Source organism: Mya arenaria, chromosome 2 (assembly GCF_026914265.1).
Source record: "Mya arenaria isolate MELC-2E11 chromosome 2, ASM2691426v1".
NCBI classification, from domain to species: Eukaryota; Metazoa; Mollusca; class Bivalvia; order Myida; family Myidae; genus Mya; species Mya arenaria.
Window position 1 is genome coordinate 43,820,710 of NC_069123.1, and position 464,953 is coordinate 44,285,662.

The following is a 464,953-nucleotide window of genomic DNA, read 5'->3' on the forward strand; positions in this document are numbered from 1 at the left end:
AAAGGTTACGCCCCCTCTAACGTCAAATGATTGATTTGCCCCTGCATACAGTAAACTATATGAAGTTATGTTGGTATATATGGATACGGGAATTACATGGCCAAGAACCTCTCTATTCGTGACACAGAGTTTAAAAAATCAGCTCTAGCTGCAGTCATGATTTAAATACATTTTGCTTTATCTGGAAGCACCAGCGGACAAAGAAGAGGGGGACACCCCCTAAAATTGTCCAAATATGTGTGATACAACTTATGCATAAATTGCCCCAAACTGCACCCCACATTTTCGTTGGCGTTGATCTAACACACCATGGCATGTTAAGAGACTATTTGTTTTTTTTTATTATTATTATTATTATTATTATTATTATTATTATTATTATTATTATTATTATTATTTTTATTGATAATAATAAAAATTATTATTATTATTATTATTATTATTATTATTATTATTATTATTATTTTTATTATTATTTTTATTATCATTATTATTATTATTATTATTATTATTATTATTATTATTATTATATAATTATTATTATTATTTTACTTTGGGGTGGGGAAGGGGGCCTAACACCAAGGTGCCCCTATATAGTGCGCCCCTCACGGCAACTTCTTAATCGCCTCTGCAATAGAACAACGATCTCTTTATTATTGGAGTTGCAACAATTGAGTTTACGTCCGCGGACCCGTTACGTGCGCGTAAATAGTGGAAGGGCCTTCGATCACTCTTCATTCTTCGATATGTGAATGGAGTCCAAAGATGTGCTACACTAATTTAACAACGAAACACGTTCGTAGACGCATTCAATTAGAACCGGGAGTAGGTTTGTTATTAGTCCTAGCTGGGAGTAGGCTAGTTATTTGTCCCAGGTCTTAGTCTAAAATAATAGACGTGTTATACGGGATTCTATAAAGGATTTGCCACATCAAAAATTGTAAAAAAAATACGTCAACGTAAAATTATTTGGACTTTCCCAGGTCCCAGATTAGAATAAAAACAACTAATTCTGGCCATACACTTATGCCGCACCACTGTTATATTGCAGACGCCAAGCCTATTTCATTGGCGTTAATGTGATAACTACCGGGTAATACTAGCATTATTTTAAGTCTTGAATATATGCCCCTACCACTTTGTTACTACCACACTGAAGGCTTTTCGACCTTTCATAGATTGACAGTATAGGATATTTTTGAATTTGTCAAATATCGTTTTATGTTTATGGCAATGTATTATTTTGATGATATACACGTTCAAGTGTGTATAAAATATAATTTTGGTTAGTTGAAATTAATTATTGTGACCTTAATCACGGTGCATATCCATATCGGTACCCTTGCGAAATCTACTGAAACGGTACCCTCTTTGCACATGCCCCGGTCATTCTCAGCTGAAAACAATTCGGCGATGGACAACAAGCCAGTAAATGTTCATTCAACTGATGAAAGGAGGTATGTCATGTGCAAAGGAAGTATACCACGGAACACTAGAATGTTATAGCTATGTCTTATTTAGTAATGTGCCCATTTTTCAGTTACATATTACATGTATTCATTTATATATCATATTCATACAAATGGCAATTAACAGTCTAAAATATGTGGTAAATTCGTAAAAACACCCTACTTTCGGTTTTGCAGCGGCACGGGATACCTCTTTGCTATTGATTATTTTGATTGCTAAAAATAGGGTGTCGATCTGTGATAATATGAGGTCCAAGTGTAAATAATACGGGTTCGATGGTTGCACGTGAGTCCCTGGCTTGAAAATTGAGCTGGGAACTCGAGCTTGAGACTCAGGTGCTTGACACAAAGTTTTTTTTAATGTTCTATATGGGCTATATACTATAATTATATATCTAATTATAGTATATAGCCCATATAGAACATTAAAAAAAAACTTTGTGTCAAGCACCTGTGGCTTGAGATTGAAGAATCCTAGTCCATATAAACAGACGCCTCAGAGTCTTTGACGATTTTTGATTTTGCGACTCTACGCGTCGTTCAGGGAACAAAATGAATTTCCAAATGTTAAAACAGTTCCCTAAACTCGCATTATTGTGGCTAGAGAAATCCCTGAATGTGTAAAGGAATAATTGCGTGGTTGTCAATGTCATCATGATCCATAATTATGTAATCATTGCGTCCTTCAATTTGTTTGAAATATTGAGTTTTATGGATATGGGAAGATAATTTTGGAGATTACAGTCTTGTCTCCCTTCATAATATTCAATTCACATTTTAGAATATGGGTAAAAATAATGAGCAAACCAGTGCCTAACACTGGCTATTTCAGGAGCAAATAACAAACCAGGTACTGCCAAACTCATCAGCATGGGTGTGGAACATTCTCCCAGCATGCACAGCATGTACACCTACCCTGGATGCCTATCTGGCATCTCCTTGAAATTATTGTAAAACGTTATTTACGTCGATTCGACAGCTTTTATCTAAAAAGTTGAATTCAAAACATGATTCAGACATCACAAAAGATCAGAAAAAAATGTCTCATTTTGACAGACAGCCTCATGTATTGTGTCGGTAAAAAATATCAGTCGGTCAGAAACTTTTCTTTTAAAACATGTTGCAAAGTTTACATTGACAAGGATTAAAAAGGTAAAGTAAGATATTAACAAGTTTTTTACCAGGTTTTGCTCCAAAATAAAATTGTCAGAACGTCAATTTTAGATACTGGGATTTAATTGTATTGAAATTTTAATTGGTCGATTTGTTTGCATTGTGTATTTTTTATCTTACTGGTAGCGATTGCGGATTCACAACAACATGATTTAATGGATAAGATATTAGTTTAGAACGTTTATAACTATCCTTTAAACTGTTAAACTATTCCAATGTTCATTGAAAAAGTTTATTATTTAAGCATTTCAAAACATAGCGTGATATACACACAGTATTATTTATATGATTTAATTGGTAATGTATTGCAAAGGGAGGCGAAAGCTGCATGGTCTTTGACTTAGTGGGGATACAGTCATATTCCGACATCTACACAAATGAATTCCATATCTTTTCGTATTTATAAACAAATGTTTGTATGCCCCCGAGGGTGGGCATATTAAAATCGCACCATCCGTCCGTCTGTCGATTAAGTCCGTGTGTCCGGCCCAATAAATCGTGTCCGGGCTGTTACTTTCTTTTGTATGGACAGATGTTAAAATAACTTGACACATGTGTTCCACATACCAAGACAACGTGTCGCGTGCAAGACCCGTGTCCTTCCCTCTAAGGTCAAGGTCACACTTAGGTGTTTATTCACAATGGAATGCTGCATATAAGGGCATAGAGTATGGGTTGTCGTGTCCAGGCTGTAACTTTCTCTAGTATGGACATATTTTAAAATAACTTGACACATGTGGTCGGTATATCAAGAGGACGTGTCGGGTGCAAGACCCATGTCCTTACCTCTAAGGTCAAGGTCACACTAAGGTGTTTATTCACAATGGAATGCTGCATATAAGGACAAAAAGTGTAAGTCGTCGTGTCCGGGCTGTAACTTTCTCTTGTATGGACATCTTTTAAAATAACTTGCCACATGTGTTCGACATACCAAGACGACGTGTCACGTGCAAGACCCATGTCCCTACCTCTATGGTGAAAGAAACACAATGGAATGCTAAATATAAGGTCATAAGAGTGTAGTTTGTCAAGTATGGGTGGTATTTTTTATGTTCAGAGGCAATTTAAAATAACTTGCCATATGTATATGACATGAAAAGGCAAGATCAACTTTTCATGTACTGACCTTGTTAACAGGTTAATGTCACATTCGGGGGCATTCGTTACATACTGTGACAGCTCTTGTTTGGACAATAGCATTGATAAAATGCGATTTTCTATTACACAAAGTATTCTTTTCTTTCTTTTAAACAGTGTTTGGAAATTGATAAAATGTTAAATCTTCATTATTTTTAGCTCGATTATTCGAAAAATAAGGAGAGCTATACTGTAACTCACCCTGGCGTCGGCGTCGCACCTTGGTTAAGGTTTTGCATGTTCGCACCTTTAAGTCATTATCTCAGTAAATACATTATTTATTGTAACGTATTTATTGATAAGACCATCTTATTATTTTGTTATGAATGAACCTTAGGGGTTTGCTCATTTTTATTGATGGTGCCAGTCACATAATTTCTGTATTTATTTAAGGACCTCTCCTGTGTAAAATTCATGTTTGAGGACCTTAATTGTAACTCTTTGACCTTTCTTATTTTTGCAGTTAGACTCTGTTATGAAATTTCGAGCATGTGTACAGTTTGAAAACATATAACAATATTAACATTGGCAGGTGACCTTTTGACCTACTTTCTTATATCTGAAGCTTCAGTTTTGAGATTTGGACCATATGTACAGCTTTGAGAACAAATATCAAGCTATATTGATTACAAATGTTAAACACTTTTACTCAGGTGAGCGATTTAGGGTTATCATGGCCCTCTTGTTATAATTTGGGACGAATAAATTTGATTTCAGGGCTTTGCGGAGAGCAACATGGGGATGACAGAATTAAAAAAAAAATGTTGTTAATTACTTATGCAAAAGTGCAATTAACCATTTAAATATTCTTTATCATTTATGCATTTCTATTAAATAACTTTCGCTATTTACACGAATCAAGAAACAATTCTCAAAACAAATATGTTGGCAACATATTTTGACATTTTTTTTCACGGGTCCTATTTAAATGATTTTTAAGGTTTTTTCTCCCCGATTTTATATGTACTTTTTTGCCTGCGCTCTATTTTCACTAGCGTTCTTTACACAGTATATTTTGGTATAGCTTTATACAGATGTTGCCAGCGATGCAATCTTCATGTATATAAAGGTCCATAACTTTGACTTTAATAATGGTCAAGTTACTTTAATAATGGCCCTTCTTTTAATGATCTTTAATAAAAATACCTTGTGTCCGGTCCATATCCTACTCATTCATGGTTGGATTTTAAAATTATTTGGCAGAAGTGGTCACAATAGTGTCGCACACAAGACCTGTGTCCCTACCTTCAAGGTTAAGGTCACAGCAACCCTCTCAACTTTGTCAATTTTGCTATATAAGTCTTACTTATTTACTGAAGATAATTTGTGTCTTGTCCATATCTTTTTCATTCTTGGTTAGATTTTGATATGATTTGGCAAAAATTACATTCATGTTCTGTCCATGATTCCTTATTATCAAGACGTGTGTCACTCACAAAATCCATAGATTATTTATGGTAATATATTTCAGTACCAATATTTTCTAATCTTCCTCATGTCTCTACATTATTGACAATTCTGTGCCATGTTAACCTTCAGTGAAACAAGTTCCTTTGATTTCTTTAATATTTCAATCTAGGCATAATTTCTAACAATTGGGCGCGCCGCTGTATTAATCACATTCTGTGATAGCTGAAATTATTGCAAGGCAAATTAAAAACATTGTTTATTAAAAAATAATTTGTATTAAAACATGACTAATCTACATAGCCGTAAATTGCTCTGTAGACAGCTGAAATGTAAGCCAGTAACTGAACATCTGAAGAAAAGGCCACAAAGTATATAAAATAAGTAGAAACAATACATTTTGGTGCAAAATAAACCTTTGTAGTGCTACTTTGTTTATCAGAAAAAGAGCTGTACTAAAACAGTTGCAGGCAAATGTCAATAACTTTGAGAAGTTCTCCAAAGGCGAGTTGACTCAACTGGTGGTGCTCTGGGAAGTATAGTTGGTGTGGACCCCTGAAATAGTACTTTTCGCTACAGTAACGGACACAAATTGTTGAGCTAACACCATAAATGCTTGTCAAACGTTTTGCATGTGTAAGTCAATCAGACATTTTGATTCAAACACTGTTACTGTTCAACCCATATTTCAATCCGGTCTGCTTGTTTAAATGCTTTTGTATTGGCCATTGACGGTGGTTCTGCAAAAATAATTCTTGCAGCCGTCTGTACTCCTTCATCACAAGGAAAGTTATGCCATGTAACTGTTGTCCAACCAACCTGTTTACAGAGTTTTGAACTCCACACCTTCATAACATTCCATTTTGACGGACCATCATCAGCAGCATGAAACGAAAAACGTTCTACTTCGTTTGTACTGCCTATTAATGCATTGAGATCTCTCCATGATGATTTTGTGAGATGAGAAAGGTTGAACCAATTCTGCGAGTCCCAGCCTAGACAGTCGAAAGACATAAACGCTTGCACTTGGTCATTCTTTATAATCTCGTATTTCATAGACTTGATGCTGTGACTGTCCCACGTGTCGATCATATCCGACCTGTACTGACATTGTGGTCCAAGTCCCTCTTGTGGAGGCACGGTATAGCTGTGAAAGATGGTGTTCACAAATGGACTGGAATACTCAAATACCTTGATCCAGCTTTCATTTCTAAGCCTAACAACACGAATATTCAAATGATGTCCATTGTTTGCTTTCAATATTGCATGAAGGAATATCTCTGTTCACAGATTCAAAGCCATATGCACATGTCAAATTGGCATAATCATGTGTCGCATTCAATTCTTTAATCTCAAAATGATCATTCTGTAAACTCAATCCGGTTGGTAGAGAACACCCACATCTTTTCATATCGCCTTCCCACGTTCCTTCATCTGAGCAAGTAAAGTAGGAAGGTTCTCCCGAATAAAGACAAGATAACTTCACTTTTGCACCAAACATATGCATGTTACCATGAAACACCATTCCTGGACTGGGAATCGGATAGTCTCCACATCCATTGATGCAAAACACATCCGCTGAACTTACAACACACTTCTGTGTACTTGTACATTGGTCACGTCACAACTTGTGATTATTTCACCAATTTCTTTGCGGTAAACTTTACTGCTAAAGTGATCACCACATTGAACAGGGCCGCTTCCATAAAGTTCACAAAGTCCATAATTCTTTTGATAAACAGCAAAATTACAGTTATAATTATTGCCGCATTCCCGCTTACATTCCTTGAAGTTCAGGTACGGCAGATGTGCTAGAACTGTAACTGAAATCGTCAATTGTATACTAATTGAAAATATAAAGACAAGCAAATTTAATTTAACTTTTTCCATTTTGAGTATGATTTTCTAAGCTTTGTTGGTTCCAAAAGCATCTGTAATGCTGAAATTCTGCAGTTAAAATGATTATAAGATAGAGTGCTATTGGTAACAACTACGCATTAGTGTGTATGGTAACTATGAATTAATTACGAAACAAAACCTGAACATAGTATACGTAATATTTAAAAAAAAACCATATCTTTTGTAGTTTTAATGTTTTATTCATTGGTTGAAAGCAAATTCATTATCTCAGTGAAAACTCATGATCTCCAAGGATTGCTCTTATTAATTCATAAACAACTTTTGTTAAAAGATAAAGCGCAATGACTCGAAAGAACAAATAGCAGGTGAAGAAAATGAGAAAGAATTAAATGGTGACATGGCGCTCGGTGTCCCCCAAAAGTCAGTTGAACCTGAGGGTTTTGTGACAAAATAAATGAAAAAAAACGTACTCCACCTTATTTGAAGTGGGCTTAAAGTCTACAACATTTGTTGTATCGTGATGGCATCACTTTGTTCAAAGAGTGTCTTTGTCAGGAAGATGTGGGCACTGAGTATGTAGACCTATGGTTTGCCTGCCAGGGTTTGGTTTGCCTGTCAGGGGTTGGTTTGACTACCAGGGGTTGGTTTACCTGCCAGGGGTTGGTTTACCTGCCAGGGACTGGTTTGCCTGCCAGGGGTGGTTACCTGCCAGGGGTTGGTTTGCCTCTCAGGGGTTGAAGAAGAATGAACAATCACAAGTTGTTCAGTTAATGTGAACTATAAGTAAACGATTCATAAAGGGTGAAATATTACGATTTCTCGATGGAGATACAAAGAGAACTTTAACAATATGAATTACTTCACCACACTAGGATAGCATAGATGTGACTCTGCTTAGTGCAGCGCAGTCACAATTAGAAATGTATATGAAAAACAAAACCTCTATCTTTCATATGTGTCAGGAGGTGAGAGTCCAAAAAGTTCCAATGCTAGTACAGGTTCAATCAATGCTATTAGACCAGTTTCCGACAGTTTCAGGAGGATCAGTATTTGCGAGATGATGACTTTGGCTGTGTCATTCAGCGTGGGTCCTCCAATCACACAACCCCACTCAAGGGCTGCACAACTGGAAGCTGTACAACCAGATGTGGTGAGGTATAACACTATGAAAGGTCATTTAAGGGCCTTCCACAGTGCATAATTTGTTAAAAGGACCAAGACTAAAAATAATTCCGAGGTTCAATATAGAGAAAGCATCATTCATATATCTGTTGCAAAATATCGATGTAGCTATAATTAGAAAATAGCAAACTTTACGTAAAAGATTATTAGATTTCCAATCAAAACATTTACATTTTTTCTGGAAATGTCTAAATACAAAATGAATATGTTTTTGTGTCAAAATTGTCAGTACTAGCCATTCATCAATGTATTAAGGCTTTTGTGGTGATACTAGAAAAATATTAGCATTTTTGTACCAGGAAATGAATTTAATCCATCATTTTTCATTATTTTATTGAATGTCTTTCTTATTTGAAAATATATCATCAAGAACCCATGAGAAATAGTTAATTAGGTAGTCTGAGCAATTTTACACAAAAACAGTCATAATGTTAACAGACTTCCGACAAAATGTTAATGCTTTTTTATCCAAAATCTGATAAAATCTTTTTTCGCAAAATTTGGTTATCTCCTTACTACCCCAAAACATGTCACAAAGAATGTATGCTTTACTCACGACAAAGATTGTTCCTCAAAACTAAATAAAACATGAACTTTTGAAATGTTTTAATTTTTTGCCTTCCCCACCAACTTCTGTAGTTTGGAAGGCCCTTAAGATATTAGCAGATTTGGAATTACGCCAGAGGGTATGATGCTTGTAAAATCTCTCAGAAATTAGTCTATTAAGATTTCCAGAGTTGCATGCTTTGCGGATGATTCTGTTGATGGTGATTTACAGTACAAAAGTGTGTCATGGCTCTGCAGATATTACCGGGAAGAATAGCCTGTGAAAAAAATCATGTCTGTCTTGTACTTATGGGACCATTCGTCCCTTACAGTGACAACTCTTGGTTTGATTTTTTGTTGCATTAAGTTAATTTAGCCTTAAATTCATGTATGTATGAAGTCGTGGCATTTCCTTTAATCTCTGAAAAAGGGGGTACATGTATTACTGTTTCAAGTAGAATATTGTATGATATTAAAAAAATAAATGTATGTTAAAAAATATCCTGAAAATTACCCAAAAAGAACATAAAGATATTTATATTAAATTGGCGATTAAGTTTCTTTTCTAGAGTGGAGTTAGTGTCTGTGATGGTGGCAGCCCAAGACAGTCTGACAGAATGGTTGTTAGACTATCTGCGCATGCGAGCAGGTAGCCTTAAGACTGCAAAATCCAACGAAAGAACTACTTCTTTTCATGTCGTTTTAACCCATTTTTTGTGTCAATGCACTCTATGTTTAGCAGAATGACGTCGAAACTAGTAAAACTAGTAAAAATAGATTAGTTGTATTGCGGTCCGAGTTCTTGCTTGTTTCCGCGCGGGATTTCTGTATCCCGGCGTTTTATTTTTAGCAGAACATAATTATTTTTAGATCGCTATATTTATCAGATTAATATGGATCAAAATGATGGAATCTCTGGTAAAAAGGTAACATAATGATATTCACTCTGAGTTTAGCCCAAGACGTTCCAGAAATTATTACCGACCGTAAATGTCCCATCGCCTGCAGGGTTTGTTATTATAACTTGGCGTGACCCTGAAGAACGCTTATTTGTAATGGAGTATTTTATATATCACTTTTATGAGATAAGAAACAGAAATGATTGTCTGAATGTCAAAATAGCTGTATCTCAGGTTTCGCGTGACTAATGCTTCAAATACTACTGTATGATTTGCCTGCCATACAATAACAAAATACTATTCATTCTATGACTTTTAGCGTATACTTCCGGTGTATTCTTGGCATAATTTTAGACATCAGGTTTTCAATTCATATTTAGCACAAATGCCCTGATACGACAGTGAGTTATGCCTACATTTGGTGAAGCAAAGTTGTTCGGATTAAACCTGTAAAACATTCAAATAGTGCTAAGCATTCATAACAGCACTAGTACTATTTCTACCCAGAAACTTACATAAAACATAAATAACATTAATTTATCAATAAAACACAACCATATTCTCATTCTTAGAACAGACAATTTCCGATAATCTAATCAAAGCGCGAGGCGCTGAAAGACTATCTGCGGGCAAATATGTGAGAGTTGCAAATTTCATTTGAACTATGGGAATGTTTGAAGGGCACATAAATACAAGTGAAAAAGGTGCCGAGAGCGCTTGTGCCCACACTGTGCGAGGAAACAAACATATCTATCTTTATGGGGTCTGGTGTTATTTTGTTTTTGTTAATGTCACTTCGATCGTCGTAATCCCCCATCCCCATGTATTTCGTGTTACAATGCATGCCCCATTTCAATCGTTTCTAACGGTTTTCGTTGCTTTGATTAGATATCATACGATAGGAAAATACAATACATCATAATTTATATATATTATTTCCTTTTATTAACATACACGTTTTGTTTAGGGAAAATCATTTTTTTACAAACAACTTCAGCAATAATTCCATTCAAAATGCACAGCTTATCACTGAAGTCGACATATCCCCATGTATTTGAAATAACAGTAAATGCTCTTTTCAATCGCGTCTAAAGGTTTTTCGGTGCTTTGATTAGATAGCATACGTTAGACAAGTTTTATGAACTTACACGTTTTAATTGTTTATGGAAAATGATTCTATTTTACGAGCAACTTTAGCAATAATACCTTTTAAAATGCAGAGCTTATCAGATGGTCGTTTTCCCGCGTTGAGGACAAACATGTGGTCAGTTAATGTAGTTGAAACTATTTTTAGATTATCGAACTTGTCTGTTTTATGAATGAGAATATGATTGTGCTTTTTAAAGTTTATTGATAAATTTAATGTTATTAATGTTTTATGTAAGTACCTGTATAATAACAAATCCTGCAGGCGATGGAACACTTGCGGTCGGTAATCATGTCTGAAACATCATGGGCTAAACTCTGAGTGAATATCAATATGTTATCTTCCTACCAGAGCCTCCATTATCTTGACCCTCATTAATATGATAAATATAACGATCTAAAAATAGTTATATTCTGCTAATAATAAAACGCCGGGATACATAATTACAGCGCGGAAATAGCCGAACAAGCAAAAACTCATACTCGGACTGCAACACAACCAATCTATTTTTATGGTGTCGACGTCATTCTGCTTAACATATAGCGCATTGAGACAAAAAATGGGTTAAAACGACATGAATATAAGTAGTTCTTTGGAGTTTGTGGTCTGCATGCGCAGATAGTCTAAAAATAGTTTCTACATACATGAACTGACCAATATTCTAAAAATAGTTTTTACATACATTTACTGACCACATGTTTGTCCTCACCGCGGGAAAACGATCATCTGATAAGCTCTGCATTTTGAAAGGAATTATTGCTAAAGTTGTTCGTAAAATAAAATTATTTTCCTTAAACAATTAAAATGTGTATGTTTATAAAACTTGAATATTGTATGATATCTAACCAATGTACCGAAAACCCTTTAAAAGCAATTGAAAGGGGCATGCCTTATAACCTTAACTACATGGGGATGGGGATACGTCGACTGATAAGCCGTGCATTCTGAAATATTGCTGAGGTTGTTTGTAAAAAAAAAATAATCTTAAACGAAAACGTGTATTTTCATAAAGAAAATGATATATATATTGTGTGAGATGTATTATACTTTCCTACCGTCTGATATCTAATCAAAGCAACGTAAAACCTTTATAAACGTTTGAAAGGGGGATGCATTGTAACCTTAAATACATAGGGATGGGGGATTACGTCGATTGAAGTGACTTACATAAACAAAATGACACCAGACGCCATAAAAAAAAATATGGATAGGTTTGTTTCCTCGCCCAATGTGGGCACAGGCGCTCTTGGCCCTCGCTTCACCAATTCCCATTGTTGAAATAAAATTTGCAATTCTCACATATTTGCCGCAGATAGTCTTTCATGTTTTTGTAACGAGAAACTTGTTAAGCCCTCATCAGTACACGTTGACAATCGCAGACACATGCAACATCCCTTTTTGTACCTCACCGCTACTTAATCAGGTTTTTTGTAAGTTGTTCTTGTAACAATCATTCTAAATTTTATTATCCACTGTCTGATTTTTGAAAAATGATGACGAGCTTTTGTCGTCCCCGGATTGTCGTTGTCGGAGGCGTTAGTTAAGTTTTGTGTTTAGATCACTTGTGTTTGAACTTGTTCATTGTATTCCCTTCTTGACATTGTACCCTTAAAAGTCTTAGCTGTTCTTTTGGGTAAACAAATGAATTTTGATGGATTTTGAGAATTGGACATAGCTTCAATTTTTGTTGGATTGATTTCAAATTCACATACAATAATGGATAATGCCTTCAATATATCAAATGGGTTTTTGAGTCACACATTTGGAAGGGGATGATGGGGGATATTTTAGTATTTTTGGACTAATTTTTAGCTAGTCTGAGTTTTTATTAAGTTTTGGGCTTGGGTCACTTACAAGCAAACTATCAGAGCTATCACTTTCAAACTTAGGAATACCTGTTCACTATCAAATGAACAATATGAAATAAATAAACCTTAAAAAGATAAAATCAGATAAGCGTTCAACACCCTCCCTGGCTGCAGTTAAGTTATTCCTTGGAGGACATAAATGTCAATTCTTTTGTAAAAATAAATGGAAATGATTCCGTCACTGATCTTATTAAAGAAAACGTTCAACATCCAACACGCATTAAGAATATTTGTTGTTATCAAACAGTTTGTAATCGAATATAGGAATACCAAATGACATGCTGGGCTCCAGTTGACATAAAGGTTCTGTAAAGAGTCACTGAGTCAGACAGTAACTGTCGTGTGAACTATTTCTAGAGTTAAAAATTAACTTTGTTAAAGATTCAATGATGTAAACACCATCCACTCCCACCAGTAACTGCGGTGTAAAATAGTGTTATTTTTAGCTTGAATGTTCGAAGAACAAGGTGGCTTTACTACTTGCCCCTGCGAAGGCGTTCAAGTTTAAAGGCGATTTGGCATTTTCACTTATAACTCCAATACTCTTCTTTCAATTCACTTAATACTGCACACAGTTATTCAGGACCATCACATAATGAGGTTAAATTACTCCATATTATCCTAAATACAAATTATGGCCCCTGATTGACTTAGAAACTTATGTTAAAGTTTCAGGGCACATCGTGTCAGGTTAAAGTTTTAGGGCAAGTTGGGATTTTCTTCTATACCGTTCATTCAAATAAAAAAAAATACTTCACACAATCATTGACGACTATCTAACAATTGGGTTTCATAACACCATTTCATCCTAAATACAAAAACTTTATGGAGGACTTCTATGGGATTGCATTTGGGGTTCCTAGGGTCAAGGTCAAGGACACTGTCTGACTGTTACGAAAATAGAATAAACAGTTGAAACTGAATCTGGATCTCACAATGTAGGCTGAAGTTCTTCTGTCAATCATTGAAAACCTGGTTTCGTGGCATTGCAGTGTTTCTTGTTTACGTTTTAATTTGTCTTTTGTTTTGTTTTTGAGAGGCACATAATGCATCACTATTGTATTCATTTCAAATTACAAAATGGCATATATTCCAGCCTGCTGTCGTGCAACAGCTTTTGTTAGGGTTGGATTTCTATATATTTCACGGCCATTTCCTATTGGGGTGGTTGGGGTAATTAATTATATTCAGTGATAGCTCAAGTTCATTCAGGAATCTAAGTTTCATAAAATAATTTACAGCAAGTAAAAAAGGTGTGAATAAAAGTTATCCGAGTGTTAATGAACCTGTATGTCCAGCGTTAGTGTAGTATTGCAAGATTGATAACTCCTTTTCATGGAGCTTATTCATGACCAGCAGATAACCCCTTTTTATTTTGAGAACAATAGATCAAAGGTCTTATCTGATTGCTAACTAGAGTATGTTTGGTCTTTAGGTCCTCAAACTTGGTTGGGAGGTTTGTCAAGACCAGCAAATGACTCCTATACATTTTGATGTCAGTAGGTCAAAGGTCATGGTCGTGGTGACCTGGAACACAAAAACTTATTCCGAATGATAACTGAATATGATTGGTCCTATCATCCTTACATTTTTTAAGAAGGTTAGTCATGACCAGCAAATGACACCTATTGATTCTGAGATTCATAGGTCAAACGTCACCGTTGTGGTGACCATGCATGGACACAAAAAGCTTTTCGATTGATGAAGAGAGTATGTTTGGTCCTACAGTCCTCAAACGTGTTAGAGAGGTTGGACATGACCCCTTTTTATTTGGAGGACAGCAGGTCATAAGTCAGGGCCAGAGTAACCTTAAACACAAATTCTTGTCTGATCAATATAAAGAGAACTCTTGGACCTATGGTCTTGAAACTTGTTGGGGTGGTTTGTTATGGCTTTATGACCAACATACATTTAATGCGAAATGACTACCATAATTGCCTGTCATTTAGGGGACATCGATGTTTAACAAACATTTCTTGTGCTCTGATAATGGCTATTTAGGAGCATTTGTGACTGTTACAGAACACTTAGTTTACTTCAACCTTTTCAGGCCCTCATTGAGGCATATGATGGAGCATGCCGGACCAGAACAGCCACAAGCACAACCACTGCTCCACAAAACCTGTGCGAGACGATAATTGACCGAACAGATACTACAGTGTTACCATGCTGGAAACCACCAATAAAGGCACACTTGTAGATGACCTTGACACTTGACAGCCTTGATATTCTGGTAAAGACTATATCTGAATTATTTTATTTTGATTTCTAAGATTTGATAATCCACCTACTATGAACGGATTTTGGCTTAAAAAATACACCATAATAGATATACATTGTAATTGTACAGCACACAAATGGACATTTACAAGATTATACTAGAGATATACATTGTAATAGTATGCTCAATATATTTTATTCTTTCAAAGAGCTCAGCATGAGCTATTTTGATAGGGTGATTGTCCGTCATCATTCCATCTGTCTGTTGATAACACCTTCCTTCGAACAACTTCTCCTCCTAAACCACAGGGGGACAATTTCAGACAAACTTCAAAGAAATGTTCCTCGGATGGTCCTCTAACTAATTTCTTCAACGAAAGTTATTACATGCGGAACTCGAGTTGCCATGGCAAAGGAAAAGAAAAACTCTGAAAATCTTTTTTCAGAAACTGCCCGCCCGATAAAATAAACAACACAGAAAGGCTCTTGTGGCAGGTGACAAACAAACATGGTTGCCAGGGGCAAGGGGATTGTGTTTGGGGCCCATATGGTCAAGGTGAAGGTCACTGTTACTAAAAATAGAAAAACAGGTGAAACAGAATCTCAGAAATACTTCAGTCAATCATGATATCTTGTTTTCGTCACTTTACGGTGTTTCTTGATTTTTTTTGATTTTTTTTCTTCATAAACTTATTCACAGAAGCAATGTACCCTTTTGTGACATGTTATTTAACTCCAACTTAAATATTTTTAGATCTTTGGCCCTATGTAACTTTTTAAACAAATGTATGTTTTTCGAGACTTACTATAGTTTCATCTGTGGCGTATGGGTGGGCAATCATGACCAACTTTGTTCAGAATGTGTATGGGCATAATACTTTGGATGAGTTCAATAACTATCCAAATCACTGTAGTCACCCGAGAGTTATTGCCCTTTAGTTTGGGAAATTACCTAAAATTTCTCTTGCCCGATCAATAACTTTCCAAGCATTTGTCTAATCATCACCATTTGGTCAGAATGTGTATGTGAAGGGTGATAGTAGTCTAGTGGTAAAGGTGTCTGCCTCCCACCCAAAAGGTCTAGAGTTAGATTCTTGTGAGTGGTACTTTCTCTTACATTTCAAAAGAGACACCAGTACTGGCTTATAAAGGAATCACCTTGGACATCAGGTGCTCGAAGTCAATCTCACTCCATAATTAAGTATGCTTTTGAGGTATTGACTTTAAATTTCATACTCATATTGACTGTGTTTAGGAGAAGTGTTGTGCAAAAAAACACACATTATTTTGTGCATGATAATTCTAGAGTTATTGCCATTTTGAATTTGTAAAAAAATCAAATGCCATTCAATCTTAAAATTCCATACAAAAACTTTCTTTTGCAAAGCACTCTTCCACAATACAGTCTATAACTCCACATATTTTTGAAGTATTAATTTCTAGCTTATACAAATGCAATTTATGGCATTGTACAATTATTAAGCTTTATTTCTGTATGTCCGTGACACGGGATTTAGACGATATCTCGGGAACTCCCCCCTTTCCGTGCCACTTGATGCTACTGGGTGAGTACCTAAATCGGAACAGTACCTAAATATGGAACACCCATTATAACAGTGTTTTTCCGATCGAGATCAGTTTATTTACAATTTTAATCAATAAAGACACCTGTCTTAGATACAAATTCCAAAAAACACGATTCTCGGGTAAGTATTTCAAATTCTGCTACCATTTAAAGTTTTTCATGTTCAAATGTCAAAACATGATGGACGATAAGTTAGTTCCTTATTCCTTTTTCGAATAAGGAATAGGGAACTGGTTCCTTATTCCTTATTCAAAATAAATAATTGTAGATATGCATAAAATCACTTCTTTGTGATATTTTCATCACAATTAAACAACTTAGTGAATAAAATAATGCACGATAATAGAAAAAAATTGAATAAGGTACTTGTTCCCTATTCCTTATTCAAACTCGAATAAGGAATAAAAACTTTTTAAGTAATACATTTTTTTTCCAAAAACTATGCAGAAGTGGTCTACATAAAAAGTTTACAGAAATGCATTGTCTATTCAAGAGAATTTTAGTACTTAAAGTGCTTTAAAAACGTATCAAACTCCGAATAAGGAACAGAAATCTGGAAAACTTCAAAAAGTTAACTTATTCGTTTTATCAATTTTTGACAATATAACTGTGCAGAGGTTTTCTATATAAAAAGTTTAAAGAAATGCATTGTCTATTCAAGAGAGTTTTAGTACTTAAAGTGCTTTAAAAACGTACCAAACTCCGAATAAGGAACAGAAATCTTGAAAACGTCAAAAAATTAACTTACTCGTTTTATCACTTTTCGACAAAATAACTATGCAGAAGTTGTCTATATAAAAATTTTAAAGAAATGCATTGTCTATTCAAGAGAGTTTTAGTGCTTAAAGAGCTTTAAAAACGCTCCAAAATCCGAATAAGGAACAGAATTTACGAAAAAATACTGAATTTCAAAGTGCTTCATATGCTATGTTTTTGACGAAATATCAATTGCACATTGATCTTATCAAACAGTTTGAATAAATGCGTTGTCTTATTGAGCAGGATGGAGTGTTCCAAGTACTTTATAACGCACACTAAGTCGAATAAGGAATAAGGAACTAGTTCCCTATTCCTTATTCAAACTCGAATAACGAACAGAAACGGTGAATTTTCAACTTTTTAATTAAGACATATTTTGATAAAATAACTATGCAGAAGTGGTCTACATAAAAAGTTTACAGAAATGCATTGTCTCTTTAAGAAAGTTTTACAAACTTTTACTTATTTACTTTTACTTTTAAAAACTTTTACTCATTTTTCATACATGCAAAATTTTAACCAGATTTTTTAAGTGTAATAATAAAAAAGGGCCATTATTTGCTAAACACAGTTATCAAACTTGATTATTCAATTAGGTTGGGTGGTTGAATACCATTGTATAAAGTCTCAATGCAATACATCAAGTACTTGCTGAGATATTTTCCTATGTGTGCTAACATGCAAGACCTTAACCAGAATTTCTAAGTCGCATAATAAAGGGGCAAAAATTATATAATATGAAAGATAGAGTTATCTTACTTGATTAAATAAAAAAGTTAAATGGTTGGGAGCATGTGTGTAAAGTTTCAATGCAATACATGATGTATTTGCTGAAGCATTGACTTAAAAGTGCTTACATGCAAAACCTTAATCAGATTTTTCTATGTTGAATAAAAAAGGGGCCATTATTTGAATTTAATGCAAAGTAGAGTTATTTAACTTGGTTATTTAAGTAGATTGGATGAATGAGTACCATTTTATAAAGTCTCAATGCAATTCATCCAGTAGTTGCTGAGATATTAACCTATGTGTGCTTACATACAAAACCTTAACCAGAATTTCTGAGTCGAATAATAAAGGGTAATTATTTGCATTAAATGCAAACTAGAGTTATCTAACTTGGTAAATTAAGTAGGTTGGATGGTTGAGTACCATTGTATCAAGTCTCAATGCAATACCTCAAGCAATTGCTGAGATATCAACCTATGTGTGCTTGCACGCAAAACCTTAACAGAATTTCTAAGTCAAATAATAAAGGCCTATTATTTGCATTAAATGCAAACTAGAGTTATCTAACTTGGTTAATTAAGTAGGTTGGATGGTTGAGTACCATTGTATCAAGTCTCAATGCAATACCTCAAGCAGTTGCTGAGATATTAACCTATGTGTGCTTGCACGCAAAACCTTAACCAGAATTTCTAAGTCAAATAATAAAGGCCTATTTTTTGCATAAAATGCAAACTAGAGTTATCTAACTTGGTAAATTGAGTAGGTTGGATGGTTGAGTACCATTGTATCAAGTCTCAATGCAATACCTCAAGTAATTGCTAAGATATTAACCTATGTGTGCTTGCATGGAAAACCTTAACCAGAATTTCTATGTCAAATAATAAAGGCCTATTATTGGCATTAAATGCAAAGTAGAGTTATCAAACTCGGTTAATTAAGTAGGTTTGATGGTTGAGTACACTTGTATAAAGTCTCAATGCAATACCTCAAGTGGTTGCTTAGTTATTAACCTATGCATGCTTGCACGCAAAACCTTAACCAAGGGGTGACGCCGACGCTTAGGTGAGTAGTATAGCTCTCCTTATTCTTCGAATAGTCGAGCTAAAATGGTCAAATTGCAAAAGCTCTACAATATGCGCTGCTTCGCTTTATGATCATCAATCTGTGAGAGTTTGGTAGAAATCACATGAAAAACGTAAAAGGAGTTGCGAAGAAACCAATTTTAAATTCAAAATAAGCAAAGGGCAATAACTCTTTCAAAAATGGTCAAATCAGGAAAGCCTGACAATATGCGCTGCTTCACTTCATGATATTCAGTCTGTAAAAGTTTAGTAGAAATCACATGAAAAACGTAAGAGGAGTTGCGAAGAAACCAATTTAAATGTAAAATAAGCAAAGGGCAATAACTCTTTCAAAAATGGTCAAATCAGGAAAGCCCGACAATATGCGCTGCTTCACTTTATGCTCATCAATCTGTGAAAGTTTGGTAGAAATCGCATGAAAAACATAAGAGGAGTTGCGAAGAAACCAATTTTAAATGTAAAATAAACAAAGGGCTATAACTCTTTCAAAAATGGTTGAATCGCATAAGTCCCACAATATGCGCTGCTTCACTTTATGATCATCAATCTGTGAAAGTTTGGTAGAAATCGCATGAGAAATGTAAGAGAAGATGCAAAGAAATGAATGTGGGACGGACACACACACGCACGCACACAAGGCGGGTGATAAAAATGTGTCAATTTGTATGCGCACGTAATGTCATTTTGGAAATTATGTCACTGAAATTGTGTCCCAGCCCTCTGCCGCTGACATTTGACCATAACCTATAAAAAACACTCACAACAAGGGATAATCAGGCTAAAATATTTGTGAAGTGATTTCAATTTGACCAATTGAGAAAAAGAGACTTATGGTGGTCTTGTTTCTTGTTATTAGGCATAACATATAGTGGATATATATTGCAGTTTTGAGTGTTTTTATAGGTTATGGTCAACATCGATCTTTCATCATATGTCGGTTACCAAAACACAAAATACTGTACGAATTCCGAAGCACAGGTTTCTCATCACACGTACGTCCCAAGACGGTTAGAACAGCTTGTTCTCTGGAAACATTATTGATGGAACTTTTTCAACATCAACATCCATGCACACAGTGGCTTGATGACAAAGGCTCATTAAAGTCACAATAAAAAAATTCAACTAGCCAAAATTATATTTTATACATACTTGAACATGTATATCATCAATATAATACATTGCCATAAACATAAAATGAGATTTGAAAAAAAAAAATACCCTATACTGTAATATGAATCATATGTCATATTGTGTTTTAATGGTTAAAATTGTTCGTTATTCATGTTGTTGGATATTTTACTACACATTTTTATACTTGTGACTTGTTCAGCGCTTTATCATAATTATAACTTGATAACTGCTAGCTGTTTTTGTCATTTTCATTTGGAACTACATTTGTATTTATATGGCGCATCGTTGACATTCCACTCAGTGTACTTTGGCTGTCAAACAATGGGTTTAGAAAGTGGAACGTGGAACTAAATTGGTAATAAAAAGCACCGTTTTAAGCATGTGATAAAAAAAGATCTGACACGAGTTGTCATTTTATAGAGGCTCGCTTACTAACAAATTTCATGAACCCGTTTAATAAAATCTTGTATTAAATGACAACTCGTGTCAGATCCTCTATATCTCCCCTTAACCAATTGTTCATGATTGGTGCTTGTAGGGGCCATCTCTTGGAAAATACTAAAGGCATTTAATTGAACCTTAAAAAATAGAAAGATGGCAATGAGAGAAACTGCAGTGCACAAGAACCATAATACTGCCCTGCATATTCTTTAGTTATCTTCTTTACCTGATATTTTTCAAAAATGGGTACTTGTCTGGGCCATATTTTGAAAACACTTAATGGAAAATAACTATATCTTGGATATTGGTGAATTTCAATTGCTGCTTTTTTATTTCATTTCTTGAGATTTACTTTAAAATTTAATTCTTAAACCTGCACCTTTTTTCCTTGTTATAAATTTTCCAACTTGTGTAAAATTATGCTACAGCCATTTACCTTTTACCAGCACTTTGTAGCATAATTTTTGCCTTGTCATAGAAAATGTATGTATGGGGTATATCCATCGCTTCCAGTGATATTCATGTTGTTTTATGTTCACATGCAAGTAAAAATAATTTTGGGTATAGATTCAAAAATATTTGAAAAATAATGATAGAAAGAGAGACAGTTGGCAGCGTGTCTTTCAATAATCTTTGAGATAAAAGGAATGGGTGTGTTATTATCTGGGTGAATTTTTATATCTCCCCCATTCATGGGGAGACATACTATTTTTGCCCTGTCCGTCAGTCAGTCCGTCAGTGAGTCCGTACGTCACACTTCGTTTCCGCTCAATAACTAAAGAAGGCATGCACCAAGGGACTTCATACTTGGTATGTTAGTTGGTAATGACTAGTAGATGACCCTGAATGATTTTGTGATCACTAGGTCAAAGGTCAAGGTCACTGTGACCTTGAGGAGAAGAAACGGTTTCTGCTCAGTAACTAAAGATCCTTCGGGTCCAGGAACTTCATACTTGGTATGCTAGTTGTTTATGACTAGTAGATGACCCCTTTTGATTTTGAGATCAAAAGGTCAAAGGTCAAGGCTATCTTCAGGTAAAAAACGAAATGTTGGCGGTGACCTTAACACGGTGGAGAACCCACGTGACTTATTTGGTAAAGTGCACGGCAACAAATGTCAACAAGTCTCGATTCAGGTAAGATTTTTAAAGATAACTTTCTTAATATTTGGAGAATTTTTGTGAAATAAAGACCATAAACCCCGCATTTAAGAGCTCTATTCACGGTAATAAAGAACTTTCTCTAATATTTTATAGTTTTCCTGAAAATCTTGACCAACTGATTTCTCAGAGTTGAAATCTAAGGCAAAATACACGGTTTTTGACAAATCTATCGCTTTACTTCATGTTAGCCATAAATAATTCATACAAAAATCTTATTTTAAGCAAATTTTATGTATTTGAAAGTTTTTAGCGTGTATTGTTGAACTTATAGTTAATTCAAAGGCGAAAATGAACCAAAACCAAATTGATAAAGTACACGGACATTTTAGGTTTGATAAAGTACACGGTCGTTTATAACCTTCAGTGTATATACTCATTATTTCACTGACTGGTGCTAAAACGAGTTATTATAAATTTATTTATTATTTCTATTCTTCAAATTCATTATTGAACATTGCTCCATGTTTGAAAAGACGCATTGTAATGGAGTGGCAATGGAAGAATGAACGCGTTTTAACAGTTAGACTGACGGAGTCGCCTAAGTGATGGGCTCATTTTCATGAATCATGGAAATATGTGTTATCACACTAAAATTCATTCAGTCCCGTATTTTAACAATATAATCGCAATTGACATATAAAGGGCTTGAAGTTTTTGTAAAGGGTGTTCCACTTCTTGTTCGTATCGTATATGTAAAACGTGTTTGTATTCATTATACATGGTAAACAGTAACACATAACTGCTTAATAACTCTTCATTTTGTCAATTTTGAGAATGAAAAGTGTTCTTGTACTTTTAATGTCTTCGATTGTTAGCTGATTTGGTAGACTTATAATTTTGTAACATTTGTTTCATTTCAGAATATGAAGACTCCGACTTTATGCAAAGAATGCGGAATGGCATTTCAAAATAAAAAACAACATCTAGTAGACCACGATAGAAGGCATTCTGGTCAATTGCCATCGTTTTTGCGGGAAAGTGTTTACACAGACACAGGTTAGTTTTTAGCTTTATTTTTTTCGCAGAGAAATAATAATATACTAACAGTTATACTTTTATTATGACTCCCTCGTGTAGAGGTTAAGATTTGCCGTCGTCTGACTGTGTTTTCAACGTTTTTTAGGGGTTGCGTTTTTCACATAATAATGTGGTCCGTGTTTCAGTGGACAGGGTCGTTTAGTTTTATGATGCTGATTACACGATCAAACACTCATTGCGTGGCAGTAATATAGTGTGTTTTTTTTATAAATTATATTCAAGTACTGACATTGCCAGCATTTCTCGCTAACTTGTGACAGTACATGTATTTTTTATAGGTGCATCAATCACGGCGAGACAAAGTTGCACGTTTGCAAGTATTGTGGCAAAACTGCTCTTGCAAGACTTGAAAATACACGAAAGACGCGAAAGCGGCCAATTGAAGCTAATCTGTGATGTGTGTGGGTTCAAATTGGGTGACACGACCCATCTCAGTGACCAGATTTCTACTAGACACAGGGAAATGACACGTCACAAATGTCTACAGTGTCGCTCAGCATTCAAGTTCAAATCTGGACTCAGCAGGCACGTTAAAACGAAACACACCTAATCAGGACACATTGAAAGATCACAATGGTCAAGTTAGAAGTGCATTCCAGTATGTTGCCGAGTTAAAATAACGTTTTGATGAGTTTAACATTCTATTAAGATAAATAACAAAACGTACTGTTACCAAATGGTGCTCTTTCAAAATGTTCGTTTGTCTTACAGTACTGAAAAAAATGGTGTGTAAAATTAGTATGAAAACGGATTGAGCATAAAACATTTTATCAATGTTTAGAGATGCATTGTTGTCATTTTTCCATTGATGTCCTATAAACTCTTAACTGCATGTATCTTATATAACTCAGCAAGCTTTGAAAAACCATTATTTTGTAATCACATTTCAGCCTTTAGTCTAGAACATACTAATGTGCCATGCTCAGCTCTTATCTAGATGTTCAAGTCTTAGTCCTAGCCTGTAAGTTGGTATTATAGTGTGCTCTCATTCATCCTTGCTGTTTCCCATCTGTATTTGTTCAGACTGAACCAAATAAAAGATTCAGCGTTACCTGAAAGGTATGAACAATATGCTTTAAATGTGGAAATATATACATGTATAAACTAATTGGGATGTGCCTATTTTATTGTTTTATATCACATCAAAATAGGAACATTCATGAAATTTATAATCACCACAAACGGGCCGCTAACTACAGAGATGTTTTATTCGCCGTCAGTCCAGATTATAATTTATCTGATTTTTGAAGAAATGTATTGATCTGCATATTTAAAAGTAATCGAACTTATAATGGCAGACGTTCTCTTAAATTATTCCATAGACTATCTTTCAACTCCTCATTAAATATGATTGCTAAATATTTAGTTATTTAGGTTTGCGTTATAATGCAAAATTTATTGATACAACTTAAATAAAAACTAAACACTATACATTCTTACAATACTAAGGCTATCATGCCAATGCTTACAAAACTAAGGCTATCACACCAATGCTTACAACACTAAGGCTATCATGACACGCCAATGCGTATAACAACAAAGGCTATCAAGCCAATGCTTACAAGACTAAGGCTATCACGCCAATGCTTACAAGACTAAGGCTATCACGCCAATGCTTACAAGACTAAGGCTATCACGCCAATGCTTACAAGACTAAGCCTATCACGCCAATGCTTGCTTACAAGACTAAGCCTATCACGCCAATGCTTACAAGACTAAGCCTATCACGCCAATGCTTGCTTACAAGACTAAGGCTATCACGCCAATGCTTACAAGACTAAGCCTATCACGCCAATGCTTGCTTACAAGACTAAGGCTATCACACTAATGCTTACAACACTACGGCTGTCATGACACGCCAATGCGTATAGCAACAAAGGCTATCAAGCCAATGCTTACAAGACTAAGGCTATCACGCCAATGCTTACAACACTAAGGCTATCACACCAATGCTTACAACACTAAGGCTATCATAACACGCCAATGCGTATAACAACAAAGGCTATCAAGCCAATGCTTACAAGACTAAGGCTATCACGCCAATGCTTACAAGACTAAGGCTATCACGCCAATGCTTACAAGACTAAGGCTATCATGACACGCCAATGCGTATAACAACAAAGGCTATCACGCCAATGCTTACAAGACTAAGGCTATCACGCCAATGCTTACAACACTAAGGCTATCACGCCAATGCTTACAACACTAAGGCTATCACGCCAATGCTTACAACACTAAGGCTATCACACCAATGCTAACCACACTAAGGCTATCGTGCCAATGCTTACATTTCTATGACCATGACCCAAAGTTTACAACACTAAACCTATGGCATCACTGCTAACAACTTTATGACCATGTCACCAAAGCTTACAAATCTATGACCATGACACTAACACTTACAATACTATTGTTATGGCATCAATACTTACTACACTAAGACTATTACGCATTGCTAACAACACTTTGGCCATGACGCTAATGATAACAACACTAAAGCTATGAAGCCAGTGCTAAAAACACTAAAACTATGACGCCAATGCTAACAACACTAAACCTATGACACCAATGCTAATAAAACTAAACCTATGACGCCAATGCTAACAACACTAAAATTATGACACCAATGCTAACAACACTTCCATTCGGAGCTCCTCGGCCATTTTTTCAAAAACAACCTCGGATGTATATGGACGGTTTACATACTCAAAAAGTGGTACGTTTAAGTCCGCTGCAAATAGATCGCGTAGTAATCTTATTTAGTAGTTAAAATTTATGACTTAACTCTTGGGAATCGTAATTATGTTTGCAATAATACACTTCACTGGCAATCAATTTAAACTGAGAGCAATGAATACAACTCTTAAACACTACATTTAATTAATGCTTTTATTAAAAAAAATACGGACTACTTCAACAGATGTACCGGAATACATCCGAGGTTGTTTTTGAAAAAATGGCCGAGGAGTTCCGAATGCAACACTTCAGCATTGACAATAACTTTTATCTTGGAAAAACTGACAAGCTAAATTAGTTTTAGATATTTGAAGCCCTTTCTCTTGTTTATTGTAAAAATCATACTTAAACACCCTTAACACAACTTATTTCTTACCACTTAGAGTCTGGGTTAAGGGCCACTGTAAACAAACTATTTTTCAAGGATTGCTTTACATAGAATAAAACATAATTTTAACAAGGTAATCAGGATGACAGCTTTATTTATAAGGTGAAGAAATCTCATTCAAGTTTGTCTAATAATGCATCACCACTTCTTATATTTCTATTGGTGTCCTAGGCATGGTATATTGAAAAGCAAACGAAAGTGTAAAGAATTTATTTCAGTTCTGCCCTCAGTAATGCTGCTGTATGCTGGACAGAGCTCTTCTTGATTTCACCGCTTGGTGCAGACCCTCATTCTGGAATTTCAAGGCCAAGCTGTTCTTGATGCTGCTGTTGAAAGTGAATATCTCGGGAATTGCAGGGCTGAGCTATTCGTACTACTGGAGGTGGATCTCTACTCAGAAATTACAGGGTGGAACTGTTCTCAATGCTGCTGCTGGACACGGATCTCTACCCGGGAATTGCATGGCTGAGCTGTTCTTAATAGTGCTACTGGAGGTGGATCTCTACTCAGAAATTACAGGGTGGAACTGTTCTTAGGCTGCTATTGAAAGCAGTTCTCTACTCTGAAATTACAGGGTGGAACTGTTCTTAATGCTGCTGCTGGACATGGATCTCTCCTCGGGTATTGCAGGGCTGAGATGTTCTTAGGCTGCTGTTGGAACCAGATCTCTACTCTGTAACTGCAGGGCTGAGCTGTTCTCAATGATGCTACTGGTTGCAGATTTCTACATGGAAATTGTAGGGCTGACCTGTTCTCAATGATGCTACTGGATGCAGATCTCTTCTCTGAAATTATAGGGCTGACCTGTTCTCAATGATGCTACTGGATGCAGATCTCTACTCGGGAATTGCAGGGCTGAGCTGTTCTTAGGTTGCTGTTGGAAGCAGATCTGTACTCTGGAACTGCAGGGCTGAGCTGTTCTCAATGCTGCTACTGGATGCAGATCTCTACATGGAAATTGTAGGGCTGCCTTGTTCTTAATGTGCTACTGGATGCTGATCTCTACTTGGCAATCGCAGGGCTGAGCTGTTCTTAGGCTGTTTGAAGCAGATCTCTACCCGGGAATGACAGGGCTGAGCTGTTTTAAATGATGCAACTGGATTTAGATCTCTACACCGTAATTGCAGAGCCTGTTCTCAATGCAGCTGCTGAAAATGTGGTCAAGGCAGAAAAAAACTCGTTCTTTATTTTCATATTTATAGAAAGGTATTTTTTAATGTTATGTTTATTTATTTTAAAACTGCAGCAATCCTTAAATCATTACAATTTTATTTTTTTTGCAGTGACTCGATCCAGACTGTTTGCAGTTCACTGGTTGGATATTGCTAGTAGTGATAATAATGAACCAGAGAACAGCATTCATCTAACAAACTTTATCGCTTTTCAAAAGAGTTGTTCAAATTAGCAGCCGCTGTCTGTTGATGCTACAGTCAGCGTATTTCATAGCAATGCTGTGTCTGTTGATATTCATGTCGGATTAGTTCCTAGACTACGCTGACTCATTGGTACTTCTGTCGGGTATTTTATAGTACTGCATTGTCCATTGATATTCCTTTCAGAGTATTTTATAGTACTGCCTTGTCATTTGGTATTCCTGTTGGCATATTTTAAAGTACTGCCTTGCCCATTGATATTTCTATCACATATTTTATAGTACTGCCTTGTCCATTGATATTCCTGTCGGCATAAAAATTATTATAGTACTGCCTTGTACATTGATATTCCTGTCGGCTTAATTTTATATTACTGCCTTGTCCATTGATATTCCTGTCAGTGTATTTTATAGTACTGCCATGTCATTAGATATTTCTGTTGGCGTGTTTTATAGTACTGCCTCGTCCATTGATACTCCTGTCAGCGTATTTCCTTACACTGCCTTTTCTGCTATCACTCCTATAAATATACCAAATCATTGCCTGGTATGTGGACGCTCCTATTGTTGTCAGCCATGGCATTGTCTCCCTTGCAATTTGTACATGATAACCCCGGTACTAATTTTACTACATCTGCTTCCTTATTACAGATGTCATTTCCTACTTAATGGTGTTGAATGTTATTGATTATTGGCTATTGATTGTGTTGTTACTAAGTTTCAATGAATAAAATGGAATAAAATTATGTTTTGTTCTGTTCTGTTCAATGCACAAGTAGATTTCTTCCCATTTTTATTTGTGAAAAAATGTGTTACTGTTGTTTATAATACTGTGTTGAAGTATTACTGTTATTTACACTAACCACGTCACAATGTCTGTAATTTCCATTATAGATTCGCAATATTGTATATGAATTGATTAAAATAATCGGTTATTCTTTCTTTATAATGATTCTTTTTATGGCACCTTGAACCATTTTGTATTTATCGGAAACTGAGACTAAAATTGAAATCAAATACAAATATAAATCATCGTGCTCTTAATAAAAACCCAAAATTAAATTATTTTTTTATGTGAGTCAGAAAAGTTTTCAGTGAGTAAGTCAGGCCACTGCAAATATAGTTCTTTTTTAAATTAAGGATGGCTTAACAGGCTTTTAAATGGGTGAATGATTGACGAACGGTAAATGAAGAGGCATTCCATATATTGACCTCCCAGATTGTGGCGGGGGAATAAAACAAGGCCATTGGTTGAACCAATGTGACCGTGATCTTGACTCGGGCTTTGCATATCAACTTGACCAACAAAGACAGACATGCAGACGGACGAAGCGGTGACAATATGCTACCAGATTTTTTCAGGGAGCATTACAAATATACTAATCAAAATATGAAGGTAAAATAATACTTCCCCAATTCCAAAATCAAGGGAACTGCCAAGATGACGCTACACACTGAGTCCTACAATAATGCTCGCTAGTCGCTGGATGCCATATACAGGATACACACCAATGGAAGCCACCTGAGTCTCACCTGTTCAACAGAAAAAATACCAATAGTATAGAATATGCAATTATTTACCAAAGATCACACAATTATTTGTAACCAATTTTGAATTTATTTATAACAGATTAATTAGGCAATTATTTCAGATAGTGCAGTTATTTATTACAGATCATTCAATTATTTATCATTTTATGAAAACAGTATGAGCAAAATGTTTGTTTATACCTGATATTTTCCTTAGAAATTCCATAATAATTTTCAAAAGATTAAGGTAAAAGAGTTGGTTGGGTATTTTAATAACAAACTGGGGACAGGTATACAATGTCAGTACAATGGAAATTGTTATGTCTTTTATTGTTAACACTCTTGATAAAATACAGTTTGGGTTTATACCGAATATAATGTTATATATTAAGGCAAGTATCAATCAGACACATTTATCTGACTAAGTGCTGTTTGAAATCTCCATAAAATCCTATAGCTGATAGGCAAATCTTTACTGTTATAATGCACCAGTCAATTGTGACAACGCCCCCCCCCCCTCCCCCCAGGTCGGTGGGTATACCAGGGATAGCTGGGGAAATTGGCCGTGTTTTGTTTTCACCCTTCAGGTAGCCCCGCAGTGCTGGGTGCATTCGGAGCGCCTCGGCCATTTTTGAACACACCTCGGATGTATTTGGACGGTTTACATACTCAAAAAGAGGTACGTTTAAGTCCGCTGCAAGTAGATCGCGTAGTAATTTTATTTAGCAGTTAAACTTTATGTCTTTACTCTTGAAAATCTTAATAATGTTTGTAATAATACACTTCACTGGTAATCAATTTAAACTTAGATCAATTAACACAACTCTAAAACACTAAATTTAATTAACGATATAATTTAAAAAAATACGAACTACTTCAACTGACTACCGGCATACATCCGAGGTTGTTTTTGAAAAAAATGGCCGAGGAGTTCCGAATGTGCTGGGTGAATGCGGTGGTTTTGTCTTCATGCCAAAAAAAAAACGTTTAAACGATTATTTTCGCAAAATTATACGCAGTAACCTCCCCTATTAGCTGATTAAGGGCGTTGCTTCTTACATACTATGAAGGACGTGGCCTTCACTGTCTGTCAAGGTGGCTGTGACAACCATTAAGCATTAGATAAGCGAGTAGTGTTTTTATCTTTTTTTCCAGTTCACCAATCACTTTTTATCATGGTACTTAAATTGTGTTTTCTTTTATGCCCCTGTTCTCACTTTTGTGATGTTGAGTTGATTTGCTTCATCAGTGTTTTATTTTTATCATTAACCAGCCGGTGTAACCTTGTAAACTGACCCCCATAGAATAATGACCCCCGGTCATTATTTTATATAAAATAGTAACGCCCCGGTCATAATATTATTACCGGGGATAATAATGCTATGACTAGTCCACCTAAATGGCCGTCAATGAGTCTTTTGACGATTTTTAGATTATGGCAGACTCGTGACAGGGACATGAAATGTCAAAAAAATAAAAAAAAATATCCCTGATCGCTCATTATTGTAGCTAATGCTATGACTATCCCACATGTAGAAAAATGAACCTCACATAGAATTGTGACCCCCTTTAGAATAACGACCCTCTAACCCAAACCCTCACCCTAACCCATCTAAGGTATACTAACAACATTATTATCCCCACCGATAGACATCGGAGGAGAATATGGTAATGGCACCCGACCATGCGTGCGTCCGTGCGTGCGTACGTGCAACATTTTTTGTTCTCTTCATTCATGATTGGACGGAATTGATTCAAACTTTCAGGGACTACTACCACCGATGCCTAGTCGTGCAGAAAGAGAAACATGGATTTGCTCCACCTGTTCGGGAGTTATGGCCCTTAAATTCGAACAACATCTTATTGTCATGGGCCTTCCCGACAACCGATTTGCATATTATATGCCTTATATTGATATAATTGTTTTATTTTTTCTACTTAAAAACGCCTGATACCCCAAATCCAAAAAAAGTATGTCCCTTCAACAATATACGAGGACGAGACGAGGAGCGTCATAGGTAATAAAACCACTGGGCTACCCCACACCCGTTTCGCCTATTTTTGGAGGTGTAAATGAGTGACAGTATAGGTGACATAATTTATAAAAGAAAGTTAAGGGTATTTGACATCACTTTCAGGGGTGACATAAAACATTGTTATTTTCCACGTATGAATTGCCTTTTTTACAATCTTGCACTCCAAAAAATGAACTATTTTACCGTCAGTAGCATTTTTTCGTAATGAGCCCGCGAGCCCATGCTATTACGAAATAAGTGCAACATGTAGGATGAAATAACAGAATGATGTTTCTTCTAACATTTCGGACAAAATCACCGTTACTATAAGTTCCAGAATGCTTTGTACATTGTATATAAGGTAGATTAATAAGTACACACATGTATGCGTAACATAATGCGATGTCACAAAGTTACGAGGCTGTTAAAGTTACTATCTCGACGAATCTTGGAAAAATCTTGGAATATAAAACTTAAGCCTATTGAAATACTTGGAGAATGATACCTTTATAGGTAACAAACTGATTTAGATCTGCACATTTAAAGCAAGCGTTTCGTGATCTATGTTCTAAGTATGTTTTACCGTGTACCTTGCAAGTTGCATGGGTTTCCAGTTGCAAAAGGATTCCTAAATTATGTATCCCCATTCCATTTAATAGGTAATCTGTTTCTATTGGCAAAGGTTTGATACGGCGAAACTATATCCCTTTGGTGAGACTTATCCGCGCAAGCGCACTATCATTGCGCCACCCGGAGGCTCACGGTCAACATCTTCCATGTGAGGAAGCTAACCAGCTAGCTTGCGGAGCGTCGGTGGTTCTACCCAGGTGCCCGCCCGAGCATGAAAATTACCCAGAGAGGCACCTGGGGTCTTCCTCCACCATGTAAAACCGGTGTGTCCACACCACAATGTCCTCGTAAAGAGGCGGGAGGGTCCTAAAATTTGCGAAGGCCTAGTTTTAGGAAAGTTTGGCATGATATTCCCTTGCTATGCATCTCCTGCGAATTGCAATGGTGTCACAGTAGGGGCCAATTTTCTGTGTATTCGTTTTATGGCTAAGGGCCATTTAGGGTCCATTTTTATAATAAAACATCCCAAACTGCACAGAGGATACTCAGATTGGAGATCTGATAAGACAATTAGGCAATAAGATAAAGATCAATTAACAGAGGTTAACACAGTTGTAGGGGGGGGGGGGGGGGGGGGGGTCTTATATAAAGTAGACCTTTAAGGTGGCTTGCCAGTCTTCTTTGACGTCGGTCGACGTAATAATGGTCGAAAAGTAAAGATCTCGTTTTGCCCTGATATTTGGTATTCATATACAAGGACACATCTCCTTCAATTTGAACGATTCAGATCTTTTATATTCCTTTTTTTTAGCAAAGGGCTGTTTCGTACAATTAATGAAACCGTGATTGAAGTATCTGGAATAAAAAAAAAATCGCTGCATCAATTTCAAAAACAACATGTAGATGCTCTTGACAAGAGAAACAGAATTATATAAGTCAGTGTTGTCAATCGGAAAATTCATAAAATGTCACTATGATGGGCGTTAAATGTTTTTAAAAAATGCGCGATTCTTTTGACCTTAGTACTACCATACGAGCTACAGTGAACGATTTGGTCGACGAAAAACGATTTAATTTACTAACGACCTACGCAGTCTTTTTGCTAGGAAAGTTCCGAACAAGTTTATGAAATACAAAAGGGGGTCTTTCCGTGAAATATTTCACAAAATGCGGTAGAAGTAAATATTTGCATCGCGTGAATCATTGAAGTAGCCTAAACGTCATTCGACGTAATTAACATACAGTTACAAAATCTTATCGCTGTTTGTGAAAAAATTGACTGTAAGACCCCTATTTTGTATTTCATAAATATGTTCATATTCATATTATTCATATTCAGTTTAACGCCCTCTTTTAGATAGCCAGAATTGGATAGTTTTCAGGCGGCGAGGATGCCAGGATTTCAATCCAGTAACGCTGGGTTGCTTACCAGAACTCCTCTAGTTGAGTGGGAACAATTTCCAGCTTCCTTGCCTGGGAATCGAACCCGGGCCGCTGGATTAGGAGTCAACGACCTTAACCACTCGGCAACTCAAACCAAATATTTAAGCAAAATCACTGTAAGTGACAAGTGGTTTGAATCATTTCAAAGCGATGAAGAACCAGCATATAAAATATATTTCAAAATGTTTTATATTTTCGTTTCTATTTCCGTAAACGCTTTATTTCTAAAGAATGCTCTCAATTTCTAAGGAAACATGACCAGATTCATTTCCGATGACTAATAAAAGATGATAATACACTGTTTGTAAACAAAACAAAATTGTCCTCCAGCCAAATATCGGTTCCCTCTATTTCTATAGTAACCTTAAAACGACTATAAAACTATATATCTTCTATTATTGTAATACTTCTCTTACAAGTACAATAATGATGATTTAAATCAAAACCATTTTAAATTTCATTTTCAATAGATGTACGCCTATTTCTTAGCGGGGCCTCTAAGTTATACTGCTGTTGTGTCAGCTGTAGACGCAGCAGCAGCAGTAACAACAACAACATCAAATATAAGCAATAGAAACACCACAGTGACTTGAATTGATATAGAGTATGTTAGTAAAAGGTGTGGGTCAATATTTTAAAGATAAAATCGGGGGGGGGGGGGGTCATTATTTTTAAGTGGTGTCAGTTATTTATAGCAAGGGGTCATTATTCTATATAAAATAATGACCGTGGGGGTCATTATTCTATGGGGGTCAGTTTACAACGTTACACCGGCGCGCACCGTTCATGTCAGTAACACACGGAAGATGAGTTGACATTAAACAGAGATAGATAGATCATGAGTTATAAATCGACATACATGTATGTAACGTTTTAAGCCAAACAACGCGTAGAATTCCTTGAACATTTTCTAGTTTATTCCATCAAGGCCTCCATACCTGCCATATCCCTTGCATTTCAAATACATCAACCTTTTCTATCTAAATCCTGCGTAACAAATAATAGTTAACTAATTTGAGAGTCTGCGTACGGAATACTTCACAAATAATTTATACGTTACTCGTTCCAAGGGCACTGAATATCGCGTACAGTCTCCCATACATGTTGTATTGCCACTAGATTCTCGATACACCATACACTGCCCCTAGTCCCCAATACACCAACCACTGCACCTAGTCCCCCACACACCAACCACTGCCCCTAGTCCCCCATACATCAACTACTGCCCCTAGTCACCCATACAACAACCACTGCCCCTAGTCCCACATACACCAACTACTGCCCCTACTCTCCAATACACCAACCACTCCCCTAATCCCCCATACACCAACTACTGCCCCTAGTTCCCCATACACCAACCTCTGCCCCTAGTCCCCAATACACCAACCACTGCCCCTAGTCCCCCATACACCAACTACTGCCCCTAGTCCCGCATACACCAACCACTGCCCCTAGTCCCCCATACACCAACTACTGCCCCTTGTCCCGCATATACCAACCACTGCCCCTAATCCCCCATACACCAATCACTGCCCCTACTCCCAAATAAAAGAACTACTGCCTCTAGTCCCCCATACAACAACCACTGCGCCTAATCCCCCATAGACCAACTACTGCCCCTACTCTCCCATACACCAACCACTGCCCCTAGTCTCCCATAAACCAACTACTGCCTCTAGTCCCCCATACACCAACTACTGCCCGTACTCTCCACTACACCAACTACTGCGTTTAGTCACCCATACACCAACTATTGCCCCTAGTCCCCAATACACCAACCACTTCCCCGTAGTCACCCATACACCAACCACTGCCCCTAGTCCCCCATACACCAACCACTGCCCCTAGTCCCCCATACACCAACCACTGCCCCTAGTCCCCCATACACCAACTACTGCCCCTAGTCTCCCATACACCAACTACTGCCCCTAGTCTCCCATACACCAACTACTGCCCCTAGTCTCCCATACACCAACTACTGCCCCTAGTCTCTCATACACCAACTACCTGCCCCTACTCTCCCATACACCAACTATTGCCCCTAGTCCCGCATACACCAACCACTGCCCCTAGCCCCCCATACACCAACTACTGCCCCTACTCTCCTATACACCAACTACTGCCCCTAGTCTCCCATACACCAACTACTGCCCCTAGTCTCCCATACACCAACTACTGCCCCTAGTCTCCCATACACCAACTACTGCCCCTAGTCTCCCATACACCAACTACTGCCCCTACTCTCCCATACACCAACCATTGCCCCTAGTCTCTCATACACCAACTACTGCCCCTACTCTCCCATACACCAACTACTGCCCCTACTCTCCACTTCACCAACTACTGCGTCTAGTCCCCCATACACCAACTATTGCCCCTACTCTCCCATACACCAACTACTGCCCCTAGTCCCCCAAACACCACCTACTGTGCCTACTCTCCCATACACCAACCACTGCCCCTAGTCCTCCATACACCAACTTCTTTCCCTTCTCTCCTATACACCAACTACTGCCCCTAATCTCCCATACACCAACTACTGCCCCTACTCTCCCATACACCAACCACTGCCCCTAGTCCTCCATACACCAACTACTGCCCCTACTCTCTCATACACCAACCACTGCCCCTAGTCCCCAATACACCAACCACTGCCCTAGTCCTCCATACACCAACAGCTGCCCCTACTCTCCTATACACCAACTACTGCCCCTACTCTCCGATACACCATGTACTGCCCATACTCTCCCATAAACCAACTACTGCCCGTACTCTCCACTACACCAACTACTGCGTCTAGTCCCCCATACACCAACTACTGCCCCTACTCTCCAATACACCAACTTCTGCCCCTACTCCCCCAAACACCACCTACTGTGCCTTATCTCCCATACACCAACCACTGCCCCTAGTTCCCCATACATCAACTTCTGTCCCTACTCTCCTATACACCAACTACTGCCCCTACTCTCCCATACACCAACTACTGCCCCAAATCTCCCATACTCTCCCATACACCAACTACTGCCCCTACTCTCCGATACACCAACTACTGCCCATACTCTCCCATACACCAACTACTGCCCATACTCTCCCATACACCAACTACTGCCCATACTCTCCCATACACCAACTACTGCCCGTACTCTCCCATAATCCAACTACTGCCCCTACTCTCCCATACACCAACTACTGCCTCAAGTCTCCCATACACCAACTACTGCCCCTAGTCTCCCATACACCAACTACTGCCCCTACTCTCCCATACACCAACTACTGCCCCAAGTCTCCCATACACCAACTACTGCCCCTAGTCTCCCATACACCAACTACTGCCCCTACTTTCCCATACACCAACCACTGCCCCTAGTCCCCCTTACACCAACTACTGCCCCTACTCTCCTATACACCAACTACTGCCCCTAGTCTCCCATACACCAACTACTGCCCCTAGTCTCCCATACACCAACTACTGCCCCTAGTCTCCCATACACCAACTACTGCCCCTAGTCTCCCATACACCAACTACTGCCCCTACTCTCCCATACACCAACCATTGCCCCTAGTCTCTCATACACCAACTACTGCCCCTTCTCTCCCATACACCAACTACTGCCCCTACTCTCCCATACACCAACTACTGCCCATACTCTCCCATACTCCAACTACTGCCCATACTCTCCCATACACCAACTACTGCCCATACTCTCCCATACACCAACTACTGCCCATACTCTCCCATACACCAACTACTGCCCATACTCTCTCATACACCAATTACTGCCCATACTCTCCCATACACCAACTACTGCCCATACTCTCCCATACACCAACTACTGCCTGTACTCTCCCATACACCAACTACTGCCCTTACTCTCCCAAACACCAAATACTGCCACTATTCTCCCATACACCAACTATTGCCCCTAGACTCCCATACACCAACTACTGCGCCTAGTCTCCCATACACCAACTACTGCCCTGTAGACTCCCATACACCAACTACTGTGCCTAGTCTCCCATACACCAACTACTGCGCCTAGACTCCCATACACCAACTACTGCGCCTAGTCTCCCATACACCAACTACTGCGCCTAGACTCCCATACACCAACTTCTGCGCCTAGACTCCCATACACCAACTACTGCCCCTAGACTCCCATACACCAACTACTGCGCCTAGTCACCAATGCACCAACTATTGCCCCTAGTGTCCCATATATCATACACTTCGTCTTGCCACTGCTACATGAGTTTCTACCACTAATCTACAATACACCATGTACAGCCCCCAAGTCTCCTTCATCATCATCCTGCACTACCAACTGGGTACGTCACTCGTACATCACTGGTATAGCATCCATTGCCTCTAGTGACACATACCTCATGGACTGCCCCTAGTCACACGTATAGCATCCATTGCTCCTAGTCACACATACATCATGGACTGCCCCTAGTCACTCCTAACGCATCCATTGCCACTAGTCACACATACATCATGAACTGCCCCAAGTCACTCGTATAGCATCCATTGCTCCTAGTCACACATACATCCAGGACTGCCCCTAGTCACTCGTATAGCATCCATTGCCTCTAGTCACACATACATCATGGACTGCCCCAAGTCACTCGTATAGCATCCATTGCTCCTAATCACACATACATCATGGACTGTCCATAGTCACTCGTATAGCATCCATTGCTCCTAATCATGCATACATCATGGACTGCCCCTAGTCATTCGTATAGCATCCATTGCTCCTTATCACACATACATCATGGACTGCCCCAAGTCACTTGTATAGCATCCATTGCTCCTAATCTCACATACAACATGAACTACCCCTAGTCACTCGTATAGCATCCATTGCTCCTAATCACACATACATCCAGGACTGCCCCTAGTCACTCGTATAGCATCCATTGCCCCTAGTCACTCATACATCATGGACTGCCCCAAGTCACTCGTATAGCATCCATTGCCCCTAGTCACACATACATCATGGACTGCCCCAAGTCACTCGTATAGCATCCATTGCCCCTAGTCACTCATACATCATGGACTGCCCCAAGTCACTCGTATAGCATCCATTGCCCCTAGTCACACATACATCATGGACTGCCCCATGTCACTCGTATAGCATCCATTGCCCCTAGTCACACATACATCCAGGACTGCCCCTAGTCACTCGTATAGCATCCATTGCCCCTAGTCACTCATACATCATGGACTGCCCCAAGTCACTCGTATAGCATCCATTGCCCCTAGTCACACATACATCCAGGACTGACCCTAGTCACTCATATAGCATCCATTGCTCCTAGTCACACATACATCCAGGACTGCCCCTAGTCACTCGTATAGCATCCATTGCCCCTAGTCACACATACTCCATGGACTGCCCCAAGTCACTCGTATAGCATCCATTGCTCCTAGTCACACATACATCATGGACTGCCCCTAGTCACTCGTATAGCATCCATTGCCCCTAGTCACACATACATCATGGACTACCCCTAGTCACTCGTATAGCATCCATTGCCCCTAGTCACACATACTCCATGGACTGCCCCAAGTCACTCGTATAGCATCAATTGCTCCTAGTCACACATACATCATGGACTGCCCCTAGTCACTCGTATAGCATCCATTGCTCCTAGTCACACATACATCATGGACTGCCCCTAGTCACTCCTAACGCATCCATTGCCACTAGTCACACATACATCATGAACTGCCCCAAGTCACTCGTAACGCATCCATTGCTCCTAGTCACACATACATCCAGGACTGCCCCTAGTCACTCGTATAGCATCCATTGCCTCTAGTCAAACATACATCATGGACTGCCCCAAGTCACTTGTATAGCATCCATTGCTCCTAATCACACATACATCATGGACTGTCCATAGTCACTCGTATAGCATCCATTGCTCCTAATCATGCATACATCATGGACTGCCCCTAGTCATTCGTATAGCATCCATTGCTCCTTATCACACTGCCCCTAGTCTATCATACACCAACTACTGCCCATACTCTCCCATACACCAACTACTGCCCATACTCTCCCTTACACCAACTACAGCCCATACTCTCCCTTACACCAACTACTGCCCATACTCTCCCTTACACCAACTACAGCCCATACTCTCCATACACCAACTACAGCCCATACTCTCCCATACACCAACTACAGCCCATACTCTCCCATACACCAACTACAATCAGCCCATACCTCCCATACACCAACTACAGCCCATACTCTCCCATACACCAACTACAGCCCTACTCTCCCATACACCAACTATTGCCCCTAGTCTATCATACACCAACTACTGCGACATACTCTCCCTTACACCAACACAGCCCATACTCTCCATACACCAACTACTGCCCCTACTCTCCCTACACCAACTACAGCCCATACTCTCCCTTACACCAACTACTGCCCATACTCTCCCATACACCAACTACTGCCCATACTCTCCCATACACCAACTACTGCCCATACTCTCCCATACACCAACTACTGCCCATACTCTCCCTTACACCAACTACTGCCCATACTCTCCCATACACCAACTACTGCCCATACTCTCCCTTACACCAACTACTGCCCATACTCTCCCTTACACCAAACTACTGCCCATACTCTCCCTTACACAACTACTGCCCATACTCTCCCATACACCAACTACTGCCCATACTCTCCCTTACACCAACTACTGCCTGTACTCTCCCATACACCAACTACTGCCCATACTCTCCCTTACACCAACTACTGCCCATACTCTCCCTTACACCAACTACTGCCCATACTCTCCCTTACACCAACTACTGCCCATACTCTCCCTACACCAACTACTGCCCATACTCTCCCTTACACCAACTACTGCCCATACTCTCCCATACACCAACTACTGCCCATACTCTCCCTTACACCAACTACTGCCCTACTCTCCCATACACCAACTACTGCCCCTACTCTCCCATACACCAACTACTGCCCCTACTCTCCCTTACACCAACTACAGCCCATACTCTCCCTTACACCAACTACTGCCCATACTCTTCCTTACACCAACTACAGCCCATACTCTCCCATACACACACTACAGCCCATACTCTCCCATACACCAACTACTGCCCATACTCTCCCATACACCAACTACTGCCCATACTCTCCCATACACCAACTACAGCACATACTCTCCCATACACCAACTACTGCCCATACTCTCCCTTACACCAACTACTGCCCATACTCCCCCTTACACCAACTACTGCCCATACTCTCCCTTACACCAACTACTGCCCATACTCTCCCTTACACCAACTACTGCCCATACTCTCCCTTACACCAACTACAGCCCATACTCTCCCATACACCAACTACTGCCCATACTCTCCCTTACACCAACTACTGCCCATACTCTCCCTTACACCAACTACTGCCCATACTCTCCCATACACCAACTACTGGCCCTAGTCTATCATACACCAACTACTGCCCTCTCCATACACCAACTACTGCCCCTACTCTCCCATACACCAACTACTGCCCATACTCTCCCTTACACCAACTATTGCCCATACTCTCCCATACACCAACTACTGCCCATACTCTCCCTAACACCAACACTGCCCATACTCTCCCTTACACCAACTACTGCCCATACTCTCCCTTACACCAACTACAGCCCATACTCTCCATACACCAACTACTGCCCATACTCTCCCATACACCAACTACTGCCCATACTCTCCCTTAACCAACTACTGCCATACTCTCCCTTACACCAACTACAGCCCATACTCTCCCATACACCAACTACTGCCCATACTCTCCCTTACACCAACTACTGCCCCTAGTCTATCATACACCAACTACTGCCCATACTCTCCCATACACCAACTACTGCCCCTAGTCTATCATACACCAACTACTGCCCCTAGTCTATCATACACCAACTACTGCCCATACTCTCCCTACACCAACTACTGCCCATACTCTCCCTTACACCAACTACTGCCCCTACTCTCCCATACACCAACTACTGCCCCTACTCTCCCATACACCAACTACTGCCCATACTCTCCCTTACACCAACTACAGCCCATACTCTCCCTACACCAACTACTGCCCATACTCTCCCTTACACCAACTACAGCCCATACTCTCCCATACACCAACTACAGCCCATACTCTCCCATACACCAACTACTGCCCATACTCTCCCATACACCATCTACTGCCCATACCCTCCCATCACCAACTCCTGCCCATACTCTACCATACACCAACTACTGCCTGTACTCTCCCATACACCAACTACTGCCCTTACCCTCCCAAACACCAAATACTGCCACTATTCTCCCATACACCAACTACTGCCCCTAGTCTCCCATACACCAACTATTGCCCCTAGACTCCCATACACCAACTACTGCGCCTAGTCTCCCATACACCAACTACTGCCCCTAGACTCCCATACACCATCTACTGCCCCTAGTCTCCCATACACCAGCTACTGCGCCGAGACTCCCATACACCAACTACTGCACCTAGTCTCCCATACACCAACTACTGCGCCTAGACTCCCATACACCAACTACTGCGCCTAGACTCCCATACACCAACTACTGCCCCTAGACTCCCATACACCAACTACTGCGCCTAGACTCCCATACACCAACTACTGCGCCTAGACTCCCATACACCAACTACTGCGCCTAGTCACCAATGCACCAACTATTGCCCCTAGTGTCCCATATATCATACACTTCGTCTTGCCACTGCTACATGAGTTTCTACCACTAGTCTACAATACACCATGTACAGCTCCAAAGTCTCCTTCATCATCATCCTGCACTACGAACTGGGTACGTCACTCGTACATCATGAACAGCCTTAATCTCCCTACAGCATTATTGACCCTTGTCACGCATACATCATGGACTGCCCCTAGTCACTCATATGGCATCCATTGCCCCTAGTCACACATACATCATTGACTGCCCCTAGTCACTCGTATAGCATCCATTGCCTCTAGTCACACATACATCATGGACTGCCCCAAGTCACTCGTATAGCATCCATTGCTCCTAATCACACATACATCATGGACTGCCCCTAGTCACTCCTATAGCATCCATTGCCCCTAGTCACACATACATCATGAACTGCCCCAAGTCACTCGTATAGCATCCATTGCTCCTAGTCACACATACATCATTGACTGCCCCTAGTCAGGTATACCTCATGGACTGCCCTTAGTCACTTGTATAGCATCCATTGCTTTTAGTCACACATACATCATGGACTGCCCCTAGTCACTCGTATAGCATCCATTGCCTCTAGTGACACATACCTCATGGACTGCCCCTAGTCACACGTATAGCATCCATTGCTCCTAGTCACACATACATCATGGACTGCCCCTAGTCACTCCTATAGCATCCATTGCCCCTAGTCACACAAACATCATGAACTGCCCCAAGTCACTCGTATAGCATCCATTGCTCCTAGTCACACATACATCCAGGACTGCCCCTAGTCACTCGTATAGCATCCATTGCCTTTAGTCACACATACATCACGGACTGCCCCAAGTCACTCGTATAGCATCCATTGCTCCTAATCACACATACATGGACTGTCCATAGTCACTCGTATAGCATCCATTGCTCCTAATCATGCATACATCATGGACTGCCCCTAGCCATTCGTATAGCATCCATTGCTCCTTATCACACATACATCATTGACTGCCCCAAGTCACTTGTATAGCATCCATTGCTCCTAATCTCACATACAACATGGACTACCCCTAGTCACTCGTATAGCATCCATTGCTCCTAATCTCACATACAACATGGACTGCCCCTAGTCATTCGTATAGCATCCATTGCTCCTTATCACACATACATCATGGACTGCCCCAAGTCACTTGTATAGCATCCATTGCTCCTAATCACACATACATCATGGACTGCCCCAAGTCACTCGTATAGCATCCATTTGCCCCTAGTCACACATACATCCAGGACTGCCCCTAGTCACTCGTATAGCATCCATTGCCTCTAGTCACACATACATCCAGGACTGCCCCTAGTCACTCGTATAGCATCCATTGCCTCTAGTCACACATACATCATGGACTGCCCCTAGTCACTCGTATAGCATCCATTGCCTCTAGTGACACATACCTCATGGACTGCCCCTAGTCACACGGATAGCATCCATTGCTCCTAGTCACACATACATCATGGACTGCCCCTAGTCACTGGAAGACCATCTTTTGCCTCTAGTGAAACTTACATCATGTGGTACCCCTAGTCACTACTACATTATCTACTGCACCTAGTCACTCTTAGGTCATCGACTGCCCTTAGTGTGTCCTGCATCATCAACTGCCCTTAGTCCCTCCTATAACATGTACTACCCCTAGTCTCTCCTACTCAATATACTATCACTAGCCTCTCCTACCTAATATACTATCACTCCTCACACCTTCTTCATGTACTTCACCTAGTTACTCCTAAATCGTGTTCTACCCCTAGTCTAACGCTTGTCTGTCATACCTACTATACTATCACTTGTCGCGTGTACATCATGTACTACCTCTAGTCACTCCTAAATTGTGTACTACCATCATCATCATCATCATCATCATCATCATCATGCTCAACATCATCATCATCATCCTCATCATCAACATCGTCTTCAACCATCAATGGTCATCATAAATGATAACAGACCAAATTAAGTTTGATTTTTGTTTATTTTGTTGTTTGGCATTATGTACAAACATAAATTAAGATAAATGTTAATAATACAAAAATGTGGAGATATTCCCCCACACATAATAATGGTTCTAGTACTATTAAATAACGGTAAATATTTGTTCAGATACAATGCAAACAGGACAGAAAAGAACATGGTGCATCTTTAAAACTGTAATTGAATAGGACTCTTTTTACTTTTAGCATTGAATATTGGTGTTATTTTAATTTCTAACTTGAACAATTTCTAACTACAGAAAGCAAACTGTGTATATAAGTGATAACAAATATATGTCTTTGGCTTGCCATGAAGTATAACCCTTTTACATTATGAAGCAGATAACAACATCAAATTAGCGAACAGAAAGAAATTAATTGAATTAACAATGATGAATTACAATATTTAGTTTGATTATATACCATTTAACTTTATTCAAGGATGACGTGTGTTTTCAGATCTAATATCGGTGTGTTGACTTTAAAATGCAAAAAGGAACTTCCACAGAGCACCAATATAGCTAATATGATTAGAATAATGCAGAGTTTGTGTATGTTTTTGTTACATGGAAGAATGTGACAGTATATGCTTGATGAAATTGACTAGAAAGTAATGATTTTTTTCACCAAGATAATCTAAGGGAGGCTACTACAATTTTGAACCTCAACTCTCATTATAAGAGTTGCCTCTCTTTATATATGTTGATACTTTTTACAGTGTGAGATTTTCCAAAGTATTGTACAATATTTACATACAGTAACAAGTTTAAATAATTTTTAATCACTACTTAACAATATGCTCACAAATTTGACATGTTGTGAACACATATTTGTTTAAATAAGTACAACATGCAATTAGATGCACCAGCAATTAATAATGTTAATGTCGGATGATATTGTAACATCGAAAAAGATGCTACTTGCATAAAAATTATGAAACCTGTAAGCAGTCTTTCTCCAAATTGGTACAGAACCGAGAAATGTCATTCACAAAAAAGCACATTTATGTAAAGCACAATGCATGTTGTGTGTAGTTTGCTAACTGCAATGCTTGCATAGAACAAAGTAAGAAATAATCAAACTCTCATGTTGTAGTGTATCAAAAGTTCCCGAGTCCTGCATAGAACTTTTACAATAGTATATTAATTTTTTGTTATTTTTTTTTTAGCTTTCGTACCGACTTACTTTAAACTTTTCAGAGTTTATTTTTTTAAGTATTTCACTCTAAAATGTCTATTAAATCAAACTTTTTTTACTGATATGGAATGCCAACTGAAAATATAGCAAGCAAGATATACCAGAACCTGCAAAAGTTAGCACAAAATGATACATGGAGGATTCAATATAGTTTTTCATAAAAGCATAATTTAAACTTGCATTTATACAAGAAATGGTCTGAACTAGCCAATCCATATATATATATATGAACATACAAAATAGTTTCCATCAAATAATGTACATCAGATCACAGATCAATAACAAATGCTATAATCACCTGAATACATGACTAAAGCATTCTGGTTAGCGTGTCGGCCATTTTGTACCGAGCTGTCAACAGTTTGTGTCGTTTTTCATCCGATGTTTATTGTCAGAAACGACATAACACAAATATAACATATCAAAAAGAACAAATTTAAATTCACTTAAGCCTCAGTCAAAAACAACCTTTTGAATCCACAACAGGAAGTTTCCATGTGCACTGATTTGACTCAATTGTTGTCATAGCAACACCAATCAGCAGTGTTTATTTCAGAAAGGAAGTTACGTCACTCAGGAAGTGATGTAATAATATTGCAGCCATCACAACCGATGAGGAAACCAGTCTTTTATCTGGCACATTCATACTTTCACGAAGCACAGAATCACTAGATGAGACCTTTTCTTCGAATTGTTCTCAACTCGCGGCCAGAAGAACACTTTATACATCGTACAACCTTCTGTTGATGACACGTTTAAATGACTTGAGAAGACAATCCTGTCTGGCATTGCTTCATAAATGAAGTCTATATCTTGGACATAATTGTCGTTTCAAGACAATCATGTAATAATGTTGGCGTATAACGATGAGTGAGACATGGGGGATATCTGATTATAGTGATTAACCTATCACTTCTCTATGTGTGATTCACAGTTATGGAACACAGAGGGCTCATAACCAGGAGCCTATGTCCTTTTCTAACACGGCCGCCGCATCGAGGCGTCCCATAACTCGTAAAATGTTCATCAGATCTGTAACGGCTGTATCTTCGCGATGAACGGCTTCCCATAAGTCTAAGATGTGCTCTGTTGGGCTACTTTTTGTGGCAAAATAATTGATATACCTGCAATGAGAAAGGGACCAGACATTTCAACTACCACTTAATGCAATAAAGAACAGAACATTTGCATAACGGTTTACTTCACATACAATATAACAGTTACAAATGTGTCTGACCTATAATACATTTGCGCTCATCATAAAGATAGCACTGGGAGAAGTTGTGACAATCTCATTTTTCTCCCCCGTTTTTCCTCCACTCAAGAAATATTAACATTGCTCAACTAAGCTTGGCCAATCGATTCAAGCACTCAGCACTAGATTTCTGGTGATTAAAAACCATTTTTTCACAACAAATGTAATTTTAAGTCATACTCCCATTTGAAATTCATTAATCGTTCGCTCGTTTCATTTCTTAGCTAATCTAAATTGAATCAGTCTTTCAAAATATATTTATCAATCTGTCTCATATGGCTACTTCAGTATATTTACCAGTTAATATGCTTTTAAGTAACTTATTACTTTGTTTGGATCCATTATGGTTGCATGGGAATAAAGATAATTTGATAATTCATATTTAGACTGTTTATTTTTCATTCAGATAAAACGGTTCGGCTATTCAAAACAAAAATAAAATGCATTAATGAAAAGATCAATGTTGTTGAAAACACAGGTGTTTGTAATTTACATTATTTAGATGGACATCATCAATCTTGACTAAATTTAAGCAATTTCAAATATCTTTATATCCATTTATTCCTTAAAAATGCTTTAATCCAACCTCAATAAACGCGAGGTTTAAGTGACATGAAACATTGTTGTTGCTTACCTATCTACAGTTAGAGCCTGTGCGAGCATCCGCCAGTCGTTGCCACGCGCGCACGGGGTATCAAGCATCATACACAGCTGTTGTCGGATCTGCGATGGAAGACGGGACGGCTGACTATTGTCCACAGCAACAACGGAACTCACTCCGGAACTAGAGTTGGTTGCCGAGGTTACAGTAGAAGATCGACCTTTCAGCGTGTTTGCTACGGGACTGGAACATGTTGGGGGCTGAAAAATTAAATTAAATTAAATTAAGTATAACAACTTTGTTTTAATATAGGAACTTAAACTCCTAAGCAAAACCTATGAAACCGAAATAAACTTAATGCAGTTGCTTATAAAAGTTAGGATTAATTGAAATCTTACATTGCTTCCGAAAACATGACAATAGATAAGACAGTCCAAAATTATTTAACAATGATTTAATGATTTATGAAGTCCAAGGAAATTCTTGATAATTCTTACCTCCTTAAAATTAGTGTTGATCTTGAGCACCTGTCGATTCGAAAGTATGGCCTTCTGGTAGACTTGTATCTTACATCGTATTGCCTCTGGTACCCGTTCTACGAGCTCCAACGAGAACGAGCAGTGAAGATTGTTCTGGTTCCCACTCCAAATGTGCCGGAACGGGATCTCCTGAAGTGAACCGGTTTAATTGGTCAGTGGTTTGCAGTGGTTTCTTGTTAAGAAGATGGTTTAATGAGTAAGAGGTTTAAATATTTGATTTAGACTTATGCCCCTTGAAAACTGAAGAAAATAGAAGGGCACTGAAAGCATCTAATAGTGTGATTTGGGTGCTTGTGTTTTGTATGAATTTTAAACTGTAGAAGGAATTTAGTTCATAGTATTATAGTACCTTGTATAAGCCTACTGTAATTATTCATGATTTATTCAAAATGCATTTTGTAAGTGACACTGTTAATATTTCACACCTGATGTAAGCTCACTTACAAATACTTTTTAGGTTGAATCTTGGCTTAAATGTAAACCCCGGCATTGAATAATGTAAATAAATTACCAAGATTTCAGGTAGGTAAGGCCCATTAATCATTATAAGTCTTTGATCATAACATCATGCTCATCACATTATGTCTCCACAATAACCTTTACCAACCTTTCACCAAGTCTACAGAATTTAGATATGCAGATATGCAATTTGGAAGAAATCTCACATATCAAACACCGTAGAAGTGTTGATGAATATATTCTTTATAAAAAGCGTATGCCGTAGACGTTTAGTTATCTAGAAAAGTCTGACTTCAGCCCATTATGTGCTTTCCTGGTAGTCTTATCTGCATAAAAATATCAGAACCCAACAGTTCACATTTTTCATCATGGCAGAATTTTTTTGGCAAAATCCAATTTACCCAGATACTTTATGTCCATATTTTCATTTTTGTAGAATTTTTCACCTTAAGTGACCCCACTATGACCTTTTGAACAAATCATAATATCAACTACATTCAAAACTCAGCAGGTTTTATCAGATGCTACATTCTTTCTTAAGAAGTTGGCTAGTCCTTTAGACTAGAAACATGTGTACCATTAGGATAGCAGGCTTGTTGGTTTACACTGAAAAGTAGCCGCCCCCCCCCCCCCCCTTTAAGTCATTAATCATAGTATGATCGGACCGGGTGATAAATTACAAAATATTAACATACATTAAGAGTTCATTATCTAAATCCCAGCAATTTTCATTTGTATCCCTACAAGCCCTTATGAAACAGTTGACAAAATTCAGATTCGTAATTATGTTGCTTTCTGGATTTGATCTGTTTTAAAATCTTCCGGCCTTGTCACTTATCGCATTAATCACAATTATGAACATTGGCGGGCGTTTACTGGATACAGATGTTTTCACACATCAATGCAGCTAGCTTTGGCTGAGATTATGAACTATTGTGTTTAAGCATCAAATGCGCGTCCAAGAAAACATTAGCTGTGATTGCAAGACCGTTTGATCAAACATCTATGCTAATATGAAGATTACACAATTTGTCATCAGAATGATTCACTCCTGTAACAAATATTCACCAAAAGCCCTGCCAATGGTTCTTACATTTTCAATCACAATGTAATCTGTTTTAAAAACTAGATATTCATGAGCCAACCAAATGCTCCAGCACTTACACAAATTGAAGTTTCTCTTTCATGAACAAGCAACAGAAGAGAAGAAAATCTCTTTTAATCTATGGTAATGGAGTGTTTTTTTCCAACTATTCTTATAACTGAATAACAATGAACAGCAAACAGACACAAAGCAAAAACATGACGATCTGAATCTTACAATGATCAATTGCCTATTTTGAAATTATTCAATAAAATCATTTTTGCCATTGTTTTCGGAGTTCGTAATTGTGTTAGATCTGATCGGAAATTTGAAATGATTAATTACAGCGATAGCGGAAATGATAGTCGTAAGTTAGACATCATTCCTTGGTCACTGAATGAGGGTCATCTACATAATTTTTACATCAATTTCAGCATGATTAAGTTATAATAATCACAAAGCCATTCTCGATGTATAAACAACATTACCCCAGCTGGACTCTGATCACTTACAAGGAATTATGGGTGATTTTTCATAAGACTAACTCAATGTCAAAACACAAAGGGGTTTGCTCTTGGATGTTTTAAAGCATAGTTTGAGTAATGAACTTCCCTTTGGAGCAATTAAAACTTGTCATGAAAATCCACTTTTTTTTAAGAAAATTCAAGCAGATGAAAGTTTTTTTCCATCTAATTCTTTAAAGGCCATCAATCAATTAACATCTAAACGCACTTAAATGAATGAATTATGATTACTTTCAGGCCATTTTCGTCAAAGCACTCACTTATTACAAATGAAAGCATAAACCCATTTTGATTTTAAATACAAAATCTTCTTTGTCCTTAAAAAAAACAGATCCTGAATATCAATCACAATGAGTGTTATCAATTTTATTAATCAATGGGGCGAACCATTTAGAAGAAATATTATGAAATATTGAAAATGCCATAAAAGAGTTGCATACATTTTAGTTTATGAATACATTTCACATCAATCAGATAGGCTAAAATAGCTATCATTCATAAGAAATTGTTTGTCTGAATTGCTTCAAGATTCAAATTTACCAGTTCTTTTTATTATATTGGCACATAAATAGATTAAATACTATTAAAAATTACTACATGAAACAAGCATGAATGTCCACATAGAATAATGACGCTGCATATTTCAAGCATTTTAAAATAATAATAAAGATGAAATACATGACAAAAACTTTCACCCAAAAAAATACATTTTCTTTCAGACAGCTATAATGACAAAAAGTCTATTATATTTTTTGGGAGCCATGTAATTATCATAGAACAATTTTATCATCATGTAAGTTTTGACAAAACTATCCAAAACATTCTTCTCTATTAAAACATTTGATTCTACTTGAACTATGACAATGTACAAGTCAATTACCTGGTAGTTTGCCGCAAGTTTGCTCCTCCATCCATTATTCAGATCCTCGATGGTTAGACAGAGGTTGTGTCCGCCATCTTGGAATGGAATCTGTTTCGGATGGTCAAGCAATCGGCCTCCCAGACGTCGCTCAACTTGCATCACACCCTGCAGAGAAGATAAAGATGCTATATAGTTTATACTTATATATCTTATGGATCACACTAGAGTCAGTGTCCTATGTCCAAATCAGTTCTGGTGCCCTTTTACGCTTGTACGGGCTCAAACCCACAACCTGGGGAAAAGGCAAACAATTGTACAACTGGACCATTCTCACAAGTTTCCTGCAACTATGTGTTACCTCTGCCATAAAAGAACCATTTCTTGAAAAACAAACTTCCTTGATGAACATTGTTAACTAAACAGGTCTATAAGTTACCGGTAATAGCAAATATTTCAATGTTAATGTCCTATCTTAACTAATTCAAATCTTCAGGAAAATGGTCCTATAAAACAAAGACCGGTCTGAAACACATATCAACATGTCATTTTCAAGCCATTACAATTCAGCTTTGCATATCTGCAGGAATAAATACAGTCAATATCTCTATATTTACAACGCTAATGCTGAAATAACCAGGCGTAACATCGCACAAGTGAGCTACTGCCTACATAATTGTCAATTTAATTGAAACGCACACATTCGCCCAGCATAAAACCAAACAGCGATTTTTATCACAAATTAAGAGACATGAGTTTCAAATTAAACTGTCAATATTTCCCAATGAATTTCTGACTTTAGTACCCAACGACTTGACAAAAAGCATCTTAATTTATTTCTGGCATATCTATATTAAACTGTCAGGCGATATGGTTGAATTTTATTATCGAAAAAAAATCCATTTTTATGACGATTCAACAGAATAGAGAGAAAACATACTGACAATCTGTTAGAATAAAGAAATATTTGTCTCCTCATTCACATAAAATCTTAATTAAAATTCAGAAGTTGGCACATCCTTCCTTCTTTAAGGTAAAATTGTGCAACTTTCATGAATGTTCACATATTTCAAAATAATAAGGCTAAACAGTTTGTTGAAAAGCTTTAGTCTTTAAAAGCTTAACGTAAAAGGGAGATCTATGTTCCTATTGAGATCATTGTTATATCATTTATATAAATCAACGAGATTGTTAAGTTTTAGCAATAATTCAAAGAACACCATCAAAAATCAAAACCCTTGGTAGACTTAATTTTGCCCTTTTCTAAAATGAAACACTGCCAAATCAGATTCAAACATACTTCTAAAGCATCAGGCGTATCCTCCACAACGTAAACTCGTATGCTGAAGTCCATCGACGGAGGAAGTGAAGGAGCGAACGCCGCCAAGCGGAGAATTTTCACCGCCCTTCCTTGCGATACTGGCTCACCAATGAGTGCGTAGCGCTGTAGTTGCTCAGTCATCACGTGGCAATGTGTTGCGTCTATTTGCGTATAGATCTGTGTGTTTATTGTTTCCTGGCCTAGTGTTACTGCACACTGCAATGGAAAAATAAAATAAAATAAAAGACTTGCACTAGTGTCAAGTGAAGTATTGTAAGGATTTCATTGTTTTCTAGAAAACAAATTGTGATACAAAATGATGGTCAATTATAGAACTTTACGATCCAATATTTTACATTATGTTCTGTTTGTCTTCAAAAAAATAAGCAATAAAAATATTAAATTTAAAAAAAAATGTTATTAAGAACCTTTTATTCAAAAGTGACCTTTAAAACTTAAAAAATAACTGTCTGGAAAATATTCAAGGCAACAGAAATATTGAATTGAATAATAGCAAAAAAACACTTTTTATTTATTCCAATCCTGAGCAACTTTTGTCTTCATATTTGTTCCATGACCAGAAAGTGTTGATTTATATGCAAACAACCTAGTCAGATAATGAAAAGTCAAAATAATATGAAACAAAAGTCAAATTCCAATTACACCTAGAACGTACCTGCCAATGTGGCGGCATCTCGAGCGGCGTGTTACTCGAGCAGATTGACAACTGCCAGCCTCCCTGTCGCATACTCGCACAGTGCTGCATCGATAACACAATCGGTTTGTTCAACACCATACCAGTCGGTCCGCACAGCACAATGGGACTCAGTATCGTCTGCTTTTCTGTAATGAAGATAAAAACATATTGTACATTCATATTCTTTTTTTTTTTTAGCTGTTTATGTTTTAAATGTCCTAAGTCAAGTCTATACAGCAATATCTACATTTTTGCATTAGTATTTTTTTCAATTTAAGTTTATACAATTGGTGATCAAAGCATAAGAATTATCAATTGTTAATGCGTTTGACTTAATTAAGAGGAAAACATTAATGTGAAAAAATAAATAATACCATAAATAAGCTTTGCTGTACAATTCTATTGTATGTCTCATTGTTTGAGGTACAGACATTAAAGATGTATTTTTTTTTCATTTTCAGTAATCGTACATCATCACGAGATAAGTTCTTAAGTAGAATTTGCTGTTTTCACATCTCAGCCGTATGTCTACTCATAATTTTGAGCATTCAGAATAACCTCTTCCCCCATCTTCGGTGTTGGAAGGATAATGGGACAATAAAATCATGTTTCCCACTCATGCCCAGACAGGATCCATGTAAAACGACGAGCAACATCTTTTTGACACACAATAAAAATCATGTTATTTTAAAAATGCCTAGTTGCCCTGGCCATATGGGTTAATTAGCCTTGTGTTTTGCAATGTTTGGTTGTTCAACATGCCGCGTTGCAAGCCAAGTTATTCAAAACATGAAAACATTAATGAGCTTTGACCCTGGATCAAAAAGTAGGTTCAGAAACCATAATTTTCAATGTAAAAAACGTAACATACCTGACAGTTTAGGCCTGTCTTTGTCATCTCTGCATACAGCCATGTATATTTCTTCAGTTTTCCCTCGGGGAATAGCACCTTCTGGTATTAATAACGAAACTCCCGATTCTGGAAGTGTTAACCGCCCGCCTCTGCAGTCAAACGTACTCCAAGTCACTGCATCAGTGTCTATGTGACTCGGTAACTCCATTGACATAACCGAGTCTCTACTATCATTGAGATTTTCTGTCTCACTACCGCGCGGGCTACCTCCTGAGCCCACAGGGTTAACAATCACCATATTTTCTCATTTTTCTTCACAATTTGATCCATTGATGAATTATGAGTCAACATATGATTTGAATTTGGTTCTATGTAACCATTCTGCATTCCATTAGCCATCGGTGCACTGAGTCGATGTTCCTTGATTTCAGCGTACGTTGGTGGGAGTTTATCGAAGGAGTCCATCCGCTGCATGTGGTTGTTGTTTGGATGGCCAGGTGGAACATTTGGGGGTGGAATCGTCACCTGCGTCAAGTCAGGCTGGTAGTTTGACAGAAGGGTTTCTGAAATAGTCAACGCAAAGAATGCAATCATTGCTACTTGTCATTTCATATAGGTTATATATATTGTTCCATGCAAGAATTCCCTTCAATGCGTTAGGATTATGGATAAAGTGCATTTTCCCTTTAGTCTTGCATAGTATCACACTGTCTCGCATAGTCTTGCATAGTCTTACATTCACAGTCTCGCAGTCTTGCATAGTCTCACACAGTCTTGAATAGTCTCACATTCGCATAGTCTCACATAGTCTCTGATAGTCTCACATTCACACAGTCCCACATAGTCTGCCATGCATAAAGGTTTTAACTAGTTTTTGCAATCATTTCTTTGTTTCTTTGGAAATGCAAACACACTTCTTTTTATAATTGTTCAAACAATGAACTACATTTAACTTAGTGACAGAAATGCATGAATGTCACAGTGATGGACAAGTGGTTTTAATTTAAATACCTTAATTAAGATCTAAAGCTATAAAAGTACCATTTATAGGTTTTCAAAGTCGTTTGTGGTCAAATCATGAAACCCAGGGAACAAATAAACCATGGTGGTATGATTTGTTACTGTACTTTTTATTTTTTAATGAATTTCACTTCATATAGTTCAATCACAATTCTGGGGGAAAGACATTGCTACCTACCATTTTTCAATTTCTTTTCATTGTTGGGGTGAAGATGACCAGGAACACCTGAAATTGTGGTTTAAACGGGCGTTATGACAAACTACGTTGATAAATGGTTAACAAAATTTTCAAGGGAAAAGTTATGAAATATGAAAACTCAATCAATTTAATGTTCTATAAATGTACACATATATCTTCATAAATGTTTCACATCAAAGCCATAAATTTATATTTTTTGCATTATTAATTTTAATCTTAATATAACAGCTATGTGTAAAAGCAGAAATGACTTTTATTCACCATAATTTTACTCAATCTTAAAAATAAACGTTGCTTAATTTAATCTATCACAAACGTTTCGTGATCAAATGTGAAGAGAAGTTACCTAAGCGTTAATAATGTCAACTTCATTTTTCAAATGTTGAAAACAATTAAGTTTTTGTGAAAATGCCAGGTGCATTCAGAAAGCGATTTCACCCTTATTTAGGACGACACAGAATTGAGCACATGGCAAACAGACGATTCTTTTTGATATATATAAATGGCTTTCCAATAATTGGAGACTGTTTCACCACAAAGTGAACATAACGGACCACCCAACATACGTTCAACTAATAAAATAAACAACGTCATATAAATAAAAACAATATGACAAATAAATTTCCGTTCACTGGAAAAACAAAGTACATAGCGACTACATAATATCACAAATGCTTATAAAAGACAATTTAAAACCTAATATACAAGGGAAGTTTACAACCAGAGATGTTTAAGTTATTGGATTTAACTGCAAAGCAGAGTTTTATTGCGGTGATATTGTCCCGTATGATTGCAAGTTTGATCAATTGAGAGTGCCGTTATTAGACGCAGCAGGAAGCAATCTCTATGTTGAGATGTTTTATGATTTCTGTAACAACCTAAGAATCGACTGTGCAAGAAAGATCCTTTTAAGGACGCGATATTTGTACCGGCAAAGATTTCAGTTGTTCAATAATGTTTGTGCTATCGTCAAGCTAAGTTGAATGTAGATTAGCAATGTAGATAAGCTATATTCAATGTCATTTTTGTTAATGTTTTTTTTATAAATAATATTAAGGTATTTTAGAGTTGAAGTTTAATGTGTTATTTCTCCTTTCTAACTTAAACAGAAACAGACACAAAACTTTATTTATACTAGATAAAATAAGCTCAATCTTGTTGATGGAAGATTTCAATCAAAGCTCATTTCCTTATTATATATTTAGAGCTCTATTAAAGCTCAATAAAGCTAAATTTCTTATATCTTAAAGTTCAAAAGCTCAGTTGCTATTTACCTCCATTTGGCAGTAGGTCATGATCATGGTTACGGCGCTGTTGACCGTTACGTCGACGTACGATCACGATGATGACAACGATAACGACGATAAACACTGCGATGGCAACACACAGGCCAACGTACATCGTGATGCTGTCATTACTTTCAGCCTCGGAAGCCTCTAAAATAACAGAAAATATGGCTTAATAATAACAATCCTGTAAGTTTAATAGTTAACAGTTTCTTTTGCTAATATACATTGGGTATTGGATTACATTAAAACAAATTAAAATCTTCAAGAAACAAGCAGAGTTGATAAATATGATATGTAAAAGAATGTATTTGCCAGAAATTATTGCTTACATGAACAGTTTGTCACAGACTTTAAAAAAAAGCTCAAATATTAAAATGAATGAGAGGGGAGACGAAATACACTTTATGTTGAATACCAAGGCTTAAATAAAGCAAAACCAAGATTTATATATATCTGTGTCATTTTGTGACACAAATGACATTTTGTGAGATTTTGATAATAGCACTAGATTTTTAAGATCCGAAAAATGACAGTTGCCATTTCTGACTAGTCAACAGCACAGGTGTTCTGCTACACAGATGTCATAACAATGAACAACAGACCTGTCTAAATATCAAAAACAAAAAGATCTTTCATTGACATAACTAAATAATTATATACAGGAATGACATAATTTCCCATTATATGAAAGCTAGATTCTAAATGCAACAGTTATATGATTATTCATATGTATACAAGCAAAATATAATTGTTTTGCACCACACTTCTGTACACAAGTCATTTCCATTAACAAGAGCACTGCGAGTGGGTGCAAATGCTTGCCTATTTTTTCTTACATAAGAAAGGCCAAATTTAAAAATCTTGTCTTTTCCTTCAAAAATAACAAAACAGACATGTTTTAAATCATATGTCTCCAAAAGGTGTATACCTTGTCTGGAAGGCTCAACATCAGTTGGTCCCGATGTAATACGGCCTGAAATGAACAAATTATTATTATTACACGTCTATCTCCAGTTAAACATGATAACCGGGAAAAAAGTTTGTTTCGGTGAAAGATTGCAATTTATTTCACAGAAAGTACAAAGAGTTCCATTTCATGAGTGTAGTGGTTGTGTATTAAATAAGTTTATTTTATCCTCTAATACTGCAAAATGCCAAATGATTGTACCTGATCCGGATGGCTCAACATCATTTGGCCTTGACGGCACATATCCAACATGACCCTGTTGATCGTGCCCCTGTCGATTGTCACCCCCTGTAATGGACAATCAATAAAATGTTATAACATCAACAGTACAACCATTATATCTTAAAAGGGTTATTTTCTTTCTTCTGTTTTTTTTTTTTTTTTTTTTATATTATTTTTGAACAAGTGTTTTACTTACAGTGGAAGCTCACAAGCCCTGCACTGGTAAAATGCTTTTTGGGCTTGCTTAAATTCTGATTTTTAAATAGCAAGGCTTGTTGAATTTGTCTTATGCCAAATACATTTGTGAATTCGGGCTTGTTCATCAACATTTTAATGGCTGTATGTAAATGTTATACACCGGAGTCTATAATTATTCCGTTATGCACATGGCAATCGCAATGACAGGTGTAATTCCATGCCATTCTGGGGTAAGGAGATATACAGCAGGCAGTAAAAATAATACCAATGAAATAAGTAAGGGTTTTTCTTAAACCTCCTAACAAATTAACTACAGCATGGTGGGACATTGACTTAGGGGTGGTTTAGCACTAAAATTTATAATAAATGGTTATGTTATTCATATAAAATTCTTAATATATTTAAATTAAGCATCATGCTTGTATAATAATAATTTTAGTCAACACACATTATTAACACGCTGTCATGCAGAAACAAAACAACTGAAATTCAAAATGAATATATCCATACAGTTACGCATAATACGTGATTAGACAACTAACAAAGAAACATCTAAACACAATATTACAAACTTCTAGTGGTATAAATAATTTACAACTACAAAAATTATTATCAAAATAAAATAATACATGTTGCTCTAACTTTCTAGGACTTGTGCATGAATGAAGCACACACTTATTAAAAGGGGGATTATTACAAGCAATCAAGAGTTACTTTCTCTCTGATGCATAGTTAGTACTACAAACACATGCTTGTTACACATAAGCCCCGCCTAATAAGGCATGGCGCTATAATATTTAACACTGACCCTTACCTATTGAGTCATCAGATGGGGTATTTGACCCCGCTTTATTTCCATTGGCTATTACTGAGCCAATCAACTCTGGAAGATTTTAGATAAAAGCACTTCAGAGCGCTGAATGATACTCACACATTGTAAAACAAGATATATAAAAAAATCCAATCAGTTTTTTTGAAACAACATGAAATTTTGACACTAAGACCAGAGCATTAGATGTAAATCAAGAAAAAATGCAAATGTATTCTTAGTATATTCAAATTTGAGATCGTAACAATGTCAGTTTTTGCAGCTGACAAAAATGTTCTAATTTAATAAATGCTATATATGTCAGTTGTTGCAAAAGTCAAACAGTTTTTTGCCCCCCCCCCCCCCCTTCATTTAAAAAAAATGGGGAGTTACCTGATGTTTATGAAACAGTATGCACTGTGCGTAGCCAATTCAACTAAGCAATTCAAGCATGAGAGAACTTCCGATAACTCTATCACTTAGCTAATGCTTTGTGGAGAACTTAACGTGCACAACTGCTTAAAAGGCCATTCAAATGCAGCTGTTTCAAGTCTATAAAAACTCAAGAACAGACAAATATTGCCACAAAAACTGCAGCCATGTTTCCCTGTGTAATACATCAACCTGAATTAACAGAAAATGTTCTTGAAATATATATAGAAGTTATTCTCCTTATAACGAGCCTGAAAACTTTTTTTAGAGAAATTAATTCTCAATTAACGGACAGAAAAAGTGAAGTTCTTTGGCATAAAAACAGAGAAGCACCAACAGTTTTGAATGAGCGCAATAGCAGTTCAGATCTGGTTTCAGTCTTGCCTAATTGAGCATGATACCTGGTAATTGCGAGGAAAACAAACCAGGTTCCTCTCGCAATGTAAACCCCATTAGATGAGCATGTTCCAGCTAATTTACACCGTGGTCTGTGCAATGTGTACCCTGGCTTGTTTACAGAAGTTTGAAGGAAGTTTACAGGAATCTTTCCCTCGGAAATGTCATAACCTTCTTACCCTACCCCCCTCTGGTAATAGCACACCTGCGGAGCTTGATTGAGCGCCAATTGTTGTCCACAATTTCTAGCATTCTAGCATTCTTTTCTTTCAATAATTTCTAAACAATTCTTTGATCTTCTTTAACTTGAAATTTTATTTTAAGCCTCAATCTAACATCCCATCAACAACAACTGAAGTAAGAATGTCTTATTTAAATCAAAGATGAGCGAAATGTTTCTAAAATCAGCTTCCTTAACTTCCATTGTCTGATTAAAATGAGATGCACACTCAATAACCAGTGTTCCAATAAAAACTAGTATAACTTTCTATACCTCCCAACCCATAAGATGACTATGCTACTGAACAAGCTCTCTGATGCCTTTAACACCATCAGTGATTAAAATTTTAACTGCTTAATTCAAATTCCATATATATTTTGCAAATACCAATTATTTTAAATCTAATGAGACAACTAATACACACCTCGGCAGAGCCCATTGGAGCAATTCTGCGTGTCAAGGTCGTTTCCGAAGCAGTATGAGCCGCCATTTGTCGGGGAGGGAGCGTCACATGACCGGCGTCGAAGGTGGATACAGTCATTGGTACAGGTTGACCAGGACGACCAATGGCCCCAGCTCCCGTCCACTGAAAATAGAAATGTCTTTATTTACATGTACATCAGATTTGTTACATTGTTGTTATTTATAATGACATAAAATAAATGTTCATTTTAGTTTTTTACAAAGTGGCCATTAGCTGATATAAGTCATGCTTGGGAAGTAAGCTGTACTGGTGTCCTCTTTCAGAGATCAAGAAAACATGTCCCCAATGGGGCTTGAGCCCATAACCTCTTAGGTAAAAGACAGTTGTCTATACTAGGTTTTGGGTAAAAGGCAAATGTCCAGACCACTCTCACCCTCGTGGAGTCTGACCCCACAATCACTATAATAGGTGGAGGCAGGTGACTATACCACAAGATATACCTTCATTCTTGGTATATCTGCATATCTTCCTAAGGCTCAAACCAGGATATTGAGCAAAATTTTCAATAAAACACATCACATTATACAACAATTACACAGTAATATACTACAGTTGTACTTTTGCTTCAGGGAATTTGTATAAAGCCAAGTTATTGCAAATTCCTACTGTGAATTTAATTAATTCTGGATATCAATGCATTTACTCATGGGGGTACTTCATTAAAAACTAATAAATTCTTATCATAATATTGTTTCTCATTGCACGGAAATACCAGTTAGACTCCACATGGATTTACTGATGAAAGATCATCTATAGCTACATTATTTTGTGAGACTTTGATAGGAAGGCATTATTTATGTAATCATACATTATGATGATACAAAAGCACTGTGATTTCTCATCATATTCAGCTTCTGTTTTTATTTTCAGCTTCTGTTTTTATTGCCAATTAAGCCTTTTTGTTTCATATTTGAAACAATTGACTTATAGTGCAAGACGAGTAATGTATTGGTTTTTGTTTTTATTTGTTTTGTTTGTTGCGATCCCAGATTGAAAGAGACATGGGCAGAAACACTACATATTGTTTTCAAACAAATTGCTGACTTGACATTAATAAAAAAATTCGACATACAATCTTGCAATCAAATATTTAGAAGAATATCACACCACAATCAATGTTTCATTATTTACATAACATTTTGAGAGTCAATTATAAGCAAAAAATACTTTAGGCCGAGAGAAATTACCTTCATCAATCTTTAACCGTCATTAATCAGTTTGTGACAAGCTACAATAACTTTCTCAAAGAAATTCTCAGGTGGGTTTAGCTTTACAGATACAAAATATTGGAGTCATCGTTTACATAATAGCAAGTATTTGTTTTAGCTCTCGTGTCGTAATAGTCGGTCCTCGTATCAAGACATAAAGTAATGTAAAACAACGACAAACTAATCACTCGCAGACGAGCCGTCTGTCCGAGAACACTTGAGCTTATGTTTTACAATTGTCACGCGGACCTCGGAATGCCACTTAGAGCAAATCAATCCAAAACATATCTCGACGACCACCCATCCCACTTGGATCGCTGTGTAAATATTTGCGGAGATGTTTACAATAAATATGCCAATGTGACTACACAAACATTCAGATCTGTGTGTTTTGATGCATCGTCATAATAACGTGTCACTTGAAAGATGCTCACCACAATTAATTGTCTAGACTTTTTCTTTGAGTCTAGTATATATCATGAAACAATACTTATGATACTAGGTTGATCTTCAAACTAAAATCTTCCCAATTTGATTTCAAAGCCCGGGCTTATCCTACATTGTATATCAATACATTCATGTTTCAAAATATAATTTGAAATAGTCAATGCTCGTCACTAGTTTGAGGCAATTAATAACAATGCTTCATTACATCTAAGAAATTGTGGAAATGTCTCAATGTGGTACCAGCTATTCCTGCATTACGGTGTACATGTGTATGATAAATGGGCAAGAAAGGCTGTCAGATTCCGATGTTTTTTCACAAATGGAAATATATGGATCTGTCAAGCGCTCTGTGAATGTACAAGATTTACTGATTGGTACCGCACTATATGGGGAAATGCATTCAAACTATAAGAGATGGACTCCATTTATTCGGGTTTTTATCTTGTGACTAAATAATACTAGCCAGAGAAAGGAAGCGCTATTCGAGATGATGTATTGTTGGTAATATTTCAAATCGCATTGACACTGCAATTTGTATGTAAGACAAATTAATCACAGGCAGGTTTTGCAGATTTGTAATCCAAGAAGTTTCTATTATTGTCGAGACATGGTAATCAATTAATAACAAAGAATAAACAATGTTTTAATGCACCGAAGCTTTAAGTTTCAGTCCCTCTTCTCAAAAATAAACATCTGTGCCACTCAAAACGTTACTTCAAACAAGTACCTACAGCAATATAGGGCTATACAATTACCAATTTTACACGGCAATTGTTAATTTAAGTATTTCTTTACAAACGGAATTTAATTTACTGCATGCAGACTGCAACAGTAAAAGTGGTCGCATCAAATAGCTTTAGCAAAAAAATAATGTAATTGATCACATGCTACTTGAAAAGAATAAAGGCTAGATTACACTATTACCCAGGTGCAGCAAAATTAAAACAATGGATCCCACATGACGACAGACAGATATCTGAAGTATGCACGAACACTCTATTTTTATGAAACTGGCAAATTAAACCCTCATGAACAAAACTTCCATTGCCTATTTAAAAACCATATCGTGAAATTTGATGCATTTCTGAAACAAAGCTGTGTTCTTAATTTTCGAAACATGTACTCAGGAGTAGATTTGGTCAATTTAGTTTAATCTAAGTCTGCCCAGACAGTCTTAAGTGGAAATGCTTTGAAGAAAATTACATCATTTTTGATACTCTCTGTGTTCCTCACTACCTGAAACCCTGAGAAAATGTATGATGTAGAAGTAATTTGAACAAGATGAAAACATGCAATTTATTTGCGACTACAGCAAAAACTGTTCATCTATAATCACAGAGCACATTGTTAAAATGTTCAAGTGCAATTAAATGTTGTACCGATGACAATTGACATTTTATTTTAGCTGACGCTGTCCTTTTATTTACCTGCTTACAGTGAACATAATTGTCTCATTTTAAACTGAAGAAAGAACAAGAAATATATGAAGAGTTGAAAACTTTGTGCCCTTGACAAATGGCGCATTGTTAATTATGAGCGTTAATCCCGTAGGCCAAAGCAGTGGAGTGGCTTACATGTCTGCCTTCCGTTCAACTGGTCTTGTGTTCGAGCAACACCAGGGGTTCCATGTTCCTCAAAAAGGCATTTCAAAATGGACACCAGTATTAAACAGACTTCAGAGTGATTCAACCCAGTTAATAGCTGTCTCCAAAACGTACACATTATAAATATAAACTAAACATTTACTTTCTGGAGATTTGAGGAGCCAACAGTATGAAAGCTGTGTTACCGGGCACCACATACCTGGACAAATTGACGTGCATGAGTCTTTCTGCACAGCCTCCCCAGGGCAGCTATCTCCATCCCCCTGTGGTGCGGGGTTTGTACAGGAGCGTTGACGTCGCTGCAAACCACGCCCACATGATGCCGAACAGTCCGTCCACTGGCTCCATGTTGACCAACCTCCATTTACTGAAAGTGAAGAGTACTTTTGTTGTTGAGAAATTATTTTAGGTTGTGAATATTGAAGAATGTTATCTTTTTACTTGATAATCAGTACTTATAATAATTGTACTGATGTTCTAAAGAAAAAGTAAAAAAATATATAATAATCAACAATATCATCTTTAGCAGTAGCAGCTGCCTCACCAACAGAACTTTAATATATTCAGAAACGCCCCGACCAGGATTCAATCTTAATAACACGTTTCATGATCTTCAAGAAAAAACAACAGTTCATGGCAGTTTTTTTTTTAAACATGATGCAGATTAAAGTAAAAATCATATAATAAAGATTAACTTTAACAATTTCAGAAGACAGGTATAATTATAAGCATTTCTATAATGCATGTAAACATCATTGAATGGCGCCAGGAAACTGATGCCCTGATAGGCTCTTCAAAGCTAACAACATTTATTGTAATCCCTAGCAAGAAATATTCAAATTTACCCTAGTCATCATGGCTACCTTTTATGTTACGGAGCTTGATTTAATTATGTTTTCAATAAAAACAGTAATGTGAAATTTATGGATAATACAATTTTCTCCTATGATTCACGGCAAACAATCGATGAAAAAGGTGTCAAGTCCAGTGGTGTTTAATATTCCAAACAAGGGAAAACGCAAGACATTTCCTTGAAATGTGACAACATTATCGGTCGACTCTTATTACAGAGAGCAGATAAAGATTTTTTCGAGAAAATTTCTCATATTCAATTTAAAGTATTAACAAAAATACTCTATATAAACAATTACCATTTGTAATTGTTTATATAAAACTGAGAAATAAAACACATTGTTTTTTTGTGATTTCAAAATTTAAGCAAAACAGTATGTAGCAAGTATATTACACGAATAACTATACTGAATTGAGTCACACACGTAATACTTGTTTAACGGCTAATGTTTAATAACGTACTTAACATTAAGCAAGAAAATATTCATGTAATTACAGTATATCAATCATTTCATTAATAGATTCACTTCAAACTGTTTCTGTAAGAAAATAATAATTGGCTTATGAAAAGAAAGCAAATTGAATTCAGCTGTTTATTAATCATAAAACGCTTCTCATTAGCAAATTCATTAGCGAAGCTTTTCAAGGAAATTATTTATTGAAATACTGCACTAAATACCTAGACTAATGTAAGTATATACACATATTTTTACCAAAAAAATCCAAGCCTTTTTGCATAATTGTAATTACTGCGTGTACAAATCTTGCATTTCCCAATTTATCTTTAAGATCGCGCCGCGTGATGGCATTAAATTTTCATTTGCCTTGGAATTACAAGAAGAATTTTCATCAGTCTAAATTAATTTTATATCAGCGCAGTGAGAAGTCTCGCAACGAACAATGCACCCAAAGAGCTCAGTTTTCTCCAACATTTGATGAAAACATACATCTCTTTGCGCCATCGCAGAATCTACAAACTGACAAAAGACATTTGTTTATATATTCACAACATTCCAGGAGGTTTGGGCTTTGACATTATCTATTCATAACTCTGGTTTCTCAGAGATTCAGGGAACATTTTCCTGCAAAATCTAACCTCCCTGAGATAATTCTCTGCTGATTTGATGCAAAATCCTTCAAGTTAACCTGTCCTCAAAAGGAAGACAATAACAGTTTTGTAACATGTACCGCACACTAGGAAGATTTAAGTTTTTCCGGAAAACTTATAACTAATCATATAAATTTCATATCCATCTATGAAATATGACCCGATTTAAAGATAAATGTAGGGTACAGTTAAGTATGTACTTAAATAAGGTGATTTATTCAGCCTTATGACAGACATCTTGACTTAAAGAAAAGCAAATATTTAGTGTATCAATGACCCAGATTTATTTCCTTGTAAAGAATGATTAATGTTCATTTTTTTATATAAATATTAATGGTGAAGTTTTCCAATTTACATTTTAAGTATGGGACTGAATGCCAATAAATGATGTTTATGCTCTCTCAGAAATACATAATACATAAATATATCAACAAAAAATGGTAATAGTTCATTTTTATGCTGAAATAACAAATTTTTAGATGAATTTTTCCTCATAAATTATACATCAAAACAATGCGACATCTATACATTCAATTTAAAACTAAGTTAACAGTACGGTTACGTTGGTCTCATAAAAATTGTTTTCTAATAACAATCTACATTTAAACCCATGTAATTTTTATGGCACAAAATTTGCAGTTTCAGGAGATGTTTTCTTTAAACTCACAATAATAATAGTAATAATAATAAAAATAATAATAATCCTTTGTACACATCTTTGAGCTTTGACAGTTACATACCATAAACAACAAACGGGACCGAGTTGCTAAGCCTGCGAGCGACGATATTTTGAGCCCCGCACGTGTAGTTGCCAGAGTCGGTCAGACGCGCCTGAGTGACGATCAAGTTACCCTCGCTTGCGATGATGAAGTTGTGGTTATTCTGAACGTCAATCTGCTGGCCATCCTTCAGCCAAAACACCTGAAAATTCAAGAAGTATATTCATAATCATCGATCAGCTTCAAGTAGAATTCTTCAGAGAGATTTCAATATGGGCAGTTTTCAAAAGAATATCTAGAAATTAATGCAGGATATCTGCAATTTCAAGCAAGATAATGGCATTTATAATGGCCCCAATGATGCTAAATAACTAACAATGAGTTTGATAGACCATTCATCTAGATTACACTTGATGGATGCAAAAACATATTTTTGACACAGCATTGCAATATTAGTGATATTTTGGCGCTTTTTTAACTTGTTGTGGATTTGTGGAAAATGTTGCTTTTAATTAAATACCCCATTTATAAAGGCTAAACTTTTTTTAACTGTTCACAAATCCAAAAACCTTTTGTTTTGATAATTAAGACAAATATGTTTAACATAATAATGCATTTAAAAAAAATTGCATCTACAAGCGTAAACCTATATCACCCTACCCCATTATTGAAAAATATCTTATATTGTATAGTAAAATATTTCTTTAGTGTTTTGTATCCATTAACCTTCATAATCAAAAATATCTGCTGATGACAAAAAACAACAAGGAACTAATGAGAGGCAATTTGAAGTCGCAAAACTTTGAAAGAAAGGTAGAGCAGAGGTGACCCATAATGGATTGATGTCTAGACAACAGCTTTGTCCTTATTTTGTTTGACAACAGCAGTAACAAAACAAATTGCAAAAAAAGAAACATTTGCCAAAATCTGATCCTTCACCTTACAAAAAAGGTTTGTCCATTAGCCTATGACAGATTTTTGAAGGAAAGGTTATTTTTTGGAGATGTTTTTTGAGAGCTTTTATACAAAAAATATTTGTGTAAATGCAGAACAGGACAAGAAAAAAATACATCTAAGAAAATCAACAACACATGAGACTGCGTTTCTTTGTGATTTTTTTAGTAAGGTTTTAAGTATTTTTTGTGGACAAGACCACCCAACATCGAAAATATACTCATGGCGATGGAAAAAGTAATCTAAAATGATAACGATTAAAACATAATTTACATGACATTGAATATGCTGGTGGATATTTTGTTTTTTATTATAAATCTAGGACATAGAAAAAGTCAGTACTTTCTTCCCCCATAAACTAACCTTAAAAAGTTGGAAACATTAATATTTGATTAACTTTTATCCCTGAAATACTGTATGTTAACCGTACCTGGGGTGTAGAAAGCATTTAAAACTGCGGATTCAACATAAAAATGATGTATATCAGAATTTATATATATTTCAAAATCATTACAGAGGTAACAAGAGACCATTTATCGCTCTAATCGGATAAATGTAACATTTCTATTGCACCATGGGGTATGCGATATCGTTCACAGCTGCAGAGTCAATGCATCGTAAAAACGTGTTTTGACAAATAGGGGTGACAGTGTTTTTCAAACTAAATTATTCTTGATATAACATTCATAAATTATTGCATATGTACCATTTTCGGTACATAAAAAGTCATATAGTTAACAAACGCATGAAAGTTTACATTAAGTTTATTAATGGATTCTTAATGTCAAATTAAGAATAGCTTGTCTGCGTAACAAAGCGGAATGGCTTGTGATATTTCAACAAAATAGTAATTAGAGGAACGTTGAGAGCACTGAAAATATGTCATTCAAATGTTACACTAAATAATAAAACAAACACTGGTATATACTGTCTTTTTAAAGGTACCAAACCCTTGGTTGAATTATACTGAAAATGACTCAATTCCCAAAACTATATTCAAAACGCTCTAGTTTGCAAAATATCTATTTCATTATGACATTGGAAAGGACATAAATTTCATGTTCAAAACTTGCCAAAGTTATGAATGAAGAACTTCATCAATTATTTCAGCTAAACATCAGACTTCAATCAGACACGTTTACAACGTGTTCCCGGACCAACAGCAATTTTGTCACCCATTTTTTCATCCCTATTTGACTAAACAATAAGATAATCATCTTTGTGGGGATAATCTTTGAAATTACGGGCTGTAAAACATTACAAAAACTTAATTTCGTCTCATAATCGGTAAACTCCTATAATTCGCAGACACGGTAACAAGATCACAAGGAATATATTAGAAATCCAATATGGTTAAAATTTAATATTTTTGTCAACATCAATAACTACTTATTTCACTGTTTAAAAGAATAATTACACCGCTTTAAACTCAACAATTATGAAATCCCATGGAGTCTCGAAGAAAATGATAAACGGGTTTAATAATCGTTTCAACAGACTTACCAGTTTATCAGTACAAATCATATTTTAATTCACACGCATGCATCATTTTCAATTCGTTTGAAAATGACAAATTATATGAAATTCAATAATCATTGAGGTTTATCAGATTTAAAACATCATTATAAACACAGAATTAGTATTTTTGCTGGCAAATTGCAATAGGAAACGCAATCTACATCACCTTAAATTGGATTTTAATTGAAGTGGTTTAAAAAATTACACAAACTCAATTTACAAATGCACATCCACCTTTCATTATCAACCATTGAGGAAAAACAAATTTCCCATGGCTTTCAAACAAATGTATCGGAAAATGAATCATTCATTTCATGCATTTTTTTCCCAGATGAAGCACCCTTGGAGTCCTGATTGAGTTTCATAGATAACACTGCATGAAATAATGCAATAGCATTGTGTTAAGGGAGGTTATTGATATTTTTAAAGGGAGGTTATTTGCTCACAGGATTTAGAGTGAAAATTGTTTCAAGGGAGATAATTTGCTCACCCTCTAAGAAAAAATCATTTGTCGTTAAGTTTAAGGTTTTTGCTTCAAGGGAAATAATTTACATACAATATGTAACGGCAAACTGAAATAGGGGCATATTAGTTAACAGTGTTTTAATTTTAATTACTTTTTTCAATCAATAATTTTCTTAACCTAACAGATAATTCAAACATAAAATGAGCAACTCTAATATACATTTCCTAGTTCTTAAACAGGCTATGTGGGTTTTAAACTGCAGCAAGATGTGGACTATTCTCAAACCATGCTGCTGGTATGCCCTCTCATGAGCTGCATAGGGAATAGTGACATAAAACATGAACACTTGAGAAACATAAGTATTTACGTAATTGATAATTTCTTACTTAGATATTCGCTGTTTTTAGATGGTAATAACGAACACAGGTAATGGGTGTTTTATTGGCGGTATTGATGTAATTGCACTCAAAATTTACGCAAAAACCTTCGTCACAAGAACAAACTACTTCTAGTAAGCCTGCTGCAAGGACTTTTTTTGTGCGCTGGGATATTTTTTTGGATCTGCATCATATATCCTGTAAGATTCTATAAGAATCCTTCGAATTAACGAGCATCCCAGGAATTTAGAAGTGCTATGTAAATTGTATGTATATGTATGGGAAATACATTTACTTTTATGAATAATCATCCTAGCTTTTGTAAAATTCTCTCTTATATATTCATTTATTGCATGCAAATGGTCAGAAGCAGACCAAACGCTTTCATCACCCTGCCAACGCCATTATTCTGTTGTCAGTAACAAACTGTAATCCAATCAAGGACTGTCTAGAAAAGTTCTACTGTAAATGATTAAGACAGGCTGTCTCATAAACACCTTTATCTTTATACAAATGTATACCTTTATTTTCTCTTACTTTTTTGCAAGTAAATTGTTCAGCTAAGTTTCAGCAATAAACTACAAACAATTTCTAGTTCAGACATTTTAAATAAGACTTATAATTGTTTGGTCGTTGTTGCAGAAGTGAGGGCGTTTTCACTTTCATCTTCCTTGACAAAAGTGGAGAAACTATCCTACCTCAGGAAGTGGTTTTCCCTCCGGTGGCAGACATCGCAGCACTGTCTGCTTGTTGAGTTCGACCCTCGTCTTGTGAGGCTGCCAGTCAAACTGACGTTTCAGGTCTGAAAATTCATAAATCATAATTATGATACACTTTCAGAATTGAAAGCACAAATAAAAAGCACACACAAAACCCCAACAATAAGGTCTGCAAAATTCTATGCAAAAAAAATACATTGTACATGCAGCTGTAAAATTCTTCCTTAGGTTTTTATATAATTGGCTGAACATGCCCAAATTCTTTAACTAGTGCTTGCATTAAAAAACGTCACCAAGCCTTACTATATTCTATCATTTGAGCAAGCCCATCAACTATTTTACCATGCAGCACTTGTAGGCTTCTACCTATCTTGACGCTGCATTATGCACAAAAACAGGTATTATAATACTTCATTATAATTAACAGATTTTGCATTTGGAAGTCAGAGAGAGTTTAATAAATCATCAACCATTGCATAACATTAAACATCGCCTAACAGAAGGCAACGTAGCAAGAATAGCTGCATTGTGGCCCTGACAAGCTTATCGTTTATTTACACAATCTTTCAAACAATGCAGAAAATTGTTTTAATTAACTAATTCATCAAGTGTCATTGCTTGAAACACAAGAATAACAGTATTAAACTAATTTGTAATGTACCCTTGTAGTCAATAAATCACTGACCATTTTAAGAAATGTCAGCGTGTTGACAGTAAGGCAGGGTACTGTAGACTTGAGAAGTCATCGGCAACCAAGATGTATGAATTTGTACATGAACTTTGACAATTTGAGCAAATGTTTGCAAAATTCGAAATGACATATTATTAGTATTTATGTAAATATTTAACTTTGTCAAGCAATTATTGAATTTTTAAATGATTTAGCCTTTTAAAACATCCTTAAGCATTTTTGGCAAGATAACTTTATGAATCATAAATCTGTTTTTGTGTTGTTTTTCTTCAAAATATTAACTGTTTATGTATTTAGTAATCATAGTTTTAGTCAAACATTTAACAAACTTTACATTGAAATCCATTTGCTTTTATAATTGTGTAGGACAAAACTTACAAACTTTGACTAAAGTTTGTTGATTTGAAGTTTGATAACAGATTTAATTTTAATGCAAAAAAGTTGGAGGGAGGTCATTTAATGTTATAGACAGAATACTTATAAATATCAGGAGGGCAAATCACAAGATCATTAAGTCAATACTTGGTATTTACAGTTCTGTCAAAACTTAAATTAATTGTTTTATACCTTTAAAACACCTGCGCTAAACAGGATGTCAATATTTTGTGCCAAATTTTAAATTGTTTTGAACTCTTTTTTGGCCTTCAATACAGACAAGTTTTATGGATCAGGACAATCTTAAATGTTTACCATTAAAAAGATTTTACTGCAATGTAATCAATATCAGTTTTAAGTCAAATTATCCCCCCCCCTTCGAAAAAAAGGTCCCATTAAAAATCATATCTTTAAGGTGTCATCATTACTCTTTCAATGAAATAAAAAGACAATGTACTCCTTTTTTTTTATTTTGAATCAATACGAAAACGATTCTGTCACTTTTACTTTCATTTTATTACAATTTTCAACTCTCAAAATCAATAAGAATCTATTTGCCATCTGATTTTGGTAATAAAAACCAGCTATTTTGTACAAAATTTGGCTGAAGATTCGAACCATAAAATCCTATGAGAATTAAAGATCTAAAGTGAAAGCAGACAATACTGTCTGACATTCAAATCAAATATTTCAAACCAAACAGGAAAGCAAAAAACCTAGCATGCTTGTTCTATAAAATGGTAAACCAGACACTTTCTTTCAACAGTACAACAAAATGGAATAGATTTTATTTATTAAAATGTTAAATTCAGTGTCAAAGTTTTGGCATTTCAGGAAAAAATAGAACTATTCAGAACTATTCTAATGGCAGACAAAAATAAAAGGTTTCTGATATGTTGGTGGTACATAGAATATGTTAAGAATCTTGATGGCATTATATGAAACTAAAAACTTTTTATTTCCCAAAAAGGTGGACTTCCGCAATGTTTTATATTGTCTTCAATAACAGTAGACAGTTTGATTATGTATGTCATCATTTACTTGTAGAAAGATGATTTTTCGGAAAAGTAATTTCCCCCACCAAGTCAAACCACAGACGGGGATTATCATTCACTTGTCATAACCAGGGATTTAACATTGCAGAAGACAGACAGGGCCATATATAAACTCGGCAATCAGAAATAAGCAAACATTTCTAAGGAATTGAATTTCAGAAAAGTTTACATCTTGAAATGTTACGCTTTAAATCAAAAAGTTTTTTTAGTCTGCTGTTTATGTGTTTTTATGTTGTTAAATCTAATATAAAATTGTCAAACACTTAGAGTATATCCATTTTACATACCAGGAGTACACCATCATACACTATCGCCTGGTTTTAATTTTCTCAAATGTGGGTTTTAGATGAATTTCAAATCCACTGAGACCTGTACGCTGAGTTCCCATCAACAATTGGTAGCTTATATATATAGATTGAATGAAATTGTCTCTGATAATGACAATAATAGTCTGAAAATACAATCCCATTTGCCCGGAGGTAAGTTTTTAACTTTTTTGTAATCAATTTAGCGGAGAGATATCTATGCAAAGCGCAAGATAAGAAAAACAATCAGAATATTAGATTTGATTTTGGCACGAGGTAATAACATGAATTGAACCACAATGACGGTGAAAATGATGAATTTCAAGACTATTTGTAGCCAATGCAAACTGATCACTAGTGAAACATATCTTTCCAGATGCAATCGTTAACTGTTGAACTCAGCTATTCGGAAGAGATGCAATCGTTAACTGTTGAACTCAGCTATTCGGAAGAGATGCAATCGTTAACTGTTGAACTCTGCAGCTATTCGGAAGAGATACAATCGTTAACTGTTGAACTCAGCTATTCGGAAGAGATGCAATCGTTAACTGTTGAACTCAGCTATTCGGAAGAGATACAATCGTTAACTGTTGAACTCAGCTATTCGGAAGAGATGCAATCGTTAACTGTTGAACTCAGCTATTCGGAAGAGATGCAATCGTTAACTGTTGAACTCAGCTATTCGGAAGAGATGCAATCGTTAACTGTTGAACTCAGCTATTCGGAAGAGTTGAGTCTTTTCAAGGACACCTTCATGGTCCAGAAGCATAATACTCATGTATACTAATACGATAAAATTTAAATTATCCGAAACAGAGATTCACTGTACATCTTCACTGAATTTGTATATGTAATACTTACAAGCTAGTTCTACCAGCCCTCGTTTATCGCTCTTCACGATATTTCCTCCAGGAATCTCGGCTGGTTGGTCAGAGGCGTAACATTCACACCAATATCCGTCCGATCCAAAATAGTCCTCCACGTCTTCCTTAGTCACAGTAATACTCGTTTCGATAATTTGTTTTTGGGTCACAGGGTCAACGGACATTAGATTAGTGTAGTGGTGTTGCTTAATCCATGAGTTGGCACATTTAAACGATATATGCACTGCCCCTAATGCTTTACATGTTATGGTTACTGGTTTATTTTTGACTACATAGTATTTTTCATCAGGTTCTATAAGAAACTTTGGTCCCCTCCGAAGTGCGCCGCCATCAAAGCCATTAAAATCACCTGAAAGTAAAAAGTCACATTAAGTAAAACAAAAGAAATAGAAAGATAATTTTAAAAATCACATATATTCAAATTTATGGGTATTTAAGAAGAATAAGCAAAGGGGAACAACTCCTGAAGGCTTGTTGACCAATACAAGAGTCTTGCATTCTGCAAGTGATAAAACCAATAGCCAGGAACTTTTCCGATGTCTTCACATGCAATTTGCATCCTTTCAAAGGGTAGAAACACCTTTTATGAACGGATATTGCACTGTAATTAAAATATATTTGTCAATTTATTACTGGCCATTAAGCAATTGAATTATATTGATGACACATCTGCAGGGGGGATGGGTTTTTTCTAAATTCAACATTCTCCTATCCTAATTGGTGCTAGGGCATTATGGCCCTTAAATATTTAATCACCCCCAATCTTTACTGAAAATACTTGAACAATTTAAAGAAAAAAACTGAAAACATGCTAAAATTTGAGTGTGTTTGGAGGATTTTTTTCTCACACTTTCTTGTTTTCTGTGTGTGTTTTTTCATGGCAAAGTTACATCAGGGCCTGTTTTCCAGAGATGGGGGGTCATAAAATGGCTTATTTCAAGCACTTTCAATAAAAGTCAATTAGCCAATCAATTTGACATGTAGACCTGGAAAACTGTGCAAGACATGTCTTCCTCCAATTTTCTTGAGAAAAAAAATCTTCACAAAAACCAGTTTTTCAAAGAAAACAGTTTAATTTTCTGCCCATTAAAAAATCACAAGGAGTTTTTCAACCAAATATCTTGTTTTAATATGAAAAAGAATACAATATTTATTAAATTTAATGTTCAAAGGAATCAGTATTTAATATATTGCCTTGAGACAATACGAACATTATTTTGAGGTCAAACTAGAAGTTTAATGTTTTCTTATTATTTGCATAGTGATGTTTTTGCTTCGAAGACTATTGACTTTCGAGTAATTTGCATATTTCGTGAGAATTTCAGACTAAAGTGATTAATAATTGATTCCCACTACCCTATAATTATTTCCCAACATTTTCTAGAGAGAGATAACATTTTCCGGATTTGCAAACACTATGCTATCAATTTTTCTAATGCACTAACAAAACGTGTAAGAAAATCTAACCTAAAAATTGAGACAATTCCGAAACAATCTTTCAAAAGTAAAAGTGAAAATGTGCAAGAGAACAGTTTTATCAACAATTTCGCAGGAAGCCACGATAGCGTTACGAGATTATTTACGATAAGGTGAAAAATTATTGCCATATCTCATTTCAGTTCGCAGCCTTTACGCCTTTTTTCAGTGACAAAACGCACCTATTATCCAGATACTTGACTAATGCAGAAATTAGATATGTACAATTTTCTAGACAAATTCTCAAAAACACCAGCAATTTCGGTCATTAAAGGTAATCTTTTACCGATTTAACAAGAAAATTGTATGATGCAAGCACGTTCTGTTTGTTAGTGTCACTTCCTACAGTAATTTATGATTTCGCCTCCCAAACATTATTTTATTCCTCCATAAAATTTATGTAAATCATTGAATAAGAATGATAATTTCATAACACATTTCTTTGACCTAGCCCAAGCGCTTTATCGTAAGGCAATTTTACAAATTTAAACTGTGATAAAAGTCTGAAATCGCTTTTATAAAAGGAAATAACATTTGACAATAATTTGTGATCAAAATAGTAAGTTTTATTCATAACCCTGGAATGGTTCAATCACATTTTTATATAATCATTTCAGACTAAAATTGATTTTATATTCCTTTAATGTATATAAAATATTTGTCTGTGTATTTTGTTATTAAACAATGACACATTGCGATTATTTACTCAAAACATAAATAAATGCAACCAATAACAAATACGACATAATGAAATATTAAATTGAATGTACAGTTTTTTTCCCATGAACCCAAATTAAAATTCATGAAAGTTTTGTTCATTTGTTTCCATTACCTTCTGTTTCCTCATCAGGAATTACTGCTGCTAATCCCGACACTGTACTCACAGCCAACGTAATTATTAATAATTGTAATCTCATCTTGTTTAATACTCTCACACTAAAACATGATTTTCTGACTGAAAATAGTATTCCACTCATATTCAAATCCCACTGTCAACCATTAATACTCCACTTAATAACTGTACTTTCGACTCGTGATTTTTAACCACAATTTTTTCCATGAAACAAGTACTAGCTATTTCAGGGCTATACTGTTAAAAACTAAAAACATGGCACACATCAAATCATATAACAATTTCTCCACTGTTAGTCGATCTTGTATCAAAATCCAAAGTTCATTTGAGAAACACAGATTTCATTTAAAATCTCGTAATGAATATTTTATCAAAATGACATCCATCCGTCAAACTTAGTAGTCAAGTACAGTTAATGTTGTTGGACGATCACAATAGAAACTTTAGAACAAATCTGTGTCATTACAATCAGATTGAAGATGATTGCTTACATTTTATCTAAATCCAGAACTTTAAAACGTGAAATCCTACCAACGCTATCATTTGGGACATCTACATAAGTAAAGATCCCGAGTCGAGATATGCAACTCGGTAATCCACTTAACTCCGGACTTAATCTTATTTAAAACTAAATCCCTTTATTTCATTGGGACATCTTTATACGATCTTTCTTTACTATCCTTTTAGGCACCAAAATGTTCGCAAACTTCATCAATGTGTATTATCCGCTCAAAGTATTGTTCTATTTTATTTACATTTCATTCATGTGTGTATTCCTTTAACCATACTTTATAATACATCAGCATTGAATAAAAACTTCACGAGTATTCGCTAAGTGATTAAATTAATTCCAAGTCTAACATCACACACTTGTCTCTATTGACATTGTAGCGAAATATCCACTAGCCAGTTTGTATGTATTTTTATGAAATAATCCCCAGAACAATCAAACACAGATACTCAATTCACAATGCTTGTCCACACTAAACTGAGTCTAGCTTAAATCTCTCTCTCCTCACAGATCCACAGCTATCACAGTAAAATTGACTCCCACAATAGTGAGCCTTTGGGCCAATGCACTACGATCTTGTTTCCTTCAATGGTTAAACTACACTGTGTGTGCTATGTGCTATTGCTCAGGCTGATATATCAGTGTACCTTTCGCTATTGGAGTTCAAAAATGCCTATGGCTATTTTGCGTGTGCATGCTTAATGCTTTAATTGTTACTTTTTTAACATTCCTCTTAAATTACTTCTTATTTGATGGCCTTTGTTACAATTATTGAAACAATCTTTAAAATTAAACAAATATTGTAAAACCACAAAGTTGAGGATCATGACTTGAGAAAATATTGAAATTCACTAATAAACCACATGTAAATACCAGAAACTCTATACAAAAATAATATCCACTCCAAGATTATTTTCTGAATCAACTCAAATCCCCTTGATAATTGATAAGTTACTATAAAACCACCACCACACTAAGTAAATTCTCCACAAATACTGAGGACCGTTTGTTTAGACAGGAAATGTATATACAACACGGTTCTGCAAATTCTGACCGAGCCCAGCTGGAGATATGAAATGTTGTTGCATGGCTACTGGCTATACCTGGCTACCTGGGGATCAGCCAAGGAGAAAATCCAATGGTCTTGCTTTTCTGGAAAAACAATAATTATGACCACTGGATGATGGGGTGGGGTATCTTTGATCAGGAACCCAGGGGTATCGATTAGCATGGTGATGCACATATCCATAACAATTAATCATATATCTGCAGGATCTACTGGGCTGTCAATCATCGCACATTACATGGACCGAACAATGAAGGGAAGCAGAACTCATTAGGGGTCACATGTGACCACAGTTCCTGGCATTTCTATCTAGAATCTTAGTTTATATTGATAAATGCAGAAAAATATGGGCGACTAAATGTCAGAGAAATGCCACAGACTTTAATTGTAGATATTTACATGGTTACATAGACATTTCCTGATTCACGCAGGAATAATTTGGTCAAGAAATTAAACAAAGAAAATAACAATCCAGTGAAAATTGCAAAAATAGATCACTAATTTATTGAATATTAGCACTGCATTGAAAACAAGTAAAATTTAACAGCACACGAAAATGCTAAACTGAAGGGCTTTTAACAAATGGATGTAAAAACCTTTGAACCATGAAACATTTTCGTGGCACATTTGTTAGTTTCACCAGTTTCACCGATAATTCACCATCTGTAGCCTTCAATTTCCCCCCCAGTTATTAAGCAGGTGTATCTTGGGTAATTTTCGCCACTTTTTACAACCAGGCAATGCCCTGGGCTCTCATAATGGTGTTTCCATTCACGCCCAAACACTGAACTATGCAGTCAAAACCCTGAACTATGCACGCACCACCAATAAACTGGGATATTAAATTAATTGTAAATGTATGAAGTCACAGATTTATCACACTTCTTGAATAAGAAATCAGACAATTTTCAGACAATTTTGACCAAATTTACAGCTAATCAACACAGTCACATATTGATTCCACTTCTTATACAAGAGAAAAGAAAACATTCTTATAGTTTTCATGAAATTTACACAATTACCTAGATTTTCTATGACAGATATAGGTTCTTCTAAAAAGCTGTCAAAGACATAATGTGCCAAATAATGGAAACATGAGAAATAAGTTAACAAAAGGAAATTGACTGTATTTGGCACACCAATTGAAGATTTGAGAAAATGTGTCACAAACATGAGTGCAAGGCTCCGAGGGATATTGGGTGGACAGGATATGTCAAATGGACTTACAAACATGCCTACATGTATATAGCATTTATTAATAGTGTTATAAGTACCAAACTGTCATGTCATGACAATCTGTTCCCTCCTTTTTTAAGCATACTTTGGAGATGATTTATATTTTTTGTTTATTTTCGGTCCATTATAAGCGTCTTTGATAATATTTTCATTAATGTTAGGTATTAGACCTTTCAAATTTGGGACTAATCTCTAATATAATTGTCTTTCAATTGTTACTTCTCATCCAGGCCGGTAAATTGCAAAAACAATGGTCAATATTTAATTGATTGCAAATTATTAATATAATCACCTATATCATAAATGGAATGTTTAATCATTAAATGACTTTCTTTGAAGCTAAATGCAATTAAACCATAGAGCCATTACAATATCAAAAGTAAACTTTGCATACAAGATTATAAGAGATTAAATAATTGTAATAATAATTTCCTAACATTAATACAACAGGGCTATCTGAAACAGTTAAAATCTTCCTTCATATCAAATTAGCCAGTAAATCTGTTAAATAATACAGATTGTTAAAGATAAATTGTCAAAAGAAACTTTACAATGGTTTCATAATTGTTATCTAAATTTTAATGACTGTCAACGCCATTGTTCTTAAGTCAACACATAGAATTATGAAGCCAAGATGATCAAGGTGATTAATAAGGGTTGCAGTGAATCTAATTTTCTGTCAACTGACCTTGCCCATGCCTCAAGACCCAAGGTCAAATGACATTCCCATCCCAACCCCTCAACCACTATAGAAATCTACTGTTTTAAGTTTAGGATCTGAATTACCTTGTGACATTAGAAAGAGCAAAAAAGTCAATTAAGGGAGTCCAGTTTTTAAAATAAGTTCCCTATAGACATTTACAAGGGACTAGAGTCTTGTAGTCGGCTCAGCAGTCACAACAAGGGGAAGATAAGTTACTAAGTATGTACATGTTGACAGTCCCCACCCTGGGGGCGTTGTTCCTTGTCATACATCATTAATACCCCTGGGTGGCTCGCTGTCTTTTTTATGTCATTATTACATTAATTAACTTTGATAAGAAATCGGCAGATACAGTAATAAAATGTTCCTGTCTAAATTCAAAGTCCACCGTTCTATTGTATGGACATATGGGACATTTTTTATGACTCTTTTATAGGTTAGTTATGGTCAGTTACTATAGAAGGGCTAAAATATTTTTGCCACAAGCAGATCAGCCAGATTTTAGCATTATCATAAAAACTTAAAATCGGCACCTGTGAAATATCAAACACTCCCTATACTTTTTATTTTCACAGGTTTGTAAGCATTATGTTTAATTTTCATTGTGCAAATTTATTAACATTAATCTATTATATATCAAATCACATGTCTAGCAGTAATTTTCTTCAATAAAAAGGTGCAGATTTTGACCACAACAAAACCTTTGATTGGATTTTCAATTAATCATCAAAACCAGAAGAAAGAGATCAAATTTTATGTCTTTAAAAAGAGTCAGGGCTGAAAATTCCATCAATCACTCCCAATTACAGAAAACATTAGTTCTGGTTTTTTTGGACAGTTTCTTCATTTGGTCACAAGTTTGACACGAATATATCCTGCTTCCGTGTAGCATGAATCATGGGACTATTAAAAGGGCCACAAGTTTCGTGACGAAAATACACTAGTGCGTAAAAATGGAAGAGAACTTTCAATATCCCAGCACTGATCCAAATCTTAACCACATGTTACAATAATACAGTTTTATGACATTTCTCTGACAACAGTTTAATATTGAAGGAATAATCGATGGACATTATGGTCAACATCAGACAAAATACTCGGTTATCAGGAACAAACGGACAAGAAATATTTCATTTCTGTGATATTGCAAAGAAATAATAGGACAGTTTGGATATTTTTCCATCCATATTAGTGGTCAGAATATTATCACTTCGAGATTAACTGCTGTTCCATCCAGCTCCAACGATAATGAAATGTTTTGTTCTCTGATCAATATTCTTACTTTACTGAATATTAATACCAATTCCTGACCATTCAAATGTGGAGAGTAACTCATTATACATGTAAGTTTTCATGACATCTGGCAGCCTCTTGAACCTCCTTCATTAAATTAAAGTTGTATCGAGCCAGGCATAATTTCTTATCACAAATTATTATTAACCGATTCCGATTTAAATTACTCAAAACATGATGTTATGCTGTCACATAATGTACTGTAGTTTATGTTCTAACGTAATGTAGTTAATGTTCTTACATAACATAGTTTAAGGCCAAATTTCTTTTTTTCTTTTTTTAATTTTTCATTTTTTTTTACCAAATGGCTATAAAAATGGTATGGTCGACGCCTATTTCATAGGTAGGGTCGGGTAACCCGAACCAAATGTATTTTATTAAGCCTTATTAAAATATAACATTTTTAGTTGTTATGACATTTAATAATACACAAAACATTGGTAAGAAAACTCATTTCAGCATAATCGCGAGTCAAAAATAGTTTTAAATAGGGTGACTCGTCACATCTTTATAACCAATCAAGGGCACATAAGTAAGAATTAAGCTACATTTCCAGGTATTTATCTTACAGGATCAACATTAACTTTGATACAATGTTTATCATTTTCACACACATATTATAAATAATTTTTTACTCTGACAGGAAGTATCTGAAAACGTCCATAAAACACCCTAGGTTAATCTTGGTTTAACATACAAATTCGTACCTGTATCTTCTTAATGGCGTAAAAATAGAAAATAATGTATTCATTATTCGTCATTTTCCCTAAAAAACTACCAATATCACAACATTTACCCAGATAAATAGAAATAAATCTGATTAACGTGATATTACAACGAAATAAATCCTTCCCAATCATTCCGATTACATTATTTGCACTGTTTATATAATCAGTAAATTTTCTTACAGAAAAAAAATACTGCTTGTATTTTCTGCGTGCATTCATCAAGAAAATAGCTTGCAGATAATATTATAAAACAATAAGACAAAACAAAGGGTATATATTTAAAATTGCAATTGTGTAGACTTGCTCAAACAGTTGTGCAAGGTTTGTACCAGAGGATATATATTTTCAATCTTCTGAAAGGATCTGTCTACCAGCTGTTGCCACAAATCTGATACATTTTCCTATCCAAGGGATAAGTTGTGTCATTCATTTCTCCCAATGTATTATCCATATTTCGTATTGAATGCTAACAAGGAAATCATTAAAGGTGACCAAATGTTGTCAAATGCTTTAATTAATCTATAAAAAAACTCATAATGGAGTTAACTTCTGGCTGAACAGATGGCAATAAAGAGGCCTTTCATTCATAAATATACTCGGTCACACAATTTCCAATGTTTGTTTCTAATCACTTAAATTTTTTACATGACTGTATGACTTTGAAGAACATTGCACACTCGCGCAGCATCGCATTGATTGTGAAAAAGCTAAATCAGCCTTGACGATATAGCTAACGTTTGCCTTTTGGTTCTCCACTTGCAGTATAAAGTACTAAATATTACAGGGATACAAAACAATAACCGTTTAGTTTGCTTGCGTGAGGGAATGTTAGCCTTCTTATTATTTAACTGAACATATTGAAGCTCTTGAAATAAACTGCATAGCCATCAGTGACAATATCTTACTAATTTCTTAATGTTGTTAATGTTGTTGTTGTTTTCAACTATTCACAGCCATGAAACATAGAGAACTTGGAAGGCCCATACAATCTTGTTTGTCCAAGGTTATAAATCAATGCTAGTGTTGAAGGGTAGGGCCATAAAACTGGAATAATGGGCCCAAAACCGTGACCCCTGGGATTGGCCACACTGACCCCTCAAGATGAGCTTGAAATATTTGTATGTTATAGGGTTTTTGGTTCTAGAAATTGCCTTTGAAGTGATGTCCATAAATATTTAAAGCCTGAAAAGACAAATATTAAGGACTTTTTACAGCAGTTTCTCAAAATCAGGGTTGAAGATTTGTTATCTCTCCATCTTAAATTTTATTGAAATAAAATATAAAAACTAAGATGATTTTAATACTGAAAGATTGCATGGCCATGTTAAACATTTTCGTATAGTCCAGCAATTCTTTCTTCAGAAATTCAAGGTTTTATCAGGACCATAAATCAACTGCCCCCATCACTCAAATTAATAGCATTAAAATAACCCCACCCACACCCAGCTTGCCTTTCAAAAATGATCAGCAGAAACCCCATTTTCAACCAAGCACACAAAAGACCCCATGCAAAAGCATGTAGGACATAAATTTCAACTGATCTTGAAGGCCATTTCTCTGTGCCAAAATGTCAAACAAACCCAATCATTAAAACTATCAGTATCATTTATCAGCAAGAATAGAAAATACATCTAATACCCTTGAAAATCTATTTACTAGACAGCAATATATCAAAGAAAGGACTTAATTGGAAACAATATCAAAGAGGGTTTATCCTCACGGAATAATTTCAGGAAAATGTCCATCTTGATGGTTTTGTTTGGTCAGCACTAAGATACCAATCTAATTTGATTGGAAATATTGGGACCAGAATTTGTTCTCACATTTTCCCCTTGAACCACTGTGCAATATGATATGGCTTCTATGATCTTTCTATTTATCTCTAAATCCATGTTACATTCAGATTTACTGATAAGCCCAACATGGCTGGAGACTCATGAACCATTACTGATAGAAAGTGGTTCCTCTGATCAAATCATTATTAATAACACTTTGAACATTGAAAAAGAATGTCAATAATAAGTATATTTATAAACCTCTACCCTATAATTTTGTAACTCATTGTGAATAATGCAATAATACAATTATTCCATGACAGGTTTGAAGGTTTTAAACTATAGAAAATGTAGTTTAAAAGTTAACATAGGTAAAATTGTTTAAATTCCAATAATTTTCAAACTTGACAAAATTATCAGGAATACACACTACAGACCACCTTTAAGTCAAGGTCTCTCAATCAAACAGATTCCAATAATCTAAAAGCTGGAAATTCAGAATTCTTTGAAAAAGTTTTACCTATATTTCCACCCAATAACTCAACTATTGTCCCTGATTCGTCAAGAAATGATTCATTAGATGTTGGATACACAACTGTTGCATTTTTTATTTGTACTTGTGGGATCTCTTACACAATTTGAGCCACATCAGAGACATTCCCCGTCTTACTAATTACCTTTACAATACCTGATTACCAAAGACAACTTTTGCATAACCTTGTTGATAAGACATTGCTACCATTCTCACAAACGTTTGATGTACAGGGCTTATCAGATGGAAGGAAGAAATTGACAACACATTTTCCCTCTCTGTAATACACCTGGTCACAATATAACAAGCTCTTACATTTTCATATTTGTGTATCCTGAATGATATTGGTTATTAGTTACCAGAGAAAATATTTGAGTCATCACCAAACCTCTTTCCTCACTTATCCTCTACCATGAAAGCCCTATGATGAACCATTACCAAGCAAATTTCAATAGCCACCCTCCCAATATTTGTATTAACACTTAACATCTTCCCTTTCTGGCTGTTATCTATGTTATTATGGAATATCTTAATCCCATTCCCTTGTCTGTCAGTCAACAGACACTTGCGAAACCAAATTTGCCAATTTCTCTCACAAATTAGCAATGACAGATCAAAGATAATTTTCTTGATACTTCATGTACAGCTCATGACATGGTGATCTCTGTTGGTCACCTCTGTCCGAACAACAACCAGTTCAAGTGGTCAGTTCCTGATTTCTCAGCTGATTTTCTGACCACTGCAGCCTAAGCCCATCTAGAGTGACCATCAGACACTTTTAATGTCCAGTCTGATTAGTGATGGTCAATGAGATCTTAAACAGTAGCCATGTTGCCTCTGTCAGGTTTGGTGTCATCTTCTGTATCAATGAAGGCATCAACAGACTCACCTTTGTCAATTTTATTGTCTTTGACAAGTCAAGAGTGAGTCGGTCCGATATGCTGAGCACGATATTAAGTTCAACAAGGAACAGGAAAGAAGAAATTTTAGGGCATTAAATTGTTGTTTAAACACTTAAGAAAAAATAATAAAAAGTGTTTTATACTTCTAATTGAAATAGTAATAAACTCCTTAAAATTCAAGTTCACCAAAAAACGCTCAATCATTATTACCTTGGGTTAAGAGTCAATCAACATGGGAAGCAATAATTCGCAAACAAATCTTCAAATGTTCATGATTTGTGATGCTTTTTTGCAATACCTTGGATAACGGCGCCCTTATCACAAACAATCAAGACAATTTGTTAAATTTCGTGTCACAATATGCATAAACATTCTGAATCTGATTTCAAGATTTGAACCGATCCCCCACATAGATGCTTATTTAAAACATCAGAGAATTTATCTAGATATAAAAGAAAAAAAATTCAGTCCAAAATCTAGGAAGAGGAATTGCTACAGAAGCAGCTAAGCTTATGCTTAACTTTTTACTGAACAACATCTTAACAATTAAATCAGACATATGTTCATACTTTGCTGACAGATTCAACTTTATGGCATGTTAAAAGCCCATAGTTACTGACTACTATTCAGATACTTCACAGATTCCAACAAAATGCGAAACATCGAAAAAAGACAAAAAACGAAAATAGCTGTTGCCTAAGAATAAAAGTGATTCCAGAATGATAACAAGAGAAAATGCTAAACGCATCATGTGTTACAGAAAATGCAAACGTATGTGCAGCTGATTAGATCAAAATGAATCACATGGGATTTTTCCTGAATGCCAATTCTACCTCATTAGCTTCATGAAAATGGAAATTTAGTGAATTCTGATAAAATTAAACCCAAACAATTCTCCACCTTGCAAAAACATGAAGTTTTGGTATCAGTCTTAACTATCTTGCACACGCTTTTTGAGTTTTCGTCTGATTTCATTAGATTTTGACATAGACTGGTTCAACTAGAATGTTCAAGCAAAAGGTCTACCAGATCCCACTAAAGATAACTAGTTCACCTACATTGTTAATAATCTCTAACCTTTCAGCAGGTGGGCTTTCAAGATAATCTCTAAACGAATGCATTTTTATGTGACTATACATCTCCCTTTTGCATTAAAATCCAATCCACAGGTAACTTGACTTAACATTTGACATAAAATTTCGATGGATTTCCGAGATCAAAGGCACGTTGAAATTTTAAGGTTATAATACTTATTTTTTATTGGAAGAATGGTTACAAGAAGTAAAACCAAAGAATGAAATCTACAGCAAGCTGATAAGTGAACACTCAATATTTCAACGAGTGGAAAATCGCATATAAACGCCTTCATCGAAACACATAACTTAGGCTTATAACACTTGAAAAAAACATTATCTGAATTTGGAATCAGTTTTGATCATTGAAAGCTAATTTAATATAAGAAGGATCCTGAAAGAAAAAAAACAACTTAGATTTTGAACCATTTTTGTAAAAAAAAATCACTTCTATTACTATATCCTGAAAGGCTTTCACTATATTATTGTAGGCTATTAAAAAAGGTTTAAATATCCTATAGGCAACAACATGTTCATTTACGTTTCAGATTATAATAGTATGTATGTTACGTCTCATTGAGATTAATAACCCATTTTTATTAATATATAACGTAAAAACATGAACATGTATACATAACAATGTATACATGTATTCGATGTCCAGCACATGTGGTCAGCGATCGCCAGATGCCTCCCTGGTCAATGTCAGAGGTGATTACCTATAATTAGGTGGACAAACATGTTACATTAGTGTTTGTTACTGCAAATGCCTGGAATAGTCTCTTGTTACACCTCTTGTTACTCAGATGTAACTGACCACTGGACTCACCATTACACAGATCACTGCCTTGGGCCTAACCAGTCCCATATATCATACTCTTGGACATTTTTTCATGTTCTTTGCTTGATAATATGAATTTGCTGAGCTAAAATATAACCACCAGAAGCAAATTTTGCCTGGAAAAACTGATTCCTGCAGAACATTTTTTTTCTCCAACTTAGATGTAGAGAAAGGTTTGTCAGCTTATGAGAAGTTCTTCCTCTGCAAATAATGTCTATTATTCAAATTTTCAACTTACTTTCAAAGTTAATTTTTAATTTACACATCTGGTCACAGAAAACTGGATCTTCTTACAGAAAATTATTTCAAATCATGACTGTCCATTTACTTACAGACGCAAGTCAATATTTTCATTGAAGTTAATACTCAAGAAAATGAACTGGTCATAATAAACCACTATTATAATGTCATTATGACTTCATCGTCTTAAATTCTTAAACAAATATTGTTTCTGCTTGAATATCTGCAGTTGGTGACGGATTATATTGATTTGGTCAAGAGCCGTTAAAGGTGGACAGGACAAACATATTTCACCAAGCGCTCCATTACCTTCCTACCCCATTCACAACTGTAATCTGGTAAATATTGTAAACACGGAATTACCTATTCAACTAATCTGTTTACTTACCCATAATTTACACATTGAGACATAAAAAGGCAAAAGTTACGAACGGATTGCCATTTAGATGCATTTGAAACGCCTGAGGGCACGTTAGGAGTGTAATCATTTACCCGCTTTTGTGTTCTGTCGCTTTATATCGTCATATTTGTTTAACAATCAGTTACAACCGTAAAATCTTGAATGAGCGGAAAAGTTCAAAAGAGACCTCTGTTCTATGTAAATTACTAATGTTTACAGTTTTCTGGTTATAAATTCTGCAAAAACTTTTCATGACAAATCTTATGTTTACACAAGCTGAAAGATTAAGACTACATGAATATGAATAAATCAGACAGAGAAACGTATGTTACATAGAGATTAGCGTATATTTTATGGGGTAGCCTGTCGACAAAATCCATAAAGTCAAAAAGAACATACACAAACTAGACTGCTTGGTATAGCATACATAATTACATAAACAGGACCAGTTTTCTTGGCGCATGTATTTCCCAGGTTTTTCATGTCAAATGATCGCCCTTTTATGTCTAACGAATATAAACATGATCAGCTGGAATAGAAAAATATGATATCATTTCACTGCTGTTATGCCCTAATGATGATAATAACAACAATAATAATGATCAACACATGCAATTATTACTCTGGAAATATTTATTCTTACAACACTGAAGTGTCGATTATAAAACACCAATTTTACAATACGATGCTTGATAAGATGACCTCTTTATGTTTTAAATGGCAAATTGACAATGAGAGGCATATCAGAACTTTACGTAATAAATGCTTACTTATAGTTAGTCAAACAAGCCAATCAGAGTCAAGTATTTCATACACTCTTATCTTGGTTATTGGCCTACCCGAATGAGTCGCTCCCAAAGTTGAATAAGTAATAAAGGTACGTCACCCACAACTCGAGGTATTGAAATTATACATGAGTGCTTCTGGGGGAACGTATAGTTATAATCATGAGAATTGTAGGTACCATGTTGCCAAAGGCAACGTTCAATAACTAGTGTGCGTTGTAAGTAAATAGCATAGCAATTTAACTAGTTATATAATGGTTATATGCCCATATATAGATATGGGAGTTAAAGGGACTCACTAATGTTTTTGACCAAAAAACTAGTTTTTCCGAAAATGAATCTGAAAACACTTGTTATATAATTATATTACTCTTTGATACTGAAATTGCAAAGATACAAAGGATAAAAAAATATTCTTGTTTTAATGGGGAGCACACGGATACATCAAGAAAAAAATAGAAAATTGATAGCATAACCACTCAGCCACAGGAACAGTCATACATACTGCATTGGATTTTTAACATTTATTTAATACCTTGAAAGCATTATGTGATAATGTCATTCAACCAATCATGCTTCAGCCTTTTGCTGTATTGTGTTTACAAAGTTTTTCGAAATCATGAACATCAAAGACAATATTGTAGCATATATTAATACCTTAACTTGAACATTTAATACGCTTATTCAACTTTACATATTTTACTTTTTGTTTTTGACAGTTTTGCAAAAATCAGACAAAAGTGTTTTCAAGTCAGAAACAAATCGGCATTAATTAATAACAGCCTAGGAATTAATCGCTGTTCTTTGTGTGGTGTCTATAAAACATATTCCAAAAAATTATATCTGTCATACTAAATAAACATAAATAACATTTATTTTGCTATTATTTGAAGAACAGAACACCTGGATTCCCAGTAAAATACTGCATTGTTTTGCACAATAATAGCGCAGTTGATGACATAAAACATTCCTTCAAGGACAAAGTAATTGTTATCAGATACATCAGCAACTGGTACTTGAAAGTCAAAGCTTATTGTAACCCAAAGTTAATGAAGTAAAAGTAACAAAGTTTCCTTTTGTTGTTGGTTTCAATTAAATGAAGCATGAATAAGTAAGTTCTTGTTTTTCTCTGAGTGGGAGATAATGTGGGTGATATCATCTGAATCTCCACCAGATATCATCAATTGCACTGATATCATCAGCAGTTATATCACAACACATCACACTACTCCCTGTTCTTATACAAATATTTCCCTAAATGATGTACCTTGCTGAGAGTCCCCTAAAACCCACTAAACAATTATGTAAACAATCCTAAATGAATGTTTTAATGTTTTCAATTAGTTTTTATAGCAACCTTTTCATCTGTTAATCCATCTTTTAATGTTTCGTTAGGAGACTGTGGTTCTAAATAGCTAATAACAAACAAATGGTTTAATTTGAAGCTGAGCTCTTTTGAACATTATGCAAGAAGTTGGGGGTCTAAGGATTTAATGAGCCTAACAGCCCCGGATTTAGCCCTAATGCCCCCTGATCCTTTTAGAAGGGTCCTGGATATGTAGCAGATATAACTGCAATGTTAATGGATGCAGCAGAATCCCTCAAACACCTTACTGTCACCATCTTTCCAATACCAACAAAGGGCTATAAAATCAATCACGGAAGCTGAGAAAAACTTAATGGATTAAATTAAAGGCCTACCGACATTGCCATCATTTTGTGGTACATGTTTTTCTGTGGAAAACAAGAACTTACATGTTGTATTTGACATAAAATGGTTTCACATTCCATATAAATTGTATTTAAGCATTTTAGCCTCTACAAAAACAGTGTTTTACTATGCTGAGTCCACTTTTGACAAAAAAGTGTCATGTTAACATCATTCAATGGGTTTGAATATCACATTTACATTTCAGCCTTCTTCGTTTGTTCACTTATTTCATCCAACGCTTTTGTTGCATGTACACTCAAGCCTGCAGAAAGAGGTTAAAATTACACTGTTGAAGTATCATTTTGTAGAATAATGAATAAAATTTCACTTGGACAATGAAATGCTATGTTAAAATAAAACAGGAACTACTAAAATTTCTCCACCCGCAACTTGTGCAGCAAAAAATTGATTTTGTATAAAAGAAAACCATGACCCACCAGCATGGCTACCCAGCAACCTGATAACATTTATTGTCCCTGACCAGAGAAGTAATTTATAACCATGGACAACCTCAAACAATTCAAAGACCACAAACTCTTTGTAAAACTACAAGGTCCATTAATCAAATCCTGTTTTTCTGTCCATCTTGTTCTTATTTCCAGGACCTTATGTAACGCCAGTGGTAACTGACCACAAACATCACAAGAGAAAGTAAACACTCCAAATCTTCAACTCTTGTAATGTTAACTTAAATGTGTTTTAAGCACCAGTAAACCAAAATTAATTTTGGCCTAAATGTTTGCATACATGCATGAATACAGTGTAAGACCCTTGTGGGCAGAGAAAAGAAAATTTAGTGCTTTGATATATATCTGTACTCCAAATGACACTGAATGGTCAAATCTTCCTCAAAATGAAATCATTGCATTTCATGATTACAAGCAGTCTCAAGGCTGAGTCCAGACTCAGACTCGGAGAAAAGCACTTGTATTAAAAGTCCAGACTCACACTCGGAGAAAAGCACTTGTATTAAAAGTCCAGACTCAGACTCGGAGAAAAGCACTTGTATTAAAAGTCCAGACACAGACTCGGAGAAAAGCACTTGTATTAAAAGTCCAGACTCAGACTCGGAGAAAAGCACTTGTATTAAAAGTCCAGACACAGACTCGGAGAAAAGCACTTGTATTAAAAGTCCAGACACAGACTCGGAGAAAAGCACTTGTATTAAAAGTCCAGACTCACACTCGGAGAAAAGCACTTGTATTAAAAGTCCAGACTCAGACTCGGAGAAAAGCACTTGTATTAAAAGTCCAGACTCACACTCGGAGAAAAGCACTTGTATTAAAAGTCCAGACTCACACTCGGAGAAAAGCACTTGTATTAAAAGTCCAGACTCAGACTCGGAGAAAAGCACTTGTATTAAAAGTCCAGACTCACACTCGGAGAAAAGCACTTGTATTAAAAGTCCAGACTCAGACTCGGAGAAAAGCACTTGTATTAAAAGTCCAGACTCAGACTCGGAGAAAAGCACTTGTATTAAAAGTCCAGACTCAGACTCGGAGAAAAGCACTTGTATTAAAAGTCCAGACTCAGACTCGGAGAAAAGCACTTGTATTAAAAGTCCAGACTCAGACTCGGAGAAAAGCACTTGTATTAAATCACAATGAATTTTTTTGATTTTCTATGAATCAACAGAAATCGGACATGAAGATTTGCACAATTTTAACTTGAGTCTAAACTCAGACTTGAGACTATTCGTTAATCATCAGGCCTCAGACCAACTTGGAAGGGAGGCAAGATATTTTTCTTAGCTAGGCGTGCAAATTTATATCATTCCGATGAATAAAAAAAAAGAAGAGAAATATGTTGGCCAGAATATCAATGCCAGAATAAAGAGAAAACAATTTAAGGCTTGTATTAAAGTATGGGTCTGGTCCATTTCAGATACTGGGATTAATTGGCAGTAAAAGTCAATTTTCACAACATATCATTTAGCCCTTGATAACATTTATTACAATTATTCTCCCCTGAGAGATTTATATCCTTCCAATATAGACAATCATTAATTCATTAGAAAAAACACCATATACTAGTTTTATTTATTGAAATCTAAAACAAAACTTCAACTAATTTACTCCATTAACTTTATACAGGAAACTTCATTCTAAATTATCATCTGTAATATATAATTACAATTTAAATATAGAATTATTGTGTTGTTTTTAAATTTGAAACTTTAACTTTATTCAAAATTTGAAAATATTCTCTATCTGCTGTATTTAACACTAAACGATGTCAGGCGAAGAGAAAAAGTCACCCTTGCATGCCATTCGACTGCACCCACTTCAAATATTTAGTGCTGCCAAATTATCTGAGCCATTTCAAGAGTTGACATACAGTTTTTTCAAGGGGATCCCTGGGGTTTTAAAAGTACCTTTCAAAACCAATTTAAGTTCAACGAAACAATTTCTAAGTATTATCAAAAATATAACAAGTAGATATATATACACATGTAAAGCATCGCATATTAAATACTCAGGGACTGTACAATCCCTTTATCATAACGCAGCTTGATTTTATAATCCTGATCTTAATCATTATGTGCAGTAATAATTAATTGCATTGAAGTTGCACTGACTGATACGAAATTGACTGGTATATCATCCCAGCATGCAAGAGAAAACTCATAAGATGTGAATCATAAATTGCAGTTTTCATATTTTGTGACAAATTTAACCCATTACAATAAGATAATAGTCGGATTAGGTAAAGTGGTTACGTGATTTTGGTGCAATTTAGCAAAAACCTGCGAGTCATATTTTCAAATCAAATATTGAGATGAACCACCATTTTGCAGTCATGTTTCATATCAAAATTGACACAAGATTCCAACGCCGACACATTTGTTGCATGTCAATGATAAAATGAATCATAAATGTACAAATGTTACATATCAAACTTTTTAAAAGCTGAATAAATGACAGAATAAGTGCTTTCCATCAATTTATGCATTTTAAAATGCATGATGTATTCTAAATTTGCATTTATTTAAACAAAAACCTTTGTGATTTTAAGACATTAAATGACAATGCTTTGTGCACTTAAACATTGCGTGTCATGAAATTCTTTTGAACTACAAATTATTAAAAGATTCAACTGAAGGCGCCATGGGATTAAAAGATGCACAGGCTCTTATTTTAGTCATTTTAATATGACCCATCTTTGACTGAAATGCTTCTTTAACCTGCTCAGATAATAATCATATCATAAAAGCAGGCAGGTTGAAATCAAAAAGTTCGCAAATTTTTAATTCATCAAGGGGAATAACTCTTATATTATTTCAGCCTTAGAAATTTGAACATATAAGAAACATATTGGATTTAAATAACAATGAGGCTTATACATAGTTTTGAAGACTGCTGGACCTTACCAGGAACAGGCCAAAACTGTGCCCTGCAGTACATGACATTATAAAACACTCTGCCCTACAGGCCAAGATGAAAAAACAGGTGCATCGTTTTACGGCTCATCATGCTAGCTGCCAATTAAAGTCGATTTTCTTCACCATTGGACCACCTTTCCAGTTGAAACATGCAGGCTATAAACCATACAAGAGTAGCTCCGATTTCTGGGTTCAGACTGTGGGTTATCAACGCAGAAACAACTGTATGTACATAAACTGTAATGGATGCTAGACCCTCTGATCCATAAAATTGTGCAAACTGCTACCAGCCAGAAGATTGGGTTACTTCAGGAAATATGGAAGTAAAGCATGGTGCTGGTTGGGATGGAGACAGCCTACAATATCCACATAGAAAGTAATACATATAGAACTACATTTAAGGCAATACAGACCAACATTTTAAGCAATACATTTCCGTTTTCATGCAGGAACACATTTGAAGCTGAGGTGAACATACCAAAATAATGAGTGAGAAATAAATAGTTTGAAAAGTGCTCTTCTACATGTATGTATATGTCATAACTAGCTTTGGCCTGTCCAGTAAAGCTTGGTTTGTAGGTTCTGTAGAAAAAGCTTGATCAAACTCAGTTGTTCCAAACCTTTAATGCTTAACATTCTGCCATAGTATACAGATATGCAGCATATACATATAGCTATATATAAATATTTAAATTACATGAAACTACTTCCAATGTTTTCTAAAGAACAAAAATAAGATTGCTCAAAGTGACTCATATGTTTCAAAAACTATGAAAAAGTGAAAGCTTATAAGATTTTGTCTGCAGATACTTTTACTAGGTATCACTTAAAAATCAAAATGTCTATAAAACTAGAGCAAAACCACATTGCATTTTGACACATTTTCTAGATAACGAGGGTGGGGAATATTTTAACACTTCATTTACAGGGATCTTCAAAGTTACAAAACAAAGTTTGTACGATGCCAAACACGTTTCTGCTTCATTTCTCCACTTCTATATCATTCATTTGCATGAATATGTTTTCTAGTCCTATCGGAAAAAAATAAATGTCCCTCACATTATAAGTTTTGTGGGATTTATCCTCTGCGTTTAAAAGATGAAAGGCCTGGCTGATGGTTCGGATTATGACTTTCATTAAACATTTATTCATAACTGTATTGCTTAAAAGCAAGTTAACATCCTGGGCAAAATAGCATCACTTGAAGTCAATCAGCCGGAATCAGACTTTTTTGCAATTCATTATAAAACCGCATGATCACTCACAGGGGTGTAGCTTCCTGTAGGCCATGAAGGCCACGGTATACACATTTTTTTTTTCGAAAAAAAGTCATAACATTGAACAAATTATTGCAACATTGAAAATATTATTTACAACTTATAAGGCATAAACATCTACGGTGAAATGTAAGAATTTGATGATCATGTAAATATTTGCAAAATCAAAACAAATTAGACCGAAAAGCACTTCTTAAGAACACGGCCTACACATAATTTCAGCTAAGTTACACCCCTGACTCAGATTATTCGGACTCCATTTTCATTCATGTTTCTAGTTTTGTCATGGAGCAAGAGCAGCAGAGAGTACATTTGTTTTCTTATACAAGACTTAATTCAAGCTAAATGCACCCTGTCAAAACATTCAGAATATATCTTTTTTAAAATTGCAATTAGACGGCCCTCTGACAATAAAGTTGAATCATAAAGGAGATTCTAATATTTTCTGTCCTTCTACATGTAATTTTATATCATTTAATTTACATGATCGTTTGTCATCGGTTATATCAAATACACAGCTTCCCACCTGTAAAAACATTAATCAGACTTGTAATGACATAACTGATAAGGGCACAAAGTGGGTACTGTCAAACGTAAAACAAACATTGTCAACGCCTTACTATGGTTTGACTTCCTCACATGTCACTGACCCATTTTGATGGAGTGTAACAATTCAAACCCAGATATTTTGTTCCTCCTTTGAGGCTAATTTTCTAAGCTTTGAGTTAGACTAAACATTGTACCTACAACACCAAAAGAACAAACTTTCAAAGGGTGTTGGGCAAATATTTTCTTCATTTTTAGTAGTCCTTCCTGACCCATTGTTTTTCATATTGTACTATCTGAATATAAATTAAATGAATAAATAATACTCTTTTTACCAATAAGCAACCACATGCTCTGAATATTTCTGGTATGATTTATACTATACCCAAAGGGTGCACTTGATTGACAAATCTGAGTTGACAACCATATGAACCGGTTTGGTCAACAATTTTAAAAGTCCCTGATTAAATCAACAGTGTCTCCACCTTGTGGCCCCATCACCTGATTGAATCTTCAGAATTGATGACTGATATTTTGAAAGTTTTTAAGAAAACAAATCATTACTGGAGCTACATGTATCACTGAAGTTGGGCAATACCCCAGTCCTAGCAGTTAACCCCAGACTCACTATTATACATGCAATGTGCAGCACCTGAGGTTAAAAAAGATAACTACATTAAATAACTTGCATTTATTATATATAAATTATATCCTTGGTATGCAATATGTTTTTTCTCACAGAAACATGTTTTTAGTACAGGCAATGAAAAGTAAGGAATGGTGTTTGCATTCCAATACTAATAACTTTATCATTATAACAATTTGTTTTTCATGATATGAACACTTACATCAAGTATACAGTGTTTTCTACATTTTAGTCAGTCTGAAGGTTTGTGCCTGACAACAGCTGTCATGGTTGCTATGCAGCAGTGGGGTCACTATGAGCATACATGTACATGTATGTTGCTATAGGGGCATCAGCTGGTCAGTCCAGTGGTCACAGCTTGACCATACACAGCATAAAACTGTACATCAGGTCATTTCATTGAAACAAAGAATGCTAATTATACTTCCACTGGTTTGCTAGCCTATTCTGAAAGAATTGAATTATTGTGATTAAGGTTAAAATGAAAGGCCACAAAAAGCGACCCCAAACTCTTATTAAATGAATTTTGCAAGTCATAAACATTCATGAACTAAGAATTTATCAAAAATGAAGATCCACAGAACAGCCCTTTTTAAAATGTTCCTCAAAAGCAAACTCATGAAAAAAGAAAGTTCAGGAACTGGGATAATTGGGTCATGAACAGCACAGTAATCAATGTAAAATAAGTTTATCAACTAAATAAAAAAAGTCATGAACTTCATGAACAATTTTCAAAAGGGACTTGAAAAAGATGCAGAACCTTGACCAGTCAACAACTTTCTCAAAATAATAGTAAAGGCTACTAATTTTACATTCGCTGAATAGGTCAGCCATGTAGTGTCTAACTAATATAAAACTCTTTCCATTCTTTTTCCAGAAATGCAGCGAATCTGAAACCAAGCATACCTCCGTGATAATAAGAAACAGGTTTCTGTAATTCTGATGCAAAAAAGTACGTTGATGATATTAACCCCACCAATGTTTACGAATAACACCCAATTTTTATCTATCATTGGTTTGGCATAGAAGTGTAGAAACTCAATAAAGCAAATATTTTCTGTAAGTATTAGCACTTCAGCTTACAATAAGAACCGATTAACTCCTAAATATACCAGGGCGATGAAGCTCAAGTTAGCACAATACATGAATACACAATATGACTTCGGAACACTGTGGAGGGTCTCCAGGAAAGACTCACTTACAGGATTAAGACCCAAATATTTTTAATTACAAATCTTTAAAAGAGGGTATTTCATAATGAGTAGCAGATTTGCCAGGACTCGTTAGAATTTTTGCGACCTTAGCAATGTCAAACATCGCACAAAGACCGTCACACGTGTAGCACTGTCAGTTGAAAATTAAGAAGATTTTTTGAGCGCATTAAAGGCTGCTTATGAATACTAATGCCACATTAACACTGCAAGTGTATTGACTCTACTACTAAAACAGGATTATTTCTCTGCATTTTTCTCTCACTCTGACCATAAAATGTTTCATGACCGATCACAAACTTTGAATTTGCATAAAATTTTCAACAACACATCCTGGAATGTTTCTGAAATGGAAGAGTAAAAAAAATCATTCTCGGGGATATTCAAATTATTTTCAATTTACAATTTCACTTTACATGAAACAATAACAACATCTTAATTGGTGTTCTACAGCCAAGTTTTGCTGATTATGCTGCTGTTGTTGTTGCTGCTGCTGCTGCTCCTTTTACTTTTTCTTCCAACAATACCACAACTAAGCTGCTGCTACTACTACAATAAAACAACAACAATAATAACTATTGCTACTGCTGCTACTGCTGCTGCTGCCATTGCTCCTGCTATTGTTTCTGCAGCTGCTGCTCTTTTTACTTTTTCTTCCAACAATACCACAACTCAGCTGCTGCTACTACCAATTAATACAACAACAACAACAACAATAATGATGACTGCTGGACTACTTCTACTCCTGCTGCTACTTTTAATACTTGTACTTATTGATTATTTCTGCTGTTGCTACCACTGGTTCTCACTGCTGCAGTTATTTTTTACCATAATTTAAGCTAATGCCTTTAACCGCCCCAACCACTAATCGCATATAATGTTTGTTATTCAAAGATATTTGAAACCCTTATACTTCACCTTAAACAGTCAAAAACTATTTTTCATGCTTGACCTCACCCCATTATAAAACAATAACTTATTTCAATTACGCTTTGTTACGATACGTTTGATTTTTCACTGATTAATTCCCTCATTATAGATGTAATGAAGCAGAAGTGTCCACAAAAAACCTTCTTTAATCTAAAATCTTTCATAAAGGAAACTACCGGTACATTCTTTAGCTCTCCAAATACCCTCATATTGTACGGTATAGTTTGGAAATTTGCATATAAAATGAGTTATATTTTACATAATGAAAAAGCAGGCCAAAAAAAAGAAATTCTCGATTTTGCCAAATTCATCAATGGTTTTATATCTCATTTAATCATGAACTAATTTTATGCTTCTTTATTTTTATTATGAAAATCCAATGTATAAAGCCTCCAGGAAAGAGCCAGTGGCCCAAAAATTATTTTGAAAAATGAAGTTAATTCTCAATCTTAATCACATCTCATTTAACCACATCACAGCATAATTAAAATTATTAAAAATCATAAATGGTTTTACAATCTTCTCAAAAGGACATTTATTTAAGTTTGGTCAAAATTATTCTATAGCAAAAATTTAACTTGTGTACATGCAACTTATTATTTTTGAGTAGTTACTTATATATGAGTAATATTTCATATTTTGCTCTAGAAAAAGAATTTTGAGCCATAATGCTTATCAACATAATATTTAACATATATATGATATATGTTGAAAAATGAGTTGAGAATCAACAAGTACTTTCATGATATCTCGGCAAGGGGGATAACTGTACAATTCTGGGCTTTAATACTAAAAGGCAGCCATTTAAAAAAAAATGTGTACATTAAATATAATTTGTTTGTATTATAAAATGTCTGTCTGAAAAAATACATTCAAGCTATATTTGATTTCAATAATTTTACCAGTTAGTATTCAATCTAAATTACAAATAAAATACTTTGTATCAAACTTCAAAAAAGCTTTCACTAAAGTTGGTTTCGGATCAGCAATTAATTTTCGTAAAGTGTTACATTATGTAAACTTATATCTGCAAAGCTTCATACATGATTGAAACTGTTCAAGTCATTATTTACAAAGCTGAACAGTTCAACCATATTAGGTATTATATGACCTGCTTTTTTAAAATCAATTTTCTAAATTTTGTCAAATGAGTTTATCATTAGAGCACAGCTTCGCATAATCAACAATATCGTTTGTTAAGCCAGGCAATTTAAGGAGCTCATTCAAGATTTTTTTTTGTGACAAAATACTTTTATTTTGAAGACAAAAATTCCTCTGTGACAATTTGCAATCAGAATGTATTCAATTTACAAATTACAGTTTTCAAAACCTGCACTTCAACAAACATGACAGTTGAAAAGACAAATTTTATCTGATTTTAAGAGATCATTCCAAAACTATCAAACATAAATGTACATATCATATTCCATTTTTTACCTGGGAACTAAATGGCAGTCATAAGAATTCAAGATCGACAAAAAATGTACAGCATGACAATCCAAACTTGCATAATAATCTCATCTTCAAAACTAATCTAAAAAAAGTCTCTAAAGGTTTTACAATGACAAAATTGGTTTTTAAGATTGATTTCGCAAACACAGCAAAAAGCGGAGCTCTTAAAATTACCCAATCTTTTGCGATAACAGACATTTCTCCTTTAATTTCCGAAAATCATCCCATCTTAAGATTTCCATTTTCATAATGACATCTCTTTTTAGGTCCTGCAGACTAGAAAATTCTTGTTTTCTTCCTTTCAATATCAACATTTCTATATTGAATAAATATGGGAGGATTCCTCAGAAAAGTTCTTGAAATTGAATTATTATTTTTCAATAAACGTTAGAAACTGCAATCCCAGAAACTGCAATCTCGGACAATCTAAGGCTGTCTAATATTAATAAATGTTCAAAAACTGAATAACATCAATATAAATGCCAAAGGCATCATCAACCTGTGTTTCAGTCAGAGTTATGGGACTTGCACAACTCTAGAAAGGTTAATTGTTTGTCATTGTCAGCATACATGATTTCATGGCCTTGATTTAGTCAAACCATTGAATTACATCCATACTATGAAAAAAGAACAAGCTAGCTTAAACAAATAAATACTTGCGAAAAAGCTTTCATTTCTGATGTTTTGGGCGTATATATCATAATTGTTAAAAGAAAAAGGCAATAACATATGTTTAAAACAAATTTCTATCCAATTATGTTGACGATTCCAAGACAAATTAATTTAAATACCAACAAAACAGCTAGCATGGATCAGTACCTAGTTACATGAATATTTCATTTCTTTGCAAAATTAGCAAAAAACTGTTAAAATAGATGACACCTTTTCATGATTTAGAGGGACGTTTTCAACAACATTAGGGAAATAACACAATCCCAAACATATCCTGGCAAACACATAAATTATCAATTATCAACAGAAAGTACAGAATTTCTACAATGATATCTCTAAAATCAGTAATAAATGCCAGAAGGACTCCCATAGCTGATTAAAGGTTTTGAAATTTATATGATTTACTGACCCAATTTATCATGACAATTTCTTAAACTGAATAGGAGCATTTTGAGTTACTCCAAACCTCCTCAGAGTGGAACATTTAGAGGACAAAAATGCATATTTTCTATATATTATAATGAAACATGTACCAACATTTAATGTACATCAGTTTATGATCATAACAAAGATATTTTTATAATCTTTTACCACTATCCGTCCAGCATTTTTCTCACCATTTACTAGAGGTGGCCATTTAAAAGTCATTTGCCCCACAAGGGGACTGAACATTAAATCCTGGACTTAATCATACAAACTATTCTGTTTGTTATCTATCATGAATTTAGAGACCACTCAAGGCACATATATAAATCAAGGTCGTTCATCAAAAATACATGTTTTGAAGGAGTTTGCAATAATCTCCTAATCTATGGATTCCTCCCTACTGGAATAAAATGTAGCTTAGCAACCATGCTCCAATGTTTTGGAAACCCACTGATGATATGAATTAATCCATTCACCTTCACATCAAGACATTTGTGCAGGGATTACTGATATTGTGTTCATGAACATTTGTATATAAACTACCCTTAAAAATATTCATCAACTGTTCATAAACATACATATCTAAACTATTCATGAACATACATATGTGGACTGTGCACGAGAACCTATGTGAAATGTTCATGAACTACTTACATGAACTGTTCATGAACTAATTATGTGACCTGTTCATGAACTTGTTTGTGGATAATATACTGTTCATGAACTTAACATTACTTTTGTGAACTGTTCATGAACTTTATTCTTAGAAGTGTTCACAAAAATATGTATGTGATATGTTCATGAACTATGTATGTGAAATGTTCATGAACTGCTCATGTGAAATGTGCATTAACTACTTATATATCTGACAATATTTGTCCTCAGGGTCTGAAAAAATCTGTCATTTTAGGCCCACCTGCTATATATATCAGCTCACGCTAAAAGCACCAATGGAAACATGAATGTTTTAGCACTAAGTTTAAAAACTGATGAACAATAATTTTGGGATTATATTTGGAAAACTTTGGAGCCTGTCTAGGACCATATCAATTTTTTTGGGCCACTTGACCATCAATTTGACCAAGATTTAGGCTGAAGACTATGTGATTAGAAATATCCCTGGAACAGCCATTATTCTGGCCCATAACCATTCCGTTAAGTGAACAACAGATGTTGGCTGGGCTTATCATACTCAAGCACCACCGGCACATAAAACACAAAAGCACCTGGCAGAAAATCCCCCTGAACCCATAACACAGGGAAAATGGATTACACTATGACCAAGGGGATAATGCATTTAGCCATCCCGGTGATGAATCTTACAGATTTAGGTTAAAAGGAACTATCAAGAAATACATCTTTTACCATTTACATCCTTTTGCTGCTTCATTTATTCTAGGTGGCATCTAATACCACCTCGGGAAGTTTATAAATTCCTTTCTCATGAAATACATGTGTTTAACAAATCATTTCCCCAGGATATTAAAGATGATAATTAAATTATGACAGTCTTCTTTTAATCCCTGCTTACAAACGTAAACAAAGGAGGTTTATTAATATTGAGTGCGTTGATTAACTACAAACCATAACATAATATTTGACACTCTAAATCTAATATCACAAAGTTCTTGAAACTGTGTAAAAGGCTTAAATATACACAAAACTAATCAACAAAATTTGTATTTTGACTCATATCATAGTGTTTAATCAAGAATATAGTGGAACATATAATTAATCTATTATGCCATAATGCTATCAACCTATAACAAGGAATTTTGTGATTACAGAAGTTATGCCATTTTATAACAGAACTCAAAGCAAAATTGCCGCACATAATATACGTAAAAACTACTATAAATATTTTATTTCAATGCCAGGTGTAAGAATTGTGCACAAAAGTCGTCACCAGTATTTGTGACACCGGAGATGGGGAACCGATCACCCGAGCTGTCAAGCGTCATAATAATCTGATAATCATGTAATCACATCGCTGAAAACAAAGCTGTATTAAATGAAATTTTCAACCCATTGCCTCATTGATTTATTTGGGTTTGTCTACAAATAATACAATATGGTATTCGTTTGCAAAATGCACAGCATTCAGATTGTCATTTGCTCGATTCAGATCTTAATAGCTTCCGATCATTTTCTGGTCATGGGGTTTTATTTCTGCTACATCATTGTTTACAATCAAAGGAGCCCAAACGGCCTTGTCATTCTTCAAGCAGTTTAATTTCCGTACATATTTCTAATCAAAAGAAATGTATTGAAATGCATGCCAATTGCATGTTTGAACTGTGAGTAAATAAGGCAGTAATTGCTACATTTAGATAGAATGCAGATGTAGGGAAAAAGAGCTGATGGATTGAATTAACAAATTTTATTAACATCCTTGCATCAATGTTCTCTTTTCAGATATTTGTCAAAGCAGATTGTGACCCATGCACGGAGTTATTAACAAGAATTCTATAATGGTATCACATTCTGCAAAATAGTCATTATCACACAACATTGCTGGTTACCATGGTAAAAATCTCACAATTTGTCAAACCCATACCTGACTAACAGCACAAGGTGACATATTTAATTATTGTCTGACCTATGAACAAAAGGAAGCTGAAAATGACCTGCTAATGTTTGTTGGTCAATAATTGACACAAAGTTGTAACCAGGGCATGGTCAACCTTACAATATGGTAGACTCAATCATTTCACATAAACATTAACTGTTGCCAACTTAATATTGATGTATTTATAGTGCCTCATGAAACTTCTCACCCAAGACTTCCCACCTTTGATCCTCTTGCCTGGCTTAAATTGAGACTTTTTTTGGCCTCTCTAAATGGGAAATGGTGCATCAAGCAATTTCTTGTTGCCTCTCTAAATGAGCACTTGTGTTTCTAGCCTTCTTGTAACCTCTCTAAATGGGCAATGGTGTATCAAGCCTTCTTGTGGCCTCTCTCAATGGGCAATGGTGTATCAAGCCTGCATGTGGCCTCTCTCAATGGGCAATGGTGTATCAAGCCTTCTTGTGGCCTCTCTCAATGAGCAATGGTGTATCAAGCATTCTTGTGGCCTCTCTAAATAGGCAATGGTGTATCAAGCCTGCTTGTGGCCTCTCTTAATGGATAATGGTGTACTGAACCTTCTTGTGGCCTCTCTCAATGGGCAATGGTGTATCAAGCCTTCTTGTGGCATCTCTAACTGGGCAATGGTGTATCAAGCCTTCTTGTGTCCTCTCTAAATAGGCAATGGTGTATCAAGCCTGCACGTGGCCTCTCTTAATGGATAATGGTGTATCAAGCCTTCTTGTGGCCTCTCTTAATTGGAAATGGTGTATCAAGCCTTCTTGCGGCCTCTCTAAATAGGCAATGGTGTATCAAGCCTGCTTGTGGCCTCTCTTAATGGATAATGGTGTACTGAACCTTCTTGTGGCCTCTCTCATTGGGCAATGGTGTATCAAGCTTTCTTTGATATCTTTAAATGGACAATAGTGTTCTGAACCTTCTTGTGGCCTCTCTAACTGGGAAATGGTGTATCAAGCCTTCTTGTGGCATCTTTAACTGGGCAATGGTGTATCAAGCATTCTTGTGGCATCTCTAACTGGGCAATGGTGTATCAAGCATTCTTGTGGCATCTCTAACTGGGCAATGGTGTATCAAGCATTCTTGTGGCCTCTCTAACTGTGCAATTGTTTATCAAGCATTCTTGTGCATGGCCTCTCTAAATTTGGCAACTGTTTTAACAGTTTACCTAGTAAAATGATAACAGACCAAAAAATCCCAATTCTGATTTTTTTTTTGTTTGAGGATGAAGGATTCAGGCCAAAGAAGGGTTAAAGGGCCAATAGAATGAATCCTGAATGTTATCATCACTCTTATTAACAAGACTTCAGTAGAACTATTATTTATAGTGATATTACAATGGCTCTATCAAACACTGACACCTTAAGTGCAAGAATTTAATCGGTGGACTGCAATGAAGCCATTGCAGGGTGTTCCTTGTGAGACGCATTGTTTTACCGCCTTACTGATAAAAAAGCAATGTACACCCGCCTATCTTCCATAAATAACTAATAAATACCCGTAAAAGAGCTGCAAATAGCGGAAATATATAAACCAGACCCATCTTACATTCCATTTTGTGCAAACATCTTTTTGAGAGTCGATAGTGTTATATAAACACATCATGCGCCATTAACAGTGCATCTTTGTGAAAATAAACCATTTTTCTCTTTCAAGATTTATCAAGAAAATTAAGAATTTCTCTTAAGTGAAAACTGCCATCATTAAGATAATGTATCAATCATTCAAAATGCAGTGAAATTTCATTTCTCTCTGAAAGAATATTGAACAATCTTCTAGAAATAATTAAATCAGTGACCTCTTGTTCTAATTAAGGATCCCAATTGGGAAAGGATCAAAATAATAAATGTAATTACATGAATATTTAAGTGGATTCTGTTAAACCCAAGGCCAATATTAACTTCACTTCATCCCTTGGGGCAAACCAGAAAGGATTGTAAAAAAACAACCAAACAACAAGAAGAAATATCATGTTAAACAAAAAAATCTTGTTCCAACACCAAATTCGATAAATGTAAACAGGAATGTCTTTCTTGAAAGGGCTCGTCCAACTGCTGATCAATACAAATTCTCAGAAATTGCTGTAAACCATAAAGCCTTTAAGGAGAAAATAGTTCCAAATAATTTCATTAGGCCGTCTCAGAACAATCTAACTACAGACTTTAGTGAAGATAAACAGAAAAGATGGGTAAACATGGCAGAAAATCTAAAAACAAAAGCACTGCCTACAGTACAGCAATAATGCAATCAATCAGTAACATCCAGCAACCCCATTATACAATCAATCAGTAAAGCCCAGCACCGCCATTATGCAGTCCATCAGTAACATCCAGCAACCCCGATATCCAATCAATCAGTAAAGTCCAGCACCGCCATTATGAAGTCAATCAGTAACATCCAGCACCGCCATTATGAAGTCAATCAGTAACATCCAGCACCGCCATTATGAAGTCAATCAGTAACATCCAGCACCGCCATTATGAAGTCAATCAGTAACATCCAGCAAAGCCATTATGCAGTCAATCAGTAACATCCAGCACCGCCATTATGAAGTCAATCAGTAACATCCAGCAAAGCCATTATGCAGTCAATCAGTAACATCCAGCACCGCCATTATGAAGTCAATCAGTAACATCCAGCACCGCCATTATGAAGTCAATCAGTAACATCCAGCAAAGCCATTATGCAGTCAATCAGTAATGTCCAGCACCGCCATTATGAAGTCAATCAGTAACATCCAGCACCGCCATTATGCAGTCAATCAGTAACATCCAGCAAAGCCATTATGCAGTCAATCAGTAATGTCCAGCACCGCCATTATGAAGTCAATCAGTAACATCCAGCACCGCCATTATGCAGTCCATCAGTAACATCCAGCAACCCCAATATCCAATCAATCAGTAAAGTCCAGCACCGCCATTATGAAGTCAATCAGTAACATCCAGCAAAGCCATTATGCAGTCAATCAGTAATGTCCAGCACCGCCATTATGAAGTCAATCAGTAACATCCAGCACCGCCATTATGCAGTCAATCAGTAACATCCAGCAAAGCCATTATGCAGTCAATCAGTAATGTCCAGCACCGCCATTATGAAGTCAATCAGTAACATCCAGCACCGCCATTATGCAGTCAATCAGTAACATCCAGCAAAGCCATTATGCAGTCAATCAGTAATGTCCAGCACCGCCATTATGAAGTCAATCAGTAACATCCAGCACCGCCATTATGCAGTCCATCAGTAACATCCAGCAACCCCAATATCCAATCAATCAGTAAAGTCCAGCACCGCCATTATGAAGTCAATCAGTAACATCCAGCAAAGCCATTATGCAGTCAATCAGTAATGTCCAGCACCGCCATTATGAAGTCAATCAGTAACATCCAGCACCGCCATTATGCAGTCAATCAGTAACATCCAGCAAAGCCATTATGCAGTCAATCAGTAATGTCCAGCACCGCCATTATGCAGTCCATCAGTAACATCCAGCAAAGCCATTATACAATCAATCAGTAATGTCCAACACCGCCATTATGCAGTCAATCAGTAATGTCCAGCACCGCCATTATGAAGTCAATCAGTAACATCCAGCAAAGCCATTATACAATCAATCAGTAATGTCCAGCACCGCCATTATGCAGTCCATCAGTAACATCCAGCAAAGCCATTATGCAGTCAATCAGTAATGTCCAGCACCGCCATTATGAAGTCAATCAGTAACGCCCAGCACCGCCATTATGCAGTCAATCAGTAATGTCCAGCACCGCCATTATGCAATCAACCCGTAATGTCCAGCACCGCTATTACGCAACCAACCATCAGTAATGTTCAGCCCACCATTATGCATTCAACTCCTAATGTCCAGCACTGCCATTATGCAATCAATCAATAATGTCTAGCACTGCCATTATGCAATCAATCAGTAATGTTCAGCACCGCCATTATGCAATCAATCAGTAATGTTCAGCACTGCCATTATGCAATCAACCTGTAATGTCCAGCACTGCCATTATGCAATCAAACAGGTATGTTCAGCACCGCCATTATGCAATCAACCTGTAATGTCCAGCACTGCCATTATGCAATCAATCAGTAATATTCAGCACCGCCATTATGCAATCAACCTGTAATGTCCAGCACTGCCATTATGCAATCAATCAGTAATGTTCAGCACCGCCATTATGCAATCAATCAGTATTGTTCAGCACCGCCATTATGCAATCAACCTGTAATGTCCAGCACTGCCATTATGCAATCAATCAGTAATGTTCAGCACCGCCATTATGCAATCAATCAGTAATGTTCAGCACATCCATTATGCAATCAATCAGTAATGTTCAGCACCGCCATCATGCAATGCCATTACGCAATCAACCTGTAATGTTCAGCACTGCCATTATGCAATCAATCAGTAATGTTCAGCACCGCCATTATGCAATCAATCAGTAATGTCCAGCACTGCCATTATGCAATCAACCAGTAATGTTCAGCACCGCTATTAAGCAATCAACCTGTAATGTTCAGCACCGCCATTATGCAATCAATCAGTAATGTCCAGCACCGCCATTATGCAATCAATCAGTAACTTCAAGCAACGCCAATCAGTAATGTCCAGTCATGCAAGAAAAGGCTGTTATAAAATATGCAGAATGAAAATTATCTATTTCAAAACTTCTGAAATATATCATAACAAAAGTATAGCCAATCTTACATCAATACACACTATCAGTTATGTCTAGTGCAAAGAAACTTGTCAAAGAAAATTGCAGCATGTAATAATACATAGTTTACAATTCAGTTTATGGGAATAACAAATAAGAAACGTATTATCACCAAGCAAATTATAACAGCAATAAACACAATCAGTAATTTCTTCTAGTGCAAAGAAAGTCATCAAAGCATGCCGCAAGCAATGGTTTACTGGAAATATCACAATAAAATATGTCTGCCCAGTCTGAAACTAGAGAACCAGTCAATAATTCCCGGAAATGCACAAACCCTTGAAACTTCGCCCATGCTTAATTGCTGCCACAATAACAAGATTTTCTGACAAGAATATTTCCATTAGGTGTTTGCTGATAAAATTCATATTATCTTTGTAAGATCTAAAACAATTGGTTGGGATATGAAAGGCATTATTATCTCAAATTTGAAATAACATTTATTTAATCAAAATATGAATTACCAAACATTTGTCCTCCATTGCCAAAAAGATATAGTGCATCTATATGAGACATACACACTATTAGTTAATTACTTTCGACTGGAAATAAAAAGTTTCTGAAAGGAGTACGGAACAATAAAACAAAATGGATGCAACATTCCGCTTCTTTTCCTTACTATTAAGCTAATTATTTTACAAGAACAAGCATATTTCTTCTTGTTATAAGAAAACTTCAGTAAATTGCCACTTAAGAAAACACTACAAGGGATTAGGACAAATATTTCTTGAAAACTTCTCGGAAAATATGTGTTCCCCATCGTTACATAACAAATGAACATGAGCAAAGACACCTGGGAAAGAATGGGAAAATATAACTTAATGTCAACATTGGGAAACAAATAACACGTTTATCCCAAAAGACAAACTAGAGATAGAAAATATTACTGTTAGGTAAATCCCGGTAATAAATTATTGCCTCGAATATCTAAAGAATGGAAAATGTCGAAGATTATTTACCAATCACTGCCAAATTATTTGCAGATAACGGTTTTATGTAATCAAACTATTTGTAAAAAGCAATGAATTTTATCTATGGATGTCATTCTTGCATCTTTGTCTGGGCCAAAGTTCATAAATAGTCCTAGTTATCGCAGCTATACACTTTATAAGTGCAAGGTGAAGGTCGCATTGTGTGTGAACATTTTGCACCAAAATTTGGTACCTATAACATAGCCCAATATCCCTTTTCAAATTACAATAAGTTTCATACTTGAATTCATCAAAATTCAGCACCAAGAATAACTGAAAGTCTTCCATCATCTGCACCCATTGTTTAACCAACAAAGATAAGGCCTGATCTACATTCTTATCAGATAGAAGGTGACAAGCCAGTCGCACGATCTGCATTATTTTTTGGCTTCCAACTACGACACTCTCCACACACCAGGTGTACCAGGCTCGGAATGCTGCTACAGCCACATAGGGGCTTATCAAACAAGCTAAGATAAGGTGCACCATTATAGCCGCCATGATGGATTGGCTGCCAGGGTGAATGGGCAATTTAGTCCCGCTATTTTCAGCCAAGGGCGTCCAACTGTTTTACCATGATGGTCAAAACATGTCCGGCACTATTTTTCATGTCAAAACAATACCATAAAGACTTCAAAACTCTTTCAAGACCAATTCTGTAACACATGTAGCTTTTCCACTGATGAAATAAAGCTGCATGGAAATATTGGTAAATTTACTTAAACTTCTTCCCTGGGAATATTTCTGAGACTGACAAATGAAATTACAAAATTTACATAAAACTATGCAATCTTTCAACAGGGTAATGGAGAAACAAAGACAAAACATATAAGGAACATATGATTGAAATTCAAGAGGAAAACAATCAACCGCTCTTCATTGGCAATTTGAAGATTGAAATTATGAGAATACTGTAACAATGAACAGAAGAATAAGATTTGGGAAGAAACTCCAGTCTGCAGAATCAGAATATTGGTGATGCTGTGAGACTTCCCAGCTGTGCATGGATTGTTTGTTTTCTATTACGCAGGACGGGAGGTGAGGGTTTGCGGAGCATCCGAACCACATCTGCAGGAAGCCGCTACTTGATGCTGGGTATATTCTGTTCCTTGAGATAATATACATTGTATCTCTTTTAAATGAAAACATGGGATCAGTAGGTATCATGTGTTGTACATGTGTTCTGATTTTTGTCGCTTATTATTATGTGCATAATTTTAAGTACCCCAGACATCTATAACATGCAATACCCTTCACATTTCTTGAATCTCTTATTATTCTACAGCAAGGTATGCCACTTATAAAGGTAATTGTTTCTGCACACTTGACGGAAGTATCATTTTATTATGACTTTTCCAGCATTGTTTCACTGCATATTATGAGTAACAATACAAGTCAACCACGCTTAGGGTTAGTCAACAAAATACTGCATTAGAGCCAAATTCCAACATAAACCAAACTATGGGATGATGGGACACTTTGGATATTGATTCAAAACAAAATCTGTAAAATGAAGCCAGCAGTGGGCTCCATGCAGATTGATTTATAACTGGCTGCTGTCCATGGCCCCTAGATCTGGCAAATGTCCTGGTAATGTCATCCTGTGATAAAGTCCAGTTACACATAAAACTCATTGCTTGACCATCAGCCCCAATATTGAACCCTAATCGCTTACAAGAATGACTGTACTTTCTGAACTCCAGGCATCAGTTGAGACATTTTTGCTCTTAATACTGTTTATTTCTCTATGGGTCTGATCCTAGGGTGCTATCATGGGGAAGTTGATGTTTGACCAAAGGCTGCTAATTATAAACCAATTAGTCGCTAATGGTCTGAAGGGGTAGTTTGGAATGTCCAGTGCATGGTAACTGCTGACCAGTGGCTCAAATCAGCACTGACCAGTCTCCCAAGGGTTTTGACAAATAGAAAACAGAGCAGCAAATTCAATTTCTGAAATTATTTACTCATTTGCTTGAAGAAAATCATGCACATTATAGAGATTTTGTCACTCTTTCCAAATGAACACAATCATTATTTTTGGAATTACACAAAATGATTAATCAACTTTCTCAAGAGATGGTCAGCTGTACCAATATAAAAATCTGGTTTACAATTTATGTTTGGTAATTTCTGAATAAAAGATTTAACAAATACTATATATTTTCCAGCTGTGACAAAAATAGGACCAGAACATGGTATATTCCAAACCTTATCACCTGGCCACAGAGCTAGGATATTATTGATATGTTGTTGTACCAATCAGTAAAACAAGCCTTGTCTAATGCATGTTTAGGCAGTGCTTATCAGCAGCCTTATCAAATACAAACATTAGCCCAGTATAAAGTTGCTTCTGACCAGGTTCATTTGGCCTGCAGAGATGTTAGATGAATTCCAGAACTGGCCATGCAGCCAGGGGTGTAGGGAAGCCTGACATGGTCAAGATTATTGCAAGCACATAACCTGTTAATCTCTTGTCTAGTTGTCAGTTTGTCTCTCAGACTTTTAACCCTATATATAAATCCATTATGCAATATGGTTGTTTTAGTTGTCAGGTTTGTCCTTGTAGATTTTCTTGAAGCATTTTCTGTCTGCTTATATAATTTGTTTGACATTTCATTATAATTTCTGTGTCCCTGTTATTTCTGTATGCCGTTGATTGCTATTGCATGTTCTTTCAGTCTCATGTGCGCATTACTTTGTCTTTTGTTGTTTGACTGTGCTAACATTTTCTTGTCTCACTATACTGGGCAGTTGCCTAATTCCGGATTTGCCTAAATATTCGGAAATCGTTTAAAAAGCGTTTAGGCGACCGTGATCAATATAGAATGATCACAGTCTACGCAACTGACCTCCATAGCAACAGAAACAACACAAAAGTGCAGCTATTCGAGTATAACCCCAAAATAAATACCTCAAAACTTTTGCTTTCCTAAATGTCAATATTAAGTCACATGGGAAATGACGTCAAACAGCGCGAGCTTTTATATTGAGGTTCGATAGGGTTATCTTTAAACACTAGACCTACTATACGATGTTTATGACTTATAGTCAATCACGAAATACAATGCCAATTACATAAAAAGTAAATAAATTGACAATGTCATTGTTTTGTGTTGTGCAGCATTTGATATGAAAATGAAGCAAAAATGAAGCAGATTCGTACTTTCAAAATTATGCAAATTCGGACAAATTAGTAGTTCGGATACGCCGAAAATACACATACAAATACTTCAGAGAAGTATAAAATTTATATACAGGTTGAACATTTAATACATGATGTTCATTTAAGTAGCATTTAAATATTTGTATTGACTTAATAATGTTTACTTTGTTCTTTGAAAAAATCCGAATATTTAGGCACTGAATGCAGGTTTTTGGACGTCGTTTATGCCCTTATTTCGTACTGAATATTATATTATAATTAATTGTTTTTTCTTTTATTCTTTTTCCATTTTGGTTGATATAGTACCCAACATTTCTCTATTAAAATTTCATGCACTTTTGTTCAGTAATTATGACAATATTTTAAGAAAACTTCAAAATTGATCCGGAATTCGGCAACTGCCCAGTATGTGTGTCTTTCATCTCTGTCCTGTCAGTCTGCTGTATGACATTTCTGTCTGTCTATCAGCTATTCCAGTCAGTATCTCTGCAATTTCAGTCTTGATTGTTGTTATTCATTAGTTCAATCTAACTGTTATAATTAACATCTGACTGAATGTCTACGGTTGACCATTTTTGTCTATTCGTTGTCCTGACAGTCTTCCAAATGCTTGTCTACATTATTGTATAGCTAACTGCCAATTTTGACAAGAGCTTTTATACTTATAAAATTAATTAATGTCAAATAGCTTCATGGTGGCTGGTAGAGTCCATTTCATGCCGCAAGTCTTTTTGTCTGTTTAGATTTGTTTTGCATACCCATTTTTTTAAGAACAAAATGTGTTTCAGACCATTAGCTAACCCACCACTTTTTATGTGCTGCAAAGACAGAATGAAAATGGACACTAACCGCCCACCATAAGCTACAGCCCTGGAATTTTTCATTGTCAGTTGCAGGTCACATTGTTCTGAGAAATATCCTTTCTGTGAGGATAATGTAAATATTATTACATGCAATTCTCCAGGTTTTACTCTCTGGTCAAGATTACAATGACATCAGCCATCTCCCTAGAGTGCCATTGTTAGTGTCTGCTGTTTCCTGTAAATGGAACCCAAAGAATATCAAGTATGCTAAAGATAACCATAAGTACCCAAAGGCAAACTTGCAGAAAGCAGCAGTTTATCTTTAAAAAATATATGAGAATGGATATTGCAAGATAGGCAGACGTTCCTGGAAAATGTAGTAAATTCAGTGACAACTCCAGCAGTTGTCCATTAAAACATTCTCCATCTTACCATGATTGTTTATATACAATCTTAACCCAGAACCTAGTATTCATGAATCAGTAAAAAGACGGAATCCGAAATATCAAGAGATGATATCATGGAATAAAAAATCTGGGCAATTATTTAAATCTTATCTTTATTTTCCATAATTCATCACCCCAGAGTAAACACAAATCATTTACAAAACACATAGAAGAAAGGTATTTTCTTTACAACAAAAACCAGCTTTAGAACTTCAGAAATCAACCCAGAGAATAAATAACATTTAACAAGCAATTTGGATAATCTAATGCAGTAAAAGCACAAGATAGCTGAAGCTCTTCAGGTCATGTAGAGTGTTATCTGAAAACATATCAAGATATGTCATTACATAAGGTGTTTTATCAAGTGATGGAATTTATTCCCCTTTATTTCTGGATAGTTTGAAATGACCCAGAGCTCTACACTAAGTGAGTGGGTTTATATCAAGTTTGATGAAGAGTGGCAAATAAATAAATTTGATGTCAGTCTGTTTACTTGAAGGGAGATAGATGTCCATGAGGATGTTACAAATTAGAAGCCATCTGGTAGTTGACAACCTGATGATCTCCCTCTGTGCTAAAAGCTGTATTTCAAATCATTCTAGAAATAGAGAAAATTAAAAAAACAGGGGAAATAACAATTTTGAACTTGTGTTTTACAGAGTAACAGCCCATGGCACAACTGAAGCAATAATGTATGAATACATAATCCTTATATAAAAATATGTTTAGCACTGTATTTTACTATAATTACACATATAAATCATAATTTTATATTTCAGGTCCTTTTTTTTGCTTCCAAAGGGAAGTAATCAATTGGGATGGTGGGGTAATTTTACGTATCAGCCTTGACCTATTCTTCCTTGTTATAATCATTCAAATGCAGTTGGGATTACCTTGATTTAATCTTTCCGAAGTTAACAAAAGTCTCCAAAGCATCTATACCAAGAATTTAAAGTCATAACTGAAACTTATTTATACAATAATCCTTCCTTATCTCTGCTTTTATTAGAAAACTCCAAGAGAAAGGCCATTATTTCCGTGTAAGAGTTTCTGATGTCTGTATATATTACTCTGCTAGCTTATTATGCAGTAAGATAAAAATTATAACAAGTTTACTGCCCTCATAAATTACTCATTAATTTTCCAAGAATTTTTTATGTCATCCTTACCGCTGTCCATTTTATTGCCATAAAGCAGTGTTTCAGATAATAATTGGCAGAAGGGAATTTTAAATCATACTCAAATAGTCCTATAATACCTCCATTAGTTATTCTTTTGATTTTTGATATTTCTAAAATTACATCATTAACCATACATAAAATATAAACTCAATTTTGAGACTTAAAAAACATCTGGATATTTACACATTAACTATGATTTATCGGAATGTTTTTACCACCTTTTTTTCCTTCAAATCTATGAGATATTTTATCACTGGTCATGTGGTATTGAAACCTGTAAAATTGGCATCCATGCAAAGTCTACAAGGCCTGTATCAGGCTTATCAGCAAAGTGCTGTCATGATCGACAGAGGCCCACCAAGAATAGACACAGATATCCCCCTTCCCCTGGGGTGGGGGATAAGAAATACACATTTAAATGTAAAAACAGACATGTTTTATTTATATTTTAAATTTAAAGCTGAAACTGTTTTGTTGTTGTATTTCAGGCAGATGCATAGAGCCTAGAAGCCTGTATCTGAACCACTCGTACATATACCAAGGGAAATATACATTTAATTTGCAAGCAAAGTTGTTTGGCTAGTAGATTTCTATCCATATATGTTCTAGTTCCATAGGAAACCAATTTCAGTTCCACAAGTAAACATCTGATATGGGGACACTTTCTGACCGTCAATTCTACCAAGTTTAATTGAATTTCATGCAAATGAGTCCCATGTATGTGTACTTACGAAGTTACCATGAATACTGAATACCCAGAGGAATTCTCTGATGTTTCCAAACAATTACTAGAGAATCTTGTAGATAACATTCACGACACTCCTGATCAGAAATGTGCAGGTTTCGTGCTGAAAACATTCTCCCCTGTGTTTCTTAAAACAGTTCAAGCAACATGGTATAAGTCTTACCCATACAAACGAATCTGACAAAACTAGAGATTCAATCAATCAAACAAGCGGTCAATAAACGCATCTTTCAGTGTTTCTGTACAAAGAAATGCAGGTTCTTCAGAATTTGATTTTCTTAAAAACTTTTTTGGAAATCAGCCAGAATCTATTATGCCCAGACTAGAAAACATTCTTGTTAACTTTTACTGGACCATTCCCTGTATTATATTCATTCCTGACGTCATATTATAATGGACAATCAATTTTTGCAGTCTGAATTGTTTCCCTATTACACGAGGGTTCAAATTAAACAAACAATACATCCCAGATAATTTGCAAATTTTGCACAAGACACTTAAGTACATCATTTATAACAGTCAACGACAGTTTCCAGTTTACCATTTTATTCAACAACTCACACCTTCACTAAAGTTCAAAAGTTCTCCCCTATTCGCAGTCTTTTGTTCTGCGTATCATCTGCGTATCATTTGCGTATCTATAAACTTATCACTTTTATGTTAAAAACACTCAGACTTAATGTAGAAACGGGCCAGAATTCATTGAAAAATCACAGGATGCCTTTAACTAAATATAGCGACTATGATAAGGACTGACCAAGCTTAACACGCTATTCAAATCACCCATAAAAGGTCCATTTCACTTATCCAGTCTGCATCAATTTGTATTAAGTTTCATCAGCACAATATTGAGGTTGATTTAGTGTTTATTGCTGTTTATTGTTATTTTACGGAAGGCTTTGAAACCTTAGAAGGCAAAAAGCAACCGGAATTCATATTTCAATCTAAAAACGGCTGGGGAAATTGGATGCAAAAGTGCAATAGTCTAGCACAGTGAAAACCTCATAGGATTTTTGCACACAGAAGCATTTTGTGTGTTTGCACCATGAATATTTCAAATACCTGACACTTGTATTGATCAACAATCATCAGCATTCTCTAAAGATGTCATTCAGCAACATAGAGACACAAGGTCACGGCCACTTACCTGTAAATAGAAAGAATAAACACAAATTTAAAATAACATCACCATACTGAGATAATCATGCATCAATTACAATAAAATTAAGAGCACAGTAATATAATAAATAGTCATTCAAAATGAATACTAAAGAATTGTAAAAATATACAAAAGGTCAAGGTCAATGGCAAATGTATGTACAACTTTCCCAAAATAAAAACATCAAATTTCGTTCATTGAACATATTATATGTGGAGGTCAAATGAAAATGAATTTGTCAATGAATGTTCATTGAATAGTCATGATATGATATAATCGCAACAAGAGCAGCATTTAGCGTGAACATGAACACCCGTCTGTTGTTTCCTGCAGTGAAATATGGCATAATTCAACAATAATTATAAAGCTAGCGTTTTGTTACTGGGCATGTGTTTGTTGTCTCTGGCAACATGAAGACCAAGTTTCATCTAAATATCTTGGAACATTTTTTGAGCTTTAAAAAATATATGGCACAGAACTTAGGTATATTATACAAAGCTGTTTATTTATGAAGTTCGAGCATCCATTAAGATTGAAGGTTTTACTTTTTTAATATGAAATGATTTATAAATGTGAACATATATTTTCAAAATTACCCAGACTGAACAAGATGAAGTATTTAAGTATATAAATGATCTCATATATCTGTTTATTACACTCCTAATGGCTGAACACACTTTAATTTTGCTTATCAGCAGAGGAATCATATCATATAATCCTACCTGTTACGCAAAAACATTTTCTTGCAATAAATTTTCAACTTGATATACAGCCTTATCCAAATTTTATGATAAAAAACTGCAGATAAATATTGTAAATTATTAATCCATTATCAAGAAAATTAAAAAAAAAGATTTGCTATGAGTTTATTGCAAATTTTAAGTACCAAGGGCAAACATTGATTTTTGAACAGTCAAATCTATAGAAAGTAATCTACACCACCTGCAATGCATTCCATTATCATCAAAGATCAAGTCAAGTTCTTCCAAAAGTCGGTATTATGTTACAGCTGATTCCAAAATTAGTGAAAAGATGATGATGCTGATGGTGCTGCAGACAACAATGCGGAAGATCAGCGAACATTTGAACTGGATTGTGGGAATTAATCGACGGCGGCAAATAAAAACAGAAGGAAAGTTACTTTTGACTAAATGTACTTATTTAATCATGAATGTCCACATTATCAAGAAGACTGAGTAACAGCGATCAGTCAGTGTTAGATGAGAGGCCGAGGGCAGGTAGGCATGTTGTTATACATAATTCCAACAGCCCCACAGAATGGCTGGTATGTCTCTGAAATGACAGTTCTTACAAGCATCACAGGCAGTGTCTACATAGCTCTGCCTTCTTGATTTCTGGTGGTGTTATAGTGGTGGTGGTGGTGGTGGTGGCATTAGCTATTATGATGGCAGTAGTGGTAATTATAATGATGATGGTGGAAGTGTAGGTAGTAGAAGTAATGATGATGATGGCAGTGATGTTCGTGGTGATGATGGCCCTGGCGGTGATAGCAATGATGATGGGGATAGTGGTGGTGGGTGAAATAATGATGATGGTTGTAGTGGTGGTAGTAATGATGGTGGTTCTGATGGTGCATGGTGAGTGTGGTTCTGATGGTGTTGATGTTTATAATGATGATTATGGTGGTGGTGGTGGTGGTGGTGGTTTTTGTTGTGGTGGTGGTTACAGTGGTGTTGATGATGTTGGTGATGTCAAATGAAAGTAGTGGAGGTGTTGGTCAGTGATAATTATTATGATGAGAATAATAATGCTGTGACTGTTTCAGCTGCTGCTTCTGCTGAACTTGAATAATTAATTGTTAAAGCAAGTTAAGTGTAAGTCAAGAGCCAGTCAACTACCTCCACTAAACATTATGTAATGTTTAAAACTTTAATTGATGACATGTGATAAGAAATTATTATCCCACTTGAACTTGCTTAAAATTTATGTGCATTTCTGATTCATAAAAGATAAATAAAGATCAAGTTATGGCTTTAAAAATATGAATAACGCAGTGGTACTTCACGGCGTTAAAAGGGTTTATGAGATATGTACATTAAGTTTCAATATATAAATTTGAATTTGTTTTCCAAATAAATCGGCTGTTCTAAATATCTCAACTTGGGTGGCGAACATATTTTATCTCAATCATGAAAAATAATTACTAACCGTTCATATTGGCCATTTGTATTTGATATATCTTGCTTTGGGCAAAGAAATACGTTTATAATTGTAATGAATATTTCCTTTTGTTCAGTAAAACAGACGACCAGATCCAATAAAAAGCATTTAATAAATTTAAATGCAATAATATTTTCTTTGAGACACTCCAATTATAGACAATATCTGTCAATTCAAAAATCATATAAAAACTTAATTGGATTTTATGGATTTCTAATTACTCTTAATTGCCTATTATACATTGACAATACAGCCGCAGTATGTCACAGCTCCGTTTAACCTAAAAATATGGATTTCTTTTTGCACACCCAGTGTCACCAAATATAGTAAATACATCAAGAGCCCTTTAAGAGCCCTTGATTCTATCAATAACCCTTCACGGCATTATGTACACGTCTAATCCTTTATTGCAGTCCCATGTAATTCAAATGGCAACTGCACTTGCGAATATGTTAATGATTTAAAGAGACCTCAAGTGGTCTCGAGCAATCGAATGGTTGAGCCGGAGTTTCATTTAAGCCTCCCAAAGTGGTGATTTGTTAGCGAATGTCCTCCACGCATACGATTGTAGGCTACACCTGGTGCGGAGACCATCGTTAGAGAGGGATGGGTGTGTGTCGCACCGTGGGGTGCAGTGGAATACGCCTTTGACACAACGCGTAACATCAACGGCTGGACAGTGGCTGGATTGATTTTAAAGCGGGGCACAATGTGACTCGGCACAGCGAACATGCTGGACAAATGGCTTGATCCTTTGTCATCAAACAAAACTATAATGACCAGAAAGGGTCGAGTTAAAATCCCAAACATGACCTTATTGACCTAACATTTCTTTTTCTGTCCATAATGAGCCAGTTTTGAACCTCAAATCTTTGAGATTATAACGTTTTGAACTAAGACAATGATTTGTTTGAACAGAGTGAATTTTCCCAGACATAAAATTTATTCATTGATTAATCATAATTTTATAGCATTTCAATTATCCTGTAATTGGCAATAAAATGTTGGCCAAATTGTGTTAATTTGTGTGCTCTGGTCACTTACGTGGTCATAAAACAATGGAGAGAAGGAATAGTCAAGGAATGACCAATCTTAAATATAGTCATTAACAACATCTTCATTACTTCTCAAAAAGAAGCGAATAAATTGTGTGTGTGAAAAATACTTAAAAGTGAATGCAAGACACCATCAAACACACTAACCAGTTTTGTGCTTGTTTCATGTCTGTCACCACATTACAATCAAATGGTCACTTCAATGGACACCTGTCAATAATGGCTTTTAAGATTTATTCTAGGATTTCCTTAAAGTCTTGATAATCCACCAGTTAATTGCTCTTGAAGCAGTTTACTTCTTTATTTATACACAGCCAGTAGTCAATAGATTTATTTAGCCAAGATTATAGCTTAAAATAATACTGTTGATTCATTTTATGAATTATGGGGGGGTAAATGAGATTAAAAGTCAACTTCATGTCAATTATTTGCCCTCTTGCAGAAGATTAAAAAGTCACTATTCAGTTAAAAAAATCAATGATATTGTAATAACAAATATTCAAATAATGTATGTTGTCCTCAAAAATGTGAGACAGAGTTTAACCTGTTACTAACTTAAAAGACTACACCAAGGACATTCATAAAACCTTATTATTTTCCAGTACAAATAATTACTTTATATCTTATACCATTTTCGGTAATAAAATTTGATCTTATCTATTAAAAAAGACCGCAGTTGAATAGATACATCATAATTTAACAAACATAGCATCCTGTTACATTATTTACTATTTTCCCAGCCTATAAAAATGTTTTGATATTGAATGAAAACATTGACTGGACGTCTGGACAATTGATCACCAGATTCAACTTTGTGGCGTACAAATATTATGACAGGCCTCTATACAACATTAGCATAATACTAATACACCGCTCTTTTAACCAAGCCCGAGGCAGAGAAGAATTTAGAAGAATTGGCTAATTTGATCACTATCAGTTTATCTTTTATAAAAACTCACTTTATTCCATTTCCTCAATCATCCACTTAAATTTCTAAATTATGACGTTCACGTTGTAATGCAAACAAAGTGTTTCCATGACGAAATCTGACATTTAAAAGCTCCCAGCAATCCTAATTTTGTTCATGAATGGCAGTTGGTCCATAATTAGTCGAAACATACTGCCCTCTTGAGCAGCCATTTGGCTTAGACAAAGCATATAAATCTGGTATTTGAACATGCATTCCACCCATGACAAAGGAATTAAGAAGTAAACATTTCAGTTACAAGTAACATCAATGACACTCATAGGAAAAGAACATCTGTTATTTCAAGATTTATGTAATTTGTGAAATATTGAATAATTTTGGACTGGTTTCAATTTATGAGTATCTGAAGAGCATTCCTCTGAATAGAATAATGCAACACAGTCAAATTTATGTCCCCCCTTCATGCTTTTAACTATATGACATTAGCAAACAAAATTGGAGTCTTCAACAAGAGCACCACCAGGGAATGGCAATGCTTACCTGATTTTGTTTTTCTCATTTAAAACAAGGTGCATAATTTGACAATTGTTAAAGTCAGAGTTAAGGGTCTTCCTGTACATGAGCAAAATGTCTCTGGCAACATGTGTACCAAGTTTCAATTGAATATTGAACGAGACCAACACAATACCCGCGTACGCCCCCTTTGAAATACAGAAAAGCTAAAGATTTATATATCACATCATGACTGTGTCACCATAACTTAAAATTAATGGCTGAATTTTTATTCTAGAAACTAATCACTAAATAATTAAAATAGTCAAATAACTTAAACTTTAATAGTTGACAGATATTTTTTCAACAAACACGATGCACCCTGGGCCATGTTTTTGTACTTATTTAAGAATCTTATCAAGTTTCAAGATTTTATCTCTGTAAGGCTTCAAACTCATTTTGATAATTTTGTTTTACAAGTTTTAATATTTAAATAAAACATCAGAAGTAATTACATTTTTATATAATAGCTCTGACATATCTCAGAATTAAATCTGAAAGACAACCTATGTCTGCAACCTGCTAGACAAACTTCTTACGAAACATATTGTATTTCAAAAGGCGTTCATCTGTAATTTCATAGTTGTTACTGAACACCTTGCAAACTTTTTCAATAATGAAAAATTATTCCGTATGCTGAATCAAAATCATTTAACATCATTTCTTGTGCAGGACTGGGGTAGAAAACAAAGGATTATTCAGTGCGCAAGGAGGCGGGGGAAAGGGTGTATGCTGCCCTGCCTAGACTTCAACATTAAAACGGTAGTCAACTTGGGAAAATGGTGTACTCAATACTGGTTCAACCCAGGAAAGTTGTATTAATGGTACTCAGGTGCTGAAGTTATGCACCAGTCATTTGTAACTCATGTCACTGCATGATGGCATCTAAAACACATTTAAAGGGGCTGTACTCCATATAATGAATTAGCGAAAAAAAAAAAATGGCAAAAAACTGACATAAACTTGGTATTGATGTGTACGATGCATTGAAACTTACTAACTGAAGAACCACATAGTTTACAATTAATTTATTTTTCGCAGTTTTTTCGTATTTTTCCATTAAAAAAGATTACTGGGTATGTCTACCTAGTAAAATTCATTCCTTATGCGTGATTGGCTAGTTGATGTTATCACGTGATTTTATCAAGTTTTCCTAAGATTCGTTACAGAAAAAAACTTTTTTGGGTACCAATCTGGTGTACAGTCCCTTTAAGTGTGATGGCTTTACAATAGGTTTTAAAGCCACAGAGCCAATATAGCTAGGCCAGCCAGACCTTGATAAACTCAAATAAACAAACAGACCCCAAAAGGTCATTCCTTTCTGTTGCCGGACAATATATTATTTACCCTCTTGAAAAGGTTCATCAAGTTCATGATCTTTTTTCAAATAGCTCATGAAATTTTCAAGAACTTCCTGAACAGTTCGAGACCAAACCATTGAAGTTTATAAAATTTCATTCTCATAAATTAAAAATTTGTGAACTTCCTGAGAGCTTTAAAAAGAACTAAACTAAGAACTAAACTAACCATGAACCTCAATTGAAGTTCATAAACTTCAATTTTTGATGAGTTCTTAGTTCATAATTTTTTTATGAGTGACTCAATCTGGTCCCAAATTTAGAAATTTTTATTTTCCATTTCTTTAATACTTGGAATAAACTGTTTAGTGACCCCTTGGTTTTAGAGTGGGTCAGTGTCTTTCATATATTGCAGAAAATAATGGAACATAAGTTCTTCGATTGCTCAGCATTTCTGGGAGAGATGGAAGAAAATGTGATTACAATCTATCTGCCTGTCCAATCCAGGCAGAGTTTGATCAGTCAAAACAAATATGATTCTGTGGGTTCTGTAAGCTAAACCTTTTTTGGGGAAACTTAAATGATTTGTGTCATGGACCTAATATAACCTTTTTTTCTTCACATCGATGGATTATAAGAACATGATGATGCATATTTCAGAATACTGACACAATATTGAAAGTTAAATGGCTAATTATAATGACACTTTTATTTTTAAAATGCCAACTTTCAACAGCCGGAGACCTCTTCCATTCAGAGGCATATCAGAATCATACTTTTATCAACATTTATAAAACTCATCATGGTTTTGCCACCATGTGAAAATCAATTGTCCTGTGAGTCATAATGAAGCAGTAATGCTATGTAGACCATATCCCCCTGGAATGGATATCACCAAGGAAATAGCCACTGGTCATCAGGCTTTTCACTGACCCCACCTGCCCCTTGGCCGCTATATATGACCCCTATCCCCTGACCAATGACCCAACACTGATTAAATGGCCTCCAACATGATATTGGCTAATTCCTGCTAATTTCTTTCTAGATATGAGTGATCTTGCACAAGCCCCCATGACAAGAAATATATGACAGTCATCTTCGTTGGTGACACTAATGTCATCATTTAAATGCTGCGTATTTAGGGATGGCATGGACACTGTCCGTTACAGAGAAATAATTACCATGCAGCAAACAAAATGATCACTGCCACCTCGGTTCATAGATCGTGGATACGCAATCTATCAGGGTTTGGTAGAAGCAAGTATTTCATGCATATTAAACGGGGACAGTATGCTAAATTCTCATTAAATGTGCATGGCAATTTCTATCCTAGATATTCATGAATTATTATTGGCCCAATGAGTATGATGTACATCCATCCACAGTCTAGGAACCGCAGGAATCATTTCCTTGCACTAATCTTGTACCGGCTGCTTGTAGATGAAAATCTCACTCATTTATGACTTTTCTGACCAGCTCCATTCATCACCTTTGCTGCAGAAGATGAATATGCTTCAAAATGCATGAGGAGTCCATTGGAGGTCAGCGACATTTCTGACCCGTAAATGGACGTACCATGTTCCAACAGGTCGAAATTTCTATACTTCAAAGGGAGGAGAATTAACAACATGCCGATAGTAGATCTTCACAGGATGTTGTCCGCATTTTAGAGCCCAGTGTCCCAACGTCCCCTGTATCGGAAATCATAATGGGCTGCGATTTCAGGCCACTGGACGTTTAATTGTCCACCTCTTCGCTCTAAATGGACATCTCATGTTTCTGTCACCCTATACTGGTCAGTCTGCAAGTGACCAGGTCATATGATAAATAACTGGCCATTTACATATTGCAAATGATTCTTAACCGTTCAATATCACTTAAAATGTTGAAAACTGCAGAGGATAAAAAGTCATGCTCCGCACACATTTTTTTCCCTTTTAATCATTGAAATTAATAATTTAACCCTAATGCTTTAACATCATGTAATTCTAAATTATCCTAAACCAACATGCTTGCATTATTTGGCTTTTAAGAGGCAAACAATCCAATTGTCTGCCTATTTTAATGGAAGACGACATAAAAACAAATTACCCTGGTGCAATGAACATACTGCAAACAGTTTAATGATGCATATGTAATCTAACTTCTCAAGATTAATGAATTAATACGACAAAATATGCAGAATCATGCGCAGCAGTGCAAGATAAATTTCAATCCAGCTGTCTTTGAACAGTAAGAAATGCCCTGCATTTCAAACTCACCAAGTGCCTAAAACAATTTATATTTTTAAACTTTCATCGAGGAAAAAAATCTGCCTCATCCATCAGCAAGCCTCTTATGAATGCTAACACTTGATTATTAAAGAATTAAATCCTGAAATAGAATTTCAACAGAACAATTTGGGCAACTATTTTCTGTTTACATGCCAAAACGTTTTTGACGGAAAATCATCAGAATTTCCCATACAACCCTGGTGTTCGAAAATTTGGCTTAGTTATGTACACAGTCTCCCCAGATGCTTCTGAATTTTGTAAATTCCTGACAATTTGGACGCCAGCTTGATGTCAACTTACACGTTGTACCCCCAGTTCAAGTATTTTCTCCAGGTATGAATTTTCATGTTTATGAATGTTCATAACTTTCAAGCACTACCAAAATACTTCATGAAAATTTTAAAAACAATAAAGGTCCATTAATCCAATTAACACAAGAACTAATGGGGAGCCAGAAAAAGGAAGAAACGACATAATCCTAGTTGATCCTAGTTCCATTCAATAAACTGGCCAACATCTTCCATTGATTCACGGTTTCATCTGTCCGATTCATCACCGCACCATTGCGATCAGTTTCTCTCTTCATCCATGTTCTGCCTTTTTATGGTCTTGCGCTTCTTGTCTTAGGAATTTTATTAACGTATTGTCCTGTTATGCTTAGCAATATGTATAGCGAACCTTGGCACTTCAGCTGATGAGCTATCGCGCTACATCGCCCTAATGGCCATTGCTTTTAACCAGTCATCATATTTATTCATCAGTATCTATTGACTTCTAAGAATTGATTCATTCCTATGTCTTTTCATGTTATTCTATTGGGATATTTTTAAGTTTTCGATGCTCATTGTGTTTTTCATGGCCATTCATCAAGGAAATTAGGTTCATAAGTTTTCTCTGACAAAATCTAGTCCTTATATTAAAATCTTTCATTTTCAATAGATTCTGTCAAGTTTGACCTAATTACAATTCTTGTTTTTTAAACTTGAAATTAAATATTTGGACTGTCATTATAATCTCAAAATAGATTTATTTTCTTAAATTTCTACCAGTGAAATATTACATTCGTGTAAAATCATTGAAAATTGCTTTTCTGTTTTTTGTTTTTGTTTCAAACAACGTCATATTCCAAAAAGAGATTTTGCAGAAGCCATGGACAATTTTCAATTTTCTCATGGATCAAAGTGCCAGTTTTTGCAGGTTATCAGTATCGCAATAAACATCAATAATATCATATTGAGGTGACATTACTTCAGGGAGCATAAATATTTCACAGAAAACAAATCTTTTGTCCAATAAATGTAGCTTTTTTCCACAAGAAAGTCACAAGGGAGAAATATCCCAACAAAACCTCTGAGATTATCTTTTTTTTGAGGCTCGGTAGGATTCCCATGAAAGACATAAACATCAAAAGGTTTAGTTATCCGAAGAATGATAGGTTCCAACTGAAGCCTGTTTTCCAACTTTCCGATGGACGCCAAGTGACTCCGAAGGGAAAAATAAAAGCTTTCCAAATGTTTATTCAATGAAATAAAATACTGTCAGATGGAAATAGTTTTTCCAACTCCAGGTTTTTGGGATGTTTAAGGTGTATTTTTTACTATTTTGAGAGCAAACATAAGAAACTCAAGAAAACAGTAAATAAGTCTTATGATGTTACAGGAACAGTTTGTCTGGAGGGCCTGCTTCATCCTGAATCCTAGGCGTGATTTTGCAACTAGGTGGGGTTTTCCACAGAGAAACTGCATTGTAGGTTATCTCTCATAGGTTTAAACTTAATAATGCTCCTAAGATTCTCCATAAAATGGACCACACAAAGGGGCCAAAAGGACTAAATGAGCTTTTCAATTGGATATGCCATCAATTGTTTTTCTCATTCAATCAAGGGGCGTAACTCATGTTTTCGGGTTAAAAAGACTTACAAAATGTTTTAAAATGTATATGGTACCTCAATAAAGCCCCCAAAACTGCAAAACGAAGGTCTATACAATTACATTGCTACACTTAAGCACTCTAAGATCTATAATTTCCCTTTATTGTTACTAAAACACCCAGAAGGCTGCTTAGACATAGGGTGGCTGAGACATCTTTGTATGCAGAATAATTAATTGAATGGAAAACAGTAATTGAAATCATAGACAGGAGACGGAAATAAATATCGGAAGAAGTCGTAAGTATAGTGCTTTCTTCCTGACAATAAAACATGCTTCCGGAAATCAATTTCTACCATTCATCTATCTTTGGGATCAAATAAGCAACGTTTCTCCTCCTTAAACCAATTGTTGTTTTAATGTCAGCGCCTTACTACACAATAAAACACAATCAAAAACGTAAACGAATAAATTCTATTTCCAAAAAGGCCAGGTCTCGATCATTTCCCGTGATTCATGACTTAAAATGATCCCCTTCCTGTAGAATAAAAGTTCTGAGAGGAATAAATGTTTGCAATTCTTCTAATACAAAGTGGTTGGAATATAGAAGTTCTCCTTTGACTGGCCTTGTAACTCTTTGAATAGCCAACATGAAGGCAAAATTCTCTACCTCTATAATCTAGCATCCATTAATCTCTCAGCCGTATATCTTCCTATTTCATCTGGACCACTCCTTTCTTAAGATTTATTTTCATGAAAAAAAAAACTGGAAATGTTTTTTACATCAAAAACCATAACCTGAACAAGCAACTATTCAACATCGTAGACAATATGATTTATTTCAATGAAACTCATCATCTTTCATGACCGAAACAATAGGTTTTCAGCAAATGTTGGGGACTTTTAGAATTTCAGGTGAAAAAACAATCTATTATCTGTATGTGGATTTACAAAGCATGTTGTATGATGTTTGGTGAAAATCTCATATACGCCAGACATGATTTATAATAATTACGGTAATATTTTGTCAGGGTATTTCGTTAACATACGTACATACAGGCTTAAATTCTGAGAAATGACGGCTCACATCAACATCTGTTTTCAAGCTAATATATTGTTCACTCGTTTGATTTTTTGTGTTACTTAGCATATTACAGACGTTGCATGAATCTACAATAACTGTTATGACATTTCTGTGACTTATTGTGCACAATACTGTACACATTCATAGTCTACCTACAGCATTTGTTTTTACAAATTTATTTCTGACCTAAATCTCCACAAAACTATTTATAGCTTAATTGTACAAGTCCAAAATGTATCTAGTTAGAATTATTTTATTTTTGGCTCACATTTTTTTCCATCTTCAGAAGTTCAATTCAAAGATAGAAATTAACACTAAATGTTTTAAAATAAAGATGGTGCCTGGTTTAGCCTGATCTCAAATATTAAGGTATCCACTGAACACATTTAATTAAGCTTTTAATTATATTGAGCCATTGGCAATTTAAATGTTAAATTTTAATGCAGGCAGGTGGTGACGCCATGTAATTCTGGTATCGTTAGAAAAGGTACAATATATTGATAAATAATATGTACAATAAATGACTGATAATTACAAATAAAGTGATGGCCGTTTGTATTTTTGTTTTTTATTTTATACATCATAGTAACCTTGAGCAAGCACGATGTGTTGAACAGTTCCAGGAAATCAGAAAACAATTTATTTGGCTTCAGAAATTGCATAAAACGGAATCAATTTAGATAAAATATTGATAATAAAATAGGAGCTTACAGCAGCTGATCAGTACGTATTAGTGTCAACTTAAATTACTTAAATACACTGTGCTTAAGTACTTCTGACCTATTTGTTCCACCACATAATTTGCCTTCCTATGAAACTGCTTAAATCCAATCCTTTTGTTCACCATAGAAATATCATTCGAGTTATCAGACGGCATAATGTTTTGTTATGGTACTGCCAAAATCTGAGAGAATTGGCCCATTTTGTTCACCATAGAAATCACTAAAGGAGTGCACAACAGATGACCCTGTTTTGCTATGGTACTTCCCAAATCTGTAAGCCTGACATATCTGGGACACCATAGAAATCACTTTGGATTGGAACCACCATAGATCTATGACATAGTCTAACTGACATGCATTGTTTAAATTATCCAAGGTACTCATATAATTCACTTTTATAAAGAGCCCCAGAAGAGCTAAAACTGTCTTGGCTGACAGGTACTCAGGGGATTGGGCTCATGCAGGTGCTACAGAAAGCTGTATGTTTGACCAATTTGGTGCACCATAGGAATAACAAGCTGACAGGCACTCGGCAGAAAGGTTACCCAGTCTTCTAGGGTGCTGCCACCTCTGCAGGTTTATGGGTTGTTTATGACTCCTTTTCAGCAGAATAAATTTTCCAATCTGTGTCATAAACTGCATGTTTTCCCTTGAGGGGCATTAGTTGCCTGAGGTTTGACAGCATTAACAGTAGTGTAAACACACATGCAAAGAAACAACAAACAAATAAATAATTTGTAACTACTGAATAAACAAATACTCCTGAAGCTTTACAAAAGCAGGACATCTGAAATAAAGGAACAGAATTGAACGATAAATGAAAGGAAATAGCACACTTTGTATCATATACATTAAGGATTGACATCATTTCTAAGGAGTGTGTCATACAGAAGCATATTAAATGATTAATTGGTTGAAAGGATACTAAATGAGAGAAAATTGCACACTTTGTTACAAAATATATATTGAGGATGAATATGTATCATTATTGTTTCTAATGTCTGTAACAGAAAATTGGTCTAGTATAGTAAAATCAAAAACCTTATGATTATATTAACCTTTCATAATCAGTCAATAAGATTTCCCATGCAAAGAATGAACCCACTCTACATAAATCAGACAGCTTTTGATATTTTCATCCCATATTGCAAACACAAGAATATCCCTTGTAAAAACACTGCAACATGTTGTGAGCATTCACTTTTATCTCTGCTTGAGATCATCCTACATGCTTTAACAAACTAAGATCCAGATACGAATACATCAACTGAAGTCTTCGATCATTTGATCCATAAAATGTTTACTGAAATCATGAATCAAAAACACATTATCACTTATCATTCATCCCATGGTACATTTAAGTCAACCCAAAAATGGATACCGACCCCGGAATTCAATATTCAATATGCAAGCATATAGAGAATTAAATTTTAACATGTCTTATGCGAAAAAATTGATGGGAAAAAGAAAGTCGACAAAGATAATACATATTGTTTCCTGAGTTAGTTAACACTAAAGGTTACAAGGCAAACCTGCAGAAAATTTGTTGGATAAATAATAAAGCGATAAAACTGTTTTCAGAGAGAATAAAATATATCAATTCATTGTGGCCATGTAAAATTTATGATTCATTCATTTTCTTTAATGAAAAGTCATATTATATCATTGAAACACGTTATAAGATTATCATACTGAAAAGCTAAACCGCTGTTTTCTAAATTTGTTTTTAAATACCCATAAATTTTGTCTACAGAGCTATATAAATCACAATTTAGAACACCACAATAAAATATATTTTCTTCCTTCGCAGGTGTTCAAACTTTCGATGAATGAAATCATAGAAATCATCAAGTTTAGGCAAACAAGTTCTGAAAATCGGGACAATTTCGATCAGTAATCACACTGGTACACTTCTTAACCATCTTGACGGTTACTTATTCAATTTTGATGAAGGGGGAGGGGTTTAAACGAGCGTCCTAAAATGTCTTTTACCTTTATTATGTACGCAAAATGAACAGGTGCTTTTAAAGAATGGTTACAATTTTATACGGGAGAGAACGTTCACTTTGCATGGAGTTCGCACTATAATTTGCTGTCCTTGAGTAAATACGTGCATAAAAATGCTCCATAAAAGCCTAAAAAGGTCGTTAATTTATCTACTTATGTTCAATGAGTCTAGAATATTGATAAATGATCAAGATTACTCTATAACCTTATGTAAATTTGTAATGGATTTTTTGTAAGTGTTGGTTACACAAATTTAGGCATTTGATATTTGCCTTGTTACGAATGTTTACGAAATAAACTTAAAACCTGTATGAATCCATGACAAACTCAAACAAAAGGGTCATTATGACTCAATCTTCTTTATTCACCCACAAATCCTTACAATGTACAAAAGGCGTTGCAAAATTTTGTTCAAGCTTCATGGAGGGTGCTTCAAGATAGCTTGGTGCACTATTGATACGAAATCTGTGATCGAAGATTTCACCGATTGGCAGGTGTGTGCCATTCATTGCCCTCTGTGAATCGACTTATCTCGTTTTCAACATTGTCACCTCATTATGTAGATAATATCTCAAAATTTAAGGGGCAAGCTTACAGAGAGTTCCTAAATTATAGAAGTTGAGTGTCAATGAAAAATTCATGGGATCATGGGTAGGAAAGATCTCCGATATTTATCGCAGTTCACTTTCGTTGATAAATACACCCTCTCAAATGACTATAGGCAATTATTTTCTTTGTTAAACAATCAAATATTTCTATGTCGTGAAGTTATAAAACTTTGGCAATACCGCTCTCACTTGTTTATCTGCGCCATAAATCATGGTTTCTAATGAAGTAAAACAGTTCTCTTTGAGAATAATCCGATTTTGACATCTGGTCAATGGATAAATAAGATGTTTAAAAAATCAAAAGACTTTAATGTAACCATAAAATCTGAACTGTACTTGTCAAAGTCACTTTTGTTTATAGCGCTATATAAAACTTTTAACAGAGTCACCGAAGATGGCCCTGTATTGCATTAATATACCTGAGTACCACACTACAGTTATTGTTTACTTAGCCTTACTAGAACATCAAATCAGTATCTGCCAGGCTCAGCCCTGAGCAGCTTCTGTCATTTAATTGTTTAGTTAAGCAAAATTATATAACAACTATCTAAAAGTGCTTGGCGCCAAATTCTTTATCTTCTTTTTTCCTATTCTTCAAGCAAATATTTTAGTTGGACTGATTTAAGTTGGTTGGGAAATCGCAAATATTTTTTTTGGAAAGCGTTTTTGCTAGAATGTTTTTCAATTGCTTAGTAATTTTGAGTTAGCATAGCCAAAGTTGAATCTTTATGACTTGATATACTTCATAATACCCCCCCCCCCCCCCCGAGGTCCTATAATTACCATGAAAAGTGGTAATCATCCCCTCCCTTTATGTTTTGTTTTGTCTGTCTTCTGAAATCTTCTTCCTTTTCTTTGAAAATCTTAATTGCCGTTAACTGGTGCTTGATCCTACAGATAATGTCTTAGAATTATGGCAATTTTACATTTACTGCAGTCCTATCAACTGTATATCATAACCAAAGAAGTGAAGAATGGGTTGAATATTTAAAAGTAAGTATCAACTAGAACTGTCAGTTGACATTACATGTCCAGCTCAAAGACACAAATCAAAGCTGAATAAATATCATCTAAATCACATCTTAACATTGAAATTTATTCGTCAAAAAGGTCCTCATTTCTGACAGACCTGAAATTATCTATGAGCAAATCACACACGTTAGGTGTACTCAAAAAACACACCTGGCTCGTGAGGTGATCACAGGCCCGCAGTCCGTGGTTTACCGAGCAGGTTCGTGTTACTGATAGTTAGCCGAGGAAATTGGGCGTGCGGTGGCACCACAATCGCCCTGTGAAAGTGCCGCCGGTGCATCATGGGTAAGATAATTAGGGGACAATTAAGGGTCACTGGACGCACGGAATTCCCCTTGGCGTAGATATCTGCAGTCAAGTTTGACCATGTTTCGCTTTTTGTAGCAGTAAGTTGATAATAACAATGACAGGTATTTCTGAATTGAACCTTATAAATACTTTATTCTAAGATGGCCTATTGGTATTTAGATGGTTAAAATTAATGGTTCAAGTTGCTGAAAATCATTAAACTATACTAATTGGACAGTTTTTGACATTTGTGACCAATTTTATCTTTGAATGATCAAGTTTTGAAATTTCAAAGAAAGCTTTTAGCAAAACCCCATGATTTTTTTACTTTTCTGATTTTAATCAGTTTTACATTATTTCCATCACTAGGAAACCTTTTAAAATTGATTTCAAGTACTTTGGCAATGTCATTTTAATATGAATACTAATGAGATCAAGCCATGATAGGTCTAATCACTTGGATTAATCTTTTACTTGTAAGTTTATCAAACAAATCCATCAATAATTACCATGTGGTCTATACCACATAGTGGTCAGTATGTCTAATTGGTCAAATGACCCTCTGGGATATTAATATTCATATTCAGGTGCTTCATTACTGATACATACTTTTCACTTTAGAATTTAGATAAATTAATGTTAAAGAACAGAGAAAAACAGCGATGTTATGATGATGATATCTGATTGATAATGTCTGGGGGAAAAAAATGCATAAAATTTATACACTTGAACTTGCTTTGATATGGTGGATGAGATGTTTTTCTTAAAAACATTTTGACAGATATGTGTTTTCCTATGGTCAAATTTAAACAAATAAACCCCATAAATCTGTCTCCAAACACACAGACAAATGAACCGATAAGTAAGAAACGTTGATTGCAATTAATTGAAAACGGAAAATCATTAGACGAGCTAAAAATGAGAGAACTAATCTTTTTTACAATCGCAACAAATGTATTACATGTAATTGATATTTGGTGTAAGATAGTTCATCGGTGTAAATCATTTACCAATTATGGTGTTATTACCTTGTTTGTCAATTAGCGGTCAGCAGTGATTGAAAAGCCTGTCTATTTCTTGTTATGTACTGGGCCGACCATTACAACAAATATGGCAGACGAAAAAGGAGAAATAATACATCAAAGTTCAAATAAAGATCAGAAGTTTTCCATCAAAAATGATGTTAATGGTAACTTTACAAAATTCAGTGGGTTTTGAGGCAATATTAGGTAATAATAAATGTCTACATTTTTTTTTTACTTTCCACTGACTTGTCTTAACAGTAAAAATATATAATGGACATTCATCAATACATGAATTTACCATGATTCTTATGTAGTCATTAATTAAAACAGAATGTTAATTAGGTTTAATTACCAAAAACATGACATCTGAACTGAAAGACATTGTTTTATGATATTATCCAATTAATTATACACACCCATGTGAAAGGAAATAGTTTGATTAATAATTGACAATTATATACAAAAAACATATATTTTGAAATCTGATTTGTTTGAGGATTTTCAATGCTTTTAAGCTATTCTGTTTTTAAACAATATAAAAAATAATGGTGACTTGTCATTGATATACTGTCATAATTAAGAGCTTTCTTTTCTACCCCATTTTTAATAAGTGTTTGTTACATCAAATACTTTTCTCAATTTCTCATAGTGTTTACCATGCACCAAGAGAATCCCCAGAAATGTGGACTGATCGACTAGGGTCCCTGAGAAACAATACACACAGAGGAAATGAGGCGTGTCACACACTAGGGGGTGCTCCATTTCATGGTGAAAGATCAGCACCTTCTGAAAGATTAGAGTGTTGAAAGGGGAAATGATGGTGATGAAAATGTATGTCATAATAACGATGTCACCAACAGTTGGAAGACATTACAATAATATGATGTGAGCAGTGGGTGACATGTCACTGTAATATGATGTAAAAGAGATTCATCATCATCAGCAGCAGCAGCTACCAGCAGCAGCAGCAGAATGATTGGCAGAAGAAGAAACACCACCATCATAAAAATTAGCAGAAACATAGTTAAGCAATTGAATTTGTAGTTAACTATTACCGACAATATATCTGTATGCTGTATTTCATGACTCAGCAACATTTTGTTCATGAAGCCTGCCGTGTTTAAATCAAATTGTGTCCAATTCTAAAATGGACAGAATGATGTAAATAAAAATAACTTACACAATCAAATTCTGCCTGTACAGACAATCATCTGGATAGGTCTATATCGTTTGGCGCTTTGTATTTTATTTCACATAGAAAGTGCTCATTCTGGTTTATCCCCCCTTGAAACTCTCTATTTGTACAATATTAGGTGGTAATTCAAAATAAAGGGAGATAATCCAACTTTTTTTTTTTTCAGAATGAGAAAAACTCCTAGTTGTCTGATTTTCCAGCATAGAAATGGTTTACTTTCCTGGTTCTCTGAACTTATGGGATAGTTTATAATCCTGTTATGTCATGGAACTCTACTTGCCTGATTTGACACGAGCACAATCACATTTCCGTAATTGTCCCAGACACTCACATCTGTCTGACGTAAAGTGCTTACAATGCCGCAATTTATATTCTTCCTTTTGGAAAATTGATTCCTGTTGGTGTTTGTTCTAGTGAAAAAAAGGTCAACAAATTATCAAACAATCAGATAGAAGGAATTCAGAAGGCCTATTAAGAATATTATGTTTAACTTCAGAACTGAATCAGTCATTTTTTGTATATTATTAGAAACACATACATGTAACCTTCGGCAACTGTCATAAGCAACAAAATGGAATTATAAAGACATGTACAATATGTAAATGGACTAGTAGTTTGTACATAGTGCTACAATCATGTAATACATGTGATGATTCACTTCTAAAAATTATAAGACATGGCTCGAATTTCTCAATTTTGAGAGGCAGTCAGTAACAATCCTTGAAGGAAAGCAAACAAGCGTAAAACTTCCACCCAACGTAAAACATTATTTCCTTGTCCTACACGATAATTTTGACTAAGACAAACAGCTGACTTGTATGCTACATTTCCTCTGAACGAATTTGTTTTTAGAGAACATAGGAATCGTAAATAAACAAACATATAGGATATCCCCAATGTTAACTTCGAAAAACAATTACAGGTAAAAAGGTGCATAATTCAGGCAGAAGTGTGATGTTTATTTCTACAAGGAAATAAGTTATACGCTCTTATTTAGCTTAGAGCAATTCTTTAGCGAGAATGATGTGAAAGCTATTTCAAACAGATGTACCTAAACACACAAACTTCCGCTGAAAATAACGAAATACAACTTGGCACAAGATTATCTTTGATTTTCTTAATGCAATTGCTTACAGAAACCTAAAAAAATAAAATGTTTTGGTTTAAACATAAGGTCTTGACTTTATCTTAATTTAAAATAAAAGTTATCGCTTATATTCATACATAATTTGCGGCATGTTTAGGAACCACATCATTAAATCGGGGTGTAATGTCATCAAAAGTTTGACGCGGTTAATCGCACACCTGGTTTCTTGAGATAAAATTCCTGATCGACTGATGCTTGCACAGTGACGGGAAAATTTTGCTGTGAGTCCTTCATCAACCAGGATAGAGGATTTCAGCTCTAGTTCACTGTTTAAATATTGAAAACTTAGTGAAAGTCCACTTATTTAAGACTCGCTGACTTTGCACGACATGATATTATCGTGGTACGATGTGAATTCATTCTTGTATCACCGTTTTAATACACAAGAAGTAAACAGCATGTCAGCAAACTGATAAGATTTTTTCCCTAATTGATGTTGAGGAAATCTTAAATTAATTATCTTGTACAAATAAAGACTAAAGATTAGTTGGTATTATCAAGAAAATCACCCTTCCGTATGCACCTAGCTAAGAGGCTATGCATACACACAAGGACAACTTCAATAAGATACTTTTTCAAAATGTTTTATATTCCACCTCAAATTAGAATGGCAGCCCTTATTCATGTAAAGAACAAACAATAAAAGGGAAATAACTCTTATTTACATATTCTTATTTTGTACGAGTGTAATTTTGCATTTTGTCAATAGCTTATCAGCCTCGTTATCACATTGATGCAAATAAAGTCTACTTTTCATGATTTTTGATTTTGGTTTAGGAAATTATATCTAATAGTTGTTTGTAACCTAGTGCAGAAGCAATCACTCCCCTTTAAAATCTTTGTAATGCAGTCAAATCATTCAACAATTACTTCCCTTTATTGTGAAAGCCATTCATTAGTAACTTCCTTTGCATTGTAAATAATATTCTACAGTAACTCCCCTTAGTATTTTATATTCTCAAGTAACTTCCCTTAGTCATCTATATAAAATATTATTTGGCAGTTACTTCCCTTAGAATAGAAGATGCCACTTTTGTGTGGTCTGTGTAAGAGGATTATAGGTATTGAGAATTTACTTAAACTGATAGAGGATAATCACATTATAGCTTACAGAATTTGGGGAAAACCTTATTTCTATAGACTTTATCACTGACACAGTTTACTGACAAATGACCAAAACCTTTATTACATAACTTTCTGAATAGCGAAAAGTGATAATGTCAGCATTATTTAGTCTTGGCATAAATATGAAGGTAGTAAGTATTAGCTAAGTACAAAATTAGTGTTTACTCAAATCTGTGTCTAGATAATGTCAGGAAACAAAGACAAACATGGTGGTCAATATACAAAATCCACCTGGTCCTAGTTATCATTGTGTCCACTACTTTATCATCGTTAAAACGGTCACTTTGTCCAATGAATAGCAATTTTTGGTGGTTTTCACTGGTGGTCATATCACAAACAGTTGAGTTGGTCAGTGACTGAAATATTTTGGGAATTCAGCCAAGTTTAAGTGACCATTTGACCATTTGTTGGACTATCATTAATTGCAGATTGAGTACAAGTTTTCATTTCAACAGATGATAGTAACCAGAGCTTAGTCACTTACGATAAGTCTTCGTTATGGAAACTTACTTAACCCATAATCCAAGGAAAATTTAAAAAGTCATTTCGTTTTATAAACTGGGGTACAACTGGAGAACATCAAGAGGATGCAAACGCTCATGTTTTTTATCACTCGATATGCTTATGCTATGCATATGAGCATTGTTATCAGTAACATATGTACCTAGTTTTATGTTTAGATTTGCAAGGCAAAAACACCCAGGCTATGACAATACCTCTGCTTTTTTTTTTTAAACTGACAAAAAACAACTTGTTTTGGTGATGTTCCTTTCTATATAACCCAAAGCTCCGTAATCCAGGTGCTGACATGAGATTATCATCAACGTTGCTCACGGGCACTTACAAAATGGCCAAGGTCATCCAAACACAGCCATTTAAAAGCAATACCCCATTTTTACATTTGCTTTTCAAAACACAAAAAATAACAGTGGCTCTAGGATGAATCTTTGCAGTCCACTGAGATAAAATCGTGGCACAAACATCGTCGTACAAACATGCTTTGATGTTACATTATTTGTCCTTCCGACTGTTTGTTCAAATGTAAAGCATGAGCAATAAAAGACAATTACGAGATTAGAATAAAGCTTAAAGTTAACGTTTGACTCGGCTGAAACATCCATCTTAAAATTAATTTATGATTTGTTTTCTTCTAAATAGGTCAAACATTCTGAAATATAAATTATGAAAGAATTGCAACATTGATAAATGTTCACCTCAAATACCCTATTTGATTAAACATATTTATATTCATAAAAAGACTATGCTTTTTTCATTATAATTGTAAAATTGAGATTTACAAAAATAATTTCAGAGAAGGTTGTTGTTAAGGCTGCCTCTAAGCTTTCTGAATGCCTATAATTTCCAACCTAATTAACTTGTAATACAAACAGTTGATGATACAAAGTACTGGAAAACATTATTCCTTAATGAAACACATTGTCTTAATAACAAGAACAAAGCATAGAAATCCAGACTCTATGAAACATGAACACCATGACTGCAGGGCAGAAAACACGATACACCAGCACCCACTAGAAGGGAGAAGTTCTCGGCGTAGGGCGCGTGACACAGTATCCCCCCAGGTTTTGATGAATGCATTTTAAAGTGGGTTGAAATAATCTGGTTCCTTGGGGCTCAGAAAGTTACGCGCTATGATACCATATGGTCTGAAATTATTCAATCGATATCACACAGAAAAGGGCACCACTTCCATTTGAGGTGTGAGAAATGCTACGGGCATGATGTTTCCAGCAATGATATCATTAATCAAATGCTAACGGTCTCATAATTCTAAGGCTTACGCTCAAGTTTTTTTTATACACCTCCTTTATAAACTGAATAATTTCCATAATTACATTTCCATAAACGAATGTTCAGATTTATTGAAGTTTTGGTCTGCCGATATTCCTTGATATTTTCCTAATAAACCCGTTAAATGTTTAATAATACTTTAAATAAGTGTCACTGAAAAATGACACTTGAAATTCTGCTACAATTTTTACCCTTCCGGATGTCTGTTAACAGCTGACCTTCTTTGACACCATTGTCATCTTGACCTTCAGCCAGTGACCTTGACCTTCAATGATTGGGCAAACTGAAACTTACCTGAAAAGAGAGAAAATGTATCAAAATAACGTGGATAATTTTTTACTTTTCGCAATAAATGTGGGGGGGGGGGGCATCACCATGCAACCTACCACTATGACACACGCCAGTATCTGTTTACAATTCTATTTTATAAAAACAGCCATGTACAGAGAACAAATTATATTGAAAAAAATTCTGTACAATACAAATCCCTAAAGACAGAAAATGATGCCACTGATTCAAATGAGGTCTTTTTTGGAATGAGACATAAAATAAGGCCATTCATTTAATCTATGGAATTATATAGCCAGCTCCCTAGCTGGGGAATGCTTGCATATCTGGCTAAATGTCCAAGACCAGTAGTTTGTGGCCATTAAAGCATTGAAGCCTTTCATATTTTATGGTCACCGTTAATTAAAACAACAGAAAAACTGGGCAAAATCACAGAGTCCTGGCAACTCAATTTATACTACAATTATCTGGAATGGAGGCCCAGACTTGGGGGTAGATTAACAAGAGTGATGATGAGTCATGTTAAGAACCATAATTATGTATTATTTCTAATATCTTTAAATTCAAAGTCCAATCAATAAATCAATCAGCCCTATAAACCATAAACAAAATAAATAATTGTTGGAATTAAAAAAAAAATTGTCACAAAACAGCTTGGTAGCACAGTTTTATAACATCAGCATGCCTTTATTGATGGATTGTTCATGAACAGTATTAGTTAAAGTTCTTCCAAAAGTTCATGAACCTTAATTGTTTAGAGGTTCAAAATCTTTATGATCAAGCATAAATAGCCATTTATATAGCAAGCAGATGTATATGATTTTAATTATTGGAAGACAATATTTTTAAAAAAAATGCCAATTTAAGATCAAGCTTCTAAAGATATGAATAATTGTATCAACAATATTCTTTTATACACACATTAAAAGACATGACTGACAGGACCTCATTTCCCAATCAACGAAGGTGTCTATTTATTCAGGCAACACTACTTCCCTGGAACCATAAGGCATCCAGTTTTACAGCCCTAGTCAGTCCTACCCCCACATTTATGGCTATCCTAGGACCTAAGTGAAGCTCTTTGTTTTATCCTTATTAATAATGCATGGCGGCAATGGATGGGTTGAAGCAGAAAGGTTTTATAAGATACAAAATAAAGCGATAGATAGGACCTTTTTTGTTTTAATCCCTCTTAACACATTTCCTCAGGGTTGTTTGGAACTGAGTGAACTGGTAATCTGAATAAAACATTTGGCTGCATGAAATTTGCAAACTATGCTCTCTAAAATTGTCACTTTTATCTAAGTATGTGTTAACAATACAATGGTTCAAGGACAAGAAGAGCTACAAAAACTAAAAAAGAACTCTGACTTTCTTGGAACTACATGTACGTTAAAATGTACTCTAATCACTCAGTGCTCAAAAGTACGGCAATCGGTGAGAGAAACATTACATTTGATTGACTGTGCCTTAATAACACGCCCAATACACAAACATAATTATGTCATACCATAATGTTAAAATTATCTTTAAAACAGAAGGCAATAAATCAACAACTTGTCAAATTTACAAGTTTAAAAGAACGCCTTATCAGTATTATAAGCGCTACTTCGTTAAATATTCGATAGTACAAAATGCTATACTATGTTATGAAAGAATGTAAAAAAATTAATGTATACTTCTCAAACAAAAATATTATCATAATATTTCATTCCGATCTTTAAGACAGTCAAAATAAACAGTAAGCTAAGTATCATATTATGACAGCCATTCAGGATGTACAGATATCTTCACAAGACAATTTGTGCACACCATAATCAATGACGAAATAGTTGCAAAGAATACAAAGTTACAATATTATCTGTTAACAAAATTATCGTTAAAAAATCTGACACAGAGTTACAGAAAAGGTTCCAATATCATAAGACTAAGGCCTAGATTTTTGATAATGTGCAAAGTTGCAAAAACTAGTCAACAGGTGCCAATGCCATTTGAACGTAACTTAACGCTGGATCGATTTTGGAATTATCATAGGTATTTATAAAAGTTTGAACAAAGAAGTGTGAATATGATCACTAATTAGTTGTATCATTTTAATTGTCACTGTTTACATGACTTATAGATAATTTTATGAAATAAATGAAAGAAGGAAAGAATTTAACAATAAATTAATATTTCGAGCTTGCAAAATGCTGACACTTCCTATGATAATGTCACTGTAGTTTGACATTTACATTTCGTTTTGTTTTGACATAACAAAGGAGTCAGAAATAGAAATATCAATTCACATGTGCAAAACATTACACAACGATAAGTTAAGAACTTAAAATGGCCATATTGCTCTGTCAATGGAGTATACATAATAATTTTGAACATATCAAGTTGGTACTGAAAAAAGTATCACAAAAAGCGTCATGTGTGTTTTCTTGTAATAAATAACAAAAAGATAGACAACACTGCACAAACCCCCATTTTAAACAGCCATATCTCAGCCATGTGTTATGTATTTACCGACATGTTTAGTGATTTTTATGGCAAAACAAGTTTGGGGGTTTCATAAATCCTCTATTTTATGATGACTTTATGACATGTACAACAATATACAAGCATGAAAAAAGATGCTGCAGTCAGTTAGTGTAACTGGAGCCCGCCTTTTAATGTTCGTTTCACTCTTGTTAATGAAAACCCACTGATAAAAATCTCATTTTCTATACAGATCGGGTGTCAAAGGGATACCCTAGTGTTGTTGTTTTTGCACCTGACCATCATTATCACTCAAATACAGGTCCTAGCTGGTATATGGAGACACAGCCAGTAAAAATGACAAATATAAGGATTAACGCTAAAGTTAGCCTGGATGAAAGTAAACATGAAATGGAGCTCGATCCAACAACCCCCAGTACACCAGCAATTAAGCACCATGGACAGAGTCAAGGGTTTAGTTGGCAGTTAGCAAGAAAATTTCTTATTAAAAATGCACATTAAATAGTCTGTTGCCGATGTGGTCACATATGTGCAAAATTCATAGCAGTTCTTTATACACATGTGTTAGCTGCATATAAGCAATTCAGATGTCAAATTTTTCATGCAAGCTATAATGACCATACCACAACATAAATCACCGTTGACGTATAACAAGACAGGCGATCAACCCTCGTCAACCAACGTGATTTATCTTTCCTTGTCGTCATGACCAAAGAGGACCACCTGCTTGCCGCCTATTTGTATAGGTATGCATTATAGCAACCATTAATTAATGTTATTAATTAGAGTAGTGGATAACTGGACAGTTGTTTGAAAATGAATGACCTATTCATTAATAAATTAACATGTACATATGCAGTTAAGAGCTGTTTTAGACTTTAGTTGGGACTAGTTCACTAAATAATCATTTTTTTAAGTCAATCTGTAAGATTCAGAATAATTTAATATTGCAGACAATTATTATCTCCATATTGTACAGATATTAGACATTGCCAATTTATGACTAAACCGGATCACAGGCAACCCCACACTATACTGTCACTGAAACTATGACTTAATTATCCCCTTGATCAGTTTAACACAGTGTGCCCAAGGACATTGGTCGAACATAAATCTAATTCGGCAATTAATGTCCCCTTTCTGGACAGTCCACACAAGCCAATGTCCGTTGTCCACTGCTGTTGATTTATTTTACTATAACAATGATCGTTTTCTCTAATGGTTATGGGAAATGTTGTTTGGTGTCTAATTAGAATGATAATGAGTATGGCCATACTGTTTTGGTTTCTGAAAAATAACAATTGAAAACATCATACAAGACTGAAGAGAATTGAAGTAGACAAAGGTGCATGATGAACATGAAACATATATATCGGTCAGCTCAGCTTTTTAGTGATAATGGTCCAATTTGGTTATAACCTGGTAACCCTCTGACACTATCCCTTTCAACCATAAGTGGGAATCTAACCTGGTAACACTCTGACACTATCCCTTCAACCATAAGTGGGAATCTAACCTGGTAACCCTCTGACACTATCCCTTTCAACCATAAGTGGGAATCTAACCTGGTAACCCTCTGACACTATCCCTTTCAACCATAAGTGGGAATCTAACCTGGTAACCCTCTTGACACTATCCCTTTCAACCATAAGTGGGAATCTAACCTGGTAACCCTCTGACACTATCCCTTTCAACCATAAGTGGGAATCTAACCTGGTAACCCTCTGACACTATCCCTTTCAACCATAAGTGGGAATCTAACCTGGTAACCCTCTGACACTATCCCTTTCAACCATAAGTGGGAATCTAACCTGGTAACACTCTGACACTATCCCTTTCAACCATAAGTGGGAATCTAACCTGGTAACCCTCTGACACTATCCCTTTCAACCATAAGTGGGAATCTAACCTGGTAACCCTCTGACACTATCCCTTTCAACCATAAGTGGGAATCTAACCTGGTAACCCTCTGACACTATCCCTTTCAACCATAAGTGGGAATCTAACCTGGTAACCCTCTGACACTATCCCTTCAACCATAAGTGGGAATCTAACCTGGTAACCCTCTGACACTATCCCTTTCAACCATAAGTGGGAATCTAACCTGGTAACCCTCTGACACTATCCCTTTCAACCATAAGTGGGAATCTAACCTGGTAACACTCTGACACTATCCCTTCAACCATAACTGGGAATCTAACCTGGTAACCCTCTGACACTATCCCTTTAACCATAAGTGGGAATCTAACCTGGTAACCCTCTGACACTATCCCTTTCAACCATAAGTGGGAATCTAACCTGGTAACACTCTGACACTATCCCTTCAACCATAAGTGGGAATCTAACCTGGTAACACTCTGACACTATCCCTTTCAACCATAAGTGGGAATCTAACCTGGTAACACTCTGACACTATCCCTTTCAACCATAAGTGGGAATCTAACCTGGTAACCCTCTGACACTATCCCTTTCAACCATAAGTGGGAATCTAACCTGTAACCCTCTTATGCTAACCTTACAACCATACTAGGAATATAACCTGGTAACACTCTGACCTAACCATTCTAACATGAGTCGGGTTCTCACCTGGTAACCCTCTGACACTGCATGACCACTCGACCATGAGTAGGGTTCTAAACTGGTAACCCTCTGACACTGAGCCACTCAGCCATTGAGTGGGACCTAATTTTTAACCCTTTGACACTAACCACTCAACCAGGAGTGGTGATCGAACCCAGTAGTCCTTGTTTTAAAAACACTATCTTGACCTAATTAGATCAAAAATCGCCCAACAAACACTGCCCTATTATCCTATTTGGTAACCCAATAAGCAATATATCTTCATGATTGATTTATTAATGTTAGGGTTTCCTCATTTTTCATCAGAGAAGTTTTAAACTGTTCTCAAACATCAAAAGGTAAAATCAATGAAAACACTTTTAAAGGTAAATTTAAGGATTTTTCTTTAATCTCCTTTATCCCAGAAACATTAAACAACAGAAGGAATGTATAACACCTGTTTAATATATTTTTAACTTTTCAAGCTTTTATAGCCAGAAACTTAAATTAGGTTTTATTTCTGTTTAAAGTGAAAAGGTATTAATGACATGAGAAATGAAAGAAGGCAAAGTTTAATTGGTAATTTATGAAATGCTTCAATATTTTTGTTGTATTTTAACGACTGTCAAATTATAAAGGTTAACGATCAAACAATTGTAATCCAACCTAAAATAAATTGATAATGGTGTGGCTTTTTTAGATCACAAGGAAAAGCCCCATAAAATATTTACATGTTATGGAGAATGTTATACATATAATACTGCAGCACCAAGTCGTCTACAGAATATGTTGTTGTTTTAGAGTTTTAATTTGACTGAGCAACCCGGGGCGTATCCAGAATTTAATGACATAAGGGCATAACTTAGGGGTGTAAGTTTTTGGACTGTGCCCCTCTTCCAAACCAAATTTATTTGGTTTAAACTGTAAGGAGAGGGGTTTGGGGGAACTGGTCTCAGAAAATTTTACAGTTTCTGTTCGGAAATGGTTCATTTTTGGCATATTTTATAATCTGTTTTCTCCTATTTTGAAATAAAAAGTACGCTTGGAGGCTTTTAATTACCCCCCCCCCCCCCCCACCTCAAAAAGCAGAACTTAATCCATTCCAAAACAACACACAGTGCTTCCTTCCCTTTGCATTATCAAACACTGCACTTGAAAAGGGAGATAATATTATGTATAGGAGTTGCATGAAGTGATTCTACACTGGTTCAGAGGCCATCTTCAGTTGTTCCCAACACAGTCATCAATTGATGGTAGTAATTGAAAGCCATTTCTTACCAAAATGAGCAAATGTTTGATTTTATAACAATATTCAGGCATTTTAAAGCCTATTTTCACCCCTTCCAACCGTCATCTGTAGCCTTGTCTGCTCGCCAATTGCAGCTGCACTAAAATGGCTTACCCTTGCCAAGTGTCCAATCGTTTTTAAACTCCAAAAGAAACATGAGTTTGCAGTGACTGCTACAATTACTCCCAATATATATATGGGGCAATCCGAACTCTTCCGCCATTTTCCATAAAAACCAACCTCGGATGTATATGGACAGTTTACAATGTCAGACTTCTTTACATTTAAATACGCCTGCAAGTCGACTGCATAATAATTTCAATTCTACTGTTAAACCTTAGGACTTTGCTCTTAGAAATATTAATTTTTGATTCAATGATACAGTCTTATCAATTTTAACTTAATAATACAAATTACCTGTTAAAACACAACAATTAATTAATATTATTATCATTAGCTGTTACAATCTACTTCTATTGATGTCTACCAGCGTACATCCAAGGTTGTCTTCAAAGGAAAACGGCCAAGGAGTTCTAATAGCCATATGGGGATGATCCCACCATTGAGCTAGCTTTATAAATGCAGAAGAGTACGGCCCCCTCAAAGGAAGGGTCAAGGGTTTGATCTCCGCCAAAGCATTTTGAGCCTTCTGTTGCAATTTTTTTTCAATGGCAGACAAAAAATCTTTCAATTAAACATAAAGTGTTCTTCTCACTTAGCTTATAAATTAATTAAGAATTGTTTTCATCTTGCAATGGAATGAGTTTGGTTGAAATTGAAATACCAATAAATTAATTTGAAAAAAAACAAAGTCCTTGAAAAATAAATTAAATGGTTCTATTATAAAAGAAATTAGATTATTTTTGCCTAAGCACACACAGGAATAGCAGTGTCATGCAATTTAAGAATAAATTCTTCAGGCAGATAATCAATTGTTTTCAATTTAACATTAAGTCAGAGTCTATCTGTCATCTTTAAAACATTTCACGGAAGGCTATGTTTTGTTTTAGAAAATATTCTATGAAAACTTCAGATTTTATGAAACTCAGACCTTCTATATTCAGAAAAGGAAAGACGGGGAAAATCGATAAATAAATTAAAACAATTGACTGTTGATTTGTTTATATTGCTGTAATGTTTAAGAAGAAATTGAAAACCATTTTGATGAGTACTTTCATGTTGAAAACGTGACATTCTTGTAATTGTAAAATCAATTTCTAGATGGGAAGAAATGGAAACTGATAGCTACCAAGATATTTTCTAGAGGTGTTTAATTTGTGAGTTGTCCTATAGTTAATCAGTTGGTGTCCCTGTGATAATACAGGAATGATTGATATTCTCACTTATCTAAGAGGTTTCTTTAAGGAGGCAAGAAAAAATATCTTTGATTTTAAGTCCAGCTTGCTGAGGCAGCTCGTGGTCTTTAAGATGGGTAAGGTAGTGATTAGGGTGGGCTCGGGTGTTGGGTGGGCCTGGGTGTTGGGTGGGCTAGGGTGTTGGATGGGCCCGGGTGTTGGTTGTGGATGGGGGTTTTGTTGTTGTTGTTTGTTTTTTTGTGGGTTTTTTTTAAGTGATTTTTTTTGTTGTTGTTGTTTTGTTGTTGTTGTTGTTGTTTTTTTGGGGGGGGGGGAGATTGAGCATTTGGGATAAGATCATGGAGTTGAGAGTGGGCAGGGAATGTTTGGATAGGCAATGGGAGGGTTTGTCCATTTTAGAATGTCTCTCATACTGTTGCCATTAATTTCTATTACATTTTTGATCCAGTAGGTGGTTTAGGGTCATTGCAATGTGGACTGATCCGGTCTTATATCAAAGGCCAGTGTCATGTGATCTGGTGGATTGTTCAATAATTCATGGTCAATTCCAGCTTCTGTGTCAAAATCATCATGGAACTTATTATCGCTAAGTACATTATGTTGTCTTAAATTTAGAATAGATCAGTAATGGTGGAGCACCGGTCTGACTTAATGCAGGCAATTCACTCTTAGGGTCTTTTGTTTGATCCCCAGACAATGGTTAATTGCCCTTAACTGAAACTTATAGGACCATCATTAATCCATTGTCAAATCAGTAATATATTTTTTAAAGGTTAAAAATTTAATGTTCTTCAGCATAATTTATTTCTTTGGCCTTTTCAATTAATTTTCTTGCCTGGAATAGAGCAGTCCTTTCTTCTTGCAAAAATCTTTAATTGTTTACCTAATTAATGCTTAGTGAATTGTAATTACTATCTCATGATTATTTTCTCAATAAATTAATTACTTAAGGACGAAATGCCAAATATGTTCAATTGTTTTATCAATCAACTTGTACTTGAAATAATTAAAGAAATACTGCAAAGCAAACATTTTAACAGGTGGGAAAGAAGAAGTTCTCGCTCGATTTTGTTAAGTTGACTGAATTAATTTCAAGCAATGATGAACAAACAGAATTTCTATAGATTTGTTATAGGGCAGATCCCTTCCCCCCACTTTTGGTACACCATATTCAGAGTTTTTTTACAGTGTACAGTGTACTTGGAACTCAATGTGGTTCGTGGTTTGCAGAAGCTTTTTGTTTTATTCATTTTATTCAGTACACAGACTCATATTTAATATTGATCTGTTTCGCAAGATTCAGGTGAAAAATAAAGGAGTACTGGTTACTAATAGGGGACATACTCCAGACTGCAAGCCCTAAGATCAACCCTTTTCAATCCATTCACACAAATCACAACTCGACAATTTCGACATAAAAAAAATCCAAATAATTGTCAAGGTAAATTCAATTGAGTGATTTATCAAGCAGGTGTTTTAAGATGATTAAGTGTCATTTGCTTAAAAAATCACATTTGTCTCCAAAAAAAGGACATTCTGAAATGAAACCTGTTGTAAATAGTGACCTGTTATAATTCAAAAATCGATAACGATTTTCTGTTCATTTCAGTCAAGAGTGATCACAACTTTTGAGCGTAAGTGATAACTTTGGTGAAAAGGCTAATGATTAATTGGCTACTATCTTCGAAAGTTTACTCTATGCACCTGGGGCATAAAACTCACTCCTTAAAGAAATTGTAGCAACGCGACTATGTCGTTCACAAATCTAAATGGAAAACACTGATCCGGCAAATGGAAAGCAAATCGAGAGAAGATTTAAAATACAATAACTCAAATTTGCTTAACACTAAATAATTACTCAATCATTGCGATCAAGCTCGCATGAGTACAACAAATTAACCCAACGTTATCAGAACAACTTCCAATGCATGAATATATTCAAGCATCTTAAATTTTATACCAAATTTACCCAAATATATGAACCCTACATATTTAATAAGAGAAAACAAATCCTTTTTTAGAAAGTCTGACTGACAACAAAGCATGAATCATCAATGAATAATTAAAACATGCAGCCAGCTAACTGAATCTTAAACAATTCTCTCAGACGCAACCTTAAAACCATTTCACTAAATGTCGTCAAAATGTGCAACCAAATGTTTTTATCAGCAATTACTCATAACATATTAGGATTATAAAGCATCAAGCGGTTTTAACATTCAAATAATTCGAAAAAAAATGCCAATGTATGCATGTGCATGCAATGTGAATATGCGCCACATGTCTCCCAGTTTGAAACCATAATGTCATTTCGCCATCCGCTGGTCTTCCATAAATTGTGGACGGCAGCCAACATACATAGCCTCTCAACTGAATCCCAAAACCAGTCAGGTAATGGGACTTATCCTGCGGGAATTCTTTTTATTCAAACATTTTGATATTAAATGCACATACATTATCGACACACAATTGTGAAATACGAAATCATGTGTCGGGTGATGATTGTCATTTCAAGCTTTTATAAATTTTAGACTATTCAATCAAATTAAACCTAAACAACTGCTATATAACACTGAAACCCATGATGTGATGTCACTTTTGACATAATTTATGTTTTATGCCAGTGTCTATTTTAGTTTTTGATCCCTGACATGAGCTGATTTATAATAGAGAAGGCGGTCTCCTAGTAATTTACATGTGGTGATAGAGCGTTGGAATAGAATAAATTAAACCCTCTGTCAATTGCTTCACATTAGTTCTACACTTTTTTAATACTTGATGCTGTTAACAACATCAAAAGTATGTATGCAAACAAGGTCAACTTGGACCAGAAAATAATTCAAATTAATTCATGACCCGCAGCAATCACTTTGTTGTTTAAATAACATACAACCCCTGTGTTTAAACATTCTGACAATTTTAATAAAATACCTGGCCGTCAACAGGTGACGAAACTTGAGATGATTTATGTTACGAAAATTAAATATTTACAATAAGCACAAATCATCGCACAATTTAACTGCATTGCCCCGATGGTACTTCTTGCTTGATTCCACGTGGAGGCGAACAATTGTGGTGTCAATGTTCTTCTATGATATGGGAAACAAATGACCGCAGGCATTACATCATAATTTTAACTAAGACATTGGACCCTTCTATGGTGGTCCTATAACTATGCTACATGCTTAACCATAAATAAGGCATAATATTCCCATGAATTTCATAACATAAAAATATTTTGGCATCTGGCTTGGGAAAATATTCTGCAATGCCTGTCGTGATGCGAAATTTATTAAATTACAACAAAGTATAATTTATGACATTACATAGCTAATTGACGCTAGTTGAAACTGGCATACGCTATTATAATAAAGTGAGGGAAAGACAGAGTTTGCATAACAAAGTAAGCAGGAAGTACTACTACAAGAAACATAAGTGATCAATGCTCATTGCAGTTGACGTTCGTCACTTAAGAGTGTACGCTTTCATACAATATTGATATCTGGATTCAGGCTAATCAATAAAAGGCAAAGTTTAAAGAAAAAACAGAATATACGACTAGCCCCTTATGAATCATTAAATCATCACTCTCTGTAAACCTGACATAAAATACTGACAGAATATTCCCTACTGTTATTCTGCATGCATGAATAACAATTGGAAATCATTTTTAAATTGTCAAGACAATTTATGCTGGCAATTTCTGATTTGCTTTTTCAATCAAAGGGAGAACACCCAAACATGACTAGGAATGCAGAACTCTTGAGAATTTTATTGTATTGGTTTCCAATAATTCAGCATCACTTGTGAATATAAATGCAATAGCCTGAAATTGTATCATAGAGGCTTAAAAGTTATCGGAAGTTTTGTGAGCTATTAACCTTCTCCTGATAGCATCTACAGTTTTATTCACCTCAGCATCAAAAAAAAGTGAATAAATCTAATTGACACAAATAAATAAAACTAAGGATTAAAAAGTTTAACTTGATAAAAACTCCTGATTATGACCTATTGAGGTTTTTGTTGTCTCTTTAGCTGCTTCTTTACAAAGATGCATAATTATCAACATCAACACAAGTGATTAGGCTTCCAATACAGGTTTATGCAAGAAAAATTATTTTAATGCGTTATAATGTTTACTCATTTGACTTATATGATCAAGATAAAAAAGGTACATGATTTAGGTACAGACAAAAAGATATTAGTGATGTTTTACCTTTTTTTTTAACCAGAGAATTGTCGGCAACGAAACTAGTATATAAAAAAACACATTTATATTGGTTAATTTTTTTTTTTAATCTGCACCAATACCTTACCCTTTTTTGATTTTAAATATTTAAGTCAAATGAGTAAAACAAAAAATTGCAAATCAACCTTTATAATTATTGTGCGGCTTCAAAAAGGATTGCAACTTCAATCAAAGACAAATACTGTGGATAACCAATTAGCCAACCATTGCAACCATAATAAACCCTTTCCAAACCACACTTTACTTTTTAAATCTGAGTAGAACTATGAGGTGACCAGGTGGCTTAACCCAGGATCCTCCTACTGAGAGCCACTTCACCATAACAGTACATTACTCCCCATTATATAATGTAGCAGACAACAGATGAACAATTTGGGGGTCTATATCAGGGACAAACTTTCTTACTGATAGGTTTATCACGATAAATGTACACTGATAACTCGTAATTCACTTTGCAGCTTTACAAAATTACACAAAACTGGTTGTGCTTGCTATTTGTGTCAAATCTTTAATGGAATTTAATGAAAATGCTTAATTGTGACAAGCTTGATTTATATTTATTTAAAGACTTGGGATCAGTGTAAACACATTTTAAAACATTATTTATACTTTTAAATACCACAAATTTATCAAGACCTGCTTATGTACAAACACTTGCATGGCAAGTTCTTTATCAAACCTGCAGAATACCTTTAAATTCCGCTGTCAAATTTATTTCTCTTTTTAGGACACTACTTAAGCCTTTTTAAAGTGATAGCTCTTATCTCATAAATAAATGTAAATTTGTGCAGATAGGGAAATAGATTAAACACAGAGAGAGGTATTAAAATAAAATAGAAATGCAAAATAAATAAATAATAAAAACACCGAAATATATTCACTGCATCTTATTCACTTGTGCTAATTTTTCCCTGTAAAACATTTTAATATGGAAAGGGAGACTAATCCTGGTTAACTCCAAACAATAACTATGTCTAGATGCAACAATTATTTACTTTCAGGTCAAAACAAATGCACAGGTATAAGAATAAATGACAATTTAATTTTATTCATTATTCAATTGTCTTGTCTGAGTTAATTTGCAAGAGCTTTAAGCTACAATGCAAATTGAGTCATAATTTCATCAATTAATTATTGTAGATAATGGTAAATAGAAGTCGCATTTCAAGGATGAAGTAAAAACAATCATTTGTCAAGCCTAGTTAATGATAAGAACTTATAAACATGCAATTCCTGCCTGACTTTCACATCTTTCTGTCTTGCCGAAGTCTGTCTAACCTATGTCTGCCAGACTGCCTATAATGGTCTGCCTTTCTGTCTTGCCAAAGTCTGTCTAACCTATATCTGCCAGACTGCCTATAATGGTCTGCCTTTCTGTCTAACCTATGTCTGCCAGACTGCCTATAATGGTCTGCCTTTCTGTTTTGCCGAAGTCTGTCTAACCTATGTCTGCCAGACTGCCTATAATGGTCTGCCTTGCCAAACTCTGTCTAACCCATATCTGCCAGACTGCCTATAATGGTCTGCCTTGCCAAAGTCTGTCTAACCTATGTCTGCCAGACTGCCTATAATGGTCTGCCTTGCCAAAGTCTGTCTAACCTATATCTGCCAGACTGCCTATAATGGTCTGCCTTGCCAAAGTCTGTCTAACCTATGTCTGCCAGACAGCCTATAATGGTCTGCCTTGCCAAAGTCTGTCTAACCTATGTCTGCCAGACGGCCTATAATGGTCTGCCTTTCTGTCTCATTGTCTGTTTATCTAACCTTACCTCTGCATGTCTGCGCTTCTTCATATCATCGCATGTCTGTCGGTCAGTCTGCTCTACACTGTCTGTCTGTCTTTAACTGTCTTTCGCTGTCTGTCTGGCCGGCTTTTTCTGTCTTTCGCTGTCTGTCTGGCCGGCTTTTTCTGGCTTTAACTGTCTTTCGCTGTCTGTCTGGCCGGCTTTTTCTGTCTTTCGCTGTCTGTCTGGCCGGCTTTTTCTGGTTTTAACTGTCTTTCGCTGTCTGTCTGGCCGGCTTTTTCTGGCTTTCGCTGTCTGTCTGGCCGGCTTTTTCTGGCTTTAACTGACTGTCTGTTTCTTACTGTGTGTCTAGCCAATGACAGTTTTTAATCTGTCCGTCTGTTTTATGTTTGGAAAATCGTCTTTTCATACTTTTAAATCTTTTCACACAATGAAATGAGATGGATTTTTAAGTTATTTACAGTACATTACAATAAAGGATTAAACTGAATGCTCTGCTATTGCCATTAACAACAACATTTTGGAAATGTGTGTAATAAAATCTAGCTCTGATAATTGCAAAAACATCTTAAATTTGTCTAGTCTTGCAGCGAACTGCTCAACATGAACAAAATCTGGATCACTGGGATGCTTTTTTACTTGAAAATCTGAATTAAACAGATGACTTCCAGTGAAGAGACGGTACCGTTACTAATGAATAATATGCATAAAACAAAGCCAAAATAATCCAGACAAAATGGGATTCACTCAATCTTAATTACTTTCCCACAGATTTGAGTTTAAATTTAATGAAATACCATAGATAATAAAAATTCTTAAATCTATTTATAAATTTAAATGTTGGCAACTGCATGTGGCGTAACTGAAATGCATCTGCGTCATGCAAATATGTGCCAGTTGAGAATTAAAAACCTGCCACTTCCAAATTTGGCCCTAAGTCACGATAAAAAATATAATTAAATTATTTTACCAACTATCATTCATTTTGCAATTTTAATCTGAAATCACAGTATAAAAGCTTCCATCTCTGAGATTAATGCGAAGGTGTATAATGGAGATTGTCAGAAATGCCAGTCTCGAAGGAAATCATATCAAATGCACCAAAATCTACAAAATGGAAATCTTTCTTTATTTAGTTTTCCCTTTTCCAAGAACTCAAGTCCCTTGCTGATAGCATAATTGATTAAATATCAGATTCTGTTGACAAATTTTGATGTGTCGGACACATCTCAAGGGTCATTGATAGAAAAAGATGGCATGACGCTCATGTTATTTTTGCTGACACCACAGATGTATATTAAAAAATCCAATTCTCACTAGGCCAAAAAAAATGGTTTGGTTAGAGATACATCCTTTTTTTAAAACATACATAGGGTAGGTTGGCTTTAAATTCATTGTTTTATTTTATTTTATATAAGGCTTGATATAAGTATGTAATTGTCATCATTACAGAATGGTGTTCAAGAAATCTTCTTAAAAAAATATACATAAATATAATAGGTGAAATAAATATTCATGTTTGGTTTAAAGATTTGGAATCATTTTTCACCATTTCATTTTATTTTATTTTTTTTCTCTCCGTACAAAAATAGTTAGTAGTTATATAAGAAGGTTGGTCAGGTAACCCAAAGTCTAATTTGCAGATGACATATTCAGGCAATTTAAGAAATTCTTTAAACTACATTGTATAGTTGATTTTAAACTATAAACCCGTATAATTTTTTAAGTTTTTAAAGGCCATCCACACTTATTATTTAGTTTGACATACGTAGATGCATTTAGAGCCGAAACCTGATAAAATCTTCTTTCGTAAAATTTGCTCAACTCCTAAGTCCTAATTACAACATAACATATTGCTAAAGGATGTATGTCTTACACTTGAAAAATGGTTTTCCTCATAACTAAATGAAACATGAATTTTTGAAACATCTTTTGGGCCTTCTCCACCAACTTCTGCACTGTGGCAGGCGCTTAATATTTCTTTTGTTTTCCCTTGTTTCCATGTTAAGTGACACACTTGTTTATGGTTTAATCCAGCAGAAAACTAGGAAATGATCAAAGGGCCAATAAAACATAAACATCTCTTATATTAAAAGTCCCAGCATTGGATTTCGTGCAAATCTACCAGCATCAAAGGCTGTGGCAATGTTTTTATTAAACTCAGCTTTTAATATTTGCTAATAAGCAAATTAAAGAACAAAAGCCAATACAATATATGATTTTTGATTCAGGCACTAACATTAAAAGGAACACAATCACATATATGATCTTGAAAGCTTGTGAATTTAACATGATTGATTAACAAGAGATGTCTAGATGCTTAATACTATTTAACTCTTTTCAGCAAAAAGGGAAACTTTTTAATTTTTGAATACACAATTAATCAACAAGATACATCAAAATAAGTATGAAAATTTGACATAAATATAAATCAATGTGAATTTATACTTGAATGAATACATCAGAAATTCATCTTACATCGGAACGATCACACAGGATTGACTTGCCACAGGCAACTATGTTCAGTCATTTATAATAGTACTTTTATGAATGTTTGAACAGTAAAATATTAATTTGACTTTTGTGTCGTCTTAGTCATTTTAAGCTCCTATGGATCAAAATATTGTAAACAGCAATGATGATATTTAAATGTCTAAAAATATTGCGTAAATTTAAAACTGTCAGTCTGCTGGTGTCAGGACGTCCCTCTGCCTGTCTAAAGCGGTGCCTGTTCACCTGCCTACATGCCTGTCTGACTTTATCTACTTACTGTCTGTCTTTTGGTGTTTTTCTGTCAGTATGTCTGTCCAGCTGTGCTTTGCCTGTGACTTGTGCAATCTGTCCGTGTCTTGAGGTGTCTGATCATATGTCTGTTTCTTGCAGTGTCTGTCTGTGTTTTGGGCTGTCTGTGTTTTTATTAGGATGTCCGCCTGTATGTTTTGGGGTGTCTGCCTGTCTTTCTGTCTGTCTTTCTGTCTGTGTCGGGTTCTTGCCAATGTCTGCCTTCCTGTCCGTCTGTAGGTATGTGTCTTTGGGTGTCCCACTGTCTGTCTGTCTATATAATGCGGTGTCTCACAAGTCTGGGGCAGTCTGTGTTTCTCTGTCTTGTGGGGTCTGTGAGTGTCTTTATGTCTCTTGCAACAGTCTTGGTTTGCCAGGGTGTTTCCGTCTTGTTGGGTCGGTCTTTATGTCTGTATGTTTTTTTGGGTGACCATGAGTCTCTCTGTCTTGTGGTGTCAGTCTGTCTGTGTGTTGTTCTAAGTATCTCTTTGTCTCTGTGTGTCTTTGGTGTCTGTATATATATCTGTATCTTATGGTGTCAGAGTCTGACTCTCTCTGTCTGTGTATTGCATGTATGTCTGTGTTTTGTGGTGTCTGTCTTTTTGGGTATTGCAATGACTGACAATGTATTGTGGTGTCTGTCTGTCTGCCTGTGTGTACGTAGTCTCCATTGGTCAGTCTGACATATACCTGTTAATTTGCCTTATGAAAAAATCGTAAACAATTAAATGCCATTATAAATTACACTTCAAATTTCATTGATTACGATATGAACAGAATCATAAAGTTATGAGATCATGATATTGAGACTAGAGCTAATACTCTGTGCAACGCGTTGTCAGTCGAGAACATTTTAGCCATGATGTCAGGTTTATCTTGATCCTTTTGTTGTGATGAACCCTTATCTGAACGAAATGTCACCATTCTAAACTGTGGTCAAAACTTTTAAAATTTTACTGTGGTGTTCATTCTGTTCTCATGGACTAAATTTTTGCCAAAAGTTAATAGTAAATTTAACTGACCTATTTGGTTATAAATAGAACTTTGGACATAAGAGAGTTTTTCTGGGTTATGTTTTAAGTTGATAAATTAGTGACAATCATTTTCATGGATGAAACAAATAAAAAATATATCAAATATTTGTTGTACAAGGGTTAAGTTAATTTTCAGTGGTTAGAAGGAAAAACAAAATTTTAATCATAATTATGTAAAAAGTTGCAATTATGCCATCAATTATCTCTCTCTATTGCTGTAAAATGGTACACAATTTTATTTTCTACAAATGTGGGTTCAGCCTAACGTGGAAGTTTTATTGCCAAATTAGTGCACTTCTATGAGAATTTGAAATGTTTATCATAGAAAATTTCTCAACTGCTAAATCCTTAGCATAAATTACACAATATCCTTTACAATTTTTAGACACTTGTGTTAAGACATCAGATGTTCAGTAATTATTAGTTGTTTACAACCACAAATGGGTAAAAAACATGTTCATGTACAACGCTCTGTCTTTATATTCACAGATTTGAAGATTTCAATCAGACAATAGGGTGAATAGGACAAGCGGAAATACTGACAAACACTGTACAGCACCAATTATCAGCTAATCAACCCATAAAACAATAAAACTCTATAACAGACCACCTGATCTGATATTTAGCACAGGTGTTTAAATTCAATATTTGATACTGTGACCAATGTCCAAAAGTTTTAATCGACATATGAGGCCCATTCACATAAATGAGGTTTTTTTTACTTTAAACTTTGTTGAATTAGGTGAAAATGTCACTTCTATCAAGATTGCCCTTTCATTGCAAAAAAAGACTGTGTCTTTTTTTAATTTTCACAATGTCATGTCAAATTGAACAGAAACTATTAAATGAACCAAAAACAACATTTATCTAAATATGTGTGCATCTAAGCTGTTTCACTAATTAAATGATGACTTATGGCTACTGACATTGGGCCGATTGTTCACAAACTTTGTTAAAGTTAACAACATCGTTAACAGCATCATTGTTAACTCCAAACAGTGAATTATTCGATGATAATTATTGCATGCTCATACATTAAAAAAACACATACAGCTAAAACTGTTGTCCGGGACTTTGTTAGAAATTATAAACAGCATATAACAATGTGTACATATATGTTAAAGATTTGAAAGTCAACAAGTATGACACTAACAACATTATTAACTTTTACAAGTTCTGAAACAATTGGCCCATTGGTAAATTGCATTTGATGTCAATCCATATTAAAGTGAAGAATCCAGTTTCATTGAATTGTTCACCATTCAAGGTGCATGTATTACTTCCAATTTATTGACAATTGGTTTGTTTGATTGGTTGATCGATCGATTGATTGATTGATTGATTGATTGATTGATTGATTGATCGTTTAAAAAAGTTGCAGCGTACCTTTTACATGCAGAACGGTAATTCCAATCACCAACATGGAGAATAATCCTCGTAGAGCCCCACCCCCAGGCATTTCAGCACGCGCCGCACGAGACATCGTACACGTGCGTTAGTTCCCGCCAGTAAATTCCATGGAATTAGATCCAAAGCATGAAAACATACAGTACGCAATGAAGTCTTGTTCGTCACACTTAAAATGTAACTGTTAAAAGAATAAATCCAAATTCGATCTGCTTAGGGCCAATTGAACAATTTGTAGATAAACTTTATAAACAACAGTAACATTTCCGAAATGGAGTTGACATGTCGTGCGCAATGCGATTATTTTACTCACAACTAATTAGACACCCCACACACGAATACACAACCGTATGCTAATCCACTAATTTCCAAAGCAAACCTAAAACAGTATCCTATACACTTCGATACTTTATCCCGCTGTGCTAGCTATACAACTCACAATATTGTGTTTTGATAGCATTCAATTTTGTGTTGACTTATTCCCATTCACAGGCCACAGCGGAACGGCATTAAGCTATGATTGACAGCTGCAAGTCAAGTGTACCTGCTCACTGAATGGTTGATTGACATTTGGGCACGCCTCATAACGGCGCTGATTAATAATTGGGGAGGGGCTTGCGAATGTCTGGTGATAAACCGAAAGTAGATTTTTTTGACATACCCTGGTAGATAAAATAATAATTGGCACCATTTAATCTAGCTCCGTACTGTTTGATAGTCAAATCATTTTCTGCCTTTTTTTCTTTAGCATTCACAATATTTAGCTTTTTAATATAATATTTATAAAACAAATTATATTATAACGGGGACTATATCTGAGGAAAAAATAAATATTTCATTCTGTATTTTAGTGGAACGATAACTTCAATATTTTAGATGTAAACATTAAGAGACTCGTTATTCATATAATATACTATTTTTTTATTTCTTCAAATTATGTTGAATCATAATTAAATGAAACAAAAGAGTGTCAACAATTTTCAATAATTATTAATTTTCATTTCTTTTAACCTATGTTGGTTCTCCGGTTAGCGGACACGCTGCACGCCCAGGCGTCCCGTATTCGATTCCCGATCGGACAATCGGGTCCAGGATCCCCCTACCCCCACCAAAACCACCACCACCACACAAGACCCCACACCCATCGTGCCAAAGGGAGTGATTAATACAATGTTGCAATAACATGTTTCACAGTCGTTGAAATATAAATACGTTTGAACGGTTTAACTTATGTCAACGGTATACTAACTCCACTGTAATTGCACATTGTAGATACGTTAAACATACACATAATAAACATAAATTGCTTAGTGTCCATGACCTACATGACTGATATCAAACAGACTGACCAAATCAAATTAAACTGTCTATAAATTTACAACTGTCATAACGCATGTCATTTGCAGCTATAAAAATTAGTTTCAATTAATTTCAATTATCGTGCAATTGTAAATTCGGCCACTTGGCGGGTCTGAGGACCATAAACTGACCCTAGCCTGGTCCCTTAATTGCTGGTCAAACACTTGAGGCCCAGTTGGTACATCAGAACGGGCCTCACACCATCGGGGGTCCCAAGCGTGCGAATTTCGAAAGATATTGCTGAGTGGCATATTTATATGGTTTTAATTAAGAAAATACTATGACACAATAGCTTGTCTCGTGCCATTGTCCTGAAACTTTCCGTCTCTCTAATTTGAGATTATTTTTTAGTTTCCTCAAACTTATTTTATAGTATTCTTAGCATAAAATTACCTGTTTTAAAGATTAGTTTCGCTACGAAGTAGAAATGCATCAGGGGTTTTATTGGGAATATTAAACGATTTAGCAAATAATTTATTTAGTAATAAACATAACATTTTCAGACTGGGCTTGGGCTGGAGCTTTCAGGTACTGGATCTTTTCGCTGCTCTTTGACCCGGCACCGTTTTTGCAAGGATAAAGGGGTCGTCAAATCATCAAATTAATAAGAAATATTGGTGAGAATAGTGTTTTATCAATTCTTATTAAAAAACATATACACACAACGAATTTAAGATACTTGTAGTACAATTTTATGTACTTTGTTCGTTATAACATTTTCTTGACGTTTGTGATGATTCTGTGTAAAATACAGGGTTTAGAATATTAACGGTGAAAAGCTTTCATGTTATTAACTTAACAAACGTTTGAAAACATTCGACATGCGTTTTCAAGACACGAATTTAAAGAGCGAAAACATTTGGAATGATAGTTATTTGCCATTGTTTAAGTTTTGCTCTAGTTGTTTTTTTTGGCTGACCTCACAGTTGAGACCTTTCATGTTTGTACATACTGTCTCTTTGATTTCACTTGAGGATTTAATTAGAAATTAATTGGATTTTGACCACAAACGGAATTCCTGTCTGTGTTGACAGTCACAGGGTCGAGATAAAAGTTGAATATTTTATGTAAAACGGTAGAGTAGAATCCTATCACTCCCCGCCCCCCATACACCCATGCTCCAGGGAGAGGGCGAGGGCATCCCCAAATCCAGCATCTCGTGTCACGAAGCCGCTCAAAGGATGCTCGATAACAGCTCCTTGGTCCCTGATGACGTCACACCAATTTTCAAAACGTGGGAAGTGGCTGTCTGACACTGCCAACTACTTACCGCCCTATTCGATTACAGTGGTGTAACGGGGGATGGGGAGCACAAGGGCCCTTGTTCCCCCAGTTGGGACCGGCAAATTAACTGATACCTTAAAATTAAAACTCTGATATATCAATATTTAATATAAACACAGTTTTTTGTCTTAAGTATGTACACTTTTACAAGATGTTTAAAAGTATATGTTCTTGAATAACGGGTTGAAATGCATCGGTAACGATTTAAAACGTGTCATTTCAATACCGCAGTAAAGTTTTGATGGGGGGTGATAATATTGCCCACAGTTATGAGTTCCTAAATCCGTCACTGGATTTTGCACTAAACCCACGAGCCCACATTTCAAAACTGCGGGAAAGGCGAAGGACTTGGATTGCTGATGTAGAGAACGTTCATAAAAACTCGTTCCTACCATCCTACTACCGACCTTTGGCTTCACAAATAACCGTATTCAAATTTTCCAGTTCAAATCATAATTCACCATTTGTGTGATACAAGAATTCGAATTTCAGTCAACCGACTTGAACTTTGAAAGTCAGAACTATTCTTAGAATATATTATATTGACACTCCCATGCATGTAATGTAACGAAATATTTTCGTTAATGCAGTCAAAATCCCAAGGACGCCAGGATCGCAGCAACAAGAGATACATATTTAAATTTCGTCATTGTAAAAGTAGAACACAGGGAAGGACCCCAACTACCCAACGTTAAATGTGGCGACAACTTTGGTAATCATAGCAACAACCTCATCATTTTTTATAAACCACTTCATTTCATTTCCTCGTAAAATTTGTTCTTCACCGTTTTTTTTTCATTTTCAATGCGCTTTACAGAAATTGCCAAAAAATGTATATAACCGGTGAAACAGTTTTATTTTAGACAACATGCTCGCAACAGGTACACACATAAATTAAAAAGAAACTATTTGTGTGTCGATATATACCATTTGAAACATTTGAAGAACCGTTTAAAACATTTAAACCCGGAGAGTGGTGTGGGAAAAGGCGGATCGATGGATGTCATCAATCAAAAACTCGTTAAAATACATGTTACGTAATTAGGAACACCCATGTGATAGTAAATTGTGCACATCCCAGATATGTGGTAGTTTCTTCGAACTTCTTGAGCTGAATACATACTAACTGGTGAGGTTAACACTTTTTCACAATCCTTAAACATTCATGTTTTAATACAAAAAAACAACAACAAAAAACACGTTTTTTGAAGTCCTAGCCTCAAGTCACCACGACCATTATACATGTATATTGATCGGCGACGGTATTCATAAAGCATCTTAGTAAAACATCAACTAAGTGAGAGACATTTTTTTCACCAAAAATATTAATTCAGGCAAGAAAGATCCAAATAATAAAGGCATGTGAATAAACCTGATAAAAAAACCCAGAGGGTAGTTTAAATATTCGTTGTTAAAAAACTTTATTTTATACAAAACAATTGGTAGAAGGCGACCTTTGACCCAAATGGTAAGTCATACATAAATTCATGCCATAGGTTGCAGTATCCGCCAGGGATGATGTAAAGATCGATTTACATATTGAGTCGATTCATAATATTCTAAATATTTGTATAGTTTTTTTTTATAAAAACAACAGCACATATATGAAACACCAATCTAACAATCGTTGAATGAGTACTGCCATATATGCGTTATGCATTGTTTTCATACCAGGCACTCAAAAACGTCAGCGCCCAGTGAGGCTGTTTATAATATTGTTCCTTTTCTCATTATTATTTAACAATTAAATTTCCTAACATTGACATGCATAACAATGACCATGTTCCTGTAATTTGGTACCTTCATTATGCTGAACGGTTTTGTAGTTTACCCGAAATATGTGCCACAAGTTTTGAATCGAGGCGAAATGTGGTGCGGAAATGTTTGAACCAAGCAGCAACTGTCAATGTTTTGCATTTTACAAAGACTCTTTAAAAAAGCTTCACTACTTAGGTGATTTTACAATGACTTTAAAAAGTGCCTGGTAATGTTACATCCGGTCTACCATACCCTTACAGAGGAACTAACAGAAATGTCTACGAGGGTTGGCATTATTATACTCCAATGAATTTTTGATAACGAAAGTATCCATGATTATCTTTTCACGTGCCACGGGTCAATTTATTTGTTTCCATTTGACATGTTGACAATTTCCGGAATTGGATTAATCAGGTGTTGCCTGGACTAATAAAAGCCAGTTAGCGTAAAACGCCTAGTCAGTGTTCGCATGGCTGTGTTTTCTGAACCTCTGCAATAGTTTCTAGAAGTCTATTTTTGTCATTTTAGGAAATGTATTCACAGCACGAAATATGGCAGCTAAATTATTAATGAATTTTAAATAATCAAAGCATATTTCTCACCAAGAAATCGAAGCATTAAATAACTCCATTAAAGACACCAGGATTTAGCTATCACTGACAATGTAATTAATTGCTATAAAGTAGTTCTACAATGTCCGAGTTAACTGAGGCAATATCAAGTTTTCGAATCAGTACATGAAGTTTTAACCCCACACAAAACTTTTTAAGAAGTTATGTCAGTCTTATTCGAACCAGTATATGGATCAGCTACCATGTTGATCTCTTGGCCTGAATACGTCGTTTAAAGTATTATTTTTATTGAAATCATCAAAATATAATTCAAAACCAGTGTGTTCAATCCTCACACCAAGACGCAGAGAGACTCTCGATCGTCTGTCTGTCTGCAACCACAGAGCAACTGTGACAACTATATGGCACTTGGACCAGGGTATGGCGTCAATTAAAATCAGGCATTGTCTCATCATGTTTTAGTCTAGTATACGTATACAGCATGCTCATACATTAACATACTCAATAGGCGGACGCATCTTTTAAGAAGTTGCAGAATGTAAAATGCAGACTTGCGTGCGACAAGGGCCATTATTTACGACTTACCAGAAGTTGGTCTTGGCAATAAAATGGCGCCTTTAAGATGGTCCCATCTCTTATCCGGCTACAGAAGTGGCAACGACATTTGTTTTTGTGAGCTCTTATGCCCCGATAAATATCAAGACAATAAACAATCCACTTGATTAATATAAACATACAGATTTATCTACATGTGTGCCTAGTTATCCGTTTTATAGCCTCTTGTCAAAAGTGTAGGTAATGTTGTTTTTTTTGCAAGTTGTAAAACTTCATTTCTGTTTCAAGAAACAATAGTTATGTCAGTCATTCCGTCTATATGTTTCGTTGTTTGTTTGCAAGGGTAATTGGACATATTTGTTTAGGAGATGTTATTGGGGCAATAATTTGATCATTTTTTGGGAACGAATAAGTGTCTCAAAAACGCATTGCCCATCTGCTTGGCTTGCAAGTGGTAGTCTTACTTTAAGGATGTTTTCCCATATTTTGCTTTAATCAGTTAAGTTAACAATTGTATTCTTGAATTCGTTAAACTTTGTTTTCTTTCAATCGCTGTGTTCGTTTACATTCCGCCAGCAAATAATAATGATGTTGCAAAGAATTTAACAAGAAAACTATAGCATGCAACTTTTACCATTTAAGGCATAAAACATTGGCATCAGTCATGAATATGTCCCGTCTGGACAAAGTTGTTACCATTATTGAATCCTTACATTAACTAAATAACTATCTGAGCAATAGCTTATATAGCTATTTTAGTTGATTACTCGCCGTAAAATAAAGCTTTATATTGTTCAACGTTACTTGTAAGCCTTTCTTAGCGACACATTGCCTTTGCGCTGTTTTGGGTGGCCGTCTTGCATTAGCATGATAATCAGGATAAATTTGATGATAATTCATCAAAATTAACAAAACCTGTGAAAATAAAGTTGGTTTATTCTCGAAATAATCACAATTTTACGACTTGACCACCCTGCGTCAGTAAACATGTCGCGATTTCTGGGTGAAAACAGGACTGTTTTGTCAACACAAGGTCATAAAGCCAAGCTGTTGGTCCACCTCTTGGGCTATAAATTCACACTGGAGTGTTTAGCACGGACTTTAAACCTTTTGTGTAGAGTTTCGTGCATTCACTTTCCCTTGTCCATTTCATACTCCGGAGAAATTGTGTTTGCATTCCGTTTATGGTGAGTTTTATAAAGGTAATGACCCTAAATGACAAAATATAAAGACCTGATATTAACCAGTTGTCGAAACCGATGGCTAATGGACTGACCATAAAAAGCTGAAGTGCTTGTTACCTTGATACCAGATTTCAGCCACATAAAACCGCAATAATGAAGGGAAATATGGCCAGATAAGGTAAAATAAAAGTAAGATATTTCATTATAACAAGGTATAACAGACCGCTGGTCATTTATTTGTACAAGCAAATGCACGAAGTAATTCTAGAATTACATATGTATGAGATACACATGTATAATTATATATCAATAACCTACTCTTCTATTGATATGCTGTCCAACATCTAAATTGAACGCAGGATTGCGATAGATTCCAGTAAACCATGTTTTAGGATCCAGTCACTTTGCAAGCTTTGAAGCAAGTTAAATTTGGATGCATTATTTAAACAAAAATAGAACGTACATTCATGGTATTGATATATTTTATTATTACTAAAATAATTCATTATCGATGTTTGGGTTATTTATTCTTTTGTCGCCTGAAGCCCCTATGTCATTACTTCTCATTAGGCTCATTAAGAAGTCGTAAAAGCCGGGCGCCGGACGCATGGCCTTGTCGGGAAACACAGCGATTGTCAATGCGTTGTATTTTAGTTAATGTCCAGCCAATACAGATGAACTGATAAGCCTTTTATGTTCAAGTAACAGCTGGGATTCATGGAACTATAGTACAGACTGTATGCAAATGTCACTAATGGCGTGTGGCTACATTGATTTATGAGCACCTTTTTATTTAATGATATTTTACAAAGTGACGGAAATGTGAGTCCTGAAACCGTCTAGAAAATGACAGCAACGCTAAACTTATAGCTGGGTCTAAATACTGATAATGTTTGTTCCAGCACATACAGAAGTCATATTGACTATATATATATCATTATGTTAATGGTAAAATCGTTAAAAAGGCGTAATAAGTTCTGTTTTGATTATAATAACATTCCATCCTATTGCACATATCATTTAAGTGTTAAATGTTATTTGATTTAAAATAATGAAAAACATATATAAAAAATAGTACATATGTTTGCGGGTTGCTCCCATGAAGTTCGGATCCTTAGAGTCCGTTTCATTTAAAAAATGCCCGGCAATTAATTATACACTTCCGAACCTTGACGTCACTACTAAAACCTCTTTAGGTACGTTATCGAACAAGTAAAGGATCCGCGTTGCTTAAAAACTTATGAAATTAAACATTAAAATAATATTTGCAGATAAGCGTTTTGATTTTTAATGGTTACTTTGTATTTGAAGAAAAAGAGACAATTATCGGTATTTGCAAGACGCGCACTTGCTGCAAAACGAAACACCTAAAACTTCCAAATGAATTATTTAATGCGAGCAGACAGGCGGAACAATATTTTTGTTCACTATGATATTTCAAACGATAAACATGTGCAAGGCATTTTACAGGCAATTGAGTCGTCTTCCTGGTTTTCCAGTTCGTATAATGACGCCAACATATTTACAAAATGATATTTATTCTAAGAATGCCTCTATTCTAGGGCCTAACCCCCTCCAAATAAACATCATCACTGTCGTAATGAAACACATGTACACATGCCTGAAAATCTAAGAAAAAACAGACGTATGTATTGTTTACATTAGGGGCAATAGCAAAAACTCTGATCTCGTCAAGGATGGTAGATGCTTGGATATAAATACAACATGGTGCTATGTTGTTTGCTTTGAACTTTTGACAATGATACAAAAAAAATCTAGATGCAATCTTCAACGGTTTGCATTTCTTGTGTTGAGTTGTTGTGTTTTTTGTAAATCTCATAATTGTTTGTTGATTTATGGTGTAAAGGAACGTCCTTTCTAACGACTTCTGTAGAAGATTTTTAAGTCTTCTGTTTAGTCATAATTCATGTTGTATCTTTTTAATATTTATAGTGTTACCATGTACGTATTTCTGAAATCAATGAACGATGTTGGCGCTTCAATAAAACATTAAAAGTCTCGCCTTGAGTCGTAACCTTGTTAAATTAATAATCTCTTGTCGGTGGTATTTTAACTATTTTCTATTTGAATATTCGTTGCGTATCTTGTTTATTTTTGAGCGAATGCTTTAAATTTTGATAATATCAGATTATACAAAGTAAACTCCGACAGAGCGTCGTCAACTTGAGCATTTAAAACTGATTTGATTTTTTTGGTAAAAATGCGATGCAATTTTGCTGCATATACTTGTCATGCATTTATTAAAAATTCTAAATTCGGCTGGCAGTCAGTATGGTAGATGGTATTTGCAAGTACGAGTGGCCTTTATGCAACCAGCGCTACATGAATGTTAACTGTACTTACTGAAGCTACGTGTACATGTGAAGGGTAAGATCTGAAGCTTGTCTTGGTTGGGTTTGATTTTATGGAACGCCAAATCTACATCAACTCAAATATTTGAAGAGCTCTCTAATTATTTTAAGACATCGTTAATTGGTTTGAAGAGGTATCTTATTTGTTACTATCATTTTATAATTATTACTAGCAAACATTGATTTGTTTCTCTCACTAATTGAATTAAAGAGTTATTCAAATCATTTGAAAAGAGCTCTAATTCAATTTATGAAGACAAAAAATTAATTTTATGTAAAAAATTCGTACTTATCCATTCATTTGGCTTAATTTGGAACAACTTAATAAATAAATTTGATTTGCAGGGATATACAATGTATCTCCAATTGAATACAGGGGCGGATCCAGGATTTTGGGTTAGGGGGGGCGTAACTTTTAATCACTCTAAAGGTTGCACTAGCAGATCCAGGGGCATACCTATAGTTCTAATATCATAACGAGGTTTCTATTAGGACGACTAAGTGGCTTATATAATTTGTATATTTTCGTTAAGCGGGAAAAACGAGGGAAGATACATGTATAATTGTGAACCCATGTTCAGATACTTTTACTATTCAACATATTCTAAGTGCATAGCTATCTATGTGTATCTATTCGCACAATGGATCTATCAGTAGCATGCGCCTAGGATATTTCCTGGCGTAGATGTTCACAATTGGACTGATGTGTTTGTTTGTATGGGTTTTACGGCGCATCAACATGATCATGTTATAATATAACATTCCCACTATATAATATAGTGCCGAATTATTACAGTAAGGGAAGGCGGGAACGTTTAAATTGCGTGCACTCTGTGTTGTGTACGAGTACATCTCAAAAGGCAATGTTGTATAAAGATACGCGAGCGAAGCGAGCGAAGAAAAAATAGGAAAATATAGTATATTTTATTGTTTCCATACCAAAGAACATGTAAGCTCCGGGAATTTTAGGGAGGGCGTGCGCCGGGTGCGCCCCCCCCCCCCTGGATCCGCTAGTGGAATAAGAGAGGTCTCATCTTGATTTTGTCTCTAATTCAATCGAAGAGCTCTTCAGTTTAGTTGATTTGGAGACCTCTTCAAATGAAGTTTATCCAGCTCTCCAAATGATTTGGAGGGATCTGTAATTCAATTGATGCTATCATTAATTCGATTGGAGCCTTCTTTATTGAATTGCTGAGGTCTCTAATTATTTGAGCTCTTCAAATATTTGAGTTTATGTATATTTGGCGTTCCATATGATCAAGGTTAAAGAACTGAAGCAAGTCTGAGTATGGTTATATTTCGGATTATTAGCTAAGTCCAAGTGAGTAAGATCTCGGGTAAGAAACTGAGGATGGTCTGAGTAGGGTAAAAAACTCAAGATAGACTGAATAAAGTTAGAGGCCAAAGCTAGGCTGGGTAGATCAAAGCTAAAGGACTACTCAAAGGCTTAATAGGTCATGTAAATAGAGATACCGGTACATGCATTGCATTGAGAAAAAAATGGTGTATACTTTACAATGTTAGGATGTTAATGCATTTGTTTTCATTAAATCGTCCACGACAGAATGTTGAACACTACTGCAGTTTGCCTGTTCTTAACCCTTTTGGAGCAGGTTCGGTGGTACATCGTTTCTCACTCCTTCTACAGTGGTTCAATTTCAGAGACGAGAGTGAACACATTTGAAATAAACCATTAATTTTATTTATCGAGGCTCAGAAGACAGTGATTTCCCCGTCCATCAGTCCTATTCGTGGTCAAGTTGAATATGTATTTATGTTATTCTTCAGTTTTCCTTTCGGAATCAGTCCTGTGAACATCGCGGCCCAAAAGCCATAGTGTTTTCCAAGTCCCTTAGTCGTGCTGGTGGGCTTTTCTTTGTGTTCAACATCAGAGACGAGTTCACCAAATGTCATACTTCGTAATAAAAATGGTATTTTTATGATAAAAAGAGATTACTGGCATCACTGTTTATGTAAATCACCATGAGTCGGAGCGATAGATCGAGTATAATATCCATTTTGCTACATTTGTGTACATGGCATGCCATCTGTTTCATGTTATAAGACGGGATCTTACGGATTGTCCCGTGTACATCACCTTAAAACTGGGGTCAGAACCTTGAAGTCACCTCAACTGGAAAATGGGGATTACGTATAATTGCGTAGCTTAGCTTCAGATAAATGTACATGGTGAAATATAGCAAACATGCAATGGAAGGAGGGATACTGAACATAAAATTTCATTCTATGCAACCACAGATTAAGAAGCAATGAAAACCCACAGTTCTCTCCAGGGTGACGTCTTAGAGGCAATGTCTTTGTGAAGCACAAGGTTAAAGTACTAGTGCAGCTATGTTAGGCATTACTTTAAAGGACAGGATAATTGGGTAAACAGAAATGTGCTTTGGAAGTTCGTGTAAGCATCACCTAGCTTGCTAATCCCTTGGTTTTGACTCCCGGATCCCGCCGGGATTAAGTGAACCTGCTTTCAGGAATTCGTGTATGAGATTAATAACGCGTTCAAAAGACCATTTGAGTTCATAGACCCCCGTTTTGTTTACTTTCAAGATGATATGCTCACTACGGTATTGAGAAAAAAGAATTTAATTAAAGGACGTGTCAGTAACTGTTTGTTCTTCCAGAAACGTAGACCCATTGATACCTGCAGACTCGTCTACCCCCAAACGCCGCATGGATACAGGAATTATAAAATGTCGTATCAGGATTAATATTTTTTTCGAACCATGTTAAAATGTTTATTAGGGCCATTAACTTTGAAAGAACGAGCAAAATGCCACACAAATCTCAGGAGCACAATTCCTGATGCTGACCAACATTCCTATGAAGTTTCATGCGTGTAGGTACAAACCTTTGGAGCTTCACTCACCACACGATGTTTCAGACCTTGTTATACTCAATCTACTTTTAGGTACGTTATAACTAAATACTTAGTACAGGATATGACCAAGGATGCCCTCTACATATTTCAATGAAAATGCTACTTCGGGTTGATATTTCGTCTATGTCTGAGTGATGCACAGTTTATTGTCGTTATACTTTAAGTTCAGTTTAATACCTGCACTCAGAGAAAAACATCATAACTATCTCAGAGATTAATTGTTTTTGCTTGAACGAGCACCTGCTGTTTTCCGGCCTGATGCAATATGGATTCCATGGAAAAAAACGTTGCTAACCTTAGAAATGAGTGAACTTTCATACGAAGTACATGTACGCGCCATACCTGTTTTATTGTTCCAAAAAACTTTTTGTTTAACACTTCTTTACAAAGTAAAGGCAAAGACAAACACAAATATCACACAAATTGCAGGCGCACAATTCACCATGCTGACCAACATTCCAATGAAGTTTCTTGTGTTTGGGTGCAATACTTTTGAAGCATTTCGTTAACCAAGTTGCACCCTGTATAAGACAGTCACTTGTGTGCCAAGGTGCAGCCTGTATGAGACAGTCACATGTGAACCAATTGGAACACCGTATGAGACAGTCACTAGAGAACCAATTTGCACCCCGAATGCGACAGTCACTTGTGAACACGTTTACAGCCAATATGAGACAGTCACATGTGAACCAATTTGTACCTCGTATGAGCCAGTCGCTATTAAACCAATTCACAACCTATATGAGACAGTCACTTGTGTACACATTTGCAGCCTTTATGAGACAGTCACTTGTGAACAAATTTGCACCCCGTTTGAGACGGTCATACGTGAACCAATTTGAAGACCATATATACAAGCATAAATGTATCGGGGCGGGGGCAGGGGCGGTAAAATGACCAATAGTTCAATGAATAGTGCAGGCTTTAGCATCTCAAGGCCATTTTTTCAACAGTCAAAATTGCCCTTTAAGTGCCTATGCTAGATCTACGCAATATATACATTTATAAATGTAAACATGCATTTATAATCTCAATATATGTTTATATAATGTAAAGTTTCATTGCTTCTCCAATTTGGAGTGCAACACAATTTCTATATGTACGTGTGCTATTTAACTTGAGAATATTTATTACGTCTGTATTTATACCCGGAAGGAAGTGTGTAAATCACACATATCTGTTTTCCCGGATGCATCCATCACAGACACAGGAATTTTTCAGCAGTCTGTTCGTACCAAACGAAAAAAAGATAATGTTGTATGAATTATTTTACACAAATTTCGGAATAAAGAGCAAACGAAGCGAAACGTTATCCTACAAGTTGAAAGTGAAACTGGGCACCAGTTTGGAAACGTGTATTAAATAAGCACAAGATTTGCCGTTATTTATGAGACAGTCACTTGTAAACCAATTTACTGCCCGAATAAGATTTTTGAACCCATTGGAACCCCACATGGGACAGTCCCTTGTTAACCAAGTTGCACCCTGTATAAGACAGTCACTTGTGAGCCAAGTTGCACTCTGTATGGGACAGTCACATGTTAACCAATTAGCAACCTGTATGAGACAGTCACTTTTGAACCAATTGGAACACCGTATGAGACAGTCACTTGTGAACCAATTGGCAACCCACCCCGTATGCGACAGTCACAGAACCAATTTGAAGCCTATATGAGTCCACCATTGTGAACACATTTACAAACTTAATGAGCCAGTCGCATATGAACCAGTTTGCAGCCTATACGAGACAGTCACTAGTGAACACATTTGCAGCCTTTATGAGACAGGCACCTATGAACCAATTTGCAGCCTATACGAGACTGTCACTTGTGAACAAATTTTCAGCCTTTATGAGACAGTCATACGTGAACCGAATTTGCAGCCTATACAAGACCGCCACCTTAGAACCCATTTGCAGCCTATATTAGACAGTCACTTTTGAACAAATTTGCACCCCGTGAGACGGTCATATGTGAACCAATTTACAGCCTATATGAGACAGTCACCTATGAACCAATTGGAACACCGTATGGGAAAGTCACTGGTGAACCAATTTACATACTGTATTGGACAGTCGCTTGTTTACCAAGTTGCAACCTGTATGAGACAGTTACTTGTGAACCAATTGGCATCTTGTATGAGACAGCCACTTGCAGTTACTTTGTGAACTTATTGGTAACCTGTAAGGGACAGTGACTTCTGTGATAAACTGTATGGGACAATACTTTGTAAACCAATTCGCACAATCATTTGGGAACCAATTAGCAACCCGTATGGGACTGTAATTTGTTAAACAATTGGCAGCCTGTATGGGATTGTCACTTGTGAACTTATTGGCACCCTGTATGGAATAGTTTTTAGACCAATTAATTACCCGTACGGGAAAGACACATGCGCAAATTAGCAACACGTACGGGACAGACACGTGTTGACCAATTGGCAACCTGTTTGAGACAGTTACGTGTGGCAACATGTATGGACCAGTAAATTGAAAGGCAAAATACAACATATTTGGGTCATCTGTAAGGGATATTCACGTATGAACCGATTGGCAGCCTGTATGAGAGAGTCACTTGTGAAACAATTGAACGCCCGCATGAGAGAGTCACTTAGCAACCGATTGGCAGCCTGTATGAGAGAGTCACTTAGTAACCGATTGGCAGCCTGTATGAGAGAGTCACTTAGTAAACAATTGAACGCCTGTATGATATAGTCACTTAGTAACAGAATGGCAGCCTGTATGAGAGAGTCACTTAGTAACCGATTGGCAGCCTGTAATAGAGAGTCACTCAGTAACGTATTGAACGCCTGTATGAGAGAGTCACTAAGTAACCAATTGAACACCAGTATGAGAGAGTCACTCAGTAACGTATTGAACACCTGTATAAGAGAGTCACTCAGTAACAAATTGAACGCCTGTATGAGAGAGTCACTCAGTAACGTATTGAACGCCTGTTTGAGAGAGTAACCAATTGAACGCCTGTTTGAGAGAGTCACTAAGTAACCAATTGAACGCCTGTATGAGAGAGTCACTCAGTAACCAATTGAACGCCTGTACGAGAGAGTCACTCAGTAACCAATTGAACGCCTGTATTAGAGAGTCACTCAGTAACCAGTTGAACGCTTGTTTGAGAGAGTCAATCAGTAACCAATTGAACGTCTGTTTGGGAGAGTCACTCAGTATCCAATGGAACGCCTGTTTGAGACAGATAATGTGAACTATTAGGCAACATACGTAGGATATTCACCCTTTAGCCAATTGGCAGTCTGAAAGGATCAACTGTAAGAGACAGACCTGTTTAAAACAATTGGCAACCCTATATGTGAAAATTACTTGTGAACCAGTTGAAAGCCTGCTTTGGACATACACATGTGAACAAATTGACATGTGTATGAGACATTCATTTGTGAACCTATTGACATCCCGTATGAGTCATCTGTAACGGACATACACGTTTGAACCAATTAACAGCCTGAAAGTGATAGTCACTTGTGATCCAATTTGCAACTTGAATCGGTCTACCATGGGAAAGTCACTTGTAAACCATTAAGCAACCTGTATTGGACAGTCACTTGTGAACCAATTTGGACCATGTATGCGATATGCACTTGTGAAGCAAGTGGCAACATGTATTGGACAGTCACGTGTGAACCAATTTGCACCATGTATGCGATATGCACGTGTGAAGCAAGTGGCAACATGTATTGGACAGTCACGTGTGAACCAATTTGGACCATGTATGCGATATGCACGTGTGAAGCAAGTGGCAACATGTATTGGACAGTCACGTGTGAACCAATTTGGACCATGTATGCGATATGCACTTGTGAAGCAAGTGGCAACATGTATTGGACAGTCACGTGTGAACCAATTTGCACCATGTATGCGATATGCACTTGTGAAGCAAGTGGCAACATGTATTGGACAGTCACTTGTGAACCAATTTGGACCATGTATGCGATATGCACTTGTGAAGCAAGTGGCAACATGTATTGGACAGTCACGTGTGAACCAATTTGCACCATGTATGCGATATGCACGTGTGAAGCAAGTGGCAACATGTATTGGACAGTCACGTGTGAACCAATTTGCACCATGTATGCGATATGCACTTGTGAAGCAAGTGGCAACATGTATTGGACAGTCACGTGTGCACCAATTGACGATTTGTATGGGAGAGTCACTTGTGAACCAATTGGTACCCTATATAGGGCAGACATGTGTGTACCAATTGACAACCTGTATGAGACAGTCACTTCTGGACCAAATGATTGCCTGTATGGGTCATCTGTATGGGATACGTGTGGATCCATTGGTAACCTGTGTGTAACAATAACGTGAGGAGCCAATTACAACCTACATATATGATTCATCTGTATGGTTGCGACACGTGTGGAGGCATTGGCACCCTGTAATAATGTGAGGAGCCATTGACAACCTGTGATGGACAGTCGTTTGAGAAGTCATTGGAAACTTGTGTGTGACAATAACATGAGCAGTCATTGGCAACCAGTTCGGACAGTCATTTGTGCAGCAACTTGCAACCTGTGTGTGTCATTTGTAGGGGACGGTCACTTGTCTAGTCGTTGAAAACATGTGTGAGTCATTTGTAAAGGATGTCACTTGTGCAGCCATTGGCAATCAGTTCGGGACAGTCACTTTTGGAACCATTTTTAACCTGTGTGTCATTTGTAGAGGACGGTCACTTGTATAGCCATTGGCAACCAGTATGTGTCATCTGTAAGGGTCGATCACTGGTGGACCCGATTGGCAACCTGTTTATGAAAGTCACCAGTATATCCATTGACAGCTTGTATTGGACACAGTCTTTGGGCAATCCCTGAGAGAACCATACTTAACAATCTATATTACTTGTAACCAACAAAATGATTCAAATGCGTTCGCTGACAAGCTCTTCTGTTTATAATCGCTAGCAGTGAACTACGAGTTAATCTTAAACGAACTCATTTGTGTATCAAACACTCATGTTTAACATGATATTTCGAGGCACCTTGATAAGTTTTTCTTCTTCTTTTTTTTATTTTCAGATTGACATCTGTGCAGCCGCCCAGCACCATGTAGCATTGGGAGTTTGACAAAGCTAATCACCATGATAAGCCTCTCTGATTTCAGAATCTACATGTTTTCATGTTTATCTCTGGAGTTTAATTGGAATTTAGAGGAGCCATCTTTGTAAACCTTATGCAATTATGGAGTTAAATATACGTTGGCTCCTGGATTTTTAATTTAGTTTTGATTAAACAACCGTCTTACTGTCTGTCCGTTACAATCAGATTAACCAGTACGGGACCACCAAGACTTGAGAGATGGTTATCTGTACCACTCTTTATTAATATTAAAACTGCTGAGATCTTACTGAGTTGCAAAAAAAGTGTTGTTTATTATTATTAAAAACTTTTTCGACATGTAACTTGAGTCGGTCAGGTACACACATTGCATGTTCGTGCATGTTAACAATGTCATTGTGCTTCCCATGAGCGTGCATCATAATAATAGACCCTCCTTTTTCGGTGATGTTAAATGAGTATCAATTACAACAGAGGTTTGAAAGCAGTACGCATAAACTTGTAGGAGGATAAAGAGGAGGAGGTAGAGACATATTTTGAATATACTTGAGTATGTTATATGGTAAAGGGTTAGGGGTTAACCTCCACATCTTATGCATCGATGCGTTTCTTTAAGTATAAACAATAAATCGAATATAAGCAATAAAATGAATATTTTGTGTGATAAAGTTTCCATTTTCCAAACGTTCGTGTTTGCTCATATTTTAGGATGTTTAAGAAAATATATCAGAGTTAACAACAAATACTACATTAGCCTCGAACCGTCAACAAATTGCCTGTGTCATTGAACGTTGCCAACTCGGCTTTTCTACTTCACGTGACGTCATGCGCTTGAAAGTGATTCAGACAAAGTAGAGTATACTGTCTTCATAAAATGCATCGATATCAGTTTAAAAAACCATTGAAACATCACCGAAAACGAAACCCACGATACACCTAAATGACAAATAAATGCTCTAAAACAGGTCATGATAAATTTTATCATGACTCATGACCAAGTGCTTTAACCAACTTTCTGAAGTTTTATTTTGATTTGTTTAATATAGACGGAATTAACCAGATTCCTGAATGATTTACAAGTTTAAATGATGATTATACATCCATGATATTTTGGCGTCAATAATACTTTCTTTTTCAGTGCTGGGCACGTCCGCGTACCGTTCATTGCACTGTTAGAAATATTCGCCAGTCAGCGATTACACCCAGGCATTTCCAACAAGACTACAGACTTCGGCATGTTTTCAAAATACATGCATGTTTCATCAATTTGTCTGTACAACATGTGAGTTATGTAATATGAAAATCTAATGATTCGTGATGAATCCAGTCGTCTGCTGATTTCTGATAAAAATGTCGTCTGCCGATACCAACTCACTGTTTCATGTTTCCTGCATACTTTGAAATTAAACTGATTTGTGAGGTGATTAAGATAAAAGTGTGTGAAAGTATCTTAAAAATAAAACAATATGCTATAGAATGATAACTAAGTTCTACAAAGTCAATTTATATAAGGACTAGAAAATTAAAGTCTACATTTATATATTTTGAATACAGCATGGAATCCATAATCAAATGATTGCAAACACTCCCTAAAGCATTAGAAATTGATAATTTCTGAAAATTACAGACCATACAACCGAAGATTGAACTTGCGGTTAAATAGACAATACTCGAAAACAAAGGCTTAAGTAAATTAAGGCTTTTTAACAGTAACAGACACTCAGTGATTCATACTCAGTGTACTTAAAATCATTTAAATTAGATATATAATGGGCGTAGGTGGTTGAAAAATAGATAATTGTTTATGTTGTCCACCAAAATAACACGGTCATGTAGTACTAGCTGAGTAATATGCTTGCACGCATTGCAAGGTGCAATTAATATAATTGTATCTTCAAAAAACAACAACATCAACACGCGATTCTTGGAATAAAACATAAACTGTTCATGATGTAGTGGAATATTTTTTCACAGGTTTTAAAAATATACCTAAACAATACAGATACATTATCATTTGAAGAACATGACGGTCGACTGAGCAAAGGATGACCTTCATTATATGTGACGCCACACATATGTGTGTGTGCGCGCGCGCGTGCGTGTGTGTGTGTGTGTGTGTGTGTGTCATTTTTGATATTGTATACCGCTTGGTACATTTGCCAAATATTGACGAAACAAGGATCAACAAAGGGAGAAACTTAATTTTGAAAAGCGTTTCCTTTGCGGACAAGGTCGTAGTTTAATCAGATATATTTGACTTGACGAAAAGAAAATGATGACATGGGACCAATTTGAGGGAAATTATTGAACAATGGCGGACTTTCCTTCAATTGAGCATTAGAATTTTGCCCATTGAAATATCTAAGGTTGGGACAGAAATTAAGCCACGCAATGCCATAATTACGTTAATCCCGATTGCTATCTCGAAGGAGAAGCTTTAACACAACGTATGTCAGATACGAAAATGACAGGTTAAAAATGATTGAAATATTTAACTTTTGTAAATCGCATTTTTGAGACAATTTATGCCTAACCAAACAGTTGACAAATTGTAAGGTTAATTTTCTTGTAAATTATCTTGCCGTATCTCCATTTATTCATTCAAATATACATTTTGCAGATGAATAGGCAGAAAAGGTTCGGTTTTTTACAACCGTGAATTATTTCAATACATTTCCCTTAATTCTTAACGTACTATGATTTATTATTTGGACCGAAAATTACCCATGTTATTACATGGTACCTCGTAAAGTTTATTTATTATATTTTAAATTGTTGGCTAATACCTTGAACGACGAATGTCTTCAGGATACCAATTACACCCAGACACATAAACGATATGTTAATAAAATATAAGACATGTTAAGTACCATCACTGCAAACACTATATTTTATACTCTTTTTTAAAGAAAATTATTTGGCAAACCTACATCCAAAACGAAATGAACATGAACACCATCAGATGTTATTTAAGACCATATTTCAAAGGTAATTAAACAGAACAGAGCACAAAGGTTCTCTTTATTCTTTTACATACGCTTTTAATAGTTTACAAAATTCTGAAAAGCCTAACAAGTGTCAAAGGCACACACAACTAATTATGTCCGCCTATTTTAGGCACAATAAGAATATGAAGGTACTTTTGCTCCTTTTTTACAATAAATACACTTTTGGCATTTTAATGACTTACAAATTGCATAATTGCACCTGCAAGTTCCGAATTCCAACTCAATAGCTCAAATGATGCTCTCAGCAGGCGCCATTTTGATTTTTACTAATGCGCATTCATCCGTGACAAACAACAGTTAGAACGCCAGATATATCCGCGATAAAAAGTAGACCGCAACCTTTCGCTGCAGGAGAACGTCGTAAATTCTTTTTTTCGGTTTCTAAATTTGAAAATGATTGCGACAGAAGAAGTCTTGATACATCGAGTTCTCTGTTTCTCAAATAAAGTTGTCACATAAATTAGAATTACGCAACTCTCATTTATCTTGTAGCACTAACCAGCGGCTCATTGGATTTACAATTTGAATGGATTCACATTCAAATAATGGAATTTTAAGCATTTTGCAAGCCAACAACCTGCTTCTGTTATGTAAATTAGGAAGTTACGAATGCAAAATTGTTTTCTTTCAAACACTCTCGGTGAAATATAGCCTCCTGCGACATCGTACGCCATTTTTTCTTGCACAAAAGGTGTGCTTTGTCTTATTTGCCAATACAATTACCAAGCGATTTTCTACTGCAGAAAGAGTTTTTAATCATTAAGAAAATGCAAAACCCTATTAAAATGATAAATTCATGATGCCCACATGCATATATATGTTAGCCATATGAGTAAGCTCACAAGGCTCAAGTAGTAGGTGTCGGTATCTGACCGCGGAAGGTTTTCAAGTCTCATAAACCGCTGACTATTTAATTATATCAAGCAGATAAGTATTTTATGGCCATTTCAAGAAATGCATGTTTACTTACTTGTCTTCAGGCATCATCATTTTAGTTGCTATCAGGTTGATATTTATTCATTCAATCAAGGATAGATAGACAATCAGCTTTCAACTCACCCAAGAGGCCATTGTTTATGCATCCTAGTAGTTTTATTGTTTTATAATTGGGAAGTAGTTTGACTTCAAAGCCCCCTGTTTTCGTTATCATAGAAAACATGCTAATAAGAACAGGACAAATATTTGATTAACTAATTACAGTTGTATTCCTTTATGTAATGAGTTGTTACACAAGGGACTTTATATAGGTTGTAAATTGTGTACTATATATAGTAATGTACTAATGTCAATAATCTGCAATAAATGACTGAGTCTGGTTTACAGTACTCAGTTGGATTGGAATTAGGAATGGTCTTTAGCTGATTGGTTTGGTCTTAACTTTGTTGTTTTGGATGATTGTACTATCAAAACTTGATTATGTTTAACAAACTTTTGTGACATTCCTGTTTCAACTCATATTGATAAGTGTTGGCTGTAGAAAGAATTACATTACATAGGCATACAATTGCCATTTCATTTAACTATAATGTATAGCGGCATGTAATGCATGTAGCACAAATTACAATAATTGTAGCAAGCACAATAACATATATATTCAGACTTACTATAACTGTTTTACACATAGAAAGGATTAATATAACATATAGCTAGAATGACCATTGAATCTAGCTAGATTTACCATTACATATTTAAATAAACATTACAGTAGCAATAAATTCCATATGTGTAGGTAGAATTATCTTTATATATACCTAGAATTAGCATGACATATAGTTAGAATTACCATAACATTCAGCTAGAGGTACAATTACATATAACTACAATAACCATTACAAATAACTGAAAATTACCATTGGCAGTGATTTTTTGCCGGATTTCTTTTACCGCCATGTTTTTACTTTTTTATGCATACATTATGCTTCGAAACAGTACGTCTGGTTAAGATTTTGTTTTTGTATTCATTAACGTAATATGCATTTATCAAATTGGGAAAAAGTTATATACAACATATAGTTGGATACAGCTTAAAGTACCATTACATGTAGCTAGAGGTGCTATTACATGTAGCTAGAATTACAATTACATACAAACAGAATTACATTTACATGCAGCTAGAAAAACCATTACATATAACCAGAATTACATCAACATGAAACTAGATATACCATTACATATAACCAGAATTACATCAACATGAAGCTAGATTTACCATTACATAAAACTAGAATTACAATTACATACAACTAGAATTACAATTACATATAACTAGAATTGCCATTGGATACAGCTTGAGGTACCATAACATGCAGCTAGACATGTAGCTAGATGTGCCGTTACATCTAGCTAGAATAACCATTACATGTAGCTAGAGGTACCATTACATGTAGCTAGAATTACCATACATGTAGCTAAAGGTACCATAATATGTAGCTAGAGGCACCATTACATGTAGCTAGAGGTACCATAATATGTAGCTTGAGGTTCCATTACATGTAGCTTGAGGTACCATTACATGTAGCTAGAGGTACCATTACATGTAGTTAGAGGTACCATTACATGTAGCTAGAGGTACCATTACATGTAGGTAGAAGTACCATTACATGTAGATAAGGACACTCTTGCATGTAGCTACAATAACCATTACATGTAAAAGAGGTACTTTTACATGTAGTTTGAGTTACCACTACATGAAGCTAGAGGTTCTATTACATCTAGCTAGAGGTACTATTACCTGTAGTTAGAGGTACCATAATATGTAGCTAAAGGTACCATTACATGTAGATAAGGGTACCATTACATGAAGCTAGACTTACTATGACATGTAGCTAGAGGTACTATTACATGTAGCTTGAATTTCATTAAATGAAGGTAGAGGTACCTTTACATGTAGCTAGAAGTACCATAACATTAAACTTGAGGTACCCTTGCATATAGCTAGCTATACCATTACATTGTATACCAGGCTTCATAACATGTAGCTAGAGTTACCATTACATAAAGCTAGAGGTACTATTACATGCAGCTTAAGGTTCTATTACATGTAGCTAGATGTACCATTACATTAAGCTTGAGATACCCTTGCATATAGCTAGCGATACCATTACATGTAGTTTCAGGCTCCATAACATTTAGCTAGAGTTCAAAATAATTTCTTAATTAAAATGATCAAAATTAAAATAATTGCTTTCAAACAACTGTAAATGGAACACCTAAAAAGTTATTAAATCCGTGATATTTTCTCATATTTACACCAAACCAGCAAAAAAAACTCAATTCATTTCAATAAAATGCCATTTTCAAAAAAAATACACAAACATTCGTCTATACGTACACTATAAAAAGTATATAAAATAAATTAAACAAAATAAGTCTTCAAAAATCTTTAATTTCAAAACTTATTTGTTTTCCTTCTTTGTTCTATATGGTCAGCAACTTTCTTCTATTTCTTATCGTCAGCTAACTCGTCAGCACTTTCAAAATGGCGTGCATTTGTTGTTCGCATGGGATGATATCATTGTGTCACGTGATTGAATGATGCGCTTTGAGTGGAAAGTAATTCTTTGTTTACGTTTCGATGTTCATTCATTTTTGGGCGCATGGATACTACTTTTACTTGTTCGCAGGGGATGATATCATTGTGTCACGTGATTGAATGATGCGCTTTGAGTGGAAAGTAATTCTTTGTTTACGTTTCGATGTTCATTCATTTTTGGGCGCATGGATACTACTTTTATATTATCTTTATCTATGTTCAACAAATCAAATGATTAAAATAGATATTGCGTTATGATTGCTTCTTGCTTTGTCAAATCTAGCTCGGTTATTGGAAACATAGCTTGCAATTTATATAGTCCGCACTTTCTCAAACTATAATTTTGGTGGTAAAGAGGCAGACGACACTTGTTACTATTAATAGGCATTTTATGTTGTGAGTGTCGAGTTTGTGGCTACACTGAACAGGGTTGAAAACAACCATGTTCAATCAAAAAACGTATTTGCATTCTACACAGAAAATGATACGTAATTATCATTTGACAGTAAAATCTGAAAATGACATTCATGTTTAGGAAATGCAATAATGTATCACTACGCACTATGCAGTTTTCAACATAAAAGCAATACGGCAAAAATGACAGTTCCTTGACAATTTTATGTCAATTACTCAAATTTGTGAATACTGTTAACAAACATTTCTCTAAAAGTTGTTTAGTAAATGATAACTTCAACATAAACCTCAAGTATCCCACCATGTATGAATGAACGTGTATGATCGATTGATATGAAAGTTGACCATTTAAGGAATGAATTGCGGGCTTGATGTCATTATCAGGGTATGAACGCCATTGGGCTGGTCAAAGTGTGTAGAGTCCGAAGGACTCCACGCGTACTTTGACCAGCCCAATTGCGTTCATATCCCCGATAATGACATCAAGCCTGCAATTCATTACTTATATGTACACCAATAGTTCATTATTTCATTCAATAATTGTTAAACTAATACTTCATTTCATTTAAGAAAACCTTTCGGTAACTGATCCTACCCATTTCGTAAATAGAATGACCCGACTGTAACCGGAAGCATTTTTTCAAATGACGTCACAATAAAGCGGGAAAAGATCAGCCACTTGAAATCACTTTTAACCATAAAATTCAAACACATAAGGCAACTATTCATTAAAAATTTAAAAAAATAATACTTTCTAAAATGTTGAATTATATTTTACGGGACCTGCTGACACAATACAAACAATAACAGTATCAATATGTTTCATGTATATTGTTATGCAATGAATTGCGATCCAAACATATCCGAAGATGTTGCGTTCATCGATTGATTAACGCAATTGCCAAAAGGCAGTTCATTTAAGGAATGGAAGTTGAGGTGTAAATATACAATGATGATGTCAACGGACGCATATATTACAACATGTTAGAGGTACCATTGCATGTAGTTTTGAGAGGTTCCATTACATTTCGCTAACGGCATGTGTACCATTACCTGTAGATAGAAGTAACAGTTCATGTAGGTAGAGATACAAATTCATGTAGCTAGAGGTACAATTACAGGTAGTATCCCGGAACAACCTGTTTTGGACCGCCTAAGGATTATTTACATTTCAGTCATAAATAAGTGATAATAAAAGATAAATGTTTGTGTGTACCATTTAAAGCAATCATTCATCTTTGAAAAAAACAAAAAAATAAAATCTGTTTGAATCATCTGTTGTTTACATTTTGCATCCAAAATGGTGGCTGTCACATGTTGAATTTAACCTAGATACAACCTGTTTTTGACCATGACCTTAAACAATACTTCATAACAAAAGTTTGTGCACAATATTTTTCATTTTAATTTGTTTAACTTGTTTTAACTGTTTAAAGTATTTTATTTTAAAAAAAAAGTATTTAAATGTTTATATATTTGCTATACAGTCACTTTATAGTTACTTATCACCACAAGAGGGGCAAAGGAATGCATCATCCCTTCTAATGGCTTCCACATGGGTACAAAATGATAAATTCACCCATCATGAACCCTGGTATCACTGGCCCAACACTGAATGAGCCTCATTTGACCTGCTTAGGCTGCAATATGTATAATTTTATGATAACTGAGAGCCCAATCATAATTCAATATAGTTACCTGTAGATAAATTTCATTAATTTTAGAATAAGCAACATACCAAATTTTGGTGCGCTATTAATGTTGTGCACTATACTAAGAAAACAATAGGGCATAGGTTTTAGGCTCTGATAGATATGTAAAATCTGGAAAACAAAAACAACACGACTTTAAAGAAGTATTTTACACACGAAATCATTCTAAATGAAGGGTTTAATTTGGCATAATTAAAAATGATTAATAGGTGTTGTTTCAAGTAAAACTTAAGGTTTTTTTAAAACTAGCATCCTTTTTCAAATGAAGTTTTCTGACAGTTATAATGTTAATAATTATGGTTAACAATTGGAGCTTATTTTTACCGGAAGTGACACAAAATAGAAGTGTTTTACCTATTTTCATGGGGTGGTCGAAAATAGGTTGTGGTCGAAAATAGGTTGTTCCAGGATACCATTACATGTAACTAGAATAACCATAACATGTAGCTAGAGGTGCCTTGACATGAAGCTAGAGGTACCATTACATGTAGCTAGAGGTACACATGCATGAAGCTTGACATAGCATTACAAGAAGCTAGAAGAACCATTAAATGAAGCTAGAGGTACCATTACATGTAGCTAGAGGTACCGTTACATGTAGCTAGAGGTACCCTTTTATGGAGCTTGACATACCATTACAAAAAGCAAGAAGTACCATTAAATGTAGCTAGAGGAACCATTACATGAAGCTTGAGGTACCATTACATGTAGCTTGAGGGACCATTACATGTAGCTAGATGTACCATTACATGTAGCAATAGGTACCCTTGTATGTACCTTGACATACCATAACAAAAAGCTAGAGGTACCATTTAATGTAGCTCAAGTTACCATTACAATAAAGTCATGTAGCTCGAGGTACCATTACATGTAACAAATGATGCAATTACACGTAGTTGGAGCTAGCACTACATTTAGCTAAAAGTACTATAACATGTAGCTAGAGGCACCATTACATGTAACTAGAGGTACCATTACATGTAACTAGAGGTACTATTACATGAATCTAGAGGTAACATTACATGTAGCTAGAGGTACTATTACATGAAGCTAGAGGTACCCTTGCATGTAGCTGGAGGTGCCATTACATGTAGCTAGAGGTACCATTACATGTAACTAGAATTACCCTTGCATGTAACCAGAGTTGCCATTACATGTATCTAGAGGTACCCATGCATAAAGCTAGAGCTGCCATTACATGTAGCTAGAGGTACCATTACATGTAGTTGGAATAACCCTTGCATGTAGCCAGAGCTGCCATTACATGTATCTAGAGCCATCAATGCATAAACCTAGAGGTGCCATTATATGTAGCTAAAGGTACCATTACATGTAGTTAGAATTACCCTTGCATGTAGCCAGAGCTGCCATTACATGTATCTAGAGGTATCCATGCATAAAGGTAGAGCTGCCATTACATGTAGCTAGAGGTACTATAACATATAGCTAGAAGTTCCATTACATGTTATAAGAAGAACCATTACATGTAGCTAGAGGTACCATTACATGAAGCTAGAGGTACCAGAACATATAGCTTGAAGTAACATTACATGTCATTAGAGGTACAATTGCATGTAGCTAGAGGTACCATTTCATGTAGCATGAAACTAGAGGTACCTTTCCATGTAGCTAGAGGTGCCATTACATGTAACTAGAGGTACCATTACATGTAGCTAGAGGTAACATTATATGTAGCTAGAGAAACAATTACATGTAACTAGAGGTAGCAGTACATTTAGATAGAAATACCATCACAAGAGGCTCGAGGTTTCATAACATGTAACAAGAGGTGCCATTGCATTTAGATGGAGGTACCCTTGCATATAGCTTGTGTAACCATTACATGTAGTTTCAGGTACCATAAAATGTAGCTTAAGTTACCATTACATGTAGTTTCAGGTACCATTACATGTAGCTAGAATTACCCTTGCATGAAGCCAGAGATACCATTACATGTAGCTAGAGGTACCATTACATGAAACTAGATGTACCCTTGCATGTAGCTAGAGGTGCCATTACTTGTAGCTAGAAGTTCCATTACATGAAGCTAGAGTAAAATTACATGTAGCTAGAGAAACAATTACATGTAGCTAGAGGTAGCAGTACATTTAGCTAGACATACCATCACATGTGGCTAGAGGTATCATAACATGTAACAAGAGGTGCCATTACATTTAGATGGAGGTACACTTGCATATAGCTTGTGCAACCATTACATGTAGTTTCAAGTACCATGATATGTAGCTTAAGTTACCATTACATGAAGTTTCAGGTACCATTACATGTAGCTAGAATTACCCTTGCATTTAGCTCATGCTGCCATTACATGTAGCTAGAGGTACCATTACATGTAGCTAGAGGTACAGTTACATGTAATAAGAGGTACCATTACATGTAGCTAGATATGCAGTTGCATGTAAGCTAGTGGTAGCAGGACATATAGCTACATATGCCATTGCATGTAGCTAGAGGTACCATTACATGTACCTAGAGGTGCCATTACACATAGCTTAAGGTAACATTACATGTTGCTTAAGGTACCCTTACATATTACTAGAAGTACCATTACATGTAGCTAGAGGTAACATTACATGTAGCTAGAGGTAACATTACATGTAGCTAGAGGTAACATTACATGTAGCTAGAATTACTATTACATGTTGCAAAAGGTACCCTTGCATTTAGCTTAAAGAACCATTACATATAGCTTGAGATGCCATTACATGTAGCTAGTGGTGTCATCATACTTAACGGGAGGTTCTTTTGCATATATCTATAGATACCATTACATGAAGTTTCATATACCATAACATGTAGCTAAAGGTACGATTACATGTAACTAGAGGTTTCATTACATTTAGTTAGAATTACTATTACATGTAGCTAGAGGTACCCTTGCATGTAGCTAGGCATACTATTACATTTAACTAGAGATAGCAATTCATTTAGCTTGAAGTATCATTGCATGTAGCTAATGGTACCATTATGTGTATTGAGGATGATCATTACATTTAGGATAGTTACCATAACACATAGCCTAGAGTTACCATAGCATGTTACACGCACGCACGCACGCACGCACACACACACACACACACACACACACACACACACAGTGTCATACAGGCAATAAGGTCTTACCTGAAATAGATGTACCATAGATATTTATTATACAAGTCATATACACACAATTATAATAGTCACTGGCCACATATACATCTGAATAACAGGAAGACTGTTGATGTGTGACAGGCTGATTATAATTTAATATTACCCATGGATATATGTGTGGAAAGAATGGATCATAGGACAGCTGGGTTGGAGCTATAGTTGGATAGACAGTCAAGCCAATAGAATACAAGAATAGTTATTCAAAACATTTTTAAATGTAACATTAATATCAATATAAAAAGACTCATGATGGTAAAACAAATAGGCTATTTAAAAAAAAAAATGTTAGCCCTCCTGTCCACAATGCTGTTCTACCAAATACCATTAAACTTGATTTGGTCATACCAAGTAGATTTTTTCAAAGCCATGGTACTCTAGATAGTGACAGCCTTCATGGCCCTTTTGTATTAGATTGTAAGAGTTGCAATTAATTAGAAATAACCCAACACAAATATTCGTGTTTTCTGAAGACTTTATTTTGCCAAACATGGAATGATCATGTACAACAAACAGTCGGTAAAACATATCACAGAGTGAACAAAACATTCATGTATAAAAGTCTGTATAAAACTGCATAATTGTATCAGCAGAATCACTAAAACAGGAATTCACAATTTCATTTATATAATACAATTCAGGCAAAAAATGCATCGTTTGAAAAGAATGGTGGTACTTTGATGTTTGTACGAGGACAGTAATTGTTTTTATTTACCAGTAAGTGAAATTAATACCCCATTTTTTATTATTATGTAGGGTTTGATGCTAAACTTATTTATCTTAGTACATAAAAGCATGTTTTTGTTAAATTTGGCATTCATGAAATACAGATACACAATATATATATAAATATATATATATACAGTTTATTCTTTATAATATAATACTAAGTTTCAAGGCTAATTAAATTGGATGGATTCAAATAATTAATACTAAATGTAATAAATTTCATGAAATGCTTATGGTGCTATGCATGTACATATCTAAACAATAAACACGGTAATACACATCACAATTGTATAAAATATCACATATATTTAAAAGCAGTTGAAAATAAAATACCCAAGGGCATAAAAAAGGTACAAATAACATACACACTGGAATGCATATTGGAATGTAAAATGAAGTTTTCAAAATAATTAATGCAAGCATAACATTTCTACATAAAAATGTGCAGACAAATTGAAAATAATCCTCCAGTTTGGTAATGATTTTTAGATGGAGTCTGCAATCATCATGAAAAAAATACAACTTGAAAATGAAAAACGTTAAATTTGTTTTAAATACTCTTAAATTATTAAGTCTTAAAATATGTATTGCTTGCTGATCTGACATAACTGCAGAACATGTAAAAATACATATATAGGACAGTTTTGATAGCTGTTTGGCTCCAATGTAGCCTTTAGGCTCCAATGTTATAAATTACTTAATGTATGCTGTTCATTTTGACAATAAAAAAACATGCTCTAATTAAAACGTAAACATCCAATATTGAATAAAAGCTTGAACATGATAGACTCGCTTAAGTTTTTACTGACAGTTGTTTTCAAATATAAATTTATTACAAAAACAATAATTTCTTAAATATTTTAAAATGCATAATGCATTACAATAAACCATTAATATGCCAGCAAATTTTTGTTTGCTGAATATTAATTGGTACATGGAAAGGGATTTTTATATTGTCATCCATCTATCAACCAACCCAAACAGGCTGTCTTTGTATAAAACACTGGCGTTTAGAATGTTAAAATGATACATTTTAAAGCATTTTGTTTTCATACCTGTGATGCATAAAATTATAAGTTGTAAAAGCGAGATATTTAATCCATTTGAAAAGTCATACAAACGAATATTTCATAGTATGCAAAGATCAACTAAGAACAACATTTACATATTTCTCTTTATTTTAAAATAAATTTTAATGGTTAAAATACATTACTATTTTGAATGTCATATTCCATTTTATCATTTTAACTTTGTAAAGAAAGTAATATTGTAAATATACAGTGGACGATAAACAAGTAAGGGGGAGAACTGTGCATGATCACACGCCAAGCAGGAACGCATGTTTTGCTGTGGTGGCCGTGTGTGCCGATTCCACTTGTGGTGTGATGGGATTGTTAAGTGTCGCATTGAACGTGCCCTTCAGAACTGTGTCTTGTATCAGGGGGGAAAACTGAAAACAGAAAGAAATGTTTTTTAAGTAAAGGGAGGTAATAGCTGTCAATAGGGTGAATTTATAACAAAGATAAAAATGATCCTAAATGCAGCTGTAATAAGAAAGTTATGAAAAATGTTGACTTTTGGATATGAATAATAGTGCTAGGAAAGAAGGTGAGATATATATTTGTTTCTTTTTTATAATACAATTGAACCCCTTGGCACAACTTGCTTAGCTCGAATTTGTAGTTGGCTCGAATTAGATGTAAAGGACCATTTTCTTTATACTGAAGGTTAACATTCCTGCTTGGCTCAAATTTTCAGAAGCTTGAGGTATTTTCGGTCCCTGGGAGTTTAAGCCAACGGCCATTGTCTGTAGTTTGATCATGAGATTAATGAAGGTAACACTAAATCATTTGTAATGAAGGGAGGTAAAAGCCATTAAATAAATTATAAATACATGAAGATACTGTGCATAGGTAACATAGTATTAATACCAGGAAATCATAAATGTAGTCACAATTATTACCTTAATAAATGCAGGTAGTATATAAATATATACAAATTGAACTAAAGGGAGCTAATAATAATTGTAAAGTTAATAGATTACTCCTTTCAAGAGAGTTTTTGGCAGCATTTATGAACAACATTGTCGATTCAGATAGCTTTTTAGTGAACAAAAAAATGCAAAATATCCTTACTGTGCGACCCGAACTCAAACAAAGACTTCCAATCCCTAATTTTCAACCATCTTTCAATCAAAAATTCACCAAAAGCAATCAATTAAAAGTGAAAATTTTATCGTTATCATCATAAAAGGATGAAATCATTAAAAAGGTATTTTTAAACAATCTATCAAACCAATGCAGGTGCAATTTTACATGGCAATGTTTTCTTTCCCTTTTGTTCTTTGGGGATAGTTATTACTTTACATCTTTGAACTAAATTGCGGTCACCTATGTCGAAAACATCATGTTTTATTAAAATATTTTTTGTAACGAATAATACATAACGCAATTTTAAAGGGAACAATGGTGGGAGGGTTTTTCAATGTTGTAATTTCTTTTGTCTTTAAACTGTCTCTAAATGAGAATGTGCAACATAATTACAAATTGATTGTAATTACTATTACCGAAAAGTTGCAGAAAACTCTTAACGTCACACGACTTATCGACGACTTATGGCAAACCGCTACAAGTGTTTGTCTGCAGTTATTAATTTCCAGTCTAGACAGCCAGTCTTTTTGTGAGCTTTTTGTTATTAATCACACCATATACTATCTTAAGATGCATTATCTTTGTAAAAATTATAATACACTACAGTTTTACAAACTCGTTACATTATTATTAACATTATAAATGCTTATGTTAATTCAAACTTGAAATAGGCGCAGTTTGCAGTAGCTGTCTGACTCACTTTTAAGTTAATCCCTAAATCAAAGAATATCAGTTAGTATCTTAAATCTTTTTATAAGCAAGGTTATTTCAAAGCTATTCCTGGTGGTTTCTCTCTGATTTATATTCCGTCCCTTTTCAAATTGCCGCACAGAAATAGAGCTTTATCATGCCAGGAATAAAATATTTTGTCAATGATTCTTAATCTGTAAAAATGTATGCATTTATTCTGCTAAATCCTATCAGATGTTCTTTATATGCTACTTTGTTTGATGTTTATTTTTTATGAAACAAAATCAAATTTGTTGTTATAGACAACATTGATAACATTCATGTCAACATGTCATTAAATTTTACTAATTTAATTTTAATTTGACTGCTAATCCATCTATGATTAGGGCGTATTTGTTTGCTTTATCAAGCAAACATTCCAATTAAGAATTAATACAATTAACATGAATACAGTGAATAGAATCAAATAACCTTAAGATAACATTACGAAAATTAACATGTAATTAAAAGTGGAAATTTATATCAGGCATTGACAGGCATCAAACTTCTACCGAAATAATTATTTATCAAGAACGCAGCATTGAAAGTCGATCTATCAACATTGGAAGTCGATCTATCCTTCATTCGTGTCTTTACATGGTCATAAGTGAATAGAAAATTACATAATTGAAATGCTGCATAGACAAATTTCAAAATGACTAATTCACTTAAGCAACAGTAGAACGTTATAAATTGATTTTATTCTAGATATTAAAATAATATCCAATTTAAAAAAAAAACCGATGAGGAGGGTCTTTAGTATGATAATGTTTCTTTTGAATAATAACATTAACCTTTGAATTTTATGAATTACTAGATGAAAAAAGCCTGCATGGTCGGAATATACTTTATACAAAATAGTCCATTAACTTTGCAATTTAAGTTTCAAACAAAATAAATTCATATTAATATATGACTGATTACATTACATACATATAAATACTCCCTTTCATTAGTCAACAGGTGTTTTCCTTGGATTTAAGACCTAAAAGCCATAAACTTAAAAGACTCTAAGATTTTAAATCATAATGCAAACAGACCCCAGGAATTTGGGATTAATTAGTCTAATGCTAGATGCGAGTGCATTAAATCAAATAGGAAATTGGTAAATGGAATATTAGAACCAAGAAATGTAAAATTACATACTGATGTAACCAAAAATTTGCTTTTTTTATGCTGTAAAGCCACCCAAATGCCTATACAAGCATCTCTTTATGATCAGTTCAAGTGTACTTACCCCACCCACTCATAAAATGTAATTAATCATATACATTAACCAGTTTGGAAAAGTTACCAGGCTCTGTTTATGCCATGCCTAAGACAAGAATACCTAAGTGAAAGAGCAATCATGCTTAATATTCATTCCAATAATATTTCAAAGATTTCAAATCAGACACCTTTCTTCTCTACAGTTTTAGCTCAATTTTACTCTGGCCTTAAAGAAATATGACTGGTAAATTCCTTTCAAAGAAAAGGAAAAAAGCCAAGTTTGATACAATCGGAAAATAAGGTCCATAACAATTAAAATACAATATAATGCAAAGCAAAGCAGATGATGAAATGACACCCATTTGATATTCTAGATATGCAAAGATATATCATATTTGTCCAAAAGTGTTAAGTGTTAATTGTTGTTTCAACACAAAGATAAAATGACAGCTGAAACTTTCAACAAAAAGCAAGGCTGCCATTAAACACTATTGAAATTGCTAATCTATAGTTTTCTATGGTATTTGTACAATTTTCAAAGCCAACATAAATCGAATGTAGCTTAAATGGTAACTAGGACCTTCCCGTATAATACATTATTAACAATTTATATGGTTTGTGTGTTATCTTTTTGCAAGGCACATTAAGCAGAACTCATCATCATTTATTTCCCATTAAGACTGCTAAACAGATATAAAATCAACACTGGCATCTTCATCCATTCTCCCTGGACACAAGAAGAAAAAATACAAGCTCATGACTGTAAGGGTACAGTAGTAAGTGGTCAGGAACATTGTGATGAGAAAGAAACAGGAAATCATAATAGTCCAAACACAAATCAAGACATACCTACCAATATTTACTAAACCCAAGCCAAAGTCAAATGCATGTTACATTTCATAAACATTAAATCTCTAAAAAGATGTCAAGATTTGTGTCAACAAACAGCAAATTTGAGTTTATTGTAAAAATGATATAATCATTCATCTTTCCTCCAATTCAAGATAAACACTCCACCCACAAATGACAAGGTAATGTCCAGATGGCAGAACTCATTTCCAGAGAAGGTATACAAAGGTGCAAAGGGTTTGGAGGACGAGCATCTGGAGGTGGCAATAACATGTGACCCTTTTCTCTCTCCCTCACTTCCTCTACCATGTGACCCCAAATGGCCCAAAATGTTTATTTCCTGTCATTCATGTCTGCCTACACCTCCCTAGATCTGCTATTTTTCTGGCAATCAGAATGCATCTTGCCTGGCTTCACCTTTTATATAAGGCCTAACATTTTTTGTTTTTCTGTTAAGGGTAACATCCCCCAAATTACTAAGTATAAGGGTAGGTTAGGATTTCTTCTTTTCCTTTGGGGTGGGTGGGGGGGAATATGCTGTACGTCATGATCATCAGACAGGTCCAGCTAACAGCCATTTATAGCAAACAAATACACAAAAATCATCAAAAATTATTAGGCCAAATTTCCAAATTGGGAGGGTTAATGTTATGTTGCGGTGCAAGTCTTGTCACCATTCCGGAGAAGAACATGTCCTGGGTTCAAATCCTGTTCTAGCTTCACATTTATATTTTTAACTAATTTTTTAGAGTAGAAATGGAAAAAAACACATAGTTGGTGGCTTTAAGTATGAAGGGTATGGTTACTCTAAACAAAGATTTTTTTAGTAAGGCCTAAACATATTGGTCTCTTTTCTGTTGAAAAAGAAATCTTTTGCAAAGAAATACATAACAATGCCCATTTATTTATAAAACATTTTCAAAGTTCAATAAACAACTTGCATTGAAATGTTTTGCTTAGAACATACACCTGATATAAACGTCAAAAAGTGTGCATGCCATGATCTCTGTATATTTTGTTCTGATCTTGAGAAGATGAAGCTGAGTGTGAATATTAAACATAAGGATCCATTCATTCTTTTTTCATAGTTTGAGGAACTCATTAATTTGACAAAACTTGCATGTTAAGATGGCATCAGAGAAGAAGGGCATGGGAACTGAAGACTAATTCATCTTGTACAAAACATGCAGAGAAGGCATGAGCCCACGCAATAAATCTTCATTTCTTGTGGAAACATGTCTAGCTAGGTAGCCCAAGGTGATGAGAACTTTTTGCCACCTGGTATATCCACATGGAATATAATCATGTTGTGGTAGTGTTACAAAATGGGATTTGGAAACAATATGATAAAACTGGTCAGTAGAAACAGCATTACATATCAGTTTTGATGCACCTATATTATTACTATACAAGACTTGAGGTGTTTCATCAACTTTATTTGAATACCAGTGTGTGTATGCAATCCTGACCAAGCATATTCCAATTCAAGCTTTCAGTTCATGTGCGCCCAAAAACGACTTGTGGATTGCAATGAGAATCAAACCCTAAGGACCGTTTTCCATGCCACCTATTCCAAATTTATGTTCTTCATGTAAAAGGGCTTGCATGACTGCTGATTTTCTTCCTATGGGTCACAAGCTGCATTTATAATGTTGAGACATTCTTTGTTCTAGGCATTAATGTTACAAATTTATGCAATTATTTATGCAATAAAAACACCAAATCCCCTTTTAGGGAACATATTCAATGTGCGTTACATCATTAATCACATTACTTAAATACCAGTACTTTGTTTTAATCGAACTCTTTAGAAGTCTGCAATCAAGACAATGTCTAATGGGGGCTTTAAATAATGCAACATCTCTCACAATGTAAAATCAAATTTAACAATAAATGCAGACTGGGGCCAATAAACTAACTAAAACTGAATTCTTAAAATCCCGTAGAAGCAATGGGATTATAAAACTTGGGATTCAGATTTGATAATGTATTACTTTTCAATCTGTAGTGACAAAAGAGACAATTCACGTGATGAAATGTGGTTTCTGGTGTAAAAAGGAAAAACTGCAAAGGAAGAAAGCTTAAAAAGAATAGCAGACATTGTTAACAACAATATGTCATGTGCATTTTTGCACCTAGAGACAATTTGGAACATTGCTGTGAATCATCTCAAACTTTCAGAGATTAAATATGGAACAGAAGACAACTAACAAAATGTTTCTTTTGGGACACATCACTTTAAGTACCATTAAGACATTTCATTGCGCCTCTATAAATTGTAAAAATGAGTTTTACTGGATTTGAACTTTTGGATATTCATGATATTCATATGTAATAAAAATAATTATTTCATATGGTATTTTTTTACACCAATGATTTAAATAATTCATTTAGTTACTTATAAGAAAGATATTTATAATATTTAATCATCATTAATTTTGGGGTTAATTTGTAAAATTATTATGTAGGCAATATTTTTAGTATTTTTTGATGACATTTTTTCTTTGTTAATGGATGTCTTACATCCTTTACACATTAACCATAAAATCAAATCCTTGTTACAAATCTTTAAATTTTTAAAAAGGTAAGGTTTTTATTGGGAACAATTTGTCATACAACTGCACAATGAAACCCTTAAATTGATTAAAACCTATTTCTATTGTTTCTAAATTTGCCTGAGTGGGGAGAAAGAAAAAGATGGATTGAAAACAAAGGACCGATTGACTTGCATATGTTGTCTAGAGAATGCGCTGAGTTTCATACTAATTTTAATAAAAAAAATGCAATTGAGGACTTCTGCATTGAAGATTAATGCAAATCGCACCCTGATTTGAAGGCGGGCAACATTTGTTATTTACTTTTCACACCAGGGACGGCTATGGGACAGCTCGTAAAACACGATTTATGTCAAAGTGTCCATTAGCGGTTAAAATAAAACCTGTCCAAAGCCACAAACAGTTGGCAAATTTAAAGATGATTTACTCTACTCAACATCTGCAGTTGAAAAATCACCTTGTTTCTAAAACAGATGGGGGAATATGGTTTTGCACATTTCAAAGTAGACTGTCTCTGTCAGTGACATCCTTGATTTTATATTATAATTTCTCTGCAAAAAAAGCAAAACTAAAGAATATCAGAAAATTACCAGTGTTAGTGAAATAATTTCTGAACAAACAGACAAACTAAAAAAAATCTTGCTATTTAAATGCTCTGATATTTGAAAAATCTTGGACCAAATCTAGAAGATGAATAACACGCCCTTTGGCTACTTAATTGGCAAACAGAAGAATTTATCATTGCGTTTACATGGAAAAATAACTTCTTTCCGCCTAGAACAATGTTTAAATGCCCTACATGTGTGGTATCAATGCATAATTTATCTAACAAGGATACTTAACATGCATCTTATTCTGACGAAAGAAGCTGTATATTCAATCAGCACTCAATTTATGCCAATTTTAAAATGTTTTCTCTGTCCATAAAATATTAATGAAAAAAATATGATTATCATTTTAAACTCTCGTGAAATTGATTCTAGCTGTTACAGGGAAATATTTAAACAAAATAAGGATTTAAAAATAATATTTTTCAAGAAAATTAATGAAGGTTATGTCACTTTAATGTCAGATGTTTTAAGCACTTGCTTGTTTTGTGTTCTGTTTTGTGACAAGGTAATATCATGTCAGGCTAAATGCCTGCCTTACATCATGAAATATGTAGAATGATTATCATATTTTACTTAGAAATGCTTTGTATATCAAAGAACATATTTTTCTAATATAACGGATCATTACATCTCAGTCTTTTATATTCATAAACCGATCACTATTCATAAAGCATATCTTTTGTTGAGGGAATTATAGCGAAAAAAGTTATTTTTTCCGGATCTTTTGGGGATTGAGATGATTTACATAAAGTATTTTTGTTTGAAATGAAAATGATATATTGTAAACATCCTTATCAAATGATTCTTCTTCTGACAGGAACATTTATTTCTTCCCATACTAATATGTTTTTCAATCAGATTTCTGTTGAGTGTGTTATTCTGCTTAACATCAAGGAACCAGGTCCCGAGGGACAAAAGTCCGTGTACATGACTGATAGGCCGCAGAAAAAATACCGAAAGGTCATTATATTGAATTCTTCATATTTTACAATCAAGTGAAACAGTTTAGATCTCATTTTATTTTATAAATTTAAATCATTCATAATATAAATCATGCACATGTTACTATATATATATAGATTGCAACTTTATTTACCAAAAAAGAAGTCATTACACATTGTTGTTATTAGGACAAAGATCTATGCTTCAAGACAAAGATTAATTCTTATGCTCCAGTCGATTGTACCCCCCCCCCCCCCACACCCAGGTCCAGGGGTATACCCGGGAAAGAGGGGGAAATGGGCCATGTTTTTCCCTTCCAGGTGGCCCGGCAGTGCTGAGTGAATGTGGTGGTTTTGTTTTCACGCCAAATATAGTGGGGAATGGGCCTTAGGTATCCCTGGGTGCAGGGGCATTTGGCGTGTTTTACCAGCAGTTTTTCCCTGATTTTATCCTGGTTTGGCTGAACCGGAAGTCTTAGTCCCCGCTCTTCCCCAGACCTGGGTTGGGCCGTGGTTACAATTCAATGGTGCATTATATCCTTTCAAATCATCATGTTTTTCAAGAGATTACATGTCTTCATTATTTACCTTAAAATTCTTAATAATTAACTGGATTTAAAGTACTGCATGGACAGTTATCAATTTAAATGAATACCTAGAATGAAAATCATGTTTTCTATGGCATAAATTAAAAAGAATGATGGTAAAATTTCTGAAATCCAAGAATAGACTGACACCCCTCATGCACCATGGATCATGTTTCTGGATAATGTAATGTCTGTACAGGGAATATTGAAGAAGAAGTTCCCTAAATAATAATTCTTAAAATTTATGCACATGCCAGCTCAGAAAGACTTTCACATGTCAAAACTTATCTATATGCTTAATATTGTCTACAGATCACATGTGGGATACAATGAAGCCATAAATTAAATCTTTTTGGCAATTTGTTTGGCAAGAAAATCCATTAAGTCTTCCGTTTAGTATATCTTGATGTTGGATGTAATACTGTAATGCTTTATTAGGCAACTATATTGCATATTATGCGGAATGAACATTAATATTGCAAGAGTTAAAATAATTCCCTTGGTATAAAAAAAAGCACTGAATGTGAATTCTGTCTTTCATCTCTTTTTCAGTTGATCAAGGGCCATTACTCATCAGAAGGGTGAGAGTTGTCTAGTGGTATAGGTGTCTGCCTCTCAAGAGGTTGTGGGTTTGATCCCCACCAGAGGTACTTGACCTCTCTAAATGGACAGCAATACCAGTTTCTACGAAGGAAACAAACTAAAGAGTGAATCAAAAATCTATAGTCTGCTTTCTGCATAATCAAGCTAAAAGCAATTAACATTAAAAGGTATGAGACCCTAGTTTATTGTACAATTCCAATTTATAGTCCATATTAAAGTTTTTGCAGGAAGACCACTGTCACCAACAACTTAAACAAAATGACAACTGATGAAGGCTACAACAAAACTCTGAATTTCCTTCGAAAAAAAAAAAGGCTCTCAGCTTAAAATGTTGCGTTATGAAAGTGTTCTTTTATTTAAATGACGGTGTAAAAAAACTATAATTATTCTCACGCATAGTCTCCAATCAAACCGAGAGAAACAGAATATGAATATTTTATAGCGGCCACCTCAATACCTATCATTCGAGTGACAATTCACAATGAAGAGCGATTTATTGACAGTTTTACGAGTGACGGACATGAAAAACACATATATCGTAAATGAATTTGTGATTACCGAAAATCCCAGTGCACACTTTTAGTGGGGACACAAGCACAGTGGCACATTACGTCGTCAAAAATTATTAAACCGTTGGGACAATGTCCAAAGAAATTTGCTTGATGTATGTCCATAGGCAGACAATGCCCAGACTCTGTAATGTTCAGATGAAATAATGAAATATACCAAAATACAGTAATGCTTTTTATACAGATGTTTGCACGCATACACTTTTATATTGAATGATACAAAATACAAATATAACGCATGGTGATGCCAATGGCAGTGCTCATGTTGGGTGATGGTGATCTAGTGGTATGAGTTTCTATCCCTTACAAAAGAGGTTGTGGGTTCGCTCCCCAACAGGGGAACTTCCTTATGACCTCTCAATTAATACTGGCTTCTTCCCAGAAAACTTTCCACACAATTAAGCTAAAAGTTATTAGCATAAGCTAATATTCATATTGATTTCTCAGTTGATCATGGGGTATAACTTAACTGATATTTCAGCCAGAGTCCTGGGACTTGCAGTGTGATAGAAGCTTAAACATCAAGATCAGTTTCATGAGAATCTCTTGAAAGGTTTCTTAATTGTGGCAAACATAAAACAGTTTTCATCACATACGGACAATACAGACATTTTTTATCACTGGATGCTGCTATGAAAATACTCGCTAAAAAAACAAGAATTTCTCCAAGAATTGTTAAAAGGAGTAAAAATATGCTTAGGAAAACAAGTTGACAGAATATATTAAGTAGACCTTAATTGTATCAATGTGTGTAAGTAATAACACCTGACAAGTGATTAATTAATAAAGTCCCAACAGATAATATTCAAAGAAAATAAGCTATTTGCAAGTTATGGCTGTACAAAGATTGCTCTATGGACTACAGCATTCTTGGCGTGATAGCATAATAAACTCCAAAGGTGAATAACCCCAAGTTTATTGAATCATATCACTTTATGAAACACTTTATATCCTATAAACATAATTTTTTTCCTTGATGGAATCCAAGCAGAAGACTTTAAGGTTAAAGACAACTAAACAAATTGATTAGAACCTTATCAAAATTTGTAATCTTAAAACATTAGCTGGCCATTACACCTATGTAATGTTTAGATTAATTTTTCTAACAAGTTTTAATACAATTCCTAAGGATAATTTATTGTACATGTCTGTGATATCAGGTCATTATAAGTCCTGTGTTTAGGTTTAGTAATAATATAATGCCATAGATTTTGTTATTCTTCAAGTTCCTAAATGTATGTGTTCTCAGAATCTTTAAACATTATCTGACATTGGACATTACCCATTATTTTTCCTTCTGTATCCTAAAACTGTTTGACACTTCTGGCATGGGATTACATGAGTTTTTAATGACCCTCTTTCAACAGGGCCATATTATTTTTCTTGAAAAGTCATATGTCAGTAAACAAAAGCTTAGAAGCTGATGAAATAGATCTTAGAAGAAATGATTTATGTAACAGCATTATAATTATGCACTTAGTAACTTTGCTATTATTTATTGTTTGCCAAGTGTTTTTGTGGATGCCAATGCTCATTGGTCAAGGGGGAAAACTCCAGAAGGTCAAGGGGCATAATTCCAAAAGGTGAAAGGAGCAAAACTCCAGAAGGTGAAAGTAGCATAACTCCAGAATGTGAAATGGGCAAAACTCCAGAAGGTGAAAAGGGCAAAACTTCAGAAGGTAAAAAGGGAAAAACTCCTAAAGATGATAGGGGAAATTACAGAAGGTCAACAGGACAAAAATGCAGAACTGGTCAAGGGACTAAACTACAGAAGGTGAAAGGGGCAAAATTCCAGAAGGTGGACAGGGCAAAAATTGAGAAGGCGAAAGGGGCAAAATTCAAGAAGTTCAAGAAGAAAAAAGTCCAGAAGATCAAGGGCAAAGCTCCAAAAGGTCAAAGGGCCAAAGTTCAGAATGTGAAAGTGTCAACACTTCAAAAGATCAAGGGGCAAAACTCAGGAAGGGGGCAAAACTCCAGAATGAGCAAGGGGCAAAACTCCAGACGGTGCTAAGGGCAAAATTCCAGAAGGCCTAGGGGCAAAACTCCAGAAGGTGACAGGGGCAAAACTCCAGAAGGCCAAAGGGCAAATCTGTAGGAGAAAGGGGCAAAACTCAAGAAGGTGAAAGGGGCAAAACTCCATAAATATATTTGTAAGATGGGAATCGCAACAGTTAAATGTCGTTTTCATTTGTGAACATGACAGTTTGCTACATTAAAGATTTTGCAGGGTGACTTAAATCACACTGATGCAGGCACTACAGTACTTTCTGCTAACTACTTTCTGCAGTGTGATTAATTAAAGCTGTGCTTGGATAGTCTAACTTTCAAGTCAAATAATGAAAAACAATGAAATTTAAGGATTCAAACTATCCAGTAATTTATAGCAATTTTGGCGCAAAATCCGGCTTAAGGGATCCTTGAAAAGGTCTTATAAAGGCATTGACAATATTTGAACACTTTTCTTTGAAAAACAGAAAAGCTGACATTCTAGATTTATATAGGATATGGTTATAAATTATCTAAAATTATAACTGATAATACACTAACTTAATCACTAACTAAAAAAAGATAAAGAGATATCAAAACTCCAAATCACTAAGCATAATAATTTCTTTTGGTAATAAAGTGCATTAAAAAGTTATTAATGTTAGAAATATTACATGCTTAATAGAATTTGTACCTCAGTTTTGCTATATTTTGGTAATAAAATGTAAATGCTCGTAAAAACGACAATAACTTTCCATAAAAGAATGTGTTTATCTCTCCATTTCATTGCAATAATGTTCACTAAAGTTAATGTTTCACTCACGTTGACAATAAAATGTACAGTATTAAAAATAATGTAGAAGGTAATAAGTTTTATTTTTTCGTTATCAATGGATTACTGTCATATAATGTATTTCATGGAATTTTTAGGATACTTTGCTAAGTAATGCTTATAAATAGTTTTCTAGTATTTACCAAAAAGCTGTGCTAACTTTCTCATAGCATCCCATTACAAATACATTTACTCCTACATTTCATAAAATAAGATATATTATAATTTTATATAAGTATTCGGCACAATAAAAAAGTATGACAATGATTCATTATATCCAAAAATAATTTGTTTTGGCCAAAATATTTCGATGTAAAAGATGGAGCATTTTAACAAGGATATTTAACAAGGAATGCGTATACTTATATGAGAAATTGCTCAAACTCAAATACAATATTTTAATGAGTTTCAAAATGTTACAGAGATAATTATTTACATTCTTTCCTAAGATTTTAGACCTCGAAGCAATGTATGAAAATGTGATAAAATATGATACTCGTAATTGTTTATATTTTAGATGCAATTTTAAGACAGAAAAATGGAATAATTGCATTTGTTGTTTTTATTTATTGTCTGATTTTTGCTATGACCTGAGCCTAAGTGATGGAATGCGGCAGATTGAAATCACCCTTCAGCCATAATTAATTATTCAATTCAATTTATACACATAGGTTATCTCTAACAGTGGGAGAATTAATTTCAAATCCATAATGTTATTGCTTGATAATCCATCATTATATTGCCAGTATTATAGTTTATCAAATGTCTGCAGGTAAATTTGCTCTTGCGTAATTATTTGCAGTATTATATCTGATGAAATCAAAAATAAAAGGAAATATATTTTAAATATTAGATTTTTTTTAACAAAGATTATGAGAGTCAAGACCATAAAATAACTGTAAAGTAATCAATATCGTGAATCTTAACAGGCTGTATTTTTTTTTTATCAATGAATGCATGGTTGTTTGAGGAATCATTTTTATTCCTAACTCAGCCTTTTCTCATAATGCTGATAAGCCCAAAAACTCCTCAAGCTGACGGCCTTTAACCTGCTGTGTCTTACCTCGTAAGCGCCAGGACCAGGAACGTCCGACTTCATGCCCTCTCTGAACCGTTTATCCTTGGTCACAAGCATATTGCCATGTTTGCCCCTGACTGCTGGGTTGTATGTGCCAGGACCTGTAAGTAGAAAACGTAACCGTAAATGTAATGCTTTGTAACGTATAATACTGTAGTACTGTAATGTAATGCTTTGTAACGTATAATACTGTAGTACTGTAATGTAATGCTATGTAACGTTATATACTGTAATAACATGATTTTAGTTTGTCTATCCTTTTCAACAATCATATTGTCATATTTGTCTCTCACTGTCGGCTAGGTTATACTGTGATGTCTAGAACTGCAAGTAGAAAATGTAAGCGTACATAATGAAACATAACATAATATACTGTAGTGCTGATGTAGAGTCTTCCTTGGTTATATTCATATTGCCTTCTGCTGAGTGTCCCTCACTGTTGGGACTGATGTAACATAATGTAATGCTATGTAACATAATTTTCTGTTGAAATGTATCACATCACTATGTAACATAATATAAAATATAGTGGGTTATAATTGTGCCAAGACCTGCAAATAGGAAATGTAACTTAACAATAACATAAACACAAATATGTAAATTTCTGCATTAATGTTATGGATACACTTTTTTTTATCGCATATATATTATAAATCTATGAATGGATGATCATTGACATTGATAATGCCAATAACACAATTTTGTAAAAAATATTTTATTTCTTTTCAAAGTTTGGATCTTTTGAAAACTTGACAAAGCTGTACCTTTATCGACACAATAAGAAACAAATTACATTTATTTTGTAATGGATGAATGATCGTAAAAAAGCGATACAAGTCACCTGTATTAAATTTTAAGGTGTGTTTAATTCATTTTTACCATGAAAAACATATTGATCATGATTGATAATTAGTTGTTTTGGTGATTAAAAGAAAAATGCACTTTGAATGAACTTTTGCTTATACTTTGAATAGGATGTATTTTCACCTCAGTACAAATCTGGAAAAACATCAAGTAATTTTTTTTTTATAAAATTCTCATGTGAAATCAATCCAAAAACCACAAAAAATAAGTTTATTTCATTTTCTAAATGGATTGTCGCAGTTTTCATCTAAAGATAAAGGAACAAAATTTAATGGTCTGTTGAAAATTTAAGTTTCAAAGGATTTTTTGTTGATATATCTTGCGATAATTAATGTTGCACATTAAAATAATTTTTGATCAGATATTGCCAGCTAGTTTTAGTCATGAAGTTCAATTTAATTCATTACCAGTTGAAATTATCTTAAGATTCCACATGAGATGTTTTTCGTCCTATACAGAGCATGTACCGGTAACATGCTTAACCCTTTGCATGCTGGGTAAATTGTCGTCTGCTCAAAAATGTCGTCTGCTTTATTCTTAATTTCTTTCAATTTACTTAAAACTTTGGGGATATATTGACTGAGTGGCAAACAGCTTGGAACCTGACCAGGCGCCGAGTTACTCGGTGCCTGGTCTGGTTCCAAGCTGTTTGCAAAGCCTTTAAATTCGCCATCAGCAGCCTAAGGGTTAAATATTATTTTAACCATGTATGTTACATTAAGTGCAAATTTTATTCAAATATCTCAGATCAATTGTTTTTGAAAGCCTTTGCTGTTAAATGGTAAGTTAACAAAATCTAACTCAAACCCCAAACAATCCATGTTATTGGAAAGTTAAATTTCATTAACCGACACATTTTTTTTTCTCACATGTCAAAGCCAGAACACTGAGGTTTCCCAAACACCAATTCGGTGGCAGAAAACAAAATATTTGTTTAATTACAGGTGATACAATCTGTGTCTTTATAACTTCAGGGTAATTTGTAGGCTGCTTGGCTGTCAAGCCCAATCAGAACTAAGTGTGCCTGTGTACGCTTATCAGTAAATGGTTGGCTTATCAGAAAACTGGCTGTCAAAGGTAGTTTGTTGGTAGTTATTAGTATGAGTATATAGTGTCCTGTACCATTCTGTAGGAAAATTGATTCCACATTGAAGTGGTCAATAGATACTGTTGTACAGTCACTTATAAGCCAAACCATACTAAACATATAAACAGATAGCGGAATGAGATAAAGGTGGCTATATTGTCATACAAATCCCAAGACTATCACTAGACTGATCTGACCTTATAATGTTTGTAACAATGTCAATACTGATCAGCGAAATTCATAACAGGCAGGTGCATCAATGAAGCAAGTATTGTTACTCGACAGCAATAAAGATCCATGACATACACAACCGATACATGAGTAACATTTCTGCAATGTCAGTTATACGTTTTTAATCTTCATATGGCTGTTATTTGCATTGTAAACTTAAACTTAAGATAATTTCTTAGTAAATACTACTTTTTGCAAATAAACTTTGCAAAACCTTCTCCTCAATTAGACAAAGATGATGATTGCAATGCCTAACAGCTGATTCGAACAGTAAGTTCCAAACACCTGAAAGAAAATTGTTTGTCACCGCTCTGTTCTTGCAAGTGTATCGATTAAGTTGGTTGGTTGATATTAAATCAATGAAATCTGTTCATATATTGATGCTTTTCTGGGGTTTGAGCCTGCTTCTTTAATTGTATGTTTCATGTTATACATTGAATTATACACCCTATTGCTGATGGTGACTGTGAGTCAATTTCTATTCGCTCCTGATTTAATAGGAACATTTGGGCAGAGTTTATGCCATTCTCATTTAATGCTTCAAATACTTGAAATGCTAAGTACATTTGCAAACTGTAGCGGAATCAAGACGAAATCACGATCAAACAGTTTAATGAAGAACACCAACAACCAAGGCAAATTTAACAAGGGAGAGAACTATGAATCAGATGTTAATATAAACAGGTAATGTTACACCAATAAACTAATCACAACTACTGGAGTAGGAACAATTAAGGCAGGATGGTTGGTATGTTGTGTAAGGCATGGCGTATGGAGCCTTTTAAACATCTCTTCTGTTGTAACTTTCCAGCAATGGAAAAACTATGGACTTCTATTTTCCTAGGTAGTGGTCTCGGCGACAACGTCTCCAAATATCACAAAAATACTCTAGTCAGATTTCAATCTCATTTTACCAAATAACATCAGAATTATTCAAAATCATTTACATGTTGGTTGTCATTTATAATCCTTTTAAAAAAGGATTCTCTGGTAGAAAATGTTGATTAAAACATAGGTAAAGATCTAAGAGAACAATTACACTACAGCAAAATAAGTAATTGATTACAACTCTTTGTTGTTTAGAAATGACTCATGTATTTTTTTGCTCTAGTCTCAATTTACCCTCATTTATATAAATGTTTTCATCAACATATTCTGGAAGAATATACATTTGAATCACTCATGATATTTAATGTGGTAAAAAAATTTGGGATTGAATAAGATTGTGATAATATAATGAAGTATTGAGTATTTTTGTGTATTGGGGTCTCCTAAAATTCCACCAGTTGGGAATCATCCATGATAATATGGTTACTCAACAATTGGTTAATACAATGCAGTCCTGTACAATAATTCCATAGCTAATTAAGCGCCAAAGAACTATAGTTATTATATGTATAGTGAAGTACTTAATTCAGTAATGAACTCATCCAAAAGACTGTTCTCAGCTATTCATTTGCCAATTTCTAAAAAGTTATTTTCCATGCAGTTTGAAATCTTTGAACCTTCTGTTTCATAAGAATGTTACTTTATCTAATTATGAACTGTTGTGTTTTGTGGGAGGCATGCACAGAAATTTGCACAAAACTGTAGGAACATTCCAGCACACACAGGAAGTGTAATTTATGAAAATTGCAAATTTAATTGAGTGTAGCCTTTGCAACTGCTACTGGGGATTTACTGACGCACATAAACTTTTTTAACAATGTGAGGGTAAATAAAAATGTTTTGTATTTTGATTCAGTACATTCTGTGTTTATGAGGCATTTTTGTCATGATTGGATTTGTCAATTACTTAGAGCTTATACAGACTTTTCTAAAATCCTTTGTTTAAAATAAATTTGAACTTCAACATGTTATTTTTCTGACTCAGAGAATGTGTTTTTTTGCTACAGATTCTAGGTTACTCAATTTTATAATGGGTATAAGGTTGAAGATTTGTTGAATCAGAAAATAATCATGGTGATATAAATATTTCTGTCTGACACTTAAGTCACCAAGCAAGAACATTTATTTCTGAGAAATATCCTGCGTTTGACAATGATATTGTTTTCCATCTTCAGTTTCATGTTCACAGAACTGTGGCAGGTCTACTGCATTAAGCACATCCAATATCAGGCAGGATTCCATATTTCCATATCATCATACTGTCATTGTTACCAGAGATTTATTACAATAGGGTAGAGTTTTCTGACATATTAAACAGTAGGGCACCAGATTTTAGCTTTGATGCATCTGCAATAAACCATCGCCCTACCATTCCAATCACCATAGAATATCATCAAAGGGCTGTTTTAATGATAATTGTAATTCAATTCATGATAGGACATTTATCCATTTAGCAAGCCTACATTGTTTGTGTTTTATTTTCATTGCAGTATTAATTACTGACCTTTTAAAAACTACTTGAGGTAGATTTTTGCACAAACACAGCAGATTTATTTTTGGTAAATGGAAGAATTAATTGTAGGAAATAAATATAAACATGTACATATTGTTCTCTTAATTAAGGCTTAGAAATGCTTGTGCTTCATTATACTAGGTATTTTTGACGTATTGTCATTATGTCTGCGTATTGTTCGTACATCTGGCATGTGCACGAGAATTTCATGCTTGGCTTGGAATTGACTGCATACTCCATACAACCATGATAATTTATATTCATGAGAAAAAGACATTTTTATGTGTAAGTATGAGACAGTCTCTACATTTGTGAATGCAAAAAACTATGAAGAATTAATTTGAAGATTTGTTCAAGAACTTAGTTATTTTCGGAGCCAAATCATCTTTCAAACATCCTATTACTGCTTTATGTCAATGACATTTAATGGCCATGAAACTATAAAATGTTTCTTGGTAATTTCTTTATTGACAAGATTTTTATCCACTTAAAATGAAACAATCATTACTTCAATGACCTTAAGTTAAAATCACCTCATATCTGCACTACATAGTATTTCCACAGACTGTGAATTGCCCAAACTCAAAATCATTTAAGAAAATAACTCTCACAAAATCATTGAAGGTGTCTTCCTTAATGTGTTAAATTTAATTAGCCTCGGCCTTCATCATCATAAGATGTCACAAAGTCATCAGTTTTTGTTTATTATAAAAAAAAAATATAATGAATATATATATCTATATGTATATAGAAATGCCCCACCCAAGAAGCGAACCTGCAACCCCTGAAAGATGCGCCAGTAAGTAACACAGACTGAAATAACATCAACCTTATAAAGTGAGCTAGCCAGAAAACCCTTAAAAAAGACGGCTAAACTAACACATTTAAGGTTGTTGTTGTAGGAAGTCAATATTTGTGTTGTGTTGCACACACACTCACACACACACTGTTTTATGTTTTTCTCTCTCTCTATATATATATTTCTCAAAACAGAACTAAGAGAAATTTTGTATATAAAACTGTAAAATAATTATTGCAAGGGACATAATAAAGATAGTAAAGAGTTTAATGTGAGATGAAATTGTCAAATATCATAACTCTTTGGGGCAGAAAAACAACAACATCAAAGCACAATGAATTTCCCTTCAAAAAACACATCAGAAGATAGAAGTTGTACTGTGTGAGATTACTAAAAGCTGATTTATTAATTCAATTGTAGATATTTGGCAAATGGTTGGAAACCAAAGCAAAAGAATTTTAGCAACTTGGCATGAGAGTTGTGCTACAAATATCAAATCAGCGGGCTCTGCAGGGGCATAGCTTAGTTACTTTGCTAGACCAGAATTGATGTGCATGCTTGATTCAGTAGGTGTGCTCCGTTGTAGGTGGGTTCGGGCTCTGCATATTCCTCCAGGATTCTTTTTAATGCAGGATATGTTTCGGCGAGTTTTACACTATATCTTTGAATAAAAAACATTACCCATACAAACAAGCCATAAATAGTACACTTAAAGAAGCACTGGCTAATATTCTAACTTAAAGCATATATACCCTTGCAGCATTAATATATACCCCTTTCCCGTTCAGGTTATATGCATTTTTTTTTAACTTTTTTAAAATTCTATTTTTGGAAATCATGCACAGGCCGGCCGGATAGTGCCTACTGAAGCTACGGCAGTGCTTTATAACCAGTACAGCTTGTTATCATTTATGAATATTCGAATATCATAAACATTGGCATAAAATCTGAATTAACTCCCTAACCTAATAACTATAAATCCTTCCTTAGTACCCCATACTTAATAGGATACTTATAAACCCGGGACATTATATATCTGCAGAGTTCATTTGGTAACAGAATATACATACAAACTACAGTTTGTATAATAGCAACTCTGACCGAACTAACAATATGTAAATTATATTCTTGTTTTGTGTAAATCAGTCTTAAAGTAGATAACGTCAGATTTTATTATATTTTGATCGTATCTCGAGACATTTATGACTTTATGGCTATCTGACCAGAAGTAATATATCTTTATATATTTCATGTTTAGATATTCATCATAACAAACATAACTATTTTTTCATTGTTTGTATAGAAATGGACAAAATATTTAAATGAATTTCTGCCATTTCAAACTGACATCATTTTTGACAAAATAATTAAAATGAATAAAAATTGCATTAATATTTTCCAATTTATTATAAAAAAAAGTTTTCAAATTTAAGAGCACGCCCTCTAAACAAAGAACTGAGGCAGCTTAAAAATTAACTAATTCATAAAAATAAAACATTAAAAGCATTCAATTATCAGAAAAGAAATAAAACATAATTATATAATTGCTAACAACTGCACCAAGCAATAAGTGAAGAGAATCATGTCTTTCTTCAAAATAAGAACCATTAAAAAAACCTACATTGATAAATAATGCAACTGAAGGTTTGTTTCAGTTATTTCGTTCAAAATGAAAAAGGGTATGTATACAGAGAAGTTTAAACAGGGGTGGATCCAGAATTTGATGATAAAGTCAAAAACGTAAAATATGCATTTAACTAAGGGGCGTAACCTTTTGACTTGCGCCCTCCATTCGAAGCAAAATTTATTTAAAAAAAGTGTTGAGTGGGTTTTTGGGGAGTTATCCCACAGGAGGGGGGAGGGGGCGTGTGAAAAATTCTGAAGCATTCTTTAATTCTTAAGCATCACAGACCAATTTCGAGGTTTTGGCAGTGAGGAAGATTATAAACATGAAACTGAGAGCAACACAAAAATATTCATTACTGCTGAACCCAAGTGAAGAAAGCCTAATCTTTATATATAGACCAAACAAAATACATTCATTAAAGCAAGACCGCCCAATTTTAGCGTCAAGTGGTAAAGGAAAGTGTTCAATCCCTGGCTGAGAGACATGTTTAGAAGAAAAGTTTTTCCTCATTTGAAGAAGACAATATAGCATGTCGCTCACAATTGTTGTTTGTTTTAAGTTAACATGTTAATTGATATCTGAATATAACACATGACTTGTGTCTAGACAGTAAGGCTATCTTTAGACAATCAATGACCATGTCAACTATATAAACCAGAAATAGTTCCAGTTTACACCACAGTAATATTACATTTCTGGGAAAGAAAGATTACCTAACAGGTGATGTCCAGACAGAAATTATAGCTACAATGATGACCAACATGCAGTCATATCTGTCTATCAAACCTTGCGGTCATCAATACTGGTCATCTATGGTCAACTCTGGTTGTAATGGAATGATGAGTGGACATTTCACTGACCAGATCTGACCTTAGATGACCATCTGATGACCGACGGCAAATGTCGGCTAATAATGGCGTCAGGCAGCATATGGACTACAAAAAACTTGGTTTGAATGGCGCGCAATGCAGACAGTAATATGCCGTTTTTTGTTATTACTGGATAAACTTGACTCATACATGACCCTTTTGTATTCAATTATTAACGTCATCCAGTAAATACATTTACAAGTCGTTCAATTAAATAGTTCACCAATAAATATTATTGTCACAGAAAGTCATTAACAATATAATAATATTATACCATTTTCACACAGCAATATATTATGTATTATTAATTTAGTTAAAGAAATGCAGACAGTCATAACGTCTACAACTTATTTGTGATTATTGATGTACCTGTTCGATCAAATGAACAAACTTTCGATCAGTATTAGAGGGCATTGACACTTACAACACTCTGTCTTGCACAATCTTACATCCGTTGTCAAATTGTTAAAATTTCTAACAAAAATGTTTCACTGAATGATTGACGAAACCTTTCCTTCATCCATAGACTTTTTGACTGCTCAGTATCCATAGACTCATGGAAATGTCTTTTTGGGCTTAATTAAATGACGCAGCGGCGACTGATGTGGCCACTTTTCTCTGATTAGGAAAGGAAACAAGTTTTATTCTTCATTCATCCTGCTAGAAGATCCAACTGCTTTCTATCCAAGATGAATTTGCAATTACATTAAAAGCTATAGAGTAGAAATATCTAACTAAGCATCGGCATGATAGATCTATCATCATATCTTTTGAACAATAATTTGATAAATCATCATCAAATTACACAGGGATGAAACGCACCATGGTTCCTGCAGGTCGTGTATCAGAACGGAAAATCTCTTAAACAAGATCATTACATAAAAAAAATCTACAGAGATTGAAACATAAAGGAACGATAAGGGAAACAAACTTACATGGATTTGGGCTAAATTAAATGATAAATACGCAAAGTGAAAAAGACCAGACTGCACATTTATTTTAATAATCTAAGTAACCCGCTGTGGGGCATAATTTGGAGTTATCAATTTCCGATCGTTTTTACATTTTCCTCATATTTATAATATGTTTTGCTTCTCAGAAAATGAAAAGAAAATATTTTAGACAGAAAGTATGCCGTCTTAGTTGAAAACAATTTGTATTCAGTAGTTCAAAATGTCCAGGTCGTAATATTTATTTCCTTTGCAAGGAATATTATATCAAGTAATATCATTTTCATTTGATTACACAGTCTTTAATTAAGATACTGCAATTTCTGACTAGATCATACTGATGAATTTTATTATTTTCTTTACTTATTATATTTTTTTAATCTGTAATTTTGTATATAGATTTAAATCCAATAATATCTGCGAGTCCAATGATACTTCTAAGGCACTTCCTGGTAAATCACACCAACAAATACAGGTAATTGTCCCTCATATTTTAATAACATAGTCTCATTAAATGGGGGAACTGAGGGTGGGTTTTTGGGTGTTTTTTTTTTTTTGGGGGGGGGGGGTTGGTGTGTGTGTGTGTGTGTGTGGGGGGGGGGGGGGGTCAAGTCACAAAGCAACTAAATAGCCACAGACAGACCTTGTGAAACTCAAATGACTGACTGACTAGACTGGGCATTCCAGAGTAGGAAAAAGGCTTTAATTTGATCACAGGAACTACTTTTTTGTTTTTTCCACAAAATATACTTTAATATTAAAACTTCATATCCAAACAAACAACAATTAATTAAGTCCATAATGGTTTTCTCGATATCTTGACATTTTATATTTACTCCCAATGATTATTACATTTCAAATGCATGTATAAATCCTAAAATAGCAGCCACTTGTGTCACAGTCTATCAGAAACCAGCCGGGTGGCATATCAGCTACTTGTTTCTGATTTATCTCCCAATTAACAACATAATTACCCATAAATAAATGATAACTGCTACATGATATTTTACATACAGCATCACTGGTAGCTATAAACGTCTTTTCCAAGAGAGATCACTTTCATAATCTCAGTTTTCATGATAAAGATTTTTGAAATGAAAATCATGACTGGGCCTGATGAAAGTTTTATTTCATGTCAGAAACATTACCCTAATTTAAATCAATTTGGATAAATTGGTATCGTTACAAGGAAATAAAACAAGTGTTTTTAATTAACATATATAATTTACGTTTATGCTAAGATTTCTTATTTTTTAAATGGGCATTTAACAAGTTTCAGTGCATAATACATTGCATTATAGAAAAATATGGAAGAATTAATAAAAAATATCATAATGTAAAATGGTTGCTAACAAAATTAATACATCATATTTGACATTTCAGAATAATTTTCAGTAATTTTAAAACATCAAATAAAGCTTTATATGATATAAACCTTTTGTAATAAAAGGTAGCATTCAAAAACATATGATTACTTTTGAAAAAGCTTATTAAATTACTGTTTTGCTTTGTTTTTTCAAAATACTTATTTTTTACTTTGCAATATTAAAACAATACTTCTTTGAAATTGCAAAATTGCTTAATTGCTTTAAATGTTAACATAAGTGATTCATCATAAATATCATTTAAATATATATTGAATTTAATAATTAAATAGATGTTTGTCATTGCTTTTTTGTGTCATAACAAAGTTATAATGCATGTTTTGTTATATAAAGATTCCTTGTGTTTCTTGATAAAGAAAGAAACAAAAAACACTGTTTTCTTCAATATATATATAGTTCTTACATGCCCATGACATGGCAAAAGAAAAGTATTTTTGACATCTTACTGTATGGATACATTTTCAGTCAAGCTGACCCTTTTAAAAAAACACATCTGCATGGCCTCAGATGATGAACTAACGAAATGGACTATTTTTGAAGAAGGTTTTGCAATGCGACATGCAGCCGAAAATGAGAAATAGATTGTACAGAAAAGGAAACATTATTTTTCCTGAAAGTACTGATGACCTTCAAAACATGTCACGCCATGAGTGCTGCCATTCTACTTTCAGTCATAAGAGACAAGGACATCATTTTGCTGTATGTTCATATGTTTTATGCCCGACATTGGCAGTTTATTCATCTTTATCACATTTTAACTTTGTATTTGAGACAAATAAGGCATATTTTTATTTAACCTGACCTACCCTTTTTTTCCTGCCAACCCTATACTTTTTTTTGCCATAGTTTTGATTTTTTTTTTTGTAATTTCCTTAAAATTTAGCATTTTTTTTAAAGAACACGTTAAAATTTGACCATTTTACATCAATAGTAATGATATACAATGATATTACATCAGTTTGGTAATGAATCCCTGTTCTCTTAAAATAAAACATTAGGAAAAAAAAGTAATGCCTAACCTGTAACCCTATTTTTTTAAAGATGTTAGTGGAAACAAAGAAATGTTTTTTGCCTTATTATATATTCCTACGATATGCAGTCCCAGGAGTCAGTCTTTTCTTTACCGTATGCAGTTTGTTCAGATTAGTTCAAAATTGACTTAAGTGGTTACAACATTTCATGCATTAATTCTGCATTTGCCTCAAGTGGGCAGACAAGTTCTTAAATGGAACAATCCTGTTGTCAGATTTACGTTTCTGCTTTTTTCGTCCAAAATAACCTCAGAAATCTTCAAATAACTGTTTCTATCTATGATTCACACCAAATTATTTTTCCAGTGACACAAGAGTCATAAATTCATACGATAATATCACTTCAATATGAGATAGAAACATCTTCAATATTGCAAATGGAATCAACTTTTGACAAGCATCATTTTATCCCTTGAACAGAACTACAATTGATTTACCTAAATCAAGTATATTTAATTGTTATGCCACACAGTGTCAAGGAAACAGTTGAATAATGTGAAAATCCACCAATTTTCCCAATTTTATTGCCTCAGAGACCTCCTGCCTGTTTCTAAATATCCACATTATTCCAATTCAATTGTTTGTAATAGACAGTTTCTGTAAGAAAACACAAGGATTATAGGAGGGGTGTCAGAATTTTTGCCCATATAACATCACTGATTTTATCTATAATTCTCCTATTATTTTAGGCATAAAATAAGGACAAAAAAAAATGGACTTTTCAATGCAATCACTTTTATGATTAAACAGAGAAAAACGTAAAATAACAAAAAAATAAAAATGTCATCAAGGGGCATAACTCATCAAAATCTCAACCAGAGTGACTGTTTTACTTATGCATATCAAATATGTGAAAAAGTGTCTCAATTATAGTGTGAATATTTTTTTTTAATCGTAAAATGTCAAAGTGCTCAATATAAGGCCATATTGTTGTTGTTGTTTTTTTATTTAGTCAAGCATTTACCTAATAGTTCTGAAAAACCCACCAACCATGCAATTGTAAAAAAACACAGTAATTTCGAAAATATGAAGAAAAAAAATCTTAACTTAGATAATGGATGAATGCATCATTTTAGATGTTTTATTGAAAAGAACATCATAAAAAACAAAACAAACATCCCACTAAACATCGAGAGAACTCTTACATTTTGTGTTTAAACAAACTCAAAATATTGCAATGCTTAAATTTTGTGCAAGGTGAGGTCACTCTTCAATGGCTTGGAGAGTGACGAGAAAGTTTCTTTTGAAGAAAATAGCTTGCCGTAAGGAAAAATCCTCACAAAACATGTTACCTGCATGCGTTTAATGATGACCTTGTATAGGTTTAATTAAGGTAAAACCCAAAAGAAATATATTGTGATACCAATGGCACCCAGTGTTGAATGGCAAATTTAATTTTAATTGCTTAGCGTGACACTTAACTATTATGTTTTCATTCATTGCAATATGGTATCAATAAAGAAAGAGAGCATCTCCCCTGTTTGCTTCATTGACTAATTGTTTTTATTTTTAAAGAGGCATAGGAAATCGACGATATTTTATTTACCTTACTTATTATTTCAAAACCATAATGAGCATGCTGGCTTTTACAGTGACCTTCACTGAAGATTTTTAAGCACAGTAACTCAAAATATTTTCTCAGATTATGATCTTTTCCCCCCTATATAAACCATATAAAACTCCAAGAAAGGTTTACGAGCAATGACCCTAAAACATTAACACCGTCTAAGACAGAAGATTGAAATAATGTTTTTTTATGATGAGCCAAAATATCACGTTTTTCCATCCAATTTAATCTCCCACATCTACATTTGGAGGCAATCTGTGCTGAACAGAACACAAGTTGTCACCCTTGGGAATATGAAGGTGACACAACGCAACCGTATCTTCAAATAAGAACCAATGGAAGATGAAGCGAGCGACAAATTATTGGCACGGTGATATGTAATTATCCAAATTGTATATGAAATAATCAGTAGATGTGCTGTGGAATTGTCCTGGAAATGTTGCTGTATTTTCCTCGGTGAAAAGGTCAGAATCTTTAAGATGGCTGTGACAGACATTGGCCCGATTGTTCAGAACTTTGTTAAAGTTAACAACTTGATAAACAACATAGTTGTTACATTTTAAACATGAAATTTTTAATGACGTGCTGATATATTTAGATAAAGCAACGAGTACAGCTGAAACAATTGTCTCAAATCTTGTTTGAATTACTGCAGATCACAAGTGTATCCATGAAACATTCTGACCAGTAGATATTTGAAAGTTAACAACGATGATGTTAATAACTATGCTAACGTTAACAAGGTTCTGAACAATCAGCCCATTATGGGGTAAATAATGGTACCAAGGTGCTCAACCAACATTTAGCAATGACAATATCTTGATAGAAATGTAATCACGTTATCTTTGTTATTGTGTCTCTTTTTCGTTGTTTGCTTGATCTTGAACCTCAATGTGCATTTTAACAGGATCTTGGGCTTGTCCCTGTAGTTTCCATCGCTTGATTAATGCACCTTTCTATCAAGCATGCATTACATACGCATATTTTGAGCAAAAAGAGCAATGACCATTATGACACTAGAGACCATTTAAAAAAGATCTAAAATATACCCACAATGCAACAGTAAACAGGAACTCATTACAGATGTCATCAAGCATTGAAATCCAACAAAATTTATGGCACTAGCCACAGGATTGAGAAAACAGGGCTGCTGATGGAGAGAAATATGTTGAAAACCTGAAATACAGATAGGAATGGTAATAAAACACCACACATGCAACCTCACTGTTCAATTAGCGCTGCATAATATTGCAGCCCATTGGGTTAAATTTCATTACAGTTTTCTTCCGCAATGCATTTAACACTTACCCATACATCAGTTTTTATGCTCGTTTTGCGATAATTATAATCGTTTTCAAGGGGTGGGCTTATGGTGTTTCATTATCAGTGAATTACTGTCGGTAAGCCCAAACAACGCATGTCATAACATTGTAAATAAAAAAAAATCATAACTCGAAAACAGCTGCATAGCAAATCAACATCTTGAGGTAATGTCATTTTATCCCCTCTAAATCCTGTAAACTATGACAGGTAACCATAAAATACAGTATGATAAGCCATTTGGCTGTCTATATAGCAAGTGCAGTTTCAGCACTACTAATTTAAACTGCAATATGCACTTGGCATGCAGTGGCTTTAAGCCAGATTTTATTGTGTTTAAATGCCTTGAATGAGAAACATCATTAAAATTGTAAGAAGAGCATTTTGTTTAAGATATAATAAAATTTTAATTTCATTGTAATACAGTAGTCTAAACAAAGCAGCCAACATTATTCTTTATAAGCCCCTATATCTATTTCATTCTTGGATAAAAACAAGAGAATCCTACGCATGTGTTAATATAATGTCAGCGTTATTATAAAACAGTAGGAAATTGCAGAAAAAGATTTAAAGTTTTAAATTATTATCACTGCGTTTAAAAACACTCACAGTGACGTGAACTGAACCTGAACCATGCTTCTAATAGAAGCCAAAGGGTTCTTAGGAACAAGGCTGCAAGTGAAATAAAACATACCAGATACTGCAAAAAAGTGTGTTTTTGTCATTTTCAATAAAGCATTATCATGGTCGTAAACAGCCATGGACTTAAACCTGCCAGATGGCATATAGTGGACGGAGTTTTTTATGAGTTCATGCCTACAACTGGAGTGGTAATGAGCTCACTTTTCCGCATAATTGGGAGGCAAAAGTTCAAAACCCGGCTCTGGAGTTTGTTTATTGAAGCACCTTGTAATTATTGTGAAGTTTTTACTAATGCTTCTTTATGGGGGTATTAACCATGTCAGCTTCAATTCATTTTTTTTTTTTTTTTTTTCAAAGTTTTACAGGTCTGAACTGGAATTCTGGGGTTCGCATGACTTATGTCACCTGTATGGAGCAACAACAATTTTTCTAGTAAAAGATATTATGAAGTCTTGATCTTTGATCTATAAATGGACACAAAAATAAATAGGGATCATCTACTGACAATGACTAACAATTGTATACCAAGTTGGAAGACTTGACACCAAGTTGTTCAAAAGTAACTGATTGGAAACGAAAGTATGACAGCCACATGGCAGCTGCCGACACTAGGCAAAACAATACATATCATATATACATGCTTTGCAGCAACACATCCAAGCAGACAAAAAATCCTGGAAATAGTTAAATCTTCAGTTAGAATTCAGAAAAAATAAATAAATAGCTAAACAGTATTTACACACAATGTTTTCATTTTGAAGTCGTAATTCAATCAAAGTTTATAGAACTTTTTAAAGGTCTTTCATGAAACTTTTGTTTTGAGGTGATGCCTTATGGAAAGAGAAAAGAAATGGATAATGCATATATTGTACATTTGGCGTATTTGCAAATTCCCTGTTAAATGTCTGCCAAGCTTTTGTTATCCTCCGAAATTACAAAAAAACACTTTTTCTTACATGTTTATGGCCATACTTCATTGCAAAAATAACATGATAAATGTATCAGACTAGTTAGAGGCGCAGAATCTACTCAAATATAACAACAATCGTACCAGAACAAAACGAAGGCATGTCTTTGTACATTACCCGCACTACAAATCTTCGACAGGAATTTCCAATTTTTTGCTTCCTTGAGAACCCAAATTGACAGCGGAGTAATTCGTAGTTCTTGAGGCGGACTTCAAAAACAACAATGTAATAAACTTCTGGCTAGGTGAAATGGAGTAAAACATATACTGACATTTGTTTATAAACATTTTTGTTAGAAAAAACAGCGGCATGAAATCACTTGTAAAACATTTTCTAATTAACATGTTTGCTTTTATTCAAAGATAAAAGTAAGCCACTCATTTTCTGCTAAAATGCAAACGTCACAATAAAAGCATTGGTTATAGCAAATATTCGCCAAGAAGCACGCCAATGTTTGAGTTTCTTTGGTACTAATAATCCAGACTAATACAAAAAATATACTGTGGTCATAAATTTATGGCTGTAAGCTTATGACACATATTGGGTGCAATATATCAACCAGCAAATATTTAGCGGTGTGCGCATTTTTTCTTTGAAAACAAAAATACAAATCAAAGGCATTATATCTTTTTTCTATTTCATAAAAAATTATCAAGTCTGCAAATTCAAAAGAATCCAAGCCTAGTATTATCAGAACCCTGTTGCATGATTGAGCTCTTTTCGACAGCCCTTATAATCACATTATCTAGGATGAGAGTGGTCTAGTGGTACAGGTGTCGGCCTCTCACCCAAAAGGTCATGGGTTCAATTTCACCAGGGGTACTTTCTCATGGCCTCAAAATGGACAGTACTGGTTTTTACCCAGGAAACGGGCTCGAGGATGATCTTATAAGCTATCAGCTTTCGTCACAATCGAGCTTAGATAAATTAGTATTAACCAAATCAAATTTCAGAAAACATAAAGTCAAGATCAAGTTTGAAAATCAATGTCAAACAACTTATTTATTGAACAGAACCAGTGCCTAAAATTGGAAAATGTTATGTCATGACTTTTCTTAGCTATTTGAAGTTTTTTCCAAAGCACATGGTGGTAAGAAACTTAATTTATTTGTCATCAATAAAGTGAAGGATCCCACAAATGTTGCGGAGGAATATTTCATGTCTCCTCATATCTGTCTCGCAATTTTCTGTGATGTCTATCTGCCGATATCTGCCGAATATCTTGTCGATCTCTGTGACTGTAGCCTCGTAAAACACCCCAACGAGTGATCGCACACCGATCAAACAGCCTTCTCGTCAATTCTTACAACCATAAATGCACGTTTTGATGCACTCTATCTGCAATCTTTCTACCTACTTCAACGATCTAAAAGAGATGCAGAACTGGCTTTAACTAAAAGTCATTTGTTTTTTTAATCAAATGTGACAGGCCAATATCATTTCTTAGAAAGTATGCCATCAATTTTTTGCAATTTATTATTCTTAAGTTCAAAGTTTTGAGAAAGGTGCCTCTTTTTGATTGTTTCAACAGAAAATTCATTACTGACATTTTCTTTCCCTTTTTTTCCCCCAAATGATATCGATGGATTAGCCCTGTACAACCTTCTATTCCTTTATTGAGTTACAACCGTTTTGCATGAAGCGTGTAATATGACTCAAACGTACTTTCCAGGGTGACATAAAAATTAAACGATTCTTCCAAAATGTAAAACAATAAACAATATGAAACGTTCACTTTTTGACTTGTGGTAAACTCATGAAGAGGATACTGTTTCCATCGTTTAAATGACTTTGTTAATTAAAAGAGCAGCCACTTTATGACATTGTAAAGCTGAATAAACATTCTGAAAGTCAAGATGGCATCTTCATTAAATTTAAGAAATCCCTAAAACCTTTTAATCTTTGTAAAACGTGCAGAGGATTCAGAAATGGATGTCATATAATTGAAAACATAAACAATTTGCATAATGGGTGATGTAAATGGTACTTTAAATTAAATTCAGATGTCCTAACATTTTTTAAAGCAAATGTACATGTATTAAAAGATTATTTTCATTAACAACAGCTGACAAATGTATTATAATATTCACACAAGGGTTACTCAGGTGCACAGTTTCAAATTGTGTACAAGAGTGCCAGTGCTTGTAAATTTTACTTGGTTGATCAAGGGGAGTAACTCAGCCCATATTTTAGCCAGAGTGATACATCAGTGTTTACAAATGAACATTGCTGATAGGGATATGGTTAGGAATGGTGTAGTGTCATATACTCCGATTGTAGGTTAAGGGTAGTCACTGCATTCAGGGTCCTTTGACAGACGAAGTTGCAATGATCAACAGACTACAGATGTTGCACTTGACTTGAAATTCACTTGTCTGATTTGGGCAGACTTTAAGCCCATTTAATACCTGAAATGCTAAGCTCATATGCAATCAGCAGTAGCACTTGCAACAAACATGAAGCAGACTGTCATTGCCAACAAATGCACTTCAGTGAGAATATGTACCAAGCTGTCCCTTTAGAAAAGTTAAGGACTTCTTTCATGAATGTTGGACTCATGTTCCACCAAACCATTCTTTTAATATCCTTAATATTTTTATGATGCTTTTATTTATATTTATTTTTCAAAAAGGTCTGAAGATTTTTGTGCTCATAATCTTATACAACTGTTGTGCTTTCCTGCTGCATCACAGTCGCATTTGTTAGAACAACAAATAATGCTGACAATTTTATAATTATCCACTCCCCATATTTGCCCAATATTGGAAATATTTCCCTTACTCGCAACCTATTCATAAAATGGAAAGTAAATATTTGCTAACGTCTTATCTTGCTCAGGCTCTCAAGCAGTAAATGTTTTCACACAAGATCCAGTAACACAATTATCAAAGCTTTTTCGGGCATCAAAGCATAAAAGTGATGCTGGAAAGTGAGATCCATTTATCCTTCTGTCTCTGCACATTTCCAAAAGCAGTCCTTAAATAGACAAATATAATAGTCACGCTTTACACCAATAATTTATATACTACCAAACATGGGAAAACTGGAGTTCTGAGAGACGTCTTTTGGCCTCTGAATTATTTGTTTACGCTGAGAAATACAGAAATATGCTGCTCGATTAGTTGCATAAGTAATTTGCCTCCGTCTGAACGATCAAGTAAGTCCAAACTGTGAAAATAATATAGATCATGAAAATAAAGTTGACAACTCGAACTGGAATTACACGCAGGAGGCATTTTTCTCAGCAAAGGGTGTGTGCGATTTAATTTCTATGCAGTTATGCAGTGTGAGACATTTCTCTGCCTGTAATTGGTTTTGACAAGTTTTTGAAATAGAATAAATTCCACAGGGAGTCTGTTATAGCATGTTGATCTGTAAATGATTCTTCCAGATAAAACAAAATGTATAAATGGATATTTTTTTCTGTTTTCATTAATTTCGGGAGAAAAATTCTTCTCAATTCTGTCTCCAGAAATATACAGAATAATACGTTTTGATGTTTCAAGCCGAAAAAGCCAAATATTTTAGCCTTAAAATAACAATTCCTTTAGACGTCTTAAAAGATGTATTAAATATTGGGAACAAAATGACATATACTATTTTCCATAACAACATAATTATATAAATGTAAGTATGCTAGCTATTACCAGTTGACAGCTCAGTTTTCAACTAGAATTTCTGTCAACAATCAACACAATAATTTGATACTGTGAGTCAATCATTGAGAGTCTATCTCTGTAATATGTATTTTTAAAAGCGTGATGAATCACCCACCTCTATAACCACTGATTGGTTTGCCAAGGGCATAAACAATGATATATCTGGATTCCTAAGGGATTGCAATAGCTAAAGAAAAAACGATATTGCATAAGACAATCATATATCAAACTTTTATATATCTAGATAACTGAAACAGTTTATTTTTATTATCTTAATCTCTCATTATAAAAACAACAATAAAAACATATCAATTGTTTTCATGGACCAATGATTTTTTTTTATATGTTCACATTTCCTATGACATGAAATAACAACATTCAAATTGAGAAAAAGGGGCAACCATTCAGATGCCAACGCTCGTCTGTTTTCCGACCTTACAAACTTTAGTACCTCAAATGAACATGAGATGTTTAAAAATATTGTGCCAGGGTTACAAAATGGAACATATGGGGTAATTAAACGTTAAAGATAGTGCAAATTGAAAAAAACGATTTTAACTTTATTTAAATATGTTTATACGATTGCAATGTAAATGTGAATTTGAAAGAAAGCCAAAAAATCATAAATAAATCTTGGTGAGGAACTGAGGGGAATAGGTACAAATAGATAAAATCATGTACGCAGAAAATTGAAATGTGTTGACTAAAAGACCCTGATTTACTTTACTTACTACAAATAGTCAAACTGTCCTTAGCCTTCATCGGGTTTCATTTTATTAACTTAACACTAGCATTAAACTTGCAAGATGAACGCAAGTTTTATATATCCTAATACGTATAGGTTTATCAAATACAGTTAGGGAACTTATATATTGCTTATTGTATTCAAAAATCACCAAAAAAGGTAATGACAGGCACTTATTGGTAACAGTTTGAGGCCAAGTAAAATATATTTTGGATTCCATTATTATTGGCTATGAATAGAATTTTATGAAAATCAAATGATGCTTGTCGAGTTTTCCTTTTAATGCTTTCAGCTCTTTCATCATTAGCTGATAAAGGGATGTAACTCAACATATATTAGACATTAAAACTTTTATGATTTATAAAATATCTTAAGCAAAGCAAGAAACAAAGGACTACTACTTGCTATTGACATACCACAAGGTATTTTATGTCATAAGAATATCTTAAATAAACGGACTGAAAACTGACATGAGTCAGCATACAGACATCGTATTTTTTTGGCAAATTTTAAGATGAAATGGGACCAATATTAACTCGTCAAAAACTAGTGATTTGTAACCTAAGGCTGACCAATCAACCGACCGACAGATAAGCTCAGTCCTATATCGTTACCCCAAAAACCCGTTTGTGGGAGGTATAAAAAAATCCATGTTTTATGTTTATAACAAAATTCTTTGTATATCATTGTAATCTTGATCAAGATGACTTTCATGGTTAATATAAGTTCAGCCTTTGGCTAGCCATTGTACAGAAATATTGGCATCAGTGATAATCTATCCAACTTGACACACATGATACCTTGATTGAATAATATTTTGCCGCTAACTAGCTAAAGTAATAAATGACAGGTTTGATTTAATCAAACACACCAATAAACGGTAGTTTTATAACTGCTTTTACCTACCCCGCTTTCATATCAATGATTATCTAGTTAACCAACCGAGTTTTATGCCTGTTTTTATTTCTTGAATATCGCTTATCTTCCCGTGTAATCAACTCGTGTCCACTACTTCATGATTAGGTTAATGTCACGATTGTTATCAGAGATGGAAGCTAAAAACAAGATCAGCCAGAATTGAACATGGTTACACTTGCTGTTTAGTTTAGTCAAACCTGGACCACCAGTTTTTGTGACAAATCCTTAAAGACAGATGGACCGGTAAATCCCCAAGCATTTCTATAGCTTATTTGTGTGAGATCCAGGCAATTTACTACATGGCAATAGTTAGTGGTCCAATGTCTAAGGGTAAAGCTGTCCACCTCTCATCCAAGAGGTCTCAGGTTTTGCACACACCCCCCCCCCCCCTACCCCGTACTTTGGTTCATTCTTTATTGACATAAGAACTGGTTTCTACCCCGGTGTAATCTAACATGTAGGTAGTTTAAAATAGTCTAAGACAAATGCATCGGATCTTTCAACTGTCATTTTGAATCTGAAATAAAAATCTTGAAAAGTTTCAATGTCTAATTTTTGATCACATACTTTATGAAATAATAAATATCTTGCAGATTAAATTTTATTCCTATCTCATGCACGATATGGGTGTGATAAATAATGATATTAAATATATTCCTAATATCTGCATGTCAAGATTACACAATATGAGGACTGAACTAAATAAACTGCATAAAATAATTCATATCACGCACATATTTGAATCAATTAAAAGAATGACAGTGTTTATCAACCCTGCTTTTTTGTTTACTAAGTAAATGGTTAAGTCAGCTATAATAATGGAAAACTTTGTGTAAAGTGAATTTTTCTTACTCGGCGTTCTAAAAACCAAGGGAGATAAATAACTAATCTTAAATACTAAAAAGGGAGTTAATAACATAACTAATTGTATTTCCTGAAAATTTTAAAGGTGTGTTAATTCAAATGTATAAAGCCAAAAAATAAAAATCTTTGTTTCCACTAACATCTTCAAAAAAATAGGGTAGGTAAGTAGGCATTTTTTTTTTTCTACTCTTTGTTTTTGAGAACTGGGATTCTGTACTAAACCGACCAACATCAGGGTATATATCAGTATTAATACTTTTCAATATAAAATGGTCCAATTTTTATAACATGTTCACTCAAATAAGTTCTTTTATTTAAGATGTTGCTAAAAAAATACCCACATATAAATCAAACTGCCTTTTTTTTAAGGCTAATGGAACATTATTCCACACACTTATTGCTTAAGGAAAGGACTTCTTTTTCATTAAAATGTTTTCAAACATTTAAATGTCAAGGTTGTTTCTGAGCTGAAAACGAAATTCTCTGAACAATGATCAATACATGTAATTATCAAAAGAGACATAAATTATCCTGTAAAAACAAGTTATACATGCAATATTACATTGAAATAGTCAAACAGCCTGCTGTTAACATAACCCATATAACCTGTATGGTAAAGTGCACTTTAGAAAGCAGATGATCCTGGAAAACAGACTTAATACATTCATCAACTTCAGTGACTACTCTACAAAGTCATGTCACTAACCTGGGTTGTCTGTGTCAGCCGAGGCGAGCGCCATGTCTCTGGGCGGGGCAAATCTGGATGCTGCCGACATGAAGGAGCCATGTTTCCGATTGGCGACATCAGTACGAGGCTTCGCGTTCTCCCTATGGACCTGTGAGTGTTGGTAAGATTTCTGGACATCGTAAGCTCCCGGTGGTGGAACCTCCTACAAGTGTATACATTTTTTTATAGTTTAACTTGCTTTTATTGAAATAAGAGGCATTATAAACAAGAGTTACTGGAATGACTTGTCTGACTTGGTGCCCACCAGCCTAACTCACATATGCCAAGGCCAGTAATTTAGCCGGACCAAGGACACACAGGCACGTAGCTGACTATGCAAATACGCAGGTCCAAGTTTTTGTCATACCGAACTCCCAAATTTGAAATAAAATCTGAAGGGGGGAGACGGGTGGGTTGGGGCGCGGGTGAAGGTGTCAATATGATGTCCGTCATCGATCTGCGAAATCCTAAATTGGCCATAGCTATGCGTCTGACACAGTTTTGATAAGTGAGTGCTATTTTAAACACATTGCACAAGAATATTCACCTATAACCCAGGCGGTGTAATGTGTAATCCATGAAAAGTTTCTTGAGAATATGATTCCAGAAATATTTTTGACAATTCTTCCCCATAAGAAGTTAAATTGTCCATCTCAGTCTTACCCAATAAGTTATCAGGGTTGACTCCTGGAAATCATCAGGTGCCCTCTTATCATAGACAGGATTATTTGTAATGTACAATAGTTACAACTTGAACAATTTCAGCATCATCATCTGATCTTCTTTCTCTTTGTTTTATCATTCATCTAAAAGCATTATTTCAAAGCAGCTTTGTCTAATATTTCATTAAAAGTTTGTTTGATTTGTCAAGATGTTTCATGCTTTTAAGAAACTATTTAACATGCAATGTTTCTTAAAGCCCCTTCTTTGAAATTATCTTCTAAATTCAAAGGATGTTCCTGGGAAGTCTTTGAGATTTTTGAAAGAAAATAATGACTTTCAATGATAACCTTAGGTGTAAGGTGAACACAGATGTGAGGAAAAGGATGTTTGTGAAAGACTTGAGAACTTATAGTTCCATCTTTATCAAACACATTAAAGCCTTCCAGTTGTGATAACTTTTATATGATAAGACAATGTTTAAAATGAAGTTTATCTGAAGTGGAAAGATTTAAATTAATCACTTTTTTTGCGATAACAAATGGTTTTGTATGGAAATATAGCAAGAACCATGCTGAACCAAATAGCAAGACTTGCTAATAATGTCAAAATAATCTAGAAACAAAGTGAACTTCCCAGATTTTTTTGATTTTTTTTCGTATAAAAATAATTTCCATGGCAAACAAGATTCATTAAATGTATGAATGTCTCGAGATGGAAACTAACAGTTGGCTACTTAACTACATTAATCAAGGGGAGTAACCCATGTACTATTGTAGCCAGCACTGGGAACTAGGTTTTTTAATTACTTGAATATTTCCACTTTACATACATATACAACTGATGTACTGAAGTTTTATATGAATATATTTCATTGATTCTGTTTTCCGTTTCTGATTAGGTCCAGAATGCAAAATCTATAACGATCAATTTAATGCGTTGTCATAACATAAGGCTGCGACAATTAATATCCTCAACATTTTTCTGACTCTACACATTCATATTGAAATTTTGCTGACAAACAATAATGTGATTTTCAATGATGATTTTATTTCCTGTGCGTAACTAATAGGTTATGCCATCGTATCTGTCGATGCATAGTTACGATCTATTTTTATTGTAAACACGAGACCCAATAAAACTCATAACACTTTAGGATGACAAATTACCTAATCAGCCATCTCCGGAAATAAGCAACAATTAATAAATATATTATTGCAGGGCTCTGTGCCAGATGGTCGTAACTCAACATAAAAAAGAAGGCGTTCCAACAGTCTTACACTTAGCCAACCTTAAGGCGTCAGTGGATTCTGCATCTAAAATAGATGTACATCAAAAAGATAGGGGTGAAATGAATGATGAAAAAGCTCACACAAAATATATCCCGACAAATGTAGGTGTCAAGATGGCACCAAGTCAAATCATTAGAGATAGAAGTATTAACAGAATTATTGTGATTTATGATAAGTAAGCAGTTTCCAAAATCCAATCATGCGATGTGAGATTAATACAAATTGCATTAAAAGATAGACAACGTAATTCTCATTTTTGTAAGCTGCATTGCAGACTGCGCAATACTTATCCAAGAAATTGTGCAATTTCTGAGGCAAATTACATTAATGATGCCAAGACTGTCGGATAAGTGGATCAGAAGTATAAAGTTGAAAACTTGCAGCCAACCGAATGGAATTCAGGCTATGGCATCCGCAATAAATCAGCAATAAAATCATTAAAACCTTTGACAAAGCAGTCTTTATCCTTGTTGTTAAGTGACAATACATGATCTATATTCCATAAATCTTGTAGGAGTTCTTCATGCATTTACATTTGACTCTAAAGGAAGTTACATCAAAATAACCGATTTAGTAGAAAATGAAGTCAACTTCAAAGAGTTGTAAAAAGAGATGAACAGCTCCAACAATAAACATAAATTGTCAATAAATATGCACAATGGGACGTATGGCACAACGAAAACAACAGGTCCATTTCCGAAAAACACGTGCAATCATGAATACCATGTGCACTGTAGGACAATTTTTAAAAAGATTCTATTGATCAGAAGAAAGTGAGAAAGACACTGTGTATTTAAAAACCCTGCCTAACAAGGGTAACGATATTAAACTGCGACATTTTTACGATTGGTTCTTCATTATCGGTACAATAATTTTCTGTGGAGACAATGGAAGGGTTATGACCAAAGCATCTTCAAACACATTTAACGGTGAATATTTATGACTGATATATTGTGTTTTCCTTAGAATAGGTCATAAAAGTCGAGGCACAATCATCATAAAGTAGTCATCCATGATCTGGGAAAATGGCCTTAGCAACAGTTCCAAAAGGGTGTCACAGTAATCTCAATACAATATGGGCAGCTTAAAAGGGTTAAGTACAGAGTGGTACAGCTAGTGAACAAGTCTTTGAACAGTTACAGAAATGCGCCTGATTTCAATCAGCTGCAGTGGTAGTAAACAAAACGAACGTGTGAAATTGGCTGTTGTACATGTTATGTTGTCCAGGTTGACATATGACTATGAAATAAAGGTATATACGTAATTAGGAACATTCCAACAGATGTATTGGCTTCCTTGACATGTGGCCAAAAATGTGACTTTGTGATCTGTGTATATGCCCTTGCCTTGTGCCCCTAAAATGGGTTTATTTTTCAATTTTCAACAACTTGGCGTGTCCCTGTATTTATTCATGTGTCTTAAAATTGCATTTAAAACTAACTGGGACCCTGGTAATGGCATAGATTTGGGAACCTATCTATAAATTGAGAGGGAGGGGGATCTCATGTTTTTTAAGTTTATCAGACAACTTTGTCCCAAATCTGAGTCAAAATCAGCCTTTCCCATTTCTCTTCCTAATCAGAAAAATAAATTTGTAAGTCATCAACTAAATCTAGCCATTTCCACTCCAGCATTCTTTATGGATTTTAAAATCAATTAATTTCCCACCCTTGGCGAATATCTCCATAAACAAGGCTTATCAGTACTATTGAAAAATTATGCTGTGTAAATCAAGCTTGGCTTTGATCTGATAACTATATGAAATATGAATTTTTGATAGTGAGGAAATAATGATGATGAATAGAAAAATAGGAAATTGATGGCCTAATTGTAAACTAAATGAGAAACACTTTTCACCAGACATGTTTTAAGAACAACTTAGGGCTTGTGATGAGAAGGTGATTTGTTTTTGAGCAGGTAAATATTTACAATGAAACCGGTTTAAGATCTATGGCTTACTTCTTTGAATCAAGCAGGCCACTTGACCACATGGCCTTACTTGATTTATAGCCAGAACTTAACCAGATCCATTGGCACACCGGTTCCACTTCTGAACTGATATATTGAACAAGAACAAGACTTCAACTGTTGTGAAAATCAGTCTGAAAACAAAAGCACTTTGAGGTCACTTGGAGCCTTATCTAGGAATTAACAAACCTTTATTTACATATTATCAACCACATGCTCTTTGCTTTTACAAAACTTCCATGGGGGACACTCCAAGAACGCCATAATCATTAATTTTCTGAATATCCCCTTAATTGTATCAGGATCAAGATAAATAAACAATCCACTTGTTTTCCAAAGCCCAATACTTAAGTCTGGCCAGAAACTGCAGAGATTAAGCTTGTAAGATAGGAAAGAAATTAATCAAATGTTTCCAATTACAACAATGTTTCCCCAATTTAGTAGAATGGGCCAGTGAGTTTTCAAGCTAAAATTTCCATGAACTGACCATCTGATAAATGACCGCATTGACTGAAGTGGACAACAACATACATGGCTGGACCTGATATTACTTTTTGCTAAGAAACATTATGGGATACATTCTTCCTCAATAACATTTCTTTCACAAGGTCAAAATCATGCACTGGAGAAGTGCTGGAAAAGGGCAAATGCATTAGAAACCCTCAAAGTGTTACTTAAGGTGTGTAATAGATATGCAGAAAAGCAAAATGTATGCAGAAATTATTCAAAACATCACAAACAAAAGACAAAATGTCTAAAAGCATTTTAACCCTAATGATACATAAAATGGGGGTGTGGGAGGGGGTGGGAATTAGTCACCTTTCCATTTCTGTCATAAGGAAGGCAAATGTTGATTAAACAGGGTCATGAGAATAATGAACAAATGCAGATATCAACAGATTTCAATCCTCATCCATTTCTTCTCCTTCAAACAAGGGACATAACTCAAACAATTATTCAATGGAGAGTTATGAAACTTGCTACACAAATGTAACATCATTATTACTATTTAATTTTTTTATATGCTATATCTATAAGTCTCATCTGAATATGATGTTGAATGGTTTCAGAGTGATGACAAGTTTTAAACAAATGACAACATTGATGAAATGGCAAAGTGACATGACAGTCTACATCTACTAATGTTTTCAAAATGAAAAAGCTAACAACATTCCAACCTGAAATTCCATTTATCTTGTCAAACTAATTTCCAAGAAATAAGAAATCATGCACCAAAATGACTGGCCCAACAAATTCAGATACCAGACATCAGTTTACATAAACTTGTAATTATCAGGTTTAATATATTCTTGTATGTAAAACAACCAGACAGGGCAAACAATCTTGAGTTTCCATCAAGGGCCTAATATTCCATTTCATCTGACAGCAAAACCTACTGGATAAACTATAATTGAATATGATTGGATAATAAAAACATTACAGACTTCCAGACCAGAGCATCCTCCAAAACATCGAAAAGTTAGCTACTTAAATAAAGGCATAAGCAAATTAAATTTGAGTTTCTCATACTGTTTGGTACCAAAAATGGGGACAGAATTATATATTGACACATGTCTTTTTTAGCACATCTCTGATTTGTTAGCACTTGTACCCAAAGCCTGAGTAGAAATTGTTGCAGCAGAGGTTTTGGACAAAAAAGAGCAGGGATGAGAATCTGATTTCTTTTTCTATATGCCCTGAACTTCATCCAGGCCAATGAATTTTCCTGAAAAGTTTGAATACACATAAAGTAAGCAGACCCTTAAATTACTCCAAATTACCCCTGGGTGGGCAACAGAGTGCCAATTAATGTCCATTTATCTATGAAATGACCAGGGTCTCTGGCCACCCTGTTTTTGGATATCCAGACTTACTCTGTACCTTAGCAAAAGAGATCGACAAAGTGTTGCAATTATTCTTGAACTTGTGATTAAAAAAACAACCAATTAGAAATTACTAAACAAAGTTTATCTGACTGAAATTGAGAAGAGGATGGCCTTTCTCCAATTTTTTCATGATGAAAAATCAAAATCTACTCCCCTAGCTACTAACAATATTCACAAATATGTTCTTAAACACAAGTTCTTGAACTACTGTCAAGAACCAATTAACAAGAACCAAATTGTTCTTGAAATTTGGTCTCATTTTCACATTTCTCAAAATGCACTTAGTGTTCATGAACAGTTACAGAGCAGTTCAGGTACAGATATTGAACAATTCATGAATATTTCTTGAACTGTTCTACAAATCATGACATGTTCACATAATTATGGGAGCTCGTGCTATCCCCATTTCAGATTATCAGGGAGTTCATGTGATACAATTGCATTCACTTAAAGACAAAGAATTACAATGGTGACATGTACGAATATGAAATATTTTTTCATGGGACAATTTAATGGCAATTGCACTGCTGTACTGCTGAAGCAATTCATGCCACATGAATATCAGACTGTTTGCTACAACATTTTCAGACTTAAGAAAAGTTCATAATTTAAGAGCCATCAACCTTTAATGTCTCCAGATAATAGTGTGAAACATAAGGATGGCCATGATAGGAGCAGTGAGCATGAAAAGACAAGCTGGATTCCTGTTTTACTTCCGAAAACAACAACAAACGGAAACCATTTTTTCCGTGCAACATGGTCCCAACTGACAGAAATAATGTGAGAAGTTACGGCTTTTGCGTTTAACCATGGCATTAACTGTCTGCATTTCATCAGAAAATGGCCAGTAAACAATGATGTATTGGACCTATGTGTGACATAACACATTATCCCCCTTCTGGTCTGGAAAGTTCAGAAATATTTTCTTTTAGCCATTTAAAATGATTAAGATGCCATTATCAAGAATTAGTCACTTATGTGTAAGAGAATAGGATGAATATAAAAAACTTCATAACTTAAAACATAGCTGTCTTTGTTTATATATATATATATATATATATAGCCTTTCATAACAAAGATAATAAACTGGCCGTAAAGGGTTTTGGCTGGGTGTTTTCACTTGTAATTTGAATCAAAGAAAGAAAATCCCAGAAATGTGGCCACAATTTGGAAACTCCTATGTCTACAGATTACCTCCAGTCTGCTGCAGCTATTATGCAAAGATTTTTAACTTGTGATCATTGATTACTGCCCTAACCTCCAAATAATTTCTGTCTACATACAGCCTTATAAACTAGTCTTCAAGTCTTGTAGACTAATCTTTAAGTCTCGGAATTTAGCTGGAAACATTGTTGATTTATTACCGTATATTTATTTTAATTACTGTATATTTATTTTGGTTTTAACAATTAATTGTGTTTGGTTGCCGATGTGGTGGCAAGATGCCTTTACGCTTCATTGAGACAAAAGTCTGCATTCTAATATAAGGAAACGCAATACTCACAGGCCCTTCTGTCATTTGACGCGAGGCTTAAAGCTGCAAATCTTACCACAATCGAGCCATATCTACCAGCCGGTTTGCGTTGGCGAGTGTGATGAAGGGTGGGGTTGGGGGTTGGGTGTGGTTGGCGATTTGGGCGGGAATTTTTTGTCATCCCCCAGTCTCTTCCGGCAAAGAATGAATATCCCCCAAGTTTAAAGACAAAAAGGTAACAATATAAACATAGGCTACATAGCTTTGAACATTACACTTTCTTACAACATGATAATAATATACTCCTTACAGTGCTTTTCAGTTAAAAAAAATGCTAGATTATATAAAATTCTTTCAAGAAATTAATAATACATAATGTAATCCCCATAGTTGAGAGCAAAATCCCCCATTTTTTTTCGAGCAAAACCCACCAGTGCATGTTTTGTTATTGACTCCTTTTTTAGATGCAATACAAATCCCCTTGGCTAATGTCAGAACTCTCTCATAATTTCTAGAAAAAGAATTCCCCAGGGAAGGTCTACAGAAATATGGCATTAATGTCTTTATAATCTTATTCAATATTTCCATCACAATGAGCGTTTAACTGGTGATGAAAATTGTTGCATATCTTTTTATCGACTTGCAAGTATCGATCACTGTTATTTACTCATATTTTTGAAAATTGTATCTCACAAAAGCGATTTTTTTATGATTGTAAGACTTGTTTGTGAGTCTAAAATTTGTTGAGATAGGTTGTAAACTTTTGTTTCTTTTTTCACGGCTCAGTAAAGTTCAATGCTGCCAGTATAGGGATTGATTCTAGGACCCCATGCATGAAAGTTAGGTGCTCTACCTGACTGAGCCAATACTCATGGTTCACAGAGTCCATTTCCTTGGAAAAACAATTATTTCCCATTAGAGCTTCCCTAAGTCAGTGCTTACTTAGGGAGCTCCCATTCAATAACATTTGTCAGAACCAATCATGTTCAAGGCCCATGCTTACAAACAGTCTCAAGTCTGAGTCTAGACTCAGACTCTGAAATGCATTTCATCAAGAAACACAAATTCATATTTATTCTTTACCAAAATATATGACAATAATGGTAAAAAGTCCAAATGGTAATATAATTCAGCAAAGTTCACAATCAATGCACTGCTTGAAGGAAAGTTATATGCTCATCAAAATTAAGATTTTCAGTTTTGAGTCTTATATAAATCTGGGTCTATTAGCTCAGACTTAATCATGGACCAAGAGCATTATGGTTCAACCAATTTATATGTTAGATTATAAGCACACATTTTCTTGCAAACAGTGATGATTGAAACCCATTAAAAAGGTATCACTAATGTACATGTATGTATCAAATCTCATAATATGTTATCTTTTCATGCTGATAGCAGAACACCAAAAATTCCTATTCTGAAAAATATCCTAAAAATTTTGTCCAAGCTGTGAGCTACACCATCAGGTATAGCATTTTGTCAATTCTGCAATTTTTCGGAATTTGCATAAAAAATACTGTAACAGAATATATCGAAACATGCATTTTGAGAAGTTGAGAAATTAATTCCATCTATCTAGCAGAGAAATGCTGGGAATGAGTTGGTGCCAAACGTTCTAAATTGAAATTGACAACTGACATCGAACCACTTAGTACGATGTCAATCGGATACTTCCATGTTCCTGATAACATAATTACAAACTCATCTTCACAAATAAGTGGGCACTTGGAAATCATCAAAGTTTGGGAATTTGGTTCTTATAAGTTCTGCAGTAAAAATAATGTTAAGTAGAAATTTGATCTAAGGTAGGTAAATTAGTTCATTTCGCTTACATAACTTATATATCTGAGATAAAATGTAATTTTATTATTTTTTTAATTTTCCGGAATTACTGTCAATTTTTTTGTAAAATAAATACAGCATTTTATAGTCTTATATTCAGAATATTTCATTATTTTCTTTCATTGGATATTTTCTAGTTAGATGCAGAAGAATAGAAAGAGGCTCATGCTGCAGATTTATAGCTCTTCCTGAAAATGGCCATTTCAACGGTTTTTAAATGAAAATGACATGTTTAAAATTCAGGAACAATACGCTTTAAATCAGGAGCAATCTTTAATCAGAATCAAAGGGATGGGTGAATTTCCTGGGCAATAACTATTTCCTCCCATCCACTTAGAGCATTAACTCTATTTAGACCAAATGCAAATGTCAGGAATAACGGGAAATAATTAACGTGCTAAATTTGCATTCTACATGTTTGCCTAATGACAGAGTTGCATGATTGCAGATTCCACGAGGGGTGAAAAAACTTATCTTCTATTTGAGTTTCTCACTTGTTTAATCCGTATTGAATTATTGAAATGCAATACTTTAAGTCCCTGGGGTAGGTTTTCCAATCAGCTCGGATGTGGGGTTGTTGATACAGTAACTTTACTGTACTCCTACTCATGTATGATTTGGCCAATGAGAACTGTTGCACCATCATTTAAAATATAAGATTTTTGACGATATTAATTTCTAAAATCTCAAATATATTGTATAAGCCATTACAAAAAAGAATCGATTTTTAGAAATAAAATTGTACAGAAAAATTGAACGCTGTATCAAAGACTCAATTAAAGGATTAAAGAACAAAATATAAAATGTGTTTTTTTTTTTCTTGGCTGTATAATTTCTGCTTAAAATGCAAGATTAAAATGTACTGCACTTCATTTATAATGAAAGTTAAATAATTAAAATACTAGATTACTGATTTATTGCAAACTGGTCAATCTTTAAAATTCCCTAAAGGCAATAGTGCATTAGGAAAACAGATATAAGCATGCAGATCCTTTCTAACATTTTGTGAATATTTCATGGATGCCGTGTAGAAGTTGTTTTCATTTGATATTGAATGCTTCCATGTTAATGATAATTTTGTAGATACTGAAAGTCACTAGGAATACGGTGTGAAAAACATTTTTTACTTTCTGTTTTATAGAAATTAAAACACTTTCAAGTCATAGCAATATCTTACATAAATTGCTGTATAGAAACAATCAACACGAGACTTAGAGAGGTATATATATAATATGTTCCTGAGAGGTTGTAGGTTCAATCCCCATCAAGGTATGAGTGGTCTAGTGGTAGAGGTGCCCACCTCTCACCCTATAAGTCTTGGGTATCCAGCAGGGTATCGTAACCTAGGCGTTCGCCTCTTACCTTAGACTGGAGGTCTTGGGTTCAAAACCGAGCAGGGTATGGGTGATCTTGGTGTTCGCCTCTCACCCTATAAGTCTTGGGTTCAATACCCAGCAGGGTATGAGTGATCTAGGTGTTTGCTTCTCACCCTATAAGTCTTGGGTTCAATACCCACCAAGGTATGGGTGATCTAGGTGTTTGCCTCTCACCCTTTAAGTCTTGGGTTCAATACCCACCAAGGTATGGGTGATCTAGGTGTTTGCCTCTCACCCTATAAGTCTTGGGTTCAATATCCACCAAGGTATGGGTGATCTAGGTGTTCGCCTCTCACCTTTGACTGGAGGTATTGGGTTCAATATCCATCAAGGTATGGGTGATCTAGGTGTTCGCCTCTCACCCTATAAGTCTTGGGTTTAATACCAACCAGGGTATGGGTGATCTAGGTGTTCGCCTCTCACCCTATAAGTCTTGGGTTTAATACCAACCAGGGTATGGGTGATCTAGGTGTTCGCCTCTCACCCTATAAGTCTTGGGTTTAATACCAACCAAGGTATGGGTGATCTAGGTGTTCGCCTCTCACCCTATAAGTCTTGGGTTTAATACCAACCAGGGTATGGGTGATCTAGGTGTTAGCCTCTCACCCTATAAGTCTTGGGTTTAATACCAATCAGGGTATGGGTGATCTAGGTGTTCGCCTCTCACCCTATAAGTCTTGGGTTTAATACCAACCAAGGTATGGGTGATCTAGGTGTTCGCCTCTCACCCTATAAGTCTTGGGTTTAATACCAATCAGGGTATGGGTGATCTAGGTGTTCGCCTCTGACCCTATAAGTCTTGGGTTTAATATCAACCAGGGTATGGGTGATCTAGGTGTTCGCCTCTCACCCTATAAGTCTTGGGTTTTATACCAACCAGGGTATGGGTGATCTAGGTATTCGCCTCTCACCCTATAAGTCTTGGGTTTAATACCAACCAAGGTATGGGTGATCTAGGTGTTCGCCTCTCACCCTATAAGTCTTGGGTTTAATACCAACCAGGGTATGGGTGATCTAGGTGTTCGCCTCTCACCCTATAAGTCTTGGGTTTAATATCCACCAAGGTATGGGTGATCTAGGTGTTCGCCTCTCACCTTTGACTGGAGGTATTGGGTTCAATACCTACCAAGGTATGGGTGATCTAGGTGTTCGCCTCTCACCCTATAAGTCTTGGGTTTAATACCCACCAAGGTATGGGTGATCTAGGTGTTCGCCTCTCACCCTATAAGTCTTGGGTTTTATACCAACCAGGGTATGGGTGATCTAGGTGTTCGCCTCTCACCCTATAAGTCTTGGGTTTAATACCAACCAGGGTATGGGTGATCTAGGTGTTCGCCTCTCACCCTATAAGTCTTGGGTTTAATACCAACCAGGGTATGGGTGATCTAGGTGTTTGCCTCTCACCCTATAAGTCTTGGGTTTAATACCAACCAGGGTATGGGTGATCTAGGTGTTCGCCTCTCACCCTATAAGTCTTGGGTTTAATACCAACCAGGGTATGGGTGATCTAGGTGTTCGCCTCTCACCCTATAAGTCTTGGGTTTAATACCAACCAGGGTATGGGTGATCTAGGTGTTAGCCTCTCACCCTATAAGTCTTGGGTTTAATACCAATCAGGGTATGGGTGATCTAGGTGTTCGCCTCTCACCCTATAAGTCTTGGGTTTAATACCAACCAGGGTATGGGTGATCTAGGTGTTTGCCTCTCACCCTATAAGTCTTGGGTTTAATACCAACCAGTGTATGGGTGATCTAGGTGTTCGCCTCTCACCCTATAAGTCTTGGGTTTAATACCAACCAGGGTATGGGTGATCTAGGTGTTCGCCTCTCACCCTATAAGTCTTGGGTTTAATACCAACCAGGGTATGGGTGATCTAGGTGTTCGCCTCTCACCCTATAAGTCTTGGGTTCAATACCAACCAGGGTATGGGTGATCTAGTCATAAAGGTGTCCCCTCTAACTCTAGACTTGAAGTCTTCGGTTTGATCCCCACTAAGGTATTAATGGTTTAGTGGTAAAGGCACCCGCATCTCACTCTTGAGGTTGTTGATTTTCCCCATTAGGGTAAGATTGGTGTAGTGGTATTGGTGTCAGCCTTTAACCAAAGAAATTGTAGATGGGTGGTCTAGTGGTATCGGTGTCCACCTCTTACCCAAGCAACTGAAGGTTCAATCCCTGCCTTGGGGAATTTTCAGCCTTAAAATGACTGAATCAAGCTTAATGAAATTAGTATAAACTAAACAAACAATTATAAAGTAAACTTGTAACAACTGTATTCCACATTATGATAAAAGCAAGTTTATTCCAGTTTAATTAAGTAAGAACAAAAGCATCAAAGTGCAAGCTCACACAACTTCTTGCTATTTTTCTCTGAGTAAAACAAGGGGTGTAACTCAACAGTTATTTATGCCAGAGTTATGGGCCTTGCTACAAATAATTATGTGTATTGTCAGTATGGTAACATGTCAATTAAGTTCCATCTAAATATTTTGAACATTTTTATCTATGGCATTAGTAGAAGTTTTTGCGTGATGTTTCCTTTAACACCTCAAGGCTTACAAAAATAACTAACTTTTCATGAAAAATTCAACAGACATGCCAAGGTGAATCAAATGCTGCAACAATTACTACACAAACATATCGAGACTTGACTCGAAGATGCATTTTAAATGTGAAACAAAATGCTTATTTCAATTATTTTCAGTCTGTACAACCTACATTATTACCGTGCAGTCAAGCTGAGAAAAATGAATAGAATTCGTACAAACTATGCTTTCAACTCTTCATAAACTCAATTTTTGTCAGTGCCAATCAAATACAGTAAAGCCTTAATTACCCGAAAACAAGGTTTGGATTTACGCTTATTAGCTCGGTAAACCCCCTCATCGACATAGCGACTACCGTTTCGAAATGTTCAAAAGTTTACTTCCCCACTGATGAATTTAGTTTTAAACTTAAAAGAAGCCACTCGTACACGAGGTTATGGTCGAAAATGCCAGTCGTAATTATTTAATGCAAGTAACATGAACGCTTGTGGAATGAACATGTAAATGCCGGACGAAAATTAGAGTGTAAGCATGCCTTGATGAGCTGTACATCGAATCTCTATTAAACATCAAGACAAGCTGAATTCAAGTTGATAGCTCTGCAAAAAAGGGAGTATTAACTTTATTGGACTCTTAACTTCAGACTCTGAATTATTTAGAAGGGAAAGCCAAAGGGCTTATAAACGTAAGTTTTCTTGCTAGTTTTGTCTTAATAGTCTATATGAAAATACAGCCAGTTGGTAAAAAAAAATACAAGGGACTATGAATTTAAGAAAGATACAAGGGATATAGAATTTAAAGGTAGTCTGTCTAAACCAACAACTAAAGGCTGATGCAAACTTTACAAGAAGATTTCAAGCTAATTTTAGTCTTTGAACTAGACAAAGCATTGAAATTGGTTGCCAAATTTTGCCTGTTCTTCTCAGTTAATCAAGGGAAATAACTCTATATTATTTTTGGCGAAGTTATGGGCATACAAAAAGATGTGCTTGTTGTAATGGTGAACAATTGTGTACACACTGCAAACATCATGGTTGAGCGTATTTTAACTTAATTGAAATCTAACAGTTATGTCATAATGGGATTTTCTTAAAAAAAATATTTATTGTACTAATGTACTTATAGTTCTAAGGTGCAAATATTTTAATTTCTATGAAATTAACTTACCTTACTTCTTTAAAATGGGCGTAGAGTATTATTATCTCATTAAACTAACATACAATAAACATTCCTCTGCCATCATGTTTGTGATACAAATAAATGCTCCCGACCTTTGCTCTGTTTTTCTTTCTCTTCAACATTTACTGGAAATTTGAGCTTGGAATCTACTTTAAACAAATTATTAACAACATGTGGGCACCATTTAATGTACATAAAGAGTTTGATAACAGAAAATCGTAATAGATAAAATACCCATGATACCTAATGGAGCTGTTATCACAGTTTCAATAACCTGAAAATACTTAAATGTGGCAAAAAAAATAAATTGTAACATAGTTTAAAAAATTGCTCCCAATAAATTTTATTTTCATTCTTGGCAAGAAGAAACGAAAAAAAACCCACTCAGTCTATGAAATAACACAACAGAAAATTGATGCATCTCCAGCATTCAACGATTCCTGTATTTTTCTTTATTATCTGTTCTGCGAGAAGCCAGAAAACAATAAACTACAATCATTATCTTGTCACAGCCGATAGTTTTGCTGAGCGGAGGTCTTTTGCTATCAGAGAGAATTTGCTCTGCTTTCTATTTCCATGCCAGTTATCGGAGGAAAGTGACAATAGTGTGAGAGCGGAGGTTCAATTGTTTGCTTCAAGTGCTACTGACAGAAGAACAATCTTTTCTTCAGCATTTCTTCTCTTTAGAAAAAAAACACATAAGTATGATTTCAAGAAAAAAATAACTGTTGAAAATCTCCTGCGGAGTTTTTGAAATGAAGTATGCCAGTCAGAGTATCAACATTTCAAGAAATGAGTGACTTGCAGCGGGATGTCCAATTGAAACAGTATCATACAAAGGTCAGATATATATGCTTTAAGTGGACCCCCATATATCATGTTTTACAAATATTATCATATTTCTCAGCAAACAATTTAGATAAATTGCAAACAATGACCGTCAAAGATAATGAAACTATTTTGTTCGGTATTTTTCATATTTTGAAGGACAATAACCTAGGGTCACCTTTGGAAAAAAAACCACCCCAGTGCAACCATGGTAAAATGAATCAGCTGACCTTATGGAAAAAAGCGAAGTCAGCAATAAAATATCTGCTACACAGATAGGAATAATCTCTTGTCATAAAGATTATGAGCTCGGCAGAATTTTACACCCATACCCAACTGGTCAATCGGTCAAGTGGTATCCAAAATGGCAGACCCCTTAAAATTTGCCATAAACATTGGGTCCAATTATACCAAAATAACAAGCCTGGCATGAATATGTACGTCCTGCCATGTCCATACAGCATTGGTGCAAATAACACACATTTTAACAGGCAAAAGGCATTTTTATGGACATTTTGATGGCCAAATATTCTTGGATGGTCCTGTAGCTTGAGATTAAGGGTACGCCATTGTGAGACTATGAAAATGTCAGAAAACTATCAAATCAAATCTGAAACATCAAAATTCTGGCATTTCATGGGATTTTTGCCTTATAAATTGTATGATGAGTAATTGCATATATTCTGAGAAATAAGAGTTTTGAGTACATTTAAGAAGTTGTACATCAAAGATATGTGATCTTGAAATGTCATAAATATTCAAGAATCTGTCCAGGCTGACAAAGAGATTTTACATCTTGGATTCCAGGTCTTGAAAGGGAACTGCTTGTATAATAGATACAGATACTTACTGAGAAAAAATAAATGTGTTATTAAAAAAATGTTATTCAGAATAATTATTTCTTGGAATTAATCAATGAAATATATGTTTCTGTTTTGGCACATCTGATGCAAAAAAATGAATAAATAAAAAATATATCAATATAAGACAAATTTAATTTACATGGACAATATAAATCATAAATGAAGTGCGCTCCATTAATTACTAATGTAAACTGATGACTACCAGGACAATAACTGACCATCAGAGCAGAATGATGATGGGTTTCTTGACCATTGGTTATTTAAAATGATGACCAAGCCTTCAAGATTGTTATTACTTTCGTTTCTTTAGTCTCCAAACAAAATATTTTGCCTTTTATCCCAAATATATAAAATTGACAACAACAAAAAAAAAAGAAGAAAAAAAAAATCCACAAAAAGGTATCTATGATTTACATGTATTACTACTCGTACTTTAAATTTAGAAAAAGCCCAACAATTCTAATGACCAGCTTTTATACTGTTTATGTCAAAGTAGGTCTCCGATTCAATGAATCATTATAACAAATCACAGTCATTTTTACAAATCAAAATGTGGTCAATCCTTCTCTGTAAAGATAATCATAACCTTTTCAGGGAAAATTGCATTTCGGATTGGGACCCTTAATCATTGTGCTAGATCGGCAATTTCATCTACTGAAAAGAAGAAAGCCATTTTCTTTGGACAAAACGATCATCAACATACATCTTAATCTATATCAATCTGTACAGTATAAGCATAGAGATAAATCTTCATACAAACATGGAAGAAATCATCTCATAAAAGGCCGAATAAACAAGAATATAGTCTATTAACATGGATATGGTCAAAGAAACAGACTTTGCTTTCGTAAATGATGTTGTTAGCTCTATTTAGACTTGATATCTCATTGAATAAGACAAACATACTTGTCCAGAAATGGTATAATGAATATATCAAAATTGCCTCCCTATTGCAAATTGTGGTCAACATTGGTAGATGAGAATTTCACATTGGAGATTCTCTTAATTCAATTCTGTCAAATATCAGAGAAGGAATTTATGTTTTCTGCAGAAACAATATTACAATAAAAAGGTTAGCAAAATATACTTCTTCCAAAATTATTGTATTACTATCAAGAAAAAACTGACTTATTTGAAAGTACAAGGGTTTTCAATATCTATGGATGAAGATGATCAAAGGGAAGCAACTTTGGTGACTTTATAATTATCACATTCAAAATGATGAGGCCGCAAAAGTAGCAAACCAGACCACAAATGCTAAACAGGAAAACACATTTCTAAACTCATTATTTATGGCCCCTTTACATGGAATGGAACAATAGAATAGCACTGGCTGAATTTCCTATTCATGAATTTCTGCAAAAACTATCATAGAAACCGCTAATAATTGGTGGCATTCGACATTTAATAGCTTTTATGACTGAGAAGACAATGAGAACTGTGTGATTTTAGTTAATTAATATCTAAATTGTGAAATTGATAGGCATTTGATAATCAAAAAACGCATTTTGAAAATGATTAACAGCTAAAATTCTCCCATACACTTGAGCATAGTTAATATTTTCCTAATGATGAATTCAAATTGAACATCCTTTTTTTGCTACATGTGTTGTCTGGAGTAATTTAAACAAAGGAAGAAAGAACTTCAGAATTAAAATCAGTTGTCTCAGTATATGCCAGTTTTAATTACATTGAAAAATTAAAATTAAGTAATTGTCTTTCTTTCTTTTATCAAAAATTCTCTGAACATTTCACCAATCAACGCTAATTTGCATCCCTGATGACACAAACCTGCATCTAGCTGTCACAAGCAGTCATGTAACTAGTCAGCTGACCAACCTCCCATGTGACCAAGTCATGTGACAAGATCATGTGACAGTTTGGAGGGAACAATGGCGGCCGGACAGGAAGTGACAGTCTGAAGTGTGCTAACAAAATGGACTGCACACAGATACAATTACAGATATCTGAGTTGGTATATGAGAGAGGTTACACAACAGAATGCAGAAAATGTGTGACAAAACATCCCATGGACAAAACTTCCCATATTTTTTTACTAGGTTGGCAAAATTCTCTACATCATGCATTTACATGGTGGACAAATAATTAATTAATTTTGGAAAAACAACCTTTGTTGTGGTGATAAATGTGTACCCATATTGACAAACATTTCTGGGATCTTATCAGGATGGGATGTTTTGTCCACCATGCCAAAACGATGTGGGATGTTTTGTCCACCATGTCAAAACGATGTGGGACGTTTGTCCATTCTGTCAAAATGATGTGGGATGTTTTGTCCACCATGTCAAAACGATCTGGGATGTTTTGTCCACCCTGACAAAATGATGTGGGATATTTTGTCCATCCTGACAAGATGATGTGGGATGTTTTGTCCATCCTGTCAAAATGATGTGGGATGTTTTGTCCACCCTGTGAAAATGATATGGGATGTTTTGTTCACCCTGGGAAAATGATGTTGGATGTTTTGTCCACCCTATTAAAATGATGTTGGATGTTATGTCCACCCTGTCAAAATGAAGTGGGATGTTTTCCACAATGTCAAAATGCTGTGGGAGATTTTGTCCACCTACAATGTAGTCAGAAATGACATGGGATGTTTTTTCCATGGGATGTTTTGTCTGGCTCCCTATGCCACTTTACCATAAATTATTTAATTCTTGTTCGGTACATAGATAATTACATGAATAAGATGCAATAAGGAAGGTTTTGGAACAGAATTTAGTAACCGGGATTATTCAATCACAAATCCACCTTTATGCCAAATATCAAATGATGGAATACCTAATTACAATTATTATTGCTCTCTTTATAGAAATGACTGCAAAATCTCCGCAAATCCTTGAAGTAATGCAAAGGTCTTAAAAGAAAGAAATTTAGAAATGAACGAATGTAAAAACAGCTGGAGTTTACTACTTATCAATTACAGAACCAATATATGAGACTGAAAATATTTGCAGGAAGTCATTTGCCTAAATCCTCTCTTCTCATATGCATGTTGTTTCAGTAAAGTTTACGATCTTATGACATAATTATGGTACAGTCGGGCATGCTCTAATAGCATTGCAGATTAGCAGAATCACTCCTAGCATTCCATATGATAAGTTGACTTCAAAAATCACTATTTACATACAAAGAAATCACCATTTACATACAAAGAAATCACCATTTACATACAAAGAAATCACCATTTACATACAAAGAAATCACCATTTACATACAAAGAAATCACCATTTACATACAAAGAAATCACCATTTACATACAAAGAAATCACATACAAAGAAATCACCATTTACATACAAAGAAATCACTATTTACATACAAAGAAATCACCATTTCACCATTTACATACAAAGAAATCACCATTTACATACAAAGAAAAGGGTTCATCTCAAAGGCATAGTATAACTTTAATTATATATCCTCTGTGACCATTTCCCTAGTCATTTTTCAAGCCTTTCCTACATGCATTAATAACAAAGCCAAGATATTGTCCATGACATGATTTTTTTTTCTGTCAATGGCACCAATAAGAGCATGAAAAAGCATAACTAGATGACATTCTCTTAATCCTCCGTTTAAACAGTAAAAAATGATCAAGTTTCAAATGATTTAGCGAAATTGTAAGCATTTTCCGAATGCTCAAGTTGCGTTATTCAATCAAATGTCCCTGCCGTGCAGTTTTCCTTCGCCTGCTATTGAAGTCAATCCAATCACTAAATTGCATTTCATGCAATATCCACATAGAAAATACATTACGATGGAATACATTACACATGCAATTAGTGAATTACATGTCAACCATAATGTTTAAAATGGCTCAGCACAGCAATTTTTTCCTGTTATATTATTGATAGTTGATTAGCTCTCCTCCTCAAATATTTAAGGGTGAAAAAATTGATCCAAATCAAACAATGGAAACATTCGCAAATGTTAAAAAGTTTTCTGAGTTGATTTAGACATAAGAGACGTTGCGCACAACTAGTTGAAAAGGTACATGTAATGTTGAGTTACTTATTTTATGCTATATCACCCCACTGGCAGGATCTTGTGAATCATTAACTGGTAAAGAATAACTGTGATAGCAGGAGTGAGCTCACAAGTACAAGTCTAGAGTGAGATTTCTTTTATAAATACAAGTAGCACTAAATGCAAGTACCGTAAATGACTGGTTATAAGACGATAGGGGGTATTAGACGCAGGGAAAAAAATATGTGCTAAATCGGGGGAAAAAACTTTTAATTTATGTTTTGGGTTAAAAGACGCATAGAAAAAATGTCAAATTGTCTGGCATTTTCGGCCACCATGTTTGTTGACAGTGACAAAAATTTTTTTTTTCGTGAAAATGGCGATGGTTATCTTTAAAACCATACAATGATAACACAAAGCAAAATTGGTTTCATTTTTATTCGTTTCATGTGATAACATAACAGATTATTTAAAATAAACACATTCAATCAGCACATATTGCACAAAGAAACACACAAATTGTCATTCACTAATCCTTAAATCGCTTTCCTCAAAGCCCTCAAATTCCTCGTCATCGTCGTCACTCTCGAAGAAACGCTCCATTTCATCTTCCGTCATGTCTTTGGTCGTCTTGTCCGTGTAGTAACCGCCATTAATTCGTGCTTCTGTTTTCGCCACTTGCGTACGTTGACCTCATTCATCGTGTACTGGCGACCCGCTGCACGATTGCCGTGCTCTTCAGCATAGCTGATAACAGCTAGCTTTTCTAGTGCTGTGTACGATGTACGCACTTTCCCCATGATGGCACTAAAAAGTACCTAGTGTGACAATTTGTTGTTGGATGGCACTAAAAAGTACCTTTTATGACAATTTGTAAGATTCTTTCTGACAGTATATCGTAAACAAAATACGTCAAGAATGATAAGTTAAGTTTTGCAAAGACCTTATATTGTACGAGTTTGTTCTCAAAATGTCAACACCTACAGAAAAGAATAAAGAACGTGACAAAGTGCGAATAAACAAGACCATTATCGCAACAGTTTGTAGTATTGGTATGTTAACAGGTTAAAGGCAGTCGAGTTTTTCACACCTTATCGTACAACTGACAAAAAATATTTTGACAGTGCCCAACTTTGCTTTCTTATATGCAAGTTTAATTATTGTTCAATTCAATTTATTATTCAAAATTAAATTGAATAACTTTAATCGAAAAACATTTAATCCAAAAATATTTTTGTTAAAATTATAAACGTCTTACGATATACCGTATACCGATCTTTAACTTGCCGTTTTAACCCGTATATAATCGATCAATATGACGCGAGTAACTTCCCTTTCTACATAAATGTAAACAAACTCTCAGCTTAAAAATCGACCTCAGAAAAAAACTTTGAAAAATTGTTACGGGTTATTATACGCAGGCATTTTTTTGCATCGAAATCTGAGGAAAAAAAGGGCGTCTAATACCCAGTCATTTACGGTACATTTTTTATCTAGAGCTCCCAGAGAATGGCGAAAATACCTCGAGCCCCGGTAAATTTGAGCCGAGCAGGAATGCTTACATTCAGTATAAAAAAATTGGTCATTTACATCCACTTTGAGCCAACGAGGAAATCAAACCAAGCAAACAGGGTTCCACTGTTCCGGTACAAGACATCGTATCTCAACCTCTCTATTTTCACTTCTTACTTTACTCACTGATATTATTTAAAGATCTATGATCATGCTTGCGTAATGTAAATAAAAGCATAGCAAATTGATGCCAACACTGGTCTGTTTTACAAAGACGATCAACATATATTTCAGCTAGAGTTATTGGACCTGCTACACAGTATTAAAACAGATTATATTTGTACCAAGTTCCATGCTTATGTCTTAATTATTTTTTTTGATGTATTGAAAAGGTTAAAGGTGCAAATGCCAATGACAATGCTGTCGCTAACATCCAGGTTTTGAAAATATATAAGTTAACAAGAGCCGTTGTAAGACAGTGCGCTCAACTACGCCGCTTTGGCTTAGAATACAATAACAATGTAATAATACCAAGTCTGGTCTCTTTATGTCAAACCTAACTAAAATTATGCGATACATAAGGTGACTTAGATGCTGCTCTCCCACCAGCCCCCCAAACAATGACGCAAGTCATTCAAATAACTTGATTTCCTATTATGAAAATGTGGTTAAGAATATACAAATATGCCTTTCAAAGGAAATTTAAAAAAAAATCAAGGGCCATAATTTGTATTTAGGCTTAAAACAGAGTTATGTTTCTTGTTGTAAGATGGTCGTAAATAATTTTGAATTATATTAAGTGCATTTAATGAACAATATAGAAGTTTCTTTTATTAAAATCCCAACTTGTCCTTAACTTTTACTTGCCTACAACTTTAACCTAAGTCAATCAGGGGCCATAGCTTGTATTAAGGATATGGAGTTATGTAACCTCATTGGGTGATGGTCCTGAACAATTGTGTGAAGTATTAAGTCAATTGAATGAAGGGTATAGAAGTTATTAAACAATATCCCAACCTGCCCTAAAACTTTAACCTAAGTTCCATAGTCAATCAGGGGCCATAATTTGTATAAAAGATAATATGGAGTTATCTAACCTCATTATGTGATGGCTCTGAACATCTGGGTGAAGTATTAAGTCAATTGAATGAATGGTATTGAAGTTTTAAGTGAAAATCCCAACTTGCCCTAAAACTTTAACCTGCCCTAAAACTTTAACCCAAGTCAATCAGGGGCCATATCTTGTATTAAGGATAAATATGGAGTTATGTAACCTCATTGTGTGATGGTCCTGAACAACTGTGTGAAGTATTAAGTCAATTGAACAAAGGATATAGAAGTTATTAATAAATATTCCAACTTGCCCTAAAACTTTAACCTAAGTTCCATAGTCAATCAGGGGCCATAATCTGTGTAAAGAATAATATGGATTTATCTAACCTCATCATGTGATGGCCCTGAACGACTGCGTGAAGTATTAAGTCAATTGAATGTAGGGTATTGGACTTATAATTGAAAATCCCAACTTGCCCTAAAACTTAAACCGGACGCCGACGCCAACGCTTAGGCGAGTAGTATAGCCCACATATTCTTTGAATAGTCGAGCTAACAAACTAATTCAAAAATGCCTACATACAATTTGGCTTGAACATTAATATTTGTATGCACAATTATTCTTTGTTTTTCCCATAAAATAATTTCTGAATGCTCATTAATACTAATTATCGTTTTAAATTGGAAAGATGGATGCGGGGGAATGTTTATTTTCAAAACAAACGCACATTAGACATGTCATTTGACGTAGCAATAAAAAATGCGTTCATCACAAATCCTAGATTAGCTAAGAAAGAACCCATTAAGGGCAAAAGGCTTTGTGGGTTATTCGATACCTTATTTGATAGACTCCCTGAATGTCACACAATCAGAAAACAATGCACACACATCCGGGGGACCCAGAAGGGCTCTGGGCCTTTAAAATAACATTTCCCTCCGCTCCACAACATGTGGCCATCATATTTTACGCAACATCATTCATCATGGCCGTCTGTGATTTGATTACGAAATCTCATGTTGAAAATTTTTCAGTATAATTAATGATCTAATATGAATGTATGAGATCATTTAAAACATCAATTATCCTGTAAGAACATTAACTTTTTATGAATTTTCAATGGTGCAGAGACATGCTTTGAGCACAAAGGCGGAAAAAATGTCTTCATTAGAATTTTTTTATGCCCTTAGGAGACATAACCAGTAAAATGTAAGGCGTAACAAAAAAGTATGTTTCCAATTCCCGAAAACAACCCTATTTTGGTGCACCCACCCTAGTTTTTTATTGCCACTGGACAAAAACATTCTGACCATTTTCTCATTTTGGGTAGATCTTTTTCAATATTTAATTGCACTTGAAAAACATGTAAATGTACTAATTAAATATCATAAGCCCTAAAGTCAACATACAAAATGTCAACAATTTGCAATGTGAAAATGATATTTATGCACACCTTAACTTAAAAAAATAAATAAATAAAAAATCCCAACCTACTGGTAAAAATGAATATTTTTTCACTTGTGGCAAAAATTAAGTGAACAGTTATTTTTTACTGTTACGACAATAAGGGTAGGAAGACATGACAGTTCACCAATCTGAATCATGTTTGAGCAAAAGAATAGCAAAGTGTGCAGGTGTTTATATCTGCATAAATTTTACTTGATTAAGGGGAGCAACTCAACACATTTTAAAGCTGATTAAGGGGAGCAACTCAACACATTTTAAAGCTGATTAAGGGGAGCAACTCAACACATTTTAAAGCTGATTAAGGGGAGCAACTCAACACATTTTTAAGCCGATTAAGGGGAGCAACTCAACACATTTTAAAGCTGATTAAGGGGAGCAACTCAACACATTTTAAAGCCAGAGTTATTTCATTGGCAACATGCTAGGTCAAAGGGTCTGGACAACTCGAGAAGTGCCATTTTTAGCAACAAATAAAAACATCAGGACCATTGATGTTGTTTTTTTTATTCAACAAGAAGTGACACAATATAAATATTGCATGGCTACCAGTGTGACAGTATCACTAAAGGGACAAAGTTTCAATATAATCAGAAATATGTTTTAGAGAAATGAAAGAAAACTTTCAAGAATGATATAATGAAGGTCTGAAGTGGGCATGTTATTGAACTCGTCAAAGAAGTGACACGATCAACAAAAATCATTTCAACCTTCAAGGGCTCATGTCAGTCACATGGAGACTGGGAAAATATTGGTCTTTAAATAAAGGAGCACATACTTTCATTTCTTTTCAGTTTCTGAAAGTATTTCCTCAATAAAATGACAACCACTCCAAGATTATTGTTTGGAATTTAATCTTATTAACAATATCAGTTTTTGTTATCATTTCATCATGGCTTTATAATTCAAAAACGAAATTCAAGTTTTAGTTACAAAATATCCTTTCCATCACGCAAGTGATATTTTCCCTGGAAAAGCTCGAACAGTCATTCATTATTCCTTAACATTCAGAAACGAATCTCAAATTTGATTTGCATTAATTGCTGCAAAAACCAAATAGGAAATTCAAAACCCCCAATAATGGTAAAAAAGATATCCCCCAATTTCAATCTTTAAATATTTGATGGAAAAGGCTATAAATAATGAACTGTTAGCTAGTTCTTTTTGTTTACGAGTATTTAGGCTTGAGTTTAGAGAAAGTATTACAGCAATAGCATACACTGATGTCAAACAATAGTAATGGCCAAAATCATAACTTTAGACAAGAACCTGCGTATGGATGCTTTGACCTCTAAATATGACCTTGAACCTTGTGTTAGGGTCATCAGTGACCTTGAACCTTGAGTAAGGGTCATCAGTGACCTTGAACCTTGTGTAAGGGTCATCAGTGACCTTGAACCTTATGTAAGGGTCATGGGTCTTGTTGACATCATATCATTTGTACCTTTTGCATTTACAAATCGCTAGCAAACGTTTTGTTTTGTATCCCTGTTGCATGGCAACGCATATAATGCAAGCGGAGAATCAAATCGCAAACGTTCGCCGCAAACATGTTTACACATGGCTGGTAAACATGCCAAGCAAAACTAATCAACAGTCAGGACATGTGTAGTGGTAAAGCATGTCAGAAGCTGACGGTGCCAACAACAACACCAAGGCTTTGAAAAACAGACAAGATAAAAAAGTTTGATGAGCATAAAAATTATATAAATCTCCATTTCTGTTCTTATGCATACAAATCTCTCTTCAGCAATGATCCTGAAAATTACCCCTTTGAAGTGACGTACCTTGTATGAAACGCTGTCGTCCTTGAGTCTCGTGGTGACGGAGGCAAATGTTGAGGACAAGTGAGCATAGCGGGTCTGGAATGGCTTCTCTTTCACCTAAAAAAATGTGGCATCATACCAATATCTGTTACCTGTCATCATAACAATAGAATACTATCAAACATGAACACAAGCATGACATGGTCCACAATGTTATGTAAGGGTTGGTGTGAGGAAGACAAACAATTTTCACCAAATTGTCAATTTGAGTTGTTTCTTGCGCTACTAGAATCCTAAATGGCGGCATTCTTGAAAGTATTTTGTTACAAGAGCTAAGAATAACTGCGTTGCTTTTTCCTTTAACTGACCTGGTAATGGTTTGGTCCGGGAAGATCAGGGGCCTCTTTCTTTGCAATGTTGTTAATGCGGACAGCTGTAGTTCCGAAAACGCCCCGGCGAGTACTCTCGATGTACGCTTTTCTCATGCTTTCCGATCCCATCCCAGTAATGTTGTATGCGCCTGGACCTGGAAAAAGATGGGTAAAATATTATAAGATTTAATTTTTGAAGCTCAGCAATAGGAAACTAAACTTGCATGCTTTTTACAACATGACTTTTCCTAAGATCATTGTAGCTGATTTCTGCAAATTTCTTTTTACCACCTTTTGCCAACAAAAGGGCGAAAATGTGCCAAGTGAGGGTGGGGGGCGGCTAAAATGTGAAATAATAATACAGCGCAAAAAGGCAAAAATGTTAAATAGCAGAATCCAGCCACCATATTAGATACTTTCATTGAATTATTTCAATTTTGTCAAAGCAAGAAGAAAAAAGTTATCTTGCAATGATAATGTCTTTGAAAAAAATCATAAACATTCCAATCTTAAAAAAGACATTGAATTTAACTCTTTTTCCTTTCAACAGTTTTGCAATCTTTTTTTTTTCCAATGTTTCCCTGAATTTATACTACTTAAATAATGATCTTTCGGACCAAAAAACAAGTCATTGTAAAAGAATGTCCATCTATCGACACTAACCAGCCTGTCTAAATCAAGTCCTAATAACGGCCTATCAGTCACTAAAGAGACAGCTTAATTAATATACTGCTTACTGTATTCTATCATTTTTTCATCAAGTACCACGCTACTATAGGAATGTTCCGTTTTAGGGGATAGTTTGGCCCATGACTCAAATATTGCCTACAGGCAATACCTTTTCAGGGCTATTAAAGTAAGATAGGCCCATTATTAACCAGTTAAACTCTGTCCAAAATGACAAAAGCTTGATGGGGGCCATTTCAATTTTCCTTAATAGACATGAAGATGTTCGATGTTATTTTTGATAGAACAAAAGCTATATTTAGTTAAAGATACGACAGTGCTTTCCCATTATCATTGCCTAGAAATTGCCTTACAACAAAAATTAGCATGTTTAACTAATTTTCACATAACTGGAGGGACATTTCCATAAAATCAGGAAATACTGTTTACAGATTAAATCAGAAATAAAGAAAATTCGATTTATTTCTTCCAGAACAATAGATCAATGTTGCGATAATTATCACAGGAGTCAACAACAGACTTGTGACACTATTGTTCCCAGGTCTTGAAACATGCTAATACGGCAGAATGACCGCTGTTTGGTGCATGTCACATCAAAATGACCACTTGTCCTGAATTGACCATCTTTGACCGCCACTTTGCTCTCTTGTCAACTGTTAAATTCGATCATCACCCAAGAATAACTTGATAAACTGCTATTTGTCACTGATAAGACTTAAACGTTATTATTCCGCTAACATGCTCTCGCTTCATTGCCCTTCTAAGGATACAGAAAAAGTGCCGCAGATTAGGCGTGTTTCTTCCAGAATTTCTTAAGAAAAATAATCAGCATAGGGTATTACTAGCAAAATGCAAATATGTGGACTTTTTATGAAAAATGAGGTTATGTGAAGAAAGGGAATGTTAAAATAAGGGCTTAGGTCACAGCTGAGTAAACAATTTTTCCATGAAAAATAGGGGCTTCAAACTAGGGGCCATTAAGAGACTGACATCATATGGGTCTGTCCATTCATATTTGTTTACATTTCAATTGTGTCAGGCTACGAAATCAAATCTTAAATACAGAATGTAGAGAAAAGAAAACCTCTCTCAAGATATCACTGTCAGTGTTAATGGTACTTATAACCATAAGAAAAATTGTAGTATATAAAGTTCAAGATGCGTATCAAGAAATTTATCAGTACTATCCATTAATATAACGGAATTGATTGAAATGCAAATTTTAAATGATAAAACCAATATGCCGGCCTATACCAGATGGTAGCTCTAAGAGTTTTAATAATTTTCAAAGCCAAAGATAATCCAAATGAATTGCTTCAATTTAAAAAGTCCATAAAAGTACAGAAAAGGCCCCAGGTCAATTTATCCACCCTATTGTTTGCGACTGGTTTATGGCAATGGACGCATGATCCTTAAACATTTCCAATTCATATTATCGTATTTTCCGCTATGGCAAACCATAAAAGTGTTATCGTAGTTTATGTGTCTTTATCCACGACAGTTGACAATTCACGGAACCGGTTTTATGTCACTGGGTTTGATCTGAATGTTAATATCTTCATTATTTTCATTTATTCCCTAATCCCATACAATTAAATGGAATTTTCTTAAATTCATTCAATCATGTTTTTTGTAGTTCTTAATCCCAAGAAATTGATGTAGTTTTTCACTGTCTTCAAAGATATAACAACTTTTGATGTCAGTGAAAAATTAATACAATGAATTTAGAGCAAAATCAATGCAGAAAACTTAAACCGAAATAAAAACAAGAAACAAACTAAAAATAATGTTATCACAGATGCTATGTACTTTCAAAGTATAACACAACTTATTTTATGAACTAGTTTTGACCAACATTCATATTTTGCGTATTCAATTAAATGGTCATTCAATTTGAACTCACGCCCGATGTCCATTTGAAATAACACAGAGGTTAATGAAGACCTTTTTAAGCTTTCACACCAATAAAAGTGAAATAAACAAATAACATCCATAACAAAAGTGATTACTTGTGGGTGGTAAATATGTTTTATAAAGAGTTATCTTGAATCTTTAATGTTAATGTCCATTACGCTTATTTCTCTCGTTAATATCAGTTTTGATGTCGTTCGTAAATGCCACCAAAATGGTCATCATTTTAATGGTAATGGATTATCAAAAACAACCATTATCAACAACATCACATATGAAGCACATGTGTTTGTCATTCATGTTTAACTGGCTCTTAGGATTTAACAGTTTGAAAAAGACGATGTTTTCTTTTAACTTCTGAAACAATGTTTTTATAACCATTATTATAATAAGCACAGTGAACATTCAGTCAAAGGGAGATAATTCAGTTTCGTTTAAAAAAAAAATGGCACTTTTGTAAGCACCTACTTAATGTATGACAACTGTTGAAAACTTTTTTAAAATGTCTAGACTATGTAAACTCAAAAGGGCAACTTGATTTATTTAACCTCCATAATGTTCTGAAATCATTTTCATGTTTAGGCCACTTAATAAACAAGAAGTGAAGATAATTTAAAGAAAAAAATACCCCAAAATTTAATATTTTTACACACACTTAAATAAATGAAGGCGGCTACAGGCAACCAGCAATAGATTACATAAATCTTTCACCCACCAGGAATAATTCTAGGCTCCCTCTGTGGTGTAAAGCGGACGGATGTTTGACTGAACGGGCTTCTTTTCATTCCTGTAACTCTCTTTAGACTTTCAAACGCGTTACGTGGGTCATTGTAGCTTCCTGGAGCTGGCTGAAGTGTCTTTAATGGTGTAAATCGCTGCAAAACAAACATAGAAACTTAAGAACTGAACTTTGCTTGGCATCTGCTTTTGTCTCAGAGATGCAATTACAGAATGAAAATCTTACACACCACAAAAAACAAGAGCACACTTGTCTGTTTGTTATTTCAGTCAAACAAGGGGCATATCCTGACAATTATTATTTTAAGAGTTATGGCCTTTACTTTACATGTGTGAATTGTCTTCGGCAGCATGTGCCCCAAGTTTTATTTCAATACCTTGAACTTCTTTTGAATTATGGTTATGGTTAAAGTGTTTGCACAACTTTGATGACAATGGCTACAACAATACCTCCATTGTTTTCTTATTAGTAAAAACATTATTCTGCAGGTTTTCAAACACACACAGAGTTGCAAGTGACCAGTAAACTAGTCATCTAATCTATGAACAGTTTTCCTTTTTCCATACCTTTCAACTATACTTTAAGGCAAAAAAAAAATATGTGAAAAAGAAAATTCACGCTATTTGCTTGAAATCTAAAAAAGTAATTTTCTGGCCTTATGTTGTGTATTACGTAATGTCTCACCTTGGATTGTGACATAAATGGTGGGTGTTCCACTTCAATACCCTCTGTGTTGACCTTTGGCTGCTGGGGCTCAAACGTACCCTTGATGTCATATTTTCCAGGGCCCGGGATTGCCTGAAACATGTTACATATATTACAGGTGTTATCCATGATGATTTATGTCTGTTCATGCTAACAAATCTCATTGTGCTTGTTAAGATATATAAAAGAGTGTCACACATGTCAACACTTCCATGTCTTTGTTGATCAAGGGTTATAACTTAAAACATTTAAAGCAGAGTAACTGGACATGCTTTGATCTTCCAACTTTTTGCCAATATTAATGCCTTACACAAAAACGACATCTTCATCCACAAGAATGCATAACTTAATAAAAAATTTCATCTTTTTTGTCCAAAAAAGCATCAAATTCAAATCGGTTTTTCTTGGCCTAAGAAGAAATGTAGCCAGTTCTTTATTACATCATGACTGTAGTTTTAACCAAATAAACATTGTACAAACCGACCTTGCAACCCAACCATAATTTATTTCATTTCTTGAGGAGCCATATGCTGTTGATTTCATCCCATCAATTCAAACTCTAGACTATGAGGTAAACATCTAGATTCAAACCTTTAAAACACAATTATCCTGCTCGATGATTGATTCAACTTTAAGACATTACATAACATCAACATGGCCCTCAATTTATCAACAAAAAATTACATGTGATTAAAACAAGACAGCCCAAGAGGGTTGTTTTGCTCCTAGAATAGTCATTAACTAGAGAGCCCACTCAAGGAAACCATTACAAAAATTTCAATGAAGGATATAGAAAAACAAGTTCTGAAGAAACAGATTAACATTGTATAAAATAGTTTTGATGAATGGTTTTAGTATATTGATAGTGTTTATCCCCTGCATTGACAGATTGTAAACATGCATTTCAGTCCGCATTGTTTATGTTTAAAATGAAACTTTGGCCTCCCGTTAAGAGCCTGTCTTGGTTTGATAAAACTTCACCCACTGTCGCCATGTAAATGGGCATCTTTTCAAGGAGCTTTTGTCCCACTGTATAAAATTGAACAGATTCTACTCAAGAACATTGTATGGAGAAACCAACATACTTTAAATGATGGGACTGCACTCATTTACTCTTAAGAGAAGTGCATCTTTAACATTAAAGGCTCGTGAAGATTGTCAAGGTTTCTAAAAGGAAAATGTTTCCAAAACAATTGACCCAAATAATGTGTTTATAAAACATGGATATAACCAAATGATACAAGTCATCAAAAACATTCACTGGTTTCTCAGAACTAACTACGGGGAACTGCATGTATATGAAACAAGGAAAACAAGGAACTATTGGGAACAGGTTTCTAAGACATGAAACTTTTGGAGACATGTTTCAATTAAACAAATTATAATAAGATAAATGTTCCCAAAACATGTCAATAAAGTGCACATGTTTCTAAAACAAGTTACCATAAGGAACATGTTTCTTTACATGTAACTATAGGGAACATGTTTCCAAAACAAGTAACTTAAGGAAACATGTTTCCAAAACAAGTAACTTTAGGAAACATGTTTCCAAAACAAGTAACTATAGGGAACATGTTTCCAAAACAAGTAACAATTGGGGACATGTTTCCAAAACAAGTAACAATAGGGGACATGTTTCCAAAACAAGTAACTATAGGGAACATGTTTCCAAAACAAGTAACTTTAGGAAACATGTTTCCAAAACAAGTAACTTTAGAAAACATGTTTCCAAAACAAGTAAGTATAGGGAACATGTTTCCAAAACAAGTAAGTATAGGGGACATGTTCCCTAAACAAGTAACTATAAGGAACATGTTTCCAAAACAAGTAACTATAGGGGACATGTTTCCAAAACAAGTAACTATAGGGAACATGTTTCCAAAACAAGTAACTATAGGGGACATGTTTCCTAAACAAGTAACTATAGGGAACATGTTTCTCAAAACACACAACAATAACGATGACCCATATTTTGTAAAGTACAGAAGTAATAATTCATTTCTTCTCAATGATGCCTTAAGAATTTGAGTAAATGTATATAAATATTAAAGGTTTGCTCTTAAAAGTCTTAGCCATAATGAAGCTGAGGTGCTATTAAATTAAAACTTGGGCGCCATAGCTTCAGTAATGCGATCATCAAATATACATTGATGGTAATAGACCTTAGAGTTAGGAGGTAAAAATAATATTTGGTTACAGATTTCATGGCCTTCTGATGCGCAATTATGTAAACATTTGTATTAAATTGATGAAAATAAATTGGCCCTTAGAGATTCTCAGACATTTACCATAATCATTATGCTAAATGAAAAGGAAATCTAAGAAATGGCCTGACACATCATTGACAAGTACAGTTAATTTTGCTGAGGGAATAGTTGAAAATCCACTTGAAATATCTGGAGAATATATGATACAAGATGTCATGATGACATTATGAAATATGTGCACATTATCTCCCAAAATGCAACCTGTAGAGGATATTTACATTTTCATTAGCCAGGTATCAATACTCATAAGCAGCGAAATCATAGTGGGCTATGATAGCAGGTAATCATAGCGGGCAGGCAATCATAGCGGGCAGGCAATCATAGCGGGCAATCACAGCGGAAAATTGTAGAGGGCAATCCTAGCCCGCAATCATAGTGGGCGAACATAGAGGGAAATCATAGCAGCCATCATAGTGGGAAATCATAGCGGAAAATCATAGCAGCCATCAAAGTGGGAAATCATAGCGGAAAATCATAGCAGCCATCATAGTGGGAAATCATTTACACAGACGATGACACATATTTACATTGAAGCCTACCAACCTTTTTCTCTGTATCCTTCACAATAGCTTCGTGGTATCTAGGAATGTTCGCCTCATGTTTCGGCTTTTCAGCATTGATAGAGTTGAGGTTTTCTGTCTGAATCTGGGATTCCATGTAGGGTTCATACTCTCCTGGACCCGGACCGGGCTTCCCGACAAAATCTGTACGCTTGGAAGTCAACTTTCCAAAGTGCACACCTTTGTATGTTTTCGAGGTCTTGGTTTCATTTGGTTTTGTGTCCTGTAAATAATCTTAGGAATTTAAAAACTTGTTCATACATGTGCAATAAGAGTTTATTAGTTACTACATTGGTGATTTTTTCTATTGTGGTTCAGGGACAGAAATCACTGATCTTATTCCTTTTCCAATAATATTTTTTTCATCAAACTAAATTTCTAGCAAAGGATTATCAACAAAGATGCTATGAAATGGTTATTTTTCACTTCTTACTAATCTAAGGACCAAATATTCAGGTTTTCGTGTTTTATGATGAAGTCATAAATGCAATAAAGATACTTCTCAACATAATTTTATATACTTGTATAAAAAAGAAACTGTGTCTTAAATATATTAAGTATATTAAATTTGTCTTAAATAATTTTAAGCCTTTCAATAATAATGAGGTTTCCTCAACTTTCATACAGAGAGGTACTCTCTAAAAGCTTGTGACCATTTTCAGAATTAAGTCAACTTTAAAAATAGTTGTTTCTGAAGTTGTTTAAAAAATGGTGTATTTCTGTATACGTGATTTCAGCTAGTAAATTTATTAACAGTTGGTCTATTGATCCAAATCATTGTTGACTTTATAATCATTACTGCACTTGAAGTTAAATGGATAGATACACTTGTGATCTGCTGTATTTCATACAAGATTTGAGACAACTGTTTCAGCTGTACTTATTTGATGCCTATAGATGAACACATCATATAGAAATTTACCCTTTCAAGCTAACAACAATGACATAACAACATTGTTAACTCCAACAAAGTTCTGAACATTTGGCCCAACATGTTTTAAGCTACAGAAGCTATTAGTCATTATACCCATTATAATGAGGTATAAAAACACAGACTGCTACAACATCTTCTAACGACACACAATATTTCTTGGAACATAATTCAATAAACAAACTTCATTTGCTATTCATAATTGCATGTAAAATATGACAAACATTTAGACCAAAGGAATTATTAAGTTGTTTATGATTAATGGATGGCATTTAATACATAGAAAACACTTAAATATGACACAAAAACTATATCTGATAATTATGTGTCTTTATGCAAATCTGATGTATTCTGTCAATTTGCTAACTTTAATAATGTGTTTTATACGATGTGTATTCTGTAAACTGTAAATTCTGTCACTCCAGTAAAACATGGAATGACAATACGTTTGGGGTTGCAATTGATTTCCATTTGTGCCGGTTCAATTTCGACCATTCAAGCATTACAATATCTACAATGCAATGATTTCAAATGTAACGCTTAACAAAACCATCGTCTCAAAGAATTGCAAACATGCAGAAAACAGGTATAGATTTTTTTACTGAGATGCTGTTTTACTTGCTGTGAGAAAATCTTAAGTCTAATTTTAAATAATTAAAGAATTTAAGGCTTGAAATGTTTTTAGCAAACATGAACAAAATATGAGGTAACAAAGGAAAATAAAATGTATCCATCGCAGAAACAATAGCGCCACGGAGCAAATGCCAACAGACTTCTGATGTTGTATTAAAGCCAGGGTAATGGGCATTGCTTCACATGGGCATATTGTCTCTGGCAACATTTTTACTAAGCCAAGTTTGAATATCTAACAGCAACAGCCAAGGTTAAAGTTTTTGCACGATGCTGAAGATGAGGATGACAATGACACCAAGGCTATGCCAATTACATCATGTTTTTATTTTCAAAAAACAGACAATCCTTAAATCTCTGTATGAATTGAACAAGACTCCTCTATTATGCTCTTAAACAGTTTACCCAAAGGAGGGTCCTGATTATTCTGCTAAAAGGGGCCATATGGGCACAGGGCCCTTATATAATCCCCAAACCATTAGGAACACTCGAGAATGACAGAAGCCATTCAACACTGAAAAATATCTGATCATAAAGTCTTCTTCAATTATCAATATTGTGTTTTCTGAAAATTTGAATTAAATTCTGTATGTTAAATTTCAACAGAATGTAACAGTATATTTTGTTCACTTATTTTTCAAATCTTAGTGAAATGTCAAAACATGCCAATACAGTAAACAAAGTGTCCATGCCTTATTTAAGCAATAAAGGTACTTTAAAAATCTGTCCAAATAATTTCTTGAAATCCTAGACTTTTACCAATAACAGAGTCACATCAAATGAAGTGGAAAAAAATAGCAATTTGAAGGAAAATCATTATATTCCATCTCGTCCTTTTGTTAACATTTATATTTGAAATTAATTGGTGTTTACATGTAAATTCCTTGTACACCCAAACATGTATAATATAAAATTTTCAACTTTTCTTCCTAAAGGTATTCACCAGTGGTGAAAAACAATAAAATAAAGGAAATGACACAATGTCAAAAAGATTTTCTCCCAAACATACATGTGTGACATTATAAAATGCTGGTCCGATGGAGAAGTCACGGTCTGGCGGGTCCTGTTTCTTCAGAGTCCCATCTTCACATTCCTCATACCCGAACGCTTTCCCTGGTGTTGGAATGGAAGGGGCGTCAGGCTTACGGTGAAACTTAAGCTGGCTGGTCACCAACTGGAAAAAAAACAAATAGCGTCAAGTTGTTAATTTACAGGCTCTTAGTACCCATACACTTTTTCAGGGGTCAGGATTGACAGGTGGAACTTCAGCTGGCTTTCACCAGCTGGAAAATTATAGGTAAGAAATAAGTATCTTTGTTAATTAGAATTTAATATGCAGTTTTATACTTTCATTTACTTTAATGTAAGCTGTAAAAGCATACATCTCAAATGCATTTGATATGCAGAATTGTTAAAAATTAGATCTTGTTTATAGAAGAGACATTCAACACCACAAGGCAACAAAATCAAAATATCATTATCAGTAATTTTTGTTATTATGCCATTATTTAGGTTTAGTGAACATACATACCCCAAGCGTTTTACTTTTTTCTGGCATGCCAGGAGCAGACTTTGTCTGTCGAAACTCTGTGTATTTGTCCACATTGTATGCTCCTGGACCAGGGTTTTCGATAGGCTGTTCCTTAAAACGCAGTGATTTGTTGGCCAATGTCTTGCCTCCCTGAAATATATGAATTATCAGAATAAAGTAAGGGACATAATTCAACATTAGATGATTGCAGATTTTTGGTAAGAGTTTTGTCCCTGTAAGCATTTCACTTTTTTTTCTTAGACGTTACAATAACTTATTCATAATAAAGTTTTAGATTTAGTAGTATAAAATATGAATGACTTAAATACACTTTCAGCACAATAATTTGCCGGACCCATCAATGTTGTCTCCCATGTATCAGTGCTTTGCAACTGGCATGTTAAAGAACCAAGGAGTCCAACCAAAAAGAGCTTAGACCTGTATCTCATTGTATCTCACTTTTTTTAACACTGCTGTTATACAGATCTGACTGAAAATAAAGCCCTAATGGCGCAAGGTGGGGTTCTGCCCTTATACAACAACAGGGCGCAGGCAAACCTTTATAAACCATAAAAAACAATCAAATTTATTTACCTTAATATTGTCCTGAGCAAAGGCTGGGTCATAATGACCTGGCCCTGGGGCAGCTACAACTTGGTCACTGATGTTGAGAAATGTCTCACGGCTTGTCATCGACAGGAAAGGAGCATACCCATCTTCAAAATGCAAAATGTAAATGTAAGAAAGAAGATAAAACACACTGCATATGTCTCGGTACTGTCTCAAACTGGTCAGAGAATGTCTTAATTATTTGTGCAGCTGAAAGAGCACCTGACTTGCTAGCAGGGGGCCTTGGGTTTGATCCCCAGACTGATCACAAGCCTTTTCTGAACATGAGACACATATAGTTATGAATGCTTAAAAAATCTTATCTTAAGTAAAGTTATTACAAAAATGAACAAATTTCACCTCTAGTGGCAATCAAACATGTTCAGTTTCTCAGAATTTCGAAGAAAAAGTGAGCTAAAGCTGTATGTCCATGTGAGGCATTTTTGTAAGTAAAATGGCTCATAATATGATATAAGATATATATATTAATGTTGAAAAATTTCTTGCATTTTTAAGACCATTTTTACCTATTTTAATCTCTATCACTTGTGGTGTAGTGAGTTCCCACCTTTAATTGCGACTTTTAGGCAACTTCATGATTCATATATAAGATATAGAAAAATGATTCATTTTGTATTACTTCTGTTTTCCATGACAATAAACAAAAAAATTTTTTAGTTATGGTTTGCTAATCATGTATGTTTGAAGCACATATTAACAAAAGAACTGAAAACGTGTTAAGTTTTAAATAATGCTAATTCCAGGGGTCGACACTAACCATTTTTCCAAGGGATCCTGAAGGGACACCAACATTTAAAATCAGGTGTCCCTTCCTGAAATTAGGAGTCCCTTCCATTTTTACATTTTTTTCATTACTTAACCAGTTTTAATATTAAATTTAACATGCAAATACAGTGTATTTTAAACACCATATTATACATGTGTTCAATGACAAGTTAGTAGCGCAATGTCAGACATATAGTCCTCTGGCAATAGCAAGACTGGCAAGAGGAAGATTTGGGTCTCCTAGTCAGTAGATTGGGTTCAAAAGCAGTAGAATGTCTAAGTCCCTTTTGTTTTCAGTCAACAACAAAGATGGATACAATGTAAACAAAAACTGCCCAACAGGTGAAGTGTATACTAAAAGAGCAGACGACCGAAAAATTGTGTATGCTTATTTTTCGCGCCAAAATGTCGTAAAATTTTATACATTGATTGCATTAATAAAACTTTGGGAATTTTATTTTTATGTTGTATTGATCAAAGCATAAAACAAAGAATGTGGAATAGTAGGATTCTGGTATTTGTGCCGTAAATGTTACTGTAACAACTTGAAGGTCGCATCATTAAGGCATCAAAGTCAGTAGTGTTGGCATCATTTTTGGGCATTTCTGACACATAAGCAAACTAATTTAACATAATAATTGTACCAATAATAAAAGTCTGTCACCTCTGACCTTGTTGATAATGCAAACAACAAAATGGAAGTGTTAACCCGCATGTGCACTGTGAAATGACCTGTGTATTTATAGATTCATGACGTAACTTATAGTAGTCAAAAATTCAGCCATACTTTCATTTTGTGTGCAACGTATTATTAATAATATCATTTTTACATGCACTTTTAAGAAATTTAGGGGGACCCAAATTAAGGTAATAAATAAATGAAACGCAATTTATTTATTGATATTAAGCTTTTATCGGTCAAAATTTAAGTGTCCCGACGGAACACCAGACTTCAAAGTTCAGGTGTCCCTCCCGAAAAATTGGTGTCCTCGGGATCCAGTGTCGAACACTGCTAATTCGCTGTCTTACCTGCTTTGAACCTGGCCTTTGTTGGAGCATCTGCATCATAGGAGCCTGGACCAACATTTGCAGCTGTACTTCCATATGGTTTCACTAAATCTCTCGGTGCTCGGTCATACATTGTGCCAGAGTGTTTTCAGTGTTTCTGCAATGTTAGATACATGTACTATGGACAACAATCAAGCGTCACAGACATAATACAGTCTCTACAGTGGCGTAGGCATGATCATAGAAGAATTGATAACAGGCTCTCATTTTAAAATATGTACAAAATAACATATAACCAATTAGCCATCCCCATCTCTGGCCACCTTATCACACTGACAAGACACTCTCGACATAATCACAGCTCCTCTTACAGATTAGTATCTGCCATCACCAACTACAACAAATTCTCCTTCTTCCCAAGAGCAGTCTTCCATTGGAACAACCTCCCACCCAACTTAGTGGCCTGTCCTACCCTGTGTAGTTCAATCAGCCTGTCTGTCAGATTTAACATGTCTCGCCATAGGGAGCTATCATACTTCTTTTTACTTTTTTAATAACCTAATCTGTAACTCGACTATCTCCACAACCTTCACTCAGTGTTCGAAATTCGCGGTAGCCCGATAGCCCGAGGCTACCAAATTTCAGCTGGGGCTACCGATTTTCCACAGAAACTAGCCCAACCGGGCTACCGTTTTTTCCTTCTGATTAAAAAAAACACCTGCCAATTAAACGTGTTACGCATCGTGTTTTTTATACGCAAAGCCTTATTATTCAAGGCGACTGGAGTGACAATGGCGTAGTCGGATTCGCCGAAATTTACGATGATAAAAAAGCTAATTGCTCTGCTATTCAGGACTCAAGCCATGTGCTCAATGTTTGTTTATTTAATCAATGAATATAAGCACATGTCAAAATTAATTAACGCCCAAAGTGACAAGTAATTATCGATCAGTTTCTAACCAGTAACTGTGTCTAATAGCAGCAGTCAAACTCTATGACGTCATTTAAACTCCGCCCATTATGTAAATGAACGGATAAAGTCGGCAGTTTTTGACAACAATGATGGCTATGAAAATCAACAATGCTAAAATAGCAATATCAACATTGATATTTTGTTTATTTCATTTAAATATATTTTATTTATTAGCTAAAATAAAAAGATATTTAAGTTTTTAGTGCGATCAGAACATAATCATTCTACAAAAGTTGTCTGAAATGCGGAGGAAACAGGTGCCCGCTTACTTCCTGACAAATTTAATCAAAGTGAAAGGAGAACTGTCGGATATAGTTAACTCGTTGTCTGTGTACAGTACAGTAGGGTTCTACATGTTGTATTTTATACCTTTGAATAGCTTTGTCATTAATTTTTAAAGAACAATTATAGGAATATTGGCAAAATGAACATCCATATATTTTTGTTGTTACTTCTGAAACTTGAAAGTGAAACTGAAAGTTGAAAACAGAAAAATGTCATTGCACAATCGCTGGTGCATATCGGATTTGACAAGGATGCATTGGATAACAGAACTTACAGTACATGCATAACTCTTTCCATTGAATAAATGATATGTTCAGAAAATATTTTTCTCTTTTTTCTCGTAATACCTTTTTGAAAACTTTATTAGTTACTGAACTTTTGATGACTACACTAATATAAGTATGACTATAATTTATTATTGACACATTGTTCAGATTGGGGAGCATTTATTAAAACTGTATGAGCGTGCTAGATTAGATGATCGGACTCGTTGCGGAATCGTAATTAAACTTCCAAAAATTATTCCAACGAGTGAAATTTTTAAGTGTTTAAGTTTGGGCTAGTGAAATTGGTTTCGGGCTAGTAAAATTTCCTATCTGGTAGCCCGAATGGGCTAGTGGATTTAAAGCCGAATTTCGTACACTGTTCACTAACATTCTTGCAGCTTGACGCGCAAATGTCTAGGTCCCCAGTAGGGGTTTGACATTAATGGAAGATGGATGGATGGATGGATGGATGGATGATGGATGGATGGATGGATAGATGTATTGGGAAAATGCAGTGCTCTGATAAGACAATACATCTAACATATGCACATGTATGTGTATAGTTCATAAAGAGTGTCTGTTAGCTTAAACAATACATTTATTTTATTTTACATTTTTGTTCTACTTTTTTCTGGGGAAGAGATACATGTACCCTCTTGATTTACGGATATGCCAAAAATTATTTCTAGTTCAGCATTATTTCCCACCAATTTGGTAAGGGCCTAAGGCCTTCTGATTGTTTCATTTAGAATACATGATCTTTACAATTCACAAAAGGTTTAGGTGTCCAATTTATTATAAATTTTTTTATTTCGAAACAGAAATTGTGAATTTGACTTTAACATTTGGGGAAAATAATTGAGAAAATAATTAAATAACTGTTAAGAGTTTTGACAAATAATAGGCAAGAGTTAAGAAAATATTAATTAAATAATAATAATAATGATAATAAATTATTAATAATTAAATTAGATATTGGGTTAATAAAACTGAGTTGGACAAGTCAAGGGGTGTTTTCCTTGCGTAAAATTATTTTAAATCATAGTCATACTGACATTGGCAAGTTGAATGGCATGATTCTTAATAAGATTTGATTGAACTGTCCAAAATACAAAAGTCATGAACCAGCGTGTGGTTCAAAAAAGGTACTTTTTTAGAAACAAATTCTTATTGAACTGTCTGTTTTGTCCGACAGCATGTCCATAATGAGAACCTTGATAGCAATATTTACAGACAAACTTTTGTATGCATTGGCCTGCATTTAGAACAAATCTTTAATAATTACATGATATTAATATTACCATCAAGAGTGCCACCAAATGCTTGTTAGTTGATTTTTTAGTAAAAAAAGAAAGAGCATTACTCAATAGTTAAGCAAATGTGATGTACCTTTTGGTACAGTTGCAATTTTTCTCTTCATATATTTTTATAAAAATTAATTTAAATGTATTGATCAGTTTCTGAGTTATGAAGAAGGTTAAAGTTAATTGCACTCCTGCAATGATCATGACACCAAGACTAGGCTATGGTAATTATTGAATTAATAACTCATTTTTTTCTTGAAAAACAAACAACCTAATAAAAAAGGAGCTATTGTGTGTTTCATATACTGTTGAGCTGATCTGAATTTCATCTTTTATACTTAATTTTTAAATGAAATTCGATAAATAGTGGTTTGAAGAGTTGACAGCTGAAACAAAATAACATTTTCAAATAATTTATATTAGTGTATCCAGGCAAAATAATACATCATTTTGCTAATAAACAACGAGTATTTGTTGTTTTCTATTATCATAAAATAAATATACCTGATTTTTATTGTGAAATATTAGCTAATTTAAAGAAAAAGTCAAATTTCTAATGAAATAGTTTGGTGGTTGCCATGGTCCAAGATGGCGGATAAAAATATCGAGAACGGTTTCCGGTAATAGTTACGACATCATATTTTATTTTGAAGTACACTATATAAAAATGTATAAAGTCGTAGAACTTAAAAGTAAAGATACGGTTTAACGAAAGAACCTGATAATGTGTTATTCAAAGCAGTATGTTATGATATTTTTGATGTCGTAAATTTATCGCGAAATTTTGAGAGAACTGATTACAGCCATAACAGGAAGGTTGGATAAATATTTTGTTTATATTTTTTTATGTTTAAAAAAAAATATATATATTGCATAATGTCATACTTAAATGTGTTTCCCTTGATCTATCTGTATATATCTCAAGGTATAGCACCATACAAAGTTAGGGAACCTTTCATTTAAATTAAAGATGTTATGTAATAGGGGGTGTAAACAGAACTTATATAATTTCTGCTTACAATTTAAAAAATAATTCTTAAGTTACAATCATAGTTCTTGAATTTGCAGATTCAATCATTATCATTTTTATGTGGGGAACAGCAGTTCTTCATTTAGCATTGCTTTACAAATCCAATGTAATAATCTTTTTTGTTGAAACGCCTTCCCTCATTCATAAGTTTCATGCAGATCTTATTGCTTGATGTCATTCTTTGACTGGACCAGAGTATATTTTATGTCTTCCTGTGTCCATTGCCTGCATTATGGTTATATAGCAAGACTGAATGACATTGTTATCCTTGCACAACTAAGGAAATTAATTGTAGCCGATAGTAAAATGTTGCTCATTGTAGGTCAGCCTTTCTTAAATGGAGGCAACTGAGGCTCTGTGCATGTCATCTGGGTTCAGGTTAACTGTAACAAGGAAAAAATCCCATGGGCAGCTCTACGTTTTGATGTCTTTTTATTTGGAAAATTATAGAATACAGTTCTTTGACAGGTAGATAGGTAAAGGCTGAAATGTATACTTTAGATATATATATTTTTCCAGCTATTTTAGGAAAAGGACTCTATACTGGGAGCTGGAAGTTTAATATCAGCATTTCTGTACAAATGAGGAATTTCCATGCCATGTGGCATTATAATAAAATGTTAATTCTATTGTTATGTTTACTTTTGCAGTCCTAATTTATCTGAATCACTTTGGTCAACTTAAGTATGACAAAAAAACAACGACGCCAAGCAATTTTCCTTTACTCAAAGGAATTATGTGGTTAACATTGAAATTGATGTTCTTAATTTCAGATGGTTGTCCTGAGGAGCAAGAAAGTTACAGATGATGGAGCAGCAAACACTAGCAACTCATTGTTGGACAGTGGTCAAGAGGTGCATCTTGTTACTGGCGGGGGAGGATTTGCAGGTTTCTGGCTTGGGCGCAGCCTTGCAGAGCAAGGTCACAAGGTCATGCTTGTGGATGTCAGGGAGCCCCTGTGGCCTTTGAAGCCCAACATGGAGTTTTATAAGGTAGGTGATGGTATATTTAGAGAATCAAATCAAAATATCATAATAAGTCTGGTTTGGTGTGTGTGTTTTTCGCCATGCAAAAGAAAGTTAAAGTTATGAAGATTTTGGAAGTATGTATTAACCTTCCTAGCTCTTATGCTATTGGCTAGTTTATCTTAGTCTTGAAAGAAAACTATTGAAAAAGGGGTAGTTGTTACCACAGCATTTTTGCTGCACAAAAGGTAACCTAATCGCCCTAATGGTAAATAGTAATGATATAGGTATCATCATTCTTATTATCATATTATTTGTTATAATTCCAGTGCGACCTGACAGACCGTCTGAGTGTTACAGAACTATTTGAAAGAATTGACTGTGTCTACCATATGGCATCGTACGGTATGTCAGGGCGAGAACAGGTATGTCAGGTTTTTATAACCTTGTTAAATGAAGATGTAAAAGGCACAGGTATAGTTTTTACACATGTACGGTTCAACAGTAATTTAGGTAAAACATTATTCATGTACCGATCAAGTCAATATTGCTGGCACGATGTTGTGCCAGAGTATGGATTTGAGTTGTTGGGGAAACCAAAGTGCCCGAGAAAAGCATCTTGTCCAGCTTAGTGACCACCACTCTAACTCACATATGCCCACGTTTGGAACGAACCTTAAACACCTATGCGAGAAGAGAGTGTGTTAAACACTGTATTAACTGGATTACCTCAATAGTTACTCACTTGCCTCCTCCAGTAAGTACTTAGTAACCCTTATGTAACAGATTGCACAGATAACTTTGTGCATAGATCCAGGAGTACTGCCATCATAGGCCTACATTCTTCCATATGGCTAAAATGGTAATAAAATAGTATTTATAAGTATATTCTTGTAACAAATGGTAAGTGGGTTTTGTTGCCTGTGTGAATAATTACCCTTGATTCATAGCATTGAATTATTTTAAATGAGTGTTTCTCAAATTATTTTGAGGTGGATGGGCTCATGGGCCAAAAATACTTATCTTTTTATATATATATATATTTATTGAGTTTCCTGGTGTTAAGATGAATATAATATGTACATTAACACAGACAAGGTGCCTAGTTGCCCAAACCTATTACCTTGTCCAGCCTCATGGAAACAAAGAATAATGTCACAAGATTTGGAAACATCAGCTTATATACATGTAGTATGAAATTATTATCATATAGATTGTTGTAAGACCAAAAGAATATTGCCACAGTACAGAAAAGAAACTAATTTACCTGTCCATGTAGTATGAAATAATTCTCCTATCCATTAAAGGTCCTTTTAAGATACATCTTTAAGAAAATATCTACATAAATATTGTTTATAAACTTCATTTGAAAGTTTGGAAAACATTAATTGGTAAGGCCTAAAAAAAATACATTTGGTTCGGGTTACCTGACCCTACCTACGGAATGGGCGCCGATCCTACTGTTTTTATAGTCAGTTTGAAAACAAAATGAAAAACTTAAAAATATTTTTTTTTTTTTTGGTTTTTAAATATGGAGTTTAAAACCTTAAATGCTTATACAGATGATAGTTTTAACACCATTCTCCAATGATGAAAATGACATTCTTATATAAAGCCTAATAAAAATAAATAAATAAAAAACCTACCTACCCTACCTATTTTTGAAAAGGATGTAACCCTAACCAAACATATTTTTTTAAGCCTAAGAAGGATAGAAATAAAATTAATACATGTCAATAAACCACTGGAAAGCATGAAATGAAGTGACTGATTTGGCTAGTATATTTGTTTTCATTGCATTTAATGTAATGAAGATCCATCCGCATGGCCCAAGTACTTTTTTAAGTTATAACTCATAGACAGACAGTCTTACTTCAGACTCAGAATTGATGACTTGGAAATATTTTTAACCTTTATAGTTTTAATTTTCCATCAGTAAATAGGTAAAGTTTGGTGATAAATAACCACAAGATATCATTTAAAGTGTACCTTAAACACATAAAAAGACACAAAAACTTACTGAATTGTGGAATACCTGCATTCTGTAAAATCTACCTCTCTGGACAAAAATCTACCTCTCTGGACCAATACCTACCTCTCTGGACCAAACTCATCCTCTCTGAACCACAATCTACTTCAAAGAAATCTACCTCGCTGGACCAAAATCTACCTCACTGGACCCAAACCTACCTTTCTGGACCAAAATCTAACTCTCTGGACCAAAACCTACCTCTCTGGACCAAAACCTACCTCTCTGGACCAAAATCTACCTCTCTGGACCAAAACCTACCTCTCTTGACCAAAATCTAACTCTCTAGACCAAAACCTACCTCTCTTGACCAAAATCTACCTCTCTGGACCAAAATCTTACTCCTTGGACCAAAACCTACCTCTCTGGACCAAAATTTACCTCTCTGGCAAAACAAATCTACCTCTCTGGAGAAAAAAAAACAACTTCTGGAGAAAAATCTACCTCTGGAGAAAAAATCTACCTTTCTGGAGAAAAAAATCTATCTATCTGGAAAAGCTAATCTACCTTGCTGGAGAATTTTTTACCTAATCAATTTGAGAAAAAAATCTACCTCTCTGGAACAGTCAGAAAAGTTCACATGTCTGTTTTTAGGATTTTTTTTAGCTATTATTAAAAAATGCTAAGCAAAACTTCATATGAAGATGTAGAAAATTACTTGATATTTGATTTGAAATAATTTGAGTCAGGAAATTAATTTGGAATTATATCATGAAGTTAGAAAACCGGTGGTCCCTGGAGGTCGGAGCTTGGTCCTTAACATTTCTCTTTCTATTTTCAAATAAAATATACTACGCTGCATTGAAACCTAACCTAGAAATAGCAATACAATTAACTTTGTGCATTGACTTCCATTGCCCTCTTCATAGGTCCTATTGATTTCCGCCCATTCCCTTTGCGATAACCTTTGTTGGAGACTTTCATCAGCTATAACATATGATAATCAGTCAATACCAGTCTCTAGTATTGGATAACTTAGATAAAAAAGAACTTTCTCCCTTCTGTCAATAACCGCTGCCTTATAAGGCAACGACCTTTGAACCATATTACCCTACTAGAGCCAAGAGTCATTCACTCAACTCACAGGTCATTGGCACATGAGTAGAGTTCATTCGCAGTATAAAACCTGAAGAGCACTGAATCAGCCCTATTTGTAAGAAATGGTCTCTCCATTTAAAGTACAGTCGCCTTTTCTCAAAGGTTGTTCCATTTTCTCCATAGGGGCATTGACTGCAGCAAAGTTTAGTTACCTTTTCTGGATATATCTAAAAGCAATGTGAACTTAAATTACCTGGCCTCAATAAAAGCCTGTACTTCATACTGCAGTATCTTTTGAAAGTTTCTTCACCACCAGACATTTATATGAACTTTGTGTCATCGTGCCCTGATATGTATGGATGCAAGTGAAAGTAATCTCTTGATGAAAAGAAGTTTTATGAGCTCCAGGTCTCTTTGAAAGTTTGTTCCACTAGATGCAGTGGACAAATAAGGCTTCTTCAACTAGCATTAATTCATCTATTTCTATATGAGCATCAATTGTTTTCTGATGCGATTCATTGTTCTTATTTGGGGGTTTTGGTCTGTCAATGTATGGGTGTTAAGTTTCTCTGTCTAAAAGATTAAATTGATAATCTATAATTCATCTGGCACCAATGTCTCAAAGCTTCTTAAACTTAACTGGCTTAAGTAACTTATTTCAATTAGCCAAATTACTTAAAATTGAATTTGATAAATGAAAAATGGTTAATTGTGATTAACGATTATCATAAAGATAATTCCTATATTACATCTAAAAAACTTTAAAAAAAGTAAATATAATGCATATTATAGAAAAACAAAAATAGTGAGCTTAGCTTGATTCTGTTATAATAGACCATAGAAGTTTCCAGAATTTGGGCCAAAATACTTATGGAAGTATTTTTTGCTTCATTTTTTTGTGTTGCCTGGGAAACATGAGTTACATTGTCCAGCACCTGTGGCCGTGTCACACTTCCGTTACCGATAAAGAACTGAACACCTTGGTGTAGAGTCTTTAAACTTAGAATGCAAATTAGCCTTGGTCAGTTGATGACCTTTATTGATTTTAGGGTCAATAGGTCAAAGTGTGAGGTAATGGTGACCTTTTCAAGAAAAAATTGATCTTACATATGATCAAGATTGTTGATAAATGACCCCATTGTCGAATAAATAAAGATTCTTGTAAGAAAAATATGAGACAAAGAAATAAATTAAAACCATACTGTAGTGTGCAAAAATGTTTTTCATTTCAAATTTCAAACAAAATGTCGATTTCATGAAGATTTCAGTTACTTTGTTAAAACAGTTTGAAGTTGTGTCCAGTGTTTTAGATCAAGAGTTTTGGAACTTAGTGTATATATTATTCAATTAAAGCTCCTTTAATTAAGTGAAATCTCTAACAGTTTCTGTCAAATTCATAAATTTTAAATTCTCACAGTCCGATACAAAGTGCACTTTTCATTGTTAGCACCATGCCCCTATTTTGCAGCACCCGCCTAATCGAAACATTGAACCCTCAGAATTTCTTGAATGTAAACCCAGTGCAAACACCAGTGACAGTAAAGTACATCTGTTTTTTCAGAGTACAATGTCTAGTAAGAGTACAAGTTACCAGAGATGTCATCGCAAACTCCCAATATCCTTCTTTTATTCTGTGGTAAAAGTGGAAGCATGAAAACTCCAGTCACATTTCTTGCTTCTATAGGTAAATGAGCCTCTGAATTAATGACAGCTTTGGGAAACTCTCTTGTATTGATATTAAGTGGGAAATAGTCAAGACCCAGAACTCCATGTAGTTCCAACCCCAAACAATTATGTGTAGTTTTACCACATCCCCACTTTATAAAATAGTTCAAGAAGAATTATCCCCAGTTACATCACAGATGTAGTTCAGATGTAGTTCAGTTCCACAATGAATTACATGTAGTTCCAATACCATATTGCAATATCTTATTTGTAGTTTAAATCCCAAATGTATGGCATGTAGTTCAAATCTCAAGTTACTATGTATTACATGTTCAAATCCCCAATGAGTTACATGTAGTTCCATTCCCAAATTGCAATGTCTTATGGTACATGTTGTTCACATCCCAAATGGATTACATATACTGTGAAATCATTAATGTTCGTGGGGCATTAGTGTTCGTGGTTTTCGTGGGTTGGGTGATCCACGAATTCAAGATCCCACGAAATATAAACCCTTTATTCACTTTTTCAATTGCCTTGTTACGTAAATACTCTAGTATATTGTTTACAGAGGTCGCAGTATACAGTGTTAACACCTGTCTCACTATATAACTTATGATCATTATTCTGTTAATATATAATAACTGCCTTTAACAAATAATGAACCAAATCAATTAAATGTGTTTTATGAACCAAATGACAGTTATAAGCACGTGTTTAAACGTATGCTGTTAATGAAAATCTCCCAAGTTTACAAGATGCGCGTGATGAGTGTCCATACTCGATTTTTTTATTTAATGAAATAATTAATCGATTACTAGTACATTGAAGGTTACTAAGCACAGAACGTGACAATATACGCAACGTTTCGGTGTTTTCACAGTTTGCAAAATTCTTAATTGGCATTCAATGGCTTCCCCTATCTTTATTTATGATCAGGGTACATCTTCTTTTATTACCTTTATTCCCAATTAAATCGATAAGTGACATGGGTATATGCACTAATTGGCATGTCGTACCACATAAGCGAGTGTCATAAACCGAGTGACATAGAAGACGGAAATCACGGGCTAGTGCATGGATATTATGCAGATGATCTAGGACGATCGCATATTCGATTTTATTTTATTTTTCAAAAATGAAAATCCACGAATTCAAGTACCCACGAAATTGTTTTTTTCGGCAAACCACGAAATTTCATGCCCACGAACATTAATGATTTCACAGTAGTCTAAACTCCTTTCCAAATAAATAGCTTGTAGTTCTAATGCCCAATGAATTACATTAAATTACAAAGCCCAATCAATTAAGTTGTATTCAATTCCCAATTTATTAAATGTAATTCTAATCACCAATGAACTACTCGAGTTCAAATTATTTATTTTTTCTGCATTTAGTTAGACCGACCGAGAATTGAGGCTGTCAACATTGGAGGGACATCGAATGTCATTGCAGGTTATTTTTTATCTACATTTCTTCCCTTCTGCCCTTTAATGCTTATATTGAGTAACAAGAAAATATATATATATAGGTATATACCGTATTATATCATGTATAGGACGCTAGCATAGATAGGACGCAGGCAAAAAAATCGTTGAGAAAACGGGTAAAACCCCTTAATATATAAGATAGGACGCAGTGGAAAAATGTCAAAATCGGAGCCAAAAAATTGAGGTTGGTAAAGTATTAATAATACAACATATATTAAAGTAAAAAAAAAAAATGTATAAAAGGCATATTTCGATAAGTGTCTTGTGTATTTCGATATTTAAACGTACACAACAATGATATATGTCTTGACATTTTGAGAACATTCACGCATAATATAAGACTTATATAAATGCTGTAATAGACTAGTTCGGACTGACAGTCAACCGTTGCAACCGTTGCATCTCCCGACATGCCTTCTGAATGACAGTCAACCGTTGCAACCGTTGCAAAACTGTGTATTGTCAAAACTAATGATTGTTTTGATAAGGCTTGTCGCTGCGCGGATTAAAGCATGTCAGCATAATTATTGCGTGTCGGTAATTAGCCTTGCCAGCAGAAGGCACCTCGGGTAAAGTGCGAACAAACAACAATACGGTATTACCATCGCAATAGCTTGTTTTATTGATGTTTTTCTAATGACAGACAGCGAGTGTTTTTCACACCTTCGCACATTTGAAAAGATTTGATAGTGACAATAATGCTACTTTGCGTTATGCACATTCCTTTATTATTTTTTTAAAACAGTAACATACAACAAAATGTTTTGTAAAATATCGAAACATTAAAATCATGAACAACGATTAATTGATAAATACCTCCTTTCCCGATTTTCCGTTGCCGTTATAACTCAATCCAGTTAAAGTGCTGACTCACATCGAGTTTTTGTGAGTAGCGTCCCTTTTGTAAAAAAGTAAACACTCGTGTTTGTTTTCAATTTATTTCTCAATAAATCATTTTAAAGTAAACATTCAATATATTTCTGCGTGTGTTAACTTGCATGATTTTACCTATGCCAGTTGTTCACTTCGGTGACGCAGTACAGATACTTACTATTACCGCGTTCTTCCCCGGTCCGATATTTTCGACCTGAAATGGACTTGGAAAAAAATAGATGAAATTCTAATAGCATAGAAAGGACGCAGGCAATTTTTAAGACGATAATTGGGGGTAAAAAAGTGCGTCTTATGCATGATATAATACGGTACATGTGTATATATAGCCTGGATTTATATAAATCATAGGAAGTTTGAAATATTTTACAAGCCAAAAAACAGTTTTATGAAATGCAAGGATTTTACCCTTGTTAACAGAATTGGATCCCAGCACTATACATGAGGTTGTTTTATTTACAGCCTGCATAGAGAAGGATGTGACTAGACTCGTATATACAAGCACTTACAACACAGTGTTCGGCGGGCAGACAATCAAGAATGGGGATGAAAGCCTAGAGTTCCTTCCCTTGGATCAGGTTAAGTCAAATTTCAATGGATGTAATTTGAGATATTCTAAAGATATAATAGCATATTGTTTTATCATAATTTTTCGATTTTGATTTTAGTCAAGGAAGTATTGTCAAAACTTTGTTGTACTGCGGAAATGACTGTACCCAGTATTTTATTTGGTAGTCCCATGGCTGTTGGCGTTCAACAAAAACTCTAATATTGGTCACAATTTAAAATCTGTAATTAGAGGGTCTTGGGGGCATTACTTTTGGGGTTACTTCCTCTGACAAGAAAATTTTAACAATTTCTAGTCTGAAATGGTGCATTTTGAGTGTATTTTATTACTCTTTTTTTTCTCATAATGTCATAAAAAGTAAACTTGGACAATTATTGGGGGGGGGGGGGGGGGGTATACTGGTTAAAGATATACACAAGAATCTGCTTAGCTTAGACCCGTATGTACATGACAGCAAAAATTGCTTGCTGTAAACAGAAGCTTTTTTATTAGGTGACTATACAGTGATGACCAGTGCTTGGTTTTGCATTTGTATCTTCTTCAATTATGAAATTTCAGCACCCTGACCATTACTCAAGAACAAAGAGCATTGCGGAACAGAAAGTTTTGGCTTCCAACTTGACGCCCACTCAAAGCGGTAAAACACTGCGAACGTGTGCTCTCCGATTGGCGGCTGTGTATGGGCCAGGGGAGACCAGGCATATACCTCGAATTGTGGTTAGTAGGAGAGTTTTTTCCCTTGAATTAAAAGCTCTGAAGGAGAGTATAAGAATTTAGTATATAATTTTTTGTTATTGACTGTTTTTTTGCTTTCTTATTAACATAGAAATGTTTTATATCCTTTCGAATACCGCTACCGTACATCGCCCCGCTACTGTAACCACCTAATGCAGACCAATTTTTCAAGGGTGCTGGTTACCGCTACTGTTTTACTGTAGGAATACAGTAGACGACTGAAACATACCGAAAAAGTAGGTACGTCCAGTTCCACAGCCGCAAAATGCACATTTTACACAAATTCGTGGTACGTTTTTCATTAAAATAAGAAGGATTGTGAATTTTTAAAACAGCATTAGTACACTATGGTACTTTGTCTTAGAAACAGTTACTACACTACAGAATTTCTTTCAAATATAATAACCATGTAAAAATAAGCAACGGTATTTCTTTAATAATTGCCATTCAACATTATTCGGCTCTGGCTTTTGTAAAGTTGCTTTAATAAAACAGCATGCTTATGTTTTCCCTCTTGTATCAAGAGTACGCTGTGGTATCATTGTAAAATTTAAGAAATGAGCAAAACTGCGCAGTGGTATTACTGTGAGATTTGTTTTATGGACTGAGTGTTAACTTCGAAAAGGTAGACATTTCATGATTGAATTAAACTAAAAACAGTCACTTAAGTGCATTTTGGTAGAGTTCTTGAATCTAGAAGTATGCAAAACTACGCAGCGGTATTTCGGGTATAAACATTATACGTAATTGACATAACACAACCCATTTCAGAGGCTAGTTACGCTCCCTTTAACTGTTGAAATATTAGCTATAACATTCTTATAAACCCAACAGGACATCTTTTACCTGATCGCTATAAAGTTATCATGGAAACCATAGTGACTGAAAATATATCAACATAACATCCATTACCAAATAGCTGTACAGTTGCCATGGAAATCACTGCAATATAAAATAAACCAACCGGACAAATATCACAAGGTTGCTATCAAGGTTACATACAAGTTGTATGGGAAAGCAGCATGACTTAATACAACATACATCATATCTGTTGATGAAGCAATGATCAAATGTCATGGTCACCATTCAAGAAATCGTTGGCGCTCCTAACAAGCCCACAAAAAGGATTAAAAATTTTTGTGTGTCATGGGGTATCTCAGGAATTACCAGGTGTACTTAAGCCGAAAGATAGAAGTAGGGTTGACTTAAACAGTTGTAGAGAACTGAAAAGAAAACATCACAGGACGAAATCATTTGCTGACAAGTCATCAGATCCCCTGGCGCTTGGAAAAAATCTACACATGCATGTCACGCATTTAACACCGGAAGGAAATATTCGTCAAACGCAAAATCAGTCCATGAAAAGAGATGGCAAAGTTAGGATGTTCAGCAGAGGTAAACACATGGCATGAACTACCTCGGAAGGGAAGAGGATGCAAGCGGGCGGGAAAACATATGACAGGTTTTGTAAAAAGGGGCAACAGGGCGGGGTCAAATAAGGGCAGGGCGGGCTGCCCTTCCATTCCGCATTAGTTAAAACACTACTTTTATCCACTGCATGAGAATATTCTAAACATGTGTGCAACCCGATTACTTGTTTCAATCCTATAATAAATAGCCGACAGAACAAGGTTTTGAGGGAAAAAGTAAATTAAAAAATAAAGTGGGAAAAATCATGCATTGAATTCCGCAAGTTATTTTTAATTAAAAAAGAACATGGGTGTTGTAGACAGTCATGACCATCTCAACATTTATAGTGTACAAAGCGCTCATTTGTGGACCTAATTTGTGTGGTTTGCTGTGGACATCTCGCTTATGATTCATCATGTACAAAGCTTCAACCCTCCGGCTACCCATGAATTGTTTGAGAGAATGGTAATACCTTTTTAGCTCGACTTTTCAAAGAATAGGTGGGCTATACTACTCGGCGTCGGCGTCCGGTTAAAGTTTTAGGGGAAGTTGGGATTTTCACTTTCAAGTCCAATATCTTTCATTCAATTGAGTTAATACTTCACACAGTTGTTCAGGGCCATCACATGATGAGGTTAGATAACTCCATATTATTCTTTACACAGATTATGGCCCCTGGTTGACTATGAAACTCAGGTTAAAGTTTTAGGGCAGGTTGGGATATTTATAAATAACTTCTATACCCTTTGTTCAATTGACTTAATACTGCACACAGTTGTTCAGGACCATCACACAATGAGGTTACATAACTCCATATCCTTAATACAAGTTATGGCCCCTGATTGTCTTAGGTTAAAGTTTTAGGGCAGGTTAAAGTTTTAGGGCAAGTTGGGATTTTCACTTAAAACTCCAATACCTTTCATTCAATTGAGTTAATACTTCACACAGTTGTTCAGGGCCATCACATGATGAGGTTAGATAACTCCATATTATTCTTTACACAGATTATGGCCCCTGATTGACTATGAAACTCAGGTTAACGTTTTAGGGCAGGTTGTGATATTTATAAATAACTTCTATACCCTTTGTTCAATTGACTTAATACTTCACACAGTTGTTCAGGACTATCACACAATGAGGTTACATAACTCCATATTATCCTTAATACAAGTTATGGCCCCTGATTGACTTAGGTTAAAGTTTTAGGGCAAGTTGGGATTTTCACTTAAAACTCCAATACCATTCATTCAATTGACTTAATACTTCACACAGTTGTTCAGGGCCATCACATGATGAGGTTAGATAACTCCATATTATCTTTTATACAGATTATGGCCCTTGATTGACTATTGGACTTAGGTTAAAGTTTTAGGGCAGGTTGAGATATTTATTAATAACTTCTATACCCTTCATTCAATTGACTTAATACTTCACACAATTGTTCAGGACCATCACCCAATGAGGTTACATAACTCCATATCCTTAATACAAGTTATGGCCCCTGATTGACTTAGGTTAAAGTTATAGGCAAGTAAAAGTTAAGGGCAAAGTTGGGATTTTAATAAAAAAAACTTCTATACCTTTCATTCAATGCAATTCAACGATTTTAGTTAGGTTTGACATAAATAGACCAAACTTGGTAATATTACATTGTTATTGTATTCAATTCTAAGTCCAAGCGGCGAAGTCGAGCGCGCTGTCTTACGATGGACCTTGTTTACAGTATATTACACACATGCTGTATAATGTTAAATCATTACCATAATCACGTTAAATAACATATTGATCGTTGCATGTACTACCAAAATGAAACATCAACAACATCTTTTAAAATCAATCAGTGTTTAATATCTATGTTTTTTTTTTTAGGTTGCAGAACAACTTATCGACGGGAATAGCACATGTATAAGGAAATCCAAACAAACAAGCGCCATTTCTGAACTTGACTCCTTTGGCAACTTGCAGTGCAGAGTCAGCTTACACAAGTATAATTCTAATGTTTATAAAATGAAACTCAAATGAAATAGTTATTTTATTTAAAGGATTGTTTTATTTCGTATCATGGCATTACCTCTAGAGAAGGCTGAATGAAGGTCAAGTCCACCAAGACTATGGCTCCAGAAACACCGAGAAACAACAACTCAAGTATGTAAAACATTTTCAATAATGTATGTTTTTTTAAAATTTTATTTCAGAGTCTAGAACAAGAAAGCGCCATTTAGATCAATCAGGAATTTAAAAAAATCAATATTGTATTGATGAAATAATTATAACAAAATGTTGTTTAGGTGTCTACTTTTTGTTCCTGAAAGGACGAATAATGTTTGTTTAAATGTTTTTATAGAATCAAACACTTCATGCTTAAAATGAGGACATATTTTACGAAAGTACACATATACAATGCAATTGTCGCTAACAACGTGTCTTTATAACAAATATTCATCAATATGTGATTTCTTTTTTACAGACCGATGATATTGCATTGCGCCAGAAACTCCACTAGACTCTGTTGCCGTCTCGTTAATCGCATACTGTGATTATACTGGTTTTGTTTTCTGTGACATAGCTTGCGATATTTTTTGCAATATAATAGTTACAGTCAAAAACTTTGATTTATGTTTTGCTCAATGTTTTTCCTTTATATAATTATGTACATGTGTTCTTTGTTGATATAGAGAATATTATTATCATTATTGATTATTGACATGTTTGATTTTATCCCTATGTATAACCGTAGTAACCAGGGCCTAGTTCCTATGATGTAAATACATTAATGAAATTCAATTCATGATCTATACATTCTATAACCTTGATGTATGAACGAATTGTGAATCCGTATTTGGATTTTATTCCTATAAGTATACATTTATATGGCATTGAATGAGCATGTGTGTAAAATACCATGATAGAGATTTGTTATCTTAATTCTTTTCCGATTTATTTGATAAAAATCATATTGTTTTGTAATCGCTCTATGCATGTGTAAATAATAAAATAAATAAATATGTATAATATAATGAAAACTACAGGGACAAGCCCATTAGTTGAACATTCAAAAATAAGCCCTGTTTAGGGGTACAAGTCAATGACCCAAGCAACAATGAACTAGAGACACAAACATATTTACACTTCTTAAATGATAAGTTTCACTTTTTGTTTTATTACTGAATTTTACATGGATTTACACGTGCTTGAAAAACTGTGATTATGTGATGTATGCATTCAAATTAAGCACGGCTAAAATAGCATACTTAGACATACATGGTTTAGTCACAAATGGCATTCGAGAGAGTGTTTATTTTGATTTCTTCAATTTACTCAGATTCAAGCTCACACATGTATAAATTGATTGAAATAAAAGAAACATTTCGCAACGTTTCCTTTCAAACATCTTCTGAAGCATTGTACTTTTGAATTATTTTGGAAAACCTGTACTGTAGTACAAATTTGCTGTTTTAGAAATATCAAATACTACCCGTAGCGTATTTATGAGGAAAACAACAGACATTAATATCGAGTTACTACAAAAGTTAAAACTGCCATAGTGTATCTATGCACGCATATGTGGTATAATTTCAAGATTGATAATAACATTAAATGTCTCCAGCAGTTTTGAAATACATATACATGAAATGTTTGTTCTAGAACTACCAGAGTGTATAAATACATATATTATCCTTTATGTACTTAACAAATTGTTAAAAGAAGCAATTCCTATCTACAAAACTTGCCTAAAGTAGTTTTATAAACATTAAAAAGTAGCCTATACCGAAGATGAAAATTACCACAATCTACATATCACAGGATTACCATTGCGCTGTTTTGCATGTGCGTTTACCTACTGATGATGGTCTTCGATTAAATTACTTCAACACACGTCTACGGTCATTGCTACATTTGTCAATATTCATCATATCCGTAGTTTATTAATGAGAGTTTTGTATTTTTCCGAAGTCAACCAGAGTGTAGTTATGCCGATATGTCATATTTATTTATGAGTGAATATTTTAATTGCCATTACATAATAAAACCAATAAAATTAATTTTATTGTATTAATTTGTCTGTAAAAGGGTTTAAGTAAAGGAAAAATGTACATTTTCACTAGAACATTACCTAATTAGGGATAATGTATATGTCACTAATTCGTGAACTGCAAACTTGATTAATAAGGGTGTTATTTAATTTTATGAACTATATAATGTTTGTAATTAATTTCTTTAATTGTGTTAGAAATTTGTACTCTTTCTAAATTAATAAACATTTTACCTAATTGCTTACGCATTTTAATTGGGAGATTTAAGTCTCTGCTTTTAGAAAAACATGTACAAGATTATTAAAATATGCGGTATTCCCACCTGTACGATAGCGGTAATCAGAAGCTGAAAAATTGGAGTATGGTTTATACTGCTGCAGTAGTTTGCCGTTGTATAATAGAGGTAATGGAGACACCCGGATTTAGGGTCTGCATTAGGCGGCTATGGTAGCGGAAAGGACATACTATGTTTTTTAATGCATTTCCAAGGAAACTATAATTCCACTTAAATTCAATTTTTGGTGCATTGTTCACCTGGTTATTGAAAATAAATAACGAGAACTTGTCTATCTCTTGAAAAACAAATGTCAGCAGGCTAGATTTCTAGTTAATTTCCTGAAATTGAACGCATATGGTATTGATTTTTAAAGTGTTGACAGGCTTCTAACAAATATATGTGTTGCTCTTGATGTTTTCTTTTAAATGTTGCCTGGCAAAAAAAGTTTCTGGCAAACATGTGTTGGGCTTAATAATGTCCTTAAAGTTTTGTCATTTCCAGCAAATAAATGTGTTGGCCTTGAAATTTTCCTAATAATGTGGACATTTTTACAGCAAATAAATGTGGTGGTCTTGTTTTGTTTTTTTCAGAACAACATAGAACAGGGTTTATTTTTCATCATCTACAAGAAAGAGAGTCTACAAGATTTCCTCCATGTTGAAAATCTTGCGCAGGCTCACCGTAAAGCTGGCGAGGCATTGACCGAGACGAAAGGCTATGTCTCAGTTAGTGATTAAATTTTTCAAACATTGTATCAAAATTATATTAAACTATTGACACAAGAATTCTGATAAATGCCATGAGATTTCTACTGGTAGCATAGCAACCGAATGTTGCTATATTTATCATAATTTGTTCAAATTGACCTTTTTTGCTTTCTCCTATGTTATTGAAAAGTTTCCTTGCATAACAATGTTTTTTTGCTTAGCAACTTATTTAAGCTAGTTTTAGTAAAACAAAGCTCTGTTGCCCGTATAATGCCACATGGGGACCAATGCTAAAGACAAGCGAAAATATCTAATAATGATTATATGAAACTCCGACCCTTATGAAAATTTTGCTTTTGTGATCTTTCGTGCAATAAATTTTGATATTGCATTGAAATTTAAAAAAATTTCTTAATATAATTCAGTAATGACACTGAAAAACTGAAATTAAAACAGAAGAGGTGCAAAATCTAATCCATGACTGTTTGCTTTTTTCAGGCTGGAAAATCATACTTCGTCTCAGATGACTGTCCTGTGAATACTTTCACGTTCTTCCAACCGCTCGTATGTATACTCCTAACAAGGTGTAAAGCCTAACCAAATTGAATCAAAGGATTTAATGCAGCTATTTTTAGGGAAAGTAAAATCAACTTTTTCTTTTTTTCACCAAATGAAATCTGAAACTGATTTAAAATAAAACTTAAATGGAAAATAAATTTGTTGTGGCCTCATCAATAAAAATATTGCTTCTTTCAACTAATGAAACCAATGAAAACATTTTGAAAACTATCAAAGTCACAAGGTATGTTATGAATATAATTTCTTTCTACCATTTTGCCTATGGTCCTGAAATGTTGTTGCAGATAAAATAAAAGAAAAACTATCATTATTTTGTTTGCTTCATGTTATTCTAGCAAAGACAGAATACAAGAACTGAAAAGGGATAGTCGGCAAATCACACCAATCTATTATGTAGTTAAAATATCTCAAACAGTGACAAAAATAATTGATCTTGTAAACAGAACAAATAAATGGATGACAAGAACGAAATGAGTGTTTTGATGCTTGTAAATTGTTCATTGCTTTTGTTGCTTTATATTAGGCTTTATATGTAGTTGAAACTCCAATAGATTCAGGGTATTCTCATAAAAATTGACCATTCCGGATGGCAATGGAGTTTGTATGTAAAGCAAATCCTTCCTGTCACTATTAAAGCCTAATATATGATTTCAGTTAAGCCCCTATGCTCAACTGAGAAACACAGACACACATTGGCGTCTGCTGTCGGTGCTCCTGTGCTGTTTATCATTATTCCCCAAGATAGTTTTATCTTGGGGTATATAGTTTTGTTGCCCTGAAATAATCATTGTGTATAATATCTCCAAAAAAATTAGTGCACCCACTTTAAACTTCATAGAAATGTTAGGCAGCATGGGAAATGGTACACCTGCAATTTTTTTACATTTAACAGATTAACAAGAGTTATGTTGTTTTTCGATCTTAAAATTGGTCTGCAAAATACCATTCCAGTGTCCAGGTGTAGTCTCTGCTATAGATCTAATAACTATTATTTATTTCAGATTGTAGGCCTGGGATACCCGATGCCTCGATTAACAATACCGCTCTCTGTGATATACTTTGTTGGTGAGTCTTCATGCCAGAACTAAACAAGACACTGTACTCGTATAACAATCTTTGGCAAGCCTGGCACCAGCAGTTGGTTAAAACACATGTCATTTTCTACTGGTTTTCTCTTTGCCAATAAGTGTTATGACAGTTCTGATAACAAATGTATATTGTGGTGATATCACTGCCAATTGAAATGTGAGGTATCTAAAACGTAAAAGTTTAACAATGATGTAGCAATATAAGATTACAAATAGCTTACAGAGATTACTTTATAATAATTTTCTAAGCTGATCCTTAGCCAGGCTAATATGTAAAAGCTTAACTTTGAGCCACTTGAATATCGCTTATTCTGATAATTAACCTGTATTTTAGGTGAAGGTTTAATTTTTTTAAACAGTCTTAATTGAAATCTACACTTGGGCTGTCTTATTTGTTTCAGCGTTTGTGACGGAATGGCTTCATTACCTCATATCTCCCGTGTATAACTTCCAACCTCTACTAACACGCACAGAGGTATTTATTTCAATAAATTTACCAATTTTGCTCACCTATTGAGCACCCCCCTGCCCTCCCCCCATGTCTTCTGTTTGTGCCTGTGTCAACATGGCTGGTGGGGATTGAGGTACAATTGTGTCTTGGCCCACTTCAAATGGGGGAATTTACATTGAAAGGGAATGTAATCACAAAACCAAAAAAGTAATAAAACTTCACAAGACTATGTAAACATTTAAGCCTTTGACTATATGTTTATTGTATACATTTGTACATTTCTGTTGAAATCTCAGGTGATCAATAGTCTTTCAGATAATGAATCAATTAGAATAATGAGCATATTATATTCATAGCATTGATTTATTTTCCATTAATCGTAAATGTGTAAATAATGATATCTCTGGGATCAATTCAACTCAGCTCAGGTGATGTCTTTCATTGTAATTAGGACCCCCTTTGAAGAAGAGGGGGTATATTGCTTTGCACATGTTGGTCAGTCGGTCGGTTGGTCCGTCAGTAGACTCAAGCTTGTCAGAGTGATAACTCGACAATTCCTGGACCAATGGTAATCAAACTTGACATGAAGGTTGGGCCTGACCAGTAGATGACACTTATTAATTTTAGGGTCATCGGGTCTAAGGTCAAGGTCACTGACCTTTAATAGGAAATGGTTGTTAAAGCTTTTCCAAATGATAACTCAACAATGCCTGGACATATGGTCATAAAACTATTGAGGCAGGGCCTGACGAGTGACCTTGAATGCTAAAAGATTGTCTGAGTGATAACTGCCTTTGCCTGCACCCATTTCCCTCAAACTTGACTATGAGTTTGGGCCTGACAAGTAGATGACCCCTATTGGTTTAACTTGACAATTCCTGTACATATGATCATCAAACTTGACTTGTAGGTTAGGCCTGATCAGTGGATGACCTCTAATGATTTAAGGAATCATCTGGTCAAAGGGCAAGGTCACAGTGACCTTTAATGCGAAAAGGTTGACAAAGCTTCTCAGAGTAGTTTACAATAATGTCTGGACCTAGTGACCAGCCATACCAGTAGATGACACATTGAGAGGCCATAGGGTGAAGGTCACAACTTGGTCATTAAAATTTACTTCATATTAACTTATTTCCTGATGCTAAGAGGATTCATGTCTATCTGCAAATATCAGTCATCATCTGAACACTCTTCAAAACTGTACCTACTATCCTCACACTTTAAATGGTCATAATCTTATAACTGCCTAAACAAAGGCATCCAATGTCAATGACAAATAAGCTGTCATTTTGGTCCATGCATATTTCATTCAATTGTCCAAATATTCCTGTGGGGGGCAAATGTTTGACAAACATCTCTTGAATGAACTCCACTCCAATAAAACTATCAAGGCATTGGAAAAAAGCATAGCATTTTAATGTCTCTAGGTTTGGTGGTTTTATGTTCTCAATATATTATCAGGAACACCATATTTATAGTTCCACTTCATTTCTCTACAATAATGTTTGTTTAGTGATGAATAATTTATGATAAGTAAATATTTTTATAATGATTATTAAATTTCAAATGTTAGGAAATTTTCCTTAAGTTGAAATTTCCAGTAAGATGCTTTATGAATACAGCGCCTAGTGTCAACTGTGGCCCCAATGGACATTTTTTTTTAATGCGGGCTAAAACTTGAAAACCATGAAATGTAGTAACATGAAACATTGAACACATGTTCACTATGAAGATTATGCACAAGTATAACAAGACCGTAACTATGGGTAAAATGTTTCCAGAATTATGCCAAATCTTGATGGAAAAACTTCTTTTAATGTATCTGAACAGTTAGTTAACAGGAGGTACACCAAGTGAGTCCGAATAGGTTTTAGTCTGTAATCACATATATCAGCAAAAATGATGAATAAGTTGTGCTTTTGTCTCCTGTTTTTGGACTCCGGTCCTTTTTCAGAGGCCATAGAATGTAAGTGCCCTGTTTGGAATTCAAACCAACGTTCTCTTGGCTGTGAGGTGGACAACTACACCACTCCACTCCTCAAGCTTCAGTTGTGGTGTCTGGATGTGAGGTGGACACCTACACCACTCGACTCCTCAAACTTCAGTTGTGGTGTCTGGATGTGAGGTGGACACCTACACCACTCGACTCCTCAAACTTCAGTTGTGGTGTCTGGATGTGAGGTGGACACCTACACCACTCGACTCCTCCAACTTCAGTTGTGGTGTCTGGATGTGAGGTGGACACCTACACCACTCGACTCCTCAAACTTCAGTTGTGGTGTCTGGATGTGAGGTGGACACCTACACCACTCGACTCCTCAAACTGCAGTTGTGGTGTCTGGATGTGAGGTGGACACCTACACCACTCGACTCCTCAAACTTAAGTTGTGGTGTCTGGATGTGAGGTGGACACCTACACCACTCGACTCCTCAAACTTCAGTTGTGGTGTCTGGATGTGAGGTGGACACCTACACCACCCGACTCCTCAAACTTCAGTTGTGGTGTCTGGATGTGAGGTGGACACCTACACCACTCAACTCCTCAAACTTCAGTTGTGGTGTCTATGTGTACTAAAAGTCATTTATTTTTAAATTTCAGGTCTACAAAACTGGAGTGACGCATTACTTCAGCATTGAAAAAGCTCGAAAAGAACTTGGCTACTCCCCTACTATTCAGAATGATTTGTCGGAAGTTGTCCGGCATTATATAACAATGGGTCGTCAGAAACAAACAAAGCCACCATCAAGTTTTCTTTACTGGGTTATAAACATAATATTCATGTTTATGTTTGCTGCACTAATTATGTCTTTTATACCTCTTGTAAAATAGTGCTGTCACAACCCGTCACAACCCGTCATAACTGGTATTGTTATAAGCTTGTGTGCACTTTTAATAAAAGAAAAAGTATTGTCATAGTGATACTGATAATTGATCGCCACCAGAAGCAGAGTCATGAACAGCTTTTACCTTTGGACATAACACTTTTTTGTAATAACATAGCTGATGACACATAATGTCAAGTAAGGCTGAATTTGGTTTGAAATTTTGGCAGAAATCATTGTGGATTTATGTCCCTTGACTGACTAAGAATGAACAGAACAAGTTGGCATCTGCTTGTAGATTTTTGTTAATTTTAATATTTATTTGATTCCATTCTTAGGTACCAATTTAAATGCTATTTTAATTTTGTTGGTGATATTTTTGATAAATTCATGAAAGCAATATCAGTGAGATCTCATGGTAAAACTCTAAATAGGTCTTACATTGACGATTGGCTTTCCTTTACATGCCTATCATGTAAGTTTTTAAGTATTGTTGTCATATAAAAATTATACAATCTATTTGTAATAAATATGAATATTTTAACAGATTTCAACTCTTAACAGTGTCCCGGGATCCCTAGAGGGACCCAAGATCCCCAGAGGGACCCCAGAAAATCCAGGTCAAGTGTCTCGACAAAACACCATATTTTTTGTTTGGCAGATATATTGAGATAGGACCCAACTATGTCTTAAAAACAAGCAGAAATAAATTTAAACAACCTTTAAAAAAAAAAAGATTATCCAACGCAGAAGATAATAATGTTGGTTGTGCTCGGCAACATCTGGTCTAAATTTTTTTAAGAATAAATTGATCCACATTCGATCGATTGTAATTAATTTTTATACATTTTTTATGAAAACAAATCTGCTTACAATATATTTTAACCTCCCAAGCATGCAAATTAGTGGAAATTACCAAAGCATGCAAACAAAGTAGTCCTATTGTGTACTTTATGTGTTTCATACACATGATTCATACTCAAAGCATTTCATTGGTAGATTTATGATTCTAAGCATTTTGTGAATATTTAAACGCTTAAAGTAGCTTTACATATACACTTTTCATTACTAAACTGGTCTTCTTAAACACAAAATATGAGAATTCTTTGTAAACAGTCATAAAAAAAAGGCAACACTAATAACATATTGAACAAAACAAATTTTCGGGAAACCTAACTTCAGGACGTTGAATTGGCATCCCCTGCCTGATTAGGCACAGTACTGGTGGATGGAATGGAAATCAAGTGTTGGTGAAATCTGGGAGTAGGATTGTTTTTTTGTCTCGGGTGAAATATTCCAACCGTTACATGAAATAAGTCTGCGTCTGTTACCAGGCAACGCAGGTGCCCTCGAGTCGGATTAATAATATCTATCATGTGTTCCCGTTCCAGATAGAAACATCCGACCCGAGGGCACCTGCGTTGCCTGGTAATTATTTTTTTGTGAAGAAACTGCATAAAAAAGCTCATTTTTGTACATTTCAGCACACCGGATAGGCATATCCGGTGACGTCAGCCGTGCTGGAAAATCCCATCTGGCATCCCCCCCCATGCCAGATGAGTCACGCGCTGTGACGTAATACTTTTTATTTCTTTTATTATATACTTTAAGTAACCATAATTATGAGATTTCAATAGATGAGTTTCATAAACATTAACTTTGCAAAAATATATCTTCACAACAAATCGAAATAACACTTCAAAGACTTGATTTCGAAGGAACTTATTGACGTTGACAGTGAATAAAAAATACTGCGCGTCATGACGTCAGTTAACATTATCGCACGCGCTTTTTGGTGAAATGTACAAAACTGAGCTTTTTTATGCAGTTTCTTCACAAAAAAATAATATAGGTATGCTAGAAAAAATACCTATCATGTGTGTCCGTTCCGGATAGAAAAATCCGACCGTCGGGCACGCTGCGTAGCCGGTAACTCGGCAAGTCTCGTTACCAGGCAACGCAGGTGCCCTCGGGTCGGATTTTTCTATCGGAACGGGCACATGACAGATATTATTATTAATCCGGAACGGGAACACATGACAGATATTATTAGTATTGTCCCACAGAGATAACACAGATGGAGGGGGAATTAACTAAAACCACACACTCCAATACACCAGTCCAATTAAATGCTTAAAAATGTCTTAGATGGACAAAACTTATTCTTAAACTGAAAAGTGCATTTGAATATACTTATTATGTGCTATAGGTATGTTTCCAAGGGAACAATATTCAGATAATTTGAAAGACATGTATGTTAATATCGATAGACAGGTAAATACCATATATATGTCCCTTCTTATTTCAATCTACCGAGGGTTTCAAGTCTTTCAAGCTGCACTCTCACAGATTTACCATTTTTACAACGTTTTTATTTTTTGTCTTGGAAGTGGCAATTTTTTGCGTAAATATCTGCAAACCAATGATATAACATTGCTGACAAAAACTCAGGTCGTAGATTTTCATATTCACATTCGAAAATTAATATTTTATGGCTTAAACCTTTTTGAGTTTCAATATATAAATCTGCGATCAATTGTTTGTCAGCAGTCTTATATGACTGGTTTCCATGGATTTTCGTAAAATTTGCTCCTTCCGTGACAAAAAATGAAAATGTCAAAACGTTCAATCTGTGAGAGTGCAGCTTTAAAAGGACCGAAATGTAAATATAACATGAACATTCAAAATGTTTAAATGAAATAAGACATATCTTTCTGTATATCAGTATCACAGGAACTGGGAAGATATATTTATAAAGAAATGACTTTCGCCGGTTTAAATATTTTTTTTATCCTATTTGGGTTCTTATGAGCCTTATCTTTGGGATATATTATACAGCTACAGCAAAATTTCGTCATCGCCGCCATATTGGAATTTCAACATTTTGAAGATTTAAGAAGAAAAGATGCGGTAAACGTGCCAGTCAACCATCATACAAGAATAATGAATAGCTGGACTTTTGTGGGCAGGATTTCAAATTTAAATTGTGTTTGTCAGAATCTTGTTCATAGGCTATAGCACGGACCTATAAGGTTGAGTATAAAAAAAAAAAAAAACTGTCCGGACTGGACCAAATGCGCATTTCAATTTGGTCCGGAATTGGTTTGGTCCGGCCAGTCTTATACCAACCCAAAATTAGGAAAACTTCTGAACGATTTCCGTAACAGTTAGGAGATTTCCGTTGGTCCGGCCCGGCCAGTCTTTTATACCCAACCCCTATAAATATGGTTTAAAGGCCTAGTTTAAGCCTTCTATAGTGACCCCTGCCCCCCAAAAAATAAATAAATAAATAAAATACTGTGTACAGTACACAACCTTTGTTTATTGATCTAAATCTAATTGCCTTGATCCCTCTTATCAGTTCTCTGATCTGAGTATCCTGCTGTGCAGTTTTGGAAGTTTTATTATACAAATGGACCCTAAATGGCCCTGAGCCAATAAACGAATGCACAGGAAATTGGCCCCGACTGTGACACCAGTGCTATCAGCAGGAGATGCATAGCAGGGGATTGTCATGCAAAACATTCTTTAAACTAGGCCTTAAAGGTCAGTGGCTAAAAGGAATCTGCACGGTTTGCCGAATTTAAGCGAATCTGTAAAGATCTCTGTTTGGCTTTTTTTTGCTGTCGGGCGTTTGAACCAGTGTGTTGTACCCTTAGCATCATCGCTCTGGTGTACCAAGAAAGATGTAAAAATATGGCCGTAAACATGGAATACATAACCCCACTGGAGTGCGAAGAAAAACTGCCGGCTTAGAGAAGGTAGGGCTGGTGTTATCTGGTTATTGCAACAAAATTGTACTGTAAATTGAACTAAATCTGTTATGCATGATCATATTTTCAACGCTGAAATAAGACCCAACTACATGATGCTTATCGGAGTGCGTTGTATAAATAGCCAACATATACAATGAAAAAAGACCCTAGTGAAGTATGACCACAGGATTGGCTTAGTTTGATATCTAATACGGAGTTTTATCATTTTTCAATGAGCGTCAAAAATTCACATGCCTCATTATTTAACGATCTTGCTCAGTTTTCAAAGTTAAACCCCCTGGATCAATAGTTATTGTCATTTAAGGTAGCACTTGCTTTCTGGTGGATTTTTTTGAAAAGAAATTCCGGTTGATCCGTTGCAGACTTATTTTATTAGAATCTCTGCTTCTTTGGCCCAGTATACTGAATTGAAACCAGAAGTCACATAGTTGCATATGTGGAACAGACTATAACTATGCTTGTATATATCCGCCCGCATGGTCTGAGCAGGCAGTTCTGTTTGATAGTTTCACAACATAGCTAGTATTTCTATATTAAATATATAACCTCACATTCGTGTTGTCATCTAATATCCACTTGACTGTATGACGTCACAGTCATCATTACAGAGCTGATGAATAGTTGGATGAAACAAAATAAAATGCATCTGTCTGTTCGCAATGTTTTTAACCTTACCTCTTCACTTCATAAGCACACAGTGACTGGAAATTGGGAAATGCAATGTTATTTGAGCCTGACAATAAGTGCGTTGTAACCATGATCGAAGTCATTGTTCATCCAAACACGGTCTGTGCAGGTTGATTGTTTTGCATAGGTTTGTATTTAAAAGCTACTCTGAACTTGTTGTTTATAACAGATCCATAATCTGTCCTATAACATCTAAATTTTGTTTATTTTAGTCATCGGATGTCAATAAAATATCAGTATTACCAACTGAGAGTGCTGCATGAATGTGAATTGCTGAAAGCCTCATTGTAACATTGAAAAGTGTCATTTCTCGTATATGAACTCAAAAGAATTCTTGTCAATTTTCCAATATTGAATTGTAAATCATTAGAGAACTATAGCCTTAACAGTTCCAACTTTTGATAAGCAGTATTTAGTAAGTAAACGTTGCTGTTATTATTTTGAATATGTTTGGACATTAGAAAAAAATGCTTAAAAGGTATGTTAATTTCCATAAAGCTATTGTTTTTACTTAATCGTATAATGCATGCAACGTCAATGGGTCTAGACAACTCTAGAATCATGCCCATAGCCTGCAGCTCGCCCAGGAGCATTTGCCTTTGTTAGAAACTATGCACGAACACCTACTTGTAGACGGGGCGCAGGGGTACCTTGGGTGTGAGACGGTGGGCCGATTACCAACATTCAACACCACCATAGGTTGGTGTTGTTGATAACGGACCAAGTGGCGGGAATGATGACTTGGCGAAGACGAACTTGTTCACTATACATTGTCTTACACAAATCCGCTGACCGAGCTGCACATTCACTATGTTGAACATGCACTGTGATAGTTCAATACAAGTCGAGCTGATAAACAGATGGATTAAAAAAATAAAAATCCATCTGTCTGTCTCTATAATGCATAACGTGGATGGAATTTTGAACAATGACTTCTATCGTGATTACAAGACATTTATTGTCATAAATCGCCAACCATGTACATGGGTTGGAGACGCGTTGGCTTGCTTTAATATATGTGGGCTAGTTGGGGAAGGCCCCAGTCAAGCCACTTCAAGTGCTGTTAGTATTAGCAGAAATGAATCGTGACTGGGAGTTTGTCCAAAATATTAAATTGTGTTGTTACCCTTCAACATCAGGTGCATGTACTGTGCTGTAAATTCTGCAGATTAGTAGGATTTAAGTGTATTGAATTTTAACATCCATTTCAAGTTACTCATAAATATATTTAAGAGGAGAAATATGCTGTATTGCATTCATCTGTCTCATAAATAGAGGATATTTCATAATTGTTTATCAGAATAGAAAAAAAATATGTTATTTTTCAAAAATTGATAAAAACGAGAAATAATTTTTAGCGCTTATTACATATAACCTCACCATGTAGTGAGCACTTTTCAGTGTTATTCGCCTATGACGCCATGTCAAAAGTGGGTGTACTGCACACATTGACTTGATGACACGAGCTCTTATAAGTCCATCTAGCCATGATAAACCAGCTCAACTAGCCAAAATTATATAATAGTCTGATTACAGTATAGGGTACTTTTGAATTTTGTGAAATATCATTTCATGTTTCTGGCAATGCGTTATTTTGATGATATACATGTTCAACAGAATGTTCAAAATATCATTTTGGCTAGTTGATCTGATTTATTGTCATAAAATGGACTAATTTGATAACATAAAGAAAATCAAATCGTACCAATTATTTTGTTTCTGGAAGGATTTGTTATTGAGGGTTTACTTTTTCACTTAACATAATATGTACATGGCTGGCAGTTCATCGCTTACATGCTGGATGAAAAAAGAAAAGAAAAAATTTAAGCATTGCTGAATAAACATGGAATTCGGAGAGAAAATTGCTTATAATAAATATGTTGTCACAGAGTTAACTCGTAAAGTCCCTTGATGAAGTTAGAAATAAAAACATAATATTAGTAATATGAATGAGGAGTGTTACATGAATGTGTAACTTTTGCCACGGACCTGCTTTTGCAAACAAATACATTTGATTATTTCTATTGAATTTTTTTTATCGATATATTCCCATTTATTTAAATACAAGGACGACGAATGTCAAGATCGGCTTATAAATTTTTCAATAGAAGTAATGAGTTAATTGCGATATTGTTTTTTATTGAACAGTTCTACCTTTTGGTAGGCAATGTTAACATAAATAGCAAGTAAAAGTTACTTTTATTTCTTATATATTTTATTTGAATATTTTTTGGCTTAGAAAAAATACAATGCGGCAAAAAAGGTATGTTAGTTTTACTTAGAGCAGTTATTTCTATTTAATCATTTGTGTTTCATTGTTCAGTCAATTATGTATTTAGTGTACTAATGTAAGTACACTATCCTCTTCATAACATTGTCATACATTTAATTAAGATATTATGAAATTAAAATAAATATTTTTTGCAATGACTTTTGATGAACAATTATGTCACAAGTTTGAAATTTTGATGATTTTGACATTCAACAATATTAAATTACAAATTGGCCTTAAAGTGACTCTCTTATTCAAAATCAATACATACAAATGTATATCAAACATCAATTTTGACTGATAAACCTTTAACTACTAAATAAGGCACTTATGGAAACAAAAATTAATTACAAATAACAAGATTGTAACCCTGTATTTGATAGCAGAAAGCGCAAAAATATCAAATGATTGGTGAATGCTAAAAGATTTACTCTGGTCTACCAAATATAGTCTCATAAGGTAAAACACAGTGTTTTATGCATATTTCTTTCAAATTTAAGTCGGTATCCTTCATAAGAACCTTTTTTTCGACATTTATTCATCCCTTTTGGAATATTACAATATTATTAATTGTGGTAAATCTTATTTGCGAGTGAGAGTGCATCTTTATAAATTGTTCCAAATCATGGAATTAAGTATTCAATGTTAATTTCAAATTTCAAAATGGTAATGGTGACTTTTTTCTGTTTAGGAAACAATATGTCCTGACTACAGTGTTAGTCGGATGTGTGATGTTCGCTGTCATGTTCAACGACACATTGCTTCAATCTATGGGAAATATGACGCTGGTTCGACCGTATTTACCTGCTATTATTCCCCAGTTACCTGACACAACATTTAAGATTAACAGCACTTTGTGTAAGCACGTCATTGCAGTAAGTAAGAAGCACAATTTCACGTGGATCTTGGCGAGGAGAAGAAATTTGGAATCCGACATATCAAAATATGTTAATGTACATAATGAACATAAATCGCAGAAAAGTGAAGTCATCAATTTTAGAGGGAAGGATGATAATTGTTCCGAATGGTTGCCCAAACAACTAGAAATAGTTCCGGTCAAGGTTCCACGGACAGCACTGTCAAGTCCCTATCACTCTGGAAACACATGGCTTCGACATCTCGTTCAGCAGGCCACCGGTGAGTATTAAACAATGTTCCTTTAATTCCTAGTAAGCTCTTTAATGACGTTTCGGCCTAAATTACTTTGCTGATATATAAAACATTTTCTTCATAATTTGCTCAATGAAGTTAATTCTGTAAATTTTGACTTCGTTTCGCTGGAGTATCCTCCCTTGACTTTAATACACATAAGTACGTAAGATATTTATACGCGCAAGCACTTCCATAGATTGGACATTTGAAAGATGTAGTGAAATTGAATTTGAATTGTTCAAATCAAATTGAAACAGAAAAATGAAATGAATCATTAAATAGTCAGGTTTATTATGAAATCTCGACCTATGGTCTCGACGGATACGTGATTACAAACCGAACTCGACGTGATACAGGTCATTAGAAAAGTGTCCTTTCATAATACCCCCTATATAACCCAATAACTGAGTCCAAAATTTATAATAACGGTATAAGACATACGTATTTTGTATCTTGATGTTTCTTATTTATTTAATCAGTTTATACAAGTGTTTGTACAAGGTTGTTTTTGATCAGACATATTTTATAGTTTTATTTTACAATAATAATGTTGGCTGGTCCATTTTGATCACGTGATACTCCAGGATCCTCGATGATTTGTATGAATAGCTAGAAAATAATGACTGAGTAACTAAATTACCTATTGTTTTAGTGTTATTGAAGGCCAATGATACATTTATACCGGCCTAAACACCTTCAGAACATCAAATTGTCTAAACGATTTCAATGACTATTGTCAACATTTGAAGCTGCAGGTAAATGAATACAAAACTCTTGGTATTTGGAGCTTTATGGATTTACCCTTAACAATGTGGAACTCGAAATTGTGGATAACTATAGGCCTATTATCTAGGAATGGTATTTAGCCTCACTGATACGTTTAACAAAGCCAAAAAGCAATAAAAGCTCTTCATTTTCAAAAACCTTGATTTACCAAATTACCTACAACTATTGTTCATATATTGACATATTCTTGTGAAATTTCGGGTTTTGAGAACTCCGAGATCTATGAAAAACATACATTTAATATTTTAAGGAAAATAGCCAAATCCGATAATGAAAAGTACACCCCCATATACATTTTGTATGGAGAACTTGGTAGAGAAACTCTTTAACTGCTAGATTAAATTACTATGCGATCTACATGCAGCTGAGTTAAAGTGTACCGATTTCTGACATTGAAGATTTTGAAATATTAAACGAATCAAGTTAAGTTTACATGACTCGGCTACTTCTAATCCTTACTTAAAGCTGCACTCTCACAGATTGACCAACTTTTTTATTTTTTGTCTTGGAAAGAGCAAATGTTTGCGTAAATATCTGCAAACCAATGATATAAGATTGCTGACAAAAACATCAGATCGTAGATTTTCATATTTACGTTCAAAAATTAACGTTTTATGGCTTAAACCGTTACTTACGGTTTAAGAAGAATGCATAAAATATCAATTTTGAACTTATATATAAAAATCTGCGATATCATTTTTTGTCAGTAGTCTAATATAACTGGTTTCCATGGATTTTCGCAGAAATTGGCTCGTTCCAAGACAAATAATAGAAAAGTTGTCAAAACGTTCAATCTGTGCGAGTGAAGCTTTTAATCACTTTATTGGTGTCACAAAATCCCCCCATTGACGAATTCCTGCACGTGCGTGTATAACTACCAAGCAATGGAATACTAAAACCTTCCATTCGACAGATGTTTATCAAAACAATGAATTTTAATCATGGACAAAGTATTTAAGCTTGATCATTCGTGGGGAAAGATGGTGATAATCGACCTTGTCAGCTTCAGTTGAAACAGTACCAGAACTGGTTGAATAGTATACAACACCGTCCATCCGGCATTCAGACAGTCGTTAGTCTGTTAAACTTATTATAAAAGTGTACCAGAACTGGTTGAATAGTATACAACACCGTCCAACCGGCATTCAGACACTCGTTAGTCTGTTAAACTTATTATAAAAGTGTTAAAGCTGACGGAAATAGCCTTAAACCTTAATATTGTTAATTAAACATTTTTAATGTGAAACTAGTATAAAGTAAATTTAGATCGTTTCACACAACGGAATATTTTTAATGAACCATGTTTATTATTTTATACAAATGAGTTTAACATAAACTCGATAATGCAGCACAAGCGAGATAACTTCAAGACGACATCGATGCAGCGAATAGAAGTGACCTTCCTTTGAAGCATACGTAATGTCTAATGTTGCTCTTCTTTTTCAATACAACTATATCCAATAAGGTTTTGACTTTAAAATATTTACACTGTCATTATACTTTCCTATGAGTACCATGATTTTTCTTTGTTCCTTTAAAGTATTTTTGTCGTAAGCATAATAAATTAATATTACCAATACCGACATCAATTATCACATTTACTTATCTTTTAATAAGTATACGTGAAAATGCCATTGCCAGATGTTGTACCAACAGCATTTTTTCTTCGTTTAAAGCGCATTTATTCTGCAATTTAAGCGGATTTTAATAATACTCGTTTTAAGAAGGTTTTGGCTAATTGAAATAAGCTACTACTTAAGCTTGCTAAGCTTGAGAAATTTGGCCATGTGATGGCCTTTTACAGGTCGTTACAATGTTTAAATGTTTACATTTGCCATGTTATAAGTCTAAAAATGTAACAATAATTAACATCATAGTGCGGTTAGGTTCTATAACAGGCTAAAGAGAATTCATGTGTATTAATAGTACATTAAGGTTGCGAAAGATTTTGTAGGGTGTATGTTTGTAATTGTTTGCCTATCTGTTGTTAATATGTTTACCACTATTTGTTTCTCGCATATCACCATTACAGTATACTATCTATTGACAGCACTGCCCAAGCACTTTCATTGTCAAGTTTCCTCTAGACCATCATTTAAACGCAGTAACGATCAATTACATTGTCATGTTTCATGATTGAAAACAAATATGATAAAAGTAACGTTGTAAGTACATAGGTAGCATGATAGTTCCATCTTTTCGCTCGTAATAAAGTTGTATTTCTTTCCTTCAGGTTATGGAACCTCTACTGTTTACTGCGACAAAGAGTTACTGGCTAAAGGATATCCCTTTGAATGCGAGAAAAAACAGCAGGATCGCACCATTCTCATCAAAACTCACAAGCCTGAAATGGGATCTTTTGGACGGAACATGTCGCTCCCATTTGCTAAGAGACTAGTTGAAAGAATGCCAGAGTATAACCGCGCCGTGTTACTTATCAGAAATCCATACGAATTTCTTGTTGCAAATATCTATTCCAGTCACCTTGATGAAGTACCTGAAAAAGCATTTCTGGGTGAAAGTAGTAAGAGACACCTTTTTCTTTTTTGATAAGAATGAATGTTGTATCTTTTATTTTAAACATGCGCTACTCCTGTCATATCTGTCTAGTATGCATGATTTTTAACTCATTTCATAACGTAAGGTATTCCAAGCATAAGTGTGTGTAACTCTTATTACAATGTCTGGTATTCCTATCATAATTGAGTGTAATTCCTTTCATAACGTAAGGGATTCTTATCATAAGTGTGTGTTTGTAACTCCTATCATAATGTCTGGTATTTCTATCATAAGTATACGTAACTCCTTTAATAACGTCTGGTATTCCTATAATAAGTGTTTATCACTTTCATCATAATGTCTGGTATTCGTATCATAAGTGTTTGTACCTCCTATCATAATATCTGGTATTCGTATCATAAGTGTTTATCACTCTTATCATAATGTCTGGTATTTTTATCGTAAGTGTTTGTAACTCCTATCATAATGTCTGGTATTCGTATCATAAGTGTTTGTAACTCCTATCACAATGTCTAGCATTCGTATCATAAGTGCTTGTCACTTTTGTCCTTATGTCTGGTATTGCTATCATAAGTGTTTGTACCTCCTATCATAATGTCTGGTATTCGTATCATATGTGTCTGTCACTCCTGTCCTTATGTCAGGCATTCCTATCATTAGTGTTTGTAACTCCTTTCCTAATGTTTGGCATTCTTATCATTAGTGTTTGTAACTCCTGTCCTAATGTCTGGTATTCCTATCATAGCTGACCAAGTTTTTAACGCATATTCTGATTTTGAAACATAAGATCATTGATTGTATTATAACAGTTATGTTTATGCGACCGGGATAAGTCGTATCATAAGTGTCTGTAACTCCTATCATAAGATCAGGTATTCATATCGTAAATGTTTGTACCTCCTTTCATAATGTCAGGTATTCCAATGATAAAATGATTTGGATATTAGGAAAAATGATGGAGTAACGATTGAGTATTTAGTAGAAGATTTAACGAACTATTTAAAAATTATTGTCCTTTTGTACGCCGATGATACAATTATACTGGCCAGATCACAAAACGATTTTCAGAAATGCCTTAGTGATTTTAACGAATATTGTCAGCATTGGAAGCTCGAGGTCAACATAAACAAAACAAAGGTCATGATATTTGGGGCGAACAGAAGATCGTGGAGACATTATAGATTTACACTGAACAACGAAGAGCTAGAAATCGTTGATAACTATAAGTATGTAGGAATGGTATTTAGCCCAAGTGGGAAATTTAATAAAGCCAAAGAACATTTAGCCCAACAAGCAAAAAAGGCTCTTCTTTTCCTATACAGAAGAATTAATAAACTTGGCTTACCAATTGATCTTCAACTTAAACTATTTGATCATACTATTGTTCCTATATTAACTTACTCTTGTGAAATCCTAGGATTTGAGAATACCGAAATTTATGAAAAAATCATCTAGATTTTTTAAGGAAAATAACAAATTCAAGGAAAAGTACACCTGCATATATGTTATATGATTGAGCTTGGCAGAGAACCGCTTAAAAAAATAGAATGATTGCTTATTGGAGCAAACTAGTACTATTTGAGGATTTATATGCATCAATTGTTTACCGCGCGATGCGACAAAGTAACCTAAATTTTAAATGGCTTAATTATTTAAAGTTTATTTTGGACTCCACTGGTAATTCAAATTTGTTCGAAAATCAAATAAACGTAAATGTTAAGTTCACAAGTTATAGTATAACGAAAATATTAAAAGACCAGTACTTAAAATTTTGGCACGAAAAAATGAGATTGTCCAATAAAGGAATATTTTATAATAGCTTTAAGCAAACGATTACACAAGAGAAGTATTTAACTATCATTCCACTTAATCATGCTTTAAATTTATGCAAACTTAGATCATGTTATTTTAAATTTCCAGTTGAAACTTTAGCATGGCAAGGAATAGAATACGCGCACAGGCGGTGTCCGCTCTGTCAGTCAGACATTGGCGACAGCTACCATTACATATCAACGTGCACAATTTTCCAGGATCAAAGAAAAAGCTTCATTTCACGATATTATCGGCAGCATCCAAATATGATAAAATATAGCGAGCTCCTAAGTACAAGTAATAAAAAAACTCTCGTTAATCTTCAAAGTTCGCCAGATATGAATCACGTGAAATATTAACAATTATTAATTACTCTACTTCTTCTTACCTCCAGGCTTATATTCCAAATCACGCAGCGATCATTATCTCTACAAAGTCCATTATTCATAACTAGTTAAATCTAAATAATCTCATATTAAATTTGTAGCAAGTCCAAGACCACTTACACCATTCATAAATTTCTGCACGTGCTTTTTGTACCGTTAGCCAACGAAACGAGGCGAATTTCCATTCATAAAATATCCCGAGTTTAAGGGACTTGTTTTTACTACAGATCTGTTAGTATACATGCCAAATTGTAAGCTGTACAACTTTGTATTACATTGATTTCCTTAATCATGCCGGTTAGCGATTTGTCATTGTACCCGGGTGTAAAATTGCCTCAATTGTTATTTTCCGTCATGTTGTTTACCCAATTGCCTGTATATGTTATTACATGTCTATTGTAACGATATGTTACCGTGACAAAATAAAAAGTGAATGTGTGTGTGTGATAAATGTATGTAACTCCTATCATAATGTCTGGTATTCCTATCATGATTAATAATAACTCCTATCATAATGTCAGGTATTTCTAGTAAAAGTGTTTGTAACTCCTAACAAAACGTCTGGTATTACTAATATAAGTGTTTGTAACTACTATGATAATGTCTGGTATTTTTGTCATAAGTGTTTGTAACTACTATCATAGTGCCTGGTATTCCTAGCATAAGTGTTTGTTACTCCAATTAAAACGTCTGGTATTCCTAACATAAGTGTTTGTATCTCCAATCATAATGTCTGGCATTCCTAACATAGGTATGTGTAACTCCTAGCATAATGTCTGGCATTCCTATCGTAAGTATTTGTAACTCCTATCATAATGTCTGGTATTCCTAACATAAGAAATTGTTACTCCTATCATAATGTCAGGTATTCCTTTCATAAGTGTTTGTAACTCGCATCATAATGTCAGGTATTCCAACCATAAGTATTTGTAACTCCTATCATAATGTCAGGTATTCCTTTCATAAGTGTTTGTAACTGCCATCATAATATCAGGTATTCCTATCATACATATTTGTAACTCCTATGATAATGTCAGGTATTCATTTCATAAGTGTTTGTAAGTCCCATCATAATGTCTGGTATTCTTATCATACATGTTTGTAACTCCTATCATAATGTCAGGTATTCCTTTCATAGTGTTTGTAACTCCCATCATAATGTCAGGTATTCCTATCATACATGTTTGTAACTCCTATCATAATGTCAGGTATTCCCATCATAAGTGTTTGTAACTCCTATCATTATGTCAGGTTTTCCTATCATAAGTGTTTGTAATTCCCATCATAATGTTTGATATTCTTATAATACATGTTTGTAACTCTCATCATAATGTCAGGTATTCCTAATATAAATATTTGTAACTCCTATCAAAACGTCTGGTTTTCCTAACATTAGTGTTTGTAACTACATCTACGATCATAGTGTCTGGTATTCCTATTACACGTGATTGTAACTCATATTATACTGTCTGGTATTCCTATCATAATTGTGTGTTTGTAACTCCTGTCATATCTGTCGGGTAGTCCTATCATAAGTGTTTGTTACTCCTACCATAATGTCTGGTATTCCTATCATAAACGTGTGTGTGTTTGAAACTCCTTTCATAATGACAGGTATTCCTACCATAAGTGTCTGTAACTCTTATCATAATGACTGGTATTCCTACATGTATCATAATGTCTGGTATTCTTATTTTGATTGGTTGTTACTCCTATCAAAATGTTTGTTATTCCTATCAACTCTTATCATACAATCTAAATGCCCTGCTGTATGCTACTCAACACAACAAACTTTTAGGTGGGTTATACTAGATTTGGTTTGTCCGTGCGTCTGTCAGTAGACACAATCTTGTGTGCACTTCCATTTCCAAAACCTCTGGCCGGATTTGGATGCATCTTCACAGGAATGATTCATATCAAGCCTTGTAATGCATGCCATCAGCAGGGTCCCATCAGACTATATTTCACAGAGTTATGGCCCCTTGTTTGTTTTGCAATATAGTGTACATTGAGATTCTAGTATTTGCTCTTGGCCTGATATTGATGAAATTGTACATTAGTTATTAATGTCGAGCCTAGAAGAGCATGCTTTAAAAGGGTTCGCTCGGACTACTTTCCACAGTAGTGACCTTTTTGACGTACATACAGACTCTTGTGAGCGCTTTATGTTTCCAAAAACACCGACATGATAAGGATAAAACTTCCAGGATTTAGTAAATAAAGGTCTAAGTAATGAATTCCATTAGCAGAGTTCACTCACAGTGTCTTTCTAAAGAGTAATTGCCCCCTTTTATAGTGATAAGATTCTTGACCTTGAAAGAAGTGATAAACATGCCATTTGCGGGGTTTACTCGGACGAATTTTATAGCGTTATTCTACAATGTAACGTACTCCATTACTGTATATTGTTTCTTTTATTTATTGATCTGCGCCTATGCTTCTACTATATCACCGACTTGTTTAAAATCATCCTTTACGTCATGTTGGGGGTAGTCATCGCTTCTGTGATGCCTGTAAATTAAATAGTTTAGATCTTGTATTAAAATGAATATCAATATTTAAACTATCTTTTCAGAATGGCGAAGAAGTCAACCTAAACTGTTTCAATGGTGGCAGGACATCAATCATTATTGGCTTCATGAGTTCAATGGTCCAGTGCTTCCCGTTCTGTATTCACGCCTACGCCATGATGTGGCTGGAGAACTCAAACGGATTCTAGATTTCATGCATGTCAATGTAACCGAGCTAGATATTAAATGTGCGAAAGCACACGGGGAAGGCAATTTTCACAGAAAATCTAGAAAGTGGACAAAAATTAACAGCATTGTTGATCTTTTCCCTGAAGATTTCCAAAGAAAAATAAATGCTAGTGTAACAGAATATTCAAAACATTTAAAGTCATGTTACAATGTGGACTGGGTATCAGAATATGACAATTTGTATACACAAAATACAAGAAGAGTAAATTAATATACACGGCGGTAGTTCATTTTTAAAAGGAACTCTTCATATAAGCCTGAAAATGTAATGAGTATTTTTTTCTAGATGGGTTTCCTTGCATTATTGTTCTGTTTCAAGTTATAGTCAACTAAAACGATGTTTTTATGTATTTGAGGAGGCACGATGTCGCTAAAATGCCCTATGGATCTTGTGGAATGATTGTTGGACCGAGTGTCTAAAATGACATTTTAACGACCGTTCCAAGGCGGTACCTAACAATTCTTGATAAACCCATCTAGTTTTTTATATAGTGTATATGCAGTGTGCTGTTTGTGGAGTATTGTGCTGTTGTTCCATGTTTCTTGTTCGTGATTTTTTGTTTAAATGTTTTGTGTTTTTGGCGTTTACCCTGTTCCATTAAACGGTGTTTATGTTTAAACGTTTGGGTACTAGGCTTGTTTCTGTAGTTTTTCATATATATATTGAGCACACAACATTGAATTGGAGGCGGACACTTTATCCACTAGACAACTTTCACATTTTCACACTTTAAAGAGCCTAGTTAAAAACATTTGGCTTTTCCAAGGATGTGCCCTATTAAAGGATTTTCTGAAGTCTTTAACATTGAGCTGATCAAACTCTTTCTCGTTTATTCGGTCTGCCAATGCAATCTTGCACTTATTTTACCTTCCAGGTTGGACATGCAGTCATGTTACATATACGTCATGTATTGCAGGTCAATCGTCAGAAACATGACATGTCAGTGCCTGAAATATGAATTATGAAATACAAAGAAAAGGATAATGTAAAAGGAATAGAAGTCATTGAAGAAATTATTAAAATTTATTTTACTAACCGTTATGAAATACTCATATCGGGGGATTTATACGCTTGTGTTTTTAATGACCAAGAAAAGGTCAACCTAGATAGAAATGTTCCATTTAATATGATCCCATTTTTTATGATGATAAATTAGCAGACCTCCAGTGACATGTATACTAATGCTTTTGGTGACGTTAAATAGAAATGTATAAAAACGTGTTGGTTTGGATAAGGATAAAGGCATATTTAAGTTTATAAACCATTTGTGAAAGAGAGTAATTGACTAGATGATCGGTAAAATTAACTTTTTCGACATTGTCGAAGACTTCAATTGAGAATATAACGGAATGTGATAGTTTTTCAATTTTACTAAAACTTGAAAGTAAAATTACTTACGATAAAAAAGTTAAACAAATAATATTAGGCCAATCCCTAAACCTCATTTTACATTTACAGACAATAACTTTATATTATTTCAATATAAAAAATATGCAATAATTATTTAACAGCGAAAAAATCATATAAAAAACATGTTCAACCAAACGAAGATCTTACAATGAATTATGTGTGCAAAATCTGGTCGACGTTTCAAAATGTCAAAGCGACCGTTCGAAAACACCTTAAGGCTTAACACAAAGTAATAGTACTTATCAATTACATGTTTATAGAGAGCGGTCTTTCAATCATTTTAACGGGTTGTTTATCCAGAATTGCCGGACGTAGAACCAACAAGAACAACTGAACGTAGAAAATGATATCAAATCATCAATATAGAACATGGAAATTACAGACGATGATATATATAATGCCATCAGATCGTTAAAAACTAATAAGACTACAGCGGGTATACTAACTGCAAATCACTTTAAACAGAGTATTAATAATATTGTATCATAATTATGTACGTAAAATTTTCAATCGTATACACTCATCAGGTGACTTTCCTGAACAATGGACATCAACACTTATGATAACTATACACAAGAAAGGAGCTAGAGATGTTACCGATAATTGCAGGGGAATATCCTTAATTGACGTATTTTGTAAGATATACATTTACATTTTGAACAAGCGTTTGACTTTTTATTGTGACGAATTTAACAAAATAACTGAATCAGAGGCGGGTTTAGTGCAAATTACTCGACAATGGATAACGCATTTATTTGAAATGTTGTTATATCGAAATACCTATGTAAAAAACGTGGTAAATTGTATGTTGCTTTTGTCGATTTTAAAAAGGCGTTTGACTATGTTAACCGTAGAAAGTTATATATGTCATTGCTTAATCGCGGAATTGAAGGTAAACTATTAAATGTAATAATAGCTTATAGTTGTCTGTTAAAAGTCGAATAAATAATGGTCATGAACTAACTGAGAGTATACATTGCCCTCTAGGATTGCGTCGAGGATGTAATTTAAGTCCTATTTTATTCAGTCGGTTTATTAATGAATTGTATGAATTTCTAAATCAAAATGGAGTTTGCGTAATACAGTTTTTACCTGATAGTATTGAAATATTCATGATTTTATTTGCTGATGATTACATAGCACTTATGTCTGATACTATTATAGGTCTACAATCGCAACTTTACCTGCAGTATGAATATTGTAAACTGGAAATTTACTGTTCATGTTAACAAAACAAATATTGTTACTTTTAAAAATGGCGGTTGTCTTTCTAGATACGAACATTGGTATGACAACAATGAAAAATATGAATGCGTAAACTGTTTTAACTATGTTGTGGTCTATTTTACTTCTACTCTGACATTGAATTGAATGACCGTAGGCTGTAAAGGGCAAACGGGTTCTTGTATCATTATTAAATTCCATGTATGGTTTAATGCCTTGACAAAAACGCAGTATATTATTGGTCCGAAATTTGGGGATTACAGAGACATGAAGGTATCGAAAGAGTGCACATCTATGCCCCTGTAAAAGGTTCCTTTCTGTACCTCTAATTACATATATTGTGCAAATTTTAGGAGACTGTTGTCGATTCCTGTTGTATATTTTCTTCTTGTAATGGTGATATATGCTATTTGTTAAAAAAATATATAAGCTTGCCAAAACATAGATATGTGTAAAAATGCTCTGCGATGTTAAAATCTTTGGATTCTGTGAATTGGGTAACCCACTTAAGAAAAACATGTATTTTCAAATGGCTTTGAAAACTAAATTTTGAGACTGAAGCGTATGTGAATTTTCTTTGCGTAAGGAAGTTTTAGAACGTGTATGCTCATTTTCGAGATTCAGCTCATATATTAGCAATTGAACGTGGCCGTTATACAAATGTTGAAAGACAATTAAGGTTTTGTCAACATGTTGTAAGGACAGAATGTCATTTTCTTTTTTGGTGTGTTCTCTATGTATGTACATGTTGTGAAAAATTGCACACTATTTATACTCAGCTTTTGGAAAGAGAAATACTCTTTTCCAGGAAAAACAGTACATACTTGTTTCAAGTGTTAACTTTTAGTATATTGTATTGTATGTATAATTTATCAATGTCAGTGTATTAAAAGTACTTTATTAACAAACTATGTTTGACAGATACTATTATTGATTCCATGCTGACTGATTTGCACAAGTAGTTTTCATGTATGTAAAGTGAGATGCTTGCATGGGCTGACAGTCAACGGTTGTATTTGGAGAAGAGGTATGCCTAAGCAGAGGCATATAAACCATATGTCCGTGGTTAAAGACATATAATTATTAAAAATGATTAATGGAGTTTATAGTTAAGATATTCTAACATATTATCGATCTAAGTATAGACCGATTGGGACTTATTTAAATTAAAAAGAAATTAAATAATTATAGTGTAATAACATAAAAAAATAATTTCTCTCATGCCAATCGATGAATTATGAAGTTTTATCAGTGAAATAACAACAGTGAAAATATCAAAACTGGCGGCGAAGTAATTTGGTTGTGTATTCGTGACCTATTTTATATAAATGTGATTTCGTTATTTCTTGGAACACAGAAACACTAAAAACACTTCATTACATAAAATATTTGCACTTAAAATCCAGCGTGTATGAAACTATTAAAAAAGGATATCAGAAAACTTTGTCTCAAGAACCCGGAAATAGAAAATTGACAGCTACGTCGTCAACTACCATTTTGCGTGAGGGGCGTCCCATGGGTAGTGGCGAAAATATGACTATTTTCAAATCAAAGCACTGAAAGTGCTGAATGCGGCAATGCCTTGATTTTCTCGATTGTTTATTAACTAAAGGTGAAAATAATATTGTCTTGAAACTTACAACTTGAAAACCTTTGGTTCAAGTGGCAACATCAGAATTTCAAATGTGTAATAATATGCAATTTTTTGACTGAGTCGATATCCCTTCTTTTAAGTTCCAGTAGGCAACTTAACATTAAAAGCCATTCTTCAACTTAAACCCACGCTTATGAACATGTTATACTTTTCCAAGTCTCCATAATTGTTTGATAATATAATGTTAAAAGAAAAGCAAAATAAGCTTAATACTGCAAAATCAATAGGGGTCATCTACTGGTCAGGCTAAACATCCATGTCAAGTTTGATGACCATACGTTCAGGAATTGTGGAGTTTGCCTTCAAGGTCACTGTGACCTTGACCTTTTACCCGATGACCCCTTAAATCAATAGGGGTCATCTACTGGTCAGGTCCAACCTCCAAGTCAAGTTTTAGGGCCATGGGTGCAGACATTGTCGAGTTATCACTCGGACAACCTTTAATTATTTAAGTTCACTGTGACCTTGAACTTTGGCACGATGAACCCTAAAATTAATAAGGTTCAAACCTCCAATAAACGTTTGAGTGCCAGGCATTGTCCACTAATCACTCTGTCAACCTTTTATCATTCAAGGTCACCATGACCTTGACCTTTGACCCGATGACCCCCCAAAATTATTTATGCTCATCTTCAGGTAATGACCAGCTTCAATGTCAAGTTTGATTACCATAGATCTAGACATTGTTGAGTTATCACTTGGACAAGCTTATAAATAATTTTACCATTAAAGGTCACTGTGGACTTAACCTTTGACCCGATGACCGATATAATCAATAGGGATCATCTATTGGTCAGGTCCAATCTTCATGTTAAGTTTGATGACCATACGCTTAGGAATTGTTGAGTTTTCACTCGGACAAGCTTTGGTGTTTCGACGGACTGATGTACCAACCTACCGAACGACTGACATGTGCAAAGCAATAAACCCCTCTTCTTCAAAAGGGGGTATTAAAATGTATCCAAAATATCAAGCATACAGTCGAAACCCTTTTGGCTCGAGCTCCCAGGGACAGTGCTGTCAGTACCTCTAGCATTTGGGAATTCTAGAATAGCGGGAACGTTAAGCTTCAGTATAAAGAAATCAGTCCTTTACATCTTGTTCGAGCCAATGAGAAAATTGAGCCAAGCAAGTTTCAGCCTATGGATTTCGACTGTATTTGTTAAGTAAATTTGTCAAAAAGTAAAAAATTATTAAAGCATCTTTAGAAAAGAATAGAATGCAAAATTTACAAAGTCGCCATTTAATAGTACATATTTAAAAGTTTTAGTTTTAACATTGTTTCAGCATTCGCTGCTGCGACAAACAACTGTCAAGTGTGTTATTAAAAGTTTTCTAGAACTTTAGTCTAAGGCTTACATCAAGTGTAACTTAACTTGCAAATGAGACTTATATACTTAACCATTTCCAATCCTCAAGTCCCTATAATGTAGTGTTAATTTTATATTTATAACATCTTCTTATAATAGAGTGTTAAAAGAAAGGCAAAATATTGCAAAATGCGAAATAAAAATGTCAAAATATTTAACATTCAATCGAACCCCGTTGGCTCAAGCTCCCAGGGACTGGCTATGTCATGACTGGCTATGTCATGACTGGCTAGAGTACCTTGAGCACCTTTGCAAAGAATGGTTATTGCGGGGTTGATTATTTAAAACAGAAGTGCAAAATTTGAAGGATTGCAAATTTGGTCATCACATTTTGAGAGTAAAAGGCTTTCACAGCTTATTCCTACACTTAATATTTCAGGTTTGTTTTTACAATGATTTCACCTAGCAACTTCAAAATAAGTTTGATTTGTTTGCGAGATTTGAGTGAAACAGACGAAGAATATTTGTAGTTCAGCCCTATATTGGGTTGTACCCGTTATTAACACTTAGTAGCGCTTTGCACACTTATTCATCGGTATTTATACGGATGTGTGAACGGTGAAATCGTAAATAATTATATTTTCATACCATAAATGTGCAGGTCCTAAACATTGCTGGGGGCCTTTTTCATGGTCTACTATACTTTCAAAGCTGTGGCGTAAATAATGATAATCTTTTAATTAATATCTATGCGAAAAGCTACAGAAACAACCTCAGTAGCAACTATTTTAAAAATAAATCCGGTTTAATGGCACTGGGTAAACGCCAAAGACATAGACCATAAAACCACAAACAACAAACATGGAAGAACAGTACAAAACTCCACAAACAGCATAGTGCATGCATGCCATTAAATGCGAAGAGTCTCGGTAATACAGAACAGAAATGCTCGCAATGGGCCCGGTACCAGAGGCACCGAAATAACAAAAATAACGACGATGTATTTAATTTTTGATTTTTTATCTTTATACCTAAAAAAAGATTAGGGTCGACGAGGAAAACCGGAAACACAGGTATTTTTGGCCGTATCAATTCTCCAATAGAAAGTGATGAGTGAAATGCGATTGTGTTTTTATTGAACTGTTCTAACATTTGGTAAGCAGCAATAACATAGAAAGCAAGTAAAAGTTAATATTATTTTCTACGTTTGAATATAACGAATGAGAAGAAAAATAGTTTCCTTTGTTTATAACATGATAACCGCCAGGGGGCGTTATATGCACGAGTGATTCGTGCAGAGTATGATTTGAAAGGCATTCAGCTTTGGGGGCCGACGTATTTACTTCATTTAAATGTTTTTACATTTTATTTAGCTTGAAGAAACAGTTAAATGTTGTTGTAACGATTGTGAATGTTATTAATTTAGGGCGGAATGTCAGGTGCGTTCAGGTTTCCTGGTTTATTGCTTGGGATGAAAAACGTCCTCCATTCGATGAGTATTAATAATGTTTTCTATATGTTTCAACGTATAAGAAACGACCTTGTACACCGAATGAAGAGCAATTACTTGTTTACGATGATGCTTGTTTAAGATAAAAAAATACCGTGTCTGTATTTAAATATCTCATACAAACAATGCACGCTATTTCTAGGTCTACAGACTCACTCAATGCACTTATATAACTACGACTTTTAACCATTCTTTGTCGGGCAAACCTCATCCTGTACCTTGTTTTAGTCAATGACAGTATTGGTAATGTTTTCCGAGTGCCGGTAGCCAGTGTTAGTGATAAATCGGCAAATTTAAGGAAATGCTTAATGGTTCAGTCTCTACATTTTAAGAACCTAGTTTCATCCCAAATCTTGTAAATCTATGGCACTCTAATAATAACGATTCAAAGGCGTCGATTGTTTTCCTTATCCATATATGTGTACTATAACACGTCTAAGAATGGTCATTTTGATCAGATCTCTTTGTTTAAAGTAGATCTGTCACTATTTTTTGAAGGTAATATAGTAAATCGAGACATGATTAGGTCTGAAATTGAACAGTGTTTACTAAACTTGTGAAGAACTACATTTATCTGCATAATTTTTAAAGTAAACTCTTTGTTTCCTTTTATTGTCCCCCCTCCCAAAAAAAAAAGGCAATTTTAAATAATCCAAGATTTTATCACGAGTGATAAGAGTTTATTCCACATCAACTCGAATGACCAACTCGAAGCAATAGAATACAACTATTTTGAATATATATGCTTAACAACATATTCTAAGCTTCATAATGTTATCATCAATTTCAGTTTAAAATAACAGACATGCTGGGAAAGAACGTTGTAAGTGCGGTGTATGCTGGCAGTGAAATGAATCACGTTTATCCCATGGATTACACATGCAGCAAAAACCTCATTCAGACAAGTGTCATGTGTGTAAAAGATGTTGAAAGTCATTTAATCTTGACCTAAAGAGATGCAAAGAAATTCGGGATAAAAAATATAGAAGTACTAGTGCAAGTTGTTTGAGAAATAAGAAGCTGGTCTACGTATTATCATCTTTTATTTTGTGTAAAATAATGAGGCACAAAAGTTAAATTTGTTTTGTTTACATTGTTCTAGCCAAATTGCTTTGTTAGTTTTTCGCTTCGTTTTCCATGTTCGATGATTTTGTAATTGATCTGAGATGACGAATTCCTGTGATTTTTTTTCTCAAATAAATGTTTAATAAAAAGTATCTGTCTTATAATAAGAACTCCAGATAATTCGAGTATGAACAGACTCGGTTTAAAAGAAACAGCAACGTTTATTATGTTTAGTTATAACATAGTGATAGATATTACTATCGACGATATCCTATCGATATTATGTAAAATATATATCTAAGAAATAACAAGTACATTTTATGACACATGTGTAACTTAAACTATATTATTTGCATGTCTGTGTATATGATGAAATACAAGGGGACGTTGACAGTAAAGTAGTCCTTGAACATCAATACAGAGGGTACCAAATACCAGAAACCATGTATGTATTAGCAAAGGCAAAGAAGAGCAAAAGCGGTGAAACTAAAGTTTACAATGTTCTAAACAATTATTTCACCAGTAAAATGTGAACAGTGAGTTTTATTAATTTTAGTTAAAATTAGTGTAACTTTCATATTAAACAATAGAAATATTCTTGATTGAATACCGTATGAAGGTTTAGTTTGAAATGTGCACACCTTGTAATAAGATATATTCAAAGTTTGCATATGAAAGAACACTGGTATGATACAAACAAAATGGATACAAATAGCATTCGCCCTTAAAACTCTTATAAGTAAAGAAAAAAAATATTTAACTGTTGTCAGTTAGGACACAAACTAAAATAATTTCATACATATGTCTTTATTATGGATGTTGGTGAGGATTGGGAGCATACTCTAAGACTAAAATCTCATGTTTCACTTAAATGCCCCTTTCGTCTTTATAGTACACACGACTTTTTGCAGGAGACTTCTGTGCTGAAAATAAAATATGAGTGAAGGTTTACAATATGATTAAGTAATCATGCTTATTCATTTTAGTTAAATATTTTACAGCTTTTAATCAGTGAAAAGTAAAAGACACTATCCATATAAATCTAAAACAACGCCATTTTAAGCCTTAATTTCAAATAGTTTATGAAATGTATTTAGTTATTGTTGAACATGAATTCCCTGATTGGAATAGGCTATTGAATCGGCCATCATACAATGGGAAGCCCGGGTATATTAACCCTCGAAATCAAATGATGGAGCATTCAACGCAATCTCCCCAAACTCAGCCAAATATCTCTGCGACTCGTCCTCCACCCCCGCTATTTAGAGAATGGAATCAGGCCGGTAGTGATAGAGCCAAATTCATTAACGATACTACAATAATAAGTGCTTCTCAACCGCTGAAAAGTAACGTTTGACTGTTCTCAATCGCAAATAAACACTCAAGTATCAAGCAGCAATGTTAGTAAACAAAAGCAGCGTGGTCGACCTCGGTCAAGAGCACAGTCAGTAGCCAATCCGCAGCGAGTTCGTTCAGCTAATGCACGCCTACCAAGGAATACGTCACAGGTACCGAAGACCACAGCCAATCAGAATCAAGGTCAACCAGTAGTGAATGGAAATTTCCCAGCCTAGGATACGCGAAGCGACAATAATGTAAATACTGTACCTACAGTTAGGTTTGCCCTACTTAATGTGCAAGGATTGATTACAAAATCGCACAATAAACTAAACTGTCAAGAAATTAAAAACTTATTTTGTAACAATGACGTTATATGTTTTACAGAAACCTGGGGTGCGGAGCATATCGATTACAGTAAAACCGGTTTTAATCATTTTATATTTAACAGAACAGATAAACTATTAGGGACCACACGTAATTCGGGAGGTATTATTGTATATGTTAGAGAGGATATGGCCCGTGACAACATGCTTATATTATAACATTCAGATTCTCACATTTGGATTAGGCTTAACGGTGATCATTTCAAATCGAACACCGACCTTTTTCTTTGTCTTTGTTACATTGTGCCTAGTAACTCTAGTAGGCAGGCTCTTACCGAGTCGAATGTATATGAAACGATTTTAGAAGACATTATAAACATACAAGATATAAATAACGGTACGCAGTGCTCATTTATGTTACTGGGTGACTTAAATTCGAGAATAGGAGCTCTACCTGACTATGTTGCTAATGATACTGACTCACTGGTTTTTCTCGATTTATTACCTGAGGATTATAATGCGGATAATGAATTACCACGAATATCGTCGGATAAAGGGACAAATTCAAACGGTTCGCTGCTGTTAGATTTTTTTAAAACAGACATGCCTTAGAGTTGCTAATGGCAGAGTGTGTAATGATACCGGTGCATGTACTTATTTTAGTCATAATGGTTCGGGCTTAGTTGACTATTGTATTGTTAGTCAAAATATTTTAACTCAGTTTGCTTCATTTATTACGCACGGGCCTAATTTAATTTCTGATCACTGTGTGTTAGAATTTTCAATATTTGGGAAAACAGGTACCAATAAAACTGATAATGGCAGTACAAGCGAATATAACTACTCAAAACGTACTTCCGATAGTTTTTACTATAGATGGAACGATCAGAAAAAGGGCCATTACATTGCAGGTTTATATGATAGCAATTTACAGAATAGACTTGCTGAACTTACTAGTAGAATTGAAATTGCCACTACAAGTGTAGATATTGATTAGTGTTTGCATGACTTTTCCGTGTGTATTGAGTCGGTCAGTAGGCCATTGTTTGGTAAACAAAGCCATCATAACAGCCGCAATACACAAAATATATCACAAAAGGGTCCACCGATATCTGGGAGTTATCAACTTTTTGAAAATATTTGCCAGGAAAACAGAAAAACTTTTTATAATAAATTTAACATTTTCAGGAAAGAAAAATCCGACATTAATAGACAGGCAATGATTGAGGCTCGCAGCATATATAAGAAAAGTGTTAGATCATTTAACTATGAAAAAAAAAATACAAACTGCAAAATTATTAAATACCCGATTTAAAAATGCTAAACTATACTGGATGTTGTTGAAAGATGGTACAAATGCTAAACAGCCTCGAAATATTTCATTAGATTCTTTTACTAATTATTTTAAATCAATTAATAACCCAGAAGATAGATTTTTTGAACCAGATGAGGATATTTTGAACTTTAATGAAACTATCCTAAATAATGAAATGAAAATAATGTTTGACGAACTAGATTTGCCTTTTAGTATAGATGATATTTTAAGAAATATAAAAGATTTGAATATGGGCCGCAGCTCAGGAATTTATTGTCCATGGTAAAGATGTATTAGGTCAGGTACTGCTGACACTTTTTAATAAAATTATCAACATGGGATATTTTCCAGACAAATGGAGTGAAGGATATATTATTCCAATTCACAAGAAAGGTTCTTTAGAGGATGTTAAAATTTTTAGAGGTATAACCTTACTAAGTGTTGTTGGTAAATTATTTACAAAATGTATTAATGAACGCCTTAATAAATGGGCTGAAAGTAATTATATTTACGTTGAAGCTCAAGCTGGGTTTCGTGCCAAAATGGGTACAATTGACAACATTTTTGTATTAAATAGTTTGATAAGCCATGTGTTCAATAATAAGCAGCAGTTATTTTGTTTATTTGTCGACTTTTCTAAAGCGTTCGATTATTTAGTTAGGGAAAACATACGGTACAAGTTGTATAAATTAGGACTTAGAGGAAAGTTATTTGAGGTTATAAAAAGCATGTATTTACAGGTTAAATCTAGAGTAAAACTATTAAATGAGACCGGAGAAGTCTTTGAAAGTGTATTAGGCGTGAGGCAAGGTGAATGTCTCAGTTCTTTCTTGTTTTCATTATACCTCAATGATCTGGAAGATGAATTGTTTCTAAAGGGAGCAAAAGGCATTGATGTTTCTTTGATAAAATTGTTTATGTTACTGTATGCAGATGATAATGTTATTTTTGCTCAAACTGGTGAAGATATGCAACGTAATTTAAATATTTTATATGAATATTGCTCGAAGTGGAAGTTAACTGTCAATAAAGATAAAACAAAAATAGTTATATTTAGAAAAGGGGGGAGATTATCCGACAATATACATTTTTACTATGGTGACTCTGAAATTGAGATTATCTCAAGATATTGCTACCTTGGAGTTGTTTTGACGTCTGGTGGAACCTGGGTAGAATGTCAAAAATCTCTTTCTGGTCAAGCTCAAAAAGCAATTTACAAGTTAAAGATATTTTTGTTTAAATTTACTGATTTATCAGTTGAACATGTCCTTGATTTATTTGACAGGTTAGTTAAACCTATTCTGTTTTACAGCTGTGAAGTTTGGGGTTTCTCACAAGCCAGCATCATAGAAAGAATTCATACAATGTTTTGTAAAAGTATCTTGGGTGTTAAAGTGTCTACTCAGAACGATTTTGTATATGGGGAGTTAGGTAGGCTTGATATGTACACGCAAAGATTGACCTATATAGTTAAGTTCTGGCTTAAGATCTTAAATTGTGAAGACAGAAAGTATATTAAAGTTATGCATAATGTATTACATCATGATTTTGAAAATAATCATAGAATTACTAATTGGGTATCAATGTTAAGGAATATGCTATGCAATTTTGGTTGAGGTATGGCTGGCACAAGGGGCTGGCAATGTAAATGCTTTTATCAATATTTTCAAACGACGTGTCAAGGACACTTTTATTCAAAATTGGTATGGTAGAATAGAAAATTCCACAAGAGCATCTTTCTACAAGGTTTTTACAAGTTTTGAATTAAGAGATTATCGGAATCATGTTAATATTAAAAATATTAAAAAATATCGCATAGCTCTGACAAGATTGTTAGTGTCATCACATAGATTAAATATTGAAACTGGTAGATGGACTAATATACCAAGAAACGAAAGAGTATGTAATTCATGTAACAAATTAGAGGACGAGTACCACTTCCTATTTGAATGCAAGTTATTTGATGAAATTTGAAAACAATACCTCAAGAAATTTTATACAACTAGACCAAGTATGTTTAAGTGTATTGGTATGTTAAAGTCAAATAATATTAATTTAATTAGAAATATTGTGTTTATGTATATAAATCTTTTGAAATAAGACGGTTGACTACTATATTATAATTAGTTTTATCAACAAGCATTACCTTTACTAGACAGATGACTCTGGTTATAGATTGGTCACACTGAAATAAAACAATACTGCACAAAGTATCTAGGCCATGTATCTAGTCCAAATAATTGTACGTTGACAGATTTTTTTTAGATTTTTGATGGCAAATCCTTCACGTACAAATTGTTTAGTATCAAAAGTGGGTAGTTGTTCCGATCAGGATTCCTGGTTAAAGCATATAGCGTCTATAAAACATCATAAAAACAAAAAATATTACCAGATAATGTTATTTTATATTGGTTCCGTACACAAAAAAATAAATATCCAACTTTTAATTATGAGTTTGACGGCTTTTCTTCCTTTCATTCTGTCAAAACATAACGATATATACATGACGGTCACCTGCAATGCTTCAATGCACAGTTTTAAATCGCTCGGAACATTTCGGCCATGGCCGAGTTGGTACGATTGTATAACGAGGTCTATCTCGAAGCTTTGTCGGAGGAGGCCGAGTTATTACGATTGTATCGAGTTGTTTCCCTTCGCATAATTGTTGTCAGTGTCAGTCAACTTTCGTTTTATTGGAAAGGTAAACAACTTGTTTTAATGCATTAAATGCTTGTTTAGTGCAAAATAACATCTCACTTACATTGTAAAATATGAATATAACTCTTTATGATTAATATCAACCATAAAATACTTCACTTAAAACAATTTCAATATTTTTAAAACACCCCCGTTTTTTACACATTCCCGTTTAGACGTTAGGGATTGGAAGAATCCCGTATAACACGTCTATTATTTTAGACTAGCCATGTATCATGCAATTAAAAGTTCATTGATTATATTTTATGATATAAGTCAACAAATACACTTCCATTCATATATAGTTATATAATTGTTAATTGCAATCTAAATCTGGTTGGTATCGTTAACAGTTTATGATTATAGGATTGACATATTATTAACTTATCTGAGTATTCATCAGTGTGCACTGTCATATCATGAGTCGTCTCTCTTTAAATTTGACGTGTGTTAAGATTTCACTGAAATATCCAATACTTGTCAATGCACATATATAGACGGTAACTGAATTTATTTTATATATCCGATGTGTATTAATATGTATTTTGCTCTCTGTTAACATTGTCTTCCTTTGTTGTTTTTGTTTATCCACGTGTTTTGTTTAAATACCAGGAAGTAAACAATATCATGTGACCAAAAGAAAAAGTAATCAAACGAAGCATAAGGCCAACATCCACTATTATTTATTTTTGTGATATTTTCACTAGTAACTTAGTTATTACACATTTGTTAGGCAATTAAACCATAATGTGCCACTAGTCAAATAACCATTTTGTAAATGCAATGTACATGTATGTGTCTGTTCGTCTTTGTGTTATTTGCATAGCATTTTGTTGAATTGTTTGATCAGGGGTCATATTGACCTATTTCAAACGCATCAACTGTACATACTTTTTCGATGATTAAACGTTTTTCTTCTTCTTCTTTAATCAAATGGGTACCTGGCTCCTTGTCATCTTCTAGCGTCTTGTTTTCTGTCTATTAAAGTTCAGGTTTGTTCCCTTTTTTTCGTTTCATTTTTCATTCCGTAAATGGTAAAATTATAAATTAGTTTTTATAGTTTATTTACATCTCATCAATGTACATTAAATATACAGTTCATATTACTAATACATATCCACGAGCACATTGCCACTCAGATTAGAGTTATAGGAGACTTAATACAATATTTAAAAAAAAATAGTACAACTTGGTATTGTAATAAATCATAACAAAGTAAATTATGGTTAGAAAATAAAATAAGGGCCGACATGACCAGTAATAAGAATTGTTATAACGTTGAATAAATTAACCAGATTTGGGATGAACCTGGGTTCTAAAAATGTACAGAATGAACCAGTAAGGATTTCCTTGAATGTGCCGATTTATTTCAAAATCTGGCTATCTGCTTTAGGCAAACAATAACATTACTATCATTGACCAAAACAAGGTATCGGATGAGGTTTGAACAAAAGATAATGGTCCTTAATCGTAGTTTTGAATACTACAGTGCATTGAGTGAGTCTGTAAGCCTAGAACGTGCATTGTTTTTACGAGATATTTTAATACAGACTTGATTTTCATCTTAAACAAGCGACATCGTAAACAAGCCATTGCTCCTCATTCGGTGCACAAGGTCTTTACTACAATATATCGTTGAAACGTCTAAAAACAGTGATAATACTCGAATCGAGGACGTTTTTCAGCCAAAACAATGAACCAGGAAACCTGAACGCACCTGACATTTTTAACTGCCCTTGATAATGTATTAATTGATATGTAAATGTATTAAAATGATATGTATTGTTATATCGTTTTCTCTAGCACGAGATTTCCCAATAGCAATTTCAAAATGGTACATTTGTTTTGTTGTTTGTTATCGAAGGTTATTAGAATGGTATTCAGGGAACTTTATCTCTTATTCCTTTGTGTGAATATTTTTGCTTAAAAATACAATGTGGCAAAAAAGGTACGTTGAAATAGTTTTACATAGAGCAGTTGTTTTTATTGAATCATTTGTGTTTCATTGTTCATTCAATTATGTATTTAGGGTATTAGTGTAAGTACACTATCATCTTCATAACATGGTCATAATCAAATTTAAATAAAATGTTATGAAATTAAAATAAACTAATTTTACAATAACTTTTGATGAACAATTATGCCACAAGTTTGGAATTTTCAACTTTTTCTCTGTTTTTATGTCTCTTTTCCCGTTTTTTTTCTACTCGATGAAATAATTGTTCATAACTCAACATTGATTTTTAAGTATAGCAAATTTCAAATTAGCATTAAATCCAAATCAAGGAACTAAGTTTTCAATGTTAATTTAAATTTCAAATGGTAATGGTGACCTTTTCTGTATAGGAAACGAATGGCCCTGACTACAGTGTTAGTCGGATGGTTGATGTTCGCTGTCATGTACAGCGACACATTGCTTAAATTTGTGGGGAATATGACGCTGGTTCGACCGTTTTTACCTGGTTATATAGCCCAGTTACCTGACACAACATTTAAGATCAACAGCACTCTGTGTAAGCACGTTATTGTAGTGAGTAAGAAGGACAATTTCACGTGGATCTTGGCGAGGAGTAGAAATATGGAATCCGACATATCAAAATATGCCAATGTAAATAAATCGCCACAAAGTGAAGTTATCAACTTTAGAGGAGGGAAGGATGCTAATTGTTCCGAATGGTTATCAAAACAACTAGAATTGGTTCCGGTCAAGGCTCCACGGACAGCACTGTCAAGTCCCTGGCGCTCTGGAAACACATGGCTTCGACATCTCGTTCAGCAGGCCACCGGTGGGTATTAAACAATGCTCGAAAAAAAGTTAAAATTCCTCTGGTTAGCTCATTTACCTTTCGGCCTAAAGGCCTTTTTTTACTTAATAACAAGAATGTGTTGTTACTTGTTTTAGACTTAACATGGCAAATACGTATTGTAACACATAGAGGATATCTGTTGACTCCAGTATACGATCGTATTTTATTTTGCATTTAGTTTTTCTATGACCATGAGTGAAATTAATTACGATCTTACACTGAAATCAACACATTTGTAGATTGTTTTCTACGCCGCTTCCCGTGGGCCGCCCCTAACGCAAAAATATAGTTGATGGCGTAACTGTCAATTTTCTATTTCCGGTTTGTTGAATGTTCGTTATATTCTGAAATTGTGTTATGTTCTGAGACGAATGGAAGTTATTTGGAGACAATTTGTTGAAACATAAGATAGTTACGAGCTTTACAAAAACACAACCGTCCGTACGAGGGCCTTAACATGTCAACCTTGAATAAGTATTTTTTTATCGTGGACTTTTTGTTATTTAGGTAAATGTGGTTAATGATCATGCTTCAATAATTTCTGGATTTAAAAGTATATATTTAAAAAAAAGATATGTATTTTTAGGGGGGGGGGGGGGGTTAATGTCAAAGTAGTTTGTCATAGTTCCGTTCGAAAATTAATATTTTATGGCTTAAACCGTTACTAACAGTTTAAGAATAATGCTTAAAACATCATTTTTTTAACTTTAATATAAAAATCTGCCATCTAAATTTTGGTCAGTAGTCTTATATTACTGTTTCCATGAATTTTCGCAAAAACTGGCTCGTTCCAAGACAAAAAATAAAAAAAGTTGTCAAAATGAGAGTGCAGCTTTAAACTCATAATAAAATTTCAATGCACTACATTTGACATAATTATAAACAGATAAAAAAATGTTATTTTTAAAAAGCACAATATATCCTTTATGTGACCTTACATTATAATGAATTTATTCAGATCATAATTAAGTGACTTTTCATGCACTTAAATGTGAACAAGAAAGCTTGGGATTGAACACTAAATGAAACAAGAATGAAATTAAATGAATCACAAAATATCATCAAAATTATACACACAAATGTTCTTTGATATACAAAAAAATGAAACTTTTTAGACTTTCAAAAATTTAACATTTACTAAATACGGTTATATAAAATGATGAATACATTTGTAGGATTTGATATCCTACTAGATGTAACTCGGCTTCGTTCATCTTTCTAAACTTTCTCTCAGTGATGAGGAATAAATTTTATTCACTGCAGTTGTTTTCTAAGTTTATGAAAATATGAACAATTGAAACAATTCATTAACTACTGTTGATCAGTGCAGATTGTGGGAGGTCATGGTTGATTTCAATGAACCACCAATAAGCCCTGCCAAAACTGGATACTGATTGGTCAGTCAGGTGCTTTTGGTAGGCATGATTAGCATGAATGTTAATTTAAACCATCATTTATGAATGTTTACACAATCATTGAATATTGAAATAACAAGCGAAATGTTAGTTTGAATGATGAAAGCCATGAAATATGTGAAGTATTGAAAAATAGACCATTTTTTCAGCTTGTGCCAAAAATGAGAAAATTATTTATTGTTTATCAGGAAAATGTTGAAATCTCATGTTAAGGCCTATAGTGATCATACTTGATTGCTATGTTATTGGCACTTATTGCAATATGTTTTATTCATTGCAATATTTATGTAAAACATTAATTATTATGTTGACTTAAGTTTGTAGATAAGAACTAATGGTATAGGTGATGTGAGAATGATCTCGTAAGTCTTTAAAACTCCTTTTGGTATTGTGAGTTTTTTGCTCAAGTCTTGTTCAGTTTAGCTTTTGAAGATTTTCAAAGTAACTGCAAAACAAGTCCAGCTGTCTAAAAAAAAAATATGTCAAACCCTGACCAGATATAATTTCTTGACTTTTCAAATTACCAACTTGGCAATGGTTTTATCATAACATAGGATATTGGTTTGAACATGTTAGTGTTTGTGTATGTGGAATGAAATATCATAAGTGTCACTAAATTGAACATTATTTATAGTTCTCATTGATATTACACATAGCCCCAAGTACATGTTGATCTAAGATTTAAGGCTTGGATGGAGTCAGGGCAAGAAAAATGCATGTTAATACATTGTACTTTTCAACACAAGAACTGTTTGTTTATTCAAGTAAATAAAGCAATCCCAACACCAAGGAACTGCAGTATTGCATAACCAGCTTAATTGACATTATGAGTTGGAGTTCAAATTGCTGCAATTAAAGGCACATCTAGTTTTCAGAATTATTCAAACTCTGATTTAGCAACCTTAATATAGTTATATGAACTACTTTTGCAAAATGAAAGCTTTTTTAGATTTACAAGGATGGGTGAAAAGTATTTGCCAAATGTACTGCAACACCTGATACCTGTTGCCTAGGAATCCAACAAATTCTTGGCACTCCAAATGTTACAGTACTATTGAATTTGGAGTGCCTGAAAAGAAAGCTTCTTGATTCTACATTCAACATCTTCTTTCTGTATGACATATTGGACCAGGAGAATCATGAACCTACAACCTTTTGCATCTATTGAGATAGGGAGCTATTAGGACAGTGAAAGAGGACAATACAAGAATGGCCAACTGCTGCATTTATTGAGTTATCTAATGCATACAAATTAAGACAGAGAAAATAGTTCTTAATTTTTCCAAACTACTTCCTTAAGCATCCTGTACATGTATGTAGTTGTATTTTACAATGATTGTTCAAAATTACAATGGCCCTGTGGGTTAAAGATGCTCTGTCCACGGGATAACAGGTTTTGTACATAATAGGGTTATAAGTACTGCGTTTTGATCCAGGAAGTTGTATTCGACTCAAGTAGATTTTTGCAGGTTCGGATTTCACAAGGCACAAGCCGAGTAAAATCAAAATCTACAAAAAACTACCAGAATCAAATATGACATTCTGCTATATCCGGATCAAAACGCAGTACTAATAACCCTTTTATTATATACATTACTGATTAGATCACTTAGAAGCCACATCTTTGCATAATAAATTTCATTTTAAGGATGCACTCATTGGTTTAATGACGTCAATTTGATATTGCGCAACATACTTGTTATGACGTGACGTCACAAGAGTGGTATATGGCCGTATTGCATTGGAGCGGAATATGGGTTAAAGTATTTTGTGATATGTATTGCATGTGGATTGATGATTGGTATAAAACAAAGAAAAAAAATAAGGTTTAGTATTCCATTCTCACTAGCAGTCTGATAAACTGCTGGCACCATGTTATGAAATTTGATGGTCAAAGTATTTAAAAGGCATTTCAATATTTCATACTTTAAAAACGATATTCATCTCATCTTAGTCTACTCAACTTGCTTTGGTATGTAAAAAAGTCTGCACCAGTAATATGAATAGCATTAGACAGAAGGCAGTGCCTAATATTTATCAACAGCACTAAGTTATCATGGTAACATGTTATATGAATTGAATACCAAGCACAAATTAAGAGGGACAAAATAATTCTTCGCTTTTTAAATAAAAACTACTTCCTAATAGCACTGTGTATGCAGTCTGACATAGGTGTACAATGTAGATGTCTTTTACAAAGATTGTTCAAAGTATGGCCCAATGGTTTAAAGCTCCCCTGAAAAAGAGGTGACAGGTTTTCTATATATTATAATCTTCTCTGAAACTGCAAATAACAGTCCTTTGATATAAAAGGATTTGATCAAATTAAGTGTGTGTGCCAACCACGTAAATTAATCTGTACAAGTCTGATTTAACGACTTTGAGAAATTCAAAAGAACTTTGACTTTATCTGATTTAACGCTTTAGCCCCCCCCCCCCCCCCATCACTCTACACACACTTAACTAGATTTTTCAAATTTCCTTTGCAGCTTGCAAGCAGTTTTAGTCTAAAGTTTAAGCTAGCCCATTAAACAGTGAACCCTTGTGATGTGAGCCGATTTGTTCAATGCTTAGAACATGGTTGTCAACATTCCCCTGAATGAAGCCCTAGTCCTTCAGTGCTTTCAGCACTTTGATTTATAAAATAAGCCAAAAAGACACATGATTTAACGTCTCAGATCAGCAAAATATGGTATGTTAATAGAACATTACACTAAATATTCCAATTCAAACTATAACAGAAAACAGAGAGTTGTGATATAATTCTATTGCATATATGTATCAAAATTTGGTACCGATTAAGAAAAAAAATATAAAGCAAATTTTGCAAGTCAACTATTTAGTATAAGCAATAATTTACTAATGTATAAATGATATAGTTCAATTATAATTTATTGTGATTAATGTAGGAAGTGATTATATAGAGTATAATTGTTTGTTTTAGTATCAAATCCCAGTCAAATTCACCGAGTGAGCACCAAAAGCTATATTTCATGAGTGGCGTATCCACGTGTAAAATATTTACTTTTGGTGTTCACGAGGTGAAATATCTTGCGATCTTACACTGAAACAAACAATTATTCATTGGTCCTTGATCTATTGACCGCGAAAACAGTTGGGTTCATCTACTTGCCATGACCAACCTGCGTTCAAAGTTTAAGGTCCTTGTGCCTGAGTGGTTGGAAATCGATTTTCAACTTAAGGTTGCCACCAACTTGACCTGCGGTCCACCGACCTCAAAACAAGTATGGTTCATCTGCTGGTCATGACCAATCATACTACTAAATTTAATGTCCCTGAAAGAGAGGTAATAAGACAATGATACGGTAATGATTATTGCATAGTTTGGATACGAACAGTTCCTGCATGGTATCATTAGTCGGCGCCCAGAAGGGCGCCGACTATATTTGATATTACTTTAGAAATATTCCAACTTAGGGACTAGTTCATAAATTGCAGAACAATGCTTTCAATAGTTTCCACGTTACATAATAAAATATGAAGTTTAGTTTGTTTTATAAAACTTTACACTTTAATTGATAATGAAACCTTAAATTATGATAGCCCTGCTTATCATTTTGAAAATTTTGATTTTAAATACCAACTCACTCATAACAACTCGGCCATCTCCGAGATAGATACAGGCCGAGGTGTTCCGATTGATATCAAATAGATGATGGTTACACAGTACTATTAAAATATCCTTTATGTTTGTAAACCTCCTACGCAGTAATCTCCCTTGGTGACAGCAAAAATGCCGAGTTTTGAAAAATTAACCTTGAGCTTAATTGTTTGTTTTGAAAATGTCATTCGAAAGAATGAACTCCAGATAATTCCCCTTTGATGTATAGTATTTTTATCCCCGTTCTATATACTCATTTGAGTGAAATGTGTTACAAAAACTTGAGGATTAGCTTGGGAAAAAAACCCAGAGTACCTATAATTCCGGGCTTAAACTATTGTAACAATATTATTAACCATAATGTCCTTCGAGCATATGTACACCCAACATAAAACAAGATATCATTGAAATACTCACCATTTTTGGTTACTTGCATGCACGTTTTTCTTCTAATTTCATTGCGCCGACTTGATGCTCTGCATCAACTTTTTTCTTGTTCATACTGTTATGTGTAATGAATTGTCATTGAATTTTCAACTTTACCCACTTACTAAAAATAAGATTATTTCAAATTAGCAAAAAATCCTCCGAAACTTTTAACTTTTAAGCTTTGATGAAACGGATCCTACGGTTTGTAAACCAAAGCTATACAAAACCTGAAGCCTACTAATTTGGACACAAGATATTAAATACCCAATAAACGTGTTCCTCCTTGGTACAATATGTACAGGCATAAATTGGACGGTATCCGGACATTTCGGCTCTACAATTTCGGCTTTGCCAGATAATATTCGGTCCTGCCATTTCGGCCCCTTATGATTATATTATTTATTTTCGCTAGGAATAGATGGCAAGGTACTTTGAATTGTTCGTATTTATGTACTCAACCATCATATATTGTGTCCAACTTGATGAAAATAACTCTGCTATCGTTTCTTGTAATATGGACCTCCGCTAAGTGAAAACCATTCGGAACACCTCGGCCATTTTGGTATTATTTATTTTTTAGAAGGGTTGGCTTAAGAAGTTTGAGAAATTGTGGCCTGTGGTGCCTTTTTACATGCGTTGTCACAATTTTTGCATTAGGTATGTTATTTGTTAAGTATTTTGAAAAGGGTCTTAAGGCCGAAATAAATAAACGATTTGTACAGTTATATTCAATGAGCAATAGTTTCATTTCAAATTTGCTCAAATATTTTTGTCTTATATTAAATACATCTAAATGTTTCAGCGAGTCATGGGTGCGATGGAAAGTTTTCTTGATAAACAGAAGGTTTGACTTTTGAAAGTTAAACACATGTTTTAATTTTATGTTTAAATTTGTGTGCCTCCTTTTTTCACTTTTAAAGAACACAGATCAACTGATAACTTAATTATCAACATTATGGTGCGGTTATGTGCTATAACAGGCTAAAGACATTTCATGTGTATTTTATAGAATAGATAGTACGCAAGTTTACGGAAGACTTTTGTGCGAAGTTTTCCAGTGTATGCCTGTCTGTTGTTGATATGTTTACCAGTGTATGTTTCTCGCATGTTACCAATACAGTAAACAATCTATTGACAGGGGTCACGGTCATTACGGACCATGGACATTACGGACCAGACATAACGGACCATATTTCGGGACATTACAGACCATGATATATAATTTTACTCACAGTTTGTTTTAACTTTATAACATACCATATTTGCGGACAACGATTTATAATTTAACTCAGTTTGTTTTAACTTTATTATGTACCATATTTCGGGACATTATGGACCATGAACTATACTGACGATCTTTCAAATTTTGTTCATCATGGACTCGTAATGAAGTTGAAGTTTTTCTTCAGGTTATGGAACCTCTTCTATTTACTGCGACAAAGAGTTACTGGCTAAAGGATATCCTTTTGAATGCGAGAGAAAACAGCAGGATCACACCATTCTCATCAAAACTCACAAGCCTGATGAGCTGTCTTTTAGGAAACTGGGACGGAACAGTTCGCTTCCATTTGCTAAGAGACTAGTTGAAAGAATGCCAGAGTATCATCGCGCCGTGTTACTTATCAGAAATCCATACGAATTTCTTGTTGCAAATATCCATTCTCAACATATTGATGAAGTACCCGAAAAGGCATTTGCGGGGGAAAGTAAGAGACTCTTTAAATTTGATAAGTATGGATGTTGTGTCTTTTGTTGTCTTTTATTTTGAATATGCGCTACTCGTATCATTACTACCTGGTATTTATATCAAAGTGTTTGTAGATCCTATCATAATGTCAGGTATTCCTTCCATTAGTGTTTGTAACTCATTTCATGGTGTCTGGTATTCCTATCATAAGTGTTTGTAACTCCTATCATAATGCCTGGTATTCTTATCGTACATGTTAACTCAGGCCTTCCATAATGTCAAAATATTAATGTCATACTTATTTGACATATTGCCAGTTTGTGTTATTTAATCCGAATTACTGATAATAAATGGAGCGCAAATTCTACAGTCTTCCCACAAACAGATAAGATCAGTTTCTCAATCCATTGCATACTTTTAATGACATAATTTTATTTGTTGTGTGCCAGGGTTAAGCATTTCGGACAAATTTAGGCATGTCCGGATTACAGCTATGCATGTGTAGGCCCGGAGGGAAAACTGAGTTCCGTTTGCCCGAGTGGTTTTAAAACAATGTGTGTCATGTAAGTGGTGGTCATCAGTTCTGTGATGACTGTATATTCAATTAGTTTATATCTAATTTAAAAATTAATTATAATATTTCTACTATCATTCCAGAATGGCGAAGCAGTCAGCCTAAACTGTTTCAATATTGGCAGGACATCAATCATTATTGGCTTCATGAGTTCAATGGTCCAGTGCTTCCCGTTCTGTATTCACGCCTACGACATGATGTGGCTGGAGAACTCGAACGGATTCTAGATTTCATGCATGTCAATGTAACCGAGCTAGATATTAAATGTGCGAAAGCAAACGGGGAAGGCAATTTCCACAGAAAACCTAGAAAGTGGACAAACATTAACAGCATTGTTGATCTTTTCCCTGAAGATTTCCAAAGAAAAATAAATGCTAGTGTAACAGAATATTCAAAACATTTAAAGTCATGTTACAATGTGGACTGGGTATCAGAATATGACAATTTGTATACAAAAAATACAAGAAGAGTAAATTAATATACACGGCGGTAGTTCATTTTTGAAAGAAACTCTTCATATAAGCCTGAAAATGTAATGAGTATTTTTTCTAGATGGGTTTCCTTGCTTATTGTTCTGTTTTTAAGTTATAGTCAACTAAAACGATATTTTTATGTATTTGAGGAGGCACGATGTCGCTAAAATGCCCTATGGATCTTGGGGAATGATTGTTGGACCGAGTGTCTAAAATGACATTTTAACGACCGTTCCAAGGCGGTACCTAACAATTCTTGATAAACCCATCTAGTTTTTATATAGTGTATATGCAGTGTGCTGTTTGTGGAGTATTGTGCTGTTGTTCCATGTTTCTTGTTCGTGATTTTTTGTTTAAGTGTTTTGTATTTTTGGCGTTTACCCTGTTCCATTAAACGGGGTTTATGTTTAAACGTTTGGGTACTAGGCTTGTTTCTGTAGTTTTTCATATAAATATTGAGCACACAACCTTGAATTGGAGGCGGACACTTTATCCACTAGACAACTTTCACATTTTCACACTTTAAAGAGCCTAGTTAAAAATATTTGGCTTTTCCAAGGATGTGCCCTATTAAATGATTTTCTGAAGTCTTTAACATTGAGCTGATCAAACTCTTTCTCTTTTATTCGGTCTGCCAATGCAATCTTGCACTAATTTTACCTACCAGGTTTGACATGCAGTCATGTTACATATACGTCATGTATTGCAGGTCAATCTTCAGTAACATGACATGTCCGTGCCTGAAATATGAAATATGAAATACAAAGAAAAGGATAATGTAAAAGGAATAGAAGTCATTGAAGAAATTATTAAAATTTATTCTACTAACCGTTATGAAATACTCATATCGGGGGATTTATACGCTTGTGTTTTTAATGACAAAGAAAAGGTCAACCTAGATAGAAATGTTCCATTTAATATGATCCCATTTTTTATGATGATGAATTAGCAGACCTCCAGTCACATGCATACTAATGCATTTGGTGACGTTTAATAGAAATGTATAAAAACGTGTAGGTTCGGATAAGGATAAAGACATATTTACGTTTATAAACCATTTGTGAAAGAGAGTAATTGACTAGATGATCGGTAAAATTAACTTTTTCGACATTGTCGAAGATTTCAATTGAGAATATAACGGAATGTTATAGTTTTCCAATTTTACTAAAACTTGAAAGTAAAATTACTTACGATAAAAAAAGTTAATAATATTAGGCCAATCCCTAAACCTCATTTTACATTTACAGAAAATAACTTATTATATATATTTCAATATAAAAAATATGCAATAATTATTCAACAGCGAAAAAATCATATAAAAAAATGTTCAACCAAAAGAAGATCTTACAATGAATTATGTGTGCAAAATCTGGTCGACGTTTCAAAAATTCAAAGAGACCGTTGGAAAATACCTTAAGGCTTAACACAAAGTAATTGTACTTATCAATTACATATTTATAGAGAGCGGTCGTTCAATCATTTTAACGGGTTGTTTATCCAGAATTGCCGGACTTAGAACCAACAAGAACAACTGAACGTAGAAAATGATATCAAATCATCAATATAGAACATGTAAATTACAGACGATGATATATATAATGCCATCAGATCGTTAAAAACTAATAAGGCTACAACGGGAATATTAACTTCAAATCACTTTAAACAGAGTATTAATAATATAGTATCATAATTATGTACGTAAAATTTTCAATCGTAAATACTCATCAGGTGACTTTCCTGAACAATGGAAATCAACACTTATGATAACTATACACAAGAAAGGAGCTAGAGATGATACCGTTAATTACAGGGGAATATCCTTAATTGACGTATTTTGTAAGATATACATTTACATTTTGAACAAGAGTTTGACTTTTTATTGTGACGAATTTAACAAAATAACTGAATCACAGGCGGGTTTTAGAGCAAATTACTCGACAATGGATAACGCATTTATTTTAAATGTTGTTATATCGAAAATACCTATGAAAAAAACGTGGTAAATTGTATGTTGCTTTTGTCGATTTTAAAAAGGCGTTTGACTATGTTAACCGTAGAAAGTTATATATGTCATTGCTTAATCGCAGAATTAAAGGTAAACTATTAAATGTAATAATAGCTATATAGTTGTCTGTTCAAAGTCGAATAAATAATGGTTATAAACTAACTGAGAGTATAAATTGCCCTCTAGGATTGCGTCGAGTATGTAATTTAAGTCCTATTTTATTCAGTCTGTTTATTAATGAATTGTATGACTTTCTAAATCAAAATGGAGTTTGCGTAATACAGTTTTTACCTGATAGTATTGAAATATTCATGAATGTATTTGCTGGTGCTTACATAACACTTATGTCTGATACTATTATAGGTATACAATCGCAACTTAACCTGCAGTATGAATATTGTAAACTGGAAACTAACTGTTCATGTTAACAAAACAAATATTGTTACTTTTAAAAATGGCGGTTGTCTTACTAGAAACGAACATTGGTATTACAACAATGAAAAATATGAATGCGTAAACTGTTTTAACTATGTTGTGGTCTATTTTACTTCTACTCTGACATTGAATTGAATGACCGTAGGCTGTAAAGGGCAAACGGGTTCTTGTATCATTATTAAATTTCATGTATGGTTTAATGCCTTGACAAAAACACAGTATATTATTGGTCCGAAATTTGGGGATTACAGAGACATGAAGGTATCGAAAGAGTGCACATCTATGCCCCTGTAAAAGGTTCCTTTCTGTACCTCTAATTACATATATTGCGCCAATTTTAGGAGACTGTTGTTGATTCCTGTTGTATATTTTCTTCTTGTAAGCGCGATATATGCTATTTGTTAAAAAATATATAAGCTTGCCAAAACATAGATATGTGTAAAAATACTCTGCGATTTTTGAGACTGAAGCGTATGTGAATTTTCTTTGTGTTAGGAAGTTTTAGAAGGTGTATGCTCATTTTCGAGATTCAGCTCATATATTAGCAATTGAACGTGGCCGTTATACAAATGTTGAAAGACAATTAAGGTTTTGTCCTCATTGTCAACATGTTGTAAGGACAGAATGTCATTTTCTTTTTTGGTGTGTTCTCTATGTTTGTACATGTTGTGAAAAATTGCACCCTATTTATACTCAGCTTTTGGAAAGAGAAATACTCTTTTCCAGGAAAAAAAAATTACATACTTGTTTCAAGTGTTGACTTTTAGTATATCGTATTTTATATAAAATTTATTAATGTCAGTGTATTAAAAAGTACTTTATTAACAAACTATGTTTGACAGATACTATTATTTAATCCATGCTGACTGATTTGCACAAGTAGTTTTCATGTATGTATTGTGAGATGCTTGTATGGGCTGACAGTCAACGGTTGTATTTGGAGAAGAGGTATGCCTAAGCAGAGGCATATAAACCATATCTCCGTGGTTAAAGACCTATAATTATCAAAAATGATTGATGGAGTTTATAGTTAAGATATTCTAACATATTATCGATCTAGGTACAGACCGATTGGGACTTATTTGAATTAAAAAGAAATTAAATAATGGATTTGTATTTTTAAAATTTGCCATTAAAAGCTTGAATTCATAAATAAATTATTACTATATCATCATCTGTCAAAATGAAGCAGACTTTCCCCACCAGTTAAAAATAAATGACATTGCCATTTAGTTCCTCTTTAGGGCCCTCTTTATACAAATTTTATATTTTAATAAAATATTTCAAGTATAAAAATAACACTTACATTCAAACTTTGTAATAATTAGCACCTCATTCTGGTTTTTGTCTAACAAATCACTTTGTTGTTTGAACATATCCTTGGTCGGCCATGATGGCTTATTTTCCATAAAACAGTATTGTTTCTGAAGTCAATTCTGTTTGATACCAGCCCAGGTGTTCCGATTGGTTTATGGCAATGTATATATTGATGATATACATGTTTAACAGTTCAAATATGTTTAAAGTATCATTTTGATCTGATTCATTTTGGCAAGATGAACCAGTGTCATAACATAAAAAAACCCATTTCTCTCATGCCAATCGATGAATTATGAAGTTTTATCAGTGAAATAACAACAGTGAAAATATCAAAAATGGCGGCGAAGTAATTAGGTTGTGTATTCGTGACCTATTTTATACAAATGTGATTTCGTTATTTCTTGGAACACAGAAACACTAAAAACACTTTATTACATAAAATATTTGCACTTAAAAACCAGCGTGTATGAAACTATTAAAAAAGCATATCAGAAAACTTTTTCTCAGAACTCGGAAATAGAAAATTGACAGCTACGTCGTCAACTACCATTTTACGTGAGGGGCGTCCCATGGGTAGTGGCGAAAATATGACTCTTTCAAATCAAAGCACTAGAAGTGCTGAATGCGGCAATGCCTTGATTTTCTCGAGTGTTTGTTAACTAAAAGTGAAAATAATATTATCTTGAAACTTACAACTTGAAAACCTTTGGTTCAAGTGGCAACATAAGAATTTCAAATGTGCAATAATATGCAATTTTTTGACTGAGTCGATATTCCTTCTTTTAAGTTCCAGTAGGCAACTTAACATTCTTCAACTTAAACTCTCGCTTATGAACATGTTATACTTTTCCAAGTCTCCATATATTTTTTTATAATGTAATGTTAAAAGCAAAGCAAAATAAGCTTAATACTGCAAAATCAATAGGGGTCATCTACTGGTCAGGCTAAACATCCATGTCAAGTTTGATGACCATACGTTCAGGAATTGTGGAGTTTGCCTTCAATGTCACTGTGACCTTGACCTTTTTACCCGATGACCCCTTAAATCAATAGGGGTTATCTACTGGTCAGGTCCAACCTCCATGTCAAGTTTGAGGGCCAAGGGTGCAGACATTGTCGAGTTATCACTCGAAAATTTGAAGGATTGCAAATTTGGTCATCACATTTTGAGAGTAAAAGGCTTTCACAGCTTATTCCTACACTTAATATTTGTTTTTACAATGATTCAACCTAGCACCTACTAAATAAGTTTGATTTGTTTGCGAAATTTGAGTAAAACAGACGAAGAATATTTGTAGTTCAGCCCTATATTGGGTTGTACCCGTTATTAACACTTAATAGCGCTTTGCACACTTAATCATCGGTATCTATACGGATGTGTGAACGGTGAAATCGTAAATAATTATATTTTCATACCATAGATGTGTAGGTCCTAAACATTGCTGGGGGCCTTTTCCATGGTCTACTATCATTTCAAATCTGTGGCGTAAACAATGATAATCTTTTAATTAATATTTATGCGAAAAGCTACAGAAACAACCTCAGTAGCAACTATTTTAAAAATAAATCCGGTTTAATGGCACTGGGTAAACGCCAAAGACATAGACCATAAAACCACAAACAACAAACATGGAAGAACAGTACAAAACTCCACAAACAGCATAGTGCATGCATGCCATTAAATGCGAAGAGTCTCGGTAATACAGAACAGAAATGCTCGCAATGGGCCCGGTACCAGAGGCACCGAAATAACAAAAATAACGACGATGTATTTAATTTTTGATTTTTTATCTTTATACCTAAAAAAAGATTAGGGTCGACGAGGAAAACCGGAAACACGGGTATTTTTGGCCGTATCAATTCTCCAATAGTAGGTAATGAGTGAAATGCGATTGTGTTTTTATTGAACAGTTCTAACTTTTGGTAAGCAGTAATAACATAGAAAGCAAGTAAAAGTTAATATAATTTTCTACGTTTGAATATACCAAATGAGATGAAAAATAGTTTCCTTTGTTTATAGCATGATATCCGCCAGAGGGCGTTATTTGCATGAGTGATTCGTGCAGAGTATGATTTGAAAGGCATTCAGCTTTGGGGACCGATGTGTTTACTTCATTTAAATGTTTTTACATTTTATTTAGCTTGAAGAAACAGTTAAATGTTGTTGTAACAATGTTGAATGTTATTAATTAAGGGCGGTATGTCAGGTGCGTTCAGGTTTCCTGGTTCATTGCTTGGGATGAAAAACGTCCTCCATTCGAGCAGTATTAATAGTGTTTTCTATATGTTTCAACGTATAAGAAACGATCTTGTACACCGAATGAAGAGCAATTACTTGTTTACGATGATGCTTGTTTTAGATAAAAAATAATGTGTCTGTATTTAAATATCTCATACAAACAATGCACGCTATTTTTAGGCCTACAGACTCACTCAATGCACTCATATAACCAGGACTTAAAACCATTCTTTGTCGTGCAAACCTCTAAGAATGGTCATTTTGATCAGATCTCTTTGTTTAAAGTAGATCTGTCACTATTTTTTGAAGGTAATATAGTAAATCGAGACATGATTAGGTCTGAAATTGAACAGTGTTTACTAAACTTGTGAAGAACTACATTTATCTGCATAATTTATAAGGTAAACTCTTTGTTTCCTTTTTTGTCTCCCCCCCCCCCCAAAAAAAAAAAGGCAATTTTAAATAATCCAAGATTTTATCAGGAGTGATAAGAGTTTATTCTACATCAACTCGAATGACCAACTCGAAGCAACAGAATACAACTATTTTGAATATATATGCTTAACAACATATTCTAAGCTTAATAATGTTATCATCAATTTCAAAAAAAGAACGCTGTAAGTGCGGTGTATGCTGGCAGTAAAATGAATCACGTTTATCCCATGGATTACACATGCAGCAAAAACCTCATCCAGACAAGTGTCATGTGTGTAAAAGATGTGGAAAGTCATTTAATCTTGATCTAAAGAGATGCAAAGAAATTCGGGATAAAAAATATTGAAGTACTATTGCAAGTTTTTTGAGAAATAAGAAGCTGGTCTACGTATTATTATCTTTTATTTTGTGTAAAATAATAAGGCACATCATTTAAATTTGTTTTGTTTACATTGTTCTTGCCAAATTGCTTTGTTAGTTTTTCGCTTCGTTTACCATGTTCGATGATTTCGTGATTGATCTGAGATGACGAATTCCTGTGATTTTTTTTTCAAATAAATGTTTTATCATAAGTATCTGACTTATAATAATAACTCCAGATAATTCGGGTATGAACAGACTCGTTTAAAAAGAAACAGCATCGTTTATTATGTTTAGTTATAACATAGTGATAGATATTACTATCGACGATATCCTATCGATATTATGTGAAATATATATATATGTAAGAAATAACAAGTACATTTTATGACACATGTGTATCTTAAATTATATTATTTGCATGTATGTGTATATGATGAAATACAAGGGGACGTTGACAGTAAAGTAGTCATTGAACATCAATACAGAGGGTACCAAATACCAGCAACCATGTAAGTATTAGCAAAGGCAAAGAAGAGCAAAAGCGGTTAAACAAAAGGTTACAATGTTCAAGTTTTAAACAATTATTTCAACAGTAAAATGTGAACAGTGAGTTTTATTAATTTTAGTTACAATTAGTGTAACTTTCAATAGAACTATTCTTGATTGAATACCGTATGAAAGTTTAGTTTGAAATTTGCACACCTTGTAATAAGATATATTCAAAGTTTGCATATGAAAGAAAACTGGTATGATACAGTAGTTATACAAATTTTGTTTATATACAGAAAAATGGATACAAATAGCATTCGCCCTTAAAACTCTTAGAAGTAAAGAAAAAAATATATAACTGTTGTCAGTTAGGACAAAACAATGAGTGAAGGTTTACAATATGATTAAGTAAGCATGCTTATTTATTTTTAGTTAAATATTTTACAGCTTTTAATCAGTGAAAAGTAAAAGACACTATCCATATAAATCTAAAAAACGCCATTTTAAGCCTTAATTTCAATTAGTTTATGAAATGTATTTAGTTAATGTTGAACATTTAATCAAATGGGTACCTGGCTCCTTGTCATCTTCTATCGTCTTGTTCTCTGTCTATTCAAGTTCAGGGTTGTTTCTCTTTTTTCGTTTCATTTTTCATTCCCTAAATGTAAAAATTATAAATTAGTACACCTTCGTATTGTAATATATCATAACAAAGTAAATTATGGTTAGAAAATAAGATAAGGGCCGAAATGACCAGTAATTAGGATTGTTATAACGTGGAATGAATTAACCAGATTTGGAAAAGAAAGCGAAAGTAATCATTTCGCAAGAATACTAATATATTTAAAATATATACTAAAGCTATTAAAGATTTACACTTGGCAATGTGGAACTCGATATTGTTGATTATCTTTAGGCCTATTATCTGGGCATGGTATTTAGTCCAACTGGTAAATTTAATAAAGCTAAAAAGCAATAAGAGCACTTCATTGTCAATAACCTTGAGGTAGTTTCAGAGGAGATGTTATTTAAAGGAAAACAGGAAGTTGGCCATTTTGTTGTTGTTGTTGTTCATAAATCGTAACCCCTTGTTATATATTTGTAGAGGGTCACACAAGGAACCGTCCTGTAAAGTTTAATAAAATTTGGACTGGTAGTTTTAGAGGAAATGCTTTTTTAAAGCAAAACAGGAAGTTGGCCATTTTGTTGATGTTGTTGTTGTTGTTGTTGATCAATCGTGACCCCCTTGTTGTATTTTTGTAGAGGGTCACCCAAGGAAGCTTAAGCTTCCTGTAAAGTTTCATTGAATTTGGAGTGGTAGTTTCAAAGGAGATGTTTATTTAAAGCAAAACAGGAAGTCGGCCATTTTGTTGTTGTTGTTGTTGTTGTTAATAAATCGTGACCCCATGTTGTGTTTTTGTAGTTTGAAGTTTCCTTGAATTTGGCCAAGTAGTTTCAGAAGAAATGTTTTTAAGCAATTGTTGACGGACGGACTGACGGACGGACGACGGACAAAGACCGACCACAATAGGTGACTTTGAGCACTTCGTGCTCTGGTGAGCTAAAATCACATCACATCTGACAAGTATACAACAAACATTACAAAAAGTACAGGTTACAAGCCACGGAGCACTTTGTTGTCTCATTGCGTCACGTCATTTACAGTCAAAATACGCTCCTTCTGCATGTACACACTTACGGTGACAATCAACCCATTGCTCGAATATCTGTCCGTACCACTCTTTTATGATTTTATGAAAACTGTCCTTTTTAGCTGAATGGATTTTCCCTCACTGTCTTCCGCCGGTCTTCTTGTAACATGTCCCGCACTGAATTTACGTCACTTTCCCTCACGACTGACGGTCTGCCGCTCCGCTTTAAATCGTACACATTTCCATGCCCGTCGCTGAAACGTCCATGTCAGCGAAATACCAAAGCCCTTGAACATGTTGCCTTTGATTTATCCCGTGTTCGAAACGTATAATTGTTTGTAGAAGTTTTCTCGCTGCGAACACAGTGTTTGATCATAGCGCGCTGCTCCGTTGCGTGACGTTGGATTTTTTCCGATACCTTCGAAATATCTCTCTACTTCCGCTGATCGTTACAACCATGTCTACATTTAGATTGCGTCAATGATTTGCAGAGTGATGCAGCTAACGTCATACTGTCGTCAAATGTTTTGACGTGACGTTTAGGCGTCTATTATTCAGACGAAGTAGTATATATGCATTGTAAACAATTATCCGAAAACGTCAATTTCAAAGTGCTCCGTGAAGCGCTAGATAGGTTGTCTTGGCAACCATTTCCTTCCTTGTTATGAGATTATTTAATTTTATTTTTCAAAAGGAAACTCGTGAATAGTCTATATACACGGCTGTTTATTGTTTGTTGATTTTTAAAAACGTTTTGAAATATAGACACAGTCTCAAAACTTTCCGGACAACCCTCGTATGTTTCATTTCTAACCATAATATCCCATCATTACTGTCATCAACAACTGTGATATCAAAATAATTTAAAAGCTCATTTGTAATTAAAAATCCTACCCCTCTTGACCCTGATTTAGCATTTCTTTAAGTGTACTTTTGTTGTTACAAAACCAAATAAAACCATCTAAAACATTTTTATCCGATCCAAGTAAATGTGTTTCAGCAAAACCTAACACATCAAAGTTTAAATGCTTAATACAATTATGTCTAAGAATGAAATTATCAGATGATGTGTTGCTTGTCCATCCCCGCACATTCCAAAACCCAGTCAAAAGCTAGCGTTGTCCTCTGTACCCTTGTTGATGCCCACTGTCGTACCTAAGTGTGTTGTATCTGTTATCAGAAACAAATATGCCATTGCCATAGATTTGGTAATTATCGTAATTTCTGCGTGAATCAACAGACTGAGTGTTTCTACTATTAGTTTATCTTCCTGAAAAAGTCATCTTATTGAAAATACTGACCCAGTTAGCATAGATAAATTAGTATGGGATAATATGAAATCTGAAAATTTTAAAGAAATATTTTTAAATAAAGAAAGCCATCTTAATGAAATTGTCTCCAATATTGTATCATCTAATGTTGATATAAATAATGGTATAAATAATAAATACTTTTGCAGAGGTGCTGTATAGAAGTGCATTTAGCGTATTTGGGGTAACAAAACGCATTGTAAACACAACTCTTAATACCCCTAGGAAAAAACATATAAGTCCGTGGTATACGGATGAGTGCGAACAAGCTAGGCGTGATTTGAAGTATTCAAATAAGCAATACCGTACAATTAGGACAATTGAATGCGATAATTTGGTTATTGGTAAGCGTGGTATGTTTCGACAGGCAAAACCTCGGGCTAAATTTTAATATAACCCAAGTCAACGTGAAACGCTGCATAAAACAACAACGAATACTCCCAAGCAGTTCTGGGATCTTATTCGCAAATATAAAAATAAACATGAGAATAATAATAGTGATGTTTCTTCACAGGAATTTTACGAACATTTCAAAACTTTAATTTCTGATTCTGAATCTTTCACTGATAATGATGTCGAAAACGTTATAAATAATGACACGTTTGGTGATCAAGTAATAGATCAGATTGACAGCTTTAATGTAGATGATGTTATTAAGCCTTTAAAAAAAGTATAAATACTCTAAAGAGGGAAAAGATTCCTGGTTGTGATCTGTTAACCCCCGATATGTTTATTGAGTCAAAACATATTTTAGCACCGATTATGTGTAAACGTTTTAATTATACACATGCATATACAATACGGGTTCTTATCCTGAATCCTGGACGAAAGGCATTTTGATACCTGTTCCTAAAGAAGGTGATAAAAATATAGTTGATAATTACAGAGAAATAATGCTTACTGGTATGTTCTCTAAAATATTTTTACTTATGTTAGACTCTCGGCTAAGAAAATGGGCGGAAGATAACGATATCTTAACGCGATATCAATTTGGGTTAAGGCAAAATAAAAGTACAGTTGATTGCATTTTTGTTTTACAATCAATTATTAACAAAGTAATACAACATCAACGACGAAAGCTTTATTGCGCATTCGTAGACTTTAAAAGGGCGTTTGATTTAGTTTACAGAAACAGCATATTGTTTAAGCTCCTCAACAATAATGTGTCCTCAAAATTTGTAAACATGTTTCAATTTATGTATAAGTCTGTCAAAATATGTGTTCGTTCAAATGGCAATGTATCGGACTATTTTGAAAGTTTTATAGGTGTTAAACAGGGGGAAACCTTGTCACCACTACTGTTCATTATGTTTATAAATGATATGTCTACCCATATATATGATAATAATGCTGATACTGTGTCACTTAACGAATAACAGATATTCCTTTTGTTGTTTTCAGATGACACTGTTTTATTTTCATACTCTGCTACTGGCCTATAAATACTCTTAAACAAGCTTCATGATTATTGCCAAAAATGGAATATCACTGTTAATACCAAGAAAACTGTAGCAATGGTTTTTTTAATTGGGAACTCGAGTTGAAAACTTTGACATATTTTACGATAATATAAGGCTTACTTGTGTATTAAAATTTACATATCTAGGAGTCACGCTATCTTCAAACGGCAAATTTTATCAGTCGCAAAAGGCTTTAGCCGGCCAGGCATTAATGGCTATTTATTCATTGAACTCATATCAAGTGAATACTAATATTTGTGGGTCATGGGCATTAGAGGTAAAGCAATTGCTCAATAGTTTGGGTTTTAGCTATTTATGGAACAATAATGACATTTCATTGCTTCAGTTAAACAGTGTCATACAAAGATTACATGATCAGTATTGCCAATACTGGTTTTCTCTATTTGACACGTCATCCAAATTAAAATCTTATTGTAGTATAAAGCGTAGGTTTGGTTACGATAATTATCTAAATTGAATTAAAAACGACAAGCATCGTATTTCGCTAACCAGATTAAGATGCTCGGCTCACAAACTTGCAATCGAAGAAGGCCGTTTTAGAAATATAGAACAATCTGAACGCAAATGTATATTTTGTCGAATGAATGTTGTTGAAGATGAGTTTCACTTTGTTCTTGTGTGTGCTTTTTACAGAGACCTACGGATTGAATGTTTGCCTAGATATTTTTGTCATTGGCCCACAATGCAAAAGTTTAAATTGTTATTATCTGCTGAGCAGAATAATACAAAAATTAAACTTGCTAAATACGTATATCTTTCAACTTCAAGACGAGAAAACCAATAAATGTTTATTTATTTATGTTTTCTTCATGTATTGCTATTATTGCTTGCTTTAGAATAAATTGTGTTTTTTTTCTTCTTTTAAAGAATGACCATTGAACTAAAACAAATTATAATTATGCCCCGAACAGTGGCCTTAAAACGATTATCTTTCATCATTAACATACCCGCTGTTGTCAAAACATGCCTGATCGCATACCTTATTAGCGGGGGTGGCCAATCTAAACATATTGTTCAGTAAAGGATTAATTTACGGTACGCCACTGTTCAAGCAATATCACATTAATAATTACTTTTTAAACTTGAATTATTAATATCTTAATATTGTTAATAATCTATGTCATCATATTATCATACTCTTCTCATGTATGTAAATAAAAGTGCGGTCGCCAGAAGTAAAGGCGATGAACTTTAATGTTTGTGCTAATAAACTATTGAATTGAACTGAATTGAATTTTGTACTTCTCTGATATTTGTATTTTGGACCGGAGGCCTTTTGCTACAATAATATTATGTTATTGTTAATGTGACTTGGTCTTCTCTCAATAGAAAAGCTTTTTATAAATTTGTTTGCTAAGCTATAAATATATTGAACAGTTCCATTTTTTGGTAGGCAGTGTTAACACTATTAGCAAGTGAAATTATTTTTATCTCATATCTTTTATCTTTATATTGTTTGGCTTAAAAATACAATGCGGCAAAAAGGGTATGTTAGTTCTTCTTAAAAGCTGTTGTTTTCACTTAATCATTTGTGTTTAATTGTTCATTCAATTATGTATTTGGTGTATTGATGTGAGTATCTTCATAACATCGTCATAAATTAAATTAAGATATTATGAAATTAAAATAAATAAATTTTACAATAACTTTTGATGAACAATTGGGTCACAAGTTTGAACATTTGATTGAATTTGATTTTCAACAATATCAAATAACAAATTGACCTTAAAATTTGTTCTAAATCATGGAACTTAGTATTCAATGTTAATTTTAAATTTCAAATGGTAATGGTGACTTTTTTTCTGTTTAGGAAAAAATTGTTCCTGACTACAGTGTTAGTCGGATGTTTGATGTTCGCTGTCATGAACAACGGCACATTTCTTAAATTTGTGGGGAATGTGACGCTGGTTCGACCGTTTTTACGTGCTAATATTGCTCAGTTACCTGACACAACAATTAAAATCAACAGCACTTTGGGTAAGCACGTCATTGCAGAGAGTAAGAAGCACCATTTCACGTGGATCTTTGCGAGGAGTAGAAATTTGGAATCCGGCATATCCAAATATGTTAGTGTACATAATGTACGTACAATGCAGAAAAGTGAAGCTATCAAATTTACGGGAAATGATGTTAATTGTTCCGAATGGTTGCCCAAACAACTAGAGTTGGTTCCGATCAAGGTTCCACGGACAGCACTGTCAAGTCCCTGGCGCTCTGGAAACACATGGCTTCGACATCTCGTTCAGCAGGCTACCGGTGAGTATTAAATAATGTTCCTTTAATTCCTTCAGTAAGCTCTGTATTGACCTTTCGGCCTAATTTATTTTTATACTATTAAAAACAAGGAAATTATTGTTTCTTTTTATGCTTAGCATGGCAAACTTATTAGAATATAAATTGTATATTTTTATTCCAGTGTAAGACATTCTTATTCATCATTTGTTTCATAATAATTAATCTGGTACACAAAGAATCATCATTCCGGTGAACGAGAATGGTTTTAGATTGTACGTGAAATCAAATACGATCTAACACTGAAATCAACAATTTTTCTGTTTCTTTTTATGCTTATTTTAGGAGTGTATTAGTATTTTAATTCATTTATCGAAATACCCACTTTTTAAAACAGTAATTTCTACACCGCTACCCCCATTGACATATTCCTGCACGTGCGTGTTTTCTACCAACTAATGGAATTCTAAATCCTTCCATTTGACATATGTTTATCAAAACAATGAATTTTAATCATTGACAAAGAATTAAGCTTGGTCATTCGTGGGGAAAGGCCGTCAGCTAAGTCTAAAACACCGGCCAACCGGTAGTCAGACACTCGCTATTCTGTTAAAATAATTATAGAAGTGCACGTTAAAGTTGACGGAAATATCTTTTAACCTTAATTTTGTTATTTAAACATGTTTAATGTGAAACTTGTATAAAGTAAATTTAGATTAAAACACACAATTGACGTTTTATAAACAACCATGAATAATAATTCGTAAAATGCCAAGGCCAGATTTTGGACCAAAAGCATTTGCATTTTTCTGCGTTAAAAGCGCATTTATTCTGCTTTTACAATACCCTTTATACGTCAATAGATATGCTAGAATAAAATTTTGGTGTAAAACTATTTCTACCAACATTATCACAAAAGAATTATATAGTGACATGTTAGGAAACCTTGAGTATCGTAACAACTGGGCCAATAAGGTAAAATCTTTGTTAGATATGTATGGTTTCTCATATGTGTGGTTAAATCCAAACTCAGTTAATTTGAAAAACGTTCATATTATGTTTAAGAATAGAGTGCTTGATGTGTTTAAGCAATCATGGTATGAAGGGATAAACAATAGTAGTACTTTATGCATATATAAACTCATTAAGGAACATTTTGAAATTGAACTTTACCTAGTGTATTTACCAAAGATACTAAGAATGTCTTTGTCTAAGCTAAGATTGTCATCTGATAAACTGCATATTGAAACCGGTCGATGTGGCCGAAATAGAATAGATAGAGCCCAACGTTATTGTACTGTGTGTAACTCTAATGATTTAGAAGATGAATATCATTTCATCATAAAATGTCCTGTATATAATGACTTCAGAAAAAAATGATTAAAAGATATTATATTACCAACCCAAGTATGTACAAGTTTGTCGAACTAATGTTATCAAAAAACATAAGCGTACTAAGTAGCTTAGGTAAATTTATAAATCAAGCATTTATGTTAAGAAATTCCTTAATAAATAATATCGTTTGGATCTTTCAAGTATTATGACATTTGTAAATAGCCTCCCATTATACTTCATTACTATTTTTTTATATATATATCTCACAGTTTGATTTTGATATGTATCTTGTTTCCCTTTTTTGTTACCCTATTTTTTTGTTCTTAAATTTAACTCACTTATACTATTCTCTTTTCTTTGTATTTAGGCCATGAATCGTTGTGACCGTACTGAATATTTATATGTGTGTTTATATTTACTATATTTTGTCAAGAAACTGTTAAATAACATGTTTACGACAATAAACATTTCTGTCTGTCTGTCCTGTAAAGTTTGAGAAATTGGGTGCCCTTTTAACAAGCGTTGTCACAATGTTAAAACTTGCCATGTTATTAGTCTTAAAATGTAACAACAATTTATTGAGCAATAGTTTATTAGTCACATATCAAAATTGCTCTTATATTTCTTGCCTAATATTCAATATATATAAATGTTTCAGCGAGTCATGGGTACGATTGGAAGTTTTCTTAATCAACAGAAAGTTTGATAATTGAATGTTAACCACATATTGAAATTTCTTTATGAATGTTTGTGTGTCCTTTTTTCAATCACACCGTAATAACCATTTAACAATTCATAGTGCGGTTAGTGGCTATAACAGGCTAAATAAAATCCATGGGTATTTAATTGAATTGATAGTACATTAAGTTTCCGAAAGACTTTGTAGGGTGTATGGTTACGGCTCATGCTTTTCTGTTGTTGATATGTTTACCACTATATGTTTCTCGCATGTTACCAATACAGTATACAATCTATTGACAGCACTGTCTAAACAATTTCATCGACAACTTTACTTTTAAACGCAGTAACGATCAATTCTATTGTCATGTTTCATGATTGAAAATAAATATGATAATAAGTAACGTTGTAAATACATAGGTAGCATGATGGTTCCATCTTTTCACTCTTAATAAAGTGGGATTTCTTTCCTTCAGGTTATGGAACCTCATCTATTTACTGCGACAAAGAGTTACTGGCTAAAGGGTATCCTTTCGAATGCGAGAAAAAACAGCAGGATCGCACCATTCTCATCAAAACTCACAAGCCTGAAATGCGGTCTTTTGAAGGGAACATTTCGCTTCCATTTGCCAAGAGACTAGTTGAAAGAATGTCAGAGTATCATCGCGCCGTGTTACTTATCAGAAATCCATACGAATTTCTTGTTGCAAATAAATATTTTGAACATCTTGATGAACTACCTGAGGAGGCATTTCTGAATGAAAGTAAGTGACACTTTTTTCTTAAGTTGAATGTTACGTCTTTTATTTTGAATATGGGCTACTCCTGTCATAACTGGCTAGTATGCATATCAAAAGTGTTTGTAACTCCTATCATTACTGTCTGATATTCCTATCATAAATGTTTGTAACTCCTATCATAGCGTCTGGTATTTCTATCATAAGTGTTTGTAACTCCTATCATTATGCCAGGCGTTCATATCATAAGTTTTTGTAACATATCATAATGTCTGGTATTCCTGTCATAAGTGTTTGTAGCTCCTATCATAATTCTAAAATTCCAATCATAAGAGTTTGTAACTTATTTCATAGTGTCTGGTATTCCTATCATAAGTGTTTGTAACTTTATCATAATGTCAGGTATTCCTATCATAAGTGTTTGTAACTCCTATCATAATTCTTATATTTCTATCATAAGAGTTTGTAACTTCTTTCATAGTGTCTGATATTCCTATCATAAGTGTCTGTAACTCCTATCATAATGTTATGTATTCCTAACATAAGTGTGTGTCACTCCTATCATAAAGTCTGATATTCCTAACATAAGTGTTTGTAACTCCTATCATACTGTCTGGTATTCGTATCATAAGTGTTTTTAACCTATCATATTGTCTGGTATTCGTATCATAAGTGTTTGTAACTCCTGTAATTATGCCTGACATTCCTATCATAAGTGTTTGTAACCAATCAGTATGCCTGATATTCCTATCATAAGAGTTTGTAACTCCTATCATACTGTCTGGTATTCCTATCATAAGTGTGTGTGTAGTACCTCCTTTTATAAGTTTCAATTCAAGTTTTATTTATAATAAACCAGAAGGTCGTAGACCCATAAGGAATAAAGTGCACAATGGTGACAAATACAAATAATATGTACTTGTGCGGTAACATATAAACTAAGAAATTTTATGACAATGCCTATTATACTAGACTGTTACAAAGTGTCTATTTGACATAATGTGAAAAGCTTTATAAAACAAATTCTTCAATGTTCCTTCATTTTTAGTGTTAATTAACTATATAAATTTGTGCATACTAGGATGTCGTAAGTAATAGGATGGCAATAAAGATTTTCGAATATCATTTTACAATGGACATTCACTAACAAAATGTTATTCATCTTCTTAAATATTACATTCGATACATTTTCTCTCATGTACGGGTATTGATACAGGTCTATCCCATCTTCCAGTCTCTATACATAGTCAACGTCAGGGAAACTCTTAATTTTGCAAAAGCTTTTCTAAATTTACTAATATTTATTACATCTAAATATGGCTGAGGCTTAAAACAAGTTATATATCTATTAAAATTAGCCCTGGTAGAATCCTGTAATCTTCCATTCCAGCCCTGAATAAACTGATCTTTTAAGCGTTGTCGTACATTTGCGAGAATTTTTTTATCATTGCCAACATCATGGAAATTTAGTAAAGTCTGATATTCTAATCATGTTTGTTACTCCTATCAAAATGCCTGGTATTCCTATCTGAGTTGGTTGTAACAACCTGTTACTTTATTATTATACCCCTCACACAACAAACTTTTAAGGAGTTAATACTTGATTCAGCTTATATTTAAACTGTTGGCCACTGAGCTTGTTTCCGCAGTTTTTCACATAGGTATGGCCCTTGCGTCTGTCAGACACAACATTGTGTGCTCTTCCAAGTACAAAACCTCTTGCCGGATTCGGATGAATCTTTACAGGAGTGATTTATATCAAGCCTAGTGGTGCATGTCATCAGCAGGGTTCCGTCAGACTATATAACACAGTTATGGCCCCTTGTGTGGCGAGGTTTATTTTTAACTTATTCACTTGTCCCCCAAACTTGCCACACTGGAGTAGAGAGATACAAAGACATAATTTTAATCAACCTTTTAGGTAATTCTTCAATTAACACAACGTTACCATAAATGTGTGATTTAAAGTTATTCACAAATCCAGATAGTAAGCAATAATCAAATTTCGTTTGATATTAAATAAAGATGGTTTCGCCCAAATAAACTGCTATAATGAAAGTCCAGATGGATCCAACGTTAATTTATCTCTGTCCTAATATAAATCGCACAGCCTTATATTCTAAGTATTAGAGCTTAAAATGCACGAGAGTTCTGAGTAACATGATATCCCGTTTTAACGGAGCAGACACCGGCGGTGCAAAGGCATCGTTTAAACACACCGGCGGTGCTTATCCAAAATGTAAACTTTAGCGGTGCAGTGACGTAAAGTACACGTTAAACTTGAGAAAATATAGTCCATGGTTAACGGAGCGAGAACACCTTTTTAAAAGTTACATCCACAATCTTTAACAATTTGGGTTGTATGCAATATTAACATAAAGTAAATTACCATTTATATGGTAGATAAAACATATGATTAAACAAGTATAACAAATATGCATATAGTCAATGTCACTCTTGCGACAATTCGCGACACCTTGTTTGTTTTACAATAAAGTGAACATTGAGATTCTAGTGTATGCTCTAGGCCTAAAAATGATGAAATTTTACAATAGTTATGAATGTCGAACTTAGTGGTACATGCTTTGACAGGGTTTGCTCGGACTACTATCAAGAGTTATGACATTTTTTACACTTAAGTGTACATGACAGGGTTTGCTCGGACTACTATCAAGAGTTATGATATTTTTGACACTTAAGTGTACATGACAGGGTTTGCTCGGACTACTATCAAGAGTTATGACATTTTTGACACTTAAGTGTACATGACAGGGTTTGCTCGGACTACTATCAAGAGTTATGACATTTTTGACACTTAAGTGTACATGACAGGGTTTGCTCGGACTACTATCAAGAGTTATGATATTTTTGACACTTAAGTGTACATGACAGGGTTTGCTCGGACTACTATCAAGAGTTATGACATTTTTGACACTTAAGTGTACATGACAGGGTTTGCTCGGACTACTATCAAGAGTTATGACATTTTTGACACTTAAGTGTACATGACAGGGTTTGCTCGGACTACTATCAAGAGTTATGACATTTTTGACACTTAAGTGTACATGACAGGGTTTGCTCGGACTACTATCAAGAGTTATGATATTTTTGACACTTAAGTGTACATGACAGGGTTTGCTCGGACTACTATCAAGAGTTATGACATTTTTGACACTTAAGTGTACATGGCAGGGTTTGCTCGGACTACTATCAAGAGTTATGATATTTTTGACACTTAAGTGTACATGACAGGGTTTGCTCGGACTACTATCAAGAGTTATGACATTTTTGACACTTAAGTGTACATGACAGGGTTTGCTCGGACTACTATCAAGAGTTATGACATTTTTGACACTTAAGTGTACATGACAGGGTTTGCTCGGACTACTATCAAGAGTTATGACATTTTTGACACTTAAGTGTACATGACAGGGTTTGCTCGGACTACTATCAAGAGTTATGATATTTTTGACACTTAAGTGTACATGACAGGGTTTGCTCGGACTACTATCAAGAGTTATGATATTTTTGACACTTAAGTGTACATGACAGGGTTTGCTCGGACTACTATCAAGAGTTATGACATTTTTGACACTTAAGTGTACATGACAGGGTTTGCTCGGACTACTATCAAGAGTTATGACATTTTTTTACACTTAAGTGTACATGACAGGGTTTGCTCGGACTACTATCAAGAGTTATGATATTTTTGACACTTAAGTGTACATGACAGGGTTTGCTCGGACTACTATCAAGAGTTATGATATTTTTGACACTTAAGTGTACATGACAGGGTTTGCTCGGACTACTATCAAGAGTTATGATATTTTTGACACTTAAGTGTACATGACAGGGTTTGCTCGGACTACTATCAAGAGTTATGATATTTTTTTACACTTAAGTGTACATGACAGGGTTTGCTCGGACTACTATCAAGAGTTATGATATTTTTGACACTTAAGTGTACATGACAGGGTTTGCTCGGACGTTTCTTTCACAGAGGTACTGCACACTATAACTGTATTTCACTTTTATTATTCATAAATCTGCATTTATGCTTCCATTGTCTTACTATGTGAACTTGAACATCATTTTTACACTTTGGGCTTTATTGGCATTTGTAAGAATTACTCCCGCAGATTAAGGGGTCATCACTCTGGTACTGGAGTTCACGGTATCACCATGACGTGTTTAAGTGCCTGTCATTTTTCATTGAATCTGAACAACTCCTTTAACTTGCCATTGAACATCATATTTACACTTTGGCTGTATTTCATCCTGATTGTTAGGAGCAAACCTCTTCCCAAGTTTTAAAGATATCTATATTGCACCTAGTTAACATTCACACCATGATGTAAAGTAGTGTCTGTCATAATGTTCGTGATGAAAGAGCCACGTCGTCGTCACACACACGAAATACGTAGTACACATTCTCACCATGATGTGAAGTAATTATGTCATAGTTTTCTTAATATTTATGCGAAAAAATACAAAACAAGCTCAGTAGCAAAAAGTGTAAACATAAACCTGGTTTAATGGCACTGGGTAAACGCCTAACACATAGAACATAAAAACAAAAAATCAAAAACAAGAAACATGGACCAACAGCACACAACTCCACAAACAACTCAGTACATATATACTAGGAGTGTTTATCAAGGATTGTTAAGACACAGACCTCTCGCTACCACACATTTGGGATACTTGAAGCACAATCTCACCATGATGTGAAGTAGTTCCTGGCATTTTTGTTATTTAAGCTCTACTTGTCTTAGAATTGTTATATCAAACTAGTTACTTTCCTTGAAATAATCATAAAGCATGATTTCATCTTAAAATTAACATATTGGGGGTAGTCAACACGTCTGTGATAGCTGTAAATTCAAGAAGTTCAGATCTAGTTTTAATTTTCATTATTTCCTCTATCATTTCAGATTGGCGAAAAGGTCAACCTAAAATATTTCAGTGGTGGTTGGACTTCAATCATTATTGGCTTCATGAGTTCAAAGGCCCAGTGCTTCCTGTTCTATATTCACGCCTACGCCATGATGCGGGCGGAGAACTAAAACGGATTCTAGATTTCATGCATGTCAATGTTACCGAGCTGGATATTAAGTGTGCCCAAGCAAACGGGGAAGGCAATTTCCACAGAAAGCCTAGTAAATGGACAAAAATAAACAGCATTGTTGATCTTTTCCCTGCAGATTTCCAAAGAAGAATAAATGCTAGTGTATCAGAATTTTCAAAACATTTGAAGTCATATCACAATGTGGACTGGGTATCAGAATATGACATTTTGTATACAAAAACTCAAGATAAATAAATTATGAAAATTGCCTAGCATGATAATTGTTTTTTTAAATTGATAAAGTAACAAAACTGTCATGTACTAGAGTTATACCAATGTGATATACAAATCTGGATGTAATCTTAAGATGACAAGAAAGAGATGTTTAACAACTTTACATAGACTTATTGTGAAGTTTGGGAGGAGGCAAACCAATTCCAAATTTAATCAGGAAATTCTGTTCTATCACAGACTTAAAGACAAGTCGGTGGTGAAAAAAGCTTGGTCATTCGAGGGGAATATGCATAAGACAGAGATGATCGACCCTGTGAGCTTCAGTTTGAACAGTACCAGTACTGGTTGGATATGCCGTGGCCAGCTAAGTCTACAACACCGGCCAGCCCGCAGTCAGACAATTGTTTTAATTTACCAAAAAAGATGAATAAATATCGAAAACAATGGTTCTTATTAAGGATACTGTGGAAGAAAGGTGCAGAAAACACGGTATTCTACCTAATGCGATGATAGGAAAATAATGTTCTATACATAGCAGGGCAATGGACATAATAAAATAGACATATTGGGGGCATGAAACAGAGGACCATACAGAGAGGCAAGGAACATGATGTACTAGGCAAAGCAGAGCAAGGAACATAATGGACATCTCATAACAGGCAGGGTTTGGAATGTAAATGACTAGACATATGCAGAAGTCATCATTTACTAAACATTTGACCTATTTTTATTGTGTTTTGTTTACAAATATGTAATAACAAACTTGATTATTGAGATGTGTTTTATTGAAAAAAGTATGGAGAATACTCAATGCCAAAACTACAATGATATACAACAATGTGATGGACCAACCGGCCTCTGACACGGCCTTGCAATGGTTATGTACACAAACTGCATCTTTCACGAGAACACAAAGTTATATCATAATAACAAATTTTGTGTAATTGTGAACCAGATCTGAAACTTACCAATTAAAAAGTATGATTAATTTGTTCCTCGTTATATAAATTAATTGATAATAATATATACAAATAATCATCAAAACATTGGGCATGAATCATTAGTATGTTTATATTCTCCATGTTACTGTCTGCACGTCATGAACAAAGTTTCTGATTTTTTAACCATAAATATTCACTTAAAAAGTTAAAAAATTCTGAAAAAAAGGTTGAATAGTGACTGGAAACAAACATTTTTTTGTTAAGCCATATAAAATTATTCAAAGTTCACAAATATGTAAGAAGTATAATATTTAAGAAACTGGGACATTTAAGGGAACATGAGAACTTCTTAAAATTGCCAACTTTTCACTGTCTAATATATGAGATTATAAAAAAAACCTTTAATTGTTGTGAACGTTAAAAATGTTTCACAGATCAAACAATGTATCTCACCTTCCCAAGGCCATGTCAGCTGGCCATAGCAAAGAGGTAAAATTGTAAAAACCATAACAACATTTAGAACACAATTCATTTTAATAGAAGAAAAAAATGTGAAAAGACAAACAGGCAATATTTATAACAAGTGTTATCTTTACAGTGACAATAATTTAAAGTTGTAAGAAATATACAGCGATTTGAAAATTTCATTGTTCTGCAAGCAATTGAATGTCATACAAATTTTGTATCCAGGGCCAGGTTTCAATAAAGCTCTTTAAGCTGCACTCACAGATTGACTGTTTTAACAACTTTTTTTTTCTTGGTATAAACCAATTTTTGTGTATATCTCTGAACACCATTAATAAAAGACTACTGACAAAAGATCAGATCACACTTATCACACGTTCGAAAGATGATGTTATATGCCGAAAAATTCATTATTTTTAAAGGATTAGTAATGGTTTTAGCCATAAAACTTGTATTTTCAAACGTAAATATGAAATGTGCGTTCTGATCTTTGGTCAGCAGTCTTATATCACTGGTTTCCAAACATTTATGCAAAAATTGGCTTATTCAAGACAAAATATCAAACAGTTGTCAAAACTCTCCATCTGTGAGCATAACTCCACTTCTGTGGGTTACCTGCATTTCAATAAAAGGATCCCAAGGGCATTTTTCACATGGAATCCCGAGCACTCTTTAAGCGAGCACTTTTTAGCATCATAAGGTTTACAAGTCTAAAACTCATATATCTTATTGCAACAGGCCCCAGATATTTAGCAGTCTAGCTTATTTTGAGATGAATTATATGAACATTGATGAATTAAAAAAAAAAAATTATTCACCTGTTGTTGTTTTTTTACAAAGTTTGTGAATATTGGCTTTGCAACTGATTTTAAATCATGCAATTAACATGCATGATTATGATTAGGTAGGGTATTAATTTACATGATAAAATTTATACTTTGAATTATGTAAGCTACTCTCTTATTAAAAATCAATCATACTGTGAAATATAATAAATTTAATAAACATTATATGGAAAAAAATTAAATATATATATATATGTAGCAAATATGGCATTTACAAGTGACGAAATTGAAGGAAAGAAATTTGACAAATATTGTTTTAATCATACAAGTAAAAAGTGTTGCTTTTTCAGAAAAAAGGGTAGTTTCTTATTCATATATATAAATGATGAGATTATAACCGACATAATCACATTTCTTTTAGAAAATTTTATGGCAATCAAAATTGACAAAGCAAAATTCTTTTACAATCTATTGACTTTAAAATGATGGGACTTTTGCAATAAATCTTAGAAACCCTGAATTCTGTCTATGATAATATCACAAGGCGAACAGTAAAACTTTAGCTATATGATGAAGTGAAATGGCCTTAAAAATTGCGTGGGTATTGCACACATGGAACAAGTAAATATGCACATACAAATAACAACTAAATCTGAACGAATCAAGATACATTTACACTGCTGTAAAGGAATTACTGCATCTGAAGTAAGGAAATAGTATTTAAAAAGAAAAGAAAAAAAAACGTCATTAATTAAACATAACTCAACATTTTGTACCTTTTTACTAACACCTGCATTAAATATACTAGCTTGTTGAAGCAAAAGGTTTTAAGGCTCAAACTTTAACTGATCTTTGCACAAGTTTTTTTACAATGCTCATGGACTATATCAAGCTACAATTTAGTCAGATATTTAGTTCTGTTTATACATTTTTATCGATATTCAGTGCTCAAATATTTCATAAGTATTATGAACCAAAATAGTTTACAATCATAAATTTGAGATATTATGAAGTTAACATGTACTCAGAGCATTGAAAAAAAAAGGAATAAACCCCAAGCTATGTAAAGGTTTCAAGTGACACGCTTCATATCGCTGTCTAAGCAAAATTAGATTGCTGTCTATGATCTATCAATCTTACAGTTTTCACCTGCATGTTTTTGTTACTAAGAAATAAGTCAAAATTCTGGAAACAAATAAGGTTAAAAAAATAAAATAAAACTGTTTCTGATTTCATTGCCAAAAAATATATGTAGGTAGGTCAGGATTTTCTATTGATTTTTAAAGTGAAATTGTGTCTTGATATAATTTTTACAGTGAATTATGTCCCCATTCTGTCTGAATACATTTTTCCTATGCAGAAAACTACTGAATATGTATCCAAAAGAGAGATTTTTTTTTATCTTGCTGGTTATAAAAAAATCCCAATCAAATGCAAAAACTAAGGGTAGATCATAAGAGCGGAAACAAACTCTTCATTTTAGGTATGCCTTATAAAAATTCAGACTAGGATCGAAAGAGTAGGCTGCCATTTTAAAATACAATTTCTAGAGTACAGTACAGGAACACTGCTACAATATTTGTATACAAATAATTAATGAATAAGAGGATCCAATTTACACCAAAAATGCATGATTATGATAATTTACCCCAGGTGATAATATTTCTTGTTCTTTTTATGTGTTAGCCTCATACACATGCATCGTTTATAATAAATTGTTCAGTACATGGTTTAACAAACTATGGGTATAAAAGATAAAATTTGAATGTTCTGAGGAGTTTGTTGTAAGCGCAGTTTACTGTACACAATAGTAAGTGGGCCAAGTAGAAAATGTTCATGCAATGAAGGTGGCTTTTTTTTACACAATAATATCTAAGAAAAGAAATAAAAACACATCTCATGAAAACTTTATACAAAACAATGGCTAATACAGGACCCTTGTCTATATTGATCAATACAGGGTATACTTATATAATTGTAATAAATTTCAAGGAGGAAAAACCATAATTCAGATCAAAACAATTGATTAACATAAGCGCAAAAATGTAAGTTAATTTATAATGGTGTGAATTTACTGTATATAATTATATATGTATGCAAAAATTCAGTCCCTAATTTGAGATTCAGTCTTGCGTTTTTGCAAATGTTAACATGTCCTATACATGTTTTCAAGGAGCTCTCCCATAGATTGGCAAATATCAACTTTAGGAAGAATATTTCCCTGACAATATAAGTATTGTAAACGTTCATGGTAGTAAAAAAAGTGATGAAAAGTTTGCACCATGCAGGAAATGTCTATAAATAATAAAATCTTGCATTTGTAGAAGGTTGCTTTGAATTGAGTTGGTAATATGAGTATACGGCACATGTGCAGCTGACGATACTGCACTACTATTTATACCATCATGTGACATCACTGCAGGTGCTTGTGCTAAATTTAAAACTGGTTTCCCAAGCAGTACTTGTTATATTTGCTGGAATATGGGTATATTTTGGTCAATATCGACATTATTTCTTTATAAAAAAAAATCTCTAAATATTTTCAATTTTTGATTTAAAAGATGTTGAATTTGTTGCCAATCTATGAGAGACCCTTCAATTGATCAAAATTCCCTTACAATTATTGTTTGCTGAACAACAGTCATCATTTTTCTATTCTAGTTTGGCTTTTCAATACCGATTTTTTAACAGAATATGGAAATGCCTGTGAATGAATAAATTTCATACATTTGATGACGTTTTGAGGCAACACAAAACCTGGAAAAATTAACAACATAATTATTTAGGAATGAAAAATAAAACACAATTGCATATCAACTTAAGAAAAAGGAAACATAATTTAAAGTTCTAGTTGTACATTTACTTTAATTCAAGTTCAAAACTCTCAGCATTTTTTAACACAGATACAGATACAAGCTGTATGGTTTAAAATGGAAATATTAAACAAATTGACAGTGTATTCTCATAATTTAAAATTTCAAAACTACTATTCCAAATTTTACTGAACTTGAGTGAACTCATTCACCTTATTGACACCATGTTGCTTTTTTCCAAAGCAGCAGAACAAAGATGTATGCATAATTTACAATACTTAATGACAAATATGAATAATAAAGATTTAAAATGAGCTAATATAACGCCTCTCACACAATTTTAAATTTGTTCATAAAATATTTAATTACACTTACATTCAATTTCGAAAAATAAACATGAATACATACAGTGATAAAATATCTTAAAACTAACTACAATTCTAATGCTACAATAAATTTTATTTAGGGGAATGTTTTTGTTCACGTTAAACATTATTTCAACATAGAATTATGATTAACAATTGCTACATGCTTAGGCTTAATTCAATCCAAAAATCTTGCTTCCATCAGAAGTTAATGGAAATAAGTATGGCTGTACATATCAGTAAATATCTTATCAATGAATATATTCAAAAGTCCCAAAAAAGATGTCACTTTAAGTAAAAGCAAAGAGAGATTTCTATCAAACCATTTTAAGTACATTAAACAGTTCAAGGGTGTTCAAAATGTTAATTTTAAAAGTGGCCTGTCAGAGACTGACCATACAATCTATGACCCAATTTCATTTATTCTTTGGTAAATTATACAAATAATTTAAAGCATTTAATAAGAAAATATTTTATTTTCTATATCATTGGCTATTTTTTCCATGGTATCAAAGTTCAATCAATGTATTATAGATCTAATGACAATTGTAATAACAATATAATAATTTAATTATTAAAACAAAATAGCTGATATGACACTATGATTCTCAATATATTAGAATAGCTACAAAATATCTTAAACACCTCCTCACAAAACTAATCACCACAAATATTACTCTCTCTTCTCCACAACTGAGCGTCTTGCTTGAAAACCTTCTCATTTTCCCACCATGGGAAACAACTCACAAACTTTCAACTCCATTTTCATTGGAGTGCTTCTCCTTTAAAGATCTTCAGTCACTCTCTCAAAAACATGAGCAACAATATTTTAGAGTAAGAAAATTGCCTGAATGAAAGGCAATGATAAGTAATTGGAAATAAAATTTGTCCATCAATGGCGTGATGCGTGTGCTGGTTATTTATTTGGTGCAGAGGGTCCGCTGGACCGGTGAAAATGAACATTCTGCCATTTTCCATCCTTCTTCTGCCAGACACGTGTCTCCTCACTTTGCATTGTCGCTGGTAAACCATCCCTGTAAAAGAAAGGTACACATTTAGTCAAATGTTGAAATAATTTGTTTAGAGAAATAATTGTCATATGTGTAAGTAAACCTTATAAAGTAAATCTAACATGGCAATACACTAAAGGAAATACACGTACTTGTCAATGTTTTGAGTAACACATATTTCTTGTCAACACTTACTTGTCAATGTACTTGTCAATGTACCGAGTAAGCCTAACATAGGCCATACACTTACTTGTCCATGTACTGAGTAAGCCTAACATAGGCCATACACTTACTTGTCAATGAACCGAGTAAGCCTAACATAGGCCATACACTTACTTGTCAATGTACTAAGTAAGCCTAACATAGGCCATACACTTACTTGTCAATGTACTAAGTAAGACTAACATAGGCCATACACTTACTTGTCAATGTACTGAGTAAGACTAACATAGGCCATATACTTACTTGTCAATGTACCGAGTAAGCCTAACATAGGCCATACACTTACTTGTCAATGTACTGAGTAAGACTAACATAGGCCATACACTTACTTGTCAATGTACCGAGTAAGCCTAACATAGGCCATACACTTACTTGTCAATGAACTGAGTAAGCCTAACTTAGGCCATACACTTACTTGTCAATGTACTGAGTAAGACTAAAATAGGCCATACACTTACTTGTCCATGTACTGAGTAAGCCTAACGTAGGCCATACATTTACTTGTCCATGTACCGAGTAAGCCTAACATAGGCCCAACACTTACTTGTCAATGTTCTGAGTAAGCCTAACATAGGCCATACACTTACTTGTCAATGTATAAAGTAAGCCTAACATAGGCAATACACTTACTTGTCCATGTACTGAGTAAGCCTAACATAGGCCCAACACTTACTTGTCAATGTACCAAGTAAGCCTAACATAGGCCATACACTTACTTGTCAATGTATAAAGTAAGCCTAACATAGGCAATACACTTACTTGTCCATGTACTGAGTAAGCCTAACATAGGCCATACACTTACTTGTCAATGTACTGAGTGAGCCTAACATAGGCCATACACTTACAGGTCAATGTACTGAGTAAGCCTAACATAGGCCATACACTTACTTGTCAATGTACTGAGTAAGCCTTACATAGGCCATACACTTACTTGTCAATGTATAAAGTAAGCCTAACATAGGCCATTCACTTACTTGTCCATGAACCGAGTAAGCCTAACATAGGCCAAACACTTACTTGTCCATGTACTGAGTAAGCCTTACATAGGCCATACACTTACTTGTCAATGTACTGAGTAAGCATAACATAGGCCATACACTTACTTGTCAATGTACTGAGTAAGCCTAACATAGGCCATACACTTACTTATGTACTGAGTAAGCCTAACATAGGCTATACACTTACTTGTCAATGTACTGAGTAAGCCTAACATAGGCCATACACTTACTGTCAATTTATAAAGTAAGGCTAAAATAGACCATACACTTAATTGCTAATGTACTGAGTAAGCCTAACATAGGCCATACACTAATGTAGGCCATACACTTAATTGCTAATGTACTGAGTAAGCCTAATATAGGCCATACACTTACTTGTCAATGTACTGAGTAAGCCTAACATAGGCCATACACTTACTGTCAATTTATAAAGTAAGCCTAAAATAGGCCATACACTTAATTGCTAATGTACTGAGTAAGCCTAACATAGGCCATACACTAATGTAGGCCATACACTTACTTGTCAATGTACTGAGTAAGCCTAACATAGGCCATTCACTAACTTGTCAATGTACCGAGTAAGTATAATATAGGCCATACACTTACTTGTCAATGTACTGAGTAAGCCTAACTTAGGCCATACTCTTACTTGTCAATGTACTGAGTAAGCCTAACTTAGGCCATTCACTAACTTGTCAATGTACCGAGTAAGACTAACATAGGCCATACACTTACTTGTCCATGTACTGAGTAAGCCTAACTTAGGCCATACTCTTACTTGTCATTGTACTGAGTAAGCCTAACTTAGGCCATACACTTACTAATGTACTGAGTAAGCCTAACTTAGGCCATACACTTACAAATGTACTGAGTAAGCCTAACTTAGGCCATACACTTACTTGTCATTGTACTGAGTAAGCCTAACTTAGGCCATACACTTACTTGTCATTGTACTGAGTAAGCCTAACATAAGCTATACACTTACTTGTCATTGTACTGAGTAAGCCTAACATAGGCCATACACTTACTTATGTACTGAGTAAGCCTAACATAGGCTATACACTTACTTGTCAATGTTCTGAGTAAGCCTAATATAGGCCATACACTTTCTAATGTACTGAGTAAGCCTCACATAGGCTATGCACTTAATTGTCAATGTACCGAGTAAGCCTAACATAGGCTATACACTTACTTGTCAATGTACCGAGTAAGCCTAACATAGGCCCAACACTTACTTGTCAATGTACCGAGTAAGCCTAACATAGGCTATACACTTAATTGTCAATGTACCGAGTAAGCCTAACATAGGCTATACACTTACTTGTCAATGTACTAAGTAAGCCTTACATAGGCCATACACTTACTTTTCATTGTACGAAGTAAACTCAAAATAGGCCATACAATTACTTGTCAATAAACTTAGACCAAACAGTTACTTGTCAATGAACTTAGACCATACACTTACTTGTCAATGTACTGAGTAAGCCTAACATAGGCTATACATGCAGAATCATCGCCCAGGATGTGAACTGTTGGGTTCAGAATGCTTGTGTTCACTGGCTTTTGGTTTTTGGCCAACACTGAAACATAAACAACATGGCTGTTAATAGAACAAGTTCTCCACAACTTTAGCCTTTGACCTTAAAATTGATGGGGTAATCTGCTGGTCATGACTAATATGCCTACCAAGCTCCAAGGGTTCTTTGGTTATTATTGGTCGGATACTGTTGGGAGGGTCAAACTGTCAGATTTCAATATGCTGTACTTTGAGGGCATAAAAATAACTTGTTCATATCAGACTTCAATATAGATCTGGTTTTGTATTAACAGTATGCATGCACCTGCAAATTCTTATATTCTCACATACTGTTAAAGCTGATTATTAATAAAGGCACTTGAAACAACAAACAAGAATTATTCAAAAGCATGTCTCGGATACCTAATTTAAATATAAGTTTTTAATCAGTTTCAACTAGAGCTATGACAGAAGTGATGACTACCCTCTCACACTGCCCTCACACAGAAAGGAAGATATTGATTGACTCAGGCAAATATAGAAAGAGAAAAAATTAAAAATGGTTCAAGATAATATCAAGGAAAGTAAACACGATCAATCTTAAAAGTGGTTAACTGATGTTATACGACTATACCCCCCCCCCCCCCCCCCCCCCCCCAGAGCTATTGAAAAAGTGTCTTCTTACGGTTGTAAGCGGACCGTGCACGAGAATTTCGAGTAATCCCACTAGCAGATACATTGTATTTAGAAAGGCCATGATAATAATCTAATGTTTATCTTTCGGAAAAAAATTATTTCTAACTATCTGTGTTTATTAATGCATTTATTTACTCATTAATATATGCAATACACTTATCGTCATATAAGTCAGATACAGTTACTCGTTTTTTTTTTCTTCAAAAGGTCCTCTTACAGACGTAAGAAGCCATTTCGCTAGGACGAACACCACTTTTGTGGCAATAAAATAGAGGTAAATAAAAATAAGATTAGCCATTGGGCAAGAAAACACACTTGGTACTAATATACATGATGGTTGTAATGTGTCCGAGTGATATCTCATACACTGTGGGAGAAGTTTGCTCCTCAAATTCCAATATAGCAAAAAGATAAAAACCCTATTCAAGGGCTCATTGCTTTAAGAGGACTCAGGAGAGATTATCCAAAATGGTTTAACGTTAATCAAGTTTCCAAATGAAACCCCTTAAACTGTGGAAATAATTTGCGCCACAAACTTTTGCCAACGGACCCACAGTATGGTGACTCCTATATTCCCCCCTTTTTTGCAGGGGAATAATAACTACTCATCAGATTATGTAGCAAATGGATGCTTTATTTTGGGTGTTCAATTATAAGTCTTCTTACTGGGATCAAAGTAAAATTTATTAAAGTCCATTTTGGACTCGCTGTGATTAAAGGAGAATTTACGCACATTTCAAACTTATTATGATCAAAGTCAAATGTATGGAATTCCATTGAAACTTACCATGATCAAAGTAGAATTTATGGAAGTCCATTCCTACAATCAGATTTCCAAGTGCCTCTGGCTCGAAACTCGTAATCGTCGGATCTACAAACTTCCTGGAATAGAAAAGGAAATGCAAAGTGTAAACTAATACAAAGTTTACTACAGGGACAAGCCTAGTAGAACAACAAAACCTGTTTTAAGGCACAAAGTCACTAAACCAAAGCCTTATAACATTCAGGGTGTCAACAGAGCATAATTCTCAATCCCATGGGTGAAAGTTGGAAATTTTGAAAAACCTGAAATATTTTGCTGGGGGCCTGGGGGTCACACGGCCCCCGGTGGGTCCAGCGCAAAGCCCTGGCAGGGGGTCCAGGGGGCCAGAGGCCCCCTGAAGCTCCTGAGATTTAAGAATTTTAAGGGAATAAAATGCCATTCCAGAGTATAAATTGACTATGAAATGAAATTGAAGCCTGACTTAAATTACTTTAATGTATGGCTAAATAATGTTTTCTACACTATTAAAAAGAAAAAATATTAATATATGAAAATGATACCATTAATGAATTTTATGCCTAAACTGATTCGTTTGGTAGGAAATGTATCAACAGTCACAAAAATGTATAAGGTAGAATTTCTTCATTTATTTATAATAATTAAGATTTGGGCCAAAAAAACTTATAATATTTCAAACTGATGCTTTTGTCAACACTCTTTTAACCACCATTAATCAACCAAGTTTGATTCTATTCCATTTATATTCTGACTGTTGCTACCATTTTCATTTTTTTCATTTCCTTTTAAGCACCGTCTGTTTGGCCAGTCTGTGTAATTTTGCAACCCTTTTTGCTTTTTCAGTTTTGAGAAGCTGCAGGGAAGATTCCCAAATGATTGGTTTTTACACATCATTTCATCGCCAAATGATTACGCCCCGCAGAGTGATTTCCCCATGATGGCATCTATCACGGTTTTTGTCAACCTCAGACAAACATTCCCACCTCCACTTTTTTTACTGCCTTTTCTAAGTCCTTCGTATTATAACCCGTATTATAACCTGCTAGCAAAAACTTAATTTTCAGAACAATTTTGTTTGATAAACAATTGTCTGCATCAAATGACAGTTGCTAATAACAACAATGTCGGCCATCTTTATGTGCAGTCCTTAAGTGATAAAAGACACGCTATTCATTGGAGGGCAAAATCGAGTAAGCCAATCAAAAGTATCCTTTCACACGAATGATGTATAGGGTTTTCCTCGACCTCGTTTGTCGGAATTAGGATTTTGACCTCTGCAAAATATGATCGAAATTCGGAGGAGGAGTTGGGTCATACCCCCTAACCCCCCTATGAAAATCTCAACGGATTTACACGATTTGGAAAAACGACCCCTCTGGATCAGGAAAAACCGGAAAACCCATGCAATCCTGAAAATGAGCCGGGGGTTTGGCGGCCGCAGGTCCCTGCAGGGTTAAGGGGTAGAGCCCTTATGGGGGGTCTAGGGGGGGCGAAGCCCCCCAGATGAAATTTATTTTAGGCAATTACAGTTACAGTTATTTTTTGCATTTAAAATATTATAGGTATTTAATTTATGCAATACAAAATATCTATTGACGCTATTGCATAAATACAATTGACCAGGTCGTATTTAAAAATATCAACAAAAATGACATCCGAAATTATATATGTCCGAAACCATCAAGAAAAACGATCAAAATCAAATGCAGTCGTTACTGAAAATGAAACTTAACATATAGCTGATCAACACTCGGAAGTCATGGTGTTAAATGTTCGTCATTTTGTTAAAGAGGAAAATGCAGAACATTTTTTTGCCAAGTTGATGTCTTTGGTGTCTTTTTATATGATACCGTTTGATTGTAATGGCGAAAGCTAAGTCCTCGAATCGTGTTTGTTCATAGTCAAATTGATGCCTTTGATCCATCAACGGATTGATTCAGGTGTTTCCAATAAACTCCGCGTTACTTCTTTATCCAATATAACCAAAGAGTTCAACCTCGGACTGACCCGCGGAACACCTTGGATGTTATCGCGCACATCATTAGATTCATACACAGTTTTGTTTGCTCCTTTGCAGATTTGCCCCCTAACCCCCCTTAAAAAACTCCTCAGATTTACATCGATCTGTAAATCCGGGCTCTGAATCCTGATTTCCGGATTAATCCGGAACTTTGACACCCCTGAACATTACAAAACAAGAAAAAAATGATAACTCATGTATCATTTTATGTTTGGGTAACCGCCAGGGTATAAAGACGGCTTTTAATTGACATTCTTATATAAATATGTTCTAAGAATTTAAAATGGCCAAATTTCTCAAACAATCTTAAGTTCCTTTTAACAGGATCAAGCTAAGCTCACTAACAACATTTTCCTGGTATAAATAAGGTTAATTTTTTCCTTTTAAAGAGTTTCAAGTCTTTTAACCGTAATAAGTTTAAAATAATCATTGTTAACTATGTTTTACAGTATTATACTGTGTATAGGACATACTTTTTTGCCTGGGAATTCATGGAAAAAAATGCCTGCATCTTAATTTCCTTATTTTGACATTTTTTCACCGCGTCCTATCTATGGTATTAAGTTTTTTACCGGATTGTTTATGCAATTTTTTGCGGGAGTCCTATCTATGCTAGCATCCAATACATGGTATAATATGATAGTTTATAAAATAAAGTTTAAGGAAATAATTCGGCTGAGTGAAATATGAAACTTAAATCTGTTATATTTAAGATATTTGAAAAAATGGGGCCTAAAGTTTATGGATATTAATAATAATCAGTTGATGTTGGTGAAATACTACATTCAGATGAATGAGTGAAAAAAGTAAGGGTCAAGTCTAAAATCTAAAGTCATATTAAAGTAAGCATAGCAAGTCTGCAACAATGTTCATCTCTTAAGTTTTCGTTTTTTCTTAGTCAAACAAGGGGTTTTGACTCAACAACTATAAAATCAAAAGTTATGTACCTCCCTATAGTTTACACAAGTGTATTGTCTCTGTCAGCCTGTGTATCAAGTTTCATTTGAATATATTTACACCTCAACTTCCATTCCTTAAATGAACTGCCTTTCGGCAATTGCGTTCATCAATCAATGAACGCAACATCTTCGGATATTTTCGGACCACAATTCATCGCATAACAATATACATGAAAACTATTGATCTTGTTATTGTTTGTATTGTGTCAGCCGGTTCCGTAAAATGTAAATCAACATATTAGAAAGTGTTAAGTTATTATATTTTAAACGTATTGTTGCCAAAAGTGTTTCAATTTTACATTTAAAAGTGATTTCAAGTGGTTGACGTCATTTGAAAAAGAATGATTCCGGTTACAGTTGGGTCGTTCTATTTACAGAATAGGTAAGAAAGGATTACTGAAAGGTTATCCTAAATGAAATGAAGTATTTTTTTAACGTTTCTTGAATAAAATAATGAACTATTTGTGTATATATAAGGAATGAAATGCGGTGTTGATGTCATTATCGGGGATATGAACGCAATTGGGCTGGTCAAAGTACGCATGGAGTCTTCGGACTCCACACACTTAGACCAGCCCAATTGCGTTCAAACCCCGATAATGACATCAACCCCACAATTCATTCCTTAAATCTTGAAAATTCTTTAGTAAAAGCTAAGGTTAAATTTTTTGCATGCTGTCATCAAAAACAACACCAAGGCTATCACAATGCCTGGACTTTTTTCCTTGAAAAACAGATAACTTATATCCAGTCATCGAAGTAGACTTTTGGATGCACAAGCCCGAATTCTCAGGGCTTGAATTTAACTTTTTTTGATACTCGCAAATTTTTGATACTCGCAAATTTTTCAACTCGCAAAACCAGACACTCACTCGCATTTTTTAAGGTAAATCTTTGTGTTTGGATGGAAAAAAAATATATTATATGTGATTTAAGGTATAGTTTAATTGTTTTAATGAATTATCATGTAATTGTACATTAAACGATATCATCATATATGTAACACTGACAGTACGTACTGAGGAAGTCTGATCAGGCCAGTATTGGTCTGTGCAAAATATTTTGAAAATGTTCCTATTGTCATCTGTGTTGATGGTCAATTTAATGTTCAACTCCCTCTTTCACTTTGAAACAGTTTTAACGGACGGATTATTTCATTTTGGCTTCTTTTTGGGAACTGATTGATCATCGCCATCAGCTGTCAGCGATTTTAAATCAACACGCGTAAAAAAAAACCTTCTCTTTTTGCTTGTCATCATTATACAGACTGTGTCTCCGTACCATTATCGCTAAATACCGCCGACAAAAACGGAAACGAAAGACCAGTTTACAAAACTACTTAGTAACGAGTACCTGCCACATAGTAACAAGTACCTGCCTGTGCGCATAACGTTAATCTTCGTCATCAATTTCTGTGTGTTTATCAGAAAACGAAAGTAGGCATTTCTAAAATTAGTTTTATATCTATTGTGCAGGAATTGATCACCGATTATGTTCATATCTATTTCAAGGATTGCATATTTTTGAACTCGCAAATTTTTGCGAGTGTCTTTAAATTCAACTCGCATTTTCCATTTCTGGCTCGCATTTTGCGAGTGTGCGAGTGCTAAATTCGAGCCCTGATTATTATACTATTGCTTGACATCAAATTTATTAACAAGATTCAGAATTTTTACCAGCCCGGATGACATTTTACCAGTGCAGGGCTTGCATGCTTGTGTTAATTTCGACTACAGCATAACCTAAGCACAGTTTGGCTTGGAACTTACGAGTAGGCGTCATAGTCGCCACTTGTGATGGCGGCAATCAGTTGCTCAGTCAGCTTGATGACTTCCTGCTTCTTGCCTGCAATACACATGCGGAGAGGTGAACATATAGTGTGGTAGATTGTTAAATGAGTTAAGAATGAAACAAAGAAATCCTAGCAAACTCAAGAATGTATTGCATCTTTGCATTTTCTAACCTGATATTAATGCAGTAGGAGTTACAGAGACATCTGACTTTTGGACAAATGACTGGAGATTAGAGATCATACATCAACACTGTTAAAAAAATCCTATTCCTACAGAAATGTTTTTCGTATCTGGGTTACATTGTTTCTAAAAAGTTGCAGGTTTTTTTTGTGTGTGTTTTATTTTTTATCAAAAACAATATCATACTGATAGCACATATTGTTGCCTACCATCTTTAACTGCCTTTCATACAAAATTTTCCAAACTTGCACTAATTGAAATAATTGTAGTATGAGAAATGAAACTATATGAAACAATAAGGATGGTACCTCCCATGAAATCATGACTTATATTGTCTATGAAATCGCGATTATTTCAATGTTCATCATGATATGTGATTAAATGGTCAGTGTTTCAAGGAATCTGACCTGTAAATGCGCTAGTTCTCTGATAGCCCTGATATTGATGCCTTTAGCCAATTGTATAAAACTTTGTCTAAGTTGTCCACAGGTTATCTTTTGGCTAGTTAAATATTGAAATGATTTGATTGGTTAAAAGTAATTATTGGGTTAATATTGATCAATCATTATACATTTCAGCTAACTTTGACCAAACCAAAGACTAACCAGTTGTATACAATTGGCTTCTGCTGACCCTAAACAATGTTGGTATCATTTGAAAGGTATTTGCTTGCTGCTTACTGATATGTGAAACAAATCACATAAAGTTTTTACAGTTTGTATATTTGCCCTTTTTCAACTAAAATTGAACATATATGACATATTTTGCCATCTTTGATGACAAAACAACCCCCTTTTTTACCATATTTCCAGTAAAAAATATATTTTCATTTTCTGCATGCACACAAACCTCTTCTTAAATATATGAAAATAAATGTAGGGTCACCCGACATCCAGAACATATTTGTGGGTTGGATACTAAAAAAGCACATCAAAAGGTACAAAAAAAAAAATGTAAAACCTAAAGCATAACTTGAAATGCATATCTTACTGTAATAAAATTCCATTCCTTTTCCACAAGTAATGTCCATTTGCTACAGTACACTACACAAAATAGTTTCAAATGTAACAAAAACCATTATTAATCTCCAGTTAAAGCAACTTATCTATCATCCAACAATGACTGCTATCTTCAGATTTTTATCAAGATAATTATCATTTCAATACGGCTTCATAAAAGGGGTACACATGAAAATAAATAAATCTGCCATTAATTAACCTTTAAAGTCCTGATTCTGCATATCAATTGACAACTAAATCAATATAATGTCATCAATGAACAATTTGTTTACAAATAAGAATAAACATGGCATGGAGGTACATGATAACTGTTATATCTACCAAAACATACCAGGTACAACCACATGCTTAGTTTTACACATTAAAAAGACAATAAGAATAAAGCAGAGTTTAAGGATGATGTTTTTCATTTAAAACTTTCTCACATAACCATTAATTGTCCAGTCAACCCTGATTAAAGAAAAAACAACCCAAAAACATTGAACAAACTCTTATCATTGCACTTGATTTATTTATTTTATTATTATTTTTCTTTTTGTACAAAATGACTTTTTTTTAAATTATAAGGTATTATCGAAACTATGTAAGAATATAAAGTAACAGGTATGTGGTTTAAATATTTTGGCAAAACCTGGCTGAAGTTAATAAAAATACATCTCAAAGACACTCCACTACATGTTAAACGTGTACAGCCATTTACAAATTTGTAAAAAGAAGAATGTAGTTATTTGCTGAATGTAAGAGCTTACTTTCTTCAATCACTCTTCACAGCAATGCATATTTTATAATCAGTGCCAAATTAAGTAATGGTTAAAGATTGTTAGTTTGTACATATAAAAATAAATGGTTTGATAGACACAGTAGCGTAACCATTTACTTTGTGTAAGTACGTATTAACAATCTTTCAAATTTTTAGTGGTCTACATTATAATATGTAAACTACCCAATAACTCGGCCAGCCACTGTATATATCTACCCCTTCGACTGATTAAAATCAACAACAGCCGACTGCTGATTTACTGAAATACAGGTATTGGAAAACTTCAGAAACCTGCCTTTTTATTGGACAAAATATAATGTTGACCACTAAAAAGGGCATTTAAAAGCTTAGCATAGACTTAAAAGCGTACACAAATTATCAACACTTAACAATGACAGACAACGGCACATTCTATAACTGCTGTAAAGCTAACTTAAAGGGACTCTCTCCAATTTTATTTTGGTACCGTTTTTCTAATATTGAGTAATTGTACTTTTTTTTCGGAACAAAGACCAAACCACAACTCATGCTGATACTTTGAACAGGATTTAGTAAATAAGAGCATTGTCACATTTATCAATTACTTTTAACAATACAGCTAATTTGAACTTTTGTAATATTTTATCTCCAATAAAATAATTTTGTTCACATTTCACGCCATTAAAAAAGATCGGTGTCCAACACATTATATAAACTGTGAATGAGACCCTTTAAGAATGAAGAATACAACAGTGGAGGACTTTAAAAAAAAACACCTTAAAAGTAGCACTAAAACATCTATTACCATAACAGACAAAGTTGTTTTTCCCATAAAATGGCACATGCAAGAGTTTCAAAGATGGCAACTGAACAAATTGATTTCATCAAAAGTGAATATGAATAAATATGAAATTGCAGAGATAAAAAAAGAATAATGAATTCTTAATGTTTTTAATAGATATCAGATGGCCGTAATTGGTATGATTTGGGCAAGACCTAACATTTGTGAATGGTCTTTAAAAGATGACCTCATTGAAAAATGATGTTTTTTATAACCTGACCTCATTGAGGGTCAAGTGTTTAATGATGACCTCAATATGGTTGGCAGGTTTTAAAAATGACCTCAATGTGGATGAATGGTTTTAAAGATGACCTCAAAGTGGATGAATGGTTTTAAAGATGACCTCAAAGTGGATGAATGGTTTTAAAGATTACCTCAAAGTGGATGAATGGTTTTATATATGACATGAAAGTGGATGAATGGTTTTAAAGATGGCCTCAATGTGGATGAATGGTTTTAAATATGACATGAAAGTGGATGAATGGTTTTATGGATGGCCTCAATGTTGAGGAGTGGTTTAAAGATGACTTCAATGTTGATAAATGGTTTTAAAGATAACCTCAATGCCGATGAATGGTTTTCAAGATGACCTCAATGCGGATGAATGGTCTTAAAGATGACCTCAATGTGGATGAGTGGTTTTAAAGATAACCTCAATGTGGATGAATGGTCTTAAAGATGACTTCAATGCAAATGAATGGTTTTAAAGATGACCTCAATGTGGATGAATGGTTTTAAAGATGACCTCAATGTTGATGAATGGTTTTAAAAATGACCTCAATGTTGATGAATGGTTTTAAAAATGACCTCAATGCGGATGAATGGTTTTAAAGATGACCTCAATGTGGATGAGTGGTTTTAAAGATGACCTCAATGTGGATTTCATCAATCTATATCTCAATGGTGAATGGTTTTAAAGATGCCCTAGTATGTAAGGGGTGGAATACTTACTACTGCCTCCATGCTCGCTCTCGGTGAGCTGTAGGCCAGTCAATGTGATAGACCCTGTTTGGTAAAGAAATAGCACACATGCAAGCATCCAACACGGCTAGGAAAAGTGCTCTCAACAAGAAAAGACAACTGAATATTAGCTTAAGGTTTAAAATAAATTTAACATCAATCAAAATACTAGCCTTACTGTTTTACATTGCCCATATACACAATTTTACATTATGAAACTGTGCTGTTATTTTTTCAATTTTAGATCAGATTTTCTACAAGCTTACTTACTGGGAACACCACATTTTACACACACATTTATATTATAAGTTTTATAATAGTTTCTGACAAACAAACAATCTTAAACAATGCAGTTTTTTTATGTGTGTTGTTTACAATAGGTTCCCTTTGTCCACAAAAATAAATATTTTGTAAATGTGCAATCTAAAACTACGGTTACTTTTCAAAAATAAGAAGAAGTGATTTTCTACAATATTGTTTGACTGTACAAAAATGTTGGTTAATTAGCATAAACTGTGGTGACACTGAATTTAAGTTTTTTAACGAAATGAAAACAATTACCAAGAGCTTTGAGGAGTGAATTTTAGTCTGTTTTTTTCAGTCAAATATGGGGCATAATTCCACAATAATTATAGCCAGTGTTGTCGGCCTTGCTATATACATGTGTGTATTGTCTATGGCAATGAATATCATCAGTTTCATTTGAACATCCTACACATTTTTTAATGGCCAAGGTGAAACATTGAGTTCAAAGGCAAACAACGATACCAAGGCTATCACAATACCTCATAAAACAGACAAGATCAAAAGATTGTCTTTGGATAGAAATTTAAAAGTCTTGGAGAATAATTTTACATTTCTTTAAGTATATTTTTTTCAGTCTCTGAAAATTCACAGTCAAACTCTATGAAATAACTGAACATTAAGTTAAATAGCAGAAAAATCATAACATTTACAGCAGAAAACCACATAATTTCCTTAATACAGTCAATATTACTCAAGTTGTGGATTAAACATACATGTGACTTCTATTGCAATTGTCACTCAATTCACTCAATTCAATAAGAAAAAATCTGTTTTGCATTGTTTAATGCAGCAATACTTTAAAGGTTTGTTTGTGTTTTTGTTTGTTTTCATTTTGCAGTTGTTGTTTTTTTGTGAAAAAATAAGAGGCATTCATTTAAAACATTGAAAAAAATAATCAGGAAAACTTGTGTGGCAAATCTGACAATCAAACATCAAATTGGTGTGGCCTAGAGGCTACATTGTACAGGAAATCTAGTTGTTTAACAATAGGTAATAATTTTAAACTGAGATTTTTTTTCGTGGAAATGGCATATGAAATTAAGACAATAACAAGAATTGCAGCAATGCGACGAAACCAGGTTTTCAATGATTGACAGAAGAACTTCAGCCTGTGTCTGTTTTTCTATTTTTAGTAAAAATGACCTTGACTATAGGGACCCCAAACACAATCACATGAAAGGAATCCATAAACTCTACCTTTATACCAAGTTTGGTCAAGATATGTGAACCCTGACTAAAGTTATTCAGTTTCAACCGTTTTACTATTTTAGTAAGCCTGACCTTGACCCTAGGGGCCCCAAATGCAATCCCATGAAAGCTATCCATAAACTCTTCCTTTATACCAAGTTTGGTCAAGATATGTGGACCCTTACTAAAGTTATTCAGTTTAAACTGTTTTTCTATTTTTAGTGACAGTGACCTTGACCTTGACTCTAGGGACCCCAAACGCAATTGCATGAAAGGTATTCATATTAAACTCTTCCTTAATACCAAATTGGTTAAGATATATAAACCCTAACTAAAGTTATTCAGTTTCAACTGTTTTTCTATTTTTAGTAACAGTGACCTTGACCTTGACCCTAGGGACCCCAATTGCAATCCCATGAAAGGAATCCATAAACTCTTCCTTAAGACCAAGTTTGGTCAAGGTATGTCAACCCTAACTAAAGTTATTCAGTTTCAACCATTTTTCTATTTTTAGTAACAGTGACCTTGACCTTAACCCTAGGGACCCCATACAATCCCATGAAAGGTATCCATAAACTCTTCCTATAGACCAAGTTTGGTCAAGATATATCAACCATTACTGAAGATATTCAGTTTTATAGGTGAGTTTGACCCAGCCTGGGCGCCCTGTCGACCGCCAGCCCGAAAAACGACGTTCGTCATTCTAATAACCACTATGTGAAAACCTGGTTAAAAAATTAAATCCATAAAAATTTAAACAAACTCAAAAACAGAGATATGAAGAATAGCAAGCCTATGACAATGTTTGAGAAAAGTACGCCAAGACAGAGTTATACAAAGTTCAGTTGCAAGTGTTCTTCAACAAAACAACAGTGATATAGAACATATCATGCAAACTTGTGGCTGATTTTTCCGTGTAAATATTTAAAGATATTTGCAGAATGTTGAGGGCGTGCTAAAACTGAAATTGATTATATGATAATAGTGTGTTTACAAAATATTGATGTATCTTGTCATAAAAAGAGAAAACAGCCATCTTTGTAATCACTAGTTCCTTTATGGTGATTACGTGAACAAAGTGTCAGAAAAATCTCATCTTAGACTATGGAAGTAGTTCACTGCACAAACTCCCAAACAGCTATACTATAAAAATTGTTTATATATAAAACGTTCAAGGGCACTTAAAGCTCATGGGATTTGGTAAGTGACTCCCATGAGTAACCTCACAAATAACAAATTAGGCACTAGTTCAGTTCATGGTGACCATGTGTACCAAGTTTCAGAAGAACACCTCTTAAACTTGTGGCAAGAGTACGCTACACAAACCATTCCAAAAATAACTACCGTATTATATCATGCATAGGACGCACTTTTTTACCCCCAATTATCGTCTTAAAAATTGCCTGCGTCCTTTCTATGCTATTAGAATTTCATTTGTTTTTCCCATTTTTTTCCTAGTCCTTTTCAGGTCGAAAATATCGGACCGGGAAAGAACGCGGTAATAGTAAGTATTTGTACTGCGTCACCGAAGAAAACAACTGATATAGGTAAAATCACGAAGTTACCACACGCAGAAATATATTGAATGTTTACTTTAAAATGATTTATTGAGAAATAAATTGAAAACAAACATGAGTGTTTACTTTTTTACAAAAGGGACGCTACTCACAAAAACTTGATGTGAGTCAGCACTTTAACTGGATTGAGTTATAACGGCAATGGAAAATCGGGAAAGGAGGTAAATATCAATTAATCGTTGTTCATGATTCGATATTTACCAAAACATTTTGTTGTATGATACTGTTTTAAAAAAATAATAAAGGAATGTGCATAACACAAAGTAGCATTATTGTCACTATCAAATCTTTTCAAATGTGCGAAGGTGTGAAAAACACCCGCTGTCTGTCATTAGAAAAACATCAATAGAACAAACTATTGTGATAGTTAAATACCGTATGGTTGTTTGTTCACACTTTACCTGACGTGCCTTCCGCTGGCAAGACTAATTACGGACACGCATTAATTATGCCAACATGCTTTAATCCGCGCAGCTACAAGCCTTAACAAAACAATCATCAGTTTTGACAATACACGGTTGCAATTGCAATGGTTGCAACGGTTGACTGTTATTCAGAAAGCATGTCGGGACAATTGCAACGGTTGCAACGGTTGACTGTCAGTCAGAAGGCCCATTTGTATGTCTTATAATATGCGTGAATGTTCCCAAAATGTCAAGACTTATATCATTGTTGTGTACGCTAAATTACCGAAATACGACGATAATTATCGAAATACATAAGACAGTTATCGAATTATGCCTTATATACAATTTTTTGTTTGTTTTTCACTTCAATATATGTTGTAAATGCTTTACCAACCTCAATTTTTCGGCTCCGATTTTGATATTTTTCCACTGCGTCCTATCTTATATATTAAGGGTTTTTACCCGTTTTTTCCACTATATTTTTGCCTGCGTCCTATCTATGCTAGCGTCCTATACATGATATAATACGGTATATTTAGGCAAACATTATTGCTAAGAGCGAAATTCTTTAATCTTTGTGAATATGTTTTGCTAATGTTATTTTTTGTTGTAGTACATGGTGTCAAATGAAAGGAATATAATAATTTAAAAAAAAGATCATAAAAAGGCAAATAAATACAAACAACATCTACTGACAACAGTCAATGTTCAATCATTTTGCTATTATCAAAAATACAAATAAGCCTCAAAAAGCCTTTTAACGGTAATGCACTACTTACCATTGTTTTGCTTAAATTTAAGGATTGGGGTTGCTGGCACAAAGGGGACTTAACACAGGGGTTGGCTTTTCAAAGGGTGGAGTCTGTTTTGACATTGAGTTCTTTGTTGGCCATTCAGCATACAGCCTTTGTTGTATTTTGACTTGTGAATATTTTGGATGTCTACAAAACCTGCAGAATCTGTGATTTTTACAAACAGCTTTTTGCTGAAAGGGAGGGAATTACATAGAAAAAACCCTGTCTTAATCTCCTTAATGTGCCTAGCTTTGGAAGGGAAAAACTTAGGATAGCATGGCTTTGTGCTAGACAGACGTTACTCCTATTATTATTTTTTACATTGAGTAACTTCCATCGACTTGCACTGAGCTCTCCATGGGTGTATGGATAATGTTTGGAAATAAAACATGCAATTATGCAAGAACCCATAACATGAACAAAGGAAGTTCTACTATGACATGCCATGCATTGAAATTGAACCAAAGAAACTAAATATGTCGCTAGCAAAAACTTTTTCGTTGGCAGGGGTTACCACATTGTGTATACTCACTGTCCAATTCTGATTTTCCTGAGTGAAGAGTTATCAAAAAGGGAGATAATTATGTTATAAAACTTAAAACTTGCATAGCATGAAATGGAAAAAAAATATTAAGGCTCAGATTCGGATGATGCTGAAGGTCTTCAAAGCAATAAAACTGCAGCTTTCAACATTTTTTGTATTTCAAAATTTGTTTCACAAATTTATCATTGTTCCTCTTTTATTCATTTTAATTTGAATTGCCATTTTTTCAATCCCTTTCTATCATTCATTTGTTATAGATTTTGAATCACCACACCACATTATCAAAGTCCATAAAACTGAAATTCATGCTGTGTCCCACTGCTGTAAAATACAATGGAATCTTTCTGTCCAGAAATTGTTAATATTTGATATCAAATGATACACAGTCTACAGAATCTTGTAAAAGCTGTAGTTTTATTATTCAAAGTGTGAGTACTATGTATCATTCTGTCAGTAGAATTATAATATCATTCAGCGAACATTAAATACTTAACATTCATTGGTCCAAGTGTTTTTCTTGCTGCTGAAAATGTTAAAATCTTCCATCAGGATAGTCTCCTACCACCATTACATGACATACAGGGTCACTATGACAACAACTCTATGTGGCACCATCCCTTACTACATGTATTGTGAAGCTCATGACATACCAGTTGGGGTCATAAATTGCCCCTCTTATGGCCTTAAACTTTGCTGTTGTACATAGGAGCCCGACAAAATTTCCATGCACAAAAACTCCAATGTTATTTTAGCGGGTGAACAAAACACCATAGGGGATTCTGTGCATGGGATGTTATGTCCTACATTGGTTGTACATCGATGCAAAAACCTTGCAGCAGAATAAGTTATCTATAGAACCAATAAGCTTGTCATTGCCTGATAACCCCATATAATTTTGGAAATATTTGAAAGAGTATAGTATCATACTGATCAGATACATTTAAAACAAGTGTCCAAAACATTATCAATAATTTTTTTGGAGTTTAAATAATTGTTCTTTATTTCAACTGAAATTGGACGTGAAATGGCAAAGCTTGCAATTTTCAAAGGATCAAAACGCTCATTTCCAACATTTGTTTTCAGTAATTTTTACACATTCCTTTTCTACACAGTAGACCCTTTCAAATAGTAGCATACTTATAAGGGATTATCAGCCATCCAAAACTCACATTATTGTGTATAGTTTGATTTAGGGGACTTCAATATATGATTCATTCTTTCAACAAATCTTATTTTTAATTATCATTATTGTTCATAGCATGCATGTATATAACCTTTTTGGATTAAAAAAGGCCCAACAAAACTGAAAGCTTTCATTGCAAATGTGATCAAGGCCCCATCCATATGCTCCTATAATATTATTATGTCAGTAAATAAACCATTAAAACTATAAATTTCCATATTACATGTACATGGCCATGGGACCCACACCATTACAACAATTACAACCAACTGATAGTCATGCCATTTCCAAACTTGAAAAGGTGAACATATCAACAATAACTTACATGGATGTTAACAATAAAATACAACATACCAATTACATAATATAACAATTAACATTCTTGCAAAAATCACAATTGAAAAATGTTTGCATCTTTTTCGGGTGAGGGGGGGGGCTGTGTTATTTGTTTGTTGTTTGTAGTTGTTCCATTTTGGGGGGAGGGGAAAGGGGGGGGGGGGCACTGCTTTTTTGGCCGATTATACAATGTAGTTCAGCAATCCCCTCCCCTTTACATTCCCAAGCCTGCTTATGATGTATTTATTAAGCAACCCCAACAATAAACATGTAAATTTTGAACCAAACTATTATATTGACCATACTCTCAATTTTTATGGATAACGCAGTGTTTTATTGTTATAACAAGAGGGCTGTGAAACAACACTTACCATTGTGTGTCTTCACAACAGCCAGATTTATATGCTTTGCTATACAAGTGTTTATTGCCTCTGGCAAAATGTGTAGTTTTTTTTAGTTTTGGCCAAAGTAACCAAGGCTATCACAAAACTTTTTCCTAATAAAGCAACAACAAAGAAGCAATAAAAAGTTAGTTTACAACAGTATAATACTGGTTCTCTGCACAGTAACATATGGTTCTGGCCCTACATCAAATGGTAAGCCTTAGGGCTGTATCCTGGTGTAACTGGTTCTACCACAAACTCAGGTTATGCTGTTTCCTTGTGTATACCTAACCCATTATACACCATGGAGTTGCAACATTGTGTAACTGGTTCTACCACGAACTCCAGATATACACAATGGGGTTGCAACATTGTGTAACTGGTTCTACCACGAACTCCAGATATACACAATGGGGTTGCAACATTGTGTAACTGGTTCTACCACGAACTCCAGATATACACAATGGGGTTGCAACATTGTGTAACTGGTCCTACCACGAACTCCAGATATACACAATGGGGTTATGTCCTTGTGTAACTGATTTTACCAAGAACAAAGCACTTCCTTACCATCATCCTCAATGGTGACAGAGCTGTCTGTAGATTCCTTTATACCGTCATTCTTCTTCACCACGAGGCTTCGACCTGAAAATGACAAAAATCAAATGTAAGACATCAATCAAAAATCATTATGCACACTTTAACTATCAAAATTTTCGCAAGAAATATGAGCCACCTTCGATTTTTTAAGGATGTGCACAAGATTTCTATTTCAGATACTGCAAAAAAAGTTTTTGACTGAAAACAAAATACCATCACAGAGGATTGTCAAATTAGAAGAAGCAATTAATGTGTCTGTTATTTAACCCTGAATAAAAAAATAAACTACATGTTTGAGGATAGGTAGAAAAATCATTCTGTTCTACAATATCTGAAACAGAAACTACAATCTGAGAATTTGCAATGCATATCTTTGATTAAAACTCATATGATAAACATATTTTCTCAAAAGTGTCAACAGCATGCTTTATCATATATAAAATTGTAATATCTCAGCTTTTGAAAAACAATTAAAAAATACCATGGTATAAGTTTACTACAAAAATATTGTGATGATCACTGATGTCTTGTTATCTGAATATCTTTTTTCATGTTGTTATTTGTCTTACCTTAGGCTTTGCTCAAATCTTAACTACACAAGACCTAGTAATTAATTAATGAAAACTTCTGGAACATATCAGTATTTCTAATATATCAATTAATTCTTATATACTCTGTAAAAGATAAAATTCACTTCATGTTTAATTCGAACATGATATCAAATAAAACTTATAATTCAAATGTGGGCATGCAAAATATAAACACAGCCTTACAACATCGAGCAATAAGCACTGCATTACAGCAACTATGGAATACAATGTATATAATAAAACCATCCATTAAACAATTTGGTTTTCAGTCGCCCAACCAAAAATGGGCTTATGACTTTTGAGTAAGCCAAAATTTAGTTGTTATAATCATTCTGTTCAACTGCTTAGTGTTATTAGTATGCACTCAGTCTTAACATGAGTGCCATGGAGCAAACGCTAGTTGAAAAAGGGGAATAAGGCACTAGTTATTACACCAAGAGTAATGGGAATTGCTTATAATAACATTATGCATATTATCTGTACCAAATGCTATAACAATAACTGGAACAATTTTTGAGTTAACGCCAATGTTAAGGGTTCTGCATGCTGCTGACAAAGACATGGAAAACGACAACAAGGCTTAGACAATATCTTGACTTTCAGTCCTGAAAATTAACAATTTTGGGCAAATTCACTTTAAGTACAATTAATACGGCTGCTGCTTTCTGTGGATGGTTTTATGTTAATTATTTCATAAAGCAATAATTATAACTTAATCTTATTCTAGTAGTAAATAACAAAAAATAAGTCAAGCAAAGAAAAATCTTTCTATAACATTATACTTACAACTAAATTATTTCACCTTTGAAAAATAATGACAGCAAATGTTTAAGACCAAAGAGCTTAGTAACCAAACAGTGAGAAGGGTTTGAAAAAGGTAAACAAAAATCAAAGATGTTATGTCAATTCATAACTTATTTTATTTAATACATTTAAGCCTGTAAAAGAATAAAAAATATGTTTAAAAGGAGAACTTAAAAATGTTTGTTCCAGGAGCGAATCCAGGATTACTTAGGACGGCATAGTTTTAAGGTGGGATTTGGGGAGGTAAACCCCCAAGACATTCAACTTCAGATGTTTATCAATATTGCACCAGTTTTGTATTGAAAATACATTCAACAGAAGAAATAGTTGTTTTTTCTCGGAACTTACTTCCTTGGAAAGTCACTCTTGGTTCACGATACTTGCAACACCAGGCCCGCAGCCATTCCATGAATCATTGTCTCTTACAAGTGAAAATGAAGATCCTTCTCACAAGGTGAAATGAAAATCACAGCCAACCAACCATTACAGTAGTCTTGTCATAAATTTGGTAGCGAAAACTTCATCACAGTTGACATGATATAACCACCCAGATATCGATATTCACAACCACTTGAAGGATTTACTATGCTACAGATCACACATGCAGCAGACTTGTTTTCAGTACATTCTTTTGTTCAACAAAGTAGGAAAATATTGAGGGCAGTCCCCTTAATCCAATTTAAGCATCATATGAATTCAATTCTGTCCATCATGCTATATTATAAACTGATTTAACTCTTCTTGAAATATTCCAAAAATTCCACTTAAACAACAGTTACTGAATGAATTAGACAACTGGAAGTTTTACCAACCTTCATCAAACACCAATAGAAATTACATAATTTGCAAATATATAGCTTCCAACAGCTCCGAGCATAAAGAATAATTATGATGTTTCTAAGTAACAGAAACTATTGAGCATTTCTTTTCTCTTTGTTAGAAACACTTTAACTGGAAAAAATACTTCTTCAATCAATGATCATTTCATGACGATTTCTGTCTCAGCTTTTTTCTTGAGCCTTAGAAATGTTCACTCCATGTCATTTATCAGTCAATGAACACAACAAGGATTAATGCTATATATATATAATACTAATATAAAATTCTACTGTTTTCTACCATTATCCAATCCAACCAACTATTCCAACACTGGTTATGATAAATGCCCAAACATAATAATATCACAAATGGACACACTGAGCTCTAAGCTCTACCTAGTATCATAAACATGGAGAAACACCTGAGCTGAAAGTCGTAAATCCCTGCTTTTCACTGATTTGATTAATTTTCTGCAAAAGGGCATTTCACATGCTAAAAGGCGTTTTCTCTCATTCTGTATTAAAATAGAATCTTTCAGCTAGAGGATACATCAAGATATCTGAAACAATATATTTCCTCATTACAGTGTCATTGTTCTGAACATTCTTAGAAACATATCTCTGAGCAGGATTGTATATAGCCTTTTCACTACTCCTAGAAACATGACAGTGAGCCTCAAAATTATCTATATTAAAACCTTTCAAACACATTTGCAATCAACAAGGAAGGTGAAACTGTACATGATTATTGCCATGACAATGGCAGGGTGCACCCCCACAACACTGTTATCCCATGATTACATGAAAGTGCAAAGTCACATGACAATACCCATTATTATTCAATCTGATTCATGTAATTATGGGATATCATTGTTGTGGGGATGTGCCCTGTCATTGCCATGGGAATATTCAGTTACAATTCCACCTTCTTTAGTCATTGCCATGGAAACTTTTCATAAATCATAGAATGATAGCTACAGTGATCTATCATAAAGAACTTTCATATCATATTCCTATAAAAACAACATACAGTTGCATAAATTTCTCACAATGTGATTTCTGATATATTTAAAACAAGAGGGCCAAATTGCTCACCTGGGTGAAAGTTTTCAAACGGTCTTTATCAGTAGAAAATGTTGCGCACCAAATATTTCAGACAAGAAGATTCTATGATTTTTTTCTCTATATCTCTATGTGACACAGGTAACCCTCATGACAGGTCCAATTTTCAACACATGGGAAAAATTTGAACAATATTGGTAGATGACCATTAGACAATTTGCTACACTACAAATATCTAAGCCTTTTTGTTTATTTCAAGAAGTTTTTCCTTTCAGTTGCCTTGGAGTTCTGCATGAGATTCATTTCTTTGAACAATTTTGAAAGTGCACCACCAAAGGAACATCCCTGTGAAGTTTCATCAAAATTGTCAAAGTGGGTAAGGAAATGTTGTTCAAAACAATTGTTAATGATGCACAATGGATGACAGAGGACAGACCCTAGATGCCAGTCACAGACATGCGTGTATCACTTCATGCTCAGTTGAGCTAAAAACAATAGGTGGAGCACTGTACCTTTAACACATAGTGAGTAAACTCAAGAAAATCAAAATATTGCTCAAAGGTATTTTCTCTCATTTTTGGCCATTCAAGCCATACATTCTGCTATAAAAATGAATCTTTCAGCTAGACAGCTATATAAATCTGCATCAACTTAAAAAAATCAATGCAAAACACCTTTACAACCAGACAGAAAAAAATGGCAATGGCTTCAAGAAACTGTTTCATTCTCCTGCATCTTACCCCCTTTTTATGGTTTCAATTACTATGCAGCTAAATGTCTTGGTATTTTTCAATTTTATTAAGATATAGTGCACACATTTGGGGATATCAAACTACACCATCAAAAGCATTCACAACAACAACCTTGATTCTTTTCTTTTATGGCATGAGTACCGAGTATACATTAATGACCAATAAAATATCTTCACAAGAACAATATGATAGCATTTCCTGTTTCTTCCTGGTGCTGCTTTACAATCATTTTTTCATGAATTGGCAAATTCAGCTTTTATGGTCATGCAGTGCAGAAATGTGGGGAAACTATAGTACACTACAAATGGAAATGGTTCACAAAACAATAGCAAACCAGTGACTGTTCAGTATCTCCAAAACTAAACAACCAACATGGTACAATTTATGGGACAGTTTTACACTTACTCCCAATCTTTGGTGAATGGAAAAAGCCTGGTAGAAACATAATAAACAATAAGTGCTCTTCAAAGAAAAAAAAGGAAAAAGAAGGCTTAATCAATGGAAATAAAGCTTGTTTTGTGGATGAAATGCTGACTGCTTTATTCACAGATTGTTCTAAACTGTCAACCCCGATTTCCTTTACGTATAACAATGATTTTAAGGATGACAAAAAATAACAAGAATCTTGAAAAGCAAACATTATGATTTTAAATAAGATTAACTTTAAAGTATCAAATTTCAAATGAAAGACATAAATTTATCTAAAAGTAAGTGTCAACATAATCAAATAACAGCAAAAGAACTGTGTACCTGCTACAATATCTTCTATTAAAGAATGTAACAACTGTCATGCATGGGAAAAACAACTATCTAGAAGAAAAACTTGACTGCTAAGTTTCAAGTACTAAATCATGCATATAATTTATAACCAGCATCATAAAATACACTAAGTTTGCTTCTTTAACTGCAGCCCTTGTGCAAATATGGCCGGAAAAAAACAACAACAGGGGAAATAAATGCTTGAGAACCAATAAATGGGGGTTAATCCATCTTCCAGCAGGCATGTAGAGGAACATCACTCTAATCACACCCAAGACCTGTTTTACCTTGCTCCACATCTCTGCCCTGGGCCTCCTGCAGTTGCTGTTGCCCCCCTTTCAAAAGGGCTGCGAACGAAGCAGCCCCGATTGCAATGGAGGGGACAGAACCCGGAGGATTAGAGACCATAGTGGTGGGATTACCTGCCCCTGATACAGCCGGAATAGGGACCTGCTGAGCAGCCTGATTTTGAGCAGCTATATTACCTACAGAGATACATTAACATAGTCAACCCCCAAAGTTCACATCTGTGAAGGCTACCATAATGGAAATCTCTGTAGGGATTTGGCTAACTACGGGTTTGAAAATTCAAGTGCTTCATAGGACACAACAAAAATCTTAAGGACAACAAGTGAGGTTTCATTTTGTTGTTAATAGAGGTTTAAAAACCTAAAATAGCATAGATATTATCTTAAAGTGACTCGCTCATGTTTTTGGACCAAAAATTAGTTTCCCAAGGAATGCATCTAAAAAAACACTTATATTATCATTATTTTACTCTATGATATTGAAATTGCAGAAAAAAATATACCATTACAGCATAAAAAGGGTTTTCAGTTTTAGTGGTGTTCAAACTCATACTGGGAAAGTCAAGAAAAAAATTAGAAAACAGCCGGCTAGTCCACATGGCCACCGGGACTTAAACGTGGGGAATATGTTGAGCTGTTAGGGATACATTGATAACATCACATTATAATGTCAATCAACCAATCATCCAACACCACAGTCATAATTAATTTTCATTTGCATAATTAACGCTTATGAAATTATGGTCTTCAGACGATATTTAAGCAAATATCAACAGTTGCTGAAGTTGCAGAAAAAAATATACCATTACAGCATAAAAAGGGTTTTCAGTTTTAGTGGTGTTCAAACTCATACTGGGAAAGTCAAGAAAAAAATTAGAAAACAGCCGGCTAGTCCACATGGCCACCGGGACTTAAACGTGGGGAATATGTTGAGCTGTTAGGGATACATTGATAACATCACATTATAATGTCAATCAACCAATCACCCAACACCACAGTCATAATTAATTTTCATTTGCATAATTAACGCTTATGAAATTATGGTCTTCAAAGACGATATTTAAGCAAATATCAACAGTTGCTGAAGGGTTCCAGCTTTTGGTATTTTTGTTTTAGCACTTCTTATGAATTTCCACAATTATTTTCATAATAAAAAAAAAAAGTGCATTTTACAAACCACGAGCGAGTTACTTTAAAATTGTATTAATCTAAGCAGAAAAGAGACTAAAAACTTGTCAATTTTTCAAAATGATCTTTGTAATGAGTAGAATTTACGACCAATATTTAGTTCTCATAACCTAGTGTGACAACCAGTTAAATACAGATCAAGAAGCTCAGATATAGATAACACAAAATCTTTATAAAACTAGCGAAATTGATTCTGAATATACACACACATGGTATTGCAAAATTTGTAGTTGAATAGAAGCCAAATTTAGCATCTAGATACATAAAACACTTCACAACAAAAAAGCCTTACAATTCAATATGCAGATAACAGTGAAAAGGCTACGAAAAAGTTACAATATTTTCTTATTATTTAAAGCTAACATGAAAACATACAGTGCTTTCATTAAAGACTAATTAGCAGGTAAAATTCTCTCAAGTTAAGTATCATATCAGAAGGTTAAATCTGGGATAGTGGAGATTTTTCTTTTTATAGAGAAAAGCTGTTCTTTTTATGGAGCAAAGCCGATACTTAGCATAGGATATCTGGGAAACTTTGCCTCTTTTGTTTTAATTAATGAAAGCATGTGTGAAAAAAGATAAGTAACTGAGGAAATAACAAAAGCAGACAAGGTGTGTAGAGTTACCTGACTTACCTTTACTCACTGAGCAGACAAGGCACGACAGCAACAAATACAAATACAGCAAACACGTTAGCATGCAGTTGTATCAAGCTAACAATGACTCACTAAGAGACTTATTTCAAGGGTGAAAATGGATATTGTGTGCTTCAAAAATGCCAGTAGGTTAACAAAAAGATATAGGTTATAATTGTCAAAAATTAGCACAAGCCTTACACCCCTAAAATGCTTCCCAGGCTTGCTCAAATTCTCCATTTATCTTTTGATAACAGGGCTCGTTAAATAAAAATGATGCCAAGCATCAAAATATTATAACAACAGTGATTTCTTTCAAATTGAGGCCAAAGACTTTCAGTGAAAAATTATATTTCTAACAAGTTTTATACTTAAAAGTACTTTCCAAAATCTAACCCATTTTTCACACTGGTTAATATTTCTACAATGTCCATTTTCAAAGTAAAACAATAAATTGCTTTGTGAGATGAATTCAAACAGAATTATTGTTCTGTTTCTTGATTAATTTCTCATATATGTATATCATTTTCAGTTAAACATTTAAGTGTGACAAAAAACCCAACTCTGCTGAGCATTTTATACAGAAAACTACACAAAAAAGACCCTAAGCTTGATGCCAATAAACCCCATAAACCCTGTTGATATGTACAGTCCACAAACAGACAGAGGGTAAACCTTTAGCACAAGTTCCAGTAAAACCAGTAGGGACCTTATAACCCTAAAATAATGACTTATCTAGACACATGTATTAACAAAGTAGACTGTCACACAAATGTTTTATTCATTCATAAATAACATACCATCTCTACTCAAAGTCTTTAAACACTCTAAATTTCTGGACTCCCAGATGGATTTTTTAGTTTTTCATGGAAATAATTCTCCTTTTCTGTATCAAGACTTAGAGTAACTACGGTAGTTACAACATAATTATATTCTCAATATAAATATACCATCAAGTAACACTTTCACAAAAAACTGCAAAGAGCGACCACTGTACAAGAGTGAAACATGTCACATGACTACGACGACTATCATTGGCCTCACGATACAGTCACGTTAATATTTTGTTACAAAGTGCTAGTGTCTGGTCACAAACAGCTACCCTGCCACTCTAAGCAGCTAAGCGACAACACACAACCACAGGCGCTTATAACATTTGTATTTGTAAGTATTGAAACTAATTGTCAATAATCATTCCCTATACCACATATCAAACAAAAAGGAAGTGAACTGTTCTGTAATTGACCAGAATTTACCTCAGCCATTTATACAATATAACACAATAATTTAACTTTTTTTTAAAATCTAGAACTCTTGTTTAAATTTGGATTTTCTACAAATGTTTAAGACAGTTCATTTCTTTTTAATCTACCAAGCTTGAATTGTAGACCTCTATAATTTATGAGAACGTGGACTTGTTCATTACTATAAAGATAAACTCAAACCCTTTTAATATTTTAATCAATAAAAATCATCTTATTTCAAGTGTTTTGAGATCAATTATTATTTTCGAATTGAGCCAAACATTAATGAACATTGGATTTATTTCATTTTTTCGCAACATACTATAGTGTTGACAAGTTTACAAGCTCTTCCGTTCTGAAAGGTTTTTTTATATTAAATATTCTAGAAAAATTGCTGAAACCATACTTTGCTTGGTTTTTAATTCACGACCTGACTGATTCGAGAAAAGTATATTTAAAGGTATCAGATGCACAGTAACATGAAATGTTGATGCTTGGTAACCCTAGTTATCATATGGAAGGTTTTGTCATGTAGAAGAAGAATATGTCAATATTGTGTGTTTAACTGTGGTTTAAATCTTGAAAGATTTCAAATTTTTTCAAATATGAAACAAACTTACAAACTTTCATAACTTTATCTGGGATATATTTTAAGTCATTAACACTACATATTACTAATCAGTCAAAATACTCTTTCAAATGATACTAGAGTTGTATCGGTCACCAGGTATCAACATTTAACCTTACAGCCAATGGCATGCTTAAACATCAATCTAATCCATTTGAGTATTGGCTACCTTAAGCCCTTGCATTTAAAGTGAAAGCAATCTACAATTAAAGAACAAGTCCATGTTCCATGATTGATGCTAGCGCTTGCAGCCCGTGTCAGCTGGACACTGCCCACATAAGCAATGGTCAGTAAAAGACCACCCATGGTCAGTGTAAACTAATAGTGACTAACAGTGTCAGTTGGAATACTTACTTGAAAAGTTGCGCGTAGCCAGCATGGTCGTCAAGATGGCACCCTGAAATATGGGAGAAGGTTTCTCATGTTAAAAAGTGTACTCAACTTGCTCTCAAAATCATATATTTGTATATACTTTTATTCTCATTAGCATTCGAAGCATCATTGACAGATGAAAATTTAATAACATTTCTGATTTGTTTCTTTTAAAAGCTAAAAGGTCTCTAATAATATTTTATATGGAGGAAAGTTGTTGAGATTACCTGCCTCAGTTTTTCCTTTAAAAAAAAACGATGCTGCAGTAATGTCCATGACAATCCCTTACTCAACTTTGTTATAGTTCCAATGCAGATATATAGGCAATAAATAGAGCTTAAGAAAACTGAACTTTTTACAGCCAACTCCTGACAAATATGTTACCCAATTACAACTAAATCCTTACCTCTTGGACAGCATAACAGAAATTTGAAGCCCTACAAACACATTATCGACAACCTAGAACCATTTCTGCCATACATAATATATTTGTCACATATTTTCACAACCCTTTTGACGAATACTTCATCATTACCTCGGACTCCGTATTACATCCAAAGAAGATGTAATGAGGGTCAACATCTAGGACATCTTGGTAACTATAGCAACCATCCTTGTCTGTTGGGGTTGCCAGCATGTATCCGCTATTATCACCATGGCAACCAGAATCCACACTTGGTATTGACTGATTGTCGTAAAATTCAATTGAATCTTGAATGTTTAATTCCTTAAATTTGTCTAATTCCATTTCAACCGTGAAATCTTTCATGACAGTATCATCAATGTTCTTGACCGTTTTAAGAACACTACCTATTTTATTGATGCCATCAAGAAGCAATGTGCTAACTTTTCAGTTGTTTATGTCCCAGTAATAATTTTTACATCATCATCAACACTTTTTTGCATTGACTGATTTCTTCAGGATTTTTTTTTTTTTATCTTGCAAACAGGTAGTCCTATTTCTGAAAGATAATGAGTCAAGTGTTGGAAGCACACCCTATACCACATTTTCTAAAATTGGTGAAGATTTGGCGTGCATCACTGGTGGGGAAGTGTGCCATGTACATGCTCATAACACCTCTCTGGTACCTTGACCATGTCCTGATGGTCAGTATGATAATGTCCACTACTATTAGGGCCACTGCTTAACTGGCCAGCCTAGCTGGAATGGTTTGTTGAACATGCATACACTGTTTGTAACTAGATATACATTGCTCAGAAGCACTATAATTCCAGCATCAAATTAAGCCAGAATTGTTCACTCAACAAGCATACACATTGTGTTGGTAGGTTATTCACCTACAGAATAATTTCATGTCCATTTATATAACCTCAAAAACTAAAACAGGTTGCATCATTACCATGTTATCAAACAATTTAGCAAAATACATTGGTTCTTATAAAAATTCTCGGAAAGAGAAGATCAGACCAATTATTATTCTTATTTTGCATGTAATAATTAGCAATAATAATTAATTAACAATTAGACTATCACTTAATAATTAACTGCTCACTGATTATTCTGTAAATGTCTTCTTCTTACATGAAATCTCTTGTATCATATTTCATTTTTCTGCAGTACAAAATACCTGATATTTCCCTCCAATAAAGACAAATTGACATCAGAATATATCCTATCTTTCGGGTAAAACATTTACAAAATACAAATACTGCCAATAAGTTATTGTTTTAGATATTTCCAAGCAGCAGATCAAGCAACCAAGGCTTAGTCAAACATATTCCCAGCAGTGGATGCAATTACTTGACTGAAAATATCTCAAAATCCTTTCACAAAAAGGAAAAAAAAAAAAATAAACTGTTCATAAAATGCAACAGTATGCAGTTATCATTGAAAGACACTCAAAACATTATCCAATCAGAGAATTTCGTCCACTCAAACCTTTGCATAAACAGGAAACAAAAAAGCCCCTATTATGATAAGAACTGATTTGTAAAACAGTTAAACATTGTTCTAACCGAACTATGGTACAAATCTAAACATTGAACATATCTACCAAAAATAATCTCCATATATTATTGATTAGGAACTTCTTTGAAAAAACAAAATACAAAGATATATCATAAATCTGCAGTTGTCAAATGTTAAGAAGAAAATACCATATTTCATCATTGTATATGACCTCCCCCAACAAAACGCTGATGCACTGTCTAGCCCAACTCCATTATACAAATGACATACACATTAAGCTTGCATAATTTTATTTCATTGATTTTGCCAACATTTTAAGTTAACACACACATTTTTTTTTCATAGAGGCAGAACAATCATTCATCATTTAAATATTTATAGAATTAAACTAAAAAAACTTGAAACTGTTAAGGAATTATGTTTATCAATTTAAGTGGTTCAGTACACTGAATTTAAACTTTTGCTGATTAGACCATGGTTTCTTTTGCTGCTAATTGGAGTACGAAAGTTGGTGGAATGGTGATTTTAAAGGTGAAGAAACTTAAAACATACATCTTTGAGGTAAAAATGTACATGTAAATTTACATGAAACAGCCTAAAGCTGTCCATTTTTGCCTTCGAGCATATACTGTGCATATTGAGCACTCTTCAGGATTATGTACAACAAATTTAAAACAACAACAACAAGAAACCAGGTTGTCAATCATTGACAGAAGAACTTCAGCCTTCAATGTGTGATATGTCAACCCTAACTAAAGTTATTCAGTTTCAACTGTTTTTCTATTTCTACCTAGAGATTGCTTTTTTGAAAAAGCGCTTGTCTCCCCTTTTGTGTGGTCGTAGCTGAGAAAAAATAAATGATGGACATGAAATTTGTAATTTTGAACATGAGACGAACCAACAGTGAAGTTTGGTTTATTCACCCGTATAAAATAGTGAAGAGAAAAAAGTGTTGTTGATTAATCTTGGAAAATGTAAATGAAGTTTGGATTATATGAAGTTCCTGGACCCAAAGGATCTTTAGTTATTGAGCGGAAACCGTTTCTTCACCTCAAGGTCACAGCAACCTTGTCCTTTGACCTAGTGACCCCAAAATCAATAGGGGTTATCTACTAGTCAATACCAACTAGCATAAGTATGAAGTTCCTGGATCTAAGCTTTCTATTTTTATTGACCGGAAACATAGTGTGACATACAGACTGACTGACGGACTGACTGACGGACAGGGCAAAAACAATATGTCTCCCCATGAATGGGGGAGACATAATAACCCTGACCTTGACCTTGACCCTAAGGGCCCCAAATGCAATCCCATGAAATGTCTCCATAAGCTCTTCCTATATACCAAGTTTGGTCAAGATATGTGTAAATTGTATTCCAATATCTATATAAAGAATGGTGTTTAGATGAACATAAAAAGCAGAAAATCTTTGACTGTCTAAGAGACTTAAACCTGAAAGTCCCGTTAATAGCCTGGATTAATGGACCAACAGTACCATCTTGATCAAATTACAAGGGTTAAATGCTGAACCACTTTAACTACTGAGTTTTCATTTTGAGGCATGTTTTTTCTTCTCACTGTACCAAATTATTATCAATCATCATTGCCACCTTTTCATTGCCAAACAATGAATAAACAACACAATTCTTGTCACATTTTTTCCTCTGTCAATGACAGGTTCCAATCAAATAAACATTGATCTCTTCATACCTCCTGATGTATATTTTTAACGATCTGATAAATCTTCTGTCCAGAATACAATTCTTTGTACTTGAATTAGCCATCAGAATATTCTTACTTTGTCATGGTACACCTTGTCCTGTCTTCTAAATTTGACATTTCCTTTTTTGCCTTTTTAACATGGCAGCCTGTGTCTTCTCAATTTGACACTGTGTTTCACTTCTGTCTTTACTTTGGCAACCTGTGTCTTCTGAATTTGACACTGTGCTTTACATCTTCCTTAACTATCTCAACCTGTGTCTTCTCAATTGACTCTGTGCTTTACTTCTGTCTTACGTTTGGCAATCTGTGTCTTCTGAATTTGACACTTTGTTTTTCTTCTGTTCTGACTTAGGCAGCCTGTGTCATCTGAATTTGACACTGTGCTTTACTTCTGTCTTTACTCTGGTAACCTGTGTTCTGAAGCTTTACTTTGGCAACCTGTGTCTTTTCAATTGACTCTTGAGTTTTATTTCTGTCTTTACTTTGGCAATCTGTCTTTCTGTCTTTACTTTGGCAACCTGTGTTTCTGTCTTTACTTTGGCAACCTGTGTTTCTGTCTTGACTTTGGCCCCCTGTGTATTATCAATTAACACTGTGCTTTACTTCTGTCTTTAACTAGGTAACCTTTGATCTGAATTTGACACGGTGTTTTACTTCTGTCTTTACTCTGATACCTGTGTCTTCTCAACTGACACTGTGTTTTACATCTAAGTCGACTTATGCAACCTGTGTCATCCAAATTTGACATTTTATTTTACTTCTATTCCTTAATTTTGGCAAGCTGTGCCTAATCTCAATTATCCTACGCATTTTTTATGGCAGACTGTGTTTCCATATTTACACTGCATTACACTTCAATGTCTTCTTACATTTGTTATCCTAACTTTTGTCATCCTTTGTTCTGAATTGGTACCTAATTCACTTACACATGTATGTGTTCCTTCATTGGAATAATGTGTATTCGGGTTGACAGTGTGTGTCATTTCTATGATTTTGCTCTGGCATCTTGAGCTTCTACAATAACTTATCTCACCTTGTGTTTTCTTCGTGCATTGAACTTTTTCAATCTTCTTACTTATTGAAATGTATATGGTAATATCAAGGCCTTACCTTGAGTTTTCTGCGTGCACTCAACTTCTTCAATCTTCTTACTCATTGTAATGTAAATGATAATATCAAGGCCTTACCTTGAGTTTTCTGCGTGCACTCAACTTCTTCAATCTTCTTACTCATTGTAATGTATATGGTAATATCAAGGCCTTACCTTGAGTTTTCTTCGTGCACTCAACTTCTTCAATCTTCTTACTCATTGTAATGTAAATGATTATATCAAGGCCTTACCTTGAGTTTTCTGCGTGCACTCAACTTCTTCAATCTTCTTACTCATTGTAATGTAAATGATAATATCAAGGCCTTACCTTGAGCTTTCTGCGTGCACTCAACTTCTTCAATCTTCTTACTCATTGTAATGTAAATGATAATATCAAGGCCTTACCTTGAGTTTTCTTCGTGCACTCAACTTCTTCAATCTTCTTACTCATTGTAATGTAAATGATAATATCAAGGCCTTACCTTGAGTTTTCTGCGTGCACTCAACTTCTTCAATCTTCTTACTCATTGTAATGTAAATGATAATATCAAGGCCTTACCTTGAGTTTTCTGCGTGCACTCAACTTCTTCAATCTTCTTACTCATTGTAATGTAATGGTAATATCAAGGCCTTACCTTGAGTTTTCTGCGTGCACTCAACTTCTTCAATCTTCTTACTCATTGTAATGTATATGATAATATCAAGGCCTTACCTTGAGTTTTCTGCGTGCACTCAACTTCTTCAATCTTCTTACTCATTGTAATGTAAATGGTAATATCAAGGCCTTACCTTGAGTTTTCTTCGTGCACTCAACTTCTTCAATCTTCTTACTCATTGTAATGTATATGATAATATCAAGGCCTTACCTTGAGTTTTCTGCGTGCACTCAACTTCTTCAATCTTCTTACTCATTGTAATGTAAATGATAATATCAAGGCCTTACCTTGAGTTTTCTGCGTGCATTGAACTTCTTCAAACAGTCCACAGTCTCCTGTCTGTGTACAGCAGCAGCCACACGCTCACGTTGCTGAAAATATACACACAGTCATGTTAATACACTGGCTCATGTTAACATACATTGAATTATGTTAACAAACAGGTAATCAAAACCAGCATTTATCCATGTTTATATAGTGAATCATGTGTTTGTGATGCATGGAATTATAAAAAAATATATGCACAGACTGAATCATGTAAATAAACAATGGCTTATGTTAAAATCAGTAAATTGTGTATATTTTCACAGTATCATGTAAAAAACACTTTGGATCATGTTAACATCAAGTTTTTCTTGTACATTTTTGCTATGATTTTTCAGTGGATCATGTAAATTTACATCACTCATGTATCAAGAGTCTTTAAAAATACACAAATCACTTTAATGTTCACTATCAACATAAGAAATGTTAAAACTCCTGTAATCAGTATGCATAAAGACATGCGAATAGAAACACATGAACCATGTTTAAATACATTATTATTATTAGTATTATTATTATTATTATTCAGTTTATAATGTTGGCCATAACTGGCTATATCATAAAAAAACACAATTGTTGCATTATTTAAAAGTATCAATCACCTTAAAAAAAACCTATAATTCTTAACAAAACTTCTTGTTTGTTACAACATTTTACAAGCTATATTAAGCAATTATCATATTGTTTATCATTTTATATTTATCTGGCAACTTTGTGATTCATTGTATACAAATGTGATGAGACATTATTGTCAAAGATTATTTGATAAAATCACTTTGCCCCAGATTAATTGAATATTTACGGAAGACTAACTAACAACACACAATCATGGACAAATATGATAATGGGATTCATTTGATTTAGGTCTTTTATGAAAACATTAAAGAATAATTTGTTGTTATTGCATTCAAAAGCAGTACATTTCATGCAGAATTAAATGCAATTTACTATACAGTTTTAGGATGTATTTTTATAAATCAAATGTGACCTTTATTATTATGATTTTTTTTTGTAATGGCTGAAGATTGTTAATATGTACTTACAAAAATAAATGTTTTAGATGTGACAATCATTTATCTTGTGTAAGAACTAACAATCAAAATTCTTTAAGTGATCTATATTATATTGTGTAAACTACCCACTAACTGGGCTGGCCACTGTTTTATATCTACTGCATCACCTTATTAAAGTCAATAATGGTTGTGCTGCTAATTTACTGAAATAAATGTATTGAAAACTCAAAATACTGCCTTCTCATTAAACAAAATCTTAAGTTGACCACTAAATATTTCTTTAAATTGCTCATGGGTGACGGCAAAGGGTACTTTTGTTAGACCTTTCAATTCTTTGAGCCAAGACTTTTCACTATAATGAGATATCTAAAAATAAAAGTTTTATCAATAAACATTCAACTTGAAATAGCATTTCTATGAGATATTGGAATTTGGATAAGCTGGAGTTGACAAATTAAATATTTTATAAAAAGCAAATCTCTTGAAAACAATTTTTAAATAATTAACAATTGACAAAAATGTCATCTTTGAGAAGAAAGTACTTGAATGGCAGTCCAGGGTATAGACCAAACAATACAGAGAAAGGTGTATTAATAATAATAAAACATTTCAAATGGCCATTATAAGAATTAAAAGACTTTGTATTATAACAGTGTTTATATATGAGATTTTATGAAGCTTACTGACAAAAGGCCTTAACAGTCGTGTGTATGGAATTGAATTTTTTTTCAAAAGCTTGTTTCCTATAATGGATGTAATATAAAATAACAAAGCACTCACAAAGATGTAAAGTAAATGGTTTATACCAAAGCCTTAATATTTTCTTGATCAGGGCAGCATGCCCCCCCCCCCCCCCCCCCCCACACACACACACACTCACATGTTAAAACACCTTTCTTTGAAGGCAATTTAGCAATTAAATAACAATATAACTTACAGGAAGTATTACTACAGTTCCCATAAGAATACACATCTCTCAGTCATATAACACCAATTATATAGATTCCAGATTTTGTCAAAAACACTCATTTCTGTTACACTGCAGACCCTAAACTGACCAATCAAATTCATGTATTTACAATCACTTGTTCACATTTTAATATTGGCAACACTTTTATCAAACTTGTCAAAATTGTTTATTTTGCCTTACTTCATTTTATTAACAAATACCAAAACACAACTGGTAGAAATTCATTTGAATAGATATTTGTATTTCCTAGTTTGAAGTTATTCCATTTTCAATATTTAGTGTTACTAATGCTTTTCAGCAAAAAGGAGTGCTTTCTGCCACATGTTTATAATATTGTACTGATGTTTTTCAGTGTTACAGCGATCAGACTAATTATTTTGTTTGCGATATTTGACCCTATAAAATGTGAAAAAATCACTTTCCGATGCACACTTTCATTATAATTTACTGAACACCTTATTTTTCATTCATTTATAATGCAACTATGTTTAATAAGCAAATCTGATTTTAATTTTGCAAAACTAGTTAAAAATCATGACACTCTTGTATAAATAGTGATTCCTTAATGAAATGAAATGGATATTCCACTACGTCTTAAATGTTTATTTAGTATATACAAACAGTTCAATACAATGCTCCTTAATTCAGCGATATATTTAGGAAGAATGTGTTCAAATTATTCGATAGCAATCATCATTCTTAAATTGTCAATACAACCTACATTTTGACTGACGCGCCCCGATTAAAGAAAATAATACTGATTTAAGCAGCTGATCGAACAATATTTTTATATTTGAAACTTGGCAATGCATGTGGCATAATACTATGACATAATAAGTAAGGCATAATAATATATAACATAATGATGAATATGGAACATTGTTATGGCATGATAATTAAATTACATATAATAAAAAATATGGTGTAAAAATAATAATAATAATGATAATGATAATAATAATGATAATAAATACAATATGGCAATATTATGAATGTGACATAAAAGTTAATATGATATAGATAACAATGATTATGGCATAAAATGAATATGATAATAATGGGCCGATGATAATACTTAATATGATATGGCACAATAATACATATGAAATGACATGATAATGAATATTGCATAATATTGTTGCTTGTTTTGAATTAAAACTAATTATTTTTTTATTATTACGGTATCATTGTTAGCTTATGACCATAATATTATGGTGTTCTTATCTTACAATTTAAAAATCACTATGATCCTCATGCACTCACTGGTGCCATTCACATAATGCTGTATTAAATTTGAGGTTTGTCCCAATACTTTCATACATGTTGTGTATTTTCTGCTGAATACTATGTATTTGAAAAAAATACTGAATTAGAGCGTAAAAGAATTCTGCAAATCTTATCTGTTATTTAATTTTCAAATGTACAAGTGACTTTTGATGGTTTTCCTTCAGGAACTAACATATTTTAAACACTATTACATACTCGCGACCATCTAATTGTAACTTTCTGAAATTGTTTAAGATTGATTTGTACTTACCCAGCATCCTTACAACATTTCACATTAATAACAGACATGCATATGCATCCTAGAAAACATTACAGCATTATGATATTGTTACATTTCTAAGACTTAAAGGAGCATCTGACAATCATGTCTCATCACATTGATTAATTTCTAAACAACCTCACATGGATGTTATGCATTGTAATGTCGCATTTTAAATTATTAGCAAAATGATCATCAAGCGTCTAGATTGAAGAATCATGGTAGATTTTTATCACAGAAGTAGCATAACTTGAGTCACATGACATAAAACTTAAATGTTGACTCAGAAAGAGGGAATAAACAACAAAAACATGTTCAGTTCAAGAGCAGATTTCATACATTGTTTCCATGGAAACAATAAGTTCCGCCTGTTAGAGAAATACAGTTTAAACTGAAAATAGTGAGGGGGAGAGAAAAATAAAATCATAAACTTAAAACTGACAATATATTGAAAGGGGTAAAGTCAAAATAAGTATGAAAACCCCAAATGGGTGAGGATAAAAACAAATAGGTAATGATGAGACAGAAGCATTGGGTTCACAAAATCAAACAGCTCAGAACTTGTGAAGAAAGTTCGGAAATAATCGGAATAAAAATGACAAATTTGGGTGAAAAGATCTTTTCATCATAAACAGATTAAATTTTGTTAGTCGATATTTTGAACTAATTTATTATTTTTAGCATGCAGGCAGGAAGTATACTGGTCAACCGTTATTACTAATCATGATGCTATATTATTGATAATAAAATAATTATAAAACAAACTTTTAAACATTTGAAACTTATATCATTCAAGCTAAATCCAAGTCTATTAATTACTTAATAGCCTATGTAAACCAAGCAACAGTGACTGAAACCAATCCAAGAAAGGATATCGTGACATTTTTTTTATCATTTTTTTTTTTTTTTGGAAAACTTTTAAAATCAAAATTGTGATGCTTAAAATATGTGATCACAGTGAATAAATAGAAATAAGTGTATTGAACTACAAAGTCCTTGCAAAAAAATAAATTATAATGACAAATCAGGCCAAGTAATAACTAAATTTGAGATTTCCTAGTCCTAGCTAGAAAACCCTTAAAGAAATGGGCTTTAAACTATGCAATTCCCAATTTGTCTTCAATATTGTCAGTTAAATGCTCTTCAAAACTCATCTTTGATCATGTTTGTCTTACTACTTATAATGATTGATCACTTACTTATAAAGCGACAAAGTTACATTAAAAGGCATAGGACTAAAAATCTGAATTCCAAAGAGGACCTGAAATTTTTCAATCAGAAGTTATACCAATGTATAAAAGATTATTTTTGTACCATATGACGATACCCCATATAAACTCTTTACTTAAGGAATATACCCCACAACATTAATACAATTATATTTCTTTTCTACGTACAGTACTTTGAACTTATTATATGAAAGGGAAAAAAGTAGCTACAAATAAATATTTAATACCTGGGTACTAACATTAGGGACTAACATTTTCAAAAGTCTTTTTGTTCTTTACTTGTCAGAGAGAAATAACAGAAAAAAGAAGACTTTTCATGACAATGGTCCAATAATCAATATAATGCATCTTCAATTGATTCTAAAGGAAAAGTTGCACAGACAATTAATTGTTTTGTATTTTTGCATATTGTGTAAATAAAAAGAACTTATTCCATAATAACCAGAAAAGGTTATCAATTGAATTCATGGTTATAAAAATATTGAAATATTGATTCACTGCAAAACACTAGAATTTCACAAAAGGGTGAAAATAAAAAATACAAAAACATACATTTTCACACTGAATAAGATATTCATCATTACAGAGAAACAGACAACTTAGGTTAATGCTTAAGGGAAAGTGTGACTTCAGCATTTTTTTCAGCCCTCTTTATGGGCCATAATTCAAGCCAATTACCCTCCTGAAAAAGTATATTCCTTGCCTTAGTGAGAAAATTCCCCTAAAATTTCCCTTTTTTGAGGAGCATTGACCTCTTAACATTTAGCAAATGTAGCAATAAAGTGCCATTCATGAATAAAAAGTTTGAAAACAAGAAGCATTATATAAATCATGTTAGTATTATTCCCCTTTTTGCCAAAACAAGGCTAGTTTTCCCGTACTAGAAGGCCCTGCCACCATTCCCTTTAAAGTGAAAAAACACTGGACATTGTGAAACAGCCATAACAGTGAAAGCAGTTGTGAAGTTATTGTTATTATTATATTTGCTTGTTTTACAAACAACTTCAATATCACGAATTTTTGTTAGATACAAATGTTGTCTCATCGCAAAATAACTGGCTTGTATGATTTACATAATGATTTCTAACTCTACCTCATTCCATTTCTAAGTAATGTTTCACCGTCTAGTATGCATTGTTATCTAGCGATTCAAATTCAGCCCATTAATCCAAAATTCTAGCAACATATCCATTTCACTAAAACAAAGTGGAAGAAACTTATTCATAACACACCTATGCAAAAACAAGTTCCTACTCAAAACAGCTAAACTCCATTCAAGCAACCAAATCAAGCAAAATTCTGAAAATCTCTGAAATTTGAATGTTTTTGATGCAAAATAAATTGAATATATGTTTGGCATATTTTTTTGTGTTTAAATAAGATAGAAAATAAGATGAAGAGATTCAAAAGGAGCAGATAATTTGAAAATATAGTTAGGTATTATTATGTCTTTTTAAAATAGATATAGTTGAAAACAAGTGAAAATAGAAAAATTTCAGAGATTCCAAAAAAATGAACTTTTTACTTCATAATCATAGCCAGATCAAAAATTAGAGGAGGCAACAAAATATACAGTTGGCATAACAATGGTTGTCAAGGCGACCATTCATAGTGCTATCCAACAGGGGGTCATGACCTTGAAAACTAGGTCAATGACCTTGACACAGTTTTCTATGAGTTTATATGGGGTACTTCACCTACCTACGTACCAGTGTGTCCCAATCCTTTAGTAAAACAAGGAGTAGAGTATCAGAATATTAAGGTACGGAGAATTTTAAAACCTGACAGGTGACACTGCTCTTATTGTCATGACTAGACTAGACTAGACTACGATGGGTTGAGGTTTTCTTTCTTCTATAAAACATACCATATTCCCCTTGATAACTGCTCAAAATCCTGTTATAACTACCATGCATAAAATGCTTATATTTATAGAAAAACAAATCTCAGAAAAAAAAGCCCAACCTTGCCCTTATACTGTCATTTTTATGTGCCGCCTTGAGCATTTATTTTGGGGAGTACAGTACTTCTTGAATTCATGAAAATAAATTACTGTGTTTTAGATTAGATAGACATAACTTTTAACATTTTTGATTATATAACTGAAGTGGTTTGGAAATTATTTAAAATAAAACTCTACATCATTATAATGAATGATGATACTTTGAGCAAACAAATTATTATTCATAATCAGAACTAAAGCAGTGTCACCCGTATCATAACACATACACAGTCAACAAAACATGGGACAATGGGTTGTGTTAGCCTGCGTCTTTTGAGCCGAGCGGGAAAAAATATCTCAAATTTCCGGGCTTATCAGGTGCAATTTACTACTATGAAACGGACATGCAAAAAACATTTTCTATCTCTCTACTGATATTTGTAACATGTTATTAGATTTCCCTGATAACTGTTATTAAGATACTAAAATGTCAAGTATGTAATTATATTGAAACTGAATACCATTTTTCAACGACTTTTAATGACAAAATCTGACTGAGTCAACAAGGGATGATTTATATGAATAATAATGATTAATTACATAATTACGGCCTTTAACATGACATTGACATGATAATAAAGCATTTTTAATATTTTTGAAATTCTTTAATAATTTATCAATCAAACGCAGTGTTCTATGCAAAGATTGATACATGGGTTCACATCAAAATTTGTGCAGAAAATGCGTAAATATATAGAAATTGGGATCATAAAACAGGCTTCAAAATACACGCGGGCTTCAATTTTCTAACTTAAAATTTGCTTTTTTCTGTTTCAAATGAAAGCAGGCAGTAAAACAACACATGACAATAAGGACGTATAATACAGGTGGACCTGGCGTGAAACAAAACAGACCACTTCAAAAATATTACTACAATAAAATGAAATTATTTTTTAGCATATTTTCTGATCTGATTTCATCAGCCCAAACCAAATTATGCTTACCAATGTATAAGGAAAAAATTTAAGTTAAACTTGAAAGGTTGGTATAAACAAGACAATGAACTTCTTTTTACAATGTTTCTGCAATAAGCTAAATAATGCTATGAGCAAACATGGCACTTTGATTAGAATTCAATCGGTTTAAAATAAATTTATTTTCTCTATACTCGCCAAAAAGTATTTTTTTTACCTTTATTTTTCAAAAATGGACACATATCATAAGGATAAACCATAAACTATTGGGCAATGTGGCCCATTTTGAAAACACGCTCTCTCCGAGTACATAAACAACAAATACAATTTGTCCTAATACACAAGAAACAAGAAAGTGTCCATTATAAACTACACTACAATAAAAAGTAAGTTTTTTCCTACTTATGTCCAAATGTGTTCTTGTTTTTGAAACTTTTAAATTCAAACTAACAAGAAAAACATTCACTGGAACATTTTTAATTCATGTACACATGATATAAATAAAGCAGGCCTATATATTTATTGCTTAGTTGAGTCAAAACTCCCATGTATTCAAACTGAATACACGGGCATTTTTGAATGATAAGAAATCTGCTGGCTAAAGTTCTCTTTGGAAAGATGTTAATTTTGGGAATCTGTTTACAGATGCAAGTCGCAAAGGAAAGTAAAAGTTGCTGTAAATTAGTTTTATGATCACTACTAAAGTTTTGATTTAAAATGCTTGAAACTGACACTTTGCAGTTATACAAAAAGCCAATGGAAATTGCAAATTTTCCCATGACAAAAGCAAATTTTAATTCTATTCAAAGAATGCATTTCAATGTAAAATACGTATGATAGTTTTAAATTGTGGCTATTAAATATTGCTATCAGCCACTGACTACGATCTTTATGCTGATGTATTATTTGTAATTTGACAGTGAAATGCACTATTTGCAAAGTAAACATAATTATTATGGAAATAAATCCATAAATTGCGAAGGAATCATAAAATGCTTTTGCCAAGTAGAAAGTATAGCAAATATTTGCCGAGGTACAAAAAAAACACTGAAAAAGGAATAATTAGAGAAAAAGAAAATGCTGGCAACGGCGCGCAGAAGACTTACACAGATCCATGGATGTTTGAGCGCCTCTTGAGCGGTGATCCGCTTTGAGGGGTTGACAGTTAACATACTGTTGATGAGGTTCTTGGCTTCCGGCGTAACCGTGTCCCATTCAGGAGACGGGTACTGAAAGAGTAATGGTTAACTTAGATGTTTGTATGGTAGTATGTTACCTACATTGCTTCAAATTTACAGTCAACATATTGTTGAGGAGTGTCTTGACTTCTGGCTTAACCTTGAGCCATTCTGGAGATCTGAACTGAATGAGTTATGGTTGTATGTAGCCTCAGATGATTGTACAGTATACTGTAGATTCTAGTGTGTCTGAGTAGAGACTGACTTTGCACACTACAAAGATAATGTTTTTGTTTTTAAGAAAACACTGTGCATTATATATTTAGATATTTGCTTCTCTATGTTGATTCCGAGGCACATTTAATTGTGCTCCTCACACAGAAATGATTGATTTTTATACCATTTTAATACAACAGAATCCAACAAATCTAAGGTTAGGTTATTGACTTGAGTTACTATTAAAGCCAAAGTAATGTGCTTTGCTATACATGTGCATATTGTCTTTGGCAACATGTGTACCAAATTTCATTTTAAAATATTGGTTTTAGGGTTATTGCCAAGGTTAAGTTTTTGCCGGACACTGCAATGCCGCAACAACAGCCAATAACAAAATCAAGGCTATCAAAATTGCCCCAAAACAGATGAGCTTAAAACTAAGGGTGACATGGTATAGCGTTAAAAGAGTCTGCCTTTGGGTTAGATTCATGGATGAGCCTTCTTTGCAGCCTCTAATGAACAGCAGTACAGGCATTTGTCTCTAGAAAATCAGAGTATAGCTGTTTTCACAAACATGTAATAGCAACAGGCAAACACTTAGTACTTCAATTGTCTTTAAACCTGGGAATCAACTTGCATAAGTCATTTGCTAATACTCTAAGGATGCACCCTAAAATACTGGCAGTTCGTCTTCATTCATCCCATAGAACAGTATATAAATTCTTTGTTAATTGATTCATTAACAAAACTTACATCCTTTTTCAACCCATACTTACGTCATATGCCCCGACTTTAATCTGAGCATACAGTCTATGCTGATCTTCATCCCAGAAAGGGGGATAACCCACCAGTAATATGTACAATATTACACCTGAAATCACAATATAGACAAACGTGAGCAATTGATTGGTTGGTCAAGTTTAATACAACAGCACCTCAAGCTGATGCTAATGATATTCAATTTTTTTCAGTAAGGAATATACCTCAACAATTAACTAAGTTGGAGCTATGGGCATTGAAACAGATATGCGTAATTTCATTAGATATCACTAGCGACATGTGTACATAAAAATACCAACAACCCTGACACCTAGCTACTTTAACAACATTTCCAGACGGACAAATAAACAAAGCAGATCTTACATTAGAACCACTATAAAAGGATTTTCTGTCATCAGTTAATTGTCTGCTTTCACATGAACTCACCACATGCCCATACGTCCACAGGTTTGCCGTATGGATCTTTGCGCAACACCTCTGGTGACAGGTACCCAGGTGTTCCAGCAAAACCTGTAATACATAACATATTTTTATTGAATTGCCTATATTGACCTTTCAAAAATGTGTATATTTCACAAATAATATTTCTTAGTAAGCGTAAAAGGAATCAACCATCTTCATATTTGACAATTCAGTTTCATTTCAACTGTATGCCACGAACTTCTATTTTCATCTTTATGCCACAATCTCCTATTATTAACTATATCCCACAAACTTCTATTTTTGTTGTTTTCTTATTTTAGCGCAGATCAAGTGCAATTTCTATGGTAACTGAAAACTATTTCAAAATTGAATGTAAGTGCTGCTGATAAGTGCACACAATGATTTTTTTTCTTTATTTTGTTTCACTGAAAATAACAGGCATAAATATATCAGCTAGTATTTTGGCAGTGAGTGCAACACGGGAAGGTATCATGGTTGAAAATACTTGTGTAATAGTTATGAAAACAAATATATAACCACATTGACAAATACCAGGAATAATAACCAAAACAAAACCTAGTACTGAAAATCACGAAAACATTGTCAAGAGTTTGCAATATTCAGTCCCAAAGTACGGTCCAGGCTTAGACCCATGTTGATATTGTTTTCAAAGTCATTTTCATTCATTTCAAGGTACTTCTTGCTACATTTAATGCAAAATTTCAGCAGAAATTAAACTTAACAAACATTGATAGTCTGAAATTGAAAGATATAGCAATCCTGATTTTAGGATTATTTCTGAATTTTGTATCATCTCTGCAAATGCACATATAACAAGGTCGTCACTCACCAAAACCATGCCTGCTGATCGCCCTGTACCTCGATGGCCAATCCAAAATCAGCAAGCTTCACCGCTGCTCCCTTTGCTTTGCTGGCTAGCAATAGATTCTCGGGCTGCAAGTAAACAAAAGTATGGTGTAACAACATGGGATTATTCAGTACCTCAAAATACAGACTAAACTGTCATAGTCAGAAGCTGCAGTCAACAGATTCTCCTGCTGCAAGTAAACAAAAGTGTGGTTAAGCGACTATCTTGAAATACAGACTAAACTGTAATAGTCAGAAGCTGCTGTCATCAGATTCTCCTGCTGCAAGTAAACAAAAGTGTGGTTAAGCGACTATCTTGAAATACAGACTAAACTGTCATAGTCAGAAGCTGCAGTCAACAGATTCTCCTGCTGCAAGTAAACAAAAGTGTGGTTAAGCGACTATCTTGAAATACAGACTAAACTGTAATAGTCAGAAGCTGCTGTCATCAGATTCTCCGCCTGCAAGTAAACAAAAGTGTGGTTAAACAACAGTGTCCCAAAATACATGTACAGTGCAAATTATCCTAGTCTGAAGCTGAAGCCAGCACATTCTTCAGCTGCAAGAAACAAGTGTGCAGTTTAAATACATACAGTATCTGGACATACAATCAATATAGTGAATAGTCAAAGCAAGAACTTGAAGTCTGCACATTTACTATTGCATCTTCGTCTTGCTAGTGAGCAACAGATCGAGAGTGGAAAGAGTAATACATGGTTCTGATGGACCTATCAATGGGGGAGCATACCCAGGCGATTACATGGTTCTGATGGATCTATCAATGGGGGAGCATACCCAGGCGATTACATGGTTCTGATGGATCTATCAATGGGGGAGCATACCCAGGCGATTACATGGTTCTGATGGATCTATCAATGGGGGAGCATACCCAGGCGATTACATGACAAACTACAAATTTTGATGCATAAACCCATCCCCGAAAACACAATTTGATGCATAAATCCATCCCCGGAAAAGGGCAATTTGTCAAATATCCCTGGGTTCAGGAAATTTACTTGAATTAAAACTTTTGCCATGTATATATCCCTTGGCAGTCTCAAAGGGCAGGTCGGGAATCACTCATTCTCTAATGTCTCCTTTATGCATGCAGCTTCTAAGCCATTGTGTAATATTAACAGAGATTGGGAGTGGTAGTGGTATAGGTGTGCGTCTATAACCCAAGAGGTTGTGGGTTTAAGCTACACAATGCACTATCTCAACCGGTTTATACTTGCTGGAGCATGGTTCTATACCAGTTTTCATCTCAGCTGTGCTCAAATAAATTAGCATAAACTAACCTAAAGAATCTTGTTTTGGTCATAGATACACAAAAACCAAAAGATTCAAATATCCAAAGGGCACGTTATTCCTGTAGCTACAAAAAATTTAATATATAGGAGTTGTCTCTCTTTGTAGAAAGCAGATCAGCATCTCCCCTATCCACCTTTTGTGCAATCTAATTCCATTTCTTCTCTTGTTTAATCTGGTGGAAAAAAGATGGTCCAAATTGGATATGTCTACAAGCCAAAAAATAAACAGCTCAGAAGAGACCCCTAAAATGCTATGAGTTAATAAGTGAAGGTAAAAAGCTCCTTGTTATTTTGGCCTGAAAAGAAACACCTGCACCTTATGATTGCATGGGAATGAACAATTCTTTGAAGGTCACTTAATTATTTATTAAACTGTCAATATTTTTTCATTAAATACCAATCAAAACATTTGATTCATAGCCGGCAACCACGGTACTTTCTCCCATTACATTTTATATATATACCGTGGGAAAACTGACTTGACAAAATCTAGTTTATATAAATATGCATGAGGCAGGGGAGACAACTCCTTTTTCAATGAAATCGCATGTTACAATTCATAACTCTTTTCAATAACACTATCCTGTCATTTGTCTCTGCAGACGGGTGGTCTAAGTGGCTGGTTTAAAATTTATAGTGATCAGCCAGGCAAAGTTCAATGCTCAAATACTTCTTCCACGGGAAAACATTAGTATGTGTGTCTGTGCAAATGTCAGAGACAGATTCCCGGAACGGCTGCCTTGCGGGACCAATGAAACTCCTGTATCAATTATTCATGATTACAAGATTTTCCTCGCCAAAATGCACATGGTACACAACAAAGCATAGTGCAGTAGAGAATCCAGAGTATCCAACATTGCATAAATGCCTCAAACAAATAAAAAGACTTATTTATCTTCCAAAGTTTTTCATCAAAACTCATGTCACAAATACATGATAAAAGAGCACTAGAACATATCTTGTATATATTGAGGTATTGCAGACATTATATAAACTAAACATATATACAGTATACATAATCAGGGCTTCTAAAATTTTGGAAGCTTAATCGGTCCGGACACAGCCACAAGATTCTCAAGAGATTCTCATCGAGTTCTGCGGCGTTTTTAATAAGAACGATTGCGATCGTAAATAACTGTGGCTGTCGGGAAGCGGTCAGACGACAAAAAGTGAAACAGTATTATGTTTTATTTGCTTAATGCATCTACAGTGGGTCAACATTCAACTGATACTCTTGAATAATAATATCTATCTAGATTTATATTCGGGACTTCAAGCTATAAGTGTGATATCGACAACGATTTTTTCATTACTGCGAATTAAAATGAAGTAAGCGGCGCACTCAGCTTCCAGACTATGTAGTTAATCAAGCGTGTCGCTGTTGATATCCAATATATGACTAGGTTCGGATTAACAATGACATATGCAATTTAAAAGAACAATTTAAATTTAACAGTTTGGTAATCAACAAACGGATATATCATGTAATGATCGACGAAGACATAGCATATTCATATTGCCATGTGAAAATATGGACCGATTTTAACACTTCATCAGGATAGCTGCAAGCACTTAATTAACACATAGTTTGTTTAATTGTGTCTTCTGCCAATACCAAAACACGTGATTGGACCGATTGCAAGCGTCTGCTAATTAACAGATAGGCTTTAGAGTGTTCAGCGTAGCGGAAAAAGCAGCTGGTCGCATTAGTCACATGGTTTCTAAGACACTTTTATGACCTATTGGGGGTTGTTTTGAATGGGTGAATGACCCGTAAATGTTTGTGTATTACAATTTCGTTTTGGACCGAAATTCTAAAAAAAATGAGAAAATTTCGGACCGATTTTTTTTACACTTTTTTAAACTGAAATCGGTCTGGTTTGGCCAAAATCGGTCCAGACCGGCAAATTGCCGGTTTTTAGAAGCCCTGTACATAATATACATTCAAATTTCACCATGTGTTACTTTTACTCAAACACAATGTAACAGTCGAACAAATAAGAATTAATGGAGGAGTTACATTTCTCAAACTAAATTTTTCAACAACATACTCCAACTTGTCCACAAATTTGGTGTAAGCAGTTTATTGTTTTATTGGGATGATAGCCCAATTTTCAATATTTTCATTTCGGCTATTTTAAGAAAATTTATAACAAGAAGTTATAGAGCGTGTAATTTGTTTTAACATCAAAACTGAATTGCATATTGCGACAGAAATCATATTGCCTTGAAGTATTTACATGCATAAACAAAATGAATACTGCCTTCAAGATATTTAGGATATTGTACTTTTTCATTCATCCTGTTTTATATTATGATGTTTGGTGTATGAAACCTTAGAAAATGGAAAAAAAAAACTTAACCACAATATAAACTTATAAAATAATCAATAGTAATAGCTAGGATAATTAAATAACACCAAAATCAACAACTTGACGAAAAAGTCTGCAAGCCTACACTAATGAGTGTCACACAATTGTTATCTGGTAGCAGGGAGCGTGCTTTCTATCCATCCATCATTGATTCAGGAAATTACTGCCATTATCTATATTCCACTGCAACTGTTTGTTGTTAAAACCTGCACATTACTGTTGTGTAGCTAAATAATTATTGTGCAGTATGATGTCTTCCACAGACTTCATGAGATATGTACAACCTATCGGTGTGTTACAGTTGTTTTTTTGGTGAAACATTTCAGAGGCATCACTCAACAGTTATAAATGCCAGAGTTATGAGCCTTGCCATACATGTGTGTATCGTCCGCAGCAACATGAGTACTATAGTTTCGTTTAAATATGTCATCAACAGTTCTTAATTGATGGCCAAGCTGCCAATCTCAACAACAACACCAAGGCTATGACAATTCCTTTTTCGAAAACTGTCAAACTCAAACTTCAGTAAAAGACAATACTATGTTAATTTGAAATTCACTAAATGATAACACAAGAGCACCCATGCTCATCTGTGGTCGTTTGGATGTTGCTGTTTCTTAAAGAGGGGACATAACTCCACAACTATTCAAGTCAGAGTTATGGGTCTTGCTATACATGTATGACAACGAAACCAAGGCTATGCAATTACTCTACTACTTTCCTTTGAAAATCTGAGTACCACTATATAACATAATTATTCTTTCTTCTAACCAGGCCAGTCAAGGGATGAGTAATGTGTGCAGCATGAGAAAGAGATTTATCTGCAAATAAAGCACCACAGAACCTGATTGAAAACCATCTAGGGAGAGGAATATCATTCTTTCCCTATCTATTTAATGGCCCAAATAAGACCATTTGGCACAATGGAGTTCCCAGTACAGCACAAGCAGCTCCCAGGAAGAGGCTATGTTTCAATGTTTCAATACAAAAAATGACAAGCAACAAATTTAACATTTCATAGATAATATACCTGACTTTAAAAACATGGAAAAATTACAATAATTAGTTCAATCAAACAATTGAATAAAGTACAGATTTTCCCAAATTTTTAGCAGCACAAATTTCAACAAATTACGGTATAGTGATGCATGAAATGGTCCTGATATAAAAGACACATTTGACAGTGCATCTATTAGGAAAAATACGGTTTATGACCACAAAGGTGATGACATCTATTCAGTTTAGGGAAAAGTTGGAGGCAATACATAACAGACTTTTTCCAATATTTGGATGAAGCCTGATTCTTCTATCATCAACCTTGGTAATACTACAAACCAAGATCAATAAGCTATTTTAACAGCAATTTGCAATGAAATCACTACTCCTATCAGTATCAAGCAATTATTGATTAAACAATGCCATGTAAAATAACAAGGCTGACAAATGTAAGAAGTCCAGCTTTTGACAGGAAAATAAACATCCATTTCTAAAACAGTCTCTGTCATTTCCTTGCGGTCATCATAGAATATAAATCGAGATAAACCCTTTCCAGGAATGGCCATGCAGCCCACCATTTGTCTAAGTCGATGACGTTCACCCCAAGATCAGCTTCGTTGGGCCTCAAGCAGCCTGATAAATTGGCAACCAATTAAGCTTCCAGTCCAGCAGCCAAATAAGCTTCCCGTTTGTGACTGGGAACAATCCCATAAAATTTCTCATAAGAAAAAAATATCTGATCAAAAATACATAAAATATCATCTAACTTAAAGGTAACGTTTTATGTAAAACATTCTTGACGTTAAAAACGGATAATTTGAAAATAATAATGATATCTGCTTTGTGCTTCATTGAGATTTCCAGTAGGCAAAGGGCATAAATATGGTGCAACCTTTTTGAACTCATATTTTTAACAATCAAGCATTACGCACATTTCAAAGGCCAATAGGCAATTCCATTGGCTGTAAATGTAGGTTCAATTCTATAAAATCTCTGTACATCGACGGCTAGACTGCAAAAAGAAATAAGGAGGGGACTGCATTAGTTTTTTCTGACATTATTGTCATGTATTGTGATGTCAAGTTACATAAATAAATAATAAGGCTGGACTAAAGATAGACAGGAAGCTGCCATTGTAGTGCATCACAGACAGGGAGAGCGTTACTGTGCTTGAAAAAGAATTCACGAATTCTGAATTATGCCTGTCTGTTTTTTTCTGAACTACGATGTTAAAGAATCCTAACTTTACAAATATTTACATGGGTAATGGGTCTGGATCATTATATTTTTCCTTCAGAACTTCGATGAGTAACTTATTCACATACAAATAAGCTTTTTAATCAAGAGGCTGCATTTTCTGAATCACTTCCAAGGCCTCTCGTGGCTCCATGCTAGTGCGTTAAGTCGGCCCTGCATATTATTTCAGAGTATGAAGGAATATGTGCCTTATTAGTCATGGATTTACAGCAAACACTTCTTTGAGCATTAAAGAATAAAAATATTTCATCCCTCGCCTCTTACAGAAAAGAATCTTATCTAGTTAAGCCACTGGCAAGTAACCACATGCAAAGCAGATAATGCATACCAGTTATTGAAAATATGAATAATTGACGTGTCAGGTGCAGGAAATTACAGAAGCCTTCAGAAATTTACTAAATAATTTTTTAATTTTTATTTTTGTAAACTTTGTGATACCTTTTTTAACAAAACAAACCCCACAAAAATGACAAACCTTGACACAAAAGAACGCCAAATTACAAACAAAAACATTTATTAATCTTCCTTAATTTGCCCATGAGTAAGACAGCATGACAGCTTAACATTACTGCACTGTCTGTCTCACTGGTATGAACATAATGCATCTAGCAACCAGAACAATAATGTGTTCAATTCATATTGGTATGTCAATGTAACAAAAACTGCTCACACCAAGGTTATTGTTGACAGGCAGGAAAACCCCTGGTTTATTCAAGGTCTGATTAGAGTGTATGACTTGTTTAGAGGTCTAGTTAGACATTTCTTATGTAAGACACCAATTATGAAGTCAATAGACAAACCCTTCGTTATTTCTTGCCATTTTTGTTAAGTTTTAACAATACATCAGTTTAACTTGTCCAGCTTGAAAAGGGCAACCTGAGTACCACTGAACTACCACTGAAACAGTTCCATATTATAAGTCATACCAAGCTTACAATCATTTATAACAAAAAAAAGAACAACTTTGCAGAGAGTTCAGAGCAGTGCAGTGACATTATAAACCAATTAATCATTGTCAATTTCTTCATCAGCAGGGTTCTCATGAAGTTATAGTTGAACAGTCTCAAATAGTTAAGTTACCGACAAGCTACTACTTATTCCATATATCTATGTCCAAAATTCATCTATTTTTCCTATTTCAAACCACCTCAATTGCCATATGAATCTTCCATCCATTTCGGCTGACTGAATAATTTAACCCGTTCTTATAGAGAACACTGCATCAGAATGCAATTTCTTATATTAGTAAATTATCCCATGGGCTAAAAAAGATAGAGAAACAAAATCTTCAAGCTCATTGAACGCATACGAACACTGAGTTATTATAAGTAGTGAGTGTGAAGTCATCAAAGCCCTCCAGTTTTTACACCGAGACCCAACAACGAGCAAAGCAAAGAAAAGTCTTCCAATACAGACACGTAAATGAACATGGAACTGAAAGAGATATGCATAGACTTAAAGTCGCATTGAAAAATTACTAAAAACTGTCTTGCTCCTACCAGAAACCAGGCTCATACAAAGTGGGCTAAAAAACACTAATAATATTTGCTAGACAGGCAGAAAGCACTAATGATGCTGTTGTACAAGAGTTCTGACAATCCAATTCACGCTATCCATAGTTTGCTGTAGGAAAATGTAATTAGTGTGACACAAACATAAAATAAAATTGGTCTTATGAGTCTTATTTACTTATTTGTAAGAAATGTTACTAAATATGCAAAAAACAGTAAAGTACACTTAAAAAAGAGAGTAATAAGTGATTGTTTTTTTTATAAAAATTGTACCAATATAACATATGAAGCAATAAGTTTTAACTGTGTAAAAACCATGCTAGGCTATGATATGGTAAAATGAGTTGAGTAGGTTATTAAGGCCTGAACCTTTAAACACATTGGCAATAATAAATTCTGATTAGAAAAAAAAATATTTTGTAAATAAAACACAATAATAAAATCTCCCATTCAATCTTACAGAAAAAACATGGCAGCCTACATAGTTTTTTATCATTTGTGAGTGTTTATTGGTCTACGTCTTCCACTTTTCTCCTATGAAGAATAGCACCTTGGGATCATTTTATTGCCTTAGATGCTAGTTTAAGGAACAACAATATCTATTGGGCCTAAAGGCAATATATCCTGTTGGAAATGCAGGAAAGTGTGGAGCAAGATCTAAATAAAAATGCTTCAGCATTTTGGTTCTGTATCAAAATCTCAAGAATTTTGAATAATATTAATAGATTATTATAAGATGTTGCTTACATCATTTTCTACTACATATTTATTACAGTTGTGCTAAAAGAAGGAGAACATGTCTTATGAATAAGCCACATTAACTACAGTGTTGCAGGCATCCAGTGAATTATTTTACAATCTTTTTTACCAGATGTTACTCAAGTAACCTGATTCTAGCCAACAAATAAGACAACACCAAATTCGATGACAATACTACAACAACTTGTTATTCATTTTTTATTTTATCTTTAAATTTTGATGTACAGGATTCATTGCAAGAAGCTAACATAGACGGGTTATCTCACCTTCAAATCTCGATGTACAATGCCATGAATGTGACAATAGTTGACACTCTCCAGGATCTGCTGCATACAATGGCTGAAAAATAAAAAGAGAGGATATTGTCCAAGGTGGTCCAAGGTTCCAATCACACCAGGTGAAATTCATCCAGGCCTCTCGTATGGAAACCAGTACTGTTTAGTTAATACTTATTAATTTCAACTTGACTGTGAAGACAGCTCTGAGCTGATATGAATCACTATTGAGTGCATTTCTTAGGTAGAAATCAGAACCAGTGTCCATTTAAAGAGAACGCAAACCACTGGTGGAGCTAAAACCCTCTGGTGCAAGAGGCAGGCACCTTAATCACTTGGTCTCTCTCACCCTGGTTGGTTCAAACCCACTCCTTCTTGGTCGAGAGGAGACATCTAAGCCACTAGACCCTGTTGCCCTGGAGGGGCTCAAACCCACACTCTCTTGGGTGAGAAGCAGACACTTACACCCAGTTCTGTTTATATCTTATATTAGTCTTTACAGTGAAGCTAAAATAATTTGGTACAAACAAAGCACAATAATTGATGTTTTGGCAATGCAAAATGACATTATGTTGCATTAACATTCAATTATTTTGAGCATTTTTTCCATAATGGGAGATAAAAATTTTTGTTGGCTCCTTCATTTATGGATGATTATTTTTGTCCAAACCATTGTTGCAAAAGTTATTGTTCTCTTTAATACCATAGAATGTAGGCTCTGCAGCATGTATAATTCCTACCATTCCATGTAACAATCAACTGAAATACCTACAATGTACTTTGTTAATTGGCCAATCAGTACCACATTGAGGGGGGGGGGGGATTTTCCATTTTCCACTTTTACTCAGAAATGTTCCAAAATTTGTGTGAATATGGTCCGCTAGTTGTTGTCTTGATGATCGTCACAAAGAAATTTTCTCAGCATAATGCACTTTTGGGCATTTTTATGTTGTTAAAAAATTATGAAATCAATGGTTATTTCAATGAATGCTGCCTGCTAAAGAAACTGAATTTCTTGATGGAATTGTCAGGAATGTTCACAAAACAATAATTTGCATGTCTGCCAATATTTGTAAATCAAAAGAGATAAAAACATGAATATGCTGTCACCCTGAAAGAACAGGCATAATGGACTCCTGCAAAAATTACTAAAATCTGCCCGACAGAAATGGCAACATGGTGGCATCTGCTGCAAGAATTACTAAAATCTGCCAGACAGAATTTGTAACAATTGGTGGCATCTCAACTGTTTTTAAAATCCCTGCAGGATTTGACTGTTCGCAGAAATCAATAGGAAATGTTGCTGTAGAAACAAAATTTAAATTCAGTCAGTCGAGTTTACCCTGATTCTAATGCAGGAGAAGTATTCCAAAAATGTCAACTTATTAGTTACAAAGTAATGGCAGACAAAAGTAAATGGGTTATAACTGGGACACATTAATGGGTTATGGTTTGGACACATAATTGTATTATGACTGGGACACAAATAGGTTATGGCTGGGACACATAAACTAGTTATGGCTGAATCATAAACGAGTTATGGCAGACACAGTAATCTTAACTTAACTCCCTTGGTTATAGAGCAAGTCAGTTTTAGAAGTTTTATTGCAACAAAGTTCTGCTTTGTTAACATAATTTAAATATTCTTTTTTTATTTTACCATTTCAGTCATTGAACTCACTATATATCAAACCATTTTCCACAATTAGTGTCATGTAACCTTAAGGTTACAGCCTACCTTGCATCAGCTTCACTGTAGAATTCCCGTGCTACTATGTCTTCAAATAATTCTCCCCCTGTTACTCTGAAATGAAAACAAACAATTTGACAGACAAATGAATATGAAATGAAAGCAATTTCCTATTTCCAAATAAAATGAACATTTTTTGGTCAAACCATAGAATTGTCTTTGTTAAGGCTTATTGACTAGTAGCTTAATAAACTGTATACAAGTATTTTATTTTTCAGCATATGATTTGACACTTTAAGAGTAATGACTTAAACTTAATATTTTTCCTTTTCCGAGGTCACCAGGATTAATTGTCTTAAGACGTCTAGATAGAAAATCTTCGAGGATGATCTCCATTCATCTATCTTAATATTTCATCAAGCCAAAATATTGCTACAAGTAAATGGCATTTATTTAATACTAATATAATAAGAATAAAACCTCTTTTTGTTCTTTTGCCAACACAGTTTAATTTTATACTGGAACTATTATACTCCTCAAATCCTTTTGTATCATAGGTACATAATTCAGGGGTTCTGACAGCTGATGGCTATCTTGAGGGGTATGGGTCTGTTTAAATGTGAGGAATTCCTGTCCAGAGCAGGGTAAAGGGGCTAGGACCCCTTTCGAAATTCTTTCCAAAAGTCATATATGTCAATTCTGAGGGGCGGGGTGGATGGGTCTTTTTTAGTGTGACAGATTCCTGTCAAAAGCAGGGTAAAGGGGCTAAGACCCCTTTTAAAAATGATTCCAAAGTTCTTTCTACATTCATTTCAAGGTACTTCCTATTTTTTTATACAAATATCGGAGCAAAAACAACATCTCTTCAACTGTTAATTCATTCTGTTTTCTTTTAAGAAACCCTGATCATTAAATGAAGTCTCTTCTTATACTGTGAGTTATGTCTACATGGCCAGAAAAACAACAACTGCGAAGCAATTTTACTCTTTGGTGAGTAAATGTTATGCCTGTGACGTCTGATTTCTTATCGACTTGCCAGAAATGGAAAGTAGATAAATTGGTGAAGGAGGGGCATTCAAAGCCATCGTCATTTATTACTGTCAAGAATAGAACAGTGGTCTGTCTACATTCTATTGGCTGCTTGTCAGGCATAGTCAACGTAGAGTCAAGGATCTAACAAAAACTCCGCAGACACACTCATGGTCTTGGACAATGTAATACACCTACGGGTTTCTGTCTGTAATATGTCTAATGGACTAGATATAATAATGCACTAACTGAATTTTGTCCCGGGTTGATGCTCAATACTATGAATTGGTAGATGCTTTTTTTTCTCTCTTAAAATTTAGAAGCCAAGGTAATTCCAATTTCTACAGTATTGGAATACTAAAATTTGATTATCACATGCAAACCCATGGTTGCTGGCTCAGGCTGTTTTACGTTTTTTGGAATAAACGATGTTGAATTCTTGGAACGGAAAGGGGAAAGGAAGAAAATATTTCCCATCGGAAGGAAATTGCTGAAATAATTGTTCTCGTGCATGGTTAAAGCTAGTTAATATTTCTGGTACAGCTCAGCAACTAATAAGACGATTATTTATGAGAAACGCAAGGTTAGGAGTTTTGCACACAATTCCGGTACTTCTCAGGTCTATCCATGGATCAATTACATTTAAAAGGCTTCTATGGGGGAAAAATAGCTTTATTTATTATAACAATTCCGTTATCCATCAAGTTACTTATTGTGATTAACCATCAGATCAGCTGGCATGGATGATAGAGCGACATGTGTAAACTTTTTTGTTGAAATTGTGATAGATGACGGAGTAATAATAAATGACAATAATGATTATATTTAAATATATATAATTATACAAGTAGACTAACTATATTGGCATAGAATTGACACGTGTGAATAATATTTTTTCTCGTGGCCACAACCTATTTTCTTCTTCCAAGTACTTAGTTATGTCGCAATCACAATTTATTATCGTGTTTCAACAACTTAGTATGTTGTGATAATTAAATCTTGGCAATGAGATAGTAAGTCCTCGCCACCACATACAAAGTCATGGCAACACTTTTGTCTACATTGAATGGTAAAATCCCATTACCCGAAAAAGATATTTTGACTATCAGAAACATATTATCATATCAACCTTTTTGACACGTGACCAAGCGAAAATTCACTGTCAGGTCATGTGACCGCAGTGATATTTTGAATGTCATATAAGGGCAAAAAATTGCTTCAATATTTCAGCTAAATTATGACGTGATTGCCTCCCTTATACACATACAGCAGTGACGTCACTTTTTAACGTGTACAAAAAAACATCAGAGGCCAGTAGCACATAAACTTGTTTAATTAAATGAATTAAAAACATTTTAAAACATTTTTATGTACTTAATTTTGTTCAGTATAATAAAATAAATATCATATGGCTGCATGTGTGACATTGATATTGTAAATCCTCGAAACAGAATGTCACCCTCGGCTTTCTGCTCTTGGGTTGACAATATCAATGTCACACATGCTGCCATATGATATTTGTATAATGTCACCTCGATGCTAAAAAAGTCCATCTACCTTGTATATATATAAGCTTTGATTATTACACCATAGTATAAGCAACAAAAATAATGTAAAATTCTCCATCTTGATAGCGACAAGAAAAGAAAAGTCTGGGAATTTAAGCATGAACATCAATAAGTGAAGACACTCTTTATAAAATATTGTGAAATATTGTCTTTAGTCTCCGCTGTTCTTTATTAAATTTCTTCTCGACCTCTCCAGAAGTTTTGTTCTCTATTAAGAAAACTGTGAAAAATCAATGGGCAAATTTTAAGCTAATACAATTGCCTAGAAGATGCTGCTTCGACTCAATTTACATGTTTTAAGCACTCATCTTAGCTTCAATTTGAAAAGCTTTTCTGAAACGGAGGATAAAAACAACAGACATTGATGAAATGAGTTCTAATCTAATTTGGCATCAACTTTCTTTTCCCTTGAAAATCCTTCAGACTTAATTGTGGATTAAAATCAATTCGGGTATGAACTTCAAACTGGTAAAAATCAAAGAAAGAATTCAATAAAATTCATGGATGTACTTCATAGAGACAAGGGTTTTAATTTCCTTTCTTTTAAGATGCAATTTCTAGATGATTAATTTAATTCTGTTTATAGTAACAATCCTTCAATATTTAGAAGCTAAGGAAAGATTGTTTCCATTCTAGGGTGATAAAGACAGCTAGCCAACATTTATTGTCATTATTGAAGGCATTTTCAAATAACATAAAGGTATTTATAAAAAAAACTGACACTCATTTAGAACATGGTTAACATGTGTTTACATCATAAAAGCATTCCAATCAGAGTTACGGGTCATGACGGGGGTAATAAATACCGGTCATGACAGGGGTTATAGTAAACATTAAGTAAAAACACAACTGAGTCATACTTTTGGTGCATTGTGTGATTAACATACAGTTTCATTAGTGTTTATGCTCATGACTCTATGAATGAGATCATCAGACAGATTCTGATCTATTAATCTAGAAAGCTTCTGGCGAATAGGAGTTCTGTTTCTACATTTAGTCATTAAGGGTTTTCGAGTTGTAGAACTGGGTGATTTAACCGGTCCATTTTAGGAAGAACCTATTCCTGTCAGGCATGAAAACAGGCATGTGTACCCTTAATTCTGCCTTCTTAGAATTAAATGATTTGGATAATCAAATACATCTTCGATTTTGTTTAAAAGCTTCTTAAATTATCATAATTACATACAGAGTTAATATATCAGGTAGTGGAAACTTAAATTGCTTTAATCGTACACATTTTTAACATTAATTTTTGGTCAACTTAAAAAATTAATATTTAAGTTCGTCACAGCCCAATAAAATGTGCCCTTTTCACACTTATAACACCCTGTCCCTTTTCTGCGGCACAAACCTGGCCTACACCCTAGTCTTTAATTGATTTTGTTATGTGGGTTATTCAGCAGTTAGCGCAAGTGGGCTGTCTTGTCTGGGGGCATAGTAAAGCAGAATTTCGCTTCAACACTAAGTTTGTTATAACTGTTGCTTAACCATACCATTAAATCCGCATTATACAATAATGCCGATTAAATGGTTTAGTGAAACAAAATATAAACAACAACTATTACTTTCATAGTGTGCAAATATTCAAAGAGCTACAGAATACACATGCAAAACAGTCTTGCTCATTCAAAAGCTATGTTGTACATTTCTAATCTCGCGAATCGAAAGTAAGTTTCTATTGGTATCTTTGCTCTTGAATTCCAAATATGACCCTTCAATGTAACTGGAAACTATATAAATAAAAAATAACTGAGGAGGAAACGAGAGGTGGCAAGAGCTGCTTGGTGACCATTCCCTTCAATGGCTTATATTGGAATTACATGGCCAAGTCATGTATATTGATTCAAAGGCACAATACAATAAGCTGAAGAATGTATAGGCACTTACAAATCAAAAACTAAATAGTGGAATCCATCGTCTTGTATACTGTCATGTAGACGAACTGAAAATAGAGAGTCATAATTATTATAAATATATTGAGTAGGGAAAACACAACAATGCTCTCAACACAAGAGTTTTAGTCTTGTTTCGCTGACACTACCTTTTAATCTAATTGTTTAAAACAAAAGAGCCACCACCTACTTCTATCTGTTTTCCCCCAAAAGTCAAGGGGATTAACTCCAGGGAATGATTAAGGAAGAGTGATGGTATTTATTTCATAATTACTAGCACACCATCATGGCACATTTCATACATATTTCTTTCACTTTTTACAAAGCATGATAACTATAAACATACGTTTCTACAAGTATAAAACGGTGGATAGCTTCATGCCGACCCATAATATTTGTAGATAGGGCTTCGATAAAAAAAATTGTAAACACCGAATTCTTGCAAACAGTTCTCACATAAAATTTCACACAATATTTTACAACATATTTCACAAAATTTCACGTAATAAATATGAGGTTTGCAGTCAATACCTCGAAAGATTTTTTGGGATATGCTCTTGACAAAAATTAAGTATGAAAATGAACATAGGGCAATAACAAACAAGCGCAGCCAGTGTTTATGGTCTTGTCCACTGCACTTCTCCTCAATATAACCTATCTGTATAGATATATAATTTGAAGTTAAAAGACTTTTGAAGCAATGCATCGGACATGAATGTTTGACAACACACACACGCACGCACCCTCTTTTCAATAAATCTGATATATAAAATCTAACAAAATTTACCCTTCTTGTCTACAGCGAAAAAACCCAGAAGCTTTCATTGATCAATGAGATCTTAGAGCAACCCGCCACTCATGTCAATAACATAAATATTTTATAGATAGTCCCTGTTCCTTACAGCCAAAATAATTGGACTTTATATCTGTCATCGACTCCAAATTACGGTTGCACTCAAAACCTTTTCTATTATCCAAGAATCTCAATTCAGCATTTTTCTTCATAATGGCTGTATTTCATAAAATCATTAATATTGCATTGCATGTCAATGTAAATTTACATTTTATGTCTTGAAAAGATGAAATTTCATAATAGAGCCTACTAAAGGAAAGTTTGTAGTAATTGAATTCCATTAATTACATCCCAACATAATTGACTTGCTATTTCTGTATTTTAATGTGCTTTAAATATTAATAGCACATCTGATAACTTAATATTAGGGGTTTTTTTGCAAATAATCTATAATCTATGCTATCTATCTGAGCAAGAGTACCTCAAGCTAATATCGCCACCCTTTCATTTTTATAAGTTTGACCAAGGGGAATAACTCAACAATTTTTCCGAGTAGAGTAAAATGACTTGTTACACATCATTATTGTTACTTGGTGAATTTCATCAATATTCAAATCTACAACAGTTTCAGAATGACATCTAAACAAAAGTTAATATATCTATTTCGAATCTAATTGAGTGAGATCATATTATGTAAAATATTGATGGTTCACAGTCCCCGCTCAACCATTTTTATGAATATCATTTAACATAATCTGTTCTTTCTTTACTAAGTACTTAGAAGCTATGATAATAAGTACAAACTAGGACAGGAATGTGATAGAGCTGGCTCTTGAAGGGCTAAAATTATCTTTGCCGAAGTAAAACTAGCTTTTAGAAGCCCCTTTGAGGGCTCTCCTGGCTTCGGTTTGAAGCAAACTGGAGTGTCAACAACTTAATTAGAAGATATAATAGATGGGGTTAATTTTATTTATTTGTTTTTATTAGTTTTGCTCGTTTCGTGTGTTCAACCACAGAACTGGTGAGTCTTCAAAACAAACAATTTTACCACGCAATTCATAGGTTGTGAAGCAATCACAAACCACACACAATGTCAACATTGCCGATGCATGATGTCATACTGGTCCCATTTACTAACCTTTCCAGAAAATCCCAATACTATTTGAATCAACCTTTAAGATTTTCAGCAGTGTCAACTGCTTGGTTTAATATAATTGCCATTCCACTACATAACTGCTTGGTTTAATATAATTGCCATTCCACTACATAACTGCTTGGTTTAATATAATTGCCATTCCACTACATAACTGCTTGGTTTAATATAATTGCCATTCCATTACATAACTGCTTGGTTTAATATAATTGCCATTCCACTACATAACTGCTTGGTTTAATATAATTGCCATTCCACTACATAACTGCTTGGTTTAATATAATTGCCATTCCACTACATAAGAAGTTTTTTCCATTTATGTTAACATTTGTCGCATTTTTGTAAGCAAGATGCCATTGTTGTGGCTTTGCAAAACAACATGTGATTTGATTGGTCTATTATAATGGAAGGATTTGACCAATGGGAAGATGGGAAGATGTGTATAAATGACGATTATATCTCGGATCAAAAAGGAACTAACTCACAGGTACCCCTCCCACCCCCACCCCTCACACACACACACAAATCACATATCTGTTAAAGGGAAAAGCTTCCACTTCATATCTGATGTTATGAACAGCTTCCACTTCATCCAAGTATATTTCTCAGACATTTTAGCAATAGACCTAGGTTTCCCAGAAATGACAAGAGCTAGAAATATGACCGAAAAGAAGGAAGGAACATTAAAGGCCAAAACAAATGTCCTTTACCTAGTTTCTAAACAAATTGTCTTATTTGATCAGCATCTATACAATCAAATCATCAAATGAGGTTCCTCCTGCATATGAAATGAGGCTTTACGTAGTCCAATTTAGCACTGCAGTCAACATCTAATGAAATTTCTACAACAATTACACTCCAAAACTCTGCGAAATCTGCAGATCTGTGATGGAGACACCGAGAAAAGATTTACTGGAAGATTGAGACTCGTCACTTGATATTCCTGGACTTTCTAAGACACCAATTCCCTTGACAAAACTGGGCAGCCATTTTCTAGCTCATTCCATGTCTTAGGGAAGCTAAATTGCCGAGACACATCAACAACCTTGTTTCCATCTAAATCAATTATGACAGGCTTTCCCATATAGCTTTAGGCTAACTCTCCGCACACAATACGCAGGATCAATTTGACACTTTTTCAACTGGACAGATTCTTAAAAGGACGTATACTCAAGTTGGAAAATCAGGGGGTAGTATTCACTAATATAAAGAAGTAGTAACGTTCAATTCGTCAAGAAAATGTGTGTTATAAAATATATTCTTTAATCATCTGAAAATATGTTGTGAATAAAATGAACAATATTAAAATCTTTAAATCTGTAGATTTTTGCCAATAAACATGTTTAAACCTTGGACGTCAATCATAACAAGTTGCTAACCTTTCTTTATCAAATTGTTTAGACTGTGGAGACAGGGAGCACCTTTTCTGAACATTATTATTTAAATTGCTCCCAACCCCTTCTCCAAAATGCAAGACTAATATAAGAAAGCCGTATTTTCAATTTCATTTAAGCATGCGGTTCTCTCGGGAATTCAATTTCAGTGATTTCATTTATCCACTTTTGGAAATATATGACTTGTAAAGAACATGAAAACAGAGCTTGAGCCTTCTCCTGAATTGTCTAAAAGTATTGATGATGTTTCGGAATTAGGCCCTGATTTATTATCTTTTACTGAATTTGAATTCATGTGTGAGTCTTTTGTTATGGAAATAAAATTCTGAAGAAATTGATAAAATATTTATTGCCTGCAACTTATCATATACCCCCTCAAAATGATGTGGGTTTTTTTTAAAACAAAAAGAATTTTTTGTCCTCTCAACCAGTATTATTCTTACCAGGAAAACTTTCTTATGGCCTCCTCATGGACACCTGAGTACTGGTTTCTACCCAGAACACAGACTCCACCTCAATCAGTGGTCTTAAGTAAGCACAAGCCAAGGGCCTTGCAGTTGTGTAATGATTTCCGGGCATGCTAAAATTCTAGGTTTTATACAGGACAACTCAAGGCTGCTAAAATCTGACAATTTGTTGGTGTGACCCTTTTGACATTGCTGGATCAATTTCACTACATTGGCTCCACAATCGGTCTCATTTTTTAGTCTAAAATTTTGGTCCAAAATGGTAGTAGAAAATGTAATACACAAATTTTGTTTATCCTTAACACATTTTTATATACTACCTTAAATGTGTCGAGATAACCGATAGACTGACGCCACCAGTGCCTATCTGCTACGATGATCAATCGATATCTGTTAAAGGGCAGTCGAAACACTTGTAGATCACATAGGACAAAATTTAACAAATTATGTCATAAAAGTTTTAACACACTGATCAATACACAAAATTATGCTGCGTGTTAAGATACTAATCAAATCATTTGTTGATTGCCAAACTGTTATGCAACAGTCAATTGCAACCAAGCACCTCCTCCCCACTCCCCCAGGTGCGGGGGTATACAGAGTAGCTGGGGAAATGGGCCGTGTTTTTACCTGCCGGGTGCATGCGGTGGATTTGTCAAAAATAGCGGGGAATGTGCCTTACCTAGGATTCCTGGGGTGCGGGGGCATTTAGCGGGGATTTTACCAGCAGTTCGTCCCCACAGGGCGGAATTACTCAGGCTTGGCTGGACCAAAAGTCAAAGTCAAAGTCCCCGTTATTTCCCCCGCGCCTTGGTTACAATTGACTGGTGCATTACAAAGGTTTCTAAAGATAACTGTATAAGCACACATAGAATGCTGACATTTCTTGTTTTATTGCCCAAATTTCCCCGACTTTACCATGCAAATCCTTTGGATATATTCCACTTTTTGATTCAGTATTAAAATGGCTCAATGATATATTCATATTGCGTTCTTTAAAACGTTATTTGCATTCAACAACTTCTTGCGTTGTTTTAAATGAAACTTTGCTTGAAGATAAATGTTTACCACATTATATGATATATTAAGTAATAAAGAGTTTGTTTATTACAGTCTCCCCCCCCCCCCACCCCCACCCCTCATCCTATATGCCAAGCGCCATGTAGGCAGGATTGCAATCGATACCCATTATTTATTTAACTTGCAGTCAGCTGGATCTAAATAAGCCCCTCGAGGGCCTGAGCTTTCGCCCTCCCGCTCCCTAGATGGACACCTTAACCACACCGCCACAGTAGCATATTATATAAGAAAGGACCAACTGATAGACTCATTTTTTACAAGACTGTTTATCTATGTATCTCCAGGGGCAATGAGAAACACTAAAGAAAATCATTACTCCCTATGTATAATTCATGGCCGTAATAACAATATATTGCAGAATCCAGGGGAAAATGAACAATTCTATGTAAGAGAATATGGGATTCCCAAATAAACGTTTTTGCATTTTATCAGAAAGTTGATTTTATCAGCATGTTTATTAGTAATGCCCTCTGCTATGAAGCTAAATTGGATTATCAACTAATGAGGTGAAATAAATCAGCAAGCATGTGTTGCATTGTTTTGATAGAAACTTGTAGAAAGTGGGTAACAGGACTGGTCAGATGAAAGGTTGATTTTTATTGGTTAATCTATGTTTTTGTTCCAATCAGAGAGCATGACGTACCATATTAAGGCTCCTTCACATTGTGTTAAAAACTCATTTTAAACAGGTTTTATAATATAAAGGTGAAGGTAGATTATTCAGTACAAATGAATTAAAATAATTGATAGCAAAACCTGTTTCTTTGTCATGCTTCACTACTTACATACCTGACATTGACATTTATAGGAAAATTACAAAGTGAAACTGAAAGTAAATTCAAAAGGCCAGAAAATGACTCAAATATCACATTGATATTTATTGTTTTTGATAGATGCCAAAATGAAACATGATTATGAACTTTTACAAAAAGTGATGAACTTGCTTCTTGTAATGATCAAATGCACGTACATATGTGATCGACTATTTGAAAATTGGGAGAAATGAAAAATATTGATATTCATTCGGCTCTCTCTATAGTCTGAAAGTCATCTTTCTGATAGACAGCAGATTTTTTATGGACATTATAGGAAGGTTATCCATTAATTTGTTTTTCATATTTATATAATTTCTATGTAAGTAAATTATACTTGTATTTGATGAGTGAGCACCGCCTATCATAGAGGGATAAGTGACTTAAAGAAGTGTAAATAAAACACATGTGGATGTTGCAAAAGGTAAAGAAGGTAAAATGGTACTATGCCAAAATGCTAAATAGCGATGATGAATTTTGTGACTCAAATTCCCTGGAATTCTGATCAAAATCCCATGGCGAACCTTTCAAAAATATGGCATGTATATAAATATCGATTACATGAGAAAATACAAAAGTAATGCTTTATAATAAAGAATGGGTGTATATGAATAAATTCCTCATAACATAAAATTTCCCTGCACCATAAGGCATAGACAGCACTCAGGCCAAAATGGGTTTGACAAGACCAAATTGTTCCCATGACAATAATTCCTTTAATACACTGACACTACACATTATCAATCATCTGCATTGGTCGATACCCATGGGATCAGCATATTAACTCATTCATATTGATCAGCGTGTTAAACATCAATGCTTATTATTGCATGACTTGTTAAATTGTCCAGGCTTGCAAATGACACTATGAGCAGCTTAATTAAAATATTCAGCAGCTTGTACTAGTTCATTTAACTCCTGCACCACTCTGGAAGCTTGTCTTTAGGACCTTTAAGACAGAGTTCCACTTCTAGAAATCTTGAGAAACCATTCAACTGTCAGAAGCTATGGAAACTATGGAAGCTCAAACCAAGAACATTTGAACAGGACTTATACATTGTTTGAAACCATTCAAAATCATTTGTCAGAATGCTGCGTGCTTAAATGATGACAAAATGTTACATCCTTGTATCTGTCTGAAACACCATGTATTTATGATATAATATGGTCGATCCTTAGTCACTGTATATAATATAAGTCAAGTGCTCACTTTAACAATCAGATACTGATTGGAAACTTGTACCATGCTTTAGAGTGTTTTCTTTGTTTACATCTGATACATCAACTCCAGTATATCAGACCAGTAACAAGTAGGCGGAGCTTAACTATGCTATAACTGTCTTGTGGATTCATAACAACGCTGTTCACTCATGCGCATGCTAGTTATTGTAAGTAACTTGTCCTCAACTGAGCAGGGTACAAAAGTTCATCCACTTAAAACCCACGCAATGGAAATTATCACTAGCACTGAAGCCTTAATGTATTATTTCACTAACTCAGGTTGTGGGAACAGTAGCTATTACATATAGTTATATATAGTAAGCTTTTAGATATAGCCATATATTTAGTGTAGATGAAGTAATTGCATCGTTCATATTCAGTACATACTATATTGACCAGAAAATGGACCTGATTACAGAAATTGATGGCAGACATCTGACCCAGAGGAATGCAATTAGTCAATAATTTGCAACAACATATAACCTGCTAAATAAAATCCTGCAAGGAACCGATTCTAATTATACAAACATGAGAAAAATTCCATCCATCATGGTCATCTCTTTCAAGTTTAATACCAAATGTCTAGTAAAAAAAACATTGCATAGGAATTACATAAGAGACTTTTCTTATGAAAAGGCATCAATACAGATGCAGACATAGAATTTTGTTTTCTAAATGATCACAATTAGTGTTCAACTGAGAAGATCTTTCTGCCAGAGGGATAGGATTTTGCATAAGAATGCATTATTTCATTTTAAACTAGGACATTAGGTGGACTTACTCGGAATGTTGTTCATGTCATTGTTGTTAACTTTCAAATCTTATAAGTATCTATCATGTGTTTCCGGCACGTATAGAAAATCCGACCCGAGGGCACGCGCTTACGTCAGTAACGAGGCTTGCCAAGTTACCGGTCACACAGCATGCCTGAGGGTCAGATTTTTTGATCCGGACCGGATAACAGCTCAGAGCATGATGATTGTCCAATAAGGTTAGCGAGCTTGCTCTGTTCCACCACATCACAGGTTCGAACCCCAGTCTGGGCGTTTGTGAGTTGGCCGTGACCAAGTGAGTTCCTTCTGGGTTCTTAAGTTCACAAACCCTGGTTCTTCAGTTCCCCCAACACTCTGGACTATCATTGTGCCAATGCACATGGTTTACTCAATGTTGCAATAAAAAATTAAGAAAAAGTATATTAATATAGGTTTCAAAGTAAAGAATATTAAGAAAACTTCACTCTATCCTTTTTGAGATAAATAAATGGTCACTTACCTATATTAGTATGTTTTAACAATCTACATATTCTAGCTTCTCTTTCTAACTTTTGATGATCTGAAAAAGAAAAAAGAATTTATTTAGACAAATCAGAAAAAAAACACATCTTCAACTACCAGAAATCCTCCCTGTACATGTGTTGACTGCAGACTCACGAAGACAGTTTTGGCACTGAATAGAGAGAATGGCATATCATTTAGGGTCCTTATAAAGAATTGCCCATCACTACCCTTAACTTATCCTTTCACTGCTATGGATAGGCTGATAGATACGACTAAAAATGTGACTTTAAAGCGACATCGGTACTCACTAATAGAAATATAACAATTATAATATTGCATATTTCAGATGGTGATTTACATAAGGTCATGAAATTTACATAACTCTGGTTTAATGAAAGGTCATTAGCATAACTCCATTAAAAGGTTCATTAATTGTTGATTAATAACTTTATATATTTTTTGTTGATATGGTTTGCGGTACATATTTATATTATATATCTTTACCCTAAAAAACCTTAAAAAAGAAACTGTGTCCCTCGCCTTTAAATATTATTTAAGGTATGAAATATGAGATGTCTCATTTTTCATTCCTTAAAATTAATATGGCATAGGTGTGGAGGTTTTATGACGGGAGGAAGAATCATATAGCTCACTAGGCAATATTTACATGTCCATATTGAGAATCATTTAGAATATACTCTGCAATCAAGAATTGAATCATAATGCAAAGAATGGATTATAATTCAAAAAATCTGCAATAAAATATTTCCATTTAATAAATATTTTAATTTAAAATGAAATTTTGAAATATTAATGGTTTAAACAGTTGAGTCAAATACAGCACGACATGTATAAGATATTAGCCCATTATGATAAACGCCCACAGAATATCATCTCTTTAAAGCTACCCTATTAAGTATTTTAATGTTGATTAAACTCTTCAAGTTTATCAAAATTTGTTTAATACATTCAATAAATAATACAATATTTTAAACACAGTTGAATGCATTTTTTAAGGTCATATAATCAAATAAGTCACAGAAACATTATGCCTTAAATGACATAAAAAATGATCATGTCAAATAAAATCTATCAGGTTTATTTTAAAACCACAATATCATTTCAGTTGTGGTTGCCATGCTTTTCAATTGAGTTCTCCTTGTGGGGATGGTTGGACATGTACATTTTATAACCACAGTTCCGCCCACCCACTCATAGATGAAGTTATTACTATCTGCTGATACCGTAACCATTTTTCCGCCCCCACACATTATGATATCCACCGATTCTACATTGCAAAATCAAACAAAAATATTTTTAAATGAGATCTATTAAATAAATTTAAAATTTGTTCATAATCTTAAACAAGAAATATTATTATTGTTATTATTATTATACCAGATTTGTTGAGCGCCCTTTTCATAAAAAAATACGTTCAAGGGCGCTTTACAATTAAACATGTGACATATCGCAGATATGTGGAAATCATCAAAAGTGACATATTTTAACATATCAAACCAATTCAAGTGAAACTCATATGTTGTAAAAAAAAAAAAAAAAAACACACACACATAAAGTGTCTTAAAATGCTATATGCAATAAAATAAGCATAAAAAAGTAAAATAAGAATAAGAAATCAACAACATGAAACCAAATATATATATATATAGTTACTGTAGTTCTGTATCGTAAAAATAAGTTGGGATAAAAACAGTCACAGTTGTTATCTATACGTTGTAGGAAGTTTTGAAAAGTTGTGTTTTGAGAGCTCTTTTGAATGAATTAAGTGATGATTCTTTTCTGAGAGTGTCCAGGAGAGAATTCCATAGTTTTGCGGCAGCAACTTTGAAACTCCTATCACCGTAAGAGACCAGTCAACATTTTTGTGGCACAAGGGTGGTTGCTGCACTTGCTGATCTCGGGTTTCTAGTTGGCACGTAAACCTCTACTAAGTCGCTCATGTAAACCGGTGACTGACCATGCAAGGTCTTGAAAGTTTGAATGATAATTTTATATTTAATTCTATCTTGTATTTGAAGCCAGTGAAGGTCTTTAAGGATTGGTGTTATGTGTTCAAAACGGCTCGTTTTCGTAATGATACGTGCAGCTGTGTTTTGAACAATTAGCAGTTTGTTCGTTGTTGATTTCGGCACGCCATACAAGAGAGCATTGCAATAATCTAACCGTGATGTCACAAGCGAGCTTATGAGAGTCTTGGTGGCATCAGCGGTCAAATATGGCCGAATGTGACCAATCTGTCGTATCTGACCATAGCATGTTCGAGTCACCGAATTAACATGCTGGTCCATGTGCATGTTCGAATCAAGCGTAACACCAAGGTTTCGAACAGTTTTTGATGGTTTTATGCTCGTATCGCCAATTTCCAGTTCTAGATTTTCAAGTTTGTGTTTTGACTTGAAAAAAGAATTAATTCAGTTTTGTCTGCATTCAATTTTAACATGTTTGAATTCATCCATGATATGATTTCTTTTAGGCATTGTTCAACTTGCGTGATTGTGACTACCTTTGATGCTTGGTCAGTTGGTTTAAACGAAAGATAGAGTTGGGAGTCATCTGCATAAAAATGGTGGTTTAGACGATGGTTTTTACAGATAGACCCGAACGGCTTAGTGTACATCGTTTAGAATTTTGGGCCCAGTACCGATCCTTGAGGAACACTGAATTTCATAAGGACCGGTTTAGAGAGTTTGCCGTCGATGCATACCATTTGGTAGCGGTCTGTTAGGTATGATGCGACCCATTGACAAGGTTTATCTGCAAATCCAAAGTCAGATTCGAGTCTTTGAAGAAGGGTGTTATGGTCAATGGTGTCAAATGCAGCCGACAGGTCAGCATCACGAGTACTGTAACATCACCTGTGTCTAATGATTCAAGAATGTCGTTTTGAACTTTTACCAATGCCGTTTCAGTTGAATGAAATTTCCTGTATGCTGACTGGTTTGTTTCATGTAATGATTGTTTGTCAAATGTTCCTCAATTCTTCTGTTTACCACTTTTTCGAGGATTTTTGAGAGATATGGCAAATTTGATACTGGTCTGTAATTTTGAGTATGTTTTTGTCAAGACTAGGCTTTTTTAACAATGGCCTTATTCGTGATGCTTTAAATGATTTAGGCACGATTGAACTTTGAAGCGAGCTGTTAACAATTTTCAGCAAAATTGGTAGAAGTTCGTTTATACACGATTTCAAGAGCCATGTAGGAAGAGGGTCTAGTTCACAAGACTTGTTAGCTGACTGTTGAACAAGCTTTTTCACCTCCTCCTCTGTTGCTGGAATGAAATTATCCATTCGCGCAATATCACGTACTTCTGTGCGTCGATCTTCTGGTACTGATTCACTCTGATGCTGAGATGAAATGTTCGTTCTGATTGTTTCTATTTTATCTATAAAGAAATCGCTGAACTCCTGTGCTAGAACTTCTGGTTTCTTACCGGTGGAAGTGCAACTTCGCTTGGGCCATTCAATAAATGTTTCGTTAATTTGAACAAACTTTTTTGGTCCCGTTCACTTGATTCTACTTTCTCTGAGTAATAATCAATCCTTGCCTTTTTCAACATTTTGTTAACGATTGTGCATTGGTTCCTATACATTAAATGGTCAACGTTGAGTCTTGAAATCTGCCATTTACGTTCTAGCTTACGCTTCACATGTTTGGCACCGTGAAGCTCCTACGTGTGACAGGGACAAGATGGTCTCAATGTGATGGTTTTTAAACACAATGGCACGTGATTGTCTATTAAAGCTGAAAGTTCACTATTGTATGATGAGACAAGAGTGTCTGCATCTGACGTGCTCTGAGACAATTTCAAAAGATCGGATGATAGAATATCAGCTTTGAATGAATCAACGTCAATCGACCGAAGTTTCCTGTATGTTACAGTTTTCTTTACCGGAGGGGGCTTCGCTGCAAGCGCATTGAACATTACTGCGAAATGATCTTTAGCTATTTTGCCAGAGCTATCTGATAATCCAGGATCAGTCACTACAACTGCAGAAACTATGTTTTTCATGTCTCTTGTGATGACCACGTCTAAGGTATGACCGTGGATGTGGGTTGGCCCTTTCACATGTTGATACATGCCACAGGATTGAAGCACACTGTTAAATTTGATGGTGTCGCGATCAGAAAGATTGTCCAAATGCAAATTCAGATCGCCGGTGATAATGACATTGTTGTCAATTGTGGCAAATTTTGATAAGAAATCTGGCCATTCGGTATCCAGAAAATCTCGTGCATTCAAGCCATTCTTCTTTGATGGAGGAGGTCTGTACATAACGGCCATGAGCAATGTATAGTTGTTGATACTTACATTACACTCAATATGTTCAAATGTTGAAAATATATTATCACTGGTTGAAGAGACTATTTTAACATCAATCACCGATTTATAGATCAAGGCCACCCCACCTGGGCGTGGCACATGCTTGATTTTATACCCATCCGGTAATAATTCACTTAAACATGCTTTATCGATTGAGGTGCCTAACCATGTCTCAGTCACAGCAATGATATCTAGATCATTCGAGAGTATGAAGTCACTAAAAGATATCATTTTGTTTTTCAAGGATCTTGGGTTTATGCAACAAATTTTTATGTTTTTCTGGCCTTTAACTATTGTTTGAGATTCATATTTAATGTGGGATAAATTCATTTTTCTCTTAGAGTCCAGCATTTCTTTGTTGAATTTTTGTTCAGGCTTTGATCTACATGTTGATATTACAGTTGGAATAGCTTCAGGTAATGCTCTTAAATTTTCCAAATTGATCCCTTGATCGTCATCCCAATTTCGTGTAAGCTGATAATGACCGCCTCTGGCAGATCTGTATGTCAAAATATCATAATCCTTTAATATTTTCAATGTTTCTTTGTCTGGTCGTAAAAACCTTCTGGGTATGTTTTCCAACTTCAATAATTGGTCTCTATTGTATTTTATAAAGCATATTATGTCAAATATCTATTAATTTTGTTAAGATTAGACTTCCACATAACCTAAAACCTATAATTTTATGACAGATATAGCTGATTTATATTATACTGCTGAAACAGTAATAAATTTAATATATTTCCATGTTTATAACATATCAGCAGCCTAAGATTTGTTCAATGACCTAAAAATATTGAGTGAATATTGCCTCCGCCAAATGAATCAACAGTAGCATTTAACTATTCACAAAACTTCTGACGAAAAGAAAGGCTAAATTTCCAATAAAACATTAATTTATTTTATAAAATGGGTCCTTTAGAAGTTAATACACATGTGCTTTGGGTAGTATATGAGGCCATTTCCAAAGTAAGCTTGTTTTGGTCTTCTAAACAAATAAGTCCTCGCTAGACTGCACCCAGCCAACTCTTGGCATGCCCTCGAAATGCTGTCTTAATTGTTGAACTATTTCCTAAAAACAATTTCATGTTATCTATTTTAGGTATATCATCTTCTTTGTAATAGCTATAATCATAATATGAGTGTTTAAATTTGTTTTTCTAAGCGATGAATGCAACTGAGGCTGCTTAAATGCAGCAGCAACCTTGTTGTTTACAAGAACAAAAATTAGTGTTAACTTTCTTAGCATTCAGCGCATAATGCTTATCGAATACCTATATCCTAGCCAGTGCACTTGACGCGCTACTAAATAACTCACTTTATAAAGCCAATTAATGACTTTATCGAAATTAAGCGGTTATATTCTTAAAAAAAATATTTGAAATTAGACTGGGTTCTGCTAAATGGATTTTAGTTCTAAATGATTACATGTGAATCCGTCCCGTCCCATTGGCCAGATCGAGTCATGATGAGCCTGAACACTGCTGTACAGCACTTGCATTGTAGAACAGTATTTCATGTCAAATTTCTGTAGCAGAGGTATATCAATGCACAATATAATTCATTCACTCTGCCAGTATTATTTAAAGATAAGTAAAATATTCTCAGGGAATACAGACTCCATGATTCAGGTTTTAGATCAGTTATCAATGAGGCATTACTTATCTTCATTAATTTTAACAATTTGGCAGAATGCATTACCAGGTACATAATAAATAATGAAAACAAACTGATCCAAGTTTTTTCTGGGAGAGAAGAATGGACCAAACAGCAAACTACGCCCCCCCCCCCCCCCCCAGGTCCAGGGCAGGGCTTCTAAAAGTTTGGAACCTTAATGTGTCTACAGTGGGTCAACATTCAACTGATAATCTTGAATAATATATATCTTTCTAGATATATAAAAGGAGCTTCAAGCTACAAGTTTGATATTGACAACATTTTTTTCATTACTGTGAAGTAAATGACGTAAGCGGCGCACTCAGGTTTCAGACTCTGTAGTTAATCAAGCGTGTCACTGTTGATATCCTATATGACTAGGTTCATTAATTCGGAATTTTAATGCTTTTGCGGATAAACAATGACAATTGCATTTATCTTTTACCGTTTTTAACCAGCAATTCTACTTTATTACAATTTAAATAAAGTTTGGTAATCAACAAACCAATATATCATGTAATGATTGTCGATGGCATTGCATATTGCCATGTGAAAATATGGACCAATATTAACACTTAATCAGGATAGCTGCAAGCACATAATTTGTTTGTGTCTTCTGTGACCTACCAACACACGTGATTGGACCGATTGCACATGTCTGCTAATTAACAGATATCTAGTATTCAGCCTAAAAAAAAAAAAAAAAAGCAGCTGGTCACATTGGTCTGATGGTAACTAGGACACTTTTATTGGGGGTAATTTTGAATGTGTGAATGACCCAAGAATGTTTGTGTATTACAATTTCTACAACTGTAATATTTTGATGATATACATAGTCAAGTATTTATAAAATATAATTTTGGCTAGTTGAAATTATTTATTGTGACTTTAATGAGCCACTGTGGGTGAATGTGGTGGTTTAGTCTTTGCGCCAAAAATAGCGGGGTATGTGCCTTACCTTGGGTTCCCGATTGGGGGGGGGGGGGGGGGGGGGGGGTGCATTTTCGTCCTTGCAGGTTGTGTATTTTGCCCGGGCTTTGCAAAGGGGGGGGGGGGGGATTTGGGGGCAGGCCTGTGTATCTAAGACAATGATGACCCCATGTAACTAAGGTATCATTCGAATGGGTATACTGCTTGATGATTTCAAATATGTTATGTTAATGAACAAAAATACATAATAGGTAAATTCATTGATGTAAATGTATTTTTGTTGTTTATTTCAAATGAAATTAGACTTGAATGGGCTAACATATTCTATTATTTCAAGACCAAAAATGATTACCGTATTTTCTCGACTATAAGGCGATTCGCTTATAAGACGGCCCCCTAACTTTGCCCATGAAATCTGGTGCTTTTTGTTTTGACTCGCTTATAAGACGGGGTCAATTTTTAAGCAAATCTAAAATGCTAAAATTCTTCCTAATGTGTAAAAATGTTCAAGCTCAACGGACAATTATCGACTTTCGCGGTAACTGTTTTTGTTTTACTCAAAGAAAATGGCAGTCAACTGTGAGCTCTCTATTTGGAGGTAGGTTAAAAATGAGTACATAAGTTTGCAGGACAGGTCGTTACTTATCGGAATTGTAATAATTAATCAATAACAACATATGTTTGTTTTAGGTTTTTTTATTGAAGACACCAATGAAGTTCTTCGGCAAAATAAATGGCTTCAATAACATAACTGCGAAAAGCCGAGGCATGAATAGGTGTTTGTTTAGCAATAATGCTTCAGGCAATATTGTCCCTTGATTGGCGACGAACATAAAGGATTCATATTCGCATTCATTTGTTTGCTTAATCAAATTGACAGTTAGGTACCTACATCATATTAAGATTCCAATTTATTGATTTGATATATCTGTCAAACTAATTATACTGACACGCGCCATGAGAAAAAATGCAGATATAACGGTACACTGTGTGACGTCAGAGCACGCGCGGTGAAGAGATTTCGTGTTGTTGTTTACTTAATTGCCCCATACTTGTATCAGCAGACGATATACTGGATAGAGAATACCCTATGTAAAATTTTACTGATTTTGACTTGAATCTTTTTTTAATATTTTATCGACTCGCTTATAAGACGGGTCCCCTACTTTGGGGGTAAAAATCGGGACCCAATTTCCCCGTCTTATAGTCGAGAAAATACGGTATTTGTAAAATTATCATATGTATATTTTAACATTTTCTTTCTCTTTACACCAAAAAACTTTCCAAATGATACCAAATTATTATGGGTTTAAAACCACAGACACATACAATTCACATCATTCAGTATTGAATACATTTAAAACTGCAGACAGAAAGAGACACAGGTACATTATGGGTATGGCGGCCTACACTGTTTATTGTATTTTACATATACAACTCAATCAATGCCTGCATGCAACCCCCTTTAAAATTGACAGTTTTCAGCTCCATCATTCTGTTTATTTACTCTAGCAGTAAATAAACAAAAATCACAAATTGTAACAAAAGCTGCATAATTTTAACATTATGTAGGGAAAAAATAATGTCTAACATCAAACCTGGGAAATCTTACCAACAAACTACTACCATGCATCATTTTTGCTTTTTAGAATCCGGCGGCATAAATTTGCAAATATTTTCATTTACATTTTACAATGCTTATTTGATTGAAATGCCTTTTTTAACCTTCCTGTTCGTATGAATAACAAAGACACAGTAGGAATTGTTGTCGCATTTTAGATGCATTAAAAGTTTTGTTATGTTTTAGATCAACCTATCTTAAAACCCATTTCTGCCAAAAACATGGAAAAATTACCACCTTTGTTTCTACATCCGTGCTTCTACGATGGAACTGTACTCAGTTTTGATGAGATAATCTCTACACACGTTTTACAATGCATATTCTCTGTTAACTTCAGGATAATTTTGAGAAGAGAAAAAAGTGAATGGCTGAGATTTGAGGAAAGAAGAATTAGACATACATTCTGTACATTAGAAGACTGGTGTACAAAAAATATGAAACATATGTAGGTGAAATATGATAGCTTAGTCCATTACTTAGGCCACTACTTTTAAATAAATTGGTTTACAAAACCGGCGGGTCTAATTTCCGAAAAGTACAAAAAAATAAAAATAGAAATTCACTTTTTTTTTCAAAATTATTTCCCGACCGTATTGATTTTGGTGCGAAACGAAAGAAAAACGAACAGATAAGAGTACGAATGCAGTAGATCTTGACTGGTTTGTTGTTCCGTAGCCGTATTCGCCAAATTATAGTGATAGCATGTGAGCCAGTCAACTGTTATGGCAGCCCAAGTTCGGTCGGTGGTGTTTATGGATTTTAAATCATAGAATGGTTTGGAAATACTTGTCATAGAGTCAATGTAAAGCTTGTGTTTATTCTAGATTACATGTTTATTCGTATTTATATACATGTTTGGGTTAATAGTAGAGTAAAAACAATGAAAGAGTTGAACACATGTGCCAATGACATGCCGGGAGTTGTGTGAAAAACATTTAGATTAAACAACATGGAAAACTATTTTGAATAAGTCCATTTCAATTTGTAATGAACTTGATATTTCACTATAAATGAAATTTGTTGTTGTAACCAAGGAATACTGTTCAAAATGAAAAATAAACAAGCATGAAGTATTGAGTGGAACGCATGTATACACAATATGGCGGAGTTGGGAGATGAAAATATCCGATACATAATTATGGATTTCTCTGTCAGTTTACTATCATTGGTACATAAAGTTAAGTCACATGCTAGATTAATTATTTTGCTATGTGATTTTTATTTACTGATGTGGTAATTTGCTGCAAGATTTGAATTTGAAATGGATTTGGTGAACATCCCATGGTAAATATCCCGGTCCGAAAATATCCGGACTTAGCATGGATCGGGTTACACACAACTAGGACCCCGCATGGTAAGGGTTATTAAAACTCAAAGCTAGGTGTAGTTTGGTTTTTAGTTGTTCAGGAATTGTTTTCACAATATTAAAGGTCAAATGTCTTCATAAAATGTTATTTCCTTATTTACAAAATTGGTAATTATTTCACTTTATTGACATTTTCCAATATTGAAATAACTGAAACAATGTTTAGAAAATGTAATGTATTTTAATACAGTGCAATTTTTGTGTATTTTAATGTGTAAAACGCGCCTTCTCTTTGTTTGTTTTTTAAATTTAATATTGGTCAGTGTTTAAGTGTTCTGCATTCACTTTTGCTTTAGCATACCCTTAAAGCTCAACAAATGTCTTGCTGAGTGATATTCAATGTATCTTTGATAAAAAGTGTAGTTTATACATGTAAACATGTTTTATAGTTAATTTCACTGATGTTTTATATGCACAGTATGTAAGATTTAAACTGTGTGTTTATTAGAACTTTGAAACTTTGAGTGTATTAAAACATGCATTAATAGCAGTTTAAAATTTAAAATGTCAAGTAAATGATATAAATTTTCAATGTTTTATGTTGTTCTCTGCTTTTCACCCTTTAAGAGTATGTTTTGTGACTTTTTTCCTCTTTTTTTTCGACCACCAGGTGGACATTTTTTTCAAAAATTCTTGTAAACCAAAAAAATAAAAAAGGAGTGGCCTTAGGTGATATACAGTTTCCAAGTGAAATATGGTATCTGAACCATTACTTAGATAAAATATTGCTTCTGAACTAGCCAGAGGACAAAACTCCCAGCCTATCTTATTATTATATCCTCATTAAAAACAGTCTCTAAAAATCGATATGCTTCATTGACAGAAAATTAACGACAAAAAAATCCTGCTAAGCTTACTAGGAGAGCACAGATTTTATGACAAAAATCATGAGGAAGTGTTTGCTTTTGCATGACAGAACTGATAAATGAGTTTCCATCAGAATTGTGTTTGATTTTAATGGATTGCAAATATCTTGATAATGGTAAACCATTGTCATCTATTCCATTGATGAAACAGTGACTGGCAGCCTGAGAGTTCTACATTTAAAATGAAACAAGACTCTTTAACTAACGAACTGCCAAGCAATTAGATCAAATGAAGCAGCTTCTTTAGCACAAAAAAATGACCTCACTGTCAAAGGCTGCAGCAATTGGTCACATTCCACTGAATTGCTTCTGAATGAAGACACAATACAAAATACAGTGTCAATTGTCTGCTTCTTAAAATCAGCATAATGTAGTACCTGATTTCTACATCAAGCAGTATATTTCGGGTTAAAAGATACTAGGTCTCAAAAGTATTGACTGCTCAATAAGAATCTGTTACTGGAATCCAAATTGATTGCTGTTCTTTGAGTCAGTGGATCATCTAAGAATAAATGGCTGGACTCAGAAACACTGACTGGTCTCAGATTCAGTGACTAGCTTCACAATCAGTGAGTGGTCTCACAATGAGTGACTAGTCTCACAATCAGTGACTGGCCTCACCGTCAGTGACTAGTCTCACAATCAGTGACTGGCCTCACCGTCAGTGACTAGTCTCACAATCAGTGATTGGCCTCACAGTCAGTGACAAGTCTCACAATCAGTGACTGGCCTCACAATCAGTGACAAGTCTCACAATCAGTGACTGGCCTCACAATCAGTGACAAGTCTCACAATAAGTGATTGGCCTCACAATCAGTGGCTGGCCTCACAATAAGTGACTGGCCTCACAATCAGTGACTCGTCTCATAATAAGTGATTGGCCTCACAATCAGTGGCTGGCCTCACAATAAGTGACTGGCCTCACAATCAGTGACTAGTCTCACAATAAGTGATTGGCCTCACAATCAGTGACTAGTCTCACAATGAGTGATTTGCCTCACAATCAGTGACTAGTCTCACAATAAGTGACTGGCCTCACAATCAGTGACTAGTCTCATAATAAGTGATTACTATAAGTGATTGGCCTCACAATGAGTGACTAGTCTCACAATAAGTGACTGGCCTCACAGTCAGTGACTAGTCTCACAATAAGTGACTGGCCTCACAGTCAGTGACTGGTCTCACAATAAGTGACTGGCCTCACAATCAGTGGCTGGCCTCACAATAAGTGATTGGCCTCACAATCAGTGGCTGGCCTCACAATAAGTGATTGGCCTCACAATCAGTGACTAGTCTCACAATGAGTCACTGGCCCCACAATCAGTGACTAGTCTCACAATAAGTGACTGGCCTCACAATCAGTGACTAGTCTCACAATAAGTGATTGGCCTCACAATCAGTGACTAGTCTCACAATAAGTGATTGGCCTCACAATCAGTGACTAGTCTCACAATAAGTGATTGGCCTCACAATCAGTGACTAGTCTCACAATAAGTGACTGGCCTCACAGTCAGTGACTAGTCTCACAATAAGTGACTGGCCTCACAATCAGTGACTAGTCTCACAATAAGTGATTGGCCTCACAATCAGTGGCTGGCCTCACAATAAGTGATTGGCCTCACAATCAGTGACTAGTCTCACAATGAGTGATTGGCCTCACAATCAGTGACAAGTCTCACAATAAGTGATTGGCCTCACAATGAGTGATTGGCCTCACAATCAGTGACTAGTCTCACAATAAGTGATTGGCCTCACAATCAGTGACAAGTCTCACAATATGTGATTGGCCTGACAATCAGTGATAGGTCTCACAAACATTGGCTGATCTCACAATCAGTGACTGGCCTCACAATCAGTGGCTGGTCTCACAATCAGTGATAGGTCTCACAAACATTGGCTGGTCTCACTATCAGTGGCTTGCCTCACAATCAGTGGCTGGCCTCACAATCAGTGACTGGCCTCACAATCAGTGGCTGGCCTCACAATCAGTGACTGGCCTCACAATCAATGATAGGTCTCACAAACATTGGCTGGTCTCACAATCAGTGACTGGCCTCACAATCAGTGGCTGGTCTCACAATAATTGACTGGTCTCAAAATCAGTGGCTGGCCTCACAGTCATTGACTGGCCTAACAATCAATGGCTGTTCTCACAATCAGTGGCTGGTCTCACAATCAGTGCCTTGTCTCACCATCAGTGGCTGGTCTCACAATCAGTGACTGGCCTCACAATCAGTGAGTGGATTCACAATCAGTGGCTGGTCTTACAATCAGTGACTGGCCTCACAATCAGAGACTGGTTTCACAATCAGTGGCTGGTCTCACAATCAGTGACTGGCCTCACAATCAGTGACTGGTTTCACAATCAGTGGCTAGTCTTACAATCAGTGACTGGCCTCACCATCATTGACTGGTCTCACAAGTCACAATCAGTGGCTGGTCTCACAATCAGTGGCTTGCCTCACAATCAGTGGCTTGCCTCACAATCAGTGGCTGGCTTCACAATCAGTGGCTGGCCTCACAATCAGTGACTGGCCTCACAATAAGTGGCTGGCCTCACAATCAGTGACTGGTCCTTCAGTCAGTGGCTGGTCTCACAATCAGTGACTGGTCTCACAATCATTGGCTGGCCTCATAATCAGTGGCTGGTCTCACAATCAGTGACTGGTCCTTCAGTCAGTGGCTGGTCTCACAATCAGTGACTGGTCTCACAATCATTGGCTGGCCTCATAATCAGTGGCTGGTCTCACATTCAGTGACTGGTCTCAGAAACAGTGACTGGTCTCAAACTCAGTGACTGGTCTCACAATCAGTGGCTGGTCTCATTATCAGTAAATGGTGTCACAATGCGTGACTGGTCTCAAAAACAGTGGCTGAGCTCACAATCAGTGGCTTGTCTCAGAATCAGTGAATGGTGTCTAAATCAGTGGCTAGTCTCACAATCAGTGGCTTGTCTCAGAATCAGTGAATGGTGTCTAAATCAGTGGCTGGTCTAACAATCAGTGGCTGGTCTAACAATCAGTGGCTGGTCTCACAATCTGTGACTGGTCTCACAATCAGTGACTTAGGTTTCAAAATCAGTGAAGAGTCTCAGAATCATTTAATGGTAAAATAATTAGTGACTGGTCTCAGAAAGGCTGTGGGACTCTTCTGTAAAATGTAAAACGTTCATTTTTTTTAAATAATTGTTTGAAACATATGCTTGACAAAATCATTGGACCTTAATTACTCTTGGTGCTGACAAGAAAGGCTTTAAAAATATTACAGCACAATTACAGGTGGAAATCAATAGCAAATTTTCTTTTCTGCATATCAATGTTGCATAGAGGATCAGCCATGTTGTATTTTGTTATTGTAACATAGAAATATATACTTTCTTTTAACTATGAATTGTTATGCGGAAATATGCTTGGTTTTTTCTTTGATTTTATTTGCATAAATAAATCACATAACGTTGCCCCTCATGTCTTCAAGCAAACCTCATGATTAATAAAACAAGTACTATCTGCTTAGAAACATTTTTTTCACTATGAGTATATTGTAAAAGATGTAGATATTCATGTTTTTAAATGAAAAATGAGTCGACATTCAGAATGATTTGGTATAACAGAAAATACTTCATGCCAGTGCGGATTCAGATTTCTATGCTTCTTAATCATATCAAATATCTTTTCACTGCAGTTTCTGTAACACAAAACACTGTCACAGCAACAATGAGGCACAGTCACCCAGAATCTGCTCACTTTTACTGAAAATGTGCTATTCTAAGTCTAAATTATGCCAGAAAGCTCATATATATGTGGATTTTGGAAAAGAAGTTCTCACGGGCGAGCATTTCCCAAGACACCCCTGTAGCACAACGGGTCTACACATACATCACAAAATAACTTGAATATAAAATTATGCTGTTTTGTTTACAAACTGACATCAAAACATGCAAATCTTACAAGAAAATCAGAATAAAATACAAAATATTCTTTGCCAGGTGTGCATGTAATTGAAACCTTTTTTTGTTTATCTCATGAGCAGAAATTGGCAGACAAAACAATCCATGCATTTAACATTATTCTATTGGCTGCATAAAAAACATCAGGCTTAACTTCAACATAACCACAAGTGGAGGCCAACCGTCATGTTTTTCACAGTGTATCAAGGTACATGACTCACCAACTATTTTAGCCAGAGTTATGGGACCTACAAAACATGGAGTTTCAGTGTACGTTTAATAAAATTCTATGGCCAGGTGAAAGAAACAGAGCCATTGAAGGCCACAAGAACACATCAAAATTATATGAACGAAGGTCTAATCGAGCAAAAATTTAGACTTGTTCAAGACGGCGCAATACTACGAACAACAGCAAATTATTAAATGGCAAATCATATAAACTGTTGGAAGAAGAAACATGTTATTGGGCCTTGGAGGTCTTAAACATTGATCACTTGTTGTTCATTAGGGGTAAAGCGTGATTATATATATTTTATGTGTGGTAATAAAAGCTTAGTCTCTGATGCATATTATAAAGCTGTCTGTGTAAGACAGGTTGATGCCTGGATATAGATCTGGGTCATTTAAGTGTGTTTTCCAATATTTATTACTACATGTTCAAACATATGACAAGCTAGCTATCCTGTCATTTGCAAAGATAATCAATGTTTTCAGACTGTAGAGTAAAAATGATCCAAAATTATTGTTAGAAATTGCAAAAAATAGAATATGTCAATGTGCATTCTACTAATTGATGATAATAGAGGTACTGTGAACATTTGTCAATAATCAAACCAACGAAATACGCCACCATTTTCCAATAAATATCTTTCATAGTGGTAAAGGAAACTTGTATATTGATTATCACCCATTTTTGTGCTAATGCAATGATGACTTATAGACATTGATGAAAAAAAGATAAATGAAGGTCTTCTAAACAATGACCTTGACACAAAACTCCAAAGATTTTACCAACATTAACAGTGTTCAATTTGTTAACAAATGCATAGATGTTTAAACTGTGAAAAGACAACAAAAACACACTTGATAGTTAAATGTTATCTTCATTTTCTAATTTTGTCATTAAACATTTGGCTTCTTAATGGACAATGAAACCACTTATATGAATTTTAAACATATGTGTTACATTTTATAGACTTTGCATAGCTTACTGTGAACTGTGTCAGAATATAAAATCCATATTATATAACTGACAAAATATCAATGCATAAATGGAACATTTCGTCCATCAAAACAAACTTGCCATGCTTATCTAATTTTCTGTATATATCTTGATGGGATTACCTCCACAAATATTTTAACCCCAGTGATGTGAATTATTAGGATGCACTTGTCAAAATGTGCACCAAGTTTCATGTGAATATTTTGAAATGTTGTTTCTGCCAATGTCATTACTGAGTGGCATAACCAGCAACACTAAAGCAAACACACTATGCTTTATTTCTTGAAAAGTGCATAGAAAAACAATGATAAAGTTTTTGACGTCTAGCAAAATCTGCTAACACTGATATATACAAATTGGAGTAGCTTTTTACATGCCAAAAGCCTGCATTAACAGGGGCAATGTTTACATATCAGCTTTTCTCCCTCACAACACAACCTCATCCTGGATTACTCTGGCACAAAATTCGTGCAAGGCATAATGATTCTATGAACTAGGATAAACACAGTGTTCGTTTTCTTCCAACAAACAAACCTATTAGTAATAATAAATTAAGTGAAAGATAGCAACTCGGAAGAGTTTTCTCATAAAAGAATTTATTGCAATAACCTGAATTGGTTGTCAAGCATATTACCGGTACTACACACAATACATTAAAAAATAGTGTGCATTTAATTTGCAAAATACTATATGACAATGGTTAGGTTCAAGTTTTAAAGTATTTGTAAAAAAAGTAGAAATTTGTCCTAACCTTCTAACTTTCAACAAGGTGAAAGGGGGATTTCTTATATTTTTAATATTAAATAAAGAATTTTACTCTACTTGTTGATGGGGGAACTGGTACCATACATACATAAGAACTAAAACTCACCAATATGACTTTAATTTTCTATCATTTAAATTAACATATAGTATATTACCATAAAACCTGGTGCCATTCCCCATAAAATGATCAAATAGCTGCATACAATATGAAAGGAAAAAATGATTTACATGTCTCTAGAGATGAAATAGTGGCAATGTTCTCTCATTGTCCTCTGCCAGGAGACTGCCATGTGGGTTTCCTCACTTCCCTATGTCTCCAACCAATACAGAAATCAATAAGAAAATGCCTGCTGAATCTGCCATTAAAAATGTTAAAACACATGTCTGAACCTCCCTGAAAGTCTCCGCAATTTCTGCCTGGAATGATTACAGGTTACAAATAACATAATGATGACACATTGTTCCCTTGCTATGAATGTGGTGCCAATGTGTTTTGTTTTCCCCATGTCAATAATGACTGGATCTCACAGCTCACCTTGAAAACAAACACTATACAGCACTTAGGTGTAGAACATTGAGGTATTTTTTTACTCTATCCCAAAAGATATCAACAAAGATATCAATACAAAGATATCAACATTATTTTTTGGTACAGAAATAATTACCATGATGGGTATCATGTTGAGCAAAGTCGAACAGAATCATATAAAATATGTGTTTCTTCTTCTTTTTGCAGTCAGCTGACCCCAAGCCTGTGCTATGTCATTCACATAACTTGGAAACTATAAATTATTACACGGTGAAAGGGAATAATTGTTTCATTTTCATTGAGCTTTTGGAACGATATTCATTTCGACCAAAAATCCCCACTTGAACAGCTCTAGTTCTATTCCTCCATCGTCAAGCCCCAGTCACACTTAATATGTGAATGCGAGACGTCTCTGAAAGTTTCTGTCACAAATCAGTCACAAAACCCGATCTGTCACAACCACAATGTCAGCATGCTCTAAGGACAGGATGCAACCAATATGGTCACTCAAAGGTTTTGTATAAGTCTCCAAAATGTCTCCAACTGGTTTTATTCTAAACGCACATTGGTTTCCAATGTGAGACTTATAATGGGTTCCATCAAAACAAGTGTGTTTTGTCTTATGTAACCTTGTTCCACTGTAACAACCTGATTATCAATAGTACAGCCTTTTTTGACAATACCTTCATTGTAGTTTTATTCCTGTACAATAAATCATAAACTATACTTATGTATCATGTGTATATAATTCGAAAAGTTCTTTAGTGTTGTTGTTGCTTTTCCGGCCATTATAAATTGTTCAAGTAATCTTTGAACACTTCCAAAGGTATAAATGAACTCAAAGAAGAAAATTGGCGGACATTAACTGAATGCAAATAATGAGAGGCAAGAAGAAAATAACTTGCCGGTTGAATCAATTATCGATTATGACCAAATACAATCGATTGTCACCAATTTTGAGGCCAAACCAATCAATTTTCGAACATCAGAACATCACTAGTGAAAGTCAAGAACAAAAGAAAAGTTTATACACCATCAGGGCAGCAATTTAAAACCTTTACATTTATTCTCAACGTGCACTGCTTGAATTGCGACCGTTCTGCTGAACCCTTTTTTATATAAATTTTGTTTTTGATCAGGGATAGAATGACAAAGTAGTCCATGACCAGTCTACCTTCATTCAGTCACAGAAGGTATTTTGAATATTCATCAATTGGTCTCCAAAAGACTAGAAGCTATCACCGTACTTGCAGTATTACATTGCCAATCAATCACTGATAAACTGCAAAGCAACACTGAATGATCAGAGTGATTAGCGTAATTCAGCATATGGGTAGCGGTTGCACCAGCCTCGGCGGTCCCTATTCCCCAGTGATTGCATGGCAGTCGCAATGTTGGTGTCATCTGGGCTTTAAGTCTGTGTGAAATAAATTACCTTTTAATGGCAAGCGGCAAGCACATGCAATTTTGGCCTTAAAAAACTCAAAATCACAGACCTAAAGAAAAATATGAAGGCCCACACTTTACAATGCAGATCAAAGGTACCCATTCTATAGGCCCATTAATTAAGCCTTATGCATCTACTGCAATGTGTGAATCGTTTCATTCCATTGTCTGCTTCAGTTACAATATCTGAATGCAAAAGAGCTTTATGGGAGATCTATATCCATATACATCACACTCATTTTTCTTGTCAATAATTCTTACAATAAAGGGGATCTCGCTGTCTGGCAGAATTCCACACCTAATTCGTTAGTTTTCTAGCCACAGACGAAAATTACATGCCTGGTAAGTTTGAGACATATCTATTGATTCAATGCAAATTATGACATTTATAAGTATGAGTATGGCTCTATAATTTTCTTGGAGATTTTTAACTTGCGACAAAAGCTGTTTTTGTCATCACATGCTCAAATTAGCAATCCGAGTTCTTCAACAACAGAACTTGCAATTAATACCACATGACATTTCTTGTTTCAAGTGTAAAACAATACATATTTTTTACTATTACACCGGTGTAACCTTAAGGTCTATGAGATAACGTCATTTCTCCCAATAAATTAAGCATCAAACTTTTTTACCAAAAAAATGAATAAAAACCTTGGCTTTACTTTTGGCAATGACTTTGTCACGTTATAGAAATTATCTTTCATTCCTTGCCATTTAATACGGTCTATAAAACTATGAAACTCCAACGGAGAAGTCATCAAGGTTGCCAAAGGTTTGATCCTCACCATTACTTCTCTCATGGCCTCTAAAAACAACACCAGAACTGGTTAACCAAGCAATGGTCTCAGTGATTTTTCGATATCATCTTTCAGGTGTTTTCACTATCAAGCTCAAATTAATTAGGTGAACTAATGCAAACTTGTAGCCAAAAACTTCAACATTGGTCAAAATAAGCACATCATAGCCCCCAATCCCTGCACTTGTGAAATGCTTTTCGGGCTTGCTCAATTTCTGGGTTTCATACAGAAGGGCTTGTTCAAAAATGTAATAACCAAGAATTTGTCATCCAAAAGACTAATTTCCATGACTTCAACGAACATGTGGTTTGAGAATGAATAAGTGTGTTCAATGTTTTACATTAAGGATGACTTTCTCACCCTAGAGGTTTTGGTTTCCATCAAAACATGCAGTATTACTCTAATGCCAGATCTTGTCAAGTATATACTCTGACCATTACTCCATCCATAAATAATTATGTCATAAGAAAAATCAGCCTCTCTCTGAAAATGACGACTGGACATAATGACAACAGGATGACAAACTGTTGAATAATCTAACAGTTGCATCATCTTCTACTTCATCAAAGCCCGTCTCTAAATATTGATTACGGCCTTCATAATTAATTCCATTTGATACAAATGACTCCAATAGTGGTATGCAGTAAACCAAGTGCGTTCTTGTACATTGATCTCGTGCAATCAGCAGCCACCGATCAATCAACTCAAACAATTAAGTTAACAGGCATGCTGTACATACCAGTAAATATAAAAGTTTAGTATGAAGTATGTGCAGAAGATATTCTGGTGACAGTTATAATAATTATTTTTCTTTAAATTCATAAGCTATAGTTCAATTTCATTTAGCTTGGTCGTGACAAAAGCTGGTAGCTCTTATCAGTCAGTTTCCTGGGTAGAAACTAGAATGCTACAGGGGTAAGGTGAAAAGGGCATATTGTATCGGGCCGTGAAGAATTTGAACATTATGAATGGGACAAAAAGAGTAAGGAATATTGTTGTTCATTTCAGTAACATTTGGTTTTTAAAGACAAATAAAAAAAAAAAAAAAAAACTTCAGTTATCTTAGTAATTCATTGTTTGAAGGCAGGAGGTACACATGCTGGCCTGACCTTCGACCAGAGCTGTACAACCATAAAATGGCAGAGTGCAGCACACTTTCACAACTCTTTAGCTAAAACTCTTCATGTGTGTAATACATATTAAAATTGATCAAATCTAGGAAAAGCTACTGTAATCAAGAAAAAAAACACCAGTTCATTCTTACACAAGCTCAATGTTCTTGTGACAATTTATTTCCTAATTCCAGACGCTATGAATTTTTAACATTCAAATGTTTCTACCATTTTAAGTCAAAGCAGTTTGTTTAAACTTGTGTGGTGAAATTTATCTTTAAGGGCAACCTATAAGTCTCTTTATAGTTTGACATTTAAGTTTTGACATACCATAAATAACAAACACATCATATAATTGATCATATAAACCTAGCACACAAGCATGTAAAACTAACAGTAACCAGGTTTTGGAAGTAACATTTGTTTAATAACATAATATATCATAACTCATAATTATATGTAACATTCTTTTGTAGATTTGAAATGAAAATTACTTTAATTCATTTACTGATGTTACAGTAAAAGAATAGCAAATAAGATTGTTAAACATGGTTGTTTTTATATCTTTCAGTTGGAGTATAAATGGGACCTACATACATACAGATTAGATCAGAGGTTCTTACAGCTGATAACTGCATGTACTAAACAATAGCCAGGGGAATGTTTGAATATAAGGGATTCATGTCCAAAGCAGGGTAAAGGGGCTTGGCCCCCTTCTGAAATTGTTTCCAAAATTACCTATAAGTTATATTTATTTCAAAGTTCTTCCAAATGTTGTTGAAACAAAAGTCTAAGCCCATAAAAAAAACAAGAACTTTGACATCAATTCCATCTCAATATCTAAATTGAAAAGGAAATATGTTTAATATGCATTTTTTTATATAATTTGTACATCTATGTGTTAACAGCATAGAAATGTTCAATTGTCAACCCTCTTTAAGATAGCAATGAAATACTGTTTTAATGTGTTTAAAATAGACTAGAGTGAAATAAACATGGCTAACACAGCATAATTTCAACACACTATGATATTAACGAGGATACAAAACATGAGCCAACATCCTGCACTAACTTAGTTATAAACATATATTGCAACCTATAATTTAGAAAGCCTTTGATTCACAAAACATATATATCAAGTACAGGATAACAGGATTCAGCTTACAGCTCACTATTTTTGTTTTGGAATAATACGTGTAATATCCTCATTTTGAAGGGTTTGAGGGAAATTATCATCACAATAAACTTTCTATTATTTTGTAAAATCAACTTTTAAGTAATTAATTTGGCTAAAGGAAATAAGATACTTATGATACTGATATATGATTATGAAGATGTTTGGAGAAATTGGGGTTCAAGTAATCATATTCAAATCTAATTTCCATTTTCTTACCTCTTGCTGATAATTTCTTTGTGTTGATTATTTTAGCTGCAAATTCCTGCAATGTGGCTTTTTGAACACATCTTCTTACTATTGAAAAAGCACCCCTGCAATCATGTACAAATAGTTACAAATCTTTACTTGGCATTTGTATAAGTGCACGGCATTTTTTTTAAATAAACAATTCAACAGAATATATAAACTTTATTTAACAATCTTGATAACAAATACAAGAATGTATGTACAACTTGCAGTAGTAATGAAACATGAACTGAGATATATTTAAATTCTAAAATCTATTTGAATATGATTTGAAAAAAAATGTCTTGTTTACAGTGAAAAAATGTGTTTAGCAATTTCGCAACAACTAACTGGTCTTGTTTATGTTCATGTGGCATTCTATCAGATAGTTGCCTGAATTATGTAAACCAGATTATTCACAGACTGCCACATCACCTGCTGAATTAAGAACAGAATCAACCAAGCTTTATGACAAAGGATTACAATGAAATATAACAAAAGGTTACAACTATAAAATTTCTGCCGCCAGAGTTATGGTTCTTGTGTTCTGCACTTCCTTTAATGAGATTCTACTTTATATAAATAATTATGTCAATACCAGAAATAATTTTCAAGTTATGCTCCAAACCCAAAAAGGTTAAGTGCAATAACTTTGGTAGCAGTATATTTTAGTTATTACCCTGCGAATTGTCATAACAGGGCCTAATTAGGGTAATAACTTAAATAATAATAACTGTAACTGCAACCAAAGTTATTGTCCCTATGCATTGCACTTTTCCTAAATAAAATATATCTGTATGTGAAGTTTGAAATCAATACAAGATTGCCCGGACGCACACACACACCTACACCTATATCCCTCCGCCTTTCAGCAAGATTACAAAATATACCAAATACAATTTCAATGCCATCAAGACAGATTAAAGGCATTTTACAATGAATTTATTTACTCCTTAGCCACAATAGATGCTTTTCGAATTGATATAAAAAGAGCTGTGTAAACTACAGAACTAGAATTGGAAAAAATAGGTAAAGGACAACAGTGTTTAAAATCGTCAAATTATTATAATATTTAAGGCCTTTTACTTTGCAAAAATAGAAATATTTTATAATAACTACTCAGACACTTAACATCACCCTACAAAAAAATCGGCTTAATGACAGCGGAAAATTATATAAAAAAAATAAAAACGGCAATGGTCGGTTTATTAATCTACTTGATAACATTTTTTTCTTTTATTATTATGATTAAAGAAACATTCTGATGTGTATGTTAGCAACAGACAAATTGTGGATAACTTTTTAGGACTGGAGTGCGTTTAAGCCATAACACCGGCTGCAGAGTGCAGTTCAGCGATCTGTCAAATTTGTGAATCCGGAAATAAAATCCCTTCAAAAGCGCCACGGATTATCCAAGAAAAATCCTGACAGTTTGAGTTCAATTTGTTATTATATAATTACATATCCTCACACTTTAAAGCGAACTTACTTTCCTAATTCTTCTTTTAACTCGTAAATATCGTTAAATTTCACTGCACTATTCGGAACGGCCATGTTGAATCGTAAATGGCCTTCTCGCCTAATCGCGCGAGATTGAGAAAACTACGAGATTTGTCAGCCTGCACGTGGTTTTGTTTACAAACAAAACATGACAGATGGCGCGGAAGTCTGTCAGGCGATGCTATATCGTGAAAATCAGAACTAATTTAACTCATTTAAGGACGAATTCTGATACAAACTCAATTGTGTTAATAAATTATTCACTAAAGGGCAATAGATATACAGACAAAGAAGATAAGCAAGAAAATGAAGATAATTCACGTTGAGTTTGCGCCAGGCTGGTACGTATTTTATGTGCATGCTGTTCGGCGCATTTAGTTCGGTGTTATTTTTGTATATAGTAACAGTGGCGAAAACATATGTTTATGAACAATTAATTTAGTTATATGCAAAACACAACAACATTGCTTTCATGCAAAACCTACAAAAAAGGAAACTTTTGAATATATATTTGATCACATGGCTTCCGGTAAAGGACGTTGTGAGAAATGAGCTAGCTAGATCTGGCAGAGTTAAGTCTGGTAGTACAGAAACTTCCAACATTTTAGATGAAACTCCCAAAGCTGAAAGCTTTTAACACTATCAAAAACTGCTGTAAATGTTACCTTTAAGGCGGATACATGGAATATATTGGCTTGCTCAAAATTTGGATTTAGGCTTACGTGGGATGCGGAAATTGTGATAATGAAATACAGGTCTAAGGACCATGTTGGGCCTTAATTAGTAATGACATATCGTGTAACAAGCCTCCTATCATATGTTGTATAACAATTGTATTTAAACAAAAACATTTGTCTACTTTCTTTCGCTTTCACCTAAATAAGACTTCATATAATTGACACTTAACACTTTTATGCTAATTAAATCAGAATACGATAACTTAATAATTTATTGTAATCATAGTATGACATATCCGCATGAATTAATGTCTAGTTACTTTCGCTTTCGGCTCAATTAGGCATAAGGTTATTGGTTTTGAAAAGAATTGTAGTTTTATAAATGTAATGATTATATGCACTTGTGTTATTATATATTAAGTAATAATTACAATCACTTATCAACATGAATCTACTTGTGCAATTAATTTCCTTTAATATATATTGTATTGTTACGTCATAAATGCTTTAACATATATGTATGTAATCACTTATAGACAATGAAGTTTCATTTCAAATTTCTGTTGACATGAAATTAAGTCATACAACCATGCGCATGTATTTATGCATATATTCGATCTCACTTTTAATTGTGTTTATGTATACTGCAGTAGAATCTATGTATGTAATGCTATGTTCAGTCTCTTCTTCGGAGGAGGAAATAAAGACTTATCTACATACCATTTACTGTAGTGGACATGGGTCCCAGCCCACCAAGGAACACGTCTCTCTTGGTCTCTCAAAGGGGCACCAGTAGTCCCAGCCCACCGATGAACACGTCTCTCTTGGTTTCTCAAAGGTACACGAGTAGTCCCAGCCCACCGATGAACACGTCTCTCTTGGTTTCTCAAAGGTACACGAGTAGTCCCAGCCCACCGATGAACACGTCTCTCTTGGTTTCTCAAAGGTACACGAGTAGTCCCAGCCCACCGATGAACACGTCTCTCTTGGTTTCTCAAAGGTACACGAGTAGTCCCAGCCCACCGATGAACACGTCTCTCTTGGTTTCTCAAAGGTACACGAGTAGTCCCAGCCCACCGATGAACACGTCTCTCTTGGTCTCTCAAAGGGACACGAGTAGTCCCAGCCCACTGATGAACACGTCTCTCTTGGTCTCTCAAAGGTACACGAGTAGTCCCAGCCCACTGATGAACACGTCTCTCTTGGTCTCTCAAAGGGGCACCAGTAGTCCCATCCCACCGATGAAAATGGGGCACCAGTAGTCCCATCCCATCGATGAACACGTCTCTCTTGGTCTCTCAAAGGGACACCAGTACAAGGTTCTACCAGGAAACGGACTCGAGAGTGATTCGTATTAGCTTATATAAACTGGAGTATCATTACTTAAAATACTTGAACGGAAAACTTGTGTTACGAAAAGGATGAAGGTTCACATGATCACAGGATACATATATTGTACATGTATGTGTAGGTCCAACCCTCAAAAGGGTCGAGGGGCTTTCCACCTTGAATAATATTGGACAAAGACACATGTTAACGTTTTATTCGAGCGTTTGAAGGCGATTTCAAGATGATTCCACTGCTTAACTCCATAAAAATAAACAAACTAAATGTTATTGCCACTTATATAAGAGATGCATATAAAAATAGAAATAGCATATTAAACAACAGTGTATGAGTTTACTCTTTACATAATATATTTAAGATGTAATGAATTATAACTTATATGTGTTTGTTATGTTGTTTCAATATTTATGAGCTCCTGCATTGCTTAATATTTAGTATAATTTTGTTGATATGTCATATTAAGAAACATACTCATGTATATGCTAGTTTGTTTATTTAACAATTGTATCTAATTACCAATTGTATTTATCTATTTGTACATTGTACGATTAGAAATCGTAGTGGTTTAATAAAGTCGAATAAACTCTGTTCTGTTTATGATTGAACTATATGAAGCTAGCCCTATGTCAGAATTCTTGATTGTTGTTTTATACAATGTGGGTTAATCTTGTAAATAGATGTGTATTTTATTGTCATAATTTTGATAACACTGTGTTTAATACCTTCTAAAAATAAAGGAAGTTTTCTCACATAGTGCTGGTTTAAAGTATTAGTTTTTCTACTTTGAGTGGTGGGACTGATTCATTGATATTATTTTTTTTAAACACACACACACTGCTTTGTTTTGTTTTTTTCAGTCTCGTTCAATCAAATGATATTTACAAATTGCCATAGTTTACCCTGTTTTCGTCACCTTTGAGTTATTGATTGTTTTCTTCGAGTCTTTCTCGTACACCAGAGTGATGATGCTATGCGTACCACTGTGAGAGTTATCATGATCAAACCTCTGATGGTTGAGAATGAATGCTTCAAGTAAACATTTATTAAGATTACTTCAAAAATAACACTAGAACATAATTAGAATGCGTTACGAGTAATAATCATATTCAAGCCGGGAATGATTTCAGTAAATTACGAGACACTAGATGAGCGCGAATATCTTAGACCGAAGATCATTTGAAGTTTAAAAAATAGAAACACTGAATATGGTTGGAGTATTTGATGTGAAAGTCACGTTAATATTGATACATATAGTATTGCCTGTGATATAGCAGAGGTAGCAGTAGCAGTATTAGCAGCAGCAGCAACAGTAGTTAGTAGGTATTAGTAGTAGTAGTAGTAGTAGTAGTAGTAGTAGAAGTAGTAGTAGTAGTAGTAGTAGAAGTAGTAGAAGTAGTAGTAGTAGTAGCAGTAGCAGTAGCAGTAGCAGTAGCAGTAGAAGTAGTAGTAGTAGTAGTAATAGTAGTAGTAGTAGTAATAGCAGTAGCAGTAGCAGTAGCTGTAGCAGTAGCAGTAGCAGTAGCAGTAGCAGTAGTAGTAGTAGTAGTAGTAGTAGAAGTAGTAGTAGTAGTAGTAGTAGTAGTAGTAGTAGTAGTAGAAGTAGTAGTAGTAGTAGTAGTAGTAGTAGTAGTAGTAGTAGTAGTAGTAGTAGTAGTAGTAGTAGTAGTAATAGTAGTTGTAGTAGTAGTAGTTGTAGTAGTAGTAGTAGCAGTAGCAGCAGCAGCAGCAGCAGTAGTAGTAGTAGTAGTAGTAGTAGTAGCAGCAGCAGCAGTAGTAGCAGTAGCAGCAGCAGCAGAAGTAGTAGCAGCAGCAGTAGTAGTACTAGCAGTATTAGTAGTAATAATGCTTTTCATTTGTTAAGAGGCTGTCACGTAACAAACAAAAAAGAAAGTGATATACAAAATAGGCAATCGGGAGTAAAATGTTTGAAAGAACTATATTTCTATAAGCATATATGCAATAAATCACAGACGTTTATCCAAACGTGTTATGGACCACAACCAGATATATTCACATGGGCTTCGTCTCAATGAATATCACTTCCTATGTTTCAAAACGGAACATATTTCTCGTCATCAGTTAATAACGGTATAAATCTACTATTTTGCACTGTCTTGAAAATGAGTTTATAGGATGCCCACGATTTAACGCGTAATTCTACTGTTTAAGTCAGGTTCGCGTAACAAGTGCATGTGAGGACGTGATTGGCGGGAAATGACGTTGAACGGAACGTCAATATGATTGATGCCATGACGTTTCGCTCTTATTTTGTCAACAAAATGGCGGCGCCCATGAAAACAATACGAACTATAATAATACGCTATTACGATGGCAATAGTTTTTCCGAATAAGAAAAAACTACCGGACAATTTTGCGCCCCGGAAAGCCATCCAGGACGCAAAAAATATAATCGGATCGGCATATTTTGACCCAGCATTGTTGGAGTGTTCAAAAAATGCTGTTGAGCTTACGAAACTCGTACACAAGTGGGATGAGATAGACAAAGAAAGACACAAAGTTTTACGCGATATTGACCGCGAGCAACGTCTTCTTGCACGGTCAGCACTTCATTCGTTTGCGTCGTCGAGGAAAAATGAGAAACATACCAAAAGTAATGTAGATTTTATTGCAACAAAAGAAGGAATAGAAACACTAGACGGAACTGTTGTCACCCCCGGGTTCAGATATACGTCACAGGGAGAAGTAAAGCCGTCTTCAACTGCGCTGCCACTCTGTCACCTTGACTCTGACGACGATGAAAAATGTGGTGATCGTCCGTCTTCATCTCTTGAATACGACGGAATTGACTATGACAGAGAAATCAACGAACTTCAGACTGTTTTGTATGACATTTGTTCCGAACTTACTAAGAATAAAATCAAAAACGGGCCACAAAGACAACAAACCACACGAACGTATCTTAGGGCCCACTCAACGGATTACAGCCCGACGACGACGTCGTTGACGCACGATCAGTCTCCGAATTCAAGGTTTGCATTCAAACCAGGTTCTTCAGTACGCTTACATCAGAAAGACGTTCACACGCCATCGCATCGCACTTGTCTCGGTTGTCAATTTAAACTCAAGCAACACTGCGAAAATCTTACAAAACTACGTAAAAAGGAGGGCACCAATGCCGTGCTTAATCGTAGATGGAGCTACGTTCCGACCGGAAAATACGTTCAATCGTCAACGACATTGGCGTCGATGACGTCAATATCGCAGTCGTTGACGATGTTTAAGTATGTGCCAGAATCTACAGCGAGTTTGCACAAAAGGAAATCCGCGTTAACGTGTCGGAGTGCTGATCTAGCTAGCAGTATAAGTTTAAACAAACAACGACTGTCCGTTGTACATTTCAAAACAGACGATACGGATACTTCAAAGAACACTACTGTAACTAAAAAATATGACAAAGAGAGAAAAACATCACTGCAGTTAAAGACACGCATCAAATGCACGTCGGCTCCGTGCCCCTCAGAACTGTACAGTCGGAGCAGCACGCGATCTGTTGCTAGTGCAAGGGGCGCAAGGGGTGGTTCGAGGGCGGGGTCGGGATTCGAACTGGCCTGTGGGAGGAGTATTGATTCACGTCCGTCGAGTCGGTCCAATAGTCTTGGAGCCCCACGGTCCGTGTCCAGTCTAGTAACGGATTATGACGCCAGACTCAGCTTTCTCAAAGATTTCCAGGTATATTATAAAGAATAAATCACTTGCATTATTACTTATTTCGTAAATCTAGAAAAAAGATAATTATTACAATGTATATATGTGTTCTCTGTCTGATAATAACTTCATTAAGGGACGTTCACGTTAATAGTAATAAGAAACAAAGGATCAAACTATGAAAGACAGAGTAATATTAACAACCGAAATAATAATCAGTAATATTTAAGATCAGCCACTTGAAATCACTTTTAAACGTAAAATTGAAACACCTTTGGCAACAGAACGTTTAAAATATAATAACTTAGCACTTTCTAAAATGTTGATTTATATTTTACGGGACCTGATGACACAATACAAACAATAACAAGATCAATAGTTTTCATGTATATTGTTATGCGATGAATTGCGATCCGAACATATCCGAAGATGTTGCGTTCATCGATTGATGAACGCAATTGCCGAAAGACAGTTCATATAAGGAATGGAGTTGAGATGTAAATATTAAAAAATAAATACAACGCAAATATTGTAAATACCCGTACATATTTTATCAAAAGTATAACTGGTGTAATAACTTTTGACGTGACGTCACTTATGAATACAGGAGCGTTGAGCATATGCTCGCTATGTAGCCACATTTTGTGTATTTAGCGCTAACACATATTTATGATATAAATGGAATTATGACAATGATTCGCGGTCATTTTTAACAATTTTAGAAAAGTCGTTTAATAAATCCCTTATTGGACGACTGCTCATGTTTTATTTGTATTATTTAACTTTGTTATATTCCCCTCCAAAACCCACACGCAAAACAAATAGCAAAAACACGGTAGTCCGTATTCAACTTCAGTGCACAGCGGTCATATTCCTCTCTAAAACGTCATATCATAAACGTATCTTTGCGTGATGTTAAATGACGTCATAAAATAAAATAATGGTTCACTAAAACGACATTTATTATTTTAACATGTGTCTGTTAAGTGATTTCACCAGAAATGTAATTCATTCAAGGATTATTAGTACAGCGTTTTGAACCGGAATGTCGTATTCGACTCTCGTGGATTTTTGCAGATATTGATTTGCGCCTCCTGAAATTCGAATCTGCAAAAATCAACTCGAGCCGAATACAACTTCCCGGATCAAAACGCAGTTCTAATAAACTACCTTATTGTGTTTTATCATTTCAGGCCGATAAGGATGCAGAGTGTAACGAAAAGGTACACAATTTCCTGAAATCGCTACCAACATGACTCAATGGGGTGTTACGTATCTTTATCATGCTTTGACGTCATCAACATTTGTTTTGCCACGGAAATTGCAGTGTTATGGATCGACAGCATTGATGGGTTTTTTATGAATCATGAAACTTTTGTGTTTAATTGTAATTTGATAAACATTAAGGCACGTGCACAGGACCTTTAATAAGGCACATGCACGACTTTGTTCTCCTATATGAATATTTGCGTATGGAATTTCTATATCCTTTTTCACTGTACATGCCAATACATGTACAAACGTTATGTAGAATAATTTCACTGCACGCTTCATGTTTCACTATGTGTTTGTATGTGAAATTAATTGATAAAAGAAAAGAACGGCAGTTTAGTGATTTATTATCACATAAAACATCAACAAATGTGCTATCATGCAACACACATGGCCGCCATTACATGCATAGTGATGTTACTACATGCCAGTATACCAAAATTGCACCGACTTGGAAGTGAATAAAAATAAAATGAATGCATTTATATCACAAACTATACTGGCTTCATCGTTTAAACACAACATAACTTTATCACAAATTCTTACAACACAACAGACATGTGAAAACAAAGAACTTTGTTTTAACAATATACACTAGACTCTTATGTAAAAGTGAAGTTTGGATTTATTTTAATAAATGGGTGGATATATGTTAATGACTGCAATATATGCTTTATGGTAGTTTATAGAAATTTCGAAGGGAAATATTTAGGATATTTTACTGGTTAAAGCAGTGAAATTATGAATTTGATATTATTCACTGTTTGAAAATGTTAGCCCGCTCTCACCTCTTCCCCTCACTCTCCTCCTGAATTATAACTTTGGTGAAGTACGTCGTGATCTTCAACTGAAAAACAAAACAATACTCTCTTAATCCCTATTTCAATCGTTAAAGTTTTCCGTTGTGGAAAAAACAACAGCAAAATGAAATCAAAATCACCTCAATTTGTATAATAATAAATAACAATTCACTGAATTGAATACAATTTTGACTTTGAGCTTGCCATTTAAATCACTGTAATGCCACTACACAAATATTGCAACAACCAATTCCAAACACAAAATACAGTTAATAACTTTGAAATTGATTTATGTTACTCTTCCATTTGCACCCATTAGCAAGAGGGAAAATGTAACATTAAACCCAAATAAGTAGAGGATGTTTACATCTATTCAGAGAAAGACTTCATTTCTACATCCGGCTTTACTTCCACACTGGCTTAGCTCCACTTAAGCTCTTTAGGTCGGGCCAACACATTTTTAGAAAATGTTTTTCTTTACACCTTGATTTATCGACAAACATTACAACATGATACAAACCTTTCTCCAAACCCCTTAGCAGACTTGCTTTCAGAGAGGACATCGACGTCAAATTTGGTCTAGCTAGTAGTAACTACGCCCCTGCCCAAGTCTGAATATCTATCTTCAGTTCTGTTTCAATTAGCATTTTAAGAACGAAGGAGGATTAATTTACCACCTGTGGATCAATCAAGTCTGATGAATTATTCATGATTAAATTGTTGCAGAAATAAGTGACACATTGGAAAAGATCGATTCAAACATTAAAAAAAAACTAAATTGCAAAGAGCTGCTGTATTAAATCTATACATGGCAGCAAAAATACATTTTAAATGTTATAACAAACACAAAACGTAATGCAACAAAGTAAAAAAATATATACAAAAAAAATCAACAATTTAAGATCTAAGCTGTAAATTTTTTGAAATATTGCATAGCCAGAGGTATGGACATTGTTTACATTATCTCTTGCAACATTTGAAGCAATTATCATATGAAAATATCTTGAATTGTTGAAGTTTTTGCCCAATTACACGGACACTGCCATCGACGACGACATCAAGATATGACAATAGATCGACTTTTTTTCTTTAATTTATATAAGACTAGGTAAACATGCTTCTCATACATGATATAAAGAGAAAGAAAGGGTCTCTGTTTTTGAGAAAGAAAGGGTCTCTGTTTTTAGACTAAATGTAGCCTGTATTGCAAAGTAATAAAATAGTTTCTTGCATGCTTTTCGTTGAAATTTTGAGTGAGTTTTTTCATTGATTCTTTAAAGAATGCATATGCTCGAATAAAGATTATTTTGGGAATAAACACAACTTACATTTATTAGGGAAATGGCGATCCAATTTTCCATACGTTAAGTTAAATGCTCGTACATTTGCTTTCGTACAAAACATTAGACGAAAAAGAATGTTCAAAATTGTTTCATTATCTAATTTCTTTTCAAACTGTCTGACTTTGTTATACGATCTTTCCAGAAAATCTACACAACAATTAGCTTATAAACTTAAATACCCCATCACACGTCAAATCGTACGTCAACAATGAAGCGAGGTCTTCGTCCGGTAAAGTTGGAAGGTAGTTGGTAGTTGGGGATTTGAATATTCAACTACCAGCTAGTTGCCAGTTAAATCGGAGTTGGATATTGATGTTGATATTAAGCAACTCGACTGTTTCCAGTCGGTAATTCACGGATATTCATCTACAAACAAGTTGGTAGTTGGTGAATCAGATTCTGTCTTGTTTATGGTTAAAAGGTACACATGAAAAAGAAATCAAACAATTATTGCATTTTTATTCATGTACACATTATGTATCTTCGTAACGAACACTGCTTTAAATCACTTTTTTTCGTACATTCTTCAGTCGGATATTCGATATTTCCATGCGGTTATTCGCGAATATTCAACTAAGCCCAAAAGGTGGCGTTTCCAATATTTGTTTTGATGTGGGTTTTTTAAACATTCTTATTTTCGCAACAATGGTTTGCCCATCCTTCTTTTTGTCAGTTAAACAATACGACAGGTACCAAATCCTGTTACCAAATTAGGAAAGTAGGAAAGAGTTTCATATTATAAATCTAAAATAAATTATTGCTTACACATCATTTCAAATAATGTAATTATACAAAGTGCTTGTTAAGTTGAATGTTGTGTATTTATTTCTGTTTTACAATAAACAACCATTAAAGACACAATTAATAACAAGTAAAGACAGCAACAGCTTACAAAGACATTAATTGGTCACGAACAATTTACAAATTGCCATTATAAGAACCAGAATTCAAAAGATCAGTCTGTTATATTGAATTTATAGTTGACTTGAATTTTATGATAGTAAAATAATAACACTGCCTAATGTTTACAACAATAGTTTACAACTTGGCACAACAGCCAATACAATCAAATATAAATATATTTCAATGTCTCTAAAATGTGCACAACATATTAAATTATATCCAACCGTTGCATAGTAATTATTTTGGGTACAAAGATTATGAAATGCAATATCCTTTACTAGTATAGCAAGTTATAGTAAATTACTTCTATATTATTTATAATTACTATCTTGCTATATCAGAATTTAATTAAATTCAATTAAGTGCCATGAAATTTCCTTCAATGAAGTTCCATTCAATAATAGTTAAAGTGTTTCGCATCTCACGCCAGTACACAAGTACTGCAGTCATTCCATAATTGTCCCTTCCCATCCTCCATACATTGTGATCCCCAGTTGACCATCGAAAACCCATCAGCGGTATCGTGGTGAAAGGCCTGGTTTTCTAGCTGCGTCACGTGGTTGATGACGTCTTCACTTCCACGGCCCAGTCTGATCCGTAAAGGTCAAGGCCACATTTAGATGTCAAAGGTAGAAATGACCCTGCTCCGGGCTATGTCTTGACCATGCATAGTAGGATGTTCAGAAAAAAAACGTGTTTATTAAAGGTCAAAGTCACGCTTAGACGCCAAAGGTTGAAATCACCCATGTCCGGTCTGTATCTTGACCATGCATAGTAGGATTTTCAAAATATTGCCATGAAGGTTCACCATGATAAGGTGGCGTGACGATCCCGCCATCACTGTCGTAACCCTGTGGCTGAAAATGCTCGACTTCTAAAATAAAGTACACATACATTTCATTGATGCTGCTGAAAAAGAGTCGTTTTATTTCAGAAAAAAAATGTGCCCGTAAGTTATAAGGTTGTAAGGTTTCGGCGTCGACAACGATCTCGCAGCCCCATGAGGTGCCGAGATAAAGAGACCTCCGGTGGACGAGCATATCTTTCACCAGGGCAAAGTACACTAAAATGGAACGGGAAAAAAAAGAATGCTTGCTTATCATGTTTACAATGTATTCTGCAACATGTGTTATGATGTGTAGTAAGTGTTATGTGAGTACCTTAAAGGCTTTAAAATAAAGTTTGGTCAATGCTTTACACGGCGACGCCAACAACAGTAAAGCAACGGTATTATCGCAACATTCTTCTTTGAAAACCCCCCAACAATTACAGACTAGCTAAAATGCTTCGTTCACCACATTTAATTGTGAAACAATATTTCTAAAGTTAAATAACTTTAAATGGAAAATGTCATTGAGATTTTGATCCAAAATGTCATGAAGACTAATGCATTAGAAGGTCAATAAAGTTCATTCAAACAGAAATGTCTGGTTAAAGAAACCAAATACTCTCTTTGATATCATAAACGTTGCTACAAGAAAATACTGTACGGAAAACAAACACAATATTAACATTTACAACATTTAAATGAGGCATTATATTGTAGACAATCATCAGAAAAAAATATAATAATTTCTAAGTATAGCACAAATCATCTCTTATAGGAGACTTTTTTGAGAAGATTCTTGCGTATGACATTTTGCTTCTTCTAAAAAAAAACGTATTTGGCTGCACTCACAACTTTACTTAATCACAGAAGGCAGTTTGACATTTGAAATGCCATGTCAAGATTGCCAAAATGATTAAGCAGTATTACCAGCTTTTGTTGGAAAACGAAATAAATGATGAAAACCATAATGAAAGTCTTAAGCAACAAAGAATATTGGTTTATAATTTGTTAATAAAGCCGTTGTTGGAGACTGGTTTGGCATTACAAACCGCCACAATGTCGAGAATGGCAGGATTTCTTTTATCAAATCATTCACGTGATTACCAACATACTGAAACTTTTAAACATATTTAACAGAGATTCAGATGATGATCTAGAAAAAATAATGTCTTAAAGGTATTGAAAAATATCGCACACTTCTCTAATTATCCAAGTTTCTTAGTATCAAACACTTTCGTTCAGTAGCTAATTAAGCTAGTATGAATGCTTCAGCATCATCTTGGATTACTATACACGATCTTGAAATTAAATCTAGTAAAAGACGATATCCCACAATACGCACTAAGGAACTTGCTGAGATGTTCTTTGTTACCTTACGAAACGCAATTTGTTATTATCAAATGTATTATACCTAAATAAAACTGTTGGGAACAAATTCAATGCAATTTATTATAGAACGCATTGGTAGTAATCTGTCTGTACTACACAAGAAAGATTGATGGTTGATACATAAATATGATCCAAAATGAGCTTGTTAAAGATATTGATACTTCTTCAACTTCCAAAGTATTTTTTAATTCAAATCCAAACAAATGCATTACAATAGTTATGTTGTTAACATGGAAATATTAAGACTTTTGTAAATTTAGGTATCATGTAAAAATGAACGAAAGAACTTCGAGTTCTGCATTGGACGACGGTTGACAAGATGGCACTGTGGTTTGCCATGTCGCCTGGAGAGGCAACTTTGAACTGTTGTGATCACGTGACCACAAAGTGATCAATGTTAGGAGACCGCTGATTTGCTGCCGGGAAACTCTGAGGGTCACAGAGAACACATACAACCAGGACACCAGAACAACTAGACGTACCGTTACAGAAAAGCTTATCCCAAATCATGGATGGTCAGTCAGACCACTATCTGTACCCTTTAATTGCGTTGGTGCGTGAATACAAAATAACGCAAACTATTTTAGAGCAAATGAAATGTATACGATGGTTCATCGAAGGGAATTGTTGTATGGTAAATATAATGCAAACAATCTCCAGGGATGTGTTGTAACCCCGCAGCATATTTCCCTTGTACACAGAACCATTTCTGTATATTCCAATAATTGTTTAAAACAGATTAGTCTGCTCTTTGCACTAACACAGTTAAGCACGAACACAATTTAGCTGTAATGGCCTCTTGTATTATTTTACCTCCGTCCAAAAACGGCGACTATGTCATATGAAGCATCATCAACAAATTAAGTCTAGTGACATTTATTAAAATTTTATCACAATGTTTTTCCGTCTAAAAAATGCACACTCCTTTATTTTAATTGGCTTGGAAATTGCCATTTAACAGTATTATGGCCTCATTAAGTTCCAATCTGAGTAATGAAATTACTCCTTTTAAAAGTAAGCGTTTTGACTGAATTTACAACGGAATTTAACGACAAAACTTCTTTCATAACACAGTTCAAATATTGGCCAGGGTATAAAATTATGAGATATTCTTGTTTAATTTCGTTCATTTTGTCAAATCTAAATGAGCCTTTCATAATTTAATAATTTACTACGAAATTATGAGATATACAAGTTCAAAATAAATTGTTTTTCTTAACTTAGTTTAAATTCTCCGATAATTTCGAGTTTTGTAGATAAAAGGTTGACCAGCATGTTCCAATAGAAGGTTTATGATACACTGCCGAAGTATGTGTGGCTACTAAACAAAACAAGAGTGCCAAGGAGTGACCACCAAAGCCCATAGGCCTCTAGCAACATGTGCACCAAGTTTTAGTTGTATATTTTGACCAGTAAATAGATTACGTTCAAGTTTAACAGTTTTTCACAATGACATCAACAACGACACCAGGGATGCATGTGCTCAATATTTAATCCTAATCACGAGAATGAACAGATTACTTCAAATGATAAGGGTGATGACTATTAAGGCTATGAATAACATGATGTCTTTTTATTTGAATGAAAAAAATAAGCAGAAAAGAGTGCCGCGGAGCGAACGCCAATCGTACGTTTTTGAGTTGAACAATATCAGGGCATAAGTAGACATGTTAAGAAATCACGAGCCAAATGTATCGTTAATGAAAAAAGTACATTTTTAATAAGCTGGCAAACACAACCGTCTGAGTTTTCCTGCATAGACAGTGCCGAATGCTCCTCGGCCAAGCTGGTTAGTAACGGTCAATGTGTCATCTTCGATCAACAAGGAGACATCAAGGTCATGGAATACCTGAAAAATAGTCGCCCATTATCTAAATGTTGAAACATACATCAGTACCTTTGCGAAAAAGTACCTTTATAAATATATATATGGACTGTGTTAATATTTGCTTGCAAAAGGTTCTTGATTTTATTTTTGACAAGTTTACACAAGTCGAGTAACTTTGCCAAGAAGTATAATGTCAAGTAAGTTTTTAAAACATGCAGATGGCCTTTAAGTTTAATATATGCTGATAAAATAATTGTTACATGTACATGTAATTTAAGTTTTACAAAAATCTAAAATTTTCATATATTCTACAACTATCATTGTACACAAGAAGAGAAGATGATACAAAAACTTTAATATATAAACTTCCAACACCTTACAAGAAACTTGCTTTTTTAGATACAAAACATAGTGTGCAAGGTTACCCATTTTGACAAGCCATGATAAACTATTCTTATGAAATTTGGTTATTACGTTTGGTATCATATGAAAAGTGGACAGAATGGCCTTTTGCATTAACTTACTTTTCAATTACATTGCAGGAAAAAGAAATTATTAAAACGTATAAAATGACAGTAGTATAAGTATATATCTTTAAACTTGTTTCATGAAATAAGTCTGCATTTCGCAAGACAGATGTACAGACTATGATATCTGAAACTGTAGCTCAGACTTTGTTAAAATTATTATGGAGCCCGGGGAAAGATATTTCTTCATAAGGTTTAACATAATTGAGGTCTGTTCAGCCACTTATTTCCAATATATATATTTCAATTTTTAGTTGACAAGGAAAATGAGATCCAGTTTAAAGACAAAACAGATTCGTATGTTTTCATAAAATTCCCTTTTTCAAATTTCACAATAAAAAGCGTTTTTTTAGTGCCCGTATGGAATGAAAATTCCAATGGTTTAAAATATGATTGCACCATGGCATGTGTTTTCTAATAATATGCTCCGTTCATTCAACGTAAAGTTAGAGTGACCATTTTGTTTGTAAAGCACCATCATTGCCAATGTTCCACAGCCCAGTGAACGTCATTTACAGGCTAGCGTACTGCAGTAGTCATTGAACAAACGGCTGGGAATTAAAGCTTTAGAATCTAGGGTCAGCCTGCTTTCATGTATGGCAAATGAAGAGAGTCATAACATTTAAACGCACCAAAATTGTAACTCCAAACTGGTGTACTGATGAACGGTCATGTTCAATTATAGTTAGAATTTAAAGCTTTGCAAATAGCTCAGTTGCCTTTGTCACTGACTTAATAGAAAGTGCTTCTTATCATTTATTGCTTAAATACTGCATAAAAGGATATTTTTCTTTCGATTACAGCGGTGTTTATCCTAAACCAAAAAAAAACAAACTCGCAGCACCTGGCGCGATGTTTATTTCTCAGACCACTCCATCTGTATTCGGCATCAACAAGGGTGACACTGATTTGTGAACATCACAGCATCCCAAAATCCCTTCTGATACATTCTTGAAACAGCACCCAACCAGAATTGTGCTTATTACTCCTTTCTAGTAGCCTGTTTGGCCATTTTCAATATTATTTCAATATTTAAGTCAGAAATGTTCAAGGGTAGTGAGTTGGTAGCTGATTGGAAAATAACTCCCAAACTGGAGAAAACTACACTGTTGTCTGATCTAGTATCATTCGGAACTCCTTGGTAGAAAATGGCCGTGGAATTCGGATTGAATCTGTCATTTCAACTCTCATTTCCCCTCGAATTCTAGACTGGTTTTGAAATTGAAATGGGAGCTTCACTGACCCACTAGGAAGTGATTATTATCTTCGAATTGGAACCTACAACAATTATAAATATAATACATAATTATTCAATTATCAGACCAAATTCTTTTTTTCAAAATGGGAATTCTTACTGTTAAAACATGTAGATGGACTAACCGTCTAATTAATTTAAATTTTAAAAACGAAATACAAACCAATAGTTAATGATTGATGGAAGTTATAAGGCAGCCATTGAAGCAAACGTACGACATTTCTTACTGTACCTGAATACAACATTAAGTTAAAACTTGAAACAAACACAAATCTATCTATAACGTAGCAAGAAATTTTGGGTCAACAATTTCGTAACTTGTCGGCAGATGAGTTGGAAGGAGGACGTTTTGATCACCGATGGCCAGAGCGACTTCAAGCTTGTTCAGAAGACTGATACTGTACTGACCGATTCTGTCCGAGTGTCAGTAGATTGTGACCAACTGGCTCTTGTGCATAAATCCTGAAACAAGGGCTTTTATTTAAGGAATGAATTGCGGGATTGATGTCATTATCGTGGTATGAACGCAATGGGGCTGGTCAAAGTGTGTGGAGTCCTAAGGACTCCACGCGTACTTCGACCAGCCAAATTGCGTTCATATCCCCGATAATGCCATCAATCCCGCAATTCATTATTAATATTTACACCAAAAGTGCATTATTTCATTCAAGAATTGTTAAAAAAAACTTTATTTCATTTAAGAAAACCTTTCAGTAATCCTTTCTTACCCATTCTGTAAATAGAACGACTCGATTGTTACTGGAAATGTTTTATCAAATGACGTCACGATAACGCGGGAAAAGATCAACCACTTGAAATCACTTTTAAACGTAAAATTGAAACATTTATGGCAACGATACATTTAACATATCATAATTTAACACTTTCTAAAA

The 464,953-nt window shown here is 34.5% G+C and overlaps 8 protein-coding genes across 12 annotated transcripts; 5 read left to right on the forward strand and 3 right to left on the reverse strand.

The window, feature by feature from the left end:
• Positions 1-43,659: 43,659 nt before the first annotated feature.
• Positions 43,660-156,813, reverse strand: LOC128205241 (netrin receptor UNC5B-like). Its single transcript, XM_052906753.1, is given in 19 exon segments — positions 43,660-45,997; positions 46,763-46,989; positions 47,227-47,397; positions 50,216-50,362; positions 51,495-51,731; positions 52,192-52,358; positions 53,084-53,368; positions 53,371-53,628; positions 54,264-54,311; positions 55,559-55,720; positions 56,502-56,546; positions 56,742-56,828; positions 57,775-57,843; positions 59,241-59,402; positions 62,759-62,926; positions 65,260-65,440; positions 69,252-69,355; positions 72,560-72,931; positions 156,353-156,813. Coding segments are annotated over 19 exon segments (3,159 nt in total). The 5' UTR covers positions 156,450-156,813; the 3' UTR covers positions 43,660-45,825.
• Positions 156,814-185,735: 28,922 nt separating this feature from the next.
• On the reverse strand, positions 185,736-265,216 carry LOC128205250 (sperm-tail PG-rich repeat-containing protein 2-like). Its single transcript, XM_052906767.1, has 13 exons — positions 265,126-265,216; positions 261,815-261,950; positions 259,985-260,106; positions 259,391-259,540; positions 258,869-259,033; positions 256,282-256,521; positions 253,451-253,564; positions 252,743-252,902; positions 249,427-249,584; positions 249,080-249,175; positions 223,340-223,523; positions 200,692-200,807; positions 185,736-187,457 (listed from the first exon to the last, which is right to left on the reverse strand). The coding sequence occupies exons 2-13, from the start codon at positions 261,924-261,926 to the stop codon at positions 187,326-187,328; spliced, it is 1,749 nt and encodes a 582-aa protein (XP_052762727.1). The 5' UTR covers positions 261,927-261,950; positions 265,126-265,216; the 3' UTR covers positions 185,736-187,325.
• A 121-nt stretch (positions 265,217-265,337) lies between these two features.
• On the forward strand, positions 265,338-286,945 carry LOC128205280 (short-chain dehydrogenase/reductase family 42E member 1-like). 2 transcript variants are annotated; one of them, XM_052906811.1, is made up of 11 exons: positions 265,338-265,437; positions 266,425-266,643; positions 266,946-267,041; positions 272,746-272,803; positions 274,192-274,307; positions 274,856-275,014; positions 281,344-281,478; positions 281,959-282,024; positions 283,041-283,104; positions 283,529-283,602; positions 286,178-286,945. In XM_052906811.1, exons 2-11 carry the CDS (start codon positions 266,425-266,427, stop codon positions 286,406-286,408), a joined length of 1,218 nt encoding a protein of 405 aa, XP_052762771.1. In that variant the 5' UTR covers positions 265,338-265,437; the 3' UTR covers positions 286,409-286,945. The 2 variants fall into 2 exon arrangements, with proteins under 2 accessions (XP_052762771.1, XP_052762778.1); XM_052906818.1 differs by lacking the exon at positions 265,338-265,437 and adding an exon at positions 265,466-265,546.
• A 6,014-nt stretch (positions 286,946-292,959) lies between these two features.
• LOC128205294 (WSC domain-containing protein 1-like) lies at positions 292,960-303,683 on the forward strand. The gene is made up of 4 exons (XM_052906829.1): positions 292,960-293,127; positions 293,828-294,273; positions 297,308-297,598; positions 302,368-303,683. The coding sequence occupies exons 1-4, from the start codon at positions 293,114-293,116 to the stop codon at positions 302,760-302,762; spliced, it is 1,146 nt and encodes a 381-aa protein (XP_052762789.1). The 5' UTR covers positions 292,960-293,113; the 3' UTR covers positions 302,763-303,683.
• A 12,099-nt stretch (positions 303,684-315,782) lies between these two features.
• On the forward strand, positions 315,783-327,893 carry LOC128205302 (WSC domain-containing protein 1-like). The gene is made up of 3 exons (XM_052906837.1): positions 315,783-316,405; positions 326,084-326,380; positions 327,019-327,893. The coding sequence occupies exons 1-3, from the start codon at positions 316,267-316,269 to the stop codon at positions 327,411-327,413; spliced, it is 831 nt and encodes a 276-aa protein (XP_052762797.1). The 5' UTR covers positions 315,783-316,266; the 3' UTR covers positions 327,414-327,893.
• Positions 327,894-340,999: 13,106 nt separating this feature from the next.
• Positions 341,000-350,151, forward strand: LOC128215084 (WSC domain-containing protein 1-like). Its single transcript, XM_052921811.1, has 4 exons — positions 341,000-341,393; positions 343,859-344,146; positions 345,487-345,492; positions 349,054-350,151. The coding sequence occupies exons 1-4, from the start codon at positions 341,000-341,002 to the stop codon at positions 349,440-349,442; spliced, it is 1,077 nt and encodes a 358-aa protein (XP_052777771.1). The 3' UTR covers positions 349,443-350,151.
• Positions 350,152-350,188: 37 nt separating this feature from the next.
• LOC128205257 (calcium/calmodulin-dependent protein kinase type II delta chain-like) lies at positions 350,189-448,346 on the reverse strand. Of its 4 annotated transcripts, none has more exons than XM_052906786.1 (19): positions 448,214-448,346; positions 446,716-446,810; positions 424,715-424,774; positions 416,518-416,572; positions 412,082-412,147; positions 410,335-410,407; positions 401,849-401,950; positions 401,000-401,084; positions 400,570-400,664; positions 399,506-399,628; positions 397,193-397,207; positions 390,689-390,772; positions 384,985-385,027; positions 375,813-375,887; positions 373,329-373,346; positions 364,762-364,837; positions 360,020-360,114; positions 358,486-358,600; positions 350,189-355,824 (listed from the first exon to the last, which is right to left on the reverse strand). In XM_052906786.1, exons 1-19 carry the CDS (start codon positions 448,276-448,278, stop codon positions 355,707-355,709), a joined length of 1,458 nt encoding a protein of 485 aa, XP_052762746.1. In that variant the 5' UTR covers positions 448,279-448,346; the 3' UTR covers positions 350,189-355,706. The 4 variants fall into 4 exon arrangements, with proteins under 4 accessions (XP_052762746.1, XP_052762738.1, XP_052762752.1 ...); XM_052906778.1 differs by lacking the exon at positions 373,329-373,346 and adding an exon at positions 373,834-373,863; XM_052906792.1 differs by lacking the exons at positions 373,329-373,346; positions 397,193-397,207 and adding an exon at positions 373,834-373,863.
• Positions 448,347-452,576: 4,230 nt separating this feature from the next.
• Positions 452,577-455,170, forward strand: LOC128215095 (uncharacterized). Its single transcript, XM_052921821.1, has 2 exons — positions 452,577-453,938; positions 455,108-455,170. Exons 1-2 carry the CDS (start codon positions 452,577-452,579, stop codon positions 455,168-455,170), a joined length of 1,425 nt encoding a protein of 474 aa, XP_052777781.1.
• Positions 455,171-464,953: the final 9,783 nt, after the last annotated feature.

Bases quoted from the DNA above. Each gene is read 5' to 3' on its own strand.
- LOC128205250 (XM_052906767.1), bottom strand. From the start codon at position 261,926: ATGTATGACCGAGCACCGAGAGATTTAGTGAAACCATATGGAAGTACA. The intron at 253,565-256,281 runs GTTGGTAGGCTT...AACATGTTTCAG, and splicing joins TGAAGGATACAGAGAAAAAG to GCAATCCCGGGCCCTGGAAA. The intron at 200,808-223,339 runs GTTAGTGACATG...TTCTACTTACAG, and splicing joins GGCTGACACAGACAACCCAG to GTCCTGGCACATACAACCCA.
- LOC128215095 (XM_052921821.1), top strand. From the start codon at position 452,577: ATGGCAATAGTTTTTCCGAATAAGAAAAAACTACCGGACAATTTTGCG. The intron at 453,939-455,107 runs GTATATTATAAA...TTATCATTTCAG, and splicing joins GCTTTCTCAAAGATTTCCAG to GCCGATAAGGATGCAGAGTG.
- LOC128205257 (XM_052906778.1), bottom strand. From the start codon at position 448,278: ATGGCCGTTCCGAATAGTGCAGTGAAATTTAACGATATTTACGAGTTA. The intron at 416,573-424,714 runs GTAAGTGACCAT...CTCTATTTTCAG, and splicing joins GTTAAAACATACTAATATAG to TTCGTCTACATGACAGTATA. The intron at 373,864-375,812 runs GTAAGGAAGTGC...TAACATTTTCAG, and splicing joins TGTCACCATTGAGGATGATG to CAGCAAGAAAAACACTTGGA.
- LOC128215084 (XM_052921811.1), top strand. From the start codon at position 341,000: ATGAACAACGGCACATTTCTTAAATTTGTGGGGAATGTGACGCTGGTT. The intron at 341,394-343,858 runs GTGAGTATTAAA...TCTTTCCTTCAG, and splicing joins TCTCGTTCAGCAGGCTACCG to GTTATGGAACCTCATCTATT.
- LOC128205280 (XM_052906811.1), top strand. From the start codon at position 266,425: ATGGTTGTCCTGAGGAGCAAGAAAGTTACAGATGATGGAGCAGCAAAC. The intron at 275,015-281,343 runs GTTAGTAGGAGA...TGTTTTTTTCAG, and splicing joins GGCATATACCTCGAATTGTG to AACAACATAGAACAGGGTTT. The intron at 283,603-286,177 runs GTATTTATTTCA...TTTAAATTTCAG, and splicing joins CTCTACTAACACGCACAGAG to GTCTACAAAACTGGAGTGAC.
- LOC128205302 (XM_052906837.1), top strand. From the start codon at position 316,267: ATGGCCGAGTTGGTACGATTGTATAACGAGGTCTATCTCGAAGCTTTG. The intron at 316,406-326,083 runs GTAAACAACTTG...GTTTTTCTTCAG, and splicing joins ACTTTCGTTTTATTGGAAAG to GTTATGGAACCTCTTCTATT. The intron at 326,381-327,018 runs GTAAGAGACTCT...CTATCATTCCAG, and splicing joins AAAGGCATTTGCGGGGGAAA to AATGGCGAAGCAGTCAGCCT.
- LOC128205294 (XM_052906829.1), top strand. The intron at 294,274-297,307 runs GTGAGTATTAAA...TCTTTCCTTCAG, and splicing joins TCTCGTTCAGCAGGCCACCG to GTTATGGAACCTCTACTGTT. The intron at 297,599-302,367 runs GTAAGAGACACC...CTATCTTTTCAG, and splicing joins AGCATTTCTGGGTGAAAGTA to AATGGCGAAGAAGTCAACCT.